Source organism: Psittacula echo (genome assembly GCF_963264785.1).
Source record: "Psittacula echo genome assembly, chromosome: 6".
In the NCBI taxonomy this organism is placed as follows: Eukaryota; Metazoa; Chordata; class Aves; order Psittaciformes; family Psittacidae; genus Psittacula; species Psittacula echo.
In genome coordinates this window covers 6,506,316-7,083,031 of record NC_137743.1, presented here as the reverse complement: position 1 = coordinate 7,083,031, position 576,716 = coordinate 6,506,316, and the positions used below count along the sequence as shown (strand labels likewise).

Genomic DNA, 576,716 nt, shown 5'->3' with positions numbered 1-576,716 from the left:
GGTTGGACGGAGTCTTGGGTGACATGGTTTAATGTGTGGTGTCCCTGCCCATGGCAAGGGGGGTGGAACTAGATGATCTTAAGGTCCTTTCCAACTCTAACTATTCTATGAATCTATTCTATGTTTCTATCAGGAGAAAATAAAACCGACGTAACAGACATTCTAGTGAAGCCTTCTGTGTGTTTTCAGCACAGTTCCATTTAGAACAAGGAAGTGGTATTTAAAAAAAAAAAAGAAAATTAAAGATTTTCAGCGCATTTACAGCCAGGTTGGCTTATGGTTGTGTGCCTCTCCAAAAGTACAAATCTGCATTTCCTATCAGGACTATTCTTTCGCTCTGTGTGTTCATTGTAGCCATTTTAGCTGTGCTTCAGTACCTGGGTTTATACTCTTTCTTTGTCTCTGTTTCTCTTCCAGAGTAGAATTTGGAAGCATGGAATCATAGAATCATATAATAGGGTTAGAAAGGACCTTAAGATCACCTAGTTCCAACCCTCCTGCCATGGGCAGGGACACCTTACAATAAACCATGGCACCCAAGGCTCTGTCCAACCCGGCCTTGAACATTGCCAGAGGTGGAGCATTCACAACTTCCTTGGGCAACCCATTCCAGTGCCTCACCACCCTCACAGTAAAGAACTTCCTCCTTATATCCAATCTAAACTTCCCCTGTTTAAGTTTGAACCCGTTACCCCTTGTCCTGTCACTACAGTCCCTGATGAATAGTCCATCCCCAGCATCCTTGTAGGCCCCCTTCAGATACTGGAAGGCTGCTCTGAGGTCTCCACGCAGCCTTCTCTTCTCCAGGCTGAACAGCCCCAACTTTCTCAGCCTGTCTCCATACAGGAGGTGCTCCAGTCCCCTGATCATCCTCGTGGCCTCCTCTGGACTTGTTCCAACAGTTACATGTCCTTTTTATGTTGAGGACACCAGAACTGTACACAATACTCCAAGTGAGGTCTCACGAGAGCTCACTTTTTCACTGCTTCACAGTGTCATTACAGCAGCCATTAAAGGCATCTGTTGCTAGCTGAGAACATAACAGAAAAGGCTTAATGTAAAAGAAATTAGAGGTGAATGATCATGGTGTGATTAAACACGCACACCACTTCTGTTGTTTATTCTTTCATGTTATTTTAATATATGTAGCACTGGTTATAAATGGAAATATTCCTGACTTGAGATCCTCTTCTTGTGAATATTGATGTGTATTTTGCTGCAGATTTCAATGCTGCCCAGTTTCTTCCCTACCCTGTTAACATATTTGTCTTAGAATGCTTCTTTTTTTTTGCTTTTCTCCATCTTTTTAGCTTATACAAGAAATTTGAAACCATAAAGACCATCAGACTTCCTTTACTGAAACTCCTTCCAGCTCGGCTGTCTCAGCACTTCAATTTGAAAGTCTTCCACTGTTTAATAAATCCTACAAAGAAGGAATCCAGCCCCATCTGTAGAGTTTCTTGGCTCGTGTTTGTCAGTCCTATTATTCTCCATGGATACCTAATTGCTATTGGATTAAGAGTTTATTCTTCAAGTAGCTTTCCCCTAAAATTCTGCCTTAAGTGTTTTGTTCATTCTGTGACTGCATTTGTAATGGGAGAATTGTTTTTATGTATAGGCTTTGTCAAGTACATGAGCAGCAGCCAAAGTCACAGTTTAGCTCTAATTTTATGAATACTTGTTTTCAACTGACTGCACTGATTGAACTGTCATTGATTATAAGACTTAAACATGCCTTGTCTACAGTAAATATATATCCCAGAACTATACCCTACTTAGAATAAAATTAAAAAGCTCCATAGAAGTGAACTGATATATGTTATGTAGGACTCATTTCCTATTTTAACGTGACTGCTCTAGTGATACTCCAGGTGTTGACAGAGACTTGCAAAGAGCATTACCTACCTAACAGATAAGACCTGCCCAAATAGAAGACAATCATTGCGAACGTAACAAGCCAAGAAGCTCACAGCATTATATGCACAATACTGAACAATTCTTTCTGACACCAAGCAAAGATCACTGTCATCTCCACACCAGGGAGGATGAAGCTGAAGCTGGATAATTTTTACCCTGGAGCAGAACAGATATTTCTGGTAGAACTGGCAAGGGAATCTGGATCTGCTGATATCTTACTTATGCAAAGCACCTTTCCCTATTACTATATAGAGTGTCATCACCAACAGGAAGGCAAGGCAAGAATTTCTAATTAACCATTCTCCCCTTCCCCTGTTTCTTTTCCAACACTGTAAAGCCTCAATTCAAGGAGACAAAACCAAAATACACATCCCTAGGCAACACACTCCTCCAAAGCCTTTTCTGAAGATGCCTACACTACTGTACTTTCAAAAGAGCTGAACTTTATCCTACATCAGTAATAGTTCCTATTTTTGGCTCTAGTAGGAAAAAAAAAAGCATTTAAGCCTGGTTACACTTTTACTTTGCAAAGACATTATACAACATTCTGGTTAAGAAAATGAAGGAGAAAACAAACACCACTGAATTCTGACCTCACAATTAGTCTCTCTGAGTACTGCAATAGTCTTTGCAGTTATGAGCCCAAATCCCCTTCTTCTGAATAGCTTGGAGATAAGTGGTGCACCTCAAAAAAAAAGAACAGAAAACAATGTTGATAAGGAATGATTAAGTAAGCTGTAGATGGAGATGCTCAGAAGGAATTGAGTAGCTGTATTTATTTAAGCTATTCTTTTTTCTTTGTTGTTGCTCCCACTGAGAATTTTAGTTGAAAAATACCCATGACAGCTTCTAGAATATTCAGGAAAATGCACTATGAAATGATGATTCATAAAATTCTATTAAATCCTGATGTAACAGTAGCAGCTTGATGTGACATTGAATGAAGTGAAATACTTGGAGGAGCTGTGGAATGACGCTGTCATTAACATATAGTTTTCTATGCAAGGTTATAGGTCACCACCTTCAAAATAGAGCTAAAGGGCCATTCTGGTTTCACTCAGATCACAAGCCAGAAGAAATCAAGTCCGGTCCCTTTAGCTTCCCAGTCTCATTCCAGTTTAGACCAGCTTCCCATAGCCCACAAGGGACAGGGCTCCAATCTGAAAGAAGGCAACAAATATGAAACTTTGAGGTCTGAATAGAGAAATGATCTGATATGGGACCCCACAGCCTCAGCCTCCTTTTCAACCACCTGTATAAGCTTAGCCATGCTCCCAGGCAGAACAAAGATCTTATCTCTCCACAGGAGGATTGTCCTTCATACATTTAAACAGCTGGTATGGATCCACTTGGCTGGAGACCACCCTTGACAATGATAAGAGATTCCCACAGAGACACTCTGCACCACCGTGATCCAGAGGGACAGAAAGGTAGTGGACCAACACGTCAGCGGTTCCTGCAGTGTGCAGATCTCATTTTTCAGTATAGAGTTTGTAAAACCTCAACCTCTGTTCTAGTCTATAGTAAAAATTAAAATCTAAATCATTCCTAGGCTTCCTCTGAAGTACGTGTTACCCCATAAAGCAGCAGTGAAGTCAACAGCTCTAGAAATGTGTTTCAAGTCTCTTCGCTTGTATCCTTGGGAAAATGAAACTACCCTAAGTCTGGAGCCTGAATACCTGGGTCTATCCCCTGGTCAGTGACCATCTGCATCTAAGTTTCAATCTTCTTTTTTAACTCTGAAAACCCATCTTAGCCATCGGTACAATAAGATGTGATGATGAAAATACTGCCCCATTCTGGTTTTAAATACTCAAGACTATAATTCCCCTTCACATGACCTGTGCATCAAATCGACATAGCCCTGGGTTCACACCTCGCTTCATGTCAGAAAGTTTTAACAAATTGTGATGAAACCTCAATAGCTGAAAGCAAGACAAAGACATCTTTTCACCATCAAATTAGCTGGAGGGAAGAGCTGGAACTGCTTTCAGTCTGGAAAGAAGGGGAAATCATTAAAGGAAATCATCCCCTTTTCTTTCTCCAAGCAATTAGAAGCATCTGTATGTTCATTCCACTACAGTTAAGGGTGCAGATTAGCATTTCAGAGAGATTTGAGTTCAACCAGCAATACTTTGATGTCTTAACATGAATGATGCTAAAATTTCTAAAGCTCCCAATGTTATACAAGCTAAGAAGGGTACACATGTCATTTTCCAGTCACTCTTTTTAAATGACTATTCAGCAGAGACAAATCTACATTCAGAGAATTTTCCTTTTATGTCCAAGAGCATATTAAAAATAATATGTTCCCATTAAAAACAATATAGTGGTTACATAATGCCCAGCTACAACCCTGTGGGTCTGCACTGCCAGACTATGCAGCACATGCTGTCATAATGAAATCAAAATTGTACAAAAGGCTCATAAAAAACCTCTGGTATAGACAAGCTAAGTAAACCTTTTATTTATGACTCATTTTACCCAACAGGAAAAATAACCCCTCAAACATTTCTTCTGTGATTTACAAGGGTATAGCAAAATTTCAGGCACAAAGTCAGAAATAACTATAATATGTTTAAAAGAGACAATAAAAGAGAGAAATCTTACAGGCTTAGACTCACATACATAAAGCAGAACAACCTCTAGTGTGGGACCACCTCTGGTTAAGCTGGAAACAAATCTTTCCCACTATTAGTTCTCTGAGTACTATAGAAATCTGCATTTGACCTGAGGCAGAATGGAAATTATAAGATAAAATAATAGACCCTACAGACCTCATAAATAAAAGACTATGGGATGTCTAAATCATTCAATACAGCCCTCTCCATGATTGAAATTAACTCATATGGATAAGTGAAGCTGAATTTAGTTTTCCCAAGATCCTTTATGACTGTCTAATTCTCTTAATATACTTTTCAAGTCATTAGACAAAGTTCTGCCCATTTATTTACCAATAAATGGTAAACTCCAGCTCCAGCAAGGCTAGAATTGCCCTCTGTGAACCCAAGTCTGCCCTCATCATCCATACTAATCAATTACCTTAAAATAAAAATGCATGTCTCCGGAAAGAGAGTTTTGAGCAATGGCCACAGCTTTATATTTCTAGGCCACACATTGAAAGGAGCATCCTTTCCCCTGAAACAAAGTGCAATTGCCAAAGAAAATTACAATACTCTAGAGCTATGCATTGCAAGCCACTAACAGCTCTCACCATTTCTTAAAGACCTCTCCATTCAGGGAGGCCCAAAAGAGTGGACTCCGGGGTGTTATTCTTTCTGGACCAATTTCCAGGACACTTCAATGGCAACTAGCTGTATTGTTTTGCTCATAGAATCAGAAAAGCAAAACAAAATACATGGAGAAGGTACACAAACAGAGGACAAAAAAAGAAATTTCATCTGATTTATGCACACATGAATTTGGCATTTTATCCCCAACGCTTGCAGACGGCTTATTAAGAACCTGAATTCCTCAAATTTGGAAGTTTAATCTTCAGAACCCACTCTAAGGAGGAAAACGCTGCCCCTTAATCTGCAAATAAGGAACTAAACCATGAAGTAACTAAGCAAAATTATCAACAGGAGAAAGAAATAACAAAAGAGAGAGAGGTCTTAAACCCCTATTACTAACCTCTAGAATAACTTTGCTCCATAAATGAAAGCAGAACATGGAGGATGCTTGTTCAAAGAGCAATGGTTAAAAATACAAAGAATGACAGGGAAGGAAAACAATTTATTTTGCTGCATTAATTTTGCAAAAGAGCTAATGTCATGGTGTCATCTCACAACCGTGTATGGTTTTGTTCTTGACTTCTATAGCCCAGGGATTTTACCAAGACAATATTAAAATTATGTAGCTAGGGTACTCTATTGATTAATTCAATTTAAATTAAATGGCATCATGTGGTGTACCAACCTGATTGAATCTGAATGCACACACCTGAAAACAAATGGCAATCTGTAATTCCCTCTCAGCATTCATGTTTTATAATGAGAATTTCCTGCTGAAATAGATTCTCAATTAATACAGTGTGATAATCTGTGGCAGAGGTAGGTATTCACAAGGACTGAATTTAGCCTAGTGAGATATATCTCCCTGGGCTTCCTGAGGGGTCAGTCAAGCACCAGACTGAGAGGGTTGTTTAAAAGCAACTAAGTTCGTCTACTGAATAGTTGGATACCCAAATTTACCAGTACTTTATAAAATAATATAAACGATACCCAAGGAATCTATCATTGGCTTCACACTTTAGAAAACCTTCATCCCCATTTGTGAAAATCTGAGATTTTTCTGCTACTTCTGGTTTTGTGTTGTTCTGTTAAACTTAATTGATTTAAAGAGCAGATAACATGCATCAGGATTATATTCTCCAATGAACACCTGTTACTCCTTGCTTTGATTACTCAGATGCTCTTTAAATCACTTTTTACTGTATACTATGTAATTTCAACATCAAAAGGGCCTAGAAGGACAGATCTGAATAAGCAGATTAAAACAATTTAGTATAGCTACAGTGCTTGTCCGTACAAAATGCCCCATTACCAAGGGAGCAGTTTCCCTTTTGCCCCATTTCTCTCTGATGTTAATGCTGCTTGACTACAGTGAATCACAGTAGATGGTGTTTTCCATTATCAGGACAGCAAAAGTAGTCTATAATTCATAATAAAGCAATTTTTAAGCCATTCGAAATGCTTTTTGCACTTAGAGTTACTCTGTTTTCTGCTGTGTACAGCAGGAGTTGCCTCTATCCAGTCTAGCTGGTTAGTTGCTATATACAGACTTGCTTCACGTGACTGAAATTACATTCTGCTTGAATGCTGCAGAAGCAGCGAGGAAGAAACAAGATAGCAAAGAGACCACAGAAGCTGTGACTGGATAAAAAAACCTCCTTCATGTAGATGTGGCATAGAGGAGACAATCAAAAGCATTTGTCCATTTGTTAAAGGTGAAACAGAAACAAAGGGTCTGAGAGCCTAAAATGCAAAGACTGGAATATCTGCACATTTTTGTCATGGGAAAAGACACAGCTGTATGCATGAGGTTATCGAAGACAAAACATTATGCCCATAAACCTAAGAAAGAGGTCTAAATGGCTTAGTGGAAGTATACGTTTGGTGCAAAGGGGCAGGCAAAAGAAGCCACATAGATTTCCCTAGAGTTCACCACACCAACCTGACAGAGTCTTCCAAGTTGTGCAACAAGGCCACAACCTTGCTGCTTTACAGCCATCATCATCCTTGACAGCATAGCTGAAGTGGCATAAGTCAGCCACCATAAATGGCTGCAGCTTTGTGGCTCCCAAAGTGTAAATGTGTGTTAATTATCCAATTGGAGTGTCTAAAATTATTAAAGTGGAAGCACAAAATGATAACCGCAACCAAAGAAGGAATTATCCTACTGTAAGATTCATAAGTGGAGACTTATGCTGCTCATAGGATATTATTGCCACCACGCAGGGACAGTACAATCTGCACTGTTCCTGCACATGATGAGGCATTTGGAGTCTTCCTCTTAAGTCAACAGACTTCCGTCACTGACCAACACATGAACAATTTATGGTCTTCATTACCCCAAACATCTAATGAGTTGTTCCATAAAAAGCAGAATTACAAAATCCTGGTGTCATACAGATATATATCTTACATTTCTCATCCTACAGTACCTGTCACATCATCACATCCATTAAGACCATCCCATCTCATCGTTCTCAGCTGCCCATTATAAGAACCAATTAGTGAGGACTTGCCAGCACTGGAAAGAATTAAAGTTAACATTAGTGTTAGGGATAAAAAGAAGCTGGAGAACTAACACTGTTGCAGGACTCATTTGTTAACCAGATGTTTCTCAGGTTTTCTAATCCCTAAACAATATAATCTGTCACAGGAACCCCCTGCCACACACACACATGTACTGTGCTATCACAGCCGTTAAATTTTAAAAGTCAATAAAAGTTTGGTGTTGAAAGCTTGATCTTTCTGCCTAAAATTTTCATCCCTCATTATTTTATACAGCTGTTATCTACATATATACAGTTATCTACAAAATATCTAAATCTTTGAAAGGGGAACAAATAAAAGTAACTCAAAAAATAAGTTACATGGATCATTTTGGGTGGCAATGAGGCACACAATGTGTGAAAAAAGGTGTTTGAGAAGGAACATGAAGAATCATGAAGTTAATGGATTATATATTGTATAAATTATTATACATACACTAAATATAAAGCATGAATCATACATGCTTTTGATACATTCATAGTTTGAACTCGTGCCTCATTAAGAATGTGATTCAAGTGCGTGAATGAGACTTGAAAGGTTTTAATATGGAAGAAGAGAAATATTCCCATAAGTGCAGGTGAAAGGGGCAAATTATGACTACTGAATGAGGTGTGGCAAAGTATAAGTCAAGACCAACCAAATCTTCCTGTTCTTTGTCTTTGTAGTTGTGACTTTTTGAGTCGCAAGCTCATAGAATCATAGAATAGTTAGAGTTGGAAAGGACCTTAAGATCATCTAGTTCCAAACCTCCTGCCATGGGCAGGGACACCTCACACTAAACCATGGCACTCAAGGCCTCATCCAACCTGGCCTTGAATACCACCAGGGATGGAGCATTCACAACCTCCCTGGGCAACCCATTCCAGTGCCTCACCACCCTCACAGTAAAGAATTTCTTCCTTAGATCCAATCTAAACTTCCCCTGTTTAAGTTTGAACCCATTACCCCTTGTCCTATCACTACAGTCCCTAATGAAGAGTCCATCCCTAGCATCCTTATAGCCCCCCTTCAGATACTGGAAGGCTGCTCTGAGGTCTCCACGCAGCCTTCTCTTCTCCAGGCTGAACAGCCCCAACTTTCTCAGCCTGTCTCCATACGGGAGGTGCTCCAGTCCCCTGATCATCCTCGTGGCCCTCCTCTGGACTTGTTCCAACAGTTCCATGTCCTTTTTATGTTGAGGACACCAGAACTGCACACAATGCTCCAAGTGAGGTCTCACGAGAGCAGAGTAGAGGGGCGGGATCACCTCCTTTGACCTGCTGGTCACGCTCCTCTTGATGCAGACCAGGATACGGTTGCTTTCTGGGCTGCGAGCGCACACTGCAGCCGGCTCATGTTCATTTTCTCATTGACCAACACCCCCAAGTCCTTCTCCTTGGGCTGCTCTGAATCTCTTCACAAGCTCAGTTTGTGATTAATATAAATTGCCTAACAGAAGAATAGCAGCTCCAGTTTAACATATGTAATTGGGCAGCCTGTCTCTGGTAGTATCTCCTGGGAGAAGGAATGAGGGAGAAGAAACAGCATATAGTGATGCTTGCTATGTAATGGCCTTCCAGTAATCAACATTTTAGGCTCTTTTCAGCCAACGATTTAATCCAGAGAGACCTGTTCCATGGGGTTTTCTCTCCTAGATTTGTGCAACTGTTTTCTGATCTCCATCCACATCCAGAATAATCTCTGCCAACAAAGTGCCACATTTTAATTATCTAGCTTTGTTTTTTAAGCCTATTGCCTGATTGATAACTTTATGGGTTGTTTCCTAGTTTCTGTTTCCTCAAGTTCTACCACATCATTTGCTTGTTACACTGAACCCATGAAGCCATCAATCAGGCAGTAGGCTTAAAAAACCAAAGCTGCGCAATTAAAATGTGGCACTTTTTTGGCAGAGGTTGCATTTGAATGACTTCTTTAACCTACAGAGCAAGCAAAACCAAATAGGTATCCAAAACAGGATAATATCTAGCCTATGGTACCTGGAATTTCTGCAGAAGTATAAAAAAATACTGTTGGGATGTTGTCACTGAAAGTGATCACCATAGCAGATATTACATGAAACAGAGGTATCTTATTGCTAAATTCTGATAGGTTTTTGTTCTCCATCCCTGCCTCAGCAATTCTCTCCTGTCTTCATTAGTTAGTTAGTTCTGCCTGGAGCAGTAAGCTTGTGATGATTAAGAAAAAAACCCAGTAAATCAGTAACTCAAGAGACCCTCGGAAGCTTTGATCATTTGTTCACTCTTTTTAACCAACAAATCTTTCCTTCTTTCCCTTTGAAAACTCTTGCTATAAGTTTGCATAGGACTGTCTCAAACACTGTTGCTGAGGTCTTTTCAGGTGAACTTCTGGTAAACACCTTCAATCTCACGTTGCTATAGTGTTCTCCATAGGAGCTGGATGCCATGGAATAAACACATTAACCAGCTAGTCGGAGCTTCTCCAAGTTATTATCTGTAGAGAGATACCAAAGATGTGAATAAGTTCAGCAGTTTTGACTCATGATTTCACTCCCTCAACAGAAACCAGTAGAAGGCAGCCATGGAACCATGTTGAGCTGGACAGTTATAGTACAGCATTGCAGTAAGTCACCACAGGCTTCAGCAAAATCAACAGGGCTTACTTTTCCATAAAATGATCATGTCTCATTTGTCCTGCAGTAACTTCATTAACCCATAATTTAATAATTAAGAACATCTTGAATCCATTATTCATTTGAACAAGATCAGCAGTTTAATCTCAGATGAAAAGAAACTGAATATTTTTGAAAACTGATCTGGAAACAACTCTGATTCAGTTTGCAGAGTTAGTGCTGATAGACATAAGTACTGCTAGAAGGAAACACAAGATAGGTTTTAAAAAAATCATTCCTTCTCCAAGAAGGAAAGCACATCATTGGCCTTTTGTTCAAGTTCTGTCTACACAAGATTCACAGATTTCCCAGCAGAGCCTCTGATTTCAGCTTAGGCAATTTATTGGAATTTAAATGCATTTGTAATTTAAAACTATTCATAACAGCACGTAGATTATTTTATTTACTGGATGATTGGAAAGTTAATATTGCAGTAACTCATTTTCCAAGTTAAACTGTTTCTAGCATGATCATCGCACCGTAAGAGCCTGAATATAACTGTCTTAAAATACATGTTAGTGAAGTTCACAAACCAAGACAGAATTGTAGTCCTCAACTTCTCTGTTAAGGAGAATTAGTCTGTGATATTAGCTTATTAAAACATTAGATTGGGGCAAAATGAGGAGAGCAGTATTAGGAGTCAGGAATTCCTGAGCTGTTCTTATTCTACATTTGCTTGAGCCTCAAGGGTGCAAGCTTTATCTTAAACATAAAGAGTGCTTCATGCACTTACCCCTGCAGCTATTAATCACAGAATATTCTATTTTGAAGCATTGGAAGAACAAAGATTTATTAGGAATTTATTCTGAAGACATACAGGAGTGAAGTCTTTGCTTGAGAAGCTGGCATTCCAGATCCTCTGATAAACCTGCTAAAACAGTCATGTTCTGTCAAAAATGTGCCCCTTGAAAAAGGTTGTAAATTCTTGAATTCTGTACCTTTTAAGCTCCCTTTTCAGTTTATGTCCCCTCACAGCTCATGACAAGAACAGCCATAGAGCACCGGTGGCTGCACGACAAGTGTATGACTGACTTCCTTTAAAGTCTCCCAGCTCAGGGCACGGATTCAACTCTGCAGAAGCTGAAGAGACTTCTCTTCTTTTGCCTTTATGGACCTGCCCAGGTCCCAGTTTCCACATGCCTGTGCTAAGCTGAACAGCCAACAAGCTGTTATGGCAAGGCTGCTATTAGAGTTCAGGGGTTGATTTGCTTCAAAATGCAGAAGTCCTTTAAATAGCAGAGCCGGCTGATGTAGTTCCCAGTTTCTCTCCCTCCATCCTGCTGCTGACTGGTTTCGGCCCCTCACGTTTGTCACTGGAAGTGTTTGGGCAGCCGCCTGGTGAGCTGGATGATCTAGCTTAAAAATAGCACTGCAAAAAGCAAAATGATTAACAAGCAGGGCTGGTTCACAGGCTGTTCTCAAACCGCCCAGTCTCTGATGCACTAAAGCAGACCCAAGGGCTGGATGTGGACAGACTGTGACTCTGATACCACCCTTTGCACCTTCCTGATAATGGCACAAAACACACAAGCATCTGCAAAGCAGCACAAAGGGGTGCCCACGGGTCTGGTAAAAACCTCCAAACTCAAGTCCAGAAGATTGCACTAACAGCTCACTGATTCACAGGAAAAGCTTATTTGACTAGCTCATTTGCCTGGTTGCCCTGCAACGGCCTCATTTCAGGGTGTCAGTAAAGCAAGCCATTCACATATTTTTAACCTTTTCCCTGGACATATTCTATTGCTACCTAATAGATGCAGCTGATTTTCACTACATCCCACATACACACATATCTTTCAGTAAGTGGCAGCCAAATTCACGTGAGTCATCCTCAGAAATTATCCTTTCCTACAAAGCTCCAACGGGTACAAAGTTCCAGCCATCTCATAACAACCAACCGCACTGATTGAGTGCATCCTGTAAGTGGCATTGCTGGTTGCTTCAGTCTTACATGTGGCAATTAGTAATGATGGAGAAAGAGCCCTTTCTGCACAATTCCCAGCTGTGAAGTGAGTGACTCTGGCTCTTGGTTGAGCTTACTGACACACTGCTTATTTTCTGCTTCACACATGGGAACAGAGAAGGAGATGAGATCTGTGCTAAAAAACAGCTAAGTCTCAATGTGACCTCCAAGTTTTTCAGCAGAGATTCAGCGAAGCCGTGGCAATTATTCACTGCCTTGAAATCTGGTTCCATGTGGCTATTCACAGTATAGGTGAACAAATAAAGTCCTGTAACCTTCTTAAAGGAAGCAATCAGCATAATATAGGCAATACAGAACTGCCACATGTACAAGGGAACAAAGTACTGCCTGTCCATGAGACAGCTAAGAAAGATAAAATCCTTTTTTGTGTGTGTGTAACACACAATAGTTTCTAAGGCTCCTTTCTCCCCCTCTCCTCCAGCTCACCTGCATCCAGAAATAAGTGGACCTTTTAGGAAGGTTTTTCAGACCTTTTGTCAGATAACAAACCTTTCTTATTTCGTCAGGGCATTGACTAAGGCTGTACAGAACAGCAAGTGCTAGTTGCAATTGCAATGTGAATAACCAGCCATGTAGAATTACTTGCCTCCCACTGGTGCTGTGCTCAGCACCGACCAGACTCTGCACCCATCTTTATTCATGCAATAGGAGCCTTCACAAAGCTTGATGAGCCAGTTCTACAGCTTGTAGAGACTGTACAGAGCAAATGTCAAGGGCCACATAGCAGTGTTCCATAGAAAAAGCACTGCCTGGCAAGGTGGGAATCAGATTCACCAATATATTGCCCTGGACAACCAATAGAAATCCTTTAAAAGGTTGGATATGAAGATTCAATGATTACACTAGAAAATTTTGTTTGATGCTTTCCATAATAGCCTATCGCCACTTCTTCTTTTAAACCTGGCTGCTCTGTATAACAATTCGGTATAATGAGTATAATCAGGTATAAAAGGGATGTTCAGTTTTGCAAGAAGATGAGTATTTAAAGTGTCCTTGAATAAAACTAATACAAATAAATACAGAAATAAATAAAAAGAGAAAGTTGCACTGGAAATAACTTGCACTTTAAAAAATGTAATTGTATTGACTTGCATACAAATTAAGGAACATGGAGAACACTGAAGTGAAAACTACCCTTTCACCTGCGCAAATTATTGCAAAGTAGGTAGACATTGTTATTGTTATGCAAATGTAGGTCCAGTGCAATCATAAGGCCTGGGAGTATTTTCTAAGAAAGCTTGTTCATTCTAACACATTGTATCTGTGCTGTTCCAACAGCCTTTGAGTCAGCCTTTTCTAATCAGCCCCACATACTTTGTCTTGAACAGAAATATTTGTATTTATGAACGTTCACACACAAATACATCCTATATTTTTCATTAATTATAATTTTCTTCCTCATGAAGGAATCTGCTGAAGTTTATAAGCCTTTTTAAAGCATTTAATGTACTGGCACATGGCATTTGGGTTAAAAACCACAGTATACACAAAGCCGATGTACTGCAGACATCAAGCTTAAATATAGATGACATATCTGAGACAGTAAAAGGGGAAAGGCTTATTTGGTTGGTTTATAAAATTTGCAGATGTCACAATGTTAGCCCCACGTTAGCCCTGAGAGCAGCAACAGAGGTGCAACCAGAGAATGGAGCAACATATATCGCAGAGGGACAGAAAAAGTTATCCATGCTCCCATGCCAACAAGCCTTCCTGCAGCCTTGGCACTGCAGGGGCACAGATGGCCACAGGACCTCAATTACCACTTGTCAAACGTACAACTGCCTCGTGCACCAGGTTTAATCCTGTGATATAAAGAAGTAGTGCTTGGAGGAAGCTGAGAAAGAGTTGTCACACTGTCACCGTTAAGTAAGGCTGTATGTATGCATGAATACTACAGAGCAGCTACAGAGGATTATGGTGGTTTCTACCTACTAGAGTTCAAACATCAGTCTTGGGTATAAAAGCAGGGGGTTGTCATCCTGAAGGAAAGAAATCTTTGATGGCAAACGATCCAGCCTCATTAGCAGCAGAACCAAAGCCCAGTTTAGGGATTGCAGTCATGAGTCTTGTTGATGGATCAGGCACAGTCCTTAATGACAACATTTTTCCAGCCTTTTCCTCACCTTCTGCATGGCCCCATTGCTTAGGCCTAAAATGCCCCATTTGTTGAGATGCACAATCAGCATCCTAGGTAGCCTATCCTTCTCGGAGTGCCTGTCTCCCTCGATAGCCACTGAAACCCTGTTGCAGCAGGCTGTTGGCTGTGCCTGCATCACTCCTGCCACTTATAGCACCATGCCAGGGTCTGGGCATTTGCTTTGCTCTTTGCTCTTCCTCAGTTTCTCAATACCCTCTCGAAAGTGCCAGAAAAAAATCAAGTATTCTGGGGCTGCTTTTCCTAGGCTTCACTGTTCTCATGGAAGACCCAAGGGAGTTCAGTACGAGTTCATCCAAGAGGAGGTTAAAAGGTGAAGATGTTCCAATCCGTACAGACACAAAGAGAACATCTGATAATGGAAGGATTATTAATCTACCAAAGGCATAATGAAAGCCGGAGGCCAAAGTTGGACCTGGATAAATTCATGCTAAAAATAAGGCACAAAACATTAGCTATGAAGATAATTGGACATTAGAGCTATTTTCTGAGAATATGGATTCTCTGTTGCGTAAAATCTTTCTGAAGGTTTTCAGATTTAAGGGTTGATTGCCTTTCTAGAAGATATTCTACTGCTCATGTAGCAGTTACAAGCCTGAAGTAATGACTAAGATTGCATATGTTGTATATGCTATTTAAAGCCATTGGCAAAGATGTACGTGAACCACATGCTACATCCCTGGGTCACAGCGCAACTTCAGATCAAACTCGGAATAAATAGCTCTGTGATGACAAAGGCTCAGGAGTGAAATGAAATTACAGAGACAGCAGCTGAGTATTTCCTAAACAAAAGATTGGTACTAGAATGAGTATTGACACATTTAAAAGCTAGACAGAAACAATTCAAGAATATTGTGTGTATTCGTTGTACTAGCTAAAAGCATTCTTCAGTCCTCATGCTATTTTAATCAGGCAGTAACGCATAGAATTGGCATGCTTCTCTCATCAAATTGTCTCTTCTCTGTGTGCCTTTGCTTCTGCTCCATCTGTAATTCTTCTCAGCAAAAAGAGAGGTTGCCACACAGCAGAGGGACTATTCAGTTTTCATTTTAAGGTGAGGGGAGCAAGAATTCTAACTCCTTATGAGCTAAACAAGGGACCTGCTCCCATATCCATAAATAATTATGGAAATGCTCCTGCTGGTGGTGGCAGACTGTGTATCTGGCCCCTATTTATGTACAATTTTCTGCTAACAATGCAAAATAGAATCACAGAATAGTTAGGGCTGGAATGGACCTTAAGATCATCTAGTTCAACCTGGAGGAACAATGAAACCGATGTAGGTTGGGGTTAGAGTTTGGGGGTTTTGTTTGGTTTGGCACCAGTTGTTGAAAAAGCATAGGTTTTCCTATCTGCTGGATTTATTCATTCAACAGAGAGAGGAGAGTGGGAACTGCATCAAGCCTTCAAATGGATCCATAGTTATTCAAAAGCTCTATAAATGACATGTCCAATTTTTTATTATTATTACAAAAGCGGACTCTTGTAATATCAGTTTATCACATACCTTCACCAATCCCAGCAGCTGAATCTTTTGAAAGGGGTCCATTGCATAAGGAATACCTATTTCCAATGCGTTCTTCTGGTAGGTGTCAAAAACAGCTCCAGAGACCTAAACCCCTTTGAGCCCATAAAGCTGATTCTCTCAACTGCCTGCTCAAATCCCTTCCCCCCCCATCAGCCTTAATGAACAACTTGTCCCAGGGCTGCACCCTCCTCATGAACAAAGTTTTCTGACATCCAGCGTGCAACTTCCCAGCAGCAATTCGCAGCTGTGATCACACCGAGCTAAATCCAGAGTGGATTTAACTGTATGAGCCTCATCTAACTGCAATTTTCAGTATTCCGGCTTGAACAGACTTAAAATGCATAGAAGTTACCACTGTTAAAAGATAAAAGGGCATCAACAGGTAGGATTAGGATCCTTCATTAATGACGTAGTCCAGTTTATAGCCCTAGTACTCTCCTAATGGGATTTGAGCCCTTCTCAAATAAAGGTTTGCAACAGTGCTTTGTTAGATGGTCCCATGGAACAAAGGATTAAGGTGGAGCATCCTCTCCTTTTGCAATTTTCTTCATCCCTACAGTTTTTAAGTGTTTCGAAAGAAAGGACACCCATAACGTCAGAAAAGGGTACATGCGTGAAAATGGATCCAGAACCTGGATATGTTTAATTGGGCATCCTTGCTACATCACCTTTGAGTGCATCAAACTGTTTACTCTCACGGGTACACCTGCCCACTCTGTGCCTGGCAATCTCTACTCTTACAATGATGGCCATCAGGTATATTCTGTGTCCATCCATTTAGATAGATCTGCTGTACGTAAGGAGTAAATCATGCTTATATGGGAGTTAGCACACTGAGTTTAGTGCTCTGAGTTCACGTTCCTTGATTAAATTTCCCTAGTGCTGTCCTGCGTACAGAGCCAAAGCATCATTCAGATAATGACCCTGCTCCTCCAAGCAGCACTTCCTCCATCCTGATGATAACCAAAGCTCTAGGCCAGTCATGCAGGATGCAACCTGACAAAACCTCACCGACATCAGCAGAGCTGAGGTGAGAACCTCCTCTCTTGGATGCAGCTTCTGTGCCCACAGTTTAAAGGCTGTGCCCTCAGCTGCCACATGCTTCAGTGGTGAGCAGATTCCTCCTGACATGAACCCTCAGCTCAAATAGGTCATTACAAGTCTTTGAAGGGAACAACCAAACGACATGGGCCATGCCAAGTAAGAACAATAAATGCCACGTAACAACCTGCATGAACATTGGTCTTTTCATTCAACAAGCACAGTATATCCTGAAATTAAATAGATTAAAGGCTGAAATTAAATAGATATCAAGGCTGTGTCAAGGCAGCTGCTGCTGCTATTCTCAGAATCATGGTGGCCATGCCGCCCGGACCTCTACACACTACGCGATTACAGCAGTAGCTAGGCTATCTTGGGACTTCCCATGTGCAATGCAAAGTGGCACACACATATTACTTGCCCTCTAATTGCTGACTGATAGGTTTATTTCACAAAAGAGACTAAATCAAATTCTCATCCATGTCCATCTGACTTTGAAATGGCAGGGAATTGTGTGATCTTAGCAAAGGGTTTAGACTGCTAAAGCAGTAGAAACAGTTTGCTGACATTTTTCTCAAAAGTTTTGCCAAAAATCTCTTCTCTCACCCAAAGAGAAATCGCAGCACAGAAGTGTCTGTAGGCCATAAAAATTTCTATTCTGACCAAAAGAGGAAAGCCACACAAATCTGAAATATTCCACCAGGATATCACACCACGTTACTCTCTGACAGTTTAAATCTAGGAAGCAGGACTTGAAGGGAAATCCTAAGGCACTGTCTCCAGCTAACAGAGCCTGTATTATCTGATCCCTTTAATAAAGAGATTCAGCTAAACATTAAACACATTTACGTTTTCTGTCTACATACCTCCTCCTTCCTTTGGCTTGGTCCAAATCCATCCGCTGCAACAAAAACCTCTTCAACTCGCAATAAAATAAAGCCTAGTGATGGCTTAGTGGTAACATGGTCTTGTCCTCCAGCAGCAGGAAGGGCTCAGCAATGAGACCTGAAATAATGGGTATAATTTGGTAGCTTCTGTGTGTCCTGGCCTTACAAGAGTCAAACAATGGAAGCCACAGTGGCACTAGGTGAACATGGTACACAAGAGCGGACTGGCTTACTGGTTGTGCCCCTGTTCCTCTTCCAGTCCTCAAACCCATTCATTTTCTATTCTGATCACAGAGTTACAGGGAAACTCAGTCCAAACCAAGTCTGTCTTGCGCAGAATCCCATTCACAATGGCAAATAGTCAGTGTTCAAAGGATGGTTCTAATGATTTTATAACAAAGCAGACTTTAATGATTTTATAACAAAGAATATATTGAATGTGGGAAGAGAGTGATTTTGTCAGTATTTGGCTATCATGAAAAGATCAAAGGAAAAGTGAAAATCTTTCACTGTTTCAATTGCAATTCAGTTCCATAACACATTTGCAAAGAGGCACCTGGGTCCATCCCATCACCTGGATTTCTAATCTGTCTGACAATTACAAAATAAACCCCCCAGGCAATTTAAAAGCTGGCTAGAATATCCTGATGTTTTCCAAGACTGTGACAGAAAGAAGTGTAATGGAGAAGCTGTTCATCAGCAGAATGTTAACAGCTGGACGCATTTTGCTTTTGAATGCATATCAGTTCTACTGTCCTTTGTCTGATAGACTGCAAAGAGTAAACAAAGGTTCTTTTCAAATGTGCTTGTTTCCACTGGCAACCAATGGAACAAAAGGACAACCAGACTTAATCAATTGATTTCAATGTGCTATATTCAAATAGATTTTCTTTAAGTGATTCAAGAGACAAAAAGAGAGAGAGAAAAGTCAAGCAATAAAATGTAATGGTTCTCATTAACTGCTATGAGTTGGCTGTTTCACAGTTTGATTTTGGCCAGAACTGTAATTTTTTCACATTTTCATCAGATGAGGTCTTATTTCCAGTCAAAGCCACAAAAAAAATCTAGACTCCAATCCTTTTGTTTGGATGCTGATTTCAGATTAGGCCCGTTTTAACTTAATTTGCCCTGTGTCTGCAAATAGCCAAAATAACTTTTTCTGTCTAAAATGCCATCTGCATTTCTGTCATGGTTTAAGCCAGTCGGCAAGTCAGTCACACTGTTTCTACTCTCTCCCCCCCAGCCCCCCGGACGGATGGGGAAGAGAATCAAAAAAATGTAACTCCCACGGGTTGAGATAAGAACAGTTTAGTAACTAAGGTATAACACAAATCACTGCTGCTGCCACCAATAATAATAAAAATAAGAGAAATAACAAGGGGAGAGAACATGATATCACCCCCCGAAAACAAGCCCAACCGAGCAGAGAGCGTGCCCCTCCGGGTAACTCCCAGTTACATCCCAGGCATGACGTGCTATGGTATGGAATACCCCTTTGGCTAGTTTGGGTCAGGTGTCCTGTCCTTGCTTCCTCCCGGCTTCCCCTCCTCCCTTGCAGAGCATGAGACTCACAAAGTCCTTGGTCAGGGTAAACATTCTGACCAGCAACTGAAAGCATCGGCTTTATCAGTATTATCCCCAGACCAAAAGTCAAAACACAGCGCTGCATCAGCTACTAAGAAGGAGAAAAAGTGACTGCTGCTGCTGAACCCAGGACAATTTCTCTTTAATAAATCTTGATACATGAATCATCTGCATTTTTACGCTATTGCCAAAAAGACATAAAAACCTTATACCCAAATTGGAAATGCTACGAGGCTAGATGACATTTGCAAAGAACGCCTTCTCAAAATAGTTTTCCACCTAACCTTTAATAAGTTTATTTTCCATGTATTTATTACTGGCAATATAAGAACATTGTGTCCTGGAATAAAATATTCACAGAATTTCTATGTCTTTGTTGTCTAGAATGCCTGCTTCAAAGAACCATTTGGAGGCTTTTAAACTGTTCACTGTGTCATTCCTGCCAAGTAGTCCTTTTGCTGGGTGCTCTGTCCTTTTTTTGTGGTGTATTAGTACACACTGGGAAAGGCTCGCTTTGGAATCTAAATAGTTTTCTCGAATGCATTGAAGAATGTGTTTATTAATATATGTATTTCTGCATATCGCTAATAGTGTGATTGCAAGTGGCTTGAAGCAGCACCACAGAACACATCCAGCTCACAGACCTTACATTCCTCATAGAATCACGGAATAGTTAAGGTTGGAAAGGACCTTAAGATCATGTTTGATTTACTTTTTAATAGGTCTAAATGTTTGTGTATCCTGTTCAGACTCTTCAACTTCTAGTTCAGCATGTCTGGGGCAGCTCCTGACTCATACAGCCAGCATGTTATCAAGTCTTTTATTCTCTCCTCCATGCTGTTTTCCTCTTCATATTTTCTCATCTATTTTCCCATCAAGTATAAACTCTCATGTTCTTTGTGAATTTTGGTTATTTGTTACCAAATGGGCACAATGTGTAGTGGTGTTTCTCTTTGAAGGAGCTGGAACATGCCCTTGTGCCCTGACATTGCAGTACAGCAAAACTGTGCTTCTAAAACCCTCTGTCTTCTGTGAGTGGCTATTGTCCTAGGGTTATTATACCCCATTCCTGGTCAGTGCCCAGTACATTTCTTACCAGGAACATGGGTAGAAAGAAAGATTCTTGCACTTATTTCCTGTGTTTTACTTGCTCCTGCTCTTTTCCTCAATCTTTTCTTTTGCTTTCTTCCACGATTCTTTTTAAGCTGGTTCAAAGATTCACATTTCTTGTTTAGTCTAACAGTATATTCTTTTATATATCTCAAGGGAAAGAACAGAAAGCAAACAAAAGTAGAAAACACCTGCTTTTTGATGAGAGAAAAGCTTGTATGATGTTTTCCAAGCCACCACCTTGTGATGAGATATCACTACCTGAGAATCTGACATGATAACCCAAAGTGAGAATAGGATGTACATAGCCAACCCGCTGTATCCTCAGAGCCTGTAAACCAGTTCCTATTGAAACAGGTCTGTTGTTTCAAGTGTTTGCCACTCTTCATACCCTTTTCTCAGGAGTTACATGACTCTTCACATTTAATGAGGAGGTTGAAAAGTTGGTAAACAAGTTGAGGAAGGTATGAGATAACAAGGAAAAGGTCAGAGTGAACAAAGATTGCACTGCATAAAGGACAGACATAAAGACAACCTTCGTGATTTACCCAGAAAAACAACAAACTCCTCTATATTTCTGAGTCCTTAGGACAGACAGTAACTCTCTGCTGGACTGAAGGTGAGAGGTGATACTGGTGCACACGAAAAACAGGTCAGGGAAACATTAATTATACCACAAAGTACTGGTAAAAACATCCTTGAAAACATTCGTTGCTGGTAAGAAAGCAAGAACAGGAGATCAAAGTTCAAACAGGATCTTAATTAGATGCTTTGCTTACTGTGCTCTGTCAGACACATGCTGTAAAGATGGTTCATCTGCATCCATTATCCATACAGCACTTAACCTCCTCTAGCATGTTAAGAAGCTGACCTGACAACGTGTAACAGTGCAGAGGCGTTCAGGATGCTGTCGTTGCCTTTCCCCATACAGGGCACAAACAGACTGTTCCCAGGCAGAGGTCACCTGTCATTTGGAGACAGGATGCTTTTTTTCTTTGTTTTGGGTCATGCCAAAGAGTATCTCTCAAGGTCAGTGCAGTTTGCCACCCAGCAAACAAGCCCCAAGATGAAAATATGCGTTAAACCCAGATCTCAAGAGACGGGACCGAGAAGTGCAGGTCCACAGGACTGGCAGTATGCTGCTGCAGCAATAAAGTTTCAGGCTATTCCTGCTTTCTTCTCCCATATTTAGTAATATTTCACTGTGAGAAGAAAGGACTGCTATTCATTTTACATGATTAAACAACTCATCAATAAGAAGCAACTGAAATTCATTCAATACTTGACTACAGATCAGATAAAAAGCATTGTCCTGAGTCTGTCATAATGAACAAAATTATAAGATAAAACTAGATGTCTAGGGCCATATAAAATCACAATAGTTTTTCTACTTTTACTCTTTTTCAGTCTCATTAAAACAGAAATTACAAATGTTTTTATTATCCTGTCTTCAGCTGACAAACAACGTGACAGTGAACAGTAAAGTCCTTTGTTAAACAAAATTCATACATCTGTAAGAATACAAATGTAAAAGGGAAGCAAAGATAACTTTTGGGAGAAGGTTGATTATTTTATACAATGTAAGACTTTTTAGAGTAAGTCCAGAGGAGGCCACAAGGATGATCAGGGACTGGAGCACCTCCAGTATGGAGAGAGGCTGAGAAAGTTGGGGCTGTTCAGCCTGGAGAAGAGAAGGCTGCGTGGAGACCTCATAGCAGCCTTCCAGTATCTGAAGGGAGTCTATAAGGATGCTGGGGAGGGACTCTTCATTAGGGACTGTAGTGACAGGACAAGGGGTGATGGGTTCAAACTGAAACAGGGGAAATTCAGGTTGGATCTAAGGAAGAAATTCTTTACTGAGAGGGTGGTGAGGCACTGGCACAGGTTGCCCAAAGAAGTGGTAAATGCTCCACCCTTGGCGGTGTTCAAGGCCAGGCTGGACAGAGCCTTGGGCAACATGGTCTAATGTGAGGTGTCCCTGCCCATAGCAGGGGGTTGGAACTGGATGATCTTAAGGTCCTTTCCAACCGAAACCATTCTATGATTCTATGATAAGCCCCAAAACGTTGTCAGAGTCACTAAGCTGAGATTTAGCAGGTCAGGAGACCAATTTCCAATGTATTTTCTGACTTGGATTTTGGAAAAATTTCCAACTATGTACCAGATTTGCTGTTCTTCTCATGTGTTGTCCTTCAACCATTCCTTTTGCTGAATCGACTGGGCAAGAGTTTGTCAAGGACATGATGTTAATGTGGCTTTTGAATGCACATTTACCAAATAGATATCTTATCAATCTAATAGCTGCTCAGATTTTTGGTGTAACAGTGAATGGGGCATTTTTTTATGTAAATATTTATGACTTGATGAGTCTAAATACCATATTGGATAGGGGACCACCTACTGGCTTGGAGATGAACTGTGTGAGCAGAGAAGGTTAGGGATTTTCTATCTCAAACTTCAGGACCATTGCTATACAAATGCTGTTGATCATCTCAACACTGTACAACTCATTTCCACTAGACAGAGCATACTGAGAGAGAAATATGCCATTGAATATTTTTGAGGTATAATAATTTAGCTCCAACTGTTTTCATTATCCCCTGATGGGGATAAAAAAAAAACCCAAACACAGTCAATTCTGAACATCATAAAAGGCATTCTTCTGGTTCATGTCAATGACTTTTAAAATGTCTTGCAATGGTGTATAGGAACATTTAAAAAAACCCCTGCTTTTGTATGTGAAGAGCCAAATATTGTGTGACATTGCACTGAATTTCTGTAATTAATTACATGCTGCCAAATTCAGCTGTATAACCTGTGGTTTTCCTGAAATGCTAGCAGTTGTTTCAGCTATTCAGTATGCTTCTGCCTCAAAGCCCATTAAAATGGATCACAATCTCTTTATTGTCTTCAAGTGGTATTAAACCAGATCCTCAATGGGGGGGGGACATTACAGCAAAAAAAATTAAGACCAAGATTCTATTCTTATTCAGAATAGTGATTTTGCACACATTCATAAAAGTTAAGGGCAGGAAAATCATGTCCATTGGACTTTAAGATCTGATCGCTGAGTACTAGGAGCGCAAAATTAATTTTAGAATTCCAGATATTACATAGAATATTCAATTTTCCTTAGGTACATCAGCCGACCCCCCCCGCAATGGGCAGGGACATCTTCAGATCAGGTTGCTCAAAGCACCATCCAACCTGGCCATGAATATTTCCAGAGATGGGGCATCTAAAGCCTCTCTGGGCAACCTGTGCCAGTGTTTCACTACCCTCACAGTAAAACACTTTTTTCCTATATCTAGTCTGAATATACCCTCCTTTAGTTTAAAACCATTACACCTTGTCCTGTTGCTACAAGCCTTACTGAAAAGTCTGTGCCTATCTTTCTCATAAGCCGCTTTTAATGAACATCATACTGAATATCTCATTAATTTTGTAACCAAGATTTACAAAGCACTTGACAGATACAGTTCTTCCACAGAAACTTCTGCGTGTAGATTCAACAGAACTTTCTCTAAGTCTGTATTAATCCAATCCAGACCTGAACTGCTCCATGACCTCTTAGTAAATGCCTTCCTCAAGAAGGAAATGTTGAAAAGCTGTGATGGGGCCAGGACCTAAAGGAGTTAATTCAGGAGTTATATTAGTTTGACTTGAAAAGTTCCTAGATTTGGACATAAATCATTAATATAATCTATATAGCAGTTTATTCAATGGTCATTAGAGTTTACATTGAAATATCAGTTTGGCACTGACAATTATTTTGACTTATTTTGACTGGATATTCCCTCTTCTGCTTCAGATCCACTACACACTCGCAGTCATAGGATCATAGAATCATAGAATAGTTAGGGTTGGAAAGGACCTGAAGATCATCCAGTTCCAACCCACCTGCCATGGGCAGGGACACCTCACACTAAACCATGGCATCCAAGGCCTCATCCAACATGGCCTTGAACACCGCCAGGGATGAAGCATTCACAGCTTCCTTGGGCAACCCATTCCAGTGCCTCACCACCCTCTCAGTAAAGAATTTCTTCCTTAGATCCAATCTAAACTTCCCCTGTTTAAGTTTGAACCCGTTACCCCTTGTCCTGTCACTACAGTCCCTGATGAAGAGTCCATCCCCAGCATCCTTGTAGGCCCCCTTCAGATACTGGAAGGCTGCTCTGAGGTCTCCACGCAGCCTTCTCTTCTCCAGGCTGAACAACCCCAACTTTCTCAGCCTCTCTCCATACGTGAGGTGCTCCAGTCCCCGATCATCCTCGTGGCCCTCCTCTGGACTTGTTCCAACAGTTCCATGTCCTTTTTATGTTGAGGACACCAGAACTGCACACAATGCTCCAAGTGAGGTCTCCCGAGAGCAGAGTAGAGGGGCAGGATCACCTCCTTCGACCTGCTGGTCACGCTCCTCTTGATGCAGCCCAGGATACGGTTGCTTTCTGGGCTGCGAGCGCACACTGCAGCCAGCTCATGTTCATTTTCTCATCGACCAACACCCCCAAGTCCTTCTCCTTGGGCTGCTCTGAATCTCTTCTCTGCCCAACCTGTAGCTGTGCCTGGGATTGCTCTGACCCAGGTGTAGAACCTTGCACTTGTCATGGTTAAATCACTCCCAAGAAATGACAAGACACACCAACAGAATTTTATGCCATCTTCACCAGCACCGACCAGAAACACCCAACCAGTCAGACTGAAAGAAATAAAAACCTTCTTGACTGATATTTGCCTTCATATCAGAAAATATAAATGAGTCAGCAAGTGGCAGAGGAGGTGAAACTGGATGATCAAGGTCCATTCCGACCCAACTATTCTATGACTCTATCAGGCATACAAATGCCAATAACAATAAACACACCTTTTCCAAATCACATGGGGACGTAGCTAAAGCAATAAACATGCTCTGCATTGCAATTCTCCTAAAAAGAGTGGTGTTTGAATCACAAATCATGACATGGTCTGCATGAGTATATCAGGCCATACAACAGGAGGAGACCCTGAGCCTTTACTGCTCCAACTACCCAAGACACTGCACACCTGGGGGTGCTGCAAGCAAGCAAGCAATGTACATTGCCTTTGTTCCTCTGAGAAAGTGAACACCAAACAGCCAAGATCTGGATCCTTTTCTCTCCTAACCTCCTAAACTCTGAGTAAGCCAGTGTGGGAATGCAGAGTAGATGGTCCCAGCTGGCCATAGGGAAGGAAACTGATGCAGAGCATACTTTTCTCCCACTTGTAGGTAGTGGTCTGGTGTATCTGTGAGCAAAAGGCCTTCCTGCCTCCATCTGAATAATGGTTTTTATGCATCATTTTTTCCTCTTGGCCATGTGAAAGAGCCAGAAGAGCCATGGTGGGGGGCTATAACTGCCCATTGAACAACACTGAAGAGCAGGAAGTGTTACTCCTTCAGCTCATTTCCCAGGTATGTGCAAAATGAAATTACCTGTCTGGTAAAAGAGAATTTCCTACTTTTACACCAGGACTATCAGGCACTAGAAGAAAATAATTTGTTTCTAAAGACTGCAGATAACTTCTTAACAGAAGGCCAGAATGAGGTGATTTAAGCTAATCTTCTTTCCTTTGCACATAATCGTTTCCTGCCTCACCGGAAGGCAGATGGTAACATCTCTGAATGGCAAATGCAATCACTATGTTCGTATGTCAGGACTGTGTGATATAACTATTAAAAAGCTATAGTGCTGTAGTGCTATATGATAGTAAGGGATGAATTCAACACTCTAAACACAGGCAACTAGCATACTTTAGACACTTTATAGTGTTAAGTCATTCACATAGGGTTAGCAGATAGGATGCAGGACCTAGGGAACACCAAAACCCTCTTGGAGTCACAGCTGGTGGCCAATAAAGTGACACAAAAAGGGATTAGGTCTTTGTATCTAGTCAACTGAATCAAGCCTTAACTGACATAACAACTAGAAGAATATGCCATTTGAGAGACCGAAAAACCATGTTACCTGAAGGTAAATGGAAGCAATTAGAGTCAGCATTTCCATGAATACGTGGAAGTATAAAACAGCAGAAATGAGTATCAGCCATTGATCAGGTAAGGCCAGTAACACACAGCAATCAGAACCACATTGCAAACACAGCTAACTGAAATTTAAAACAGACAAACAAATAAGCAACAAATTCTTTCATGGGCATGAAATTTATGCTGACAGGGTATTTTTCAAGCAGTGAAAGGGCCTACAGCAGAAAACTGTTGCCAGACAAACTCAAACGAAAGGAAAACAAAAAAGAATTAATTCATGCAAAACGCTCAAGACCTTTTCTACTGTTTCCAAAATGCTCATCAGTCTCCATTCCTTCCAACCACCTTAGCAAGCCTTGATGTGCCTTCCTGAAACACACAGCTCAGTCCAAACCACAAATTGCACTTTAGCTGAGATCAGGATATTGGGTCCAGAATGACAAATGTTGTAGAAATTTAACAGCTCCACAGCATAGCACATGATTTAATGGTCTCTTCTGGCTCTATATTCCACGTCACTGGACACCAAGGGGGAGCAGTGTATTATCACTTTTCATTTATAGTTCACATAAATTCGAGGATGGCTGAGTCAAATGTGCCTCAACAGAGAGAAAATGGGATTCATCCTCTTTAGCTGTAGCTATCCAATCTCAGTAAGTTATCCAGGTGTTCTGTAATCAGTGGAGGAGAGCTGGAGATTCATTTCCAGCTGCAGTAGGCGTAGACACCCTTTATGATGGTGTTTTCTGTCTCCATCTCACTTTCCATAATGGGATGCTGGGCCACCAGCTAAGATCAGACGCCTACCTTCTAGGCTGCCAAACTAGCTATGATTAATAAATTACTGCTGAACCAAATGGTTCTCAGCTGTTTCATATTCAGCAGCTCCAGAAACTCATAGGCTGTTCACTTTCTTGTCGTTCTGATAACTGTTCATTTAGCAGAAACAAATCCAGTGTGAGCACTTGCCAGGTCTTACCCAACGGAACTTACTAATTCACTGCAGGAGAGATGCATTTTCATATTATCACAGTTGGAAACAGAAAAAACTAACCTTTTAAGTTAAAGTAATAATAGGAAAAGGAATAAGAGGAATCATAAATACAACTCCCATGAAAAACCTAAAAGATTAAACAGGAAAATTACAAGAATGAAGTGGAAAAGTCCAAAGTACTTTTGACGAAAACCAGTATTACCTTTATCTACCCAAATTCAGAGCTGAAAATAAATGACTCCTGCAAATTTCTACCAGTCTGCAGCGTTGATTTACATTCTAGCTGGCAGTTCTTAAATCTGCAGCTGTTGTGGCTCAGTTCTGTAACAACTTACCTATAATCATATGAAAAATGAACAATGATCTGGCATAAACACAAGATGGAAAAACTGCAAGTCATAGAGGATAGAATGTGAAATATTTAACAAATTCTGAAGTTTAGGGACAAGGGACACCCACATGAGCTTGTTCCTATTATCCTAACATCAATCAATGCACTTTATTTCCCCCATCTTCATATATTTATGTGATATTTCTGTAAACAGCCCCTCGTAAGTATCTAGATATCTAAAAATAAGTAAAGATACTACTACAAAGAGAGAAAAGACATGCAAAAATGATCTCTGAACCTTTTAACTGCTGGAGGATTTTGTGTTAGCTTTGCTGTTCTTCCATTTCTGCTTGCATTTCAAAGCCAACTGGAACTGTAGAACTAGAAATTTCGACTCTTTTCCCTGAAACTTGAAGTAAAATAATGTCTCATCAAAATGTTCTGCAGAGAACTGAAATAGTTTAATTAAATAAAATTACTTCAGTGCTTTACGGGAATTGAACCTTGGTTTCTTTATGCTTCCAGTCTCCTACCAGAAAAAGCAGCAGTAAGATCTGGAACAACCCTCAGTCAAAGGAAGATAACGCCTATAACCAGACACGGAGAACCAAGAAAACCTATGAGAGTAAAGGAATCCCAGCAAAATTAGCTCACATATAATATCACTAGTCATTTAAAAATTTGAAGATAAAAAGCACCAAAGACATTCCTCTGAAGGTGAAGCAATCAAAACCAACCATCCTAGTGGCTGAAGGTGACTGATGTCTCTAGAGATAAGACTGCTGTGAGCTACAGCAGAACACACACACCAGGAGCTGCCTCTTCTGCTATATTCTCCCTTCCACCATTCATCACTTAAGTGAGGCAAGAGCTTTAGGGCTTTCTCTCTTGTCTCACTTTAGATATACTGCAAGATACCCTGGTCTGCAAGACAACATCTGCATGCTTTAAAGAAAGCCAAGCCCTTATTCAAATGAGCAACCTTGTATAAAGGACATGCTAATTCACTTTTAATTGAACTGTTGACATTAAATATGAAATTTGGATTACATTAACTTGGATTACATCTAGATACCTATCTGAGCAAAGCAGTGCAAACTGATTCCATTTATTATAATGAGCATGTGTTGCTGTGTGTCTCAGGAGCCTGCACACAACTCATGAATCTGTCTAGATCAGCATGAGGGAATGTTAACTCAATGGATCCTGCCTGGGAGAACAGCTATGTGCAGCTCATGTTAAATTCCTATTTTCTCTAATGTCTCTTCCATGGGGGTAAACCACCCCCTACACACACACGCACACTCCCCAGTAGAGTAAAAATAGCTGTTAAAAGTACAGAAGCTTTGGCACTTGGGAGGGATTCCCAAATTAGAAAAAAGAACAACAGAAATTTAGAGAAGAAAGAAGCTCTTTTTGCTATATCAACAGCATAGGACTTACACTTCTGGAGTCTAAGAAGTCGTGCAGACAATGGGTGATCTTCTTGGACCCCTGTGACTTGCAGGTAAAAATCCTTCAGAACAGGAAAAACACTTGAGCAAGAAAAGAATTAATGTTATTGCTTTGATTAACCCAGGAATGGCTGGATTTGGAACACTTTGCATAAAGCTTGGGTGTCTGTTGCTCCTACTGGCACAAGCCCATGATGAGCACACAGGGTTCAAACTTGAGACTGGGTGCCTAAGTTAGAAGGGTCTTTTCACAGAACAGGGTTAGTCTTTGTTTGGAGGGTGAGGGATTGCTGGACCAGAAGGTCCCACTTCCTTGAAGAGGTGAGAGAAGAGTTACACCTGCAAGGAGAGGTCAAAGAGGTGCTGCTGAGATTCTGTAGACTTTAAAACTATAATTGACTGGCCATAGCTGAAGAGGGAGAATTGAACAGTTATGTTGTTATAGCAAGGCTCTTGATGAGAACTTTCCTCAGTACTAATCCTACTTGTGGCTTTATTACAAAACACACCAAAGCCAAACTCAGCGATGTAACAGAGCTGTCCATGAGCATGACCAGAACTTTGAGAACAGCAATCACAATCGATTGTGCCACTTGGATTGATTAAATACCCAGGCACCTGAACAAGCAGCAAACCAAGAAGTTTCACAATTTCACATTATATACAAGAAATATCTCATGTGTTTCAGTTGTCTCACCAGCACACCTTGAAACAGATACGACACACTGAGACTGTTAACGTCTATGTCTGCTGCCAGAGATGTTAAAACAGTACTGGTGTCTCAGGTAGCTCAGTCAATCTGAACAATAAAAGCTGCCAATGGAATGCCATAAATCTGTAAAATAATCCTCCTTAAAGTTAAAGTTTATTAGCTTTGGGTTTGCCTGAACGAGGTCTTCTCGCTACACACTGTGTAGCCTCAGAATGTTGAGGCCATAAATAACTCCTTCCAAAACTAATTGAAATATACATATTGAGCCAGCCATGTACCCTTGCACTTGGGAAGAGAAAGGATTAGCCTTTCCTTATTCCAGGAGCTTGCCTTGCATTGAAGAAGATAACACAAGTCCAATAAACTACATACTTGATGCAGTACCAGCCAAGTGGAAGTTTAGAATCAACTCTTGATATTCACTCAAGGAAGTAACTCATGTCAGAGCCCAGTGACCTGCGATCCAAATACAACAAGAAAGTTTGCCCTTCAGTTTATGTATAGATTCGTAATTCATACAGGCTGAATTTGCCTTCTGCATATTGGGAACTCATTTCTAAGCTGACGTGCAGCAGTTTGCGGTGATATTTCACGGCGAGGTTATTATAGCCTTCGGAAAGGAAATACGATTGGTCATTAACAAAACCAGCACAAGCGCAACCATTACAAAGGAGCATTAGAAATCATCCAGGGTGGGAGAAATACCTTGATATAAAAAGCAACACTTGCCAAATATCACTCCAGATTCTGGGGGAAAGGGAGTGAACTTACCCAACAAAAACCATTTCTAATACCAGCTTCAGGACTTTGACTTTAGAGTTGTGTAATGGGTTCCCAAATCCTTTACTCAACATTCTTGCACTGAAAGCGCTTCATATTACATTTTTCCTCCTCAGGGTTTCCATCCTGTAGTCAAACAATTAGGCAAACCTCTGGCTCCCTCATTCAAGCTTGAGTCACATAAAGTCCTATCCCCAATGACACGAGCTTTTAGCAGCTTTTATTTTGTAGTTAATTGCTCTATTCACAGCATGCAGTTGGTAGAATTGCAGGTTTGGGAGTGGAGCTATTTTAAATATAAGTTAATATTCATTAGTACTCTTCCTCTTTTTTTTCAATTTGAACTAGCAGGGTAATTTACCTATTTGTCCTTTTAAACCACACTTACCAGTCTCCACCTATCTGATGCAGGATCTGGAGCTGGTTTGTTGTCCAAGTAAATCTCAGAAACCCAGGTAATCACATTCCCACAGCACAGGAAATAGCTGAGGAGCACTGCTTTACACAGATGATTCAAGGGCATCATTCTGGTCTATTGTATCATGCTGGCTGCCAGGAGTTCAGAAATGTAATCAACAAGAGAAATCACTATGACTTAAGTAGATTCCTAAAGTTAATTTGAAACATAAAAATATGTCTAAGACATGAAGTTTTCTAAACAAATTGAATCTTTTATATTGTAGAAATATTAAAAATCATTGAAATACATCTGTTTTATATATTGTAATAATCACGGATAAACAGCTGTGATTCTTAATGATTCCATAACAATATCCCAGTGACATTGAACATTATTTATAATAGAGTGATATGACCAGATCATTTGGTTTATATCTGCAGTGTCATTTCTGTACTTTATAACCCTCTAGGAACGCGAACAGGCTTTATGAGACTACACGTCTGTTTGGGACACTCTAGGGTCTGATTTGCAATATGCTGGACACCAACATGCTTCACTGTGGTCCACAGAGATGTGTAATTACTTGGTAGACTGACCCTTTAGTCTCCTTGTTCATGTTTCCCCCAGTTTCCATTTGCCAGTGAAGCCACCACCATATTAGAAGGGCAAATAACTAGAAAAGAATAAGAAGCTGAAAAAGCAGTCTCTGCCATCTTCAGTGCCCCCTTTCTCCAATTTGTACCTTCTCTATCTTCATAATCCCACTGCCCAAAGGAAATTGCAGAACCAAATTACCAGTCAATACCTCCCCATGAGCTCTGCAGCAATGGAGTCTATTGTCAGCAGGGGCTGCACCTCTCCAGGTACAAGCTATTGTTTTTAATGATTTCATGGTCAGAGAGCATCTATGCGTCCGGAGATGATGCTTCTTAAACTAAGAGCTGAAGCATTGGCTCGTCACCACTAGTCACCATTCAACTGTGTTTCTGAACATGGACTCCTGAGTTCACTATGTGTGTTGGTGTAGCTGAACACTGTTGCATCTCAGATTCCCTCCCATTATAGATCTTATCAACCAGCAGAGTAACATCCCAGCATCCCAGCTTTCTGTTTGTGAGTGAAGAACTCTAGCATGCACATGAGGAGGAAGCCTTTAAACTGGGCCTCTCACAACACTTGTTCTGCAGTCAGCTTTATAATCAACATTTGTGTCAGGCTGGAAGAGACTCAGTCCTCTGAAAGCCAAAGCAGATGTCCAGATGGCAAGGTTTGATTGCTACCTGATTTCAACAGATCATTTTGACACAAGCTGTTAATCCCTCAGTCCACTTGTTACACCTCTTAATATGTGTCAGCCCCAGCCATCCCTCAGCTAATATCATAAGCATATGATTCCTACCAACAGCTTTAATAGAGGGATGTGGATACACCCAGAAATGCAAATGGAAAGCTGATGCAAAATACATGAGCAGACTCGAGTGCTGTACCCTTCATTTTATACTGAATCAATAAAGACTTCCTCTAACACCTGCAGGAAGGTACTAGAGAGGCCTGAAGAACCGGGAAGGTTGAGGTTTGGGTCCAGGGATTCAAGGTGCTGAAGTCACGTTTGGAGTGTTCAATACTTGTGCTGCAGTGCAAGCACTGAAATGCTGCATGCCTGGAAGCAGAGATAAATCACCAGAGGCAAATCAATCACTAGAGAGGAGAACAATACTCTGAAGATAAAATACACTAGAAAAGAAGAGAACATACAAGTGGAGGTAAAGGAATCCAATCCAGCCCTGCATGTCAGGGCTGGATTAACAAGGCCTGCTTTCAAGAGATCAGAGGACATTGATCTTTCTAACATATCAGCCCTACAGAGAGGAGGAGGAGGATTTTCAGAAGTTAGCTAAGTAAGAGAAAAGAGACAGCAATAAAAGTCCTCTTTGCATTTCTCCACCTAAATCCCTCACTGTTTTCAAGCATTTTGAGATTTACATTATGGTTCAAGGTCTCCTGTTCTCCATGCAGCTTTTCCACAGGCTGTTCCTGTGCAGTCGGCTTCTTTTAGTCCCAATTGACACTAAAAAGGATCCTTTTGCTAAACGCATGTTTCTCTGGTGATCTTTCTTACTTAAATGTTTGTCTCTAAGGTTCCCTTTTAAGTGTGCTAATAAAAGTGTAGGTCAGAAATGCGCTAAACTTCTTCATAAAATAATGAGAAAATATTTTCCTAAGGGAATATCAATATGGGATTTATAGTTTATATCCTTATCCTTCACATTGTGCTCTTGGATTTATTAAGTAGCAGTGCTCTGTTCCGAGAAGTATAATTTCTGAGTCATTTCCATCAACTGTTGTAACCGTAACACACTTGGAGCCCACAGATGCAGCTAGAGAGCCTGAAACAATCGTGACAAAAGAGATCGCTGTGGGCCCTTTTTACTTCTGAATGGTGACAAATGAATGGACCAATTTGCCAAGGTACATCTTGTAGGATGGAAATCCATATCCTCCAGTGGGGGTGAGACTCTAGATGAATTCAGATGTGGAAGCAATACAGCCAATCTAGTAACCATAACAACCATAATCCTCACTGCAGGACTCTAAAAACTTGTCTTCCTATTTCTTCCTAAAACCACTTTAGCTTTCAGTATTCTTTCAACCCCAGCAAAATGGAAACACCAAAATTAAACTTAGCCCAAAACTTTGATGAACTTAGATTTAAAACTGCTTCATTATATCCTCCTTGAGTGCCTGTGTAAGGTCACCAAAGGAGAATTAAAATAGGTCTCTCTAAATAGACATATCTGGTTATTCAGATTCTATTGGACACAATCCAGTTCTAAACCATGATGGAAAACATATTTGAAAGTTCAGCTGAAAACTGTTCTTCAGTGATCCTAATAATGAAAAAAAAATATTAGAACACAAACAATGTATTGAAATAGGGCTTAAACCACGACATCAGGTTAATTGCACCTCCCCTGTAATGAATGCAATGATACTCTGCTCTCAGTTATACCACAAATTAAGAGAGTCATGTTGGACTTGGTAAACAAATTCATCTAGATTAACATATGCAAAAGCAAGAAACTAGTCTAATTTCAAGAGCTTAAGTATGCCTTTTTGTGTTCATTTGAAGACACACAAAGGGTCAGAAAGACTTGTGAAGGGACCAGTGCTGGACAAAGCTCAGATGTCCAGGCAATTGAAGCTCCAAAGGACAAGCCCAGGGCCAGCTCTGCTCCTGCATCCTTTCAGCCACAGAAAGGAACCATGCCTGGAGCCAGATCATGCCATACTTAAACCCTGTTTTCCCAAAGATGTGACCAAGCAAGCCATCAGATGTAGAGCACCTTCTCTTTCATCTCCCAAACCCTTGTTTACTCTAAAGCAAACCCAGATCCAGTTCAAGTCCAAGATCTAGGCTGAGCCTCTGTCTGTAGAGCCCTCTCCTGCACCATGCCTGGCTGGCATGAGTTTGGATTTCCTTCTTCTAGTACATAAAAAATGCTCAGCAACACCCTGGAGGGACACTGGGGTGCTGTGGGGTGCTCAGCAGCTGCTGGCTGGCAAGGTAGGGCAGGTTTGTCCCATGGGGATGCCCTACCAAGCATCTCTCTCCATTCTGGGATTCATTTTCCTCTTTGGCTAAGAAAGATCAGGGTTTGCTGAGGTTTGGGGAGCACTAAAGGGCATAAATTGAAGTGGAGAAGGTAAAAGAGGTTGAGGCCTTGGGTGACATGGTTTAGTGTGGGGTGTCCCTGCCCATGGAAGGGGGGTTGGAACTGGATGATCTCAAGGTCCTTTCCAACTCTAACTATTCTGTGATTCTATGAAATTGAAAGAGAATAATGAACAATTAGTTATTTCAAAAGCATTAAAATTGATTTTTAAATACTCAGGGTACCAAAGGCTGTACAAATATCAGAACAAAGAATATCCTTTGGTCTTGCAGCAAATGTGATGTGCTGGAGTTATTAAATACCAGAAGAAACACATTGACACACCTGAAGGAACAGCTTAGAAAATTGAGGACATTTCTGTTAAATCACGTCACTATCACAAACTCTGTCATGTGTATAGCTCCCTAAAGCACTCCTTAAAAATGATAATAGAAGTCTGACACTGTCATTTTAGCTAAAAGCTCTATTCCTCCTGACAAAAGCAACTCAAAGAAAACACTTGTTGAGACCCCATTCCGACTTCTTGAAAAATATGAATGCTTTCCTCTATACAATGTTATACTTGTGGCATAGCTTAGAGATTGCCCTGGCTTATGTTCCATATAAGTTCACATAGTTCACCCCCAAAAATGGAATTTTACGGCTGATTCAGTTTGCTAACATGAAAAACGGCACAATCCCATGAATCCTTTCCCCCACACACAGAGAAAAACTTTCTTTTCCCCCTGAAAGACTTTTCATCCAGACATTTCCAAGGTTTCTAACATTAAAAATCAACTGAGCCTTCCAATTTTATCAACTTTTCTCTATTAGATTTACATTTGTTTTCAGAATTTCATCCTGCTCAAAACTCTCACATTTTACCAGTGTAATTTACCCAGTAAAGAGAAAAATCTATTTTCCAGCCTGTTCCATTAAGCAAAGTCATTGTGTAAAATACAAGTTTGGGTCCATAAGCCTACATTTCTGCAGTAGGTCCAAATCTGCAGATCACCAGGCATAGTAGATCCTGCTGCTACTACACTCATCCCCACTAGCTGGATCACAGCCTTCTATAACATACTTCACTGTTCAGGGGACCTGGAGAATTCCCTTAATATTCACAAAATCCAGTTTGCACCTATTTAAAAACATAAAAGTCACTCTGCCACACATACAAAAATAGGATAAACCTTATCAGTTGTTAAATACATCATCTTCCTAAGTGATTACTAGCAGCTAACATTGCCATTTCTGCTTTCAAAGGGCAGAGATACTTACCAGCATAAATACTACACAGCCAATTGTGTACACTCACCGCTTGCTTGTCATTTTTGGTGCATGCAGAGAGAACTGGAGTCTTTTCAGATGCCGTTTCTTTGATCAGACTGAGCAGTTTAATTGTCTCCTGACTGTTCATGTCTACCTAAGAGGTCGTAGGCATAACACACATTGCCATGCATCAGTAGGCCAAGAACACTCTCAAGGGAAGTACTCAATAGAGCTGCTCAGATAACAACAGAGATCAACAAGGACTCTCGCTAAGAGGGGTGGCAATCATAATAGTTTTGCAACACACTTCTCCACTTGTAGAGAGAGCAAAGGACGCCTGACACCCTATAATGCTTTTGCTACTTTGAAAACAAGGATGCGCACACAGTGCTGATGCTGTGGCAGAAATCGGTTTCTTCACAAAACCTTGCAGAGAAGCAGTGAGGAGGAAAGACAGTCCTCACCTGTGCAGTAAAGCTGCTTTAAAATAGGAAAAATAGGAAAAATATGCATTACTGTTGAGAAATAAAGCCTAGGCAGTACTGAGGGGGAAGGAGCATGCAGCTGTCCCCAGGCAGCTCTTTGAATTTGGGTATTGCCAAACCCCAGCATGATGGTGACACTTCCTTTTCACCTCCAGCCCACAGACTCTTGTCTCTGCCCCATCAGGTGTCCCTGAAGTGGTCACTGAACCACTCTCAGGACTGCTCATGAGCTGGGGTATCTCAGTCAGCTTAGTTGATTTTCCCTTAAAAGCTTGTTCAACCACCACAGGAGAATTACCCCAGCAGAAGAGACAAGGCAGGTGCCCTGCTAGGGCAAGTAAGTCAGCATGAAGGACATACGCTAATGGCAAAGCTGAAGACCTGGGGTTCTCTTTAGAAATTCAGCACTCGGAGTAAGAAGTGAAGGAACTGTGATTTCACCACTCCCATAACACTTTACTTGGACATCCGGGAGTCCTATAATACTGCGGCAATTCAAATACGTGCCTAAATCTGTCTTTTGCTCATCAGTGTGAAGTTTCCATGGAGCACGTGCATGCCACAGCAGATTATATATCAGGACATACACTTTATAAGATCAAAGGGAAGCTGATGGACACACGCATTTTCCCTTCATAAGCCAATAGACCATTCTTCTATTTGCATTATGTTCTGTTTTGTACACTTCATGCATAAACAGCGTCTGCAATTTGACTGATCTTTTGTGCTACAACCAAAGGGAGACTCTGTATTATGTTGTATTACTATCATTTTCCTCACAGGAATGCATCATCTTCCTTTACAGCCACCAGGACACATTTTTGTCTAGGAATGCACAGCAACTGCTAGTTTCTGAATGCTAAAGAGCAGAGACCTGGCTCTTAGAGACGTGCATGGTACTCACAAATCACGTTTCAAGGCACACAATAATTAACTGGGGTCTAGTTTGTTTAATCCAAGTTCATTAAAAAAGTCCCAAAGATCTGCAAACCCTTTAAGTGAGGCTGAAATTAACTCAAATGAGCGATGTGTTGTCATTTAGAAGTACTCATTTTTAAAAATCACTTCACTAACACCACAAATTTAGAAGTAGGAGAGAAAAATGAACAAATCAGAATGTGGATTGTTGTGGTTTGGGTTTTTTAACTCTCAGAGTCCCCAAAGAGTTTGTACAAAATGGTTTCACCAAGTTTGCCAAAGCCAAATAATGCTACACAAATGCAGGTATCTTTCATTAAACAGCAGGTAGCGTTACCTGAAGCCAAGGTAACAGTCATGCTATGAAGACTTTGAGCTGTCTGTCAGCCTGGATATGGACCCCATGGCTCCAGGAAACACTAGTCTCATTGTACACAAGGGGAAGAGAGAAGAGCCCTCTGAGGAGATGAAGGGACCTTAAAGCTCATCCAGTTCCAACGCCCCACCACAGGCAAGTACACCTTTCACGAGAGCAGGCTGCTCCAAGTCCCATCCAACCTGGCCTCGAACATTGCCAGAGATCCATCAGCATCTTCCTCTTTTCCCTTGAGCTGCTTTCCAGTAATTCTTCATAAACACTCATGCTCTTTATTAGTTCGTTTCAGGACAGTTGTTATGTATTAAAACTCTTCTATTCCTATGCTGATTTCAGATATTACACCGCAGCAAAACTCTACCCACAAATCTCTTAGTTTCTTTGATTCACAGTAAAGCCATTGAATAAAATATTTAATGGGAAAAATCATAATAATAATAGAAAATTAAACAAGATAGCATCAATATACCACTATATATAAGTAATAAATATCACCCGTGGGTAGGCAGTTCTCCTGCCTGCCTTTGATCAACTTCCTTAGAGGGTTTTAACTGGATAGATCAGTTTCTCAATCACATGGTTTTTAGTAAACATGCACTTTCTTGTAGTAAAAATTAAACCTAAATGAAATGCAAACCAAAGGATGCTCATGAGATTAAAGACTTATTTTTCTCTTTCAACCGTATCCACTACTCCATCACCATCAGAACCGCAAAGCTCCCTTCCTTCACTGAGCAAGTCACAAGGAGTGACTGCCAGAGGGCTTCATGACACATTCATGAGGATGCATGATGTACATATGAGCGTGCATTAGTCCTGGTGTCCAAGAGCCATGGAAGCAATTACCCAGGCTTGTTCATAGTCAAGGAGCACACACGTGGAAGTCAGCCCTAGAATGGTGTATTCCAATCTTGGAATTTTTCTTCTACTCGTATCTTCAAGGAAGAATATGATGAGACCCATAAAACTATGTGGCCTCTTGGTTAGGAATGCAATGTTGTCTTACATGAGTTGTTCACTCTAGAAAAAGAATATCAACAAAGGCTGACAAGTGACTGCATGAAAGTCAATCACCTTAAACACAGTTTAATAACAGTTTTCTCTCTATTCAAAGAAGAGAGCACAGGAGGCAGAAGTACACTTTGTTTACCAATGCTGCATCAATCTTGCTTGGCCCAGCAGCTATGGAGACTCCTAGAACTGAAGTCTGTGACAGAAAACAGTGTGCAAAAGAATATCTATTATCTATTTCTATCTTCATGTCATTAAGAACTAAGACTTTTTTGTGGGAGGAAGTAGTAGGAACCCTTGGAGAAATCCAGAGATTAGTTTCTGGGCTTGGAAAATCCAGACTTGTAGAAACAGCTAGGAAATATATCAGCAACACTATTAAACCTTTCAGAGCAGTCCTAGTGATGTTGCATTTAATGGAACAGCCAGCAGTACAACGTCTCTCCTTTTATGCACTGTTGGTATAGACAGTATTCCCTGGAAGAGTAATAAACACAGTCAGCCAGGAAAAGCAATATCAAAGAGTTGCAGGTGCAATAGAAGAGCTACTGAAGTCTGAAATTAGTACTGCATTAAATCACTTGAGCCACAAGAGAGCACTGAATTTATGAGCTTCTCTATTCACAAGACCTGTTAATTAAAATTAAGATTACATAGTTTGGAAATTGCTTTATGATAAACAGATCAGGATTTATTACATGGTATCAAATTTGCAGCCACCTGTGAAAGCCGAAACAGTGGAGGCTTAATAGTGACCAAAAAGAATGCTTTGCCTTTGCAGTTGTATTCTGCAAGGCACAGCTTGAAGCACCCATAGACCCTCTTTCTTCTCTACCTCCAACCAGAAGATAAATTTAACCCCTGGAATAGCAGGTATTTTCACAGTGGCGTGCACAGTGTAGATACAACTTGGGATTCAGCGTTCCCCACCTCATTCAATAGGCTTCCCTGTATCGTGGCACCACCATGCACACCCTGGTCAGGCTGGTTTTAGAGCCTGCAGAATGCAGATCACATAGAAACTCAGCAGAAAACTGGCTGAGCCAGCACACATAAGGAAGCAGTCAGACCCCAGAACAAGACAGCAGAAAACTACTTTCTTCTTTGGAAAACGGGGGAAACACCAAGCTGAGACTTACCTGCAGGTTCAAACATCACCCTATTGTCAGAAAAACATGGCTTTATGCCTCCTCTTAAGAACTAAGTTTTAACTCAGCTTTCCAAAAGCATTGCACCAAATTAACCACCTTGCATGAGGCTTCTCAGCAGCAGCCTTTGGTCTGCCTCAGCCTCCTTGTCATCTCTGTTCCTTTCCTGGTGATGCTTTCCCTTGGCCTTTACATAGGCCATGTCAAGCAGGCTCATAGGATTGGAAAGCACAAGGTGCTGTAGGCTTGGGGTTTTAACAAGTGCTTTCATCATAACGGTCCCTCTAACACCCACCTTTTTTTACCATCTCCATCCTCCTAGAGAATTTGCTAAAGCACTAATGGACAAAAATATCCCCAGGTCCAGGCTTAGCATTGCAAGCTTCTCTTTTTCCCGTTAGTCAGGATTTTTTAGTTAGGGCTTCCTCACATTTTAGGGTATTTATTTTAAAATCAATCCTGCAGGTGTTGTGACAATAATTATGAATAGCATATGGCTTCATTCAACCATGCTGGCTTTCATAACAGCCAAATGCTGATGGCACCCACTCTATAGAAAGCCCTCCTCCAGCACTGTTACTGTGAGTCACAGCAACAGAAACCAAGTAGTCTTGCAAAATGTCCTTGGTGCACAACAAGGCAGGCAGCCCTCTGTAAGACTCTGTATCACAGTGTTGTTCTTCCCAGCCATTCTTTTCTTTCTCTGCAATTAGTTTTCAATCCGTCAGTGACGGCAGGAAAGGACGTTTTTGGGTGCACTTGGAATAACTGATATATTAGGGGCTAGATGGTGTAATCGCTATTTGTATTCCCCTTCAGGCTCAACACAAAGGGAAGAAGAGCTGAGCTGAACACTGCTGGGAGTTCTCGTATTTGCAGACTCCATTATAGATTTAAAATATCAAAAGCAGAAATTTAATGGACCCTCCTCAAACTACGGGTGGACAATTAAATAATCCCAAGAAGTCTGTCAGGAAGCAGACTTGTCACATGTGGCACCCTGCTGCCCTCTTTCACTTCCATTTCAAGTAAAGCTGCAGGTTCATTTAATTATCTAAGTGAATAACTTCACAATAAATTCCATTCCATCTCTGACAGCTGGGTAGTTCAGGAGAATTCTAATAAGGAATAATAAACTAGAGGTTTTAAGAATTTACTTTGATTCCATCTCATCTTTAATTAAAGTCAGTTCTGGAAAGCTCCAAGTCATAAAGGTCATTGAAAGTTGTTGGCAAATTCATCAATTAGCATTAAAGTCTACATAGGTCCAATTTCAACAGAGACATTAAGGCAACCTTTAAGGAAAATGCATGTCATTACCACAGTATATATTAGCTTAAAATGTGGAAATTACCTAGGGTTAATTGTAAAATAAATACTTTTCTTTCTAAATTGCTCAATTTGATTTAGCCAAAGTAAAAGGATGCTGTTTGCCAACTAATGACTAAAACCTGATAAATAATGAATTTTTCAGGGGTTTGGGATGAACTTTGGAAAATGTTTGTCTTCAAATAAATCAAACCAGGTTTTTTTCTTTTCGAGTTGTCACCGAGACAAGCAAACAAGCACAGTCTGCTTGGAGTCAGCCTACAAAACTGTTTCACTTGAAAGGTCATTTAAATCCATTCACTAGCATTTGCTGTTGGAGCAAATTTTAAACACAGGAAGCTGCTCAAGAAAAAGTCAATGTTTCAAATAAAAAAAAGTCAGTGCTTCCAAATAAGAAAGTGATTCTTTTTTTCCTCTCAACTGAAACAACTCATTGACCTTTCTCAAAATTCACAGCACACATCCTTTAGCTTTGAGTTGATTCCCTCTGTTGAAAAACACTCCACCCAGACCTAGTTAAAACCACTTTCAAAGAGTTTCCTCACTAGGTATAGAATTATAGAACAGTTAGGGTTGGCAAGGACCTTAAGATCATCCAGTTCCAACCCCCTGCCATGGACAGGGATACCTCACACTAAACCATGCCACCCAAGGCCTCATCCAACCTGGCCTTGAACACCGCCAGGGATGGAGCATTCACAACCTCCCTGGGCAACCCATTCCAGTGCCTCACCACCCTCTCAGTAAAGAATTTCTTCCTTAGATCCAATCTAAGCTTCCCCTGTTTAAGTTTTAACCCATTACCCCTTGTCCTGTCACTACAGTCCCTAAGAGTTATCTAAGAGCACAATCATCATCCAGATTGAACGGATGGCATGAGTGTGGCTATAGACCTCTACCAAAACACAATACGTTTCTCATTCAATAACAGGACCCTGTGTTTGGCTGCACATCGCCTGCAGCATAGCCGAGGGAACTGAAGCAGAGGGAAGAGCCCAGAGCTCTCAGCCAGAAGGCTTTTCTCCATCACTGCTCTTTGCAGCCCAGAAGAAGCCGGTGGAGTCTCCTGCAGCCATTAATCAGACTATAAAAGCATCAAGCTGCTTACTGCTCAGTAGGGTTGCTGCAGAGTCTAGCAGGGGCGCGTGGTTGGCTGTTGATGCTTTCTGTAATGACAAGCACTCATAAAAATAAATGAATATATTTAGAATGATTTTACAAATACATATGGGAAATATCCACTGCACCTGCTCTCATGGAACGGGGCCGTGCTTAGCAAACATCTTCTGAAATCGCATTTTCAGCCTAAATGGATTAGTACTTGAATTTATTATCTTCTTAGTGCAGACTGGACAGGACCAGAGCTGAGGTCCTTGGGGGAAACTTGTCATCCCCAATCATCTCATCAGCCAAGGATAAGACAGAGTGCAGATCTCACACTAAATGCAGCTGTACAGCATCCTAAGGACTGGTTTGTGCCCAACTTCAGGCATGATGATCAGAAATACTCACTCTCCTGTTCCCCAATGAAGCAAGATTCCAGCAGCAAGACAAGCCCTGGCTAGTTTCGTGCAGCTGTGAAAATTGATTCCATATCCACATGTATGGTGAAAATATATTTTGTCCTTGTGACAACCCAAAGTTAGAGAAAGTAATTTACAAATAATAAGGACTTCATATAAAAAATAAAGGAAATCTTGCACTGAATTTACATAAGTTTGGGCTTGGGGTTTTCAGCCTGTTCCAAGCAGCAAGATTCCCTGCAAAATCCAGTTCAGACAAGATCCCTCATCATCAGTGCTATCCAAAAGTCATTCAGGATTAGAAGCAAAAGAGTATCTGGAAAGCAATATTATTCATCAGCATTCCCTGATTATATTCATGTATGTGGCTATTTCCAAATCACAAGCCTTATCTGCCTCCCAAACAGAAACCAGTCAGAGTTGCCATGCAGAAACTGTGGGTCATTTACCAGCCTCAATTTACTCACCTGGCTTCCTCCTTTGAATAGAGGAACACCAAAGCTGCCTAGCGCTAAAGAAAGGACAGTATGCACTAGTTCCATCCTGTGCAGCAGGAGCTGCCATCATCACAAGGGTGAGCTGCTTTCTGGTTCCACAAGAGTAAGCCCACAGGCACAAAACAACTGTACAAAAACCTCCCCATCTTCTGTTGTTGATCCCCTTTTTGGGGATTGACTTCAGCCTTCAGCATGGGCCAGACTGCCAAGAGGAAAAGGTCTTGCACGCTTCACCACAAAAGCCAGAATCAGACTAAACGTATGTGGGCTGATGATGTTAGCCAAGCCCAGCAATGCGATGCTGTCTTGTGAGTCAAGAACAAGAAAAGGTGTCTGTTTTGAACAGATAAAGGTGCAAGAGGGAGAGGCAGCAGATCATTCCTTGGAGCTTCCCTCCAAGCTGTTGGGTTATTCCTTCTGCAGAAGAGGATGCTCGTGGTGCAGACGCAGTTCCCATGAGCACACGGACAGGGAGGGACTGTGCAAGACCCATTCCCAATTCCCATGGCTCAAGGAGGAACTGCTCCTCCCCAAGCTCTCCACAGTTCAGATGCCCCCAGCAGGGGCACAGGGACAACACCCACAAACCAACACTGTGCTGTGGCAGTGTCATGTCATCCACCTGAGCAATGTAGGGAAAACCTTGGTGATTTCTCATGTGCCATTGCACCACCTCCTTTGTACAGACTCATCATAGCTGCAGGGTCAAATTAGGGAACAGCAGCTCTTTACATACCAGATTGCCCAGGTTGTGTGTGCATGCAGGAGAAGAGAGCACACAGGGCAGCCAAGCAACTGGAACACTTCATAGAAAATGCAAAAGGAAAGACTTAAAGTGAGATGCAAAGCAATAGAATAAACCTGCACAACTTCTTTCCCTGCGGGATTTACAGAAATACCAGGTTTGCCTTGTTTTCATACTCTGAAATATTCCTAACTGACAAAGGCTTTGGCTTTTCCTTATTTGTTTTTAAATAAGGCTAGGTTGAGGTTTTTTCCAATGCCTACATATCCAGGCATACATTTATATGAAGTGTTTGATTTTTGACTGAGATATTTTCCCCAGACTTTGAGAACTTGGCCCATCACCTTAGAATCAGGGAGCAGCTCAGTACCTAATGTCTCACTGCTTGAAAATACATCTCCTCACGCATGAAGAGCAGCAGTCAAATCCACTGCTTGGATTTGACACTGAGCGAGTCCTCCAGTTTCTCTTGACTTGCCTTGCCAGGGAGAAATACACAATATTGCTATTAAGCAGCTCTTAGATTTTTGAGGCGTTCCATCTATTTGGCTCAAGCTGATGTTTGCCTGTTAAGGGTGAGTAGATGATCTTCTCAAACAGAAAGCAAAAGCTCTTGAAGCCTGGGGGCTGACTTGAGCCTTTGCTTTGAGCTTGGTTGCCTTCTCAAGCTTGGCAAATAGCACATTGTGTGTGCTTTTTGCAGTTGCTCAACGGAACGGTCCAGGTGCTCTGCCAGACCTAGGTGATGGGAGAGAGAGAAACAGGCAGATGCAGTGTCATTGCCCTTATAGTTTATACTAGATGCCAGCAAGGAAAACATGAGGCAAACAGTTATCAAGACTGATGTCTTTTCCTCCTCACCTGTAGTTCACCACTTCTTCTTTCGTCACCTTGAGAGTCAATCCTATTCCTTGAGGGATCACCTCTAAAACACAGGGGAATAAATCCACTCCTTCAAGCAGAGCCAAGGTGCGTGCTGGTTACAGATTCACTGCCAACATCCTTTTCCCTTGCTGAAGCCACTGAATCTGCACGTGTACCCACCTTGACTTCCACCAGCACTCCTGAGAAGCACCCCGCAGAGGTGGTGGGCACCTCATCACTGCTGCATGCAGGGAATGGGCAACAGCTCTGGTTCTCCTTCACTTCAGGAAAGCTGTGCAGACCTTACACAGTGCAGAGGGCTTCCTGCTTAACGAGGGGATGTCAGATGTTACAACTCACCCCCAAATCCCCTGGATGATTTAAGATCCTTTCCAACCCTAACTATTCCATGATTCTATGAAATCCCATACCTTGGAGAAATTTTTCAGGGCAGAAGATCCTTGCCCAGGGCACTGAACTCTTCGAATCCAACCCATTCCCAGCACAGGGACTCGTGCATCAATGCCCATGCTTCACCACAGGGGACAAGCCATAACTGACTTCATTCTTTAAGCTACATATTTTGAAGTCCATTGTACCAGAGCTGACTTCATCAGTACCACCCCTCTGGGTTTGTATACATTCAAACTGGGCAATGTAAATGTTAGTGCAGCTCCTCCTCCCCTCAGCACACTTCTGCATTCCCAATGGAGGCTGATCTCATGCTTGCCTCCTCTTCCTTAAAAAAACCCATAAAATTATCAGTGACAAGATCAGTAACAGAGAATTCACCTAAAAGGATCAACAACCTGATTCAATACCAGCCTTAAACCCATCTGACACAGCTCATTAATCATGGTTCACATGATTACTAAGGGGATTTCACTATATAGAATCACAGAATCTATCCTCGAAAGAGAATAGAAAGTTGATTGAAGATCTGAAAGGACAGGAAAACAAAGAGGGCTGGGTTCAGATACCTGATGGGCGAATTGTAATTCCCTATAATCAACTCTGGAAGCTAGTCCAGGAGGAACATAATAGAACTCATTGGGGTAGCAACTCTTTGTATAAATACTTAGACAAACAAATTGTAGGAAGGAATCTATACACCATAGTTCAATTAGTGACAAAACAATGTCAGCTCTGTCTCAAGAATAACCCTAAAACTGAAAATAGAAATCAAACAGGGACAATTGGGAGAGGAAGTTATCCAGGACAGCAGTGGTAAATAATTTTTTCTGAATTACTGAGAAAAGGAGGCTATCGATATTTGTTGGTGTTAACGGATACTTTTTCAGACTGGCCAGAAGCATTCCCTTGTAGAATAAATAATGCAAGACAAGTAATCAAAATGCTATTAAACAAGATAATACCTCATTTTGGGGTACCAGCAGCAATTTCTTCCAACCGAGGTTCACACTTTAATGCAAAATTGTTACAAGAAATTAGCAAAATATTAGAAATTGATTGGCCCAATCTAATTGATTAGAAATTGGTGGAGCTACATGTTCCATACAGGTTTCAGGCCAGTGGGCAAGTAGAAAAGATAAACCATCTGATTTAACAACAGATTAGTAAAATATGTCAGGAAATGAATTTATATTGGTACCAAGCCTTAAGAATTCAAACTAAATCTCAGTCAAAAGAAGAGGTTAGCCCATTTGAAATTCTATGTGGAAGACCATATCAATCCTAGTTTAAAGGAGAAAGTCTTCAGGAAGTGGCAGAAGGCTATCTCCAGCAGTTATTTGTCAATCTGGGAAAACAATTAGAAGAAATAAATAAGAGAATATTACGGACAAGAGTGAGAGGTTTGGATTATCCGATTCACCCTTTCTGGTCTGGAGACTGGGTTTATATCAAGAAATTTTCAGGAGATCCCCTAGAGGAGAAGTGGAGCAGACCATACCAGACATTATTGACCACCTTTACAGCAGTGAAGATAAAGGAACAACCTGCTTGGATACATTATTCAAGAATAAAGAAAGCACCAGAGCCAGAGAAGACATGGCGGACTGAACCTTCAGGACCCTTACGCATGAAATTGCACCTGCCATAATTTGGGTTTATATGATAACTGGTGTACAAGCCTGGGACTAAAACTTATACTTGAAGTTAATGCAGAGTGCTACTAAAGTCTTTAATTGTAGTGACTGCTGGGTGTGTGCACAGTTGCCTAAATCAGGCGAAAATCCAGACCTTCCATTAATTTGCGTTCTAATTCCTAACACTGTCTCATGGACAAACTTGTGGATGAACACTAGCAATCTACATCCGAGGGAGAAGTTAAGACTTGGGATAGTTAATTCTAATCCAAGTAGAAAATAGTGTACCTGTGTACAAAGATGTATTACACTAGGAACATGGAGATCATGTTTGCTTACATGCCACAGGTGTAGGTAACCATTCACATTTCAATCACACTATTAATATAGATGGTATCATAGTTCAGTGGTGGCCCGTTCCTGAAGGGAAAGGATGGTATTGGTTATGTGGAGAAAATGCTTATAAGACTCTACCTCCCAATTGGAAGGGGGCATGCACCTTAGGTGCTGTGGTACCCAATCTTACTATTATTGACATATCCTTCTGGAACCTGGGTTAGATTTGTTAAATGGATCAAACGAGGGTTCAACCCTATTACCAAATGGAACACAGCATTTCATAGTTTTGCAAGATGGTTAATTCCATCTTTGGGAGTAAGTGAATTAGAGAAGGCAACTGTAAATATCTTAGCAACCATAGAGGAAATAGAAAGTAAAACTATTCATATAATCCAAGCAGAACAAAAGGAGATAACTCGCCTATCTAAAGTGGTATTAAAAAACCGAATGGCTCTAGACATGTTATTGGCTTCCCAAGGAGGAGTTTGTTCCATAATCAATGAGAGTTGCTGTTCCCATATGGATCGAAGTGGCAAAATCGAAACAGATCTGGAGGAAATTTGGAAACAAACTGAAATATTTCATAAAATGGCCAAGGATGATACCTCTTGGGGGTTTGAAGAAATATGGAAAAAGTTAACTTCATGGTTACCTAATCTCTCCTGGTTGAGGCAACTGGTTGCAGGAATATTAATATGAATTGTTTCGATATTGATTACTTGTGGTATGATACAACGTTCCTTCTGGTGTTGTTCTATGATAAATTATGAAGATTGGAAAAGGAATGAAATCAAGCATCAAGTAGAAACAGGAAAATATATCAAAAAGACTCTAAACGGTAATGGAAGTATATAAAGGGTTGCAAAAGAATTTGCAAAAGGACAGAAAAAGGGGGCATTTGAGACAAGGAGGCACAAAAAAACAGTGGATTTGAGACTAGGAGGCACAAAATGAAATACAAACCTTTGTAAATAAGTAGAATCAGTTCTAAGTAACAGTAGCAATGGAAGATAACTGAGGTACATGTTTAACAGAAGAAGAAAAATAATATAGTCAGAGTGCAGTTAGAGAACATAATGAGAATCCTTGTATAAGATAAACCATTGTAGTTGGTGTAGCTTTAGGTCCTTATGACCTTAGTACAAAGATAAGTGTAAGAAAACAGGACAGAAAAACAGGACATGTAGATAAAGAGCGTCTGAAACTAGCCCAGGATGGGCTGCAGCTAAACTAACTGATAAGTAGAAGGACAGGATGATTATGTCTGCAGTGCTACCGAACCAATTAAGCTGGTGTAAGCATTATCTACTGCTTGTGCTTCAAAGGCTGCCAGAAGTGATGAAGATTGTTGGAAGAAGTAAATGACCCCCAGAGACCACCACCACATTTTTGTACGCATGAAGGGAAACTTCCTGGAAGAATGATGTCATTCATACGTAGCCTCATGAATATGAATGTGTGTAATGAATACGCATGTATGTAATGAATACGTATGCCTGCTGACTGTACAAGGATGTCTTGTTTAGCAATTCGGGGACACACGCTAGGAGGAGCTATCTCCCGTGTCTCCCGGCGCCGCAATAAGGAATACCTGCTTGTCAACTTCGTTGGTGAGTTCCTGGAGATTTCACAGTATCACAGTATCACAGTATGTTAGAGATTGGAAGGGACCTCAAAAGATCATCTAGTCCAATCCCCCTGCCAGAGCAGGAACACCTAGATAAGGTTACACAGGAATGTGTCCAGGCGGGTTTTGAATGTCTCCAGAGAAGGAGACTCCACAACCCCCCTGGGCAGCCTGTTCCAGTGTTCCGTCACCCTCACTGAGAAGAAGTTTCTTCTCAAGTTTAAGTGGAACCTCTTGTGTTCCAGTTTATACCCATTACCCCTTGTCCTATCATTTCTCCGAATAGGAATAAACCAGGTTGGAAAAGACCTTCAAGATCATCAAGTCAATGCGTGTTCCTACACAGAAACCTGTAACTTGCCATAGACTTTAATCACACTGAAGGACTATCACAGGAATTTTTCACTAAAGCATCTATAATTCCTCTGGGAAATGTTGATCTTCAGTAGGATTCCTGGGCAGGACCAAGGTCAGCTGCAGGTGATTTCTGCCTTACCTGGCTTTGGAATGGAGGGATGTTTTCCTAAGGAGATGCTTTGAAGCCCAAGGGCTCGGTTTTCCACAAGACAAAGCTGCTCCCCAGAGCTGGTCTATAAGTGGGACTCACATAGAACCCATGACCAGACATGGGAGATAATCACTCTCTGCTGAAACAGCCTCATACATAGATCCAGCCTGCCTGCATTGGAAACAGAGCAACCTGCATCTCACTGAAACACAGAACATTCTTGGCAATAGATTAAATCCTTAACTACAAGCCAGTCTAGACATGGAGACATCTGGATACCGAGAACTTGCCGCCGTCCCAGCAGCCTCTTCCAGCAACTGATATCCAAGAATTGCTCTTAATTTGTCCAGCTTCACTTCTAATCAGTCCCTCTCACCCTTACTTCTGTTGCTACATAAAAGAGACCTTTTATCACCAAGCACCATCTCCATGAAGGCATTAGAGTGCTCTAATCAAGTGCTCTGGCAGTATTTCCATTACCTAAAGGGGCTTGTCTGTTTGACTCTCCTGCTGCCAAGGCTGTTTTCTTGTCTCTGGTTCTTTCCTACCCACTCTACTTTGCCTGTTTTATTTTAAGGACACAGATGGTAACAGTCTCCCCAGCAATGGCCCCACCAGCAGCATGAGAGGCACCACATCCTCTCCCTGCTCCCACACACTGCTCCCCGCCATGCAAACTGTTTGATTCCTATTCATATCAGCACATTTCTCCGCTTTTTAGCAATTCATCTCCGTGTTAAAGTACTAACGACCATTATCCCATCAGTAATTGCCTTAATCTGTCTGATTAAAATTCCTGTAGTTGTCGATCATTACAAGTTCTCATTACCCCATTCTTTGATCTGCTAGGCCAGAGGCACCTCCACCACCAACATGCACAGTTTTCCTTTATTCAAAGAGCCTGTTCAAGACCTGGATATCAGAGTTACCTGTTCACCAGATACACAGCAAACCCACACGGTTTCGTGGGCACTGAATCAATCACCTCAGAGCACTTCCAGTAATAAATTAAGCCTCACGGCTTGTGTGCAAGACAGTGAAAATGCTGTTTTCCACTTTAATAGATGCACAAAGAGGTGTGAAAATCAGCACATGCCACGCACAGAGCAAAAGATATGTGTAAGGGCTCCTGTCTTGAATTAATGGCCCAAACAGCTTCCGGCCAGGAGGAAATGTGTGATGCCAACAGCTGCTGCAGTTAAATTGCTGGAAAACTGGAGGACTTTAGGAATATTTACTTGGGTGGATTGTATCCCTGAACAGTGCAACATGCCAGACTGCAAACAGCCTTCTTTCAAGCAGTAAGTGGAGTCGTTTATGAACTTAGGACTATGCACAAAGGTGTGGTTTGCAGCATGTGTTGTTCACAAGGCAAATAGAATGGGACATGGGACGTGGCAAGCTCAGGAGTCTCCAGTTCAGTGCTTTATCTGGGACTCCGTTGTCTGTCATTGCAGAGAAACACTTGCTAACAATAAAAACAAAGCCCACAGATTCTCTTGAATCATGTCCTGGACAGCAGGCACTTATGCATGACTTTAAATGGTTTTACCCTGGCTGCAGCAGCGAGCCCAAGGGCATGGATGGAGGCGGAGACCTGGAGGAAATGAGTAAGTACAAAGGAGATGCATACAGCACAAAATCTAAATAAGAGAGAGACAATGGAAATGACCCATCACAGATAGCCAAAAAGCGGAATTCCCTCCATCAAAATACATCCTTAGTCTGTTAAAGCATTAAGGGATTCAGCAGTCCTTGCAAATATCTAAGCATTTAAAGGTTAATTGCAACCAAGATCTTTCAATGAAGCTTTGCCAGAGAATAAAGGTTTCAGGAAATGAAACCACTGTAATTAAGTGACTGATATCACAGATTCCCATCTCCCGGAGCTTTGGACAGTGCCTAACACTGTCTGGTCAGCTTTCCTTTGGGATTTAAAACAGTAAAAACAAATACATATCTGTGAGGCCAAAGGCTTCAAAACCCAACGGATCATCTCTCCTGGGTCTGATTACTAAACCCAGAGCTATATCTGGAAGACTTTAGCCATTTCTTTGAAACTCTTGGATGAATAACAGCACCCCAGACACACATATTTGAATCTTCTTTCCTGTGGCTATTTTGCTAAGAGCTTTCCTTTCGCTCCTCTTGCAGACTACCCAAGTCTCACAGTGCCCCATTCTCTACAGCTCAGTAACTCGCACGGAACAGAAAGCTGGCAGTGGGGAGGTCATTTGGAAATCAAATTCTAAGAGAGACACTGCACATTTAGAAATCTCCAGCCTTGGAAGGGCAGAACCGAGTTGTTTACTCAGGAGGAAGCACGTCTGGCTAATGTTGAGCTTGCGTTTAATTGGCACTGATGAACAATAAAGTTGCAAACTCCTTTCACTGGAGCATGAATGTGCAGAAAACAATCTGCCACAGAACATTATATAGGAAATATTGTCCTTCAGCACCATGCAGCCTTCTGCCATGTGAATCACAGCCCATTTAACAGTGACATTGATGCTGGGCTTCTCAGAGGAAGGAAAGGCAGCTCTGGCCATTACACACCAGCCAACATCATTAGGGTCAATTACCCTATTAGCACTGAAACAGACCTTATATGTGAGCTTCAATGCTCCTCAAGTACCGCTTTCAACTAGAGATCAAAAATGGGCAAGTGAAAATACTCAGCTACATACAAGCAGCACTCAGCACCTGGCAGAATGGGGTCCTTAATTAGGATTTAATAAGCTGGTAATTGTAATGGCAATGGTCTCATTAGCCTGGTGCCTCATTACTGTGAGCACAGATCAAGTTGAGAAAGCCAGTCAACCTTGCAAGCCTTTGCAAACAAGGAGACTAGAGCTGATTAAAGCCAGCACTGCTTTTGTGTCGGTTCCTAATGAAAAGGGAATTCATAGCCAATGCGAAACCAACAGTAATTTGTGTCACTCTTTTTACGAACATCTTTAGTAAGAGGCATGGGACCAGGAAGTTTGTTAATACTAAATAAATGCCAAAAATAGAAAAGAAGAATTCACAGTCAGCAGTGCAAAATTAGGGACATTGGACTGGAACAATGTTTGCTCCAAAGACAGTTCATGGAAATTACTAATGACTGCTCATTGTCAAATCTCTAATGCAGACCAACACGTTTCTGAATCATGAAGAGCTTAATGGCCTTTGGTTACCCGCTCTGTTTATTTAAGCTGTCACTTCAGGTATACACTGGGGGACTGCTCCATAGCAGGTGAAATCATGCTGGATTTTCACTGCAGCGTTCAACTTGCCTTTGATCAAGCAAACATCTGTCTGGTGATTCTCATCTGCCCCTGTTTGTACAAGATCATAGCTACAGGTCCAAGATGTAGCCGTGCATTTCGTAATAACAGAATTGCAATGTGTTTTATGAATCTGTTGTCTTTCCATTTCAGGAATTTAAAGAAATTGGAATGTCGATGCCATTTCATGCTGGGCAATTCCCTAGGTGCTAATGGATTAAGTATTTCTGCAAGCAAATCCAGAAGGCAAGGCCTCTCAACTCTAGTGCTCATCTTCTTTCAATCAAGAACATCAAGGTTACTGAGGCTAGGAGTTTGCACAAAGTCATTTGAAATCATCTTTTCACCACAAGGAGCAGAGGGTTGGTAAAATTAATCCAAACGAATAGAGTCATAAAAGATCAATATTGAAATAGCTTCAACAAAATCAAATCCCTAACGAAAAGGACATCTCTGGGTATCCAGCTGGACTGTTCTAAAGTTACCGAGGCACAGACTGGTATGAAAAACCTTGTACAGAAGGGAACTGAAACTGCTCAAGTTGGTTTGTTACAATGCATTAACCATATCTTTGTATGTGTGGTGAAAAGATCTCTGCAGAACAAACCTTTATATAGATTGTCTTTCGGTCAGAAAAGGCAATGACCTACCACAGAGAACAAACTGTTACCCTCATGAATCACTTCAGGCTGGCACAGGATGTATTTACACCAAGGCCTTGGAGCAGCAGTCATCAATTACACACCACATGGACTGTCACCGAATCACTCAGCAGCTGTTAGGGGACTGTTAAGCACAGCAGTGATGTTCATGGCCCCCCAAAATGGAGAAATCCCTCACGAGCCTGAAAATGGGATTTTTTAGCAGTTAAAAGAGGTCGTATTTATTAAGCTGACCTTAGCACTAGTGCTCCCAAGGGCCATTCTCATCCGTAGCTGCTGGGATCTACCCGATTCTGCAGGCAGGATTTGTTGAGCTGTTTGTTTGTTGAGTTCCCTGAACCAGCTCAGCCTTGGGATCAAACACAAGACAGAAATAAAAGCACCACCAAGATCACCACGCTGAACATCACTTGTGTGCTTGCAGAGTGAATAAAAAGCACCGCTTAAAGATGTCAGTCCACACAGAGAGACCCTTAAAGATGGTCCAGGACCAGTAAAAGAGACTAAACGGGAAATTCATATAGGGAGTTAATAAGAAGAGGAACAAAGAGCTGTGATGTGAGGAAGCTTTGCTGCCTGCTATCGCTTTTATAACGCAGGTAACGAGACATCCAGCCATGAGAGGATTCAATGAGAAAGTCTTTGTGAAAGGCTCAGTCAGCCTTCAGAGAGCTTGTTTGATCCAAAGGTGCTGCAGCAACCCTGTGAGTTCAGACTGATGGAAGAATTCCCACCATGAAGTCCTCGTGGTGAGCTGCCCCATGTCTGTGCTGCCAGACCAGCTACAAGAGCAGCTCCCAGTCACGGCAGGAAGGACACTGGGGTACCCGGGCAGGTTTGTTCTTGGTCCGCCTGCACTTTGTCTTGGGAAACCATGCGTTGTCTGGGATAATCTCAGGAAAACACTCACTGTCTGGGGTAACTGTGCTGGTCCAGGCTTTGGTGAGCAGCTTCTGTTGGTGTCCACATCTCAGAACATGGTCATTCTTATCCTCCAGGCAGCTTCAGCAGAAAAGAACCTATCAGGGCAGGTACGGGTGTATTGGGGTTGCTGCTTCCTCAGCAGCGTGCTCCCAGGCCACCTTTGACAGTGGAGATTCCGCTCCCAGCTCCTCATGGTAGAGAAATGCAAAGGTTACCCCATGTCTTTGTAGGGTGCAAAACTGTGGTTTTGTCTCCTTCAGCTTCTCCCCCCAACCAGGGCTATGGAGACTGCCACCTCCTCAGACCTCCTCCGCTCCAAGAGTGCTCAGATGAGGCACACGGACCAGGAAGGCTGCCAAGCCACCAGCAGTTGAACATCAAGGGATGGACACCTCTAACGGAAACCCTTTCACTGGGTGCTGGAGGTCACTGCAAAGACCTGCCACGTCCCTTATACCAGGTGGGAAAGGAGCAGCTTTGTACACAGTGTTTTCCTCCGGCGACAGAACAAGGGCTGCACTGGTCTGGGCCATGAACTGGCTGGGAGTGGGCACTGTGCCCATCAGCCTCTCTGATACCCCTGTTCACACGTACTTTTGTAGAGTTTTACTAGTGGAAATTACACCAAATCCTCTTAATTTCCTGCACTGCACAGAGCAAGAAAGGAGGAGCTTGTATGGCTTTATCCCTCCTCTTGCTCTCAGGTGACCGGTTTATATTGCGTTGGTATGAAACCCCCAGGCAGCAGTCAAATCAACTGGGCAGCACAGGAACAGCAAGAGGAACATCAGGGTCAAGACAGGATCTGTTCACCAGACAGCAGTTACCACATCCCTCCATGAGGCCAAAACACAGACAAACATCATCAGAGAAAGGCAATGGCAGCAAATGAACCTGCTGTATGGGACATGGCCAACAGCACTACGTAGCTGTGCTTTTGAAGGAAACAGATACCAAAGATACTCATTACCAAAAGACACCGAACAGCACCAGCCACAGCTCTGTCTGCTGCAGTAATCAGAAGCTGCTCCATCAAAACCCTGCTGTGCACTGGGGAATGCACAGCCCAAACCAGACAATGTGATAGTCAGCAAGGCAGAGAGCATGCCAAAACCTAACACAGGCTATCGCAAGCTTGTAAATTAGTTAATGAAGTAAGAAGAGCCTGTGCTTGCACTCTGTGCAGCACCATCTATGGGGAAACAGCCAGTGGGGCTGGTAGGAAGAGAGACAGTCAGTCTGTGAACTATCCAAAACTGACATAAGGAAAAGCAATTATGACCTTTTCATGGGTGAGGAATGGAGGCTTCGCATGAGTAGAAGTCACATATTAAAAGTTAAGTACCTCAATACTTGGAAAAGCCTCTACAGTATTAAACAGAAGAGGGCTAAAGAGTATCTGACACTGAGCGCCACTGATTTCAGCAGCATTTCTATACTCAGATGGTTTTTTTTAGCATTCAAGTGAATACCAAAGGGACTGGATAAGGCCGAGGTGCAGCAAGAAGTGAAACACAACTTTCCAACATCACTGGCATCCTCTCTGGCATCCCCCCACACTGCAGTTTCTCTCAAAACCTCCCATCTCCACAGTCTGTGCAGATTCAGCAGCTGGGACATGCAGAGCTCTCACATCCCCAGGCTCTCCCAATGGCCAAAGAGATGGAGAAGAGGCAGCAGAGAAAGAGCAAGTTGAGAGACTGCAAAGCATAAACTGGTATCATGATTAACAAGGGTGGCCCAGAAAAGCCAACATAGCAGCCTTCCAGTATCTGAAGGGGGCCTCCAAGGATGCTGGGGAGGGACTCTTCATCAGGGACTGTAGTGACAGGACAAGGGGTAACGGGTTCAAACTTAAACAGGGGAAGTTTAGATTGGATCTAAGGAAGAAATTCTTTACTGTGAGGGTGGTGAGGCACTGGAATGGGTTGCCCAGGGAGGTTGTGAATGCTCCATCCCTGGCGGTGTTCAAGGCCAGGTTGGACAGAGCCTTGGGTGCCATGGTTTAGTGTGGGGTGTCCCTGCCCATGGCAGGTGGGTTGGAACTGGATGATCTTAAGGTCCTTTCCAACCCTGACTATTCTATGATTCTATGATGCTAAAAGAAACTGGGGGTAGCAGACCAGCACCAGGATTTACAGCCTTTGTGGGTTCAAACATCAGACACAGTCCAGACTTTCACACAGTCCATGCAGACGTTCATGCACAGCGGCAGGGTCCGAGCCCATAGCCCCAGATCCATGCACTTCTCCTACCCTTTGAGCGCTGCTTGGCTTCACAGCAGGCAGGCAACCACAGCTAAACCAGGACTTCCCTACTAACAATATTCTGGAAGGATTTGTGGAATTGTTGTGCCAGGGCCTGTCAGACCAGAAATCTGTGTGAGGAAAAGCAGAGATGGGTTGGGTTTTTTTAACACATATAATTCTGTCCTAAGCATAAGTGCTGAATGCTTTTTTAAATTGTTCTTAAATTGCATTACTGTAATGTTAGCATTAATTTGGATGGTAGCGGATAATTGTACTTAGTGGAGTTTGATGAATTACACCAAGCAAAATCTGATTTGAAGCGAAGGAAAAGATCTTGATACTGGAACAAAATGTCTCTTTATGCTTAAGCCATAAAGCTATTTATCAGAAGTCATTGGGGGTTTTCCCACACCGGTATACATTTCCTGATACAGAAGGTAACAACCAGCTTCTGACCTTGATGTGGTCACTGGGGCTATGAGCAATCACTGTTAGTTAACCACCACTCAGTTTACCCCTGAGAACAGCCAGCCCCTGCAGCTGGAGCACAGCCCGAAGGAGCAGGCAGACATCCCGCAGAGCTGGAGCTGAGATTTGCAGAGGGAATCCAATGTCCTTTTGAGGGCCAGGGCATGAGGCAATCGGATTTATAACTGCATGTATTCAAGCGGAGAGAGCTGGGCTGGTTCAGTCTGGAGAAGGCTCTGGGGAGACCTTATAACAGTCTTCTAATACCTAAAGGGGCTACAGGAAACCTGGAGAGGGGCTTTGGACAAAGGCCTGTAGGGACAGGCCAAGGGGAATGGCTTGAACCTGCCAGAGGGGAGACTGAGATGAGCTCTTAGGCAGAAGCTCTTCCCTGTGAGGGTGCTGAGGCGCTGGCACAGGGTGCCCAGAGAAGCTGTGGCTGCCCCATCCCTGGCAGTGTTCAAGGCCAGGTTGGACACAGGGGCTTGGAGCAACCTGCTCTAGTGGAAGGTGTCCCTGCCCGTGGCAGGGGTTGGAAATGGATGAGCTTTAAGGACCCTTCCAACCCAAAGCATTCTGTGATTCTATGATCTGTTCTAGGTATCTGTCATTGTACTTGAAGAGATCGCTCAGGGGAAGACACCGATGATGATTATGTTCAAGAACACAGCCTTGTAACACCAACCAGAGTAACAATTGTGTTAAGGTCACTCTATGAAGCTTTTCCAAACAGCATTGGCCTCTTTCTCCAGGATCTATACACACACATTCACATGGAACCAAAGTTGACAGGGAGAGAGACAAGCAGGGTCAAAAATCTGCTTTCTGGCTGCCTGCTATTCAAACACTATAACAAACATAAGCAGCATTTCCTGTTTTCCTCCATTCTCCCTCTCCAAAGCACAACGCACACTCAGTACATGTAGGAGATCTGCACCCTGCTTCTGCCCACTAGAAAGAGAGCAGCAGAGTTTCCCATGCTGCACACCATTGGGGTTTTTGTTCTAAGAGTAGACAACAGCTCAGGTAGGTTAGAAGGCAGCACCCTCTTGAAGTTAATGAGTGTGCCAGGAGGCCTTGCTCTCCCCAGCAATCCTTACACACACTCAGGTTGGACAGCACATGTCTATGTCAGATCAGATGACCTTCAACAACATCTTGTGCAATGTTATGTTGCTTCTCAAACACACAGGCTTCCCTCTATTTACCCAAAGGCCAGACAGCTGTTACCTGATGAAGATTTCTATCTATCCATTCACTTAAGAGGTCCAACGAGGTTTAATAAGGTTTGCCTCTTCTGCCCCAAACAATTGGGCATTTACCCCATTTGCTCCTCAGCAGCACTGTATTTGCTGTCAGGGCATAGCCCAAACTGCACCTAGCAATCAGACACGCTGCGTCTGGCAGGTATTGCAGACCACTTCTATTGCCACATAGCGCATTTTCTTCACCCTTTTCAGTACTGCCATCCCTCAAGAGCTGTAAGCAGAGCCATTTGTTCTGGGCAAACCTTCCCCCCCCATCACCAATGCTCCAGACACCCTGCAAGCAAATGGGGCCCATTTCCTTTACCATTTCTTGGTAAAGGCAGTGACCTGCCATGAACTTTCCAAGGTCAAAGACCCCAGTAGACTCTAATATATTGCCCAACTTATTGTCTAACCAGTTTCTGCGTGCCTGGATCCTCCTTGCAAGGCACAGTTTAACACAACATCCCCATTCGGTTCGTGTATAATATAAGGAACAGCTGAGTGCCGTTTCCTTCCTTGCGCAAGAGTGGATACAGCCACGTGCCTGAGCACTTTGCTGCACAAACACCTCGGGTCAAAACCACAGCTCTGGTATTTTGCAGGGAAAGCCCTGCCAAGTTCAGCAGGTGCAGAACTTCAACCTGCCTTTGTAACATCAGCATCCTTCACCATTCATTTTGGACATCATCTCGTTTCACTGTTTTCCTTACAGCTGCTGCTTCATTCTGTGGTGGGAGCTCTGTTTGCAGCTCTGTGATTTAAAGAAAATTACAGTATATTTAGTAAATATACTGTAATTACATAAAATTAAATAAATTCAATATAGACAAGAAACATAGACAAGAAAAATGTTGCTCTGTGATGAAACAAGCCACTGACATACCCAAGTAACAGCCAGCACTGCTTGATGGCCGGACATATTCAGCCTATCTTCAAGGATACAGGCATCCCTAGGGAATCTTTTACTGTCAGTTATCTGCCTCATTACTGAAAGGTGGGTGTTTTTCACTACTCCAACTTCCAGGAATTTCCCGTCAAGAAGGAATAAGCCTTTTTGACAGCTCTGACTTAGAGTGAAAGGCAGAAGTGACAGGTTTGGAGCGCTTGAGAATAAAAGCGGAGAGAACGCGGCCGCAAATGGCATCAGGTTCATAGATATGGAAGTAGTCTATCAAAAAAGTGACAGCAGAAGAAAATCCTGCGTTGTAGGAACCCAGAGATCAGCAGAACCTGACTGACAGCACAGCAACACCGATAGAATAACAGACTAGAACTGCTGGTACGAAATTTAAGCATATTTAAATTAATTCCCCCCTTCCTGACAAAGCAATTATGTTGACAGGGGAAGTACTGAAGATTTCAATCTGTTTTGAAACATCAAGCTGCCAATATTTTCATCTTCTCTGCAATACAGCCATTAAGGGGAATTAAAATGCAACATTGCTAAATGATTGCCAGGATGTCATCCACAGAGAGAGGGATTTAATGCTGCTTTGAAAACTGCAGCCTCACCCAGCTGCAGGAGAACATTGCTTATGATAAATGGACTACTCCCGAGCAGCACGCAAGGACAGCAGCTCAGAAAGAAAAGGGTACAGATGGCGTTAACACAGTGTAAATGCTCTTCAGAGCGCATCTGGACAGGCAGAAACACAGATTGATGAGTGGTTAAAACAGGCAAGATTACTAAAGCGAGGGGAATTCAGGTCACGCTATTTCTCTCTACAGAGGGACAAAGAAACCACCTACCTGTGTTGTCATCCTTCCTTAACTGAGTAGTCTTGTCCTGTCCCATCCTTTTTCCTCACAGCATCTGCTCTTAGAGATGCACAGAGTAGCCCAAGGATCATGCCCTAGGGCTAGGAGGGAAGATGGGGATGTGAAGGTGTTCAGCATCTCCAAGTCAGAAGACGCTGACCAGCCAAGATAGAGACAATATTTGACAACCACATAGAAAATTACAGATTTCAGACACAATTCATCATGGCAATACATTGGAGAAGTTAAAGATGTTGAAGTTGCACCTATAGAGGCACACAGAAATTTTGCACCATCTTAGCAGGTGATCAAAGACCAGCTTCTTCCAAGTGGTGAAGTGCTCCCTCCTTTCTGTTCATGAGTTGTCACATTCAACACGGCCTGGGAGCTCTTCATGATTCTGAATCATAGAATAGTCAGGGTTGGAAAGGACCTTGAGATCACTCAGTTCCAACCTCCCTGCCATGGGCAGGGACACCTCACACTAAACCATGCCACCAAGGCCTCATCCAACCTGGCCTTGAACACTGCCAAGGATGGAGCATTCACAACCTCCCTGGGCAACCCATTCCAGTGCCTCACCACCCTCCACGAAGCCTTCTCTTCTCCAGAGATTTGGCTCTAGGGCTGAGCTGAGCCAGTTCTGTGAAATTCATCTAGTCAACAGCAGAATTATTTCTTCTGTGTGCATATCACTCCTTTGTTTTAATTCAGTTTATTACCCTTAATTTGGCTGATAAAAAGATAAAGTCACACCGGCTCAATTAAAAGCAGCCAGATATGTTGGGGTTTTTCTGTGCTTATGTAGCCTGTAGAAGAAATCAAGAGAATAATGTAATAATGGCCAAGACATTTGTTTGTATTCAACATAATAGGAATTCACCAGACTGAAGCAAGCTTGAACTAAGTCACTCTGCAGATGCAGATCAACAGAAAGCTAAATTAGCTCCACTGGGAACTATCTTCATACACATTATTTTTCAGGATGCTTTTAAAAATCAATAAAGCTTTTGAAATACCTTAAACACAGCCAAAAACTGGCTGCAAAGTAGCAAAATCAATTGAAAAATGGAGGTTTGTTCTGCCTTGGGAATTGCTAAATAGGAACACAAGCACCATTTGGTGGCACAAGTAACAACATCCTCCCCAGCCTGGCACACACCTCCGTCCTGGGCATGGTGGACAGCAGCTCTCCCACCATCAGCACCGACACACTGGGGAATCCTACTCTATTTTCAGCATGTAGCTGTATGCTTTATGGCATATGGAAAAGTGCCCTCTCCAAGGCTAGAGCACAGCCACTGCTGCTCTGGCAGGAGGCTCGTTTTGAGGTTTGCTCAGTGGGATTCAGCTTTCCATCCCAAAGTCCAAAGGAGAGCTGTCTTTTCCGCTCACTTGTGCAGAGCAAATACAGAGCAAAGTACAATCTTTTGTTTCCCTGTGCATTAGGCAAACCATCTATCAACCCCAAAGGTAAGCCATGAGCCACATGCAGTCATTACACCTCTAATTAAAAGCTTCACTGCAATGCTCACAGCACACACAGGATGAACTTGGGTACCACTGAGTGGGGATCTTGGAGCAGCCATGTCAATGCCATCATAGGGCTGGGAAACTGAAAGCCACAGTTTTGATTCCTTACAAAAGAGCTCAGTGATGCTCATGCTTCAGGAGGGGCACAGTGGCTTCGGTAAATACACCTCAAAGGGGATTCCTGAAATCTGAAGATCACTGACTGTGGTTTAATTTAACAGAACAACAAAGTAACTGTGATGACAGGCAACTCCACTGAGGCATGAAAGAGACCATTCTGCAGCAACAATTGCGGGTGTTAAACCTCAGCCAGAGCAGCTGAATTGCTGCTGGGTGCTCTCCTCAGTCTCGTTTGCACAGTTTGGATCTTCAGATGCAAGTAGATGGGTAGCTGCATTGGCAAGCAGACAAGAGGACCTGACAACTTGCAAGCTTGCTTTCTTGTCCTGTATCAGCAAATCATGGATGATAACCAGTTAGTCTGAGTTGAGAGAATGTGCAGCAAAGGAGCTGCAGAAGCTCTTTCCTAAATAAAATCCTATCATTGTTAAGTCTTTCTTGTTTCCTTTTACCTAAGGAAATCACCTTGACAATTCCCAATTCATCAGCAGGATCAGAGTGTGACATCACAAACTCCCATTTGAACTCATCATCTGTGATGTCAGCATTTGGACACTTGAGTCCATCCAGCAACACCCATGTGCTAAATGGTGAGCTATAAAATATGAGTGATGAGGGCCTGTTTCAGCATTTATAGCATTGATACATGGCTTCAAATGACAAGAAATGCAGCTGAGTTACAGCAGGGCAGATCTTTCATCAAGCACATGGTGCGTGAGATCCTTCGATACAGATTTCCATGGGGTGTTCAGTGAGCTCGCTCATCGAAAGCTCTTCACAAAGCTACCAGGAGGTAACAGAGAAGCTTTTCCACATGTATAAACTGTCACTGGAAAGCTACAGAGCAGGAACTGACAGTGCTCACAGCAGAGAGAGGTCACCAGCAGAATACCCAAGTGCTGGGGTTACACTGGTTGTTGTGTTCATAAAAAGCTCAGAACAGTGTAAAACCGGGCTCATGTGCCATCATCCAAGGAGGGAATGAGGAGGATTAACTACAAAGTCCTACAGGACTGCATTTCACTGAGCAATGGGGTGAGAGATCCAGATTACAACGTTTACATTGACTGACAAAACGATGCATTGGGAAAACACGATCCTAGTTTTGCATTCACAAGGAGGGGTTACCATTACCCACAAATGACATCTTGGGATTGTAACACAACTCTGAGAAGTGCTAGTTTGATATACAGCAGTTATTAAGAAATTCAACACTGGGGATTATCAGCAACCAAAGAATAAAACATTATTAAGCCAAAACATAAATGAGGTGAAGGATTTTGTGTGCAGCTTTTCAATTCATGACACATCCCTGGAGGGAAATGTAAAACAGAAGTATGCATGGCGAATTGCATTTTACTGTATGGGTCTCTCTCTCCCGTGTATCTGTACTCAGTAACTACAGCATTCCCTGAAGTAGAAGATTGGAGCCATAACCAGAAAGTATATTATCTCTTGAGCACACATTCTCAAGTTGTAACTGAGGGAACAAATAGGATAATGAGATTATTTTGATTTCAAGCAGATAATCACCAGGTATGATGCATCTCTGTAATTTCAGGAAAATGGTTCTATAGCTCGGGTGAAATTCTGCCTACAATTCATTCCAACAGACTAAAACATCAAAACCGTGTTCCTTGCACAACTCAGGCTATCAAGCAACCGGGAACAGCAGGTGCCTGCTCAGTCAAGACTCCATACCAAAGTCATTAAGAACAGAACAGGCCTGTTTTCCTTCTGCTCTTGCACAGGTAGGACAGGTCCTGTCTGGCAAGTTCTGCTTCCAGCTCCTTTGATGAGATGGTTCAAGTACCAGCAGGCCATGGCTGGTAACAGAGACCCAAAAATGGAAATTTTCAAGTATATCCATTTGGTGCTCTGTGGTGCCTGCTGGAGAAATCTTTTGCTTCATGTTGCCCATACAGGCAATTTAAGTTAGGCACCTTAACAAACAGGCAATTTTAAGGCTTGACATGTTTCAAATGTCACTGCTCAGCCATTCCTGCCATAGAAACAGATTACAATGAAGACAAGACACGAATTTGCAGTCCACCCGCTAACCAACCCTACAGAATTGGCAGTGACTTTTGGGGTGTACTCAGAGCAATTCACTTCAGCATGCTGCTGCATATGGAGCACCTCAGCTCTTTGGCTGTCTTGAGACCTCTGCACATCTTGCACTTCAAACAAGGGCTCTTATCCAGACAATGCACCTCATCCAAAGGGTAGCATTTACCAACCATCCTAAGATACTCATTTATGAACTGTTCTCTGTACAAAGTCATTCAATTTCATAGAATCATAGAATAGAATCATAGAATAGTCAAGGTTGGAAAGGACCTTAAGATCATCCAGTTCCAACCCCCCTGCCATGGGCAGGGACACCTCACACTAAACCATGGCACTCAAGGCCTCATCCAACCTGGCCTTGAACACTGCCAAGGATGGAGCATTCACAACCTCCCTGGGCAACCCATTCCAGTGCCTCACCACCCTCTCAGTAAAGAATTTCTTCCTTAGATCCAATCTAAACTTCCTCTGTTTCAGTTTGAACCCATTACCCCTTGTCCTATCACTACAGTCCCTGATGAAGAGTCCATCCCCAGCATCCTTGTAGGCCCCCTTCAGATACTGGAAGGCTGCTATGAGGTCTCCACGCAGCCTTCTCTTCCCCAGGCTGAACAGCCCCAACTTTCTCAGCCTCTCTCCATACGGGAGGTGCTCCAGCCCCTGATCATCCTCGTGGCCTCCTCTGGACTTGTTCCAACAGTTCCATGTCCTTTTTATGTTGAGGACACCAGAACTGCACACAATGCTCCAAGTGAGGTCTCACGAGAGCAGAGTAGAGGGGCAGGATCACCTCCTTTGACCTGCTGGTCACGCTCCTCTTGATGCAGCCCAGGATACGGTTGCTTTCTGGGCTGCGAGCGCACACTGCAGCCGGCTCATGTTCATTTTCTTATCGACCAACACCCCCAAGTCATTCTCCTTGGGCTGCTCTGAATCTCTTCTCTGCCCAACCTGCAGCTGTGCTGGGATTGCTCCGACCCAGGTGTAGGACCTCATTTGCTGATAGATGGCAAACGGCACTAACAAATAAATTACCTGCTGCCCTCTAACAGAAACCAGTCATGACCCAAGTCATCTCAGAAACCAGAGCAGTTTTTCTTAAGGAATGATTACTTGAAAAACAATACTAAAGACACAGTAAGTGTTATTACTAAATCCATTCTCTTGTCATCGTTAGGGGAGTCAGCTTTCCTGTTCTATGCTAATCCGATCAGTTTGCAGAAGCTCAGAAAGAACATTAACTAAGTGTATCTGGTGCATCCCAGGGACAGAGAGAGACAGCCAGGAGGGATTTCTGAATACTCATTGCCTGTGAAATTTTGGAATCCCCTTAAACCAGTTATTCAAGTTAGGTCAAGATACATGGTTTTAATCCTTCCATTTCCTCTGGCAAAGTACAAAGCACTTTGTCAAGGAGCTTGCAACCGAGGCCAAATCAGCAAGTTTGTCTTGTTCTGCTAATGCAGTAATGCTGATGATCTGTGTCTCCTGCCAAAAGGTAAGGCTTCCCCTCACATGGGATTCTGCTTCTCACTGAAAACCAATGTATTTTAGTGCTGATGAAGATGAAATTCAGATTCTTCACCATTATTTTCCTAACAGGCATATGGGTATTAAGGTACCTTGTTGGGCCAGAATCACATCAATTTATGCTACAGAAAGTAACACCCTCTGGGACAAAATAACTTCCTCTGACCTGTAATTACTACAATGACAACCTGCCAGAGTAAGTCCACTCCTGACTCATGCCTTCAGTGATTACCAATACCTGGAGTTTGTAAACTCACTGAAAATTTCATTTCACAAAATATCACTCAGCCCTGAGAATGTGAATGATGCAAAGCACGTATCTGTTATCACAGACCCCTGGTTCAGAAAAAGGGGGACACACAAAGCCTGTCTGGTGACAATGTCGGGAGCACAGTTTGCAGCTCAGTATTACACCATGCAAACATCTCCATAAAGATGCAGAGATCTTTAATGTGCATTTAAAGGGTTCTAGTGGAGGTGCTCTAAGTGAAGGAAATTCAGAGCAGAAAAGCAAACACCACTGATGCAAGCAAATATTATCATTAACAAACTTATTTAGAGCATTCAGCTGTGAATGCAATTTAAAATCAGTTGTCAACAGAAGACATCCCTCAAAAAAAAAAGGAATTTTCAACTCAAGTGGCATCAGCACAGTGCCTATCCCCATGCCATCACAGTCCCAGCAGACCAGAAAGGGCAGGACATTAACTCAAGCAATGATCGTTCCTCCCTAGCTGTACCTTTTGGTTGTGATCAACTGATCCTAAGGGTCTGCACTGTGAGCTCAACTAAGTGCCCTCTGGCCACCTGGTGCATGTCAAGACACTAAAAAAAGGCATCTTTGTTTTCTCTCTACTAGAGCTGGGTTGAAGACAGGAGTCAAATTCAAGCAGCTAGTTTTTATTCTGTAGATCTACAGAATAGTCCTTTCGCTAGGGTCATAGTGTACATGAAAAGCATTTCCCAGTCACTCAGAACATGGCCTTTGTAGGTCTTTCCTTTTTGCAAACCTGTAGAAAGTAAATAACCATTGTCAAGGAAAAATTAAAAGCGATGGATCTGGCTGATCATATTTCTATCAAACAATAGGAATGAACACTTTTGCTTCAAAGTATTCATTCATAAATGCTTCCCCAACAACTACAAAAAAGCACCAAGGATATCCAACTGTAGAGGAATTGAATACTTACCTGGTTAAGACCCCCCGGCTTCATCATTTGTATCAAAGACCATCTTGACCAAATATTGACACTTGCCTACCATTACAGTAGGATGAATTCAAATATTTCAACTTCTCAAATCAAGAAATGAAATTAATCTAAAAATATTTTAATGTAGCAAGTTTGGCTATAGAACCAGTGCAACATGAAGACAACACCCATTGTATAACCGACTTTACTGCTTAATCTTAACAGAGTAAGCTACAAATGCAATGGATTTACCGCAAGTTATCTGGTTAAATTAAATACTGCAGTTAGGATCATGCTGTTGGTAATTGTGGCTTAACAGTATCAATGCTCAAGTTGGCTGAGTTAGTTTTACTGTAAGTAAAAGTTTACAGAGAAACAAAATGATTTAGTATCATAAGCTGTATTCTGTTCCATGCTCAGTCACAATGAGAACGCCTTCAACAGATAAAACAGTATTTCAGCATTATGTTAATAATGCCAAAACATACAGGAATTTTAATGCCAACTTTACAACATAATACAGTGTTTAACAAACAGATTTCTCTGGTACGGTGGCCAAGTGAGAATGCTACAGAGGACTGAGGAGTATGCAAGCACTACTCATGGCACATGAAGTGAATCACGCCAACAGGAATGCTTTACCTTTACTGTTCAAGAAGTTTGTGTCCCAAACATAATGCAATGTAAAATGAATGCTGAACCCTTGCCTCAGACAATGAAGCAAAAGCACGTTATTTACAAACTTGACCCAGTAAAACCACTTTAAGAACAGAAAAAGATTGTGATCATTTGACAAAGACAACAGAGCTTGATTACTGTATTATATGAGCTAGAATGGTAATGAAGTTGTAAACAAACTTTAACCAAATCAGGTTAATGCATCTATTCTTTACTCAGGAGTATCATGATTTCAGTAAACAGTGATTATTTTAAAGCTAAGGATGCTATCAGAGGTTTTATTTTTGTTTAAAGCCAAAACTGACAGAAAATCTGGAAGCTGGCAAATCATTTTGTTCCCTAAAAGCCTTCATTAATTTATCCATTGTGTATTTTCAAAACCCCTGTTTGTATCTAATTCTGCTTCAACTTAAGTACCTGATAGCAAAGTAGAAGCACTATCAACACTTGAAAAATCCCTACTGAGTGGTTTGGTTTTCCATTACTGGGGATGAAATTAGATTGCTGGCATTGTTCTACATAGAAAACACCACATCAAACATTCATTTTTCATTCTAAAAGAAAAGCTTCCTCAAAATTAAATAGTCCTTGCAAATATGCAAAGAAACACACAGGTAAATCAGATCTGAATCTGTCAAACACAGCAGTGTCCTTCCTCCCTGCCACCCTTCAAACTAGCGGCATTGCCAAAGTGCCTGATGTGAAATGGATTGAATTAAATTCATATTCATGATTCCTGGATATAAAACAAAAACAAAAAGAAACTTTGTCCCTGCCGCATCTATTTTTGTCCTTTTCCTGCATTTTGTAATGAACTCATGCAAGCACAAAGGGGGTTGGTGGGTGTCTGTGTGGTGTTGTTTTTAAACAGGCATAAGAGTTGTGCAAGACAAAACTGAACAAAGTTTGTTTCACTTCAGAAAGATTTTATATTAGCAACTCATTTCTCTTCAGGACTAATGGCATTGAAAATAAATCCACAGTAATAACAAAAAAAAACCCCAAACAACAACAAACCCTGTAGTCAAACTGCTTTTTCAAGTATATGTCTCCCCTCATGAAAGAACTGCATTAGCCATACCACTGATTAAAACCCATGTGACAATCACTAGGATGTAGACCATCGGTCCAGATCTCCTGGATCTGGGCTCAGCTGGATCTCCAACTGAGTCTACACAAGACTGGAAGCAAGAGGCTGCATTACACCACTCCTCAACTCCCGGATTCTGACTACACCCACCATCATACCCCCTTCACATTCCCAAAACAGAAGTGGCACAGGAGCCACCAAGTGATCTTGGACAGGTACCATTGTTCGCAGATCAAGCAGGTGCACATCTAGTTTGTGCTGACAAAGATGCACACTGCAGACCTACTAGACTGGAGAATTTTGCCCACAATATCTCTATATAGCACAACATAAAACATATCTTAGTACTTCATTCAATCTGGAATTCACATCTCGATCTATTGCAATTATGGAAGCCAATGAAAAGTCAATGAGAGGGGTTCTACAAGAGTTGGTCCCAGCATTAAACACAAATATATATGAAAATTAAAAAGGGGACAAACTTTCAAGTCACTATTAGTGATGGTGACAGGTTCAACTTTTCTCCCTTCCTCATTAAATTCACCTCCCATTAATACAAGAGAAAAGTGCAACTTTGCAGCATGTTTGTTCGCATCAAGTTTTGACTCCAGAGCACATTTTGCAGTAAACAAAATACGGTCTCTGAAGTTGCAAAGTGCACAAGCTGAAGGCACAGAGTACAAACACACAGGAGAAGAGATTCAAAATACCAAGTAACAAAAAACAAAGAGAAAAGAAAAATGTGGAATTTTAAACTCCCTGACAGAAGATACATTTACATGGGACCAACTCTTAAAGGTGACCACTTTTAAACTAACAAACAAATACTGTAAAATAATGAAACTTTATTCTTATTAAGTAAAAGCTCCAGAAAATACCTTGAAGTTTAAAAACTAATACACTGACGTGTTAACTAGTTTTAAGAACGTCCTTAATATTAAGAAAAGAGTGCAAAAAAGATTCTTCCATTCTAACGCTTTTGGAAGCTGCTGATTTCGCTGCCCGTTTCCACTTTGAAAGGATCGTTTTTCAAGGTGCATTCCTCACAGAAAAAAATCACAGAACATGAACTTGTCAATAGGCTAGACCAAGGAAACATGTCTTTCAAAGTCATCCCAATTGTAGCAGCAACTGACATTATATTATATAAAGAAGAAAGTCCAAAACTCTTCTTTGAGGCATAGCTCGTGTCAGAGCTCGAGTATCAGCAGTTGCCAAAGGAGGCTCCGGATACCACCTGCGCTCCTCCAGTGTCTGTTCTGGCTAGGAATAGAAGCTGATCCAGTATATTCACTATCTGTACCCCCTGGAGCTTGCACAAGTTGATGAGCCATCTGAAATTACATTAAAAGTTCAAGAAATTCTCTTGTATTAAACTTCTACCTTATGTCCTTTACCCTCCTTCCCCCAACAGCCCAAAACCCAGCACTGACTGCAAAACATCAACAGCGTAAATAGAAGCTGGTATAACATATAAGCATCCATTCATTCATTTCAGGTTGTAATAACAGTTCATCATAAAACTGTATGACATTTTATGGTAGGAAATAAAGCAAACAGCTGAAGGCACAGGAGGAAACTTGGTGGAAAGAATGCAATAAAATTAACTGGAAATAACTACAGATATTAATCCCCAGTCTCCAAGGATATTTAATGACAATCAGGACCGTGTACTTCAATCCCAACCTGGAATGCACAGGACTAGATTCTCCCCTGGACAAGTATTTAGTCAGCACAAAAGATGGGACTTTCACTACACCCAGATAGCTGTAAGTGGAGATGCAGTCCCTGATACCTTGCCACCCCTGAGAAGCCAGAAGCCCACCACTACCTGTATGCCTAGCCTCTCAGGGACTGCAGCACACTGGAGGGCAGAGGTAGATGCATACTTACTGTAAGTTAACTCTTCTCCAGCTCTCTTGCGTGACTGGTCACCTCTAGGAAAGAAAGGGAAGAAAGGTATCTTCATGATGATGTGAACTCATTGAAGATGCTCCTGCTTGTAGCAGGGAGGGTTGGATTAGACCTTTAATGGTTCCTACCAACCCAAACCATTCAATGATTTTTATAAAGAGAAATTAGTATGAAATACCTCTGCACAACCATCAACTTTCATAGACTTCAGAATCAAAATTCAAACATAGCAGCAATAACACATGACTACAGGATTCCCAATTTACTACAACAGAAGCATAAGCTATATTTTTTGGATTTAATTAGCTCATCCTTCCGTTAAAGTCTGTTTGATTTTATAGGATAATTTTGTACAAAATTAAGATGAGGAAAATCGCTTGTATGTAGCGTGGTCTTAAGTCATGCATAAGACTGTTTTCCTTGCTTCAAACTCCTTAACCTAACTTCATAGAGGTACGCGAAGAACTCTGCATCTATCACTATAAAAAGGTATGATGATGCTGAAAACTCAACAGACTCTAAGCAAGTCTGAGCTGACAGCACTCCCTCTTCAAGGAGAAAATTTAAGTAAGTAACTATAAAGTTGTATAAACACTGGTTGACATTATTGGTCCTGAAAACCCAAAGTCGAATTCCCATTGGAAAACATGGTTTCCTTTTATTCTTATGCACACGAACTCTTAGAAGCTGGAAAATACCTATCTATCATCCTTGTGGTGATAGATATGCTATTGGATGCTGTTAAAGAAGAGAGATTCTAACGTATTTTCATCACAGTGGTTATAATTTCACATTTATCTGCTGGAAGTTGGCAGAAATTATTGGGTTTTTTCCAGTAATATGAAATGTTCTTCCCTGAAGCCACTCTTAAGGTGGCTGACCTGCTGTGCATGCCTTGATTAAGGTCCTTCACAAGAGAAATACTGCCAAGCAACTGGCCTATTCTGCAACAATAGTACTTAATAGTGTTTATAACCTGACTATTTCAACTAGAACCTGACATGTCGCTAATGCTGCCGAAGAGACCTCAATGTGTTGTGTTCCTCAAGGTTATTGCTTTACAGGGAAATGCAGCAGCAAAGACTTCACCGTTTCTGGTGCAACTGGAAAAGAACAGATGATATTTCATACTAATCTAGAAGAGAACAGACTTGGCACATTACTTGCTAAAAGAGAAAACAACCTTTTTTATGTATAAATATATATGCCTATATGTGTAGGAATATAACCTCAGACCAATGCTGAGTTATAAACAGGTTATATTTATTTACAACACAGGAAGAAATGTATTTCAAGATGCAACATGCAAAGCAAAATGTGTTTCAAACGCCACTGCAAAATGCCATGTAGCAAATATATTACCTGTGTTTCAGTTTTCTTTTACCTGTATTCTTTTAATGATGACAGACTCTAACACATTATATAACCTTCATGTTTACCAGACTGCACTGACCTCCTGACAGTACAACCATATAAATATGCTGTGCAAAATACATTCACCAGAAACTAAATGGCATCAATCAGTTATTCCACTGCAAAGGTTTAGTTTGCATTTTTATTTAATACACTGGAAGCAGTTACATAGAAACAGCAGTTGCACAAAAGCATGGGCTAGGGTGGGCCGATTTCCTAAACCTACAAGGTATACCAAAACTCTTCACATGTTCAATACCCAGAAGATGCCATACTGCATAAAGCCTGAAGGAAGAGAACTTGTAGAAATTAGACTGTGCCAACAATATGTGACACTGAAACCTTAACTAATACTTGGTTCATCCTTGTATGAATATCATCAAGCCCTAATCTCTTCTCTGTCTCCACTTCACACACAGGACAGAAACCATTTCCTATGGATTTGCAATAGTTCCAGTGCTAGAGAATTACTTTTCTGCATGAACCAGGAGTTTCTAAAGTATATTCTGAGGATCCCCCCAAGTCTTTAACAAGAGAGCACCACAGAGGCATCTAGCCTTTGCAGTGGTCAATATCCTTCTTAGCCTTCTATACAGCATCTTCCTCACAGCACCAGCCAAAGAACTTCACAGCCAGGCTAACAAGCCTGTTTTATTTTCAGGTACCCAGAGAAAAATGTTTTTGAGACTGATTATTTTTGTGGATATGGACTGTTACTGCTTGAAACTTCATTTTTAATTCTCTATGAAGCGTGAAAATGGTGAAATGCAGTTGTAAGCAGAATATTAGAAGCCACCTACTGAACTAGTAATATTGAAAGACAAAACTAAAACGTTCCTTTTTTTGTTCTGTGCACTGCATTTTTTTGTCAGCATTATAGGCCAACTCAGTTTCCAAGTCTCAAAACTTCTGTGTCTTGTGCCAGCTGCACTGCTCTTTTCAGCTCAAGCCCTTACGGCTTGTTTTCAGTGCCTTAACTCATGTGTGTGTACTTGCCAAAAACATCTTTTCCTCACTAGAAAGCCTTACAAGGAGTGAGCCTACAAAACCATTTGCATTTGAGTCAGCAGTAGAGTTTTGAAGCTCAATAATTTACCAAGCTTTGAAGAGAGATCACCTTTGAGGAAACCTACATGAGAGCATGAAATCCAGGGTACATCTTACGCTAAATATACCCACGTCCAGTGGGTGTTCAAAGTACAGGACCAGATTCTCAGCGTTGCACGGGTAACAAGAAAGATGAAGACTTATTCTCCTCATGCAGAAATGATCCCCTTGGGAACAGAGCACAATGGGTCCCCCAGATTGTTAAGACTACTGCAAAAGTGGTCCACTGCTGAGGCAAAAGCACTGTGCTTCCATCTAGGCAGTTCAATAGAACAGCACAAAGCAGCAAGCACTGGCCAGAGGGCACAATACAGGTTAGGAACATTTTCTGTTGCCTCTTTTGCTGCTTTTTCTTTCTCGCCCTCCCTAATTCAATACTTAGATGAGAAAGACTATTTAAAATAAACACCTTAACTATATAAATAGCTCTGTAAGTGGAATAAGGAGGAAGTCATCAACTGGCATTTTCAGAAACATCATGAAAAGAAGTCAGCTTATAGAAAATGAAGAGCAAAAGTAAAGGTGAACAAGGTCATAATCATACATTAGAAACAATCAAAACACAGGGAATTGTGTTTTGAATTTGTGAACTATAAGCAATCTTTTTCATGAAAACATTTCAAGACTTCCAATCATCTTTTTGATATCATCTGCAGGGTTGGCAGTGCTCAAAAAGCATGGAAAATAAGGCCATTTTCAAATACCAAGTTGTGAAGGTTATTTATTAACTCTTGAATTATTTCTTCAGTATTTTTAGGTGTATCCATTTTTATCATTTCAGCACTGTCCAGCACAATTACTACTGAAAACTAATAATTATTACCTAGTAAATCCATTCTGCATAAGCTCTCTCTGAAGTTTCTGGTCTTGAGCAGCATATTCCTGAAGCTCAGATTCCACAGCAGGCGGTAGAATATTTGGGATGAACTTAGAAAACAAAGCTGGTGCCATCTGTACCCATTCTGTAAGAAAAGGGGAAGCAACAATAAAACATGTGGAAAAGATCTTTTGGGAAAACTTTACTCCTTGACAAATGTAACTTTGCTCTATTTTAAACACATTTTAGGATCTTGAGTTTAAACAAACAAACAAACACTCCACCCAAAAAACCCCAAACCATCCCCAAACTCCACAGAAATCAAGCCTTAAAGCAGAACAAATAATCAGATGTTTACACGTAAATAAAAGAATTACTATTTGTCATCAACCTCATCATCAAAATGAAATTCAGTTCTTGCTACATCTCACAGGTCCTGTTGAGTTTCTGCACTCACCTCAATATCGTTTGATTATCAACCCACCTTGATAATCAGCTCATTTGCAACACTTCACTCTGCAAGTGTATTCACAGAGCTTACATCTCTCTTCCCAGAGCCTTCCTTCTAGAAATCACACTAATGTCACCATACAACCCTGCTTCTCCATCCCCCATTTCAAATGAATTAATGCAATTCTCTTCCAGATCTTCCAAGACTTAGATGAACACTTTTCTAATCTTCATTATGTAATATTAACCTCTACTAGTTCAGCTTCAGGATAGAAATGCGATTTAATTTCACTATACTGAACATTGCCTTACAGGAGCAAGATAGTTTACCTTAAAGTTGCTTCAAGGCTGATTATATGAAACACAGAATGAGTCAAGGATGAAAATTGGGTTTCTAGCAACTGTTCTGAGAAAAATAAATACTTCTGGAGTATTTCTGAAGCCAGCCTTCCCAGAGGTTAGAGCAGTTACCTTAAACTCCATCTTTACTTGGAAAAAAAGGGATGCTTTTAAAAACATCCACTAAGGCATATGACAAGTTTTTATCCAATTCCCACATACGTTTACTTGGTCAATGCCAAACTTCACTCTAACTGGCAAACTCAGAAAATCATCATTATTAGTGTACAGTGGGTTTAAACAAAAACCAATGCTCTAAAATCCCTCATCACAGAATCATTTAGGTTGGGAAAGACCTTTAAGATCATCAAGTCCAACCATTAACCCAGCACTGCCAAGTACACCACTAAGCCACGTCCTTAAGTGCCACATCTACACATCTTTTAAACACCTCCAGGGATGGTGACTCAACCACTTCCCTGAGAAGCCTGTTCCAATGCTCGACAACCCTTTCAGCAAAGAAATTTTTCCTAAATACCCAATCTTTGGGTTCAGCCATCCAGACAGCTTTACCCAGGGAAGAGTACACGCATCCAAACCGTGAGCAGGCAGTTTCTGCAGGAGAATGCTGTGAGAAACGGTGTCTAAGGCTTTACTGATATCCAGGTAGACAACATCCACAGCCTTTCTCTCATGCACTAAGTGGGTCACCTTGTCACAGGAGGAGACCAGGTCAGTCTAAAAGGACTTGCCTTTCATAACCCACACTGACTGGGCCTAATCACCTGGTTATACTGTACAGGAAAAAGGTACCATGTGGAATGTGTTACCTACTAAAGACCTAATGCTACTGAATCATTTAGCCAAGCTAATAAACTGACTCAGAATTCACAATATGAAATACCATGGAAGAATATTTCATGCCATTGCCAGATCATTATGAGTGAGGTGAAAAGAGTATTTCAGACTAAATCCAAGTGGGCCAACTGGCAGCCTGAGCACCTGCCCAGGCTCCAGTGTTTTCTAATGCAGGCACCACTGCTGGAGCTAGAATCAGAAGACAGTCTTTTCTGGCAACATTTGAAATCTAACAGCCTGTCAAGTACCTTCTGCCTGAAGAGAAAATATGAGAAGAGAAAGCCCATCACCACCAGCCACATCAGCATCACTTTTCCTTTTGCTCTTTACACTGCCTAAGCAGACACTTCCTAGTACTGCTCTAATACCCCAGCACATCCCACTGACCACATTTTCTGCTTTCCTTCTCCAGTTATCTGCTTGCCAGACCCATAATACATCCAATGGAGCAAGTCCCACAGAATAAGTAGAAAAGCATGGCCTCAGAGAAACTCTTGCCCCGACTGTTTCAGAATTCATCCTCAAGAACCAGCACCACCAGAGAACAGCCTTTTACATCAAGAAGTCTATTCTGTGCTCTTTTGGTTGGAATGACATTGATGTTCCTTATTTTCTCACAGGCTAAGAAGTTTAAGGAGCAGGTAACCAAAGAAAGTATGTATTGTTTAAACAATAGCTTAGAGTCAGCCACTTGGGTCTTCCCACCAGCTGTGGAAAGCAGACACACTGTAGGAACAATCTTTATACTTAAGTATCTTACAGAGATAAGACAACTATTCAAAATCCGATTAGGCGCACGGTACCAACTCAAACCAGTATCTGTTGTGTTGTGAAGTAGACAACACAACAGTGATCATCTGAAATGGAAAACTGGGAAATCACAAGTCCGTCACCTATAAGAAAACCACACTGAGCTCCTTTCAAAAGAATTATATATACACCCTTCTTTTCTTTGGTACTGAACAGTTCACAAAAATGAAATCAGTATTGCCTTAAAAATGATGGCACCATGTTCATTTTGCTGTTGTAAAAATAATTCTTGCTTACTGAAAGTGCTTTATCCATGCAATTTGTAAATGGAGGGTCTACCCCATTCCTGGCTTGCATACAAGAACTAGAGCTTCTTGTAAAGCTTTCCCATTTCTATTTTTGTATCAACTAAAGTACGAGAAACTTGTGGAAGCATTCTTTTTTTACCTGGTCGTAGTGTATACAGGCCTTTCACAATATTTGCCATGGTTGAAGGAGTTATTTGAAACGGTGTTGACTGAGCTTCCAAAAGTAAAGCTGAAATAAAATTAAGATAATTAGCAGGTTTTCTAATAAACAAATACAGGCTCTTATATATACATTTTTATATCAAAGAAAAACAGTAGTTGTGTTTTGTTATCTGATGTCCTCACAAAGGAAACAGGCAAATAACTGATAATGCTCAAAAGTAATTCAACATCACCTTTAATAGATGTATTCTGCTCAAATAATGTATGATGAAAATGGGAAATAACTTGCTTTTCATCCATGTTCAGACAGGCAGCAGGAGTCATGAGGAAAAACCAAGCAAGTGATGGCTTTAAGTATTCAGATGCAGGACTGAAGTAAACAGTTTATTTTTAGAAGCACTCTCACACTGTGTGCCGATCACCTGGAGAGCCACAAGTCCTTGCTTTACAGTACTTCTTTACTACTTTACTAACCTTGTATAGAAAACTAAGGGTGACTGGAAGTCTATAAATGAAGTGCAAGCAGTGTAAAAAACTACGTAAAAATCAAATAGGAAAAGTGGTTCTTTTAAACACAAGTGAATATTTTTATTTCATTCTTTGTATCTTCTGTAGTAAACATTGCAATAATTGCATTTTCCTCTTGTGGAAATACCTGGCAATAGCACATTTACTACTTATATTACAATATACAGGCCTTTACCCTGCCCTGTAATTTATAAGGCTTAAAAGGTTTAAATTTATATCTGAATTACAGAAACCCCAAGGAGAAAAAAAAAGAAATAAGTAAGGTTTAAACCAACTGCTGCCTTTCAATTCTTATTCCTCTACAAAGGAGTTAAGCAATAAATACACCTTTCTGTACCCATTACAGAGAGGAGAAATGACTCTTACAACTCTACTTAAAGGGCATATCTCTGTGCTTACATTGTACAGACTCTGCTTTCTAAGCTTCAGAGCATCTCCAGATCTAGCTTCAGCATCTGCCATTATAGTACCATAAAACGAAAAACAGCGTCAGAAAGAGAAGCACATGCTACTGAAGATTTAAGTGGCTCACGTAATAGGGAGATTAAAAAGCAAAGTACTTTTTCTAGTCTCCAAGTAACCAAAGTTGTTGTATTTAACTGTTGCAGATGAATTTATTTTACAAAGAACCATCTTACAAGCGCTTGCTCATTTCAGCTGAAGCCTTGAGGGGGCAAGAGCCTCTGATTTGTTTTGTAATGACTTATTTACAGCCTATTTCCTAAAGATATTTTTCGAACAGCCCCTTGGCAACCAAAAAAGTTGCAGATCATAGAATTAAAAAGGAGATAATGCTTTATCAGGAAGATAGGCAACCGTAACAGACAATCCAAAGAACGTGTGGGTATATATATATATATTTAATTAGGCTGTAGCTATTTTAGCCTAAGCTTCACCAACAAATTTGCACTGTCCAGAGAACTGTAAATTTGTTCTTCAGATATAGACATCAAATTATATCTCTAAAATACATATAACCAATTATTTAAAACAAAATAAGCCTAGGAATTAACAATGACATGGAAAGCACAAAGTCCAGAGACAGAAGTACTTGAACATTTAGTAAGAAAATTAAAGCAGCAAAGCTTCTTGAATTTAATCCTCACAAACAGAAAATTGTGCTCTCACTAGTGCCCAAGTTATAACCAGCAAGAGCAATCAAAAAATATTTCAGAAGCTACTTTATGTTAACTTTATATATAAAGGACATATTGTGGGAGAAAATAACACTACGGAGAGTTTTCTTCCCTTCCAGGTAATGGAAACCCCCACCAGTGGTCCCTTAAAATGATCAAGGTGTTGACCAACTGCATTATCTGTAGAAGCAATAGTTTAAGAGGATAGTCCATGTTTTGAGTATAGCTCATCACTACAAGCATGCAATATTACTTGTCACTTTTGTTCAGGTAATATTCACTCATGAAGCTCATTTCAATTGTGATCCTTTGAGGTCACGGGAATAGATATATTCACAATATAAAGCATGTATAATAAGCAGCCACCTATTTCTTTTCCAAATTATTGATCACATTACCTGGCATTAGAAAAGGATTTCATTATTAAAATCAGTGGAAGAATTCACCTGGAGGTCACCACATGCTACTATGCAAATTTAAATCATTCCCTGATTACAGCCAAATACAAGCATGGCATTATATTCAAAAACCATATAACTAAGTAATGGCATATATTTCCTGTTTCTCAATGAAGAAAATTGAAAGAATATTCATTAAATCATAATCCAGCCTACATTTCTCCAAAAGCTAGATATCAATACCCAATATAAGTAGCAGTTCTGCAGGATATGTCTTTTCAGAATGATTTCCATAAGAATAAGCAAGACTTCTCTCTTTGGACAGATCCAAAAAAATCTCAATTCAGGTTTATAGACAAAGATGTAAATAGATGGAAGACACAGAACTTTGCCTTCAGTTTTGCAACAAAACCTACCTAAAGGCTCATCAATCCTGGATTACTTCTTAAGAGAGAGTCACTTTAAACAGGAACAACTGAAGTTATCCCTGTTGTTATTTTACAATCTCACAAAAGACCTCCACACATCAAGGCTCTGGCTCTTGTTTTATTAGAATAATTAAGACAAAACAGAAGTTGCACTGAATACTCCCTACTCTCAGAAGCTCCAATAAAACTAAACCTCAGATGACTGATAGCTGTACCGACGCTATGACACTATCTGACCACCTCCCCAGTGCTTGTGAACTAATACTGCATTTTACAGACTTAGTAACCAATATGCTAAGAAGTTAATTAACCTGAAAACAGTCTTGAAAACAACTCATGGCAGAATCAAAGAAAAGCGTGGGTTCCCAAGATGGAATGTTTTAATTCAGAAGCATACAAAAGATGCTTTGAAATATTGTTGAACCAAGGTAAGACACAATACCCAAACAACCTCAGCATTTTTTTGAGTTATGGGGGATGAACGATATTGGAGTAAGTGAGGTATGAACCTGCAGCACTTCAGGTACTCCACAGTAACTGAGTTACTCCATTATTACACAGTAACACTGGAGAAGCTTGTCCCTCAAAGGTTTAAGCTACTTCTTAATTACAGTGGAGTACATAGGGCAAGATCTGGGACGCCGGTAATTCCAGGAACAGCAGATGACATCTCAAGTTCAAAATCACTAACTCAAAATCAGTAACTCAAGGTTCACTTGAAAAAATTAAGAGTTAACTATCCTAAAAATCCTTTTCTATCCTTCAGCATTCCTTTAAAACAGATTTATTCTGCTTGGCAGAAAACTGAAACTTTTGCATCTTAGCACACAAGATTTTTTCCTCCCTTTCCAGTAATTTAATGAACTTCAAAGTAAGATATTTTAACAAATTATACATAAGTACGGCTTAGGCAGATGTGTTCAAAGTTGTAATTATTCAGGGATGCACTTAAAGTGTATTCCCATTAAAAGCAACTCCAACAGCTTCCACAACTAAGGCATTAGTCAGCTGCTGCTCTCCAGTCTTCAGCTGAAGCAGAACTGATTGCTTAATGAAGCTGCAAAGTAGAATGAATGTATTCTGGAGATCTTTATCCCATTGTACAAACTGTGCTCTTTAGTACTTAATTCCAGTATGCAATACTTACATTATTTTGCAGAACAACAACTTTAACATTTCCACAGAACTTAAACCCTTACATAAGTAAGATATACCTGAGCTTTCCAGTACCTAAAGGGGCCGACAAGAAAGCTGGAAAGGGATGCTTTACAAGGGCAGGTAGTGACAGGACAAGGGGGAATCGCTTTAACCTGTCAGAAAGGAGATTTAGATTAGATATTAGGTAAAAATTCTTCTGTGAGGGTGCTGAGGCACTGGCACAGGGTGCCCAGAGAAGCTGTGGCTGCCTCATCCCCGGCAGTTCAAGTCCAGGTTGGACGGGGCTTGGAGCAACCTGCTCTAGTGGAAGGTGTCCCTGCCTGTGGTAGGGGGTTGGAACTGGATGAGCTTAAGGTCCCTTCCACCCAAACCGTTCTATGATTCTACTAAACACAGGGATATGCAGTAGTAATGATGAAACTGTCCCCAGTGCACAGCCAATACAAACCCGAACAGCCCAGGCTCACCTGGCAGTTCTGCCCTTTAGGAATATCATCAGACCACACGCATTCAAATCTATAGTTCAATAAATGACCTTTCTCTCAACAAAACTGCATAAGGCCCATCTGACCACACCTTGAACATGGTTCCTGCATCCCAACCTTCACTCCCAAACCCAGCCTGTGCAAAGCACTTGATAAAAAGCTGCACGTCAAAAGCTAATAGGAAGGGAACCACTATGGCTGGCATCCAAAATGCGGCTGTAGTTTTATGTTACTGTTCTGGGTTGAGGTTTTAGGGGAGGCTGGTTGGGTCTGTTCTGGGTTTATTTTTTTTTTTAGGGGGGGGGTGGTATCATTCTTTGGAGTTTTGGATTTGTTGTTTTATTATTTATCTGCTGCCTATTTTATTATTAAAAGGACAGGTCATTTTTCATTCCTTTAACCGAGATACAATTTGTACCTGTTAACTTCAACAGCCTTTTACATGAAAGCCAAACTTTCCTCTGGCTTAACCCTCACATTTGTAGTAACAAACTGCTCACGATTCCGCATTTTTCTTTTCCTTTAAATAGAACTAAAAATAGATTTTCAGCAACTGAAGTTCTTCATAAGTTTGTAATAAATTAAAATGTGGATTAGAAGAAAAAGACTTCGACGTTGTATTTATTACTAAGCATTTGCCAGTAGGAATTTCATAGAGCCACAGATTGCATTTAAAATATTCACTGCATAGCCCAAAAGCTTTATTAAGTATCTAATGAAAATGCTACAAAATAAAAATTCCAAAGTTTTCATCACATGGAAAACATCCAGTGTTGTTAGAGGAATAAATATGAAAAGCAAAGCTATAAATGCAGAAATATATACTATTGGATTTCTATAATTGGAAAATAAGGTGATATTTTTCCATTTGCAAATTTTATGTTAAGGCTTATTGAAATGGGAACATTATTCCTACTTTTTTACCAAGGAATCAGATTAAACATGACAGTCATTACTTCAGACTGTATTTTCCAATAAGAAAATGCCTTTACTTCAAAGGTGCTGCAACTTAATCAACATGAAACAAGGAAAAATAAGAAATGCAACTTCAGCTTTTTAAAACAGCCTAGTTCTTGGGTGAGAAGTTTAGTTCAGCGATAAAATTTGTGTGTAGATTATCATAGAATGGTTTGGGTTGGAAAGAACCTTAAGATCACCAAGTTCCAACCCCCCTAACACGAGCAGTGACACCTCACACTAAACCATGGCACCCAAGGCTCTGTCCAAGCCGGTCTTGAACACTGCCAGGGATGGAGCATTCACATCTTCCTTGGGCAAGCGTTATTTAAAGAATTTGAGCATATTCTATTATACTCAGTAACAATACATACTGTTTCCAATATGGTTACAATACAATTACTTAGTGCTTAGCTGACAAATTATAACCAGCACTTCAATATGAGTGGTATCACCCTTAAACTGGTCAGCTTGTCATTCTTGATTACTCCATCAGGTCTACATATAGATTAATAGCTACACAAGGTACATCCCACATAGCCCTTGAGAGTGTGGGGGGAACTGCTGAGGTCTAAGAATAGACTGACATTAAAGTGACAATTCAGTGTTTCAAAGGAAGAGGAATGGTCGATGCAGCATTCCACAAGAGTCCCCATATGCTAGAAAAGAACTGGAACATGATGCACTGGATCTTCACTATCAGTTATCTGTGTCTACCAATATTTGGAAGGAAGACAGGAAGAAAGGAAAACATTTTTTAGGGTTAAAACTGGGAACTGGAAGTGAAGCCAATAACATTCACCTATTTGTCTACATAGAATAAGCCAGAAATTAAACACTGACCGAATTCACAATCCTGTAGATGCATAAAAATCTTTTAAATGTAACTTTAACAAAGAACTCTACAATAAATGTATCCCTTCCCTACATCTAGAAAAGGACCCTTTATGCTACAAAACCCTCTTTCTCCCCTTCCCCAAACATTTAATGTCTCAAGCTGGTATTTCAATAGCTTTATAGCTGTGGAAAAAGAGTAAAATAGCTTTTTGTTGTAGAGAAATTCTAACAGAAGTCACTCCCGTTTAGTCTGGTACAAATACACTGGAATGAATCAGAACTTCCTACTGCTCTGCTACCTTGCTTCATTTCTATGGCCCTCAGGAAGCAATCTTCTAATATCATTTTACCTATCCAGACACATAGGCTGATTCTAAAGACAAAGAGCAAGGCATTGCACTGGCAAGTAAATTTGCCTTTTGAATTATTTTAAAAGAGATCTATGGTTTTCTTTTTCTGTACCATTCTTAAAAGCAAGAAATACCTTTATGAAGGTAAAGTAAGGTTATGCAGATTTTTTTTCCCCTATCCTGATTTTGCACATTTGAAGGAAGAAAAGCAAGCAAAACAGTGTATAAGGGCTGAGTAACACCCAATGTATTACAGAAGGAAAGAGCCTCAGCAATCAGATGGGACTTTTTGATTAACAACATACTGCTTCTGCCATCACAGCAGTCACTCTGCATCTCAAAGAAAAAAGGAATGGTGATTTCAAATGCTTAAGGGCAGATTCTCTATTAATGCTTTAGTTCAGATTCGAAATGTGCTTTTGAAGCAAATTCACTGATCATCCCCATTTACAGCTCCTTGGTTTGCATGACAGAGCTGCCTTGGAGCATATTAACTTCATTCCTTTTGGGCAAGATTAAACCAGATGTGCTCAAACTCCTACCTGGCATTCTGTCCACAGGACCAGACATTAGCAAGTGTGAAATAAAACTCTCCCAAACACACGTAAAGGTGAATACTGCGTCCTCAACAACACACAGGTGTTTCATACTGTGTTCCCTTTATACCACACCACTTATTAATGTAGATATAGCCTAAACCATGCAAGGAAACCTTCGGCTCTTCCCTACAGGACAAATACGTTCCAAGATACAAACCCATGGTCATCAAACTTCAGCTGCAACAAAGCTATAATAATGCTCTATGCATTTTTGTCAAGACCAAGACACAGGGCTACACTGACTTTGGATCCAATATGGTACAGCCATTAAAGAACAAGTTCAATTATGAAGCTAACTGCTATTTCCTTAGGAAACATAAGCATTGGATCGATAAGGTAGAAAGAAGCACAAATAACAACTTCTTGAATGTAAATCCAGAAGAGCAGCACACAGAAAGGGTAAGGGCAATACCTTCTTTAAGCAGCTGAAAAATAATGAGTGTTCTCAGCCTCGGCAGGGGATTTTCTCTGCAGTTTGCGCATCAGGGCAGTAACAGGTTGCTTCTCATATGCAGATTATTTGAGATAGATGTCAAAATAGAGGGGAGGAAAAAGAAACGCCAGCTCAAGCAGGGAAAAAGTCAGTCCAATCCATCTTTTTCTTGTCTATCTCTGCCAAAGGGTGAGGCACAGCAAGTGAATAAAAAACCCAACACATCAAAAGAAACCCTGTGTTCTTTATTGTAGCTGTACAACCAGGCCATGAACCTGCCATCAATCATAGCCTTTTGCACCACTGCTCTTCTGAGGTAGTCACAAGAGCTAGATAAGGAATTTATGAACAATAGGCACTATGTCATAGCTGTACAGAGCCAAAGAGATAAGGGTCCCTCGCTCCACTGACATCAACAGGTTTCTGGAGGTCAACACAGCAAAACACATCAGCTAAATACGTAGCTCTCCTGCTTACCCACTGCACAAGCAACAGGAAACATGCTGCCTGGTACATTTATCGACTCTAACAGCTATAACTAGATTCATTCTCTGTAATTTTGTATTAGATTTGTACTTGCTGCAAGCAACGAGGACAGCTGGACAATTTCATCCTTAGGAAGCTGTTAGCAGCCTTTTCCAGCTTTCAAGTTAACTTTTCTGGTCCTTTTCAGAAAGCACTGACACAGTGGAAATTCCTCTCCTGACATCTGTCTTACATAAGAATCTTCAGACAAAAGCTTTTCCCAGTAAGCTATTAGAAACTGCTTATGTAAGAGAATAGGCTGTGAGTCCTCCTTCTCCTCCAGGCTTTTTACAATGAAATTTTTCTTGGAAAACCATGAAAATCGGTATTTTTTGTGAATATAAGAAGAAGGGATTTCATAGGTACACTGCGAACAGAAGACAGCCTAGGGACAAGGTAGGCCCCTCTCCAGAAGCTATCAGGAGAACTGGCTACCCGGGATTTGGAGAAGGCTGAGGTTCTTAGTGACTGTTTTGCCTCAGTCTTCACTGGCAAATGTTCTGGCTGCACCACCCAAGTCTTGGAAGGTGAACGCAGGGACTGTGAGAATGATGACCCTAGACCCACTGTAGGAGAGGATCTGGTTAGAGACATTCTTAAGAACCTGAATGTACACAAGTCCATGGGACTTGATGAAATCCATCCGCGGGTCCTGAAGGAGCTGGTGAATGAAGTTGCTAAGCCACTGGCCATCATATTTGAAAAAATCATGGCAGTCAGGTGAAGTTCCCAAAGACTGGAAAAAGGGAAATATAACCCCCATTTTCAAGAAGGGGAAAATGGATGACCTGGGGAATTACAGACCAGTCAGTCTCACCTCTGTGCCTGGCAAACTCTTGGAGCAGATTCTCCTGGAAGGCATGCTAAGGCACATGAAAAACAACAAGGTGCTTGGTCACAGCCAGCATGGCTTCACTAAGGGGAAATCCTGCCTGACCAGTTTGGTGGCCTTCTATGATGGGGCTACAGAACTGATGGACAGGGGCAGAGCAGTTGATGTCAACTGCCTGGACTTGTGCAAAGCCTTTGACACTGTCCCACATGACATCCTTGTCTCTAAATTGGAGAGACATCAATTTGATGGGTGGGCCACTCAGTCGATAAAGAACTGGCTGGATGGCCACAGGCAAAGAGTTGCGGTCAATGGCTCGATGTCTGGCTGGAGACCAGTAACAAGTGGTGTCCCTCAGGGATCGGTGTTGGGACCGGTCTTGTTCAACATCTTTGTCGGTGACATGGACAGTGGGATTGAGTGCGCCCTCAGCAAGTTTGCCGATGACACCAAGCTGTGTGGTTCGGTTGATACGCCGGAGGGAAGGGATGCCATCCAGAGGGACCTCGACACGCTTGTGAGGTGGGCTGATGTCAACTTGATGAAGTTTAACCATGCCAAGTGCAAGGTCCTACACCTGGGTCGGAGCAATCCCAGGCACAGCTACAGGTTGGGCAGAGAAGAGATTCAGAGCAGTCCAAGGAGAAGGACTTGGGGGTGTTGGCTGATGAGAAAATGAGCATGAGCCAGCTCCAGTGTGCGCTCACAGCCCAGAAAGCAACCGTATCCTGGGCTGCATCAAGAGGAGCGTGACCAGCAGGTCGAAGGAGGTGATCCTGCCCCTCTACTCTGCTCTCGTGAGACCTCACTTGGAGCATTGTGTGCAGTTCTGGTGTCCTCAACATAAAAAGGACATGGAACTGTTGGAACAAGTCCAGAGGAGGCCACGAGGATGATCAGGGGACTGGAGCACCTCCCGTATGGAGACAGGCTGAGAAAGTTGGGGCTGTTCAGCCTGGAGAAGAGAAGGCTGCGTGGAGACCTCAGAGCAGCCTTCCAGTATCTGAAGGGTGCCTACAAGGATGCTGGCGAGGGACTCTTCATCAGGGACTGTAGTGACAGGACAAGGGGTAACGGGTTCAAACTTAAACAGGGGAAGCTTAGATTGGATCTAAGGAAGAAATTCTTTACTGTAAGGGTGGTGAGGCACTGGAATGGGTTGCCCAGGGAAGCTGTGAATGCTCCACCCTTGGTGGCGTTCAAGGCCAGGTTGGACAGAGCCTTGGGTGACATGGTTTAGTGTGAGGCATCCCTGCCCATGGCATGGGGGTTGGAACTGGATGATCTTAAGGTCCTTTCCAACCCTAACTCTTCTATGATTCTATGAATATAAAGAATACATTTTTACATTCGGTTTTAGCTCTGAACTCACACAAGCACTGACATGGAAAATTACATTCAACAGCTGCCTACGTGCTATTAAGAATCTACAGACAGATAAGCAACCGCTCTGTATGCTCAGGTTTCAGCAGCTGATTCTGTCCTTATCTTGATATACACCATAAACAAAAAATCTGAGACATTCAGAAGCTGAAACCTAATGCTTTAAACCTCAATGATCATTCTGCCTACACTTCGTATTTTCAAGCCCATACTCTAGTTCTGAATCAGTAAGTTTCAGGGAATTGCCTCATTCACAGACCATGTTTTCATCATGGATCCTGATAACAATTTTAAAACTCATCAAGGCTTGGTCCCTCTTTATTGCATTGCATTTTCACCATGGCCCAAAACGTTTCCTTTCCTCTGGGGAAAAAGGACCTATTTTATGATCTATTCCTGACACAGCTGATCAAAGATGGGAACACAGGAAACCCAGGTCTAACCCACCAGAAAAGACAGTGGCTGCATAAGAAGAAAAAATCCCATGTATCTCTGAATTTTCCTGCTTATAAATCATCTCATGCAGGACTCCAGCAGGAACAAAGATAACATTCACCGCCACCCGTTCCCCAGTGACAAGGCGGTATTATCTGCACCTTCCCCCCATCCCATTTCTGAATCTTCTTGTAAATAAGATGCTGTATCTTTCCTTCTTACATTCAGTTAAGTAATTCTGCACATAGCAACTTCTCCCAAGCCATTTAATACCGCAGCCTTATCTACAAGAGCCAGCTTTGGCTTTGTAAGGAAAATAACCAGGTTATATTCACTTAGTTCAAATGTATCCACTTTAATTTGAAGAGCACTGACTCAATAAGTATGTGTGAATGTAAAAGAGTTTCACAAACACAACTGTGTACATGGATCTGTGTATTATTTCTTTTTATGTATTGACTTTAACTGCTCGTAAGTGCTCTAGATAAAAGAGCATTGTGGAGGGTTTTTTAATAAACATTTCCTCTATCAAACAAATGGAACCAAATCGGTGTTTATGCAGGCAAAATTTGTTCAAGTAAAGCTCACTTAAGCGATATTTCTTCTGTAGGTAATGAATTCACACCTCAATCACTCTATTTCTGCAACTAAGTGCTCAGATAAGTGCTCCCACCACAGAGGCCATTTTACCAGTTCATTTTGCATCTTCCTGCCTTCAACCACACAGCAAGGGGACTTGGGCCGTCTCAACAAGTAGGAGTTTGAGCAAGATCAAACACTAAGGAAGAGATCTGTGCTGCACTGCTACTCTGACTTTATGTATCCCCATCTTTTGAAGTAGAGCAGGAACCTTTTCTTTGAGCAAAAGAACCTGAAATGTAATTAGAGTCCTTCCTCAACACAACTTCAAATACAAATGCCAGCTCGCAGGCTCTGACAGAAAGACAAGATACTACAAACAAATCTTCCTCTGTACAAAAAACATAGCAACAAATTTCAAGAGCAAAAGCAGATGCTATTCTTGTCCTCTGAGTCTAGCCCACAAACAGATTAAACCTATTTTGTTGTTTGCTTTTCAAAATAGAAGCAAGGCATGCTGCTTCTCACTCAAGTGGCAGCTGCGGCATCTCCTTATAAAACAGCCCCTGGATTCCATTTCTCTATACAGATCATAATTTCAACGACTTTCATTTCCTAAGCATACCCAGTGTAAACCCTATTCCCCCCCTCCCCATAATACAAAAAACTCTTTTCGGTTGAACTAAATCTATAGAAAATGTCAGCAAACAGCACCACACACTGACAATGTGGCAGTAATTAACAAACACTGACTTCAATGCCATTTTCACATAGCCCTTACACTTCCAAAGATTAAGGTAATATTCTTATCTATTATGGCCTGAATTACAGCAAGCTAGCAAGAACAGCCAAGAACGGCAGAAAATAATGCAAGTTTTTCAGCACCTCTACAGGACAATAATAATAAAAAAGAGGGACCATGTGCTATGTGTCCTTAATAATTTCCCAGGGAACTGATAGCAAGCTTAGAATTTTCTTTATGCATACTTTAACTCAATTTAAAAACCTCATTATCCCAGACTTAAACAAGTCAGGTCATGGTCAGCAGTTTATACACACCCGTATATATCACCCTACTTAGGAGTAAGATAAAAACCTAAATAACTTGGTTTTAATAAGCTGATGGTAAGACTGAAATGAAACCCAGGGAAATTGCTCATTAAATAACAGACCCCATGCACAGCAACCCCACTGATAATAGCTTACTTTAATTTCCCAGGTATTTTAATTCTGCAACTACAACAGAGCTGGAGAGAAGCATTGCAGATTTCACGCACACACAACCACAGGTATTTCCTTTCAATAGTCCCACCTATAATTACTATTTGATTCTCATACTTATGTTGTAAAGATGTGACCAGCATGACCTTTCCTTTGTCACTGAAAAAACCCAAATCACGTGAATGTTTTCATTACCTGAAAAATGCATATACTTAGAATTAAATGTACTTAATTTTAAGGCAGTATCAGCCGAGTTTTCCAAGATCTTGTTGCAGCAATAATCTTCCCAGATTTCATGATACTCTTTGGCACACAATAAAACATCAGGCCCATGGGTGGGCATTCCTCATTGCCTTGCTACTTCCAAGGCGATCTGATCTTCTACATGGCTAACAGCTCTTCTTAGAGAGACTTTTCCAAATAGGAACAACAAGATGGCATCAGAGCTGATCATCTCCCATCATTCTAGGCTACCCGGCTCCTTCACCTGAGGGTAGGCACCTTGTTCACCCACCCTCCTCCAAGAAGGCCAAAACACAGTGACCCTAAGAAGCTTAACAAAGCTAAGAAGCTCCTCTCCCCCAGCTCTTCACTGGAGAGAGAAGGGCACTGATACCCAAGTAAAGACAAAAGAAGGAATATACTTCACTAATCGCCCACTCTTTGGTCTCTATTTAGCATCCAGATAACTGCTTCAGAGCAGAGGAGAGGACCAGCTAGATGAAAACAGAGACACTGTAGCATGGGTGGGTTACAAAGGGGAGTAGACACAGCTAGGTACTGAACTCAGCTCAGGACACAGGAACTATCCAGGGGCACAAAGCATCTACAATCGTAATTCTTTCAGCCCTGCTGGTCAACTGCTCACCACTTTCTGAACTCCATGTGTGATTATCTCCACCCTTGCTAACTGCCCTTTCAAGGGACTAACAAGGCCACTACCCAGGTCCCTAAGCTCACACAACCACACACTGATAGTAGAGCAGGTTGTAGGCAAACCCAGTGGTTCATCACAGAAGTCACCCACAGGAGCACTTAACGGGAAGTTTTATCATTTGAAACATATTCTATTTGCATTAACCCATTAGCTCCACAGAGACAGTGCTGCCAGCATTATGCATTTCACTAACTGGCAGGGAGTACTCGAGTACATCATGACAGTAACACTAGTTACAATTCTCTGACCATATCACATTCTTAATGATACCTGTCAATATTTTGACACTGAAATTAAGGAGTACCAGCATAAGCAACAGCACAATAAAACATTTGTTGTCATCATCAGAAATACTAAGGGAAAATGCAGATTGGTTCCCCCAGATACCCAACAAAACCCTGACTTCAGACAAGGTCATATTCTCTGAAAAAGCGTGCCACATTTTTTCATGTGGATGACTTAAAAAGGAATTTGTATTTAAATTCACTAACCATTCACCATTTTCTCCCTATTTGCTGTAGATTTCTGCAATACCTGAAAGCACTGTCATTTTCCAGACTCCCATTGTAAGAAAAATTCAATAGGTTTACTTACGCATTAGGTTGTAAATGTGCTTTTCTGCAACATGTTCCGTAAACAGCTTTATAAGGTCATCTTTTAAGTCTCTGTTAAGCTTGGTTTCTATGTAAAATTTATTCTGGAAAATAAGACAGAAGTTTCCAAGTTTGTTTTTCATAACAGCAAATAAAATACACTTACTTATCCAGAAATAAAAATAGAATTTAAAGCTGCAGAATATTTGACCTGTAAAGCGCTTCCTTAGCGACTGTATTTATACTAAATAGAACATTCCTGTACAATAAAAACACCCCCAGGTATTTAAAATTAAGAATGCAAGCGGTACTATTGGTAACAAACCTACTTAGACATAGCGGTGCTTCCCCCCCCCCCCATATCTACACATGTATCCATATTGATCTAGACTGGGGAGTTTATAGGAAAAAAACATTTCATTTTAGAACTTCATAAATGCTCTAACTCCAAAATAGGGTTGGACATGTTTGCAACGAAACAAAGTATTTTTACCAGTGTCTAAAAGCAAATAAGCCATTAAAATAGGTATGTTACAATAATAAATCACCAGTACAACTATCCACTTCTGTGGTTCATTGCTAATCCCAGAGGATAGCTGGTCAGAATTAATCAACTGTGGCAACAAGTGATATATACCAATCTATACAAAACTGAACTGCATTGGAATTTTTAGGATTCAATTATCCCAACCCACTCAGCATTAATAATAAATTCACCTTTTCAACCTTCAGAGGAAATTCTATTCTTGAGTTCCTTGAGGACCTCTATACCTAATGTACCATTTAGTGTTATTCCTCAGTTCCCAGCCTGCAATTAATAGTAAGATTTCTTGTCTGTTATTTTATTTATAGGTGGGTTTGAAATGTTGGCAATAATAATTGTTTCAAGATAAATTTCCTATTGTCACAACATTAACATGGAAGCAGAACAACCGAATTCATCTGGACACCTTGTGTAAAAGAGTTCAATAGATACTGTAATAGAAAATCAACTTAATAAACAATAATGTACTGAAGCACTTAACAGATTTACTAGAGGAAGGGATCTCTTAAGGGAGAAAGGTTTTTCCACACTTTAAATCAAGTTGTTCTCCTGTTCGCTAACGCATTTAGCATAACTGGAACAAGCCCTTGGAACACTATTAGAGCAATCTTGAACTTTCTTTTTGTTAAACCCATTCTCTTGACCATTACAAAACTGTACACATACCATAACAAACTGACCATGCAGAAATCACTTACATTTTCAAGGCAAGTATTCAGCAGCATTTACCTTTACTGAAAACTGAACCTACTGGAACAAAAGCAATGTGAGGGCTGGATACCCGCCCCTACTGAAGTTTAAGTTTGCTGTAGTAATGGATAACAATCTTCTTAAGACTTTTTACAGATATAGTAACTTCCTACTGACAGTTCCCTCCCTACCAGCAGAGGTGTTAGCAAAGGCTATTACTCAGCTGTTTTCCCCTCATTTTGACCTGTTCTTTGAGCAGAGGTTGCGACAAAGGCTGTAGTATTTTTGGTCAATGGTGAAATGCCATTGCAAGAGAAATTCACAGCAACTGAAGATACACATCATAGAATCATAGAACAGTTGGGTTTGGAAAGCACCTTAAGATCATCCAGTTCCAACCCTCTGCCACTGGCAGGGATGCCTCACACCAGACCATGTCACCCAAGGCTCTGTCCAACCTAGCCTTCATTTCAGAAGCATTAAGCTATCCACCATACTACAGCCTTTCACCAGACCTAGCTTCCTAAACCATTTCCACCTTGAGCTTCCTGACCACATGCTACCATGTACCTATCAGTGCCACACGCAGGAGTGACCAGAGCATCTCAGCACAGGTCTATTGACAGGAACCAAACCTGACAATGACAAACTACTGATTTTTATAAGTAGTTAGCTAAGGAAATAGTTTACCCTGGTCCCTTCCCAGACTAAAGACTTATTTACATGAAAAGCAGCTGGCAACAAGTGCAAACTGTGATGCTTCCTTTCGTTCAAGTTGAAAAGCCTATGCCTTAAGTTTCATAACTAGAAAAGCAACAAAAATCCCCAGCAGCTTCAAGCAGAAGAGTTACAACAGAGTACTTAACATGGAATAACTGTAAAATATTCTTCACATTTGCTCACTTGGAAGCACCTTTCCAAAAAGATGTTACCTTTGCATGAACGAAAAATCATCTAACCTAAGTACTTCGCTTCCAATCCACAGGGCTGAAAGGAGATAGCAAAAGAGTTGTCACCTTGCCTGTTCTCATTAGTGGAGATGTCACTACATGGGCTGTACCAGTATTTCTTTAAGTGCATTAAGCCACCTACAGGTCTAACTGACAGGAGAAGGTAAGCAGGTATCAGTAACTGAGAAAGTCAGAGATGATACAAGCCTTTCTTCCACAAAACACCGTATCCCATGAGGCAGATGTTAAAAAATTCAGTTGTGTTAATATTAAGAGATCAACAAATACTTGAAAGAGAAAAAACAATATATAAGAACACTTAACTCATCCACATGTATATATACACACACTCACATATATTTGTGTATACAGACACACATGAAATGCCCTCTAGATAATAAGCAACAAAGTGATACCACCCAGTAAGAATAGCAGTATTTTAGAGGCAATGAAAACATTAACTATCCTAAAACCACAGTGCTCATAAACATTAGGCTCATTTAAAACCACAAGATCACAGGTTTTCAGCTACATCTCCAAGTATAATTAACAACTAAGAACCTATTAAGAAAAAAAAGTGTATCATCTAAATGCTGATTTCAATTTTTCCTGAAGTGGAAATCTGATTTTTATTCATTCATGCGTGCAGCATGCTGTGATATGCACAATGTGTGAGCATGCAGAATAACCTCATTTAGATTTACAAAGCAAACACTTATCCACTAGGAATCATTCTTAGGAATAAAGCCCCATGTGCTAAACTGCTTCTAGCTTAACTTGCTTTATTTGCAGTTACACCCTGGAGCTTCTGAAGGACCCAAAGAATTTTGAAGGGACAAAAGTGCTCTGGGTCTCCATGCTTTCTTGAGAAGTCCACTGTAGCAGCATAGACTGGAAAAATCCATCACCACATGAAAACATAAACCCACTAGTGTGACTAGCAAAAGAAGGAAACAGAAAACTCCCTCAGCTGCAAAGTCAGCCCTCTCAACCATCACTTAGGATTTGACACACACCTTGGTCACCATATACAACCAGGTAAACAAAACGCCTTTCCTGTATTCCCACCATTCATACACATGAATATGGTTTGGCACCCATCAGGAAGAAGAACAGTGCAGGTGTTGACATCAAAACCCAGAAATAAGCCTCAGGAAAAATTCTGTGTCTTTTTTGGCCACCAAGGGACAAAACCATGTTTCAGTTGTACAAAAAACCCTTTAGCTTCTCCTCAGCTTCATTCATTTTAAATATCTAAATGCATATTAAAAGTTTTCCTAAGCAGCAGCATAATGGTCCTTTCAGAACTAAGTTTATCAGTGCAACTCAACAGCCTTGGAAACTCCTGATTACAGCAATCACACAAGAGTACTGAAAAAGGAAAACCCTGCATCTCTGATAGAGGAAGAGCTCAACAACTTAGTCCTCTTCACTTAAAAAGACACTGAAAATAACTATTAAATAACTGCAAAGCTGCCATTTGTACTGTAAGATAATCAGACTTTTACCTCTTGCAATTGTTTTTTAATTATATTTTCTTGTCTGAATAAAGGAAAACTGTTGAAAGAAAACTTGATTAGACCCTAAAATATAAAATTGCAAGAGTAGCTGTACGTAAAAGAACTTCCAAACACATACAGAAAAAACCTGAAGCAAACGCTTTTCATCCTGACTTCCCTAAGTGTATTTTCCATGTCATGCACAGCACTGACTAATAAATTATTTTAGAGAACAAGTATGACACTTAATTTGACATCAGCCTTTAAAATCAGCTATATATCTGAGCCAGCTCAGTACTGCATTTGGCAGCAAGAGGGACTAATACGTAAGTCACCAACTTTACTTCAAAGGGGCTTTTAAGAAAGATGGGGACAGACTTTCCAGCAGTGCCTGTTGTGATAGGACATGGGGTGATGGTTTTAAACTGAAAAAGGGTAGTTTTAAACTAGATAAGGAAGAAATTCTTTACAATGAGACAATGGCACAGCTGCCCAGAGAGGTGGCAGACACCCCACCCCTGAAAACATCCAAGGCCAGCTTGGACAGGGCTCCAAGCAGCCTAATTGCTGAAGACATGTCTCCTCATTTCAGGGGAAGTTGGACTAAATGACCTTTACAGGTCCTTTCCCACCCAAACCATTTGTGATAACTCTCAGGCCTAACTTGAATGAAGTCAGGACAGGTTGGATGTGGCTTGGAGCAACCTGCTCTAGTGAAAGGTGTCCCTGCCTGTGGCAGGGGGGTGGAACTGGATGAGCTTTAAGGTCTCTTCCAACCCAAACCATTCGTTGATTGTATGAAATGGAAAAGTGTTTGCAGAAACAGAATTTTACTGCTTGAACAAATCACTAGCCATGCTTTAAGAAAACTTCTTTAAGTCAAGAGAGTACTTTCACTCTTCTTCATTCTGAAATAAAATATAAAACGCCTATTCATTTTACAGGTTTGTTACTCATTAACCATTTTTACAATGTTTAGATATCAGACTCAAACTCTAAAAATGAAAGGATGAGATACAGAGACTCCTCATTTGAAGATACAAACACCACATCACAACCATGCACAAAGAAGGATATAGAAATCCATTCAGCAATTATACCTTGCCTGGTCATATAAATATAGCTTATAATGATAAAACCTGTCTGATTATGTCTATCATGAACATTGTCTAGATGATTGTTATGCAGTCTTAATTGTTAAAGATAGATTTTGACCTCTGTGATGGAACTGAGTATTCAATAAAAGTACACACCTGAACAGCTTATCTCCATTTGTGAATGGATATTAAATTATGAGACCTTTTAAACACCTGCCTGCAATAAACAAGTTAAGCACACACGGGTGAATAAATGGCTAGCATATAAAAATACATGAATGCAACAGAGGGAACAGTCTCTTCCTAGTTTTTCTCCAGGATTTTACAACAGGAGGAAGGAGAAAAATACAAAATCAGCACCAGGAACACAGCTCTTAGCTTACAAGTAAAGCTGTGGCAACTGGATTTCATTCTGCATTAACAAGAGAAAAGAGCAATTAGAAGACATCCAGTTCAAGACAGCCAAATTCCCCTTTTAACACAATAAACCTGCATGGCTGCACTATGCCAAAAGATTGTAGCAAGTTACAGTAGCAAGTTATCCTTCTAATAGATAATGGTTCCCAAACTCTGGGAAGCTACCAATGAGAATAATTTTGAAGAGTTTGGGATTTATTTAACCTAAATCTGTTTAAATACTTCCTTTTCTTTTAAAAAAGTTTCTTTCTCCACAAATATTTCCTTTCTTACTTCTAAGTGTTGTCAATGCAAAGATGGTTTCCAGGAGAAGGGCAAAATTAAAGCTTAAGTTATTCACTACATTAAAAAAAGGCAATAAAAGTCTTGGCACTTTGGCAAAAATTATGCAAATTATAAAGTTCTTGAGATGCGCAGAAGACACTGAATTACAAAATCAGCATGACAAACATAGCCAATGGTTTCTGAACCTCTGTGAGTATTCCTGACAGTGCTATGAACTTAAGTTTGTCTTCATCCGGTCAACGCTCTAAATTGCTTTATCAAGTGACACATATTTCCAAGAGACATTTCTTTCTGTCTTGTCTGAATCTATGCAATTTAAAAGCAGAAACAATCATCTTTGTAACCCGCCCAAAGTACCAAGCCAACAGATAAACAAGCCGCTAAACTATCTCCAGTAAATAATGAGCTAACTATTTGGGACAGCTTTTTTCCAAACAAAATAAAAACCATTCCCCCCACTCCTAGGAAAGAAATATTAGGGCAGAAACCAACTGCAAAATGCTACATTTAAAAGCACAGCTCCCCATTCTTCTCCCCACAGTTAGTACTGTTATGCAGGCAGCAAAAGCAGGCATGAATCGTAAGCGCTACAAGTTACAAATCATTACAGCTGCATTTTATTCTTTTCACTTTCAATATCTTGTGAATGGACATACTTTATTTGAAAAGAATTTTCTAAAACTTACCATATATATGAAAAGAGGCACAATGCTCTGCAATGCTCCCATATACTGTCCAAGAGCTACGTTAAATCTTTCAATATAGAGATCTGGAGGGCTGGCCTGCAAGAAACCGTAAAAGTCAGGTTGTGATTTGAACAAGAGAAAGATCTGGAACAGCATGGGCTATGCTTTCATAGCAAACTCAAAACACTACAAAGTATTTGATACACTAAGTCCACACAAAGCAAGCCACACATCATTCCAGAGTTTCTGCTAGAACTCCCTCCAGCAAAACAGGTTTCTTCAGTAACTGATTTTTGCCTAGGACTATATGTCAGTGCCCAGCAAAAGATCCACACTATAGGAAATACAACACGCCTGTAACAAACTAGCAGTTAGCATATTCAAATGAAAGCACTTATTAAAGACGAGACCTTTGTTTTGAAAGATCTATCACTCCTAGAACCCATAACCAATATTCAACAAGTGCTGCAGTGCGTTTCCACCCCCCTGGGGGCTTCCACCCCAAGACAGCAGAGTGGCATTAAGCTGCTGCTTTGCATCTGAAGTGGCAAGCGGCACATCCTCCAGCTCCAGGGAATACTGTTCCTCATAGAAAACATGTCTATTTTTTGGCTGGGTCACTTAAGGCAAGGCAAGTATTCAGGGAGTTGACCTGGAAGGACTATGAAGCAATGTCTTCAGACAGAGCCCTGCAACTGGCATCCTGCACTCCAGATGAGGCTCACTAACATGTACCGCAGCCCTGCAAAACACAGCATTACCCTGTGGCCCCAAGCAAAACTCTGCTACACAAAACCTGAATGTGCAACTTTATGATAGTGCTTGTAGAGCCCACAGTGACAGCACTGCTATTTTCTGTGTACAATACCATCTTTCCCAAAGGAAGAGCTAAAGAAGCTAAAAGGATCTGTTCTGCAGCAAACTAAGTTGTAGTGAGAAGGGAACCAGACAAATGGGAAACACAAGCCACTGTTTCTTTTATAAATACTTATTTGGAGGGATGCAGGGTTGTTGTGTTAAGAGCATTCAGGAGTGCACTTACGTACCCAGGGATGGGAGCAGAGCTGGGTAACATGTTCCTCACATTGTGCTCTGCCTCTGGCCAACTGCTGCTTTCTCTGTTACAGTCTTTTCAGAGGAGTGTGGGCAGCTGCCTACGTTTCTACTGTTCATACACATACACACACCTACACACACCCAAGGACAAAGCATTGCTTGCTAATGAGAAATGAAACTTCTCTTCCTTCACACCACTTTCCTCTCTGGCAGCGCCAAGCCAAAGGAGGATGGGGAAAGCAGCAGTGACTGGGACCTTGCAATGCAACAAAACAAGCTCAAAGATTTTCTCAAGCCAAAGCATCTGTGGTGTGAGAAACACCCAACGCTAGCTGCACCTCCACCACCTTATAGGAATTTAAAGCTCTTATCTCTATGAAGCTGATTTTTCATCCTTCATATGGACATTCACCAGGGCCCCAAAAGAAGAGGTAAAATTTATGCTTTCTGCTCTGTTAACTATTCTAAATTGATCAAAGTTTTCTTTCCTTTAAACTAGCTTCTTTTGCCTCCCTCCTTAATATGCTTAATGAACACGTGGGTAATTTTTCACAGCAAACGCTGATACAGTGCTAACATTTCAGAAAAGAAAGCAAAACTGGCAAAGGAATAAAGAGTGTTATTCCATATGCGGTTGCTAAAGGTTATATATGGCTATTCCTCCTTTTGATCAGAGGTTTTTACTCTTACTGCAGAAGCAGTTCTCAGGGGTGGGCAAGCAAATTTTAGTTCAAATTGCCAACAATGTATAAAAGTGGCTATGAATTCCAGGGATTCCCTTTAATATACAGTTACATATATAATTTGTTGCAAATAACACGCAGTGAAATCTGCATTTCTAAGCAGTATGTATTCCTGCTTCACTCCTTTTTAACCTCAACTTTAAATATAGTTAAACTCTCTGGTTTGTAAAGACTTGGTATACAGCTTCTAAGATCAAAGAAAAGGGTAAATTCTGTTTCAAAAAACAAAGAACAAAGGAAAGAGACAAAAGGAGACCATAGCCTGATATAGGGCACCACTCTTCTCACTGACATTTTGCACTTTTCGTTAACAAAATAGAGAGACAGAACTTGTCTGGACACTGCATGATTTAATCCCATTAACTGATTCTAGGCAACGATACAGAGCCAGGCTGCCACTCTATTTACAGAGGACATTAAGGATTGATATCTTTTTCCTCCACTGAAGATGAAACCTCTGCTAGCTCACCTCACAAAGCCTATGTCACACTGAGAGACACTTTAAGACACATAATAACTGCACACCTCACTGTCTCCTCAAAACAACCTTTAACAGAGGATACCAGGAAGCTGTTCACCACCATCACACTGCAACCAAGTACAATGCTCTAGATAAAGACAAAAAAAAGCTAAGTCCTCACAGCTTCAGGGTGAGCACTTACAAGTATCAGGCCTTGGTCTTAACCTCTGGAATGCAAAATCATGGTGTTAACTGCTTTATCAGCATGAGATGAAACCTTCCAGTTGAACTCTCCTGGTAATGTTTCATGTCAAGCCTCAACAGGCAAGACATTAACACCAAAGCATGTACTACCTAAGTCTGCTTAATTCAAAAAGAAGCTTGACAATCAAACTCTCTTCAGCTATCACTTGGCTTTTAAACTAATAAAAACCCCAAGCCAATGAGAAATCAATACTAGTATTTCCACAGCTCTCCTATGAATTGCCATGGCCTGTTTTCTGTTCATTACGGTGTTACTGTACGGCTGCTCAAACTGCCAGACCAAAATCAATTACTTGTTTGAGCATAGGAACTTTCTCTGCATCTCTACATTCACATTAATAAGACAGTAACTGCAGCGGGAGTAGCTACTGAATTTGAATTATGAATTTTATAAGCTAAAATGCCGCGCTTGGCACCAAATTTATGAGTAAATAGATGTTGCTAAGATTTTTCTATTAACTGGCCATCATGAGGGTAGATCTTGACTTTAAGAACTGTATTTATTCTGCTATAGCTATTAAAAAAAAAAAGAAACTGCTTAGGCTGACATTTTTCACTCTTGATCTGAGTCCAGAAAACAGAACACACACATTCAGCTGTTTTAATTACACGGGTGGGATAGGAAGAATTAAGCATGACTTTTAAGTCTTGCAACCTCCAGAAAATATTACATCTTTAAATCCACTCCTATCTTACCTAAGGGATATAATACAGAAGGTATTCAAAGAAAGAAAAATACATCGCTAGTCTAAGGTTTTCCAGGAAGGAAGAGGACCCCTGGTTCCTTCACTCCCATCCTGAATCCTATTAAACTGTCAGTTCAGTTGCTTTGGGTTTTTTTAAGACACTCTACACAGGCAGAGAGCTTAAATCCTCTCCGACATCTGCTCTCACCTACCACTCATAGGTTTAAGAATAGTCTTCTAGTAGCAACTATACAGTGTGTCTGTCCATGGGAGGAGCACTGAACATTTGGTCAGGTTAGGTTTCTCAAACTGTGATGCAGTTGCATTTACTTAACACCTTCAGCCTGGTTTTGAATCAACTACTTCTTAGCATAAAATACTATGGCTGCTATTAAAAGCTGATGTTAAAGACGTCATTTAAAGTCATGTTAAAGACATCCTTACACATCACAGCAGACATCTCAGCACCAAGAGAAATGAGAAGTAACAAGAAAACACATTTGAGAAAGGATAACATGCAACACAGACATCTTCAAACAGAACAAGCAATTAGAGAGCCAGTATACTAAACTACCCTTCCCTCACTTGAAATCTAACATCTAGGCATTTCAATGAACTTGTGGGCAACAAACTGTATACATGAAAAAGACATGGGTTTTTCAGTTTGAATATCATTAGCTGAACATACAAATGAAACCAGAAGACATGGTGCTGGCTCAAGACAAGTCAGAAATGGCTCACAAGAAAGAAACAGTGACGACAGTTCTTTGCTTGAGGAACACAAAGTTAATCTGTTTATGAATAGTCTGGCACAATCAGCAATATATTCGGCAAAGCTTACATTCCTACACTGAATGGGCAGCTCCATTTTCCTGGGAACATGCTCACTGCCAAGATGCCAGCATGCATGCTGCAGCATCTCTCCCACGCCTGCCAAGTGAAAAGGGAGAATGGCTATGACTCCACAAATTTACCTGCTATTCATGTAAGTGGTCTGAATCTTTTTAACCACTTTCTGTTCTTTCCCAAGAAAATGTAATTTGTTCACTTTGCCTTGCAGACAATTTATGCGATGCTCACATTCACCTCACAAGACAAGGGTACTATTAAAACTTTTTACAAAGACCAGAAATAAAGTACAAGTCATTCAGAGACAGACTGTGTCTTCCATCTGCACTCAGAGCTGTTCAAAGCTCTACAGCATCACGACACACTCTGGTGTAATTGTCTTCAAGTAGCGGGGGCAGATATAAGGCATGTTTCTATTTCCATTCTACATACCTATAAAACAAAAAGACATTGTATCTAAGGACCATCAAAACTCTGTTTAATAGCCAGAAAACTCCAGAAGCTTTGCTACCTAGTATATACATACTAGTTTGTGCTGTATTTACTTGTACCTTTCTGTAACTGTATCAGGGTCTGCAGGACCCAGTGTAGTGTGTCGAGGAACTCAAAATGACTTCAGCAATACAAGCCTTTTCAAAAAGCAGCAGGCAAGGAGGCTTTTCTCAGGTTAGCTTGCTCATGACAATGCCATTTTTAATAGCAAGTCAATACAGTGACCTCTACCTCAAGTCAAAAACCATCTTTTTGATGTCCACCCATGAAAAAGCACATATTTCTGACACTTCTGGCTTTTACAGTCTGAGTTTTAATACCGATCATTCATTTGATCTGATTCAATTCAGTGTGATTCACAGCAGTAAAGGCTTGTTTCACACACGATTAAGCAATCTTCCCCCAGCAAAACAGATGGATAAATGCCTACAGCACTTGATGTTTGATGGGGCTTTTTTTTCCCCTTTTAAATATTATGGACTCAAAAAATGGCCAGTCTGAGTGCCCTCTTTAAAAAAAGGACTGTTGATACTAACAGATCATAAAGTTGACCCCAATGGACTTTAAGAAACACTATCAATTTAGCATATTTAGTAAGAAAAGAGATAGCAAATGCAAGTACTCAATTTTCCTTCTCCATCTCTATTTCTGATCTTTTCTATAGGCAGAACATAGGGGAGGCAGTTTTGTTTTCTACATAATTGCTTTGAGAAACTACTGCAACTATGGAAATTATTTCAGGAAATCACCTAAATTCAAATTAAGGTGAATTTAAGTGTCATTTCTATGCTATAAGAAGGAGACATGAATCCTGAAGAAGATTCACAGCCCTCATTTAGCTAGCAAGTCAGGTGATGCCCATACAAACACTGTAGTATAAGAATGGGCTTCTTCACGTGGATAGAGTATATCACCTGGCCCCTCATAAGTAGATTACTAAAGTCTAATCATAACTTCATTAGCAATCTGATTTACTAAGATCACACAAAAAGCAGCCACAGATGATGTTGTCAAAAGTTCCATCCTACAGAACGGCTTAACTGTTCCATTACAATACAGCACTATGTAAAGGTAATCAGTGTACCTTGGAAGGAAAGCAAAATATATCTACAACAAAATCTGGGGTAAAATTATCTTAAAATATAAATATCAAAAACTGCTATGAGGTGGTACCCAGTAGATAACTCTGCCCATAGCCAGAAGTTCAATTTTACATTCTCTCAAAGCAATACTTGGATGCACTTTTATGCCACCCTGACTATATGCAAAGCTCTCAAGGTAAATGAGACAAGTAACTTAAGCTTCACGCTTTTACTCCTGTAATCAGGAGAAATACTGGAAGTCACACAACTGTTTCTAAAAGACAAGTAAGAAAGTTCAGAACCTCATCTGAAGTTTGGAGTAAGGCCTCTGTATTTATCATGTTAGTGTTTCAGAAAGAGTTGGGGCAGGAAGTAAGACTCCTCATCACTGGATGGCAAAACTCCATATAATCACAGGGAACAAATGAAAGGAAAAGTGAGACAGCAAAGGAGAAAAAGGCAAGGAAGGAACAGATTGTCTACAACAGATAATGCTGACACTCTTTAAGAAGAGACGGCAACAGTGATGTGATACAAGGCACCAGTTCACAGAGATTGGGCAGACGACCCCAAAACATGGCTTTTACAGGAACCTGACACCAAGGCATATTCTCCCAAGGAAATAATAGGTGAGAAGATATTTTCATACCCTGCAATGACTGGTTTGAGAGCTGACGACACAGAAGGCTGAGAAGTTGTTTAGTACGAGGCAGGAAAGATTTCTGGCATTGCACAGCGAAGCCCCTAAAGCTACAGGTCCTTGAGGCCACACAGCAACGATGCAAATTATGTACCAACACAAGTGACTGCTCAGTTCAGTCATGTTCATTATAAAAAAATGTATTATTCATAACAAAGAAAACCGTCCAAAACCACATAAATAGCAAACAATAGATTGTTTTTTCCTCTTTCCTCTAAATAAAAGCAGGGTACAACATGACTTTGCAGCTCTCAGTTCTTTCCTAAAGCAATTACTGTGATTATTCTAACGAAAATGAAAATACTCACTGTGCTTGCACAAAAAAGCTCCTTCTGTCATGGGCATTCTCATTGTCAATGCTTAAAGTACCTTCCAGGGTCTTTTGCTGAGGAGGTATGTAATGGGCAAAGCACTTGATTTTACATGACTTTATCAGAGTCCATAAGTTTAGCCAGAAACCCAAGTGCCTAACGCAAATACAGTTTTATTCATTTTAAAGAGAGACCTATTTAATTCAAAAGCATATGTGCCTGTGTATCCACCCTACCTCATACATCTCAGTGACTCAGCCCTTAGCCACAAAACCAGCTGTCGTTATTTTAAACCACAACATAATGGGCTATGGCCATTACCAATAAAATGTTTCCAAATAAAGTATGTTGGAAAAATCATTTGTATACAAGAGGCTTCACAGGCCTCAAGACAACAGGAAACATTTGCGCATTTGTGTTTTCTGCAGCCACCTTTTTGTTAAGCACACAAAATATAAAAATCTGATCGACTCAAAAATCAGTGAAATTTCATTCTCAATGACTGGAATCTCTACATGACAAAACTCAGCCTTTATTAATACAGAGAAGCTCATCCGGACATCAAGTGCAAGAAAGGAAAGCGATCCTGGCTCAGTTTCTCCAGAACTGAAACACCCTGAAGACAGGATCATTTGCTTACATACAGAGTAAGGAGGGAGCTAGGAATATGTTGGGATATAGGAAGCCCCATATCAAAGAGCTGATGGTCTGATGACAAGCAATTAATCTCTATCTCTCAGCAGACAACGTTCACTGCTTTTCACCCCATGTCTAACACGGAGAGACTACATGAGCCCACCCATATTTTCATAATGCCCCTGTCACCACTGAAAAGTATGTTTTTTGAAGGTGTAAATTTGTGAAGCTGACCCTGAGGAATGCAAGTGGCAACAAACACCAGATATAGGGAGTTTCTGCAACGAATGCCACACAGAAAGATTAACCCCAGAAAGGCTGGAACTCTGCAAGAGCAAGTCTGACCAGTCCTCTGAGATGCTCCCACTTTTACTATTTGGTATCTGACAGGTTTATTGCTTTTGCTGCTGATGAGTGGTTCTTGGAGGATACAGCTTGCTCTGGCATGTTGGTTACATGCAGATATTCTGCCATCCACCTGCCATTAAATTGTTGCACCTCTATGCAAAGAAGTTGCTTGGCTTGTTCAGAATAAGACACCGCATTTGCCTGCCACTTCAGTTTTCATGATCATCTGCTTTCTCACACAAACCAACACTCCTGCTTATAATGTGCTACATTTGCATCTCTGCATGTAAAATAATATGAAAAATAAAAGTTATCTTGCACCAAATCACACCTTCCCAATTAAACAGAACTCTGTATTCAATTGAATATTGCTGGCAGGTGGAATGAGTCTGTGTCAGAGAAAGCAAAGCACCATATATTGCACATTGAAAGGATTCATGTATACAGGGGGGTTTTCTTTCTTTGCCTGTGTGAACCAAAAACTTTTAGGGGACCAGCATTCACAAAGTCATTTGTTGCTGTTGCTAAAGATCTCGTACTGCATTTTCAACCTAAAACCCAAGTGACTGAGTGTCACCAAAATGTATTGAGATGAAAGAAGTATCAGGACAATAAAATATATTGTAGTCCTTTCCTTAAATTTCACAACCCATTGCTGAAATAGTTTCTCTATAGGACCATTTTCTAAGCCACAGGAGTTTGACTTCAAGCAGCTCAAAAAGATGGACTTACCATCCAAATCCAAAGTCATGTTCTCGTCAGACAAAACTGATGTAACACACTCAAAGATGGTATCATGCTGTATCACAGTCTTCTTGCCACCTGCTACAAGGTGTGCCTAGCCTACATAAGGAAACTTTTGCAAGACAAAGATTGCATTGGACAGTTCTCAATTATTCTTTCAGGGGCTGATGTTCAGAAGGCAGCCTTGCTTTTAGGCATGGACTGGATGGGAACCTAGCTGAGGGTTGACTCCCTCTCATGACTGAGAGACATAACAAAGCATGTTTTTTATCAAAGTGTATTAGTAGAGTATACATGTTTATGTTCATTGTGACTGTTTGTCCAAAGAGGCAGGAAAACATGAGGGTGAAGCTGTTCTATGACCTTTATGCTTGGCTGCACAAGGGCCAATACTCCCGGTGTGGACAACAGCGAGATCATAAGAAACCGCACAGCCCCATGAGTAAACAGTTACAGATATGGCATAAAGCCAGTTGTTTTTCTAAGGGTATAAAGGCAGGACCCTCTTGTGGCCAAATCCAGAGCCTCACCTATGGGTGGATGCACCATGCAGGAATTTTCCCAGCTACTGGAGACTCCCGGCATTGGCTGCAACGGGCTTCCCAGCTTGAAGTGTGGGCCTGGATGATGTTTCAGTGGTATTTGGTGATGTGTTTCTTCTCAATCTCTATTCTCTCTATGCTGTAATGATCTGATGCATTGCTAACTTTCCTCTGTACTTTACTCTCAATATGTATCTCTCTGATTTGCTTTCTTGTACTTATTTACTGTATATATAGAGATACATACCAAATTTGCATTAGTGTGCTTGTTTGCTTTGGTGTGCTTGTTTAATAAACTGTGCATATGATACAGCTACTGTGTGGTCATTTTGTGGCATACCCTGCCTGTCAGCAGAACAAGGCAGAAGCATTTAGTGCATATATGGGTTAAATCAAACACTAAAAGCAGCTGCCTCAGTCAGCTTTGGAACCTCAGAGGAAACAATCAAGGACTACCACAGAGTAAAGCCATGGGATGTATCAAAAGAACTGGCCAAACCTGTACAGCTGCAATGATTTGTAGTTCTCACAAGCTGAAGAAAAACGTACAGGTTGCACCAGCTCAGCAGAAGCAAGGGAAGGCTTTGTTTTAAATACTACATCCATCTACTCTGATCATTTTTACAGAACAGTGAGGCTGTCACTCCACGAGGAATAAAGGAATTCTAAAAGAGAACAGCAGCAAAGAACCTTGCTCAAGATGACCTACATAATTCATAGTCAAAGACTGCTCCCAAAATTGCCCATTGAATGCAAGGCGGTTATTTTTCTTTATAAGAAAAGCAATGAGAGGAGAAAAGTGAAATGAGAAGTAAACCAGAGCAACCACAGTGCTATATATTTTCATGGGAATGCATATTTAGCCAGAAGTACCTGAAGCAGTTAAAAGTAGTAAGACTGCTTCTGACTAACAGATGTTAGTTATCAGTTCTTAGAAGCACTGAAGAAGCTGCTGCAGTTTAGGGTTCCTTTAAATGTGCATCACTACTTGATGCACTGCAAGTCAGCACAGAACTCAAACATCAGCTGGGGAAGTGACAAGAGCTGTAGGGTAATAAAACAGTGTTGCTGTTACAGCAGTGACAAGAATATGTTTGGAGATTCTAGCCCAAAAGGAATTCTCAACAAAGAACACACATGAAAACAAACATGGATGCACAAATAAGATGCAGAGAAGGATAGGAATATACAAACTGCATTAGGACTGCTGTAAACCACTGACATCTAGAGATAGGCAAGAAAAATGCAGAATAAACTGTAGGACAACTTTCATATGCAATAATTCCTAATTCATGCTTCACAATTCATATCTAATTCACTTCATTTTTTCTCCTTTGGATTTTCCCTTTTGTGCTGCTTGTGATGCACAAGGACCATAAACAGTTTAGACAGATTAACACAGCAATGGCAGACATCATGTCATGTGCTCAGATAACGTTTGACTAAAGCATTTACACCTTAGATGATAATGCAGATTTCTCATTCCCTAGCCTTTGATTCTGCATGATACATTCATGTTTGGGCACTGCTCTCCTCTTGGTTCAGATCTCTAAGGCTAGTCAGTGCCATGCAATTGGATCTAACAGCTGGTATTCTGTCTGACAGCCAGTTAGTGAATGAAGCAGCCCACAATTTAGTAAGCTAGTGTAAATCAGTCTCAATGGCAATCCCCTCCATGGGCCATCTCCATGCTGCTTGGATATAATCACAGATCCCAGGAAAGACATAATTAGATTGTGCAGCTTCTTACCTGCAGCTCCTTTGAGACTCTCTCTAAGTGGTTAGTTATCTTTTTTATTAGGTCACTATACATCTGTTCCGAATGCTGCTGGCATACACACTTATACACACAACTGCAGAAACAAATATAGGAACAAACAATGAACTTACAACAGTTTGCAATGAAGGGTAACAGACTTCAAAATATTTTGTTCAAGTCTCAATTTAGAGGATAATAAAGTTAATTGAAGGAGTGGTGAACGTTTAAATACAGCCCTAAGCTTGGAATGAGCTCTACCAAACTCTTAAGTCTGATCTGGAGGCCCCCATGTGTCCACCCCATTCCCTCTCCCCGACCTCACTTTAACTTACAGTGAGATCTCTTAACAGTGCACTTCTAAACAGCCAGAATAATTCTGTCAACAGCAAACTCCTAATTCTGGCTTTTCTCTCTCCTATGTGAATGAATTCCATTAAAATAAGCAGGTTTAATGATTATATGCATATTCTAGGGCAAAACCCTTATTAAAAGAAGGGCAACACTGACAAACAGTCACGAATGCACCAAAACTGTGCTAGTGGTTTAAAAACAAAAGCTGTAAAATTACAGACCCAAGCACGTTACTCTATCCTTTGATACTTAAATTCTAAGAAAACCCCACATTTTCATAATAAACAAAGATGAACAGAAAGAGCAACAAAACTTGAATTCTACATTCCAGCTTGGCTGTGTTAACTCTGGTCTTCAGTGTCACCTTTGTTTTTTAAGGACATTTTATTGCTCTCATACTTCAATACGACAGATCTACAAAATAAGGCTATGCATTGAAAACATTTACAACAGCTGTAAAACAAATACATATATTGCTTTCAGCAAGAAGTTACATTAAGGTAGTCATCATCATCAAGACTAACACCATCATCATCTATACTAAGCAGCTTTTACTTCTCTTGAGTGCTTTCATTCTTTGAAGTCAGCATTTTGGAAGCTGGCTGCCAAAATTCAAGAGGCACAAGGAAGACTTGACCTGGCATCTTGAGCAAAGCAAATCACCTCCCCATGCCTCTGTCCCACTCCCCTCTCCCTTCATCCCTTTGTAAGAATAGAGTGACAGTGAGCAATTTAAACCAGAGACTGCTCCTCAAGACATGCACAAACTATTTCCGGCAAGGTCCAGATCCCAGACTTGAATTCTGCAGGTTCTGAATAGCACTAACAGCCTTAAGCTGTGGTACAGCCACACTGTGTCTCTGTAGGGGAATAATAGCATTCCAGCTCTCTACTGAGGACAAGGACAAACAAACTGCAAGGATGGGATTAAAACAACTATAGGCTGCTGGAGTTTTCCCATGCAAGTGAGAGATTAGGCACCAAGTCCAAGCCTTCAGGGGCCAAGACAGCACTCTCATTCATAAGTGCTGCTCTCAAAAGTCTTCTGAAGAAAGGTTTTAACAAGTGAATTATCAGTAACTCTTAGAAATGTGTATTTACTCCCTTTGACAACTTCAAAAGGCCCCCAAAACACAGCAAAGTCTGCTTATTTGGCAAACCATGCTATTTCTTAAAGAACAAAAGACACCTCCCACCTCTCCTACTATTATACATTAAAAATAATTGAATAGCTATAGTTTGATGTTATTTAAATAACGAAGTTGTCCTGCTTCTTTCACATGAAGCCTACAACAGCAGATCCTAGTTTGGAACAAGCAAGTACAAGACATTTGGATATGATCTAGTAACAGCAAAAATATCAATTTCATTTGGATCAAAGAGAGAAACACTGATAAGAAAAGCCAGACTGATTTTTGTGATAACTTACAAACCAGACAGCTAAGTAACAACAGCAAATGGCTATATGTTGGCTCCATAACTAACCAGTATATATATAGCCACTTCCACAATTGACTATATGTCTGCTTAGTGTTATATACACTACTGCTGTACCTACTTCTGCAACGCGTTCTGTAGTCAAACACCAGTCTTCATATGAGCATGCAGAGTGTGTTTACATTTTAGTTGAACACTTCTATTTAGAGGTTCCTTCCCCATTTTAAGATCCTGTTTTCAGTTCCTGATTGTGGGCTGATTCCGTGAATCATTCTTGCCCTGCTATTGCCCAAAAGAAGTCACCAGCTTGTGACATTAAAAGGTAAATATCTAGAGAGAGGGATGAAGATCTGAGATCTGCAAGTTGTCTTGAAGAACACAGATCTAACTGCATTGTACCTGGGGGGTAGTAACAGTTGCCAGAACTACAACTTAGCTGTTTACATCTTCCTCCCCTCAAAGTTTCCTTCACATCTCTCTGTCAATATATTTAGCCCTTCTAATAGGAAGTGACTCCGCACAGGGAGGCTTTGGACTTAAAGATAAAAGCAGTCACTAATCACACTTTGCTACCTTAGGGGTAAACTGATCCATAGTAAATATCTGCATACACACCTTTGAAGTTATCTCCTAGCTTTCACTGCTGTGGAGCAGATACCTACAGTTATCATTGATTATGGCAAATGTAGTAGTTTGTGTATCTAATAATGTATTCTGAGTCTGCATTGATTCCTTTAGTCAGCACAAGAATGATCAGAAAAAGCACTGTGTTCTCAGCTCAGTATCGCTGTAAAAAAAAATACGAGAGATGTAGCTGTTTGAACCACTTCAGAAACACCCCATTTTCTAGACTAGCCTAGGGAAACAGAGAGGATCGAAACCCCAAGCCTGCAACAGACTCTCTATAATACTCCAAGTAAGCACCCTCATTAAATTCAATAAAAATCAGTTTTCCTTCCCTTCTCAATCTATCTTGTCTAGATTGTCAGTCAAGCAAAGGAAATGTCTAAAAATAATTAAAAACCAAAATAATCAATCTCCTGGTTGGAAGAGGCTGTGTCAGAGTAATTACAACCACAGACATCATTTGTAATAGAAAACTGACACAGTAGCTTTATCAATAACATTAAAATGCAGAGTATCTTTCAGTTTGGTAAATACGCAACAGACATCTGTGCATCATTACAATACTGCATCAAGTGTTACCCTGATGTAAAAGCGTTATCTAGGAGAAACTTAAAACCCATTCTTCCTTCAATACATAAAACTTCTGAGGAGTAAAAAGGTGAGAAAGATGAACTCCAGTTGTCTTAAACCATAACCAGGTATAGATCTACTCCAGGTACTAAAACCATTAATTCTGTACACCTGCTCTATCAGAGATGACTGTCAAGATGGCTTATTTCTAACTGATGACTGTTTGCACACTGGGGATTTCAAGCCAGGGAAAGGACTTGAATTACTTACACTAAAGCTGCAAAATGTCTCTCAGTTCAAACGACCATCTCAATTACTTATACACATAAATGCCTGAGTCCTGATAATAGCAGTTCCAAAAGTCTGGAGAGGAAAAGAAGTTTTAAACTGGAACTAAGATGGAAGACTGAATACCTGCCATTCTTATATCTAGTTCCCTAATCCAAAGTTTCAACCTGGAGAGCCGAAGTGGCTAAGAGCAAGTGGGCAGGAAACGATAGAGCTGAAAGCCTCTAAACCCAGCAATCAGTGACTGAGCTGCTGTTATTTCATAGGGTGTAACACTGGAGTAAAGAAAACCAAAGACAGCAATGCTATTAGTTGTGCTGCTGGCAAGTGCCAGTAGTTTTAAGGGCATCTTGGCCAGTAAATGCAGCAGCAGCTACCCAGTTTCCATTCTATTTACCAACATGCTGGATACCAGTCACCAGAACAAAAAATCTCTATTTTAGTCCATCTCAAATAAATGCCAAGTCTGTAAAGCATCTAACAGTTTGGTTTGAAGCAGTAGTGTGGTTTTGAAGCAAACCTCCTACCATCCCCACTACTTGCGCACTAGCTTAGTCTGCAGGGCAGCTCTAGTGTGTGACTAGATCCTTTTTAAAGCAAAGTAAACTGCAGCTCCAGGCCAGGTACAACTCAAAGAGTCTCCAAACAACAATGGAGATATAAAGGACTGAAACTTGTGTCAGTCCTCCAGACAGCCTCCCACCGCACATGCAGTCAGATGGCTGGGAAAGGGCAAACTGAGACTAAAGCTACCTGGTGCAACACAGACAGATGACAGTTAATGTGGATGGACCTTGACACCAGTAGCTTCTATTTATCTCTGCTGCACCAAATCAGTTCCTATTAGACATGACAAAGAAGCCTCTTGAAACATGAAGTCAAACCCCTACCATGCCAGTCTCTTCTTCCTCTTTGAGGAAAAGGATGTTGAGACTTCAATATATTTTTTAATATATTACACTAAGCAACTGTGGTGGAGACCGATATTAATGTTTTCAGCACTTATGCACTGTAATTGTTTAGCATTTATTCCTATTAACATTGGATATTGAGATATGCATCTTTTATTCATTCATCCCAACCATTTAAATGATGTGCCTCACAAAACTTTCAACTTCCCTCCTCATAAGTACAAATATGACATATATGCAGGCTGCAAAATAAACCAAACATTTAATCTTAAAGAGTAACAAAGCATTTGGATTTCCTTACCTGTATATTTGTTCATAGGAGATAGGGATGTAGTCACCAGGACTCTGAGTTAGAAGCTGATCTATGGCACTGTCCAACTTTGGCCAGTATGTGCTCTTATAGTCTTCAATTGTTATAACATTCATTACTACAAGAAAAAGACAGAACTACATTTAGTAACTTTAGCTAAAAGCAGCAAGCAAATGCTTTGCAATTTCAGATCACACCAATAAGCTGGCCAAATAAATTGGGGACCATTGACTTCCACTAAGATAACCTCATCTAAAACTAAAGCCCCAGCTTGAAACTGTACATTTTTATTTAGAGAGAATAAAGTAAAATAAGAAAATCTGCCAAATCAGTGCTTGGGTATTTTCTTAACGGCTCAAACAGCAGGGAAAAGGAAACTCCTTAGGAGTTCTAGCATAACAAATACAGTAATATACAAAAATAGCTCAGTAGTTAGTTCAAATTAATAAACTCTGCAACTTCGTAGGAGTCCAGAATCAACAATTAGCGCTGGATCCTCACATGCAAGAGAACAAGCTTGGGCCAAGTCTGGAAGTTTTTGGAATACTCCTTCTCCGCAGATGTATGAATTTTACAAGTCCCAGGTGGGACCAGCAGTTTCCTTGGCCTAAAAGCTGATGCAATTTCCTCTGCCTTCAATTGCAGTTAGGCTCCTGGAAAAATTTTTTGGATCTGTATTTCAGTTCCCCCTCTGGCAGACACAATTACACTCCTTTTTTGGATTAGAATAACACAGTGAAGAAGAGGAGGCATTCAAATTACCATCCCCATCCCTCCCTGATTTTCCTCCTCAGCTTCTCAACTGCACCCTCTTGCCAAGCCACCCCATGTGCCTTCACAGTCAGAGAAGAGTTTTAACCTGTTTCTTTTTGGGGAGGATTTCTGAACTAACCACACACAGCTCAGTTCCAAAGGCAGCCACGGTAGAAGGGTTAACACCTTCCCTGCAGAGACTACTTGCAAGACTATCTCACTGGCTTCTCACAGCACCATAGCTTCACACCACCCACTCAAAGCAGAGCCCTCCATAACTAAGAGCACAGGTATCCTTCATATCAGAACTATCCAAGCCAGGGAATCTGAAGTCACTTCTTCAGCAGAACTCCACACATGGGTCTGGGATATATGGAACAGAGAATAAAGACAGTTCCTATCCCAAACAATCCAGTTTAGACACCACACTGAAAATAAATATTTTAACAGATCTGCATTTTAAATACATGTGTAGATGCAGAATCACTGCTCAGTTTGAGAAGCAAGATTTCTGAGCTGTTGTTTTCACAAGGGGTTGAAAGGAGACGAGTGAGTCACTTTTAGCAGCATTATGAAGAACAATTCTAGAGAAATACAGGCAACAGTATGAGAAAACAAAGAATATAAAAAAAGAAGTGGAATAAAGATAGGTATGAAACAAGGAATTGTACGAATGCTACCTGTAAGAACAGGTATTACATATTCCTGGTGTGGTTTTTTCGGGTATTTTATCCAGAAAACCTTGTTAAGTGAAGAATGTTAGTGCAGCACTCCTAGTCCCCTCTTCACTCAACTAGCCACTGGCTCACTCTTGCTTCATACCTGTTACAGAAACAGCTCTAGTTAACCTAACTGTCTGAGCAGTGAGCTGGTCTCCACTACCAAGTCCTGCAGGATGCTGTCCCAACACTCCAGCCTGCAATTTGAAAGTGCAATCCCATTTCCTAACAAGCTGACAAAGGTTACAGGTGTACGCACACAACCACCAGGACATAAGTTAATATGTGCAGCAAGTCAGCTCCACAATGTAAAAGCATCATCAATGTTTACAAATATGTAAAGGGCGAGTGTTCAGGATGATGGAGCTAGGCTTTTCTCAGTGACGTCCAGTGATAGGACATGGGGTAATGGGTGTAAACTGGAGCATGAGAGGTTCCATGTGAACATCAGGAAAAACTTCTTTACTGTGAGAGTGACAGAGCACTGGAACAGGTTGACCAGGGGGGTTGTGAAGTCTCCTACGTTGGAGATATTCAAGGCCCGGCTGGACAAGTTCCTGTGTGATGTACTCTAGGTTACCCTGCTCTTGCAGGGGGGTTGGACTAGATGATCTTTTGACGTCCCTTCCAACCCTCGGGATTCTGTGGTCAGAACAGCACAGCACCTGCCTGACAGTGAATTCACTCCTTATTCATCTATTTCACAATGACTTGCTTGAGTTCTCGTCCTTTACAGAGCTCAGGCTCCAAGCAGCTTCACATAAAGCTATAGCTTTACTATTCATGCCTAGACTCAGCAGTAAATCTGAAAAGGCGGGTTTCCACAGAAGTGCTCTGTTCCACAGAAAACACTGAAGTCAGCATACATATTAGACCAAGTCTTGATTTAAGATTTTAATGTATAATCACACCCACAACTGGCTTAACATATGAAATGAGCTCTATTCATTTGAAAGAAAGTAGTCAAGTAAGAATTGAGAACACGCAAGATAATTTTTAACAGGCTGTTGAGATAGCAATTTGATTTTTTTACAGTATGGAAAAAGAAAGAAGCAGCAGAAAGGAACGTCTGCCCATTTGAAGTGCTGCGCAGGTACAGAACAAAATGCTTTTACAAACAGCCCCAGGAGACTTGAACTGGAAACACTGGTGAGTTCAAAGTAATATTCTAGAAAAGCTTTATTTTTATTCTGAAGACTCTCACAAGCAATATTTCATTTCCACACTTCAGTTATGAAACTAAGCCAACCATAATATTTATATAGTTAAGCATCCAAGGGTACATACTGAACAATCACTATCTGGCTCTGGGCAATCCCAAGAACAAACACAGGCTGGGGAAGAACGTACTGAGAGCAGTGTTGAGGAGAAGGACCTGTGGGTGTTGGTTGACAAAAAGCTCACCATGATCTGTCAGTGTATGCTTGCAACCCAGAACTCCCCTGTGTGCTGGGCTGCGCTCCCAGAGCGTGAACAGCAGTCGAGGGAGGGGATCCTGCCCCACTGCTGTGCTCTGGGGAGAACCGCCCCCCCCCCTCCCCCAGTCCTGATCCAGCTCAGGGGCAGCAGCACAAGAGGGACCTGGAGCTGCTGGAGCAACTCCAGAGGAGGTCACAGAGATGCTGCGAGGGCTGGAGCAGCTCTGCTCTGGAGCCAGGCTGAGAGAGCTGGGCTGGGGCAGCCTGGAGAAGAGAAGGCTCCTGAAGGGGAGACCTGAGAGCAGCTCCAGTGCCTAAAGGGGCTACAGGAAACCTGGAGAGGGGCTTGGGACAAGGGCCTGTACGGATAGGACAAGGGGAATGGCTTTAACCTGCCAGAGGAGAGACTGAGATTAGACATTAGGGAAATATTCTTCCCTGTGAGGGTGCTGAGGCGCTGGCACAGGGTGCCCAGAGAAGCTGTGGTTGCCCCATCCCTGGCAGTGTTCAAGGCCAGGTTGGATGGGGTTTGGAGCAATCTACTCTAATGGAAGGTGTTCCTGTCCATGGCAGGGGTTGGAGCTGGATGAGCTTTAAGGTCCCTTCCAGCACAAACCAGTCTGGGTTTCTATGATTCACAGATGCATCAGGCAATGAAAAATTAGGAAGCAGGACCACTCGGCAGGACACTTTCAGGTACTGTTTACACACACACACAAAGCGAAGGATGACCTAAAGCAGAGCCTCCAATTTTAAACTCTGCAAAAACAACCTCAAGAGCAGGAAGAAATCACACAAATCCTCACAAAGATAGATGGCCCTTCTAGAAACTTACTTGATTTTCTACTTTTCTATATTTTTAGGATGTCATCCTTCAATGCTTATCCCTACGTTAGGTATTCAAGACTTAGAAGGACTGGTCCAATAGCCTCCTTCCAGATCTCAAGGGAACAGTGATATTAAAGGGTGACTTTCATGTCACTGAGATTTACTATGTTTCTGGGAAGCAACACAGACATTTTGTAACAAAGCATGCTAGAATGCATGATTTTATCCAACTACAGCAAGTTTGGGGTGGGTCTGAGTGAAGGGAAAGCCACTGTTTTCCAGGAAATTATAACAGACTTCACAAGTGAAGCTTGAAAAGCAACTGCTGCTTTTCCATACACAGAAAAGTTCAAAAGAAAAACTGTTTAAGTCAAACACAGCAGTGAAACCATTTAAGTGAAAAAGAATATGCATGAGCTTCATATCATAACCTAGATATTTCAGTATCATAGCTAAAATGGAAACACAGCCTGCTGCAAGCTACCAAATTCTTTGATATCAACTTCAACCAGAAGAACAGCAAAACCCACTTACATTTTATAAAAAACAAAACCAGAAGGTCCAAGAATAGGTATAGAGCCCCCTTGAAACTGATGAGGAGAAAACTTACAAACATACATAGACGCTGGAACAGGAACAGGCACAGGACATGAAGAATAAAACCAAAAATCACTGATACTGTTGGTTTTGTTATTTAGATGAGAAAGCTGTCTGAAAAGCCACTCAAACTCCCTGCTACCCCTACACACAAAACACATCTTCCTTTTAAAACCAGGATCTTAACGGGTTTCCACCTAACCTTCTGCCTCCATCACTCTGCCAGCTAAATGAGACCAAAAAAGGCCCACCAGGTGCTTTAGTCTGCAACTGTGACCATGAACAGAACTAACACGCTGCAAGTAACTACATGGTGGGACACAAGCATTGTTGGAGGAAAGAATCAGGAGGGAGGGATATATCTGAATACCAGAGGGGCTCCAACTGACAATAGGATTGTTGGAAATCACACACCACCCCCATTTTTGAAGGTCACCTATAGGATAACCTAAAACTAAGCCTCTGCATCCTGAAGCAAGGAAGACACAAGTACTTGCTCATTTAACTGCAAGAAGCTCTTCATGCAGCAGAGAACAGACAACTTCCCTATGAAGTTCAAGACTGACAATCAGCTTCCCTATGCATGTTCTGCCATTGCCAAGACAGAGCAGGCAGGAGGGGATCTAGAGCATGCCTGTCTCCCTTTTCATTGTACAGTTACAACAAAAGTAATCTTCCTCCTTTTTTCTACTCTTAAAAAAATAAGGAGAGCAGATTAAGGGATCCCCTGCCAGAGGCAGGATTAGAAGAGTCAGGATGCCCCATCCCTGGCAGTGCTCAAGGCCAGGTTGGATGGGGCTTGGAACAACCTGGTCTATTGGAAGGTGTCCCTGCACATGGCAGGGGGTTGGAACTGGGTAAGCTTTAAGGTCCCTTCCAACGCAAACCAGTCTGGGATTCTATGCTGATCCCAACTCAGCTCCTGTACTTTTTCAGACCAAACTACTTCATTGGACTTGTTCCGTTCATATACACATTCCATCAAAACCACCCACAATACAAGGGTGTAAAGTTCTAATGGACTGGGAATTTCAATTTTCTCTAAAACAACTCTTAACCTCACTCAGACAGATATTGTGTTGGGATAGGAATGCTGGAGAGAAGTGAAAACGAGAACTTAAAACCCACATCCTAAGCAAAATCACACACAGCCGCTTCTCCTCCTGCTCCGACATAAAACTGCAGATCAACTGGAAAGTCACCTTCCCATTTGGTGCTGATCCAGCTTGAATACATTCTTACCCTGAAAGAGAAGGAAAAACTAAGACTCTCAATTTCTGGATTGGGAATTCAAGAGCTTAATTCAGCAAGGCCAAACCATTTCAACTGTCTCAACTGTTTATGAGCCACCCCAAGGTACCTGGAGCCCTGACAAGGCAGGCAGAGAGCCAGAGAGCTCAGGGAGTCTGGGAGCCTCCACTTCAAAGCAGTCAGCCTTGGCAAAGTGGCTAGAGCCAGGACATCCAAGCTACCAGAGAAGCAGGGACCCAGAGGCCTGGACTTTGAGCTTCTGATCTGCAATGAAGCTGAGCTGCTGGACAGACGAGCTGGCACTTGGGAAAGAGAGGTGAAACAAGGTGAAAAGGAAAATAAGGTATTTCCCATCCAGATTTCATCATGGCAGTTACACGGTCACACTTCCAGGAATACTTTGAACTAACCAAATCCAAGTTTTCCAACAGCCATTAGAGAAAAGGGCATATTTTGCCCAGAGGGGTAACTTCTGGAAATGAAAGTCAAATTGAAGCAAACAGCAAAAAATCGTCTCTTCCCTCAACCTCAGCAAAATAACAGGGGAAAAAATGTCATTTCTGTGAAATGCTGCATACAAAAGGTGGTTTGGAACTATTTCTTTGGAAGGGAAATTCATCTCCAAGCTGTTCACACCAGGCCTTTGCAGACACACCTCCCCCCCAAGAGGCCAGCACACCCCATCCCGGGGCTCTGCACACATTGCCATCTGCTGTCAGCAACCACACACATGTTCCAAACCCATCTTTGGGGTTTTTCAGGAGGAAAGAAAAAGTCTTTAGGAAAACATAACCCAAACCAAAAGCTTCAGGAAAAGCAACCGTGCCCCTATAAAGGTGAACACCTGCCTACACTCGCTCTCCCAGTTCTACCGCCAGACCTACCACGTCACCTCGCCATGAACGCAAAGAACTTGGGGTGTGTGCGAGAAAGGTTATTTTCTCCTCCCAAGGCGCCTTAACCCGTCCGAATTCGCTTCGAGAAGCCTCTGGGACCAAGACCCACGCCAGGACCCGCCGCAGGACAGACCTGAGCAGAGCCACATGCTTGGGAGAAGCGAGCAGGGGACAGCGGGGCCAGCGCAGGCCAGGAGCGGGTGAAGCCCGCGGAGCCGCCCGGGGCGAGGCCCCGCCGTGCGCCCCAGAGCACCGGGGAGATGGGCAGGGCGGTGACTCACGGAACTTGGAGGTCGACGCGTTGATGTTGATGGCAGCGGCGATGGCTCCGGCTCCCCCCTTGCACGAGGCGCCCCCCGGCTCGCAGCCCTGCAGCATGCCGTTGGCCACGGAGAGCTCGGTCCCGGCAGGGGTCCCGGCGGCGGCCTCGTGTAGGAAGCGGTCACCGACCTGCCCTGCGGCGGAGCCCAGCAGGTGCCGCCCGTAGCCGCCGGCGCCCCAGTTGTTGTGGTTCTGGTCGTCCATCATGGGCTCTCCGCCGCCGCCGCCCTCCTCCTCCATGCTCTCCTCCTCCATGGCGCTGCCGGCGCAGCGGGAGCGGGGCGGGGAAGGGCGGGGATCACCGCCCGCCGCCCATGGGGCCGCGCTCCGCCCGGCGGGGCTCACCGCGGCACGGCTCCGGGCACGGCCCGCGGCCCACACAGCAACCTCCGGCCGCGCTGCGCGACACTTTGCGGCAAACGGAACACGGCGGCAGGAGAGGGAGGTCTCGCCGCGGGCGATGCTGGGGAGTGTAGTCCGGAGGTGGTGAACCGCGATTGGCTCGAGAGCGGGAGGAGGCGGGGCCCCGCGCGGTGCATTGCGGGAGGCGCTGGGAGCTTCGCGGAGCGGGCATGGGGATGAGACTGGGAATGGACGGCTGGGATGGGGCTTCTCTTCTTAGTTCCTACCAAACCCGATGATTAAACTTAGCTCTAAAGGGGGTGCTCCGGAAGCTTCCTCCTTCGCGTTCCCTTTGGTGATGCGGGGACCGCCCCTGCACTTGCTGCAGGGCCTGAGCTGTATCCCCCTCTAGCGGGGAGCGCTCCACGGGCTGCGGGCGGGGAAAGAGCCGGTGCCACGGCCAAAACCGCGTTAGAAAAACACCTAAACAGGGGCCTGGATGTGCCACCAGCCCTTCTGGTCTTGCTCTGTCATCTCCTACTTTGCGGGTGCTGAGGCGCTGGCACAGGGTGCCCAGAGAAGCTGTGGCTGCCCCATCCCTGGCAGTGTTCAAGGCCAGGTTGGACACAGGGGCTTGGAGCAAGCTGCTCTAGTGGAAGGTGTCCCTGCCCGTGGCAGGGGGTTGGAACTGGATCAGCTTCAAGGTCCTTTCCAACCCAAGCAATTCTATGATTCTATGATCTGTAAAGTGCCTGCACAAAGCTGGTGTTTTATAGTGCTCCCTTCTGTTAACAGAGGAAAAGCCTGCACAAACAATACATAAAACCATTTACCTTGTCAGTGAACAATGTAACACGAACAACAGTATTGTCTAGTTGCCTTCAAGTACTTCATGTTTACTTTCATTTGCAATTGGCTGTTGTGATGGAAGAACAGAAATTAGGATTTTACTGAAATTGCCACTATTTGGGGTTTTGCTCTTTTTGGCAAACACCCCTGAAAATGCAGATAAAAACAGAGGAGCCGAGCCTGTTTTCTAAAACATCTCATGGAAAGCAAGAGGGTGTCATTTATTTTCCAAATATAAGCATCAATTTCTATTTTAGCGTGAGGCAAAGTTGTCCTATTTTATAAAAGCAGAAGACAGCGCTGGTCGCACTGCAGTGTGGAACAGCTCAGCCTTGAGCTGCTTTGATAAAAGCCGGCTGTGGAAAGAATTTGTCCCTATTGTGGTTTTCTCTTAGATATTTGGACTAATAGTGGTTTTCCCAGCTGCAAAGATCGCACTGTGAACACCGATGGTCTGTTCAAACTGATACCCAGCCCTCTTCATTTTCTCTGTTGGTGAGCACGAGGAGAGACCAAAAGCTGATCTGGCACATCATGCATAGACCTGAGATCATGGACTCAGCACATTCACACACCTGCTTTGGCTGCTGATTTATTTCCGTCTACACCTTAAGCATGGCTGGAAACAGGACAAAAAGGACCTTTTTGCTCACTTGTGCTGCATCTCTGCATTGACTGAGTGGGATGTGTAATACAATGCAAATATCCGTAGAGACATAATGGATATTAAGCATGGAAAGCTAAAGCAGCAAACCATTTTTAGCTTAGGGAAGTGTTGCAATTTTCTGGTAATCACAAAGAAAGCTAAATGCGTATCTTCATAAGCATAAGTGCATATCTTCACTGCTTTGAGAAAGGCATGTTTGTGTTCTCAACCTGCAGAGCAGCTCCTTCATACCCTCCTACTCAGCCGCTTCCACTGATCCCAGGAACAGGTCTTGGGTTCTTTGCCAGTATTTAAAAACACCGTGACCTGAGGAGAAATCAGGAACTTACCCTTATCAGCATAGCTTTGTCTTGGTCTTATTAATTTAGAAAGTGCTCATGTTAACATCTGAGAGCAGTGGAGAAGGAAGACAAACCCAGCATTTTTCAGTGCTAGGATTTCCCATTCTCTGTTTCATACTCTTGCTGCACACACGTATTCTTGTTGCCATCTCTGTAGCTTACAGACCAGCTGGAATTTTGTTTGGGGTTGGTTTTTTTACCCTGATCTTTGAAGGTTTTCTTTCCAATCCCTTATACAATGGTCCTTGCACTGTGGCTGCACTTACTGCACTTCCCTGTGGCAGGAATCCAAAAAAAGCTTAGGAAATACTTCACTGTGGAGTTCTCTACAGAGCCTTCTCTATTGCCTTGTGCAATAAGCTAGCTCATCTTACAAATCAAACAAGAAGCTCTTTCTTGCCTCCCATAAGGCAAATGGCAAGCTGCAACAGTCATCTATGGCTCATGCTATTTAAACACATGACTGCATGCTGATAAAGGCGCTATCAAATGCCTCATCGTTAAAGCCGCACTTGTTTTTGCATGCACTTCAGAGTCTTCCCCGCACCATTTCCTTTTTTCCTCGTCAGCATGTGAAAATTTGATTCAGGCTTCAAACACCGTCTTGACAAAATCCCATTTTGCAATACCACAGCTATAATTAGTTTCAATATTAGTTGAGAATACCACATACAAATGCAATTCTGACAAGACCTGAGTATCCACACGTCTCCATAAAATCCCTGGAGACCTGAGACTTCTTTACTGTGACCAGCTCATCAGTAAGCTCTGATACTTTCACCAATAAGGTAACATGCAGATGTCACATTTTCATTGCAAACTACTGGATCCATATCTAATTACCAAACAAGTATCAGAAGCATTCATTGCTCATTACATCTTCATAATATTTACCCTTTTTTTTTTGGCTCAGCACTTTTGATAACCAGGTCACAGCCACAAGCTTTACTCCAAATTAAAAGAGAAGATCAAGGTTTTCTAATAGTACCCACGGAAACTGTGAACCCACAAAGAAGTATTTTCTACACAGAAATGAGGCAACAAGGGAGCTTTTCCTTCTGGGCTCTCCAAAGCAGGCTGTGTCACTTGCTTCTGCTGGATGTTTCCCTCTTGTCTGGGCTTCATTTTATATCAACATTTGTATCAATCAGAGAAGGGTATTTTCTTTTTCCTCAACTATTTGTGTTTCTAAAGCAGAATGATTAGGTACTCCACCACCGCTGTGTGCCACAGCTGGGTGTTATGTATGGAGCAGTTAAATGATAGATGAGACCTGTTGGGAAAAGACGTGCATAATATGTTATGGTTTATTTCCTGCTATTGGTAATAAACATTATGACATGGATACAATTCTTCTTCTTTTAAAACAGACCATTTTTCCTTATTTCCCAAGTGCCCGGTCTACTGGAGTCAATAGGAAAGCTTCCATTGATTTCAATGGGATTTTAATCAAGCCCTAACACAGCATGTAAAAAGCGTCCCAGATTTATAGCTCTGGTTCTAAAAGCCAAATGAAAAAAGAAATAATTCTGACAAGAAAGAAATATGAATGCTAAGCAGAGCCTTAAACAGCAGTCTGTCAGGAGGAGCAGGAAACATCGCTCTTTCAATGGCAAATAAGACAGCCCCTTGCAGAGTAGTGCTGGGGAGCAGATAAACTGAAAGGGAGGTTCAAGTACTTGTTATTTTTGAGACGTATTTTGACAATCTCTGAGAGATGGCTTGCTTGAGCTCAGAGACCTGATAGCCCTCTCTGCCGTCTGGCAATCTGTGGCATACCCCACATCCCTTCCAACAGCAGCTATCGCTTAGAGCAAGAGGATTAGTGTCAAGTTTTCATGAAAATGTGCCAGTTATGTTATGGAGAGACCACCCTTAGTGTTCCTCCACCGTATCTGTGAACACAGACTCTGTATATGCTGTCTTATTATGTTACGATCTCTTAGTTGGTCTCTCCATGGAACAAAAACCCACAAAAACCAGTTTATGTGCTATATCCTTGGGAACTAAAGGCTGTTGACACATTTTGTCAGCAGTATCGATTTCTCACTTCAGAAGAAGGAAGCACAGCACAAGCAGAAATCAGCTGCCTGAAGAGGAGCAGTCCCTGCCACCTTCTCTCTCATGGTGGTGAGACACAGGGTGCCCAGAGAAGCTGTGGCTGCCCCATCCCTGGCAGTGTTCAAGGCCAGGTTGGACACAGGGGCTTGGAGCAACCTGCTCTAGTGGAAGGTGTCCCTGCCTGTGGCAGGGGTTGGAACTGGATGAGCTTTAAGGTCCTTTCCAACCCAAACCATTCCAGGATTCTATGTGTCTATGAAACAGTGTATTTTGAACATAGGAAATTCCATCTACCCCCCAACAAGGCAGCAGGAGCCTGCGCTTGCCAGGTTCCTCTGGGGCAGTAGAGAAGCACACACTCACCACCCAGCCAGGGAACAGTGCCATAAATGTAAGCTGCTGATCAAAACCAAACACAAGCACTCCAGAGATGTTTGTCCTTTCTCCTGCACTGTGCAGACATACAGGTATGCTCCTTTCTCCTGCACTGTGCAGACATACAGGTATGCTCCTTTCTCCTGCACTGTGCACACATACAGGTATGCTCCTTTCTCCTGCACTGTGCAGACATACAGGTATGCTCCTTTCTCCTGCACTGTGCACACATACAGGTAATGCTCCTGCTATGCAGGGCACAACAGAAATATGTAGTCAAATCAGATTATATTCTACTGAAACTAAATAAAGAGTCATATGAGGGACACCACAGACTGCCCACTGTTACCCCTGGGTGCATATGAAAAAACTCAGCCAGATAACTTGCATTTAGGATAAATGGGGAAGTTTTACATCAGGTCAAGCAGACACCCACTTCTATCCTTTAGCAAGTAAGGCTGTGCTCCTCCTCTCCAGCCCCACAAAGACAGCAGGACCCAGAACTGTGTGAAGCTGTTTATAATGAAAATACATTTTGAAACCAGCTCCCTTTTCTCTGCCAAACACACCATCAGCAGTATATTAAGAGCACAGTGACTGCAGTAGTATATCCACTGACATTATTCCAACTTCCCCAATAGTGGGCACATTCCCTGCACCATCTGTGCCTTGGGTGGCCACCTAACTGGCCATAATTAACATGACCAACCTCACCCAGGTCCCCCACCCGTAAACCTTTTGTCCAGGAGCTCCATCGAAGCTCAGAGCTTGAGGTTCACCCCTTGCCTCTGCTATGTTATGTATGTCCTGTTACCTCTCTCCACCAGGTCCCTGCATGTTACGTTCCTTCATCAATTATTAAACAGGATTATTTCAATGTCCGTGTCACTCAGTTCCTGGCTGTCAGGATAACTCAGTATTTGCCCATGGGAACAGGCAGAATAGACACTCCTGCACAGCCGTGTTCCCTGGGTCAGAGCCTCAGCTGAGCCATACACTGGACACAATGTTATGTCTGTCAGGCACATAAAGCGTTGCCCTAACCCGAGACCTGATGTTAGCAGGACGGGTGGCATTGGTCATTTTACAGCATGTATATTTTGCTCATATGGGTTTGCCTTTGGGTTAACGGCACCAATACAAAACACAATTCTTTTATCATAATTACACCGCGAGCATTTTTGTGGCATGTGATGCAGGTTAATCCTTTCAGCTACAGGCATGACCAGACTATTCCATCCCATCAGCCAATATCAAAAGGAACTCACATTTAAAAGATAAAATAGATTGGCTGGTATTCGTTAATAACCTCATTTTGGTTGTTTCTTGAACCTTTGGTAGGCCTGTCCAATGTGTCTGGATGATACCAGGCTAGTGCAGTTTCAGTCTCTTTACAAAACCAGCCTCTTGCCTCCAGCACAGATGAAGAATCTGGAGTGCAATCAGTGCCCATGCACCACGAAATATGAACACAATTGAAGACAATTCCTTACCACCAGGGAAAGCTTCAAGCGTCCAAAAGTCCAAGATGCAAGCAGGCAGACAGCCAAGGTTCTTACCTGGAGCATGCACCAACTTCTGTGCATGTTACACAAAAGATGAGGTTCTGGATGTATCTGAGCTACCCATGGAGTAAAGATCATGCCAGAAGGTCACATACATTTGGCCATTGTACAACACCACCGAAGGGAATGCTCTATCAGACAGGCTGAACCGTCACCATGGGTCTGGGTCTGACCATGCTGCTCCTGGGAAAGGGCCCTCACAGGTGAAGTGATGCCACTTCCATGTAGCTTTCTTCAATCCTGTGGCCATCAACCCTCATGTCAGGTGTTGCTCACGCTGAGGGTCCCCACCAGGACTGGTTTCATCCCCGCACCACCGGTGCTCAGCAGCTCAACAGGCGACAGTGTGGTCTCACCAGGAACAAAGTGGATACATGTGGCTTCCCGATGGATTTAGGTTCTTCAGAGATGCCTGATGCATTTAATGCAATAAAAAGCTTCAGAGGCTGTTTCACTGATGCTGTTTTTACAGCCCGTCATTAGATGTCAGCCCGCTCCCCTGGGACCATGGGGCTGGGCAGGTCATCAGCCACATGGGTGCATCCATCGACAGGTGCTTATAGGGCGGCATTTGGAAACAAACACAAAAGCCGTGGTTTTATAAATGCAAAAGGAAGAAGCAAAACAGCATGTAAATATTCTGCTGTTTCATCATGTTTTCTCATTTGACTTGCTCCATTATCTCCTGGTAATCTTCCGCTGAGCCTCCGCCTCCGCTCGGGTGTGCATCTATTGTAAGCTCTCTAAAAGCGCCCCATTTATCAAACAAGTGCCTCTTGACTAAAAGCAAAAAGGAAACTGTAGACTCCTCAGAGCAGATTTTGTTTGTGGTGTCATTAAGTATTTCATCTCTTTCTCACAATGTATTCAGAGAATATGTGGGAGCCCATGAAAACTCTGGTTCCAGTGAAAGAAGGGTTCATAATAGAATACATTAAGTTGTATTTTCAGAGAATCTGCCAAAGCTTTTGTGCTTTAATTTTTGATTCAGGTTCCCCCTTTCCACTCCTTGAGCTGAGAATGCAAATGCCGAGATGTGTTTGGTATAAAAGCACAACAATTTTAGTCATTCAATTCAAAACTAAATTGAAAAGGATTTTGATATTAACTGATGCCAAGAGAATTTTCTCAGTAGTGAGGAACTTTTTTAAAAGGAGCATTACCAATATATTTAGGTATAAAATTTAGGAAATATTTGGGAGTTTTTCATAATACAAAGACTAACTTTCATTCCTTCTGGACTTCCCCAGGGAAGCGTAGCAGCAGCATCATGCTGGTTACTGAGAGCCATCAATGTAATAAAACACTCTGGTTTGTTTCTTCCAAAACGAAAGTATAAACCCCAGCATGAGCAGTGATGGGCAGATCACCCTGAGAAGCCAACTGTCGTTCGCCTAGAGGTGGAGCCAGTCATCTGCAGGGCTGAGCACTGAGCTATGGCATTTTCTGAGCAAGAATGCCAGAAAACTGGACAAAAAAATATATTGCAAGCTATGTATTTGCTTGAATAGTGGCTCTATGTGTGTGGTACGTCCTCACCAGTAGTGAGCAGTGAGTGACTGGGAGGTTTAGAATACATTTATGATAGCCACAAGGGAATTTTTCAGGGCAAAGTCTGGGAAGGGAGGCTGGGGGAGGAAGAAAGAATCATTGCACAAGCAAAAACTATATATAAAGGGGGAGAGAACAAGTAGCACCTCCCTTACAGAGTAATGCTTTGCTGCCCTTCCATGTAGAGCCCCACTACTGATGACTGTCTTGCACCCAGCAGGTGTTAGGCAGCACTTCTCTTGCTGTTTCAAAACCAGGTCTTTCTGGGACAGTTTAATCAGATGGTAGGAAAGCTTTCTCTGTCACATCTTGCATTTGCTTTCACAGCTAAGGCATCCTGCAAAAGCATTTGCACAGCACGTATCTGGCTGGCGTGAGCCACCAGCATGCAGCAACAGAAGAACTGGCGCCCAGTCTTTGTTTTGTGTTAGATACTGGATATCAACTTCCTCATCCTCGGTATTTTCTCAGAAAATGGAAAAATAGGATCCATAGTTCCTCCTGCTGGAAGATAATGGCATGAATTCACCAGGCCTTGAGTTTTAAACTGGAGCACTATCTATGTACGAGAGGAAATACTGGTCCATTAAAACCTTTCTTTCCAATAACCTGTCATGGTGGGGAAGGCTTTGATGACAGTCTATCGCATGGCTTCTTGGTCTGCTTTCAATTCCATACTTAAAGGAAGACCCACCCATGTACTCTGTGGGACCCAGTGCCGCTTCCCGGTTTCCATTCTGCATTGTCCAGCCATGTAGTTGACACCTGCTTTGACCTGGTCCAAAATCTCAGCTGGTCAAACGAATGTCCCCTCTAATGTCTCCTAACCCCTACCCGTTTACCCTCAGGGATAAAGGACTTGGAAAAATACAAGAAGCTTTGCAGGCAAATTTTAACAAAGAAATAACAAATGCAAGAGATTTTAAAGTGGTGTTAGTCAAGGACCAAAGGCACACAGACGCCAGCCTCTAGCCCTCATGATTACTGTTCTTCCCAGCACAGCAAGCGTCCTTATCTTAATCAAACTTCACAATCAGTGCTCCAGCCTCATCCTCCTCATTCTGCCCAGAGCCTTGGCATCACTCACCACCCACAATCTTGTCTTGCCTGGCTTCTTTGCTCAGTACTCTCTAATTTTCCTCCTACTTCAAATTATTTCTTCCCTTCAGTCCCTCTTTACCCACCCAGGTTGTGTTTGTGTCCCTTGCTTGACATTCTCTCCTCCTCCCTTCCTTTTTGGCAGTCATACAACCTCAACATATCAAAAACTATAAGCTCAACTTCAAAGAGAGCTTTTCATTTCCCTCCAGACTTCCTACCTTATCTTCTTCCTTTACCCCTTGGGCACAGTCCCATCATCCCACCTGGGTGCTGCCCTAGCTTGGGCCTTCATGCCCCACATTCTGCCATTCTTAGAACCTGGTTCAAGTAACACCCTCCCTTATCCACGCAAAGATGCGAGTCTCCTGAACAGATCCTCTCTTTCCTGAGTTACAGGATGAGTTACGTGACTTTTTTTTTCACTTCCCCTCAACAATGCAGACACGTCCCCTTTATTCATCAAACCAACCATGTTACTAAACCATCTCAGACCCCTCTTGAGTTTCTGGACCCCCTTCTCCATCACATCAAACAGAAGCTTCACTTTCAAGGTTTTTTATGATCCAGTTCTCGGCTTTCATTAAGTATCAGGAAACCCACTCTGTCCTTCAGTCCATTCAGGATAAAAGCCCTTATCTCCCACTTGTTAAAACACTCACTCAGGCACCTTTGTGCTTTTTCCCAGGCAGCTGTAAGTATCTGTGAAACTATCCTCATTATCCTTAAGATTCTCCTTTGACATTAAGCCAATAAAATCCTTACGTGTTTGGCTGCCGCTGCGGAAACCCTCCCAGCTAACAGCAGCTCTGCCTCCCTCCCTGTCTGTATCCATTCATTACTTGTCTGACCGTGAGATCTCTGGCTTTGAAGGACACACACTGCCTTTCTCCTTCACAGCCCCACCACAACGGGGTCTTGATCTCTGACCAGACACTGCATTACAACAGTAGGGGAGTAAATCAATCTATAGCATTATCCCACCAAAGTTATGCTTCAAGCTTTCTCTAACTGATAGCATACTTGTCCCATATTCACCTCGGAGTGCAGGAATTCAGGTGCAAATGGCACAGATAACATTGCAAAATACAAGGAAACCATGAACCGGCAAGAACATCGATGAGCATTGTTGGAGACTAATTCTGACTTCATATCAGAACGAAGGAAAAAAATAAGTATGGAATTTCCCAATGGCACATCAGCAGAAAAGCGATAAGAGCATGCAAAAGCATTCCTGGGAGGTGTTTAGATGTACAGTGTTCTAAATTCACACCTTTGCTTCTGTCAGCTATTTATATCTACTGGCTGGTAGACCTTATCAGGCAATGAGAATAGAAGGGAAGGCTTTTAAAGGATTCTAAAACTGTAGCACCCTAAATGTCATCTTCAGACATTGCAAAAATATCAGATCCCATCCTATTTTGTGGTTTTCCCATGGTAATAAGTAGCATGAACTGATTACGCTTCAGGACAATTGTGTTCTCTTGCCACTCTTCTTGTTCCTTCTCTGCTTCAGGACTGATGCACCAGGACAGATTTTATTCCTAAATCAGAGATTTACCCACTTGGCTTCTTAGATGTGTCTCTTGAAGTCAAAGCAGAATTCAAACGAAATACTCTTCCATATTCATATTGTGTTTTCCTATTAGACAATTTCTAAGCCATAAATCTTTTCTGGGGCAACTTTTGCTGGCAGAATTATAATGGCAGCAGAGCTAGCGTAGCATTCCTGATGCTTTACACTGCAAACACGACCAGCTTGACATATGCCTAAGTCTAGAACAGAGGAACTAAGCTTTTAAATAGCTTTATTCATTGGTGCAATTTCTTTGATATATATCAGCTGAAAATGTCACCCAGGATCAAAATCATAATGGAGATGCTACAAATCAACAAAGTGAGTGGAAAACAATGCAGGTGGAAATAGAAACAAAATAAACTTTATTTACAGTGAGTTAAGGGACATGGGACAATAACAAACGAATCACTTCTCTTTATGTGTATTCATTAGTGTGGCTTAAGGCATTTTACTGCAAAACTCACTGCTGCAATGCATAATTAAGAAAAGCACAGGGACTACTTACTGATACAGCAAGAAATCTCAGCTGGATCTAACCACTTTTCATGTCGTTTTCTTCAAGCATTCTCTGTTGAGCTGCAATGAGAATTACCATATTGTCAGTGAGCTTTTATGTGCTGCTTTATAAGAGAAGTTAACTTCTATGCAAAAAAAACCCACCCACAAATAAATATATCACTATGAAGGAACCAATTACATTAGAAAAAATCAAATTAAATACTAAGTAATCTGTTACTTAAATAAAAATAAATGAGGTAGCAAGTAGCCTGTCACGTGTTACCTTTACAGACAGAAAATTACTTTAAGTTCTGTTTAAATGTTTCCTCTGCAAGTGCAATAGGTAAAGCAAAGCCCCTATGACAAAAATAAAGAGAATTAAGTCAGCTTCTGGACTCATCCATCACTGTAAATGCAGCACATCTCCAGCTCATAGAATTCCAAGATCATTTAAAGTGATTGTTTTCAAGTCAATCTTCCATTGCCCACCTTTCTTTTTGCCAGAGGCCAGAAATAGCACTTCATGATTTATTCTCTATGTCAAGCTTTGCAGCAGCTGCCCCCTTTTGAGCCACTGAACTCGGTTTACTGCATCTGCTTTCAATATACACACTGGAACCACATTTTCTCTATTGCACTCACCTGTCAAATACAGTTTAAGAGAACACGCTTCAGATAATGCTAAGAAATGCTACATCCACAAGACTACTCCTGCACTTATAATTCAGTGTGTTCATGAACTGTCTTGAAGTGCTTACAGAATTTCATCAATCTTCAACACAATGCAATGAACTAATGAGCTGCTAATTTGTGGGTTGGAAGCCAGAGACAAGTTGGCTGAGATATTTTAAAATGGACCCAAGCCTTCCAAATTTCTGTCCCAAAAAATGCTGAGGGCATTCACGATCTTTTTCCAGTCTCCCTGCATTGAAACTGGTCTGGGATACTTCACTTAACCAAGTTCCCAGTGCCAGGTCAGGGCGTTTATCCCCAGCACGTGCTGGTCCTGTGAAGACAAGTCTCAGCATGAAAAGCTTTTGTCCCTCTCCATCTTGACCTATTCTGGGCAATCAGGAGGAGGAGTGTGCCATGGCGTGTGCTGGCCATTCAGCATAGATGTAGCATCCTTCCTTTTATAAAAGGTGATTATAAGATCCCAGTGTATCCAGGCTGCAGTGCACAAGCTCTTCCTTCTTTGCAACTTGCCAGAAAGTCTTGAGTTTTTCACATAGCCCTACTGAAATTTAGCCTGATCCAATCAGAATAACTCTGGTGAAAGGAACCACAACACTCTTACCATGTATTGTCTGTTGTAGGAGCCTACCTGGAAACACGTGCCCAGTTCTAAATCCCTGCTGTACGAGGCCCTAAAGAAGAGTAATCTAGCAACAAATCTCCGCTCTGCATAATTTACTGAGCAGATTTTGGATAGCATAAAAAGAACGACCCAGACAATGGGGAAGTCTCCTGAAGTCAAACCTCACCAAACCAGGTTATTTATCCATGTCTACACCCTGCGTGCTCTGAAGCCACAGATTCACAATTCCCATATGAATGTGCACAGTAGGATTCAAGTAAATGGCAATTGGCACATGGCAGTTTGGATCCCTTTATGTCGGTATCTGCTTCTTCATCTTTCAAAAAGTAGAAGCAGCAGCTGGTCCGAGCTGGAATGCAACCAGCTTGATGTTGAAAAGAAGAAGTCCCTTTAAGAGCTTAGTATCCAACCTCAGCTTTGTTCAGCACCACCTCCTGAATAGCAAGAATTGCGTTTGAAAGGTATGTTCTTTTGAGCAGCTTCTGAATAGGGAAAAAAACTATAGGAGACTGCACCTTTTTACAAAGAAAGGATGTGCTCTCCTCCATTTTGCTGATCCAATGCTCAAAGAGCACAGAAATCACCTCCTGTGGGTGCCAGGCTTTGAGAACAAAACACAAAAAGAAAAATGGATATTCTGGTAACTATGGAGAGGCTGAAAAAACCCCAGCACTTTTCTAGGTCACTGGAAAGAGGCACAACACAGCAAATGTTTTCTATTGCCGCTCCACTCCCCTCTCTGCTCCCCCCAAAACATAAACAGTTTTGTCATTCCCTGAAAGCTTCTCTTTCCTTCTTAACTCTCGAAAGAGAACATAATTGCTTTTTCCATATACCAGTAATGATAACAGAGACCAAGATGCATTTTTACATAAAGCAATATGTCATTCATTAAAATTACTACTGCCTGAGTTGAGGAGTTTCTAGCAGAAATGCCATATTCTCAGAGCGTGCATTGAAAGGAAGTCAGATAAATAGAAGTTGTCTCCTCTTACATGAAACTGTAGTTTGCAGCTTAACAAAAGCTCCCTTTCATGTTCTCATAGGAGTTCTGGGTTTGTTAAAATACCAACCCAAATCTGGTATGTACATATATTTGTATGCATATAATATTCAAAAAATTAATCCTCCATTAGTCTAGGTGTGATCAAATCAGTTCCTAGTGAAATATTTCATCTTTTATAATTCTTTGCATTCTAACTGTATAGGTTTAAATAATATTGGACTAAATATATACCATTTGTTACCCTCCTGCAATCAGCAGATGTAAAGATACGTTAGGCTTAAGGGATACGTTTTCAGTGGTGAAGGTAGAGTAATTAGATCTGGCCAGTGAAGGAAGCAGCAGCCTTTCTGCAAGCATTATCACCCAGTAAATCAGTGATGCATTCTGGCTTATGATGTGATGGTTCTTTCTAAGTTTTAAAAGCTTCTAGAACTCTCTTCTGATCATGCTCTTCATACCACTGATGCAATGTTAGCAACAGACCTGCTAGACCCCAGCAGCATCCATTCCAAGAAACCTCATATCACACGAAATCCCAGGGCTCTCATGCAACAAAAATAATGGTGTGCCCTTGGTCAACATCAATTTGTTCTCTGTCAGTTCATTCTCTGTGAGGGCAGCACTGCCCGGCAGCAGAACCCGGGGCTGATCACACAGGGGTGCGAAGCTGGGAGATAAAAGTGAAACGTGCCCTGGTATTTTACAGCAGAGTGACATCCCTTTGCCTAGGACGCACCTAGCTGTACAGCAAATGCACGACATCAATTGCTGATGCTATCAAAGGAAATAGCATTTCCAGCCACATGGGAAATATGTCAGCAAAACAAATGGATTCAAATAAACAGCGGCAGAAGGCGCGTAGGAATATTGATTCATGGCTTTTTATCCTCTGTCCTTTTCAAATGGTCCCTTTCCAGCACTCAAGCTGCTGTGATAAATGCCTCCTCCCCTTCCTGTATTCTCGACTACTGAGATACACTTTGCGTGATTTTCTGAGCAGGGAGGGGAAAAAAACACATGTGAAAAAGAAAAAAGGCACCTACACCTGTGAGTGATTCTGATTTCGAGCTGTTTAGTTGCCCTGCAGTATCAGGCTTTGCTTTGAACATCTCCCTAATACAACAATGGCTGATTTGTAGCAAGGTGCTTCTCAGTAAAGGCAAGGTATTTGAGAGAAACACTCACTTTAGTGTCATTAACAAAAGTTGAGCAGCAGAAACACATCAAAGGAAACAAGATCAAAATCACTATAAAGGGAGCAACTGAAGCAACTGGGAAAGTCCTTCCCATTCAGAGAGCTCACCTATTCAAGTCCAACCTAAATCAAAAGTGAAAATGAGTCCTCTGTAGTTTTGGAGAAATGAGACAAGAGGTCTCTTGACTGCGTTTACATTTGATAGACAGATCACAGAAACAGTTGCTGTCAATTTTAGCAGAGGACAATGCAAAGTTGTAGGTTCGGCTAATTCAATTAAAATATCTGTAAAACAATTGCTATGCTCATTTCTTTAATAAACACCACTACCAGAAGGACACTTTTGCCACCTAACCGTGAAACCTCAGAAAAGGTGTGCAAATGGGTTTTGTTGGCTCGGGGTTTGTGAATGGATGAGAGGGAGGCAACAAAGCACAGGCAGCCTTCAAGGGCTGTGAGCCTTCGAAAGCTTGTGGTGAGGGTTTCAACTGCAAAGGGTTGTCAGCTACCAGCAGAAGGGCCACCTCCTGCTATCCTGTCCCTGCTGCCTCCAGGGAATCACAGTTTTCTTCAGTGCTTGCAGACAGACAGGATTGTGTCGGAATCATCAATGCCACCTCTTCTCAGTCTGTCTAATGCTTAAATTAAGCATTTGCAGAATAACCAATAAGACTTAAACTCCTATCATTCATCTTCCCTGCTACCCCGGCTTCTCAAAGCAGAGCAGTGTTACCAGTTCAAGTCTTGCCCACCCCCCCAGACAAGACAGTTCATCTTGGAGAAGAGAAGAGTCCGGGAAGGACTTTATAACAGTCTTCCAAAACCTAAGGGGGACAACAAGAAACCTGGAGAGGGGCTTTGGACAAGGGCCTGTAGGGACAGGACAAGGGCAATGGCTTTAACCTGCCAGAGGGGAGACTGAGATGAGCTCTTAGGCAGAAGCTCTTCCCTGTGAGGGTGCTGAGGCGCTGGCACAGGGTGCCCAGAGAAGCTGTGGCTGCCCCATCCCTGGCAGTGTTCAAGGCCAGGTTGGACATAGGGGCTTGGAGCAACCTGCTCTAGTGGAAGGTGTCCCTGCCTGTGGCAGGGGTTGGAACTGGATGAGCTTTAAGGTCCCTTCCAACCCAAACCATTCTAGGATTATATGATCTCTAAGTGGAGCCAGCAGAGACATTGCTGACCCAGTGCCTGGGCCCTGAGGGCACTGCTCAATGACTTCACAGGTACAGGAAGGAGAAAAAAGCCTTGTAAACCTAAGGAATTGTTTCTGCTGACCCCATCCCATTGAACTGGTTACCCTAGCTGGCACAGACATTGAGATAAGACAACCCTTCCTGCTCCGAGTGAAGGCAGAGACTAGAACCCTATCGAGCTCTGGGGTTCATGGCCCATAGCACAGTTCTTGGAGAGGAATGCGGGGTATTTAGTGAGTTGGTGCTGTTCTGCTACATGATCTGCAAGTGCTTACTCCCCTCGTGCTATGCTAGTTGTCCTTTCTACTGCTATAAAACTGTTAGTATGACTGCATGAGTAACACAAGTATGTGTTTAAACAGCGGTTTCAACACAGACTTTAAAAGCAGAAATCATTAGCATGTATCTATTTGACCACTGACAGCTGAAACAGTGAGAAGAGCAATCATTTAATAACAGTTAAGGTTAAATGTATTCCTGTAGTTTATCATCATTCATTTTCCTGAAGTGCATGACTTCAGGTAGTAAACGTCGAGGAGAAGGACAGTGTGAATTATGCAGTGTGGCAGATATAACCCTCAGCAGCAGGCTTTAACATCAAACCAATTCAAAACAGGAGTCTGACAAACAATGCCAGGGGATCATCATATGACATGAAGTCCTCATAATATCATCCTTTCATATGTGTGATGTATTGGAGGCAGCTCTCGGGTAGTCCGTAATGGCCCACCTGCCACCGCAGTGATATATGCACTGTATATTAAGGAAATGAAACAGGAATTATGCATGATGCATCATTTGTCTCGCTAGTGTCATTGTCAGGGAAGACTGCAGCACCCCACTGCTTCAGGATAAAACAGGATTCTTAGTGCTTTACTGATACAGAACAGGATAGAATAGAATAGTTCAGTTGGAAGGGACTTAAAGTGATCATCTAGTCCGATTGCCTGACCACTTTAACCAAAAATTAAAGGGCCTTGTCCAAGTGCCTTATAAACACTGACAGGCTTGGTGCACAGACCACCTCTCTGGGAAGCCCGTTCCAGTGTTCAACCCCACTATCCATAAATAAATGCCTTCTCATGTCCAGTCTGAACCTCCCCTGGTGCAGCTTTGAACTATTCCCACGCATCCTGCCACTGGATACCAGAGGGAAGAGATCAATGAAGAGGGCTGTGATTTGTGAATAAAGGGTTTATTACACTGGGGGAAAACGGAGATTCAAGTTCAGCCCATGGGTCAGTGAAAGGGAGGAGCACAGCTTGCATAGCCCCAGCTCTCAGCCATCCATAGGCTGACACAGTAACAAGCTTTTAATCATAGATTTCAGGCCTGTGGATTGTTTTGCAATGGAAACTCTCCTACAAATTGCAGCTTTGAGGGTGCTGTAAGATGTGGGGCAGCCAAGCTAGAGTTCGTTGTGCCTCTGAAAGCCAGCAAAGGCAACTTCAGCTTCTCCAGGGGACCACTGACAGCACTTTAGCTTCCCATATAACCAGCAGAGAGAAATAACTTAGATATCTAATGCTAGCCAGTGAACACTGCGGCATACAGAAATATTTAATCTGGAAATTCCTGTGTAATTTTAAATATCAATTCTATTTGCAAATAAGTAAAAGGACTTCCCAAAGGAGCATTTAAACTGTATCTCTTCTCAGGACATGCTTACTGTCCTAATTTACTGTTTTCATAGGAATGAAACAAAGCCATATAGTTCATTAGCTAGTGTTGGCAGTGGGAACCTCTTTCTTTCCCAGTTGAACTACCTGAAGGCTAACTTACCAAAGCCACCCACCAAAACAAACACTTTTCTTCCCTGCTTCAGGGTCTGCTCCTTTCCCTATTCCAAGGAAGAAAACGGAAGTGTAAAGAGGTTACCACTACTCCCTGATTCAAAGCCTTCCACCCCCTGTGCTGGTTAGAATAGCTTGTAGATGCTGTAGCTCACTCTCTTGCAGTGAGATAACCAAAGCACCTCATACCAGTAGCGAATGAAGATATTTAAATACTAATTTATAACCCAACATAAGTCTTGCACTAGAATGCCAGTGCACAATAACAAAGCAAAAATAACAGCTATGTCTGTCACCTCTGCAACAGCAGGCAGCTTTTCAGTCCAAGTTTCCTGTGTAGTCATTTATAGCAGCACAGAGCAGGTGGAAATCACGGCTGTTCTGATCTGGTGGCATTTTACACCCACTCTGGATCAGGGAAAATCACTATGAAGGGGTGCAGTTGAAGAATATATAGCACAGTCTCCTTAAGACAAGCATTTGGCAGCAGCTAGTGCTCACCATCACATACCTGCAAATAAAATCAGCCTGCAAATGTAATTGTGAGATGCCCTGGAGAGCTGACAGAGGAGAGGAACCCATTTAGATACTAACAAGCACCCATCTGCATCCCGGAGCAGGTGATAATCCCAGCTCCAGCCTTCACATCTCTTCCCAGGTCAGCTCACCCTTTGCAGGTTTTCTCCCTTCCTCCCTTCCCAAACTCACTCTCCTCGCTCCCAACAAATTTGTGTCTGTCATTCAGAATCTGTGTTCTCTTATTACGGAGCTGACAAAGTGACAGCAATAATTAATCTTACTGTGTACAGAGCTGATTGATATCAAGCAGAATTAGACTATAATCAAGTTAGTCCTTTGCAGATGCGTGAAGTGCTAGAGTTTATCAAATTCTGCAGGCACATGGTTTGATTCTGCACGGTGGGGGAACAATGTCGTCTCTCCACCAGATAGAGGAGAGACAATGATATGGTGCAGGGTTTCATCAATGCCTTTTTTAGCTCTTAAAATGTGCCACATGCTGTTGTCAGCTGTACAGAAGGTGCCGTGACACGTTAATACATGTCATAGCAAAACTGTCAAAGGAGGCTGTGCGCTGGCTCCATGGGGATGTGCTCTGTGTTCAATTCAACATGTGTGTGCACACATTTCTGGTGAGACACCCGAACTTCAGAAGCTGAAGGCTCCCGAAACCAAGCAATAGGAGTAAATGTGCAGATCTATGAAGGTGTGGAAAGATGCTGCTAAGGGGGATGTTGAAATAGAAGCAAGACTCAACAAGGACAATTATCTCTGTCAAAGGCTTTTGGTGATCGATGTCAGCTGCCATCACATTAGGAGGAGGGAAAACCACAACATGAATATTTGATTAAATTAGGCCAACCTGAAGTCTCTGCCGAAGCATGTGATGTGACATCTTTCCTATGGGATGGCAGGGCTTGTCTTTCACAATGGGTTATATCTTTGTCTTGCTTCACCAGTTTCTTTTTCTTCCTTAGCTGAAGTGCTTTTAGCACGCGTGACAAAAGGTTCAGCTTGTCAGTGCTGGGGACATCTGGCATCCCATGAGCATCCCAGCAGCAGACCCGCTCCTTCCACAGCATGCTCCCCGATAACCTGAGGTGCAATTATTGCAAACAGGCTGAAGGCACAGCCAGAGCAACAAGACTGGCTGAGCTGATCCACTATTTGGCTGTTTGCAAAGCCTGGCAGCCCCGCTGTTCCATCCTACCTCTCCCTCCCCAGTCTAGGTCTGCACATTCCTGCCCCCTTTCTCAGTGTTGGCCCTTATATTGACCCCCAACCTCCTTTGTTTAGTTCTGAGACCTTCAACACAACAGGGATGTGGTCCTACTGGAGTGAGTCCAAAGGAGGCCATGGAGATGCTGTGAGGGCTGGAGCAGCTCTGCTCTGGAGCCAGGCTGAGAGAGCTGGGCTGGGTCAGCCTGGAGAAGAGAAGGCTCCTGAAGGGGAGACCTTAGAGCAGCTCCAGTGCCTAAAGGGGCTGCAGGAAACCTGGAGAGGGGCTTGGGACAAGGGCCTGTAGGGACAGGCCAAGGGGAATGGCTTTAACCTGCCCGAGGGGAGACTGAGATGAGCTCTTAGGCAGAAGCTCTTCCCTGTGAGGGTGCTGAGGCGCTGGCCCAGGGTGCCCAGAGAAGCTGTGGCTGCCCCATCCCTGGCAGTGTTCAAGGCCAGGTTGGACACAGGGGCTTGGAGCAACCTGCTCTAGTGGAAGGGGTCCCTGCCCGTGGCAGGGGTTGGAGCTGGATGAGCTTTAAGGTCCATTCCAACCCAAACTGTTCTATGATTCAAGCTGATTTGGTGCGCTAAGCAGGTGGGTATCAGATCTGGGGGACAAAACCAAGATAGGTTTCCTATGCCATAGCCAGTACAAGGTCAAGCGACAAGAACATGAACAGGGATCCCAGAAGCTGGGAAAAGGCACAGACCTTGTGGCAAAAGTGAGGAATTGGCTCAGCTCTCCCAACAGCCACAGAAGCTGCTGTATTCAGAAGGAGCAAAGTGTTATCAGGCCTTTATCTGATGCACCTCAGGTAGCTGAGGTAACCCTGGGGACTGTCTACACAGAATTTACTAACCCTTTGGCATTTATTCTCTTTTCACTGATGATGCATTACATCTAACCTAGATGATAAATCTCCTGTTCTCCATCCTGTTCTTTGTTCCTTTTAGAGAACTAAGCAGCTCTGCGCTCTCTCAGGTACTACGTGCTGTTAACAAATCGCTTGCAGCACGGGTGTTTGCTTGCAAAGACTAACCTGTAGGGAGCTGCTTATTCTCATTAGCAGCCTGGTCTATTGTCTAATGCAGATCCTGAACCTGACAGATGGAACCCAACCTGCCCACTCAGTTGCCTGTTTTGTCCAGACTAGCCAGTCTTTCCTGGCAGATGCCACCAGAATAGGAATCCCTTGGTACCTCAAGCAGCTCCACAGACCACACTGCAAGCAGTCACCTCGCCCTGCCCCAAACACTCAACCGGAAGGAGGGACATGTCCTGCTATCCCGCTGACCCCTTCTCCCACAGCATGGAAGTAGATGGCCACCAGCACAAGAGGGACCTGGAGCTGCTGGAGCAACTCTAGAGGAGGCCATGGAGATGCTGTGAGGGCTGGAGCAGCTCTGCTCTGGAGCCAGGCTGAGAGAGCTGGGCTGGGTCAGCCTGGAGAAGAGAAGGCTCCTGAAGGGGAGACCTGAGAGCAGCTCCAGTGCCTAAAGGGGCTGCAGGAAACCTGGAGAGGGGCTTGGGACAAGGGCCTGTAGGGACAGGCCAAGGGCAATGGCTTGAACCTGCCCGAGGGGAGACTGAGATGAGCTCTTAGGCAGAAGCTCTTCCCTGTGAGGGTGCTGAGGCGCTGGCACAGGGTGCCCAGAGAAGCTGTGGCTGCCCCATCCCTGGCAGTGCTCAAGGCCAGGTTGGACACAGGGGCTTGGAGCAAGCTGCTCTAGTGGAAGGTGTCCCTGCCCGTGGCAGGGGTTGGAACTGGATGAGCTTTAAAGTCTCTTCCAATCCAAATCGTTCTGTGATCCTGTGGTTCATAGATGCTTCTAATCCATCAAGGCAATGAAATATTAGGAAGCAGGAGTGGGTCAGACAGGAAACTGGATATTTCATCCCTAAGGAAAGTCTGTACATAGCAGCATTTACTGCACATGTCTCTGACTCTACGAGCAACATACTAGTGCTGGAAGAGACCTTCTAGTTTGCTAAGACTCACTCCTGCTATCACAAATAGCTCTTCCGTGTAAAATTGCACATAAATTGAGCAAACTTAATTAAGCCTGTGGCATGTATTGCAAGGCCATGCTCCCGTAATGCCTGAAAGCTCTCTGCCACTTTCAAACCTCTGGTTATTTTCTAGTTGTTTATACATTAGTTTTATACCATAGCTGGTTTATACCATTTTCTCTGCTTACGGCCTATCAATTCCATTGACTGACTCCTTGACCTCATATTATTTAGTGTTTCTTTGTGTTCCTTCATGCTCCAACACTCACAAAAGAAAGCATAAACACAGGAGAACACATTCAGAACAGCAGGAAGAATCATCCAGCTTTAAACAATTATGAAGGGATGGGGTAAAAGGTAGGGAATAGCCCACAGCCAAATCTTGTGGGTTTATGCATAATAAATAAACAAGGAAGGACTAAAAAATGGACCCATGAGTTTGAAATGAAACAAGATTCTCCATGCCACATGGAAATGGAACAGCATTATGAAGCATACAATGGCCACTTCTGTGTTAGGTCTGTATTAATGGGGCTAAGCAAACACAGCTGGGGAGCCAGCTCTGGGGAAGAAGCAAAACTTGAGAAAAGAAACTCAATTGTTGGTAAGAGTCAAGAGGCAAATTTACTGTTATTGCAGTAACTTGGTAGAACTCACCAGAAAGTCTTTATAAATAGATGTGGGAAGTTGTGCTTCCTCTGCTCTGCAGGGGGATGATGGACATGAAGAGTTTGTGCATTGACTCTAAGCAAGCAAGAGGTAGGGAAAAGCAAACTACTTTTAGAGTTGTTTGATTCCATGGAAGAAGGATCGAGGTTCAGGAGCTGAGTTGGGCCAAGCCAGACACATGCTGGGGTATGAGAGAGAGCATGGCTCTGCAACAAACAAGAGTTCCTCTTTTCACTGATTTGCTCTTGCCTCATAGGAGGTCATTCTTTATTCATGCTTTTCCCTTCTCTCTTAATAGCACCCACCTCCCCAAGATTGCCAGAATGGACAGTACAGTTAAAAGAGAGAAAGAGAGCTCTTAAAATAGAGCAGTTTCATTTCTGTGAAGCTCTCAAGTTTATCTTTCCTGACTTTCAAGACACTTGTTTGCAACACCTCCTCTTTCAATAACCAAGATTCAAAGTTTCCGAAGTCTTTTATGGAAACTCCTCCTAAAATACATCGCCGCACAATGGCCTTTCAGAGAACATCTTGAACGCAGGCGATGGAAAACATCTTCACAGGCAACAAGCAAAGCGGTAACTTAACAAAGAATCATTACAGAATGATTAGGCTGTCAGCTGCTGACTTCAAAGAGTTTATTTACTTGATACAGGACTAGAAAATAGACCAGAAAATGTTATAAAATGTTCCAGCTCATCTGAAATCAAGCACAAAATCTTCATGTGCAGTTCTATCACCCTTTCTGAGCTGAAAGCCAATAAAAGCCTTGTGATGAATTCCACGACTACAAACCCATGAGAAGCGAGAGGCTTTGACCACAGTGCATTGAAGTACTCACAGAGAAGTAACTTGACTTTTTGAAGTTGCACTGCAAAACTCAAAACGTGATCTTTTTTCCATTTAAAAGCACAAAAACTCAGGTTTTAGTTACTGGAAAAAATTGTTTTCCAGATTTTTTCCAAAATGAAAGCTTAGGAAAGAACTGCAAAAATGGTACTTTTGGGTGCACTTTCCATTCCTATGAAAGCTTTTGCCACTGAAAATTCTGGCAAAGCGAACAGGTTTTGTTGTTGCTGGCACTCCCTCTCATTCATAAGAAACAGGTGAACCACTAGAGAGAAGCACAAGCAGTTAATGGTCACTTCATTGCACTACGCATTAGTCTTTTGTTTGCAGGTAGTGCAGGTTTGCAGCAATACATGAGGTTCAGGAGTGAAGTGGGCAGGGTACCAGGGCCCCACCAGAATTGCCTGCATCTCTTGGGGGTGAGCACATGAGGGAGAATATTTATACCAAAGCACAGTGCAGATGTGGTTAACTGAAATAGTTCACAAATTGATAGAACTGGGTTGGAAGGGTCCTTAAAGCTCATCCAGTTCCAGCCCCTGCCACAGGCAGGGACACCTTCCACTGGAGCAGCTTGCTCCAAGCCCCTGTGTCCAACCTGGCCTTGAACACTGCCAGGGATGGGGCAGCCACAGCTTCTCTGGGCACCCTGTGCCAGCGCCTCAGCACCCTCACAGGGAAGAGCTTCTGCCTAAGAGCTCATCTCAGTCTCCCCTCTGGCAGGTTCAAGCCATTGCCCTTGTCCTGTCCCTACAGGCCCTTGTCCCAAGCCCCTCTCCAGATTACCAGTTTTTCAACGGAAAATACACACATGCTAAGACCATTCATTTTCACATTTTCAGAGAAACATAGAATCATAGAATAGTCAGGGTTGGAAAGGACCTTAAGATCATCCAGTTCCAACCCCCCTGCCATGGGCAGGGACACCTCACACTAAACCATGGCACCCAAGGCCTCATCCAACCTGGCCTTGAACACCGCCAGGGATGGAGCATTCACAACCTCCCTGGGCAACCCATTCCAGTGCCTCACCACCCTCAGTAAAGAATTTCTTCCTTAGATCCAATCTAAACTTCCCCTGTTTCAGTTTGAACCCGTTACCCCTTGTCCTGTCACTACAGTCCCTGATGAAGAGCCCCTCCCCAGCATCCTTGTAGGCCCCCTTCAGATACTGGAAGACTGCTATGAGGTCTCCACGCAGCCTCCTCTTCTCCAGGCTGAACAGCCCCAACTTTCTCAGCCTGTCTTCATATGGCTGTATTCATGCATATTCTGTTCTTTGTGAAAGAAATGCTTGGGCCAGTGCAGTTCTTTTTACCTTTTTTTTTTCACATTTCTGTGGGAAGATGAAAAAAGTTGGGGGGATCAACTCACAAGTGCTTCCCTCCCACATGCCCAGTTCAGTCAGCAAACCAAGACATCGATTCTTCACCCGTTTCTAATGCTCAGGGTCACTACATGTGAAACACATTCTTTTCCAGCAAGTCATTTCTAATAAAAGGCACAAAACTCAGTGGGCAAATGGCTTTCATGTAGATCTGGAGACATACAAATTGAGGTTAACAGGAAAGACGGGTATGGAAAGGGAATCTTCTAGAAGCTAGGGGATGTGTGGGTTAAATTGTTCAATCGCCTTTATGATGGTTTTGCTATCCATTCAGCATAGGCAGCATTTTACTATAGTGGGTTTTTTGCACTGAAAGGTATTGGACATATTTCAATGAAACGTTTTGCTAATCATCACTACTATGAGGTTACTTTAATAAATAGATGATAGCAGATGAATGGTCATGCTCTCAATGTCCAATTTTCTTTCATTCCTCTTTTCACAGAAAGGGCATTTACATCCATGCAGAGAGAGGGGAAGGCAGCAGCGTGAGCAGGTCCCTTGCTGATCTAACATTTTCTTCTCTGTAGCTACTCAATTCACAGTATGTCTCTGCAATAAAAAATTCTAGGCCTTTACACAGCACCAATCAGCCTGGTGGGGTGGGGACAGCTTGATTTTCACCACAGGAAACCTCTTGCATCTATCAGGGCACAATTCAATAGTGATGTGGAAAAGAAAGACAAGCTTTTCCATGTAGGAAAAGAGAAAAGTCACTCCCTGCCTGCTTCAGCCTGCAGTCTTTGTTCAACCAAACAAGGTGACCGAGTCCCAATCACCTCTTCAGAACCCAGGGCTTGCTTCACTTTAAAGGCTTGGAAGTATTTCCAGTGTTTTCTTGCAGCTGATCACTGGCAGTGGGAGATCTCGTGCAACACAGCAATCCCCAGCACCTCCTGCCCCCATCACAGCATCTCTCTCCCAGCCGCACGGCTCCCAGCACAAGCAATGCAGCCACTCTTTGGTGTATTGTTCTGCTCATGCAAACCATGCACCTCATGATTTAAGACAGAAAGCACCCCCACAACAACAGGGTCTTGCAGAGTTGCAGAGGTCCCACATCCTGCCCCAAAGTCCTGAAGGCAGCAAGTGAGGGGATGCTCAGGGGACAGAGATGTCGCATCAACAGAACACCCCCTGTACCCCCAACTGCCAGCTCTCAAACCCAGCTCTGCCCTCCTCTGCCTGTCTCTCCCTTTGCCCTGCCAGAAGCTCCCTGTCTGGGTGCAGCCCAGCTTTGGGGTTTGGATTCGGGAAGTTCAATATTGCCAGCGTGCACAGGGAGCTGTTAGCCAGGTCTTGGAGCTGTACACACACATCAGTGAGAGATGCAGGTCCTGAGGCTGCAACACAGATTGTCCATAGCAGGTCTCTACAGACCTGTGCCTCCACAAAGCCTCAGAAGCAGCATCCAAACACACTCCCTCCATTTGAAGGTTTCATATTTACTTCCAGGAGTTATTTTATCATGCATGGTTATGGAAGTTTGAGCAGAGATTTACAGTGTGGAGGCAGACTGGCTGCATTTCTTGTGTCAGTACAGCCCACACTGTGTTCACCCCGTAGCTCACTCACTGTAGGAGATCACTGTAGCTGTACAAAGGCATGGCTTTTCCTTACCTACAGGCACACACACACACACGTTTAGGATGAAGCTAGAGTTGTAACTCCATCATATAGCTTTGTCACAGCCATCACTACTTCAGGAAAAAGAGTCATGAAACTCCTCTTCCGTTTTGAGCTAACCACTGAGCAGTGTGTTTATTTTCTGGGTCAGCATCCCAGGATTTTCCTTTTCCTAGTGTGCTGTTCAATACTCTCCTCTCTTTGACATCATGTACAACTTCTATAGCAAGAGAGTGCTTAATCCTCTCTGAAGTAATTTCTTTCTTCTTTCATGACTGGAGCCCTGGACAGTCTGTTATGCTTCAACCCCAGCGCTATATTTAACTCAGCCATCTTGTTCACTCTTCCTCTCGTCTACAGCTTGGCTAAAGGAAGAAATTGCAGTCATGAATAAAATACCAGGAGGAAAGTCAAGTTGTTCAACACGCTTTTAGGCAAATTGCAGCATCTGGAAAAGGGCTGGATTTCTACAATGTTCTTCATTCTGTTCAGAGAGGATTTCCATGCGGCTTGGAGCTGAAATCCAAGTTTAAAAGATGTGACCTTAGGAACATAACAAATGGGACAGGGGTTGAAACAGACAGCAATAAAATTACCCTGGTCACAGGGAACTGCCTCAGGCTCCTGACCCAAGCTCTTGCTTCTGCAAATCAGGTCACAGCACATGCAAGGGGCAAATGTAGCTCCCAGGGTCTATACGTCACAGAATGCTTTCCAGCAAACTTTGGCTATCACGGTACAATCTTGCTCAAGCAAAACCAGTTCAACACGGCACTTATCATCACTACCAAAGTAGGAAAACTCCATTTGCCTACATTTAGATGCCACTGCACTGTACATAACCCATTACTTTCCATATTAGTTCTGAGACCCTTTCTAGGACAAGTACCCTCTCATCTTGTTATATCCACAGGATGCAGCCAGAACACAATGAAGAGGAAGAACATGAATTAGGGCTGCCTGATTTTGACTTCAATCATATGTTTATCCTGCCTGAGCTATATGATGTGGATATACCCTTCACCATCTCACCCACACAGCAAGGAATGACCACGATTCACAGTACTGACAATCCTGGAACACCTTACACACAAAAATTAAGTATCTTTGGGTTTTGTCTCAGTATCAATCTTCAACATCAGTACAGTTTATTTAATACTGCTTTGTTCACCTTCAGCAGGGGCATATCTTCCTGAGGCGTATAGAGCTTGCACTGGGGGGAAAGAGGACAGCTTTTCCAGGTATCTGTGCCTCAAATGAGGCTCTAACCTACATACATATGAATATAGCCTGATCTTCAGGAACATGGTAGATTTTTAATGACCTGGGGACAGGAGTTGCCAATTCTGCCTCTATTCAGTCACGTTTCTATACATGACGCTTTTATTTTCAGCTTCCCCTGAGCACTCACAATGAGAAGCTCCAGGTTTCAGGAGCTCCATTTGACGCGTTAGTACAACCACGCAGGTGAGAGCCCCCGAAGCAGACACCAGCACACGCACGTGCTCACCGCGCAAGTGTTCAGAGGAGCCTGAATTCACACAAGTGCACTGTGCTGAAAAGGTTCGTCGGCAGTCGCACTTCTGAGCAATTTCAGTCTGCTCCATTTCAGACGTTTCTCCTGGTGACAGCAAAACCTCATGCAAATGTGCTGCGTGTTCCCAGCAATAGAAGGGGCTTGCATACACATTGGCAGCGAATGAACTTCACATTCGGCTTTGAGACCTAGAACTGACTGAACTTAAAGCCCACCTACAAAAGCATGGCACACTTGTTAACAAGTCTCCATTCCCAATGTACCAAGCAAGAACTGGCTCTACCCTGAGCCTAGATCCTTTTTGATTGTTCCTCAAGCCTGTAGCTGATGCCCAAACCACAGATAAGACAAAAGCACCAACATTTGTTCAGTAGCCAGTTAAGGCAAAAGCAAACTCCTCTTACATTTTAAACTTCATATTGGACAGACAAATGAACCCGGAAAAAGATAAGCCACGAGACACTGAAGCCTCTAGCCTGTGACATCCTGCTCTCAGCAAGGATTTCTGACATAAACAGATGCTCCATATCCCCAAGCCCTCTTAATGGCCCTATTTCCAATTGCAGCTATTTCCCTCTGCACCCTTCGCTGCAGAGATGACCAGCGGGAGATGATGCCTCCAGCCACCAGCCAGTGGCCAGGGAAGTCCTCCCTGTTCCCACTGCCGCTATGATAAATAAGGGAGGTATGGAAAGGGCAGTTGGTTTGCACCAGCCGGACGGGAGGCTGGAGGAAGGCCAACCTCCTCATTGTTCTGTGAGCTTGCTCACAAAGACTCTTTTTTTTCCTCCTTAATTGTTTTGTGTCCTTTTTGTTCCACCAGACCCACTCTCAATGGGCATTTCATTTGCTATTAATGAAATCTGCTTCGATTACAACAGTTCTGTTTGCAGGCTGTAATCTCAGCCCCAGTCCAATTTAAATATCTGTTGTTTTGGTGGTGGACTTCTGGACTCTGTCCCCCCTCGCTCAATGCCAAAAACATAACGGGGAAAATCTCACCCACCGTTAGGAGCCATCTGGTTGTGCTGCTCTGAAAAGTGAGACAGATAAGGAGCTGTATGATACCCATGTAAGGCAATTTGCTGGCCTGTTTATCATACCTGACTCTGGGGTGCACAGCTTTATTTTGATTTGATAAAAAGCAAAAGGAGTCCAGCTGCAGCACGCTGCTGCTTCGCTAAGCCGACAGATGGGCATCACTGTAAGGAAGCCACATGGCATTTTTTTGTTAAACTCAGCTCATTAGGTTTTATCTGCAATATGTTGCTGTATTGGCAGGAAACGTTTTAGCCGGCAGAAACATTAGCCAAAGTTTGTCAACAGATATGGAGAAGATCCTGTTGTGGAAGGATATGTGCCTGGGCAGGGGTGGGGAGTGGTTGCTTCTCAATGCTCAGGAGTCTCACTCTGTAATTTGTACTGTAATGGTGGTCCTGACTAGCATATTAATAGAGCTGCTATTCACAGTTTGCAATGGTTGGGGCATTTCAAGACAGTTCACAAATCACTTTATCCGAATAGGCGCAGAAAGTTTGTCAGCAAAACCAGGGAAGTGGGGATTTTTCCTTGCCTCTAGCATTACATGTCTGCAAAAGCAAAAAGTGCATTTCTAAGTTGAGAGTCACATCTTTTACAGGCTGTATTATTCTCAGATGTTCTGAGTTGTAAGCAGTCCTTTCCTATCTTGGGTCACTGGTTTAATCCCAGTGGGCCAGTTTAACTGTCTTTGAGAGAAGAATGAAGCTGAGCTCCATGCGTTAATAGCAGCTGTAGCTACAGATTGGTAAAATCTGCAAAGCAAACCAAAGTATTTTCAATTAACAGAAGAAATACCAGAAACCTGGGAAAGTTTCTGTTCAAGGAATGAAACTGAATGGGCTCTGGGAGCTCCCAGGCATTTCAACGCCTGCTCACATGGGAGTCTCAGTACCAGCCATTTCACAGAATGGGATCCAAATGAGGTATTGGGAGCTCTCATGGGTCCTTCTGACACACAAACATGCCCAAACTTATCAAAGGACAGGTAGGCAGCAGACAACCACATGTTAGTCCAGGTCAGACATGTGCTTTTGAAGCATCCACCCTGACCATTCCCACTTTGCTTTGGGTGATGCCTGGTAGCACATGCTTTGGGTTCCTCTTAGATGAAGCTAAACCATGCAGTAATGCCCTGGTCCAGCCCCACAGAACTGAATTCATCTGAAACAACCCCCCAGAAACATACACAAGGTAGACATCAGGGCCTCAGCACCATTTCACCCTCCACATCTATAGCACGGGGTTACTTACCTGAAGTAAATACATCAAAGAACCACTCTTGTTTTCATTTACAGGGGGCAAATTTGATTTTACACTGGAGGTTCTTATTTCCTTCAAATTGGAACCAAATCAAATCAAACTCAACCAAAACTTAATAACTCCAGCTTAAACCAAAGTGGGAATATGCAGTCTTCTGGTTACTCTAAATTTACCAGTCTAACATGTTACCTTGAACTAAACCATACCAACTCAGCATCTAAATGTATCCTTGTATCTGTGAAAGGAAGCATTTTTCAGTAATGCAGTGAGTTGAGCTATGCTTTCCATTAGTGGAAAATGTGATCACATTCTGAGATACTTCGTATTTTTATACTGGCTTTTATTTTTAGCTGTTTCCGTATTAGAGCAGTGCCCATTATCTGGCTATAATTAAAGGTCACTGCTCCTGTTACTATCTATAGTTATAAAACTTCATGGTAGGCTGCCACATCTTGACCCAAAATTAATAGATGTATCTTAGATCATACATTTCCCCTTTCTTCAGTTGCCTAGTTGGTGTGCATGTAAAAGACACTTTCCAGCTCCCAGCCATTTTAGGAGTGCCTCTGAAAGATACTGCAAAAGAGGAAGATCAGTTTCTGGGGGATGCAGCTGTAATCACAGAATCCCAGCCTGGTTTGTGTTGAAGGGACCTTAAAGCTCATCCAGTTCCAACCCCTGCCAGGGGCAGGGACACCTTCCACTAGAGCAGCTTGCTCCAAGCCCCTGTGTCCAACCTGGCCTTGAACACTGCCAGGGATGGGGCAGCCACAGCTTCTCTGGGCACCCTGGGCCAGCGCCTCAGCACCCTCACAGGGAAGAGCTTCTGCCTAAGAGCTCATCTCAGTCTCCCCTCTGGCAGGTTCAAGCCATTGCCCTTGCCCTGTCCCTACAGGCCCTTGTCCAAAGCCCCTCTCCAGGTTCCTTGTAGCCCCTTTAGGTATCATCATTGATATCAATCACTTAGACCGGTGTTTCACCATTAAGGACCCTGCAAGCTCCCGCAGTGGCGAAGGCACCAGCACTGCTGCTTTGCTGTCTGTTTGCCAGGGAAGGTCTGAGCCCTTGTTCTTCTCCAAGGAGACCAGATGCAGCGCCAGAGAAGGCAAGGATTGCTGCTGCCTCCGGTAATCAGAGTCCTCCTACAGCAGTGGTACCTGAGCAAACTGAGTGGGAACCACTGGCTTAAACCGAAATCCCTTTTGGGTGGATTTGCCTTTTTGCTTGATTTCTGCAGAGCAGTCGGCAAAGTGGAATGCTAACTCATAAGTAAAGTTCACTGGCATTTGTGTAATTCAAATAAAGAATACCTTTGACTTATTTCCAGCTGTCTCTCTGGCCTTGCTTTTGTTGCCGTGCAGTCGGAGCTTATTTTACTGTGGGTAAAATGGACTCTGAAAGAGAAAGATGGTTTCATGTGTAGAAGAGAACAGATGTAAATTTGCTGTATGCTTTTGACCTTTTTGTTGTCACGATGATCTGAACCTGCTACCCAGTAGTGCAACAGAGACTACAAAATAAGAGAAGCATTTATTCCCCCAGAAACAGTCCCATTCCCTGTAGTCCATAAACTCTGCTCATTTCAACGCCAGACGTTTTTTTCCATCTCAAGCACTATAAAATTTCTGTCCTTTCCAACTTCAGTCTTGCTGGAGAGTTAAAAAATATGCTATCTGGTCACACATGAAAGAGATAAACTCCATGGTAATTGAACAGCAGAGATTCCACACTCCAAATTCTGCCCGAGAGCTCATGTGGATATTGCCTTTCAAGGGTAGAAAGGGGAATGGCTTCTCCTGATAACCATTGTATATGTAGACGCTACGGGAAGAAAGCGAAGGGCTGTCGGTGTGGTGGGAAGGAGTGGGAAGAAGAGATGGCAGGGCTGCCTTTGGAAAAACACCCCCGGGTTTTACCCAAGACAGGGTCTGTGTATAAAGAATGAGGTCTTGACTCTGCTGAGAGTAAGAAAAATCTTCCGGCATCCAAGTTGTAATTGATATTCATGAAAATGCATGAGATTAATGTACTCACCCGGCACTGCCCTTCAGCCCTATAATGAAAGCAGTCAGCTTTGAGAGGAGAGGGTGGAGAGTAAAGAGGAGCAGGGAAAGTAGATGGGAAACAGGGAAGAGGAATAAGTGAATGCAGCTGACTGATTGAAATATTTCCTTTCTATGGATTTGCTGGCTGAATGCTGGTCTCTTTTGCTGCCCTAGGTGATGACCCCTCATCGTGCTACACCTTACAATGCGGCAGAGAAAGTCTCTCAGTCCCTGATGTACCACTCAGCCATACCCTGAGCTCCTGTCTGGACAGCCTTCCTCTACCCAACCAAAGCCAAGGCCTTTACCAAGTGACGTGGATGTGTCCAAACAACTGGAGCTTTCTCACTCTTCACCAGCACCTCCTTTACACTAATCTTTTTTCTGACCACCTCATTTTCTGAAGTGCTTCATCAGTCCCATCTGTGGCATTTCATTTCAAGGACCAGCAGGTTTTGCATGCTGGTACTGCCTTTGCTGCAGAAAGCAGGATCAAGAACAAGCATTTCTCAAGCAAGTCTCGTGTTGAACCTCAGGAAACTCCTGCAGCTCTGCTTATTTATTTCAAGGCAACGGAGCTTCACGCACCAGACCTATTCTCATTACAACCTCTTCAAAGCAATCGTCCACTGTGATGAAATCTCTCAGAAGATGAAATTGTCCAGCACTCTGACGTACTGCTGCTTAATTTCTGTCTGTGCTGTTCCCTTTATTCTGCAGGAGGTGATCAGTGGTGCCCTGTCCCTCTTGCAGAAAATACAGATGCGTGTCCTCAGATCATTCAGCCACTCTTTAGAGGACCTTGGCCTGTTCTTGAACCCTGTTATTCTCCAGCAGAACGTTTTCAACTCTTTACATGTTGCTGATTATCTTGACAAAACTGTCAACTCTGTGAGCTTTCTAGGAAGAGCAGGAGGAGGGCATTGAGAGGTAGCAGCTCATTCTGTCCTCTGCCAATCATCATCTTAAGAGGCGTTTAGTCCAGTGCTGGTCCCGCATTTTCATTAATATCTCTACAAAAAGACTGGACCATCATTTGGTACTAAACAAAATGCAATTGTGGAGACCTTCCAGTTGACTTTTACCAGTAACAGTGCTTGCAGTATAACCCATATATCCTTGCAGAAATTACGTTGTTCCTCTTGTGTACTGGGACCATGCAAAAATGCAGCTAGAAGAGGTATAGGAAGGACCTTGCTCATGGGCAGGGGGGGCAGTGAAATCATCCTAAGGAACAAAATCAGGATGGTGCACACCTCCTTTGTTTATAACCCCTGCCTGGCTCCATGTACACTGTAGAGTTTCTTCTCCTAAAACTGTGCAGTAGATAATTGCCTTCTCTGCTCAGCTTTGCCAGCATGCCATAGCAGATATGTGTACAGCACATCTGACATAAGACTAGACTGCTTTGCAGGGAAAAAACCTTGAAGCATATTGTGGAAAAGGGAGTGAAAACTTAAACATCACCACTGAAGTACTACCATGGACCCTCCTTGGAGTAATGTTCCTATATGCCAGGTTTCTCCAGAAGCCACGTACCCTGTCACATTCTATCCCCATCACACACTACAAAATATTCTCCAGGGTGAGGAGACAGCTGTTTGTGGTGCACGAGGGAACAGGCGGTCCATCTTGGAAATCAAACTCCCATAAGACATCCTTTCAGTGTTTCTAGGTAAAATGTTGTTCTCAGTTATCTGACTTAGAGGGGCAGGGGGCTGTGAGGGATGAAGTATGGACTTCCCTGAAAAAGTTTAACTTCACTAAAAGCCCAGTTTGTTGTTAAAAGCAGTGACAACAGCAGGTTTGTTAAGGCTGGAGGCACTTTGGTTACAGGCTCAGGGGACGCGGCAGGGGCAGTGTTTGGGGAGGAGCTGCCAAGGAAGTGGAGCAGCATTTCTGCAACCTGTGGTGTCCACTGAAATAAGCTTAATGGGGAATTTTCTTCTCTTTTTGCTAGAGAAGTGCCACCTTAAAATTAAATCCCACTTCTTAAGGATCATAGAAGGATGTGCCAGACCAAAACCTGCCTGTGCTTGGGTATGATGCACGTTTGATTCCAATCAAAGAGAACAGGGCCCCCCACACACATATACTGTGTACTGACCTCATCACCACACATGGGTATTGCTGCGGTAACTGCATTACTGCGGTTACTCCAGTGCAAGGAACATGCAGGTGGATTGAATGCACCATCAGCATAAATGCTGCAGTGATAGCTGGCAAGATGCTGAAGACTTTCAGTTTCTATTGACCCCAGTGGGACAGGAGGGGATTCAGAATCTCTTCTGAGGCCCTGCTTTGCCATTGTATCTTGTTTAAAAGGGTTGTTTGTACCATTATGAAAGAAGTAGGTCACAGATAACCTTTACCAGTTCCTGTCTACCCACTTCGCTACTGATGTGGATTAGCATTAAAAAAAGTAATGTTATTCTTTTCTCAGGTAAGAATGATGCAAATTACCTTCTCCTGTTTAATTTCAGCACATGAAAAGGGACGGCTGAGATGTCCACATCTCCATTTGATTTTCTCGTGTACAGTTTTCACTGGGTTACTAGGACTTCCCCTCATCCCTTTTGTAACAGCACGGATACGGAACCTTGTTAGGTTGCCTCTTTGTATTTAAGAAACCAAATCTGCTCCCCTGCTAGCACTGAAAATCCCAGGGGAAAGAAAACCACTTCCTGAACTCCAGAGTATTTTCTGAATTAAACAGATCCTTTTTTTTTCACCTGAGACCACAGAGCAAAGCTGGCAGTGATTGGTCTTTCTGAACTGAAGAGATATTGGGAACCGATGCATCGCAGCATTCAATGTATCGTTACCGCAGAGACTAATTCCCTCCAATTCCCAGGTTTTGCTTCTGTCTTCTGTGGCCACATTGTCCTCCCTATTGCTCCTTCCCATTCATTGTCCTCCCATTGTCTCTTAGTGCTGAGCAGGACAAGCATCGAGGTCCAAGCAGATAAACAGCAGAAGAATTCTGCTCTTCAGCAGCTCTTTCTGTACTTTAAGTGACTTCTTAGGTCAATGAGGACTTTATAGGCCAGTTTTTTCCTTATCTTGATAGTAACAGTGCACATATGGAATGGAGACATTTATATCCAGCTCCAGGAACGTCACTCTAACTATATTTATCTTTCCAGAAGACTGTGCCAGACTCATCTCCATGGTACCTGCAAGTACAAAGACTTTTAGCTATGGCCTTTTGATACAGAAGCCACTTGGTAGTTTTCAGCCAACTGGGAGCTGGGGGTCATGAAGTGCAAGGGACCGTTGATGCTACTCTGGAGTTATTTGGGGAGGAGGAGAAATGTTAGTCTTGCTAATCATTTCTTACTGTTTGCATCACAGTATGCTCGGGTATGTGAAGTGCCTCAGCTCTGCTTCCAGGCTGAGGGTTTGTGGATTATTAATCACCTCTACTTTCAAATATAAAAATCGTTATAAAAGTAAAGGCAAAGGAAGAGAAGCAGCAATCTCCTGTTAACCCTTCCAGCTCAGAGGATGTTGTCTGTCCCCTCTGACATCACCAGGGGTCCTGGGTTGACCCTGTGCCAGTCACTTCTCCAGCATAAAGGCCCCTGTGTTTTTAAGGCCATCCTCAAACCCATTCGTGCTGCAATCTCACATCCATCAATGCCAGGGTTGCAGGCCAAGCCCACAAGATGACTGGGAGATCCCAGCTGCCAGATCCTATCATGAAGGAAAGCAGTTGGCTGGACATAGAACCCCACTTCATTTCTTGTTTGAGGGATTGGAACAAAAGCTCCCAGCACTGCTGCAGACACAAGTATTGTTGAGTGGAGGCAGAAAAGAAGACACATTGGGCATTGAAAAAGAAGCTTTCTGGGATTCTCAAGTCCACAGAAACCAGGCTAGTTTAACAGACTCAACAGATTATTTTATGCTAATACGATGCTTAGATTGAAAACAAAACATTAAAATTCCCTCTTTCTCAATTCTTCTACCTTTTGCCTAGGCTAAACCAGTGGTTTTGAACTGGAACAGACCTTCCTCAGCTGGTCTAAATATTACATCCAATAAATACTGACTCGAGTAAGGTTGCGTCTAAGCCAAGCCCACAGGCTAGACAGTCTTCTGGTCTACAGGAAATCTTTCAAACTGTGCAGACTTTCATCAGTGCCAGAAATCTCCGTCGACTTCAGTCCCTAATGAAGTCCTCAAAAGCCAGAGCAAACCACTGCTCAGGCTGGACTCCCTTTCAAAGCTGCAACAAGATCTGTAATCCAGGAATCACATCTATTAAGCTCCAGACAATGCATAACCGCACCATGTATCGCTGCACTCCTCCAGCTCATCGCAGCTAGGGAACAATTTCAGTTTATTCTAAATAAACTTGCAGTATTTAACTGCAAATCAGGGGACTGGAGCACCTCCCGTATGGAGACAGGCTGAGAAAGTTGGGGCTGTTCAGCCTGGAGAAGAGAAGGCTGCGTGGAGACCTCAGAGAAGCCTTCCAGTATCTGAAGGGGGCCTACAGGGATGCTGGGGATGGACTCTTCATTAGGGACTGTAGTGACAGGACAAGGGGTAACGGGTTCAAACTGAAACAGGGGAAGTTTAGATTGGATCTAAGGAAGAAATTCTTTACTGAGAGGGTGGTGAGGCACTGGAATGGGTTGCCCAGGGAGGTTGTGAATGCTCCATCCCTGGCAGTGTTCAAGGCCAGGTTGGATGAGGCCTTGGGTGGCATGGTTTAGTGTGGGGTGTCCCTGCCCATGGCAGGGGGGTTGGAACTGGATGATCTCAAGGTCCTTTCCAACCCTAACTATTCTATGATTCTATGAAATAGGCTCAAAAAAAGGGTTTTTTTCAACATTTTCATTTTTTAAAACAGCATCTTTACAAACCACTGATATTTCAGGTTAAGAAAGAAGAAGGAATGGATAAGGAAGGTTTTGGGGAAAAAAATAGTATCAATGAGATAAAGATGTAGTATTGACAAAAAAACAACATATTTTACAATTGGAAAGACAAAATTTGCAAACCAATACCACCTGAAGTGATTTATCTCAAGGCAGCATCACAGTCTGATCACAGCAAGATTCATCTCAAGCAATTTGTCTCAAGACAACACCACCAGCTCTGATTTCTGCCCACTTCAGTGCTACAGAATCACTGCCAGCCAAGAAAGTTGATGATGCTCGCTTCAACTCTGGGACACCAGCTTTGGCTTGCAAGAGAGATGCTGCTGTGGTCTTCCTTGTGGAAGGGGGCTGGCTTGATCGTCAGGCTGTATCTGCAGCAAACGTTTTCCACTAATACACGATTTTATTTCAGGTAGACCTCTCCTTCCCCAAGTTTGTGTATAGACATGTTTGCTCATGCCAAGCATCCCAAGCTGGTCTGGGGAGAGGAAGAGGTGCTGCTGCTTAGAGCACAAGACAACTATTGCAGCAAAACCACAGTACATGTGCTGGCAGTATGTTGTCCAATAGGTTGGCCACCTTAAAATTAAATATAACACAGAACGACAAATCACTGCTAATTGTCATGACTTGTGTCCATGCTGTATGCTATGGCACAGAGTCATATTTTGGGGGTTTTCTGTGTTGCTGCAATGTTTATAGCTAATACCAGTAAATCTGCTTTTTATGTCAATAGCCATAATGCTGTGAAGGACTTGCAGCAGAGCAAAGCAGCTGAAATCCTAATTACAGTGATGATGATGGCTGAGAGCTGCAGTTGCAGTATTTCCAAACACTGGTTTGATTTCAGGTTTAACTGTATCCTAACTAAGCATGTTTTATAAGAGAACACAAAAGGCTGGTTTGTAAGTATATACAGCCAGATTCTCATGTAAATCAGCCTCATCCCATTTCAATTCCCTGGGCTCCAGCTTCAGGGAAAGGGTTGTTGTCAGTGGAGCTACATCATCTTAGAGCAGCAGAGCCCATTACATTTAAGAGTTTGCAGCACCAGAGTGGGTCTTAAATATTGAAGGTTTTATCCTGCAATGAGCTAACAGGATTCACATGTCCTTGGAGCAGCAGGCATTTAGAGCATCTCTGGAGAAACCCAGTCCCCTGTACAGTCATTTTTTGTTACCATCTGAGCAAGGCTATGTACATGCTGTCACGGTGGGTAAAACTCACCCTGTGAAGACAGCCTGCATGGAGCACACCTTGGTTCGAAGCTCACTTCAGCCTTTGAAGTGAATACAAATGAATTTATACAACGGGAAAAGCTCTGTCCTCTCTAAATTATCCTTTGTACAGCCCTGAAGCTAAAACCTTATGCACAGACCTGTATCGTGAACATGCATTCAAAATCTCTGCAGATATGATAGGGTCATCACGATGCCTCTGCTTATATTTAGATTGCCAATTACAGAGAGCAGCCCTAGCATTTCTAAAAGGAAAAATACATCTGATTCCCCTGTGTGCTAAGACTCAGTGGGTCCAGCATGAAGCATCTAGAACACCAGCAGTGTCTCAAGAGACATAATAATCAGTCTTATCTGCATAACTTATTCAGGTATTCATAAACAGCTGATAAAATTGAGAAAGCAATAAGATGTGCAGATAGTTAAATAAAGGTAAGCTGCGACAAAGCTTCCTTACTCAGCTGTGATTAAGCCAAGGCAAGGATCAGCCCTTTGTGTTCTGATATGAGGATGAGAATCAGCAGAGGCATTGAGGTCCCACCTAGGGCAGCCTGGGAGGGTGGAAAGCCAAGGCACCTTCTCAGCAAAGGGGACATACATTACAGTGGTGGTGTTGGTAGGGGAAGCCTACTGCCCAGCTCTGCCCAAGGAGCCATATTGGGATGGTTGGCTACAACCAAGCTGTAGCTGGTAACAATACTTCATGTAGACAAGCTCCCAGCCCTCCAGGCAGAGGAAAGGGGCTGCTATCCCTAGAGATATCCCTCTAAGGTCGAAGCAAGACTATTCTCTAAGTTATTATGCCAGGAAAAAGTTAGCTTTATCTCAGAAGATGTTAGCTTTATCTGAACACCAGAAACACTCCAGACCACCAGTGGAGCGGTAGCCATCCCAGAATAGCTCAGACAATGAGTCTGCCCACACAAGCAAGCCGTCAATGACTCATCTTGCAGAATGATAATATAGAATCATAGAACCATTTAGGTTGGAAAAAGACTAGAAGATCAAGTCCAATCATTAACCCAGCACTGCCAAGCCTACCACTAAACCATGTCCCTAAGCACCACATCTACATGTCTTCTAAATACCTCCAGGGGTAACTCCACCACTTCCCCGGAGAGCCTGTTCCTGTGCTTGACAACCCAAGCTTTTGCTGGACAGAGAAATGAACAGTAAGGTTTTGTGGCCTGGCTGAAGCTCAAGTCATATCTCCTGTACTTTCTTCATATAATGAACTTCTCCAGGGCTCTCCTAAAATCCTCTCAGAAGCAGAGGGGGCAAATTTAGCTTTCTGCTGCACTGGTGTCAGTGGCTTTGCCCTCATGTAATGAGCTGATATCAGCCCTTTTTGGTTTCCACCTTTTTCTCAGATGCCTGCTCTTACATTTTCTAATTTACCTAAGAGTAAATATTGCCGGAAGCAAGACTTTTCTTAGAGCAGCCCTGAATCATCTCTTCTGTTTTCTAAGAGCATTTGAATTAGACCAAGAAAGCTACCCTGTAGTCATATAAGGTATATATTGAGCATACTCATTTGATTACAATCACTTTGGTTTCCTGGCCTAACGTTTAAATGGGAAAAGACATTCAAAATGAGCCAATATTAGATATGGGCCTTGCAGGCAAAACACTTATTGTGCTGAAAACTTGGAATACTGCAATATGAGATAGGGGGGAAAAAGCCCTGTCTAAGTGTTTTATGCAAATAGTAAGAAAGTAAGAAGAAAAATATACTAGAAACTGAATATACCAATTGGATGTTGCTTTATAGGTAAGTTCTTAGGCAGAAAGCAGCAGTAACTTGTATTTTCCACAGTGAAATTGAAAATGCACTTATAGTATAGTGGATTATGGCTTTGTGAAATATTACAGTTTTCTTTATTTGCTTTTGCAGGTAGTTAAATTTAAGCGCTACTTACATCCCCCCTCATCCCCAAATTTAAAAGGCAATAAATTGCTTTAGTGTTTTCAATTTCTTTTCCTTCAAGAGATATAAATTGATTGCCTGAATCCCTCCACAAAGTTTGTTCTTACGAATAGGGGAGAATAATTTACAAGGCCATTGGTCCCATATAATCCCCCTTTAGGTCCAGGTCTACTTTCTCAGAGGCCACCAGTACAACACTTCATGTCCAGCAAGACAGCAGAGCAGCAGCAGCCCCTGTAGCCCCACATTAGTGCCATCCTGCAGCCTAAATGAGAGGGATGGACACAGAGTCTGTTATACCTTTCAGCTCAGTGGTATGGAAAATACAGACAGACCCAGAGGAACACAAGGATAGGGGATAAAGGATGCTCTTCAGAGACACTCTTGGGACGTGCCTGAAAAGTAGTTCTTGGGCTAGGGAATCACTTGCATGTAAACATGTTTCTAGTAAACCTTGCTGCAGCGCTTTGAGGTGCTGTTACAGGAGATCTGTGATGGGGGTGACCACCTCTAGACCCCTAAAGTTTGTTTCAAGCTGTCTTTTGGGTGGAAGGAGGTTCAGGCTTTCTTCTGCTCCCAGCACAGTGACGATCCAAGCCATGGCTGGAGCCTTAACAAAACTACTTATTTATACAAAGATCGGGGCAAGCACAAAACTTCTGTCCATGCAGTTTCCAAACACATTATAGGGACTACAGTAAAGTCTCTGGCAGGCCAGTAGCATAAGAAAAATTACTCTTATTTAGAACCATTCTATACTGTTTGATCTGCCTTTTGGAAAGTACATAGCAACATAGGAAGTGATGAGGGGGACAAATCAACTCAAGGGGGGTATCCTGCCCTATATGGTTGGATTTCTCAAGGAATAATGACCATTCCCTAAGCACAGCCTTATTGCCATTCACTGCACACATTCCATACAGCCTCATCAGCCATCCCACATGCAGCGCGTGGTGCAAACGTGCTTACTGTCAAGTGACAGCAAGAAAAATGCCATCACCAGGCCAGTGCCTGCTGCGGCAGATTGCAGAATGGAAACCTGCAAAGCCTTAAAGGGTTGAGGGGCTGGCAGCGTGGCTAATCCTCTGAGTAACTTGCACGCCTCGAAAGGGAGGCACATCTCTTAGGAGAGATATGAGATAAGGCAGACAACCCGAGAGCTGAAGCTGACGTGCACAAGCAGCAGGGACCGCGGCTTAGATGTGTCAGCCAGCAGAAAGCACGTCCTCCCTGAAGCCCTCACTGCACTCCTCCACCACTCGCTGAAGGCAGCAGCTCTCCCTGGCTTGCTCATTCAAACAGCTCCCTAAAAGGTGAAGGAAGCTGTGAGAGAAGTGAAGCATCTGGCAAAAAGAAGATGTTACATGCATGGAAAGCCTGTAATCCCATCCCCTCCCTCATCTAATGCCTAGTGACAGCCCATCAAATGTTCCCTCTTTATTAAATTGAACTGTGAACAAAATTAGCAAAGAAATACGGGGTTTAATTAATGTTTGCCTTGACCATAAATGAAAGAGAACTTTAATTTTTTTACTGTATTTTACTAATCAGAGTCATTCAATATCTTGGATGCTAGTAAATTAATTCTGAACTAATGAAGTTAAAGGAGGTCATTTGTTAGGGAAAACTGATTACATATTGGGATCTCCTGGGGACCTAAAGGGGAAAATCACTATAATGAAAATATATTTCAAATTATGCAGGTCAACCAAGTAGATCATTAAGGATGGGGGGTGGGGTGGTGAAAATATTAATGACACCACGACAAGGAAATGCCAAAAGGGAAGTTGGTTGACATAAGTAAGCAGAAGGGCATTTACAGTGCTAGCTTGGGTAGTTTTCTATTTTAATAATTGAAGCACGTGATTTTCATTTTTTGTGTTAAATTAGTCACCTGTGCCAGATATTTCAACAGCAGCATAACAGCAATGCACTAATGTGCATTGTTTTATTAGTGCATTATGCACTAATGTGCATTATTTGCCGCATGCAGAGAGTTGTGGTCAATGGCTCGATGTCCGGCTGGAGACCAGTAACGAGTGGTGTCCCTCAGGGATCGGTGTTGGGACCGGTCTTGTTCAACATCTTTGTCGGTGACATGGACAGTGGGATTGAGTGCGCCCTCAGCAAGTTTGCCGATGACACCAAGCTGTGTGGTTCAGTTGATACGCCGGAGGGAAGGGATGCCATCCAGAGGGACCTCGACACGCTTGTGAGGTGGGCTGATGCCAACCTGATGAAGTTTAACCATGCCAAGTGCAAGGTCCTACATCTGGGTCGGAGCAATCCCAGGCACAGCTACAGGTTGGGCAGAGAAGAGATTCAGAGCAGCCCAAGGAGAAGGACTTGGGGGTGCTGGTCGATAAGAAACTGAACATGAGCCGGCTGCAGTGTGCGCTCGCAGCCCAGAAAGCAACCGTATCCTGGGCTGCATCAAGAGGAGCGTGACCAGCAGGTCGAAGGAGGTGATCTTGCCCCTCTACTCTGCTCTCGTGAGACCTCACTTGGAGCATTGTGTGCAGTTCTGGTGTCCTCAACATAAAAAGGACATGGAACTGTTGGAACAAGTCCAGAGGAGGGCCACGAGGATGATCAGGGACTGGAGCACCTCCCGTATGGAGACAGGCTGAGAAAGTTGGGGCTGTTCAGCCTGGAGAAGAGAAGGCTGCGTGGAGACCTCAGAGCAGCTTCCAGTGTCTGAAGGGGGCCTACAAGGATGCTGGGGATGGACTCTTCATCAGGGACTGTAGTGACAGGACAAGGGGTAACGGGTTCAAACTTAAACAGGGGAAGTTTAGATTGGATCTAAGGAAGAAATTCTTTACTGAGAGGGTGGTGAGGCACTGGAATGGGTTGCCCAGGGAGGTTGTGAATGCTCCATCCCTGGCGGTGTTCAAGGCCAGGTTGGATGAGGCCTTGGGTGGCATGGTTTAGTGTGGGGTGTCCCTGCCCATGGCAGGGGGGTTGGAACTGGATGATCTCAAGGTCCTTTCCAACCCTAACTATTCTATGATTCTATGTACGTAACTTTGTGTAGAGCCTAAACCTTTGTAGTAGTATAAATCACAGCAGCACCTAAGGACCCAAGCCACAGCATGGGCTGCATTGCACAAGACATGGGAAAAAGCATGCAAGGAGAAAGGAGGGATCTTTACTTCCCAGAGCTTTAATTTCAGAAAGAAATCAGCAGTCAAGGGATGGAGGCTTACATGATATCTTCTACAACTGTATATCCTGGTTAATTACAATATTAGTAGCAAGACAAATCAAAAGGATACATGCTTAAAGAAGCCCCAAACATTGCAGATCTTAATTAATGCATAAGAACTTGTTAATTTTAGAAGCAAAAAGGAAACTGGTGCTTTGAAGTTGAGATTTCAAAAGATAATCAGCAATTTTGGTACCGTAGTTTCCACACACAGGCTACAGACGGTTTACATACAGAGTATTTTCAGGAAGTGTCTAATAAACACTCTCTAAATAAACACTCACTAATAGACACTCTTGAAAGTGCCACAGTTTGTCAAATCAAAGTTAATACAATTAACTGCATGAAGAGCTCATAGCAGCCTTCCTATATCTGAAGGAGGCCTACAGGGATGCTGGAGAGGGACTCTTCATCGGGGATTGAAGTGATAGGACAAGGGGTGATGGGTTCAAACTCAAACAGAGCAGATGTAGATTAGATATTAGGAAGAAATGCCTGGTAGTTCTCAAGCTCAGGTTGGACGGGGCTTGAAGCAACCTGGTCTAGTGGAAGGATCTGTAACGATCCAACCCCAACCATTCTATGACTCTATGATTACAGAATCAGGTACAGCAAGCCAGGCTAGAGCTTGAACACAACTAGATACAGCAATGGGAACAGTGCAGCCTGGATGAACAAGAAACACTCTCAGGGCCTGGAGCTATGACTGTGCCTTAGTTCACAAACCCACTGCCTCGGACAATGGCTGTGGGAGATGCTATTTAAGGAAAGCACATGAGCCTGATCCCTCTCTGCAGCCCATTTCCCCCGTGCTCCTCCAGCACCTGTAATGATGGCAATAGGGACACAGAACACAGCTTTACCTGCACTCATTACAGCCATTTTGGACCCACTGTCTGAAATTAAACGTGTTTAGCTCTGGTTTGAGCCTGATGACACCATGAGATCCACAACCTCCTGGGCAACACATCCCAGAAGTTTGCTGCCTGGTATGAGAAGCAGGAACTTCCTTTACCCGTCTTACACACATCTTCCACCAGTTCCAGTGGGTTCCTCCTCCCAGAAGTAGTGCAGAATTTCATGGGAAACAGTTCTGCATTCACCTGGTTCATGATTTTGATAACTTTGGTCATATCTTGCTCAGCAGTAAACCAATAACCAACACTTTGCTCTCGGTGTCCTTCCTGAGGACACACAGCACTACGCTGGATTCTGTGGCTGCCAACACACATGGATCTCATGATTTCAAAGAGCCATCAAGAATGGCTTTTTCCTAACATCCAAGTGGCAGTTGTGAGCCTGGCATTGTGTGGGCAGGATTTAGACTATTCTTTTTCCTTAAGCATCAAGTACTCCTCTGAGAATCCCTGAAACATCCCTCTTAGCATGTTCACATTAATACTGAGGATACGACTGAGCCTAATCCTGCATGGCAAAGCACATAAGCGCTCAACACAATGGGAGCATCTAGATAGAATCCACATCCGGGTTTGCTGAATTTTACTGAGCCAGTTTACAGAGCTTCAGGATCAAGGGAAGAAATAAAATCAAAGGGGTGGTTGGAGGTGGAAACCAAACAAGGCAGGAGGTGCAAGCAATGTCATCCAATGGGGAGCAGCAAGCATAGACTAGCAAGGAAAGTGGCATTGCATGGCTAGAAAAAAGGAGGGAGAGGAGAAGAAGCAATCTCAGTTCAATAGCACAAGGATGATAGGATCCTGTCATGAATTCAGGAAGACAGAAGGAATCTAGGGAATATTAGGATAGAAATTAATACACCACTGAAGGAGAAACAAAGCAGCACCAAGAAAATGAGTTGAAACAATCCTTTATGAAAAGGGAAGGAAAGCAGATAAAGCACTGACACATCTGCTTACAAAGCTTATCAGAAAACAGTTTATCCAAAGGAAAGAAGAAGCAAGTGTGATTCTAGATCTACTTAATCCACTCTTCAGGATTTCTTCACCAAATTAGCCATAGAGCAGTATACTAGTCCTACAGAGCAGATGCAGACTATGTAAACGAGTACATCAGGCAGTTCTATCACAAAGGGATGTAATTAGATTTGAGGAGCCAATACCTCAAGCAGAGCCTGAAAGGGCGATCAACAGTTTACAGCTTGGAAAACTCCCAGAACTGGAAGCCAGATTCTTCCCAGCATTTAAACAGAAACTCATCCCCTCATTAAATGGAGCATTTGCTGCAGTTTCAGGAAAGACTAGGATGAAGCAACCATACTATTCCCACATAGAAAAAGGCAAAGCCATTAATTATTTATGGCTCTTTTTACTTATTTCTCTTTCAAATATGGATATTCAAATTAGTGCTAAAAGGCTGGCAACAAGATGGAGATTGCTTCTTTCAACAGTAAGCATTTCTGACCTTTCAGTTACCAGTTGTTTAATTGAAGTCTCCAGATGAGCAATAATAGTAATTGATTTGTGTTCATTAAAATGCTATCATAGAACCAAGAACTAATAGTGATGTTTTACAATGTAAAGACAGCATTAGGCTGAGTTAAGTAACTACACCATTTAACGTTATGAGGGTGATTTGGCTTCAAAGTAAATATGCCTCGTATCAAACTGAAAACTAGAATTCTGTTAAGAACTTCTTCATTAAACAAATACTCCTCAAGGATGGAACTAGCCACGACTGTGTCTCTTTTAAAGTTTTCTTTCAGTTTTCTGACCATCTTCAAATGAGAAGCCCCAACAGGTATAAAGCAAACATTGTAAGACCCAACTTCCATTCCAATTGTATATATATACATCTCCATTTATATGCATTATATTGAAATATTATGAAAGTAGGTATTAACTCAACAAATCAGGAGTCATCAACTACATGTCACAAAACCCAAGCCCTCAAATCTTGTCATGTGTGTGCAAGACGCAGTAGAAAGGGCTGGCACAGTCAACCTAAGATGTTAATCTGGTATAAGCAAACAAAAGGAAATGGCAGTTCTACCTGGCTGAAAAGGAATGGGTTACTGACACAGTGTAGGGGTTGGGAAGGAGTTTTCATTCCTACATGAAAGCAGAAGGCAGTTTTAAGGGTAATACTACATCCGGAATGTAACAGTCACCTTACCAGAACCTGAGAATTAACTCCTCTTGTATCCCACTGGTGTCGCTATGTGGATGCTGCCCATGAAATTACTGTCCCACTAGCAGTGTGAAGAAAAATCCACAAGCTTGAAAGAAATGTGCAATATATTTGCTCTCACTCCAACAGAACAGAAAGTGGCATGACCGGAGGTATCAGAGTGATGTATTTCTCACTCCACTACTTCTACGTGGAGGACTACATTCATAGAACAGCTAATTACAGTTTGATTCACAAGTAAGCACTGAAGCTGAGTTTCCTTTTACTAAGATGCATACATTTTCCTCACCAATAAAACTTAGAGCAGAAGTACAGTGACTGTACGTGGCTGATGCTATTACTCAACATGGTTGATTCAGGTAGAAGAACAGTGGTTTGCTGTACTTCATATGCACATTTTGAAGGCAGTCTATTATCCATGCAATGTTGAGCAATAATTTCGTCATTCCTAACCATGGAAGAACCGTATCTTTTTTACTATATATGCATATACTTGTTTATTTAAAGCACAGATTAGTCTAAGTTGGCTGAGAGAGGTAGGGTTGTTCAGCCTGGAGAAGAGAAGGCTCCTCAAGGGGAGACCTTAGAGCAGCTCCAGCGCCTAAAGGGGCTGCAGGAAACCTGGAGAGGGGCTTGGGACAAGGGCCTATAGGGACAGGCCAAGGGGAATGGCTTGAACCTGCCAGAGGGGAGACTGAGATGAGCTCTTAGGCAGAAGCTCTTCCCTGTGAGGGTGCTGAGGCGCTGGCACAGGGTGCCCAGAGAAGCTGTGGCTGCCCCATCCCTGGCAGTGTTCAAGGCCAGGTTGGACACAGGGGCTTGGAGCAACCTGCTCTAGTGGAAGGTGTCCCTGCCTCTGGCAGGGGTTGGAGCTTTATGAGCTTTAAGGTCCCTTCCAACACAAACCACTCTGATATTTTATGAAGTTCCAACAGTACAAAGTAAAGCACTTATGATCCTGTGATAGGTGCTCTTTGCAGTTTGGCATCACCACCCAAATTTCTTAAGACACTTTCACCTTTTGGCACAGTACTTCTTCAAATGTACAAATTACACCATTTTGGCAAGGTCTATGTTGTGTCTACAAAGATGAGTTCTGATTGCTGACAGAAATTCAAGCTGCATGACTCAAAATGTGCATGCGCTCAAACTGGAAGAGGACATCTGTAAAATCTGCTCTGATGCTTATAACTTGAAAAAAGGGAGAAATTTATCATCAGTGAAGCACAGCCATTAAAACCCCAGCTTTTTTACTCCTTGCTGGCCAGAACAATGGATCCATTACTAAATTTTAGCAAAAGTATTAACAATAATAAGAGGAAATTATAACCAAGTGTGTTTCCAAAGAAGCCAACTGATAGTTGCCGTTGAGGGATTCCTCATTACTGCTTAACACAAGATCTTCTTGCAGGGTTTATTTCTCATTTCTAAGACAAGAATGAAGTCCAAGGGATTTATTATTAAGACACAGCCAATAAATTCCTTCTTTATTTTCCATTCAAGCGTGCCCACAGGGTTTCAGCCCCATTGAGAACTGGCAGCAGTCATTGTTCTCAGTTACTACAATGCAGTAGAATTCAAGTGAATTGAAGCACTGTTTCAGAACAAACATCTCTGCCTCATGTCCAGACATTGCCTGACGTTGTACCATGAGAGGCTCAAGTAAGTCTGGTAGGAAACCAATCAGTTCTTCTCACCACTCTTTCCTACAGCTGCTACCTGCAGCAGGGAAACCAAAGCACGGGGGTTTGCACAATCCTAAATCATTGCAATCTCTTGGCAGTGAAAGAAGAGTGTGCCTCAAGCTGAAGCAATCTACTTCACACCAGTCTAATCTTGGTATAATTAGAGGATTGATGCCAAACATAAATCATATGCTTTGTACAAAATCTCAATGCAAATTTGCATGTGTGTGTGTATATATATGTGTTGAATTATTAAATTCAGAAACCCATAGCAACATCTATGATAATATATACTGCTGCCATTCTTATACACAAGAAGCTCTAAAGCCACTTTTAATCAAAAAAGATCCTTTTAAATCTATACCTGGTTTTAGCGACATTACTGTTAATGGAGCTGATGAAATATTAAGCATGCAATTACTGTACATGCTCTATAAATGGCTTTCCTGACATTCAGGCTGTATAGAAGGCTGTGTCAAAATGAGAAGGAAGATATTTTTCTGCCCAAGTATCTTTTTCCCGGAGAGGCATTCAAGATCAGGTCCAAAGCATTTCACTCGGAAGAGACGAGAGCCCCAACCGAACACTGTGTTCATTATAAAAACCAGACTGGAGGAGGGAAACCAGCAGAGCTCCCAATTGCTCTCCTAAAAGAAGGTGGGTCAGCAGTGTGCAGGCTCCACACCTGGGGCTCCCATCTGCTCCGTGTTGAGTCACTCACAAAAGGGAGGGAGAAAGAAGCAATCTTCTTAAGGAAGCTTGTTACAGCCCTGCAACCACGAGGCACATACAAAGAGCAGGGGATAAAGGTCACTTCATGCTCATTTTTCTAGGAAAACAGCTTTCAGAAATGACAGACAGCCACGGTCTAATCCCTGATACAGTTCGTGCTTTATACAGTGCAAAAAGGGAGGTTCGTTTTGCAGGCATCCTATTGCGACCCTACTTTTGGAGCTGAAGCTGTAACCAGTATTGACTGATAGTGTCTAATGGTCTGACATGGATGTGTGAGCATAAGTGCATCTACACAAGCAGGTGTCAAAAATGCACTGACGTGAACATTTGGAGAGCTACTGTGTCTGTCAAATAGACAAGGCTCCTAGTAAAACCCAGTATAACCAACGCACAATTCCTCACTCCAGTCAGCACACCGCACCCTCTCACTGTGCACACACACACACGCAGTCACTCTAGCATATGCACTGATATGACTAGCAATTACTGGCACAAATAGGTAGAAGCCCCACAAAACCAGTTTCACTGCAGGACTTTTATAACCCTTTGTGATGGGGTCCTAATGGGCTAATCACATCATTGCGAATTGATGCGGTTATGGGCAATCTGCTCATTACTGAAACAACGCGCGCAGGGAGGAAAAAAACCGAAAGTAGGTCCTTTCACTGTCATAGGAATGAATGTTGCTTCGAGCATCCTTCTTCTTGGATGTTACTGCTGCTAACCAAGGGAGAAACCTCCTATTCTGGGGCACTGCTCTCTGATCTCCCCATGACTCTTCCCCTGCGATACGAAAGAAATTGGCTGCCAGACTAGGGAATCCTTTCATTTCACTCACCCTCAGTAGTTTCAGAGCTGTGCCAGAAACCCTCATTCTCCCTGGACCTGAAGCTCCTGCCTACATTCCTGGCTCCTGTAACAGGATTTTCCTTCAGAAAGAGCATCATCAGTCCCCTTCTATTACACAGAAGCCTCTTCAGGAAAAGGCATGGCTGGAAGGATCCCAACAGCTGGTATTTATCCAGGAAACTGATGATTGTGTGCAACATGGGCCTCAAAAAATGATTAGTGCAGTAGAGGCAGCTCCTGCTTTATAAAGATGTGATATAGAAGAGGTCAGGCTAAATGCAACAATCCCTTCTGGACTTAAACACTATGAATCTATGAAAAGATCATTTATTTCATTCAGTGTCTCATAACTAAATGATTATTCTCACCCTGCCTCCTAGCACATCACTATCAGTGACAGATTCACAAAATAATATTGCTCCAGACAGAATGAAAGATAATATGCTAAAAAGAGGAAAATTAATCTGCAGTATTTAGATATTACTACCAGGAGGCACAAAGATATTATTCATTTGGATCTTGCATTGGACAGCAACATCTGCATCCAAACAGAGGCATATTCAAAACAGCTATTAAAAAATCACCCGGTTGATACAGTATCTGATATATTTCTGGTGTTTTGCATTCTTTCCATGCAGCTGGAGCTCTGCATTCAATATCCAAGTCCTCTGGATCTGGAAAAAAAGTTCTTTCCCCTTTGTTCCCTTATGAGTTTGGATTTGGGATACTGGATGATAATCTAAATATTTAAACTATTATTCAAGTCTTTAATCAATTCTACTGAACACTCTTTCTGGACATATTCCAATATAAAATAAAATGCTTTGTGCAGTAATGGAAGAATTACTGCTATTATAGGATTTAATCCTAAATATACCACAGAGCATTTCTTTATACATCAAGCGGAGTCTGAAGGGCTGCTATTTTTATCAGGTTTGCATTTTGCAGATAAGCATTAAGTGCAGATTACAGGGTTGGTTCACACCAGGTTTCCCCACTGTACAAAGGTAGAGCTTTGCAGAGCAGGCAGAGCTAGGCAGTTCTTAGCTGAAAGTACTGCAGGTTTAAATACCATTACCATATTTTCATACTTGTCTCTCTGATTTGCCTTTCCACGGTAGCAACTTCCCCTGTTGCTAGGACAGATTCACTGGCAACACAAGGAAAGGTCTGTAACAGCTGAAAACGTGAAGGGTAATCACAGAGGATGGGCATGACTGTGCTGGACCTGGCGATAGAGAGACACCTGCAGAACTCACTGCCCCACAGGACATGGCACAGCCCTGGGCAGAGATCACCAGGGGTCCAGGTAGTGGGATGCTGATAGAAGCTGCTTGAGGACAGCAATGACATCCGTGTCAGAAGAAGCACGTATTGTGTTAGGATATAGGATAACTGTATCTGGGGCCCCCAGCACAGGAGGGACGTGGAGCTGTCAGAGCGAGTCCAGAGGAGGCCACGGAGATGCTGCGAGGGCTGGAGCAGCTCTGCTCTGGAGCCAGGCTGAGAGAGCTGGGCTGGGTCAGCCTGGAGAAGAGAAGGCTCCTTAAGGGGAGACCTGAGAGCAGCTCCAGTGCCTAAAGGGGCTGCAGGAAACCTGGAGAGGGGCTTGGGAGAAGGGCCTGTAGGGACAGGACAAGGGCAATGGCTTTAACCTGCCAGAGGGGAGACTGAGATGAGCTCTTAGGCAGAAGCTCTTCCCTGTGAGGGTGCTGAGGCGCTGGCACAGGGTGCCCAGAGAAGCTGTGGCTGCCCCATCCCTGGCAGTGTTCAAGGCCAGGTTGGACACAGGGGCTTGGAGCAAGCTGCTCTAGTGGAAGGGGTCCCTGCCCGTGGCAGGGTTGGAACTGGATGAGCTGTAAGGTCCCTTCCAATTCAAACCAGCCTGGATTCTATGAAAACAACACACTCATCAGAATGGCTGCTGTAAAACAGAGTTAGAACTTCTTCTGTCAAGGTCCTGGAGGGAAGTATAGCAGCAAATGTGAGAATTGAAGCTGAGAGAAGAGGAGGATTTTACTTCAGAGAGGCGTTCGGAGAGGAAGCAGGGTTATTCACAGCCCTTGTTGGCTGCCCGCGGCTATCAGAGAAGGGAGTTAATATGGGAAACTAGGAATGGTGAATGCAGTGATTTGAAAATATTTGCAAGTGTCTCCTTCAGTTTCACTAGGAAATAATTGCTGTGGCAATTTGGAGCTATTTGGGAACAAAATACATCTAAATGAAAGAGAAAGGGAGGAAAAATTATATTCACAAAGCTAAGGAATCAGGTAAGTCATTGGCCTGTGTAGAGAACAGATAGCAGAAAGCAATAAAGAAATGACGGGAAGAGAAAGCAACGGATGGTGGGCATGAAATAATGAAAAAGCTCAGTAAAGGATTTGGAGATAGGAACCTGGTTTTATGAAGGAAGCACTGAAGGGGAAAAGAGCAAGTCCAAAGGAAGCCACTGTCAAACGTTTAAGAGCAGAGAATGACGGATTGAAGAAGATTCCTTGATGGATGTAAAAGGAAAAAGTCCTCAGAAGTTACTTCAGAAAGGAGAGAATACAGCTGAAAGCAGGTGAACCTGCACAGCAGAGGAAGGGATGGGGTTAGTTCTGAATCATGCATTTTTAAGGTAGCAGTGAAATACTTGACTGTAGTTAACATGGCTCACAAGCAAGACACTAACAAACAGGCTTGTGTTTACAGTGATGTTTATGAGGACATCTCCTTTTGATGCAAGCTGGTTACCTCCTTTTCGAAGCAGCAGGAGTGCTTTCTACAGAGACAGCTGAAGCCATTCATCCCCGGTGAGCTGCAGATAAGGTACAGCAGAAGCAATGACAGAGCTCCCCAGAAGCATGACTTGCACTGGGGACGCTGGGGCCAGGACAGTTGTACTGGCTTTGGATCAGGACCTGGCAGAATGCACGGGTGACAAATTAAGAGGGAATCACTTTAAACAGCTTCATCAAAAAGAAAGGGCAAAACAGTCCAGCAGCTGACACTAGACAGCAGATGAGTCACTGCAGGAGATGAGTGCTTGGTTTAATTCACCATCTTTCATATTCCAGAGGTAATTTCTCTCCAGATGAGAGGAGCAGTCCCTGCTGAAGCATGAGCTCATAACTGACACAGTGGTTTCAAATCCTGGCTCTGCTGCATGGTTTTCCCAGAGCAGTGAACATAATTCAGCTCACCCCGAGCTTCATTCTCCACATGCAAAAATAGAGCGCTTGTGCATTTACATTTACATTCCAGTCTCTGGGAGGAGACTGGACGCTGCAGGAGGGTTGGGGTCAAGAATCTGATGTCCAGACTGAGAGGAAGCCAAGGGAAGATGGATGTAAAATGTAGTATCCCAGTCTGGGTGGCTGGAGTTGGTGATACAGGAATACACTTATTTTTCATCTTAATGGCAATGCCACAGAAACCGTTCTGACCAAGCCAAAGGTTTTGATTTTGGAGTATCTGACAAAGGGCGCTGAGCTGGAAGAGCAATTCCAGCTGCTGAAACAGTTTCACCCCTCCTCATCCATCTCTTCCCAAACAGGTTTTGAAGAGGAACTCATATTTCCATGATAGGGAAAACCTGTGCCTGCTGCTAATAAATTCAGGTCCTGTATTAACAAATGGGCATCAGTTCATAACTACTGGCTCAGCATCAAGAAGGGGAAATTCAGTAAGGGCACTAAGAGAATTCAAACACAAAAACATGAATCAGGCATAACTCATTTGGTGCAATCATTGCAGAAATGGAGGTTATTACACACCAACTTAGTCTGAATTGCTGCCATCACGCTGTGCGTGACTGGACAAGGCCGGTCCTGCTGTCGGATGCATTAGCAGATGTGTTACATGCAAGACATGGGAGGTGAACGCTCTGCTCTACACACAGGGGAGAGATCTTAGCTGGAATATCACAACCAGGTTTGTTCATCAACTTTGTTTGCATCACACTAAGAAAAATGTGGATAATTTGGAGATGGTTCAAAGAAGATTAAGAAGAATTGTAAGAAGTATATTAAAACATGAGTTACACAGAAAGTGAGAAAACTGGGTTAATTTTCTCTATAGAAGCAAAGCCAGGCACAGCCTGAGTATAAGGCAAATGGGGTATCAGTCTTTAAATAGGTAAAAGCAGAAAAGAATTGATAAGAAGACTAGATAAACTAAGACAGACCTGTTCCAGCCAGTCAGCAGGGGGACCGACTAGCCCGTGACCACTTAAGTGCTCTCAAAGCTTAAATATAGCAACACGTATCACAGGTTCCAAACCCAGGACAGATGTGCTAATGAAATAAAGTGTCTTTGTTAAATACTGCAAAAACATAGAGTAAATCTCAAAGGTATTAATATGCTGAATAAAAAACCTACTGAGACAATATCTCTGTACATGGGCATGTACATGTATTGGGACATACAGGTCCATGTCTTGATAAAACATCAAGATCAATTACACTCAAAAATACTGTTTGTCTCAGCAATTGCATTTCTTGTAAACCCATTTAAGGATTGATTCCTCGATTCATCCAATGAAACCATAGCCAGGAATATGCATGTTGTCCACAAGGAATGTTACTTAACTCCATTCAGCTAATAATTGCTTCCTAGCTTGAAGCTTGATATCTTTACAGAATTTCAGCTAGCAGAGCAGCAGATGATATTCCTACTTTCCATGCAAATGCATAATCCTTTTCTGAAGGCTACTAAGCTCTTTGCCACCAAAATCAGTGGAACTCCGGCTGTTTACATCAGATCTGTGAGAGTCTTTGAAGATGAAAAGGACTGTGCAAGTGCTAAGTGTAGCTATTTTGGCAAGGAATCCAGACCACAAACACCGGCTGTTACACACAGATCCTATTGTTTCCTGTCAAAAGTCATTTTTGTCAGCATAAAGGCAGAAGCCAGCAAAAACCAGTCTGATAAAAAAGAGGGGAAACAAACAATCATCTGAAATCCAGTAGTCATTTTCCTGGGATACTTTCAGAGGCAGCCTTATCAGAAGGGTACAGTCAAACGACTTTGTGTCCATTACTAGTGCTTTCTTGTTTCAGCTCCAACTCTTTTGTTAATAATTAGTTTTATTTGTATTTGGGGGGCTCATCATCAGTTTATGCAGATGAACAGCAGAGGGGTATGGAGGCTGAGGTGCGGAGGCTGTTTGTAAACATCAGCTCAAGGTGAGCAAGGAAGAACACAGGGTGGAAACAGTGTTCTGAAGAACCCAGAGCACGGCAGATGAAAGAGCCCTAGGAAACTTCCTGGGAAAAATAAGAGAGAGCAGGGGAAAAGATTGTTTGGTTTGGGGTGGTTTTTTATAGACAAAGGAGTCAAAGTCTCAAGGTCTTAGAATCATAGAATGGTTTGGGTTGGAAAGGACCTTAAGATCATCCAGTTCCAACCCCCCTGCCATGGACAGGAGCACCTCACACTAAACCACATCACTCATGTCTTGGGGAGAAGTTCAAAAGAGAAAAAGGTATTAAAAATGGCATTGGAAACACATGCTACAAGAAGGTGGAGAATCCACAGCTGAGGTGCTGTGCAAAGCAATTCCTCAAGCAATATAGATAAAAGCAGAGGAAACAATGAAAAGAAAGAAGGGCATTGGGGGAAAGGTAGGAGAAACACCTGCAGATAGGCTGGTTTGGGGCAGCACTCAGGAGAAACATACCAACATACCATTTTAAGACAGATCTCAGAAAAGTCTACAGGATCCAACTAAAGCTGCTATAATAATTCCGTCAACTTTGAGCAGGATCTGACAGCATCACACAGAAAGCGAAAGATGGTGAATTCCGCAGACTTGTGACATCCCAAGAGATTGATCAAGTTGACAGGAAATGTTTACAGCAAGTCATCGCGTGTGGCAGCAGCGGACAAGATGATAATGATGGAATGCTTAAGGATGACTGCAGAAGTCAGACAAGGCTGCCTGCGATGCCCGGATTTATTTCTATCGCTAGCTGAAGCTACGAGGCTTTAGCCTAACGACAGCTTTAGCTTGGAAAGAAGAAACAGGAAAAACTGAGCTGTATGAAAAGGCTGTTGATCCATAAGTAAAGCTGATCTCATGCTATGGATCACTGGGAATTTAGAGGAAATAGCTGAAAAAGTAGATTAGAAGATCATAAAACTCAATCTAGGAATAGAGACCAACAAAATATAAGGCTGTAGGTTCAGGTATCCCAAAACCCTGCAGGCTCTGAGGATTCCAAGTGGAGAAAAGGAATTGCAAAGATGCTGGAAAGAGAAGGATCATACTTGTTGTTATTGACTGGAGATGGAGCAAAAATGTTACAAGATCAATGAGGTTAAAGCTGGTTTTTACAAATTCCATAACTGAAGCAATTCAGCAGACTGGAACATGGGGGAAGCAAGTGAAGAAAAGTCATTGGTTGCAGAAATGACTTCAGATAAATGGTCATGAACTAGATGGAATAACAAGGTCTAATGACACAAAGTGGTGGGATGTCTTATTTCTTTTCCATTGTTGCTGCTACGTTAATGGACACCCTTCACATCCAAGGTTATGGAGCACAGAGGTAAGCAAACAAGCCCAGCAACATCCAGCTTAAGCTTTCCAGCGTATAAAGTAAAATGCAGCGTCACAGAAACATGGGCTTGAGCCAAAGCTGCTGGGGCCAGAAATGCTCAGCACACTCCTGTGGGCCTCTGCAAACCCCAGATCCAAGAGGAGCACAGAGAATCTGCTGCTCTGAGAGACCTGACCGCATTAGTCATGGATTCAGACTCTTGCCCAGAAAAACAGCTGCCATGCATTTGCACAGTCTTGTCATCATCTCCCATCTCATATTTGATCATCTTATGTAGTGGATCAGGAGAATCTCAGTGAATTCCTCTGACAGCAAAAGATTGAGGCATATCTGAGTGACTGATAGAAGCACAGATCTAGTTTTTCTAAGAACAGCTTCCTCCCTATGTCTCTTTGCTGTCTCTTCAAAGAGAGCATTCAAAAGGGTCAGATTAGGGTTAGGTTCCTCAGGAAGCAATTGGCAGACAAGAGCTGCGTGGTTTCCTCACCCCCTCCACCCCATCATATATTTGCAGGTGGCACAGTGTGGTGGGGTACAAGGGACCTCATGTCATCCTGCTTTGTCTTTCTCCCTATCTCAAAATGATGCGAAGGGCCCCACAAATCCCAACAGCTTTTGCCAAAACCAAATAAAACAGGGAGGGAGAGAAGGAAAGAGTAAACTTTAAAGCAAAGACTTGCTGCTATGGTGAATTTCCAAACACTGTGTGAGTCACTAGAGGAAGTTTCTACATGCTCGTGTCTTCCAGCTCAAATACCGTTATTAAATTACCTTAGCTACTGACTTGAAAAAGCTTTATGATTGCAATAGCTAGGTCTGAAGATGAATCACGTTGCCATTACACACAGCAGGTGGTTTATCACAGAAGTCACCCAACCGCCTTTTAGGACAGGTAGCATTAACTAAGAGAAAACCACAGTTTTTGCTGTCTGTCTAAGCAGAAGGTGCAGTCCCAGCCATGTCTGTTCTCAAAAAAATACACTAAGAAGGCAACAGTTTAAAGGGAGAGACAGACTGCAAAGCTGCTCTGACACTATTGATTAAATCCTAAGAATTTAAGTCTGTTTTGCTTTATAAAAAGAGATGAAAACCCAGCAGCCCATTACCAATACCTTTTGCAGACTGAATTAGTGTTGTTCACAGTAAGATCGTCCTCAAGCGCAACTGAAGAATGGGCCACGTATGATCAAAGATGCCATAAGACAGACAAAAGGTAAAGGTGTGATGCAAAACTATGCTTTCCATTCTAAAACATTTCTGGTGGAGGTTTTGAAGCAGGCTTTGCTTCCATGTCAGCAGCAAAACCAGGGGTATTTTCTAAAGGGCCCAGTAACCAGAGAGTTGAGATCTTTTGTTATTTGGGCCAAATTAACCCAAAAGAAGTTGCTGGGCATTTATCACTTCTAAAATGCGATTAAGCGATCAGAATGCTTCTTACATATGCCTTTAACAGGGAAAGGCTACTGCCTCCAGTTTTACAAAGGGCCAGATGGGGCAGTCTCTACAGAGAGTAGGAGTTTTGTGAGTAGGAACACTAAAGTTGGGACTTGTCAACTGAGCCCTCAATCAGTATGAATGAGGGCTAATAAATGCTGTAGTAGGTCAAATATGGGTGGTTATTTTTCTTCCTGCTTCACCAAAGAAGCCACAGGAGAAAAGAGAGTCCCTGGTGTTCCGATCTCTTAACCATGCTTTTTCTCACGTAATGGTACTTAACAACTGTTCTTTCTTCTTCTGTAGAGAACTGATGTTATTAAACCAGAGCAAGAACAAGTCATGTACAAAAAAGTGCCTTAAGAAGGCAAAAATTAGCCACCCTTGGAAAAACAATGAGAGAGGAATGTGAATAACACAGCATTTCCTGTGGCTTGTAGACTTATCTCATACCATAACGATCAAGTGGCTTACTTGTCTCTACCCGTCACAAAAGGGATTCTTTGCATTTTCACGTGGTTCTGCTGTACAACCAACCACACAGTTTTACTACTTTGTCTTGGCTATTTTGGTGCTTAGATACTCAAATCCTTTCCCCCTCCCCCCCCGTAAGTACATTTTCCAGGCTAAAGTTCAAAGTGAATTCCAATGTGATTATACAAACACATGCATACTGTAGATTGACATCACACGATGCTATTCTTTGTTGCTGGATTTCTATTATTTTGCCTTCTTAGTTTGCAACAACTTCTGCATGCCTGGCTTGCTTCCCTAAAATAGTAGCTTATTACACCCTACTGAATAAGATAGCCCTGTATTTATTCCTCTGGCACTTTGGATTTCACATAGGGGGAAAAGAAAGCTTATTATTTAATTCATAAAAATAGACTTACAAAGGAAAAATTAGAGTAACAGAGCTTATGAATCTCCCTGTTTATTAATGCATGTGATTAGTGGAGTGGAGAGAAAGCAGGTTTATATGTTTCAGTCCATCATGACTGTGAAATTGAACTGTAAATGGTACCTAGTGCAGTCAAGTGAAACCGACACCATGCCGGGAGTTAATGGAAATGTGGAGAGCTTTTCTTTTTAACAAAGTACTCGAGCAATTATCCCAGCACACCCACAGTGAAATGAGATAAAGTTAGGCTGGGCTTTACAAAGGCTGTTAACTGCAAAATAAATTTACTGACAGCCATTGGGAGCCTTTCGTTCATTGTTCCTTCTCCTGCACCTATTAGCTAAAAATGACAAACCACATCGGTGGGAATAAACGGCCATGGATTTGTGGGGTGGGACATTTGTTAGCAGACAGCCATTTACTCAAGGCTGTTGATTCTGTTTAACCCACAACACATGTAAATAGTTCAAGATATTGATAGGCTTCATTGTCATGCTCACCTGGAAGAGAGGTGGGGTTTGGGGAGCCATCTGAAGTGGCCTTGTTCTGCCACTCCAGTAACAAAAGCACTTAAGTGCTTCTGACAGCCCTGCTTTGCTGTTAGGGCTTTGTATTGACATTTATCTTTTACAGCAATATTCAAAAGACATTGGAGCTTCTTCCCAGACTCAGCTTTCCCATCACTTCCCTGGCTGCCTGTAGCACCATAAAGTGAAGGTCATGTTTGAGGCTTTAGCTGCTTCAGTGTTGTACTGAACTCCAGAAACAAACAGGATGAACAGCAAGTCCCACTCATCCTCTGAAACCTACCCTTTAGGGTAGGTTTCAAACCCGCTTGCTTTATAGAGATCTCCTTCCTCCATCTCCACCTGCTCCCCCAGTGCAACAATACCAGCATGTCCAATGGTAAGTGCTCATCTCCCTGACCGGCTGTGTGCACTCTCTTACCCTGCATACAAAGGGGAGCTTTGGTGGATGAACCGTGCAGGTGAACACACAACCACTCTTTCACTTAAGAACCTGAAAGGAGCTTTGCTTCCACAGCACAAAATTTCAAACAGACACCAAGAGAGAAAGGCTACCCATAGAAACAGTTATTATCAATGACCACAATGATTTTCTATAGATTTTCCATTTCAGAGAAAAATCCTTCCCTTTCAGAAGTGCATTAGAAAGCACCACTGGTATGTTACGGGTTACATACCACAGGAGACCCACCTCAGCGTTTTATGAGAAGCCCACTAGAGAAGCTGATACAGGAATGCTGTTAAAATGCTTTAGAAATAGCAAGCAATTTAAATATCAATTGCAGCTTCTGTTTACAAAGTCCCTTATTGCTAGGGAGGGCTGTGCTCAGGCCTCTTTGATATATCTTGTTGTGCTACCTAAAGCAGCAGCATACTATTTGGTTTTTGTCATGCTATTTTGAGAGCAGCTCAAATGCAAACCAACATCAAATACAGTACATTGACCCAAAGTCAAGCTCTGTTTTATGCAATACTGATGACATTTCCTACTCTGTGGCAATACAGTCTAGATCTTATTTGCATTTCCAGTGCGGATGACAGAGCTATTTGCTCACAACTCTTCTCTTGCTATTCCTGGGCTCTGTGCTGGAGCATCACTCTGTTCATCAGGTGTATCGACTTCCCTAATTCTCTCTTCTGGAGCCCATTGCCAGGGTTTGTTGCTATTAGCCTCAGCTCCACAACCTCTAAAAGCACCCGTCCCTTCTTTTCAGGGAGGTAGGATTTGAATATCTGTATCTTTTGGCCTTACAGCTATTATTTATGGCTGTCAGTCAGACAACAGAAACTGAAATCAAAATAACAAACGCTCCCTTCTGCTGCAGACCTGTTACTGTCCCTTTTCCCTAACTTCTATTCAACATCATCAGAATTTATTTGGTTTTCCTTGCTCGTGTGTCTTACATAAGCATCCTGCACAGCCCTGGCAGAGCTGCATCACAAACTCTCCATCCCAACCCCAGCAAGTAAGAGCTTGTTAACTCCAAGAATTGCTCTGATTTCAGCTCTCCTGAGCCATACACAGGCAAATCTATCCTCGCTGCAGAGAAGGGATGCTGTATTTTGCAACAGTTAGACACAGGCCAACCTGGACCCTGGGGAAGTCATTGTTTCGTCCCGCCCAGAGCTGCTAATGCACGTGTACTGGCTCCTCTTTCTGCCTTGCGGCATTTCCAGTTCTTTGCATGTCTGTCAGATTCTTTCCATGTTGCTTTTCCTTTGCTGTGCAGTGTAGCAAGATGCCAGCTTTCTATTTATTGCACCATGTGTGCTCTTGGATCTAACGCTATGCTTAAGATGCTAGGAAGTAGCCAAACGTGACACGCTTTCAAGGTTGGTCTCAAGGTGGCTAACTCTGGGAGTGAGCCTTTCAATCACAATCAGATACCAATCAAACAAAAATAGATGAGGGCTGACAGCAGGCTGGTGTTATTATACCATCTATTTCCAGCTGGTTTAGTTCACGATGTTTATATCAAGTGAGTCTCCAGCTCACCTCACTAGTATGCAAGGAAGGCAGGAGGGGAAGTGGTTGGAATGGAATAGGCTGTGATTTATAGCTGAAGGAAAACTAAGACAATGGTTTCCCTGATTTATTAGATGTAATTGTGCCTCTTGCATCAAAAGACAAAGCAAATCCTAAAGATAAAATCAATCTTGGGGAGGAGCAGGGACCCACAGCTGCGAAGGCACCATTGCAAGACGCAGCTTTTCTCCCTCTCCTTGCATAAACATCACGTCAAAATCATTGTAAACCTGCAGCTACCCAAAGGGCACTCATCGTGTCCTCCTGCACTGCACAAAGTTCACTATTGACTTCAAAGGAACAGAAAGAGACTGAGAATTCTTACCTTTAGTTTAGTGCTGATACAGATCAGGGTGATTTATAGACTTTGATCTTCCCTTATTTAATTAAAGTCAGATGGAGCCCAGTGGAAATGTGAAGTTTCAGCTTCAGCAGTGGACTCTAAGGCTCAGCAGAGTTTTCACCAGACTTTCATCTCCTCCGATCAAAGCTTCCTATCCTGACCCAGCTGATGTCAAATTACTCTGATCAGATCCTGGTGCAGAACTGTCTTTTTATCTGTGGTGGGGGCTTCCTCTGAAAATCACAAGGCATTTCACATGGAGGTGCTGCACTGTTGTTAACCATGTCAACATTCTAAATACAGTAAGGACACAGCCAGAGCCCTTACATACAGGCACAATAACATATAGCTTGGATCAAGGTCTAATGTAGCTTTGAAACTTTCACTGACTTGTGCCTGATTTTTGCACCTGTAAGGAATCAAAACAGTGATTTTGAGTGTAGCTAGCCTAAGGATAAATGAGAATATAAATGAGAAGTTTTAGCTTCTCATTAAATAATTGGCCTCATCTTTCATAAATTCATCATTTCACCTCAACATGTTATAGATTATTCTAACACTGGCTGACTCCAAATTGTTCCCTACATGCTGTATCTTCTGTCCTGCTTGTTTGTCTTGCTTTTATCAGAGATAAATGTTGGTGTCACAGGGACAGAACTGTTGCAACCCACAAAGCAATGTCTACATAGAATGGTCTCAGTTAGAAGGGATCTTAAAACTCATTCATTTCCAACCCCCCTGCCACAGCCAGGGACACCTTCCACTACCCCAAGTTTCTCAAAGCCCCATCCAACCTGGCCTTGAAACATCTTTGAAAAGAAGTAAGTCCAACCCATAGGTCCCATGCAAAGCCCTGAGTCCACAAAGAGCTCTGCAGAAACTGGCCCCTTTGCTCCGGCTGCTTGTGTAAAGTCCCATTAACTCAGATGGACTTTCTCATGCAAAGTCCCTTCTGGGCACACAGATAAAGGCTACATTCTTTAGTGGAGGAGCACAACCCTACAACTGTGGCTACCAAACCACACCAAATCATAGAATCATAGAATAGTAAGGGTTGGAAAGGACCTTAAGATCATCCAGTTCCAACCCCCCTGCCATGGGCAGGGACACCTCACACTAAACCATGCCACCCAAGGCCTCATCCAACCTGGCCTTGAACACTGCCAAGGATGGAGCATTCACAACCTCCCTGGGCAACCCATTCCAGTGCCTCACCACCCTCTCAGTAAAGAATTTCTTCCTTAGATCCAATCTAAACTTCCCCTGTTTAAGTTTGAACCCGTTACCCCTTGTCCTATCACTACAGTCCCTGATGAAGAGTCCCTCCCCAGCATCCTTGGAGACCCCCTTCACATACTGGAAGGCTGCTATGAGGTCTCCACGCAGCCTTCTCTTCTCCAGGCTCAACAGCCCCAACTTTCTCAGCCTGTCTTCATACAGGAGGTGCTCCAGTCCCCTGATCATCCTCATGGCCTCCTCTGGACTTGTTCCAACAGTTCCATGTCCTTTTTATGTTGAGGACACCAGAACTGCACACAATGCTCCAAGTGAGGTCTCACGAGAGCAGAGTAGAGGGGCAGGATCACCTCCTTCGACCTGCTGGTCACGCTCCATGTTGCTCCCCATGGCTGACAGACTTACGATTTATGATCCGAACTGATTTACCTGCCCGGTTGAGAAGCTGGCAGTGTTGTCTCAGCAGGTTGGGCAGAGCCTTGGGTGACATGGTTTAATGTGAGGTGCCCTGCCCATGGCAGGGGGGTTGGAACTGGATGAGCTTTAGGGTCCTTTCCAACCCTAACTATTCTATGATTGTAACAGCTCACAAGAGAAATAAGTACCTGAGGTAAGAAGGACACTCACCCCACAATATTGACAACCCTAACACCATTCAGGTGCCTCAGGAGCTCACATGCTCCAGTTAATTACCAGGGAAATTAAGAGAACCTTACCACTGATTACATATGAAGCCAAGGCTCCTGTCACCTCTCTGAAGTTAGGGGGTCTGAAGACCACATGTTGCTAGTAAGGGTCTGCATTAATGCTGCACTAACTAGTGGGATTTGGACCTAAGTTTGCCAACATTCTGACAACCAGTCCTTTCTTCCATGGGCAGGATCTTCAAGTTTTCCCAAAGTAGATGCATCAGTGGGAGTTAAATGTCACCATCTACCTTGGCTGATTAAACTATGTTTTTCTACATCTGATACAATTGTAAGAGTGCACTGTGCTGATCAGGCACACGTCTTGCACAAAACGTCACGCATGCTTATTATTGGATTAAGCTGCAGTAGGTTTAATTCTAGATCTTCTGATTCAAGTGGTGCGATGAAGATTAAATATTAGGCATTATTAAAGATGCAGATGTGGTTATATTGAATTATAAACCTCATTAAGTGCGAAGTCCTAGTCAGGCTTGTGAGATAAGCTACAAAGGGCTTCCTTACTTCATGCTAAAGTTATTAGAATATTAGAAGGTAAATCTAATCATAAAAATATTATGACAGAATGAAACTGATACTTTAAGAATGTTGTTACAAAAGACTCTATTTCTTTCATGTCTAATTACTTCCCTCTCAATTTAGATTGCTGGATTGATATTAAAATGCAAGTATTTTTCCTCTTTTGAACACATATAAAAAGCAAATAGAATGGAGCCAAATTCTGTCACTGCCTGAGCCTTGAAAGGTCCTCCTCCTCATTGTCAAGCTTTTCATTCTCATCAACATTAAAGTTATCCACTCATGATTATATCTGGTAGCAAGACCATTGTAATGAATTTCTTCCTCACATCCAGCCTGAATCTCTCCTCTTTTAGTTTAAAACCATCACCCCTCATCCTATCACAAGAGGCCCTGTTAAAAAGTCTCTCCCCATCTCTTTTATGGGAAGCTTCTCCCTCCCAATTTAAAGGACAGAAACTGTTTGCCTGGACCACAAAAAGCCCATTAAATCCTTCAGTTCAAGATCTCCATTTTCTAAATAGGTCTTTCTTTTATTTCCCCATCAAACTGTAGCAACTCTTTGCACTAGATAAAGGCCATTCTAATACACTGCAAGTGTAGAAGATAGCAATACTACTTCTCATTTGCTAAACGACTGTATTTGTAAAGTAATGTAAGAATTTAAGAGCGTTTTCTATAGGGGCATTATGTCAGCTGAATAGTGACCACAATGGATTTGATCCATGATAAGATATTTGAATTTACTTGTTTGCAAGGCTCCCTAGATCAGATAACCTGATTTGTCTCTCAGCATACAGAGCAGGTCTCTTTTCAGCCAAAGCTGGGAATGAGAGTACCAATTGATTTGACTGCATTATATTTCACATTAGATGTTCCTTTTGGGATGCTTGTAAAAGCTGGCATTGATTTATAGCTATCTGTCATTGACTCGAAGCGCTTGATGTCAAAAACGGCAAGATAAAAAAGCTTGTTTTACAAATAAATCTTTAAGAGCGGCGCCTCAGCAATGATTTTTGTAAAGGAGGCAATCAGATTCTAGTGCGCTAGAGTTTGAATATTGCAGCTGCGAGGAGGGTCTGAAAATAAACCATGAAGATTACCTCACTGCCACTAGAAAAGGAACCGAGGAACTGGGAAAACAAGACACAAAGCAGGATATCTAAATCTTTTACTACATTTTTCCAGTAGAAAGATACAAAATCTCCTGTTTCCTTTTTAGCTGTTTTCCTGTGTGACAGACTGAACATTTTTAGGAACAAGGAGTTTCTCCCATACTTAAACCAAATTGTATTTAGCCCTGATTCGTGTATCAAGCAGAATAAACGAACCGGATTTAAAGGGAAATATTACATTACGTGTGGGGATTTTTGAGAAACAGCACGGGTGGATATTTTTATCTTAATTTCCTTGACTTTTGCAATTTTAATTTGAGGAAATGCACACACTGGGGAGTGTTCAGTTAAACATTGCATTGTTAGCGCATGCTGAAGAAGGAAAAAGGAATATTAACACTCTAAAGGTCAGTTCTTCTGTATTTGTTTGGGTGGGTAATTTGTTAGTGTGAACTGAAAAGAAAAAAATCAAGATGCCTACTGAGAGCAGACATTGAAAGAAAGTGAAAAGTAATAAAGCACCATAATGAATTCAGATGCTGCAAAGAGAACTACTAAATAAAACACACAAATGGGGGAGCCAGGACTGTTGCCTTTTATTCTGCTCTGTAAACGTAGCTCTGCAGAACTGAGATTGCTTCTGTAGCTGGAAGTCATAGCAGCTCCTATATCCTCATTGAGCAAAACCAGTCATAACAACATGATCTCTCTCACAGCCTGTACTTCTTAGCACATGGACAATTGTAAGATGACTCACCACCCTGCTAATTGCAGCTTTGATCATTAAATCTTTTCTGAATTACTGAAGACTCTATTTCCGCTTTTCAGTTACATAAACCACCAGAAAAGGAGCTGAGGTTTTGGGTTGGAAAGTTCAACTCTTCTACTAAAATCCCAGCCTCATTCAATGAGCATTCATAAAGCGCTGCAAACACCAAGACAAAGCATAAGATAGACCACAACAGACCAGCCCCCTTAGCATCTAGCATCCTACACTGGCATCCACCTCTCTCCATCCTCCTGTCCGGCAGTTGTAGACAGCGATAAGGTCCCCCTGAGCCTTCTCTTCTCCAGACTGAACCCCTCAGATCCTTTAGCCACTCCTCATCACACTGTGCTCCAGGCCCTGGACCAGCTCCACTGCCCTTGTCTGGCCCCGCTCCAACACCTCAATGTCTCTCTTGTAGTGAGGGGTCCAGAACGGAACACAGGATTCGGGGTGCAGCCTCACCAGTGCCCAGCACAGAGGGATGATCGCTGCCCTGGCTCTGCTGCCACACTATTGCTGGTAACAGCCAGGATGCCATTGGCCTTCTTGGCTGCCTGGGCACAAGCTAACTTGTGTCCAGCAGCCATCAACCAACACTACCAGGTCTTTTTCCACGAAGCAGCTTTCCAGCCACTCTTCCCCAAGCCTGTAGTGTTGCATGGGGTTGTTGTATCCAAATGCAGGACCCGGCACTTTGCCTTGTTGAACCTCAAATGAAAGCAAAAGGTCAGATTTTGCCTTGAAAGGGCCTGTCCTGTTCTGATGGAGCCCCATTTCTGTGCAATGTGTCATCAGCCTACAGAGGAAAAGGATGATCCCTCACTGGAACATGGAGTTTACTCAGGAATGCTCATTCTGCCTTTTTTTGCCTTGCATAGCCACAAAATTCCCAAAGCAACTTGTCAGTGACTTTTAATTCAAGCCGATGATTAACACAGTTGGTAGTCATAATCACCAAATGTTTTCTCACTGATGTAAATCCCTTCCCTGATGGAAACGCAGGACCTTGCCACAGCCCAGCTTGCGAGGACAGTTCCTGTGTGCATGCTATGTGCAAAGAATGAATTTAGGCATTAGCTTAATGGACTTTTAAGTCTCTCTGGTCATTGGCCCCAGAGAGGTGCATCCAGCTGGCTGGTTCTAATAGTTAATTTGTTCCACAATTGGAGAGGAATTTAACAAGCTCTTCACTGGGACCATTTCTCCCCCAACCAATGTCAGATCTTTTTGACTTCCACAGGGTCACTTCAGATTCACACTGATACACAGGAGGTAAAACTCAGCTCCTTATTATATAGCTGAGCCTGTGTGCTTAGGGAATTGCAAGGGAACTATAAGAGGAAATTACAAATAATGTAGATAAATGCAGCACAAAGCATCACAGTTCTTATCCCAGTTGTGCTACAGAAAGTTCTCCCAAAACAATTCCACTATTCTATGGTCTTCACCTACAACAGCTCTCATCTACTCCCTCCCATTGGCAGCCCTCAGGTGGGCAGTCTTGCTCAAGCCATTTTCTTACAGAACTGGGTAGGAATTGCAGCATTTTTAGTTTTACACACGCAGTAACCACAGATTGATAAGCTACAGGAACCTGGTTTGCTTTAACCGAAATGCAGCCGGACAGTAGCAATTTTATATGGATATTTAGAAGTGAAAAATGGGTCAGTCCACTCACTAATAGAAACCTTCTAGGTGCCAAGAGAGCTTTTGGACTCAGTGACCCAGTGGTAGGAGTTGCCACAAATCTTGCTCTTGTCAGACTTCTTATAATAGGACAACATAATCAGGTGAGATGAAAATGGCCCTGTGTTAGACAGTCAGCAAAACAGAGGGCCCAGCCTTCAATTAGTGTCACCACTAACAAGCCATGTGAAAGATAATATAATGGATCTTGGCTGATTTCCTGCCAAGTGTTCCAGACCTCACTTTGCTTTTTTGACTTCACATGCAGTATCATATTTAGCAGGACTAATGAGCCCGCATTCCTCTAATGGGCCCACCCCAGCATGTGAGGAGGGTTTTGTTGTGTGGTTGGGGTTTTATTCTCTTTTATTGATGATCTGCCTTCCTCAAGAAAGCAGTGTTGTAAAACAGACAAAGAGTAAGGTCTTTGCAGTGTTATCATTGCAAGGCCTATGCTCTACCCTCACTTTTAGAGCATTTCAGATCATTTCTGCCTAGCAATTTCAGAGGAAATTAAGAAGAAACAAAAACCGCCTTTCTGCAGGATTGCAAATGTTTCTGCTCCTGCTGCAAGGGCCCAGAGCAGCTCAAATAGTTACACTTAACTGGGGAAACTGATGGAAGTAAATAGAGGAACAGAAGAGAAATAAAAGCAAAAGATCAGCAGAATTCGTGTAAGAAACCCATGGTCTGCTTTCTAAAGAAATGGATATGAGTAAAAGCCATCCTTCACCAGCGAGGCGTTCTCAGCATCACCTGAGAATTCTACTGGAGAGGTGATGTGTTGTAACAGCTTCTACAGAGACCAGAGATAATAGCAGCTTTGTATCCTGAGATCTGGAAGAAATGCAGCATGTGGAATTGAGGATGCTGAAAGCAATAAGCCTTTCATCCCTCTATGTTTGGGGCATTTCCTTCAGTAAGTCTTCCAGGACAATTTTGTTGGCACCAGGGGGTCAGTTCATCAGCACAGTTCATCAGAAAGCAGCCACCATCACTCAAACACAGCTGAAGGTTCCTCCCCAAGGACACAGAAAATCCCAGATACTCAATGCCTTCTTCATCTCAGTCATGGTTGGTAAGACCGACCTTCAGCAGTCTCAGGTCCCCAAGAGCAGTGGGAGTCTGAAGCAAGGCAGACTTTGGTGGAAGAGGCACACGGATTCAGATCAGGGAACATTTAAACAAAGCGGCCATACACAGATCCATGAGAGGTGATCATGAGATGCTGAGGGAGCTGGCTAATGTTGTTGCGAGGCCATTCTTGATTGTCTTTGTTAAGTCACGGTGATCAGGAGAGGTTCCTGAGGACCAGAAGAAAGCAAATGGTGCTTCTGTGTTCAAGAAGGACAAAGAGGAAGATCCAGGAAACTACAGGGTGGTTGGCCCCACTTAAATCCATTGGAAGGTGATTGTTCCCAGCATTTTTTGCTCCATTTCCAAACATCTGAAGGACAAGAAGTTGATCAGGAATAGTCAGTTTGGGTTTATAGTCCAGTAGTCCTGACACTCCTCAGAGACCCCAGGGGCACGATTTAGGTGTTGGACAGCCCTTGGTGACATGAAGAATTTGGTAGAGACAAGTGATCAACACCAAGTGCTTCACTTTCGAACACCACAAGAATCAACAAAGATAATGACTGCTACATTTTTCTCTGAGACATTAGTATTAATAAAATTCATTCTGAAAAGGCCAAGACATTAAGTGCTAAGCCGATGATGAGCTCCAATTGCAGCAATTACTTATTGACTACGTAATGTGCCCTAGGTTTTGCTAATATTGTCCTTGTCCTCTTCTCCCCCTCCTTTGCCCCTTCTCCAACCATTAGCTAAGTCTTTTTAGGTGATGGACTGTGGAGAGAGACTTCATCCATGAGGTGTTTTATTTGCTGATCACAGTTTCTCAGATTCCTTTCTTCTATTGATTTCCCCCCGTTGTTGACTTTATGGAGGGATGTCTGTGCCCTCAATCCAGCTGTTTCTTCTCACAAAGCCTGTAGGGACACAATTATCGTGAGCATTATTTTATACCTTTGCAAAGTAAAATTATACAACAGGTTCTGACATATAAACCGTCATAAGGTCATGTTAAAAATAAATCTTAGAAAGGAAGAATTTAGATAATAAAGGAAAAACCCCAGGTACATGCTCAATCTACTAGATTATGTGGTCTCAACAAATTTCTAATGCTGATTCAAGTGCTGAACCGTGCTGCATGCTGCCTGTTCAATGGTATTCCCATTAATAGTAGCATAGAAATATGCTGAAACCTGTGAAGCTTCAAGTAAAGAAAGTTTTGTGCTAACTTCAAGTTTGAGAAATTACCAGAAGGTAGGTTTCAATAAGAGTTGCTTTTCTATGCATATGACAGAGAGAATTTGAAGCCAGCGGTGTCTTTGCTGAAAAGACACCGTTAGATTGCCAGTAGTTGCTAATAATATATCATAATTATTTTTATAGGGTTAAGCTTGCCTCTTTCCTCATCCACCTGCCTTGCAGAGATAACCTCTAAGAATACCCTGAAGGACTGCCAGGCTCCAACTCAAAAGCTTTTCCCTAGCTGAATTTTCTAAACAATTCATTACCTATAAAGGATTGGCAAGAATACAGAGATATGGCCCATTCTCTTTTCAATTTACATTCTCATATAACTCCACTCAATGCCTAGTCAGACTCCGGAATAATTTGATTTTAGTTCCATTATTACTATGCAAAGATATTCTCTATATTAGTGCAATATCCATTCATTCTTCAGAACACATCTCATTTGCTGTTAGCTACGCAAACACTTGACTGTGGTTGAAGAATTGCTAGTCATAGTTGTGTCACATATCTCATTTAAAAGACCCTTTTTATTTAGTGTGGGGGGCATGGTTTTCAAAAGGTTGAGACTTAATAGCGTGTATTTCTACTAAAACATGACAAACAAGCTCACTGCTAAGATGTATGCTTCTGTTGGACATGCTGTTGGAAATATTAAACGCTGATACTTTGGGTGTTTCTTATAAGCTTTGCCTGGAAATGCAGCTTATCAAGGCATCTGCAAGGTCTAGCAGCAGCAGCTGCTGCCTGACCTTTATGCAGGCGTGTTAGGTGATTTGAATTGTAGAGCTGAGCACTGCTGCTGTATAAATACAAACAGCAGAGCGGCTGACTTGACTAAGTCTCACCGAGAGGCTTGCTTTTCCCCTCTGCTTAAAATCCTCCTTCTGTAGGCTGAGCCCTGCCAGGCATTGGACTCCTCAAAGGGTGAAACTAGCTCCAACAGCCTGAGGAGCAGGTAAGTGGTCTGTCTCTAGGAATAGGATATTCCTATTCCTGTAGGTGACTAGACCTGGAAACATCAATGAGGTGCTACAGCTTAGACCTTAGCTTGAGAGGAACAGAAGTCCATAGCAGTGAGAGTCCAGCCCAGTGGACCCATTGCCATTCTGAGAGCAGGACTAGTTCAGCCCAGAGTAACTAGCTGGGCCGCTTGCATGTGAAGGCCAATGACTTTTTCTGTCACTATTAAACATCATCTTTACACACCCTGGAATGCTGAATACTCATTTTCTCAAACTGAATTAATATCTTTCAATTGAATGCCACGTATCTGTACTCTGGACTTTCTTTTGTTGCAGGAACTTTAAATGGTGACATGGCTTCACCAGCACATATGAATCTTCACCGTAAAGACCCTCTGAACTGAAGCCAAGTTTAATTATAATATGAAAATCTGCAGAAGGAGAGTGAATCAGGCTTCTTTGTATGAGACAAGGAGATGCTGTAGTGCTCTCCAGGGAACTTTACGTACATAATGAACAATAACAAAACCCAAACTTGCACAAACAGCAGTATTTTCTGGGAAATGAGTAACATGGTGAGGTGGAAGACTTCTTTTTTCTTGTTGTTTTTGAAGAACGATGAACTTGCAGGGGTGGAATTTGGGATGAGACAAAAACTACCAGTGCATTAGCATTTGGGTTAGAGAATACTTTGAGGGGCAAAAAAAGAGAAGACACCCCCATTGGTAGAGATAGTTAAAACCCAACTGGACATGGGAAAGCTGCTCTAGCTGACCCTGCTTGAGCAGGGCGGGTGGACTACATGATCTCCAGAGGTCCCTTCGAAACCAAACAATTTTATGATTCTGTGACATTAAGAGTATCAAAATATTTGGTTTTCTTCATGTTTTCAGAGTGTTTCTGCTTTGAGCAGGGGGAATTTTTCTCTTCCAAACTCAACAATTCTGGTTTAGGAGTGCTAAAATAACTTACTTAGTGAAGTGTTAAACTGAGTTTTGAGTTTGTATTTCAGAATGGCACAGTTGAAGCATATTTGTTTAAGTTGTAGGGGAGAAAAAGAGGAACAAAGCCTAAGCAACTTCCAAAAGGAAAGAGGTCTTTCAGTCTGAGTCAGAAAGAAAACGTTTTGTTTGTTTTGCCAAGATAAGTTGCTTCTTACTGTTATTTTTAGGTTCAGCCCTTGAACGAAAATAAGAAATATTTCCATCTCTGTTTCTAAACAGGGTTACATTAAGGTTAGAGGCTTCTTGATCTCTATTTTATAAATACTTTCTAAAATTAAATCAAACCACAGGAACATTGTTCTGGATTTGGGGTGATGTCAGAGTTCAGAGATACCCCTAAAGAAATTCATCCCAAGCAACATCAGACATAAGGAAACCCCATTTAGTATTTCAAGTTGTGGAAGATGAAGTATCAAATTTCCACCCTATCTTTTCTGCTTAGATTTGTCCAAACAAATTAGCACATTTCAGGAACATTTCCACTTGCTTTCATCTATCTGGTTATTCCAGAAGAGTTAACAGGCACTATTCCCTTTTCTTATCCAACCACTTGAATAACATCTGTCCTCTTCGTCAGCTTCCTAAAATAACTGCCTTTGGCAGGTTAGAAAAGATTTCTCATTCTCTGGTGCAAAATAGGAGTCAAGGAACACATTCAGGGCTCAGCCCAGCAAATATTGAATTTGGCAAGTGCTAAGTTTTAACTCGTGATATCTCATCTTTGCATTCACTTATCTAAAACAGGTGATACACGCGTAAAGCAAAAAGCTGGGAGCAAACATCAGAGCGTTTAGAAAATAGCTAGAGGCTTTTCTGCCGTGGAAATTATTTCTGCTTAAAACATCAACCCAGAGTAATTGTGTATTTTGTTTAGAGTGACAGCTGAATTTTTCATGTATTTGCTGCCTTTTGATGGCAGATAAGTGGGAAGGGAAACGCGCTCTCTGAAGGCTTTTATCAACGAAAATCACAGTCAGAAAATTGCACCATGGAGCACAGCAATATTTCCATACTTTACTGCACTTACAAAGAGAAAACTGTCATTAGGGCTAACAGGGTGTCATAGAAAAAGAGATGTTTCTTTTTACAGATCCTTTATTTGGCCAGAATTTTCCCCCCTACCGTTGCAGGGGGCGGGAGGCCATTTAAAGCACAATTTAAAGCATTAAGCTTTTCAGTGAAGTGCAGCTAATATTTTAACAAGGGAATTCAACAAAATTCCTGCTGGCTCTGAAGACTGTGATAAAACCCAGGATGGGACAGGCTCACCCTGGGGAATCTATTCACCTGTACTGCGTTTAAACAAAAGGGCCACTCTCTGGAACCAAAGAGGGAGCAGAATTACATCCCTCAAGCCTGGCTTTGCTGCACAGACATCCCTGTTCCCAGAAGATAGGAATCGTTCTTCCTGGTGCCCTTCATGCATGGCTTGTAGGACAGACAATTCAGGAGAGCATCACTAAAGGCAGCTGAGAAACTACCTTCTCTTGCGAAGAGCTTTGGGAGGGCTGCTTGTTTGTTTTGGAGTTCCCTGGAGGACTTCGGTCCATTTAAAAGGGAAAGATCATGCTTGTGACAAAACTGAAAGGGAACAGGGGGTAGGCTCCAAGGGATTTCAGGAAAACAGGAATGCTTACTGATGGGCAGTGACCTCGGCTGTGGCAGGAGCCTTGTGGTCTACTCCTGCTGTTGCATTAACTCACGTTTACTAAAGCTACCAATGCCCTAATTGTCTTTCACCAAGTGCGGGCCCTGGCTCATGGGGAGAGTTGCTACTTCTACCATTGCGAATGAAATTCCCGACAGGCAGACTCCTGCAGGTTCACAAGCACCATCACAGCAGCTGTTAATTCCTTTCATCTCTCTATGACACAATCATGCTGTTCATGTTTTAATTATTTGCAAGGTTTGTAAACAAAGCTATTCTGAGATCCTTAGCAAGCACCAATCTCCTTCTCTAAAGGCCACCAGTTACTCATGGCTTCATTCATAAGGAGCCTCTTCATAGAATCCTAAAATCCTAGAATGGTTTGTGTTGGAAGGGACCTTAAAGCTCATCCAGTTCCAACCCCTGCCACGGGCAGGGACACCTTCCACTCGAGCAGCTTGCTCCAAGCCCCTGTGTCCAACCTGGCCTTGAGCACTGCCAGGGATGGGGCAGCCACAGCTTCTCTGGGCACCCTGTTCACCTTGGGAAGTATCTCACCAAGGCACTTTCCCAGCTCTCTTCACAAAGCCCTTTGTGCCATTGATCTCAGCTCTTTCACACTCCCTTTACAGTCAAGAGCGTCTCCTGAAACCCAGCACAGAGGATCCAGCCCCCAGTGCTGTTGTTTGCACTCTCCGCAGATTATTACAATAATAAAAGCAGCAGCTGCGTGAAACAGATTTCTTCTCAGCAGAGTGGTAAAAAATAGCTGAGCCTTCTCTGCCATCCGAGCTTGGCAGGTGACAAGAAAAGCTGCACCCAATTTGTTCCAATGAAGTGATCTGAAATTAGAAGAAATCTTAAGCGCTGCTTCTGACCCAAAATAGTACCAACAGAGGTGCACATTTAACTCACTGCCAGGGAAAAGTTAAGTGAAAAAATGAAGTCCACCTCTAAAAATTCTCTTTTTCCCTGACTATCCCAAATAACTTATAGCTGCAACAATCTGGAGGTCTCTAAGGGAACATTGCAAATAATGGAAGTCCCAATCCAAACCATTGGCTTTGCAAGCACAGAGCTGGAGCCCAGGCTCTCCCTGAGACCAGAGAGGTTGCCTGGCTCATGATGGGGAAGGCTGTAAATCATTTGACTTGTTTGCATTAGGAAGAACATACATCTGGAAGGTTGTATAGATGAACTCCCAAACCTGGAGTGTGCCATCAGCACAAGTTACTGCTCAAACTGAACAATGAACTCCTAGGGGTAGGAGAGCTTAGGAGAAGGAAGAACTTGCTTAGCAAACTATACATGCACTGTGTAGAAAATAAAAAGGCTTTATGGTTTATAAGGATATACAATGTTCCAGTTAGGAATTGGGGCCCAGATCCCCCTCTGTTCAGACTGGGAAGCCAGCTGCCAAGAGCATCTTTCCCAGCATCTTAATCAGAACAGGGAATTTGGCCTCCACTGTGGCTGCAGACAGCAGTCAGACAGGGAAGCCAGGCAGGGATTCAGGCTGGATGCACAGATGGCACTGCACCCTGCCTGAAAGCCAGGCTGTCTGCACAGGTCCCTGCTGCATCACTTAATAAGTACAGTGACAGTTGCTGGAGTGCTCGGGAAAGGTGACAAATTCAGGCATGGAAACTGCCATTAATCAAGTCACATAACTCATTGTCTGTATGGAAGTAGAACATCTCGAGTTGTTGCTTCGGTGTCACAAGACCCTTTGAGCATCTGTCCTACTGAAACGTCCTTGTGGTTGAAGATTGTTTATTTTCTGCATGCAAATCAGTGTCACAGCTACCAGGGGACTACTTGTTTTTGTGTTTCATGGTATAGATTTCCTCTTTAAAGTGTTCACCTCAACTATGTACCTACCTCCTCAGCATTCAGAAACATCAAGCACGGTATGAAACAACTTTTTTTCTTGTCCTGCCAATATCCAGCTCTTCATCTACTCCTCCAGCAAGAATCTGGTTCTACCTGTATTTGGGATGCTTCAGCGTTCCTTTAGGAATCAGCAGATACACTGCAGATTTTATTTTCTTCTTAATAATTGGAAAAACAATAGCCTGATGCCCATAAAGGCTGTTGATCCTTCCACACATTGAGTATAATTTTAAGTGGGAGGGTAATAAAGAGAGAATGTATCTGAATGGACAAAACTGTCAGAGACTTCATTGTACAAAGCAGCAGCCAAACTACTGCAGTTTCATTGTTCAATTCTCAAGACACACAAAATAGAGGAAATTCTGTTCTCTATGCCCATTCTTCTTTACATTTCTCTTCCTCCTTCTTTTAGGAAACTCATTGTTTCCAGTTCTTCCACAAATGAAAGAAATACAAGTGTTGAGTAGGACCTTAACGAGAAGGAGGAAAACAGTACATGAATAGGTACTAGCAGTTAATCAAAGCCTTCTCCTTACAGTCTATATATATTGCCACCTAGAAAGCCCACAAACTGATTTGGTTGCATTTACTTATGGTCACTTCTCAGAAGACATGCTAAAAACCTGAGGGGTACCAATTAGTAGAGTTTTAAGGGCTAGTTTCTCCTTAGCCCAAGGAATACCTTACCAAGGTTGCACACTTCCACTGCTTTCAAACGCGCTTCCTCTTGAAGTCTGGTTATCACAAAAACCAAGTAAGGCAATCAAATTCTGCCCGAGCCAACAGCTGGGATTTTTCCAGGAGGGGAATATCTGCCTGATAGACATTAATACATTTTACAGATCATTTCATTGCTCTTACTTTACAAGGTTTATTTGGTCAGTATATTTCATTCTGGTCTTCAGCAGATAAAAGACCTGTATATCTTTTGGGAAAAGATAGACCTACTTCCTTCACTTTTGCTTGGAAGAGTCCTTTTCAAATGATAAGTGTAGAAAAATAGGGTATAGGAACACGAACAAATTACATTACACAGGTTTTCAGAAGAGAAAGATTGAAAAGATCTTGCAGATCTTGCCTGGCTCATTTCCCAGACAAAGACCAAGAGGCTTTCATGTTTTAACATAATCTTCAGCCTGCATTGTGTGAAATGAAATATTACCTGAGCATCTTCCTGTCTTGTAAAAAGGATTAAAAAGTAAAATAAAACACACTTCCTATCATATCATTAGAGACTGATCACAGAACTTCAACTGCTGCTACAGAAGTGCCGTTTCTTAATAGTCATGGGTTTTGCATAGCTCCATGGAAAAGATAAAAGTTTACCTGCAGAGCTTGGTATCGGTGCTGCTACATTAAAGCCCAGCTATGGGTACGTGTGTGTGAAGATAGGGGAATAAATTAGAGGTACTCACCACCTTGGTTTGCCGGCTATAAGAAGGTGAAGTGGAGGATCTCATAAATGAGCAAATACAATGTTCTTGCACTAAACACTCTCACAGTATAAATAACTTCAAGATTAACAATTCATTTCAGTTGAGCTGAGAAGTGGTTTGAAATAAAGGCACTATCACTTCCCGTGACTATCCTACTTCAGAAACACCAGGAGACACTGAGATCACTGACATGAAACTTCTTTAGTTTCAAAGAAGAAAATGCTACTCTGGAAGCAATCAGTGGTCAGCAGAACATAATAGCAGCTGACGTCTGAGGTCAATATGAAAGCAGTTTGGAGCCAGCCATTCTGGAAAGGCTCCAGTTTGTCACTTCATTGCTAATGAAGACAGTGTTGCAACATGTTTTGTTTAATATAAAAACCAGGATAGGATCATGGGAGAGTTATTTCCCTCTCAACTTCACCCCCCTCCAACCCTCTTTCCAAATGCAATTGTTCTATTTTTAAAAAGCTCATTTGTTCTTATTGTTTTTGCATCAAGTTGGCAGCTCACCCATCTGTCTCCCACTGTGCCTAAAAAGATGTCATGATCCTGCAGTCCCAAACACAGTCCTGATGTTTCCGCTGAGCTAAAACACATTAGCAATGACAGCTTTCACTTGGGAGTGAAGCTATTTGGAAACGATGACCACCTCACTGCTCAGATTGCAGATGCAGTTACTGGGGAAGAAGAAATCCAGAGACACTTCATCCCAAGTACCAGGATGTTCATTGGTTAAGGCATTGAAAACGAAGCTTGTACAAGCTTATTTAAAGAGCATGGTGAAGCTACGATCAAGTTGGTTGATAGCAATACCACACAAATGTGGTTGGGGAAATGAGGCTGCCTCTGGGTTTCCACTTCACCCGAAGGCCCACTGCAATATCTTGAGCAAACCCCCAGCTCCAAAGAGATCCCATGGGATGCCTCAGATCTGTGATGGAAATATCATGAGACACCCCTGGAAAATTAGTACTTGTGCCATGTCAACTGAGAAAGAGACAGAAAGCGAGCAGCAACTGAACCAACATGGTAAAGAAAGCTAGTTTCAGAGTTTTAAGCCCAATTCTTGCAAGTTACTGAAGGCAGACCCACTATTTTGCAGTTTCCACTGAAGGGAATAACAGTCTCCTGGCCAAAATCAAACTGCCTGTGCTTTTACTTGCCTAATAGCAGTGAAATCTAATGGAGAGATCTGACCTAGACCTTACCATCAGTCTAGGTCTCCTCGTTCTCTCTGCTATGTCAGGCATCAGGTTTTGGCTGTCTTGGTAAAGACAGCAAGGTATTCAAAGCTGGGACTGCTCTACTGAAACACAGTCTCCTCCAGAGAAACAACTCTGCTTTTAGATGAGACCTCAAGCATAGAAGCTGTATAAATACTAAGAAGCTTTCGGCCCTGGCACAACCTCCAGCACAGTTTCTGACACTGAATATATGCACCTTGGTTACTTCAGTAACCTTACCTGGGAACTCAGGTAAGAGGCACCAAGACTCTTTGGCCTGGTAAAAAAATAGAGATTGAGTCACTTTCTCTCTCTGAGATTTCTTCCTTGTGCAGCAAATCAGAGACGGAGCAGACACACACTTGTCATAAGAGTGTTTCATGGAATAAATGGATTTGACAGCTGAGCATTTCTGGCAAGAGCTGCACCCCAACTTGCATTTTTAAAGAAACTGAAAGCAGACAAACAGCCAGGCCACTCTGCTCAGAGCCTCAGGAGACTGCTTCTTTTTGTTCTTATTCCATTGATGAACATTCTGTCACTTGTTCAAATGGTTCATAATTGTTCAAGCTGCTATGCTGGGACTAATTGCCCTGTCATTTACAGCGAGAGGTGTTAATACAGTCATTAAAGTGTTACAAATGGCTCTTAGGTCACCACAAGGTATAGAGTACCCTGGTAGATTACCAGAGGGAGTTAGAGTTTGGGAACCTGAGCAGGTCACAGTGCCATGGAAAACATGACATGCAAGAACATGCCACAGCATGATCTCAATCTCCCCTCTGGCAGGTTAAAGCCATTCCCCTTGTCCTGTCCCTACAGGCCCTTGTCCAAAGCCCCTCTCCAGGTTTCCTGCAGCCCCTTTAGGCACTGAAGCTGCTCTAAGGTCTCCCCTTAAGGAGCCTTCTCTTCTCCACACTGAATAATCCCCCTTATAAGCTTTGCAAAGGGAAAGGCCATCTCGTGACTGATTTCTTCTGTCCGCAGAGAAGCCAACATACAAAAGAGTGCACTGTGAAGCTTTTAATCCGTATTCCCGTGGTTGGAAGTGCAATCGCACCCACTCACATGGAAAACTTCTCTCAGTTAACCAAGCTGCTAAAACTTGGTGGGTGTCAGGTTGGTGAGTGCAGCCTGTGGGCTTTTGTGCCACATCAGCTGGAAGAGGCTGCATTTGCATGGAAGACTCCAGGCTCTGGCTATATTTTACTTTGAGATGATCTGGAGACTTTATTGTTCAAGAGGTCAGTTTTTAAAGAGGCAAGAAAAAACCTCCTCTAAAAATAAACCAAGTCCTGTGAAAAGGCTTGGCATTCCCCTGTCAGGTTTCAGCAACTGGGAGAGAGAATAGCCTGTCTGGTGTTGGCTTCCAGCCACGTGGAAGTTCATATCTAATATAATCAAGCCACATTAGAAAGAATGGAGAAGATAAGAAGCCAAATGCAACTCAGACCACAAAGCCTCCATTGAAAATGTGTTTTGACTTCAGAAGGGGGGCGGAGGGAAAAAGGAGAGAGGATTAGAGATTCAGAGCCCAATGCCCCTCTCAATTGACCCAGATCTACACCCATTATACTCCAGCAGGGTTGGTCCAAATTCCATTTTGCTGTGAGAAAGCAAGAGCTTAACTTATATCAGCTGCAAAAACATTTCCCATTTCTTATCTCTTTCCTAATTGCCATTCAGGGGACAGTGTGATTTGTGTCACGTCCATTTATTCTGAAGGTTAAAAACGTCACAACGGGTGCAGAGAAACCAGCACCTAAGAAAACCCCAACGTTTGTAGATACACAAGTCTGTTATTGCAACTCCAGAGAGAAAATAATGCTCTCTTTGTACTTTCTTCCTGACAGACAGCTTAAATTAGGTTGCTGAATAACTTGGTACATGGTACAACAGTAAACCCGTCACAAAAGCATGTTAATCAAAGCACAACTGATACTTGACATCCCCCGGTGCAAGGCATTTTTACAGTGTTTCATTAAAACTGAAAGGAGGATTAAGAGGCCTGTTTCTTGATTAATATCTCTCTCTGACTGGGAGATGTAATCCTAGCCATAACCTCAAATTACTGGAAACAAAATTAAAGTTCTGCCAGCAGATCATTCCAAAGCACATATGACACTGAGCACAAAAGCATTCACTTCTTTACACTCGTTATCCAACCCGGAGACCCTCCGAGTTGCAAACACCACAATGGGAGCCCCACCAATACTCCAGGTCACAGGAGATGCTGTGGAATAGCCACTGAGCTCTGTGGGGGTTGGACAAATGTTTTTTAGACGCTGCTCTTACTGTTAAATATTGTTGCATTTATACAGGGAAGTAGCAAAGTAAATCAGATTGTTAGAGAAAGATTCACAGAGGCAGAAGTTTAGAGAGAAGGTATTTGACCTGCCTTGCATGCCACACCAACAGTGGAATATTGCAGTCGATGTAGCATACCAGGGTGTTACTCAATCATCTTCAGGCTTTGGGAGGAAAAAGGCAGCCAGAAACACAATGTTGGGATTTCTGACAGGATACATCCTCACTGTCTTCACAACGAAGTGACAGGGATCCTCTCGGGAACTTGACTCTCCGTTGTAACTCTCAGCATCCTGAGAAGTGGACTCTTCCTCCCCACGACCCTGCTTTTAATCCAGTAGCTGTAACAAGACCAGGAATTTGGCGTCAGGAGTGCACATTCCCAGCTGGTGCAGGCATCACAGAGCTATGTTGGGTAGCCCTGGCTCACCGGCGCCCGCAGGGAAGCGGCTCCCTGCCAGCGAGCACAGCCTCTGGGACATTTGGTTTGAAAACCCAGCATTACTTGTACCAGCAGCGCTTGGAAGCTGCGAGTGCCCAAGAGAAAGAACCAAAAAATGGCAAAACTGACACTAATTCCAACAGCAGGCAGGGCAAAGACGGTATCAGGTCAGTAACACAGCTGCAAACACAGCCCCTTGCCAAGATCCCCATTCTGCAGCACTTACTGCTCACACTAAGAGGCAAAATCCTGTGTGGCTAAATCCCAAGAAACCCCAACCAGCTGCATGTCCTGTTCAAACAAGATTAAACCAAGTAGTCCATCCCAGCAGCAATGGCTGCATCTCCCTCCAATACAGAGTCACTGTTGCTTCCAAGAGCAAACTTCAAGTGGGTTTTCGCAGCAGCCCAGGCAGCCACCACTGAAAGCCATTGAAAGCCCATTTGGCTTCCCAGAGGCAGACGGGACCAAATCACTGGCAGCTTTGTTGTTTCAGCCACTTCTCCCTTGAAATACTCTTTGCCTGCTTCAGCCAGAGGGTTTACCTTCAGAAGCCAACAGCTGAACTAGAATCCTTCATTTCAAGGGCACCAAAATGCACAGGAGTTGGGCTCTCAACAGATGCTCCTCGTATTTGTGTGCTTCACCACTCAGCGCCAGGAATAATTTATTCCATTAGATAAGAGCTAGACCTTTTCCAAGCACAACCTACATGCACTGAGATGTTAACTCACCTGAGGCTACAGCATGTTTCACAAACAGCTCTACTTTGATCTTCTCTTTGGATGGTCTGAATGTTACTTCCCTTATCTTCCCCTTCTGCAAGGCACTGCAGCATCGCAGGGTTTCAGTCTCCTTGGAGGCACTGCCACAGTATCCCCTACTCACCACTATGAGACCATATTGGAGTCATGCTTAATCGTGAATAGCTGGGAGCTTTTCTTAGACAAAACAAGCCATTTAACACTAAGCTCTGGAAGATGGCACAGCATTAAATACTTGCTTTGAAAACAATGTTGAAATGTGTTCATGTATCTGACCATACCGAACAACCAGTCATACTCCAGACAAGTTTGTAACTCACCCACCCCCTTCTAATTGCTGTTCTCCCATTGACTCCCATTATACCAGTGAAACACCTCTGCTCTCACAGCTGTTTCCCAGAGTCAGGTTAAAGCAGCCTGTGGAAAAAAAGAAATGGATGGGGCCACTTCATCCTCCAAGCGTTTTAAGGGTAATAAATATGAGGATGCTCCTCTCCTTCCCATATGCATTTATTTCTTGGCAAAGCTGTCAGAAGCTAACTCAATGTACACATACAGGCAAGTACATCTGAGAGATGAGCTTTGAGATACATCCTTTTATAGCCTCTCTAATAATTTAATAAGCTACATGCTGTTCCCAGAGCACATTCATGGGAGAGAAGGGGAGGTTGTTGTTTTAGCCTTTGTGGCTTTGTTAAGCTTTGAACTGAGGGTATTAGGTTGTACAGCAGTAAATGTACTGCAAGTTGCCTCGTATTTTCCATTACACCATTTATATCACATAATCTTAGTACTCTTAAACCCGACTTTTTTATGCCATATCCACTGCCTGAAAAAAGAGCTGCCTCTTTTGTCGCCATTTATAACATCCCAATAGATCTTAGAGAGTCTTACCAAAGGGCAGGTTTAAACAGTAATTAAAAATCTAGTCAGTTTATTAAATAGCTAACTATATCAGGCATTCAAGAGCTTCAGGGTGAAGTCCAGCAGTATTCAACCAGACTTTTTTTGTTAATCTCACTTTAAAAGCTCAATTTCTTCCGATGAAATAACAGCTTCCACATTTGCAATCTAACTTGTAAGGAAATATTTACATCACACTCACTGGCTTATTTGTCTATTAAGTGAGCCATATGGCATCAAGACTGGCAATTTAAGAGGGAACAGACAACAAATAAACGGTGCAGAAAGTTAAGCCTTAGACAGCCACAAAGGCTGGTTCAGAGATGAGCTTGAACGGAGACTAAAAGGGACATTTCCCACATGAGAAGAGTCTTGCACTGAGGTCATTAAGGAAGCCACCAGATAATCACAGTGGTGTGCTGCTCTACTACAGGTATCGTGCAGAGCATAGACACCAAATCACTGGTCCATACAGTATTCATCAGTTCATTGCTGGACCTCTGCAGCCAACTCCATGCAACATTCAGATCATCAGCCCCTCCAGCCCAACACTGCAGTGGAGAAAATGCAGTGGTCCAAAGAGGAGGCTGAACCCTACCAAAGTGAACCAACACCCTGGATTCTGGCTGTGTCAACTGAAGGGGGCCTACAAGGATGCTGGGAAGGGGCTCTTCATCAGGGACTGTAGTGACAGGACAAGGGGTAATGGGTTCAAACTTAAACAGGGGAAGTTTAGGTTGGATATAAGGAAGAAATTCTTTACTGAGAGGGTGGTGAGGCACTGGAATGGGTTTCCCAGGGAGGTTGTGAATGCTCCATCCTTGGCAGCGTTCAAGGCCAGGTTGGATGAGGCCTTGGGTGCCATGGTTTAGTGTGGGGTGTCCCTGCCCGTGGCAGGGGGGTTGGAACTGGATGATCTCAAGGTCCTTTCCAACCCTAACTATTCTATGATTCTATGATAAAGCAGGCCTAGCTTGGTGGAGCCATTTGCAGGGATTGAGCACAAATCAGTGTCTTGAGAACAACGCTCTGGACTCTCAAAGCTGCTTTAGAAAGAGGATGAAGGGCAAAACCTGCTTTGGGCTCCTCGTATTACTGATGCTATAGTAAGGGGGAGGAAAAATGTAAACTCAGATTTCTCTAGCTCTGCCCTCATCTATGTTATGCCCATTTGATGCTTTCTGCTAGTGTTTCTGAGTACAGACATGACTCTCATTGTGCAGTGTGGGGGTAGAGGTCATTAACCTAGGACATGGTTATCCCACCTATTTGCTCTCAATAGGAAACAACAGAAGGGTCAGTGGGGAAGTGGGAGCTGGCACAGTAAGGAAGGGTCATATTTGAGTTTTCTGCATTTCAGCAGGGCTACATACAGTTAGATGGGCCATGCCACTTTGATGGGACATGCTGCACTGGGTCATCAAAGGCCAGATTTTAACTCAGTTCAACCGACCGAGTAACATCAGTCTGCAGTTAAAACACTGCTCCATGTGCATACAACCAAGCCGAACACAAGAGCACAGAGCCAGGACAGCAGAGTGGCATGGGAAATAATACAGGAGGACTGGTATTCCCATGTGGAGCAAAACCAGGAGCTGCCTGGCAGGGGCATGTACCTGAGTTGAAACAAAGCCAAGAACAGACCTGTGAGGAACAGGACACTTCCCCTTCTCAATTTTGAAAGACGCACTTGACCACAAGGTTGTCCAAGTGCCCCAAAGAAGTCCCACTCCCCTTTCCAGCCCATTTGAACGACGACACACAGTTACCTCAGTTTTTCCTATTCCCATTATTTGTCACCATTATCTTGTCTGGTCCTCAAGCTCAGATTGGATTAGCACAAAGGTAGAAGTCAGTGCTTGAAGGGAAGCCCCTCTGTAGCTGAAGAAGACGGCAGCATGAAGAGGCACGGCAGAGCACATGGCAGTGTCAGGGTGTTGGACCTGCAGCAGCAATTCTGGCTTCAGGAGCTACCTATGGTGGCTTAAACAGCCTTAGTTATCCAAAAAAACCCCAAATATCCCCCTTTCTTCTAGCTGTGAGTCACCATGGACAGTCCCTTGTGATTCCCAACATCGCGTTGGTACCTATAGTGAAGGGTATAGGGCTTCGTATTCTTTACCTTCTAGTCAAGGTTTGATTTTAATAAGAGGAAGGTCAAGTCCTTATGCAGCCCAGTAGCATCAATACAGACTTTTTGTGGGCAGAGGGAGGTAAGCAGCATGCTGGCTTCTAGCTCTTGTTAAAGCATGATGTATCACCCACAGCCTACTGCAGCATACAGCATCATATGCCATCTCCCGCAGGTCAAGGAACAGTGCCCAGCATTTCAGCATTAACTGCAAGAAAGCAACATTTCTCCTTACTTTAAGATTAGAGCCATTCCCAGTGTTAGTCCTACTGGGGAATTTTACCTGTCATGGTTCCTCTATTATTGAGGTTGTAAGCAGTGTTGGGGCACAAAAATCTCTTTGGTTATCTTCAGAAACTGAATGTGTTTACAATGGTTTGAGCCTAATATAGAGACTGGAGTGAGGGGAATTTTGAAAGACCTGAGGTATAAACATTTCCACAGCTGCCTGATTTGGAAACCAAGAAATGGGAAGATAGTTTTAGTTTATTAGGAGGTTGATTTCTGATTTCTACAACAGAGTGCTTTTATTATGTGAAACGAGAGTGAGTGCCACAGCTAGTTAAATAAAACAAGTGGGAGAGAGAAGAGAAATCATTCTGAAACCTTTCTAAAATGAAGGCTTTCTTCCAACTCAGGAGCCATAAATAAAATCAAGTATTTGCCCTCAGGGAAGAGCTTAACACAACTCCAATGCAGCTACAGGAATCTTTTACCAAGGCACGTCTTTGCCCTCACAGCCTGTTACCATGCCTTCTCGTCACTCTCTTCTGTTTGGGAGTCAGAGGCACTCTCTGCATTTAATAGCTGTGTGCTACCAAAAGTCACCCTGAAGGAGCCAACAGAGCCGATAAAACCTGGACAAGCTTGATTTCTAACAATTGCCATTCCCTGAAACAGGACTCCAGCCTTCGAGGTTTATCAAGCATCCTGCACACCCCACCGACCCTGACACCTCTCACCATCAATGCTGGAGCTTCTCGCAGCACCACGACACTGTTCCTTGCAAAACAGTGCAAAAGGAGCAGAGCTTCTCGCTGCTGCAGGGTTGTTTGCCCATACTTGAACACATGGTCCATATGAAGCTATTCCAGGTTGGAGGGCTTACTGCAGAAGTGGCTCCCAGCAGGCCAGCTTACTACAACATGAACCATTTGCAATCCAAGTTCATTTTCCCCATCCATCTAAAGACCACTTAGAAGCCAAACAAAAATCACATGTGAAGACCCATGTAGGCACTGTTTCCCCCTCCTCTCACCACAGTGAAGTACTGTCTTCCCCTCTCCCTCAAGAGCAAAACGAGCCCTGAAACCAAAAGCAAATCAGAGCCTTCTATGAAGTGGAGAAGAAAAGTGCAACGGGTTGCATGATACCAAGATGGCCAAAGACTTCCTACAGTAAGTCCCAAAGTTCACACAAGGAGCCACATTGCTTATGTACATATGCAAACACCTACATACAATTATGTGTTTATTTTTTATATTGAAACATGAGTCTGATAGTTAAGAACAGACCAGAACAGCTACTCTTCTATTACTACTTAGTAGTAACAAACCTATTGCTGAAGAGGTGGAAATGGTACCATGTATCTATATTAGGACCATGCACTACATCCATGCCAACCTTACGTCAGTCCCACCTCCAGTATGTTGGCGGGGCTGGACAACTTCTCCATCATATCTTTCAGCAGCACTAATGATGATGGCATGGGCATTGGAAAGCCTGGGATATACTGGTACATTTTCATTAAGCATCTTTCTTCCTTATCTCATCAATTCCCCAGTGTTATTACCTAGTGTGGGCTCCCATTTCTGGTAGTTCAGATTAGCAATAGTGTTAACACTTGCTAACCTGCCAGATGTCTTAAATTGGCCACAATCCAAATGCAACAGGCCAAATCACTTTTGAATCCCACCTGTATAAAACCAAAGTCACCTCCCAGTGAAATCAGTAGAGCTGCCTCAAATTTACTACAGTATAACTCAAAACGGTGTGGGAAAGGAGTGCATGAACAAGGCTCTGGTCAGGCTGGCTCATGACAATTGATGATATTATTTTCTTCTTGAAATAAAACCTGTCAAATTCCTGTAATTAAGTAAAAGAATGCTTTTGCTGCACAGAATTTAGTTTCAAATACCAAAACCATCCTATGTGAAGTAAATCCGTCTTCATCTTATTTGTCAAAACCCTCATTTCCAGCATGATTCACATTCCCCCTTAAAGACTTTCTAAGCTAGGCTGCCCTAACCTCAGACCAATTGAACAAGTGCACACAGTGGCAATGGGGTGCTGAGGCAATATTGTCACCTGGATTCCAACCTGGCTGCTTCTGCAGTTCTGCTGCCTGTGTTTGCAAAAGGTAATAGCATTACACCTATTAACCTCAGAGCAAGATGAAACAAAGCTCGAATATACACGCCTCTAACTCTTCACAGGCTGCTGCAAAGCGTGTTAGAACCTCTTTGCAAAGAAAACAAATCACACACTAAGCCTGCTCACAGTTAAACAGTATGGGGAAGGCTTGGGAATTGTTTCTAAATGAAAGCTGCTGGTACAGCAGATGCACCATTACTGCTGTTTGAGGGGGTTGTTCAGAGCCCTCTCAGTTGTGGAGTTGTCATGGGCAGCTCTAACCGCTGCTTCACTGTACAGAGGACATTGAAACTCCATAAGACAGTCCCCCAAGTCAGCAGGATGCTCCAGAGCCTGTGGACAGCAGCAGCTTCCATTACTTCTAAACACTCAGGCAGCAAAATGATCCAAGACCCTTAAGCAGCAGAGATGAGTATCCACAAACACCTCTGCTTCAGTGGGATGAGGAGGATGCATCCACTTTCAGGTGGAGAGAACTGAGCTTTCCCAGAAGAAATACATCCCCACAGGGCCCAGCTAGGAATGTGCCTACAATAACATGGAACGAATAACACAGTGATATCCCAATTCCAGTAACAACATTGGAAAACGCTGAGTTTGACATAGCTGACTCATGTGTCTATGTGGGGCGAAAAGAAAGGTGATTTTAACACATCTTCTTCCTGCCTCCTGTTTCTGCTTCTTTGAATTTCAAAATTCGAGTGCTATAATTGGAGCCGAGTGGAAAACTGAGTTTCTGTCAGATGAGAAACTGACATTTGGGCTGGTTTTACACTGAACCGGAGCAAAAATAAACAATCTAAAATTTCTCAGGAAGCGACAGTCCAAAAAAACCATCCCCTTTTGAACCCATCTGCATTGACACATTTAAACATTTTGTTTTGAGGCTGTCAAAGCGATGTAACAAATTAAATCCTGCTCGAGTATATCAACACTTTATGTGAAGGATCCAAACACGGAAACGAGGATTTTTACCTTACCAAAGCAAAACAGGGATGTTCCTCAGTTGAACATATCTGTGATTGACACCACTCAGCAAGACACCCTGATCTTGATTAGCCAGCATTTTCTGACAGAAGATTGTTCCATCAGAAGCTCTGATTAGCTTTCCTGCAATAGAAACACGTTTGGTTTCGGAAGCAAATGTCACCCTGCAATATTGGCATTGGCTAGGTGCCTCCCCGTAAAGATGGGGCTATTACACAGAGCCTGTGTTGGTTTTTTCCCCCTCCCCATGCAGAACACATCAATTTATCATCTGATTAAAAAACATTATTTATCTTTATATAAAAACATATATTTCCTAACAAGCCAAGACATTTATAAATAACTTTTAATACTACAGCTTAGTGCTAAACATCATGATTTAGGATGAAAGAAGAAACCTTTCTGATCATTGTCCTTTAGTATTTCAAAGCCCATTTTTCATGTTTATTTGCTGTCACGGGCAGTAAATGATTGCCTTGCTGTATTGCCTTTCCTTTGCAATGGCGAGTTGTTTGCAAAAGGAATAGAGGACAAGCTGTCACATCAAAGAGAAAAGACTAAAACCCACCAGGAGGTGAAGCAGGGGTTTATTGTCTTTTGCCCTGGGTTTTGACAGTTAATTAGCTCTCATCCAATTTATGCTTGTGTGGCAGCTACACCAGGGTCAACAGCAACAACTCCAAGGTGAGGCGACTGCAAAGGCTACAAGACAGGAAAGCTTGTCCCGGAGCCCCAGGAAAGCAAAGGGCTTTATCTTTCACCCCAGCCGCAACTGATGAACTTGTTCCCTAATGAGGCCTTTGACCTGTTTATTTTTGCCCCTCACCACACGGAGGCTTCTCTAGACAGATTTAGGCACTGAGGAGTTGCCAAAGTGGCTGCTAAATTCAGCATTCTGAACAGCAGCGTCCATGGAAGAATGCTGTGCCTTCGGCTTGCTTTGTGTCAGGTGCCTTGGGGAGAGGAGGAAGAGGAAGGTGGCCCTGCCCATGGCAGGGGAGTGGAACTGGATGATCTTTAAGATCCCTTCCAAGCCAAACCTTTCTAGGATTTGATGATTCTATGCTAAGATGGCAATGAGGAGGTATCAATGAAGGGCTTCATCAAGAGCCTGTGGTGTTCCATGGGGCTGAACTTCACTGTCGGGCCTTCAGGATACCTTCAGGAGGTATCCCCAAGGAGGAATACCTCCTCAGCCACCTCTTCTGACATCCAAAGGTCTTTCAAGACTTTGCAGAGCAAATACGCTTTCTCTCTCATTACCTGTTGCTCTTTCTGCTGCTTTACTACGCTTTTTTTGTCCCCTCACTGCTGGTTTGAAGCCCCAGGTGCAGAGAACAAGTGGTGCCCAAGACACACTCCTGCGCAGGAGCAAGAAAGCAGTGTTTTCACACCACGGGATAAAACCTTTGACCAGATCACATGTCTTAGCTGCCGTAAATGCTTAACCCCTGGAAGACTGCTGCCCTACTTGATCCTTAGTGAACTGCGGCAAGTCCTCACCTCCGAACAGAGGGACGACATCAATTTAGAGGTCAGGTAAAAGATCAGGGGAATGTAACAGATGGTAGCACTGGAAAAAGAATTGGAAATGACATGCAAATTCACCTAATATTAGAGTAAACATCCACTGAATGGGAATTTCTAGACATAACTGAACCAGTCAAGGCTCAGACTGGAGAGCCAGCCTTGAATACTACAGAGTAAGTTGGCACTGCCTAAGATTTGCCCCATTTCCAAGGCAATTCTCCATACCTTGTAGAAAGCAGTACCTGCTGCCTCAAAAAATAGTTTCTTTTCTAGGCTTAACCGTTCAGACCTTGTTCAAGCAGAGCTAGGCAGTTTCTAGGCACATGGTAAGCATCTTTCCTACAGAGACACTCCGAAAGAGACAGCCTCATTTAGCCACATTAAATATGGAAAGCACTGCAGTAAAACCAGCACTGGCACAACATCCAAGGTCCTGAGCCTGGGTCTCAAGGATGCAAAAAGCTGAGAGAATCCAGCTGAGCTGAACATCCTGTCCCCAAATATTGGGCCAGCAACAGCAGGGGAGCCGACACCTTGTCCAAATCCCCTTGGAGGTACCAACGGCGCCACATGCTGCAGCACATAGATCCCCTGCTACCAAGTGAGACACAGCCACCTCTGTGATTTCCCCTGTGAGGGGATTCATCACCCAAGGGCTCAAGAGGTTCATCACCCTTCTGGCTCCTTTTTGACAATGGAGACCCAGATGTCTCTCTGCAGTGTCCACAACGGTCACCCTCTCGCAGCACAAATGCTTCTTTCCTCTGACTCAAGGAGCAGAGACCTACCACAGCTGAGCACCTACAGGTAGGTATCACAGTATCACAGTATCACAGTATGTTAGAGATTGGAAGGGACCTCAAAAGATCATCTAGTCCAATCCCCCTGCCAGAGCAGGAACACCTAGATAATTCTAGCTCCTGCAGCCTATTCCTAACATCATCTAGCATAAACTTATGTTATGCAAAAACCCACAATGCCATCTTAATGAAGGACAGATGTTAACACAAGTTGTATGAAAGCAGTCTCGTGAGATGCATGCATCAAGCTAAACAACAGACTAAACTTAGCCCCTGAGCTTGTGGCTTTGTGCTTCTCTCAGCTGTGAGTCATTGTGTGGGGTAGAAAACTGCCTTCCTCCCCTAAAATATCATGGAAAGTAAGCAATGCCTCACGTTACAGCAAGAGAGGCTCTGCACAGCAGGAACCAGAATTGTGTTACTCACAGGGAGCCTGAAGACTTGGCAACATCACGGCCAAATCTGTCAATTATGCTTCACACAGGCCATTGAGCAACCAGCCGAAGAGAATCATTTTCAGTCAGTCCTGATCCGGCAAGGTTCAGATTTGAAACAGGATAAAGCCCCTTTCAATTCAAGGTCACCTACCTCCTTCCCCTTCGGTTCCTTGAAAGCCACGTTCCAGCCTCCTCCCTCGCTGTCGTGAGTGCTGTGCACAGCACAGGTCCTTTCCCTGAGGTGACATGATCTGTGGCTGCTGCCTCAGGACTTGGATGCACCGCCTGGGAAGGCTGCCATCCGGACAAGGGAAGCAAGCAGCTCTCACAGGTTAGCAAGGACTCCAAGCAAGCCTTTCTTCCGCACAGATTTGGAAGTGTAAGAGTTTGAGCATGTACAGTAAACACTCCCCGGCAGATTGAGCTAATCTGCATTAGCAGATATGCAGTGATTCAGCTCAGGTCTCCCTCACCTTCACAAATATGCACATCAGGTACCCTGGTGTGTGCTACCTGAGCATGTCCCTGTACAGGCCATGACTCACTGCACTGCTTTAACTCAGGTACCGCATCTGTTTTGCAGCATCACAAAAATAAGGTACTGAACAGTCTGCTCAAACGGAAGGCAAGTCAGGAACCCCGAATCCGAGCCTTCTGCTTTGATCAGGAGATACTTTCCTCTGTGCATGCTTCTCTTCACAAAGGAAAACAAGTTCCTTTATACCAATATGCATAAATACGAAGAGACAGCCACCAGAGAGAGGTAAGAAATACACATATATGCAGATTGACAGCAGCTTTCTATGTGTTTAATATCCAAGCATACCAATTGTTGCTTGCTTTGGGACACTAAGCCATGACCAGGGCCAAAGATAGAGTCAGAAGGTCTCAAATGCCATGACCAAGGTAGGTGCCAGGCTGTATAAGAGAGAGACCTAATGACATGATGGAGAAGGACTCTGTCTCACCTGAAGCAAGACCAGCCAGTATGGGCTTCATACACACAGCAGGCTTTTTCCTACATGTTTTGTGCTGATTTCCCCCAGCCCATACCCATGAGGGGCACCAGACACTCCTCTACTAGCTCTAACTGAAGCTTATTGACACCTCTTTTGGGTTTACAGAGACCCAATGGGGGGAGAAGAAGTTTGAAACCAACCACAGCACTTCACCACCCCCTCCATTAAAAGACTTCTTCAATTATCTGCTGCTGCTCAAAGCAATATGAATATGCAGCATAGCCAAGATACTCAGTGCACGATCACCTGATTTAAATGTCTCTTTCCCTTTGGGAAGAACACAGTGAGGCTTTTGAGAACAGATTGTAGAAGGTACAAGTTCTGAAGGAAGATCAATAGTTGGACATCAAGTACCTCTTCATTTCAAAACCGTACCAACAAAAAACATTTTTGACACGTTCATGCGTGCTTTTTGTCAATGGAGATGTGAGTCAGACTCATTACAGAGATGTTTGAGGGGGTTTTTTTTGAGCTACCCTAAACCCAATGTTTTACAAACGTCACTTTTCATTTCTGACTGCACTGCAAATCCATTATGGATAAGGCAAGTAGTCCTAAAAGACAATTAAGAGATGGAGTCATGAGGCTGTAGCCTCGCAGCTATGAAACAATGACCTCAGCGCAAGGAAAAGATAGAAGATAAACTAAAAAGAGAGAAGCTGGCAAATAATGCTTTTTAAATCACTGAAATTTGCAGCATGCTGAGCCGAGGGTGCGTGAGGCTGGAGGGGAGCTGAAGTGCCAATAGATTTATGTGCTCCCTGAGGCTCGAGAGGCACCCTGCTAGCAGAGGCACCAGAGCTGGATGAGCACTGCCTGTCTAAACACACACAGAGGCACGCACAAGTTCTGGTCTCATCACCCAGGGACTAGAAGGGCTTTCTGCTGGGGGCCTCCCTGCTGACACAAAGCAGGCTGGTTCATACAGACCAGGCACAGCGTTAGGTTCAGGATGTCACGGCTCCAAAGCACCCCTCAGGAGCTGTTTTGCTGAAAAGCTTGTCCCAAGTCTTTACTCACACCCTTTACTCATACCTTTTATGCTTCTCAGAGTTGCTCAGAGCTCCCACGAGCTCTCAAGCACCCTCTGCACAGACGTTACAACACAAGACTGTCAAGGGCATCACTTTCCTGGCATGCTTTTCTCCTCCCTCCCCCTGCTTTCAAAGCCTTTGGCTTCTGAGCAAGTGCAAAGCCTTCAGCTTTGAGCGGTCACTGGAAAAAAGGCGATGCAACCTGTGGGAGGAAAAGATGTCAGAGGAGCAGTCAAGCAGGGGAAAGAGTCTCTGTTCACCACAGGTCTGCTGGCAGTTGGAGATATTCAGATGCAGCTGGGAGGAGAAGTGCCATTGCACAATCAGCCAAAGCAGCGGTGTTTCTTTTAGAGGCATTCAGATGCCCGGGCACCCTACTGGGTCTCCAAACAAATACTGTTTGATTGGGACAAGTGCCTAGCATACTTGTGAATGCTGCAGGAAAATAATGCACAGGCATTATGAAAACATTAGAGCGGCAGAAGTCAATCCCACTCATCCTATTAAGAACAACAGCAAAAAATACCCGAAAGCCGACGCATTTGATTAAAGAAACGTCCTCACCACCATTAGCAATCATAAAAGCCACTTTTCTGGCAAGGCTCAGGGTACCTGCAGAGAATTCACTTTCCTTGTCTTCCAGCAAGCAGCTCGAGGGAAAACCACTCTGCATCCCTCTTTCCTCTACATCCTCCATCCTGCTCCATATGGTGCTGCCTGATAGTAAATGAGAAATTAAAAACATTAGCACCAGCCTCTGCCCTCTCCTCCCCCACCGCTTCCTCCCTGCAGCGACTGTACAGAATATGCTGGGCCAAGCTGGAGACAGAACCATTTGACTGCTGAGCTCTGGAGTCGCGCATGAGCTCTCTGTTGTCCTCGCAGCGCATAGATGCCAGTTTTGCTAAGCACTGGCTGTCCTGAATTGTTTTGTCTTGGAAGATAAACCTGAGTGAAACTCTCCTGTGGATATTCTGAATTTTTTAACTTAAAAAAATAAAACATGAAAATAACAAAAAACAGGGAAACTCAAACATTCAGACTAAAACCTTCGAGGTAGAGGTAGGCAGCAATAAGCTGTAATATTATATCCTCATCCTTCCAGAACAGAATTTGTAGAGGCATCTTTTCTTATTAAAAAATATCTGAACTAAAAAGGTTTCCAGTAAATTCCAGTCATAATCTGCAGTGGCCATTTTGCTTTATATCATTGTCCCCTTCAAAATCAGCTTCAACGTATGCCTTTGGCGGTCAGCTCCTTCACAACAGTCCAAACACTATTGGTTTTTAACACTTGGGAGCAATTGAATGAAAAGCCCAAGAATTAGGCACTGGGCTGCTATTGTTGTTCTTCCTGTAGCACCCAGGAGCAGAGGCAGGTGCCACATGAGCTCAGATAAAGCTGTCCCTCCCCAGCACTCGCAGGAGGAGTCAAAGCCAAACAAAGGGAGAGGAGGTCACGGTGAAACAAGCACAGCAAACGTGACAAATAACACAGCACCACGTGCGAGCGGGTGATCGCTATAGATTAACCTTGGCTCCTTGCGGAAGAGCCATTATCATCATCCCAGTTTTGTAGGCATCACAGCTGTTTGGGAAGCTCTGAACACGGAGGGTGATTAAGCTTCATCATCAAGCTATTGCAGTGACAGCCCTGACTTTCACAGGCAGTGCTGCAGGCACCATTGAGCCTCCTGCGCACAGGAATGGATGCTCTGCTGAGGGGATCCCTGCCCTGGAAGGATCCTGTGCCTCCAGCCACATCAGCTATTGCCCAGCTCTGCTCTTTCTCACTTACCAAGAGTGAAGACAGAAAGGTTCATGAGAAGGGTACAAGCACTGCCTTTAGGAAGGATGGTCTTGCACGCACACTTACACACACATATGTGTCTGTCTTCTGTGTAAGGCACTTGGCAGGGTACAGGGGCAGAGCCATCAAGGTAAAATCAGGACTGATCAGCCAGCTAGCCCAGGAGCCTGTGGAGATGGAGAGTCTGTCATGGGCAGGGACACCTTCCACTAGAGCAGGTTGCTCCAAGCCCCTGTGTCCAACCTGGCCTTGAACACTGCCAGGGATGGGGCAGCCACAGCTTCTCTGGGCACCCTGGGCCAGCACCTCAGCACCCTCACAGGGAAGAGCTTCTGCCTAAGAGCTCATCTCAGTCTCCCCTCTGGCAGGTTAAAGCCATTGCCCTTGTCCTGTCCCTATAGGCCCTTGTCCAAAGCCCCCCTCCAGGTTTCCTGTAAGCAAGAAATCTGAAACAGCAGCAGGTAAATCATGACATCTGGCTCTGCTCACACAGGGGCACTGGCTGAGGTTCAGGCTGCCCATCGGGGTCCCTGTGCAATGTGTGGGACCCTGGAGTCCCTGTTCCCACCAGGAGGATAGGGCCATAAAGTCCCTCAAGCAAAGCCCACTCAAAAGACCTGGAGAACTCTGCAAAGGATGACGCTGTAACACATCTCCATTTTTCATTCATTCTGTGAACAAAACCTTGCTTCAAGATTTAAGAAAACACTGACAACTGCCCAAACTGCCTCACTCCATAAATCACAGATCAACAAAATCTATGACTCCAGCTACAATTCACTTTGCATACTCCAGTCCAGCACAAGCTAAGTGTAGAGAACGCTGCCTCCTGAAACGAGACACTGGCAAACCACTATAACCTCTTCCCACCCTCTTTTCTCCTACAGCAGCAATAGTAGCTATTTCCCATAAAGGGAGCATGGAGAACAGGATGCATGAAGCTTGCAAACTGGGGAATAAAAGAGGTGACAGTATCCTATAAATACCAGGGAGAAGAGAGGAGGAATTAGAGGGTAAAAGTGAGAAGTAGCCTGAAACTGGAAATGGAAAAATCCATGCTGAGCACGATGGAGCTCTTCTCTATGCAGAGAATTACAAGGGAAATCATTTACTGGGAGAACATGACTATTAAATTAGAAGATACTTGTAGGGAAATACAGTAACATAATTCCCTCTCTAACTAAAGGACTGTTCGGGGTACGCTCAGATATTCACTCCATCTCTTATAAAAGGCAAAGAGATCCATACCTAATCAAAAACCCTGCCTCAGCACAGGTCAAAAAGTGAGTCCTATCTAGTAAGCCTTTGGAAAGCACCTCTCAACTAACTGCCTCACCAAGCACTTTTTATTACATACTTTTTGCCATATACATAAAGAAGTCTAGTAGTAGAGGGCTACGTGAGAATGCTCCTTCTCATTTAATAGGTGTTCCTCCAGCCAGAAGGATAATGACACATAGCATGCAATGCATGTACAGAGCTAATTCCTGTTCTCCTAAAAAGAAAAAAACGATAGGACTTTTGTCACAGACAATGTCAGAGTCCAGATTTCACTCCAGGGCATTTAAAATGCATTTCAGTTCACCATGCTTAGACCAAAGAGCTGGCCAGGGTGCCAGTGTCTGTTCTCATTTGAAAGGATTGGCTAGTCCTTTGTCAAGCCTCAAAGTATACCCCATCAGCACTGAAGGTAGGTCACACCACAGGAAAATGCTTTCTACTGCTTTAGCAGACAAGGCTACCTCCTCGTCATAGAATCCTAGACTGGCTTAAGTTGGAATGGACTTTAAAGCTCCTCCAGTTCCAACTCCCTGCCATGGGCAGGAACACCTTCCATTAGACCAGGTTGCTCCAAGCCCCATCCAACCTGGCACTGAACACTGCCAGGGATGGGGCACCAGCATCCCTCATGGATGCAGCCATTGCTATCAGCATGTTTGTCACTGCTACCCACAGCTGTACTTATCAAAGGGGCCCAGAAGGGCCAGACACTGCAGCCAGCCTCCTCCACAGCACAGGCTGCACAAGCACATCATGTTGTACACTCTGGAGATCCTCCCGCTCCTGCGCCCAAGTCATGGCCATCAGCAAGCAAAACCCAGGTACATCATCAACACAACCTCCCTTCCCACCTCAGATGAAAGGGTTGTGATAAGCCCACCAACCCAGACTTTTGTGATGTGCTGAAATTGAAGTGCTACAAGCAGAGCCCATTAACCTGAAACACATAAAAGGCAGGCAACCCCTCTCACTGGCAAAGCCAGGAGTACAGGCACACTGCTCACTGACTGGTCTGAGCTCCACGCCTGCTTACACACTGGCATATGTCCCCTGAGCTTTTCCAAGCCTTTGAGGCTGCTCAGTCAAGTGTAGATGCTGTCTATGAGTCCCTGTCACTGCTTTAGCCTCTCTTTGAAGGTGTCTATAGACTTGGGGCCCCTGTGCTGATGCAGCACTGTTGTAGGAAAAGCTCTGAGGGAAGCTTAAGACCAGGATAAACAAGTTATTCGTTATTGGTTTTCCCACTATTTCCACCAATGCAGTGCCAGTCACCCACAGACAGGGCTGTGACTCTCAGCATTAGCACAGGCATAATAGAAAGTACTTATCAAGGTCTGTTTTCCTGCTAATACTGAAGTACTTTATATTGTATAATAAAAATGGCCTGAATGGCAGCTCGACAAGCCAGGACTTGATTCGTAGACCTGCCATGTTACTGATGCAGCTGAGGTCAAGAACTACAAATAGAGCAGATAATTAGAAGGGAAGTGCGTGCTGCTGAGCAAACACATTAGCACAGGAAGATTTTCTGCCCTGGAAAGGTAGAGAAGCTGCATTTAGCAGGAGTACCCGAGCATCTTTCTTTGTATGGGTTAGAAAACACATCCACCAGAAAACAAGGACTTGAAGGCTTACAAATACCAGAACGTCAGCCTGTATTCATTGCAGTTGCTCTTTTGGGGTTTGAACACGGAGCTTTATATAGACCCGAAAGAACGAATTCACCAGTGGCGCAACACAACGCAGGCAGCCTTAGCTGAGCTGTCCCCTCACTTCCTAGGAAAATGAGATATCAGGGACAACCCTTAGGGACTAACAGATCACATTCTTGGCTGGAGGAAATGAAGAGAAATGCATTGCAGCCAACAGAGCTGTGCGCAGCTTCCACCAGCAGAAAACAACTGGCTTTGCTGTCTTGTCTTAGCACCTCCTGCCTGGAAGAATTCAGTTGTCCTGTCTGCTGGGGGAGAATCATAGAATGGTTTGGGTTGGCAAGGACCTTGAGATCATTCAGTTCTAATCCCCTGCCACGGGCAGGGACACCTCACACTAAACCATGGCACCCAAGGCTCTGTCCAACCTGGCCTTGAACACTGCCAGGGACGGAGCATTTACCACTTCTTTGGGCAACCCATTCCAGTGCCTCACTACCTTCATAGTAAAGAACTTCTTCCTTATATCCAACCTGAACTTCTCCTGTTTAAGTCTGAACTCATTACTCCATGTCCTATCACTACAGTCCTAATGAAGAGACCCAACTGACACAGAAGCAAAACATCAACAGCTTCTCATTCAGCCCACCCTCACTACGAGTTTTGCCAGTTTTCCCATTTCACTTCAACATCTGGTTAATTTTTGTGCTTCACTTCCTTCTCAAAAGCTGGCAACAGACCACCTCTTTTGGAGACACCTTTGTGCCCAAGGATGTGATAGACAAACAGCCCATTCATACTTTTAAGAGACACTGTGCATGTGGACATCAGGCAGCATTAAGATGCTTCAGAAAACATACAATCCACATCATTCGTCTTGTCAGTAGAGTAATGCTATGCCATTGACAAAACCTCCACACAAACACCCAGCTGGTAATATGATTATGCCCTGAGGATAAAAGGATTGATAGTCTTGGTGATTTGACTGTGCTATAACAACAGAAACCATCTTTGTCCACATATTTCTCTAATCCTTTCCTGAAACATTACTAAAGGCCATTGCCTGACAAAGGTGAGCCCTGCAAGTTAATAGCATGTCACAGAAAGAGCCAGCTAAACCCTCAGTGTTAAGCAGGAAGCCGTGGACCTTTTGCTCACTAATGAAGCTGCAGCTACCGGAGATATTTTTAGGCTGCCTGCAAACCTCGGTATAATAATCCACAAAGAAAAGTTTTGCAATGATAGGAAGGCGCAGACAAATAAGAACCAATACATCTCCAAATGCTATTAAAAACACCCAAAGAGGCAGCACAAAAAGCCTTACCTGACATAAAGCAGGAAATTTAAACAAATATTGTAATTTCTAGAGCAAAACTTATTAGCAAATTGAAATTAATTCTGCTCCAGGCATTTTGATACACTATCAGTTCCTCCCTTGCCCCCCCCCCCCCCGGGAAATCTTTCACTATTGCTGTCAGTCAACTGCTTGAACGCTCGGAGTTTACCAGCTGCATAACATATATTGATTTTTGATGAATGACATCTCTCTCCGGGCCATTACGGTTTTGTTTTCAAACCTTATTTAATTGTTCAGCGATGGGTTGGGGTTTTTTTCAGGGAAATAAATGCAAAGTGTTTATTCTCCAAAGGCTGTAAACAGAGATCTCAGGTCTAGTTTCTATGACAACCTCACTTGATACAGCAAACCTAGATTATCTCTAATGACAGACATGAAGTTTAAATTGCGCATTCTGCACAAACAGTGCACTGTTGACCTTTTATTGAGAAACGGAATGTGGCGTGATTAACATAATGTGCTATATGAAAGGGAAAATTGGGGAGTGATGCAGATTGTATTCGAACCGTAACTACAGTGCTAATCCCCAGGAAACTGTTTGCCAGCTTCCAAAAATTAGGATTTTCTCCCAGACCCCATTTTCCAACCCTGTTACGTAGCAATGCTATAACCCTAAACCGTTCTCAGATAACACTTGCTGCTTCTGCTGTTTTCCTCCCATTGCCATTTTTAACAGGGGAGTACAAGCGAATAACCTGATGTAGAAATACGGCCAAAAAATTCCAGCTATGAGAACTATTTTTAAACCTCCTGAGGCATATTTTTCCTCATGCTTACAAATTTGTTTGGAAGTGAGAGCCAAAAGACACAGACCTTTCTGTCGAGTGCTGTCTTCCAAACCCTGCGTGTTTTCCTATGAGGAAAATTTGCATGTGTGCAAGTGAATAAAGCCCAGCTCATCTGCAGAGTCGAAGAGGCTGCAGGAGACAGTCTGCTTTGCGAGAGCAGAGATGAAGAATATCCTGCCTTTTTATGCAGCAAGTTTCAGCAGGCTTTGATTTTGCCAGCTACAATTTGTTGCTGCTTACAGAAATGTCTGCAAGAGTTTACAAGCTGTTAATCCTTTGGAGAGTTTGGTGCATAAATTGAGGTTCCCATTGGAGCTGAAAGAGTCAGAGGCTGCTGTAAGGGGACAGCAGGATGACAGATCTGCCCTTCCCTCTGCTGAATACTTTCATCTCCCTTAAACTTTAATGAAAGTGAGTCCAAAGGAGGCCAGGGAGATGCTGCGAGGGCTGGAGCAGCTCTGCTCTGGAGCCAGGCTGAGAGAGCTGGGCTGGGTCAGCCTGGAGAAGAGAAGGCTCCTGAAGGGGAGACCTGAGAGCAGCTCCAGTGCCTAAAGGGGCTGCAGGAAACCTGGAGAGGGGCTTGGGACAAGGGCCTGTAGGGACAGGCCAAGGGCAATGGCTTTAACCTGCCAGAGGGGAGACTGAGATGAGCTCTTAGGCAGAAGCTCTTCCCTGTGAGGGTGCTGAGGCGCTGGCACAGGGTGCCCAGAGAAGCTGTGGCTGCCCCATCCCTGGCAGTGTTCAAGGCCAGGTTGGACACAGGGGCTTGGAGCAAGCTGCTCTAGTGGAAGGTGTCCCTGCCCGTGGCAGGGTTGGAACTGGGTGAGCTGTAAGGTCCCTTCAACCCAAACCATTTGTGATTCTAATAGGGAATATCTCAACTGAATGAGATTTCTGCTCGCTTGTGTTCAACAGAATCAGTGAACAGCCTGAAAACAACCAACCAAATAAAATCATGATTAATATTAAAAATGCAGTTATAGATAGTTGAACTGATGGGTCAAGGAACTGGGAATGAGGCAGAGGAAGTTTTGTTTCTGCAGTGCCCAGAAGTAACACACTTTTCTTGTTCTTCTCCTTCCTATGTTTGAAAAAGAAATTTAAAGTAGGATTGGTTTTTTTCTAGTGAGTGACAAGTAAGGGGGAAAAGATAAAAGTGGCTCTTCTACCACTGCGTAGTAGAAAGTCTTGGATTGTCCAAGCCTGGCCATGAATGCTGAATAATCATTGGCACTCAGCTATCACCCCTCATTCTTCCAGAGGATGATATTCAATAACTATATCTTATTAGCATCAGATCAAAGTGATCTCTCCATCCCTCCCCATTCAGTGAACAAGTGATTTTCAGGCGCTTGTCTACAGAACAATGCCATTAGAGGAAACCTATGCCCTCATTTCTCTCACACTCTAATAGATTTATGCCATTAATACTGTCAGTTGAGTTGTTTTTAACCAGCAGTTAAGGCAGCAGCAATAATAATGCAGTTTTTCAGTACAGGCAGGCGTCAGTGTTACTTACATTCTAAGCAGCTATTCACCACCACCACTGTTCTCTGCATATCAAGAGGTCCCCGGTTTGCAGGGGTTTCCATTTGGCAGTGTTCTATTTTTCTTAGCAAGCCTTGTCTTCCACTACAGCAGCCGACAGGAAGGAATCAATTCATTTAAAAGGCATCCACTTGTTTTCACATAGACTTATTACACTTGTAAATGTAAGCTTGATATATAAGATAGCAAACCACGTGTATGGTGTAAGGTGGTGCGGCCCAAGCTTTAGTATTTCTAATCCCTACAACACGGCCCAAACAGAAATGGCAGCAGAAGCCAACACGTCTGAACAGGAACTTCACAGGGGTCTGCCTACGTACTGGTATGTCTGAGCACAAATCACTGAGTGCATTTAAAGACATTGTAAATTATAGACCTGTTTAAACATAGGCTCTCACCACTCACCTCTGTTAGACTAACACATCCCCTGAACTTGCCGTTCCCCAGGTTAGAAGAATGTGGTTACCTCCCTGTGCTTCCACCACATTTTTCCAGTTTCCCTGGTAATGTTTTCAGTCAGGATACTGGCTAATTTCAGTACCCCCAGTTAATTCTTATCCTCTGCTTCACGTTTCTTCAGGCACAGTTTGCATAGCTCTAGTCACTTGTACAAATATTTAAAACCAGCAAGACAAACCAAGCATAACAAATCCAGGAATAAAGCAACTCCCACAGAAGCCAGTGTTTACCCAAAGTGGAGTATGAAATATTCCACACCTCTCCCCAGGCAGCCCCCTCTGTTCCTCTTAAGGTGGGGTCCAATGACACTGTGGATAATAATGACCAAAGAGCCAAAATCCGTGCCATTTCTGCATTCCCACCTTGGACCCTCAAGTTGTTCAACCTTTCCAGCCTACTCTTTGTGACCCTGGAAGGGCTGCAGCTTCTGTGGGCTGAATGCAGGTGCAGGCTTTGCGATGATGAAGGTGCATGTGTCAGTCCCATACCTGCTATACGCAAGAATCTGGACCTCAGGCCTGATAGATACTGTCAACCCCATCACAGGACTGTGCTGTGAGCAGGAATCACCATCCCTCTCTATTGTCCCATATCTTCAACAGAGCTAGAATTTGGCTGCCCTAACAAAGCGAATGAAAATGTTCCAGCAGGGAAGAAAAAATTACCGACAGACCTAATGAAGTAAATTAATCCCATCAAAGTAAAGCACACTGTTAAGAACACTGAAATTTCACCCTCGCTGATACAATCACCTTCCTGCAGTAAGGAAACATCTCCTACAAAAAGCCAGACAGATGAAATACCATTTGTTTTGAAATGAACTTTTAGCCCCATAGCTCAGCCAAGCATCCACATTTATTTCTCTCCTCTGAAACATAACCAGCTCTGTGAGCTGCCAGACAGCCAGGAGAGCTGGAAACAAAATGCTACCATTGTCTTGGGACTGCCACAGTCATTGTTCCCACCTTATACAATCCCACTGCTTTTGTAAGGCTGACAAAACAGTTACAGGCAGCTCCTTCCACTCACAACTGCTTGGTGATGCTGTGAATCAAAGCTGGAGTTGGAATAAGGCAAGTGGCAGAAGTGAAACATGATATGCTCATAGCATTAAGTTGTTGCTGTAAAGATCAAATCTGGGAGTCCCAAATAGATGCAAGACTCCAAATTACATTTACCTACTTTTTCACAGGCACAGGTAGCTCATTCTGCAGGTGAAGCTGGTTTGGCACTTACATTTCCAGTCCTCTCCCCTCGTCAGTAAGCTGAGACATTCCTGAAGGGCCACCAAGGCTTTAGCTCCCAGTCATGGGTACCTGACATTCCCCTTTGCAATCCCCATGAACACAGGAAGAGCTACAGTGCTCACACGGCACCTGAATGTTCCTGGGGTTCCGAAATAAAACATCCTGCAATTCAAGCTCTGTGGTTAATGCACAATATTACCCTATATATAATTCAGTATGCTGTACTGTCTACCTATATGTAACAGGAATTTAATCCGAGTCCAAACTAGATTTTTAAGTGAAAATCAGGTTGATGTCTACAATCGTATTTTAACAGCAACTTTTCATTTTAGAGAAAAGGGCACTCATAGAAAGGGCTTCTACCCTTCACAACAGCTTCTGCCACCACCATTTGTTGGCATCCTTTCAGACACTCCTGATAATGACTAAGGCCTGTTCAGGACCTCCAACATTTATCATTGCATCCTCTGGGAAGAATATATTGGATCGAGAGATGCTGGGAAACTGTTGATCCATCCATGGAGGAGATTCTTAACCAGGTCTAGAGAAGCATGAGGGTAAGGTTCCTCAGAAAGTTTCTTCAAACTCTTCACCATACAGAATATGGACACACCACCATAAACAAGTGAATGTGAGCAGACAGACTAACCCCAATGGGTTACAGTGAGGGTGGCTTCCAGATCTGCTGGATTCCTGCTCTACTGACAGGCTGCAGCAGAGTTGGAGAATTATGTTATTAATCAGAGCCTGTGAAAAACAAGATGAGAGCCAAACTGCCAGGCACGATAGGAATGTTAGGCAAAGGTGTCTGTAAACTTCTGCTGACCCCTTACACCAACCAGGTCGAGAGCTCTTTCATTAATGCTAATGCTTTTCATATTAGTGCTTCACATAAAGAAATCCTGCTGACTGCTGGGGTCAGGGAGTTCACAAGATGCGGCGGCCACATCAGCAATACACTGACGATTGTTTCTGACATGACCCCGCAGCTAATGAAGGGCCATTTGGGAGGGGAATTGCTTTTCATACAGAAAGAGGTTTGTGATGAAGGTATAAAACACATCTGGATTAGACAGGCTGCTTCTTTCATGACGCAGTAATGAAAAAGACCCCAATTGCACTGAGACATGGTGTATCTGTGCAAGTAACACATGTCCCCGGGTTTCTTCTTCCCATTCCGGTCACTAAGTTCCTCCATACACAAGACATTGCTTCTGCTCTTCGTTGCCAAGTGACCCCCACCTCAAGTACTTCACCTGGAAAGTCAGACCTTTTGAAGCCCAGGTCAATACTAAGTGCTCAGGCATAAACCTATCACAGAATCATAGGAGAGAGGTCTGGAGGGGGGGTTAGGATGTCATCCAGAAAGGGACATGAACTCCGGCACTCCTAACAGATACAACTTTAACCTCTTCTAAACACACTTTATGGAGACCCCCAAGAAACCAGGCCTGAGGAGCCCCTCTTGTTGCTGTAATGAATGTCTCTATTAGTGTGTCTTTGCAGGATCTCAGGAACATCCTTCACTGTGTGTAAATCATGCTCTGCTGCGATAGCCTGAAGGCTCTCTTCCCTAACAGATAACCCCTTATCCGTTTATAAAAGACCTCAAAGACCTGCATGTTTAATTTGCTAGTGAATAATGGTTTCATTACCTAATAGGAGGGGCTACCTGTATTATGGGGGACTGCAGAATTATGGGGGATTTAATCATTTTCACCCTGAGGAAACAAGTTACCATAACAGTGTACGAGAATATAGATATTACAAGATTTTCAGGAGGAAGGGATTGCATGCAAATCTACAGAACTGACTGAGCAGAAAGCTCTAGAGAGATCACAAGCAAGGAACCGCCATGCTGAGAACGTTGTCCTTCACCTTGAAAAGGACCCGCTGGGAGAAGAGAATTCCATGTAATGAAAAGTGTCAGGATGTCAGATATTCTTTCTCATCCCTCGAGTGGGGTGAGACACCGTCTCCCGCAGCAAGCCTTTTCTGTTGGATCTGTTGTTCTTTGCATAAATATATGATACCAAGCAAGGAATAGCAGTAACACAGACATGGGTTTCCTACCCCACCAGTGAACTGCAAAGCCATGGGTTCTTCTGCTGGAGCTGTTTGGCTCTACAATCCAGGAGGAACATGCTACAAGAAGTTCTGTTTTAAAAAGCGCTTTTCCACAGAAGGTTTTAGCTTTGATGAGCCATTTTTCTCCAGCATAAATACAGGTAGTCAACATTTCCAGCCTCTTCTTTAGCTTAACATTCAGACAGGGGAATGAAGCAACGGTTCACAGCTGTATTATTGCTGCTGTAGGGTTGCAGTGAAGAACAGAGCTCCAAAAGGCAGCAGAGGACACAAGGAAAGAATCTGAGGTCAACCTTCAACCACAGCACTTTTCCCTGGTGTCTCTCATGGGGTTGTTTTTTGCCTTTGAATAAGTGGCAACATTCATTCTCCAAGCGGCTCCAGTTCAGACCACAGCCACCAGCATGGCCAGTGCAACCAGGAGGACAGGCACGGTGCCTCTTGAGACAAACCAGTTACAGCTGGCAAAGTGCAGAAGTTTTTAATAAGAGCTGGGCAGCTGCCTTAATCTAGGGCTGGCACATGAAAAACAAGAGCCCATGTGCCCAAAAGCTCATCTGTTTCATTCAGCTGTATCAGCTGGCCTAATAAGAGATATCTCTCCTTACAGCTCTCACCATGGCAATGGAAGTCATTCATCCAGAACGACTTTTCCCTGCACTGCCTTGACCTTTTCTGTTGATGCTGCTTTTTCACTGTGATTTTTACACATTTAGGGGATAATCACAGAATCTAACTCTAAATGCACTACGAGCTTACATGCTCTATATAATAATGGGACCCCAAAAGCAGTTGCAGAAAGCTGTTAGTGTCCCCCAGATAGAAGCTACTGTTTTACTGTATCCCAGCTACTTACAAGCATATATTTCTACACATAGACTTAACTATGGAGCTAAGTGGATTTATATTGATTTCAGTGTTGTTACAGCAGATGCCAATATGTATACTTGAAGCATATTCATTAAACTTCAAATTATATATATTTTAAAGGGTGCTAATAGCACCATTTGATGTGGTAATTATTGATATTGGCTTCCTGTAGAAAGAGCACTCAAACTACCAGCTAATTTCAGACAGAAAACAGCTGTCACATGGTAATGACATTAAAAGTCACTAAGCTGATCTGCATTCAAAGCCATGCCACAGAGGTGAAAGGCCCTGTAGCCAATTATTACTCCTCCGAGCCAGACAGTCCCCAAACACAAGCAACATATGCAGACCCATCCCTCCTTGTCTTTAATTAGATCCTGCCTACCCTCTGTAGCAACAGCAGTAGAAGTGAGAAGGGCACATGTTAGGCAGGGGGGAAATAATCACAAAGAGATCCCCACGTGCACTGTCTGGCATGTCCTGCTGACACCTGCGTGCTGTACATGGCAAGCAAAAACAGCAGCAAGAGACAGTTCTGATTGTGTCCATGCTGCAAAACATATGACTTTGATGGAGCACATAACACTGTGCTCAATCTCCCAAGTCTCTTTGTCTGCTACAATGGGCAGGTCGCTGACAGATTAACAAGGACTGGGTTTTCTGGTAGTTGTGGGTACACGAGGAACACAGGCTTGCACACACTGCTTACGAGGGAATAACTAAAATCATCATTGGCACAATCTGGTACTACAGTGAATCTACCCTGTTTCCAGCAGTTATGAAACAGGGCAAAAAACTAACGACAAGGTCCAAAGAAAGGAACCAAAGTGGCCAAGCTGTCTTAGTAGAGACTTACCAGCCAAAAACTCACCTGGCTGTTGCTGCAGGTTCTGACATAGAGGACTTCCACACCCATATCTATGCTTATTCCCTGCAAGGTCCCACTCACTCTGACTCCAGCCTTTCTGTTAGAGTTGGTGCAAAGCCTGGTTCTGCTTCTCTTTCCAGAAGAAGAGGGCCCCAATCTCTTTAGCACATCTCGCAGAAGCATCAGCTGATCTTCTCTACGACACCAGCCACTCTGCAGGAGTGGACACGCTCCTTGTGTGAGTGAAAGACCTCTTCTGTTGCTTTGGCCTGCAAAAGTGACAGGATCCATATGAGTATATATGAATATCACTATCCATACAATACAGTTAATAGTGATCTACAGGTCATTCCCCCATTACTCCAAGGTATCTTCCTTGCAATTGCTCCTACTCTTCCTACACATGACTTTGCCTTGTCAGTGAGTCCCTCCTCTTTTTTCCCCCCAGCAATTCTCCCTGCTGCAGCCAGCTTCACCCTAGGAAGCTGCTCTACCATGGGAGTTATCCCTCCGTGGTTTTAATCCCTCTGTCAGGTGAATCCCCACCATACCAGCTGCTGCCTATTCCCCAGCCTACCTATTTGGCACAACCAGGTTTCTGATGTGGAACTGATACAACCTGCTAGTGGCCAAGCAACGCTCAAACCTTGACAGCCCACAAACCCAGTGTAGATGTGTCAGCAGCGTGCACATGCATTAGCCCATTGAGTATCTACTTCCCAGTCCCTGAAAGCACATCTAGAAAGGAGACACCCCCTCTGGGATCAGCAGACAAGAAGCACAAGATCAAATCAACACAATGAGTCATGCACAAGAGTCATTCTCATAGAAATCTCCTTCCTTCTCTACGCTGCACTGCACTGACTTCAACACTTAGTAACAGATTAAATATTTAATTTCCGAGCGTCAAGGGCTGCAAATTAAAACAACACCAGAAAGGAAAGGAATTGCAGCATAAACAATCATATCTGCATCAACAAACTGCAATTAATCACTTCTTTACACTGCAAGTCAGATTCTGTGCATGGTTTTTTCTGTTTTCACCGATCTGCATGAAACTTAATAGAGATTTAAAAAGAAAATCACTGCCTAAGACTTTCCAAAATGATCCTATACATTTCGCTGTCAGTGAGTCAGGAATGACCAATACATAAGGAATCTGCAGGAGGAGAAGACTTCTGCATTTCCCTCGGAAATAAAAATAGAGATCTCGGAGCACAGAGAAACTAATGCAGTGCACGGAGCAGGAAGGGAGGGTCTGACACCGTGCCCCTGGAGCTATGGCTCAGGCTAATGAATTATCTCTGCTTGGTTAAATCTCTGGCATTACTAATCAGACAAGAAGCATAAAACGAAAAGTTCATTAGCAAGATCATAAAAGAGTCACACTGACAGAGATCATTCGACTTGGTGATGGGATGGTCAGCTACAGACACTGAGAAATCACTTTGTTTAAGGAAAACAGGTTAGAGCAGGAAGAACTCAGAGTCTAGAAAAGACCTGCACTGGAGTTGTGTGCAATGCTCTGCCTTACTTCTGCAACATATACAGGGAAACAGGAACAAACAGGCTGCGTGGAGACCTCATAGCAGCCTTCCAGTATCTGAAGGGGCCCTACAGGGATGCCGGAGAGGGACTCTTCATCAGCGACCATAGGTATAAGACAAGGGATGATGGGTTTAAACTTAAACAGGGGAAGTTCAGGTTGAATATAAAGAAGAAGTTCTTTACTGTGAGAGTGGTGAGGCACTGGCACAGGTTGCCCAGAGAAGTGGTAAATGCTCCATTCCTGGCAGTGTTCAAGGCCAGGTTGGATGGAATCTTGGGTGACATCGTCTGGTGTGAAGCATCCCTGCCCATGGCAGGGGTTGGAACTGGATGATCTTAAGGTCCTTTCCAACCCAAACCAATCTATGATCTATAATCTCTGACCTATGAAACATCCTTTGACAGTGGATAAACTAGATTTTCTTTCATCAACATCGTCCTGGCCTGGGATAAACTGGACAATACCAGCCTTCCCCACAGCTGATTCATTTACCTCTATCCAGATCCAGACAGCCCACAGCTCCTCTGTAGGAAACACTTCCAGCACAAGTCACAAGACAGTCTCAGAAGCAGAATTTGCTAATTGTGTCAAATTACGTGTGAAGGGTTTACAATATGGATCACTGCCCACCTGGGATTCAGAGGAGATTGCTAAAGTAATTTCAAGACTCCAAGATAATTCAGAAACCCCGTTCCCAGTGGTTACTGAATGCTCTGTCCCCTTATTACTACTACAACCACGCTGCACTGGGGGTTGGATTTGTTCTTCAGGGGTACGAGGGAGAGGAAATAGTGGTGGGGGTTTTATTAGAATGATTAGGAGAAAAAAAAAGCAGAATGTGTATATTTCCCGTATTTACCCCGGTTGCCTAAAGAAATATGGAATAAGAAGCCTTTATCATAGCGTCCCAGACTGGTTTGTGTTGGAAGGGACCTTAAAGCTCATCCAGTTCCAACCCTCTGCCACAGGCAGGGACACCTTCCACTAGAGCAGGTTGCTCCAAGCTCTGTCCAACCCGGCTTCCTTTATATTACTTATATGCATGTTTATATTTATATATGCATATAATATTTATCCTTTTCACTTTTGAGGGCCCTAGCCTATTTCAACCGCATTGACGAGAGAGAGGGCAATAGCAAAGGGATTCCTACACATCCCATTGACATGAATTAGGCAGTTTGAAAGGAGGCAGAAAAATTATTACTGCTCCTTGGGAAAACAATACAACCTGAGCTCAGCCATGAATGGACACAGAGAGCTCAGTTAGGAAGAGTGCACAAGCAGGAAAACTCCATCCTCACCTTTGTAAGCCTTGCATAACCCCCACAAAATACACAGACCTGTAGGAAATTCAGTCACAGTCCTGATGCATGCAAACAACTTCTTTCCATCTGATGCCTCTACCTGGAGATGCTCCATCAGCTGAAGCAGCCAACTTCCAGCATTTTCCTTTCCAAAGCAGATACACCAGCCAAAATGGCCTGAAGCACAGAGGAAATTAAGGTGTTTGTTTCTATACAATCAAGAAAAGCCACTAGTCCAGGTTTGCCTGCCTCAGCCCTGACACTTGGATGGGATGGCAAGCTGCATCCTCATCCTCACTGCATCACAACAGCCGGAGCATTGCCCATGGGCACAGCAGGAGTGCCTGTGCTCAAGACGTCTGTTAATGAGAAAAAGAATAATCTCACCCCCCAAAAAATGGTGTTTTCTGGTGTTCAGCAATGAAGCTGGCAAGAAGGGATTTCAAACATGCAAACACACAACTCTCACTGTAGCCAGGCAAAGGTAAGACTCATGGACCTTGCTGGACGCACGCCTCCCTGTAGGAATGAGCTGTGTCAAGTTCCTCTTATTTTTTCCCTATTTTTACCGTCACCTTCCCTATCCTCCAAGCAATTTTCACGATGCACATCAGGAAGGGAGTATTAAATAAATGTGAATGGTTTGTAAGCACCCTGCTCCATGCAGGATTAACCTGTACAAGATACATTTTGGAGAACGGTCTTTCATGTTTATCCACGTCCAATCTAAATTGCAGTGGGGGGAAGTATCCTGACCACAAAAGACAGTTTTACAGTGAGGACACATAGCACAATAACCATTTAGGCAGATTAAAGCATACTGAGAGCTGCATCAAATATTGTTTAGAGCACATAAAAACTGCTTTAATATTTAAATGTATCCCATGGCTGGGCTCTTTAGATTTGCTAGATTCACTGGGGCTGCACAGCTATTAGCTTCTACATTTCATCTTCAATTCCTCTTCACAGTAGGAGAAACATAAAAATGAGGGTCACTGCTTGGTCATTTCATTACCCCTGGCAGAGAAATGTGCTTTGCACAAATGGGGAAATATTTTAGCTGTGGATTGTTGTAATGTTGGTGTGACAAAATAAAACCAGAGTTAAAAAATAATAACGATATTATAATGGCTATTTTGTAGAATAACATTAAAATAATGCGCAATGTAGCAAGGGTCCCCTTATCAAAGGGCCTGGTGTATTTCATTGTCATCATTTAACAGGCCCATTAGCAAGAGCCCTGGAAATGTATGGCTCAAGGTCACAACCAAACTAAATGAGACTGAGCAGTAATTCAAAAACATTAAGCTGTTTGTGGTTAGATCCAATAAATAAACCCTCAATGCACACACACACAAATCTTAGCGGCAAACTCCTCTGTGAGTCCCCTTTTATTTCTTTGGAAAGAGAAACTCAGTGAAAGAAATTGATAATCTGCTTAAACCCAGAAATGGATTAGATGAAATGTCACTTTGGGAGATGCGTGACTTCCCGCCACAAACATGGATTAGGCTGCACAAACTGTTTGGCGATGGGTGCCCTTGCGAGCCAAACACAAACAATGTGCTTGCCCAAAGCCAGCGGCCACAACAGGCAAAGAGATGGGCAAGATCGGGGCAGGAAACATGGGCTGATGCAGGCATGGAGCCCTCCACTGCCACATTGCTTGGGTAGGGGGAGAAGATCGTTACTAGTCTCAAGGATGAGATTAAGTACAGAAGAAATAGGAACACAGCACTATTTATTAATCATGGCCTGTGAGGAGAAAACCGGTCGCCTTACTAACCCTTAGTTCTATTTGAACTATCTAAATCATGACGTTTAACCCATATTCTAAGCATCTGAATAAAAGAGACTTGATTTTCAGCTGTACTATTCTCCTCCTAGAAAGTCAGTGGGAGGTACGTGCCTCTGCTTTATCAGCTTTAAATGAGTCACAGAATCATTAGGGTTGGAAGGGACCTCTGGAGATCATCCAGTCCAACTGCCGAAGATGAAGATGACGTCTTCTTGACTTCGCAATGACAGCATCCAAGACAATCCCTTCTGGCACTGAATGAGAAATTGTGCTGAAATGAGGTACCCAGCATTATTTGCTGCCTCACAGCTCTCTGCTCTGGCCTTGAGCTATTCCTTAGGTATTCCAAGACATATGTCTTCTGATGACCATAGCAGGAATTTCTGTCTGTAAGAATCGTTGAAGTTGGCATGTTCAGTGCAATCAAAGTCACAAAAGTGTGGGAAAAGGTCACTTAGCTAGTTTTGATGAGAAATGTTTTGGTATATTTAGGCACATACCTAAAGACTCTCCTATGAGCGACAAGCTCTGGAATAGCCTCCAATGCAGATTATTAGGACCTAAACACCCAAGCCTAGCTAAATATTAGGAAGCACAAGAAATCTTTTCCAGTCTGACTGTATCTGCCTGAAATCCATTCTCCTAAACGTTAAGATCTCTCATTTTCATAAGCCCTACAAACGGAAACAAAATGCCATCAATCACCAAAACTGATTCTTGGGGGGAAAAACCACACAAAGTAGACTCCACTGCCACCTGTAAATGGAATTCAGCTGCAGGTAACTTACCCATCTTGCTGACAGCAAGTTTTACTGATGTCACAGTGATCTTGTATTTCATTTCCTAGCTGAGCGTGGATGCAAGAGAAAAGGTCTTTGCAAGCACTTGTGCTAACGCTTTGCATCTGGCTGTGCTCAACAGCCATTTGAAGGCTGTAAGTGCCTGGAGAGCAGTGGCACACCTCTCTGGAGGCTTAATCCATGACAGGAGCTGAATGCACATCCAACACATTATAAGTCACATATGAAGGAAAATAGTATTCTGGTAGCAGTTAAGTCATAGTCTTGCAATAAGTAAATTGCAAAACAATACAGCTTTGTCTAATGACTATCAGTTGGCCAAAAAGAGCTCAGGAGCATGTAACGCAGGCAGAAATCAAAGCACATATATCTTGATTTAGATGTATTGAAAGCATTTCCTCTAATACAGCTTTGTAGTTTCCCACTAAAATCTTTCCTTATAGCAGCCCTCAGCTCCCATGCATACAGTAGTACAGCTACCACAGGCAAACCCCCTCTGCCTGGTGGGTCACTTAATCAGGGCTCACATCTTCCCCACATACAGGATATGATTCAAAAGTGACATAATGCACATTCCTCCCAATTTCCCAATAATCCCCTTTCACCACTTGTGGAAACACTTGGTCAATAAAACGTAATGACATTATTGCAGCAAAGTCATTTTCAAGTGAAGTGCCTGGATCTCTGTCTCCAGGACCCCACCAACAGTCAGGCTTCCATCCAGCAAATAAACAAAGGCTTCAATTTTGCCTCATGTTTGATTAAAAGGGGGATAAAAGCAAAGTTTAATGGTCTCATTTACTAAGGGTCAATCCAGATCCCATTTAAATCAATGTGAGCCTGCTGCCTTTAAAGGCAGCTGGACTGGGCTCCACAAATACAGGACCTCTCACTTCGTACTCACTTCTCGGACCCTTCTTTCCAGGATTTGTTAAGTCCCTCGTGATGGCAATTCCTCCTTTTGTCACCAGGCAATGGGGATGCTCTGTGGCAGCCTGCAAGGCTGGTCTCTAAGCAATCTGAGCCCTTGGGAAGCAGGCTGTCCATCAGCTGGCTGTGCTCATGGTGTCCAGTTGGTCCAGTCCCAAACTGCAGACACTATGGAGATACAACCTGACACCTACAGTGCATGAGCCATACCTGAAAGGCTGGAGGCAGTGTTGTCCGGATAGACACAACTATCCAGTTTTACTCATGTCTAACCTCCTCCTCCTACCCCATGCAGCGAGGCAGAGCTCCATGCCATGGAGCAGCAAAGGAACACATCACAGACCCCCGCCATGGCTAAGTAAGAGGCTGCAAGGCAGCACAGCCCATCACCCCAGCACCAGGCACCACAGAGCAGACCCAGGAGCTGCTGGTGGCACAGCACTGTGGACATACATACCTGGGAGCAAGCCCAAGGCCAGAGCAACATCCCACATGGGATGTGCACATCTCAGCAGAGCAACTTTGCTGTGGCTGCCACCATCTTTTTTGGAGGTTCGATGCATCTCCAGTGAGGAAAAGTAAGCAACGAAATAACAAGCTTTTAAAGGAAAATGTTTCCAGACTGGCATCTGACTGGGCTCTCTGGAGTAGTAGAAGGAAGCACCACTATTTGTTTACAAGATGGTCGTCAAGGTTACTGTCAAAAGCACCAGGTTTCTTTTCGTTCCTTAAAAAACCTCTGGCATGCATGGGAGACATCGCTGCTGAATTCCCTCCCTTGTAATGAAAGAAATAGCACTGAACATGAATAACCAACAGCAGAGCTGAGGGAAGATGGACTTCTCCAGCAGAAGGTGGTTGCAGAGGAATGAAATCTGGTTGTCCTAAAGCAGGTTGCACTGGGAATGGGAAGTGAGTCCTTACCCTTCCATGCAGAGCCACCAAACCCTATTACAAGTAATCTCCCAGAAACCCTGACTATCCCTATATACAGCACCAGCCCTGACATGGCCCCAGCCATTTCCAGCCCTATCCAGGTGGATAATTCATCAACTGAAATCCACAACCCCTCCATCATCCCAGGCAACCTGCCCGAAAGAAAAGGTAGCTGGAGACGCCCATCAACACTCCATATACAGAGAATCATAGAATAGTTAGGGTTGGAAAGGGCCTAAAGGTCATCCAGTTCTGCAGGTTCTAACAAGGAAGTTTAGCAGATACCAGCATTCACTGCTTACGTTTGCACTGTGCCACCACAGGCTGCTCATGGTGCATAGAGATAGAGCAGAAGTCTCACAGTACCTTGAGGGCAAGCCATGGACCAGGGCTCCGCTTTGAGAGGCACACAGATTTCATGGATATTTCTGGGATTTCTTCTATCTCCTGTTCTGTAGGACACGGCCTCCACATTCTGGAAGGATCATTTCTCCCAATACACACCCCCCCTTCCAGGCATGGGGGAAAAAAGGAGTGAAAATCATTCCTTATTTGTTCTTCTCTCCTCAATCAGATTTGGACACTCGAGGGACCCCATGGAAACCCGACAGTCTTTTTTCCATGTGAGCAGTGCCAAGCAGCCATGGGGCACAGCAAACACATCCTGCTCTGAGACCACAAAGGGACAGGAGCAACGCTGAACTGACTGCTTAACTTTCTGTGATGTATGAAGAGCCCTCAAAGGAGCTCCCAGAGCAGAGCCTCAGGCTGGAAGAGAGACACATCCTAAAGCCCCGTAGCAGGGGAGCAGGGACTTAATGACAGCTCAGCCCATGAATCTGGAATAGCAACTCGTTTATTGTCTGAAGCTGGAATCCACTTTGTGTGATGACAGATAGCTTAGGAGAAGCAGACCTTGCCTGCCAAGGGAACTTCAAAAGGGACAGAGGGAAAGCCAAAACCTGGCTAGAAACCAAAGGCTTGGCTAAACCTAGATAACACACTGTTTACCAACAGCAAACTAGATTAGAGGGGGTAAAGAAAAAAGGATTTATGCAAATGTTCTTAATTTAATAACTGTGATCAGATATAGCTTTGTTTCTCCCATGTAATTTGTATAATACAAATAAAGTACAAGGGTTCTTTTCCACTGTAGGAAATGAGAATTATTAAACATTGCACCGAAAAGCAAAGGAATGTGTTTATTGACATGAAAAATGATCCTGCGGATACAAAAGCTTTTGTATGTTAATTGCTAAATGTCAGTGCAATTTAGAAAGTGGTTGCAGAAGGAAAGAATTCCTTTCCAAAACAGAAGTGGCTTTTCCTCATGTACCAGCCTGATTCAAGACTGCATCTTGAAAGTATTTATGGTTGTGTTTTGGTCGGTGACACTGGGTCAGTACCCAAAAACATCCTCACTTCATATTGATGTGGTTACTTGCTAGGAGGCATAAAGGAAGTGAAGGATTTCCTCCCAGTTTTATTGCTGAATGCTCGAAATGTTTCCTGGGGTAAACAACACTGAAGCCATCTGGGATTTTTCCCTTTTATTTTGTGTGTTTTCGGAAACAAAGGGAGAACAACGGTAGCAAGCAGTGAATGGAAAAATACAGGTCTAGAGCTATGTAATGGAAAAGACCTTCCTCTGAAAGAAGGAGGGGGAACAACCACACACGTCTTTGAGCATGGTGTCTCTAGTTTTCTGTCCTGCTCCATAAAGGAGAACTACGAAATGTGTGATTCAGCTGCCAGCTAGTTAGAGATGCTTCAGTAAAATTACATTTTGGGCTGGCAAATGAATGAGCTGCTCAAATTCTTTAATCACTGCCTGTGGATTTAGTGCTGCAGGGGAAGAAGAAGAGAAACAAACCAGCCTTTGCAGCCGTGATGGGGAAAGACAACTTGAAGAAAACTTATCACGCAAACAGGAGTGTATTTGTAGAAGGAAGCGAACATGTTTTATCTAGAGCCTCTCCTGTGAGGCATGCAAACCCTACCAGGTACAGAGCAGGCCCCAGCAGAGCTGGTTGCACCAAGTCAAAAGAGAGGACGTGTTTCACCAGGACAAGACAGCAGAACTCGCAGAGCACACTGTGGGGTCCCTCCTCATCCAGCACTGCATGGAGAACATCTGCTTGTAAAACCTCAGGGCTGGAAAGCACCTTAAGATCATCCCGTTCCAGCCCCCTGCCATGGGCAGGGACGCCTCACACTAGACCATGTCACCCAGGACTTTGTCCAACCTGTCCTTGAAAAAGATGCTATTCCCACAGTTCTGCACAAGTGGTCCTCATTGCTATGGACAATCCATGGCTTTCCTTGTAAGCTGGGCTTATTAATAACAATGCTTTTATTACAGTTATACAGTGAGGAACAAGGAATACAGGCGGTGCCTTGCAAGTCTATGGAGGAACAAAGTGCCTCTCCTGGCATCCCTGCGGTTGTAGTCACACAGCTCAGCACACGTGTTCCCCTGGCACTGCTGTGGAGCTGCAGCCATGTTTCTCCATAAACCAGGTTGGGATTAATGCAGAAAGACCATGCACAGCTCTGGGATCTGTACTGTCTTAGAGGAAACTGAAAATACTGAGAGCATGAAGAAATCTGCGAAGGAAAGGATTTAAAGGCTGGGCAGGGGGAACTGCTTCCAGTGAGAAATTTGACGGGCAGGATTTGTTTAGCTTATCAAAGAGAAGACCAAGGGTGACTTGATTACAGGGTATTAAGCACCTCCATGGAGAGAAAATACCAGTCGTAAAAGGCTCTTTAACCTACAGAGAAAAGCTTAACGAGAACCCGTGGCTGGAAGCTAAAGCCAAGCAACTTCAAACAGAAAACACAGCTCAGCTTTTAAACACTAAGAGCGAACTGGCAAAGGATGCGGTGGATTCCTCAGTGCAGCTTGGAAAATGCTGCACAGCTGCCTCCATTCATGCATAGCAAGGGCCAGCCCTGCAAGAAGCACTGCTGACACCTTTCTCCTTCACACGCTGCAGAGCTCAAGCTGTAGGAGATGCTGTTAAAGAGGGACTTGGCTCCAACAACCACCGTGCCAAAGAGCCCCTGTCTGCGGCTGTGCTCCCTTCAGTGCAGGGTATCAAGATGAGGTCTATAGAGCATGGGATAGTTCCTTCTACAGAAGAGGGAGAGTTGACTGCAACTAGTTAATAGGTAAATTTAAAGTCAGCATTCATTAAAGAGAATGCAAGTTTACTATAACTGATTCTGACTTTCCACCTGCAGAGGAAGATGCAAATACTCAAAGATGCATGGCTACTGTCTTATAAAGCATTTGGCATCCAAGTAATGTTTGGGATTCTTCCTCCTTTCTGACTAATTACTTCTATTTCCTGTTTTCTTCAGAATTGCTGCTATGTTCTGCATTGCTGGAATCTGAAATATTGTTTCATGGACCGTTATTATATTTGTGCATACCACAGACTCCAGAGATGCTCAATTCCCTTTTGTTCTGTTACTCCAGCTCTTAAAAACAGTATTTCCCCTCCCCAAAAAAGCATGAAGGCTTCAGACTTTATAAACATATTTAACCTGTAACCACTTAAACACAAACAGTTTTCATTTCAAGCTAAAAGGGGGGGAAAGTGGCTTTAGTTTTCAAATGCAAAATAACATGCTGTTGACAGCACTGAAAAGCCCCATTTTGTCACAAAGCCAGCTTCTGGTCAATAAATGGTGATGAAGAATTACGTTTCTCTGCTCACACAACTGCCTGCCTAATGCCGTGCTCCAGCAATTTGGTGGGAGATAAAAACTTTGATGGCCAGTTCCCATGTTCATTTCCTCCAGCTGAATGAAAAGCCTTGGAATTAAGGCAAAGAACTGGGAAATTGCAGGTTTTTCCTACCTGCCACAAATCAAGAGACAGGCCCATTATCACACAGGCAATTTCTCTTTTATGGGGGAAAAAAAAAGGAGGGGGATATAATATTCAGTTCCAGGAAATACTGGTTTTTGGTTTAGCACTTTCACATCTGTAAAGGGATGCAGGCCCAGCCAATGGGAAGCCAAATGTATTTCAGTTCCTCAGTATGTTCTTTCATAGAGTAGGATGAAGATACACGGTTTCTGCATATAAAAATCAGGTATTCTGCAAGTAAATTCCTATGGAAATCCCACTTTTTAGGTACCTTCCTCTCCCCATCCCAGTGTCCTGCTGTAACCTGTACACATGTGGCTTACGGTCTTTGTCTCCACCTCATATTCAGGAAGGTTCTCTGCCCTCTTGTTTTGCGTCTTTTTCCTCACACACTGCTCCTGTTTTCATCATTAATGGTTGACAAATAGCTAATGAGAGGATGGGACATTAGGACCTCCCTTTCCATCTGGGCTGCATGCTATTTTACAGGCCCTGCTAAATCTTTATTAGATTTGGGTGCAGATTATTGATTTAGGTAGATGAGGTCGTTGTAACCTCATCTCGAAGAGAAAGGAAGCAGGAGAAGCCAAATGTAATTCAGCTGCTATTTTCTGTAGCAATGCAAGCCAATGGGAGGGGAAAATTCAAAACAAAACCAAAAAGTGTCCATTTACAAGGTCATATCTGGAACTTAGACCAAATGTGATGCTTTTACAGGCCCCTGAATGCAAAAGACCTGAGACAGGGTATAAAAGTTAAGAGCTTTTCCTAGTTTAGCATTACAGAATAGGTGGTAGGTGCTAGTAAAGAGACAATGTTAACAAAATTGTTAGGCTGTTCTAGGGCAAAGTGACATCTATTTATAGAATAAGAACACTTCACCTAGGATATAGTGATGGCTTAATAAAAGGACATCTTTGCTTAAGTTATTTTTACTCCTGTTAAATGGCCACATCAGCACCTGCAGCTCTAATAAAAGCAGAGCTCTGCCTTTGTACTAAGCACTTTGGAGCATCCTGTCAGAGGTAACTTAAGCATAGAATTCTCACAGGAATGCTGGCATCCAGGGCTAGTCCCTCTAAAAGACATCAGCACACTGCCACCACTTCTAATCTCATGGATGCGAACACTAAGAGTGTGGATGGGTTCAAAAAGAGACTGCATAAACACACGGAAAAGAAATGTGGCGATAACTTGGGACAGAAGTCCTTGCATAGATGGGTACAACAGTTGTGTATTCATCTTTACCTGTAGCCCAGTCCATATATGGAGAAGCACGAGCCTAGGTGGAGAGCATCACTAACATGACTGCTGTGTTCCTGGTGACGCAGAGGTGGCTCTTCCATCTCCTCTTCCTCCTCCTCTTCTCATAGTTCAGGCCAGCTCTGTTCATCCCAGCTCCTCCATCACAGCTGTAAATTCAATACAGATGTGATCCCAAGCTAAGCACCTGCTTCTGAGATAAGAGATGCCAACTGCAGCTCAGCATCCTCTTGGCCATCCCCATCTGTGTAGCCCCACAAGTATCCCTCTCTTCATTCCCTGTTTTGGGGAATGTAACCCAGGTGGCAAATTCCACCAGGCTGCAGAGCACTTAGTCATGCTCACAAAGGACTTGTATTTTGTGTGCCTAATCCTTGGGCGTTTGGGGATTCCCATCCTAAACCCCACATACCAAACCACACAAAAGCTGTTTCCACCTGGACACAGCGTTGTTGTTCACTCCTAATGCACCGTGACGGGCTGCTGGCTGTTTCCAAATCACAGCGCTTTGATCTCCTCATTCGAAAGGAATATGAAACTCAAGACTGTCAAGTCCCACTAATCTCCCCCCCTTTCACATGACACCCAGCTGGTGTTTACCTCTGCGGCACCATATTCTGGTGTGGAATTCCAAAATCACCAAGCAGGATTGCCCCTGCAAGGCTTTGTCTAGCCTATGGTTGAGTCTGCACCAGCCCCTCTGTCTTACTGATGGCAGATGAATTTGGTTAGGTGGGAGAATGCCAGGCTGGAAGCACAGCCCTCCCCCTGCACTGCCACAGCAATGGCCAACAGCGAGACCTGGCAACTCAGCCATCCAAACTATTCATTTATTCCTGTGGTTTACCTGATATGGCCAATGGGGATATGAATGCTGGTTTATCTCTTGTCCACAAATGGCCAGCATTAAATGCTCAGCTCATCATTGTGTGATAATAGTCACCCAGGAGTCTCTCTCTGTTTTCTAGTAAGAAAAACAATGTTAGAGAGTAACATATTCTGTTTTACTGCACCCACAACCATAAAATCACAGAATCCCAGATTAGTTTGGGTTGGAAAGGACCTTAAGATCACCCAGTTCCAACCCCTGCCATGGTCAGGGACACCTTCCACTAGACCACATTGCCCAAAGTTCTGTCCAACCTGGCATTGAACACCACCAGGGATGGAGCTTCTTTGGGCAACCCATTCCAGTGGCTCACCACCCTCACAGTAAAGAACTTCCTGTTTATATCCAACCTGAACTTCCTCTGTTTAAACTCATAACCCCTTGTCCCATTGTTACAGTCCCTGATGAAGAGTCCCTCTGCAGCTCCACTGTAGGCCCCCTTTGACAACCATCTCCTGACCAGGCACTGCAACCTCACAGCCCACAGAGCACAGGTCCATTTCCCACCCATCTTGTTTCAAACCAGCCAGAGAGTCACCACCCTGGGGACTGGTGTGACTTCTAAGGCACTGGAGCAGAACTGGGACAGTTTCAAATGGTGCACACCTGCAGCCTACGCTGAGAGCACCCAGACTGGGCTGTTGTGAAGCTCACACCATAAGATCCATGCTCTGCAGCAGAGCAGTAGATGTAATCCTCATTCCCTGTGGGTCCAACATGCCACAGCGCATGTCCTGCCCCAGGGAATCATTCTCCAGCAGTAATGCCTGGGGCACTCATATCTACCCAAAATGCAATTAGGAAACTAGTGCCACAGGAGCAGAGCATCTCAGCCTTCATGGAGCACTTTGTGATTTCACAATTACACTGAAAAGGTCAAAATGTCTCTTCACAAACTTGCTTTGAGTGAAAAATGACGTCTCTTTCTGGTGTGGGGGATGACTAAGCTGCCTCCAGCCCTTCCAAAGTGTGCAGTGAGAGGCTGATTTCTACTCTTCCTCATCTTCCAAAGACTGTACAGATCCCACAAGAAATTATAGCAGTCACCTTCAGCACAGCTGAATGTGATGCCATCCATGCAGTGGTGAGTGTGAGCTTTATGCCCATGTGAATACTCATTTTCTAGATAAGAATATGGGGAGAAGCTGTAAAGTGAAAGGTTTTCTATGTCTGACCCAGTAGGATCTTTCTGCAAGCTCTACTCCCTCACTCCAGCTTACACCCAATTCTCTCCCATTGGACTTCACTGCCACTAGAGCCAGAATTTCCTTTGTGCCTCATTAGCCAGAGCAGCAGCTTGCTTTCAGGCTTTGCTAACACTTCCTTCCTTCTGCCCATCCATAATGCTCCATCAGACACCAGCACGCCTCAGTGAGGAAATAATGAAGACAAATGTACATTTGAGAGGTCAGTGAGCCCGAGCTGAGGCTTTGCTAGGCTCAGTCCTGCTTTTTCCTACTTCCTGAAACATTTCTGCCAGGCAATACCCACTCTGCAACGTGAAGTGATAATATCAGTATAGCCTGCCTGGATTCCGTGTGGAAACACACCAGTGTCCTCCTCACCTTGGGATGACAAATATCCTTCCCCCGCTGATGAGAGGTTGCCCATCTTTTCCTTGGCTAAACAAACACTGAGGTTTTCCTCCTTTCTTTTGTCATTTGCAAATTCTTTGAGAAAGAAATCCTTGCGAGCATGTTTGCAGTGAAGTTAAGGACCCATGAGAAGCAGTACAGTGAATAGGACCTCTAAGGCCATGAGAGCATCATCACCTCTCCTGGAGGTTTAGTTGCAGGGGTTTAGAGTCAAAGAGGTCTGATCCTGGTCCTGACCCACAGGCTGACATCCTAGCATGGCCTCAGCCCATCCCTATCCCCTCAGAGGTGCCTGGTGCTCTGGGCTGGGTGCTGCCCCTGGTGCCTTGTCCTGCTTCCCATCTGGGTATGGTAGGATGGAACTTACCCTGCCAGCCCAAGGAATGCCCACAAATCCTGGCCCCTAGACAACTGCCAGCCCTCAGCTCCTGAGCTCCCACCTCTTCCTTGCTGCAGGAGAGACCTTCGGGGACCTCAATCCCTTAAATCACTTAAAACCTCATTTTACATCTGGGTCTGAGTCCTGTTCCCAGACAGCGGCAGTACCTTCCTGTCTCACAGCAATGAGAGGTTCAACACTCAGGCGCTAAGACAACACTAAGAGGGGGCCCTGTCCCACACTGTGGTCCTGGTCATGAATCCAGGACACTTGCACAGTGTGAATGGTCTCATTTCCTACATATATTGTGGTTTCCATGAGCGATCTCTGGCTGATCCCATGCTGGCAGCACAGCAAACACACACCAGAACTGCACTACTGATAACAGCCTCCTGTGGAAGCTACAAAGTAGGGCTGCAGAGATTGAATGAGTCACTAAAGCAGCAACTAACGATGCAGAGCATGGACACCACCAGACACCAAGTGACACAGGTCTGAAAGGCTGAGCAGCAAGTGAGCCAAAGCTTGAGTCAGGAACACCTCCTTGCGAGACCAGGCTCTCACAAACATGACCAGTGGAACAAACGCCTTGGAGAAGCCTCTCTGGAGCCAGCCAATGCTCCTCCTCAAGCCATGCAAAGGTTACACTCACCTGCATATCCACACTGGTGGATGATGTCCACCTTGAGAAATTCCTAAGGAAGCCTGGGGTCTCTGTAGGCTTTCTGTGCATAGCTGGCATTATGATTTTATTCATTTCTCAGAGATTCAGTAAAAACACCTTTAGCACCAGTAAATGCCTCCCCCTCGGCAGCACAAATACCTCACTAAGAAACCATAACAATCACTGCTAATCACAGGAGTTGTTCAACAATCCTAAGGATTGCCCAAGCCTTCAGCAGCAGCATCACAAAGCAGAGACCAGGTTCTCCTCTCGTGTTCCTTTTTGTTTCTCTCTTCATTTCACCAGCGTTTCCTCGCTCATGAACAGGCGAACTGCAGCGCTCTTTGCAAGTCCTGTCCAGCACAACCAAAAAGGGCAAAAAACCTATCCCTAAGAAAAGAACAAAACCCAATGTCTATGTCTGTGCAGCAGCACAGGGGGATGCTGTAGTGGACCTCGTAGTCCTGATCCTTGGATTTCACGCTGGCCACATACCTCTGTTCCATATGGATACCCTGAACATGTGCAGAGACACAGAGCTAAGGGATCCTCAGGCATTCACTGGCATCTGGGAGCAGCAGGCTACAGAAAGAGAAACTGGGACATCCTGTGCGCTTGGGAAGAGATAAGCCATGCAGTTAACCATCAATGCACACAGCTTATTCCCTCCCCATCCATCCAGAGAAACCTTTGAGTCACTGCTGCCAAGAAGGCAGTGACATTTCAAAGTAGCCACACACAGATTAATCAGCATTTATGTTGGCTCTGAAAGAGTCAACACAAGCTGATCTTACAGCCCCAGACACACCACGGCTCCTGCTGTCATTTATTTGGCAGCAGAGATCAGGGTCTCATGTTCTCATGCCTCACCATTATGTACTCCAGGCTGGCTCACTGCTTGGCCCAGGCTCAAACCCAGTGTCATCTGCAGCAAACACAGAACTAAATTGGACTTGTGGCCACCTGGTCTGTGGATGGATTATTGGCTCTCACTCAGAACACAGTGTTTCCTAAAGAGTTACAAGCTGGGGTAAATGAGAGGGATTACCACATAACAAACACCCGTAAGTCCTCCTCCATTCAGATACTGTGCTCCATACCCATAATCACCATCAGACACCTTATCCTTCAACATATAGTTTTCAACCTGTGGCTGTGGACACCTGAGAATCCCAGGATGATTCTGCAAAGGTTAATTAAGCAAAGTGAGTCTATTGTTAATGGGCCTAAATCATCTCCATGGGGATCCACACAATCACTGCAAAGGTTTTTTAATAAGGAAAAAGAAAGGTTTCTGCAGACATTCACTGCACAAAGAGTTCGTTCTCCAAGATGGATCTTCTTGGCCCTCAGCCCCTCTCCTGCAGACAGCACCCCCTGTACTGTACCCATGCACACTGACCAGCTCGGTATCTGATGACCTCCCTCTATGCTGACCTACCAGATTGTCAGCCTTTTCCTGCTGGACCATTGACCTCTTCCAGAAACACAGAGCTCTGAGGTTTGAGTCTGACTCTTACCCTCCATAGCTGCACACAGAGCATGCCAACAGAGCTGGAAAACACCATCACAGCTCCAGAAATGCCTTTTAGGGACCAAGTAGTGAAGCTCCGATGCAAATAGATTAACAAGATGCAGAGGTGTCATCATGCAGAAGCCTGCAGAAGGATAGCACAGCACTTCTTCAAGTCCTCAGCTCCATACCTGATCTTTTATCACACCCAGCCTCCTATATACATATATAGACAGGTGTATATCTATATATGCACAATATCTGTTATATATAATGTGTGTATCTATATATACACACAATCCCAACCCACCCCTCCCCTTCCCAAGGGGTTTTAGGCAACAAAGGCTCATACTTAACATTTTAGAAGCCCCAAATCCCAGCCACAAACTCCTGGAACAAGCTTAAGTATGTATTTCCCAGCTTGTTGGTATCCAAACACCCTCACAATCACCTGTGGCAATCCCACTGTGTTTATTACTAACAGAACAAACCACAACACCTATAGGGTGCAGTTCTCTTGTACTTTCGACAGCACTGGATGCAAGCAGTCTACACGGGTCTGCAGCTGATATAAAGTAAGTGATGACAAGCCTACAGCTCACATTTGCTACTATATTTGTGTAAGGCATGGCCCTGGGAGCACACTCCCTGCAAAGTGAATTCCCAGCTGAGGCAGGACCTGACCCTGACAAGTGCCTTTTCCTCCCTGGGCTTCTGGAGTGACTCGTTTTCCACTGCTTCACCAGGAACTCTTCCTTTGTGTTTCCCTCTCTGCTGGATCCTGAAGAGCATCCTCCATCTCCTGATTTACATGAAGAACCCCTGGGTTAAAGCTGCTTCGGGATTCAAGACACTTTATTCTCTTTATGCCCAAGAGCAGCAAGCATAATATTGTATGAAGATGAACAGTTTTTAACCAGCAGCACCAATACCTAAACTCATTAAAAGTCTTCCTATATAAGCTCAATCAAAAAGAACCAAAACCAAACAGCAAAATGTCATTGGGCTGAGAAGCAAACAGGAGGAAACTTCTCTCCTGAAAACAATGTTCATGAAGTTGAACACAAACCGAGGTGGTGACAGCTCCTTGAATACAGTGTCACTAACCAAATGGTACCTTTGCTCTGAAGGGAAGGCACATGTCTTGCCACGTGCATCCGGTCCCGTCTAAACTTCATTAAAGTCTAGCAAAAAAGAACTAAGATAAATATCATTTGCATTTATTATAGGAACTGAAGAGCTTGCCAGATGGGGAGCTCTCCTCCAGCAGAGATCTTGTTTTCAGAGAGAGAAAAGCACTAGCACTACCCAGCTGTTTGGGGCCTGTGATGTTCCTTCTCCTAGAGAACCATCACCCCTGGCTTCTCCCTGTAATTAGTCAGTGCTAATACCCTTGGTTAGACCGTGCAAAAGTCACATTCCGCAAGATCACCCTTGCGAGCAGCCGTACCCACGAGACGCAACGTCACCGCTCCAAGCTGTCAGCAGCTTTGTCTCCAGCGAAAGTCAACCCGGCCATAAACTGGGAGTTCTTTATCTGAGGACAGCAGGCTGAGCGGGGTTTAATTGCTGAGCTGTGCTAATGAGCCTTGTTTGTGACACAAGGTGCTTCCTGGTGGCTCTGTTTGAAAACGTGGTGTCGGAACCCCCCCACCCCCAAGGGCACACGCAGTCAGCTTAAAGCCACGCCGTCTGGATACAGAATAGAAGTCATGTAATGGTCCCTTCAGCATGGCACATTATCAAAGGCATCATTAACAGCTGCTTGGTGGAGTGGCAGGACCCTTTCGCGGATCACCTTAGTTCAGTTCCCTCCTATGCTTCCCTCCCTCATCCTGACCTCTTTTTCTCCATCATGAGCTTTGTAAACATCACTGACTGATCATGGGCGGGGGAACAAAGAGATACCAAGAGTTAAGTCTTTCCTAGCTCATTAGTGTCTGGTTTTGAAAGGAAACATACCCAGGGAAAAGCAAACAGACAAAAGAACAGCGGCGAAAGCCTTTCTTGCTGACCTGTTGAGACAACACCTACTGCAGCCCAGATTTCAGGTTGTTCCTTTTGGATGAGGGGCTGCAGAAGTGAAGATGATAGCATTTTAACATCCACACTCAGGAAAGGAATAGCCCAGGTGGATACAAGGCTACAGGATTCCTTGCCCAGATATCCTATGCTGTTTCTTTTGCACCACTAACAATGAGGCTTGCTTGACACAAAAAGCCCAACCCACATTTCTGTGCATAGCAGCTTTAAAAGTTAGTAGTACTTAAATACAGCATTATTATTCCTATCATACTACCCAGGGAGGCGCAACAGGCATTGCAGACCCCATGTGCTAGACACTATACAAAGATCTATTTCCCCAGCCTATGAGATCTTTTAACCCGGGGGCCCGACCTCACATATGCTTACACAGACGAGTAAGTACCAGCATCACATGGCCCAGCTGAAACCAACAAACCAATGAATGGAATGAAATCAGTAATTACCCATGTGCTTAATTATTTGCAGAACTGGGGGCTAAATCCTTCAATTTCAGCTTTTCACTTGAAAATATCAGTTCTGATCTAGTGTGCCTCACTTGGCACTCAGTCCCACAAGGAACAACCACGGTCTGGCCTAATTAAGCAAAAGCAGTTAACGAAGTGTTTAACTTGAAGCTGTGAACAAACCCATTGACTAAAGACTGAGGGTTGGCACGCTTGGCTCCTTGCAGAATGGGACCTTTCAGCCTAGGTTTTAGGGATAACTGGAATCCCAGACCTGCCTGAGGCCATGTGGGCAGGGGGATGGGCACCCCAGTGCATCCTTGGCTGCTGCCAGCAGTGCAGTGGGGGAGCCAGGAGCCCTGGAAGAGCAGGGATCCACTGATGGGTCCCCTGATCCCTTCCTGGATGGCATCCGAGTTTGCCTGTGTCAGAGGGTGCAGAGAGGCAGTGCTGGGATTTAAAGGGAAGCTGCAAATGTTCTCGGTAATTAACTGACTGAAAGTCTTCACGCTCAAAAGCACATCCCTCATTTAACATTGGCCACAGCTCCCACTCCGCAGCCGCAGCCTGGTTCAGGGATGGAGAAGCAGCAGCCAAGCCCCGCTGCAGTGTGGGTGCCCCTGGGGACCAGAGGAGAGCGAATGGATCTGCTCAATGCCAGGCTGGGAGAAGCACAGGACAGAGATGGGGGCTGTAGGCAGGGATTTGCAGTCAGCGTCTCTGTTTCCACCTCTTTTTGCCAGGCTGAGAAGTTCCTGGGACAGGGCAAGTGGTGAGACCCAGCCCTACCCATGCCTGAGCTGCTGGGGATGAAGCCTCCAAAGCGGCTTCCTTCTGACAAGCCCTCATTTCAGGCCCTTTAGGACACAAAATAATGATAACACACTCCCTGGTAAAAAAACCCCAATCCCCCTGGGCCTGTGTAAAATTAGCAGTGTGCTGACTGTCCCACTTTTGCTCCTGCTATGTGGGGCAGCCTGGCTTATTAATACACTGCACTCATTTCAAGAGCCTTTGCTTTCCCCCTTGCAAGGGGAGCCCAGAGGTAGCCAGCCGGCTGCTCCCAGTGGTGCTGAGGATGCTCCTGCTCATCCTGATAGGCAAAGCCTCCTGCACACCATCCTGGGAAGACAGTGGGAGAGGGTAGGGAAAGCCAAGCAGAAGCAGAGAAGCTGCAGGCTGCCCCGGTGGCTGCAGAAGAGGAAGAGGAGGGACACAGTCTTTGTTGGCAATGAGGGGCAGCTTGGACTCTCCAAGGGGGAGAAGATGAACCATAGGTGCCCTCCACTCTTCAGAGCCCCTGGTAAGGCAGTAGGGACTTGAATGCCTGGTGCTCAGGAAAGGACTGTGCCTCTGTCCTACACACACACATGACTGGAAGCAAAGCACAGCTTAGCAAGAGAACTCCTCAAAAGTGGCATCATTGCCATAATGCTGCATGAGTATAAAATACGACCTCTACCCAGGAGCTCAGAGGAGACGGGTCCCTTGAGAGCTGTTAACCACCCAGGAGAAAGCCTCCTGCAATGGCTCCCCAGGGTGAGATCATTTCAGAGCTGCTCTGAGATTTCTTCCAGTGTGGAAAAAAACCCCTGCAATGTCCAAGGACCAACCTGGGGAGAAGAGAAAAGGGGAGGTAACACCCCAAACATCCCTACAAGTGATGTGACTGCACGTTAGAGCCATTCAAGGAGAGGAAACCTCACCTAAAAGGACAAAGACCTCAGAAATAAGCTTCTGTACATACAATCTGCTCCAACATTTTTTGGCCTCCCACTGTTCACAATGAGTGTTGTGAGCCTGATCCAGACCCCTGTTAAATACTGCTTTAACCTCAACTCAAACAGAACCTCAGAAAATTAGCACTAGATTTGAGTTAGATATGAATATAACAACGTATGAAGGAAAGATCTGAGGGAACAAAGATGCCATGTGCTTTAAACAAGAGGAGCACGTAAACTGGCCCACACAGCAAAGCCCCAAGAGCTAAGCCTGAGCAAGAGGTTTATTTCAGTAAACAAGGATCTACCCGAATGGCACTGGTTTTCTCTGTGCAGTTTTCTCCCCCCACAGGCACACGAAGTTGTTTTGTTCTTCTTTTTTTTCCACGAGGTACATTATTCTATTTAAGTGCTTGTGCATGTTTATTAATAGAGCAAAACTGAGTGAACAATGAGCTCCTCTGGGGAGGCTGAAAGCCTGTGCTGGAGCAATGAATCAGAGGAGCAAATGCATTTAGCAAAACACTCATTTGAAGACATGTTCCTTTCACATGTGAGTTATTTTCCTCTACACCCCAAATGTACCTGGAGTCCCGGAGACCTGCCAGTCCTGCACCCACAGCTACATCTGAGCTACCCCAGCCCCAGGCACACCAACACACAGGCAGGAGCCCCAAGCTACGTCTCCTGATGTTATGCTGCAAGACAAGCAGAGGGAGACCACTGTCAGCTCCAATGTGTTGGGAAGCGATGAAGACATGAGATTCTGAGGTTATTCTGGCCCTCCATCATGTGCCCTGTAACCTCAAGGGCTTGAAGACCTCCTGGGCTGATGTGGGATGGTTCAGCTCCTTGCAATGACTCAACAGTGGCACAGGTTGCTATCACCAGTTATCACCCAACTCCAGAGCAACAAGGAGGCCTGTGCTCAGTGCTGCTGATAAACCCAGTGCAGAGACAGTTGCTGGCACATAGAAATACACACACAAATACAGACACAAGTGTGGGCACAGTTCCCAAAGCAGTGGAAAAGTAAGTCCCACAGCTGGCCTGGAAATGGGAGTCAGGAGAAAGCAAGGCACACCATGAGGATGTTCTAGCTCAGGTACCAGAGGGAAAACGGTCATGACCTCCCCTGCTTTGCCAGTGACACCTGAACTCCAGCTACCTGGGGACCACAAAGCTCCCTGAGGATACCTAAGGTCACTTGTACATTATTCATGTACCATTTCCAAGCAGGATTGTTATTTACCAGCTGTCAGTATCTGTGAGCTCGGCAGTTTCAGCTCTCTCTTGGCTTTGCTTAAACACTTTCCCAGCCAGTGGGAGCCTGCTGCTGGCTTCAGCAGAGCCAGGACACTCTCTGCTGTGGCCGTATCCCCCAGTGGTACCCAAAGCAGCAAAGCTGTGTTGACAGTGTCGCCGTTTCCATGTTCACTCAGACGAGATTAGCTGAGTTCAGACAGTGCCTAATGAAAGCTGAGTTTTTCCATGCCAGCATTCGCCCTTCCAGCCTGCAAACACAAGGCTGGAAGATCAGCCTGGCACTGAGTCTGCAGCATGTGACCATTAAATGCGGGAGGGCTGGGAAATGCTGGACGAATGCTCACAGGAGCAAAAGCAGCTTCACTGGAGTGGAAGGATTTTTGTGGTGATTAAGGCCCATGATGGGGAAACAAACCTATTCCTGGCTCTTTCAGAGCACTGGTAGGTGACTATGGACAAATTTGATAACCTTAGGAGTCCCCCACCGCAAAAAGGAGATTAAAATACCCTGTGTCACAGGAGGATGCGGCAGGTTCAGGTGTTCGTGGGAGGAATGTCACAGTAACACATGCAAAAATGAGAAGACTGAGATGGAAAAAGCCCTGCAGTGCTGGCTCAAAGCCTGTGTGAAATCACTGGATCACAGTGGTGTTTTGGGTCTCCGAGCAGCACCTGCAGCAAATGCAGCTTCATTGCTTCCCTCTGCCCTGCCAAAAGTGGTCTGCTTGGGAAACATAGAATCCCAGACTGGTTTGGGTTGGAAGGAGCCTTAAAGCTCATCCAGTTCCAATCCCCTGCCATGGGCAGGGACACCTTCCACTAGAGCAGCTTGCTCCAAGCCCCTGTGTCCAACCTGGCCTTGAGCACTGCCAGGGATGGGGCAGCCACAGCTTCTCTGGGCACCCTGGGCCAGCGCCTCAGCACCCTCACAGGGAAGAAATTACTGTCCAGGAGCACCAAGTGCCTTCAGGCACCTTTTGCACAAAAGGTTTTGCTGTCCTCCCATCATCCTCATTCAGACAGATTATCCTATCTGCTTCAAATTGCTTCAAACTGGATTTTTTTAACCTGGTTTCTTCTCACATCTCTCTCCCCTCTCTTTTTACACATTAGTCCCTGTTTTTCCAGAGTGAGTAAAAGCCAACCCGAATTTCCATATTTGACACACATTGGGGGTTTTATAATGAACCATTCCAGGCCTGCCTCTGGCCTGGGATTAGACCTGCGAGATAACTTGTGCTTTTTTTTGCAGCCAAAGAACAAAAATGTTTTGGTTACACACAAACCCAGGGCTCTGCCCCAGCTAACAGGCACAGGTAGGGAGAAGGGCAGAGCCCAGCCATGGTCACAGCCAGCGCTGCTGACGTGCTTCAGACCACACTGGATCTGCTGCCAATATGGGCAGCTCCTTCACTGCCTGTAGCTACAGTAACTTACAGTTAAGAAGTTATGGTTGAGGAAAAACGGCTTAAATAATGACAGCTTAAATAATGACATCCCATCGCTACAGGGTGGCCATCATCCAGAAAGAGCAAAGGAATATCTGCCCTGGACCATGGAGGGATGGAGGCACCCAGACCTCCCAACTCTGTTCCCATGCAAGGCTCGCTGCGCCTTGTTCCTAAATACAGTTCTGGTGTCCTCAACATAAAAAGGACATGGAACTGTTGGAACAAGTCCAGAGGAGGCCACGAGGATGATCAGGGGACTGGAGCACCTCCTGTATGGAGACAGGCTGAGAAAGTTGGGGCTGTTCAGCCTGGAGAAGAGAAGGCTGCGTGGAGACCTCAGAGCAGCCTTCCAGTATCTGAAGAGGGCCTCCAAGGATGCTGGGGAGGGACTCTTCATCAGGGACTGTAGTGACAGGACAAGGGGTAATGGGTTCAAACTTAAACAGGGGAAGTTTATATTGGATCTAAGGAAGAAATTCTTTACTGTGAGGGTGGTGAGGCACTGGAATGGGTTGCCCAGGGAAGCTGTGAATGCTCCATCCCTGGCAGTGTTCAAGGCCAGGTTGGATGAGGCCTTGGTTGGCATGGTTTAGTATGAGGTGTCCCTGCCCATGGCAGGGGGGTTGGAACTGGATGACCTTAAGGTCCTTTCCAACCCTGACTATTCTATGATTCTATGATTTATGACTTTAAACTACTTGATGGATTCCCTGGAGTATCCACTGTGGTTTCCATGGAAGTCTCCTCTTTACAATGATATAAAAATGTGTCTGATCTCTTCCTAACGTGTTAGCAAACAGTGAAGGAAAACAACAGAAGCCTCTGTGAGGAAATATTTCAGCTGTTTTGTGAAGACATAAAAATCAGTGATATAAAAAATAATCTGCATTAAACACATCAAAGATCCAACCCTGAATCTCTCTTATCATTATGGACAACATTTTACAAAGCAAATAACCTCCTTCAAGTAGATGCACTGATCTGTAGCAAGCAAGTAAGGGGTAAAAAGCCTGCCCTCAGACAACATTTCAGGCAACATATAATAGAATTCCAAAGATTTGAGTGCCATTTGCCCCACCATATAGGCATATAGGATGCCTCCAAACAACAGATTAAACATAGGCTGGACCTTTTAAACCTCTCTGTCCTGCCTAAAAAGCTTGAAATGCTGAAAATGTGCTTACATTTAACCTGACGTGAGTTCAAGGAGAAATGGGAAGAGGGGCAGGGATGGAGTGAGCCAGTAACAAACACAGGGAAAAGCAGTCACCATCACCCAGACAGTCCTGCACAGATTGTTCAGTTCAATTCAGGATTCATACAGATTCTGGATACATTCAAGTATTAGCGTGGAGTCCCTGGCAAAATTGGTTCAAGGTAAATCAAAGATGCCATAACTGCATTCACAGGAGATCCAGGGTATAAGGACAATTAATTTAGTTTGTTTCATTTCATAGTAACTTTGACCCTTGTATATCAATATATGTTAATATAATATAATTATATTATAATCTATATTATATTGTAATCTATTCATATACATATATTTATATGAATCTGTATATCATATTAATATATTAATATATAAATAAACATATTTATATGTATATTATATGTATAAATATATAAATGCATGTATAGAAATTATATATGTATGGAAATATGTATATTAATATACAAATATGTATATTAATATATAAATGTATTCTATAATGCTGTATATTAATAACAGCAATACAGCAGCTCTGTCTTCTCTCTTAACTGGTAATGGTACTTGTTAAAACTCCATTAATAAGACACAGCCCTGCTTTAGGATGAGTTTCACCTCTCTCTTCACCTGCAGATGAATGACAACCTCTCCCATTCCCTTTCCCTCTCTTGCAGGCGCTGTCATTTCAGTCCCATTCCCCCACACCACAGTGATGGCTATGACTGAAATCACTGTCTAAATGAAACCATCTGGATTCTGCGTGGGTGAATTTGTGTTGTGAGGTTTTCCTGAGTGACAGCACATCAAGAGTTGGGTGAGACCTGGCATGTGGCAGAATAAAACAGTGACAGGTTAAAAATGCCTCACAATTTCAGGGGAAAAAATACCAGGGATTTTCAAATGAGGGGTTTAAAATATTTCTTTCAACAAGGCCAAGACACTCCAGCATTATAGTTCTGACAGCTACAGCTGCTGAAACAACAGGAAGAAGCATTCCGAACTAACCATAAGGGTTTAAAACTGTTGTTCAAATACTGATGAATTCCACATGTGTGAAACACTTCAATTTCAGTAAAAGTTTACGAGTATATTGTTTTCAAAGGGATTCACTTTGGTTCCAATACACAGGTAATGCAGATCTAGGTTCTCAGGAGCGTCCCTGGCAGTGTCCAAGGCCAGGTTGGATGGGGCTTGGAGCAACCTGGTCTAGTGGAAGGTATTCCTGCCCATGGCAGCGGTTTGGAGCTACATGGTCTTGAAAGTCCCTTTCAACCCAAACCATCCCAGGATACCATGATTGCAATAAATTAATAACTAAGGATAAATGTAGCAGGAATCTTCCCATTAATTTCAGTGGGACTAGAACATCATGAGCTTGTCTTTCAAAAGGACTGGGATCTAGGGACGTACTGGAACTGTGCATTTACATTTGTGTGTGTACATCTACATCTTCTAAGTGGCCTATAACATCCATTGTTCTGTCTATTCAGAAAATGGGATTTAAATCTTTTTAGATAGGTTGGGGGTTTCTTTCTCCTTGTCTATATTCTTTCTGGCCTCACCTGGCTTTGCTCTTACTTTCAGGTCCCTAAAGCAATGGCTTTTCCTGATCTCCTTCCCCTGCACTAAAGCACATTTCCTCATCACCAGACTTGCCCACCACTACCAAGTATGTCTTTGGTTATCTGCATGCCAGCACCGGCTTGAAACACAAACATACCCACTTCTCCCTCTAGCACTGACTTTATCTTTGGAGATCTTGCTTTTCCCATGGAAGTTTCATGCACAAAATTCCGTGAGACTGGATTATATCTTATTTTAGTTACCTGGTGAAAACAGGCTGACAAAGCTCCAAGTATAACTGAAAACAAGGAATCGTTACCGATAGTTTCCAAGAAGCTCCACAGTGATCTCTTTTCAGCTGTGTAACATCCTTACTCAAAGAAAACATGAAATCACAGAAGGTTTGGGTTGGAAAGGACCTTAAGATAGAATCATAGAATCATAGAATAGTTAGGGTTGGAAAGGACCTTAAGATCATCCAGTTCCAACCCCCCTGCCATGGGCAGGGACACCTCACACTAAACCGTGTCACCCAAGGCTCTGTCCAACCTGGCAGGAGAAGGCAGCTGGAGTTAGGCAAAAGCACAGGTGTGTTAGCAAAGGTCACCAGTCAAATCATGCTGTAACGATTCTATGATTCTAATAAAGCTGCAGCTGACACAGTGCAGTGGAGCGATAACTGAGGGAGAGGGTTTATCACTGCCAAGGAGCTGGCCAAGGAGAGGCAAGGAAGTCCCATGTGCTTTGGTGGGGCCAAGACAAGTTCCCTAGCTCCATGTTCACAAGAGGCAGGGCTTAATCTAGGGAGTCAGAGATGCTACAATAGATTTGGGGATCGAATACTCATCTACAGCTCCTCTACTCTACTCTCATGGGACTCTCCCCCCCCGCAGTCCTGCTTCCAGCCCAGAGAAGCTGTGGCTGCCCCATTCCTGGCAGTGTTCAAGGCCAGGTTGGACACAGGGGCTTGGAGCAACCTGCTCTAGTGGAAGGTGTCCCTGCCCAGGTTGGAACTGGATGAGCTTTAAGGACCCTTCCAATCCAAACCAGTCTGGGATTCTGTATTTCTATGATCTCAGTGGTTCATTAGCTAAGCACAGCACATTTATTACAGACAGGGAGACAGGGCTCCTCAGTGTTATGAACACTGCAGTAAGTCTTTCCGTGACACTCAGGCAGCTGCTGTCAGAGCTCCAGCAGTGTTTGCTCCTGCTGCATTCACAGCCATCAGGCACAGGGTGTTGGGGCAGCCTCCCCCAAGCCAGGCTGTGGACAAGCACCATCCCTGGGGAGCAGGAACATGCTGTCCCTCAATCTGGAGCTCAGCTCTCACCTGCCTGCTGTGATTTAAAAATACTCTTTCCCATCCTTTTAGCACAGACACAGCTCCTCCGTTTTGCAGTTTAACTCCTTGGGCAGCACAACACAGACGCTGAAAACCTACAGGTGTAAGAGGACCATTTAGATGCCAAAACCATGTAAATACCAAGGGCTTTGCGTGGATTTTCAGATTGCATCTTTATGTTAAAAGATAAGGGAAGGTCGGGGCTACACAGGGAAATATCACCCTTCAGTATCCGCCCGCTACAAGCTACTGTCAGGAACAAAACACTGAGCTAGATAAACCTTTGGTCTGAACCTATTTTTGTGTTCCTGTTCAGTAGTACACAATATTTGAGCACAGCACTGTAGCAGAGAATGCAAATCCTGCCCTGCTCCCGGCACTGCTGGTGTGACTCCCGCTGGAGGACCATGTTAAATTTAGAGCCCACAGTTCATGATGGATGTTGACAAGCTGCAGAGAGTTCAGAGAGGAATAGGAAGGGCAGAAAAACAGCCTTCGCAGTTACAGATCTGGGAGCTCAATTTATTCGGCTTATGAAGAAAGGAGGTTAAGGAATGACTTGGTTAAAGACTATCAGTGTTTCCAGGGAGAATGAAATGTTGTGATCGGGGTCGGCAAATTGCAGAGGAAAACCTTGACACTTAAAACAGACAGGTTCTGACTGCAAAGATGTGTAAGTAATGAACTTATTGCTGCAGCCACAGCTGGAGCAGACAGGAAGATCTTCACTTCAGGGGTTTTTTAATAACATTTGGATATGTTTTTTTCCTAAACATACCTGCTGACATTCAAACAAGTGCAGACAGAAGCAGCCTTATGACCCGTATCACCCAAGGAAACAAACAGTAATGCTCCCTTTTGCTTTCATAGCAATGGTGGTCTTTTCTCCCTCTATCAGCAGTGCTGACAGTAATTCCAAGTGTGTAAGAGGTGTAATTCTGATCACAGATCCTCCTGGCAGATCTGGTCTGTGTGCAAGCACCAAGTGGATCTCTGGTCTCTCCGCTAAGAATCACAGAATCCCAAGGGTTGGAAGGGACCTCAAAACATCATCTAGTCTCTCACCTGCATAGAATCGTAGAATCATAGAATAGTTAGGTTTGGAAAGGACCTTAAGATCATCCAGTTCCAATCCCCCTGCCATGGGCAGGGACACCTCACACTAAACCATGCCACCCAAGGCCTCATCCAACCTGGCCTTGAACACTGCCAGGGATGGAGCATTCACAACTTCCTTGGGCAACCCATTCCAGTGCCTCACCACCCTTACAGTAAAGTAAGGCATATGCCTTGAACTGTGAAATAACATCATAGTGGTCCACTGGTGCTTGAGTTCCCCACCACCTGAAGCCAGGAGCAATCACACCACACCACCTCTGCCAACACCTTCCTCATCTCCTCCTGGTGCCTGCCAGCAGTGAGGAATCCATCAAAGCACCCTGGTCCAAGCAATGTCAGCCAGTTCTTAGTTATCCATCCTGCTTTTCCCTAATACCCAATGTCAACTGTCCTCACTGTGCTTTAAGCCCATTCCTCTGTGCCCTATCCAGCAGGATCATGAAGAACAGATTATTCCCTGCTTTGAAGGCATTTAAGACCATTTTCATGCCTCACTACAGGCTCCTCCTGACTCGACAGCACTGATTCTTTCTACCTTTCCTGAGAGGTCACAGCTCTCATTAGTTTTGCTGCTGGATTCATTTCAAGTGCACCTCCCCTTGCTTGAAACTTCACCCCCCAAACTCAAAACAGGGCTGCACAAACACGCAACCGCAATCCCCAGATCTGTCACATGTGTCTGAGAGCAGAACTTCGCCCTCTTTTAATCCCATCTCATTTATCAGCAATACAACATTTTGCACATTATCACCCCAATTATAAAGGCTTGTAGGTGATAATGAGATTCCACTGGATATATTCCAGCAAAGCACATTCTAGGTTTTACTAACTTCATTAACCAAGAAAAGCTGGTTAATGGCTGAAAAATGCAGTGATGCACATAATCATACCAGTTGCCTTGCTCCTACAATTATATTATTAAGATGGATCTTTGAGGTATAATTTCCATGTATAATTAGTGGTTTATCCCTTCAGGAAATAAAAAATATATAATCATTCAAAAGCACCCAAAAGTCTGAGCAAAATATTTCTTACTGCAAACACAACTGAAATCATGATCTCAGGGTCAGGCTCCGAATGGGATTTGTGATGGAGTGACACAAGTGTAAGAATTTGGAAACTTACCACAGGCTCCCAGGGGATGTGAAATGCTGAAGTGCAAATTGCAATCCACTCACACATCGCTGTGCACAGACCTGCACACAGGAGCACTCAACCACCCTCATCCTCATCCATACACATCCATGCCCAGGGCTCACAGGGATAAGGAGTATGGGTGGGCAGAAGCCAGCAAGCCCCAACCTCTGTGCAGGAGGGTGCACAGAGAAGTGAGAGAGAGACTTGTGGGCAGACAGGGCTTGTGTCCCAGCCTAAGCTGTGAGCATGAGCCGGGAGGATGCAGCCAAGGAACAAGGGAGAAGCCCTTTGGAAGCACACACAATGGTGGAGAGCAGTGAGAGGTGGATGATACCTTCTGTGCATGTGGCCCCAGTCAGGCCCTCAGTGACATGGTTTAGTGGTGGTCTTGGCAGTCCTATGGTTAATGGTTGGACTTGATGATCTTAAAGGCCTTTTCCAGCCTCGTTGATTCTATGATTCCATGGGGTGGCTGCCAGTTGCATGGGCATTATCGTAGATCAATGGGAGCACCAGCCCCTCCACAACCCTGAGGCCTTCACAGGGAGAAAGCTCTGCCATGGGAACCCCCATCTCACCTGACACAGGCACCAGCCCACACAGCAGCAGGATCCAAGAGGTGCACAGCACTGCAGCCCAAGCTCTGACCCTCAGGGATCTCCAGGAACCCTCCCCAAACCAAGATGTGTTTGACCTGAGATGTTTACATTAACATAGAATTATAGAATGGTTTGGGATGGAAGGGAAATTGAAGCTCATCCATTTCCAACCCCCTGCCACAGGCAGGGACACCTTCCACTAGACCAGGTTCCTCCAAGCCCTGTCCAACCTGGCCTTGAACGTTGCCAGGGATGGGACAGCCTGAGGGTCATTCTCCTTCTTGTGCAGCACAAAATGTTCTGGGAAACAACTTGCTGAGATCATAAGATCAGAGGAACTCAGGCTCTGAAACTCCAACCTCCTCTCTTCAGCCAGAGAATACACCCCATGTCCCCAAACATGTCTGCTGGAAATCTCAGGGTGGAGGTGATGAATCTTTAATGAAGGGCTTCTTTCCCCCAAATGTTAAGCCTCGAAGTCCACTATGACTTCCGAGAAGACAAAAGACGTCAGAATATATTCGAAATATAAATTATTTGGGTTATTTTCTTGAGTACTCTTCAGTTGTTTCACTCTTTTCTTGGTCATCACTCTTCTTCCCAATAGCAACAAGTTCAATTTCAGATTAAGAAAAGCAGCCCCACCGAGCAGAACAATGGAGAACCTTCTGCTTACTCCTTTTACCAAACAACAAAGCAGAACACAAGAGGAGTAGTTTCCAAGTTCAAGCCTGACTTTGCCACTTGCTTTTCTCTTACAGTTAAATCATACTTATCAGCTTGACTAAAGATGGTTTTCACTAGGATTCTTTTACAAATTTAATCAAGTTGTCAAGAGAAATACTCTTATCCCCACCATGTGAAATTAATATATCAGGAACTTACCCTCTGTCTTGCATGTGTGTGTGACATTTATGTGATCAACTAATAAATATGCCTTGTGCTTGGTAAAATTTCACACAAAAAAGCCTTCAGAAGGCAATTTGTGGTTGTCTTTAAGTCCTTGCTGTGGCTGGCTCTGCCCAGGAGCTTAGCAGGAGCCTTGGCTGGATGGAATCAGCCAGGCAGACCTCAGAAATTCTGCTGGAATTCTTGTTGCTATTAGAAATATGCACCAGCACTTGGTGATTCAGGTTCAGAACCAATTCAGAAAAGAAAAGCAATAAATCCTTGTGCAAGCATCTAGTTCTCTCAAGCATATCCTGGAGCAGTAATTTTGGGAGAGGAGGAATACAGAATGGAATGCAGAGTGTCTAGCCAAAATTTGATTTGAAATAACTCTTTTCAATGAGTCCAGAGGCTTGTCCAAAACAAAAAGCCTGTGCTTTTTCCCAAATGCATTGGTGTGGCTTGGCTTTCCACTTCCATGACCTTGCACAGGAGACAAGAAAACATGGGCAGCACACAACGCAATCAGTACATAAACTCCTGGCTAACCCCTTGAAGTAAGCAGGAGTTCCATCGCTGAGCAGTATTTTACCATGCATTGCAAGTCACCGTAACATTTCTCTGTGCTTTAAAAACTCTGCAGCCTCATGAAGTCTAACAGAAACTGCCAACTTTGAGGAAAACTGCAAGTAATGTAGGAAGGCTGCGATGGTAAACACGTGCTTAAGTGTTTGCTGAAATGGCTTTTCATTTATTATTACCCTGGAGTTAAAAGACAGTGTGAAACAGCATTACACTTCAAATTTAGAAGTGTGAAACCTCTAAACTATCAAACCCTCCAAAAAGCACTGATAGCACGAATCTCTGACATGAAGCTCTGGGGTGTACACTGACAGAAGTGCATAGTAATAAAGTGCTGCCCACAATAAGCTCTGTAAATGACACCCTGGTTACAGCAGAGGCCAGCGAGCCAGGATTTCAACCTCTGTGTTTCAGAACGCACAGGTCAGGTCACAGGCCAGTGTCAGTGGGTGTAGTGGCATTGCCTGCAGCTGAGCAACTCAGCATGGATAAGAGCTGTTGGATTCCAAACATCCACCCTGTCTTAGTTGCTCCAACTTAAGTTTAAGATATCATAGAATCCTAGAATAGTTTGGGTTGGAAGGGGCCTTAAAGCTCATCCAGTTCCAACCCTTGCCATGGGCAGGGACACCTTCCACTAGAGCAGGTTGCTCCAAGCCCCTGTGTCCAACCTGGCCTTGAACACTGCCAGGGATGGGGCAGCCACAGCTTCTCTGGGCATCCTGTGCCAGTGCCTCAGCACCCTCACAGGGAAGAGCTTCTGCCTAAGAGCTCATTTCAGTCTCCCCTCTGGCAGGTTAAAGCCATTCCCCTTGGCCTGTCCCTACAGGCCCTTGTCCCAAGCCCCTCTCCAGGTTTCCTGCAGCCCCTTTAGGCACTGGAGCTGCTCTCAGGTCTCCCCTTCAGGAGCCTTCTCTTCTCCAGGCTGACCCAGCCCAGCTCTCTCAGCCTGGCTCCAGAGCAGAGCTGCTCCAGCCCTCGCAGCATCTCTGTGGCCTCCTTGTGCTGGTGCTCCAGGGCTGGATCAGGGCTGCAAGGGGGGGTCTCCCCAGAGCGCAGCAGAGCAATCTGCTGCTCATGCTTTGTGGATGTATCCTAGCACATGGAGGGGTTCTGGGCTCAAGCGCACCCAGCCAGGTCATGGTGAGCTTCTCATCAAGTCAACAATATTCAGTAATAATAAAGTCCATAATCTAGATTTTGATTTCATTCGCTGTAAAGCTGTAAAATGAACACATTTTCTGTGCTATTTCAGGTTCACAGGATCATTATGGAAGAACGCAAGTCTGATTTGCTGTAAAAAGGAAACCTTATCTGACATGTAGAACCTGAATTGCTTATAGCATTTATTACACACCCCTGATGTATTCGGAAAAGCATAAACACAAATTGCTCCTAAACAAAATACCCCTTTCAGTTTTCATAAAACCTGATTTTCTCATCAGAAGTCTATATGGATTTCCATGTTACTTTGACATTCTTCTCCATGAGATATGAATGTGAGTTACTATATCCTCAGGAAAAATATGCTTCTGCTGATAAACAGTGGATTCTTGGCTTGTATTTGTGTTCTGCGGTAGTTTGGATGGGCAAGTCAAAACCCTGGCTGGTCCTCTACGACCTTTGCATTCTCCTTTAAATTCCATGCATTTGCAAGAGATGATGGAAGAGCTGATAGTGTCTGCTGTTTATCAGCCACGATAACAAAAGTGGATACATTTTTGATTGTAAAAGTTGGCTTGTAATGGATTTTTTTTACCAGCTACTCTTTTCAACACATTCAGCAGTGCTCTGAATCTGGAGATTTAAAAAGGTCTGTGTCCAGAAAACACTTTGCATCCTGAAAACTAGCTCAGTTTTAGCTGAGAAACTTTTCTGAGGCAGAGGGAAATCAGCTTCTCTCCTCTTTACACTGTCAACCCACAAAACATGAAGTCTATTCTCCTCCCATTTGCTGTCAGCCCTGGAGAGGGCTCAGCCATCGCCTCAGCAGCCCCTATGAATGCCTCTGTGCACGCTGACCACTACAGCCATAGCTAGACTGATGCTGCTCGACTGCAGTTCAGGCTCTACTGAAGGCTTCAGTTCAAAACATATGGGATGCAGAAGATGCCATTGCTAGAAATAAAATAAAATAGGGAAAATTATGTCATGATGCTGGAAAATCAAGCACTCAACAGTCAAGCAGAGCCATAGTTAGGCTGCCTGTATAACTTCACTTGTACATTAGTACTTTGTGATCACTACTTGGTTTCTCCATGCCACCCAAAGCCCCAGCTTGTCCAGTGCCCATGTTATGAGATAGTTCATCAATATTTTATTCCAGGTCTATCAACTGGTGGCATTAGTCAAAGGCTCTAGTTAAATAGGATTATTTGTTTCTGTGTGGTTTTCTAGATGTTGCTCTGGGATCACAGCCCCAGTTCCTCACTTAAACCTTGAGCACCGCAATCAAAGAGAGCTGGGAAGTTTCTCTGGATACCAAGAGCTGGGAATCAACAGTCTAGTTCTGCTTCACTGGGGACCTACAACTGCCTCCTCTGGTTTTACACCCATGAAGCAGGCTAACATCATGCTGTCTCTTCACCCAGCAATGATGTACTCTTGGAAACACCTTTATTTTTCCCTCTCGGCTCTTTCCAGTCGTCTGCATGTGAAGAGGTGGAGCACCAGTTCTTAGAGAGCTGACTACCCCTGTGTGCTGCTCTGCATTTTTGATGGCTGAATCAAATTAAAAGACAGCTAAAAATACAGCTGGCCCTCACCAGCAACGTTTGCCCAAGTGAACATTAGCTGCAGTTGCCTGAGGACTGTCATGTAACTCTAACACTGCTGAAGACAAAGGACAGTCAGTCAGTCATGCCTCCAGCGCGATGTGTTAAAATTGCAGTCTACACCCTGGAGACATTTGATAACCTGGTACAGAAACACTGAACGTGTTTGGTTCTGCAGAAATAGCCCACTGGGCTCAGCACACATCAGAGGATGGCGAGACCACCGCTGCCTCCTGTACAGTCAAACAGATTTCTGCCTCCTTGAAGGATCAGCTGCTTCCACACAATAAAAGCAAAAGCACAGCATCAAAGAAAGATTCCCTAAACCAAAGCTATATATCACAGCTGGCTTTTTCTTCCCTAATCCTCCATCCCAGTGTATTTTTGGCAGTAAAAAGAGCTAGAATCATCTCATTACATTTCTCACCGATACTCGTGCCAGCTGAAGCCCTCCTTTCCCCAAGGCCTGCAGGCTGCCATGCCCAGTGCCCCTCACCTTCCCCACACCAGAAACACAGAGTAGGGGCATCCTCCTCAGAGCCCCCAGCCAGCACAGCCACCCCATGTGCACATAGAGCACAACCCCTTGTGCACATCAACCTTGGGAAAAGGGAAACACGGAGGAAAGTGCTTAACCTACGGGCACGTCAAACATGGGCACTGGAGCCTGTGAGCAGGCTCCAAGCTGAAGCTGACTGGTGTTTGTGTTCCTTTGCTGAAAACGTAACTCATCCATGTTACTCCCACCAGCTGCTTCCCATCTTCCAAACAGAAGGATCACTCTGTGCTATAAACTTCAGCTTTCTGAACACAAGCATCATCTGTTAAGCCAAAAGCTTTAGATAGAATCCCTGAACACTAGGCTGGGAGTCCAACCAGCACAGGCCATATCTTTCCCGTGTCAGCAGGCACCTAATGTATTTTTAGTGCTGTCAGAAACAAACCACTCCTTGATATTCCAGAGAGGGGAGGGGGGGAGAAAAAATCATCTAGCAGTGGTGGTGAAGCTAGTATTTTACAAGACCCTTCAGAGAAGTCGCCAGCCTCCTGGGGGAGCTTGTCAACATCTCCCACGTTAAATGAAAGTCGCTTTAACATCCAAAGGGGTTTTAAAGAAAAGCTGGAATGTATCAAAGCTGCTGGGATGGCAAGCTTCAGAACGTGCACAATACATCAACACTTACACACGCTAAATCCTCCCCAGCCTCCAGGGAGCTAACAGCCTTCCCACCCTGGAGTAAGCTCTTTCCTAACGTAGCTCTCAAATGAACTGCTAATCTTCTCTCCAAACTTGACAGCTGTCCTGTGTGCACCCAAAACCCCCTGTGCTTAAATCCTTCTCTTGTTCTGGTAGATCATTTTGCCTTTAATATTTAGAAGTGTTTCCTCCAACCCTACACAAAGACGTCACTGTTGGCACTCATAAGAGCAGCACCATGTTGCTTGGTTCACTGGATTTAAAAGGCTTCTTGATGGGCAGCGATGCCCAGGGATACTGCACCCATGGCATGCCGGGGAGCGCTGCCCAGACAGGCTCTCCCCATGGCAGTCAGCAGCCAGACGTGGTTTGGTGGCCCCAGTCATCCCCCCACCATCCCTCAGAGCAGGGTGGCATGTATGCTGATGTCCACTACCATAGTTTATAGCTCTATGGCTCCGGTTTTCATATATATATCTCATATATATATATATGTAAATATATATTCCCAGGAGCAATCTTATGCTCAACAAACTCCTGTAGCCAGCAGGAGCTTCCAAACCAGTCCCTCCCAGCAGATCTGATGGCTTCCTGAGCTCAGATCGGCTTAAATCTCCGACATGGGTTCTCGCTGCTCTGAAGGACTTCAGGAAACTTTCCCCTTCACCGGGCAGAGTCTGTCCTGTGGTGCTGAAGTCACAGTGCCAACAGCTATTTGTCACTTTTGCTCCAGCCGATGGTTCTCCAGGGTTGCTGTTCAGCCTTGCCACAAGAATTCACATCAAACACCAGCAAGACAGCCGTGGTCTTATGCTGTCAAGGTCCTTACAATGGTTGCCAAAAGGGTAGTTTGGGATAGAGTCAGAAATAGTTCCAAACTCCAGCTGAGGACAAAGCAATAGTTTTCCATGCAGTTCTAAATGTTTCAAATGAAAAACATTTCCGAAGAGCACCAAAATGCCAACGCTTCATCCTTCCTAGGAGCAGTCATTTGTCTATTAGCTGTTCTTGACTGTAGCTTTTGTTTACTGCTTGAAACTGGCAAAGGAGTTTCCCCAGGACACTGATTTGCTCCAGCATGAACAGCAGCATTCCCTACCCTTTCACCTGCACTGTGATGTGCCACCCAAGGAGCTGGTACAAGGACGATGGAAGTCTGATAGCTCCTGACAGCTCTGCAGAGACCCAGTGCCTGAGTTAAGCTGCTGAGCCTTTGCTCAACATGAGGGGCCATTGACAACACTCTGGACAGGGAAAGCACAGAAGTAACTTTGGCAACATAACTTATGTGCTTGGATTGCTGATGCACATGAGTTCTGCCAGAGCTGTCGGTCAGAGGGTGCTGTTACTGCAGTGCTGTGACGGGTACCCATCCTTCACGGTATTTGCCTAGTGAGGCTATTTTGGTGCTGCTCTGTGTTCTTCATCATCCCCTGCATTAGCAGTGAGGGGAACAGGATCTTTTTCCTCCCTGCTACAGCATGAAGTGATTTTGAATTATTCATTCTCCAAGACTTCCTCTTAAAATGTCTAGAGATGAAGATGAGTGACAACAACTGCCCCAGGATGCAATGCTGGAACACTCTGACTGATCGCCCTGTGCAGTTTCACCTATCTGTTACCTCTGCCATTCCTCCAGCACAACTTGCAAGCGCCCATCACTCACATAGATCAGGCCGTGCAGTTGTGCTCAGAGAGGCTGTGTCCTTGTGCCTCACTGCACAGGCACTGAAATGCTCCTTTTGTGTAACTGCATCCAGGTTTAGGATTTTAGACTTTAGGCTGAGCCTGATGATGCACAACTAAAATGTCCCTGTGGTCACCTAGTGCAGAACTGTGTCCCACAGTGAGCACAGCTCCAGAACAAGACTTCTTTTACTAAAAGGAGCTCCATTTTCCAACCTGAGCATTCACACTCTGCTTCCAGCCATCTTTACTCCCTGCAACCATCCACATTGTTCCTTCATCCTTGGTACACCTACTTCCCAGCTGCTTCAGGAGGCTGGAGAAACGCATCAAGACCTTGGAGTGCTGTACACTGGCCCCTCGGGGGGGTATTTCTGATATCTGAGCTTTTGAAACCTGCCAATTTCCTGGCTTTCAGCAATCTGCTCTAGTGGAAGGTGTCCCTGCCTGTGGTAGGAGGTTGGAACTAGCTATAAGGTCCCTTCCAACCCAAACCATTCCATGATTCTATGATTTCAGCTGCAAACAAACCACGTTGTAAAACCGCTTCACCTGCCTGTCAGACCTACAAATCAAGGCTGTGCACAGGGGAGACAGATTTACTACTGATAAACCTCCACTCACCCTGCTCAGCCCAGCAGCTCTTACCAGCGGCTGGAAATTAATAGGATTTTTAATTGCAGCTGCATTTTTAACTCCTCATGCCCAAATGGAAAGGCATGCACATGCTTCACAGAGGGGAATCTGCTTTTTTGGGGTGAGGCAGGCTGGATGGGAATTGTCAGGGGCAGGAAAGGGGACTTGCACCTCACTCGTCATCCAGCAGCATGGGCAGCAGCTCTGCAAGCACCAGGCAGAGGGGTGAGTCCACCAAAACCTAGGCTCACCCAGTGGATGCTGTGGGACACCAGCACCCATCCTGCTGCTGGGATCCCTCGCACAGCACCCTCGATGGGCGCCCACTGCCCAAAGCCTGCTGCTGGCTCTTTTTGGGTTGTATCTACCACACCAGTTCCACACACCTAGGTGCATATACCTCATCTAAGACTGTGCTGGTTTTGACTGGGATGGAGTTAATTTCCTTCCCAGTAGCTGGTGCAGTGCTGTGTTTTGGCTTCAGTCTGATGACAATGCTGGTAACACACAGATGATTTAGTTGCTGCTCGGTAGAACTTACCCCAGTCAAAGACTTTTCAGTCTCTCATGCTCTGCCCATGAGGAGGGGCACAAGAAGCTGGGAGGAAGCAGAGACAGGACACCTGACCCAAACTAGCCAAAGAGGTATTCCATACCACAGCACGTCATGCCCACTATATAAACTGGGGGGAGTTACTCAGTAGGGACCAATCACTGCTTGGGTCGGGCTGGGTATCAGCGAGTGGTGAGCAGTTGTGTTGTGCATCACTTGTGTTTACTGTTTGTTTCCCTTTCCCCTTTTAGTTTTATGTTCGTTCCCCTTGTTATTTCCTTTAGTAGTAGTAGTTTTATGTTATATTTTAGTTATTAAATTGTTCTTATCTCAACATGTGGGGTTTACATTCTTTTGATTCTCCCCATCCTGCCTGAGGGGATGCAAGGTGTGAGCAAGCAGCTTTGTGGTGCTGAGTTACGGCAACAAGGATCCAGTCCAAAACTTCCATTACCTTTAGATAATAACAATCAAACCCATTTATTAGAGGAGCCCAGAGGAGAAACCACCTCTTCCCCACACACCTACCAGCACTTATGGGAAGGCATCTGTTGTCCTTAACAAGCTTAACCAGCACTAACAGCTTTCTATTTTGGATTGTCTATCACCAAAGATAGACACAGAATGGCTTGGGTTGGAAGGAACCCAGAAAAGTCTTCCCCATCTTTCTTATAGACCTCTTTTAAGAGCTGAAAGGCTTCAGGAAGGCCCCTCCAGAGTCTTCGCCGGGCTGAAGCGTGTTTCACCCTTGCATCGCCCTGTCGAAGATGATGACCCATCCCCGAGACCGTGTCAGCGCTCTGAGCCGCACCGCTCCTTCCCGACGGGGCTGGGTAGAGCAGGGCCGGATCCGGCTCACCCGGACCTCTCCTCTCCGGCAGCGGGGGCTCTGAAGGGACTAAAACTGCCCGGAGAGAGCTCTTGGGAGGCTGAGGAGGGCTCTGAGGGGCTGAGGTAGCGCTGAGGTGGCGCCGCGCGCCCGCCCTGTTCCCGCCCTCCATCCGGCCCCGCCCGCACGTGCCTCCACACCTGCGCCTCCACCGCGGCCCCCCCCTCTTCAAACCACTACACGCCCCGCCCCTCCGCCTTCCAGCCAATGAGCGTGAGGGGGCGCTGACCAGCGGCCAATAGGAGCGCGGGGTCCACCCCGCCGGCTTCCCCCCCTCCCTCCAGCCACCACCCCCTATTTGAGGCGCGTTGCGCGGCCGCGCGCCCCCAGAGGCGGCGGAGGAGGGCGCGGAGCGAGGCCGGGCGGGCGGTGCTCAGCCGCGGTCCCGGGGTACGGACGGGTCCCTCAGCGCAGCCCCGCAGGGCCCTCGGGGGAGCGGGAGCTCCCGTGCGGCCGTACCCCCATGGAGGCTTTCCCCGGCGGCAAGCTGGAGCAGCACCGGCACCTCCCGGCCGTGGAGTGCCTGCCGGGCGCCCGCTACGGCGGCCGGAGCCACAGCGCCTGCGGGAACGTGTTCAACTCCTGGAACGATTACCTGGGGCTGGCCACGCTCATCACTAAAGCCGTGCGTCCCGGTAAGGGCTTCGGCGCCGAGCCCCCCTCGGTGGTGGTGGCGGCTGCTGTGCCGCCGGCCGAGGAGGAGGAAGAAGAAGAGGAAGAGGAGGAAGAAGCGGCGGGGCCGTACTTCGAGGGCGCGCTGGACTTGCACGACCTGGACCTGTGCGGGCATCACCACCACCATCATCACCACCACCACGGCGAGGGGCTGCTGGAGGAGCGCTTCGCCGACTTCAGCCCGTTCCCCGGTCGCGGCGGCCCCGCCGCCGTAGTGTTGGACTGCTCGGGGGAGCTGCCGGTCCGGGAGGGCTCCGGCCACGCGTGGGGCGGTGTGGTGGTAGCGGGGCGGCTGCCGGCGCACCCGCGGGCCGCCTCTCGCCTGCTCAAGCCCGAGCTGCAGGTCTGCGTCTTCTGCCGGAACAACAAGGAGGCCGTGGCTCTCTACACCACCCATATTCTCAAGGGACCCGACGGCCGCGTCCTGTGCCCGGTGCTGCGCCGCTACACCTGCCCCCTCTGCGGCGCCAGCGGCGACAATGCCCACACCATCAAGTACTGTCCCCTCTCCAAAATGCAGGCGGCCCGGCAGCTCAAACACGCCCGGACCGCGCTGGGCAAGAAGGGCCGTTAGGTGCCGGGACCCCGGCTGCCGCCTCCCGCTCCTGCCCGTTGGGGTTTTGGTCTTTGGAGTCTTCCCCCCTCACCTCACACGTCGGTGTATTGAAGGCCGGGCCGGGGTCGGTGCGCGCTGGTCGGTGCGGAGCCCGGCGCGGGGCCGCGGGGATCGCGCAGCGTAGACGCACTGTGTTTGGTTATTGTAAGAAACAAAATATATATATATGTGATTTTTACGGAGACGGAGTTACGGGGAGATCTAACTGGGAAGGGAGAAGGGAGCCCCCGTCCCGAACTGCTCTGTGCCGTCGGGGGTCCGGCTGGTGCCGCGCCGGTGGGACGGGAGGAGAGGGAAGGAGGGAGAGCTGTCGCGGTGCCTGCTAATAGCCGAGTGTTTAGTCGGGTACGACACCCTTCGGGTCTGGAAGTGAACAACTGAGCGGTTCTCTTTGCCGATCTTAAACACCGGGAAGCAAATCGCCGTCAAACCTGCGCTCGCTAATGAAACACACCATTTCCTTCCCGAAATGGGCACAGACCCCCTGGCACGGTGGGAGAGCAGCGCCGAGCCCCACAGCACCCCTTGAGCCGTTACACCCGTGAATCCCTGTGTCTGGTGTGCGGCTTGAGGGGAGGAAGCATCGAAGTGCTGTTTGGGAGCGTAATGACTGTGGGCTGAGGGGCAAAGGGAGCCCTCTCTGCCGAAGGAGAGGCATTAAGCACGGCAGGGACTGAGCTTTGACGCAGCTTGTTTGTGGTGGAGAGCAGGGAGGAGATGGGAAGCCTTTAGAGAGAAGAGACCCAGGTGAAGCAGAAGGCTGTGCCTGTAGGAGAGCTGGGGAAAGGGAGGTTGCACGTTTTTGGAGTTGAGAGAATGTGGCGTTAACTCATTGCAAGGTGGAAAGGATCTACCTGTGTGATAAACAGATATCGTTAACGCTACGTAGACTATACAAAACACGAGATGGAAGCTGAAGACCTGGACCCCGGGTGATGGCAGCTCCTTGGTAACAAGTACCAGACAGGGCTGCATTGCTTCTGACCCTTGAGAGATCAGAAATTGCTTTTATTGTGAGTCAGAGGCAGGACAGGGAGCAGCAGCAGACCTGTGGTTTGCTTAGGAGCCCTCCAAAGCTGCAAGGCTGGTGCCTGAGTACCCCACACAAAGTGGGTTATGCTGTAGTTGACTTTAGCGATGGGGCATGGAGGAGTGCTGGGGCTGGGGGGGTGCCCTGCTGAGAGCAAGAGGTGAAGAGAGCATTGTGCAGGGTCTGCAGGGGCATAACCAAGAGGGTGAGAAGGGAGAGAGGTCCTGGCAGAGGGAGCTGGGAGAATGAGGGGTGACGTGGATTCCTTTAGATAAGCTGCTCATAGGGTGGGAGATGGGGTGGAGGCCCAGGGTTTGTTATTCACCAGTGCTGTTGAATCACACTGGTCCAGAGGGAGAAACTAGTTTTGTGTAGAAATGTTCTCTTAAATCTTCATCAAATGGTTCCAAAGATGGTGTCAGGTCTAATTACCGAATGCAAGGGGGTTGCATTAAATGACACTTCCCAGCTGACCCTCCTCCTGTTAAATAGCTTTGTGTTGTCTCTTGCTCTATGGTCGCACACCACTGGCTCTTCTGTTAGATACGTTTCTGTTTGTGCTGCTTGGTCCTCCTAGGTTTAATCTGTACCACCAGCCCTTAGAATCAAGCTCAAGGGTGATACTATGGCGAGAGTTTTCCTGTGTAGTTTTGTTACCTCCTTGTGGGAAGTCTGAAGATCAGTATATACATTTTAATGCCATTAATTGTTACTGGACACAAAAGCAAGAAAGATGTGAGACAATCTGTGTCGGGTGTTTTCTGAGGGGTGATTCTGGCAGGGCTGGATCAGAGGTGCTCCTTGTAGTGTGTGTGATGTACCCAGCCCTCCTCTGCTCTGTACTTTAACTGTGTAGCAACACCTGGAAGTTCATTGAGGTATCAGAAGATCCCCTGCTTTGGATGGCTCTGATCTCTTGCAGCACCTGTTTCCCCCTCTGCCTGTGTCAAACTGTTGTATCGATGGCCTCTGCTGCTGCCTGTTCTCTCCTCCTACCCCTGTACTCACAGCCTTGCTGTGGGATGGCTGAGCTGCCCATTGCATCTGATCAAAGGCTTAACAGGTAAGGTGGCAAAAGACCAGTTGGGGTTCTGGGGAAGCTCAAACTATTCCAGAAAGGAAATGACAAGACACAGATCTGGCAAAAGGCAGCCTGAGAACAGGGCTGTTGAGTTTACTTTCCGTGATCATTCATCAGGGTATTTTTCCCCTTAAAGTCATCATCTTGTAAAGACTGAGCCTTTAAGGGTTTTTTGGGTTGTTTTAAAGTAAGCAGCTGTGATTTCCTGTGCACTAGCACACTCCTTGTGGCACCAGGTAAGCAGAAACATGCTTGTTCTTGATCACTCTGCAAAGCTTATTACAATAGATGGTGCTTATCGTGTTACTTTCATTTCTTTAATACTGGAAACCATTGACATTAGTAATTTAAATCCTAGGAGTAGCAAATAGATTAATGTGAAAGCAGCCTGGGTTGGAGCTGTTTATGCTCCACTAAAGAGGTCTAAGAAAACCAGATGTTGTTTTCATTTATCCTATGTATATCTGCAAATCAAAGTATATTATGGCCACTGGTTTACATCAAGTATTTTATCTTCAGAGAATCCCTGTGTTACAGGGAAATGCTACTAAGCATGTAAGGGATGGGGTTTTTCATAGTGATGCTCTGATAAGAGGAGTGAACAGTGTTGGACAGCCTATAGTCACCCTCAGCTGGCCCTCTTCTTGGCAACAAGCAAGCTACTTCTAATGAAAAACTAATTTCATCTGCATAAATAACTCTATCAGCTGCAGTCAGGTAAGTCTGGAGCCATCTGGAGTGGAAATGCTGTTTGGACAGGGTTTGCTCATCATCGCCTGACCAGAAGCCCTCTGCTTGCTGCTTTGCCATAGGACTAAACCACAGTGGTTCTAAAGTGTCTTTTTCCTATGGATGTGCCAGTTTGAACCACTGAATATATAGGTTACTGTTTACTGGAGGTAGTTTGTGACCCATCACATGGGAAGCAGGAGAATTCCTCCTGATATGCCTGTTGCTGGAACAAAACAATTGATGCACTAAATAAATAGAAAAAGCTGTCGGAAGGCAGTAGATCTTCCTTCTGCCCGAGAGCGAAATGACTAAGGAAGCTTAAAAGGCAGGAGGGGAGATGTTGCTTGGCATAAAGCAGTGGAATAGCTCACGGAATCTCCATCCTACCATAATTAAATGCATTAACAATTCCTTTCTACTTTTCAAAGTGCAGGACATTTCAGTTCTAGCTGGTCCTGCTGTGGTCAAATAGGAAGAATTAGGGGGTGGTGGTGTGCCACTTGTGTGCCTGCTTCCTGCAGCCCTGTGGTGAAGCACGCAGGGTGGGCACCAGTGTCTGAATTACGGCTAAACTGGGAATTGTGTGTTTCGCTGACCAAACCCCTTCACTTTGTAGCCTTACACCACTGAACAGCACCATTTAGTTACAGAAGGGAAACTTACTGACATGTAGCAGCTCCTGTCAATGGCTGCAGCCCATGGATATTAAAACAACAACGATGCATCACTTCTACAGCAAAGCAAGGCCTGGAGAACTCTTCCTGTTTGAGACAGCCTCCTGCTGTCCCCTGCCCACCTGCACTATAGCTGCACAGTGTGCTCCTGATCCTGCTCCCTCCGAGGCCTGTGTGATGGAGTCCCAAGATGCAGCTGTGGCTGTGCCCAGGCTGGAGCGAAACCACTTCATTTGTTGCCCTGCCCTGGTCTGCAGGTCTCAAAATCTTGTGGGGGGGTTTAATTTTATTTTTATTTAGAACAAAGGCATTCTAGAAATCACAAAATCCCAGCCTGGTTTGGGTTGAAGGGACCTTACAGCTCACCCAGCTCCAACCCCTGCCATGGGCAGGGACCCCTTCCACTGGAGCAGCTTGCTCCAAGCCCCTGTGTCCAACCTGGCCTTGAACACTGCCAGGGATGGGGCAGCCACAGCTTCTCTGGGCACCCTGTGCCAGCGCCTCAGCACCCTCACAGGGAAGAGCTTCTGCCTAAGAGCTCATCTCAGTCTCCCCTCTGGCAGGTTCAAGCCATTCCCCTTGGCCTGTCCCTACAGGCCCTTGTCCCAAGCCCCTCTCCAGGTTTCCTGCAGCCCCTTCAGGCACTGGAGCTGCTCTAAGGTCTCCCCTTCAGGAGCCTTCTCTTCTCCAGGCTGCCCCAGCCCAGCTCTCTCAGCCTGGCTCCAGAGCAGAGTTGCTCCAGCCCTCGCAGCATCTCCGTGGCCTCCTCTGGACTCACTCCAACAACTCCAGGTCCCTCTTGTGCTGCTGCCCCAGAGCTGGATCAGGGCTGCAGGGGGGGTCTCTCCAGAGCACAGCAGAAGGGGCAGGATCCTCTCCCTCTACTGCTGTTCATGGTCGGGGGTGCAGCCCAGGACACGGGGGTGGTTCTGGGCTCAAGCACACACTGAAGTGAGGTCATAGGGAGCTGCTCCTCACCCAGCATCCCCAAGTCCTTTTCCTCAGGGCTGCTCCATCCAGTCTTTCCCAGTCTGTGTTTTTCCTTGGGATTGCCCTAACCCAGATGCAGGACCCTGCACTTGGCCTTGTTGAACTCGGTAAGGTTCGCATGGGCCACCTCTGAATGGCATTATTAAAATGTCTGTGGCACATAATCGAAACTCTTAAAGGATGCAATTGAAATACCTGTGCCATACTTCTGCTGAGCATCCTGATGGTCCCCAGCCCTGCCCATCACCTGAGGCCCAGCCTCTGGGCTGCTCCTGGAGCAGGAAAGACACTGAACTGTTCATACCTGGTCACCTGCATTGCTCTGCTCTTGGAGATCTGTTTTAGTCGAGCAACATCTACATCCATCTAGCCAGCAGCAGCCTGAAGTTCTGCCTTCTAAACAGAGCCTGTGGTGCTAACAGAAAATGAATCAAACACAGCAATCCTGGGCGCAGAATTCATCTGACTTCAACATTTTCAGGTAACCAAACTCTATGTGCACGTGTAATTGTGGCAGTAGATGGTGGCAGGTTTCAGCCTGTGGTTAGTGATCAAGCAATAGAATAAGCACGCTGAGCATGTCTGTGAAGCTCATCCCTCGCAGGTCTTTCCTCAAGCTGCCCATCTCTGAGTGTTTTACATCATTCTGTCACCGTTATCACAAGTGATGGAAGAACAGATTTGGGAACAGAGCTTTAGCTGGTGCAACGACCAGTAATGTTCATTCCCATGTCCAAATGGATAAGATTAGATCCGTAAGTGGAGATACTGTCACTCTTTATATCTCTGTGGTGATTGGAGAAAGGGACATGTTGTGCCCATCCTCAAAAGTGGTCAAAAGGACATCTGAGAAGCTACAGGCCAGATGGGATCGCTTCAGTTCCCTGGGACAATCATGAAGGAAACTGTGTCAGAGCATGGTTTTGGAGAGGGTGACTGGGAACAGTCAGCATGGAGTTACCGAGGGCAGACCATGACTGATTCACTTTGCCTTCAACAAAATAGCTCTGTGGGCAAGGGAAGGAGCAGTGGACATTCATCACCTCAACTCTAGCACGGCCTTCAGCACTCACACAATATTCTTGCATCCAAGTTAAGCTGTTACAGCTTAGGCAGCAAGGTGGGCAGGACAGATGGTTGGGTGTTGAGGGTCAGGGTCAGTGGCTGGACTGCTCCTGGACTGGGGTGTCCTGGGACCTGAACCTATATCTTCTCGAGGACGTGGAGGCAGCAGCACAGGTTTGTGGATGACACCAAAGCCGCAGGACCAGTCAGGACCCTCAGGGCAGAGCAGGGCAGAAACCTGATGAGATTCCACAAGGAGAAGGGCAGAGTCCTGCACTGTCAAGGAAGCAGCTCTGGCTATGCTGGACCGGGGTAAGGGGCTGGAGCAGGTGTCTGGGAGGAAATGCTGAGGGAAGAGGCTTGGCTTGGGGAAGGGAAGGCCGGGGGGAGACCCAATAGCAGCCAATGAGGAAGCTACCAGGAAAATTCAGACTTCACACAGCAGTGCATAGGCAGGGAGATGAGATACAGGTAAAAGCTGAAGAGAGGGTTAAGCTTTTTGAAGAACACAAAAATGATGAGGGATGGAACACATCTCCTGTGGAGCCAGGCTGAGAGAGCTGGGCTGGGTCAGCCTGGAGAAGAGAAGGCTCCTGAAGGGGAGACCTTAGAGCAGCTCCAGTGCCTAAAGGGGCTACAGGAAACCTGGAGAGGGGCTTTGGACAAGGGCCTGTAGGGACAGGCCAAGGGGAATGGCTTGAACCTGCCAGAGGGGAGACTGAAATGAGCTCTTAGGCAGAAGCTCTTCCCTGTGAGGGTGCTGAGGCGCTGGCCCAGGGTGCCCAGAGAAGCTGTGGCTGCCCCATCCCTGGCAGTGTTCAAGGCCAGGTTGGACACAGGGGCTTGGAGCAACCTGCTCTAGTGGAAGGGGTCCCTGCCTGTGGCAGGGGTTGGAACTGGGTGAGCTCTGAGGTCCCTTCCAACATAAACCAGTCTGGGATTCTGTTTTTTCAGCCTAGGAGCAGTCACACACTGGGAAATGTTGCCTGGACAGGCTGTGCCCTCTACAGCCCTGCAGGTTTTCAAGACCACAATGGAAAAACCAGTGCTGAGTAACAATCATTTCACAGCCAGAGGGGATGTAAGCTCCCGAGTCCCCTTTAGCAGGCATGATCAAGTGATCCCTTACACAGAATATAAGGATAGCAAAAGGCAGCTGAACAGCAGCAGCACGAACTGCTCCAAAGCCCATAGGCATTTTCTGTTATTGGATAGCTGCTGCTCTCTAGTTCCACCCCTTATAGGAACTCTGTGATAAGCAAAACCCACAGGTTTTTTTCGCTTAGAAACCACCACTCTTGTGAAGGAATTCTGTGACTCAACAAGCAATGACATAACAGGCTCCAAAGGCACAAACATCTGACCAAGTTCTCCCTGAGAAACCTACTGGTCCTGGCTAACTCAGAAGAGAGCAAGCATAGGACATAAAGAGCATTACAACTTCTGTTCACACTCGTTAAACCAGGTTTCTCAGGAATCAATAAACTATCCCAGCTATTCCAATGTTCTCCATCTAGTGCAGAAACAGGTACATGGACAGGAAAGAGTTTTGCCACAACATACCTTGCAGGAACTTGCTCAAAAGTCAAGACGCTGCAGCAGCTAATTCCTTAAGTCGTTTATTTATCATTGAAGAAACACACAGCAGCAAGTTCTGTGTTGGCCTCAGTATAACCAGATAATTACTCGTTGTTACTGCACCCAAAGTTGAAGTCAACACAGCCATTACTACAGATCACTTTTGTTTGGAAAGGGAAAGAATTGACCCTGAAGACAAAGAATTGGGTGAAAATTCAACAATTTCTCCAAAAACCACACATTTTAAATAGGACAATATTTATAAATCCTTGAAAGGCAATGAATTATCCAGGAATGGAAAAAGCAGTTGTGATGTTGGCAACGGAAAATACACAGCCATATGCTTATCGAAACGCTGAGTTTGTAAAAGCTGGAAGTTGGGTGGCTGTCCTGTTGTTGCAGAACATAGTACTGGAACCATGACTGCAGAGTGGCCTCGCAGGCTCATGGATTCAAGTGAACCTACAGAAGACATCCCAGTGCAGCTGATGCTCATGTTTATCCTATTTAAGTCAAATTTGAACAACTTATTGAATTTAGATAGCAATAGAATATGTTTCAAACCACCTGCCCTCAAAGATACCCAGGTAAAAGAGGGCTTTTCTATTGGTTTTTCTATCTTTTGGCTAATTATGGAGATTCATTTAGCTCTGCTTTTTCCACTGTGTGGACAGAGGTGATTTTAATGCGTGTTCTGTGGTGCTAATACCCTGTTCCAAAATTAAGAAGCACAAAAATGGAAAAAGTCATCCTGTTTTGGTGTGAGATGGAAGCACTACTCAGGACAATTGGGCTTGCTTCTTTTTACTTGAGCAACCAGTGACCCATGAAAGAAGCATCGTCTGGAATTTCAAATCCTGGCATTCAATTCCCAACCTTCTGCTGTGAGTTTTGTGCATGATCAATCTATATGAGTAAGTAATTCAAGCTCATGCTTTCATGTTACCTCAAAACATTTGTTAAAGAATTCCAATTCAGAATGTTTATAAGCACAAATATAATCTGTGGATTCCATCAAATCAAAGCTAAAACATTGGTTAAACTCTGCTGATCTCCACTTAACGTCGTACAGTGGTCCACCCTTCTTCATCTGTCTCGTTTTTAGTACGGCGAACGGGCTCACGTTCCTTCTCTGTTTTCCAGGAACCTTTCTCCTTCTCCCCATCTCTTTCTCGATCCTTTGCTGCTGCTGGGGGAGCAGAAGCTGGAGAAGCAGCAGAAGCAGGGGCTGAGCGCCGAACTGTCTCACGTTCTTCTCCACGCTCTTCTCTCCTATCGTCAGCGCGTCGCCACGAGCTTGCTACAGAGAGAGACGATAAAACCACCTTTGTCATGCTTCACCAGCAGAGTTTAAACAAATATGCCCACCACCACCAGTCTGATTTACTGATTCTCACTCCTGCCAAGAGGTAATGTGATGACAACAGCCAAATGCAGTTTAATTTGATAGTGAAGTAATGGACAGGAACTACTTGAGCCTCTTTCCAGGTTTGGGATTGTTGTGGGGAAGCCAAGCATCATTTTTAAAACACGTAAGAATGTTTTATTGATGTACATGGGTTTATGATGTAAAAATATATTCTTGTATTATTATCAGAATTAAAAGCACAAAGCATTGAGATGCAATTGAGAAGCAAAGAGATGAGGAGCTGACTGAAGTCCCCATAATTGAGGAGGAAATGGTTGGTGACCTCCTGCTCCCACGTAGACATACACAAGTCTATGGGGCCATGACTGAATCCTGAAATGGAAAAATCCTAACTTAAACACTCATGGAAAATGTTCACTGCCTCAAAACACAGCAAATTACTCTTCAGCCTCCTGAAACCAGAGGTTTACACACCACTGAACTGCACAACCCTGCTGGTAACAGCATTCCCCATCATTTACTGTATGAGGAATTGTTAATGTCCACTAGAAGGGAGTTAAGAACTCTGCCCCAGCTAGGTGTGAACAAAGCTGTGCCAAACACCAACCAGGCAGTCAAACACAAAAACCTCTTGATACATTAAAAATATAGATAAAACTAATCTTCACATTGAGAACCCTCAGCCCTGGGGTCGTGTATATCATGTTCTACCCCCTGACAGCACCCACACCTGAGGCACACACCAAATGTACATGAGAATGCCAGAACTGGAAGATGTGGTATCTCAGGCTAAATGCATTGCTGCTCCTGTGCTTTTAGAACACAGCAAAGGATTAATAAATGTACATAATTAAAACAGGTTAATGGATGTAATTATAATAGGTTATTCATCAAACTCAGTAGCATTAATAGTGTGAAAGCCATATGGCCTTGTCTGGAAGTGTTTCCCCTTACATTTGAATAGTTTTAAGAAATGAACCAGAAATTTCTGGGAAGTCTGTCTTGATAATTTCAGTACGACAATTTCATTCACCCTGAACATGAAAAGTATGATGAAAACAGCACACTTCAAATGTTATCCTTCCCCTGCAGATGTGAAATGCTACTGTGCTAGAAAAGAGTGCAACTAAAAAAGTTAAGATGCAAGGAAGACTTCTCAATGACACTAAAGCTTCTATCACTTTGCTTAAGCAAAGGGTGTTTAAGTGCCTGAAAATATAATTTATTCCCACTTTACCACATCCTTTCATTGTCACAGTAACATGAAGGCCCTATGATCATAGAATCACAGAATGGTTTGTGTTGGAAGGGAACTTAAAGCTCATCCAGTTCCAACCCCTGCCACGGGCAGGGACACCTTCCACTAGAGCAGGGTGCTCCAAGCCCCTGTGTCCAACCTGGCCTTGAGCACTGCCAGGGATGGGGCAGCCACAGCTTCTCTGGGCACCCTGTGCCAGTGCCTCAGCACCCTCACAGGGAAGAGCTTCTGCCTAAGAGCTCATCTCAGTCTCCCCTCTGGCAGGTTAAAGCCATTCCCCTTGTCCTGTCACTGCAATAAACATACGTTCTTCACGGTCAGATCTGGGGGGTGGTCCTCTCCTGAGGGGTGTATCTCTGTCATCAGTACGTCGATCTCTCATGTCACGACCACCTCTGTCCCAGTCTTCACGACGACTTGAATCTCTCCAGCTAGAAGTTTCCTCAGCTGGTCCTCTTCTCCAGCCGGCATCATCCCTATTGCCATTCAAAACATGAAATAAGACTAAATGTTAAGATTTTACCTTTGCTATGGAAAGCAGCAATGCTAAATCACAAGCACAGCTGTTTTCAGGCCCAGCGGGCCTCTCTTTAACATACTGACATACTTCCAAAACCTCTTCCATTTTTCTGAGGCCTAACATGAAATTCTCTTGATTACAGGTTAAAAATAAATTAAAAGCAGTGAAGCATTGTGGAATCTCTTCTGTAAACTGCTAACATTGTCTTAAAAGTAACAAAAAAGGCTCTAAAATCACAGAATTATACTATCACAGACTGGTTTGGGTTGGATGGGACCTTAAAGCTCATCCAAGTTCCAATCCTCTGCCATGGGCAGGGACACCTTACAGTAGAGCAGGTTGCTCCAAGCCCCGTCCAGCGTGGCCTCTATCCAGCTACTGCCTTCAAGTGCTTAATTTCATACAACCCAACACTGTTCCTTTCTCTCAGTCAGGTCACATTATCAACAGGACACTGCTGTTTAAACAGAAACACTGTGGGAGCATTAAGCAGAGACTCCAACCTGGGACGCCTGAAACGATCCTCTCGATCGAAATCCCTCTCTCTGTCAAAGTCCCGGTCCTTCTCGTTTTCATCACGATCTTTGTCTCGATCCCACTCACGGTCTCCTGGAGGTCTGGAGTCCCGGGGAGGCCCCCAGCTGTCCTCACGAGCCTTTTCCCGTTCTCTCCATCCCCCTGTAAATAAGAAACAGGTGAAAGGAATCTGTGCCTGACCTCTGATCTCCCTGGAGACAAAGAATCCTTTACTTCCCTCACTGAAACTGGTTGTTCAGGTTTTCATCTCTGAGGATCCAACTCAAGATGCCTGTACAAAGTGCGCACATTGAGTGGGAGCCACACACAAAACACTGTCGAATAATACAAGGATACTACTATGTACCTTATCCATCAGTTCTGCCTGAAACACTGCAGCAGAGCTGCTTACACCCTGCAGCTTTCAGGCAGAAAGCACAAACTTCTCAAGGGTCTTGGGCAAAACAAGTGCAGGAAGGGTTTTACTTCAGTATGAGAAGGAGTAAAGGGACTAGCTTAGACAGCAGATTCTTTGTGAAAATCTACGAAGGAGGAGATTTTAGGCAAGAAAACTTTTTACGAGCTTATTGCTCTTTAAAGCACTACTTTAAAACAAAACTCTCATTTACCATCTGCTTACACAGTGCATCCTGCAGTATCATGCAGTTATTTATGACTGGGAGCACTTTATTGTGCTTTTTCTTTGAAGAGGAGAAACGAGAAAACTATTAGAGTGTGGATTTTGAGATTTATGGTAACTTTCCTACAGGTCTGGATTACAGAATTAGTGTCTATGAAGTTGATGTGGTGCCTGTAAATACATAAATCCGAATAAAAAGAACCAGATTAAAATAATGTTTAATATTTAAACATCAACAGCTCTAAAAAGAATCAGAAACAGTTGTTCTACTCACTGTCAACATGGTTTAAGACTAGAAATAAACTAGACAAGAGTGTGGTAATTCAGATTGGAGTGGACGTCCTCCTGACACATCCCTTACCAGCTCCTGCTCAAAGCAGGATCTTCAACAAAGGTAGACACCAAAGCAAAAAAGAATCATGGTAACACCAGTAATAGCTTTGTACACATAAAAAAGGCCTCCCAAAACCAGACCCATTTCAATGATGTATCAAAATCCTCCTCATAAGGAAGTTAATTTCAGACACATAGAGGAGAAAGGGTAAGAGATCAAGGTGTGCTAAGAGAGTATGTTTCTCTCCCATCAAGAGCACTCAACTTGTGTACTTTGTTTTTGCACATGGCATTACTCTGTGACCTTTAGGTATCTTCCAAGCAAGAAATGGACATTGCATTTCTTTTTAATTTAATTCAAGCAAATCAAAAAGGCTGCATTATACTAAGTAAGGGGGTGTCCACACTAGCCAAATTAATCCAGATGTTTTCAGAGCTGATTCTCCCACCTCTTGGACCAAGTACACTACATCCATTACCTACTGGGTTAAGACACTCTTTGGAGGGAAGATTATTGTATCATTGTATTTTACCTGGTTTCCCAAATGGTCTCCAAGGACCTGGCCTTGAATCATCACCACCACGCCACGGGCCCCTGTCATCATCTCGTCTGGAGAGCCTGTCGTCATCTGTGCTCCGCCAAGGCCCCCTGTCATCATCACGCCTTGACATCCTGTCGTCATCCATCCCACGCCTGGGGCCTCTGTCGTCATCCATCCCACGCCTGGGACCTCTGTCATCATCCATCCCGCGCCTGGGACCCCTGTCATCATCTGCAGCACGCCAGCTGCCCCGGTCATCATCCAGCCCTCGTCTGGGTGGCCTGTCATCATCTAAAGCACGTCTGGGCGGCCTGTCATCATCTAAAGCACGTCTGGGTGGCCTGTCGTCATCTAAAGCACGTCTGGGGGGCCTGTCGTCATCTAAAGCACGTCTGGGGGGCCTGTCGTCATCCATTCCACGCCTGGGTCCTCTGTCGTCATCTGCTGCACGCCAACTGCCTCTGTCATCGTCCAAGCCACGCCTGGGTGGCCTGTCATCATCCAAAGCACGTCTGGGCGGCCTGTCATCATCCAAAGCACGTCTAGGTGGCCTGTCGTCATCCATTCCACGCCTGGGACCTCTGTCGTCATCTGCAGCCCGCCAACTGCCTCTGTCATCATCCAAACCTCGCCTGGGCGGCCTGTCCTCATCCAAACCACGTCTGGGTGGCCTGTCCTCCTCCCCTTCACGCCTGGGGGTTCTGTCCTCCTCCCCTTCACGTCTAGGAGGCCTGTCCTCTGCTGAATCCACAGAAGGACGTTCCTTTTCTTCTGCAGCACCACGTCGGGGTAGATCGTCACCACGTCGAGGTAGATCATCACCACGTCGGAAAGATCTTTCATCATCTCTTGCTTCCCCTCGACGCCAATCTCTACAAAACCATAGGGAATGAGCATAGAAGCTGACATCCAGGAAAGCTTTACATATTAGACAGTATCAAACCCCTCAAGGCCACTTCTGAATGTATCCACTTCGCATGTGGTTGCAAACACATATGCAGTGTTCCAATGCACTAACTGCCTTCATTGCTATGGGAAAACAGCAGGTCACCATCCCTACAGCCTCAGTAAAGACTGAGTGGTTCACTATTTCCTTCAAAACTACAGTTTGAAGGAGATAACTGCAGTCCCTGTTGGTTATCTGCTGCAGCACAAAAGAGAAGAGGTTTGGCTTCTATACTAAGCCTAATTTGACAAACTCGAGCTAAGTCGAACCAGTATTAAAAACCCCACATCGAGTAAGTATCCCCCTTCTTCATTCACATGCCAACCCTTTAGTCCAGTCCCTGTTTTCACGTTTTGGCACAGTCCCAGCCCAACAGATAGGCAACACTTTCACTGACCAGCACCCACAACTAGACAGAGCTGCACAATGTAGTAAACCCAAGACTCAACCCACTGCTACTGCCTGACAGCGAGCGGGGTGCACCAGGCCCTGGCAGTGCTTGCACAGACTCTCCTTACCAGGGATGTATGTGGGATGTGAAGAACTGGTGAGCGTTCCCTGGGCTACTGAGTCATCAGTTCATCTTGGAAATACATTTGGATGTGTAACACTGGAAAGATCTGACACTGCTGAACAACAATTAGAGCCTTCCACTCTTGTCTCTTTGCTGGACGCACCATTTACTTCAATGTCCACAGGATTTTACACCCAGATTTAGACCATGGCTTTGTCACCAGATTAATTTATTTCAGGAAATTACCCTATCTAAGCTAGTTCCTGAGCAATAAACAAGGACCAGTACATCACAGAGATGTACTGGTACCTGCTCCTTGGCAAGAGAAGCTGCACTGGGGCTGAATCTCATGGCTTCAAGAAAATCAAAACCAAAACAACCAACCACCACCCACTCCCTGGTTAAGAAATCCACTATGCTACTAAAATACAAACAAAAGCACAGCAACGACTTGCTACAAAACAACAGATGTAGGACTGCAAGAGGTGAGAACAAAGAGGCAACAGTTTGTGACAACTCTGCAGCTCAAGAAAATCAAGGAATTGGGAGCAGGGTTATTTCCTAGCTTTGGAAGAATGCAATTACCATTGAGCTGCGAGATAAAAACAAGACATGGAGATTGTTAGCTTCAATTTAGACTCAAATTGGATCATCTTCTCCTTTCAGAAACCTGATTATTTTGACATAAAAGACATGCAGAGAAATGGTTATAAAGTTTATAAATTGAGCAAGCATTTCATTCATTCATACTCTGGTATTGTTTCAAGGGTTGGGGATTTTTAAACCCATTTTTGAGCTTGCAAGTGAAATTATACCTCTGTTGGTTTTATGTATTTTCTCATTTGACAACTTCAGTGTTCAGATTTCAGCTTTTGTTCTTCTTTCCCTCTCAGAAATCCCAACTCCCACTTTAAAAGTTTATTGACATTAAATCAAACAGCATCTGATAGATGAGTAAGAACAGAGGATGCATGAAGACTAAGAACATTACTGAATGACACTCACTGCTAGCAATGCAATCCAGTTGCTATCTCCATTTTGCAATAACCTCTCAAAACCCTACACAAAGACCTACAAGAGCTGAAAGCCTGCACGTGGCTTTACCAAATAAAGCACAAACTTGGTGACAAAATCCACACTGTAGTGACAGGTTTGTAACTGCTTTGCTTGTCTTAACCCAGGCACAAACAGCACAGTCACAAAATAGGGGTCAACTCCCCTTTTCTGTACATTCTGGCTTTTAGTATTTTTTGACTATAACCACATAAGCATTTGTTGATCCTCTGGGATAACAACCCGTGACGGTAACAACCCTAACAGGCTGTGCTAAGTAGGAAAGCCTGCAGCACTGCCCTGCCTCTTCTACTGAACACCAGGTCTGTATTAGTTGCCATTTCATGGTCTCACTGAGCAAGCATCCAGTTCCTGACAGCATTTTATGGATTTTCTGTGATCTAAAGAACAAGAGGTACCATCATAAAATTACTGTTTCTATTAAATAAACTGGCTTTTAATTAAACTCCTCCACAGCACTTTTATGTTAACCTGGTTTTGCAGCTACAATATTTGTAGTATTTTTCTGTATCAGAATTTACTTTCTGCTCTTCCTTATATTTTCTTACATCATTAGTTGTTTTGTTCTTGTTTCTTATGGGAACTTTAACCTTTCCTGCATAGAGAAGGAACAAAGCAAATACTCACAGGTTAGTTATAATTCACTGTAAAGCTGTCCAAAAGGCAGACAGCCCTTGCTGGACTCTTCTGCCTTTCTGTAATCTTTTTTCTTGTAAATGGAACCATGATATGGAACAGACTAACACTGGAACATGCCAATCCCCTGGGGTCCAGCATTCTGGGGATTGCTGCTTAGTACAATTGGTTGCTCCATGACTGTAAGTACCTCTGTATCAGTACAACATGTATACCAGGACTGTGCCATTTCCATGGTCTGTGAGACAGAGTTTATAGCTTCTCTCCTTGACTAACATCCATAAAGACTTTTTACGGTATATATCCAATAGGTGTACTTACACGCTGCAAATTAAATCTGATGCTGTTACTGCATTTATCACTCAATTCAGAAATACACTTTGGAATTACTTTACTTAGAGTGAGGTTTGCACTGCTGTCTTTGTATTTACATACTTCTCTTTAGGATTAAAATCCAACTGAAGGTAGAATGGGGCTACTAAAGAATGCAGAATTAAACCTTTCACTGCAATTATGTCTGGGCCTCATCACTGTGTTATTTCCTAAGTTCAGCAAAAAGAAAATAGTTAAGAAACACTGCTTTACTTGAAATTCCACAGAGTTACTACTTTTGACTGCTATCGGTATTTCCTTCTAGTATTCCTCAGTATATTCCTTTTAGTAAAAGACAGAAGGAAAGTTTTATTGAACATGCTACATAACAATGCAAAACAGGGTAATTTTAACCCTTTGGCAGTCACTCAGCTTGATTTCTACAAAAGCTGGATGAGAAATCATAGAATCCCAGACTAGTTTGTGTTGGAAGGGACCTTAAAGCTCACCCAGTTCCAATCCCCTGCCATGGGCAGGGACACCTTCCACTAGAGCAGCTTGCTCCAAGCCCCTGTGTCCAACCTGGCCTTGAACACTGCCAGGGATGGGGCAGCCACAGCTTCTCTGGGCACCCTGGGCCAGCGCCTCAGCACCCTCACAGGGAAGAACTGCGTAAGAGCTCATCTCAGTCTCCCCTCTGGCAGGTTCAAGCCATTCCCCTTGGCCTGTTCCTTGAACACTTCCAGGGATGGGGCAGCCATGGCTTCCAAAATGACTAAGACAACACTTATTCAGAAAAACTCTATGCTATAATGATTCAGAAATTAATATAGGTCACATGTATCACTGTGTGTGTGGTGGGGGGGGGAAGATCACATTGAAGCATATAATTAGATGCATTAAACACTTCTGCAATATGTTAATAGTTCAAGGCTTCACCCAGGAGTTTCATTTTTAATGTGGCAACTCACAAGGAAGTGAATCACTACTAAGAAAGGCAACACAGCTGTTAAGAAAAGACAGAAAAGACTATTTTGCTTATCGAGAGAGGGTACTTTTCCAATGTTATAAGAAATCACTAGAAAATTTGCTTCCCTGGAGTCAGAGTAAGTGTAATGGATGTAAATTGCTGCACTGGAAATTAGGGTTGGACATTTGTAAAAACCTATCTACCTGGAAGGCTATTAAGCAACAAAACATATTGCCAACTGGACCAAACAGTGGTACCTCCATCAGTACAGGTGAACACACCCAGAACTCCTAAAGTATGTACAAGTGAACAAGTATCTTTTTGGGGGGTTTTGTGGGGGTTTGTGGGAAGGGTTTTGCTGTGTTGTTGGTTTTCAAAAGACAAAGTACCTTCCGAAAATTCTTCCTTCAGAAATCCTTCTTCCTCTGTGCAATAGTCTTTCAGAACTTTGTTTTCACCTATGGCACAGATTTTCTGCCCTGTGAATCACTCCAGGATTTGAACAGTTTTAAGACTCTGAATTTTGACTTTCCTGTTCTTATATATTACTCTTAGTTTTCTAAATGGAACACCTCAAACTGTTTCATCATCCAGGATCCCTGCACTTGCTTGTCAACCTTCCCCATTTGACAATTATACAACTGATACCAGTGTTTGAGCGGGACAGGAATTAAACCAGGACTGTTACCTGAATGAATTCCAAGATAAATCCTCCCTCTCATTTTGAGATCCTTAAAAAGGATTTGTTTTAGTAAAGGCAACTTTCAGAGATGTAAGGCACGAGGTATTATTCAGTTAGTGCAGCTTTAGCAGTGACAACATCAAGGCAGCCTACACGTTCTGAGCCCAGTACTGGTGCTCAGTAACTCAGGGATTACCTTTCCACTGGTGCTCGTCGCCATTCTGATTCTGCCTCACCACCTCTTCTCCAGGAGCTCTCAGACTCCCGATCACCCCAGCGAGACTCCTGCAAATCAAAAGAAATCAGGAACATTCTCTCTCAATACTTCACAATGAAGATTTTCAACACATAATTTACTCCCTTCAGAGCATATTTTCACTTTAAAAACTCACCTGTCACACTGTAGATAATGCTGAACAATCAGGACTTTGAGTAACTTATGTTACGTTACATACTTAAGTATGGTCTTAACTGACTAGTGTTTCTGGCACTGTTCAACAAACAATACGGTTCCCTTTGTGCCATACTTTACTAGTAGGGTACAATATATGCAAATACACTAAAAAGTGTATGAACAAATGCATGAACAATAAATACCTACAGTGAGCCATAGCTACTGCCTATGAACACAAAAAGAAGTTCTAACAGTTTCACTTTCCCTGCTGCTTAATAATGGTAAGAATGAATGCAAAGAATTATTTGCTTTTGTGCTTTCTAATCAGATCAGAAAACGTAACTGAATAAACTGAAAGCTCTGTGTAGCCATTTTGTTCACAGCACCCCAATGCACAGAACAGGTGAGGGATTTGTGTTTTATACAAGTTGTTTAGCTGAAGGGCAGAGCAATAATGAATATTGTCTTTTTTTTAACACAGGTGAACTCTCTCTTACTATTTCTGGACAAAGACAAACCATTTAACTATTTCTAACACATTCCCTAATTCCACCACAAGAAGCAAATTAGATAAACCCTATAAAATATATGATTTCACATCACCACACAACCACATTATAACAGGATATTCTGGTTTAAAACTGCTCTTTGAAAGTGTTTTTATTTGTCAAGATCTTCAATATGGGGAAATACAGAGGTTGCACAAGACCCTGCATATCCACTACTCCGTGACTGCCTACTTAAATGCTTTTGAACTGACCCCAACAAACCAGAAAGAGCAAAGAAAGAATCCCAAAACTGCAAATGGTATTTTTCAAGTGGTACAGTTATCTCTCTCTCTCTCTCAGAACCTGAGCCAGCTTCTCCCCGTGATGAAGTGTCCATAGCTGAGAGTACCTCTGATGTGAAAAATACCAGTGGTGTTTGGACTATGAAAACAATTTATACAGGCTCTGATCACTTATCTTCACAGGGTCACTCAATGGAGTATTCATTAAACAAAGATTATGGCTATGGTGCATGAGACTTAAAGCTAGTTCTCTTATTAAGAAGTTCTGAGAAAGTGGGAGTGTAGGTTTGTGGTACTCAGTTACATTCTTTTAAATCATTAAGCAATTATTTTAGCTTTTGTTTCCTGTTGGATTAGGATAACCATTTCCCCCAGTGCTTATACCTGTGGGAACGTTGCACACACGTCTTGGTTCTAATTATTGAGTTTTCTTATCAAACTATGCTTTTATGTTTAGTCTGGGATTTTCCTTCAGTATTCACTCTAATTCCTGACTTTGGCAAGAGTCACTACACTTGCTTCCAATATAGCTTTCATTCTTTTGTGTTAATGAAATAGGTGGTTTTGTTCAATATTCTTTTTAGTCTTTCTTAGTTTAAACAACTTGGAGGTCTTAGCAGTTTGTTTTACGTTATTACTCAACTACAGATTCCAGATGCTGACAGTGAGCTGAAACTAAGTGACCATCACCTGACTATTAAGTTAGCCACTTACGCTACAGCTTCAAAACCAGAATTAACCTACAAGTAAGTTTCCAATGCTACCATCTTCTTTCAAGTCATCTACAAAAGAAGGAGCAGACAAGGAGAAGAGAATCCTGCAGGTATTACCCACCTTTCTTGAGAACGGGTCATCCAGCCCTCTCCTCTCTTCTTCTCGACGACGCTCCCTCTCTTCTATCTCCATTTCTCTCTGACGTTTCTTCTTCTCCAGTTCTTCCAGTTTCTTGACCCGTTCCTGGTATTCCCGCTGCTCCTGCTCACGTTTCTCACGCTCGATGCGTTCCTTTTCCTCACGCTCTGCAGAGTTGGAAACAAATACACCATATTACCTTTTCTAAAGCCTTGCAACTGGCTACCAGACAAAGCAATTCATAAAGAAAGGTGTGAATTGATTACAGTGCTTAAGTTCTTGATTCAACACCAAAGTTCCCTTTCTATTCTATTTCAGATGTGCCTAAATGACTAAATTCAAAGACTTAATTTTCATTAGCATCCCTTACTTTATGTCGTCCTTTACTCTCTGGAAGAACGGGAGGGCAGGAAGCATTCATTTGCTTTCATTTTCTCTTCCTCCTATACAGCTTTACCTTCATCTCTATGTGCACAGGTAAGCATTCAGAGGGTGCATCAGGTAAAGTAAGGTACAGTATCTAATAGCAGTGAAGAATTTTCACCACTGACTAAAAGTCAAAAGACTTCCTCCAATATCATGACACAGGGAGACCAGGAATTACCTACATACACACCTGGAATGGGTGAAGGATGCAAAGGACAAAAAGATCACGTTTTCAATGATACCTTTGAGCAGCTGTTCTTCTCGTAATCGTTGCTCTTCCTCCTCCTTTTCTCTGTAGTAAGTAATGCGCCTCTCCTCTTTGCGCTGCTTCTTGCGCTCCTCCAGGCGGTTACGCCTCTCTTCCGCTAAGCGTTCCTGGAACTGCTTGAGCTTATCCTGAAACACACATGGGAACACCAGAACGGTAACATTTAAGAGCTAGACACTTATACAGATTGCTAAATAAAGCTGAAAAGCAAACCAACTGCAGCATATTAACTTTGCTGTGCTGAATTAAAACACCTGCTTGCCCTTGCAACCTGTTCTGCACTTGATTTAATACAAGGGAATATACTGCTATGTATAAGACAATCACCATGCACAATTCTAGTCCTTCACCTGCTTTTTCAGGAAATGAATTACCTGAATAATTTATCCATACCTAAAGTTATATAGAAATTACCTATACTGTTGCAAAGAATCACATGCAGCTACTTGCTTGATGGGTCTTTTTTAAACAGCTCTTGCTGCAACATGGCCAAATAATCAAAGCTATAAAACCTAGCATTTCTACCTACATTTTGGCTTCAGTATTACTGTGCATTATTATCCTATCCAAGTACTTTCCCTCACTTTAGGGGAATATTTTATTACAATAATAAGCTCCTGTACCTCATAAACTGTTCGTCGTGATGCTTTGAGCCTGGCTTCAAATAAATCTCTATCCTCCAGCATCCTTGAGAGTCTGTTCTTGTGCTCAAGAGCTTTCTCACGCTCCAACTGCAAAGTGGTGATCTAAAAACAGAAAATACACAAAGTATTACACAGTAAAATCTTGCTACATATTTGCATTCCATCTACCTCAGCCACTAGGAATAATCTTTTCCTCTTTCAGATCTAAGGCAGAAGACACTGCTGCCTACTAGCACAATGAAACTGAAGCTAAAGCTTCACTCGTTACATCAACTTCTTCTCTTGGATTGAGCTGGGGGAAGAAAGAAGTGCAAATCCCAGTATTTTTCGTTCACCACTAATGGACTTTATCATCTGAACAAAAACCATCTTACCCTTTCTTCTTCCTGTTGCTCCCAGAGCTCCATATCATGCACTCTCTGCTCCTCATATGCAGTCTTTATCAAAGGAATTTCTTCTAAGCGCTTGGCTCTTTCAAAGTAGTCAATCTGAATAAAGATAACACACCTTTAGCATGTCTCAATGCAAAGACCAGATCTTGGCAGACTCCATCTCCAGAACGCCCCAAAGAAAAGCCCAATATCTGGAGACTTCTGCAATATGTAATATTGTTACAGAATAACAATCATATTGGACCACGTCAAAGGTCCACCTAACCAAGAACCTGCCTCTCCTGCTGGCACCTAAATGCACTCCTAAGCAAGGATGTAAGAACAGAGACAGACACATATACAATACTCTCTTAGCATCATCAATTTCCAGCTCCCAGCACTGCCTATGTTGAAGGTTTTTTGTATTTAGTAGTCATTGGTGGACTTCTCCTCTTGCTCTTTTGAACACATAGAAGGTTTTCATATGCAACAATGTACTTTGGAAAGAACTCCTGTGTGTCCATGGCTCACAGCATGAAGACTCACTTTCTACTTACAAGTAGTTCTGACTATGGATCCTACTAGCTTCCTGGCGCACTGTCCCTTGCAGTCAGTGCAAGAACAACTGCTCCCCACCACCAGCTGTTACAGCAGGTTCACTCTTAGAGACTGCTGCAACATCCTCCCTCTAGGAATCTTTCAGACATAAGGGTACTATTTTACATAGACATTTCTTGCACAGAAGCCAATCCGCATCACTGGTAATCCCTCCTCTCAAGCTCCCAGTTCAACTGCAACCTCTCTGAGGTACAGAGCAGAGATGCAGGAGAACAAAGTTCCCTTTGCTGATTAAGAACGTTAAGTTTGGAACCTATCCTTCTATACATAAAGCTAAAGATCTGGGCTAATTTTTTATGCTTTCCCTACATGAGCTATTTTATATCTATTAAACACAACATCACTCGAAGACCTTTCTTTTATCTCACAGCTTCTTTGCTGAAATTTTCTTGGGTGAAAAACTCTGTAAAAAGGTTTCTGGAAAATCCAACTTAGTTCCACCAATCAGATCACCCTTACTCGTCTGTTTTGTTCACTTCAGAGAACTCCAAGAGGAACCCTGGCTTAGAATGCTTTTATGCTTTTATAGAAGCTGTGCTGACCTTTCTGGGTAGATCCTATTTACCCAGGTGACTAATTCTATTGTTTAATGTATTTTCTGCTACTTTGCCCAGTGTGAGCATCAGATTTATAGCCTGCAGCAAAAAGATCCTCACTGGAACCTTTTTAACTGATTTGCCACTTTCTAGTTATCAAGCCAGTTTTAAGTGACCTGAATAACCAACCGTATCGTGTAACCTCTGCTTCATTCTTGAATACAGCTGAAAGTCCTGGGCAAGTTTCACCCTGCCCAGGTTACATATTTCTATTTACTATGATAACATGCTCCTCATGCTTTTATAGCCACCCAAGTTTCAAGCAGGTCCTCTTCTGCCATCTCGAAGAGCTCTAGCAGTGGCATTTCCTCTGTTTTAGTGAGGAATACAACAAATTAATTCAGCTGCTCTGTAATGGCCTCAACTTCTTTCAGGATTTTCCAATTACAAGTCTCTCAAACAAGACTCAGTTCAAAGACCTTGAGTGTCCTTTTTCAAATCAACTTCAGTCATTAGAATGCATTTGTGCACTGATACCAGAAACCCAATTGGTTTATAACACATTTACCTTTTTTAGTGTGAAAAAGCAGTATTTTCAACAACAGTATTATATCTGTGTATCTGTATCGCCATGTAGGAGTTCATAAACACTAACTAAAGCATTGTATAGCCATGGGTTTGTACCCTTCATACTTTGTACCTTTTTCTCCTGATTCTTCAGCCGTTCCTGAAGTTCCTTCTTCTCTTTCTCCAGCTGTTCAACTTGTTTAGCCATAATGAAGTCAGGATCCAGCTCTTCAAGATCCTACAACCAAGTAAAGTTATCAATACAAAATAAAGCAAAGTTTTTTTGCTGTTACAAGTGTAGTTGGCTGGTTTTTTTATTTCAGCTTCTCTGCAGTTCTCCCATTAACTTTTAAAGTAATTTGCTTCAGAAACATTCTCAGTTTCCCTTCTGGAAGAGTATTTTATGTTTTAAAAACTCTACAGCATTTGTATCTTTATTTCTAATTGAGACACAGTCCAGTTACTACAAAACTGGATCTGCAGGCCTAGTCTGTATTTCAGATACCATTCAACCAAACAAACATAAAAGCCCAAACATAGCTGGATTTAATTCCTCCAGGGAAAAAAGGTCCTATCCAAACTCAGATTTAAGGTTTACTTAGAATCAGCTAGGTTGGAAAAGACTTCTAAGATCATCAAGTCCAATCATTGTGTCAAACTGTCTCATTTTTAAGAGACTGCTCCTAAGAGCAGTTACAGTTTAAAACTAAATAAATGACATTCCAACAGCCTGCCAATATAACAACAAAAGCATAAAACCATAAAACATCAATAGTAAGTTTTCTACCTCAATGTCAATATCTTTAAATGCTTTGGCTCCCAGTTCTGTCTTCTTAATCTGCTCCAAGCGCTCCCGAACAGTCTTCTTTTTGATCTGCTCATGCTCCTGCAGGATACGCTCCTTCTCCCTCTCCTTCGCCTCCTGGCGCAGCCTCTCTTCTTCAGCCTTCCGGACTTTCTGTAACTCTGCCTCACGTTGTTCCAGTTCTTCCTTTTCACGCTGTATATTTAAGCTTTCCAGGCGCTCTTTTCTTTCCTCTATAGTCTGGCGACGTGCAAGTATACGCTGATGCTCTTTCCTTGAGTTCTTTAAGAAGGCAGTGACTGCCAGCTGATGCTGTTCCTCCTTCTCTTGCTGAATCGAAATTAAGAATAAGACACCGATGTATAGAGTATCTCTTTAAAATGCAGAAAGCACAGCAAATGCTTCTCAAAAAAACCCTCAAAGTTAGTTTTATCCTCCAAATGTGCCAACTGCATGGAAATAAAGCCACAATGGCCAATCTAATCATAGAATCATATAATGGTTTGGGTTGGAGAGGACTTTAAGACCACCTAGTTCCAATCCCCTGCCATGGGCAGGGACACCTCACACTAAACCATGTCACCCAGGGCTCTGTCCAACCTGACTTTGAACACTGCCAGAGATGGAGCATTAACCACCTCTTTGGGAACCCTGTGCCAGCGCCTCACCACCCTCACGGTAAAGAACTTCTTCCTTCTATCTAACCTGAAAATAATCACTCATCCAAGTGGCATACAAGGTAGTATCAACTGACAAGAAAGTTGTCTGTAAAAGACAATATTTTGCAACATATCTGAACTACGAGTTTCACTCTTTCTTCTGCCCAAAAATAGTAATATATTACTAATATTTAAGAGTCTAACTGAACAAGGGGTGGGAAGGTCAGTCGATTTTGTCTTTGCATGTGTCAGCAAGTCCAGCTCCACGTAAACTGTATTACACCAAAGCTCCCTTGTTTTTAAAGGTTTTTTCTTTCCAAACATGCTAACATGAAGAGAAAAATATCCTAACTGACACAAAGCACTATGTGTGAGATGATAAAGAACAGATGAGTCAACAATTTAGATATAAACGTTGTATATAGACCCATTCCAATTAAGTTATAAAAAGCACTACACTTCTAGACACGAGGCAGCCTTCTCACCACCTCCCCATTCTCCTCCAGAGAACCTATACAGATCTGTGTAGAGATTCATGCTGGAGAGGTGTAACTGTGCCAGCTCATGGAGCTGCCCATTTTAATCACCCCAGCAAGCAGCAAAGCACTGCAGCCTGAGCAGCTCACTGAACTCCCTCAGTCATGCTGCTCCTGAAATGTGACCTACTGCCAGGGTATTTTTAGTGCTCTGTCACTTCTAGGGCATTCAACAAAAACACTGACACACTTGTACCTTGGTGCAGATCTGAAAGCATTTAAACATAAACAGAGGTGCCAGAAACTAAAGAATTAGAAGCTTTAGATGAATGTAACGACTTTGTGAATCGTAACAAATCTGACATATTAAGCTTTTAAGCATCTGGAAAAATCTGAGGTTTTGATCTGAATAACAAGGAAAAAAGTTATCAACTTGTTCTGTAGCTTCTCTAACCACACAGACTGATGTTAACCTTGATACTGTACTCCTGTTTTACAACTGTAATTACTAGCACTTTAGTTTTATTCAGCTAATTGTACTAATATGAAGTATAAGACCATTTGTCATTTCTACCTATGAACGTACAGCTGAAGCACGGTTCTTCTTTCACATCAACAATCTGTCTAATAGCAATCACTAATAAAATCTTTTTAGGGGAAAACTTACATGAAGTATTTTTATATTAAACACTATAAAGGTGTTTATCAGCTGTATACAAGTGTCATGATACAGTCAGACTTGTGTGCTTGTATCTTAATATTACTTAGTGTTTCAACCCCTATAAAGAATCTAACATGGACATCTTGCTATCAGCCTTTCTTCTAGACGGAAAAATTACATGTTTTCTATGAAATCTTTCATAAACATAAAGCAAAAGAAGGAATTATCACTGCTCTTTAAAGAGAAGTGAAGGCTGAAGTTGCCACAACCAAAGCATGCTGGAAATCTGAGACTGATTTTACACCTACAGCACTCTGGAGAACCTGAAATGTGAGCTCATCCCTGAGTCTGACCTTGAGGCCACCAGCCCCAGTGAGGAGGACAGGCAGTGACAAGGAAACATCAGGTCTTGAGCTGTGGGATCTTTTGTTCATGTTTTTAGATTCCACCATGAAGCTACATTCCAGGTTCTTCACAACAGCAGTTTCTCCAGGAAGAATAAAGAAAGCAGGCTCTTGGATTTTCAAAAGTACATTAAACAAATCCTACCTCTGTAGGGCCATCTATGGGTAAGTTATTATTTGGTATATCCTAAACCTGATATATTCAACACTGGCAATTTAAATTCAAGACTTTTGTGTACATCTTAAACGAACACTAACTAGTGGGGTGCATTTAAGAATGACTTCTTTACAAGCACGAATAGCTGAAAAAAAATGAAATTAAAAGGTACATCTAATCTGAGATAACACGTTCATTAAAATATAAGCTTAGGTATAAAGTTCAAGTTACTAGCTTACATTTCTACTTTTATTTCCCCAAGTATAGAAATGTAGCCCACCATTACTGTCCAATTAGATCAGAGATTGTTACCAGAATGCTCCAAAAAACAGAGCAACACACTTCTGAAAATAACCCATGTACAAAATGTACACGGATTTGAGTAAGTACCAAAATGTACCTACTCAGAGCCTTGCAATGTCACGTTAAATTAATCATTAGATAGCTCACTGCCTATCCTGTCAAGGAAAGGCAAACTAGTAACTCCTTCAATTATGATCTCACAACTTCAAAAGAAGCTTGTCTTGCTAAACCAGAAAATGTAGGTCTATTAGACCAGATGAGTATATAACAGATGCAGGATACTTGGTCATTAATAAATACATTCATGTTACACTACATTTGTATACATTAACACCTCCAGGATCAATTGTTCTGAAGGGAGGGGACAGCCGTATCAATACTGATCACCACTGCACTGAGAACGGATTACAGGAAGCAGCAGCTCGTCGGACAAGCAAAAGTCTCCATAAGGGTAAAAGACAAACATCACACAACCCACATGGGGGAAATGTCAGAACTTGTCACCACTTCAGAAGACTTAAAGTGACTCACCAGTAAGTGAGGAGGCTTAATGACTGCAAGAGCTTTAGCCAGGGCTGAGGACATAGCAGTCAGCTGATTCCTGATCTGCTCAGAAGGCATGCTTTGTAGTTGAGGGCCTAGCGGAGCATCTTCTCTAGTGCTGTAATTCAGGTCTGAGCCAAAACTCAGCGTCCGGGTGGTATGATCAAGGCGAACCTTGAAAAAATAGGGGAAAAAATAGGAATTGTATTAAAATAGGATTGTATTAACCAATTTCTTTGTTGCTCTGCCTGTGACCAGTATAAGTCAACAGATGCTCTAAACAGAAATTATTCTGAATAAAAGTTTGCTTGATTTCCATGGTTTGTGCAAAAAATCCATACAAACAAAAAAACGTCACTGGAAGAGGCTGAACTTTTAATGTTTCTATGAAATGAGATTACTGCCCAACAAATTCTTCCCTTCCTCCACATTAGTAATATACCAAACAAGAATCCTGACTTTAACACAGACAATATCAACACATCTAAAATATAAGCCAAAACTGTGTGTTAACCAAAATGAATTAACTAAGCTTTATCTAAAAACCTAAATGGATAAAATACTAAGAAACCTTAACTAAAAACTACTTGTATCTCATCACCAGCTTAAACATTTCCTTACAGGCTGTCAATCTTTCAATACACACAACTTTACCAACAAGGCAATCTTCAACAGCAGCTGAATCATCTCAGACATCAGTGCACATTTGAGACACTGGTGGTTTCCTTCAGTCGCTTGGTTAGATAAAAAACCACGCTAGCAACAGCTCAACTCTTCAGTCTTGCACAACTAATGCAGCATAGCCAGAAATTTGCATCCCTATTTGTTAGACTTGCTTCAGGATATGCTGGATTCAATGACTGGGGCTCACAGGGCAAGTTTCAGCAAATTTCATTTCAACTTTTTACTTCTACTGGACTTTACATTAATGGTTGTTGACCTAAATCAAAACCAGACATCAAAATGTAAATAATCATCAGTTCTTAATATATTGTCACCTTTTAGTCTAGTTAATCTCCAGCTATCAGAACCAATTGTCTTCCTTGGGTTCAATGTCAACCAGATAGCTTTCATCCAGTATAATACACATGAATCCATACATGATTCATATACAGGAATCACAGAAGAACTTACTTGTAAGTCACAATGTCTGGCTGCATCAACAATATTGCGTTCCAGCTGGAAAGCATCAACAAAAGGAACCAGGGTGGCTAGGCGAGAAAATTCAATGCTTTGATAAATCTGGGCCACCTGAATGTGAACACAAGTATTAGGTGTTTTCCTTCAGTAAAAAAGAGATCAGAAATAAGAGTTGTTGTATAAGCTATAAAGCTTACTAAATTGCCAAGAAATTACTGTATACATAGTAATACAACTGCAAATACTCTTTCAGGATTTTGTATCTGTGCTGTAGTCAAACTTAAGCTAAGATTCAAAACCATTCTGAATGGCTTCTTTGTATGAAGGAGACTGGCAGCAGTAGCTACATACAGCTATGCTGCTAATTAGCCTTCAACTAGTTCTTTAGCACACCAGAAATAACACTGCTCATCACTTGTAATGAAAGCAGGTCAATGAAATGTGCATTTATACAACATCTAGACACAAAAACCCCACTGAAATATCCCATCCAGAGCTTACTCCAAAAAATAGTTTGAAGAAATGATGGATTACCTTAAATAAGACCTCAGAGATGCATAATGAAGAAAATCTAGGCAAGAGATTCCACCACTGTATGCAACCACTATTAAGTACAGCTACTACAGCTGTATCTGAATGATGCACAAACAGAGGTTATATACCCCAAAAAGGTTATTTCAAAATCACAGTGGGCTTCTATTTGATGGAAAAATTTTACTTCAGCACGCAAATTTCCAACTTGATGTTCTTCCAAAGTATTTTCTAACTTCTACGTACTTGAGAACATACATTTTCTTTACTCATACCTGCTGCAGAAGGCGAAGGATGGTATTGTTTTGCAGGTGAGGAACATAGAGCTGCAGTTCAGGTTCCTTCTCAGCTTGGTCCTTCACCCAGTTCAGAACCTATCAAAATTCTGAAAAGTTACTCTATCTGCATCAACCCTTACAAACTTCACCATTAAAGTTTAAGAAGCATGGTTCCTAAATACTTCAGTTTTACAGCTCATAAAAATAGCACCTCTGTCCAGCTACTACACTGTTTTCTGAAGTGTATCTTTCGATCAGAACACTTTATAATGGATTCCTGACACATTTTGTATGAAGGTGACTGACAGTAGTGGCAACATTTACCATGCTGCTAATTTACCTTCAAGTTCTTTTTAGCACCTCAAGTCTCTTTGTTCCCACTATCAAAGAAAAAGAATGTGATGTGCTTCAGCAATTGCAGGATTTACATTAACGCCATCAACATCACATTATTCTACCTCCCAATAATCTACATTTTAATAGTAAGAACAGTCATTGGTGTATTTTTCCACTTCCCACCAACCCTCCTCCACAAATCAATATTAGTCAAGAGCAATTACTACATACACAGAGCTATAAAACTTACCTTGCTGACACGGCTGCATAACTTGAGCGGGTGGAAGTCTACTTCAAGCCAGTTGTAAAGTTCTTTCACTTCTGGAACAACATATTGCACCACGTTGAACCTTACCTACAGACAACAACAAAAAAATCCAAAGATCTCAATAAATACAATTGTAACAAATAAGTTATACTTTAAGAATTTTAAATTTAAGAAGTCAAATAGACACCACATGTACCTTTTAATACAGAAGTCCACTTATTTTTTATTACAGCATTCTTAATGGCAGTGGCAATAACTCTACACTACACCACTTAACTGTAGCTAATAATGGAAAAGTAGACAAAAACCATATAAGCAAGATAAATATTTAGACCAGAGTACCACCCTCAACTTAGTAGCTGTTTCTAAGACACAGCCCTACTACACAGAGGTAGGCCCACATCCACACTAAACCCACATATCTCAGTTCATGAGGAAACTTCTGAAGCTTTAAATTGTGGTTTTAAGGCAAACTGGAGAAGTACAAGAAAAAGAATTACTGTAAACTGTAAAATGAACCTTAAATCTAAGTTACAGGTGTGCATGCAAACGACCGCAAGAAATTCACCATCCTCTGAAGATACCTAATTGTGACTGAATGTCTGATTTGTTCATGAAGGTTGGAAGGAAGAGAAATACAGCCTCCCTTCACATTAAACACAAGGAAGATTTCATAATCACTTAAGCCCTTACAGTCTGCTATTTAATATCTGACCTGTGCTTGTCCATGATACATTTAAAACTTGGTTCAGTTAATCACACACCTTAGAGTAGGGAAAAACACCCAAAGTTCGAGCTCACAGCCCTTTCAGAACCCTCAGACTTTCAAAGCAACATTTGTTGCTTGGGTGACATAAGGGCTGATACTGAATCTGACTCCTTAGTGCACACAAGCATTGTGTTATTGCTGCCATTTCCAAACAGTCCTTCTTGTGAATCTGAAATGCTAGCACTATGCCCTAAGACATACAATTAACCATAGAGCTGTTTTAACTCAAACTGCTGTCCCGTAACTAAGCAGTGCTCTAAAAGGAAAAGAAGAGGAACCAATGGTTCAAAGCTGCTCATCTCAACACCACTACCTACCATATCATTTATGAGACTACCACGTGTAGGTGGGGCCTGAAGACCCAAGAGGGTTGCCAGACGTCGCTGTTTCTCCATGATGATCCCATCCATATCCAGAAGACGGGCAATGTCCGTTCTCTCAGGAGTGATAGGAATGGACAGAGTGGCCAAAAGGACTCGAGTAGACATCCTGTTCATAAAGTATAACCACAAATCATGAGCTGCAAGAGAATACTAATTCCTTTTCACAGATGGGCCAATTCAAGAGAAGGAATGAGTAGCAGTCATGATGCACTATGTAAAAATACCAGCAGTAACAGAGAAGACACTAGCTGTGTGACAAGAGTACAGAATACAATCTTCTTCAGGAACCAGGGGAAAGACTTTGATAACACCTTTTCATTACTTACATATGTGTATATATTTCATATACATAGAAATTACAAAGAAACTTAAACCACCATTGCAAATATATCAAAATACTACATAAAATAATTAAATCTTCAGAAAGCAGCCTTTAAACTTTAAAAACTTATTTTAGCTGCAAATTCCTATCAGTCATATTAATTGCATCAATTTTTACAATTTACTGCGCAAACCAGATGCACATTTTCATCTCAGAGTTGGAAGGGACCTTAAAACTCATCCAGTTCCAACCCCCTGCCACTGGCAGGGCCACCTTGCACTAGAGCAGGTTGTTCCAAGCCCCATCCAACCTGGCCTTGAACACTGCCAGGGATGGGGCAGCCGCAGCTTCTCTGAGCAACCTGTGCCAGCGCCTCAGCACTCTCACAGCTCTGTTAAATGTTCTTCTTGATCCAGGGTTCTTTAGAAGCAATTAGTACTGGCCACTTTAAGCAGAGCTGCTCACAGCAATACATGTCATCACCTTCTTCTGAGGTGCAGTTTAGTTTATCTTTGAACTTATGTGGCTAAAAATAGAAAGTAAGATCACACGGACTCTCTTTCCCCACCTCTGCATCTCCTCTTGCGTGAGATTCTTTCGCATTTCCCTTGATAAGTGGTAAAGTCGGTGAAGTGTGGACGCATGGAAAAGAGCATTTCCTGATTTCCAGAAGACAGTTGAAACTTTGTGATAGTAATTTGCCATCAGTTGTGGTTTGGGTGGCTTCTTAGACAGTGCAAACAGCCCATGAATATCCTCCACTGCTTTGAAAGCTTCCTAAGTAAAAAACCAAACAACAAATACACTACTTTGAGGAAGTTGTTTGCAACACCCAAAAACGGGGAAAATACACATTTTACTGGTTTTATGGTTTTTCATAAAAATCACTTTTGTGATCAAACATGGGTAAAATTTCCCTAAGAATACAGACATACTTGAAAATGCCTCACATGTAATTATTTGCATACCTCATCGACAACAGAGAACATTCTTCAAATTCACAAATCCAAAAATAAAAAAGACAACCTCTGGCTTTTTAACGAATTTCTCATTAGAAAGGTTGGTAAAGCAAAGCACCTTGGAATAATTTGCTTTGATAATGCTCTCCCTGGCTGGACAGTAACATAAGGCAGCAGCAATGCTGGGATCCCAGCCCAGTAACAGACACTAATGTGTACCAAACACCTCCCAGTGATGTAGGCTGCAAGAATGCAGGATGGCAGAGGTGAAAGTGCCATCACCAACTTCTCACTTTCACAACTCAAAGTAACTTCAGCTACTTTACCATTTACTACTACCAGCAGAAACTTGGTTTGAAATGCTATGCAGGAACATAGAATCACGGAATGGTTTGGGCTGGAAAGTACCTTAAGATAAACCTAGTTCCAACCCCCTGCCACGGGCACGGATGTCTCACACTAGACCGTGTTGCGCATGGCTCCATCCAGCCTGGCCTTGAACACTGCCAGGGATGGGACATTTTTACCACTTCTCTCAGCAACCCATTCCAGTGCCTCACCACCTTCACAGTAAAGAACTTCCTCCCTATATCTAACCTGAACTTCTCTGGTTTAGTTTGAACCCATCACCCCTTGTCCTATTGCTACAGTCCCTAATGAAGAGTCCCTCTCCAGCATCCTTGTAGGCCCCCTTTAGATACTGGAAGGCTGCTATGAGGTATCCATGCAGCTTCTCTCCTCCAACCCCAAGCTTCTCGGACTGTCTTCACACAGGAGGTGCTCCAGCTCCCTGATCATCCTCATAGCCTCTTCTGGACTTGCTCCAACAGCTCCATGTCCTTATGTTGAGGACACCAGAACTGCCCAAAGTACTCCAAGTACATCAGACTAAGTATTCAATATGCATGTAGTACCACATTCTAGATACTAAAACTCTAGTCTTTAGCTTTTATTCTGTCTTTACGTTGGAGTATATACCATGGAACATGAATGATCTGCATGGAACAGACTCCAGAAAGGCTGTAGTCTAGAGTGTGATTAGAGGAGCCCTGCTGCATACCTGCCACAGCTCCATGCTGATAGCACTGTCAAGCTGCACCAGTCTGGTCTCCAGGTGCATGGACTGACTGTCAGGGTTGTTGAGGTTGATCGCTGTGCTTTGGTTGTGATGGCGCTGGATCTGCCCCAGGTGCATCCGCAGGTTATCGCAGAGTTTACGGAACTCAGCTTTGCGTGTGTACTGCAGGCAGAACTTGAAAGCTGCAAAACGAACAAGATAAAGTAAGCACACTCAGTAATAAGGTTAGGGTTGGAAAGGACCTTAAATGGTGACTCTGTGGTAGTTCTGAATGGGATTCAAGTATGTAAAGCAGTACATTTGAACAATCTTCATTTACAACTCAAAAATGTATCAAAGAAAATGCAATCTGTCACACATTATGAGTTAGTGACAATGCAGAGCACTTCCATCTTGACCTGAAAAAATTAAGATGCTTCCACATAATTAACCTGATAGAGTAAAGGGAATACTTTGAGTTTCTTTAAAATGTTCTGATTTAAGCAGAGATTCCAGCTTTTGTTTTGAACTAAGTGCAAATGAAACTCTGTGAACAGCATGAATTCAGCTTTTGGCTTTGTAAAATGTAGGGAACACAATTCTCAAGTCATCTAAAGATGGTAAAGATAAATGAAGCTTTCAAATGACTCGAAATGACACAGGAAAACCAAAACTGTCTTTGTTCATGTAGCTCCTCTCAAAAACCTGCTTTCACTTTGTCATTCTCCCTCTGAATATTCTAAGGTATCTCTACCAGAAACAGGCACAAAAAGAAATCTTGACACTGCAGCACAAAGACTAAAGCACCTACAACTCATCTCAGTCATCCTTCCTAATGTACTTGCAAAATGTGGATCCAGAGCTAAAAATCTAAGACTCTTCTTCAAAGATACGGAGCCGCAAGTTATACATACAAAAGAAAACATTTTTCTGCTCATCTCTCACCCTTAAGAAGAGATGAACACGTAAGTATCCGTTCTTCTGAAGTCACTTTTTACAGAATGCCAGGTAAAAATCACACAAGACTTTGTCCTATTGCCTTCTGCATAGTATTCTCCTAAGTTACATCTGTGTCAAAATTGAAAGCGCATCATGATTTTACACAAAAGTATCCTTTTGTGTGCGCTCATTTTGGAAGGTACCTGACACAGAACACATTAATGGATGACACATTTGCCATTCTGGATAAAGTGAAGACATGACTAATTTTGATCAGTAAGTTCGAAAAAATAAAGACACAGCACCAGTAATTCCCATATTCCCAGTATGCCCAGGAAAAAAAGAACAACTTTCCGCACAATTTCTGTTACAAGAGTGTCCAGAAACCTGAGTGATTTTAAGGAACCTATGTAACTTTAAAAGTAATATCTGTGTACGTACACCGACTTGAGAGGTTAACCTATTTCCAATATCCAAATAGAAATAACCATTCATTTTCTAGCTTTAATGGATGAAATACAGAAGTTCTTGACCTCATTATGCTTTACGTTTCCATCTTGTGACTTACCTTGCTGTGCAATATCATGGTACAGGCGTTCCACTCGAGAATTATTTCGGAGAAGATCCAAACATTGTCTGTATGATTCCCATAGAAATTTAACCCAGGGTGTCAAAAGCAGGCGGTCAGTACGATCCTGAGTGTCTTCTCCACTCACAGCGCTCAAAAGAACACTACAGTTGGGGCAGGGAGGTAAAGGGGGGGAAAAGCCCCAAAGAAAAATGAGTGGTTTATTCTTCACAATCCTCACCAATTTTTCTTATCAAGATCCAAGGTCAGACTGGACAAATCTGAACAGCTAACTCTGCTGAACAGTCTATTTTCAAATTGGTCCCTCAGACTTCTCCCTTTTCCTTTAAAGCATATAGATAATTTTTCTTGCTGATAAGTTTTAAACTTTGGCACCTGCATGTATGACGGCCATGTACAAGCTCCAGAGGTAAGAGACATGAGGAGCTTTTGTGTCCCTCACTTAAAAGCTGAAGGAAACTAACTCCAGGATTTTCATTGTATGTCTGTTAGATTCAAGTATCACTTGAAGTGTCTGTCTACTCAGACACCTTCCCACTTGCTGAAGCTTCCTTTCTGTCACCAGCAATGCTGCCAGAGTTCATTTCTTGTTGACATACAACATAGAAACATTGTGTGCCTTACAACCTGCAGACATCAAAACCTAGAATACTTACATTAAAGCATCAAATCCTTTAAAAATTCTGACATGAAAAAGATGTTTAAAGATGCCAGAAGTAAGATGTGATAATCTTGCATTTAATGGCCACAGCTGCATACCCCCATTCACAGAAATACAAGATTGGAAAGGATTCCTGCCCATGGCAGGGAGGTTGGAACTGGATGATCTCAAGGTCCTTTCCAACCCTAACTATTCTATGATTCTATAATTCCTGAGACACTGAGACAAATTCCATGCCCCACATGATCCCTTTCTGCTAACCAGACCACCCAGCATGACAAGCTTAAAATGAATCATCTTCCCTTCATTTGTAAAATCCTTTCTGAACTATGCTTCTAATATAAACTCTCAACTCCTGTAACTCTCCTCTACAGCACTGCTTCTAGTTCTAATTTACTTCCTTGAGCACTAGCACTACATACGATATGAAAGACATTTCACCAGTGCCTTCTCCAACAGATCAAGCAGTGAATCCAGCAAAAAAGTACAAGTGCTGAAAACAGGACCTAAAAATCACTACAGAAACTGTGGTTGTTCAGATAAAGAAGTGTGACTGGAAAGACACATTTTCTAGTCTCAGTTATATAAAAGAGAATGAGGAAAAGAGAGGTCAGTCAATTTTCAATGTCTATCGGTGGGATTCCTCTGTAACAAAGACTGTTCAGGCACTGGAAGTAACACTACTGGCATTGCCATCCTGAAGCAACTGCTGAAGGCTGAAGAAAAGGTCTGTAACATTTTCCTTTCCTTGCAGCCACTGAGTTCCCAACTCCCATCAAAGCCCCATGAAAATCCACAGCCTTCTACTCCATGCCTTTCTGTATACTACTTGACTAATATAACTCTGTTCCTCATAGTCGCCTACACAAGACTACATGTCCTCTACTTTGACAATTTCTTCCAATTTGCCATCATCACTAGATACAACTTTGGCTTTTTCAGTTTCTGTGCCAAGATTTTACTTGAAAGAATTCTCACTAACTTCACTCTTGATTCCCATCTCCTCTCATCATTACATGTCACCAGTTTCTCACTGGGAAATGTTTTAGTCCCTTTACAATGCAACTGCAAACATCCCTTTTGGTATGGTACCAATAGCTTTACTTTTTCCCAGGTTGGATTTCTGATCTCTGGCATTTCTTGACTCTAAAACATTCAGGTACCAACTAAAATTCTAACATAATCAGATGTCACCTACCCTTTGGCAAGCCTGTGCTGCATTTGATCTGATTTTTGACTCATGTACTACTTCCTTCCTTCAAAACTCATCCTAAAGACCTGAACGTTATCACTATCTAGATAAGAACACATCAGCAACTGTTCAGACCACTACTCAGTCCTACATATGGATGATGAGAAAACAGGCTGTCTGCTCAGATGGGTGTCTGCAGAGCTTTAGTACCCAAAGTATCTGATGGTATTTTTAAAACTCCAGGATAGAAATGATGCTGTTATTCAACATGAAGAGAAAGCTGACTTTTTCATTCACCTCAGGTTTTTAGAGCATAGAAAGTACCCTCTTTATTCCAGAATCAATAACCTTACAAAAATCAGTAGCAAAGTACTGCTTTCATCTTCAGAGCACACTTAGGTAGCTAATCTCAACCCTTCTCCTTAGAATTTTACCACGATTTTCCCTGGATTTCTCCACTTACAGCTGAAGATCCCTTTGCTATTTTTTCTGCAGGTTTTAATTTGGGTTGACTTAAGGAAACTTTAATTTATTCCCTACACTTTTTCATTTCTCTTAAAGGATACAGGCAGATGGCATCTTCCAAACACATATGGAGTGCTCTAAAACATTTCTTCATCCCCACCTTGTCACCCTCTTCCACAGATGTAACCACATACATATTTGCACTACTGGAGTTAATGTGAGCATTTCCTAAATCAACGGATTCATCTGAAGACACAAACATACACTGAAACTAAACTCACTTTGCCTGAAGCAGATTATGAAGTTCTCCCACACAACATTCTGACAATAGACTAGTGTCTTCTCACAGAGCTGGAGACTAGTTTTATCCTATCGTGGCACCACATGCCAGTGAAGGTCTATATACAGACTAAAGCAGATATATTCACTGATCTTTTTTCCCTTTCCTTCTACGTTCTCATTATCCACCCAATTAATTAGAACCCTGAATTTACTTTTTATGCCCTTTCTTCCACCCAAACAAGTATAAAGAAACATTACCTTTTGTTTGCACATACCCTATGTGGTCAGAAAGACTGGAGGTTACCACACAGAAGAATTAAATTGGTCTAATATAATTAATAACATTTATACCTTAAATTGGTAATGAGCAGCTTTCAGTAACAAACTGTCCAATACCACTACAGATGGAGATCTGAGCAGACCCCAGAAAGCCATACCTGACTCCCAGAACTGCTCATACTGTTATCTACATTTTCTGTTCTTTACTCCTTAATTTCTTTACTTTTCTTTATTCAGACGTGGGGTTTTGTTCAATGCAAAATTCCTCATCTTCCTACCTTTAGAACCTCTGGAAGACCACTTGTATTGCATTTCAAAACCACCATCTTTATATCTCTGAATTGCCAACACCCTTCATGAAAATAAGGATGCTTTCCTGTGAATTGCTACATTTTGAAGACAGGCCGCCTACCTTTCTGGAGTCTGAATGTTATCTAAGTCTTCTATGTCCAGTACCATCTGCTGGGATTCTTCCTTAGCTGCTTCTGTTTTTTCTTCAGCTAATTTTAAATAGGCTCGAACAACATCCTCCAAAGACTTGATGTTCACCTACGTCAAAGGCAGAAAAATGGGAAGATGTTTTCACCCACAACAGGCAGCAAGTTTTAAAACGTAAATGCTGCAAACCCAGGAACATCTGTAAGGCAGATTAGCTCTAACTCAAAACCAGTCTGTTACTTTTAGTTCCTATCAGCTGACATATACCATGCTTGCAACAAATACAATCATATATAAATAGAAGCCATACCTGCTGGCAAATGTTCTTGTACTGGTAGAGACCTTCTTTTGCCAGGTGGCTCTTGCGGAGATCCACACAGAGCTCCAGGTATTTCAGCATAATCGGCTCGTGGATTTTCTGCCATGTTCGGTGTTTTTTGCTTTTCATAACATCATAGAGAACATCAAGGGCAGGTTGCTTTTTGCCAACCTCAAGGAATTCTGGAAGTAAAAACCAGTTAGTAGAAGATTTGCATACCAAAAAATGCATGTTATGCTCAACAGTGTAAACTTCAAAGAATTTAATCAACTCTAACCAAAGTTCATTGATGGTTTGATTTATTTGCCCGTAACAAAACTGGTGGCAAAGGCAACTACGGTGGCTTTCAATGACATAAATGGCAAATGAACGCCAGTAACATGAAGATTTCAGGACAACAGAGATGTCTCCATCCACCGAGGTGTGACTGGGCACTTCATACATATTAATAAAGTACACACATCCAGTTTTCAAGCTAGTTCTATCAAGAAGGACAAGGAAGACACACCATGAGGCTTGTAGTACAGGACCTACCAATGTCATTCAACAAGATGCAAACCATCCAGTAAATGGCTTAAAAAAAAGTTCTGCCCAGCAGGAAAAAGAAGGAAACAAAGTTCACTCAGAAACCTTCTTCAATTTTTTTCCTGGTTTTAGAACCATCTCTAGACCATCAGAATGGTTTAGAGATTCAGTTTCTAGAGCAGTTTCACTAAAAGCTGTTACAGTCCAATTAAAGAGTCAGACATCTTTTGAAGCCCTGCTGCTGAAAGCAGTGCCCCATTTACTCATTCCCTAAGCAGCTGCTGTTACCAACAGCATCTCTCAACATCACAGCAACTCCCATCTCTGATAATACCACATGCTCTGCTCAGTACAATATAGCAAACCATTCACCAGCAAATACTGAAGCAGCACAGCCAGCTACCAGCATACACACAGGCACTGCACAGAACCTACTCTTAAGAAGTTAAACAAATCAAGGAACACCCAGAATAGGAAGCAAACAGCTTTAAAAGATAAAGAGAAGTCGAGTACAGGTAAAAGGAAATGCGTGTGCTCTTACAGGCTGAGGAGTGGAGCCAGAACTCCCTGTACTCTGGAAATCACTATATTCCTAAAGAAATTATAGCAGCAGGGATTAAAGCAGGGGCCTGCTCAAGGTGCTCAGACACAGACAGAGCTTCTGACCTTTGGAATCTCAGTACAGAAACCATGCTGCTGCTTTCAAAATGCATCTTTTAGCCACGGCTAAAGATGGTTAAAGATGGCTAAAAGATGTATTTTGAAAGCAGCAGCACAGTTTTTATTACAGGATCAGAGCAGTGTGTATTTGGAGCTGAGTTTATGTAAATAATGAGTTTGCATAAGAAGAGCAAGTTCCTTTCCAGCAACAAGTGTTACATCCAGATCTAATTCAGTTTAAAGTATTCAGCAGTATTTTTTTTTTTTTTACACATCAAAGGAATAAAGTTATGCTCCATCCCATAATTTACACTTATTCTATCTCAGTGCTGCTTTGGAGACAATTACTGCTCAGCTTTACCATTTTTTACTTCTGAAAATAAACTTGAAAGGCAAGTTTCACCTCTCACCAATGCCAGTGCCAGCCTGCTCCAACCACAGCTCTCAGTGGGCAATAACAACTGGACAAAGCACAAAATTCACTCATACTGCTCTGAAACTTCTCATTAACTCTGGGTAAGCAAGTTCTTACAAGTCAGTCACATAATTAAGGCTAATTTAACAGACACTGTAGTAAAAGCACATACAAAGCGAACCTGAAGAGTCAAATACACCATGCCTCGCAGTAGGAACTTTAAGTTATGGAAACTAAGATTGTAACAGACCAAATGCAAAGCCTTAAGTCTTGAATGGTTGTTAGGATTACATTCTGTTATACCACTTAAAATGCTAAAAGGTATTCAAAACACCAACTGAAGCTCCAAGTGGACAAGAACTAGCTAATACACAGACAACTCACCTACTGCTATCACAAAATGCCAAATTAGGCTAATTTTCTATCTGAGAAAATTTACATTGTTACAGAAGGTGACAAACATGTCATTATCCAGTATCTTTGAAAGAGAGCAAGCTCAGTATCTGTAATAATACTCCCAAAAAGTTGCATTACATCCTTGACTACAAAGCAATGCCAAATATTAACACAAAGAATCTCAGATTGGTTAGGGCTGGAAGGGACCTTAAAGCTCATCCAGTTCTAACCCCCTGCCACGGGCAGGGACACCTTCCACTCGAGCAGGTTGCTCCAAGCCCCTGTGTCCAACCTGGCCTTGAACACTGCCAGGGATGGGGCAGCCACAGCTTCTCTGGGCACCCTGCGCCAGCACCTCAGCACCCTCACAAGGGAAGAACTTCTGCCTAAGAGCTCATCTCAGTCTCCCCTCTGGCAGGTTAAAGCCATTCCCCTTGGCCTGTCCCTACAGGCCCTTGGCCAAAGCCCCTCTCTTTGTTTCTGTAGCCCCTTTAGGCACTGGAACTACTCTAAGGTGTCCCCTTAAGGAGCCTTCTCTTCTCCAGGCTGATCAAGTCCAGTTCTCTCAGCCTGTCTCCAAAGCAGAGCTGCTCCAGCCCTCTAACGGTTGGCTTTGACCTACATTTACCATTTATAAGGAAAACCAGCCTTTCTTACATATCTTTACATATTTACAATCATTCAAGCTCTTCTTATTTCCAAACATCTGCTATGCATTGTTGAGGACACTGAGAACCTGAAGCATAAATTGCTCCTAAATGCTCACCTAAACCTTACCTATAAAACACAAATGCTGGAACTCTGGAAACTCACCAAATGCTCCAATATGACACGTCGGTTTAATGTTCAACTGCTTCCTGCAACACACAACCTGCCTTAGGTACAACTTCTCACACCTTTATTATACTTGGCCATGGTGAGAGTGGGTTTGCAAGGCTTGACACTGTCAAGTGAGAACTGCTAAGGTTTGTCCTGAGAATGCTCCCTTCAGTTCCAATCCTTCAGTTCTACTCTACCTCTTCAGTTTGTCAGAACAGAGATGTGAATTTAAAGCTAGTCTCCAATACCAGCAAAGTAACAATAAAATGCCATGATCCAGCAATGTGACTGGCTCACCAAGTACAGCTTACTCTATGCAAGAATTCGGAAGCTTAATAAAGCTCATATACTGTATGTGCCTTGTTCCCAGTAAAAGGGCTGCTAAAATACAACTCCACCTTTGGAAGCTGACTGAAGCTGATTTTATCTTTGATCTTTTTATCTTTGTGGAATGATTTTTACAATGAGTTTTAGACTGGAAGTCCTGAGAATGTGCAGTAATTCATTTAACATTTTCCAGTTAAAATACATAGTACTTCAATTATGTACAGTCCCCAGACTACACAGCCTCTTCAGCTGTCATTTCAAGACCCATACATCATCTGTAATTTCTGGATGTGCTCAAGTGTCATCCTGCAATCAGACTTGTGACAATTGAGGGTCTAAATGGTTTTGCTAACTGCTTAAAATAGGATGCTATTTAAAAAAAAAAAGTGTCAAAGCCTTATATTTATCTTGAGAGAGCTGATAAATATATCCAGTCCAGCTTTGTATGTGGCAGTCTGTGAGAGATAACTACAGCGCTGTGCTCTTTGGATTCTATTCCTGGGCAAACTTACGCATCAGCCTGCGCAATGTTTAAGGAGTTTAATCATTTACATTCTCACCAGAGCCACACGAAGGCTGGCACTCTTAAACACGAAGTCCACAGGATAAAGCAGATCCCACCTGGGATCTGACCCGGTTTTGAAATGTCCCCGAATCGGCTGCGAGATGCGGGCCGCACACCTCATGCCATGCCCCGCGCCAGCAGCGAGCCCCGTCCCGGGTCGGAGAGCTCCCGCCGGGCCGCAAGCTGAGGCGCCGCGGAGCCCGGGCCGTGCTGCTTTTGGCACGCAGACCCCGCCACCGCGACCACCCCTTCACCCAAAGCCTGCCCCCGCGGGCGGCGGAGGGGCCCCGCCGGGGAGAGGGAGGCGGAGCCGGGCCCGCTCCCCGCGGTCGCCGGGGCCTCGCCTCCGCCATGCGGTGCGGCCGACGCCGGCACGCCTCGGCCCCTTCCGCACAGCAGGGAAGCGCCGCGCGACTCGCAGGCGGCCTCTCCCCAGCGCCAGGGAGGCGCCGGGCAGCGGGGCCAGCGGAGGGGCTCAGGGGGCGGGTACGGCCCGGCACGGCCGCGGGCAAAGGAGCAGCGCACGCTGCCCGCCGCGGCGTGGGGGGAGCGCGAAGTGAACCGGCGGGAGGGTGGTGGTGGAGGGGGCGGCCCGCACTGACCGTTCGCCCGCTTAAGGGCATTCTCGGGCCGCTGGAAGTACACCGGCATGATGGCGGCGGCCTCTCCTCACAGGGCGGCGGCGGCGGCTCGCTCCGTGCTCCAGCCAGGCAGCCTGCGAGGCCGGAAAGGGAGGGCGACCCCGCGCCCGCGCGCACTGACGCCGGCGGAAGCGGAAACCCCTCCCGGTGCGCGGGTGGGGCTGGGGAGCGCGGGACGCGAATGGCGGCGCTGGGGCAGTTCGGTGGGGAATGTCTGGCACCGGAGGATTGACTTGGAGTCGGTCGGAGCACCGGGGAGCTCGGTGAGCCCTCAGCGCAGAGCCGTACTGTGGCTGGTTTCTGTTGTTGGTGCCGCAGTGACGTCCCATGCTGTGGGTTAACTCTTAAGTGGAGGCAGAAGAACGGTTTTCTTCCTGGGCAATGTGCGCTCGCAGCCCGGAAAGCGAACCGCGTCCTGGGCTGCATCAAAAGAATCGTGACCAGCAGCTTACAGTGCCTAAAGGGACTAAAAGAAACCTGGAGAGGGGCTTTGGGCAAGGGCCTGTAGGGACGGGACAAGAGGAATGGCATTAACCTGCCAGAGGGGAGACTGAGATGAGCTCTTAGGCAGAAGCTCTTCCCTGTGAGGGTGCTGAGGCACTGGCCCAGGGTGCCCAGAGAAGCTGTGGCTGCCCCATCCCTGGCAGTGTTCAAGGCCAGGTTGGACACAGGGGCTTGGAGCAAGCTGCTGTAGTGGAAGGTGTCCCTGCTATAACCAGATGAGCTTTAGGGTCCCTTCCAACCCAAAGCACTCTAGGATTTTGGCAGCTAGTCATCATGTAGGCTGAGTCTTTGCTCCTCACAAGTTGTTGAGCTGGTTCAGAAATTGTACTGTGAGGCAGTTAAGAACTTGCAGAAAGGCCCTTCTGTGTGCACATGGTCACCGTCAGCTGCAGGTTTCATTAATATGAAAGATTTGGGAAACTTTGAGAGGAACTCAGCCATTCCTCTTAAGAGCAATAGTAATAGCAATATTAATGAGTGTACATGTGATAACTACTAGTGCCAGTGTGTATTTTTCAAAGCCACTGATGTGATTATTGGTGTATGGAGAGATAATGGAAGGTGTATAAATGTGTGTGAGTTACACACAAATTCCTGTAATGGTGGCAACAGACGCAGTAGAACAGCAGCAAGTGACTGTGTGACTAATGGGCTATTTTGGATGAGGAAACACCCGCACAGCACGCCACGTGAGGCAGGAATGTGCACCTCTGCAGCTGCATCATCGATGCCATGGTGATTGTAGCTGCGACCCTCTGCAGACCTGGCTGTCTGATGCTGGTTCCTTAAATATGTCCAAGTATGAGTTTTCAAAAACCACAGAGGTGGATGGAGAGGATGAATTCATGATTACTTAACACTGCCTGCTCCTGTCTTTGGACTTTCTGGTTTGGTACATTTCTTTCTTTATTCTCGTAAGTTGGTTTCTTTTTGCATCCAGTTCACATCAACCATCTTGCTTGGCCACCAGAAAGCTTCATAACCATTATGCCACACATGTAAAACTTCTGGGCTTTTTTCTGTTGGTTTGTAATCACAGGACCACGTAATTAAGGTTGGCCAAATGACTTGGGTAATCTGCAGCTAGAGCCGCCCGAGAAAGAATATATATGATTGTTACTCCACAGAATCAGGTCAACCAAAAATCAGGTATCTACATCTGGGGTAATGGGCACAAGTTACTCCTGGGACACAATAGGAAAGTTTCTCACAATAATCAGCAGGTGGAATAATCTCTCCAGGGAAGTGATGGATTCCCCAGAGTTGGACTCTTAGGATTCAGCTGGACAGGGTGATGGTACATTCAGCCTAGGCCACGCTTTGCCCAGAAAGGTTAGACCAGACGATCCTTGAGGATGCTTCCAAGCTGGTATTCTATGATTCACAGCTTATTGCTAAAAACCAAATAGTTAAAGCTAAGAACAACAAAGACACAGTCACTGTATGGAAGCTTTAGCACCACGAGGGTATCCATGTAACACTGATCCCTTTCCACTCTATTGCATGAGTCCATTCTAGAGTAAAAAATGTGGTGGTGGGGGAAGCAACTTTGCTTTTTCAGGCTCTTGGGAGTTTCTGCATGTCCTTGTGTCCTTGGTACCTTTTTGAGGCCCAAGTGACAGGTACTGCACACGGTGTCCTCCCATCAGGCCACATACTCATTTATACGACGGTATTTTATGTACAGCCTGCACTCTGAACTGTCCCTGGCAGCCTGGTTGTTTCTGTTTCAAACCACAGCTGTACATTCAGTAGAGTCTTCATTAAGCTATTTATAGTGCTGAACAAGTCCTTGTCTTTATAAAGTTAATTTAAAAGTCTGTCTGATGAGTACCAGACACCACCTCCCAGCATCCGCTGGCTGCCCATGCCCATGTCACCGAAGCCAGTCCCTGTCCCAATACCCCACAATCTTCTCTGGGGTCACCCAGGCTCTGGCAGGGAACCGCAGGTTTGCTGCCCAGTGTTTACTGCTGGTTTACAGCAGTGTTTGCTATATGGGAGCTCACTCCACTTCTGAATCTCTCTGAAGTTTCCAGGCTTCAATCAAGATGATTTTCTATCAGAAGCAGCTTTTATGGTCTTACTCCTCATGTCTCTTTTTACAAGGCAGCTAAGTATATTGAACATGTGTGGTTTAACCTTATGAAAATCGTATCATACCCTTGAGTGTGTTCCCCATCCAGGTGTGAGCCTTGACAGGACTGGCCTATCTCCCAGGACTGCACATTTTCTTTAGACACTTCTGATGTTCCTGTAGTTATCCCAGGTAATTTGGAAGTTTCTTCTTCCTCATCACTGGCTGATCTGGACCATTAGCATGCTATGGCTTCTGTATGTGGTATTCAGCTTCATCCAAACTTGAAAATAAGATGGGCTAATTCACAAATAAACTTGATGTTAAACAGGAATAGCTGTTGTGCTCTATGAATGTTCCTCACCTTACTTGGGCCATCTTTCGGGAACAAGCCAGCCTTTATGCACATTACGCCTGTATTTGGGCAGAGACTGGATTGAGAGCAGCCCTGGGGAAAAGGTCTTGCGGGTGTTGGTCAATGAGAAGCTCAGCATAAGCGGGTAGTGTGCTGGGCTGCATCAAAAGGAGCGTGAGCAGCAGCTCCGGGATGGGATGCTGCCCCTCTGCTGTTCCCTGAGGAGTAACCCACTGCAGTCCTGATCCAGCTCTGGGGCAACAGCACAAGAGGGACGTGGAGCTGTCGGAGCGAGTCCAGAGGAGGCCATGGAGATGCTGCGAGGGCTGGAGCAGCTCTGCTCTGGAGCCAGGCTGAGAGAGCTGGGCTGGGTCAGCCTGGAGAAGAGAAGGCTCCTGAAGGGGAGACCTTAGAGCAGCTCCAGTGCCTAAAGGGGCTACAAGAAACCTGGAGAGGGGCTTGGGACAAGGGCCTGTAGGGACAGGCCAAGGGGAATGGCTTTAACCTGCCAGAGGGGAGACTGAGATGAGCTCTTAGGCAGAAGCTCTTCCCTGGGAGGGTGCTGAGGCGCTGGCACAGGGTGCCCAGAGAAGCTGTGGCTGCCCCATCCCTGGCAGTGTTCAAGGCCAGGTTGGACACAGGGGCTTGGAGCAACCTGCTCTAGTGGAAGGTGTCCCTGCCCGTGGCAGGGGTTGGAATTGGATGAGTTATGAGGTCCCTTCCAACTCAAAGTAGTCTGGAATTCTATGGTTCTGTGACTGCAGCCGTTCTTCAGGGCTATGTACATTTTCTGGCCGTGACTTCGGAAAGCAATTGCCCTCAGACCCTCTCCTGTCGGATCACATTCCCCATAAGCAGTGTCAGCACCCTCGCTTAGGGGGGGGCTTAGAAATGGCGGCGGGCGCTGAGTGGACGCGCGGCGGGCGGGGCGGGGCGGGGCCTGCGGAGGGCGGAAGGCGGCGAGGCCGGGGTGGGAAGATGGCAGAGCCGGAGCCGCAGCTGCTGCTGGCCGTGGGGCTGATCGGTGAGGGCCCGCCCGGCCCGGGGACGTGCTGGGGCGTGGGGGGCTGCCGGGAGGGCCGGCCCGGGGCCGGGGATCGGCTGGGGGTACTGGTTAGTGGTGGCCCGCCGAGTAGGGCCTGTCCCGGCTGGGCGCTGTCAGCCTGAGGTTATGCCAAGGGGTGGGGGCTTGGTCTGCCTGTTACAGAGCTAAACCGTGCACAACTCGGGCAAGGTGCCTTAAATTCACGGCTTCTGGGTTTTCTGTGTGAAATCAGAAATAGGAAAAGGGGGAGAAATCATAACTAAGCTGGTCTGGGTGCTTGCTGGTCAATACCTTGCTCATAGGAATGCCTGTTCACACTCCTGGTGCTTACTTGACCTCATCAAGCAGGTCAAGAGGGGATCTTTATTAACACCTAAAACTCGCAGCACAAGTGCTGCTCTGCAGTTTAAGCCATAGTGGCAGAACTGGCTATCTAGGGTCAGGGTAAGGTGGAATTTTAATCTAATTCCAGGAAACAAACCTGATTAACCCATCAATTTACTTCCTTGCTGCTGTTTGGCATTCTCACAGTGAACATCTTTCCACCATAGAAAAAGACACCAACGGAGATGCTTTGTGGGTTTGGTGTTATCCATCCATAACAGCTGAACTGAGGAGTCTGTTGCTGCGAAAGTGCTGCCTTACAGATGAAAACAAATTGCTTCATACCTTTGTATTTGGGCAGTATAAAAGGTCATGGTTCTACATCACAACTGTGGAAGTTCAAGATTCTCCAGCCTTGAAAAAGGTAGGATTTGGCCAGCTGGCTTTTCAGTGGAGTGCAGGGAAGGCTTCTGCGGAGCTTCCTCTGGCAGTTTAAACAGTGTTTCCTGTTGTATGCTATGAGGAAGGGAAGGTATTTGAGGTTTTGTGTGCTCACAAACGCAGCTTTTACCCAGCTAACTAGTCCACATGTTTCAGTTTTCACCCAGTCATATACTGGATGGAATTGCAGAGGGATTGAGGTACTCATTACCCAGTCTAGATTCTTTGCATTAAAATGGTAATGCTATTTTATCTTATTGTTTCTAATTACTTTGAGTTTCAAGTTCAGCATTTGGTTTCTTTTTTTTTTTTTTTTTTCAGAAAAAAAACCAAACCTAAACAAAAAAAAATCTTCTGCAAAAGGTCTTTCATCCTGTCCAAAAATCTTGTTTGTATAGAATTTGATGGGGTTTTTATTTAAAAGGTTGAGTTACATAGGTACTTTCTTTGTCACTGCATTGATAACTGGAAGACTGCAAATACGCTATTATCTTCTATACTTCCCTGTTACGAAGATCATTAAATTCTGTTAAGCTTATTCAAGGTTCATACTTCATGCTGTACTGTTTAATAGGAGGATAATGTGGTCATTTTGCATGCCCACAGCAGGACGTTGCTTGCCTTTTTTCTCTTATGAACTTTAAAGATGTAAAAAAAATTAATAACACAATGCGTCCGAGTGCTGTCTCCAACAGTGGGAGATGCTGTTTGAGTTAGACACGTGAGCCCGATCATTGTGTGCACACTTTTAGCCTTACATTGTCCCTGCCCACAATCTGGATTAAGGAAGTTCAAGAGTATTTCTGTTCATGGGCCTGCAATCCGTGATTTCTTTTTTCCAGTCTCTTTCTAAATGTGTTGATGCTGTCTGCCTCCATAGCCTCCTTTGGCAGCAAATTCAGGAAGTTTCCTACTTGCTGTGGGGAAGAGAAATGTCTCTCTCCAAAATAATCTTATGAGATCAAAGAAAAGCAACTCTTAGATAGTAGATTAAGCGAAAGATAGTATGTACTAGAGCTGACTCAGTGGAAATGAGTCACATCAGAAATCCCTTAACCAGGCCTTTTCTGCAGTTAGTGACTTGGATCTGCAGCTACTGCTCACTTTTGGGTTTTAATTGAAACACCCTGGCAGAGTACTGTAGGAAGCTCAATAATGTGACAAAGACTGTTGATATGGGGTCATTAAATAAGCTCTGTTTTTCTGTGTGTGTGTTTTACCCAGGTGACCCACTTCTCCATTGTTCTGATGGCCAAAGACTTCAACCCAGAGAAATATGCAGCTTTCACTAGGATACTGTGTAGGTCTGTATAAAAGCTGTTGTGGGATACTGCTGTGTGCGTGTTTAGGTCTTGCTAAAGCAAAACATTCAGTTGCATTGTGTTGGGTTTGCATTTGGTCTAACAATCTGCTGGAAACTCAGTCCCATTCTGTAAATCCTTGATCTGAGCTTGAGTTCGTGCAGTAAGTGTTGGGTGAATGTCAGATGCCCAATAGGCTTTAATGTGTCCTCTTGCAGCACGCACCACCGCCCACCTACTAGTTTTCTCTGAGAACATACTTTTACAAAGTATAAACATTTGGGAAGAGGTCACTGTGTAGTCAAAGGTCACCATGTGTATGGTGGGCAGCTTATATCCCTCCACAGCATCTCTACTAAAAATATTTCTTGTAGCTCCTCTGACCTCCACTGCACCCGGGGATGCTCTTGCTTTTTCTGTAGGAAAATGAGAGCCCTCTGCATCTCAAGGTCTGTGGCTTGTGTCTTCTTTCTTCTTCCAACCAGACTGCTGTCTTCTTCCCTTGTCTCTCCATGTCCCCGTTCTCATGATCTTTTCTCTGCATCTTTCTTTGCTTTTCCTTCAGTTCCCAAGTTAGTTGGGTCCTGGCTCTTGACACCAAGAATGTTCCCTGAGTTACTGCAATTAATTAGATGCAGTTGTAAGGTTATTGTATGTATTTGGTATGCTGTCAGGCTTACCAGTTCTGTAGGATAACGAAAAACTGAGGTTGTTGGTTTTCACTGATACATGAAATACTTACATTCATTGTGGATCACGTTAATGCTGGTCTATCAGCTAGTACTTCTTTCCAAATCCAGGATGGAATCCTCTAGTTTCACATGTGACACAGCTTTGTGTTAGAGCTCATAAGGAAATACATGGTTGAGAGCTTCAGTGCTGCTCCTGAAGTACCTTAACATGTAGAATAGGTTATGTTGTCTCTCTGCTGTCTGTGAGACAGCTAAAAGCACATGGGGCTTGTTGGTGTGTGGTTGTTTTGTGTTGGCTTTGTTTTATTTTAAATTGGTATCAAGGACATGTTTTTATTTTTCTTTGGACATTTAACAAAAAGTACAGAAGACTGTCTAATGATAAAAATGGGTAAAGAATATAAAACTTACCTGGTGACATGGCATGCATGTAATAATAGGGGTTACTGTAGTAGTTGCTTTTTCATAAAGCAGGTACCTTCCAAGTCTGCAAAGAATCCTGGACACCTGCTTACTCCTTTGTCCTGTTTCTGTGTTGGTAAATTGTTGGTCCTTTCATCAAATAGAAGCTCAAATGGAAATACAGGAAGTTTTTTATCCTAAAACACAGACATGGTTTTGGGTGCATGTTGTAAGACTTGTAGCTTAGTATTTAAAATCTCAACAGGTGTCCAGAATAAGAATTCTTAGCAATAACATTGCTATTTGTGATACTGTGGTTTGATTTTTGTGTTCATATATCTGCTGGTACCGATTGCAATCAGAACAGTAGACTCTCTTCTTTTCACACAGAATCTACCTGAAGCATGGAAGTCCAGTTAAGATGATGGAGAGTTACATTGCAGTCCTTACAAAGGGCATCTGCCAAAGTGAAGAAAATGGATCTTTCCTCAGCAAGGATTTTGATGCTCGGAAGGCTTATCTTGCTGGTTCCATCAAAGGTTATTTAATATCCAAAATCTCTCTTCTGATTTCTTTTGTACAATATAAAATACACTCCATTTTTCATGTGCATTTCAAGTAAATAGTGTTAACAGTATTATCTGTGCTGTTGTTACTAAGCTTCTTCAAAAAAACAAATGATAATATCAGCATGTATGTCTTCTATAAAATATTTTTCCCTCTTTTCTAGATATAGTGTCTCAGTTTGGAATGGAAACAGTTATCTTGTATACAGCACTGATGTTAAAGAAGAGAATTGTAGTGTACCATCCTAGAATAGAAGCTATTCAGGAATTTACCAGGTACTTTATCAATCCCTACCCACCCTGAAAAGTCCAACATATTTGAACCTTCTTTGAGAGGAAAGTCCATATTTTAAGGGGAAAAGCTTTCTTAAACCTGTTTATTGGAATCCTGATACATTCCTCTTAAGGATTTAGTCATGTTTTTGTCAGCTCAGACAAGTTTAACTGTAGAATGAGCAATAAGCTCTGCTTGCACTGATAGTAGAAATCTCTTTAATTAATGTATCTGCATGCCAAACAAGACCTAACCAGACTAGTTCTTCCTTATGCATTTAATACTGTGAAACTATAATTCATACAAGTGTGTCAAATGTCAACCTAATTTCCCCAGGACTTTGCCTGCTTTAGTGTGGCATCGGCAAGACTGGTCAATTCTTCATTCATATGTACATCTACATGAGGAGGAAGTGGAAGCCTTAAAAGCCTGCACAGGTAGAGAGAATTTATTCATCAAAAAATAAAACTTAATTCAGTTTCTATTTCTGCAAGTTCTTGCACCAGTGCTCTTTGGGTGGGGAAATAGAGTTATTTAGCTATTAATGCTATTGCTCCAAGTTTAACAGCATCATTTTCTTTAGAAAAGGCAAATGGACTAAGCAGGTATGTTAGAAGATGAGTAGTTAATCTGGTGTTTCTTGGATCCGCATCAGACCACTCCTAATCACAGGTGCAAAGCAGCTTTGAGACTTTTCTGATGTTGAGATCAGAGGGATTGAATGTCTCACTGCTGGACAGAAGCAGCTCACTTTGGATAAGCTACTTTTCTACCCAACTTCTACACAGAGCCAGTAACTGAATTTTAGGATTTTTCCTCCTTTTTTTTTCTCCAGTTTCTAACTCTGAAGTTCTTTATTTTTACTCTGACTGCTGCCAGTAAAGTGTCTGGCTCCTGCTCACAGGTCGACTTGACCATCTCTGTAGGAGTTTGATTTGTGTGACACACTGCTGTGTGTGCATAGTACTTAACATATAATCCAGGAAGAGGCCTTTGGTGTATGCAAAGATTAGCATGACACATAATGTGACAATTAAGAGGCTTCTCTACACAGAGTAATGAACAAGAAGACTACTCCTCTTCAGTATTTCTGCTGCATTACCAACAGTGCTCGTTTCAGCTCTCAGAACATCTTCCATGGAGAAAAGCTGCTCTAAGTTTGCTCCCCTGGCATGCTATAAATAAGAAGATCTGCTGGGTTTATTCCTCTGTTCCAGTCTAATACTGACTTAGTGACAAGGAGCTCCAGAATTCAGATTCTTTTAAAGAGGAACTTCAGTGACTTTTTCATTTGCAAATGAATAATTTTAGTAGCAGGGTAGGGAGAGAATTTAAAATGTCAAATCAATAACCTTTTTATACTGCAATTAGTGTTAGTTCAAGGCAATTTTAGAAGCTGATTTTTAAGCTTCTGCTGGACATGCTTGTTAAGTGATTGATAATGTGAAGAGAGCAACCTCCTGGGTCCGCTATGTATCATGTCAAATATTCTCAGAACAGACATTAGGACTGTGGTTTTTTGCAGTGTTTTGGTTTTGTTCGTGAAGATCCTAATCTTGCCAAAATTCTGCTCCCTAGGTTACATTGCTGGATTCACAGATTCTGAAGTGAACAGTAGACCAGACCTCTACGATGTGTATGTGAATTTGGCAGATAGTGAGATCACCGTTTCCCCCCAAGTCAAAGGTTGGTTGCTTTTTACAGTTTGGATTTAGAGGCCTTTTATTCCAGAGTTGATAGTAATTGCTCTAGTAATTGCTCAGCCTCACTGCAGGTCAAGGATTTGTGATCCTTCTTCCATCCGGGTTCTGAAAAGTCAACATGTAAGCTTCTGTCTTTCTGTTTTATTGACACCCTGGAAGACTTGGGTTTAAACTTAAACAGGGGAAGTTCAGGTTAGATACAAGGAAGTTCTTTACTGTGTGAGGGTGGTGAGGCGCTGGAACAGGTTGCCCAAAGAAGTGGTAAATGCTCCATCCCTGGCGGTGTTCAAAGCCAGGTTGGATGGAGTCTTGGGTGACATGGTTTAGTGTGAGGTGTCCCTGCCCATGGCAGGGGGTTGGAACTGGATGAGCTTAAGGTCCTTTCCAGCCCAAACCATTCTGTGATTCTATGAAATGTATAGTTTAGATTTCAAAACATCCGTGTCACACAGTTACCTGGAAGAGACTTTCAGCTGAATACAGAAACATCACCTGAGTCTTTAGAATAAAATTGTATTATATACGTGCAGATTGGGGATGATGTGAAAGCAAAGATTGTATATTGCTTGTCATCTTGCTGGTCCTCATCACCTGCTTAGGGGCACTTTAGATGTAGACAACTTGCCTGTGCTGGCATGGCTGTTGGTACAACAGATTACTGCCTTTACTGATAGCTTTCAAACATCAGTCATGAAGAGGACTCCTTATTTTGGCCTGTTATTCATACACATTTCTAGGTACCACAGAAATGGTGATTTTGTGTGAATGTGTGCTTTGTTATTTTCCTTACCCAGAGGCAATGACAATGGGAAAACTTCACAAAGAAATCGGACAACTAATTGTTCAGTCTGCAGAAGACCCAGAGAAGTCAGACAGCCAAGTCATTAAGGTTAATATTGGAATTTTAAATTAAGTTAAATTCCTGTTATTGCTAAATCTTGGGGGGGGTGGGGGGGGGGCGAAGAGGAGACAGATTGTCCCTAAGAATTAATCTCTCCTATCCTTTGCCTTTGTACAAATGAGCATTTTTATTCTTCATACAAGTTTTTAAGGATGATTTGTTTTATATTACCTCTTTGGTAGCCACACTGCTGAATAAACTTCAGATACAATATTGATTCTAAGACTTCAGTAAAATTAGTTTCCCAGGTTTATTCTACGAAGCATGTCTTTTGCTCAGTACCTTGTCAATAGCATTGTCAATACCTTTGAAAAAGTCCTACTGAGATACAGCTTCTCAGCTGTAAAGCCTGATTTGTATGATGTATCCGATATCTAATAGATTATTAGACATTCACAACAGAGCAGCTTAATCAAAAGAGCTCAGTTAGGCCAGTGAGAGAAGCCTGTGGAGAGACTGAGCCTGCAGAGAGGCTGTGCTCTATTTATTCAGCCTCACACACAGAGCTGTTGCAAGTATGCCTTAAAATAAATGAGATCTTTATTTAAAATTCACTCTTTATCAATATTTTATTTTTAATAAGTATTGATTTTATTGGGGTTTTGGTTTTTTTTAATAAGCATACATTAAAACATTACAATTCCTAACATCGTTGCTTGATTTTCTGTTTTTCAAGGAGATTTCTCTGAAGACAAAAGAAATCCTGGCTACTTTAGCCTCACTTACTGAAGCTTCTGACAGCAATGAAAAACCAACCCTGAACTCTGAGGCTCTGAAACAAAAGCGATTTCCACCAGCTACGGAAAACTTCCTTTTTCATTTAGCAGCTGCTGAACAAATGCTCAAAATCTGATTTTTGATGCACTTCAGTCTTATGGACCAATTTCAAAATACTGTCTTTGCCATACAGCTAGGTATCCCTGATATTTTATATGGAAAAATTAAAGGTGTAAGAGTGAAGTCATATTTACCGTAATAATGCAGAATATTGGAGCTTGACTGGGAACATATGGAGGCGTATTTGGGAACATTCCTGATGTCATTATCTTTCCCAAGTATAATTTTGTATATGTGGCTCCTGTATTTCATATCAGAATGTGAGTGTATATACAAGTGAGAGGGGCTTGTGTGTCCAGGCTGTGCCAGATGTGATTATAGTGGCTGTTTGTCCTGCAGGTTTCAGATGTCAGACAGCTCTGGCTTCTCTTCATGGGGTCTGGAACACAGGCTGTGGGTGTAAAACCAGTGCAGTTTGGATGGGCTGGTCTCTGCACAAGGATACACTGAATGTGCAGCTGGGCTAAGTGTTCATTCTGGGCTTCCAGGTATGTGAGCCTGTCAGATTCTGCTCTTGCTCTGGACTGCCTCATACCTGGAAATCCCAAATAAATGGATGAGTTCTCTTCTTTCTACTTGAAAGTGTCTAGATGTAAAAAAGGATGCCTGGGAAAGTCTGATCTGGTCGCCTTAGTATATAAAGGAAGAGGTATTTTAAAGCTCAGGTGGGAGTTGAGCACCTCTTTTGAACTCTTGCCTTAGAGTTTTTCCCCCCTTTCACTCCCTCCCATGCCTCTAATGGAGGGAAAAGAGGACAGGATGACTGTCTGTAACATGGGGCTTCCTTGCGGGAGGGGGTCACAGACAAGCACAGCTTTACAGCTGAACTCATGTAAGAAATTGGTGTTCTCAGCTGAGAAGATACCTGGCCACACATCTCTGATCCATTTGACAGAAAACCGGATGAGTTAAACCCTAATGGACTAGTGATGTTCAAGTGGTCGGGTACCACAAGTAGAACATCAGCCTCTTAAACTGCTTGAGCTGCAACACAGGTACTGTCTGATGGTGCTCTGTGTAGACTAAATCTAGATGGAAACTTTTGAAGTAATAGTGAAAACTGGAAGATAGTTTAGAAGGAATTAAAATTTGCCTACTTGTTTGGTTGCATAGCCATAACTGAAGAGGTTTTTATTGTTCTTTCATTGAGCAGCCTGAAACTAACTGTTTTGTAATCTTCTGAGAAGAACTTAGAGGCTTTGTAGGGAAATACTGAGCCAAACAATCTGTATTCCTTCAGAAATGGCCACAACAAATGAGTCAATTCTGCAGTAGCACTTTGGTTTAAGAACCCTTTTCCTGGCCTTTGTACAGCTAGCATGTGGGTTTACATAGAGATTTTTATACTTAGGATTAAAACTTTAGTAATCAATATTTATATTGTCAAATAGTTGGATGTTTGCTATTCTGAAACTGGTAGAGCTCCTCACTAACCGTGTGCAACTGGTTTGAAAACAGGGGTGTCTTTTGCTATGTGTGATACGTGAAGAAAGTCTGTTTTGGAATGTGATTAAGGAACGTGGCATCTATGTAGAAAATGAAGCGTTATTGCAGTCAGTAAATGAAAGTGCTTCAGAATAACCCCCTATTTTCAGGGGTCTAAAATCCTACTTTAAACACTCCCTCTGCAGTTTCAATCCTGAGCACAGAAGCATGTGCCTTTTTTCTTTAACTTCTGAGAAGAATTCTGTAGTCACCTTTGGTTACCTGGATGTGCTCTGCAGCATTTCTTTCTCCATTTGCCCATTAATGCTTTTTCTTAATGGTTTCTCTAATATTGCTGCTTCTGGTTTGAGACTTTTACAACAGTTGGAAGAGCAGAACTGCAAAATGATGCTGAAAATTCCATTCAGGGCCTATTTGGAAGTCTTTTGCCAAGAAAAAGCGGAGTACACTTTCAGTCTTACCACCACCTTGTAACTGTGGAGAAATTCAATTTCTTCATAACAAAAAGCCTTCAGGTGTATCATTAAGGTCGTTTGGCTGTTAAGAGACAACCACAAAAAGCAGAGAAGCTCAGGTACGGACGAAATGTTGAATGCCTGGTTTGCTTTCTGGTTTGGAAATGTTCAAGTTGAAAATCTCTGGTTTATGGTAGATCTGTTGTGTGTGAAACCAATGAAATACGATTTTGCACTTAAGGGACTGGACTCGGAGCATGCTCATGCCTATTAAAAGAACCCTGAATAATCCTTTAATTTATGTAAATTTATTCTTGGATAGCTGTGAGCACTGAGTCACAGGCCTCAGCTCTTAGTTTGGCTATAGCGGGGTCAAGCTACAGCTTGATGTTAAGGAGATTGGAAATGGACTACTACATGTTCAACCAGTTTTGTCATCTGTGCTGATTTCGTCAGCCCTTTGAAAAATGTATTGCCCTCCCCTCCTAGCTTCAGTGCTTTCAGAGGGTTTTCCTCATGTTCTGTGTTTTCTTACTGACTTTTGACACTGTTTCCTCTCAGAAAGTTTTAGAATAGGAAAATCTGGAGGGTCAGGACAGGGAAGGATTTCTGCTTATTTCTCACTTCCCTTTCCCCAGGATGTGTACAAGCAGACTGTGTGTGCAGTTGCTGGCTCTGCAGTCAGATGACACGGATGACATCCTTTCTTCTTCCTCCTCGAAGCAAAGACTGCGTAAAATGAAGTTTTCATTCATGCCTTCATGTTCTACTGCCTTTCTGTTCCCGATAAATACAAAATAGTGAATGATGGCTCCTGTCGACCTGCTATGAGGTGTATAATAATTGAAAGCCTTGAATTCAAGTGAAAATTGTAGCACTTCTGCTTCCTCAGCTGAGGCAAGAGGTGCTCCCTGAGTACTGCCTCACTGCCCACATGAACCAGCTCTTGTGCTAGCTGGAGTATAACTTCACTATGTTTGCAGGCACTGAAAGGTAGATGGTGAACAAGGCAAAGGCTTGCCACAGGGAGCAGCATAAACAGTCATAGAACTACTGAAAGCTGCTTCTGCTTTCAGCCTCTGCCTGCTGCCAAAAGGGCTAATGAGGATTTGGTACCAGTGTGTTGTGAGATGATGTTTGAAGCAGCTTCATTGCTAGATAAAAACCAAGTTATAAAGCTCTGTGTGGGAAGTCCACAGCTGCCTCACACTGCCTTACACCTCTCCCTTGGCAGCAGCGGGACTTAAGTCAGAGGGATCTGTGGTCAGGTGAGGTCATTCCTTGTAGGCTGCCAAATGCTGTGAGACTCCAAGGAGACTCCAAAGCCTGGGCAACAGCTGCTTCCCGAGCCACGCTGAGCAGCATGTAGCATGTTGTTCCCTGTCTGATGGGGAAGGAGCTGCAGTGCAGGACTCTCTCCCTCCCTCCTTCCTTCCTTCCTCCACCCCTATGGCCCGCAGGGAAGAACAGCATGGCTGTGTTAGAGGCTTGGGGCTAACACAGCTCCAGCTGGGGAAATGCTTTGATCTGGTTATTTCCTAACATGAGAGTAGCTGATCTTATTATATTAAAGCTCCATTAAAAAGACGTGGAAGCCTCATGTCATATTCCTCAATTTCAAGATGACAAGCTGAGCAGGTAGGGAAGTGTTAGCACACTGTGCTGTTCTGAGGCATGTTTTCCTTGAAGCTGAAACCACCTACTGTAGTTTACCACACCTGAAACTGGTTCCACCACTAGTGCACTGTCACTTAACACAGCCGTGGTGCTAAAGGCAGGAGACAGCCCTGCCTCGGGCAGGCAAGCTGTTAACCTGTTCCATGTTACAAAGGGAAGGTTTTCCTGTAGGTGCTGACTCTCAAGTCCTTCAAACAGGATGCTCTGCTGCTTGTCCCAGTCTTGTTCTCCTCGCTTACTGCAGTACCAGTAAGTCTGGACAGTTCTCCTCCTTGTCTCACAATGGCTCTGTTTCAGGACTGAGGGTGTCAGGGCCCTTTTAGCAATGTATTTTCCGTGCCCTCATTTGGGAAGCAGCTGAATCACCCACGCTGCCAATGTAAGTGGCAGGTGCCTGCCCTCCTCTTCTGGAAAATTCTGGTTGGGGCAATAGAGAGAGGGGGAAAGCAAAGAGGGATTTAATAACCCGGAGGGAGCTGTGTTTAATGTGGCAAGTTTCAACTGGGGTGTTCAGTAAGAAGCCAGCAGAGTTTGCTAATGGGCAGCTGTAATAACAGGCGCTGTTACCAGCCCTTCTCCATCAGCCTTACTCACAGAGCTGTAATGACATCAATTTGCTTAAAACATCCAAGTCTGGTGCCAGAGAATTTATGGCTTGTCTGGTTACCAGGACGACTCAACGTTATGGATGTGTTATCTCCCATTTGTTGGCCTTGCTCTAATGTTGGGGTTTGGGTTGTTTTGTTTTCCTTGCTCCCACTGTGGCTCATGTAACTGGTATTTACTTTGGCTATTCTTAAATCACGATTAAAAAGGAGTGGGAGAGGTGCAAGTCTTCATTGCACTGCCATTTAATGTCTGCTGAGGGTGGCATGAGACCCCGGCTGAGGTTCCTCTGGTATGTTATTGGAATAGAACTAATAGACAAATGGGGGTTTGGAGAATTTAACTGTAGGATGTTAATGGTGCCACTGTTACTAAAGATTTGGAAGGAGACAAACACTTCATTGAGAGCAGCAGGTTGAGACTGTAACCCTGCTCCAGCTGACCCTGAGCTATCCAAGGAAAAAGAGCAGGACAAGCCTTCTCCTCCCTAGTGTCCTCCCAGCTCAGGAGAGCAGAGGCTGATGTGATCTTCCCTGCTTGTGTCTCCTTTGGCTGCTGTTGGAGATGTGTGTATCCATACTGTCTTCCTGGAACAGCTTTACAGCATGCCCCCCTCAGGTTACAGGTCCTTAGGATGTGCTGCTGCTTCCTTGCCCTCTTCCCTCATCTGGCAGTATGTTGTTAGAGGAAGGCTCAGAAAAGGCAGAACTCAAACAAGAAGCTAAACTCAACCCCCTACTTCCTGCTTTTGTTCAGTGCCAAAAGCACAGCAGGAACTGTTTTCCTGCAAAAGACCTGCTGTTCTGCCTCACTTTGCTGCAGGCTGTTGTCTTCCTGTAGGGATGGAGTAGCTTGGGAAACACTGGATCTCTCATATCGTGAAAAGAAACCTAATGCTCCAGCAATAGGAGAGCAGTGACCTGTGTGTTATGCTAAAGGAAGTTAAATTATGGCAGACTTTGGAGGCTGTAAGTGTAGAATCATTGCTGTGAAAGTGATTATGTTATTTAGTGCGTATTTATCCTTGTCACACACAGCTTCAGCAAGACCTCGCATCTTAACATCTTCAGTTATAATACAGCCATGTCTCCTGTGACCTCTGCCTACAGTTACCACAACCACAGGATCTCCAACCACACTTGTGGAGCTTCTTGCTACATTATTCCCCTAGCAGAAGGTTTGATCTTGACTCTGTGGCAAGTCAGCAAGACCACATGAAAACAGCTGAACTGGGTCAGAGATCTATTTGGCCAAATGTCATATCCCGATGGCCACCAAAACAAGACACAAGAAGAAAGTGACACCAGGCAAATAAATTAGTTGTCGCTTCCACTCATCGGCAGTGTGGAGCTTATAACCTTCTTTCACTGGTGTAGTTTCCATGGATTTAGTATTCTTCAATGGATTCCCTTTGATGGAAATGCCCATTCTCCTAAATTCATGTCAGCTTTTAGTATCTGTAATGCCCTTTGGTAAGAGCTTCGAAGTTCAACTACATGTTGAGCTTTCTGCGCTACCCCTAATCCACTGAATCACAGACTGGTTTAAGGGACCTTAAAGCTCATCCAATTCCAACCCCTGCCACAGGCAGGGACACCTTCCACTGGAGCAGCTTGCTCCAAGCCCCTGTGTCCAACCTGGCCTTGAACACTGCCAGGGATGGGGCAGCCACAGCTTCTCTGGGCACCCTGTGCCAGCGCCTCAGCACCCTGATAGGCATTAGGAAGAAGCTTTTACTAATCTAAATCTTCTACTCCTAGTGGCTTGCAGCCCCATGTGAAGCTGGATTATCCCTTTTGCCAAGCTCATTACTTTTCACTTACCCATTTGGTGTTTCACCTGTTTTTACATCTGGTATTAAAACCTCTTTCTGCAGCTCTTCACAGACAGCCCTGGTCCCCTGGCTAATTATGATGATCACTGCACTGATCACCAGGATAATCTTTATGCCACATCTCAAAAGGCAGCTTTTCTCTTTAGAGAAGCACCATCAACTTGCAAAGGTGGGATCCCTCATTGTCCACCACAGGATTTCCCAGTGGCTTCAGTGTAAAAACAAGTTCTAGATCTCAAGAGGATCAGGCCTCAAAACTCCTTCAGAGATGTTGAGAAAGACAGGAATCACTTTGAAACCAAGTCTGACACCCATTTCCTGAAGAGTTCTTATTTAACAAATATTACATTGCCATCAGGGTTGCTTTCTTTAGTACCACTTTAATGGCTACCTCACTCATGCCTCATCCTTGCAATGAGTGTTCCTAAATACAATGGAGCCCACAGAGTAAGTATTCCAAGAACCAGCTCAACTTCACCCAAAGGACTACTGCTGCAACCACCCTGACCAGCTGCGTAAAGCAGCATGTCAATAGCTGCAGCCACATCAGCAGCAACACAACCTTTTGTATTCAATAATCCTTTAATTAAGAAATCAATCACAGGAGGAAGCATCCAGACACAGTGTGTGACAAATACCGTGTTATGCTGCTTCCTGGTACAAGCCTCCCTGTGGGCTGGGCCTTGCAGTATCATTTTGCAATGTCTGCTTCTTCATCGACCACAGCCCTGTACACCAAGTCTTGTATGTATGCCACCATAAATTCATGATACAGGCGCACAGGCTGGTTGAATTTGTTCATACATTCAGAATTCACTTCCACCAGAGCACACTTTTCTATATTAAGCCAATCTCTAAATTCCCCTGTTGTAGAAGAACTCTGTTTCTTCTGTAGATGAGAGAATTTCTGGCTCAAGGTCTGCTCGCTTTATCTGCAAGGTACAGAGAAAGGGAATCAACACCATTCCTGGTATGTATATGACAAACCCTCTATACCACATTGAACTTCGCACAGGTTGTAATACTGTGTTCAGGAGCAAGACTGGATGGGATTTGGGGTTCCAAGAGGTTTTTGGTTTGGGGCTTTTTTTCCTTCTAAGGAAGAAATATGCTTCATTTAAAATCAGAGGTACTCCTGAGATCTAAACAGAGCATTCCTGACATTATCTCCAGTCACTATAGAACCATTTAGGTTGGAAAAGACCTTCAAGATCATCAAGTCCAATTGTAAATATATTTGGGAGATGCACCCAGGAGAATGTGTGCTGTGAGTTGGGCAATTGGGAAGTTCAAAGGGAACCAACCCCCCAAACTCAGTACACAGCTTCTAACAAGTTTCTGTTCAGTTTATCCTTGTTGCCATAAGAGATTAAGAAATCCAAAAAAAAAAAAAGATTACAATGCCAGAAAGTTCAGGTGAATAAAAGAGATCACTGGAAACTGCAAGAGCCAATCTGTGACTTTCTGAGCATATTCACACAGTGCTGGTAAGGGAGAGGAAACAAATGCAGAAAGGAATCCCAGGCTCTGCTCCCACTTGGCCTTCTCCAAAGCCAAAGGTTCAAGGGCTACGTAGAATCCCAGCCTGGTTTGTGTTGAAGGGACCTTAAAGCTCATCCAGTTCCAACCCCTGCCACGGGCAGGGACCCCTTCCACTGGAGCAGGTTGCTCCAAGCCCCTGTGTCCAACCTGGCCTTGAGCACTGCCAGGGATGGGGCAGCCACAGCTTCTCTGGGCACCCTGTGCCAGCGCCTCAGCACCCTCACAGGGAAGAGCTTCTGCCTAAGAGCTCATCTCAGTCTCCCCTCTGGCAGGTTCAAGCCATTGCCCTTGTCCTGTCCCTACAGGCCCTTGTCCCAAGCCCCTCTCCAGGTTTCCTGTAGCCCCTTTAGGCACTGGAGCTGCTCTCAGGTCTCCCCTTAAGGAGCCTTCTCTTCTCCAAGCTGAACCAGCCCAGCTCTGTCCGCCTGTCCATTTAATGCCTGCCAGGAAAGCTGCCCTTCCCAGGGAACAATTACACTTCACAGTTCAATAAGGCAGGTGAAGAGATGTCACATGTGAGGTGGTTTACCTCTGACAAGCTCATGCTGACTTTGCATCTACATCCTCCCTTTCTTCTGCAGGACTGAAAACAGTGCTGGAAGAGCCTTGGTTTTAATCTTTAAGACAGCTCTCCTGACCTTGCTTGCTTCAAAGTGCTGTGAAAACCTGATTTATATTTACACTTTTCAATGCAGATTTGTAACACACAATGCAATTTAGACCTAGAAAGCCTTGTAAGCCCCTGCCTAGTGCACAGGCCTTCACAAGCAGCCTCTGCTGTCCCTTTTTAAATGCACAACCACATTAATCTTATTGTTGGTTTTCTACATGGCCTCAAGACTGCTGGGTATAGTTCTGGAATGCCTGTTTAATGTAACAGTAATCCTAAATCAGTTCCTGTGACAGGACTTACCTCTCCACACTGCGGGAACATACTGAGCGAGACCGGCAGCATCCCTGCTAGTACTGATGTAATCACAAACATCCTCATTAAAGCCAAAGTACGTGGAGTCTTTACCATTTTCGCTCTGCCCAAGACATTGAGAAAGTAAATACGTCAGTTTAGGCTTCAAAAGTAACCTGACAGTGAGACAAAAAGCATTAGCTCTTATTTTAGTGGTTGAAATAGCACTGAAATGAGTAATAACCAAGGCTTAGAAATCCTAAGAATATTTCCTTACTTGATGTCCTGTGCTCTCATTCCTAACTCCTGTTCTTCCCCTTTGTTCTGTATTTAGCTGCAGCATTTGTCAAGTCTAGATTGTCAATACATGATTAAGAAAATAAGCAGCAGGATCAAAGTGACAAAAGAAGAGCCGCATCGGCACTTTAAAGCATCTCAGTTCTGTGCCTAAGACTTTCCTTGCATTACTCTCTTTCCCCTCAGATTTAGCTCCTCTTGTTAAGTCCTACTTTGCCTCGTGCAAAAATTTATTACTCCACATATATTCAAAGTTTTATCCTACATCAGTATTTATGTCTTCTGGTAACAGGAGTCCCTTAAGCTAAAGAAGGGGATAAGGGATTGATTTAGGCAATACCAAATGACATGACGCTGATGATCCCTACTTGTGTTATGTATAGGATATAGATGATCCCTACCAAAAGCTCAGGGCAGGCTGAGAATTCTCTCACAAAGCATACAATGAATTCTTATAATACAGGGTTTCTAAAGGTTGCAAGAGCAGGTTTTCCAATATATGAGTAACTGTTTCCAAGCTGGGATGCAGTTTTTGTTGCAAATTGAAGAGCCGTATTTCCTCTGCAGCACTAACAGATCTCAGCTAAGTGCTGTGACCAACCTGTACGCCAGACACTGGGACCCAAATCAAGTTAGGGAAGCTAGGTGCTGGAAAACAGCCTGCCAGGAGAGCACAGGCATGTTTCCTGTAAGGGAGCAGAGAGGAAATCCTTATAGCTTTACACAGCCTCCTGCAAACCCTCACAGCACGGATGTGGGCATAACCAGGCTCACTTATCTAAATGAATCACAGTAGCTGAACAGAAACATCCCAGATCATCACTTGTACCAAGGCAATACTGCAAACCCAAGAGAAAGCTGGCCAAGTGCTAGCAGCCAGACTGAACACCAGCAGACACCCCGACCAGGCACCCCCAGCCCTTTGGCAGCCCCTCTTACCTTTCCACAAGGTACACAACCACGGGTGGCAGGAAAAACGTTGTCCCAAACAAGACAGCTCGTGATATTGCTGTTTCTTTAACAGCCTTGAGGGAGAGAGGAAGAGAAATGATGTTAAAGCAGTGTCTGTGCAGCTTCAAATACTGCATGCTTATCTGAGCACTTCTTTGTCTAATGCTCTGGAGTTTCAAGCAACAGGATAATGGGGAATAAGACCACTTCTTAGAAGAATTCTTTCTTATGTGGAAACTAAACTCCTACAAGTGGCAAATATTCCACTTGTGACTAAGAAATACCTCAAAGGGTAAGTGAAACTACTGATGCCATATCGAGTTTTCCTACCATGACAGTAATTTCACTGAGAGTTGCTCTTTTTAAGCTGTGCTGAACTTCTTCCAAATGGCTGTACGTTCTGGGCATCCTAACTAGTTCTCCCTTCAGCTCTCCACAAATCTTTATGCTCAAAGAGCTGCTTCCTCCCCTCTGGACAGCACCATAGAAAAGGAGGGTCACTGACAGCACATAAAATATGATTCCTTCTCCTAGTTCCTATGCCAGGCTCTACAGTGGATGCTGATGAGCAGAGCAAGGAGCAGATCCAGGGTAAGCAGCTGGAGCCCAAGGCTAAAATGCACCAGCACACTGTAGATCAGGGCATTACCCTGTGGGAGGCACAGCCTTTACATAACATTCCCGCTGGAGGAGGTGCATGTGATACGTACAGCACAGGGCTTTTCTCTGAGGTGTCCCATCAGAAGAAGGTCCAGAAGTCTTGTCTCCTTCCAAGATGACAGAGGACTGTGCTAAGGTCTGTGGGGCTCACCTCTGACAATCAGTGTATTGGTTAGGGGAGGCTGCCAGCCCGTGAAGACACAAGGGTTGTAGAACCTGGCTCCAGAAACCCAGTCCAAAGCCTACCCAAAGGCTCAGCACCTGACCTGGAATTCTTCATGTCAATATATCCAACTCTGTCAGCCCTCAGCACCACGTTCAGCTCTTAGCAGGAACCAAAAGGCACATCAGGAGGGGCCTCCACCCTGTCACCTACCTTCTCACCAGCCTTCTGTGACACTCCTACAACCTTGCCATTTCTGTCCATCACTTCAATTCCGTTGTCAAATTCTGGGCTTCTCGTCACCACCACAGTAAATGCAGTCATCAAGCCTGCAGAGTTAGAGAGGATTTGGCTTTAAAAGATCCAAAACCACCTCAATAGCAACAACCATAAGTACACGCATTTCACACTTCCAGTTCAGCAGTTCACAACTGAATAACCTGGTGGCTTAAGAGGCTGCCCCATAAAAACCTGCTTGGGATCTTAATCTTTGTTTCAGGAGCTTGAGTTAGATTTCAAGGCCCCAATCCTAAAAGGTGCTTTATCATTACGGACTCGGAGCTTTCAATCACTGTCATCCAGTTCAAACCATGAGTACTTTGTGGATGCATTTGTGTTGTGGATAGGTTTTGTACTGGTCAGCACAGAAGAAAAGACCCAGAAGAGAACAGACTTTACTTAAAGGCTGCATTCCCAATTTGAAAGGGGGGGTGTCGGGAGAACACTGGCTCTAATATGTTCCATTATGGACTTCTGACAGACACCTGGGCAGAGAAGTGGCAATGCTTCAGCTGGATCCTAGACGAAAACGTTCCAGTCTCCTCCAGACCCAGCCTTACAAGGTCCCTGAAAACACCCATCCCACCGTCAGTCACCGAAAACACAAACCTTGGCACTTACAAAGCTCATATCTAATGGGAGTTAGTAATCTAGCTGGTTTGCTCCTTTCTCTTTTCTAGACCTTGGTCAGCCTGGCAAACTGACCTTGCCTGAAACAGTAGATTTCTCTTTTTATTGCTTTTGGGCAGCGCTGTTCAATAAACGCATCAGTGTAACAGATGGCACTTTTCAAATGCTGCACTAATATTAAACAATTACCCTCAGGTTTCTCTCTGCATTTAAGGAAATGGAAGGACACTTTAACACCTATTCCAAGGGAAACAAGTCAGAAAGCTCTAATGCAGATCCTCTGAACGATCTGGGGAGCCACCTCACATAACTAACTTGGAACAGAGGACATGTTTGAATTTTACCAGTTTCCTCCTAGGAAAAGCCAAAAATGTCTTCAATGGCATTAGAAAACCGGTCAATGACATCAAATAGTGAAACTCGTCCTGGTGCAACTTCACCATGTCAGTAGAGAGTTTCACTGCTACTACCCTGCAAGGTTAGTGATATTCTGTGTAACAACTCTCCCTTACTATGCTGTCAGCAGTTTCATAGCCAGCAGCATCTGAGTAAGGAACTATGGAGTGCACACCCAGAGCTATGTTACACTCTGGTGTCACATATGTGCCACACAACATCATATCATAAGAAACTTCTTCTCAGTGAGGGTGACAGAACACTGGAACAGGCTGCCCAGGGGGGTTGTGGAGTCTCCTTCTCTGGAGACATTCAAAACCCGCTCGGACACATTCCTGTGTAACCTCATCTAGGTGTTCCTGCTCCGGCAGGGGGATTGGACTGGATGATCTTTTGAGGTCCCTTCCAATCTCTAGCATACTGTGTGATACTGTGTGTGATATGGTTTCAAGTATGATGTGCAAGCCAAAGAAAAATGCATCCCTGGATACCTTTGGAGAAATAGTTGCATGTCATGCATACACAAAGGCCAGGAGAGTGCTCTTCAGCTTTACAACTGAAAATCAGCAAGAATCAAGAAGTCAGTTCCACTGATCAGTGAACATCAACTCTCACACAGGAAGGATGGTACCCAGCAAAGGCAGTTACAGAAGGAGGCTAGGAAACAGTAAGACTGCACCTGTGCAAGATAACTCTACAGTGAGATGGGGTCAGGAAATGGCCCTCAGACCAGCTGTACGATGCACAGTTCCTCTTTACTCACCAAGCAGAGGAGCAGGTAGGACTTTCTTGATGATTAGATGTGTTAATGGACTCTTCAGTGTGTAACGATTCATGAAGACAAGAGGAAGACCCTAATGCACGGGGAGGAAACAGAGACCTTCTATTAAAGGAAATGTGCAGCATTTCAGTGTGTGCAGCAGGTTAGGAAAATAGATCTGTGACTTAGCATAGTTACCATCTATAAAAGTAAATGCCTTGGTTTAACATCCCACCAAAATGCAGATGTGCTCTGAAGGTGTTTGTAATCACTCTTTTAGATAAGAATACAAAATATCATGATGAAAAAAAAGCATTAAACATCATTATGTAGAGGACAGCAGCAGTGTGAATAATAAAGACAGAAAGCAATTACCTCTAACTAATATTCCTTGGGCACTCATCCAGCTGCCTTGCATCTCATACCACTCTCTCCCCCAAACAGGAAACCTGGTTTACTTGTGTATTTGTTACTGTTTCTCTGTGGTTTCAGCCCAATTCTATATTCCCATAATACAGGGAAGTTTCCTTTAGGAATAAATAGCCAGGACCCCAGCTAGTGCTCACAGTCTCCCTTGGCAGACAAAGGGGAAGAACTCCCACATTCACCCATGGGCATAGCTGCCTCCCCAGACCTCTGTAAGTCCTGAGCACTGCTGGCCAGACTGTTTTGCTTAGTGTAAAGTGGCTGCAAGTCCCTCTAACAAAAGCAGGAATACTCATATTCTTCTGCCAGAAGGCTTGTAAAAATCACTGTTCAATGTGGAGAGTGAGGAAATGCATTATAGCGGCAGATACACTTGCAATGAGTGTCATGAGGATACCAGAGTTCATTCTGACATAGCAAACTCCAGAAACCAAATACCTATTCCAGCATAGCACAGGGCTAGCTCTGTAGCCCTCAGGGAGGCTAATTTACTTGCATTCAGTGCAATATTTTCATGTTTATGCTGTCTTCGATATATGAGCTCATTCTACCCAGTACAGATGCCTGCAGATTTCATCACTTGTTTAGGGCCAGACAGACCTCTTCCACAGTACTGCATAAAAAAATTAACGCAGTGGGTCACTCTGTGTTTGTAAACCTTGGCTATTTCCTCTCACTACCCATTTCCTAAGCTTGCAGAATGAAAAGGACAGAAAAAGAAACATCAGAGGAAGACAAGCAAGGTATTGGCTGGCAGATGATCAAGAGAATTGTTATCCTGAACAGTTCTGGGGAAAGACATCAGAGTAGAGCATCAGAGCACAATGCTGAAGGATGATTTGGCAGTGTGATTATCTCAGTGCCTACTGCTTCTCTGGAGAGCTTATTAGGAGGGCAACCATCGAGCAAACACATACACCAATACACGCTGCATAGGAAACGGCTCCCAGGCCGAGGAAGATCTGCTTTTCTTTAATCGAGTACTCCTGAGGAGAGAAGAAACACACTATGTAAGTCTATTTGTAAACCCCCTGTAAATCATGTTCAAAATGGTCTTGTACAACTAAGATGACAGCAGAAATAAAGATCAATACATACTTCAGCCTTTGGGGTCCCATTTCCATTGAAGAGGGTGAATCCCATGGTGTGCAGGTGAAACAAGAACTGCAGAAACAAGAGATTATAAGAAAAACTGAATTTGGGATTGAGACGAGAAGACATGTAAATGTAGACAGGAAGAGGCAATTACCTGATAAAAAAAGTTGTGCCTTGCTTGAAGCTGAAGAGATGAAGCAATAACCTAAGAGGAAAACCCCACAAGAAAAGTAGGTTTGGTGAGTCTAGAAGGTTTTGGTGAGCAGTAGCTGGCTAGAGCATGAAGACAATGGCTATGTTACTATCTGTAACAGATGGCTATGTTACTGTCTGTGGCAGTGTCAAAGGCTTCAGTCAGTGCCAAAAACCACTTGCTTTAACACCAGGGTAATGCACTTTCTTGCTACAGATATAAAATACTCGCTTTTTCTGTCCAATATAAACCAGAGAAACACAGTGATTAAAACACTACATGCAAGAACATTTGAGGAAGATGCTTTCTTACCCCAAATAACAAATACATTTGTACCTGTGAAGCGTAAACAGATGCAAATATAATAACTAAGGTAATAAAAATGTAATTAAAGAAGTGAATGAGAAAGGGTCAGATTGTTTTGATTAGTGGGGATATGAATACTAAATCTTACTGATCCAAGATCAAAGATTTTAGGAGTCACTTCCCAATTCCTTCTCAAATTCCGACAGTGAATAAGAACTTCAGTTTTAATAAGCCTTTCTTGAAGCCTGACCTACCATGCTCAAGGTGTGGAGCACTCTCAAAGGACACAGTCAATCAAGGTAAGGCAAATACTGAGTAAGAAGAGGGCAGGGAATGTCCAAAGCCTTGAAGAGGACAGTAATTCATTTAATATTAGTGAATGTGCTACCTTTATTAATACCAACACTGAATCTAACCACATCTATGAAAGAGCATTAAGCTGTGAATACCAGAAAGAAGTATTTCTGTTAATTTTACTACTGTTCTTAAGGAATTTAACAGCCATTGAGACTTTCATTATACTTTCTAGCAGTGCCATGTAAATCCATGCTGTAATCTCTATATGGATTGACATCTCAGTATGTATACTCATAGGCCAAACCCAAACACATCTAAATGAATAAACATGCATATAATTACAGCTACAATTATGATTATGAAACAAAATGGTTCAAGTTTTGAGCACTGTAATAAGAGTTTATTTCCACATCTGTAATCTCTTGACAACACCATTTCTTCCTCTCAAATGCACAATTTACATAAGAAAAAAAAAATCCATATTTTGGGTCTGAAACACAAAACACAAGGCTCTGACTCCTTCCTACTGCAGTTCAGTAAGAGGTTAAACAGATCAAAACCAGGCCTTGCTCTCAATGCTAAGTGAATTTTAGCTTGCATCAGAAGCAACCTTCATTCAAGAACAACCTTTTTGCATGCTGCTGAAGGAAAGCATCTAGCAAGTTTGGACTTCCAATGAGATTCCTTAAGGGCTTGATTTCTAGGTTACTCAGCACTTCCCATAAAACAGATGTTTTAAAAAGCTTGTGCTGAACGTACAAGAAGCCTAAAATCTTCTATTCCCTCCCTATAAACCTTGGCTTTGGAAAAATATAAGCCATGCGGTACCACTAGCATCCTTCATGATTACTCACCAATGGAAGAGATACAGGCAGGAAGGCTAAAAAGAAAGAAAACTTTATTACAGTAAAAATAACTGCTGTGAGTCTAGATGGATGGTCTTGAGTTGAAAATTCCCCTAACTTCCCCCCTCTAGTTTCAGCTCTAAGTAAAACACTGCCCACAAAAACCACACCATCACCACAGATGTCAAATCTAACCTTTGTCTCTCATTCCACATCCCAGAAATCAGAATACCTGGTCACAGCCTGTAGCCAAAAGGAGCCCTTGTGAGCTCCACTCAATAGTATAACTGAGTGTTGAACAGAAATCAACTGTCTGTTCAAAAAGAGATAGGTGGCAACAAAAGCTGCCACAGCTATGAGTGGTTATACAAGATAATGAGTAAATAGCCTCACTATGGTTATATCTGATTAGCAATCTGTGCTGTCTTGGCCTCAACCAGGCAGCAAGTAAATTCATACAATAGCCACATCCACCAAAGGAAAACTTAGCTTATGGTAGACTGCTTTATATGGGGAGGGATTTGGGAACTCATTATGCAGTGAGACCAGAGACTGGTCAGACTAATTCCATCTAGATGAGCAGATAAACTACAGGGAAAAAATTCCTCAAGGGGCTTGTAGGAATAAATAAATCCTGAACAGCTATGACAATGCGACTAACAGAAGTAAGAGTCTACTTGCTTTCGTATATGGAGAGTACCACTGTAGTATCACAGCAGCTATTCACTATGAGCTAGTCCCCTGTGATGCTTCAGTCACATACACAAAGCTTCTCTTAAGGGAACTTACCTGGAGGTCTAAAGAAAACAGGAATTATATCATCTGTATCAGGATGCACACTGGACTTAAATAAGAAAAGGAATATTAGACCACTGTTGTCATATGTGAATGAGAAAGAAAAAAACCCCAATGTAAGTATTTTGTGAACTTACCAGGCTTAGCAGGAAGGCTTGTCTTGTCTAAACAATTTGAAAATGAGGTTAGTAACCAAGCTTTGGAAGAGACTGGGTAAAATCTTCTGTTGACATTTATTCTATCTTCCTTTTTTTCCCCAATAACTCACTTTAATATAGAGTGCTATATATGTAATACACCCCTGCAATTATTTCTGTCCCCAACAACATACTCCTCAACACACTCCTTGTTGAATATAACTTACATCCTCTGTGCTGTGTGACAGCACCAAAGCACACACTATGGCAGAACAGAAAGTTAGTTTTAAACCAGAAAACAACAGTTTACCTATGGCTACAAGCCCAAACACTTACATTAAGGCTTTAGCTTTTCTGGAATCACAGAAGTTTTTATTTCTCCTTTCAGGCTTCGACACACAAGGTATAAATGCCACATGGGAAGAGCTGAGCCCACACTGAGTCAAAAGAAAGATGACTCCTAATGAAGCAAGGGTTCAGCACTGCTTCCCAGCAGCTCTGTGAGTAGGTTTCCCACCCAAGTACTGCTACTGCTCATTTTGTGAGACGTGAAACTAAACCAACCTGCCCTTTGTATGGTGTTACAACATCTAACATTTAAATGAACTTATTAAGCTCTTTGCATATTTATCACCTACCTGTATCACCCCAAGTGAGGATGGACAAGCTCAGAGCAATGATTCCGACAGTGATCTGAGAGCCTCTCTGAGCTATATGATATACAACCTAGCATTCTTCAGGATGATAATGCTGTGATTTGGCATTAAATCAGTAGCAATCCAAAGGAATTCCTACTAGATTGATAGATTTGGATAATATCCATATCAGTGAGGTTTTCCTGTGTTATCTCTTGTACCTGAATCTCAGTATTCTGTCTGCTAGATCTTAGTATAAGATCAACTACTTCAGCCATGAATAAAAGGTACCTCTATTTTCTATAAACTGCACTCCAAAATACCTGAGCATTCTGTATGGGTTCATTCAGGGTCTTCCCAGTGCTTTCTATGGATAACCTGGTTCTTCTTATTTCATCCTATATTTGAGAAAAAAACAATACAAACAGATAAAATAACCCAGATTTCAGTATTCTGGAGTGCCACAGATCCCTTATAAGACATTCTAAATACAAAGCTAGAATGTCAAGCTGATAATGCTCTTGTCCCTTGCCAGAGTAGTAAAAGCAAGAACACACCTAGACACACAACCAGCTCACAATCACAGAAACCTTTAGGTTATTAAGACTCCCTTGGTCCCTTTCTGTATCAATCCCTCAACCTGCTACACAAATGCACTGGAAATCGAAGTACATGAAAAACCTCACTGAAATCAACAGTTAATCTTGTACTCAAAGTTACCCATGTGTGCTGGCAAAGCACTGATTTGCTGCCAAAGCAACCATCCAATATCGCCACAGGCACTTAGATGGCTATTTTAAAACTGAATTCCAAACCAGACTTTTAACAGTGACCAGAAACAAGTTGCAAAATCATAAGACGCTCCTGCATATTCACAAACGTGTGATTAAGTTTTGGACCATACACTCTTCCTTTAAACTTGGCTTAAGCTTTTAATTATGGAAAACAGGTACACTTAAACTGTAAACTCATGTAGTTATCCATAGTCTACATAAAACCCTGCCCCTCTTGGGAGAACTGATGAGATGGTTTGACTTTTCCTCAACAGGCATGTCTCTATTTGCTACAGCACATTTGAATTTCAGAAGGTGGGAACTAATCCCAGATCTTCAAATCCTGAATGTACTATGAAATTTTATTGTTGACATTTACATATATATATATAATGTACATTTACTAAATTATATGATTGTACATGTAAATGTATATAGGGGTATGCATTCATACCATATATAATTATAGAGATAGATGAATAGATAGACACAACACACTAACTCTGCAAGAGACAAGGAAATACCTCATGTACACACATTTTGACAGTGTTCTATGGCTTTAATGGAGTTTTCCCTTAAATAATAATAAAATCAATCTACATAAAAAGGACATGGAACTGTTGGAACAAGTCCAGAGGAGGCCACGAGGATGATCAGGGGACTGGAGCACCTCCCGTATGGAGAGAGGCTGAGAAAGTTGGGGCTGTTCAGCCTGGAGAAGAGAAGGCTGCGTGGAGACCTCAGAGCAGCCTTCCAGTATCTGAAGGGGGGCTATAGGGATGGACTCTTCATCAGGGACTGTAGTGACAGGACAAGGGGTAACGGGTTCAAACTTAAACAGGGGAAGTTTAGATTGGATCTAAGGAAGAAATTCTTTACTGAGAGGGTGGTGAGGCACTGGAATGGGTTGCCCAGGGAGGTTGTGAATGCTCCATCCTTGGCAGTGTTCAAGGCCAGGTTGGACAGAGCCTTGGGTGGCATGGTTTAGTTTGGGGTGTCCCTGCCCATGGCAGGGGGTTGGAACTGGATGATCTTAACGTCCTTTCCAACCCTAACTATTCTATGATTCTATACTGACCAAGCAGCCAGCTCTCATACAATGTGCTTTTTCCTCTGTCACCCCTGACAAAACTATACAGAAGTGGATGAACAGAAAAGCACATCTTCCCCAGAATTCTCTTGTCAGAACAGTTCCTGAACTTTGGAAGCTACACTTTATGGCCAACAATGTACCACACTTTCAATAATTAGTGTTAAAACTGCAATAATCATTCTCTGGTATGAAAAGGGTTTATTCAGCACTTGCGCTCCCTCTCAGGGGAAGATTCATTTCAGTACAGCCTCTTGGAAGAGAATCAAAGATCTTCATGAGCTTCAGATTAAGCCGCACCACGAGGATGGGTATGTGGATTAGGCAGCAGAGATTTGGGGTGTCTGGGGTGCAGCTCAGCAGACCTGTCCTCTCCAGAGCTGCAACAGCTCCACATCACACTCCTCCTGCAACTGACTGTATTCAGAACGAGCATGTCCAGCTGTTTGTTCCACAGCTCTTGTCTTTGGGGGTTTCCTGATTCTTAACTGGTTCTTAATTCTAATTCAACTGCTGGCACAGCAGCCATGGTCTAAGCAGGACTGTTGAAGCGGTGGTGTCGAGAAATGCCCTTTGTTTTATTTAATTATACAGAGAAGTGCACACAGCAGTAATTCTATTTATTAACATAAACTCACAGACCAGTTTGTGCTGGAAGGGACCTTACAGCTCATCCAGCTCCAACCCCTGCCACGGGCAGGGACACCTTCCACTAGAGCAGCTTGCTCCAAGCCCCTGTGTCCAACCTGGCCTTGAACACTGCCAGGGATGGGGCAGCCACAGCTTCTCTGGGCACCCTGGGCCAGCGCCTCAGCACCCTCACAGGGAAGAGCTTCTGCCTAAGAGCTCATCTCAGTCTCCCCTCTGGCAGGTTAAAGCCATTCCCCTTGGCCTGTCCCTACAGGCCCTTGTCCCAAGCCCCTCTCCAGGTTTCCTGCAGCCCCTTTAGGCACTGGAGCTGCTCTAAGGTCTCCCCTTCAAGAGCTTTCCCTTCTCCAGGCACATGTGCAAGTACCACTAACACAGCTCTTACTTTTGCCTTCACAAGTGGAAACACACACGCATGTATTTGGCTTTGGCTACATGCTTACCCAGCTAATTCTACTGACAGAGTCTGCAGGACCTGGAGCAGACTTGGGTACCATAAGTTAAAATACAGATTATATCTATATCTATATATCTATGCATTTACTTGTAGGCCTTGTAACTACTCACGGAGGACTTCAACAGCAGCAGGGGATCCAACACGTCCGCCCATATCAGAAACCTCTGTAAAAAAGACTGTGGGACACACGTTGCGGTCAGACCGGGGTTTATCCCCGGGCCGCGCCGCCCCGGCTGCCCCCGCCGCCGACCTGCCCCTCCACCCTCCAGAACCGCAGGTTGGCGTCCATGGAGCCGCGGCACCGGAACGGCGCTGCCGGGGAGCGGTCCGGCTGCTGCACGCTCCGCCCGGGCACGGAGCCGCAGCGCTGCGGTTCCCCCGCGGGCAGACCTGGTGCCCGGGCCGCTTTCCCGCCCTGAGGCCGGGCTGAGGTGTGAGGCGGATCCCGGCCGGGGCCGTGGCCTTGCAGCCCCGGGGAGCCGGATCGTGGTTGGGAAAGGGCCGATCGGCTTCTCCCCTTCCAGCAGTGTCTCCCTGCGCCACCCGGGAGGGCAGAGCCAAGGAGCCGGCCTGAAGAGAAACCCCCGCCGCGTTCATAGTGACTTACAGGGGCCAGGGTAAGAGACAGGTCCAGCCAGGTACAGTGTATCATTGACCTGCGCTTGTACCTTGTTTCACAGGCACAAACAGCTGCCCCAGCACCACTGGGCTGTAGTTTTGCATTAGTGAGCTGCGCAGGGGTTAACTTCATGTATTCCGGGTCCAGGAGTTCAGGTTTATTGGGAGAAGGGCACAGATAATAGTGGATTTGAACAAAACAGGACTAGAACACTGGGACTGAAAAGGTTGCAAGTACTGAAACACACAGCATCAATGGCACCATGTCTGGCTCTTTTTTATATCCTTGAACTTACATTGCAGTGTTGGTACCTGTTACAAAGCTCACTTTATAACACAAGCTTATGCTTCTGTTTTATCTTAAGTCCTTTCCTCTGATCATAAGGGCAGATGGAAAACACAAACCCATGCAGTGTTGTGTTGATTTCATAGAATCCCAGACTGGTTTGTGCTGGGAGGCAACTTAAAGCTCATCCAGTTCCAGCCCCTGCCACAGGCAGGGACACCTTCCACTAGAGCAGCTTGCTCCAAGCCCCTGTGTCCAACCTGGCCTTGAACACTGCCAGGGATGGGGCAGCCACAGCTTCTCTGGGCACCCTGTGCCAGCGCCTCAGCACCCTCACAGAGAAGAGCTTCTGCCTAAGAGCTCATTTCAGTCTCCCCTCGGGCAGGTTAAAGCCATTCCCCTTGGCCTGTCCCTACAGGCCCTTGTCCCAAGCCCCTCTCCAGGTTTCCTGCAGCCGCTTTAGGCACTGGAGCTGCTCTAAGGTCTCCCCTTCAGGAGCCTTCTCTTCTCCAGGCTGACCCAGCCCAGCTCTCTCAGCCTGGCTCCAGAGCAGAGCTGCTCCAGCCCCCCCAGCAGCTCCATGGCCTCCTCTGGACTCGCTCCAGCAGCTCCACGTCCCTCTTGTGCTGTTGCCCCAGAGCTGGATCAGGACTGCAGGGGGGGTCTCTCCAGAGCACAGCAGAAGGGGAGAATTCCCTCCGTCGACTGCTGCTCATGCTCCTTTTGATACATCCCTCCAGCAGGACACCCACTATTCTCTAAGGCCTGCTTACCAGAGTACACATACAAAGGCAGTGGCAGTTGTTAACCACTTGCTGCAAAGGTACAGAAGATACTTTCTAAGGCAATGTGACTTACCCAAGCTCTTCAAAACACAAATAGGAATCTAGGAAAAAAGTGAAAGAAAAGCAACACACCTGCTGTTTGTCAATAGTAAGATTTATTATTATTTCTAGAGATGCACTGCTTTCAACCTCATTGCTTGCAACTGACTCAAGCAAGCAATGCTTTAAATGACAGACTTGTCATTAAGCTCCAGTAAGTACACTATTGGGGTTGAAGTTTTTACCATCTCCCATGCAGAATCAAAGATCTTCATGCTCGTTAACTCTCCTCTGTAGCTGCCCTGCATCTTTGACTAGATGCAGGAGTAAAATGGCACTTATTTACATTCCTTTCAAGTTATAGTGCATTTACACAGTTTTGTTACATTCATCTCTTCCCCTGCAAAATTCATAAAACACATACCATGTATCAATAGTTTATTTTCTGTATTGTCTCCATTGTTTTAAACTCTTGTTACAGAATTTAGCTTTTCCTGTTGGAAAGGAAAACATGGGACACTTACTGGTCCAAAACCAGGTAAAGAAAGAGGGAAAACTCAGTGGAAGACAACTGTACATTGTATACTTGTATTCAGGACAAAGGCCATGTCACAGAAACCCATGAAACTGAAGTTGCAAAAAGGGAAAGGGGGGAAAGCCTCAGTTTTGACCCTTCTTTTTGAAGCAAGACAAGGGAGCCAGTAACTATTTCAGCATTTAATTTCTTCTTCAACATGAGAAAATGACAACTTTGATTTTATTATTATCCATGATAATCACAGCTGCTTTCCTAATGTCTTCTGTTTATGGTAACCAAGAGTTTTGTCCACATATTTGGGTATTTATTTATGCACCTTCTCAAAATATTCTTTGGAAGCGTCTGGGGTCGGTTTGATCTGTGAAGAAAAGAAAGTTTAGTTATTACACACTATAAATAAGGGAATTTACCAGATTTGACATTTTATCCAAGAAAATCCATGCACAGTTAATAAAAAAAGATGTTATTTCCGTTTCTGCACTTGAAAGATGAAAGTCCCAATGATGTACAAGCTCCTACTTGCAAGTTTTAAATATAAAACACATTTTTCCTACCAAATATCAAGCAGGGCATTAAATAAGTAAAAAATCTGAACACAACTGGTGGTGAGTCCAAGTGGAATTTGGAGTTTTAAATGTAATTTGTGTCTTGTAGAAGAAAATCAGTGACTTTCTTCACAGAAATCACACATTTTTATCATAAAAATAGACTGAACTGGTCCAACTGATAACATCCTCAGATTTAGACAACAGGCACAGCTTGAGTCCAGCACCTCACGTTACAGTGGTTCTCAGCCCTTCAGACATGCCAAAATAAGTCAGTGGCTATATTTAGAGAAGTGGTATTTAGCAGACACTTACTGTAGGGGAGTCTGGAGTCCAGTTTGCTGGGCAAACCTCTCCATGTGTTTCCACAAACTGGAATGCTTTCACCAAGCGGAGAGTCTCTTCCACACTACGGCCAACGGGGAGATCGTTGATACTCAGATGCTTGACGATCCCATTTGGATCAATGATGAAAAGACCTCTGTAATTGAGCAAGGAGTTAGGAAATATGAATCGCATTCCAAGACCAAACAAGAAACTAGACTATTTCAGCAGGGTAATCATTCTTCTCTGTATCAGAGGTAGGAGTAGCAATACCAAGTCTGACTTAGTGTTTGTTAGTGATCAAAACGCAAGAACCAGTCAATTGGGATGGTATGGTGAGATTACATATGAGAAAGTATGCATAAAGACCATGAAATCCAGACAGATGCATAACAGAGGTGGAACTTCTCACGCCACCTATATGTGAAAGTTGATAGCTGACATCCTAATATCCTTCCCATGTCTTTTTGATATGAAAATCTGAAGGTACGGAGTGAAGAGCTGCTCACACATGATTACATTAAATCCTACTGCATATAAACGTTTGTGAAAACCAAAGCCCAGTCTTGCCATACTAATTAAGTTAATCTGTCAACAATTATGAGAAGTTCCTCATTCAAAGAGATCAGGAACTGAAGGTCTCCAGAAGACTCCCACCCAATCCATTGTTTCTTAGAGACCACTATTTGCTTTTATTAAGTAGTTTCATGGTGGAATAAAATAAAATTGGCATTGCCTTCTCTAGATAATCATGGGATTGACTGTAGGGGCCTCTGGGACAACTGCTTTAGAACTTACACAGAAGTTAAGGCAATTTCTTCTCCCTTCAGAAGAAAGAAACCAAAAACAAGAAAAAGGAAGAAGGGACAGACCTGAACTGTGAAAATATGTATTAAAATCATAAATGCTCTTCTGTGCTACTCGTGTTTTCCTCAGTGACATGAAGTTCTTCCCCTCGCTCACAGCAGAGCAGCTGCTTTCCCCTGCACGCATTCTGAGAGAGGCCTGGAACCATCCTCAACTCAATGGCCATAATGGCCATGTGCCCTTTTCCTGGGCTGGGATCCAGCAGAAGTTCTGCTGGAAAAGTAACATCCCACAGTCCTTGCCTGATCCTTGTGCAGTTTCTCTTGCACGAGGAGACAGTATGGCTGATGGTGGTTGAGGCTGGGTAGAGTTACGAGCAGTCACCTTACCTCAGTGCTATGCCAGGTGCTTCCAGCAGCACACCATAATCCCGGGAGATTTGTTTTGAGAGGTCTGACAGAACTGGAATATTCATTTTGCCCAAACCACCACTCTAGAGAACAGAAGAAGATTCCATTTGGTTATAAAACACTTCTTAGGATTATCCTTCCCCAGCTGCTGGATTCAATGCTCTTGAGGATATACAACAAAACCCATCCGTGACATTAGCTCCATGGAAGGAAACACAGGAGGGTATGGGGTTGTTGGCTGGTTGGTTTTGATTTGTTTTGCTGTTTTTAAGTAGACAGGAATATTTGGTTTCTTTGGAACATGAAAACTTCTTTTGCACTGAGCACTTTGGAACTGCTCATTTCAATGGCAAAAGGCTTCTTATGACAAGTCCAATTTCCAGAAAGATTTCCCTTGTGCCCTATTTAGGAGCTTTGAATACAAACACGTCTACTGCATATTGAAGTGCTCAAAGTTAGACAAGATGAACATGGTGGCAAGAAGGGAAAACAAATCTTCATCCTATGAATAGAGAAAGCTCAAGGCTTCCAACAGCCACATTAGGGATGTCAGAGTTCTGCTGCTCTCTATTCAGTGCACATACTATTTTTACCTGTCCCAAATCAATTTAAGTTCTATTTGGAGAGTCTACCAAGACTTCTTTCAGTTTTGCAACTGGAACTGCAAGAGAGATAAGCTCTGTATCCTTGAAACAAGCCGGGAATTTGTTTGCTTTTCTATTCCTGGCATCATCAGTGAATCATTGTGTAACCGCAGTCACTCAGACCCTGATCCCGCAAAGCCTTGTCTGCAACAGAGTTCTCATACACAGAGCTTTGCGCACAGATATCTGCTGAAGCAACCAAGGCCTTGGCTTCTCCAGGTGTCAATTTCCTGCCTGTGCCACCACGGAATTCTTTCCACTCTTTGCAGGGTGTTTTCCTACATGGCCATGGAGCAGTGCCTGACTCAATAGCCTTTGCATGAGGCAGTGAAGTCAGTCCATGGTCACATTTTAGAGCTTTGAACAAAGCATGCAGCAAATCAAATGCTCTTGCTACCATACTACATACAGCAAACTCTCCTCCCTCCCCTGGTGTGGCAACAGTAGAGCTGTGCACCTGAAGGCAGCCCAGTCTGCAAGCAGTACTACAGACCACTGTCCACACAGGCAACACCACAGGCACTTCTGCACCTTCCTGTGACACTCCTGATTTTCCACAGCTGACCAAATTACTGAGATGCTCTTTGTAACCAAAAGCACATATTTTTATGTAAGTCTGAAATAGGCTCCTCTCCAGTAAAAGGCCATCTCTGTCACCTTCCTTCCCCAAAGAAAGCTGAGGGCCTCAGTACTACAAAAGTGGAACCACTTCAGCGAGAGTTAATAATATAAGGCTGAGAGAGTTGGGCTGGTTCAGCCTGGAGAAGAGAAGACTTCTTAAGGAGAGACCTTAGAGCAGCTCCAGTGCCTAAAGGGGCTGCAGGAAACCTGGAGAGGGGCTTTGGACAAACGCCTGTAGGGACAGGCCAAGGGGAATGGCTTTAACCTGCCAGAGGGGAGACTGAGATGAGCTCTTAGGCAGAAGCTCTTCCCTGTGAGGGTGCTGAGGCGCTGGCACAGGGTGCCCAGAGAAGCTGTGGCTGCCCCATCCCTGGCAGTGTTCAAGGCCAGGTTGGACATAGGGGCTTGGAGCAACCTGCTCCAGTGGAAGGTGTCCCTGCCTGTGGAAGGGGGGTTAGAACCAGATAATCTTTAAGATCCATTCCAATCCAAACCATACTAGGATTCAATGATAAGTGCTCCAATAAACTGGTTGTTCTGCTTCCAGTCTGAAGCCACCATTGTTAGGCATTGGTTAATAATGACTAACAGCTCTTTTACTACATTGTACATTGTTCTACATTTACTACAGACTAACATTGCAGAAAGTTGACTTTCTGCAATGGCACATACAAATCATCAGCTGGAAGAAGCAGCTTGGGACAGTGCCATGTATATTGAGTATTTGTCTCCCAAGATAAACATAGAAGGATATGATGCAACCTACAAAACTATCAAGAGAGCAAACCAAAGATAACTTCCCTCCCCAAACTGTTAAGGAAAAGAGCAAGAAAACAAATGTTGAGGACAGAATTATGTCATCAAACGTAGAATTTAATCAGTGTTAGCACAGTATTTTATTCCACTCTTCCTCTCAGGAGCTCTTGTGAAAAGACAACAAACCAACAGAGAAAGACCAAAACAGCTGCTCAATTCATACCTTTCGTGGTGTATTTATCCAGGCCAGATGACAAAAATGGGAATCCACAGACACTGCCACCACTTCGCAGTTCACATCACGAAACTCTTTTGCTTTGTCGCTGAAAGCCACAATTTCTGTGGGGCAGACAAAGGTGCTGGGTGGGAAGAGAGAACAGGCTGTAATGATTCTGCAATCTTCAGTGTTTTAGTAAAGGACTCTCAGGTCTGTTTCTAGGCACTAATGCAGCAGAGCATTTCCTTCAGCATGGTAATTTCAACCATGTTTCCTCTTCAGGATTCATTTCAGTCTCAAAGCCACAGCTGCAGAGCTCCCACACCAGTTTTCAGCTCTCAGTTCTAGATAGGCTTTTTGCAGAGACAGAGGTACTGTTTCCACTAGACACCCTCTAGACAGAGAGGTCTTGGAAACTATAGCAGAAAGGCCTGCAGGTTAAATCCTCCCCCATGTGCCCATGTACATCAGGATGCAATTCAAGTCTTGTGGACACACTCAACCCCATTTGTTCACCTTCTGCTTTGGAGCTAACTGCAGTTCTGCTGGCCGCACTGCTTAAAAATCATATCAGGGAATCACAGCCTGGTTTGTGCTGGAGGGGGCCTTAAAGCTCATCCAGTCCCAATCTCCTGCCACTGGCAGGGACACCTTCCACTAGAGCAGGTTGCTTCAAGCCCCGTCCAACCTGGCCTTGAACACTGCCAGGGACGGGGCAGCCACGTTATTATGTATTTATTATTAGGAAATAAACCATTTATTCAGTACATCTCAATGAAGGCAACCCTGGGATGCAGGGAGATGCCCTCACTAAGAGAAGTCACACTTGCAAGGCCATATCTACCTTCCAAAGCAGGCTTGGCAGCGGTAGGATACTCCACACCCACCCCATCCACTGCTTTAACATACAGTGGCTGTGCGTCCCCAAATCTTATCACTCACGCTGTAGAAACACGCACATCTGCCCTGCAAGATTCACCCAACCACCACCAAACCAGCCACTTCAGACAGCATCGCCATGCAGCGCTTCTGATGACCTTCAGCAGGGCAGCAGGCCCGTGTGGAAGGAGAGAAACCCGCACTCACAAGTCCAGGGGGTAGAAGAAGAGAACCAGGTATTTCCCTTTGAAATCATCCAGGCTCAGCTCCTTGAACTCTCCGTTAACAACCGCCGTTCCCTTGAAGAACGGGGCGTGCTGTGTAACCGCCGGAGCGAACCGAGACGAGCCTGCGGGCGAGAAAACACTGATGCGGGCCAGGAAAGGGGACCAGGGCCAAGGCTGAGCCAAGGCTCCCCCTCCGGGCACCGCCGCAAGAGCGGCCGGGCTCGCTCCCGTCGCCGCGGCCCAAGGCGAGCCCTGCGGCGTCCCCGCCGCCCTCCCCGCACTTACCGAGGCTGAAGTGGCGGCGGGCGCATGGCAGCGGCCGCGCCGTCAGCGTCCTCCCGGCGGTGGGGACCTGCGGGGGGACAGGGAGGGTCAGAGCCGCCGGGGCTGGGGCGGCCGCGGAGGGGCGGCCGGGCACTCACCGCGGTCCGCAGCAGCCTCCCCAGCGCGGCAGCCATGTTGAGCGAGGCGGCGGCGGGAGGAGCGCGGCCTGCGGGCACGGGAAGCGGCGGCGCGGGGCGGAGAGGCCGCGGGGTATAAGAGGCGCCTGCCCGGGCTGAGCCTATCGGCGCTAGGGATGGTGGGACGCAGTCTTACCGCGTGGTGCGGCTGCGGTGGGAGGTGGTGGTGCATGCTGATACAGAGCGAAAGGGGGCGAGCGGCGTGGTACGGACTTTCCAAACGAAGTTGGCAAAGTGATCCCAGCCTGGTTTGTGTTGGAAGGGACCTTAAAGCTCACCCAGCTCCAGCCCCTGTCACGGGCAGGGACCCCTTCCACTAGAGCAGCTTGCTCCAAGCCCCTGTGTCCAACCTGGCCTTGAACACTGCCAGGGATGGGGCAGCCACAGCTTCTCTGGGCACCCTGTGCCAGCGCCTCAGCACCCTCCCAGGGAAGAGCTTCTGCCTAAGAGCTCATCTCAGTCTCCCCTCTGGCAGGTTAAAGCCATTCCCCTTGGCCTGTCCCTGCAGGCCCTTGTCCCAAGCCCCTCTCCAGGTTTCCTGCAGCCGCTTTAGGCACTGGAGCTGCTCTAAGGTCTCCCCTTCAGGAGCCTTCTCTTCTCCAGGCTGACCCAGCCCAGCTCTCTCAGCCTGGCTCCAGAGCAGAGCTGCTCCAGCCCTCGCAGCATCTCCATGGCCTCCTCTGGACTCGCTCCAACAGCTCCACGTCCCTCTTGTGCTGTTGCCCCAGAGCTGGATCAGGGCTGCAGGGGGTTACTCCCCAGAGAACAGAAGAAGAAGAAAATCCCTTCCCTGGACTGCTGCTCACGCTGTAGGGGTGCAGTTGGCTCTGGCTTTATTGATCTCAGAGTTTAGCTGTTTAATAGTAATTAAACAATTGCATGGGGATAGCTGTGTGGCTGCTCTGCTCCTCAGCTGCGAGCTGATGCAAACCAAAGTCATTGCCTGATTCCCCACACAGGTACTCACTGCTGCTAGACAGCAGTGCTGCGTTAAGCTGGGTGCTTATCTGTGGCTTTCATCTGCTCTGCAGGTTTGTCCTAGGATTGCTGGCTAGGCGAGCCATCACAACTCAAGCTAACGGAGATGTTTAACAGGGTCAGCAGAGCAGTACAAGGTTTTCTAAAGCTGTTTCTATAGAACACCTGATGGTGGCAGCAACAGAGATCAGTAAGAAGCGCCAGCTGCCCGCCCTGTTGTAGCCACATGCTTTGGAGCAGCACAAGCGGCATGCACAATCCAGAGTACTGAAAATCACTTTCTGAACGTCCATTTTTATTTCCTTAGCTTCTTTGTGTGTGTTTTTGTCGTTTAAATAGTCAAATAGAGTTGAACGCGGTTTCACTTCTGGGTCTTTTAATTTCTGGTTTAATATCACATTTATAAATGTCCACAGCCTTTTACAAAGGGGAGATCCCACCTTGTGAACTAGACAAGTCTGGCTCCACTGGCAGGATAAACTCAGCTTCTGGGGCCAAAGCCAAAGGCAGCCAGAATGATGTCAGCTACATCCCAGGCCCTTGGGATGAGCCCAGTGGACGCTGAATCTATATTTTGGAATAAATGTGCTAATATCTTCCTGGTACTGTTCCTGCTGGTGTGGTCTGGTCGCCTCTGAGCCTTCAAAAGAGGGAGGTTGTGCACAACCTGCCTGTTGGGTTTGGTCAGTAGCCAGTATTAACCCTCTCCTGTGGCCAGGAACTGTTTGTGACAGTGTTGTCCAAAGGCACGCTGAGAGTTTTCTAAACATGTAACATCACCAGTTTCAGTCACCGGTACCTTTCTGTGGCACTAAATTTATTAATCCAGATGCAGCCAATGACGCCTGGAAATGTGGCTCTGATGATCTCAAAACCTGTAGTTCCCAATAGAGCAGCGAGAACAACATTATCTACTCATACATGCACAGAGATACTGCACGGCTGGCTGGGCGTGTGATGAAGATGAAGGTGCCCAAAAGAAGATGATGAAGATGGAGATGTTCTGTGTAAGGGTGCGAGAGATAAACTGTTGCTATAGCCATGGTGACATGAGGAGGAAGAAAACGTGGACACTGAAGTATACGGATAGCGCAGCGTGGAGTCCGTCCACATAGTAGTCTAACTGCTTCCTGCATCCACTAATGCATAGAAACACAGAATAGTTAGGGTTGTAAAGAACATTAAGCTCATCCAGTTCCAACCCCCTGCCATGGGCAGGGACACCTCACACTAGACCATGTCACCCAAGGCTCTGTCCAACCTGGCCATAGCTATTGCTTTTGATTTTGAAGGTGTTCCCTTCAGGCCCTACATTCCTTATAAGCCCTGAGTGTGTATTTGAGCACATGTGCACAAGCATAGTGCTGGTTTAGTGAACTAGCAGGTTCTGAGCTCAGGAACCTTATGAACCCCTTGCTTCTCATTAGCCCTTTGTTAAGAGAAACCTGAAGGTATGTGAGAGACAAGTTCAGTTCAGACTCCTGCTATGAAGCAGGGCTGCTTGGAAGTGCCAGCTGGATGGGGACTGTGCTGGGAAGGTCACTGCTGAGCCACGGGGCTGACTGAGCCGCACAGCTTATTTGCATGTCTGTTGCCTAAAAGTTAGGGGCATTCTTGCTTAAAAACCCCTCAAAGCCTGAAAGTGGAAGTGACTAAACTATTTCTTTGTTAGAAAATATGTCAGATACAGCGTGGATGAGCTGTTCTGTGGCTTGCAGCCATGGAGATGGACAGAGAAGAAGCGGTTGTTGAAAGACAAGTCCACAGTAGAGGTTTGGGATGGTTTTGTGCCATTGCTGAGGGCTGCCAGCAGAGCAGTGAGCAGCAGAGCTGAGCCAGGGACACCTGCAGAGTGTCAGTGCAGAGCAGCAAAGAAACATCAACCATTACCTGGGTGGATTGCCTGAACAGCAATGCAGCATGGCATGACCGAAGTGGTAAATGCTCCATCCCTGGCGGTGTTCAAGGCCAGGTTGGGCAGAGCCTTGGGCAACATGGTTTAGTGTGCGGCATCCCTGCCCATGGCAGGGGGGTTGGAACTGGATGATCTTAAGGTCCTTTCCAACCCTAACTATTCTATGATTCTATGATTCTGTGACTGTGGTCACATCTGCCTGACTGGCACATCTCCCCATGGAGAGACGTGCTCACTGGGAAGCAAATAGTGTGCAAGGGTTCCTTTCCCTCAGCTGTGGGAGCTGTATTGTGGCAGCAAGAAAAGGGCTATTGCTTGGATTTCCTGAGGATGGTTGTCTCGCCCACAAATGATTATTCACAACTTGTAAGCTGATGTATTCTGAACCGATGTCCTTCTCCCCTCCCCGGAAAGTTGTATTTGTTTAAAACTCTTTGTTTAAACACTTGGCTTGCAGGTGGGGAAATATTGCTTATGCTTTGTTATGAAGGCAGAATAATTCAACTTCTCAGCCTTCTGGGCAACAGTTTGAAATACTGCCATTTAACAGGGGGATGTTTTTCCATTTTCCTGTATACTGGGCATCCCTACAATTTGAAGATGGACTTTGTCACTGCCAAAGCTCACCTGGCAAAAGAGTTGTTCCTTTCAAATCAGCTCTGGCACAGGCTCGAGCAGCTGCTAAACCCTGTTCTTGCCATCTGAAGTTCAAAATAAATCTATCGAGCAATACCATATGTGCATCCTGTTCCAAATCTTGTTGGTTGTCTGCTTTGCTCTATTCCTACAGGCTTGCGCCTGGCTGGACAGGAACCAGTTTCATATCTCATCTTGCAGTGAGGGAGTGTTGGTTCATACTGGTGCAGCATGAGCTCAGCACTGCACGGACGTGTTTGCATGTGAGGGATTAGAGTATTTAAGCCTGATTCAAAGTGAGACATCTGAAGTTGTTGAAAGGCTCTCCAAGGATTTCAGCCGGCTTCAGGGTGAAGTTTGTATTGTTACACGGTGCAAAGCAGCAGATGAAGCACTTGAATGGATAGCAGGAGATGTAAAATTTACTTTTGGTTAGGATACTTATCTGCATGCTCTCTCTTTGTGCCTCTTTTCGCTATCTGGGAATAATTATGTATGTCTTTCTGGTGAAACACTTTGAGATCTGTTGATAAAAAGTGCAACATAATCCTCATGAGAGTTGATTTTAAAGAGCTCTTTCAGTCACATCATTAACACCACAAAATATTAATGGAAAAGTAGCTGCTTCTCTCTAAACTTGATGAAAGGGGTGAGCAAATCCCAACTCACATGTGCTCCAGTGGGTCATTGAATGGCAGATTCAGTGCAGAGTATGGGCTGTGTACACCTGCTTGTTTGAAAACTAGATTCTCCTTCTCTTCTAGAAGGTTATTTTATTCCATGTGCTCAAGTGCTGTAACAATCCTTTGTCCTCTGCCTTGAGGAAATGGATAACTGAAAAAAGGTTTGGAAATGGGAAAAAACAAAAGTCATTAACTTTTTTACCTAAACCAAAGCACATCAAGCTGTCCCTGCCCATGGCAGGGGGTTGGAAGCAGGTGTCCTTAAGGTCTGCTCCTATCCAAACCATTCTATGATTCTACTTGAGACAACGCGATGCATCACCCCATGGCTGTTGGTAGATGGCAGCCTCTGTCCTCACACAGAGGCACTCTATTAAAGGTTACAGCGCCTGCAAACGCTTTCTTGTCGACCTGCGTGCTCCCACCTGCTGATGCCGCATCTCAGAAGGAGCCAAAAGAATTTCCTTGTTTGTAGAATTAAGTTTCAGAAGCAATTCCAAACGCAACCCAGCTTAGAGCTAATCATGAACAGGCTTCACTGCATTAATGGAGTATTACACCATGGATTTAGGAGATAGCTGCTGTTTAGGGTATGTTTGCCATCGATAAGTGTAGGCAAAAGCCTTTTTGACATGTGGCTCGCTGGGGGTCTGTGTTATCCTGCTGTTCCCAGCAGGCTGCCCAGGCAGTTCCTCCCTGGTGCAGGATAATGCTGGTGTGCTGCTGCTGTACTTCTGGCTGAGCTGCAGAGCCCACCCTGCCATGACTCATCCTCCAGCCGCTCACACCGTCACACTGCCGTGCTGCCTCCTCTTCTCATTACACCGATGCGTTTGGGTCTCGCACCGTGCTGCTGTCTCATCTACAAACCTCTCTTCTCCCATAAAGGAAAGATGGCTGCCAGCCCTGCTCTGTCCTTATCTTCAGCACCCAAAGAGGGCTTTTTGTCTAGGCCTTTCCCCAATGACTCAGATGAAGATGTTCTATTTAAAAGCAGAACAACGAAACACATTAAGCACCTTAGAAAGCACCTTTTTACAGAGTTTAACTGGGGTTTGGTAGCCTCTTCTTTTTTTTCTCTCCTTCCAAAATACAAGATTCAGACTCAATTTTCCCTTTTATCCCAGCAAACATTGAATCAGCATCCAGCAAAAACCGACATGTATTCATTCCCTGCCACCCTGTCCACGCTTGAGTATTCCAGCACCAGCTTTTACAACAGTAGAATAAGATAAGAGTAGAATAAGATAAGCAGTGGAACAGACTCATAGGTCTCTTGTTTCTTTCCCCCTCACTCACAGAGAACCTGAGTACTCCAGTAAATCAAGTGTGGACATACTTTGAAGCACAAGGGCTGCGTTGTCACAAGAGAAAAATGGATATAAATAAATGATTTCTCCGAACCAAGATACAGATGTGAGGTAAGAGTCCAAATGCTGCCATGGGTTTCACAGAGACCAGCTGACAGACTTCAGGGCAAGTAGGTCTGTGCAGTGGCACTTGCTCTGGAGACCTGTGGGGTCATCCATCTGCATGAAGCAGACCCTGGTCTATATTTAGGCTTAAAAAACTATAGTAGAAGAGAGAAATGTGTTGAGGACTGATTGCCTGATTCTGGTTTTCAAAGCAGGGTGTTGTGCTAATGAACCACATTGACTCAGATTTATTGAAAACAAGTTTTATTTTGTTAAAGAATCATTAAGAAAACCCGCTCCGTTGTTCTCACCAATAAATGTGAGGTCAGAATTGCTGCTCTCCATGTAGATGTGTAACTAAAACAAACGCCTTATTGCAGAATCTCAGCGGTCCAGTGGCAGAGCTCAGCTTTCCACCCACTGCGCTCAGCCACATTTAAGTTATGCGACTGATCCTACTCCGCTCTGATGCAAAATCATCCAGCTTAGTTGAAATAACTGCTCTGGCAGCAACACAGCACTGTTCAGTTGCTGCCCCTGTGCAACTGAGTCTTTGGTTGCCAAGACTGTGAAGCGCTTCAGAACTGCACTGTTCATGAACATTAGGTAGAACCAAGGGACTTAGAAATGCCACATGGATCTGTTGTAACTCTTTTGGTAAGTCTATTTACCCTTTCAGGAATTAAATAAAGGTTCAGAAAGTGCACAGGACAATGCTGCAGGTGTCTGTGTACATAGAGATCTGTATTGATACGAGATAAAGGAGCTGTTGGGTGCACATGCTGATTTCCAAGTGCTCTGAGTCTCCCCAGAGAGTAGTAGAGGGGAGAATCCCCTTCCTCGACCTGCTGCTCATGCTCTGGGGATGCAGCCCAGCACACGGAGGGGTTCTGGGCTCACTGAAGCCGGGTCATGGGGAGCTTCTCATTACCCAACACCCTCAAGTCCTACTCCTCCCTTCCAGCCTGAGCAGAATTTGCTCTGTTTACAAGCAAGCATCAGTCCTGGCACGGAAGTGGTCAAACAACAAGCAGGGCAGACACTCCTTGGGCACCTCATCTCTATGCAAAGGCTCTGGTTTCCAGGAAGCAATTTTTCCCTGAAGAATTAATCAGAGAAACATCTTCCTGTACTTACAGACACAACTGCTGCATTGGACTTGGTGCTTACAAAGAAAGCAACCACAACATGGCACTGCTCTGAAAGTTCTCTGGAGCAATAGGAGAGAGGATATAGGAGATTGTACATAGCCGTGCCACCTACTCTGCACAGTAACTTGCTAAGTTCTATCCTCTGACACTGAATGGGTACAAAAGGCATTTGTTACAGCCATTGTGTCCTAATGCCCAAAGTATTATTCACTAAATGCATTTCTCTTTTATTTCCTGAGTTCAGAAAATGTGTTCTGGGCAGCCTGTGAGTTCTGCTGTTCATTTCTGCCTGGCTGCAGGAAGAAATATGATCAGCACAATAAAAAGAAGAATTAAAAAAGGAAAAGCAGTGTCTGTGCCCCACTTACAAGAAGGTGCATGTTTTAATTTGGTTTGCTTCATGTGGTTTTAATCAATGCACATACAGATGGGGGAAGAGTGTTAGTGAGACTAATGGGTTGGTTTTATTCCTCTTCCTTTGCTTGACCTGCTGAATCGATCTACCCTGTTGCCAGGAAAGTCAGGATCATGCTGACACCAGCATCTGTCTTATATAGACAGAGGAGAATTTATGTTGTAATCTAGTGCTTAAAATTCACAAACTTTCCACAAGTGGCTGATGTCTCACACAACTGCTCACTGGGATTAAAGAATACGGTGTGGCAGAAATGATGGGAATCCCTCGGGTATCCTCGAGCATCCTACAGGCACTTTTAAGACCTTCAGGAACATGGAAAGCCCGTGGGAAAAGGCCATGGGATGAAGCATCTTCATGATGATGAAGATGAGGTCTGGGGCTCCTTCTCTCGGGTACGAGCCCCTCAGAGGCGGTGTTGAGCACGGAGGGGAAGTGAGGGGAGAACCGGGGGTGCCGGGGCAGCTGCCGCGGGGTGGCGCCCGGTACCAAGACTGCGCCGCGCCGCCGGGTACCGCGCATCGCTCCGCGGGCTCCCTGCGCTCTTCCCCACCGCACCGAACGGAACCGAACGGAACCGAACGGAACCGAACCGCTCCCCCCGCCCCAGCTCCTTCCGTCCCGTCCACCCGCGCCCATCCCCTCGCCCTCCCCTAGGGCGGGCGCTCGCCGCCCCTCCGCGGTGCCGTTGCGCGGCCGCGGTGCCGGCGCCAGGTGCGGAGGGTCCGCCCCAAGGACTACAGGTCCCGGCGTGCCCGGCCCCGCGGAGCCGGCGGAGAGGCTGGCGCCTGCGCGGGGCTGCGGGGCCGCTCCGCGGTGCCACACCCCCGGGGGAGGGCAGCAGGAGCGCCCGAGCCCTCAAACCGGCGGGGAGCCGGCGGGGCGGGGGATGGAGTAGCGGGACCGGGTGCTGCGGGAGCGCACAGCGTGGGGAGCGGAGCGGCCGGGGCCATGCACCGGGGCATAGCGGGCTAAGGGCTGGCGGCGGGTGGTCGCCCGGAGACTCCGCACCTCGGGAGTGACGTCCTGCTGCAGTGCCGCCGCCTGCCTACGCTGCCCGAGCTCGTCAATGGAGCTGGAAAACATCGTTGCCAACACCGTCTTGTTGAAAGCCAGGGAAGGTGAGAGAGCGGCCGGAGGGGAGTGGGGACCGGAGCATCCCTGTCGTAGTCACCCCTCCGCGGAGCGATGCCCGAGGGGAGGGGGGGGGGTACCGGTGGGGCACCGGTGGGGCTGCTCGCTTTCGGGGTGCCATGTGGCTGAGCCGGCGTTTTAACCGGTTCTTTCGTGATAGAACCCCGGTGGAAAGGAAAATACCGCTTTCCCCAACAGTGTGCGGGGGTTTGGGAAAGGAAGTGAATGAGATTGCAGTGATTACAATATTCACCCATCTCTTCCTTCCCCCTCCCTCAAATCTGGTCCCACAGATTGTGCTATTTCAGCGCCTATTGTTAAAGGTCAGCTGCAGATGCATTCATTCAAAAGGGCTTAGCAAATCTGCAAATAGCTTTCCGCGCCGTGGGGTGAGACCGGCAGGATCGCATCGCTCCAACCTACAGTCATTGCCTTATTCGGCGTTATTAGGTGATATCATGTTGCTGCAAACATGCCTGTTGTGGATGGGGGGAGATGTTTGTTCCCGGTCGGAGGGGCTGGGGCTCGGTCCGTGCCCCGGAGAGCCCTGGGGCTCGCTGAATGCGGGCTGCATTCCGTCCCGGACTGGCGGCGGGATGCTCCGGGCGATGCCGGTGCCGCTGTGTTCAGAATACACTGAGGCTCTCTTGTCCATCGCCCTTCCCACACCCCCCCCCCCCGAACCCCCAGATCCGAGCCCCGATAGCCGCCGGCACACAGGGCTCGCCGGACAGTGTGATTTCTTCTCCGCGCAGTGCGGAGGGAGGCGAAGCCGGCCGCTGCCGGCGGAGGGGGTCCGAGGCTCGGGGCTCTACCCGCGGAGCTCCCGGGAGCATCCCCCGGCGGGAGGAGCAGCGCCACGCACCAGCAACACGTCCTACGGCTGCAGCATCGCTGCCGAGGTGCGATCCGAGACGGGCGCTCCGACAGGCTGAGAGAGCTGGGCTGGTTCAGCCTGAGGAAGAGAAGGCTCCTGAAGGGGAGACCTTAGAGCAGCTCCAGTGCCTAAAGGGGCTGCAGGAAACCTGGAGAGGGGCTTGGGACAAGGGCCTGTAGGGACAGGCCAAGGGGAATGGCTTGAACCTGCCAGAGGGGAGACTGAGATGAGCTCTTAGGCAGAAGCTCTTCCCTGTGAGGGTGCTGAGGCGCTGGCCCAGGGTGCCCAGAGAAGCTGTGGCTGCCCCATCCCTGGCAGTGTTCAAGGCCAGGTTGGACACAGGGGCTTGGAGCAAGCTGCTCTAGTGGGAGGTGTCCCTGCCTGTGGCAGGGGTTGTAACTGGATGAGCTTTAAGGTCCCTTCCACCACAAACCAGTCTGGGATTCTATGATCTGTTGGCTGCAACCTGTTAAAATCTATATGTTTATTGCCTTGTTCACTGCTTAAAATAAGCTGTTTCCTCAGTCTTTATTTAGGCTTCTATTCCCTGAAAAGAGTTACTATGCTTTCAGGTGCTGTATAACCTGCAGCCCTTGTTCCCTTGCCCCCTGAAGTGCTGGGCACTGCCTGCCAGTGAGGCTGGGGATCGCTCAGTGGACTTCAGCCTGGGTCCCTCTGAAGCTGCGGAATTGCAAGTAAAGCAATGTTAGTTTAGTAAAAGGGATCATTCCAATAGCCCTCCCCTGGCGTGATTCTTTTGCTGGGAAAATAGTTCCAATTGTAAAATACTGTTTATATAACTCTTGGGCTGTTGAACTTGTGAGGCTTGAAAGAGTAAAGTCCTGAGATCCTCCCCAGAAAAGCTCTGTAAATAATGAGGGCAAAGGTGTGTGACTCCGTTTGGCAGATTGATGAATTATAACCCCCTTCTGATGGAGAACTTGTATTTAAAATGATAACAAAAAATACAACTTAGGATGGAGTCGTTGCTCCCAGCAATGCAATACTCGCTTGGATTTCAGTAGGCTTTAGGACTACTTTAAAGCACTGGTATTAATTACAGTCATTGTGTGGTGTGTTCCAAGAGCCAATATTTTGCAAGGGATTTTAAATGTGCCACTCAGTTTTACGGTCCTTTTCTACCCTCCTCAGCAAGATGGTAACAGTAATGGTGGTTTATTGCGTTAGTCTTATTCAAGAAGCTGTTAGCTGTAACCCAAATGGCAGAACTTTATCAAGTTTACTCCAAACTATATTCCAACTTTTAACCGTATATGAAGCTCCAACAACTTGTGTTTTTGAGGCTTGGTGCTTATTTATTCCTAAAGCTCTTTTGGATGGGGTGTGGAATCTTTTATAATGAAGGATAAAGGCCAAGTTATGGACCTGACATCAGAGCTACGATTATTCTGCCTGTATCGCTTGTGTTTCCATGTTTTTTAGCTATTGCAAGCTGCTGTGAGTAAAGTGTTCTTAAGATTTGCAGAGAGTAATGTAGGTGGATGTCATTTCATTGCAAATGAAGAAGACAGACAGCATATGGAGGACCAAGAGTAAAAGCAAATTAATATATTGAGGATTATGGTATCTAAAAATAAGTTTGTTCCAGGTCCTGCTGACTCCATCAATAGGTTTAGCTTGTGATCGTGTAGCCAAAGCCAAGTACATGCGTGTGTGTTTCCACTTGTGAAGGCAAAAGTAAGAACTTTATTACTGGGACTTGTACGTGTGCCTGAGCAAGGCTCCAGGGAGACCTTAGAGCAGCTTCCAGCGCCTAAAGGGGCTACAAGAAACCTGGAGAGGGCATTTGGACAGAGGGTGCCCAGAGAAGCTGTGGCTGCCCCATCCCTGGCAGTGTTCAAGGCCAGGTTGGACACAGGGGCTTGGAGCAAGCTGCTCTAGTGGAAGGTGTCCCTGCCTGTGGGAGGGGGTTGGAACTGGATGAGCTTTAAGATCCCTTCCAACACAAACCATGTCTGTAATGTCAGAAGAAGGAAAATGATGGGATGCACTCTGCACACATCAGTAAAAGCAGGTTTTTTCCTTGTCACAATGGCAAGGAGAACATGAACCCAATGTCAGCAGCAGAAGGGAAGTTTCAGGTTGGTTTCAAAGGCAGGCGTAGGTAGGCTGCAATGCTCAGTCCAGGACTTCTGTCAGGGGCTCAGGATTAGGGTTGAGTGACCACCACAAACATTTGCTAGCAAATATTGGTTTAAATTTTGCAACCATTTGCTTTGGCTTTGGTAGAATTTTTCCTATTGTCCCTTGTGTGAGTTCTTTTGCGACCGAGTTGTACTGAAGCAACCCCTGAAGCAAAGCGAACTTTTTTAGCTGAAACACCAAGAAGCAAGTTTTATAACTGTTATACAAATACTTGCCCTTGCATCCTGATGATTACAACGAGAAGCACACCCAGAATTAACTGATGCCATGTGATACATGAGTAATCTTATTAGAGCAACAAAATGCCGTTCACATACAAAAATGTATTTCACTGAGTAGTGTTGAGCAGGGAATAAATTTCAGGCAGTCTTTAACTTGTTGCGGAATATAACATTTTTGACACAAAATTACACGTAAGTTACTTGTTATACCCAGGGGTCTGCCAGTCTGAACATGTAGAAATTGGAGTTTTATTGCATTTGAAAGTTCAGTCATGATTTATTAGGACTAAGTTTGTGCTGCGTCCTCAGTTATCGTTTCTCATTTCTTGGATGCGAAATCCCATTTCACAACTCGCTAGTCCCTTTTAGGAATGAATAGAAAATACATCTGGCGTAATTATAGGAACCAAATAGGTATTTGGGACTGTCTTGCGTTGCCTGGGGAAAAGAATAAGCAGAGAAAGGAAGACAAGAAAGATAAGAATCATAAGAAAAGCAAAATAATAACAGTATCAGTCATTTTGGGTTTAGTAAGAACCTCAAATTATAAGGTGGTGAAACATTTATCTGGATCTTTTCATTAGCTGCCTTGTTTCTGAGCCTCAGCCATCACGGCTGAACCACAGAATCATGTAGCTGTTAGTGATGGAGATACACCATCCTGTTGGCGGTGAATCCAGGTTGGTGAATGAGTCGCAGTTTGTTTTACCACTTAAAGGTTGTTGGACAGAGGACATCATGAGAGTCAAGGGGATCAGGAGAGACCAAGGCTGAATCTCCCACTGCTTCAAAGGAACTTTAACAGCCTTAAACCAAGGAAGCTTTAAAACACATCCACAGACTCGTGAGTCTGCCCCTGCCTGTCAAAAGCAGTAAGATAAAAGAAGTCTTTCAAAGAGGCTGATGATTAAGCCATGCTGTTTGTATGAAAACCAAACAGTATGGTCAGATAAGCAATAGTGATTACCTGGATACTCTTCCTCATGATCTGTTCCTTTCCAGCTGTAAGATCAGTCTTCCCTTGTGTTGCCTATGGCTTCTATGTGCATGAGCTTTCTCAGACAACCTTAAACACATTTCAAACCCCAAATACAAGTTCACTCTGAAACTGCAAAGTCCCTTGTACAAACAAACTGAGAATTCCCACCACTTTAAACTTCTAGTGATAAATAAGTTAGTCATCACAGTTATTAGCTTTAAAACAGCCAGTTTGGGAGGTAAACTATTGTTTTTCTCAGACCTGGGGTTTCTAAAGTACAAAGTTACCATATAAACCGGGTAAAAGGAAGAAAATCATCCTTCAACCACTAAACCACAGCACAAATGCGTTTTTCTCCCCTTTTTAAGTAGACTGGAATTCTCAAATAAGCTCATTTGTGGCACCCAAGCAGAGCCTTTGATCGGCCCAGCCAAAAGGAGTGCCCTTCTTTTATCTGTCTCAGTGCTTTTTGATGCGTGCACGCTGCTGCCATATAACATGTGAAATGTGCCTGTTCATAAATGGCTGTATTTTTAGCTTGTTTTTGCGGGATGATCACAGGAGAGGTTTGTGTGTGTGTGTGTGTGTGTGTCCTTATTGGCAGAAGACTCGCAATAAATCCTCACCAAGAAGCGTGATTGCTTTCCAAGAACTTGGCTGCAGAGCAATTGGAAAAAGGGCAGTAGAACAATGAAAAGCATATTTTGAAGGAAAGAAGGTGACTACAGTGACAGCCGAAACCCCATGGGGAGCATGGTTATTGCGACTCGACTTTAGCAACTTCATTAACCAGTGTGTTAAATACAGGATCTAAGGGCCTGTCCTCTATCCCTTCATATACCCAAGTACTTTGTAATGAAAACACCTTTCTAAGCAGAGGAAACGCGCATGTAGTGACTCAGTTTAGTTTTGCTTCTGGAGGTCAAGTAAAGCTCTCACTGCTGCAATAGCTTAAAAAGCATTTCAGGAATGGGATCAGCCATTACTCCAGATGCAACAGGGTGCTTTTAAGCAGTAATTTAAAAGAGAGATTCCTTTTCAAGCCTGTAGCCATTTCTTTCTGGAAGAAAAAAAAAAATATCCGGAAGATTCAGAATGTTTCATTATATTTTAATCAAGGAAATGCAGAAAACAGGATTCTTCAGGCCTTTGTGGAAGGGACGTGTGAGTCTGAATGACTTTAACATCTCCCTTTACAGAAGGAACTTATTTCTGGAGCCATACCTGGCTTAAAGCAAGTGTGTGTGTGTGTATGTACATGTAGAACTGACTTGAAATCCCCTTCCATGCTATTTTTTAGTAGCAGGATTGGTGCAGACTAAGTTAGAGCTGCTGCTGCTGTAGCTGTGCCCTTGATGGGCACTCTGTTGTTCGGGGTTCTCCCTGTGATCAGCTGCACCAGTTTGCAGTCATGGGATGGGGCAATGCTGAAGAACCCAAGAGTTCTTCCACCCAAACCTCATTACTGAGGAGAGGACCATGTCTTTTCATGGGTGTTGTTACTGTGGAGCTTGGATGGGGCTTGGAGCAAGCTGCTCTAGTGGAAGGTGTCCCTGCCCATGGCAGGGGGTTGGAACTGGATGAGCTTTAAGCTCCCTTCCAACCCAAACCATTCTGTGACTCTATGTTTCTATGAACCATGATGTTATGGCCTCGTTACTATCTAGTTTATTGAATTTGTAGGCATTTAAAAAAACATACTTAGTACTGAGCTGTGGCGGTCTCTCAGGTTATCAACATAGAAGCTAGTAAAACTTGTAGAACAAATATTAACCATACTGGTTTGAATAGAGCTGCTTTCATCTGCTCCGTTAATCTCATGTGATTGCTTTCCTCAAGTGCAAAACAATAAATCTAGGAAGAGACTCCTGCCTTTGTTATCACTATGTTCCTTTGCTGAGAAGGTTTGAATTGGTTGCTGCAATTGTCCCTTTAGAGAAGGTATTTCAGTATTTAAGGCATAGACATAACTTTTAGACATAATTGACTCTGTAGCTCTTTGTATCAATTAAAAATATTCTAAGGTAGCATAGGCAAAAATGCCTAAAAGAGGCGGTTTTAGGGATGCTCTAGTGAGCATTGCCAGGCCAGCAGCACTTGGACCAAACTAACACACGTGTCTTTGTATAGCTCCAGAATGAAAGCCTCCATCAGAGACTAACCCTGACAAAGGCTCTGCCACAAGTGTCCATCCCTGCCTTTGTCACCACGGGGTTGGTGGATGTGTGTGTGTGTTGCCCCATTCTGAAGGCAATGAAGAAGAAACAACTGAAGATGAATGCAACAGCCCTGACATTGATGTTTCGATGCCCTGGACATATGTTATAGCTGTTTGGTGGCTGACCTTGCTTCCATTTTCGTTTGTACCTGTGGGCAGTACAATGGGTTACTACTAAACCCTAACACAAAAAGCAACTCTCCACCCCTGTACCATTTTAGTCTTCTTGGAGGATGAACACCCATTTGAGGTATGCTTTGCTAGCAAAGATCTGCTAATGATTTCTCTTTCTCTAGCTCAGAAGATGAACATCTGCGTGCTGAGAACTCTGATGCAGTGGAGGGTCTGAAGCACCAGTTGTGTATTCAGACTTACTAATGCAGATGTGCTCTGGTCCTCATAAATCCCAAAGCTGACTGCTAGGACATAGGCAGGGTCCTTCTGCATGTGTAGAGCCAGAAGTTGTATTTTTTTATTGCTTGGCTGACCTTATGTATTTAGGCATGTAGCTGATTCTTCTCCTACCCTCTTTTTACGTCAGCATTACTCTGCGAATGACTTCTGCCTTGTATTGATCCAAAGAAAGCTTCTGAACCTCTAATTTATGTGCAAGCATTGATGCTAAAGTCAATAGGATTATTTCCACGGCTAAAACATCCACAAAATCGCATCAGGATCCACATGAGTGCATTGAAAAAGTTTAAAAGCAAATTATTTTATCAAAGCAGCTGCTGCCTTCATCAAATGGTAGTCAAATCCAACAAATAAACAAAGGTTCTGGATAGGAGCTGCTACCTTTCCATCCTTTTTTTTCCTGTTAATGAAGATGGGAGCTACAGATCTACCTCCTGCTCATCTATGAGAGCTTCCCCTGGATCTGTATTCCCTAAATACTCTGTATGCTCCAAGGTTTCTGTGTGGCACTTGGCAAGAAGAGAATCGATTGCTCCTTATTTTTACAGGCGCATAATCTAAACAATAACAAGATGATATAATCCTAATATTTCTTTAAGACCACAGGATGTGAAATTAAATGGAAAGGCCAGGAAAATAAAGAACCCCGCAGTTTGATTACACTCAGCTGGATTATCTTTGTAATTATTTTGCTTGGAAGGTTTAAAAATGCATACTGCTCTGGGAGAAAGATCAGGCAGGGAAACCGAAATTCAGCTTTCTAAAGGAAATATTGCTAAGATGATGGGTATTTTAATTTTAATGGGTGTTTTCCTTAATTTTGGGAAAGGGGGGAATCGATCCATAGAGTTGCATGTTAAAATGAAAGGATGGAACAAAGCAGAGGTGAGGTGGAAGATGGATGAGGCTATGAAGTCTGTACAACTGGCTCAGCTGCTTCTAGTTCATATAATGTCTCTTCAGATATAGTTGTCACAAGCATTTAATGGGAGAAGAAGGACAGGCCTAAAAGCGTTAGAAATATACACAAGTACTTGAGTCTCAGTTCAGATCTGGGGGTGAATAATGCAAATAATACTAATGAAGGAAGGGTAGCTGTGCTCTGGGATGGAAATATTCACTGCTGACTTCAGTGACACAGCAAAGGCTGAACAATTTGTCTGTCCATCATTTCCAGCACCTAAAGGTGTGTTCACTATGCATGAGTAGTCCCGTGGACTTCATGGAGAGGCTTCTTGGTGGTTGGAAACGTGGCTGGTTTGTGCTCAGGGGTCAGTCAGTCCTCACTGCTGCAGTGCTGTTCCAGTCAGTAAAACTGCACTGATATAACTGAAGTGAACTACTGGCAGCTGTGGGGAAAGGCTTACCATGTCATTTTGTCCCTTGTCCTCCATGCACATCTTAAGGTTTGAAACAGGTTTGGTATAAAAATGACTCTATCCCTTGAAGGTTTTTTGCAGGCCAAGAATTCTTGTTTTTTTCTGGTTATATTTTCCTTGCTCTCCAATCCTTACTCATCAAATCCCTTTTGTACAGTTTTCAGTCTCCAGGCACTTTTCCTCATCCTCTCTTTAACAGGACAATTCTAGTCCCAGCAGTGGGCTCCTAGGAGGGGTGCCTAGGGATGGAGTTGGCCATGCAGGTGGTCTGAGTCTGGTCCTCATTCAGCCCCACTTCAAAACCAGCTGATATAACTGGTCAAATGGGGAGGAGTCCTGGGGAAGAGGGTACATGAGGGTATTTGAGTAGTTTCCATCAGTGTGGTTGCATATGGAGTTCCCTGTTGTCCTGAGGATGCTGAGGAGGCGGTTAATAAGCAGTAGCAGGTATTTTGTATGTTGGTTGAGTATTCTCTTGGGTCCCGTTGGATGCATGACTTCACCATGAGCTTGGCTGTTCCTGGTAGGCTGAGGTTATGTTACAAGTCCTAGAAGTTACCCTAATTTGGGGACAATACTTCCTTTGCTTAACTACTCAAAGCACCATTCTCTATCTTGTGTGGGCATGTAGCACGCTGACTTCTGGGATGCTGTTTACTAGCTCCCAATGCTGCTGAACCATTGCCCTTTTCCTAGTGTCAGTCTCCGAGTGAATAACTTTGGATGGTTTTGTTTCCTCTCTCCGTTGCAATAGTCTAAGTTTTTCTAGACTGAATTTCCCGTATTTTATTCTTCCTGCTTTCTAATCTTTCTAGTTTATTTTCCTTGTCATAGAATCATAGAATAGTTTGGGTTGGAAGGGACCCTGTCCCTGTTTCTGACACCACCTCTGAATTTGAGAAGTCTTTGATGTACTGTTTAAAATATATATAATTACACTGGATTAAATGTCAGTTTACCGGGCACATCTAAGGCTTTGTGTGTTTTCTGTCTTGTATTATCCTTGGTTTTTCTTTGGTCAGTGTTTAGTCTGTGTGGCAAGGCTCCTATCTGAAGTAATTGAAATTGTTCTCCCCCCAGGCGTGTGTTATGGGAGACCTTCATGATTCCGTAGGAAGGGTTTAATACAGTGAAACTTTAGACTCTGCCTGGCTGAGAGTGCTCCCTCCATTCTATCTGTCCATCCAGTGTGTCCCAGCAAAGGGATAACCTACCAGGAGAATGGGGAGGCTCTGTGGCATTACAGTTGTGTTCGCTTGGCAGCATCTGCAGAAGGCACTGATAGAGAATCTCATCCTTTGGAAGAAGTAAAGAAAGAGAGAAATGCAGCTGGAAGAGGAGGAGATTTAGAAACAAAGGGTTTCAATGATGCCAAGCGAAAACACCGATGGGTCCTCAGTGGTGCTTCCGTCAAAATACTCCCATAGGCAGTGCAAGGGAAATGACACCTTTAACAAGCAGATGAGTTGGAAAGAATGGGTGCTAGACTACATCATAGCTTAGCCAAGGCTTCCAAAATATCCGAGAGATATATATGTGTTTCATACTGGTGCTGTTCAATGCTTGTCATCCAGTTTTGTCTTGGGTTTCTGCTGATCTCATCTTCCCATTGCTTTCCTTCCTCCTCCCTCATAGGTCTGTTTCTATTTCTTACCGGGGACCAAGTTTAGATTGAAAATTCCTTTCAGCCAATGTGCTTTCTTCATTCTTCTTTAGCTTTGGTTGTTACAGATTCTTCTTTATTTATCTTCCAGTGCTCTGGGTCTCTATGAAGTTGGCTGCCTTTGGTCCAGCAGCAGATTCTAGTGATAACCACAGTAGAAATCAGTAGGGGTGAACTTGCTACTTCCATGGCAAACCTTTCTCTATCAGAAATCCAATAGAACAACCACCTCCTCTGTTGTGAAGCACGGTACAAAAATGCAATTGCTCGCCCTGCAAGTTTTGCAGAGGAAATTTTACTTGTATGGAAAATTAAGAGATTCTGAAGACTCAGCCTTAATCTTCTTACTCTTAAAGGAAGAACGGTTGTCCAGTGCAACATTTGGAAGTGGAAATACAGGAGTTTGGATTACTCTATGAATCAACCCTTTTCTGTTTCCCTCCATAGCAGTTCCACATCTACGTTTGATCTTTGAATCATGATTTTGTGTTTTCTGAGGACGCCAAGTTATAAATCATGTGTTGACTGAGAATTCCTCCTGAAGCACACATCTGGGAAAGTTTGTGCTTTGTTTATTTCAGCAGCAGCCAAGTTTTGGGAAGAGCTATCCAGATGATTTACGTGTGATGTAAGCTGCTCTCAAGGTTACAGCACACCTTTCCTGTATTTAGATGCATTTAGTGTGCATCTCCTGAATGTGAGACGTGGGAGTGGTTTAGGACTTAAAAATCCCAAACCACAGACTTTAGCTCTCTGGTTTGGAAAGCTGGTAATAGAACAGGAAAGCATTTGGAGTAAAACTCTTCCTTGCCACGTGTCATTGACAGGTGCCCATGGGAAGGCATGGATAGGACACTCCTTCCCCAAGCCTATCTTTTCAGCCTCCCACTCTAAGGACTTCCTGAAGAGAAGGTGGCTTTTCCCTATGGTATTTAATAGAGGGATCTATCCTTTATGTGTTTGTTTAATCCATTTTTTTGACCACATTTGTAATTTTGGCCTGAGCAGCTTCCTGTGGCAATGGGTTCCATCGTGTAACAAAAGCATGCAAGCTTCCCCACATGTGGACTTCATGAGGGACTCTCAGTTGATGTATGACTTATGTTTTGGCAACCTCAGAAAGCACTCATTGTGAAGATGTGGAAGTGTCTTGGACAGGAAAAAAAGGGAATTGTCCACAAATCGAATACTTTCTTTTTTCACATGTTGATTTCATTGCTTCTGCCCCAATCTTTATTATATCATTCCTGATTTTGTAACCTGTTATCGCATCCCCTTAGTAGGCTTTTTCCAGGCAGAAAGGTCCATGTCTATCACCTCTGTCCCTTTGCATCTTCTAATTCTGTATCCTTTTGAAATGGGTGCCCAAAACTACACAGCACATGGCCTGTGTGTGCTGTGGGCAGTGGCACAGTGATGCTGACCGCTTCGTACTTTCTTCTTGTCACAATCTTAACTTGATGTTTGCTTTTCCCCCCCAGCATCACAAGTACTTATTACTAAGCCTACTGGCAGCAACCTCAGCAAGCTGTCTCCTGAGCTGCAGTGTTTAATTTAGAGCCTGTTGTTTGGCGTATATAGGAAGAGTTCTTTTCCTTCATGTGCAATATAGTGCCGTCTACACAGAATTTAATATCTTTTCCTTTGTCCCTGAACTCTTAAAGCGATTCAATACCGCAGCATACTCCTGCAACTCTTCACAGCCTTCTTTGTTACAACTGTCCTGCATGGTGGCAAATGTCATCTTGCTATTTATCTCGTTTCCAGACCATTAACAGTGTGAAATTTGAATAGTGCTATTGCAGATCTCTGTGCACCCCACTATCATCCTCGCTCCACTGTCAAAGTCTTACCTGTGATTTCCCATCTCGCTGTCTCCTATGGGCTCACAGCAGGGTCTTCTCTCCAGAAAGGGTTTAGTTTGTTAAGAACTGTTGAAGGCCATTGCCAGAAAATCAGTGTTCAGAAGTCTCAAAAGCCACTTGCCCAAGCAGCTGTGACTGCAGCCAACTTGTTCCAGGGTTGGAGAAGGAAAGCAGAAACCTGCGAATGAGAAATGTTGGAATTTGCCAGCTGATGGCAGTATTCGAAGGAGCCATCCCTGTGTCATCTGAGGATTGGGAAAACAACATCAGGGTTGCACCAGGGGCTGAAAGACAAATCCCAGGTGAACACTTGAAATGGGCACGGTTTGAATTTACTCATCAAATCTCTGACCATTTGAAGCTGTTGTAAGGTCAGCAATCACTTCCAATGTAACACAGCAGCATGATGCATGCCAGTAGGCCACTGGCTGCGATGTGCATGTAAAAATAAACCCAACCCAAACCTTCCACCCTGCTCCCAAACCCTGCCAATCCTGGGGTTATAAAAGGAGCCGAAAAGAAGTGGTTTCAGGTAATCATTCTTCAGGACCTGTGCACTAAATACTCACCTCTGGCCATGCATACATGCACAGGATCAACCTCTCCCATCAGCCAGCTCAAACTGAAACCTTTAGCAGGTCCTGGGACGTTTGTTGTTCTGGCTCGTGCAACCCTCCAGCTGCAAAATGTTTATTTGGCTGTGAAAAGTCGAGGAAGTAACAAGCTTTGAGGGATTCATCATACTGTTTTCTCTTCCTTTTTTGGGATGCTGTTTGCCTCCCACTCTCATGGGGAGCACATCTCTGTCTCTATATACAATAAATACTGGATGCTGTGAAGGACTGCTGATGTGTGCAGCACAGGTATGAGCTGTGCTCTGCTTGCAATCCTTTTGTGGCACTGGAGTTTGCCTAAAAGGAACAACATAATATGACTGCACAACCCTTAAATGTCTGATCTTGCCATGATTTCAAGTTGCCAGTAGTTTATTCTTGCTTATTAGCAATTTACAGGTAATACCACCATGACACTGGGATTATTCATGGAGTCAAGTGAAGGAGGTAAACTCTGGCTTTGCGAGCATAGCTGGGAAAGGAGATGGATATATTATTTCTTGAGTGACCTCCTTGAGACCTCCTGATGGTGGTTGGTATAAACAAACTGCTAATTGGACAGTTAGGATAAACAGAAGGCAGCTTTTTAAACCTTATGGATGTGCTATATAAAGGACCCTTCCAAAGTGATGCTCAAGTCTATATGTTACAAATCCTTTGCAAAGGGATTGTTTGAATGTATCTTTAAGCAGATGCTTACCAGCTGTGAGAAGGCATGAGGCTTGTTTAGGAGCCCAGGAGTATTTCACAAGGTGAGGACAGAGCATGTTTGTGTTCAGAGTCTCTGACCTAAGTTTTCAGAAATACTTAGTGATTTTGGCTTCAGTTGTTAGATACAGTGAGTTGAGAAGGAATTAAAATTGGGACTGAAATACTGGGTATTATGCTCTGTTAAAAGGCATATTCTGAGCAGGGAAGAACCAAATGTGAGAGGTCTGACATGTTTCTAGGGCTGGATACCAGGGAGGGCAGGCAGTGAAGCTTTCATCCCTGCCCTTTGTTAAGCTCTGGGCTCGAGGTTATCACTCAAATGCAGCATCGCATCTGTGAAGAGGGAATGTAGAAGGCTGCAGTGCTGCCTGTGTGAATCTGCTAGTGCAGGTGCCAGCTGAAGATGCTGTCCTGTAAACACTAAAGCAGGTAAATAAATTTCAGATGTGAATAGTCCCAGAAGGTGAACTGTTTGTTGCCAGAGGCAATTTGAGCAATTGCTCATCAGTGGATGTAAATGCTTCACATCCCTTGTGTAAAGAAAGTCACGTTTTATATAAGTAGTTAGGGGGCCTGACACCTAATTCCAGCAGATAATTGTGGGCAGACTCTCTTTAAGGAGGTTTTGCTTGTTTAAAAACATGAGATGTGCAGACACTTCTCTTTGCTAACACAGATCTGCGCTTTCACCACTGGATCTTTTGATCCCGGTTGACTGCAAGTCACAATGAATGTACGCTTAAGAACCCACAAGCAGTGATGTGTTAACTTCTCTAGTATCTCATTGCAGATGAAGTTTCATTTGATCTCAGTAGATGAAGTTCAGCTGGAGGATAAAGCTAATTTCTAGGTTTGCATAATTTTGCACGGGAGTGAATTTTGCTCTTTGTTTTCCTCTGGGAAGGGAGAAGAGGGAGAGGAACAGCTTGACAGGAATCAGTTGTTTTTATTGAAGAGAATGTGAGGAAATGGCATCTTCCAATAAATACAGATTTTATTGGAGTTGAATACTATGACAAATAGTTTAGACTTAGAACTTCAGATGTGGTATGTAAGCAAAGCAACTCTGCTGAGATTTGTGTGCCTTGCTAAGATTAATGAAATACACTTTGTGAAGAAGGGCAATGATTCACTGAGTAAAAATAGTCAGCATCTTAAAGAGCTTGTAAACACAGCTATTAATTTTAGGACTAGAATCTTATACTCTGTCTTAGTTTGAGAATAATGCCACTCACTGCACTCCATGACACTACTTAGTGGGTACAAATTCAGCTCTTAAGTAGGTATTTAAAATAGATTTTAGAAGTGGCCACAGTTGTTGCTTCTTCGCGCGCTTTGTCCATCCTTTGAAATATCTTCATGGTACTTTTACTGTGTAAAATATTAATCTCTTCCATTTAAGCCATCCTCTACACCACAAGTCCTGCTCGGTGCGTTTGCTGCAGTCAGTGATGACAATCGCGAAGGAGCCAGAGTTGAAGTGCCCCTCCTTGTCTACCTACTTACCTTGGGGTTTTGCGGTCTAGAAGGTGCTCCTTGGTGTGAGTCACTGCAAAGATCCTGCGATCATTTTTGCCTCTTTATTTTTTCATCCCGGTTTTGATTGTGCTTAAGGCTCACCTGATGCTGCGCTGCACTGAAGGAAAGGGAATGACTTTCCTCTTCTGTGCCATAACCTCATCTCTTGTAGTTTTTATTCTTTTCAGTATCAGAGAGAAGCTTTCTTTGGCTCAATGCAGCTCTGTGGTGATCTTCCCAACAGCTCCTGATTCCACTGTCTTGATCTTCTGCATGAAGCGTGTGCTTGTTTTCTTTCAGGTGAAGGAAGCCTCAAAGTTTGGGCAGGAGCCAAAGGCTCAATTCAAGCTCAATTCCATTAATTTTTATTTAATGGAACCCAGCAAAATCACTATTTTACTTCATTTTTTTAAGCTGAAAGCACAAAAACCATATTTGGGTGCCGTCTCCTTCCGCTTTGGACACATAAGCCAAAGGCTCAGCTTACTACTCATGTATGAGTATTAGTAATCACTTTGTGTCAATGGGGTGAGCACAGAAATCCCAAATAAAGTTTGCTGTAGTCTGTCTGCATTGGTGACCTTTCCAGGCTGGAGCAAGCAGGCAGTGTGGCAGAGGAGGTGTAGAGACTCTCCTGAGAGGAGTTCATGGAAAGCTAGGAGCTGTGAACAGCAATGGAGATGGTTCCAGGTTTTACATCCTGGGCTGCAGCTGATGGTGGGCACTGGCACAGATGTGAGCTGTGACCCCTCTCAGCTCTGGGCTCTCTATGAAGCCCTGTCTTATTTGCCTTGTACACCTGATGCTCTTTAAAGCACTAAATATACCTTTATGTGTTCCTTAGGGAAGCGGGCAGATAAAACCAGAGCTGTAGAACTGTGTGAAGTCTGTAGCTGGTTTTGAGTTTTCTTCTCAACTTCTCAATTTCCTGGTTTTTACCATTCTTGCAGGGTCCTGAACCTCTATTTTTAGACTGAAGACAAGAATCCATAACTCATCCCTAACCTACCAATAGGAAGGATCAGTCTGGTTGACCAGACTGGTATCTGAATATTTACAGTGTAATCAAATGCCTAAATTTCCATGGCAAAATCTGTAACAACTGGCTCAGACCTGATGGTAATTTGTGCTCTGACTCTACCTTGCTTTAAAAGATGAAGCAGTGCTGTTTGACGAGCAGCATCCTTTCTGGCTATGGGTATTCCACATACCAACCATTACAATGTAGTGAGAAGTGATGGATGTGACCTGTGATTGTGAACATGCTGTCATTTATAAATGTTCCTGTCTGTAGCTATCTAAATCTGCCTTATTCTACATATTTCTCATGAAGACCTATAATATTGTGTATCTTCTAGTGTTGCAGAGGCTTATTCCTTTGCCAAGCCGTGGTCTAGAAAGTGTTTGGAAATGGTCTGTTCTCTAGTAACTAGTCAATCAGAATTGGAACATTAATCACACTTGCCATGCAGGGGCTATAAGGTGTCCCTGAGTGCTGTGGACTCCTCACCTCTATAGTTCCTTGCATAGAAGCAAGCCGCATACATATAACTTGCTACCCTTCCTCCACAAGCAGAGAAAATGCAGTTTTAGGGCACCCCTTTCTCACTGTTAGGGGTTAGCAAGGAGCAGGCTGTGATGTGAGGCTTGTCCTCCTCTGCAGCAGCTGTGCAGCCCCTGCCCCTTCCTTCAGCTGGTAGCAAAGCTGTAATCCAGTCTTTGATGGATCTGACTCCTGTTTCTGCATCCTGGCTTTGCTTGGAAGGCAAACTCAGCTTAAGTTGTTTGAATGGTTGCAATCTCCTGGAGTTTTGAGTAATGCTCCCTGAAAGGATGCTGTAAGTGGGCTTTGGGCAGGATGAAAGGTGAGAACTGCTTTCCCTCTGCAGCATCACTGCTATCATGCATAAACTGGGCACAATTCCTTGGCAGCCAAGGAACTGCCAGGCTGGGAAGGGGCAAGGTGAGAGGGCTCAGTGCTCTCCAGGGTCCTTTGTGCTGCCCCTGCAGAACAAGAAACTTTCAAGCCTGGGAGACACAGCAGAGGATCTGCGGCTCTATAAGGGGGACTGGGATCAGTTAGAAGGTGAGCAGTTTTCTAACCATGGGTAAATCCTGCACCTGGAAAGAGGAAGGGACTCAGGAGGCTGAAACCATAGAATCATGGAATGGTTTGGGTTGGAAAGGACGTTAAGATCATCCAGTTCCAACCCTGTGCCACGGTCAGGGATGCTTCACACTAGACCATGTCACCCAAGACTCTTCAGAGTCAACTGCTTAATCTTTCATGGCCAGAATCTCTTCTGCAGCAGACCTATATTCTGTGTAAAGCAGCTGAATTTAAGGGTCTAATAAAAAGGGTATTAATGCAGGTGTTTCTGGAACATGTAAAACATAGAGTATGCAATGATGTCCCCTTCTGTGGTAGAGCTGCATGTGGCTTTTATTTTCTGTGTATAAATCGACGTGTTTTATTTGCTTTGTAGTAATTTGCAATACACAGATCAGCGTATTACAGCACAGTCTGCAGTAACTTACCTACTTAGTCAGGAATCATCCCCTATCTGTTATGACTCATTTTTCAGCCTGGTTCCTCAATTAGCTGTGCCGTGTAAGGAGGTAAAATAATCTGTGTCATCATTAATTATCTTCTGGAGGAGTCGTGATTAATGTCCAAGCAGCTCAAGGAACATTCCTATAACTGACACCCAGGCAAATTTCCCTTTGGAGTCACTGTAGACTCTGGCTGATTGAACACCTCAGCACCATGTCCTGATTGTTCTTTCTTCTCAGAAAGAGGTAATCCAGGTGATAGTTCTTCTGCTTCTTCCTGACACTGAGATGAACGCTTTCTTTACTGTAGCATATCATGTGCTTTCCAAGCACATCTCACGTGTTCGTAACTATCCTGATTTGATCACCAAAATTAGTGTTTATTTCTTTGTAGGAATGGCTTAATTCAATGCTTGAATGTTTTCAGAAAGCTTTTGAAAGTCCTGGTTTGCCTTCTAAGTTTTGTGCTGCTCTGTGCTTACGTGTGAAAGGAACTATGTGCATACCTTAAAGTTGATAGTATCATCCTGCAGCTTACAACCTTATAGTAAACTTATACTTTGCATTCAGCAATAGTTAACAGCATATAGGTATGAAAATCTTATGCAGGCACCCAACCCTCTCTTGCAAAGGTAGCTGCTAGCGGCTGTGTTGACAGCTCAGTAATTTCACAGAAGTAGCCATTAGTGTTTCCTGTCTTCTTTATGAACTTCAGAAGTATTCATTGTTTACTCCTGATGATAGTAGTAGTGCAGATGCAGAACCCTTTAGTGCTGCCTCAGTATTGGCAAGCGCAGCGAGAGATGATGCAGTCTTTTCTCTGAGCAACATAAAGCTTAACTAAAATCTATGGACCCAGGTAGGCAGAGGGCCAGGGTGTTCTGGTTTAAGCCCATTTGGCAGCTCAGCCAGCCATGCAGCCCTCGCTCACTCCTCCCCCTTCCTCCTCCTGCTCCTGGAGAGATGGGGAGGAGAATTGAAAGAATGTAACTCCCATGGGTTGAGATAAGAGCAGTCCAGTAACTCAGGTATAACACAAACCACTGCTGCTACCACCAATAATAATAATGACAAGGGAAATAACAAGGGAAGGGCATACAACCACTCACCACCTGCCAACCGATACCCAGCCCGACCTGAGCAGTGATCTAGCCCTTCTGGGTAACTGCCCCCAGTTTATATAGTGGGCATGACGTGCTGTGGTATGGAATACCCCTTTGGCTAGTTTGGGTCAGGTGTCCTGTCCCTGCTTCCTCCCGGCTTCCCCTCCTCCCTGGCAGAGCACGAGACTCAGAAAGTCCTTGGTCAGGCTAAACATTACTGAGCAGCAACTAAAACCATCGGTGTTAGCAGCGCTGTTCCCAGGCTGAAAGTCAAAACCACAGCACTGCACCAGCTGCTAAGAAGGAGAAAAATGACTGCTACTGCTGAACCCAGGACACAGGGGAAGGAGCAGAACCTTACCTGTGATCACATGGTGGGTCTGGGACAGAGACATCAGCAGATCGCAGGTCCCTTGAGACCTACTGGGTATTGCGTTTGCTAATCTCAGTGTTTTGCAGCCCATGAAGTTAATTTGTGTTACAGCTGAGAGAGCTGGGCTGGTTCAGCCTGGGGAAGAGAAGGCTCCTGAAGGGAGACCTTAGAGCAGCTCCAGTGCCTAAAGGGGCTACAGGAAACCTGGAGAGGGGCTTTGGACAAGGGCCTGTAGGGACAGGACAAGGGGAATGGCTTTAACCTGCCAGAGGAGAGACTGAGATGAGACATTAGGAAGAAAGTCTTCCCTGTGAGGGGGTTAAAACTTGGTGAGCTTTAAGGTCCCTTCCAACTCAAATTGTTTTACGACTCTTATTTTACCTCACTTCTTGACAATAACCTGCAGAGGAAGTTGTCCTTTCATGCAGTAAACCTCTGCTTGTTCAAATTCTTGCAAATACTTCTGCAACTGTGAAAGCATTTTGCTATGGTTGCCATGATGGTGTAGCAAAAAAGTGTATGTTGGTTATAGAGAGCTGCTTGTTTCCTCCAGATAATTTACCCAGGCAGGTTAGGATCTTAACTTTCCAAAATACAAGTGTACAATATGTGGAACACAAGAGTTCCAGGTACTGTAGCTACCTATTGAGCTCAAGTGAATGGAGGTGGAACGCACTGACCACCCCACATGAAAGCAGTGGGATTCAAATGCTTGGTTTTCATCATCATTCATTTACATGAAAGAACAAAAGAACTTCTCTCTTGAAAGCATTGAAGTAGCTGTTGCATGGGAGCCCACAGCTCTTCATAACCCTATTATGATTATTGTTTAATTCCCTCATCCATACCTAGTGTATATCATTCATTAGTAATCATATGCTCCAAAAGCTCCTTCTTGCCATTGAAATAAGGTTAAGTATTTTGGCTCTGTAGGAAATATGCAGGTAAACCGTTATCTCAACTTTATGAAGAGTAGCAGAAATGAGTACTGAGATATTGGATCTCAACAGTGTTGAGATTCTGTTGCAAGCTGAAATACCACAACTCCAGCCAATACAAGTCAGTGAGCACCTTGTTTAAAATAAATGACTTCAAAGCTAAACTGAATAATTTGATGATGTGAATGTGTTCCAGCAACACAAGTCTCGCACTGCAATAGTAATGTAGGCTTTTGCTGTCAGCTGGTTTACAGTTTCAGCATCCTAAGTTGAGTTCATGCTGCATAAATTGGCTTTTCAGATGCATTTTGAAATTGCAATCAAAATACTTGGAGGCAAAATTAATAAGCTGAAGATTAATAATGCAGAAGTGAATCAGAGTGGTGGCATGGTTTTCCACTTGTGCTGATGTTTCTCCTGGTTGTCACACATTACCCATTGCTCAGACTGCTTGCACTTGAATTCAGTGGTGACCCCTCACATCAGATATGGAAAATGAAGAACAGGTTGGCTTCATTAACAGCCTGTTCTCTCACAAAGGGTTGTGGGGTTGTGCACGTCCTGAGGGAAGCGTTTTGGACAAACAACATCACCTCTACCATAGCCGACTACAGCCCTCGTAATGAGTTCTTCACTTTCATCAGGCATTATGGTGTTTTCCAGGGTCCACAGAGCATTAACCACATGGTCCTGGTCATACTCCTGTATGGGCAATATATTCCTGGCACAGTATGATGCCAACTAAACGTGACAATTGTGGCTGGGTTATCTCCTGATCCTAGATCTAGGATGATGCTAGACTTTTGCCGTCCCTTGCAGTAGGATGTATGGGACAAAGCAGCTGCACTAAGCTTCCCCCTTCCTCTCTCTGCCATGTTACGTGACAGTCTGTGAGCCTGGACAGTGCCAGCATTTACTGCAGAGAGCTGTGGCTTCTCCTCTGCTCCCTAGCAAAGCGCTGAAGCAAAGCAGAGCAATGGGATCAATGATGGCCTTTGCGGCATGCAGGAGAGCAGTGGGTGAAGGAAAGTTCAGATGTCACATCCCAGGGGGTTTGAGGAAGGTAACCCAGTGTTCCAGGATTTCATGTGCTGCAGTGTCTGTTGTGCAGTAAAGTCCCCTTACGGACAGGTTAGAGCTCTCCAGGGAGATCAGATTGGCCAGGTTGGAGGAAGGAGTAGAAAGAAGGAAGAGAAAAAGCTTTGGGATCTCTGTTATCGAATTAGAAAACTCAACACTCCATTTGTTCCTGTTCTGGGAAGTTTAACAGTGTCACAGTATTTGGGATTGTGCCTGTGCTCAGAGCAGTGAGTGAGTTCCCCTCTAGCCAAGTACAGCTACAACTTGTTCTTAGTTATAGCTCATTGCCCCATTGGTTTCTGTGTGGCTGTATCGAATACAAGCATGTATTGGAAAGAAAAGTGGTGATAGTTTTATTTGCAACCTGCTCTTTTAAAAGGACTGAATGTTTTCAGACAGTTCGGTAATGCCTTTAAAGCTTTAAATCCACACAGGTGCCTCCCTGCAATCTGAACAGATCCTGAATGTATGGCTCCCAGCAATAATTACTGCTGGTGAAATATGGAACTAATGAAGGTTTCTAGTTACAGGCAAATTAAAGAACATATCTTAAATAGTAAGAATGTTGTTTGAACCCCTATAAGGGTAACAACGTGTATCTGTAGGCTTTCTTAATAAATAATTATGGTGTAAAATTAAACATAGACTCATAGAAACATATGGAAAATATTTCTTTTTCTGTTTTCTGATTTATGACTTTTTAATCACTCGGGGACAATGTTCTTTACTGCAAAGGGAAACAACTTGTGTAGAGAGAAGTTATTAAAGATACTTGATGTTCGTCTTATGACTATGATAGGGTTTTCCCCCAGCCGTTATGCATGGGGAAATGTTTACATATGAATGGTTCATCTAGCTTCAAAGTAGAACATATGTGACTTCAGAGCCTACCTCTGAAAGGTGACTTGCAGGCAAAATTGGGAAGAGTTTCAAGAATTCACCTTAAACTGGTGTTCTGTGAGGCAATCATCCACAAGACAGTCTGCTCTAAGGGCTGGTCTGGGACCTGTTTCCAAAGTACATGAACACCAGCAGGTTTTGCCAGTTGGCAGCCTGGGACCTGGAATATCTGTTACTTCTTAGTGCAAGTACACCATGCAATGGTCTGTGCTTTACAAGTGTAGTGTTTGCAAGGCATTTATGAAAACTTTCTTTTGTTTCATCTTGTAAAACTTTGTAATTCAGCTGCTGCCCAGAGTGTTGTTAAGCTTGAGGGTATGAAGTGCTGCAATGGTTTTGTTTGAAGATCACAGTTGTAGTGTGTTTTCAGGTGTTCTGAACTCCAAAAGCATTCTCAGGCCACAGAACACGCCTCATCACCAAAGCTGATGCTGAAATAAACTGTGTTTTTGTTTATTTTCCAAAGTAAGCCAGCTCAGGCTATGGTTTTCTATAAAACCTTTCAAGTTAAGGGCACGTAACACGCTTCTAGACTTAGGACAAAATGCTTTGATGCTGAAGAGGCAGGTCTTAAATACTTTAACATCTGTTTCACTGGCATTCTGGCATCCCCACTTACATTGCTCCATGTCAAGTCAGGGTATCATTTTATTTGGTTTAGGATCTGTGTTTGTGCAGGTCATTGCACCTCCTGTTTATGACTGATGCCATAGCTCAGCTTTCTCAGCCTAAGCATGGCTAAGACAAATACCAGTGGAGTCTGATGGAAAATGTACAGCCTTAATAGATGTGCTGTTATGCCCTGTTGAATTTTGTTGTTGTATTTATTTTGCTCCCAAAGAGAAAACAAGTAATTAGCCAAGAAAGCTCACAGCTGCATAGCATACTCCCCTCTCTCCTATATACACAGTCTATTGGTATATACAAAACTGGCACTAATGAAACATAAATAGATCCTTTTATCCTGTGTGGAAAAGACTTTTAGCATTGAATGGGAATGAATGTCTTTGGAAATCCTAGTTATTTGCATTCCCACTTTGGGTTTTGGGCTCTAAAGCCCCTTGTGGTTCCATACATGGGTGATGTCTCCATGGGTTTCTTGGTTTCCTTTTGTGCTTTATATGTTTCTTTAAACCTGTTGGGAGATGGGATCCCGCTTCCGTAGCCATGTTATTTGCTGCAGAAACCTGAGCTTGTGCTGAAGATCCTGTTTTTAGGCAGCTATGATCACAAAGCCCTAACCTGAGCCTTCTCAAATCTCAGCCAGAGGCATCTGATCCGGTATTTGCTTGATGTTATTCTGGAAATCCTGAAGTCATTGGTCTAAGATGAACTGATTGCTTCTGGGACACTTCAGGAGATACTGCATCCTTGGGCCTGCAAATGGTGGTTCAAAGAGTCTGCAATGGTAATGCTGGCTGCTTGTGAGGCTCGACCACCACTAGGCTGGGTGTAGAGGTGCCCAACCCTGTGATGAGAGCATCTTAATCAGACCTTGAACAGGGCTGTGGTGAAGCCAGCTGAGCTTTGCTGATGAGGAGTGAAACAGCTCAGCCTGGGCTGAAGAAGTGCCATGGGTCAACGGGTTACCAAATATGAAGTGAATTTTGTCTTCTTTTTGAAAGTACTGTATGCTGGGAGTGAAATGACTTTTTTTCACCCGAAAAACTCCAGGAGGAACCTTTCTTTGCACAGATGCTCCAACAGACAGCTCCATGTGTCAAACCTCTTTCTCTTCCCATATATTTCAGGTTACGTCTCTGGCGTGCTCTGCTTCCAGCAACCACCCCTTGTTCTGGAACCAAAGCTCCTTTTCTTCCTGCCATGGAGCCTCCATCCGTGAATTGTGACTTTCCACACCTAGAACAAAGCCAGGTCCCAGCTTCTTTTGCTGTTATCTCTCCCCATTTTAACTTCTCGCCTTGGTTCCTAAAAACAGCATTGCACAAGAGGCTTGGCAGGCTCTGAGCAGTGCCTTTCAGCACTGTGCTATCGCCTGTGCTCTCCTCCATGGCACCTGTGCCCCTTTCCCAAACCAAATTAGCCACCCGCTTCCAGACCTGGCTGTACACCAGGTCTCAGCCATTGGCAGCCACGTCTATTCTGTTCTCTCCTGCTTGTCTGAGAAATGCCATCACGTCCTCAGCCCTTTCTTCATCTACGGTTACTCTCAAGTTTATTGTGTTGGGAAACAAGCAAGCAATGCAATGAAGTCATGGCATTTATCTCTGTGCTTCCGTAGCGTTTCTGTTCAGAGATGCTTCGCGTTCCAGGCATAGCAGGATCTTCACCATGGAGCCCTGTACTCTTCAAGACCTCAAGTAAAATTCAAATAGAGTTTCTGTGTTTTATTTTAAAAGGGGGGAAAGAGCATTTGGCTTCAGATAAGACAGGATGGATTGGCTTACACAGACTGCATGCAATGTGGCAGAACCCTACCCTTCAATACCCTCCCAGTAGGAACAAGCTAATGAATTCCCCATTATTGTTCTTTTAGAGCAGCTCAGAAGAAAACAGTTTTCTCAATTAGAGAAACAAGTTTCCTTCCCAATTCTTCTATGCTTTATTAACAATTACCTTTCTGTTCAGGCAGTCCTTTGGCATCAGTGGGGAAACCTCCTATTTGAACACCTTGGGGAAGTTCACACAAGTGGTTAGGGCAGTGCTAGCCCAGGCTCAGCCACCTTTTTCCCGTTATCTAGCAGAGCCCCCCCCCTTCAGACTTTCTGCACATTGCATGGAATTTCCTCTTCTGTCTGGCTGGGTTTTTGGAGAGCCTCAAACACTGGCAGTGGCTCTGCAAAATATTTCTGGGGAGCTTGGTAGAAATTGAGCTGAAATGGTGAATTATAATGAGAGTAAAGAGCATAACCTCGAGTCGTTCCCTGTGCGACTCAGTTGCTGCTGATGCGCTGCCAGCGTTGTGGCTCTGGGTCAGTACCTGGGGCTGCTGGACCCCCCCAGCTCTGCAGAGCAGCTCTCAGTCCCTTAAAGGTTTGGGCTCTTGAGGCTTAAACAAAACACCCTTGTCTTGGAAAGCCTTCCTTTTGCAGGCTGTGCACTAGTGGGCTGCAGCAGGGAGCTGGAGGGCAGCTTATGGGCAACGATATGTTTTCAAGGGGGCTCTTCTTCCTCTAGGCAGGGGTATCATAAACAGGACTCATTGAACTGGCCCCCGAACTCTTTGTGTGTAATGGTGAGTGTTAGGTAAACTCTGAAATGCCTAATTGTTCTGTTTTCCAAGCTCACCCTCACAGTAATGTCCAGCGCTTTAATAACGGTTTCCTTAGAGAATCCAGAATGTTTTATATGTCACAATGCCAGAGAAATTAACATGTAGGGAAACAAAACAAACGTAATTCTGAATGGGAAAGGTCACTTTTCTGTCCTTTCCTCCTACCTGCTGCAGCCACTTGTTGAACTGTGTGTGTTTGGCCTTCCGAAGTCGTGCCCCCTTACGCTTTTCTGTCTGCATCTCCTTTTTGGTGTGGAGAATTTCAGTCCCTTATCATGGCCTTCGGTTCCTTTGTGTATGTGGAAACAGCTGTAGCCACATACTTATCATGAAGTCATGAGCAGCCATGATGTGCAGCCCAGCAGCAAGGAAAGCCTCACTGGCCACTGCAGATAGTAGGACCCTATGGGCGATCATGGGTGCGTCAGGCCCCTCATGACTCGGGGAGCCTTATCTTGCTGGGAGCTGGGCCAAGCTGCAGCGAGCTCTTGCTGTGTTTCCTCTCTTCAGTGGGCTCGTGTCCCCACTAAAGTTTGGACCTCAAGTGCAGCAGGCAGTCACGTAAGAGAAAACCCATCAGGGAAACGCTGGGTCTGGGATAAGACGAGGTCGTAGACTGGTGTTGAGATCTTAATAGTGCGTGCTTGGCAAGCTGATAAGGTGCTTGGAGCCTAATCAGAGGCTGGCCAGTCGACTGTTCTAGGGGACAATCGATGTCCCCAGGACACAATGGGAGGGGAATTACGTACTCGCACGCACACAGAGGGAGGAAGCCTCCACTTGACAAAGTGGATGTTTTTGCATGTAGCTATTTTCTTCTGCCTATTGGCAAAGAGGCTGCAGTTCTCTTTAACAGTAGTCAGAGGAAGTGGAGTTAAAGAGAAGAATCAAAATGACTAATCACTGAGTAACTGTATTTCCATATTGTCTGACACATGTGCATTGCATACAGAGAAATACACAGTCACCTATGGAACAGTTGTGTAGAATTAGTCCAGCACTAATGGCTTGAAACCACTTGGAATTCCTTGGGGAGACACCAGGAGTTACGACTCATAGCTGTGATTCCTCTCCCTTTGCTGCAGCTTTTCTTGTGGCTCTAACCTGGCCTTACTGCAGTAAAGTGTTTTTCACTACTTTATCTCAAGGTCCACAAACTCTTCTCCCAGTGCCATCACCTCTTGTTTGCATTACAGTACAGTCTGACATGGATGCAACCTTCTTCTTTGCTTTGTGCCTTTTGTGACACCTGATTCCTCGTACAGAACCCCTCATCTCTTCAAGGCATATGACCTTGTATTTCCTGCCACTTGATACATTCACTATTAAAAGAGTGAGGCTTTGCAGAATGCTACAAAAGACCCCAAAACTTTAGGACCTCTTTTAAATGCTTTATGGTAAATCCTGCTCAGGAATCTATTGAGCACACCTGTACTACATCTGGCTCTCCAGTGAAGGCTTAGCTTGTTTGCATGAACTGATTTACTTTTTAATCTTTTATGTATATATATATATATACACACATATACATATATATAAATATATATATATACACACACACTTTGTACTGTGTATTATATTAGGCATATAAGAATTGGAGGCAGTTGAGCCTCAAAAGAAGTTGTCTTGGACCATACAACTGACCTCTCTGATCTGGATATTGTTTTTGTCTGGGTATTGTTTCTGTGACAATACCTAGAGCCAGCTGAGTGAGGAAGGTGAAGTGCTTTGACTGCCCCATAATGAAGTATTTGGGAAGGTTTTTATTGTCCCATTGGCCAGGGTTCACCGGACAGCTGAAGTCTGGTACTCGGCGCTGATTCTTGATGGGTTTGACCCAAACACCCACACATCCTTCCACGTGCTTCCGAGTCACTTGCTAGAGATACAGCCCAGTCTGGTGAGAAGCTGAACTTGAGTGATCTTCTGCAGGACAAAGCAGCTCGAGAAGCAGCTAATCCTGTTCTTAGCTCAGCGGGCTAAGTTATCTGTGAGGGGACAGCCCGCCAGGAATGCCTGGTGACACGTTTGCCCAAAGGAGGGAGGTTCTTGCCAAGATGCTGTGGGTGCTGCTGGAGTTGGGTTTAGAAGGAGAAAAATCCATGAAATGTGTATTCAGAAACACAAATCCTGATGATTTGTTACAGAAATCAGGAGCTGTTCCCAGATACATCTGAGATACAGAGACTTCTAAAAAATCATTTTTTAAGTATCAGGAAATTAAGCAGTAAATGCTGTGGTGTCAGCCAAAGTTAACTCTACCTAATACTTTTGGCTTGGCCACCAGAGGTGGTAGCAAGCTGGATGTGCAGTTAAATGCTGGTTTTATTTCATTTCACTTTAAACTTAAAGCCCTTTATGCAGGTTGAACATTCTGGGGCTTGTGCTTGACTGTCACCCAGCAGCTTTGGCTGTGTGTGCATAACCCCGTGGTGGGTACGTGTTACAGTTCTCCCTCTGTGCCTGATCTGGAGCAGTTAGAAGCATATGAACAGCTTCAGGAGGAGAGCCTGGCTTCACAGCTTTCCCAGGGCTCGAGGGTCGCCCTGCAGTGCCTTTGCTGGCTCAGGGTGATGGCTGCTCACAGATGTTCATCTAAGTCAAAACCCAGCAGTTTAAGAGCAATAGCAATACCTGGCAAATCTGTTATGGCCTGAAATCAGGGCTGCTTTGCTGCAGCGCATTCATGCAGTCTGCTGTAGGCTCTGCCAGTGAGCTCCTTTGAAGCATCCAGTTGCAGGCACCCACCCGGCATCACTGGGGATTCCTGCACCAGGAACTGCCCGACTGGAAATGCAGCTCGTTCCCTCATGTGTTTCCAATGACTCCGTAGTCAGATACTTAGATGGGGTGGTGTGAAGCCTCCCTTGAGCTGCCTCAGCCCATTTCTGCCCACCTCCTTTGGCTTTGGCTGAGTATGGAGGAGCTCTGCTGTTGGGGCAGGGAGACCTGGCTCCTCTGCTCCCCTCTGTCCCTGGGGAGATAACTCTCCAATGATAACTCCACAACATAGATGGGAAGCTTTTCCTTTCTCTCCTGTATTTTCTATCAGAGGATGCCAGCCAGGATTTAGGCTAAGCCTGTAGTGATCAGGATGACCCTGGTGGGCACGGGAGAGGATTTGGCTCTGAGAATCCCTCAGTAGTGGTACTGTCTGGACTGGGGCTGATGCTAGCAGCATCCATCACTGTGGGGCTCCTCTTGGAAGACTTCAGTCCTATAGTGCTCAAACTTGACATCTTCAGGTGCTCCTGCTGCAAGCTGGTTGCTATTCTGGTGCCGAGGGTAACACAGCATTTCAGGACGTGGTTCCATCTGAAAGTCCATCAGTGTGGAGACAAGAGGTGGCTGTGGCTTCTGCATTGTTTGCTCTGACCATAACCAAAGGTGGAAGCTGATCCCTGTGGATGGGATTTGGCTGTGCTCTTCTGTGCCCCGAAGAATGAATGCAGAGGATTATTGCTTTAGATTCCTAAAGCCATGGCTTTCATGTGTGGATATAACATAAAAAAGTCGTAAATATTTGGACCCAGTAGGCAAGGAATTGTTTTTTATTATCTGCACCTTGGGTAACAAATCCGTTCTGATAAATGTGGACAATGTCAAGTCCATTGTTGTTGGCACCCAAAAAGACTGGATAAGTTGTCTCGGGCAGTTCTAGTGGATGATGTCCAAAGATGACAGGCTTTTGCTGCTGATAAGTTCAAAGTAAATGTAGTTTTTTAGGTATATAGGAGAATTGTTGTTTCTTCTGGGTACTGAGTGTTCCTAGTCCAGTTACGCAAGAACAAACAGTGACGAGGTTGGCTTGAAGCCTTCTTCAAGGTTTATTTGGATCACAAAGAGAGTTCCCTACTCTGTAAAAAGAGAAAACTGGGTTGATTTCACACTTAGAGCCATTCACTAGGAAGGTCTGTAGCAACACCTGGCAGGGGTCCCACTATCGTAGAATGAAGGCACCAAACTGTGTATCAAAAATACAAGAAGAGCAAAGCAACCGGGACATCTCTGTCAAGGAAATTGATGCCCCATTCATTCAGGCCTCTAGTGTGTTTTCCTGAGACATCCTGTGCCTCCTTCAGGGCTTTAAATTGAACCATAACAACTTGTTCCTGTTAAAAAGCTCAGAGCTCATTTGTACTCACCAGGTCAAGCTCTTCATTCTCAAGCAGGCAGAGACCCTCCAGTGAATCCACTTATTGCAGGGGGAGCTTCACAAGTTAAAGCAAAGACTTAAAAGCTGCACTCCTCCTAATGCATGAAAATGGAATTAAAAGGCAAGTAATGAGGCTTTAAGAAGTTGTGTTTGGGCTTATTGAGGAGAAGTTTTCAGGCAACTGATATTTTTGTCTATTATAGCTAGATCTCATCTAGGGAAGTATTAGGATTATGTATTGAAGGGCACTGGGGAGAGATCCAGTTCTGTTTCATGCCCAAATTCCACCAGTGCCCTGCTGAGCCTGTAGCAAGGAATCTCGTCACCTTTGTCTCTGTTTTCCTGTCAATAAAATGACAATAAACCCAGTTTCCCGCCCCTGGCGGTGCTCAAGGCCAGGTTGGACACAGGGGCTTGGAGCAACCTGCTCTAGTGGAAGGTGTCCTTGCCTGTGGCAGGGGGTTGGAACTGGATGAGCTTTAAGGTCCCTTCCAACCCAAACCAGTCTGGGGTTCTAGGATCATGAGACGTTTTAGAAGTGCTTTAAGGCCTTCATAGGAAAGCTTATGCTTCTACAGAAGAATGAAAGGTATTTACTTCTGTACGTCATTGTTGCCGTGTTATGTTCTTCAGCTTTCCGTACATCTCTTATGAGAGCAGTTTCTGCTCGTAGCTATTTCTCCTGTTTATGTCATTGCAGAAAACAGGGCTCTTCCATGTTTGACAGTCATTCCCTTCACCCTAGTGTGAATTGAGTTAGAATTGAACTACATGTAAACATGTGCATGGACTTAGCTCCCTTCCACTCAGTATTGGTTAAGTGGTGGGCGATGAATGGAAGGTGTCTTTGTCTGTATAGACATGAATGGAGACTTCTGAAAGGAAATGGCCAAAAGTGATGGGGTCAGGAGTAGGTTTGAATACAACAGTAGCTTGAAGGTTCCTTTTGACACCTCAATAACACAAATTATTAGACGTTTTTGCTTCAGCCTCTGAATTTGCTTAACCTAGGATACAGATACTACTTCACTGATGTGCTGTGTAAGTGCTGCAGTATCTGTGGGCAGTGCTGGTATCCACAGCATCATCCTTCATTCCATCGTTGTGAACGTTTTCTGTGATTAGCTGGCAGAGGGAGCCCTGGCCAGTCTGAGAGCTTTCTTTTACTGTTTACTATCCTTATAATAAGATATTTGACCCATACAATAACAGCACTGGTTTGGACCCAATGCTAAAATCTTTGGATTCAGAATGCCCTGAGCTTTGGGAAATGGTCAGACCCAAATTTTGTGGCTTGGCTCAAGCTCTGAAGGGAATGAAACCGAACGTGCTGAGGATTAAAACTCCTTTAGAATCAGAAGCTTTGCTTTCTGTTGAATTTCACTTTTTTAATCCCCATTGTTTGCAATGCTTCTTAGGACTTCACAAATGCAAGTCAGGTTTCTCTACAGGTTTTTTGCCCCAGAACCTTTTATATATGTGGATTAGTTTCATAGCCTTCTAATACAGAGGAAGCTGATGCTTTCCTCTTTGATTTTTGGTAAGGTTTTCGCCTGTGTAGTGAGAAGTAGCATTAAGGTAGTTGTAGACTTGATGTTTATAGGCTTCAAGGGTTTTTTGTGCTGTGTAGATGGATGGATTCTTTTACGTGCTATTCCTGGAAGAAAATACTGATGATGTGGTTTTAAGTTGGTCTGACATCAGAAGCTAAACATCTTGGTGTCCATCTAATGCTTTCCTTGTGTCCGTCTATGATGCTTTCTTGTCAGAGGCTTGTGTGCTACTGAGTCTTCGATGCACAAGTTCCACTGCATGCCATGTTATAGAGAAACAGTGCGTGTGTGGTGTTCAGGGAAAGTATTAAATGCTACCAGATATCTAGAGAAGGACTTGAGGGCCCTGGGCTGAACTTTGTGTTGATACTAGTATGATACTTGACAGATTACAGCCTAATTTTCCTCAGTGTCTATTTTTGGGATGAGTGGGGAACATTTTTAGCCCCTCTCTGCAGCCACCAGCTTCTGCCTTTCTGAGAAGTCAGATCACAGGCATTTCTCTTCAGGTTTCTGTTTACCCCCTTTATAAACACAGATTAAGGGGACCTCCCCAGGAAGTTGATGTTTAAGTCCTTTTGAGGACCTCAGCGACCGCATCCGCACAAGCGGGAGGCGGTACGTGATTACAGGTCAGGGATGCGTGAGGCTGGCACAGGCAAAGAAACACGGAGCTGATTTTCCTTTCTCCTGCCTGGGTCTGCTCCTGGCTTCCCTTTCTCCCTGCTTGACAGCATCCCCATCAGCCTGTCTGTCCTCAGCTGAGCGCATGGAGGACCTTGAGTTTGTGTTCCCCCTTTGCCGTACCTCCTCAGAGCCTCGGCTCCCTGGCAGCCCGGCTGCCTCTCCGCCGATCCCGCTGGGATGGCAGGAAGCTCGGCAGAGAGTCCTGGGAACGCTCTGTGGTTGGGAGAGACCACAGGGCTGCAGCTGGCGGCTTGTGGGATGGAGCTGACCCACAGCGGGGCCTGGCTCCCGGCCTTTTCCTTGGGGGGAGGATGGGGAACGGGAGCTTGGGCACAGCAACCCCACTGCTGCTTATTTGCAGCAGCTGAAGACCTGGCCCGGGTAACTGGAAGAAAGACAAAACATTCCTAAGTCTGGAGGGGATCCACAGCTCAATTCTGGGCTTAGGATCCTCTCTATAGTCTGTACTTCAGTGTTTGTGAGGTTCATGTTTGTATTAACCGTGGAGTTACTGGGAGGCAGCTGGATCGGATCGGGGAAGTTGTGGTTAGTGCATCTTGCAATGCTGAACCCAAGTGCTGCAGTTCCTTGACACTATCCCCACTGGAAAAAAACAAAGGTAAACATAAGGATAAAACAGAGCTTGGTGCAGTGTGCTGGTAATGTGAGGGTGGTAGACACCCATAGACACACGTTCTAGACATACCTTTACATGTTGTGCCTGGGGAAGAAATGATTTCAGAAGAGTGCTTCCTAATGCATCATCCTGAACAAAACAGCAAAGGCTCAATCAACTTATCTTCTGCTAAAGATAACGCCATGGTATTTCGTGTCATTTTGGGGTGGGTTGTTTTTTGTTTGCAAGCTTTGTATGTATTGCTTAAGATTAAAAGGCTGAGGGTAAATTATTTCCCTCTAGAAGTGCCAGCTGCAATAAATCCTTCCTTTTTGCCATTCTTGTAATGGAGGGCTTGGCATTTTAAAGCCCTGAGCTGTTGACTCACCTTGCTTGCACAAGTCCCCTTACTGCCTGCTCAGCTTTTTGGGGACCGGTGCCTCTGCTGCATCCCCATCAATGGTCCAGGGATGCTTTACCAGGGATGCCTCCTAACCCTTCATATGAAGTCGTGCTCCCATCCCCACAATCTCCAGCTGATCTCCACTAGCATCCAAGGGGATATCTTGACACTTAAAGCTATTCAGGGACCCAAACTAGCATCTGCCACATGAAGCTCTTCTCTCTGATTATCTGCAGCCTTGAAAACCTCCGTTCAGCTGCATGGCCCATATTTTGGGTACAGGCTGTGTCGAACCCTGTGCACGCACCCTGTGTATGTGTACTCTGTGGTATGTGCTGATTGAGCTCGGTACAGCTGCTCTCTGATACTGCTTTATAGCATTAGGAATATTTACTTGTGTATGATGTCAAGTCCTCGTCGTCATGTTTATCCTGTGGCCGCCGTTGCCGGTGGGGTTCAGGCTGTACCTACAGGAGTGCTTTTATGCAGTTCTATGTTTTAAAACCCGAGTGCACCCTGCTGCTTGTCCCTGTCCTAGGTCGGGGCTCCCTTACCCCAAGCTGCCTCGCAATCCAGACTCGTATCCATTCCCCAGATCCTTTTTGTGAGCTACTTGCCTGGCTTCCATTGCTACACAGGGTGAGGGCTTGGTAGTGCTTCCTGAGCTCTGCTCTCATGAGACCCTACCTGCAGTACTGCATACAGTTATGGTGTTCTCAACGTGAGAAGGAGATGGAGCTGTTGGAGCAATTCCAGAGGAGGCCACGAGGATGATCAGGGGCTGGAGCACCTCCCGTATGAAGACAGGCTGAGAAAGTTGGGGCTGGAGGAGGAGAGAAGCTGCGTGGAGACCTTATAGCAGTGTTCCAGTATCTGAAGGGGGCTACAAGGATGCTGGGGAGGGACTCTTCATCAGGGACTGTAGGGACAGGACAAGGGGAATGGCTTTAACCTGCCAGGGAGGAGACTGAGATGAGCTCTTAGGCTTCGAGGCCAGGTTGGACGGGGCTTGGAGCAACCTGCTGTGGTAGGAGGTGTCCCTGCCTGTGGCAGGGTGTTGGAACTGGATGAGTTTTAAGGGTCCCTTCCAAACCAAACCATGCTGTGATGCTATAACTCACCCTTCCAGCTCTGGAAAAAAAGAAGAGTGGGAGGAAGACGTTCAGGTTCTGCAGAGTGAGGCTGAACTGACAGCATTAAACACTTATTTGTGCTTTCTTCTGTGTTACCACTGGAAAACAAGAATGTGAGGGTGGAGGAGAGAAAAACGTTGTTTAGCTCGATGCCTTTGTGCAAGCAACGTGCGTGGCTGCGAGGGACCGGATGCAGCGTGGTTCCCCCTGTGGTTTTAAGCTGTTAGGCACAAACGGCTTGGCCACCAGCAACCCCACAGTACATAAAGGTCATCTGGCCCAGGGTTCATTCTATTGCTACCAGGCTTCGGTGAGAGTAAATATGTGAAACATTATATACCCTGTGGGGGAGAGGGAGGATGAAAACTCTGGTGCCCGCAGATGGAGTGGTGGGGGTTGTGTGTGTTGAGTAATTTAGAACATCTGTAGACTTTTATTACTGGTTTTTTTCTGGTTTAGTGTTTTCCATTTCCCTGCCTTGTGGTAGAGCCTGTTTTAAAAGACCTGAAGGCAGTGCTGTGTTCGGCAATAGGTTAATTTAACGGCTTGGATGCCTTTTGGTTAGGTCAGCACTGAGATCCAGCATTCAAAATCAGAATCCAGATTTTGCTTGGATAGTTCCAGTTTACCAAGTCTTTTTGCCTCCTCCCAGCACCCCTGCTCCCCACCGCCCAAAACCAGAGTGGGTATGTACAGGGAGAGACCTGCCATTTCCCATGGCAGCATTAGTTGGGTGATGTGGTGTCCTCTGTTCCTCTATGGAGGAGCCGCAGGGTAGACATACCTTCTACAGGCTGGTGTATCAGTTCTGCCTTTGAGTCTGGGCATCCAAAGACCTGCATTTTCACTCTTCACTGACACTTTCCCCCTCCATCCCCACAAACACAGCAGCACTTCCAGTGTCCTTTCCATCCCGGAGTGTTTTAGGGTTTTAGGAAAGCTGTAAATAACATAACCCTCTGCTTGCAGATCTAGATCTTCAGGCCATTTGGGAGCATAGCAGATCCCACTGGTTGGGACAGGGCCAACTGGACCACTTGAATATTCAGCTTTCAGTATATTATTTGGAAGAACTACTGCATATTGGATATTTGAGGGTTTCATTCCTTTGTTGTCATGTTTCAAGAGAGGAGACATTGCTTCTTCCACATCCTCAATTTAATCAGAAGGCTGAAAATAGGTATTTGGGGATTCCGGTGTTATTTATCTTTTCCCTATTAGGAAATGAGTCACGAGTGAGTGACACCAGCATCTCCAATCAGAGGGAGTCAGAGCTTGTGGATGCCAAGGACTCATCTGCTGGTTGTGACTTCTCACTGCACAGTCATGCAGCCATTCCCTGAACCCTACCCTGTTCCAGGGGTTGCTTCTGCCTTTTATTATGTCTCTTCCCAGCCAGCTGAAAAGGGCATTTCACTCCCTGCCGGTGAGGACCCATCCTGAGTGGTCCTGAGTGCTTTTTCATCCCAGTAAATTGAGGGAGCATCGCTGATGGTCAGCATTGCTCAGCGTTCCCTCCATCAAACACATCGTAGAAGCATCTGTTGGCAGAGGCACTCATGAGATTGCCCATCAATATCTCTGCAGTTCAGCTGCCACAGACTCAGTGCACTGACAGAAAGTCACGTGCATGGGCCAGGCTGGGATGGCTTTACTGGAAAGGCAGCTGAAAAGTCATTTCCCTGGGAGGGAGGCAGGGAATGCTGGGGTTATTCTGCTTCATGCCAGCACCACTTACAGCCAGACCTTTCAGTCCTATTAAGTTTAACGTACCTGTCAAGATGTGTGCCGAGCGCTGCCTCAAGATGCTGAATGTTAAAACTGAATGTAACAAAATCAACTCTAATGCTTTATTTGTTGCTCAGAACCTTTGCCTCAGCACTGAGGCAAAACCATAACTTTTTTGTTATGTTACTGCTCTGAGATGAAATCATTTGTTCTCCCTTCAGTGCTGAAAATCATTGTTTTTAAGAGCAGAAAGAACTTTATGTTAAGAAATTCTGCATTAAGGACTGTAACTGACTGTAATTCTAGGGGAAAGTTAGGTTGGCTTTCAGGGAAGAGAGAAGCAATTGAGAGTAACTGTGTGCAAAGCCAGATGAGATTGGCTGGATCTTGAGGAAAATGTATCTTAATCCCTTGATCTGACCGTCGCCTGGCAGTCACAGCAGGAAAAGAGAGTCACTGGGGGCTTTTTCCATCTCTGTGAGGTGGGAAATGCACATCCTACTTCAGAGATGGAAAATGGACAAATGGGTCGACTGGGCAGCATGACAACTGCACACGCATTCTTCTCTTGAGGAACTGCACAGAGCCAGGATATTCTTGGTTTCCGGTGATAGGAGTATCACAGGCTCTGCCCGGCTCCCCTCTGGATCTCACACGTGTGTTTACACAAGTGGAGGGGTTTATTTTGTGTGGTGTGTTCATCGTAGCTGTGAGAGACCTCAACAGAGCCCTGCTGCTGTGGGAAAACATGGGGGTAAATGGTTTATGACCAAATCATTTTGCGGTCTGAGGCAATAAAAGAAATAACAGGTAGAGGAGAGGGATAGGATCTGTTCAGGCATCCGTATGTCTCTGCGTTACGTGTGCATGTGCACGCTTTGTTTGCATAGAGAAGAAACAGATGCATTATAAATATTCTTTTCCCTTTTCACTTATTTATTTCCTAATGTTCTCATCATCCAAAGGCTTGAAACCGTGGCAGGGCAAGGTGAGACATTGTCCCCTCTTCTGTTCAAATCCCAAAGCATTCCTTACCCTTCCTGGTTTAGACCAGATTTTCCCCCTATCCCTCCCTAAACCCTCTGGACTGGGAGGTGGGGAGGGAATTGCATCCCCCCAGTACAGGCTACAGGCATTTCCAGATCATGAAGAGGTTCCACAATATTACCAAAGCCATGTGTGTCTTGGGGCTACAGAGCTAATTGCCACTTGCTGAAGCTTTGCTTTCTCTTGCAAAGGGCAAGGTTGTGGTCAGGTTGTAAAACAGCAGCTTCTGATGTGCACAATAGTTGCATATAGAAATATACCTAAGGAAGAGACAGGTTTCCAGAAACGAGAGTAATTTACCTAGGATCCTTTCCTATACGTATCAGCTCCACAGCAGCCTAACCCAGCGGCTCTTTGAGAAAGCTGTAGAAACGTAGGGTGTTGGTGTTATCTTCTGGTGGCACTGATGCTTTTACTAATGCCTTTGTTGGAGGCGATGGGGTGAGGTGGCCTTGGGGAGAGGGAATGCTAGAGGAAATGCTAAGAACTCTCTGTAAATGCAGATGTGTCGTGGAGCTACAGACCAATGAATCATAGAATCCTAAAATGGTTTGTGTTGGAAGGGACCTTAAAGCTCATCCAGCTCCAACCCCTGCCATGGGCAGGGACACCTTCCACTAGAGCAGGTTGCTCCAAGCCCCGTCCAGCCTAAGGTGAAGAAATGAAATGAGAAGAAGAGTAAAGGTGTAAAAGCATGTTAGCAAACATATGAGAATAATCCCAAGTGGCTCCTAGCATGAGGAAGAAAACATCAGCATGAACATTATATTGCTGCTGGGAGAGGACTCTGGGTGATGGGGATTCATTGAAACACCCCAAAATGCCAGAATGAAACCCCTGGCCTTGGGACCCAGAGAGATTGGGAAAGGGAGAGGACAGCACCAGGAAGCAGGGTAGAAACTAAGTGTGTGTGTAACAGTTCTCACCATGCTAATATTAGTTCTTTTTCTGGAATAAAAAAATAGATCTGGACTCATACTGGTTAGGGTCTTGAGACTTCAGTTATTCTAAGAATAAAAACTTGGCCTTTTGTGTATATGTGAATATATTTATATACATTTATATATATGGTATGCTTCCTCTTTACTGCTAAAACAAGATTTTGAGTGTGGGACTATGCTAGGGATCTCTGTGCTAATGCAAACTAATTCTTCTAAACTTCTTTTTCCCTAAGCAAGATCCAGGTGATATGTTAAAGTTTCCCTGCTTATACTGATCAGAATAAACCCCAGTGTAGTCATCTGGCAGGTGAGAGCTAGGCAGTCTGTTCGTGCTGGCATTCCAGATGGATTAAATATTCCCCACGTAGCAAAGCCCAGCTGAAGGACTAGCTGTCAAAAGGGCAGGCAGCAAATGGGAGGTGAGGGAGCTCTGACAATGCTGTGGGAGCATGCACAGCCATAGAAAATAGGTGTGTTGTGGAACTGAGATCAGATCCATGCTTGCTCTCTGCGGTGTTGCCATGCGTCAGACTCTGGCTGGTCTCCCTTCCCAACCAAGTCTCCTGCAGCTAAAAAGAGAGCGGCCCAGGCTGGGGGTAAGAAGTGGTTCTCCTTCAGGAGCACCAGATTTCCGTGCTGAGGGCAGGTGGGGATCTGCTCAGTACCTGGTTAAATGAAGATGTGTGACTGCAAAGCAAGCTCTCTTTGGACACACATGGATTGGTCACGTTCTTCTCATTCCTTCTCTAAAGGATCTTGTGTCAACAGCGGACATGACCACAGTCAGGGGTGAGAGGGGAGATGTTGTCTCATAAATGTGATCTTGGGGAGGCTATCTGCACCCTCTTAGGTAACAGAATAGGACAGGCATCACTTGCTGGGACTCTGGGCAAGCAGGTCAGATAGGAACCAATCTCCTGTTAAGGCAATTAAAAGGTTCCCATTGACTTCAATGCGCAGTCATCTCACACCTTCAAAGCACACCTCCTTGCTGACAGCAGCCTGGTGCTCATCTTCCATACCATCTGAAGCACCTTAGCGAAGTGTTTGAGCAGACCTGTGACCCTGGGTATTCCCTGTCTTCCATTTCTCCCACTCTTTCAGTTGAGCAGAAAGGCGAAGCTCCTGCTGTAGTCTGTGGGGCAGCATCAGTGCAGCTTCTTAAAACTCCCTGGGGTCTTTACTTGCCCAATTTTTGTCCTAGATGGCCATAAAATCTTGGTGTTTGATTTTGTGCTTGGTTTTATGACTTTTGATACATCATGGACTGACGTTGAGGCCTGCAGTGACTTGTCTTCACTTCCCATGGTGAATGTTAAAAGGAAATAAAAACTCTTGTACTTCAGACTTCAAAATGCCCTTTAATGCAGGAGAACCTCAGGTTCATTTAATGCATTTCATCTCCAAGCAGTGCTTTTAAATGATGGCTGCAGTAAAAAAATACTTCCTAAAAATAAGATGGAGAGCATTGGATATTTGTCAACAACTGAAACTGCAAATGGAAGAGGCAGCTTGTTCGAGGTTCACCTCTGAAAATTACTGAGGCATTTACAGAAAGGTTTTGCCAGGTATCTTGCGTATTTGTGAGCTGTGATTTCTCCAGTTGCTGTATTTAATTGATAATTGCCTCTTTTAATACTGTAATTAAAAACTTTCAGTCTAGGTTATACTTAAACTGTTTGCTCAGGTGCACCGAAACAATTGGTGTGTTGTTTGCCTGTGGTTTTAAATACAGCTAGTATGTGTTGAAACATCAGTTGTAAAGCAGATTTCCATACCTGACAAAGTTCTTGAAGGACCCTCTGGGTAGTTAGACTCTTGACAGTACCCTAAGAGAATGCTTAGCTTTCATTTGCCACACCAGTGCATGCACTCGCAAAACGTGAGGAAGAACTTGGAGGCACTAAAGGTTAATGGAGCCAGGAGGAAGGTGCCTATAAATCTCTTTGGAATGAAGAGTCTTTAAAGTTCTTCAAAGCTGTTAGAAACTGTAAATACCTTCTGGAGGGTCAGAGAGCGTCCTCTGAAGATGGAGAGAATTTGCAACTTGGACATAGAAGGGTGAAATTAGAAGTGGAAGCTGATGTAAGAAGAGTGCAGTTAAATGCATGGTACTCATTGAGCCTGAGGCACAGTGAGCCAAGCCCATAGCTGTGCAGCACTGCCCACTCTTCACCTTCTTCACCTTGTGTGGGTTCAGATGGGCACAGCACAACCACAAACCCTGTTGCAAGACCCACAGCATGCTTCTTAACTGGAAAAGAGCAAAACAATTGAGCACAGACTGTGGCTTCTAAGATAAGAAAGGGAAGGATGGAGGAGGAGATGGATGAGGAGGCAAAAGAAGGATGAAAGCAGCAAGGCACCAGTCAAAGTGGTTGTACCAAAGCCCAGAAGTGATAAAATCCATTCATTCTTCTTTGGCCTTGAAGCAGTGAAGATTTGTGTCTATGTGTGAGGACAACAAGAGGGAAGTTTCTTCAGCAATCCATTCTGCAAATGTCCTTGTCTAGTAATCCATGCTCAGAACTGCAGGCTACTGTGGTCTTGCTGGGACATGGAAATCTTATTCCATGAGCAGTGTTGAAGCAAATGAGATTCTGATTAGAGGAAATACTGAGAGCTATGAAATCTCCCATGGACACAAATTGTGCAATGTCTTTTCAGAAAAGTTCTCTCCTTTCTCACATTTTACCATTGGTTAGGCTCTCAGTGAAATATTTTTATGAGGCTGAGATATTTAGCTTTCCACCTATGTCAGCTGGTGTTCAGTTATATGCCTTTATAATAACACGGAAGTCTAGATGATGAAGCGAAGATGATACATTTTGACCTTATCAAATTGCAGTATTCCTGACCAGTCAAGTCTGAATTGTTCTGATCCTTTTTAGTGAAAATGTTGACAAATTGTTTACCTTCTCATGGAGCACTTGGGTTTAATGGAAGCTTCATTTCCCAGTGGGGAAATGTGCCATCAAACAAAGTGTCAAGAGCTGCTGGGCTGGAGAGCATGCTCGTGGGCAATGGGAGGGAAGGAAAAAAGAGACACGTGTCATTGACACACACATACACAGTTGATGAAATCAATGTCAATTTATTCGAGTTGTTCTAGCATCACTTTCAATTACATATGCCAAGGAGCAAGCTACGGCATCCAGCTGTGGGAATCAACCAGACAATTGCGCAGCAGTCGTGAAAGAACAGTCAGCAGAGAAATTATTTGCATTTGCTTGTCTTGACAGCTGATATTTTCCTGATAAATGACTGCCCTTTGTTGTTCTAGTTGCTTTAAAGAATCAACCCACTTCAGGGGGTGGTAGCTTTGCCTGCACTCCTGGCTTTCCATCAGCTGGCACAGGTTGGGGATGGAAACAGGAGGAGGAGGTAGACGACCATGTAGTAGAGGTAAGGTTAGTTTGGTAATTAAAGATGTGCTGTAGACCAGGTGCTGGTTTGATGACGGTGTCATCTAGAGCATCAACGCTTAGGGTCACAGTTTGTCATTCAGAATCACTGGATTCGGGGGCAGAGTGATGGTAGGAAAGAGACTTTCATGGCTTGATGTTTTGACCATCAAAACAAATAGGCCCGTGAGGCTGCAGAGACAGACAGAGGAACTATAGAGTTAGATTTCTTCTTTGGAGAGTGGGTTTGTGCCAGGGAGAGAGCAGGACAAGAGAGACTGTGCAGGAAACTCCTGTTTAAACTCCAAACCGTGGGATTTCTTTCATTAATTGAGCCCAGGAAGGAGGACATAGAGGGAAGCATTGGCAGCAGGATATGGAAAAGGTGCCTGTATCAAATATGCAAAATTGCTCCCCCAGGATTTCCCTTCAGTGGGGTCATATTATTGTTAAATGGCTTGTTAAATAGGATTTAAATGGCTTATTAAATGGGGTCCCCAGCTGGGTGGCTCTTAGTGGGCAGCCTGTTCCAATTATTCTGGATTTGCCTTCTCCCTGCAGCAGCCCTGATGTGCCTAATGCCAATATTCCAGCAAAATTCACTTTTGCAAGAATGTTGTTCTAGCCCAGGATCTGGCCAGGCCTTTATTTCTGTTAATTACAGATCCGTCATTCTTCTTCTTTCCTAAATGTTGAAGAAAATGTGTTTTATGTGCAAGAAGGGCTGATAAGTGATACACCCACAGGAACATCACATTTTGCTAACATCCGCCTCTGTGTTCTTTCTCTGATTTGCCTGCCACTGTCTTTGTAGAGGATCTGTCTCCTTCCCTTAGTGCTGTTCCCTGCCTTTCAGATGTTTTCCTTCTCTTCAGCCAACCCTACCATTGGTGCATCACAGCTTAGTGCTTCTTAGTGCTTTATCAGTTGGCAAGTGTGAGTTTTCTGTTTATTTCAGTCATTCTGTGTAAATCATCACTAGATGCTTAGTGGTAAAACTTTCCTCCCCTTTCACAGTATCACAGTATGTTAGAGATTGGAGGGGACCTCAAAAGATCATCTAGTCCAATCCCCCTGCCAGAGCAGGAACACCTAGATAAGGTCACACAGGAATGTGTCCAGGCGGGTTTTGAATGTCTCCAGAGAAGGAGACTCCACAACCCCCCTGGGCAACCTGTTCCAGTGTTCTGTCACCCTCACTGAGAAGAAGTTTCTTCTCAAGTTTAAGTGGAACCTCTTGTGTTCCAGTTTGTACCCATTACCCCTTGTCCTATCATTGTTTGCCACTGAGAAGAGCCTGGCTCCATCCTCATGACACTCCCCCTTTATATATTTATATACACTAATAAGGTCCCCCCTCAGTCTCCTCTTCTCCAAACTATAGAGACCCAGCTCCCTCAGCCTTTCCTCATAAGGGAGATGCTCCACTCCCTTAATCATCTTAGTTGCCCTGCGCTGGACTCTCTCCAGCAGGTCCCTGTCCTTCTTGAGCTGAGGGGCCCAGAACTGGACACAATATTCCAGATGCCGTCTCTCTTTCTATTGCATGAGTGGGCTCATGAAGAGTAGTGGTGGTGCTGGCAAGACCAGAGCAGGGCCAAGAGTGGCACACCACAAGTACCATCTAGCCTGTTTCAGTAGGTGATCCTAACCTTAGAGAATCGCAGAATCAGCTTGGTTGGAAAAGACCTTTAAGATCATCAAGTCCAACCTCTACCCTAGGACTGCCAAGGCCACCACTTAACCGTGTCCCTAAGAGCCTCATCTGCATGGTTTTGAACACTTCCAGGGATGGTGACTCCGCCACTCCCTTGGGCAGCCTGTTCCAACGCCTGATGGACCTCTCGGTGCCTTTGGTTCAGGAATGCAACACTGAAACCTCAGCACGTGTTGAAAGCAGCACCACAGGAAAAACGTTCCCTTTGGGACCTATTCCTGATGCTGTACAGCTAAATGGGGGACCAGCACCCAAAAGATCTCCTTGAAGTACTGGATCTGTCAGCAGAGTTTGAGCTGGTTCAACGCAACACAAAGCACCCGTTTTCCCTTCAGGCCAAGGGATCAAAACAGACCTGGGGCATTAGATGCAGTTTGTCATGCTTGAACTTTTCATGTGGCAGCGCTGCTTTGTTCCTTAGGCTTACCAGATCTGCAGAAGTGGTGTTCCTTTTGCAAGAAGACTGTTGAGGAACAGACCAACAGCCTCTACTCATGTCTGGTATTCTTTGTATACCAACAACATCCCTTCAAAATCACCTGTAACCTCTATGGGCATACCCTTGTTGTCCTGTGTAAAGACACAAATCCCTGGGCAGTTTTAGCGGGTTAAGCTGGTCCTTCTTTACTCCATGTGCTGCACTTCTTCACAGTCAGCCTGAAACCTCCCTGCATTCATCCCACCTGCCGTTTCAGAACTGAAACATCATTGGGCTTTTCAATCCTGTATTTAAAACCCACCTATTGACAAATCCGTCCCAGCCTGGGAGGTCTGAAGACACATCTTTGCATGGGATGACACGCACTTGACATTTGGTGCCTGCGTGTGGAGGAAGGGCCATTGCCGTGCTGTGCCGTGTCTGAGATGAGCAATCCCATCCAACTTGGCACGCCCGGCTGAGGACAGGCCTGGAGCCAGCTCCTGACCAGCACCTTGCTGTTCTCACCCGTGGAGCTCAGCACAGGCTGCCAGAAAAACACTGAAATCCCTTTTCTGGGGAAGGAAAACAGAGCTCTCCTTCCCAGTCTGTCATGGCTGTGGCCCATCACACGTCTGTTTGAACTTGCTGCTGTCCAGCAGTGGCTGTGCAAGTCGCTGCTTCTCCATCCTGGTTTATCTGGGCTGAAAGGGAGAACTGTCGTAAGTTATTCATTAGGTTCTTTGTGTCCCTGTCCATGGCAGAGGGGTTGGAACTGGGTGATCTTAAGGTCCTTTCCAACCTTAACTATTCTATGATTCTTTGAGCTTGCTGTGGAAAGTCTCCTTTGCATCTGGCTGTAGTAAGCTGCTCTGGTCTGGCTTAGTAGGGTGTGAAGGGAGTGTGGAAAACTCCTGAGAGCTTCTGGAAGGGATTGGACACTGCTGCTTAACATAAAGTGTGAACAGAGCCCCATAGAGCTTTTAGCTTCTCTGTTGTCTGTGTGATGCCCACGTCTCAGACAAGGACAGGATGGAGATAACTCCACCCTGAGTGTCACTAGAGGTGAGTAAGATGCATAGTGTCATCTCCACCTTCAATAACAAATAAGACCACGCAAGTTCTTGAAATAGGCATCCTTGCGTTTGCATTACGGCATGCAACCAGAGATGGATTGTGGCAGCCTGGAAGCTTCCTCATGCACCAACTAACATCCTGCATATGGGATACAAAGAGCTCCCTATGGGATGCAAGATGCTAAGAAGTGATAGACAGAAAATTAACAGGAGTGCAATTGTGTTGCCCTGAGGGTTTCACATAAACATGCTATGTGAAGTGTACTTGTGTGACTAGGGAAAGGTATCACAGCTGAGGGGCTTTAGATGTACACCTCTGCACTTGTCCTTTAGGCATTGCCCCCCTGAAGCAAGCCCAAAGGATGTGGAAGGGGCACTGCCATCTGGAATGCAAGGTGTTGGACTGGGAGCAACTGACAGACCCATCTTTTGCTTTGAGCTCTGCTTTCCAGCAAAGTCACCACCTCAAATATATTACCTCCCTTTGCCTTTTTGACTGTCACACTCACGGACATGCTGAAGAGGGGTGCTTTGGAGGCCATCCCAATGGCTGTGTCCTGTCTTTCTGGCAGTATTTGAAGGGTCATGCTTCTCAGGGTGTCCTGGTCAAGGCTGGTTAAGAGAATGCTTGGAAGTACCCAATATGTGCGTATTTGACTCTTTAGATGGGTACATCTTGAAATGCTGTAGTTCCTGCTTTCTGAGTTATTTCTTGGCTGCACTGGGCTACACTTTACTCTTTGATTTATGGCAACAGAAGAAAACGAGTCTGACTTTAAACATCTGGGGTTTGAAGGCCTGTGAATTTCATGTGATTCACAGAATCCCGACCAGGCTGGGTGCCCAGCTCTGCCCTTTGAAACACTATGTTCCTTGCAGCAGTTGTTCAGATGTGGCCTCCACTCTCCATCTTATGGCACTGACCAATGTGTCAGGAGAGAAGCTGGGAAGCCCTATGAGGAACATCCAAGAGTTGCAGTACTTGCAATACAGGGACAAGAGAACTGGAATACAAGAAGTGTAACCTGGTGAATCAAGTCACTTATGGGACTTCTTTAAGTCAACAAGAAACCAGTTTGACACTGTTCCTCCAGCTATCGCTGTGTGCATATCGTGTCCTTGGGAAGCAGGAACACATGTGGCTGAGGCATTCTTAAACCAGAAGGAAAAGGTGGAGATGGGTACAATGTGGATTCACCTCCCTGGATCTGCTTTGATCCCATCCTATGGAACAAATTGGAGAAGCCTGAGGGCTGCTCTGCTGAGGTGTGCCTGAAGCACAGGTCTCTAATGCTCAGGTTCAAGAAGAGCAAGTGTCAAAGAGCTGATTCTGTGCTCTTGAAGGCTCTGTGCCCTCCCAAGATCTCCATATATGAGGTGGATTTTTCCACTATGAGGCAAGCCCACTTTTGGGAAGCTTCTACTTCAGGGGCTGGCCCTGGATTTTTAAATGTTAAAAACAGTCATCTTTTATTTCTGTTGCCATTCAGTATTATGGGAAAAGATGCTATCGCAGTTAATCCGTGTGGTGTGTGTGGAATTCCTTGGCCTGTGAAGGTTTATGCTGCATTCATGTATTCCATGAATTGGGCACAGGTTCTGCTTCCGACAGCAGGAGATTTTTTTCAAGGGCATCCCATTAAGATGAAAGTGTGGTCGCTGACAGAAACCGCAGTGTCAGGCTACGGTCCTACGGATGTTTTGGATGGCTCTGTGTTTTAATTCTTGATTTCCCCTGGCATCTGGACAGCCAGCAACTTATGTGAAATCCTAAGGGGAAGGGGAAAAAAAGGAGAACTGGAGGAAATGCCTGAATTTAATTGATCAGAATATTTGGACATTCATATGTGCCCTTCTTTCAAAAGAAGTAGTAACTCGAGAATAGACAAAATACAATGTAAAATCACGGTGAAGCTTTAGCATCACATTTTTCCTTGTCGTTTCAGCCTTCTAAACGTATTCCAGTAGGCTGAAAAGAACAAAGCAATACTTAACGGTTCAAAAAAATCAGTATATAAGAGCATTGAACCAAGGGAACTCACTGCTGCAGGTAGGGAGTCATGCTTTTGTAGGAAGACTTTGAACAACCTTGGCACTACCATGATTTCTAAAGTTTGTGGGTTTGTGTAGGAAGAGTCAGAAAATGAAGACCTTGTCCTTCAGGACAGGATCTATCACTTGTCTCTTCCCCAGCTTCATATTGAACGCTTCAGTAGGCATTTTCAAATCCTTTTTTTGAAGTATCACAAAGAAACAATGAACAGACGTTGTGATCAAGGGTGAGAAACCTTAACCGATGACATGCAGCTGGGTATGTGAATCATCTGAAAACCACATCAGCATTGTCTTATGTGTATCAAAGCTGATCGTTCGCTATATTGTTCTAACATACCTGCCCCGGTCTGTCTGGGCTGGAGGAAAACAGGAAAGGAGGAGGCTCTTGGCTGTAAATGAGTCTCTTGTTCCTTCCTTTGCAACGCCGAAGCATTTATGAATGAGCTTTGACCTTGAAGTAGGCTGAGCTGGTTAAGGGCCTTTATATGTTTCTGTCCATTCATATTTGCTTCACAATGCTTACCTTTTGTCTAGGCAGGCTTTTGTTTCGGTTTGGTTTTTGCTTTGTGGAATATGATTCATCCATAAGCAAAACCAGCTCCGCTCCCTGGTGCTTACAATGACAGCACATGCGAGGTTAGCTGTGCTGGTGTGTAGCATCAGTAAGTCTGAGAGCTCAGAGTGAAGCTTCACTTTTTGTCTGTGCCTCCTCAGTCGAATTGTAAGTGTGCAGTCACCCCTGTTTCCTCAGCTCTGTATAGATACACCCTGTACACAGTCAGGCATCACTTTGTTCAGGGGTCCTACCTAGACCTTGTGTACAGAAGTTTCTAGTGCAATGTTCCACCAGGTGTGAAAAGCACTGCCTGTGCTTGCTGGCGTCCTCCACAGCGTTCCCTTCCCTCCAGATTTTGCTACAGAAAGCTGCCATTTAACTACTATACATGCCTCTTTTCAAACCTGTTGTCGCTTGCTTGCGTCCAAAACTCGCTACTGATATGCAGCTATTACAGCTTTACAGCTACAGCCTATGTAAGTGGCACGTGGTAAAGTGAAGATCATAGGATCCCAGACTGGTTTGGGTTGGAAGAGACCTTAAAGCTCATCCAGTTCCAACCCCTGCCACAGGCAGGGACACCTTCCACTAGAGCAGGTTGCTCCAAGCCCCTGTGTCCAACCTGGCCTTGAACACTGCCAGGGATGGGGCAGCCACAGCTTCTCTGGGCACCCTGTGCCAGCGCCTCAGCACCCTCAAAAGATAAAACACCCAACCAATACACTGCAAAGCAGCACAGACGTGTGAAGTAGCACTCTGAGAGTACAGGCTTAACTTTAGGTAATCCTGGTTAAATGTGCACCTTAGGGTAATCAGGTCTGATCAGTGGTCTGTTGTCGCTGTAATGGTATCTGTGATAAGCAGCTTTTCTCAAGAGGCTGGTGTTCCTGCAGAGTGGTGCCTTCTCTGGGTGCATTTCTGGGGGTGCTGGGGTATGTCTGAACTGGGCAACTCAAGGTTGCCTCTCAGCTCTTGGGTCCCAGAGGAACCAGGAGCAGATATAGTGAGGCTGAGAAACTCCTCTGCAGTGGGAGACACACTGGTAGGTGAAGCTGTTGCCCCTTTGCTGACTCTAGGCATGTCTGCACATGGAGAGGAGCATGATGCAGAGATCTCTGAACCTGCAGGTTTGCTGCACACATAAACAGCAGTGCCACATCAGGGTGGCATCGTGCCCAGCTAATTAGTGGGGGCTCTTAACTAATGCAGCTCGGCTCCTGGGCAGCCCTCACATTGTGCCTGCTCTGCCCATGCTGCACTACGTGTCTAGGTTACTGCCTTGCAAAGAGCTCATCTGCAGCACAACACTGAGCCCCATAGATATTCCCAGTTTTTCTCTCTGGAAAGGAGCGGATAAAACTGGATATAACCCCTGCTGATTTAGCCCACAGGTCTATACTGCTGAAAATCTGCAGCACAAGCAGGATGTAGCTTGTGGAAGAGCTCTTCACAGCTCATAGGTGTGACATGCCATATAGAGAGCTGTCAGTGACTCCCCTCTGACACAACCCTTTCTGCATCTGACCTGCTTTTCTCGCATAATGGTGGGTTTTGACTTGCCCAAACCGTCGTGATGGGTTAACAGCAGAGAGCCCTGCTTGAGACAGCTTTCCAATAACCAGGGCTCAGCAGTTGAATTTGTGTAATAATCCCACCGGCTTTAATCAAGAGAGGAGACTGCGAGAGGCTTGTAAATTCCTACAGCAGAATTCTTCATTCTCATTCACAGAGCAGATCTTGCCTCCAATATGCTTATCTCCCTCCCTCCGTGTGCAGAGCCCTTGACGTCAATGGAAGATACGCTCTTTCGGGGAGTGCAGAAGACTGAGGTCACATTCCAAGCAGGAGAATTATATCCCTGGTGCTGAGGCAAGAAGGCTCTGCAACAAAATGCTTTTGCAACAAAAGCAAAAAAGACTTGAGGCAGTGGCATGCATAGGAAAAGAAGAAGGTAGATTGCTTGCAGGAGAAAAACTTGGAGCTGTATCAGCAGGCTGCAGAAGGATGCAGCTCTCGGTTGCATTTAAAAACGTGCTGTTTGGCAGCCATGAATGGAGTGGAGGCTTTTCATTCATTCCTCCTTAGATCTGGAAAGGGACATCTGTCAGCGCTGAACCCGAACATCAGTCAGTGGCTGCAGCCTGCTGTGCTCATAACTCAGGGCATTTAAATCAGAAACCAAGAGGTCAAATTCAGCCATCAGTGGCCTCAGTGATATTTATAGGTTGCATTGTGTTTACTGCAGCTTTTAGGAGTAAAATGGTTAAATTATCAGAGGTTAAGTGTGACTGATTGTATTTAACCTGATGATGGATGTTGCTGTTTTGATTTGGGTTTTTTTGCCTTGTATTTGGGAGGATAGAGTATGTAGGTATAAGACTCCCTGAATAAAATAGTGGATTTATTGTTATCATCAAATTCCATTTATAAAGCTGCTTTTGTTGAGGAAGTGCTTAGCAGAAATTAACATTTTGCCTAGCATAAACTCTGGAATAGCAAATGAAATACTGCCATTTCCCTCAAAGAGCTGTTTATTTCTTCTTCTCCATAAAGGAAGTGAGTACCTAACTCTGTGGGAAACTTATCGCTCTGCAAATGAGGTTCGTAGCTGTACAGAAATATAGCATAGTTCGCCGAGGCCAAAAGCCAAATGAGGTGACCGAAGCCAAAAGAGATGTCCCTGGGCGCTCCCCGCGGCGCTATGAGGGAGGATGTTCTTCTGCAGGATGGTTTCCTCCTGGGGCTGGAAGTCAGTCGGCGTGTGGCTCACGCCATGAAGCCTAGAGCGTAAATGGGTAGTTTGTATTGCTTTCATCCTGTCTCGTGTTGCTGCCGAGGCTGTTATTATTCACCATTTACCTTCTCAAAATATTGAGCCAATTAGAAAAGCAAATCTCTCTTTTGGTGAATGCCCAAGGGTGAAGCTATAACGATGTGTGTTCTCCATAAGCCCTGATCGCGGGTCTCGCAGTTGCGCTTGGCACTGCTGGGCTAAGCAAAACCAAATTCCTTTCTGATATATTTGACAGCTCAGCCAGCCCACACTGGCTGCTTTTGTCCAGCTTCACAAACCGGGCAGCCGAGGCTGGTCAGCACTGGGATGGGAAAAGCAGAAACAGGGAAGAAAGGGGTGATGCTTGGAGAACATCACCGTGAGAGGATAGCAAAATGAAAGTCCTGGCTTTTGGATAAAGCTCTGTTGCTTGCAAACTGCATTGATTGAAATGGTGGCTATAATTCCAAGGGTGTGATACAGACAGATGTTTCTGGGGTTTTTTTCCTTGTTAATTGTCAGACAGGTGAGTCAAGGGATTATTAAGAGTAACTGAGACAGGACCATGGTGCCATGAGTTAGATTAAATATTCATCTAAGGTCCTTTTGTTGAAATCCTACATTTATATTGTTGTGTTTTCCATGGTGAATTAAGTGACATACTCAAAAGTTTGCATGAACGAGGGAATGTATACTGGATAAGAGATTTGAAGTACATTTAGTTTTTAGTATCAAAAGTCCAAGGTGCTGCTGTACTTAAATTTTCATGCCAGCATTTTCGACCCCCTGCATAATGAGAGCACATTGCTAACTTTAGTGAAGCCCTTTATTAAACTCATCTGATGGCTCAGACTGCCTGCAATTAATATTGTTTCATACATGGTAAGTGGTCCTGCTAAGCCTTCTAAAATGAGTATAACAATCTAACTGGTGCCCAATGGGATATCCATCTTATGTCTGACTAGAAGGAATAAATTATGCTCTTAGACTGATAATTGCTGGTGCCTGGATTTCAGGATTACAGTCCTGTGATGCTGATGATTGGAACTGGTCTCTGTCTTTGTGCAGAGCTGCTCCCTGTGATCCACTTCAGTGTCTGCCTCAGCTTTCCCAAATGGATTGCTCTTTGCCAAGGAAGGTAGATGCAGTATCCGTTGCAGGCAGCTAGGATATGATTTAAATTCTATACACGGTGCGGTCTGGAGAACATATCTTTGTCTTACAAGAGGTTTAAAGAAGTATTCTTGGGTGGTTATGGTGGTTCTGAATATTGGGTGGGTCTTAGGAAAAGAGTATTCAGAAAGAAATAGAATCATAGAATAGTTAGGGTTGGCAAGGACCTTAAGATCATCCAGTTCCAACCCCCCTGCCATGGGCAGGGACACCTCACACTAAACCATGCCACCCAAGGCCTCATCCAACCTGGCCTTGAACACCTTTAGGGATGGAGCATTCACAACCTCCCTGGGCAACCCATTCCAGTGCCTCAGTACGCTTACAGTAAGGAATTTCTTCCTTAGATCCAATCTAAACTTCCCCTGTTTAAGTTTGAACCCGTTACCCCTTGTCCTGTCACTGCAGTCCCTGATGAAGAGTCCATCCCCAGCATCCTTGTAGGCCCCCTTCAGATACTGGAAGGCTGCTCTGAGGTCTCCACACAGCCTTCTCTTCTCCAGGCTGCATGAAATAGATTCAGAAAAATCAGAAGTATTAAGAAAACTGTAAAAATTCACCTAAAATGAAGAAAAAAATGAGTGTATTCTGAACTGAAGAGTTAACTGGTTTTTCAATCCCTTTAAAATTATTTCCCTGTGCTCCTTAACAAGAGTGGTGACAAAGCAACGTAAGAAGTTATGCTCTATGCTTCGCTGCCTATTTTCTCACCCTCGGTTTAAAAATACCAGCTCTGTAGCACCTTCTGTTTTCTCGTGACGTCTATGCACACTTTATGAATAATCCGTAGGGGGAATGCTGCGCTTGCTCTCCGATTGGGATTTTCCCATCGTACCCCGTGTTGACTTAACCCTGCTTCCACAAAAGTCAAGAGCAGAACGCCCATTGATTTCAGCGCGAGCAGATTTTGACTTTTCAGAAATGCTCAGCCATATGTGTTCTCATTTTGGAAGTATCATGTGGTTGCATTTGGCCCATGTCGTGTTTTAGTCACTCAGAAAGAACATGAGGAGTTCCAGCCTGTCCTCACCTGCCCTCGATTGCGAGAGCTGAGGGCCTTAGGGAGGTTTTGATGGCCAAAAGTTTTGCTGTTGTCCTGTTTTGGGGTTTTGGGTGGTTGTTTTAATTCCTAAATTTCAAGAAAGCATATTTGTATTCTAGGACAAAGGGAATGCAAACAGCTCGCATTTGCTGTGAAAAATAGATCTGAGGGGAAAACGTTTGAACTCAGCCTGTGTGTTTGGTTTAGTAATAAGTGATACCAAAATTTGGTTTTATCCAGTATTTAATGCAGCATTTTAAAAGGGGCAGAAGTCGTTTGCAGTCAAAAGTGAAAACACCTTAACCTCATTCAAAGCCTTTTCAATTTCCTTTTCAAAATAAAATGTTATCAAGATTGACACATTTACTTAAGACTGATTGGTATTTTCTGAGGGAAAATGCTCCACTCACAGCTTTCATCTGATTTTAGGGTTTCTTAGTCTTTAATGTATGTACATCCATCAATATCAAAGGGAGGCTTAGGAATTACTCTCTGTTCATGTTGTGTGCTAGGAGATGATTGAAGTCAAGATGAAGGGCTCTGACTTGAGATCATAAATAGCTTTAGCTAGGATGTGTACCTGCAGTCACACTTTATAGCCTGGTATGATATTATGAGTTTCAGCAGCTGTGAATTAGGAGCACAGACCATTAAATCTTATGCTCCCAAGAGTATAACCCTTGCAGAGGGGCTGGGTGAACAGGCACGTATCTGCTTCGGCCATTTCACCTGAGTCTATCTGTGATCATGAGCCAGAGCCCCTAGTTTCGGAAGGTGTTTACGTAGCCTAAGTCTTTGCCCAAAATCGTATGAGAAATCTGTGCTAGAAGAAGGACTTAAAACTAATCTTCCCTGGGTCTGAGGTCAATGTCCTTTCTTCTGGATTATCTTTCTTAGGAGCATCCCTATCCTCCCATCTGTTCAGTCATCTGTAATGTAAGCTGAGCATGCTAGGGAAAGCTCTAGTGAAGGGTACAACCAAATTAAGGAGACAAATGCAGTTAATCTATGCTTTCTCCCACATTCCTTGTGCTGTGTCCTGCTGTCACTGTGTTCTCCACTATAGTCAGTGAGGGATTTGTATCGGACGTGCTGCAGCCTTTAAGCATGTTTCCTGATGTAGATCTGCAGTTTAAAGAATGCAATGTAACTGCACATGCCGTGAAGGTTTTCCATGACTTTGCCAGAAAAGAGTTGCTGTCTTCATGTCACATGCTTGTCCTGGTTTAAACACACTGATTTGAGCAATGTGAGTTGGTAGGGGAGTCAGCTTGTGACTTTGAAAATGTGCAAATTGTCCGAAAGAAACTTGTCGCAGATGTTTTTATGGTATTTTAGCTGCAGTTCCATGAAAAGTGCAAAAAATAACACTCCTTTTGCCTAAAAAACAAAGTCCCAAACCAAACAAACCCATAATACAGAAATGCTTGCCAAGAGTCATAAAAATCTTAAACTGTGATTTAATATCCTGTCTCCCTTTTGTCTTAGTGGAAAAGGTCATATAGATGAAAGACATCTGCTGTTGTATCTCTTGGATTTCAGGACAGGACTAAAGTTCTATTCCTGGCCTTTTTGGTGTGAGCAAATTGCCATGAATTCCTACTATTCAGTTGTCTTAACGTGTCAGCTCTTGAAGAGGATGAACCAGCCTGTGGCCAGTGATTCCAAATGCCAGGCTGCATCCCCTGTATTTTATTCTTCAGAGGTGGATGCATGCCTGTTTCAGCATTGGGTGAAAGACCTTCAAATATGACTGGGTTCATCGAAGTAAGACGGAGGTTCTGGCCAAAGCCAAGCCTTGGTGGCAGCTTATGGCGAAATTTGGCCTTGATCAAGTCAACCAATAAAGAAGTTATGCTGTATACTATAAAGAAGGACATCATTCTAGTGATCCAAGTATAGACATGGTGGGAGGGTTGAATACTGGCACACAGTTGTCCACACTGTTTATTCTTAGGACGTTTTTTGGCACAGTTTTGGCTTACACCAGGTCCATATAGAGCTGAAGCACAACTTGGTGCAGGGATTGTTTGATACAAGCCAGGCACTGTGTCCAGAACCTCCATATTTGTGTATCATGGTCAGAAAGATGTAGAGGGGTAGCAGTTCAGCTTGCAACAGCTCAGAGACAAAAGATGGCATCATAGGCTTGTGGATATTGATAGTCAACAAGAGTTTTGAAAGCTGGAAAATACAAATAAGCAGTTAATGCTTGATGTGATAGAGATGGGTGGAACTGGAGAAGACAAAGGCAAGAGATAGCAGGGTGAGAGTGATGGAGAACAACCAGTCTGACTTGCCCTGACTCTTTGGTGTTCTATCTTCATGTTTTTATTGACTCTATTTGAAACGTAGTCAGCTCTGGACAGCAGTGCATTTATAGGCTTTGATTTTTCCTGGCAACTTTTGATGGTTTTTCAGTAGTACCAACCCATTTCGAAACATGGGTCTTCCTCACAAAGCAGTCGTGTTGATGAGTGGGAAAACTGTGACCCTCTGGAGCCACAGGGGATGAAATCCTAGCCCTTGCTGAAAGCAAAGGCAGCATTCCCAGGGTTCAGGATGTCACTGGGAGTGCTTTTGGCTGCTGTACTGTGAGCTGGAAACTCTTTGGGGATGGGATCTGTATTCATGCATTGCCTTGTACAAAGAATTCCTGAATTTGTTGGCCTCCAGGCGCTGCAGAAAAGCAAATGTTAAACAAGTTGTCCTGTGAGCAGTGGAAGTGATGGAACACTGGTGCCATTGGATTCCCTGGTGTCTGGTAAAGGCTGTGCGTCAGCCTTTTTTTCAGCAGGTCTTTTTGCTCTCTCCAGCTGCTTGCTCTCCTCTCCGCAGTAGGAAGGTGGCGCGTAACCCCCTTGATAAGTGACCAACAGTGTGGAGTTGGTGAAGGGGATCCACACCATACCCGTGTGTGCATGGTGCGCAGCAGCACCCCAGGCTTTCACTCTACTAAGCTGAGCTGCTTAGAACCAGCAGTAAATAGGAAACCAAGAATGATTTTCCCTTTAGCGTCTAGCAGTCCTAGTTATCGTGGGGCCTCTGACAATATCAACTGGGAATCTTTGCAAGAAGAACAGGTCTGGTTTTATTTTGGGGTTTTCTTCGAATTAAAGCAGTGCATTTCTACTGTCTGTGGTAATTTCTTTTCCCAGTTGTACGTGTGGAGTGTCTCAACAAGGCTGTCAAAGTCATGCTAAGCTATAAATTCATCTTTTAGCTGGAAAAGCTTTTGCTATTTTAGCTTCCTTTGGGTCTGTAGGTAGAGGGCACTGATGAAAAGCCAAGGGATGTGTTGGGTTTATTGTTTTTATCAATATACTTTCAAAGCGACTCAGAAATACTTTACGTGATACCTGAAGCCAAGCAGCAAAGTACAAACCAGTTTGTCATTTACTAACATGGGAAATGTGGAGCAAAGAAGCTGCGCCTTCCACTGTTCTCCCCTGTCTTGCTTCACTTCTTCTGGGAGATAAATATTTCTTTTATACATGTATAATTGGGAACACTGCCTTTTTATGCATAAAATACAAATAATTTGTTTATTTTTGCTATTACTTTAAGCACTCTTCCACATCTCCTACATTATTCTTTCATGACAAACTTCCATACCCAGAAGCCTTAGAAACCAGTGCTGACTGCAGAAACAATCTGCACTTAGTTTTGTGCAGAGGGAACTCCTCAGTTAGGATCTTTCTCTCTCCCTCTCTCAAGGAGCTCATTTAAGGGCTTGCTGGTGTGTGTGGCATCCTGATGAACTCAGGTGGAGTTGTAGGTGCTTGACATAGCTGGACTGGAGGCTCTTGTGGGTTAAGAGTTAGTTCCGCTCTTGAAACACTAGTCTGGCTGTAGGGCAATCATTGCCTGCATTTCAAGAGGATTAAATGTAGAAAAGCATGGAAAATAATTGAATGCCTACTATGATAAGGCTGAAAGTGTAGCCTTTAGCTTGAATAAAAATCCCGTGTCTTCATGCATATGAGCTGCTATGTTTACTGGAGACAGAGGGAGGCCCCAGGATGCTGCGAGGGCTGGAGCAGCTCTACTCTGGAGCCAGGCTGAGAGAGCTGGGCTGGGTCAGCCTGGAGAAGAGAAGGCTCCTGAAGGGGAGACCTGAGAGCAGCTCCAGTGCCTAAAGGGGCTGCAGGAAACCTGGAGAGGGGCTTGGGACAAGGGCCTGTAGTGACAGGCCAAGGGGAATGGCTTTAACCTGCCAGAGGGGAGACTGAGATGAGCTCTTAGGCAGAAGCTCTTCCCTGTGAGGGTGCTGAGGCGCTGGCACAGGATGCCCAGAGAAGCTGTGGCTGCCCCATCCCTGGCAGTGTTCAAGGCCAGGTTGGACACAGGGGCTTGGAGCAACCTGCTCCAGTGGGAGGGGTCCCTGCCCATGGCAGGGGCTGGAGCTGGGTGAGCTTTAAGATCCCTTCCAGCACAAACCAGGCTGGGACTTTATGAAATCCGGTCAGAAGTCAGAAAACACAACCAGGACAATCCTGCTTCCATGTTCCACCCTGACACCCCTGTTGTGGTGGAGAGGCCAAGCATGGATCCATGCTGTGCAAGGTGCAGTGCGTGTCTGCAGGCAGGAGAGCCTGAGCCACAGGAGCAAAGGGCAGCCTGAACTTGAGGCTTCCTGCCTTGTGTTGTTTCTCCGTATCTTTCCCATAAGCACTGTTTTCAGCTGGGGTCCTGTTTTTGTTGTCATTTTAAAATGTAATTCGGAATGTTAACTTCAGCCAGCTGAAATTATTTCCTTTTTGCCCCTTATTGAGAAGGTTTATAAATACCGAGTTACACAGGAAGCAAATTCTCTCGTTATCAGATTGTTCTGTAGTCACTTTTCTTTTCCTCAAAAGCATAATGGCAAACTTTATCAGTGCTCAGTCATTTGTTTCCTATTAAACTCGGGTGATTAAGATACTGTTTGGCTCACTGGGAAGAGTTACTGACCTGTTTTGTCTGTAAACATAGCTTTAAATTAGGAGACACCTGAAACTGGTAGGAAGTGAGTATTAATTGGGTTCAAGTTCCATAAGCACAGATTGCAGTTTCCCAGTGGGATGTGGTAAATAGCTGTCACCAAGACAATATTAATTACATTATCTCCCAGAGAGGTCCCAAGAGGTGCTAAAATAGCGTATGTGCCACTTGGGCTTAGGTGCTTAGACACAAAGATCAGTGTTTGCTGCTGTGCTGCTTTGCGTGGTGCAGAGCTTCTGCGTCACTGCGGGAGTTGAATGAGATAAGGAGGCTTGGGTTTTCTGAGTAATTGCTTGGGGTTTTGCTCCTGTGACTTTAAAAATGAGAATACCATCTAAAAACCAGCTGAATTTGTTTTTTCTGCCCTCAAGCCCTGGAAGCAGCAATAATAACACCACAAAATAGGGATTTTTTGGAACACCTGAACAGAAAATGTTTCTGTCCAAGACAGAGCTTGTCTTCCCCTGTAGGTTTGTCCAGCTCCGCAGTGACCCTCAGTGCCACACAAGCAGTGTATTGCTTGTGAGTATATACCTCATATACCAGAATCACGCCCTGTGCCGCTGACTTTACACGCAGTCGTGCTCTCAGCATTGCTGTGGTGCATTGCCCTGTACTACCAGCTCCATCACAGGTAGCATGGGCTGTACCCTGGCCACTGCCCTTTCCAAAGCAGCAGCTTATGGGCTTTTGTTGCAGAAGCCCCTCTATTAATTTTGGTAGGGCATGGGCCCTGGTGCCTGCAGGGATGGCTGTCTGGCCAGCTGAGGCACGTGCCTATGTGGGGATCAGACCACTCTCATAGAATCATAGCATCACAGAATAGTTTGGGTTGGAAGGGGCCCTCAAAGCTCATCTAATGCAACTCCCCTGCAATGAGCAGGGGCACCTTCCACTAGACCAGGTTGCTCAGAACCACATCTAGCCCAGCCTTGAATGTCTCCAGGGATGGAGTGTCCACCATCTCTGGGCAACCTGTGCCAATGTTTTACCATCCTCATTATGTTTCTTCATCACATCCAGCCCATACCTCCCTCTCTTAGTTTAAAGCCATCAGCCCTTGTCCTATTGCAACAGGCCCTGCTAAAAAGTCTCTCCCTATCTGCTCTGCTTCATGTCAGGCAAACTGGAACTGCTGAGCCAAAGGCCTCCCGTAGTCCTTTAGGACCATGTTAAGTCTTCAGGGGAGACTGTTTAGCCCTATAGACCCATCAGCCTTCCTCCTTTGGATATTGATGAGTGGCAGAAGCAAGCAGTGAGCAAATATACAGTTCAGTGACCGCTTGTCACTAACTTCTCTATTGTTAATTGAAGCTCAGCAAGCTGGATTCACATGGGGTGTAAGTGTACACGGCTTCAGAGCAGGAATTGACTCTAAGCTGATAATCAGACTTTTCCATCTGGGCAAGAAAAACATGAACCTGGTGGTTTGTTAAGGACATGCTGGCAGACATTTAAAGGCAGCAATGCTAAAGGCACCATTATAATTAGCTCGGTCAGAGACTTGAGCACAGAGATTTACTTGAAAACCAGTTCCCTGGTCAACGTGACCCCTGTGGAAATACACTGCTGAAAGAATGTGTAGACTAGTCACCTCATTCAATGCTACACATCCCTACCGGCAGTGTTACACATTACCACTATTAATTAAAGGCATCACAGTGTTCTATAAAGAGGGGAATGACTTAAGACGTAAGAAGTCACTTTACGGATCTCAAAAGCTGACTGGTAGGTTGATGCTTTATCTTTTGCAACTCAAAGTGCTTGTCCCTTGCTTGCATAGCTTAAATTAAACACCACAGGGGCTCACGTATATTCAGATGAATGGGAAAGATGTGCCCTTCAGTCTGTTTCACAACAGCTCAAAGCGAACGTAACCACCTTAAAACAAAGGGGAGCTTTCATCGTTGTTCCTACAACTCCACACAAAAATCTGAATTGAGATGAGATTGAGCAACAAGAAGTGAGCAGACCTCATTCTTAACTGCGGAAGAAGTCATTTCAATAGAAAAGCGTTAGCCAGCTTCACAAAATGTCACTAACAGGATAAAAATGGTCCCTTAGTATTTCCCAGTTTCATTACTCCTCCCACGATGACACTTTCCACTCAAATATGCCTCGCTGCACAGGGTTATACAGGACAATGAGAGAGGAAAACGTGGAGAAAATATTGCTATTTAGAATACATTTTGTATGACTGTTATATTTGCTCTGAATCTTTCTTCAAAGCAGGAAGAAACAAGCTCAGGCTGATTTTTGTGGTGCAACTCGCACTCCTCCAATTTAACTTATTTACTTTGCACTTGCAATATTCAAAGATCTGATCTATTTGAAACATAAGCAAACAGCCTTTCTTCCCAGAGCAACCAGGATAACCCATGGCTGCTCGACCGGACCCAGAAGGTTCAGTTCTGGAGTCAGCAGCAGTACCCTACAATGACACTGTTTGACCCATGCTCCTCCAATGGGCCGCGGCTGGCAGCAATCTCAGCTTCAGCCATCAAAACATTCCTTTGTGACCAGGAGCCCTTCTGCTTTCTCCGAAGTATCTGGTGTCAGTTTTAACAAGAGGGGAAACAGACGTTCGTCACCATTAATTCGTTGGACAATTAAGCTGGTGATCTCTGACCTCCCACCATTATTGGCTTTCAGAGCCAGGGTAAAGACCCTGCAGATATCTGTTCTCTGTCATTCCCCGTGAGCTGCCCTAGTATTTTATTTACTCAAAGGCTTAGCTTTTGCCCACCACCAGCCAAATGTATATGCTCTGTAATAAAAATGGTTAATAAGCTGTCGCAGACAGCAACATTAATCTCAGAGTGAGGATAACAGCAAGCAAATGGAACAGCTGGCTGTCAGGAAAGCATGTGAGGGGGAATTATACATTTATTTAGATTTATGGACGTATTAGAAGTGTCTCTAGCTGCAGCTGCTTTTGGTGTGTTGGGCTAGCTTGGGCATCCGGCGCTGCTCTGAAGCAGAGTCAGGGGCTTCACATGGCGTGGTGTGGGGCTGCTGCATGGTGATGTCCGCTTGTTAATTGAAGTTGGATGAGGCTTTGAGCAAGCTGCTCTAGTGGAAGGTGTCGCTGCCCGTGGTAAGGGGTTGGAACTGGATGAGCTTTAAGGTCCCTTCCATCCCAAACCATTCCAGGGTCCTATGATTCTTCCGTCGTTTTCCAGGACATCACAGTACCTAGGTTTTGCTCCCTCCTGGAGTCCAAATCGAGACCTGGTTTTAATTCTGCCCCCAGGGCTGCGGGAAAAGCAAGTGGAAGCGCAGGACTTTGTGAGCAATGAGGAAATAGTTAATCCAGCCCTGGGACTAAGCTGCTGTTTTGTGTTTATTAGGATGGTGCTCACCACCGCCAGCTCTCGGGGTGGGTGGGAGAGGCGAGACAAGAGCGGGCCTGCTGCCTGCATCATCTGACGCTTACGCCATGCAACCTTCAAGCCTCGTTTTTCAGTCATGGCTTTTGAAGCACTTCATTAGCTGATCAGAGGAACCCTCTGCCTTCGCTTTGTGACAAGTTTCCTCTTTTTTGTATTCTACCTCCTAATTTTCTCTATTTCTGCTTTTCTTGTTGAGTCCTTCAACTGGTAGCTATAGTAACACCCGTGAATGAGTGACTGTAGTACACTGGGGGGGACCCACTCCCCCCAGTGAAGCTCTGCTGGGCTTTCAGACACCTGCAATGGCTTGGCACCCTCTCATATAGGGGTTTTTCCAAACAACAGGAACAGTCTTAGCTTGGGAGCTGGCTCCATCCTGCTCGCTATTTACAGCTGCAACCCACAGTATATTGTGGCAGAAGGAATGAGTCACTGGCAGAGCAATCTGTTACATCAGATAATCACAGATTACCTCCATTAACCTGAATCCCTTCTGTAACCTTTTACAATAATAATCCTAAAAGCTGACGCATACACTTGTGTTGCCATCATGTCTTGGGCTGTCAATGATTTCTGAGGACAATGTTTTCTGTGATTTCTGGGGTGATGTAGCAGGGTGTAACAGTTAGATCCGCAGAAAGGAGATGTTGGTACCTTATTGCTGATGGGGTAAAAGCCAGGCTTTGTAGCTAAGCAAGGGAGAAATCTCCCCTAAAACTGACCCTAATCATTTGCATCAGCCCTGTTCACCCCTTTCCAGCCTTGCTTTGCCATCTATGTAGTACCTCTTTCCTCCAAAGCCAAAGTGTATGCCAGTACCTTTTCCCCTCTGCCAGATAATCAGTGCAGCTGGCAAATGCTCACTGTAACCAGGCATTTCAGGTTGGTTTCATCCCCTTCTCCACATTTCCTCCATGGAGTGCGTGAAGACTTGTCATATATCTGGGATTTAATTTATGCTTTAGGTATATATCTGTAGCTGAGAATCTGATGCGTTGTTTGCCCAAGGAGAGCTGTGGAGATGGCAGAGTAGCCCATGTAAGTGTTCTCATGAGGTTCCCAGCCTGATTTTCACATTTTTTAGCTTGTTTGCATCAACTGCCAGGGAAGTGTTGAGTGAGAAGGGTGAATCCAGCAAGGCGTCATTGGAGGACATTCCTCATAGCTGTCGGGCTGTCTCCCTCCACCATGAGACTAATTTAGTGGTCCACTAGACCACACTAAAACACAGAAGCAGCACAGGATAAAAACATATTGGGCACCTGATAACACTTCCTCAGTGCCCTCCTACTTGACTGTCCAAATCAGCGCCTTTGCTGGGCTAGTGTCTCAGGTGGGATTAAACGTAGGAGGTGATCCTGTGGCAATGCAATGATTCAGTAGAGTATTTGCATGCACAAAGGGGCTGCAGAGTCACTTTGCATCAGGCTCTATCTAGCTCAGACCTGTGTGTTTCGTCTCTAAACATCTGGGGTCTGCCATTCTGCTTGCTGGAGACTAGGAATGAGTACTCAGGTGGACTATTTATATGCTTGAGGGACTTTGTCTCCTGCCTCCTTCATGGAGACTCTACTCTGCTGCTTTCTTGCTTGTTTTCCTGACCCAGACATAAAACCATCTAAACTGAAAAGCGTGCTGTTGTTTAGGTATGGAAAGCAAAGCACATCTGGATTTCTGGGTTCTGATCAGAGCATCTCAAAGCTTTGCCAAGTCTACCGATTAGGTGGAACTAATAAATCAGTCAGGCCTAATAAAACAGCCTGTCTCAAATCATTGATTTTTTCATGGCATTCACTAAAATTCCTTTCCTTAGCCCTGCTGGTAAGTTTATTTAGGTGAGGGCAAAAAAAACCCAGGAAAGAACATAAGTCTTAGAGCTTGGCTACAGACTGTTGATAAGAACACACTTGAATTCTCACCTCCCATCCAGCTGGATCTGCTCCCCACAGTTCAGAAATATGCCTTACAAAACTCAGATGTCAGGAACACAGAGGCTAAGTTCTTTTTTTTAGAGACTGCAGAACTATTTGCAGTAGAAAAAGCCCACACAGCTCTTTGACAGGGACAGACAGAACCCACATCGTTCCCTGCTCCAGGCTGGGTTTTTGCATGTTCTTCTGCTAGAACTGGCACCAGAGTTTTCAGAGGAGCTGAGCCTCATGCAGTTGGTTGTATCAGGGCTGGGTTTCCTTCTGTGTTCCTTCTGCCTGTGTCACGCTTCCCATTGTACTGCTGCGTTGCAAAACATCAGAACTGAACAATGTGGAGCAGCAACTCAGCAGAGCCTCCTTAGGCTTCTAGTCATTTTTCTTGGTGTCTAACTAGGACTCACAAGTCCCTTCAAGATAGTTTGACTTTAGGGGCCAGCCCTAAAAACATTTGGAGCACCATTGAATCATCATAGAACCGTAGAATACCAGGTTGGAAGGGACCTCCTGGATCATCTGGTCCAACCTTTCTAGGCAAGGCATGACCTAGGCTCGATGTCTGTCCTGGGTTCAGCTGTAGCAGTTATTTTTCTCCTTCTTAGTAGCTGGTGCAGTGCTTAAACCATAACAATGTCCCAGCACCCATCTTAATCTTAAAAGTGTCCAACACTTGGAAATCCACCGCTTCCCTGGGGAGGTTATTCCAATGGCTGGTTGTTCTCATTGTGAGAAATTGTCCTCTTGTGTCCAGTCAGCATCTTCCCAGGAGTCACTTATGCCCATTGTCCCTCATCTTTTCCATGTGAGTCCTTGTAAGAAGAGAGTCTCCATCTTCTTTGTGGACACCCTTTAAATGCTGGAACATGGTGATGAGGTCTCCCCTGAGACTTCCTTTCTCAAGGCTGAACAAGTCCAGCTCTCTCAGCCTTTCTTCATATGAATCCATGAGCACTATAGATGCTCCTGGGCAATCTACATGGGCAATGGGCAAGACATTGACTATAAGGGGGTGATGAGTTGCATTTGCAGATTTGGAGGCATCGGTTTAGCAGCTTGCATACATGTTACTAAACCCAGGGTAATAAATATATTGAACAGGTCATAAGTTTAAAAAGCCATTGCTTAAAGAGGAGTTCCTTCCTGGAAAGATGTTATCAATCCCTATTCAAGCAGGATTTCTGGAGCAGGGATTTGCATTTTTGTTTGGAAGAATGGGAAGCAAGTCTCCTACAGTCTATGTAAATCTCAGTTGTGCAAATTAACGTAAGGGAATGGGTAAGGAATGTGGGAATTTAGATTCACTTGAACGTTCAGATATGGGCAGGCCACGTTCCTTGTTTAATTCCTATGTGCTTCAAAACATGTGATGGTTGAGAACATTTCTGACAAAAGAATCTTCCTTTCTGAGAATGAAGGTCTGTCAAAAATGAAAGGGTTTTGCAGGCAAGTGTCTACTTGAAAGAAGGATTTGCTTTTTCTAGCTTCTTTTTGACAATATAGAAACATCATTTTAACAAAGCAAAGAATGTCAATTTACCATACCCATTTTGTTCGAATGATATAATGTATCTTAATACTCCATTTGATATGTTCTATGATAATGTTTTGACGTTAGAGAACTGAGATGACTCAAATGTTATCAAAATGAAGCGGTTTAATGTCTTTTAAATCAGAGTTTTCTGGAACTTTGAAATACTGACTCTTAGCTCCAGTTTGAAGGAAAACTCTGCTGAGAGATTTAGCATTTGTAGCAGGGCGATGACCTTGATTCTCAGCAGCTGTGTTCAAAAGGTTCATCTCCCATAACAATCATTGATAATGAAATGTTACAGACAAATATTCTCTGTTACCTACACCCCTGATGGATAAAATCTCTTAATACTCCCCAGGTTCAGACATCAGAGCCTCTGCATGCTCCTGCTAGAGACCTTACAGGTCCAGAAACAGCTTCCAGAGGAGCTTTCTGCGTTGTCTCTTCTGCTCTTGTTCCCAACTCCAGCGTCGAATACTATCCAGGCACCTTCCAGTTTGCAGCCATCAACTCAGTTCATCTCAGCAGCCTGTTGAGCCACCCAATACATGCTAATGCATTCCAAACACAACTGCCTGGATTTGTGCCAGTAGCCTAGGTTACTCTGAGGTCAAGAATAAGAAGTTAAAATTTTGGGGTCTGCTTAAATTTACTATTTTAGATGATGTGTTTTTATTTTTATAAGATTTACTGATTGTGGTTTTTTAGGATTGTAAATCTTCAGTATATGTTATGTCTTCTGCATTATTTTTGAGGCATAAAAGCCAATGATCTCCATTTCCGCATTCATCAGCTGCAGATAAACACAATACAGCTAAAATACAAGGCATAAAAGAGAGAGATGCCGTAATACACGGACCAAAGGTGCTTACACAGGGGAAAACTGAACTGTATCCAGGGAAATCAGATCACCAAACGGCTCCCTGTTACCACGTGTATGTGGTAACAGCAAAACTTAGGCACATTGTATGTGAACTGGCCCAGAAAAGTCAAAGACAACTTGTTGAAATAGTCTCAAATTTCCCTTAAAATACCCAATGGAGGATGTAGGCAGGCGTGTATGGAGGGTGCCACAATCTGGGGATGCCCACTGAAGACCAACACTAAAAATCAAAGGTTTTTCAATATAGTTAAGTTCCTTTCAGTGTGTTCTCACTAGGCATAAAGGTAGCTCATGTAAAGACTTCTTCATATTCCTCGAGTAGTACCAGAATCATAGAATCATAGAATAGTTAGGGTTGGACAGGACCTTAAGATCATCCAGTTCCAGCCCCCCTGCCATGGGCAGGGACATATGATAGTCAAGCCCTGAGGATCAGTTTTCAAAGGCTAATCCCTTGGCTTCCTGTCCCTTCAGGCAATGGATGTCATTGAAGTGTATTATTAACATCACATTATTATTACCATAGAAAATGTGTTATTAAAGTCGTGTTTCAGCCACCCATCAGAATCTACAGTACTACTTGACTTCTTATTTAAATAATAGGTAGATATTCCTGCAATAAATATTTGTCTGTGAACAGTGACTTCTGTAAACCAGAAGGACTTTCAATGCCAGTTGTGTACAAAACGTTTTGCCCTCTGGTCCTCTAGTAACCAGATTGCAAAGCCAGCCTGCCTCTGTTGGGAAGAAGCTTGCATTTTTGCTTATGAAATTCCTATCTCTGTGGTTCTGAAGGCTTAAACATGAAATATATCTCTTGTTCATTTCCAAAAAGCAATGGGATGTTTTACACAGCGGTTGTCAGGCTTATGTATTTGTGGAGGCATGCAGATGATTTATGTGCAAACATGCTGTGACAGCAGGGAAGATGGGCACAAAACCATTATCACGGTCTGTGACTGTGCAGAGAGTTATGTTCATCAAAAAAGGCTGCAAGAGATAAAGGCAGATTAACATCGATAAGAGGAGATACATAACGTGATTCTCTTTTGAGGGCATGTTTGGGCATTTTGTTGTACCTTATGAAACAAGAGCCTCTAAAAACTTATTTGCAGAGGCGTTGTGTGCCAGTGGATGGTGGACACCTGCCAGCTTTTGAAAACCCATCCTTTCCCTTGGGGTGACGTAGAAGGGGATTCATAAAGAGGTTCCTAAAGGTCTTGTGATTGTTTTAAGTTAGTCAGGAGTATCACCTAGGATCTTGTAAGGATAAAACAGGCGTCCTGTGCGTTTGCTTGTGCTTTCCCAGAAAAGAAGGGCAGGATGAAGGGCAGAGAGCAAGCGGTGTCTTTCACTCTTTGAAAACAAACCGTCTTTATTTGCCAGTACAGCTGGACTAATATGAAAGAAGAATGGTGAACCTGGGTGAACTATGTGAAGCAGGTCTAAGAACGGTGAAGCTGTTTGCTGTAGAGGCTAAATGTGTTAGATATGAAAAATCCTTAAGGAAAAATGGTGGGCTGATATTCACGAAAAAGCAGTTTAAAATTGATATTCTTTTCCTTCACAAGTACATGGTTAATCTCAGGGACTCACACCCACATGAGGCAAAAGGGCATTCAACAGTCCAGGGCATTTACCAGGAGCATAAGAACAGCCTGAATTTCAGTAGCATAGCTTCAGAAAAAGAAGAAGAAATTTTGGAAGCAATGTACCTTCATGTTAGTTACCCATATCTAATTAACAGGATTTGGAAGAAAGATCTTCCTCTGAAGCTGCCTGAGGCTTCTCCTGTGCTAGACAGACCATTTGTTTAATATGGCAGTTATATATACCCTATAGCTGCATACACTTTGATGGGAGAGAGTGAGCAAAGGAAGGCTGGCAAGAGAAAGAGAAGAAATGTAAACTTCTTTTGAGTGGAATAATGTTGATTTTTGGACTACTAATATTTTTTTTGGAGTTTGCTTCACTGCTTTCCTATGTAATCAAGGCCTTGCAATCAGAATGTACACAGCTTTGTACTGTTGGGAAGGACTTGGATAAGAGCCTGGCTACTGTTGTGAAATGGAAGATACAAGCTGTAGTCATCCTTCAGTGATTTGTAGACAGTTTACCTAAATTGTGGATTAACAAGATTGCAGATAATACAGTTGAATGCAATGAAATGTTTGGCCATCTTGGGTTAGCCAGGCCTGACTGCATGGGGTATGATGCAGGGTTGTCAGCTTGGTCAAGAAGAGAGCAAAAGTACGAAGCCAGCTGAGCCATGCTTAAAAGCCATCTTGGACGGTAGCATGAGGCACAAATGGAACATGCTACAGACATGATGCTGGAATGAATTCATCCATCATTATGTTTATCTCTGTGCTATGGAATACCTTTATTCAACTGAGCTGGAGCATGGCTTGATCCTGTTGTTAGCAGGATTAGCAAGCTGAAGGCCTTGGCATCAGCTTGTTCTATCTCTGAGTTCTCATATCATTGTGGACAAGCCACTTAATATCTCACTGGCTTATTGATGTGCAGGTATTCTTCTATCTCCTCTTGGTGTTAATAGAGTAAGCATATCTTGAATAAGGGAAGCAAAAAAAAGTAGGCACTTTAGGCTAAGGGTAGGTTCTGCTTGCAAATGTTTTACATGTGTGCCTCTGGTAATGTCTCTGTCCTTACAAGCAGAGATCAGAGCTGGATTTGCCATCCAGCATCACAAGCTGCTGTGATAAACACCATGTATTTTTCAGTAGGTAGGATGTAGAGCAAATGCTTTTGTTTCCTGTAGGACTGGTTGACATGTCAGAGAATTAGCTTCAATCCTGTTCATAAATGCTGAGTTAAGTGCATGCAAGGGAGTGGAGCTGCGATTTCATGCTGTTGTTGCGAGCTCACCTAGTGCCATCATCAGCAAACTGAGACTTTAAAGGAGTCAGACCCCCCAACACCACACTGATGGAACCCACATCTAAATATGGCACATCTGTCAAGCCTTGCCCTGAGAAGCTGCCTTGAAGATTGCAAATCCTCTTGTCCAGAATAGACAGCGCAATCAAGGCAATGTGTGAAAAGCTTCCCTTTGCAACCTGCACAATTACTGACCTATTCAGAGAAACCTTCCCCTTTAGCTTTTACCTCTTCTAGACAATTTATCCTGTCTCAGCTGTCTTGCTGCATTATGTCCTTCAGACCCCCTAGAATTAACGTTTGGAGCCAGCAAACACTGCTGGCTCCACAAGAGGAGCTGAGAGCAGAAAGGTCAGGTCAATTAAAGCACTTGATCAGAATCTTTAACATAAAGACGTCACAGGCAAAACAGTAACGCTACTTCACGCTCAGCTAAGAGCAAATGATTCATCAGGCAAGGCTGCTTATTTTTGGAGGATGGCCACAAAAGAGGAGAGAACACGCTGGCTGTATCGATCATGGTTGTAACAGGGCGCTGCAGAGCCCTCCTCCAGTTTTGATGGAAATATAAAGTCGGAAATACATCATCCGATGTAAATATGTCAATAAGTGTTTTACATCAGCTCGGTTTTACAAGCTTGGCAGAATCATTTTGTCGCTGCACAAATCTCAGAGCAGCCATTTAGAGCGAAGGGCTATTTTGCAATGCTCTGCACAGCCTGATGCTGCTGAAGATGCAACCATGTTGAGAAGACTTCTGTAAAGGTGGCTGGAGAAGCGGGTGTGCTCTGAAATCTCTGGTGCTTTGGCCCAGAGGGAAGACCTTCACTGGGGGAAGAGGCACCAGTGTTGAGCAGATGAGCCCTAAAGGATGCTCTTATCTGGCTTACACTGCCTCCTGTGTCCAGAAATGATTGGAAACACTGTTCAAGCAAGAAGCACTGCCCAAGCAGCTGCATGTGCTGCCTCCAATGCCTGCTCATACCTTAAACAGAGAGCTCCTGCCTGCCTCCTTACAGCACCATAGTCTGTCTGCTCTTTGGTAAGAGCAGAGTGGGTCTCTGCAGTGGGAGAGGGAAGTGTTTGTACATGGAAGTGGGATGAGCTGCACTGGGAGCTGGCAGCCTGAGGAAGGGATCCATAAATCTGCATTCTAACCCTGAGGCTGTCAAAGGGGGATAATCCTGCTCTGACACCTGCGCAGCAGCTTCCTTCCCTCCTTGTCCTCTTCTTCCTTCCCATCCCTCTCCCAGTGCTAGCAAATACATGCTTACTCCATTTAATTCCCATGGCGTTTTGACATCAAGACACAGAACTCCTCAAAGTTTACAAGATAAATCAGTGTTAGGGAAAACAAGAAGCAATAGTTCAGGGAAGAAAATGCAGCCAAAGAGAATGACTGGCAAAGAGAGGAAGTGAGAATTCCAGGAGGAAGGATCATTCCCCAGAGGAGTTGGTGAAGGGAGGGTGCAGAGAAGTGTCAGTATGGTGTGATGAGGCATGAGGGCTGGAGCACAAAGGAAGATGCCACTGGAAGAGAAGGAGAAGAGAGGCGAGTGGAGGTGGCAGACAGGAGCAGTTGTGCAGGATTGATGGAGCACGCTTTCAGGGAGATGGAAGCCAATGAGGACCCTTTGGGTTGCTGAATCCTTTGGGAGTTGGTGAACAGATGATCACAGTGCTCACCCAGCCCACAGAATGCACCTGGTAGCATACCTAAGACCTTCAGCATGCAAGACTAGGCACTGTATGCTGCAGGAGACCAAGACAGCCTCTCTGATACAGGGGTAGAGGAATGGGAGAGGAAATTACTGCGGTGTTTGGGATGCACTAGAGAGGGGAGGTTGAAGCAGAATATCTACATATAGAGACCCAAAGGATCCGTCTGTGTTGCATGGTACTGCCTAGTGTGGAGACAGTCACAGCTTCACAGCTCTCTGTGCTTTGCTGCAGACCAGTTCCAGGAAAGGGTGGTATAACTGTGCTCCTGGTAGTCTAAACAAGCTAGTTCCTTTATGGCTACTGCAAATATCTTTGCTCCACATTGCATAATGTAGGCATACGGTAAGATCTTGTCAGTGAGGACTTTAATTCAAGGCAAGCTCTGCAATGGCAAAACCATTGGCCACTAAAAGCAAAGGGATAAAAGGTGAGGTGCAGAAGGAGCACTCCTGCACCAGAGGTTGCGCTGTGTGAGCAGCAGCACCCCACAGACAGAAATGCTTCACATTCTTTATCCAGGCCCATGTTTTCTCTGTAATGGTCTGCTGCCTTTTGAGTCAGTGCTCTCCTCATTTAGCCTGCAATACCAAGTAGTACCCAACACACCCTCAATCTGCAGTTGTGACTCTACCAGCCCCTCTACAGAATTAACTCAGCTCTGAATTAGTCACTCGACGTGCCAGCGCATGTAAAACAGACTCCAGTGAATCACATTCTGTGTGCAGGGACTGAACTGCAGTAAATACAGCGAGTCGGAGAATCTCAGTCTGTATCTGGGCTTCCATGCCCACAGGGATACTCTTTCGCTGGTGGCTGCACAGCCTCTCTAAGCAGGACAGGCACAAAACCGAGAGGGGAATGGAACCCCCAGCATCACACCACAGCTCCTGCCCTCTGTGGCAATGCTGATGTGGCACCATAAAGAATGCGAGGGCATAAAAGAGAAACCCAGGTGAGACTGGAGTAAAAAATGCCTGATGACAGTAAAACAAAAAAGACAATGAAAGCCTAAAAATGCCCTCTTGGGCTGAGCTGCTTCAGGTCTGAGTGCCCTTCTAGCAGACACTGGGGAAGAGCACACACAGCATGTCAGCCTGCATTAGGCTTCCTTGGGCTGAGGAAGCTTAACCCCACAGGCAGTGTGTCATCTAGTGATCCCAGCAAGGAGTGAAATACGCTGAAAATGCCAACTCGGAGCCCATGCAGCAGGCATCCCACTTGCAAGCTCAGATGTAGCACCCGTAGGTGCCAGTGATGCTGGCAGCAAGGTGCTTATGAAGGGATACAGTTGAGGGGAATTCATCAGCATGGAAAGGTTGGGGGTCTTGGACCTTCTTCAGCCAGAGCTGGAGGAAGCTGGCTAGGTCATTCCCCTTGAGGACAGTCCAGTTGTCAGGGAAGACAAGAAGGAGAGAAAAGAACCAAAGAGAGATCTTTGGATGAGGACATTATGTTAGTTTTATCCCACTGTTGTTCTCCTGTGGAAGCAGCAGTAACCAGTGTGCAGCATCAGCAGTAATGCCGTGTTGGCAGTATAGGTAATGTGAGGGGGGGCTGGTGAGAGTTGAATTTTGGTCTTCAGTTTCCAGCACTTCTTTTGGGATGGGACAGGGACTCATCCCAAAACTGGAAGGGGGAGATCCAGATTGAAAAAGGTGCGAGCTTTAATTTTACAAGATGATTTGACTCATGTGAAATGGTGTCGGTTGGGGCAGAGATGGTGCTCATGCTGCTTAGTTCAGCATTGTCATCTGAACTGGAGCTGGCGGGCCACAAGCCTGAATGCCCAACTTTTAGCAGTCTGATCTGCCAAATACTGTCTCCTCAGTCTCTTGAAGCCAAGACAAGCTCAGATGTGGTCCATATATCTACCCACAGTGTTTCAGCTTTAGTTATTAATGATATCCATAAGAACTGTGACTGGGCTGGCAAACTCTGGATGGGGCTGTGCACCCGAAGCAATCTAATCCGATATTTCTCTCTCTGCAGGGGGTGGAGGGAAACGCAAAGGCAAAAGCAAAAAGTGGAAGGAAATCTTGAAATTCCCTCACATTAGCCAGTGTGAAGATCTCCGAAGAACAATAGGTAAGAGCTTTTCCCTTCTTTGGAAGTATTGCATAAATAAAACATGCTATCAACAGAATGGCATTAAGGGTGCTCATCACTAAATAGAATCAGTTGAGCGATGGGCATGGAATGCATGTACATCCCACGATGCTGCCGTGCAGACTCAGTATTTCTGGTTCCTAACAAGTCACTGTGCATCAGGCAGGAGGGATGGGTAAAATCCACTTGCGAGGCTTGGGGGCCCTTTTCCTTGCATGCACAGGCTCTACAAGCCAAAGAGACTTTACATTTGAACAATACCTGCCTATGGGACAGGTGCTTTGACTCAGGACTGATGTGGCTGTAAAGGGACGTTAAGAAACAAATCCCCTCATCGCATCCTGCATTCTCTTGTAATAAATAACTCTTTATCAGGGAGGAATTGAGACTTGATGAAAGCAGAGGCATTGATGATGTAGTTGAAGGTTATTAATTTCAGTCTGGATATGTTAGAACCAACAGCCACTGCTCTCTGCCAGGCAGGTTTGCCCAGCAGTGCCATCCTCTATTCAAACCACAACCACAACACAACTTTATGTAGTTCTTTATACGACATATAAGAAAATGTATCAACTTATTTCATCAATGTGAGCCAAACGCTGCAGATTTGGAAGGAAGCTTGCAGTGGCCATTTCCATAACACAGCGTTTCTCCTGCTCATGCCTGCCAAATTTCAGCATTCTGTTGACTGCTGCCTTGGCAAACAAGGCTAGCAGCTATCTCCTTGAGCATCCTCCACTGGATAACCCAGTGTTACCAGAGGTTAACTTCAGCAATAGAGGCTCCAGCCACTGGCAATGAATGAATGAATGAAAGGCAAGAAACCGTAACAACTGAGATAACAGGCAGCATAATTTGTCTAACTTGAGTGAGCTCCTGGGGTCTGAGTGACAGTGCCCTGGCACAATTTACATTTGAAATTCATGATGTGTTTATGCAGGGAAAATATGTGGAACGTTTTGAAGCTCTTTTCATGGTCTCCTTCAGTAAATTTTGCTTCCCTTGTCTGCTGCTGTAGAGCTAAAAGGTAAAGAAATGAGGCAGGAGCAGAGGTTTTCCCAGTTTATAGCCATTCAACAACACACAAACCCTGGCATGATTTCTGAAGGTACAGAACCTGCTGGAAGCAAATTTGACTTAATATATTGTAATTTGCTTAGGGAATTCTCTCTGTTGTTCCATCAACCTTGGTTTTTACAGGGGACAACAGCACCAGATGAAACACTTGGCTCTTTACAAGGGTATAATATCCTAAATGAGTTGTCTTTGAAAAATCAAGTCTGGCAGTGATTTCTGTTTCTGAAATGCTGTTTCTGGGTTTGTTTTCAGTGTCAGCTTTGTTCTAGATGTAACTTGTTTTGTATTTCTTTTTGTGAGCAAAGTGATGAAGTAGCAGGGAAGGAGCCCTTCTGATGCTCTTGGTGGATTTGGCTTCATTGCAAGGATTACCTGTTGGCTGGGAATTTTAGCAACTGGCTTGCTCACACTGGGAAATCAGGTCCAAATCCTTGTTCTGTGACTGATTTTTACTGAGTAGTTTTCCTGCTGAGCTGGATGTGATTCCACATGGAATGAGGCACTGCTCAGCCTGAGGAAGCTCATCTGGCCTTTCTGCCTCTGCCATTTTTCAGTTAATCTAGCTAAGGCTGACACATCCCAGACAAAGAGTTGCTGTTTATAAACAGCTCCTTGCTTATCTGACCCATCTTGGAAGAACCAGATGTTCTGGGTCTATGGCATTAAGTTGTTTGCATGTGTGTGGTTGATCCGAGGTGCTCAGGATGGATCTGTTGTACATGCAGATCCATTGCACTGGACTCTGTGTGGCTCATAGTCATCCAAGAACAAGTACTGGTCATTGAGTTCTGGTCTGAAACCTTTTCTTTTACTGTCTCTGCCAAGGAAGAACAACTCCCTTGGCTTTAACCCATCTTCATTTGTTATTTGCTGCAAGTCCTTTAGAAGGATCTCAGGACTACAGGTGATTGTATGAGGGAATATACTGAAACATCTTTCTTGAACCGTCAGTTGAGCTGCTTTCTGACTTGCAGGGGATCCAACTGCTTGGTGTGTCCATCCATCAGTCCCTACCCTAAAAAGTTCTTAAGCCACTGGTCAGTGCCAGTTGAATCTAATAATGAAATGGGGACCCCAGAGAGTTTATTTCCTCCAGTCTTTAGGGAAATAGGCAACCAGCAGAGAACCATAGAATCACAGAATGGTTTGTGTTGGAAGGGACCTTAAAGCTCCATCCAGTTCCAGCCCCTGCCACGGGCAGGGACACCTTCCACTAGAGCAGGTTGCTCCAAGCCCCATCCAACCTGGGCTTGAACACTTCAAGGGATGGGGCAGCCACAGCTTCTCTGGGCAAAGAACAACTTTATCCAATGAAAAAGCTTCGGATTCAATTCAGTCTGTTTAGAGATGAAGATAAATACCAGTAGGTTCTGCTCATCGCAGACCTCTTTGCCATGGGTCCTCCTCCCAGCACTTTTGGTCAGACACAGTCTTGCCACTTTGGTTAAGTAAGAAATCACACCAAGTCTTAGAGGGTTGCATGGACTGGAGGACGAGGCTGTTGAGGTTTTGTTGTACTCCTCTTTTCTGGATGCTTCCCAAGAGCCTCCGTGTTAAAAACTGGAGGGAGGGATGCGATGGGATGGGATGGACCTTTTGATTTGACTGCTGTGAAGAAAAGCACGGCTTAGTTTAATGCAGCCATAAGCCATGGCTGGAAAATGCTGCTGTTGTAATTGTGGCAATACAGTCTACATGTGTATGTAGATGCCCACGTTTTGGTGTAAAAATGTGTGTGCTTTTACACCCCACTAAGGTGTACTGAAAAGAGTCTGTGTCTTAAAAAAATAGCGTAGTGTGAAAAGAAATCTGTGAAAAACAGGAAGGCTGAAATAAACCAAGGGTCTGCGACCTGTGTTGACACAATTATGAGTCAGTTCATACCTTTTGGTTCCCTCTGTGTTTACAGGAGACTCTGTGTTTGACTATCCATCATCTGGTGTCTTACTGAAAGCCTTGCTTAGTAAAGCCGTTTTTTCCCTTCCTTCTTGTGCATAGAAATGAAAAAAAGAAAGTCAAAACACCCGAGAGAAACACTGGGTTTTGATAAATAAGCAAACTCTGGAAACATCTTTATTAAAAGCACCATTTAGCCAAGGAGCTGTTTTGTTGGATTGCACTTAAAAGCAATTTCTTTTCTCCTTTCTTTTTTGTCCAAAGTACACAACGCCTTTCGCAGGGGAGTTCAGTGGCTGTCATTGTGTGCTAATTATAATTAAATAGGCAAGTGGAACAGGGATGCTGCACTAATACCTTTACAGGGCTCTGAGGGAAGCTTCTATATGTATACTTGTCTATTATAAATGGCTAATACACATTTCTATTTGTAGCCCTCTTCCCAGCTGTATTTCATTGCATCATAGAATGGTTTGGGTTGGAGAGGACCTTAAGATCATCTAGCTCCAACCCCTCTGGCTGCATTTAATTGTATTAAACCAGCTAGCCCTTTCCAGGATAATACTGGCGTTAGTGACCGTTTCAATTGATGAAGATTGGTGTTTGAGACACAAGTGACAATAACTCATGTGATGAATGCTGCTAGTAGATGGTGTTCTGCTATCATCAAAATTCACAGATGATACCTTAGCAAGAGAGATGCTTCAAGGGGAGGGAAAAAATAGCAAGGCACAGCTTTAAAAATTCCTACATTTGACACACACGGCACGAAGAGATGCCACAGGTTCGGGATACCCAGTAGTTTAAAGGCCATCAGTATACACGAACCTAAGAAGAAGTTGTAATTTTAAAGGGCAAAGTGTCTTTTTGATGATAAAAGATTCTGGAGGTCTGTAAATATTTCTGAATGACGCACAAGGTTCTGTTGGTTAAAAGCGTGGAATTTTTATTTATTTTGCTCAGACCCATTCTGTGCTTTTTTCTTCCATAAAAAAACCTGCTTGGGTGAAAGAGTCGATTATTCTGATCTTTGGCAAATTTTCTTTCGCAACTGTCCAAATGCTATATAATAAATCAGGACTTCCCCCCCCCCCCCCCCCAGATTGAAGGTTGTGGGGAAACTGCCACAGAATGTGGCTGCTGTTTGTTGCGTAGAGTGGTTTGTTGCATTATTGCAGAAAACTTTAACTCCTTCAGTAAAGCAGTTGCTGGTTGTGCATTGTGCTCATGTAGAAGGGAGAACTCTGGTGATTTCTCATGTTAAATAATTGTATTATAGAATCTTAGAATAGTTAGGGTTGGAAGGGACCTTAAGATCATCTAGTTCCAACCCCCCTGCCATGAGCAGGGACACCTCACACTAAACCATATAAATCATATTCACTGAGGTGTCACAGTCAGAAAGATCAGCCCCATTAATACAGATTTGGCCACGCTTGGTTTAAAAAGAGAAAATCAAACCCCCTCCCTGTGCTGTTTAACCTCTTAGGTGACATTTGCGTCCCGTTTATCAAGGGTAGAAGTAGCTTGAACTTCCAAATGCTTTTCAGCAATGTTAAAAATACACTTCTGCTTGAGAAACTCTTTGTAGAGGTGGTGAACAGAGTAAGTGGGACAGAATTGAAGCCACAGAGTTCACATGCTCACTTTTTACAAAAGCTGGCCCCTTTTCCTCTTTTTTGTGTTGTACTTTTTCAGACATGATCAAGACCTTCACCTATATGATTTTGTTTCACTCACTTTGCACTTTATCTACCTGGAAGCATATTGATAGTGCAGGCTCTGCAATGGGATTCAGACCCACCTAAATGATGTTTTTGAGCCACCAGCATGGGCGCTGGTAACAATGAAGAAGCAGCAGTATGGACATGAGTGACAGAAAGATGCTCGAGTATTCATCCAGCTTCCTAGAAATGCTTTGCAGCCTGCACTGAGCTCCATCCTGTGGCAGAAAGACTGCTACTATCCCCCAGTTATCTCATTTAGAGGGCACCCCTGCTCTGCTCCACGGTGCTGGGGCATCTGTCATGAATTCCCACCAGCAGTTCTTGGGTTCCTTGGCTTCAGAGGTTTGCCAGCACTGCAAAGATATAAACACATGGGTGAGGGGTCTTGGGAAAGGGAAGTGTGAGTTTCCAGGCTTGCTTGCAAGGGAAGCTGCCTCTGTGAGAGCAAGTGACAAGATGGCACAGTGATATTCATTGCGGGATGCGTATCTGCTCAGGGAGTGTAGGTGTAGCAAAGAAACACAATGCATGTGCAGACCCCAGAACCTGAGTCTACGAGGTGGGATCACTTATTAAGCTTGTATCACCTATAAAGCTTAGGCACTGAAACCAGGAAAGAGAAGGCATCAAAAGCCCAAGCTGATAAAAACCACAAAGAAGCAGCCAATTTTCTCTCCACCAAATTCATCAGCTCTGATGTTTACAGTGATTAAAAAGCAAGGTTTAGAAGTGTAATCCTGAAGCCAACGAATGAATCAAAGGAAAGAGTTGCAGCTTGCCTTCCACTGTGAATAACGGAGCACAACTAAGTTACAACTTCTGTGATTGTCTCACGGTATCAGTCTGAACACTGCACCTTTGTATCATGGGTTTGGCTAAAAATTGAATTTGAGGTTTTGAGGTTTTTTTTTCTTTTTTTGTAGTAAGCATCAGCTTTTGTGGGGGAAAAGAAAGAAAGATTTCCATTTTTATTGGAAATAAGTTTTTCAACAAATAGTCAGAATTCCGTGACATGAAGTAGCAACATTCCCCATTTCTTTCCAAATAAGTAGGTGCATGGGTAGCGGTGTTGGAAAGGTGCTGGTGGTGTGCGTGCATGCAGCCAGAGCCAAGTACCCAACACGGAGCTGTACAGCACCTCTAGGAAGCGCTAGGTGTTCTGCAAGCCTGGGGAGCTGGATCAGTGGAGTAGAAAATACTATCCAGTAAAAAAAAGACACCATAATATATCATTGTTCCACTGTTCATTGAAATACATTTCCAGAGAAATTAAAGCCCGAGCTGAGAAACACATAGACTCACAAATAACTTTTTATTCGCACCAGATGGGGTGGGTTTTCTCCCTCAATTAGAATCATGCTCTGTATGATCTAAGTGCCTTTAGATAACTGCAGCTTAAGATATATTCCAGTCACTACCTGCAATTGCAAAGTGCTATATTGCTGGTGTTCTTGCATTACCCAAGTGGCGGCTCCTAACCTCGGTGATTGTTACCAGCCCAGGTTGCTGGGTGCTGGCAGGGCTCTGTGTTGTCCCTTGGGATCATGTTTATTGCACCAGCACTGAAGGGCTGGTTGTGGTGCTGTGGCATGGGTAGTCCCTTTGATGCTGGACTGGTACCTAAGAGAAAACCTCCCCAGATGAGCTGTCCTCCGTAGTGGCTGTCTAGGGAGTGAGTACAGAAAGAGCACGGAGAGGAACACAAGAAGGACTGAAAGCAAAGCTGAAAGAGCTGCTGAGAGCTGTGGATAGGATTTATTGCTCTGGAAAAAGTTGTGCAGATTTTTTTGGGTAACATTAACGCAGAAAGAAACCTCAAACTGATTTATTTCTAACAAAGAAACAAAGTCCTTCCCCTTGAAAGTCCTCACTCTGCAAACTTCCCTTCCCCCTCACTTTCTTTGTTTCTTTCTTCTACAGTAGACACAACTTTCCCCTCTCTTCTTTGAGCCAAAAGGTCCCTGTTGCTCCTTCGAAGTACAGTTTATGTAATCTTTCCAGCATAGACCTTGCCTTCAGCAGTACCCTTGAGTTTCTTGTATTCATGATGTGGGACAGCACATCAAATCCATCTAAATTAAATTATATACTCTTCAGGGGCAGGAACTGGCCGCTTGATAGAAACTGTTCCAGCACACGAAATGATACGGCTGATGTCAAAACCATATTGTTTGTTTACAAACCCACAGTTGGTTCAGTTCCTTTCTTTAAAATCCTCCAGATTCAACTCTAATTCTATCATAAACATAGGTTTCTAGTGCTCTAATGATGGACAAACAGAGCAATGTTTGGTGCCCTTGTAAGATTTGCTGTATCCAGTTTATAGCAATGGGTGGAATTGAGAAGGGTTGGGGGTTTTAATGCCATCACTGAAAGTATGTGAAAAACAAGCTGGTTTATGCATCTAGTGAGACTCAAGACTAACACGGGGAGAACAGGCAGCTTGCAGGCTGCTTGTGCTTGACAGCTTCCAGGACGGGAAAGGGACGCAGGGGAAATGAGTTGAAATGATCTCAGCCCACGTTCTATTTACAGAATTTATTTCACAAGAATTAATCCATTAAGTATTACCTTGGCACTGGCAATCCAGGAAGAGCCCAAGAAAGACGTTGCTATTCTCCATAAAGAACAGGCAGCAAATCCACATCTTCTTACCAAATAGTGAGTCTACACCAGTCCTCGTGCAATAGAAAGCCTCCAAAGGGACAAATGTTATCACTAAACCTCTGTATTTGTATTCCATGGCAAGGAGTGTACTTGGGGCAATAAATTCTTCACAAATTAGGAAGGAAAAAAAAAAATACCATGGCACCCTTTCAATTATTTCCAGAAGTTATTACAGGGATATGCAGAAAAGGAATTAGAAGATAATATAGTCTTTTAAAAGATCCATTTCATCTCTCACTGAAAATAGAATAGATACTGTAAGCTGCAGGGTTTTTCATTATCTTATTAGGTAATACGAGTTGTTAAGGCTAATTAATACTTCTGCAGTGATTTGGAATTGTAACATGCTATAGAAGTGCTCATGGGTCCTGTTAAATAGTACTGCTTGATCGTTCAGGAAATTCATTTTAAACCCAGTTTAGCATTTGCAGGTTGTGGGGAAGGAGAGGTAGGGCTGCATTTGTGATAAAACCTTACTCTTCTCGCTGCTGAACTCACTTGTATCTTTGCTAGTGGTAGTAATGAGGAGGTGGCAGGGCAAAGCAAGGCTCTGGTTTGGTTGATTGTTCAGCTCTGCTGGAGTCAGTGGGAAAGATTCCCTTAAATTGTACAGGAGGCCTCTTATAATGGAAGGAAGGTACTGTAGGGAGGGAATTGGGAGAAAAGATCTACCAGATCTACGTCATAGGGGTGCTGGGAGGTGCGCTCATGGGATGAGCAGCCTGAAATCCTCACATCTGGGGATGCATTCAGGCTTTTAGGGAGGGATGGGGTTAACCTAAATTAATGCTTCTTGAGGAAAATAACTCATTTGGAGTAGCTGGTAGAGGAAGCATTATTTTGACTTGGCTTCTGCTGGTTGTTACAGAGGCCTCTAGGATTGTGGCTGGGTCTCGTTTTAGGAAGAACTGTTCCTTTGCTAGGAACAGTCATGCTAGAAGTATGGCACGCCAAAATGCTGCAGGTCAGTGAGGATGAACATAAGAGTCTGAGCCCTTGGCTTGGAACATTCTGTAACAAAAGCAAGCTTTTTGAATGAAATGTGTGCACTAGAAATTGCAGTTATTATTCTGGTTAAAACCTGAAATCAAACGTTCTTCCGTTTCTTCCTTCCATGTCCTTCTTTGGTGGAAGAGGGGCAGGAGGAAAAGAAACATCCTATTCTTTACTTAAAGCCAGAAATTTAGTGGTAGCCTTATTTTATGTTAAAGTTACCCGAAGCCCATAAAATATTTTGAGTGAAGCAAAATTCACACTTTATATGTGTGTGTGTATATATATGTGTATATATATATATATATATGTATATATATATATATATGTACATATATATACACACACACATATATACAGAGGCTGGTTTGAATATCTGCAAAATACAAAAGCAATCTTGTACTTCCTTGTTTCAAGTTTATTTCTGGTTTTGTAGCATTTCTGTTACTGAAGCACTCTTTGCCACAAAGCGTGCTTCATCATCATCCATGACGTGTATTTTCTTCATTGTGAAGGTCTTTGAGGTGTGCATTTCAGTTCCACAGGTTTAGTTGTCTTTTCCTGACAGTGCAAATGAACAGTAAAATGAATATAAATTCAGTATTTCCATTTTAAATATAATAGAATGTACTGCAAATTGGTTTATGGGTTAATAGGGTTGGGATTCATACTCCTTGTAAATCCACGTCTGAGGTGAGACCCCGCATAAAGTGCAAATCTGGCTGATTATTATCCTAGTGCTCCTGATTTTTGGCCTTCAAGGAAAAGAGAGGCTGAAAAGTTGTCTAGGATAGCCTCATACATAGCTTTTAATAACTGTAGCAACAGGACAAGGGGTAATGGGTTTAAACTTCAGCAGCTGAAGTTTAGATTGAATATAAGGAAGAGTTCTTTACTGTGAGGGTGGTGAGGCAGTGGCATGGGTTGCCCAGAGAAGTGGTAAATGCTCCATCCCTGGCAGTGTTCAAGGTCAGATTGGGCAACTTGGTCTAGTATGAGGTGTCCCTGCCAGTGGCAGCAAATTGGAACTAGATGACCTTAAATTCCTTTCCAACCCAAACCATTCTATGATTTTAAGACATAGGATAGGGGAATTCACATGGGGAATATTAAAAACCGGATTTTTTGCTGGTTTGGCCGAATCTCTGAAGTCATTGAGAGATTCCATTCCACAGGTAAGGACTGTGTGCTGCTTTGAGAACACTTTGGAGGTGACAACTGAAAATACTTCCCTGTGCAGTTTCTTCTGTGTAGATCAGAAATTGGGGCATGGCCATGAATTCTGCTACATATTGATATTAAAATAGAACCCCCTCTTGGCAGGGTCAAAGCTGGAGTTAGGAGACCATTTCTGAATAGAGCGCCTGGTTATGCCAGTGTTTTTATTTACTTATTAATCACATTTTTACTATGCTAAACCAGTGCCAGGGACTTTTAAGACAAGTCAAATAAATTCTCTGCCCTCAACCGCTGTCTTTTAGATGAAGTAATGGAAAGGATGAGTGAAAGCCCAATGTAGGGAAGGGAAACAAAACTGTAGAGCAACATAGTGTAATGCAAACTCCTGAGTGTGGGGAGGAAGGCAGACTGGTGTTTGATTTTGTTGGAGAACTCCCTGTAGACCTGGAATTTGTAAAGCTCTGTCCAAAAATGGCTCAACAAATAGTCTGAACTGCTATAATCCTTAAAAAATATGTTATGGAGCAGAGCAAGACATTTAGGTCACAATTAAACTTAGTACATTAAGGAAAACATGGCGGTTTTTACCTTTCCAGAAGAGTGATTGATTAATTACAAAAGATGGGAAGTCTTTATGGTATTAAATGACCCACAGAAATATAATCTCTGCAAATAGTCACTAATTTCTTTGTACCTGCCAGATCCACCATCCTCCTGCCCTGCAGCAGCAGCAGCATTATATTTGCACGGTAGCACCTTGAGGGTCTCTGCACGTCACAGTGATTTTCTGAGCTCTTACTTGATCAAGTTAGAACAAGGCAGTGTTGACAGATTGGTGAAGGCTGTTCTCGTGAGCAACAGGACCTGGCTCAACTACATACAAGTATTTGCAGTGTTGAAACAGCCTCCTGTAAGTGCTTTCAGGCTTTCATAACTCCCGGTTCAAAATGCTATTGGCACTTGTAAACATGGCTTATGGAGAAAAATGGGTTTGAGCACAGGAAGAATTTGGTGTAAGTAACTTCAGAAATACTATGACAAACAGTATTCAGCACTAGAGTATCACGTTCATCGTATTTGACCTTTCGGCATAGGTATAGGTTGCCTCATGAGCAGTGGTTTCAACAAACTAGACCCTGAGTGAGTAAGGAGTAAGTGAGAACACCCTGCAAAGGTACAGCGTGAACTCTGAAATGCAAAAGAGAGAAACCCATGGTGGGAGACTTACTGAATAGCATGGAATGTTTGATTTCCTGTAGCAAAGTATGACATATTATAGCTGATCAGCTCTCCAACAGCCGAAGCCAACCGGCAGCCATGCAAGATCAAACCATCAAGCAAGATCCTTTTCAGAACTCTTTGGCTGAGCAAGCTAAACCTGCTCCAGCTAAGCATGAGTAACTAGGTGGGGTATCCTTGGGAAAGACCTCTATGCTGGTGACAGGTTGGGCATCCCACATAGGAGGGAGGGAACTAATCTGTCCCTGGAGTAGGAATGTGCTAGCGCTGTTGGCTCCTGGATGCCTGTGTGTGCTCAAAGAGGATGGAGAAAGGAAGACAGGAGGGCATGTGGGCTTGGGGATAACTGTAGGTAAGGGTACATCCCCTTTGCATCGTCAGTGGGAGTATTCCTGAGGCTTGTGCTGTTTGGGAGAGAGGGAAAAAGCCAACATGAAAAGAGCAGCTATTCAGTAGCCCTCATGTTGGGAGCGGACCTCATGACTGTCCTTAGCTCCACGAAGGCTTTTTTCCTCCAAGGTAGAGACTCCTTCCTTCTGAGGCTGCTTTCATCCTTGCCCACAAGACTGTGGGTGTCCATACGTGCCATAACCTCATTATCTTCAATGGAAAAATAAAACCCCAAAACCTATTTTAAATACTGCCTGTGCCAGTATTGTCTATGCCAATGTGACTATGAATCAGTGGTCAGAGCTGCGAGCAAGAATTACAGCCTGTAATGTAAAAACCTCTGTGTTCTTTGCCATGGACAACCCTTAGTCCTATGACTAAGACTTCTTTAGAACCTATTCAAAGTCTCCTGAGAGGCCAGAGCCTTTCTTATGAGTTAAAAATCAACCTATTTAAGTAAGGTCTCAAGGAGTGGAAGGCGGCAATGTGAAGTTTCAAACTCTGCAGAGGAGCTGCCAACGCAAAGGTCACACAAGGTTGTGGTTACTCCCACTGCGTGCTGCAACGGGCTTCATGCATTAGTACAGACTGGGATTACCGCAGGGCCAGCACAGAGAGAGGGAAGACATGGATCCACCCTGTAGCCCTGTGGTTTTCGCAAGTTTTCTGGCGCTGGCCTCTGTTCCAAATCCTAAAGGAGCTCTAGTGGAGAGTTGCCATCCTGGTCCAAAAGGAGAGGTAGGATTTTATTCTCAATAGCACTGCTGAACTGCATGGAAAGTAATCATCACTCACAATCAATTACTGGGAAGCACCTATAGATTGCTTGAAATCTATAAAGAGCTCTACACGCTATAGCTGATAGCGCAGTAGGATATCTCTTTGTTTTCTCTTTTCTCGATATGAGACCAGTTGATAACTTGTCCTTCTCCATTCCCAAGAAGAGATTATGTTTTGCTTCCTAAGCCCCAGTGATTTTAGCTTTCTGTCTCACCAGTGGCTGGGGACTGATGATGCTAAACCCTGTCTCCCAAAAAGCCTTTATCCTTTGTGTAAATTAGCTGATAGATTCATTCTACTGATACAAGTCAAAACAATGTTTTAGCTGGCAGAATTATGTGGAATTCTGCCTCTTCCATTTTTTTCCCTCCCATTAGCAAACTAGTGTTTCCCTAACAAGTCCCCAGATCTGGCAGTTTTCCAGGGTTTCCCTTTTTTGGTAGGCAGCACTAAGGAAGGGAATCTCATCTCGCTGCCAGCTCACCCACTTACAACACGTGTTGGGGAGGGATTAGAAACTCTTTCCTTCAACAGCCCCGGAGCAGATGAGGCACTGGGAGTTCAGCTGGAGGCTCTGCCTGTGAGATACGGATTATCAAACCTTAAATTAGAGAGCAAATACCCCTCTTTGCTCTTCATCCTCCTTCTTTTTCTCCTTCATTTAAGTGAATTTAAGTCCTGGTTACAGGGAATGCACAGATAGCCCTTGAAAGGGAGATGTTGTGTTTATCTCCCAGGCAGGTGCAGTCTGATTTCCCTCTCTCTGCTCTGGTCCCTTCCAGGCTGGAGCTACAATGGCAAGAGAGAGAATACTTCAGCGCCCATCATTGCTCACTCTTGACTGGCTCTGCCAGCCTGGATGCCAGCTGTGGTGGTGGGTTTTGCATAGCTGTGGGTTTGATACCAGTTCAGCTTGCCAACTGCCGGCATAAGCTGTGTAACTTGCAGCTACGCAAATGCCATGCCAGCATCTGTTTCTCATCCTACAGCATTTTAAATGATGATGCACATTTCCAGCTGTCTTCCCTTTCCTTCCCAATTTCAAAGCACATATTGCTCTGAGATGCATTTCCAGGCTACGCAGTCCATATGCAAGGCAAAGGAGGGCTGCAAGGTTTGACATGAGCTGTTCATGCCCTTGTCCTCCAGCATGGTCGTGCATTGAAGCAGAAGAAACCCTCAGCTGTGAGGAGTCCTACAGCTTGTGGAATGTGTTTATTAAACAAGCATCTCTGGAAGAGGTAAAATGGTAGAGAACCTCTGCAGATAACTTGGCAGCTCCCTAATACAGTATTCATAGCTTCAAGTCTCTTAGGAAAAAAGCTGAACAGCCTTCATAGAGGGCTTTTAAAGCCCTGCTTTCCAGTAGGGATGTAGTAGAAGAACGCTGTGAAGGCCCTGGAAGTGTGCTGCTCACAAGCAGAGGAAAGATTAAATTCCAGGGCTTTGTTTGGGGTAAATTGCCGACCTCTGTCTTCAGCTTTAAGCCCTCTGAAGAAAACCATTCCTAGCATACAGCAAGATGAGTTGCTTTTGCTGGATTCTTTCCTGCATGCAGTGTAATGGTTTAATATGGATATAGCAGGAAACAAGGAAAATTGAAAGCATAATTCATTTTGAATGGCATGATGTAAGAGGTGATTTCTTTTAAGGAGCTAGAAGGCAAAGGGATCAGTGTTAAATATTTTAAGTGAGCTCTTGGAACAATCCCTTAATGGAATTTTTTTCTCTTCCTCCCCTTTTACGACTGTAAAATCTATGTTTTCTGCTGCTTCTCTTTTGTTATTTATAGACTTTAAAACCTTAATCAGAACAATTTTACTTATTGGGTTATAAAATTCCTTTATCTTCTGTCCCACAAAGTCAATAAGCATTTCTTCAGCACAGTAACAGATCCCCATTCTGCTTTCTGGGCAGATTTACTTGATATCAGTGCAATTTGTACCCACTGAGTCAATGTCTCAAGGCGCAACCTCTTCCTGCTGCGCTACGACTAAGCATTTCCTATAGTAGCCTTATAACTTCCCAAAGTCCTCCTCCCCCTTCAGAGCCTGGGAAAGCAGATGGACCCTATGGGATGACCTGGAGGTCATGAAATCCAGGCTGTTAGTGCTGAAGTGGGGAAGTGCATTCCAGAGGAGACAACCCTTCCACCAGGAGTGTTTGCAGCTCCCTTTGCTCTCCAGCCCACACAATGCTAAGCTGATACTGAGCTCTTCAAGTGATTGCAAATGACATGGCCTGGGGCACGGAGACAGCAGATGTCTGGTATTAGGTTGTTATGGCTCAGTGTTTTCCACTCGAGCTGGAACTCAACTACTAGTTAATAACAGTCACAGGGACCCTGTGCAGTGCATGTCTTGAGCAGGGCACCTAGGAAGAAAAAATCCATTTGAAAGCATCGTGCTGCTCTCAGTTGTTTAAAAGGGGAAGACAGCGTGAGAGGCACGAATCACTGCAGGGAGGTCCATATTCAAATGTCAAGCCCTCAGTTTTCTCAGCAGTCATAAGGAGAAAATCACTTGGCATATCCAACCCAGCCCTGAACCCAAGTGACAAAACACCCCCCTTCAATTTGGCCTCTTACAAATGCTGGCTTTTTCATTACATTTAAGTAAATCAGTTGTATTTCTCACCCCAGGCTTATAAGCTCTAATTATGGCCCTGAGTCATATTGGATTGGCCTGGCACTCAGCTGCCCTAGAGCATGACCAGATGTGATGAACCTTCCGTCCTGTCAAAGCTCTAAATGTGAAATAGAGCTAGGAATGACGTGCATCTCTTGTGGAAGTTCCTGGGGTCAGAGAATGGGTGCTTGGCATTGCTCTACGGCTTCTGTTGCTGGAGAAGGAGAAGGACATGTGGTCCCTGTGCTGTAATAAATATAGCTGACCTATCTGAAAGAATTGCTGTGGACAAATAGTAAACTGTGGCCTGGAGGAGGTTATCAGTCAACACCAGGAATGTGGCCTCTGCGTCATAGCCAGACCTAGAACCAAACAGATCAGGGTTAAAGAGTCTGAGAACGATGGAGTAAAAGATCATGCTCTGATTCAAGGCAGTGGAAAGTACATACAAAAACTGTAATCCAGGCAGCATGAGGCTGAGATGAGTGGTGAAACATTAATGCCCCCGTGAAAACACATCATCAAAAGGCAAAACTAAATCAGGAAGAATGAAACCAGCACCGCGACAGGCACTCTGGTTTTGTACCTGTGGAAGATCTCATGCTCTCTTCATTGGGTAAACAGAAGCTACCTGTCCAGGGCCCTTTCCAAGCAGTACAGGAATTACAGGTGTAATTGCAGGTGGTTTAATGCAGCATTCATGTGGACAGCCTAAAGAGTGGCAGTGTGGGCTCAATAAGAAGTAGCAGGAGCAACTAATGTTTCTGAACAGCATCACTGAAACTGAAGATGGACATGCCATGGCGTTTCATGCTGTTGCCTGTGCAGCTTAATAGGCTTTTTCTGTCTCAAAGTGTCCTTGCACTGTCGTTTCATGGTGTTGATCTATTTTACTTAGTATGCTTGCAAAGTAGATCTTACTTGGACCTCCTGGTCTCTGATTTGCAGCAAGTGGAACTGATGGCCCATGTAGTTTTGGAGAACGGCTATTTTAATGCTTCATTTCAGGAATTTCTTCTTACTAATGACCTACTGTAGCTCTTTAAAAATTCTACTCTTACCCAGAACTCAGTGCCAGCTACTCATAAACACTGAGAATCAAAGGCTCCAAAAATGAAGTTAATACCTTCAGTATGGCAGGACTGATGGAGAACTGTGCAGCTATGATGTGATACCAGACACAAGAAATAGAAAGTGGTCTCTGTCCTAACTGTGGCAGTAACGAACTCAGAGGTTGTTAATCAGTGATTTCTTGCCTTCCTTGATTTGGGGAACTCCAACTAAAATGTGGATACCTACATGGGAAATGTAAAGCTTAGTAAGCAAGGCCCTGGCTTGAGCTTTTCGAAGTCTTTGGGCCCCTCGGAGCATAGACTGAAAGACATGGCTAATCAGGTGATTTCAGTTATTTAATCAGAAAATTACGGGAAGGCTGGCGGGAAGAACACAGAGAAACCCGATAAGAAGCTGCAAAAGTTAAAATGCCACGAGAATGCTGAATTGTGAAAAAAAAGAGAAGCAAGCCATTCAGACTGAATGCGTTGTCTGATCCGGAGAGCTCCGCGGTATGGAGATAGGCTGAGAAAGTTGGGGCTGTTCAGCCTGGAGAAGAGAAGGCTGCGTGGAGACCTCAGAGCAGCCTTCCAGTATCTGAAGGGGGCCTACAAGGATGCTGGGGATGGACTCTTCATCAGGGACTGTAGTGATAGGACAAGGGGTAACGGGTTCAAACTTAAACAGGGGAAGTTTAGATTGGATCTAAGGAAGAAATTCTTTACTGAGAGGGTGGTGAGGCACTGGAATGGGTTGCCCAGGGAGGTTGTGAATGCTCCATCCTTGGCGGTGTTCAAGGCCAGGTTGGATGAGGCCTTGGTTGGCATGGTTTAGTGTGAGGTGTCCCTGCCCATGGCAGGGGGGTTGGAACTGGATGATCTTAAGGTCCTTTCTAACCCTAACTATTCTATGATTCTATGATTCTATGACTGTAGTGATAGGACAAGGGGTAATGGGTTAAAACTTAAACAGAGGAAGTTTAGATTGGATATAAGGAAGAAGTTCTTTACTGTAAGAGTGCTGAGGCACTGGAATGAGTTGCTCATTGAATGCTCCATGCCTGGCGGTGCTCAAGGCCAAGTTGGACAGAGCCTTGGGTGCCATGGTTTAGTGTGGGGTGTCCCTGCCCATGGCAGGGGGGTTGGAACTGGATGATCTTCAGGTCCTTTCCAACCCTAACTATTCTATGATTCTATGACTTTTTATGAATTCTTGGAGTATCTTATAGTATTTGTAAGTCTTTTCACAATGATGTATGCAGTGGGGAATTTTCTGAGTAGAGCAATGTGAGTATTACCATGAGGCTGTGCCAAGGGTAGGACCAGGCAACTGAGTGAATGAAATCAGACTGTGTCAACACAGGCACCTAAGGCAAAGTGAATGTTGTTTGGGGTCTGTTCAGTGAAAACACCATTTGTGAGAGATGCGGGCAGATTATTCCATACTAGAGCAAGGCTTTACCACCCTTACTGATGTAATCTGTCCTGACTGATGAGGGTAACCAAAACCAGCTTTCTTATTTGTGCTAGAAATTCTGTTTTCCTTCTGTCATATCTTTGCTGACTTGCTGCCTGTATTTGCACAAGCTGTTTTCATTGAACACTGTAGATTGATTCTGGGGAAAAGAAGGCAAGTCAGCTGTGCTCACCATGTTGATGATGTGATTCAAATGTGGTTTGGCCACACCTAAACAAAAAGAGGGAAGAAAATTCTCTTGGTCTTTGGCAGAGGATGAGGTGACCACCTTCCAAACACCCTAATTTCCTCTCATTTAAAGTCTGGCATCCAAAAAATGGGGCGGCTGTCATCACATTATGAGTGAATTCATTTGAGAGCATGATGGTCCACACATGGGAAGTTGGCCAGCAGAACAGGGAGGAAGAGAAGCCTTTTGCAGACAGGTTTTTTTTGCTATGGGACATACCTGGGATCCTCCAAGGTACAACACGCTTGCTTTTCTCTACAACAGATTTTCTCCAAGTGCTGTGCCACATGTGGCAGTTGCAGACAGCATCGACTCAGTAGTTGATGTTGCACAGGACTGTAAATTCTGGTCTATGTAGTTTGTTGTGTGTGGGAATATCAGATAAGATCCTTTAATTAGGCTTGTGTCTGCTCTGCTTGGACATTGCAGCCTATATGGCATTTCTTATCAAGGCTGGGATGTTAAATGTAGTGTCCTGGCCAAATTCCAGCCTGGATGTTTATATTCTGCTCACTTAAATGCCGCCATTGGGTCATTATACGAGAACCAACTGTGGTGCTTGTCCTTTGCTAGGAGCGAATATGCCCCTGAGACCTACTTTATGGGGAGGCACATCAGCTCTCCTCTGAGGACCGTGAAGCCATCATTCATGTTAATAGTGATAGCATGCACCAGACCAGACCTTGTGGATTTTTTGTTGCCTTTTTTCTCTGTAACCTCAAGGTTTATTTGCTTACTTTTGCAGTGCCTTTGATTTTCTTACAGTGTTTGTGTCCCTGAATTATCACATGATGTATCTCCTGCATGCTGCTGTACCACAGGCCCATGTAATGGGTGAAGGATAAAAACCAGATCTTTTAAATCAAGGTAGTTTCTCAAACGCACATTTCTTCAAGAAGCTTGTTTAGTCTGTTTCTGTTTTGCCAGAACATTGTGTTTTTAGGGAGTCTCCTCCTTTACCTGAATAAATCATGATTCTCTTTCCCTACATCAATAGTAGTGATTGAATCTGAGAGGGCTTGGAAAGTGTCTCCAATAGGCATCAAAAAAGCAATGAATATTTATTCATATTCTCTAAACCTTTCCACTCACTGTGACAGGACTGCCTTGTTTTTCTGTGTTCATTCAGTGCCTAACACCATGCTCCCCTCCATGTGATCTTCGTCCTGTGCCGTGATTAGGCGTTAGCACAGTAAAATAGTCTTTTTTAGTAATAATGTTACAAAATAATAACAGTAAGAGTGAATGAGGAGGCAGGACTTCACTTTCCCTGCTTTGCTCCTCTGGGAGATGTGTCAGGCTGATCTCTGTTCCAGCAAGGCAATTCTGTAAGGATGGAGCAGAGATCTACTTTAAGTCTTGTATCAGTGATGTAGCCACTGATTTTCCCTTGTAAGAGGCTGAGTGGAGTACGCAGGGTGCTGCACCCACTGCTCACGTACTTTCAATATTAAAATGCATATGTGGGAGTGTTTGAGTATTCCCATGGAGTTTCCCACTTAAGGCTGACAGATAACCCAGACCATATCTTGATGAAGTACGGAGTTCTTCCACAGAGTCTGCTTTGCTAACATTTCAGCCTTCTTGCAGGCCAAAACCAGGTATTTATTTAATATTTATAACTCTTGATTATCTTATTTTCTAAGTGTAAAGGATGGCAGAAATTATTGAGCTGTAGAACAGCTTGAATCAGCCATGTCAGACATAAAGGTAGCAAGATTCCAGATTTCACCTAAGAGCTGGGTGCCATGGGGTGGAGAAGCAGTTACAGATCTCATTAAGGCCAAGTACATGGGCATCCCGTTTTATATTTCACGTTTCTTTTCACCTGGAACATAATTAATTCAAGAAGCAAGATCCATAAGTTATATTTTTAGACAGTCCTGGTCCCAGCTGAGAAAAGGAAAACTCGTCATTTCCTCATAGCTGGGTTGAGGCAAACAGAACAAGAACAATAGTTGCTAAAGGGGCAGCTGAAGACTCGAGGTTTCTTACGTAATGTTGGAGGCTGGAGTTCCCACGTGAGAACGTGTCTTTATAGGTATTCTGAAAACAACACAACACAAGTATTGTGTTGTGACTTGCATAATGTGTAACTCGGTTCCCAACAGTTCAGTGCACACTGTTGCTAAAAGAACGCAACGTCAGAGCTTTAATAGCAAATTCGTTGTGTAAACTAAACACACCAAGCCCACCTCAAGTTGCCTTTGGATCCCTTGACTGACGAACAGTATCGTAGAATCATAGTTGGAAGGGACCTTAAAGCTCATCCAGTTCCAACCCCTGCCACGGGCAGGGACACCTTCCACTAGAGCAGGTTGCTCCAAGCCCCTGTGTCCAACCTGGCCTTGAACACTGCCAGGGATGGGGCAGCCACAGCTTCTCTGGGCACCCTGTGCCAGCGCCTCAGCACCCTCACAGGGAAGAGCTTCTGCCTAAGAGCTCATCTCAGTCTCCCCTCTGGCAGGTTAAAGCCATTCCCCTTGTCCTGTCACTACTTGCTCTTATAAAAAGTCCCTCTCCAGCGTTCTTGTAAGCCCCTTTAGGTACTGGAAGGCTGCTGGGAAGTCCCCCCATGAGCTGATCATTTGTTTTTTCACAAGGGGGTGGCCCCATTGAGAGGGTCAAAGCTATGTTAAGGCTGATGTTGGTCATGCAACTGGCAGTAGAATGATCTTGCACTGCAAATGCTACTTCTACATTTTCTTCTTACTTCATCTCCACAGATGAGATCAGTGGAAAGGAAGATGGGGAGGGAATAGCATGGAGACTGCAAAACATGCTGGGAGAAATGTACTTTTCCATGCATGTCTTGCTTGCTGGACTGCACATTCTTCTTTCCCTGATGACAGTATTATGTGCTGGGGTTTGCTGGTAGCTAGGCAGCTACCCAAAGCAACAAATCCAGGTGCCAATGAAACTTTCCATTGACTGAAGTGGGTTCAAGGGAGCAGTAACAACTCACAATTCAGTCTCTTCTGAGGCCACAACACAAGGTCCTATACAATATTTTTAACTGCAAATTATTCCAAAATCTCTCTCAAAGCATAATCTGTACTTCATGCTGCTTCTCTGTACCATGGATTTAGAAGGAAAATGGGTTATTAGTACCTAATTTACATTTTATGTTTTATCCTTCCTGGCAAGTTAAAGCTGTGGTCAATGGTTCGGCCCCAAATGGCCTTTCATTACTCAGGCTGTCCAGACATTCATAACCTTGTGAGTCCTTACCAAAGAGGCTCCTATTTGTGCCAGAAATATTGAGAGAATGCTCATGTGGAACATGCATAATGTAAGAACAAAATGGAATTCAGGGACAGTCAGGTAATATTAATCCCTGATAAGCAGAGATGCTTACTTATTACAGATCAAAAAATCATACAAAACACTGAATGAATCTTATGCAGTCTCTCTTCTTATTGCTCATATTCTGCTGTGTTATGTTTATATATTTAGGCTGAAAAGCCCCAAAACCCCTTGGACAAGAAGCTGCTTGTGTTTTGATTCCCATGTAGCCCTCAAAGATAGCATCTTCTTTGAATTTTCCAGTTAAGCCTTCTGAATTAAGTGAGACTCCTCACAGGTCAAGGTCCTAAAACATCACCAGGCACAGCAGAACTGGCCCTGTAGCACATAATAAATAATAAAGAAGCTCCTCCCAAAGCCAAACCTTCTGAGTAAGGGTTGCTGTTATTAGTGGGCTGGGGAGCACTATCCATTATTAAGGTTGCCTAATATTGCGCATTATAAGATTAAGGTTTTCCCACAGTTATATAGACTTAAATTTTCCATGCTGGATATTTTCTGTGTTATAACCTTCCCCTCCCCAACTTTATCTATCTATCTATCTATCTATCTATCTATCTATCTACCTACCTACCTATCTACCTACCTACCTACCTATCAATCTATCTACCTATCTATCTAGCTACCTTCCTACCTACCTACCTATTAAAAGCAACAGGCTGAAAATGGGAGACAAGATTGAGCAGAAAGAGAAAAGCAGCATCAGTCCACTGCGGGAATGAGCACTGGTGAATGAACACCACTATAGTTATTATAGCTTAAATGTTCAGCTAAGTGTGAGGTAGTTTATTCTGCTTTCAGATGAGGTTAGTTACATTACATGTTGCTGAGGGAGTTCATAAAGCTTAACTGTATTTTGCGGTACCTTATCTGCCTGTACATCCTCATAAAGGAAAGAGGCCATCAAGGGTATATTTCAGGGAAGGGTCCCATCTTGAGGATCTTTGAATGCTTTTTCCTCCACTGAAAGAAACTAGCCACTTCAGACTGAGATGCAAAGTCTTAGCAGATGTTTCCCAAAGGATGTCCTTTTGGAGAGCTGTTGCAGAGCTGCTGGAATGCTGTAAATTTATATCCCACTTGTACTGCTGCATACTATCTTGCCAGTGTAGAACAAGTCCTGGAATCAGATGGATGGGGGATTTGGGACAAATTATCTAGAAAGATTGAGATTTAATGTAGAAGTGGAGGGAACTCGCTCGTCTTAGGGGACCTAGAATGGAGAATCAGTGCTGCTGGGAAGGATGGCAAGAAGTTAGGGATGGAATGTGAAAGAACACAGAAATGGAAAATCACGGTCCAGCAAGACCGTGGAACTGAGAATGATCAGCTAACAGTTTGCAGTTCCCTTTCCCAGCTCCCAGCAGCACAAGTGGATACAGTGATATCCCTGTTTCAGCTCTGCTGATATGGGTGTCAGTATGGGTGTCAACTTGATGGAGCTCCGTTTCAAAGAAAACTTAGGAGAGAGCTCAGGAAAAGCTGTAATAAAAGGATAAAGCTGCCAAGTTGAAAGTTCCCAGCTTTTGTGTGAGCTCTTCCTAATGAGTAAGAGCTTCTCTGTTGGTCCACAGCAGTTTTCTTTCTCCAGTTTTCCAGTTCCTTAAAAGCTTAGGAAATTAACCATGAAAAATATGTGTTAAAGCAATGAGCAGCTAAGATGGATTTTGAATTAAGGCTGCCTATGCGGCTTCAGTCCATATCTCTCTCTATATATCACATGCTTAGTTCTCTTCCCCAGGAGCCCTAAAGCAGTCAGTACAAAAGACTGAGTTAGTCTGGGGGTGAAACTGGGTTGTCTAATAAAGGAGGATAGAATGACTGACTCATTTATTGAGTCATATGAGGTAAAAAGTGTGTGATAAATTTAAATATGGATTTGCAGTATCAAAGGAAATGGTCTCATGGCCAAAGCAATTGAATAGCACACGAGGGATCTGGACAGGGATAGGTCTTACATGATGACAGGCAAGTCACTTAAAATGAGTTTTTCACAGTTGGCCTCTTATTGTTCATTTTTCACTTTCTGAGTAGCTGCCTTGAGATTTTTGGGTCTCAGAACTAACATCTGCAGCTGAAGCAAAGGGAAGATTGGCTTTGAACAGAGTGAATAGTGTACAAAGTTAAATACACAGAAAATCAACTTGCACCAATCAATGGATACTTTTTACCTTCATCTTCATATGTTTAAGTCCTCCATCTGTAAAACTGGATTCTTTGTCTCCCAGAGGTGGTGTGAAAATAGATCCGTGAATACGTGTGAAGTATTCAAAGGGCACAGTGAAGAATGCCACAGAAAGGTCTATGGGGAAATGAATCATTCTGTCTTCAGAGCAGGCCTGACTGGTGTGCAGTAAAAAAAGTCTAGGGCCACACATTGAACCAGAGGAGAAAACGAAACACTGAATAGCCGCTCATTAAGTAAGCACTGTCTGTTCTGTGCGTTGAATGAGGTGAAGGTCTTGTGGGAAAAGCAGTTTGCAGTGATGCAATTAAAGACTGTACCAGAATGTACACAGGGTGAGCAATGGCATTCGGGCTACACGAGCAACTTTAATTTAGGTTCTGCCCTAGGTTTTGGGGCTTAAGTTTGCAACCTCAGTCACGTTCCTTTAATAATTTGGGGTGTGTCAATGTACAACTACAGCTGAATTATTCCTTGTGGAATATTATGTCTTATAAGAAAATGCTCTCTAATCAAAAGCGAATGTGTTGCATTACTTCTTGTTTTCTTCCCATGCTGCTATGGTTAATTGCTTCTTTCCTGCGGTTGGCATGAAGACTGCTGAAGCCCAATGGCCTCAACCATGGGCTGCTTATTCAATGTGGCATGTAAGCAGCAGGGATTTCCTTGTTCCTTGCCAGAGACCTGCATACTTTACCTCTTCCATGCAAGTAGGATAAAATTAATCAGTGTTGGTTTTCTCAGCAAGCAATGAAATTTCAACCGCTGCAATGTCGGAGGAGGAAGACTCCTCAAAGGGGACCAGGAGAAAATGCATGAATGAGAAGTCTCTGCCAAGACATGAACACTACACTTGAGTGTGTCTGAAATCTTGGGCGCAGAGAGTAAATAAGCCCCATGACAGGTCTAGCCTAAATACCCAGCACTTCCATGGCAAGTAGCCCATACTTTCACCAGCCTTGGCATCATGACGAGGATAATATTTTTGCAAGGATGAACTGCACTTGAACAATGCCTCTAATGTTTCAGTGTTGTTGCAAACATGCTTCCCTTTCAGATCAGCCATATGGCTCTTCTTTGCCATCCCCCTTTTCCCTTTTCCTTTCATAGAAGTACATTTTATGTGTCTGCTGAAGAGGAAATCCCTGTCTTCTGTGCAATGCCTGGGCTCACCTGAGGACTCAGAAGACAGTGCCCCTCAGTCCTGGGAATGTTGGTGTTAACCCTTAGCTGATGGTTGAGTGCCAGGCTAGCTCACTGTACTTAGTGTTCCTATATCTCAGTGTCATAGGAGAATCTGTGTATCTCTAAGGGTGTCATTTCACACTTGAATTCCATATTTTGTAAACTCCTCCCAAACCCCATTGTACTCACTAATGAAGCAGCAGGAGCAGTCTAGCTGTGCAGATGGGCCACAGAATATTGCTGGTGAAGTGACAGCTGGCTCTAAACATGCAAGCATCAAAAAGCCGTATACAGCATCTACCCTACCAATTCTGGAGGTCAACAAGCACAAGAGGCTACTCTTTTTGGTGGTAGAATTAAAGGGGCAACCAGAATCTAAGTGGCTGCCCCATAAGTGATCCTTTTCCCTGGGAAAAGAGTCCTAAGAGCACTTTATCTCTGAGCATCACTTGACATTGATAGACGGAGAGCTGATGCTTCACACAGAGAGAGGTAGTGTCACTCAACTGATAAAAGACGTTGTGAGCTGTCGCAGAGTTCCCACTGGTGGAAATAAGCCCATGCTTATTTCTAGCCTGCTCCACCCCACCTCCCTATATGTTCTTGACCAGAGCAACTTGGGCACAAGTTTCTCAAAGGACTAATGACAGCTAGTTGTGATGCTGCTCTTACCACACCACTGCTATTCCTTGCCAAGTATAGGTCTGGTGTAGAAGTTTATGAGATAATCAGGTTAGATTTCAGTGAGGTTTTTCAAATGCTCTGCTTATTTTACCAAGCAGTGTGTACAGACCTCTTGTAGATACCTTTGAGTGAAGCAATGTCTGAGTGGGTCAGCACTTAGCTGGAAGGTGTGCATTAGGATCTCGGTTATCAATGTATTTCTTCAGGTCTATCATGTAGTGCAAAGAGATGACATATTCTTTCAAGTGAGAAGTAAAATGTCGATATGTTTTCAGCACAGAGATGACAGTCTGGGACTCTTCTTTTGCAGATCTGAACACCATTATTATGTGTTGCTGAACATTTGTGGTTGTGTGTTGAAACTTAGGAAACAAAATGTTTCAGAGAAAAACCAAGAAATGACAGAAGAAATGAAAAGAGAGAAACTGAAGAAATACCAATATTACAATAATCTTTAAGATTATAAAAGTTCTCACTTAGTTTCCCTATGAAAACCCAGTTTTCATAGGAACAAAGAGGAAGTTCTCTCTCAAATTGCATTCCTTTTTTGTAGACCTGAGTAAGCCTGTTCGTGGTTCTTGTGTCTGGACACCAGCTGCCACGCTGTCTACATCCATCTCAGTAATTTGGTATGAAGAGATCCTTGGTACTGCAGACTTCTGTTGAGAAGGAGAAAAAAATACTTTCCATTGGCAATCCCCTTCTTGCGCGAGTTCCTTTAAGTGTATTTGGGGTTTCTAAATGACTTTAAAATCTGTTTTCCACTGTTCATATCAATTTTACTCAGCTCCTTCTCACCCACTCAGAGGGGGCTGTCACTCAGCAGCCAGTCAAATCAACCTGTGAACATAAATCAAGTCAAAGTCAGTGTCTGTATTATTACAAGTAGGCTGCTTGTACTCGAGCAAAAGATCCAGTGAAGTGGTAATTTAGAAGTGTTGTCAAAGGTCAGTGATACCCCTTAAAATTGTTAAGAATTGAGGTTTATTTTCAGTGTATTGTTGTCTCTTTGATCATTTAGGTTGATGGTTGAGCTTATTTTGTAACTCTTTTTAAAGGCTGGGATTGAAAACCACTTAGAACGGTAAATTACCAGTGTAAGGTTGCCGGGTTTTGTTGTAGTTCAAGTTTGGGGTTTCAGATCATCAAGAGAAAAACTGAAAGGGAAAAAAGGAGTAAATTTAGCAATGAAGTAACAACTAATAGCATCTAGTACTTTGTTAAAGGAATCACCAGTAAAATAGCTGGGGTGTTTAGAACTTGCAGTGACTACCAAATGGCATGCAGAGTTAGTAATCCCCTTGAATAGTTTTATTATGTGCCTCTAAGCAACATATGCTGCTTAAATATGCATTTGCAGAGTGACTGTGTTGGTGGCCGTATGTATTCTGCCATTTTATTGACCTGGTAAAACTTTAGTCTCGATGGCTGCTTTGGTTTCTATCCAGGCTGGTTTAGAAGTCAAAGAGTAGTTCTGCAGAAGTCTTTTCGTCTTAAGAAAGCGATTCACAAGCTGTCTCCTTTAGTTTCCTGGAATCGAGATGTTTATTTTGTGCTATGTACAACAGCAACAGTCCTGTAGATTTCATAACCTTAAACATTCAAATTACAACTTTGACTGAAATCTTCTTTCAGCACGTATTACTCAGAACATCACCAAGGCAGGGCTCTAAATAACAGCACAAGGCAGAAAGTAAGTTCGATGTTTCAGTTTAAATCTTTAAGGCTGGACATAAAAGTCCCAAATAAAAGAGTTTCCGTAGCTACCTTCTTTGAGGACACATCATCCAGTTCTGTCATCCCGATCCGAAGCAGAACAAAATGAGAACAACCAAGGGTTGTACAATAGCAAGTAGAATTGCAACCCTGGACTTCAGCAGGGCAAACTTTGGCATTTTCAAGCAATTGCTAGGGGAAGTCCCATGGGCAAGGCTGCTTGAAGGTAAAGGGGCCCAAGATCGTTGGTTGGCATTCAAGGATTGCTTATTCCAAGCTCAAGAGCTGAGCATCCCGACACGTAGGAAGTCAAGGAAGAGGACCAGGAGACCTGCGTGGCTGAATAAGGAACTGCTGGGTATGCTCAAGTGGAAGAGGAGAGTTTATAGGTCATGGAAGGAGGGGCTGGCCACTCGGGAGGAATATAAGGCTGCTGCTAGAGGATGTAGGAAGGCAGCTAGGATGGCTAAGGCCTCCTTAGAATTAAATCTGGCCAGAGGGGTCAAGGACAACAGAAAGAGCTTTTTCAAATACATAGCTGATAAAACTAACACCAGAGGCAAGGTTGGCCCACTGGTGAATGGGGTGGGTGCCCTGGTGACAGAAGATACTGAGATGGCAGAGTTATTGAATGCCTTCTTTGTCTCAGTCTACTCTGCCGGAGGCAGTCCTGAAGAGCCCTGTACTCCTGAGACCTCAGATGAAGTCAGGTCACTGGAGCGGTTTGCCTTAGTCCATGAGGAATGGGTTAGGGACCAGTTGAGCAATCTGGACATCCATAAATCCATGGGTCCAGATGGGATGCACCCGCGGGTGCTGAGGGAACTGGCGGAAGTCATTGCTAGACCACTCTCCATCATCTTTACCAAGTCTTGGGAAACGGGAGAGGTGCCTGAGGACTGGAGGAAAGCAAACGTCACTCCAGTCTTCAAAAAGGGCAAGAAGGAGGACCCGGGTAACTATAGACCGGTCAGCCTCACCTCCATCCCTGGGAAAGTGATGGAACACCTTATCCTTGATGCCATCTTAAGGCATGTCAAGGATAAGAGGGTTATGAGAGGCAGTCAACATGGCTTTACCAAGGGGAAGTCATGCTTGACCAACCTCCTAGCCTTTTATGAGGAAATAACATTGTGGATGGATGATGGCAGAGCGGTGGATGTGGTCTACCTTGACTTCAGCAAAGCATTTGACACAGTCTCCCACAGCATCCTCATAGCTAAATTGAGGAAGTGTGGTCTGGATGATCAGGTAGTGAGGTGGACTGCGAACTGGCTGAAGGACAGAAGCCAGAGAGTTGTAGTCTATGGGGCGGAGTCCAGTTGGAGGCCTGTATCTAGTGGAGTGCCTCAAGGGTCAGTACTGGGACCAGTATTATTTAATATATTCATCAATGATTTAGATGAGGGAATTGAGTGTACTGTCAGCAAGTTTGCTGATGACACTAAGCTGGGAGGAGTGGCTGACACGCCAGAAGGCTGTGCTGCCATCCAGCGAGACCTGGACAGGCTGGAGAGTTGGGCAGGGAATAACTTGATGAAATATAACAAGGGAAAGTGTAGAGTCCTGCATCTGGGCAGGAACAACCCCGGGTTCCAGTATAGGTTGGGGAACGACCTGTTAGAGAGTAGTGTAGGGGAGAGGGAACTGGGGGTCCTAGTGGACGGCAGGATGACCATGAGCCAACACTGTGCCCTTGTGGCCAAGAAGGCCAATGGCATCCTGGGGTGTATTAGAAGGGGGGTGGTCAGTAGGTCGAGAGAGGTCCTCCTTCCCCTCTACTCTGCCCTGGTGAGACCGCATCTGGAATATTGTGTCCAGTTCTGGGCCCCTCAGTTCAAGAAGGACAGGGAACTGCTGGAGAGAGTCCAGCGCAGGGCGACAAAGATGATTAAGGGAGTGGAGCATCTCCCTTATGAGGAAAGGCTGAGGGAGCTGGGTCTCTATAGTTTGGAGAAGAGGAGACTGCGGGGGGACCTTATTAGTGTATATAAATATATAAAGGGGGAGTGTCATGAGGATGGAGCCAGGCTCTTCTCAATGGCAAACAATGATAAGACAAGGGGTAATGGGTATAAACTGGAACACAAGAGGTTCCACTTAAACTTGAGAAGAAACTTCTTCTCAGTGAGGGTGACGGAACATTGGAACAGGCTGCCCAGGGAGGTTGTGGAGTCTCCTTCTCTGGAGACATTCAAAACCCGCCTGGACACATTCCTGTGTGACCTTATCTAGGTGTTCCTGCTCTGGCAGGGGGATTGGACTAGATGATCTTTTGAGGTCCCTTCCAATCTCTAACATACTGTGATACTGTGATACTGTGGTTTGTTCCCTGAATTTCCCAGGGTGCTTCTGAAATGAGCTTTCATATCTCTTTGAGGGATTTTTCCCCTTCCTCTGGCCTTGCCACAGAGACATTGGTGAAAGTCATTTAAGAAGATAAAGATGAACTGCTTTTGTTGTCGGGGTGATGGTCATGGTCATGGTGTGGACAGCCGTGCCCCTGGGGCTGCAGGACAAGTGCCACATTCAAGTGCTGGGAAATTCTGGTGATGGTGTGTCTTCTGTGATCAATGTGAAGTAGTTTGAGAGTCCACCACGTCACGACTAGCTTTGTAACCACCCAGGAGACAGCAGTTTAAACATGGTGCTCAGGAAACCTCATCAAACGTATTGATCCAGGGACATGTGCTTTTCAAGTGGAATTTATGGGAATGGTATCCAGCTTATTAGTAGTCATTTCACTTTTTCAACTAGAAGTGTAACGTATCTGTCCATCTGCTGGTCTATCAATCAGTCTCCCTCCCTGCTCTTTTTGGGGGCTTTTTGTTCCCTTTCTGCACGCTGTTATTATAACTGGTAACCAAATGCAAAAGAAAGGATGAGTTAAAGAGCACAGTACCTAATAATTTCAGTTAAAAGAAGCTGAAAGACAGACTATTTTGTTCACATGAATTGCGCATGACAGAGGTGGGAAAAATGGGCTTGATCAGAGACCCACTGGAATTGATAGAAACCTTTCCATCCATTTCAGCAGGCTTAACTATCACCTTTGTTATTTGTAACAATTACTTGTCGCCTTTCCTTGCACCATATACTTCACACAACAATATATTTTTTTGCTTCTATGGTCTTAGAGACTCAAACATTAATGGCAAGCTCTGTTTTCTCAAGCTAAACCTACTCTTGACCCTGCAGTATCTGCAGTCTGCTTTTGAACTCAGGGCTTGATCATTGACCCACACAGAAAGGATGCAGTTGCGTGAAGGAGTAACTTTTAGAAGATACCAGAAGTGTTGGAAGAGGGCTGGAATAGCTCAGCAGAGTAACTCAGATTTTGTCAGGATGTGAATTTGACTTCCACTGGCAAATAGCCTAGTCTCAGGGCAGAGCATTTGCTCTTCGCCATTTGACTGTGCTCCTGGCACAAGGCTGGGTGACCCAATGCCTCCCCTGAGAGAGCTGAGGGTCCCTCCCCAGGCTTCAGACCCCACTGATGTTTTTCTGTGTGATGACTATATTGAGATCACAGGATCTCGTTTGATCCCTCCTGCTGCTGCTTCAAAAAGGGTGGGTGGGTTGTTTTCCCCGTTGCCAAAATCTTTGTCCAAAATCAACAAAGCCACATACGCGTTCTGGTTGAAGGACTTGTGCAAACATATTTATGCAACTCTTTGTGGGATTTGACTTTCAAATAAAATTCCATGAGCAAAGCTTCAATACAGCTGCTTTCAAAAAAACAAATGAGAAGATCCATATATATCACTCAAGTGCATTTAACTGCAAATTTGTTACCATAGTCTCCAAACATCTTTTCACTATTGGTCCAGCTCGAAGGTTTGGACTGTTTCCATCTTCAGTATAATGCTGCTGTGATGTGCTGAGTTTATCCCTGTAGCCTAATACCGTGAAAAGAGTGGAAATAAGGAAAGTTATACAAAACAAACACTGTCTCCATCTGAATAATTACATTAGAGGTTCGATTATCAGGAGATCAGGAAACAAACTGGGAAGATTAAGTTGGCAAGGCTTAAAACCATTTCCATTGTCTCAAGTAAGCTCGATTGCACTTGTATTTTTGATTAATTGAACTTGCAAGCAATTGAACAAGCATAGATGAAGGTCTGACAGCATAGATGAAGGTCTCCAAGGTTCTTTTGTAAAAAATCCTAAATTAAAGGGCTAAAAATCAACCAAGGTCAAAACCTGTGTCCCTTCCTGGGGCTTCATATGTAAGGTCTGGACTTTTCTACAGCGATGAAGTGCTGGTTTTAACTGCAGACCAGGACAAGCTGCTGTTCAAAATACAGAATCTAGCAAGCCGTAAGTGGTAACAATTTCTGTATTTCATTAAAAATAAAGAAAACAGATGAAATATTTATTGTTAGAGGGAGCGTGCTTTTGCCACCAGCAAGAGAACTTCATCACGGCCCTTGGCTTCGGGGTTTGTGTCCTGCACCTGCAGAGCTTTGGCCCTGCCAAAATAAACACCCTCCAAGACAGGAGCTACGTCGTCGTTTCTCATGTGGGTGAAGTGCCAGCTGAAGTTATGGAGCAGTATATAGCGGTTAATGTATAAAAAGACTCTGCTGTGCTCTCCTGGACTAAATTTCCGCTCCGGGAGTTTGCATTGCAAGTAAATAGCAAGGAGCCACAGGGCTATCCAGCAGCGCTCTGGGCTCCCACACTTTAATATACTTACTCTGGCCACGGTGCTTTGAGGTAGGGCAGTGCTATTAGCCCCATTTTATAAAGACAGCATGCCACCGAGGTCTGCAGGACGCAGGATATTAGCTGTACTGGTAACTGAATTCCCACGGGAGCCTCGCTGCTTGTATTAGGCTTTCATAACGTGACTTACTGCCACAGTTCCTGGGAATTTTTGAATGAACTGAAATGAGGCATTTTTATTCCCGTCTTGTGTTCTCTGGCCATCTGGCTTGCCTTGCTTTTTAAATGCATTGCTGGGGACGGGGCAAGTGGAGAGTCCTCAGCATCTCAACAACAGGTTTCCATGCCTATAGAGCCCCCAGAAAACATCAGAAAACCACACCAAACAAACCCAAAACCACAGGAAAAAATATGATTAAAAGGACAAGATATTTCCTTCTGTTGCTTCCTCCCATTCCTGTGACGTTCCCAAGGAGTCACCATGAAAAAGAGGTCCCTCACTACCTTATCAAGTACATGTACTTGGCCAGGTTCTACAGTTAAACAGCAATATCCGTGTTTCTTCGTCAGAAATGGGCCCGTATTGTCAATATCTCAAAGAACGAAACTTGGTTTTCACTGCAAGTACATGGGTTCCCAGCAAAGTTTGTGACTTCATTATAACATCTCCAGTGCTGAAGGCCATTGAAAAATCAGAAGGTAATAAGTGGGTCTGCAGAAGTGTTAACGTAGCCAATCTCAGGCTCTTGCTTTTGAACACAAGGATTATCTTTTGTATTGAAGCATATTAGAGATGGAAAAGCATCTTTTTTGTAGAATGCAAGAGCTAATGTTCCAGCTTTCCAGATGAATCTGAAATACAAGAGCAACACAGACACTATTAATAATGCAATCAAAGCAATTTATATACTTTTAAAGCATCCACAAAGGATCCTTTGATAAGAAGGAACTTTCATCAGCCTCAGAGACCAGGTAGTTTAGTGTGTACTGTTTATTAAATTTATGCATAGACAGTGGTAATTCCACTTTTGGCTGGAGAAGAGCAGCAGCAAATTATAAGACATATTTATAAGCACTAGTATTACACTTGCTGGCTTTAAATGAAGAAATGTATTTATATTAATATAGCTCTAAATGGGGCTATTCAGTGTTTAAAGATGCAGTTTGTTTTCCATTAGTACCCTGCCTGGACACAGAACAATTCTGTAAACTTTAAAAGCTTTGGTCTTCTTTTTTGACAAAAAGAAGGAAATTGCTACAAGTGCACACTGGGAGATGGGCTGTGAGAGTCTGTTCAGCTCAGTCATGCTGCGTACTTTTTAATCTTGCTTTTAGTTCCTGCTTTTGTCCTCCTTTTCTTTGTGTGCCCCTCTAAGAGAGCTCACATGTAGAAAGCAAAGATGGGCAAAAAACCAGGAGTGGCTTTAGATTTGGGCCAGAGTGCTTAGAATCTCCTTTAGCAGCATCCCCCCCAAGTTTGAATAAGGAGGGAGGTGTGTGATTTTTGAGACACCTCTAGATGAAGTTTTCATCCATCCCAGGGCTGGTGGGAACCGCTTTGAGAAGCCTTAGCCCCTTGGAAAGAAGAAAGATTTACTTTTGGTGTGCCAACAGTCTTATGAACAGACTGCTAGTCTCTTCTGGCTCTGCTGCTGCTCCCTATTGTCCAGCTTGAGAGTAGGGACTGAGAGTTCCCTCACATTCAAATGCTTTCTTCCATGAGTTTAGTGTGCTTTTTGTTGCTCTGGACTAAATCAGGATAAAGGAAGACAAATAATAGACTTGGAACAATGTCTGTTTGAAAGATCTTGATTCACCTTAAAGGAAAAAAAGGGGGAAGATGAGTTCTCATCATGGGTCATTGAGCACGAGCAGGAAAAGAACAATTAAATTCCTACATCCACTTTGGGGTTTCCAGGTGTTAAGGAAGGGGTTTTTGTTGTTGTTGTTTTGGTTGGGTTTTTGTTTTTAGGCGGCAGAATTACATTGCATTTGGATCTTACTCAGTTTTAATCCAGGCTGATTTAATGGCCAAGGAGAGCGGAGAGCCAGAGGCCAAGTCCAAATTTTCCTGTGCAACAGCATGGTGCATGTCTTCCTGGCGGTTCTCCATGCATTTCTATGAAATATCTTATCTTGGGATTCCAGTATGTTGGAAAATACAATGCTATTTGATAGTCAGTACCTAAGTGCAGTCAATGACCACACCAGTAGTGACCAAAAAGGTGAAAAGATGTTCCTGGCTCTTGTAGACTTGAAAAGTGAGATTTAAACTGGGCTCGTCCCTCCCCATAGACAGCTACAGGAAGAAGCCTCACCAGCTGTGTGCAGGTGTTGGATTAGCAGCCCTTCAGAACAAGGGCTTCTACCCAGAAACAGAAGTACAACTTTCCGTAGCAGTCTCACTCATACACCTGCGGCTTACACTGCAGAAAAGTCATCAAAATATCAGGAAAGACTGGGTTTCAGCCAACAGTCATCACCCTGTTGTGTAGCTCACCACTAACCCACCAAAACCCATAGGGATATTTCAAATGTGAAAGAGGAGGAGGGACCTGGTCTCTCTGCAGACCACTGTTTCTCTCCAAAAATTGATAAGGTGATATTTTTAGCCAGAAGAAAAGCCTGCTATGTCTTTAAATGGGAAATGAAGACAAAAAGATCTTTATAAGGCACAAGGAGCTTTTTAGCTAATTGAAATGCTCAGTTTTTTCCCTTTTACATGAAAGTCAAGGATTTTATTGTCAGCAGCTTTATTACCTTGTTTAGTGTTTTTCACTTCATCAGTGACACGTTTTGGTCAGTATGAAATGTTATTAATAGGACTGTTTTCCTGGATGTGTGCTTAGATCTTTTTCAGAACCTTACCAGAGTATCTACCAGGGAACAAATTTGGCCATAGACTTTGAATGGTGATGGCGTTGTCTGTATGCAGGTGTCACTGTTTTGGTATGTTCTATGTGCTGGGTGCTCTTTAATGTAGTCTTCAATACATAAGCTATGAAGTAAAGGGAGAAATGAGTCAGTAGAATTTAGAATGAACATTGTTTATCTTATCAATACATTATCTCTGGGGACATTCAAGGCCAGGCTGGATGTGGTCCTGAGCAACCTGATCAAGTTGAACATGTCCCTGCTCATTGCAGGGGGGTGGGCTAGATGAGCTTTGAAGGTCCTTTCCAACCCAAACCATACTATGGTTCTGTGTTTATGATGACATTTTCTGTAGTATCTTTTCTATAACGGTCTGTGTCTATACTCTGTTAGGAAGATGAAGAACTCACATGTGCACATTATTTGCCAGTGGTATTTTTTAAGTGATGAGTTTGGCAGCAGTGAGAAGTGACTGCTTTCCTAGGGCTTTGACCCACGCAGCTTTTCACCCCCGGTTTGGGTGACTTTGCAGGTGTTAAACAGGATCACGCTGCAGCAGGAGGGTCCGACGACCAAAGACACGGCTCTCAGAGCTGTTTTAGTTACACTTCATCATCACGAGCATATGGTTTCACTTCCAAGTGTTTAACATTTCCATTTCCTCAGGAAATCTTTCTTTCTATTTTTCAAGCTCTGGAAACTGGATGGATATATTTGTACTGGCAGGCGGGCCGAGAGCGACACGACCATCAGCCCTAGCCCTAGGGAGCCCCTGACTGTGGTACCCTCTTGACTCTCCATCCCCTCCCCTCATGCAGCACCTCGTGAGCATGGCTTGGGGTGCTTTATCCAGGTCTCCGGGGTGCAGCACACTGTTAAAACACTTCTGCTTTTCCTTTACTGTAACAAACTATGGCTCCTTTTCTCTGCTTTAGCTGAGAGAGGTGTTTTTCTTTCTTAGTCAACTCCAGGACCCATGCATCCCAAGAATGAATTGGGAGCAGACTCCTTTAGCTGACTTAGTGAGGCCAACAGCAAAATCAAGGCCTAAGAAAATACTTTGTGTCACCTAGAAGGAATGAAAGCAGTTGCATCATGTATTTATTGTCTGTGTTAGTAGATCCAGCACTTAAATGAGCACGACTGAGGAGTGGATGGCTCCGGGGAGCTGCTCTGGCTCTTGTGTTTTCAGAGATTATTTCTGGCATTTCCTTTTTCCTCATTACAAACAGGTCACCCTTCTCATATGTTGGCCAAGTTATGCACCATAGGAGGAAGTCTGTGCTCGTGTCTTCTTTATGTTTCATTTAGCCACATATGTAATAGTGTTTAGCTGCTTGTTTTCTTTTCCTGCTACGCTATGAACTGCAGTGATTGGGTGTGCAATTCGCATGCCTATTTAGCTGATATCACTAGCCCTTTAGCATCCTCTACTACAGTGAGTGTCACCATATAGCAACTTTGATAAACTAACTGCCTTTTAAGCAGCAAGCCTTGCTACTGTGCATCAAATAGCACTGTAATAGAGAAAATATGGGGCAAACTAGCTGATTAATGTATTTGTTCCTTTGTGGCTTATCCTGTTACAAATTCAGCCTATTGCATACTTTGTACTGCTTGTTTAACATGAGGAAGCTCGCTGTGGCTTTGGGCTTCTGGAAGGATTGAGTCTTGCCACCAGGCAGGCTGTGTGCTACCGATATTCAGTGTATATATTTTATTCATAGCCTCAGAAGAGTGAGTTAGTCAAGGGAGCAGAAAACAGCATCAGACAGATGTAGTTCAACCTCCAGACCTCCCAGGAGAGCTCACCTGCGCTGCTCAGCCTCTGGCTTTGTGCTGGCCTGTGGGACATTGTGAGCTGCTGTTTTGATTCACTTAGGCTCTTTCCTCCATTGCTTGCCTTAGCTCTATGTGTGTCTGCGCATCCCTGCAGCAATTACCTCCTCACTATAAAAGCTACTTGGTCAAGCAGCACAAGCTTGTACCATCCACAAGGACACCTCCAAGGCTGCTCAGCATCCCGGCGAGCCTGCTGCCTTTCTCCTGTACATGTCTGTGTCAAGGTGTTCCACACTGTAGGCTCCAGCTCAGACAAACAAACCAGTGCCATTGGCTTACTGCTGATAGATAGATAAACTGGAGGTCAAGTTAGGATTTACACAGTGATTTAGATCCAGTTTTATTTGCTGGAGGGTACCAAAGCACTGCAGTCTTCTGGATAGAATGAGTGATATCCTGATCCAAAATGAACTGGCGATGCCAGCCACAAAGTGGTGTTGATACGTTGTTCCAGACTGCTTCAGAACAGACCATAGTAGGACCGTACTGAATTAAAAGCACAGTCCAGCTAGTCTGTAGGTGCTTCAAGGGGCCAGTTCCTGGAGTACAGCCATACTGCACACAGGCACAGCATCGGACAAGCACCTTCTTTCCTTTTGCAAGAGGCAGCCTTGGGTGCTCCTGTCATCTGCCACCCAGCTACAGGTCAGCAAGTCCAACATGTCAGGCAGCTTTTTCCATTCAGCATTGATGTCCTGGTTTTGCAGAACATGGTCCCTAGGATCTGACCTGTGATGAGCGAGCCCTTTGGCTGGGTGCCTCCGTGGCAAAAGTGGGCTCCATCACAGCACAGTTCTCCTTGGTGCAGATGGAGCTGAATGGTGCAGGGGGACAAAGCAAAGGGGGATTAAAAGACGTTGCAGGAGCCACTGTAGGCCTGCGAAAGAAGTAGCCAAGGCACTGACAACTGTGTGGGTTTTGCATGTCTGTTTGCAGTGCTATGTTATGTGTTTAGGAGCTGGTTGTTTCCATAATAACAGCAAGCGCCATATGGCAGCGAGGAGGGTGGTGAGAGGAACGCTCAAGGAAACACAGTATGTTGTTTGACATGTGTGTGCTTCTAGAGGAATAACGTGTCTCAAGCAAGTACTGCTGCTCCAAACAGACTGGGGATTTGCTGCTCTCACCAGAAAAGTATTATAGCATCATAGAATGGTTAGGGTTGGAAAGGACCTTGGCGTTTGTACTGGTGCGATGCCAGTTAATGGTGCCTGCCCTTCCCTCAAGTTTTCCTGCAGATAGTCCCTGTGATGGGTAAAGGACCTTTTGCTTTACTGGGAGTGATGTTTCTGGATGGCAATTTAAATACAGGGTTTAAGGGGAAATACAGTTCTGTAAAGGAGTGCTGTGTGAACTGGAACCAGCTAGATGCCATATGCTCCATCCATTAGTTAATGTTCAGCAAGTAAATAGCACAGATTTTGAAACCTTTTAAAACACATAGTTTGCAATAATAGTTTAGTAGAGAGTGGGTTGAGCATTTCCAGAGATTAGTGGCGCTTTAGTGCGTATCTAGGAGGCATCCAGGAAGGTCTCCACAAATTCCAGCTTTCCCTGCCCTTTAATGTATGACTCACATTTCAAGGACTTGTAATTTGCTCCCCACATTCCCACAAACACCACCAGGCTGAGCGGTACCTTTGCAGAGTGCATATATTTCCACCACAGAAAAATGTGGAATTATTCTTTCATAATAGCTGGATGGCTTTTTGCGGGACTTGTACCAACATCAGCTCTACAAAATTGAGCCTCTCTTGTCTGAGTCTTCAAGCCATTAATCATGTTTGTATTTGGGTACCTGAAACGTGGTGTGGCGGAGAGAAGGCAGCAGTTTTGATTTGGGATGTAGTTTCGCACTCGCTTGCAATGCTTTAAACTGCTAACCAAGCCAAAAAGGCAAAGCTCCTCTCATTTTCATGCTTCTCTTCTTCTCTTTATTGCCTCTAGAGAGAGATTACTGCAGCATATGTGAAAAGCAGCCGATTGGAAGGCTTCTCTTCAGGCAGTTCTGTGAAACTCGACCCGAGCTCGAGTGCTGCATTAGGTTCCTTGACTCAGTGGTAAGTCAATTCCTGTGATATTTTGGGGTGCTTTGCAATGCTGTCCAACAGAGGAGACTCCCCTGACCCCAAGAAATGGCTGTTTCATGGGACTTTGTGTCTAACACCTTAGTAAGCAGTGGACCATAGCAGCATCACAGCATCATTGATGGTAGAGGGGCAGCACTGCTTGAGAGGTTGGTACCAGCCCTCATGAAGCATCTCATTGGTACCAGCCTTGTGGCTCATGGGGAGTCCTCAACATAAAAAGGACATGGAACTGTTGGAACAAGTCCAGAGGAGGCCACGAGGATGATCAGGGGACTGGAGCACCTCCCGTATGGAGAGAGGCTGAGAAAGTTGGGGCTGTTCAGCCTGGAGAAGAGAAGGCTGCGTGGAGACCTCAGAGCAGCCTTCCAGTATCTGAAGGGGGCCTACAAGGATGCTGGGGATGGACTCTTCATCAGGGACTGTAGTGACAGGACAAGGGGTAACGGGTTCAAACTGAAACAGGGGAAGTTTAGATTGGATCTAAGGAAGAAATTCTTTACTGAGAGGGTGGTGAGGCACTGGAATGGGTTGCCCAGGGAGGTTGTGAATGCTCCATCCCTAAAGGTGTTCAAGGCCAGGTTGGATGAGGCCTTGGGTGGCATGGTTTAGTGTGAGGTGTCCCTGCCCATGGCAGGGGAGTTGGAACTGGATGATCTTAAGGTCCTTTCCAACCCTAACTATTCTATGATTCTATGAGCCACGAGGCAGGAGGATGTCCCAGCATGGCCTCCCTTCATGTAAACACCCAAGCAGCTGAGATGCTCTGAGTAATGTCTTTTGATGTGGGTGAAGCCTGAAGTGCTGGCAGGCACTGGGAAGAAAGGGCAGATGATGAATGGACTGACAAGAGAGGATGAGGAGTATGATAATTTAATATCCATCTCTTACCAAGCCTTTTCATCAGTAGGCTGCAGGGTGATTTAGAGAGGACATCTTTACTGTTACCCTGTGTTTTCAAATAGGAAAACAGAGGCACAAAGGTGTAGAAGTGACTTGGTTGAGTGAATTCATCAAGAAACCATTTTCCACCCCAGAGAGCTCTCGGTTAACCTGGACACTGAACAACACCCTCAGCCCCAGGGGTATCTGATGTTCTTTCCCAGCCTGGCAGCACTTGGCCATGTGCCATGCCAGCAGGAGAAGCTGTTCACAGTGAAGAAGTCTCTCAGTGGCTTTCTTGATGGGAGCCTGCAGAAAGGGAGGATGTTGATGAGCCAAAAGGCTAAATTGTACCAGGAAAATGAACTTGTCCGTGCTGAGTGTGAGTGCCCGAGGGGGGCTTTGCTCTCTGGCTGACACTGACAGTCAAAAGCAAAGCAATGCATGCCAACAGGAATAAAATCATGGAATCATAGAATCACAGAATGGTTTGGAAGGGACCTTAAAGCTCATCCAGCTCCAACCCCTGCCACGGGCAGGGACACCTCCCACTAGAGCAGCTTGCTCCAAGCCCCTGTGTCCAACCTGGCCTTGAACACTGCCAGGGATGGGGCAGCCACAGCTTCTCTGGGCACCCTGTGCCAGCACCTCAGCACCCTCACAGGGAAGAGCTTCTGCCTGAGAGCTCATCTCAGTCTCCCCTCGGGCAGGTTAAAGCCATTGCCCTTGTCCTGTCCCTACAGGCCCTTGTCCAAAGCCCCTTTCCATGGTGAAGCTGTTCTGGAGTACATGGGGATGTGAGGATTGCACTGAAATTGTAGGTCTGGGAGAGGACACGTGGTCACTTGAAGCTTTAAAGTTTGTTAGTGCTGCAGCACCTACAGCAAATCTACAGCATCACAGAAAGTTTTAGATAAAGCCCTGTTCGAATCAGTTTTACCTGGTCACAATTTCTACCTGATATTCCTAGCACTGGTTGTGATTTTCCCTAATGAAAGTTTTAGCCATCGAGATGCGTGGAACTACTGCATCTGACAAATACTCTGTGCTTAAGGCTAGCAGGCGGGAGGACATTTCAGGTACCCTGGATTCAGTACAGGTCCTGTACTGACCCAGCATCCTCTCATGAGTTATCTGCCACTGATGGAACATAACACACCCATCTGAGGGGAGGCATCTCCACAGAAATGCCACATAGTGTGTGATGCCTACAGCCCTGAGGAGCTGGGTGCTGGTTCTCTCTCCAGGAAGCCACAGAAACCCTTTGGGAGACAGCTGCAAAAGACTGCTTCCAAGTGGTTTTAATTTCAGACAGAAGAGACAGAGCTGTCCGCAGTTTGGAGAGGATCAGTGAGGCTCTGCTCTTCTCTCATGCCTCCTTGCTCCAGCAGCAGGCATCATATTTTGGTTCCAGCAGCGCCCAGAGGCTGCAGAGAACAAGCCCACATTGTGTGAGCCTTGCACACACCCGGCAGTGGTAATAACATCTGGGCTAAGGGAAACATTATTGTCCCCCCATATCCCTCCTATGTCCCCCCCCCCAGTGCCACCCTATGATAACCTTTGCCTAGAGCCTCTCCGAGCAGCGACGGCTGCAGGAATTGAGGGCACTGTGTCATTTCACTCTCCTAAAGCTCTGTGGAGCAATGCCAAGCAACTCCGGGTCCTCCTCCCAGCATCCGTGCAGCACAGGCGACACCAGAGCTGCTAAAGCTGGTGGTGGGACTGGATTTGTGTTAAAGCTCCTTCTACAAGCAATCCTAGACTCGTATCCCTAAACCTTTTTGCAAGGGTGTGTTTTGCATCCATTCCAGCATTGCTTTTGCAGGCTGGAGCTGTCCTGCAGACCTTTACCGGGCCAGTGATCACTTCCCAGTGAGGCTCAGACTGGCACTGCAAGGGTTTCATTAACAAAGCACCTGGCTCTGTGGAGGTCTGAATATATGCGTTCTCTCTTCCTTTTAACACTAATTAACAGCAGCCTCCTTTGTTTATTGATTTCAAATTCTATACAAGCTTGCCCCAAGCCCATGAAAATCCCTGTATTAAGCAATATTAAGGTCAAGCAGCACAGCCCATAGCCATTAAATTGGATGATTGCTACTGAAATCTGCCCAGCGTTGAGTGAGTGGTGGAATTCAGGCCAAGCTCTACATTAGGCAAAAAATTAGGCAAAAACGTCCTATAATGAGACCAGGAGATTGACTTTACAGCCCCATTCTGAGACCACCAGGAATGTGAAACCTTTTGGAGACCACCTGCTGTAACAAGCCCAAAGCAGAAGAAGCCAAGAGCTTCCATTTACTTTTGACTTAGTTATGTTTCTCATGTGAGATGCAAAACTTAAGCTTTTGTGTAATAACTGATCAAAAGAAAAAATAATAGAGGAAAATATTAAGCTGCTCATAGGAGGCTCACGGAGCTTTTTGCGCATGCAGAAGTAGGACCACATCTCTTTCACAGAGCACAGCTAAGTGACTTCACCAGGTCACGCATGGCAGAAGCCATGCCTCCCAGTTTTTAATGCAGTTTTTAAGCAGTGTGGGGCTGCTTTCTGAAGAAAAAGGATTTGTATCATTAAATTCTGCATGCATGTAGATGGGTTTCTGTCAGTTCCCTCTGAAACCTGTGAGTACCTTAGCCAGCTTCACCCCATAACTGAGATTAAAGTGCTTAGAGGCATGAAGTTTCTAGATGTTTTCTGAGAACACTGGTTGGGTAATGAGCCGCAATCTATCAACCATAAAACAGACTACAAAGATACGTGGTTTGTAAGCAGTAGGCCCCAGCTTTGAATGATAAAAGTGGTAAGAACAAAGAGATGCAGAGCTTTGTAATTCAGCACTGGTGGAGCTATGAATGTTTGGTTCCCACCACTGCTATGGGACCATCATAGTGGCCATCAGTTTGGCTGAGTGGCCAGGAAATGGGGCAACAGCAACCTCTTCTCCAGATGATATGGCTATCTCTTATTATGGATATTGTGCAAACAACTTCATGACAGAGGTCCTGACTTGACTGGCTAAAATATCTAGTAGGAAGTACCAATGGCTGCAACTTGTGCCTCTGAATGCATTGTGTGCTTACCTGTGTACATGTGAACACAAAGATCTCCCATGAGTAATTCACCAAACCCTTAGGTAGCCTTTCAGATGAAGAAACTGCATGAACATAAGCTATTAGCATTAAATGGAGATGGTTTATGATTAAAGCAGCTCCCCTACAGCTGTTAACAAAGAATCCCCCTCCCTGGTAGCATTCAAGGCCAGGTTGGATGGGAGTTGGAGCAACCTGATCTAGTGGAAGGTGTCCCTTTCCTAGTTGGAACTGGATGATCTTTCAGGTCCCTTCCAACCCAAACCATTCCGTGATTCTGAGTTCACGCACAGCCCTAAAACACGCTCTGCTGTACTTACAAATATTTTGGCGACATCATGCAGCTTTGGAGCTGTTGAAAGACAGCCCTTAAAATAAAGTGTTAGGGGATATGTTTCCTGTGCTGAAAGGCAGATCAGTGAGCAGGGAATCTGCTAGCGAGATGCATTTCCTTCCCCACAGCCCATGCCTCCAGCACAAGAAGGCGGCAATTCAGCACCTTCTCGCCCGTGTCGTCTTCTCAACAGCACATTCCTGGGGTGCCAGCTCCTGACGTTTGCACTTTCTCTCCTGTGTTTTTTGTGTGCCGTTATAATAAAGACCTTAGCTTCTGGACTCCCTTTCCTGCTTCATCTACTCACACTCATAATTGCGTATTATTATTTTTTTCCAGTCGAGGGCTTTTAACATTTTAATGTGGACCAGATTTAGAGGGACTGAAGTGGCTATTTCTCATCAAGGTTTTGTCTCTAACCCGTGTGATGTTATTTCTTTGCACTAAAGTCACACAGAAATACATCCTCTGGGGGAAATTAGCCCCTCTCCAGGTTGTTCCTGCCTGTGCTATCCAGGCATAGGGCTGGGGGTGAGAGGCACAGTCGACTCGGGTGGACTTTTCAGCTGAACGCATCACTAGACATTGCACTTATCTGGGGTAGAAGGATGAACAAGCATCCATTTAATGCCATTTGTAAAAACCCTGCTTTGCTGTTAGGGAGATTTTGTTTGGTTAAGTCCTTTACATGGTATATAAACCATCTGTGTATGTGTGTCTTAAAGCTGTTCAAGGCTTTTTCCATCAGAAATGCCAGTTTGTTGATATCAACAAACTCATTAACTCAAAACATGTTTTTAAACAGTCAAAAGGGCTCTTTCTGCCCTGCGTTTAAATATGAAAAATGTGGTTTCAAGTTCACTTTTCATTTAGAAATGTGAGTTATTATGAATTCCAGCTGTTTGCATTTTGCCTTCCAATCTTCAGTCACAGATTTTAAATCTCCATCAGAGGCAAGTGCAAGGGCAGTGGCTGGAGCACAGAGCAGCAAGAGGGCAGAGCCTGGAGTCCAAGGAGGGAGTAGGCAGGAGCTGGAGCAGAGAGAGATGCTGGGAATAACAGAGCTGAGAAAGTGGAGGTGTAAAACTGGGGACAAAATGCCAGAAGCCTCCTGGAGCTGCTCAGAACGTGACTCTACTGCACTGATTTATACCAAGAAGCCTAAAATGCGTTGGTGGGAGTGTCTGTTCCCATCTCCACCTCCTGGTAGGTAGAAGGGACCGACTCCTGTTGGCATGCTATGCTCCCACAGCCAACCAGCACCTGCCTGCCATGTGAAAAAGTCCTCCCTCTGGCTCCATTTTTCAGTTTCCACATCTTTTTAGGCCACAGTTTCAGGAGCTCAAAGAGTATTAAGAGGAAAATCAAGCACTAGATAAAACGATGTGTCAGAATTAAGGTTGCTGGTACAAGCCCCCGCTGGGTCCCAGTGCCATTTCCATAGTGATGCTCTCCACTGGTCACAGGCAACCTCCAATATCCAGACCTCTTCCTGAGCCATCCCTGAGCCCGCAATCAACCACAGACTAGATCTTGCTCCTTTTCCCAGTGGAAGTGTGTTTTCCATCCAGTCTCACTCAGCCCATCCCAAGGGTGGCTACTCCAAAGCGAAGGATGCTTCGCACCCCTGTGCCCCCATTCAGCCAGGGTTGCTTCTAGAGAAGCAGGAGCCACTGAAGTAACTACTACCTCTGAAACAGCAGCCAAAAGGAAAGTTAGCAACAAACGGCAGCCAGCCCACATCCTCTTGCCATTTGGACTGAAGGATCCATGCCTGCCCACAGAAGGAGCCTTCCCTGCAGCTCGTCCCATGCAGTCAGGGTGATCGTAAATCCTCCCCTCATTTATGAGCTATGAATAGGGCCCTGTCTGACCTAACTAGGGCATGGAGAAGCTATTAGACTTCAGAGCAGGAGCCTTGAAACACATGCCTGGATTCATAAAAGAAATAATGGAAAATATTTTGTTCCACATGGATTTTAAGTAATGATGTTATTTCTAGCAATTAGGGATTTGCAAACTGTAGCCATGCTTTTGGGTATTGTGGAAGAACGGGACGTATCTTGTGATTTAAGCACAAGACTGAGACTTGAGGACCTTGGTACGCTTCCCAGGCATGTGGGAGAGTGAGCATGGGGAAGTCACTGTGCCTGTCTACATGGGCAATTCTTCCTGTAATAACAGCCCATGGCTGAAAAAGTACCAGAATCTGTTGCTGAATAGCTCAAAAGTGGCACTGAAGGGAGAAATAATAATGAACTCAGAAACAAAATGAAATCGGCTTCTAGTACTTGAGCTACAGTGAAATCAGCACTGTTCACAGTTGGAGCTTATGGTTCTTTCTCACATCCCTACTTGTCTGTCACTTCCTACCTTCACCACCACAGTGTTGCATTTTCTGAGAATGTCAGATGCGAGTATAATTCAACTTCCCTTTCTTCTTTCCCAACTATCTTGAGACAGAATTAGGTACTCTGTATACGTGTGTGTGTGTGTGTGTGCATTTAGGTCTGCATATGTTTGGATCCCATCAGGAACTGCATTTCAAAACACTGATCCAATTCCTGCTAAACTTCTGTCTTCTGGTCTGTCCTGATTTGCTTCCTGTTGTACAATTGGGATAGGATGTAAACATAATAGGGTGTCTGTGGCGAAAAAGACATAACATTTTTTGACATCCCCCTGGCGCACTTCAAGTGGAAGATGATGACTTTGAATCAAGTTTTAGTTACAGGGGAGCCAATATGTTACTAGGATCCAGAGTCTAAAAGCAAGTGAAGGAGAGAAAAATGGTCATTAATGACTAAACTGTAAATAGCATTGAATGGAGGACTCAGATCTCCTAGATGCTTCCATGATGAGGCAATGCCAAGAAGTTCTCCTTTCTTTGCAGGCTTCTACACAGACAGTTACATTTAAGTACAGTTATTTTCTTTTATTGAACTACATTATCTCTGTTTGATTTTCTATGAAAACCACCTAGTTTTCCTGTGAGCCCAACCGTGAACTGTAGTCTGAATGAGATGCAACTTACACCTTTAATGAAATTGGTCCCTCTGTTACTATTGCCATTGCTTTATCACCTAGCAAGGAATCGTGGAGAAAAATGCTGTTAAGATGCTGTAAATATTTGAGAGTGCCTGTGCTTTAGGAGCTGAAATGGCCCATACTCAGATGCCATCTAAAAGGACAGGAAATTGGATGAACGATTTCTTTAAACCCTTGTATTAGGTTTTATGAGAATGTAATCAGTTCATCCCCAAAATGGTCACTAAAAGAGAAGTACTGCACTTGTGGATTTTAGCTTTTGGGCATATTTTTCATCAGCAGTACAGGTTTCTCTGTTATTTGTGGTCACTGTCATTTCCCAAACCAAATCAGATCATAATTCTAGATTGTTCAAGTAACCTGCTATGTATGTGTGTAATACGTAGCTTCAGACTTAAGCTGCAATAGCTCTGTGAGTACTGGCCAGATAGATGGGTAATAGCATTATTACCACATTGTGGTTTTCATGGCATTCTTGGGTCTGTTTAGCTAGGGTATCCATTACAGCCTGCCTTTGGATTTATTGCATCAAGCTTGGAGCAGGACATACATATTCCAGTAGGCAATAGTTCTGATATTTGTTCTTCCAAGTGTTTGCCAGTTCAGTCTGATTTACCTTCTTTTTATTTTAACTTCCTCCTCATTTATCATCACAGACAGCTTGTATTGGACCAGGTTACTTAATTGGTTTGGCAGGGGTTTCTGGGATCTTTCTTTTAATGCAGTCATGAAAGCTGATAGGCAGGCTTCATCTGGGGGATTTGGGGGTTTTTATTGGTTCCTAAGGCTTCATATCCTGAGCAATGCCAAGTGGGAACGTCTCTAAGAACTTGTCGTTGTCATTTAGCCACTGGGGTCCCACGCGGCATGTGTGTTTCCTTTGAATGCCTGCCATGGATCCAGAACTTTAACTGAAGTGATTAATGCCTTCATGGTGCGCGAGTAATGCTTCTTTTGTTTCTTATGTAAACGTTGTCCTGAAACTCATTAAAAGTCAGTTATGCTACAGTACATGGAAGAGTCAGAATTTGAAATGTAGGTAAAGTTTGTGTGGGGGAATGTGGTGCTGTCTTTTTTAACGCACCAGGGAAGTCAAAGAGAATTTTGCCTATAACGTCTGTTCTTCTAAATGGTGCCTCTTGTTCTACCTTGGTCCCAAGAAGTTGGCCTTCTGGAGGGACTGAGTCAAGGATCACTAAAAGTGATGGGCAAGTCTCTCTGCTTTGCACAAGTGTTGTTAGATGAAGGGGAAGACTTAAATAGGAAGAACACACTGGAGTAGAAAGACAATCTACTGAAGGGGTTCACCTGGTGCTTGAAATGCTACATCTGTGGCAAGAATTAATGATCACTCACTTTCTCTACTACTCAGAGAAATAATTTTACCTTCTGTGTTCACCTTCCCCTTGAGCAAACCCAAGTAAAGTTGCCATCTCTTGCCACTGACTGCTTTCTGAAAGCTGGCTTGGCAAGTCTATAAGATATAAATGAATTAAATTACATTGGTGATACAGTCTCAGAAAGTGCACCACTAGGGTTTGGTCAAAATATAGTGGAAAGTTTTAATAGGATGGTATGTACGGGTTTTACTTCCATCAGAAAATGGTATTTATCCTTCCGATTTTTCAGACAGAGCATTCCGTTAAGGCCACATCCAAAATGAAGTTATAATGGTGAAATATGAGTGCAAATATTGACTTTCTTTTTTGTTATATCTGTTCCAGGCAGAGTATGAAATTGCTCCAGATGAAAAGCTGGGAGAGAAAGGAAAGGAAATCATGATGAAATACCTCACCCCAGAGGTAAGGGGCAGCCAAAGTGGCATTACGGAAGGAATGCTGCAAGGCACACCTTTGCTAAACAAGGTTGTTGTAGGCTTTGTAAGCCAGACTCCTAAAATTTATGGTGGCAATCTCCAGTGAATAAACCTGCAAGTCTTATACAAACAGAGAAAAAAATCACTGTAATCCAATCCAGAAATTGACTTCTAAGGATGAACTTGAGTTTACCAGGAGTGTAAGTCATCTATGGATGAACAGGGGCTTCTCTGGTCTCTTCTGGGTGCGCAAAGCTCTACATCTATGGTGTAATCATAGAGTCATGAATGGTTTGGGTTGGAAAGGACCTTAAAGCTCATCCAGTTCCAGCCCCTGCCACGGGCAGGGACACCTTCCACTAGAGCAGCTTGCTCCAAGCCCCTGTGTCCAACCTGGCCTTGAACACTGCCAGGGATGGGGCAGCCACAGCTTCTCTGGGCACCCTGGGCCAGCGCCTCAGCACCCTCACAGGGAAGAGCTTCTGCCTAAGAGCTCATCTCAGTTTCCCCTCTGGCAGGTTAAAGCCATGACCTCAGCTGTTGTCACAGGTGCCACAATTATTTCCTATCCAGCTCCAAAGAGGTGGTGACATTCCTTACACTGCTGGGTAGAAAACATCTGCGAAAAATGCTCTTTGGTAACAGACACTGTATATTGGTACAAAAATTACCACTCCTCCTCCATCACCGTTTGCCCCCGCATAGCCAGGGACATGCAAGGCTGACAGAGTGGTTAGGAGCTGAGAGGTGCTATCACCCATTCTTGTTTCCATTGGGCTGTGGAACAGAGAGGAGCCTATGGCAGCAGTTGTGTCCACGTGGTGGCACTCCAAAAGGAACTACAAATCTGCTGTGGGAATGTTGGGCAGGCTGCACTGGGACTAACCCTTTTTTGGGGGGGGTTATGATCATTTGCTGACTGTGTTTAACCTTTGCAACAAAAGCCATTGCCACTAAGTGATAAACATCCAACTTCAAATGACAAGAACAATCCTAGGATTCTTTTCTAAGTTGCTTTCACAAGAGTAATCAAGAAGTGCAATTGCTGTTTCAACTGTTTTACAAGAGGAATACATTTGACCTTCAGGAGAATGAGTTGCATTTTTGGCAGATGTCTTTCTCACGAGTTTAAATGGTACAAGATGTTTTGGAGGTGCAGACCACTCTTTTTCCAGTCAGTCATTTTCCTACAATAAATTTCAATGCATACTTTCACTTATCTCAGGCTGCATTTGGGGATCTGGTTTCGTTTACTGAGCCTGGCTAGTTTCATGTGCAGCCATCAAGCGTTGCCAGTATGAGTTCCTGCTGCCCATTCATTAGGGGCACGAAGTTCCACTGCTTTTTGAATCCACTGAAATGACCGTTTGTCATTTCTGTCAACAGAGGAATGAGGGGCAAATACTGAGGGAAAACATTTCCCACTGCTCCAGTTCCCATCTGGAAAAGGAGAAAGCATTTTGCTGGTATCAGAACTAGTGAAGTAAGAGAAGGTTAGTACTGCTTCTTTTCAGCCAGTCTTGGTGCAGGGTTCCAGATACCAATTCCCTTCACTGCTGTCCCATGGCCCTCCTGCCATCTGTAGTGCAGCATTCATCAAGAAATAATGGTGGTGTTACAGAAAGGGAAACCACTAGAACTCCATTCTCTGCCATGCTCTGCACTTCATATTTGATCAGTGTACCTGGTTTTACTGTATTCAGCTCTGGGGCTCCCAGCATGAGAGGAACATGGACCTGCTTGAGAAAATCCAGCGGAGGGGCATGGCTGGAGCAGCTCTGCTCTGGAGCCAGGCTGAGAGAGCTGGGCTGGGTCAGCCTGGAGAAGAGAAGGCTCCTGAAGGGGAGACCTTAGAGCAGCTCCAGTGCCTAAAGGGGCTGCAGGAAACCTGGAGAGGGGCTTGGGACAAGGGCCTGTAGGGACAGGCCAAGGGGAATGGCTTTAACCTGCCAGAGGGGAGACTGAGATGAGCTCTTAGGCAGAAGCTCTTCCCTGTGAGGGTGCTGAGGCGCTGGCCCAGGGTGCCCAGAGAAGCTGTGGCTGCCCCATCCCTGGCAGTGTTCAAGGCCAGGTTGGACACAGGGGCTTGGAGCAAGCTGCTCTAGTGGAAGGGGTCCCTGCCTGTGGCAGGGGTTGGAACTGGATGAGCTTTAAGGTCCCGTCCAATACAAACCATTCTATGATTCTACTTTTTCTTAGTATGTAAAATGGGACAGGATATTTACATTCTGTTCTGAAACTTTTCTGGTATTTGCAAGTTATTGGCATCTTTGGACAGAAGGAAACACAAAGATAGGCTTCTCCGCTTGCTGCAAATATTTTTCTTAATGGAAAACTTCTGCTTCTTCCCGGAGGAATGTTTAAGCCCTTTGTAGCAGAAAATACAAAGAAAACTAGAGGTGAAGTTAACTGCACCATAGGAATGGGTTGAATACTAGATTTTCTAACAAGTCTCCCACACAACAAATACTTAAAAAGCCAGAGCAAGGCCTGGATTAATTTAATTTCCTTTTAGATACCTAACTAAGGTACTGAGGTTAGGAGCTCAGGTGGCCTACTGTCCTTTCGTGACCAGAAAGAGAATTAAGGATTTCCAAAGGACACATTTTAAGCCGTTAGAATTCAGTGATTCGAAGCCGGGTTAGATGCTTGCAGTCAGAAGGGATGAATCTGGATCCAAGTGTCCTAATGGGCAGCAAAGAAACCTTTTCATTAGGAGATGCGTTTCCTCATTTAGTTATCAGTCTCTTGAAAGATACAAATTACTCCTGATTCCAAAGTCTTCTTTCAGAGGAATGCTCCTTTTAAGTAGGTGTGTCTGTGCTTCAAAGAGCCTGATTGTCTTTGTATAAAAATAGTGTGACATGCAGCTTGACTGATAGAATAAAATTACAGGTTTAGTTCTTGGGCAGATAATTCAGTCTCAGAATGTGAGGAGTATTTTTCCCAGAGTGCAGGATCAGAAGCAAAATGAAAGCAAAAAGTAGACTTTGTGCTCTTTAATATTTATACATGATTTTTCGTTCTTGCTTAGGGTTTTAAATGTCATACATATTTAACATAGAACGTGTCACTGTATCATCCTTCTAACGCGCGTTCATTAGCATAGGGAACAACGCTTTATTTAATAAAACATATACTACTTGCACAGCAGAAAGGAGAACACTTTCCCAGATGAATAGACATCACACCAGTACTTAGAGCCTCGTGTGACTCATGCAGCCCCTGTCTGCAAGGTGGTGCTCCACTGTTCCAGAAGTAGACATACCTGTGGGAGCAGTGAAGTGCCACGTGGAGAGCTCTGCATGAGAGCAGTCAGCATCAGTCCTGCGGCCGCTACACAAGCACTTAGTCAAGGGGGTTGCACTTTCCCAAGTAATCACAATTCAGGCTTTTCATGGCTTTAACACCCTGAGCATCCCCTACGTGCTCGTTGGGGAAGTTGAGAAGAGATCTGGCAGACTTTTGTTGTGGTTTACAGCAGAGGTGGCATGAGTGGGTCAGCCTTCCACCATCTCCCTGGCCTATGGGCAACAGCAATGACAGATTCTGAATGTGTCCCAGCACATAGAAAGGAAAACAAATGGGTTAGGCCTCTTGAAGAAGTGGCATGTAGGAACAACCTCCCTAGGGATGCAGTAGGGTCCTCATCACTGGAGGTTTTAAAGATGTTATTGAATGAGGTGCCGGACAATATCATATAGGCTCCCTTTCCCATGAAAGGTTGGACCAGATGATCTTTAAAGGTCCCTTTCTATGACTCTACGTACTCAGGTCCTCACCGAAGAAGACACTATTATTCCTTCTCTGTTGCCCAAAGTTTGTTGAAACATTCATACCCAACAGGCCATTCTGAACTATTTTATAGAAGGAAAATATAAGGAATACTTGTAATTTCACACTGAGGATACCAAAATACAAGCATTTTCATGGTTTCCTTAGCAGCTGCACTTTGGATGATGAGCAGGAGAGTCGAAACCCTTGGAAGAGGTGTCCTGTAGCTGAAGACCCCCCCTATCATTGAAACACACTCTGAGCAACTGTTATCCTGCTTCTCTGAGGAGTTCCAACCGTGAGCTGACCGCATGCCAGGGGCTATGTAGGGACAAGCACTGTTGAGAGGGCCTTCTCCATCAGTAGGAAGAGACCTAATGAGGCATGTGCCACTTCAGTACTGTGATCTAAAGGAAACTCCACCTGCAAGCTGCTTTTTCTTAACAGGAGCAGCACAATAGTTGCCACACTGAGAAGGTCAAGGTTTCTTGACTCGAGTCTTGCTTCTTCAAGAGAGGCTTTAACAGTTTCCATAAAAAAGGCACTTAAAGCTGCCTTCTTGACTTAATAAGCCTGTCAGGGCAAAAGTCCAACCCACAGGAAGTCTAAAATTTCTGAGGTTGTGAAATATGATGGTAAAACTGCTAAAATGGATTGGTCACAAATATTTCTTTCCTGGCTTTTCCTAATCTCAACAGTTGAGTGGGAATGTTTCAGGTGTAGGTTCCAGTTCTGTCTGTAAATGGAAAAGCTCTCAGTGCTTCATTGACCAGTTGAGTTAAACTGAACCCAGCCTGGCTTTGTTACATGGCTGCTTCTTGTACTGGAAGAGCAGAGATATATATTTACCTTTGTACTGCTTTTAAATCAGAGTTCTGCATCTCCATGCAGCATTTTTGCCTTCCTGCCTGACAGCTGCCATGCATTATTCTACTAAATCACTAGCCCACTATTTTCTTTTTCACTGTAAATCACCTTGAGATACTTCGAGAGACGCTATATAAAACTAAATTGATTTGAAATGGCTCTTAAGACAGTCTCCATATGCCATTATAGTTTACATTTCGACTCAGTAGGGTACTAAAAATGCTACTGAATAGGATGTCTAATGTGTATTGTTATCCCCATTAATATACTTCACAGAATATGAAGCACAGCAACAGCATTAGTTTTCTTATCTGAGTTCCTGTTCGGTCTCCTTTCCTCCAGGAAATGCACAGAATAAAGGCCATGTTTGCAATTTCTTTCTGTGCTGCAAGAGGTTAGCTGGACACAGCAATAACCTCCTCACTCCAGTCCAAGGCTAGCAATGGGTATTTTGCTAAGTGAAAACATGTCTTTGTTTTTATGAACAATTATAGGATAAGGAAGGGAGGGGATAGTCCTGTGAAAGGGACACTGGCTGATCAGCAGGGCCTGGCCTCCACTTGTCTGTGGCTAAAATGTGCTCTTCTCTGATATCAGCTCTTTATGGAGAAGAAAACATCTATGTAATATGGGTGAGATGAAATGAAAATGATATATGAGCCCTTCTGCTGGACAAAGCCAGGCAGCCGAGTGGAGGCTCCTGTTCACAAACGCCCTCTCTCAGCTCTGTGCATTCTTAAAGAGCAGTTTTCTTTTTTCACACCCCTGCTTTAATGTTGACGCCGAGGATCTTTGCCTTTGGTTGCTCTCTCCTTGAGATTTCTTTCCCCCTTCCTATTTTCGCCACCAAAATAAATGCAAACTTCAGCACTTATGCCTCCGAGTGAGTCATCTTTGCTGATCACTAAAACCTTCCGTATTCCATACGGAAAGTTTCATGTATCACTTCTTAATGATTCTGGCTGAATCCTGCATTCAAGTACTGAGACCTCTTCCTCTAACTGTTTACTAAATGCCTTCTAGGGAACATGTTATAATTAGGTTTTGGAACGGCCAAAATAAAAGCTGAATGTCACAGTAAGGGAAGCTCTGAAAGAGAAACATTAAGCTTCTGTAAAGCAATCTGCGGAGTTTAATACAAGACAGAAGCTTTGTGTTTTGGAAGGTGAGCCTGCAGGGACTGTTTTCTACATTGCTACTTTTTCCTACAAATTCAGCTTATATCACTTATATCCAGCGAGTCATCTCCATCCCCCTTTAGCTTATTATCTTGCTGATAAAAGGCCAACACAATATCGCTTTTCATTGGCTATAGTGGATGGTCCCTTAAGGCTTGGTCCAAGACTTATCTCCACAGCTAGTTTTCAGATTTTTCTAAACACTATGCATTTCATTAATGACCCAGTTGAAGTAAGCAATGAATGAGGCGCCTGTGTGAATACAGCATGTTACATGGACACAGGATGGGCTAGAATTATTTACTTGCTCAAAGCGTTATTCACTGTGTCCTTTGGGTTGCTATTAGGAGGCTTTTCAGGATGCTAAATACTTAAATAGAAATCCTGGGTTTACTTTAGCCGAGGAGAGTTTTGCCATTTAATTAACTGCCCTGGGACTTTACCCTTTGGCTCAATGGATTTCTCATCTCCTCTTTCTATTGACTTCACTACTCTACAGGCACCATTTTAGCCAGAGATGATAGCATTACTTAGGCCTCTGCTTTGCAGCTGCATAATCGGTACATAATCCAGTCTCCAGAGAAATCAATACCTAATTCTTGTTGTTGTTCCAGTGACACCACAATCAATATCTCTGCTGATCACTATGTCTTAGTCCAGGAAAGTACCTTCTCAGCATACTTGCTGCATAAGCTCATCTTTGCAAAGTTCAAGTCTGGGAAAATAACAAAGCAGCAGAATGGCAACCCTGTTACTCAAATTAATGCTTTCTAATCAGAATTTATTTTAACAAGCATTCTTCTGTCACTGGGACCAGGCTGTAATACAGTGTGGCAGAGGAATCTGAAATATCACAGTGTTGCCTTGATTATCCCTTTGCTGTGGTCTCGAGCTAAAAGGCATTTTCTCACGGTTTGCTCAAGTCCTGTTTCCTCATCCTTTACCCACTGTTTACAATACAAATGTTAGTTAACTAAACACTTACTGAGGATTCCTGTCTCTTGCAATGGTGCCAAACTACACAGGAGCCTATGGAAACAACATGGAGTCTGCTCTGTCCTGGTGATGCCATCCCAGAATAGGTCCTTGGGCAGTCCTGTGTCCTGTCCTTTAGACTTAAAGAGGGCTGTGTTTGCAGTGCATTTGCTCAGACTGGGAGAAGGTTTGGGCTGGTGTCATTAACAACACTGGTTTTATGCTAAGCAGTGCTATTAGCTTGAGTTCTGTTTTGGAGAGGTTACACTCCCAAGTTCACATGCTTCTTAACTGTTTGTCATTTGTGGTTGGGAAAATCACTGGAATGGCTTGGTCAGGCTTGGTCAGTGGGCAGAAGCCGTCTAGCTTCCCTGTGTTTGCTGGAATTACTCTCACTTGACCCTTTGGAAAATGGAAGCTTGCTTCAGCTAATTGATGTCAACCACACATGTAAACCTGGCTCACATCTGTCTGCTGAGGCAGGGCAGGCCCCCCAGGCTGCTCTGACTCTTCTCCGAGCCTAGCCTGGCACCCGAAAGGGCTGAGGACACTGTGCAAATAAAGAGCCGTCTGCTCAGGATTATCCAAGCACAGGAAGGATGTACTTGTCTGCCCTCAGCTAATGAATATGCTCATTATAGTTTCCTCCTCTTGTTTTCAGGGGTCATCTTTTGCCTATCTCCTCTGCATACCCCTCATTACTTATACTCAGTTCATATGGATTATCCAATGGCCAGGGAAGTTAATTCTAAACTTTAAGGTTCATTCAGCTTCCCCAGAAACAGCCTTTTCTGCCTGGAAAATTTTGCCCACATGGGAAAAAAGGAATTGGCCTTTTCCAGATGTGTGAAACACTGGCTTGCAGAACAGCCAGAAATCTGCAGGAGATGCCTTCTGTGCATTTGAACAGAATGACATCAAAATAGACATCTGGTGAGTCCAGCCTTTTACACTCCCGACACATGTATTGCAGCCTTGCTCATCCAAACACAAGGATGTATCTGAACAGGAGATGTGAGGTGCCTTTTTCTGCCCACTGACTACAGGGAGCTCAGGGAGACTTTGAGTGTCTTGATTTTTAGATGATTAAAATGCAGTGAGATTAATTTCACACGAGGTGTAATATAGAATACATTAAATTGGAATATTGTGTGCAGTTCTGGTGTCTTCAACATAAAAAGGACATGGAACTGTTGGAACAAGTCCAGAGGAGGCCACGAGGATGATCAGGGGACTGGAGCATCTCCCGTATGAAGATAGGCTGAGAAAGTTGGGGCTGTTCAGCCTGGAGAAGAGAAGCTGCGTGGAGACCTCAGAGCAGCCTTCCAGTATCTGAAGGGGGCCTACAGGGATGCTGGGGAGGGACTCTTCATCAGGGACTGTAGTGACAGGACAAGGGGTAACGGGTTCAAACTGAAACAGGGGAAGTTTAGATTGGATCTAAGGAAGAAATTCTTTACTGAGAGGGTGGTGAGGCACTGGAATGGGTTGCCCAGGGAGGTTGTGAATGCTCCATCCCTGGCGGTGTTCAAGGCCAGGTTGGATGAGGCCTTGGGTGACATGGTTTAGTGTGAGGTGTCCCTGCCCATGGCAGGGGGGTTGGAACTGGATGATCTTAAGGTCCTTTCCAACCCTAACTATTCTATGATTCTATGAAATTACATTGTGTGGCATATCCACACAGGTTTCTGTGTAGTGGTATGGGAGCCATTTGAACAGACCTCTACAGCCCTTCTATCCACCCACTGTGACTTGCAGCCACTTCCCTGGTTGGTTCAGCTTTGGAACTGTGAAGCTAGAAGTGTAATGAGTCAACAGATGTCTCTCTGAGCTCAGGATTCATTGTGTTAAACTCAGAAGCAGTAACAGGCAACTGTATGCTTGATCTCAACAAAGAAGAGAATGAAAAGGCACATGATGAAAACGGAAGTTAAATTTAACTTCTTTCTCATCTAATTCCCTCATAATAGGAAATTAGGGTTGTGGAAAAACATCTATAGACTTCAGCAGCTGAGTAGCCTCACGAGAATGGGCCAAGCAAACTCAGATGAGATTCCTGAGGCTGACACCTTTGGCTGGGGTGCTGCAACTAGCAGAATCACAAAGTTAATAACTTTAGAGTGCGTTATTTTAACTTGGAACCAGGAATCGCAGCATTACCATAAGGAATGTTTTAAATTTCACTGAAGACAAATATGTTTCACTTCACTAAAATATCATTATCACTAGATCAGTGTATAAACAAGGAAATAAAATTGAGGTTTTTTAAACTCTTTTAATTACAAATGGGTTTAAAAATAATCTGCATATTTAAGTTGTTGATATGCGGAACTTCAAATTATCCATGTTTAATATTTTTTCTCCCAGTAATGCAACTACACTTAACAAAACTCACTTAACCTGCATGCCAAGCCTCAACCTGTATGTTAATTTATTGCTTCTTTAATCAAGCCAGACTCTGACCTGAGTCAAAAATCCAGCATATAGCAAGTTTATTATCCTGGCACAGATGCTGTTTGTCCAGCAAGCAAAACTGAGGAAGAGCTGAATATGCCACTGCAAACAGTGTGTCATCTCCTACAATAAATGTCCTCCCTCTCAGTTCTTTGCAGATGGCTATTACCATATGATCGTTAATGGATCGTGTGACACAGGTGATTAGGGAATGCCCTGTTTCCAGCAGTGCTAGGTAGTGATTTTGTTTGCTTTTGTGGGTGTTTCCAGTCCTTCTGAGTGGGCCACTGGTTCCTGGCCGATGTTTGTTTAATTCACTTGCTAATCCCTTTTCAGGCCTTCCCAAACTCTCTCTTGGATTTTCATTTCTTCATTCAAGTGTTTTGGCCTGGTAGTGGAAAAAGATGAAAGCAAATTCTGCAGAATCCCCTCTACAACTGATAGCACCACAGCCATTGACTTGGCTTTCACGCATGAGCTGCCTTCATGCAAAGCAAATAGCTTGTGGGCTTCAGCGCGAGGATCGCTTGCGAGAGAAGGGTTACTCATGTTTACAGGCTGATGTCTCAGAGGAGTGAATTCAATGAGGGATCTGTTTGTTTTCCTACAGGAAAGCCATTCAATAACGTTGAGGTTGTAAATGAGTGTTTATAGATTTAGGGATTTTTTTAATGGAACAAATGACATTTGGTTTACCAGAAGAAGCCAAGCTATGAGTATTGCAACATAAGGTTGCTTGCTAATGTTTAGGCTATCCATCAGTGAAGGAGGACATTAAAAGGTAGAAAGGTTCTGATAAAAGGCTGGACACTGGATGTTATCCAAACCTATTAAGCACATGTGACGAGAGAAAAAAAAATCTGAGAACAGAAGCTTTCAACATTGTCCTGTCATCTTTGTTACTACTAATGGTGAGAATACTGTTCTTTTCCCAAAACACTTTATCAAACATCTGTAGTAATGCACTGTAGCAATGCCTCAGGTTGCTAAGAAAAGAGGTTACATGGCACTTCCAAGGACTGTGTGAGTAGACTAACTTTTCGATAGCTGGAAAATCCTGGTTAGTATTAGTCTTTTATTCTGTTTCTTAAACTACCCTCCTTATCCTGCTGACAGCTCTGGTAAAGGTTATTGAATCTGTGTTTTCATCTTTTAATCTGTGTGCAAAATGCTTTTAAAGCAGAAAAAAGGCAACAACAAGTAAAATACACTTTCCCTTCCCCTGCTTTAAAGTAAGTTCGTACAAAAGAATTTCAGCTGGCCAATTTATGAGCACCCCTACGCTAATAAACCATGTGTCTACAGAGAGGAGGAAAAACTTGTTTCTTTGCTAAAGAAACCTCTATAAACTGATTTCCAAATCGTTACTTCACAAGTATGGGTGGGGAAGGACTAGAGTTTAAAGATAGTGAAAAATATCTTGCCATGCGCTTCTTGTGAGGCCCATTTTCTCGCTAATTGAAGTCAAAAGCCTATCTTCCATGATGACCAGTTCAGGTTCTTAGAATAAGCTGTACCAAAAACCCCATAGCTGGTTGGAATTGTGGTGAGCATTTCTATTTAATTGAAGAGTATAAAGCCCGCAGCTGATTCACTGGCCTTGCAAAAGAAGCTGATGAAACAGCTCGATATTGTCTCAAGGGACAATTTGTTATTTCAAAATTACTTTCTATGGGGCTTGAATTGTTTGAGATTTCTTCTGGCCACCTATAGGAGCCAGGAAGTAATTTCTCCTTGATCCAGGCAGTATTTTCTCTTCCTTTGTTGCTCCGAAACTCATATTGTGGTTACACCCCAAAATTTCTCTAAATCAAATAATTTAACATTCCAAAGAAGCTACACTTTGGATTGGAGCTTTATGTAGGAAACCTTTCGACTCACACCATTTGCATGGCAGTTGCTTGTTTGCCACTGTCAGGAATAGAAATACGGTTTCTAGGAAGGAGCAGCTACAAAAAGAGAACAGGAAAACCAAGGTATAGCTTGATAGCAGACCCTGTTGCTGGTTAACAGGAGAGTCAAGAAAAATTCTTCATATACTTCCCATGCACTTGTCAGAGAGGAAACCTCAGCGATTGCCATGTTTCTCCAAGGAAGGGCATAGTTCAAGACTACAGTTTGTACCCCATAGAGGAAGAATGCTGGAAACCTCGAGAAGAACTTGTCCTTTTCCTACCCGTGGGCTTGCTGAGACCCAAAACACAGCCCAGTATGTCCAAAGCAAGCAAGTCAGCCTGAAGCTACATCAGCTCTACTGCAGTCAATGAGTTAATGAACTGAGGTGACTAGCGTTGCCTTTTGCGGTGGATTAGTACAACCCCTCCAGGCACAAGAACACGTTCAGCTGTTAGCTGAGGGCTCTGTTGTCTTCAGTCAATGTATTTTTCTGTGTGTCAACACATGTTTTGATAGTTCAGTAGAAATATGAAGGAAAACAGATTCATCATGACTCCAGATCAGCTTGCAGCTACAAAACAAACCCCACAGTTGGTCGGCACTGCTGATTTGCTTCATTTAGCTACCAGCAAGTGATCCTTCCCTCAGAACTGAAAATACCATTTGATCAGCGAACAGGATTGGGTTCAATTGTTTTCTCTGTCATTGACCCACTCTGTAATCCTGGGTGAGGTATTTCATGCCTTTGGCCACCGTTCCCATTCCCAGTGAGACTGGTTTGCTTTGGAAGCTTTAGCTCTCATGACCTGTGTGTGTAGTGCCCTGCATTACAGGCCCCCATTCTCAGGTATGATGTCTACACACTCTCGTAATAGATAAATTGCTACATATAACACAGCTGTTTTCCATGCTCCCTATCCACCTCACTGCCAATTCCTACATCTGTCATCTCAAAGCAAATATCCTGGAATTCTGAAGCCTTCTGCTTTACTGGTTTGCCTCATATAGACCCAGATGACTTTGTGGTAGGAAAAAAAATAAGGAGAAAATGCAGAAGTTGCTTATTTAAAGTGTTGCAGCTGCTCCTGATGTAGAATTGGCTGTTTGCTACGTATACAGCTAGAACTGGACAGATAAGATCAGACACAGGGCAAGAAAAAAGAATGTTCCAGTATTTTTGTGCATGACAACAAAAAGTGTCGGGAGAATGCATGTGTTGTGACAGTGCTGGGAACCTTTCCCTCACCGGGTTGAAACACGTGCCTAACCCAGGCTTCCCAAAAACAAAGTACCACCAAGACACTCTATCTCTTCCTCCATTGCTTTCCTCTGCGCTTTTCGGTTGGACTCAATCACAGAATCACAGAATCCCGAGGGTTGGAAGGGACCTCAAAAACTCATCTAGTCCAACCCCCCTGCAAGAGCAGGGTAACCTAGAGTACATCACACAGGAACTTGTCCAGCCGGGCCTTGAATATCTCCAACGTAGGAGACTCCACAACCCCCTGGGCAACCTGTTCCAGTGCTCTGTCACTCTCACAGTAAAGAAGTTTTTCCTGATGTTCACATGGAACCTCTCATGCTCCAGTTTACACCCATTACCCATGATCTTAAAGGGTTTTTCCAACCTGAATGATTCTATGATTCTCACCATCAGCCCCTTTTACCTCCCTTCCATCAGTCACCATCTGCATGGTCAATACTTCCCAGGCTGCAGCTCAGAGTGAATCTCAGCTGCCATTGGCCTGCCTCTGCTCAAAGCTAGGAGGTGGGGAGACATCAGTCACCCAAAGTGGCTCCAGACATTTCCCTTGGTGGGGCAAGAAGAGCCCAGGCTGTGCCTTGCACTGGCATGTTCCTGCTCTGAGGGCAGCAAGCAGATCCCAGTGGAGGCATCACAGGCCAGTTCTTGAGGTGAATCTCTATCCACAAATAGCAGATCAGCCTTGGAGGCACAAAGAGGCATGATTTCATGGCCTCTATTTTGCCCTCCGTTATCTTTCCCCTTTGAAAACAGGCATTACTTGAGCACATATATTAGCCTTTGCCTAATTTTGCACCTACTAGCATGACGTGCCTACAATCCACCTAGTCTCCTCTAGTAACTGCTCTGATTACAGTCCTCCTTTTACCTCCTTGTGTTTGCCTCAAAGAGTACTGAGGACAGTCACCCCTGATGATCATATCATTGCTACCTATCCCAGTAACTACTCCCCCTGCTAGCTGAACCTTCCACAAACATCTGGAGAATGATGTGACCCAGCAAAACAGCAGAAATGGCATTGCATGTGGCAGGCATCCCATCCTTGACACAAACCATTGCTCTCCGTTGCTGGTCTTGGGTCACGGCCGGGTGAGCGTAAATCAAATGCAGCAACACAACAGCTGGATGAAGCCAGTATTTCCAGGTTTTTGTGTATGAACTCTTCTAGTCCCACCATGCATCATCCCACACCAACAGGCTCGTTTTAGCCTGTTTCTTTCATAGTTTTGAGGTCTCTACTGGTAGCAGATCTGTGTGGGGATTTGTAAGTAGATTATATCTGGAAAATTGCTGTCAACATCTGAAAGTACACATATCATTAAAGACAGAAGTGCTTGGAATCAGAGGCAGCTCAGGAAAAGTTATGGCTTGAGCTTTTGTCCAGTGACTGAAACATTTTTAATTGTTTTAAGCTAGTTTGTTGTGGAATGTTTTCATAACCTGAGACATAACATATGCTGCACATTATTTGTTTCATGCAAGTAGCTTTTAAAATAGCTCATTGTGTTTGAATCTCTCTGAAGCTCGCCAGGAAAGCAGTTGTGTTTGCAACAAAAAGGGTGCATGAAGTCTATTCCATCTAAAGAGTGTGGTATCTTTCTGGTTCATGTAATACTTCTAGCGATGAAGAGTCGTGCTTTAAGATGCTGTGATGACTTACATCCACTGACAAGTGCTGGCATAAAATGAAAGCCTGTATTCTTAGGTTTCCATTCCTTATTCGCTAATTGCAAGCTATAAATAGACTGATTTGAGGAATCTGAGCACCTCTAGCTTTCATTTATCTCAGTGAGACTTCTTTATTTCAGTAACAGATGATGATCAACTCTTCTGCAAAATACAACTCTTAACCTCCCTGTTCACTGTTCTGTAAAATATTATGAGGTTGCCACCTAGCTCATGAAGACTTAATCATGCAATGAAGCTTTAATATTTTGAGGTTCTTAGATGAAAGGCACAGTGTAAGGGTAAAGAATTACCTCCGGACTATGGACCCGCTCTGTTTCTTGCGAAGTCAGTCTGACTGAAGTCAATGCTATCCCTTTCTCTGATCTCAAGATCAGGGTTCTGCAAGCTATTTCTTTTCTTGTAGGAAACAATGATGTTTGAGACAAGTGTCTTTGATGCAGATGCAGGACTGTTCACTTGCAAGGAAGATACTTATTCCTTTGCCCAGAGCTCCAGGTTTCCTTTGGTGAGCACTTAGCATACCAGCTCCTTTCCTCATCTGTTCTCAGGGCCATGCCTTGTGCCTGTGTTTTACAGAGTCCAGTGTTTTGCAGAATCAGTGGTGCAAAGGACTGGGAGAGGGCTCAAAAGCCTCTTGCACTGAACAGAGATCAAATACACTGCGATCACCAACAGATGTCTGTCTGACCTCAGAGGCCTTTCAGACCTCTGAGAGGAGATTCCACAATATTCATATGCCTGTTCTTGCACTTCATGTGTGAAAAGTTAGGAAAAAAAGGCTTTCATATCCAATTAAGTGGATTCTTTCATATCATTCCCCCAGTGCAGAGCAGAACATGCAGGATAATTGATCCCTGCCCTCTTTATTAAGAACATTCCTATATTAAAGGAGCTTTACAGTGTTTCACTCCTACTTTTCCAGACTAAACAGATCTAGTACCTCAACACTCCCCTTTGGCTTTTTTTTTCCCCTAAGCACGTTTCTCAACCCTCCAGCTCCTTGGTGTTCTCATCAGCTCTATGCAGCTTTCTGAAACAGTGGTGACCCCAAGTTGATATGTGTATCTGTCTGGAGTCTCAGCACATCCTGCTCAGTTCCCTTTGTAATTTGGGCACTTTTCCAATGGAAAAAGCAGTGTTGTGCACAATAATCCAACTCTGCTTGTGCAGGTCAGTGTTGTGTGTGCATCTTTGGGTCCTGTAAAGCTATCAGAAGTGGTTGGAGTTGGTTATACAGAGACATCTGCTACTCACCCCACCCCAGTTTCAGAAAGGCTGACCCCAACTGCTGCGTTGTCAGGAAAATGCTTTTGCTCACTGAAGTTGTGTAGCGGTTTAAGCCAGTTGGCAAGTCAGCCATGCAGTTTCTACTTCCCCTTCCGCCTCCCGGAGGGATGGGGAGGAGAATCCAAAGAACGTAACTCCCATGGGTTGAGATAAGAGCAGTCCAGTAACTCAGGTATAACACAAACCACTGCTGCTGCCACCAATAATAATAATGATAAGGGAAATAACAAGGGAAGCGAATACGATACCAGCCGCCGAAACGAGCCCGACCAAGCAGAGAGTGCCCTTCCAGGTAACTCCCAGTTACATCCCCGGCATGACATGCTGTGGTATGGAATACCTCTTTGGCTAGTTTGGGTCAGGTGTCCTGTCTCTGCTTCCTCCCGGCTTCCCCTCCTCCCTGGCAGAGCACGAGACTCACAAAGTCCTTGGTCAGGGTAAACATTTGAGCAGTAACTAAAAACATCAGTGTTATCAGCTCTGTTCCCAGGCCAAAAGTCAAAACCACAGCACTGCACCAGCTACTAAGAAGGATCAAAAAATGACTGCTGCTGCTAAACCCAGGACAAGTTGCAAATCTCTGCTAGCTAGCTGCCAGCTTTCATTTCCATAAACACAGATGCAACACCTATAGCACACTACATCTCAACTACAGTTGTACATTTTAAACACTATTAGATAAATGTAAGTACCATGGCAAACGTACAGAGGCAATTTTATGAGAAGGCTTATTTGCTTGCGGTCCTGTTCAGTGAAGGCCAACAAATACTGTGTCTTGAAGGGGTGAGTGAAGTAGCCTGTAGCAAAACTTAAAACTTACAGAGCTCTCAACAAAGGGGAGTTTCCATTTGTCCTGGGTTCAGCAGTAGCAGTCATTTTTCTCCTTCTCAGTAGCTTGTGCAGTGCTGTGTTTTTGAGTTTCAGCCTGGGAACAGCGCTGATAACACCGATGTTTTCAGTTGCTGCTCAGTAATGTTTACTCTGACCAAGGACTTTCTGAGTCTCATGCTCTGCCAGGGAGGAGGAGAAGCTGGGAGGAAGCAGAGACAGGACACCTGACCCAAACTAGCCAAAGGGGTATTCCATACCACAGCACGTCATGCCCACTATATAAACTGGGTGCAGTTACCTGGAAGGGCTAGATCACTGCTTGGTCAGGCTGGGTATCGGTTGGCAGGTGGTGAGTGGTTGTATTCTCTTCCCTTGTTATTTCCCTTGTCATTATTATTATTGGTGGCAGCAGCAGTGGTTTGTGTTATACCTGAGTTACTGGACTGCTCTTATCTCAACCCATGGGAGTTACATTCTTTCGATTCTCCTCCCCATCCCTCCGGGAGTGGGGGGAGGAAGTGGGGGGAGTGAGCAAGCAGCTGTGTGGGTCTGGATTGTCGGCTGGGCTTAAACCACGACACCATTTTAAAGTATAGTGATGCAGCACGACATTGAGAATAACAGATAATGGGGAGTTACACAGCCTGGAAGCTTTCAGCTGGGTCAGATTTTGCCTCTTTTGAGTACTCCAGTGAGGTGCTGAGTGCCGGGACATGGGCAGTACCAGCATGAACACAGCTACCTGGCAGGGGTCTCCTGGCACTCAGGCTGCCAGGAACAACTGTGGAAAGACCAGCCTGCATTTGGCTTGCGATGTACTCAGCTTCCACTAAGAGCCTGATATTTATGGGTGGTATTGCATCCCACTTCAAACCTAACCATCACGCTGTTTGACAGTGGTTGCATCCTAGTGAACAGGAGAAGAAGGGGGAGAAGCTGCAATCAACCTCTCAGCAAAATGTGGGAAGTATCTTGCAGGCCCAGAGTCTAAATGTGGAAGGAACCATGATCTCCAAATTTCTATGGACACAACATAACTAACCTTGATCAAGTGTGTGACATCTCAGCTGTTTTCATGCCATTTACTGAAACGGGAGAGGAGCTGGGAGGATCTCTTGTCTTTTGAATTAGAAAAACCCCAAATTAACAATTGGAAATGTTTTCCTCAGACTGTGTCAATGGCACTCAGAAGTAACTGAATATCCATTTCTTGTTTCTCAGATGATCACTAATCCAAGTCCTAGTTGCATTCTTTTCATAAAAATTAAGCAAGAGGGCATCATAAAACTGAGATCTTGCTTTGCCAGCAGAATATTTATATGAAGGTATTCCGTTTCTGGCCATAAATGAGAAGATATGGGAAACAGGAGATTTTGATTAAAACCTAGTGAAAGTAATTTAGACTTTTGGACTGTCTGGTTGAAAAGGATAATGTGATGAGATAAATTTTTGTGTTGGATCAATTTAAGCACTTCTTTCACTGCCAGAATCTTGGGACATGAATCTGGTTTCGGTTCCATCAGCTTTACCCTAGTGTTCTCCTGTTGACTTGACTGGCATCGTTTCCGGTTTACATTATTGTAAGTGAGCTCAAGAATCACTTTCTTTGTCTTCAGGAAACAGAATAGCCATTAAGGGAAACATAGGGCTGTACTTATTTAAATATACAAGAAACGTAACAGGTTTCTGCAGGTGTTTCTGAAGAGTTAGCAGAATATTCTTTGTCATGCACTCAGATGTAATGGTCTTAATCACAGTGTATGGCTCTCCTGCTGCCACAGGACATTTAATATGTTGGAAAAGGTGTCTCTGTTCCCCTGTAAAAGCTGAATTTGCTTTTACAGCCATTACCCATCATGCAGCAGGAGAACAGTGTTAATAACCACTGCTTCAGGGCTGCAGTAATCTTTCGCATCTCTCCAGGGAAGAGGCAACTTTTTCTCCTGTAACTGGCCAAAGCGTTACCTTTGTAAGCTTTCCCTCTTGGGATCCAAATACTCTCTTTCACTCATAACTTGTGCTACCTAATTGTTCTCCAGGGAAGCAAAAGTAGGTTGGTGAGGTTGGGTTTTGGCTTGTAATTGTTCCTGGCTTTGTTTGAAGGCCATAGGTATGCATGGGACTGAGGCAGGGAAAATGGCAGGCATGGTTATTTATTGGCAGCAGTGGGAACTATGAAGTCTCAAGGAAAATCTCAGGAAGGATCGTACAAATGCTCCCTAGGACTGTACACAGAGCTGGAAAGTGTTGGGTATGCTCTTCCATTACATGTGGTGCAACTGCTCTGCCCTGAACACTATAAAGGCCTGCATAAAGACACCAAACGTTTTGCAGGGCCTACAGAACCTTTGGAAATGATGAGCCTGTGGAAAAAAGTGGGGTTTTGTTACAGAAAATGAGGTGCTCCAGTGAAGTGTTCGCACTTTAGTCCGTGTAAGGGGCTAAAGGCCTTAGTCCATGTAGAGGATGTCAGTGTATTTATGTTTTTGCCTACCTTGATATTGTTAGCTTGTTCTCAGTTTGTTCAAAGGAAGCAGAGATTCAAAGGTCAGCTGTGAGTGGTTTGGAAAAACCAAGTGGTGACTGTATCTCCCATGAACTGGGAGAAAGGAATCACAGTTCGTGCCATTTTTAAGTACTTCCCATTCGTTTTACCATTTCTTTTACTCATTCTTCTCCCTTTTCCCTTAAAGAATTTAATTTCTTCTTTATGAAAAAAGTTAGCTTATGCTTATAAGTTCTTTTTAAATGTACTTTGATCTCAGACAAATTTGATGGAATTATTACTAATAATGGAGCATGAGCATGACCTTCAACACTTAACTCAAGGCAGCTTATCTCCCATTGGGAAATGAATTCCCAGTGAGAAATCAAGTTGCCTGGCGTGACTAAGAATCAGGTCACTTGGTCTAAATGACTAATTATGGGGTTTAGAACTTAGCTTTTGGATCCCAATTTTGGCCTGTAAATGTAGAACAAGTTCTAGATTTAGTTAGTCATAATCAATTACAGTATCAATTTTACTCGTACAACTCCGTTCACATCAGAAGACACTCCTGATTCACAGCAGTGCAAGGACTCTGGAGTTCAGAGGTGTTTCTGTACCCTGTGTCAGATGTTGAAGATGATGAGGGCTCTGAGCAGTGGACTCACACAGCCATGTACAAGCTTTGGGCTGCCAATGAGCTTGTCCACACAACCCACTAGAACGTACAGGTATTAATTCAGATGGTTCCCAGCCTAAATCACTTGACATATTGCTAATCATCAGGCTTTGGTTCATATCTGAATAGTCCTGTAAAAGCCTTTTTTGTTCTGTTTCCTCTTTTTTTCCCCAATGTTTCCATGCAGCAGCTATAGCACTTGAAACAGGATTTTTGATTTTTTTCCTTAGTTATTTCACTGCTTCACTCTTGCCTCTACTGACTGTCTGGAACTCAAACTGGGACTTAGTAATGGGCATCTACAGTTAGGAATTTCTGTAAGTTGTCTAAATTACTGGGACTTGTTCTACAGTTCTCAGCTCATGTCCACCCCAGCAGCCAAACAAGCTGAGGCTTTGTCTCAGTCTCTTCATCTTCTAGAGGAGAGCACACAGGGACAGGACAAGGGGAATGGCTTTAACCTGCCAGAGGGGAGACTGAGATGAGCTCTTAGGCAGAAGCTCTTCCCTGTGAGGGTGCTGAGGCGCTGGCCCAGGGTGCCCAGAGAAGCTGTGGCTGCCCCATCCCTGGCAGTGTTCAAGGCCAGGTTGGACACAGGGGCTTGGAGCAACCTGCTCTAGTGGAAGGTGTCCCTGCCCGTGGCAGGGGGTTGGAGCTGGATGAGCTTTAAGGCGCCTTCCAACACAAACCGTGATGATTCTGTGATTCTATGATAATGTGTGAGCTTATCTACCTCTCAAGAAACTGTGAAACTTCTTACATATTAGCAATATATTCTGTCTGCAATTAAAAGTGGGTGTTCTCTTGATGTCTTTTGCTAAGGAAATAGAGGAATATATGGAGGAAATGACAAAATATCTCAGCAAGGCCAAATATACCCAGCATGTTCTGCAGATCATCTGTGAAGGTTGAACAGTGAGACTGCATTACACAGCATGCACAGACAGTTCTGTAAACCATGGAATAAACTTACTTTTCCATGTCACAATCAAGATCACATTCACATTTCAAGGAAACAATAGAAGACTTAATTCAGCTTTCACTATGCTGGAGATTTTCTCTGGCTCTGCCTCTGCTCCTTTCTCTGTCCTCATTCCCAGTGGTTTTGAACTCTGCCTGCAATTCATTTCAGTGCTTGCCAAGATATCCCCAGCTAAGGGTGAGTTAATAAGAACATCTGGCCAGGATGATGCTCTGTGACCCACCCCCTCAGCACATCTGGTGGTCATGGCCGTGGATGGGGAACCTTACCGAGTGTAAGGCTTCTGCAAGGAAAGAGGATTTTGTCAGCTAAGGCTGGATTTATTGAAAATACCCAAATCCAATTGGTTATATAAAGGGGCTTTCATGTCAATAGGAGAAATGCCTATAAATAGGTACACACACATATACACTTTTTTATATAAGTAGAGGATACTGTCAATGAATAAGAATGTGAACTGCCTAAAAACTGTCTTTATAGGTAATTAGTCCCAAAGGCCCTAAACTGGTTAACCATCAAGGCATGCTGCAAAAGAACTCGCTTTGGTAAGGGCTTTTTAAAGAGGCTGAATGTCCATTCTCTCTAAAGGGAAGAGAGGATGAAAAGGGTTTATGTGCTCGGTTGGCAGAGTTCCTTTTTGAAATGATTATTTTAAAACTTCTGGATCATTTTTTGTCCTTCTAATAATGAATTAAGGTGTCCAGACACTTTTGTGAGCATCTTCCTGTATTATTTATATAGCAATCCATCAGTACCAATGCCCTGCTCTTGTTTTCCTTTGCTGGTTAAAAAAAAAGATGGATTTTTCAGACAGCACAATGAATCATCAGTGAAGTGAAAACACTGGGCAAAATCTCTTGTTTAAGAGAATGGCCTGTGCACAGCTCAGGCCAGCACATTTTTCATGGGATGCAAGGGAGCAGTTCAAAGAATTGGCAAGGAGTGTGCCCTGCATATTCATGAGGCTGGGCAAGGAGGTGAAGGTACAGGAGAAGGCAGAAAAGCAATGTGAGGATAGAGTGGAATGTGAAGCGAGTTACCACGGTGTCCGATTTTACTGCTGTTTGACGTAAAGCTCCTTTGCTTTTACACAACCGCTGGAATTGAATGGAAGCAGTTCAGGGCATAAATAATGAATGTGTCTTTTACATGTTAAGAAAGGAGAATCTGCACCTCATCACAGAGATAACGCACCCCTCTCTTCTCCCCCCCTAGTCTCCAGCCTGCGTTCCTGAAGTCAGTCAAGATCTTATCCAACAGACAGAGGAGAAACTCGAAAACAGCCCCTGCAAAGAGCTATTCTCTCACTGTACAAAGTAAGTATAACTCGATACCCAGAGATCTCAGAGCCGCAGCCGGCAGTGTGTAAGGAATGTGTCAGGTAAAAGACAGACATTTCCATTTGAACCTGAAGCAAGTATCTTCATCTTATGTTCATAATCCTAGAGGCAGAGCTGACAAGCGGTGAAGTCATTTCATCTGAGCAAAATGCAATAAATATTTCCATGCCATTATATACACTACACACAGGCACTTAGTGTTTCAGGTATTTGACGGAGTGTTCTAGCCAAGTAAACCAGCCGTGGATTTCATGCTGTGTGAAAAGAGCTACAATGATAATGCATCCAAAGAAAACATCTCTGTTTCAAAGTGAATAAAAATTAAGTGGCTATACAGCCCATTTAGACAGAGGAATGTGCAAACTTGCTCCGCATGGCTTTTCCAGCAAATCTTCACCAGGAGAATGGGGCTTGTTTGAATGCTTTCTGCCTGCCCGTGGCGTTCAAAACGAGCGTGCATTATTTCATCCTTTGTCTGGGAAAAGGCTTATCAGGTTTTGTAGCAGTGAGGTGATTTGCGCTGTTATGCGCTAAAGCTCCAGGTATGCGCTTTGCATTTGCAAACACTGACCCGAGGCTGTTCACGCCAGTAGATCATAAACGAATGAAAATCTGAAAAGGAGGGATCATCGCACGCTGGCCGGTGTGGTTTCTGGCTGAGCACCGTTTGTTTTCCCTGGGTGATGTAATGGGGATTTGTAAAACTCGCTCCACTGTCATTCATTGTTTTGACTCATTTCATTGACCTTTTCTGGTTCCAGTTATGCTTTGCGTTGGTAGATGTGGGTTATTTCTGGCCTTCTCTTCCTTGCATTGGCCTGGTGTCATGTAGAGATGCTCATGTAACTCGCACCAGTTGTGTGTGCCAGTCCCAGTGACAAAGGCAGAGCTGTGCTCAACACAAACCCCCCTGATGCCTGTTTCCAGTTCTCAAATCGGTTTGAAAGCTGACAGTTCCCTCTCAAATGCACTTTGTTGTTGCCAAAGAGGGGAACTAAAAAGCAAACAACTGCTGAAAGGCAGCTATTGTTCTGTGAAATGCGCACAGCTTTTAATTAACTGAATGGAATAGGCTGGCATTGGACACCACTTAATTCAGGCTCGTATTCACCAACAGCCATTCCTTCGTCTCAGCTCAAACAGATAAATGAGCCAGGTTTGAGACCTTGTTAATAAATATGCTGGGCATTTCACATGGACTGAAATGGGGTCAAAAGGAAGTTTTAAAAACTTGCTGTTGGTATTTACTAAATGTACTGAATAATGTTAATTTTGGAAGAGTTCACGGTCAGACCAAAACAAGGGAGGCATACATACAAATATGAAGCTTGCTATCCTGTAGGAGCAGGAATGGGGAGGAGTTTCAGACACATCTTCATAGATAAGATCAGTCTGCTGGAGATAGGCATGTATAAGCTCTAATTTCTGCTTTGACCTCTAATACTTTGGCTGCCTGCTCCTGCCCCCCTCCAATTTCCCATGTTCATGTTATTCATGGTGCATTGTTTGCGGAGGTCTAGAACTACCCCAGGGTAAGACATAGATCATCCGTTCCCAAACCAGACTGGTCCTTCAGAGAGGATTTCCTTCCTCCTCCAGTAAAATCTGGAGCTGTGTCTGTATAGCCTTAAATACAGACAGAAAAGTGTCTGTATACCCAAAGACAGAAATACACCCAAACCCAAGTTTAGTCCCCACCAATGCTGCCAGCAGAGGTGGAAGCAGTAGCCCAGTAAGCAAGGCAAGAACCCAAACCAGCAGGTGGACAACCCCTTCTTAATCAATGTGACCACCTTCATCTCAGGAGCTCTCTCAGCTCAACCCATCTTTTCTTAGCTCTGAACCCTTGGCCTTTCTTATGGGATGTTTGTTGGTCTCTGGCTGCTTGTTGCCTGTCACAAGCAACATACTTCTTTCTCACATTTGCAGGCTGGTCTTTCTATTCCTTCCTTCCTTTGATTATGCAAAAGATTTTGCATCCTCTACATGAGCCCAAGAATTCTTTTCTTGATCCAGAAGCAAATCCACATCCCTGTTCAGACTTTCCTCTGTTTTACTCTACAAAGCACATAGCTGTTAAGCAAAGTCGCTTGATTTTAGTGACAGTTACTACTTCTTCTGTATAGAAAGAATTGAAATTGATTATTTTTTGCTCAAAATAATACTCTATGGTCCTTCTTTGACAGAAATGGGCTTTAGACAGAAATCTTTGATCCAGATACAAACATCCCCTGAAGTTTAGGAGCTCATTTCCTGAGGGTGTTGTGTTCAATTACTCACAAAAGCAAATAAATTTGTTGTTTAGTGAGTAACAGTCTTTGTAAAAGTCCATTGAAGCCAGTAAGAGATGCCCTGTTAATTTTCAGCAAGCATAGTGAATACATATTACTATTCAGCTTGTATAACGCCTTCTGTTATGAAATACATCTAACATACCACTTTGTTCCTAGATTGAAACCATGAGTAAAATAAAGTACAAAATAAAGGAGAATGATCGCACCATACAAGAAGTCTGGATTTTCTCCTCTTGTTTTGTTTCTCTTTTGCTCCAAGTTCAGGATTATAAAATGCTTATATATCCTTTTCATCTGAGATAGATCTGTCCTTGACCACCTCAGCGGGGAACCATTCCAAGAGTACCTGAACAGCATGTACTTCGACAGGTTTCTCCAGTGGAAGTGGTTGGAAAGGTAAGTGTCACGAGTTGTTTGGGTTTTCTTTTTCCTATAAAAAATGAATACAAAAGGTTTAGTTTCACTTTCCATGCAAAGCAGGTAGAATATGCTCAAAATCTGACAGCTGACATAGTATGTTTGCTCCCTTTGCCTTCAAGATAAAGACAGTTTGGCCTTTCTTCAGCATCACCAATGCCTCATCCTAATGTTTGCCATTTATGGCCCTCTTTGTGAAGCAATTCTCTCCCTCTTTTCACTGTTCTCCTTCAGGATGGTCTGTCAAGACTCATTCACCGTTTCCTTGAGCTATACTCCAGGGAAGCTTTCCCAGAGAGTTCCAGGAAGGCTTTCCTAATTTTAGCATTTGGTTTTAAGAGTTCATTGTTAGAAGGTTCAAGAAGAGATAATGGCTTTAGTCACAGGAAGATGTCATATAAGCAAGTCATGGTTATGTTGGTGTTAGACTCAGTTTAACCATGAGCTGAGTCTCCAGCTGTGATCATCCAATGAGCGTGATCGGTGCCAGGGATATGAGTGTGTCTAGACCCAGAAATGCTCTTCAGCCTCTCCCTTCTCTCTTTAAAGAAGCCTATGATCTGAGAAACATCTGTGGCCAATTTCTCTGTAGATCCTGTCACCATGAGCTACTTATGGCGCAGATTGAAGGACACATTACACATTTTTTATAACCTGTCCCTTGTGAATCTGTAATGCTAAACTTAAGATACACATCCAGTCTCTGGCTTTTGCATTTGCAAACACTGTGCCCAAGCAAGACTGAAACAGATGCTGCTCACTAGGGAAGCAAAGAATAAGCCAGAAACCTACCCCAAAACACAACGGGGGCAGTTTTGGCTTCTAAAGTTCAAGTGTTTGCCCATTTTAATGCTGTCAGCTACATTAGGCACATCAATATTAAAGTACATTCAGAAACTTCAGTTGTCTTTCTGTTTAGCTGTGCTCTGAATATGGTGACTTATTTGCTTGGACCAGTTATCATTATTATTAAATCACTGTAAACAGAAAAAATGCATCATATAGGTCCTCACACCGTATTTATTGGCTAGACATTTCTGAGCACATTTAATAACCAGGCAGCCTTAGTGGGTGTTAATTTGCAAGGAAAGGGGCCTTTGCCTGCTCCTTGTTGGGAGGGCTGTAACAGATGTACACTGCTGGGTAGCAGTGACCTTGAGTTGAGAGAAGCCCCAGGTTCCACAAATGGATTTAATTATGGCAGATGAGTTAGGGCCAGATCCGTGAGTGGTGTGTATCAGCGTGGTGCCTCGGAGATCAAAGGAGCTGTGCCAGTTCCTCTCCCTGGAAAGCTGCAAAGCTGCTGCACAAGAGGGAAAGGGAAGCGGTGGGCAGAGGGGAGAGCCGTTTCATGCCAAGACATGCTCCACATGCCATCTTTACTGAGTCCAGCATTCACTCTTCCATTTCAATTAAAAAAACATCAGATGATTCATCCTTAGCCAGGCTATTTCCTATCTACTTTCACATTTGGGATAAGGAATTTTCTGAAATGCTTTGAGGATTATTACTTTTTCCATTCCCCCAGCAAGTGTGACAAGCTATCGGATATGCCTGGCTTAAGAAGCTGGGAGACCTGTTTTTAGGATTAGCAAAAAGCTGTTAGTAGCTCCTTCTGACAGCCTGCTGGCTCCAATGGAGGAGTCATACAGTCCATTTATTCCAGAGACATTGCTGAGCATGTAGTTATCACTGCTAATCGTTGCTTTTAACCCCAATAGCATTTGCAGTATCCTCACAGAAGCCTGAAAATAGCATCTCTCTCTCTTCTAGTTTTGGCCTTCTGTGTGTTTTTTCTTCCCCTACTTTTAAAAACAATAATGAGCATAAATGAAACGATTCACTTTAGCATTTATTCCTTATTGTCATCAACCTCATCACTGCTGTTGTGGGCACAGCCACATTATTGTGCTCCCTCTGCCGGCTGGCTGCCCGCCAGAGGGAAACGGAGCTGGTAGGGATATCCATATCAACCACTAACGTGCTTGTAAAGCTTCAGTGGTGGAATGGTGGGGTTCTTCTTCTGTCACATTATAAAGCTTTTATGGTAACAAAGTGTAAGTTAGATGTAGGGCTGGAGCCATTTTGGTAAGGCAGGATTTAGTGGGAACCTGGTTAGGTCTTATAGTTCATGTCCAGTGAGCGCTCTGCCCTCAGAAGGAAAGACTTATTTAATCCTTAATTTGTCCCTCTAAAGGAAAGAGATGCTTCTCCTCCCTTCTCACCCATGATGCTCTCCCAGGAGGCAGGTACCCCAGGCAGGGCCAGACTGGCTTGGACCTTGGCTTCCTGCTCTCCCGTCCTGCGAATGGTACCTAAGCCCACCTCTCTGGTCCCTGGGATTGTTTCTTTCCTTGTTTCACATAATTTTCCTGTTTTCTTTAAGGTCAAGACATCAGAAATCTTTTCTGGTGGATTGAATTCTGTATCTCTTTTTCTCCATCCCTAGAAGTGTTCAAGGCCAGGTTGGATGGGGCTTGGAGCAACCTGGTCTAGTAGAAGATGCCCCTGCCCATGGCAGGAGGTTGGAACTGGATGAGCTTTAAGGTCTCTTCAAACCCAAACCATTCTAAGGTTCTATGACCTTGAAGACCAAGCAAAGTCATAAAGTGTTAGCCCGTCCTATGCCTCATAAGAATTAATATGTTATTGGAAGCTCCCAGGCCTCCTCTTTGCTTAGCAAAGGCCAAACCTATATCACAGAGATACAGAACCCTCCTTGGTCCTAAGATGCTTGTACAAATCATACTGATGACTCACTAATGTGTTGTATTTTATTACAGCTTAATATGTTGGAATTGAAAAGTTCAAGCCATACATAGCATTGAAGTAATGGAATTACATAATTATATATTATATTCTATAATAGGATTACCCTGAAACAATTTGATTATCTAATATTTATGTCTTTTGCTTTTTCAAAGTATGCTCTGAAATAAATAAATCATGGAGAGTGCATTAAATGTGTTGTCTTCTTTTTTTTCTGTATTTCCTTTTCTTCCAGGCAACCAGTAACAAAAAACACATTTCGACAGTACAGGGTACTGGGGAAAGGCGGCTTTGGGGAGGTGAGTAGGTCTGAAAGCTTCTCCTGAAGAGTGTTTCTTACTTTTCAGGCACTGCAGGCCACAGCAGCCTGATATCTGCAAGGATGCTGGGGAGGGACTCTTCATCAGGGACTGCAGTGACAGGACAAGGGGTAACGGGTTCAAACTGAAACAGGGGAAGTTTAGATTGGATCTAAGGAAGAAATTCTTTACTGAGAGGGTGGTGAGGCACTGGAATGGGTTGCCCAGGGAAGCTGTGAATGCTCCATCCTTGGCGGTGTTCAAGGCCAGGTTGGATGAGGCCTTGGGTGACATGGTTTAGTGTGAGGTGTCCCTGCCCATGGCAGGGGGGTTGGAACTGGATGATCTTAAGGTCCTTGCCAACCCTAACTATTCTATGATTCTATGAGGCTGATTTTCATGAAGTGCCAAAAGCTTTACTTAACCTCTCATGACAAGAGGCAAACTGAAACAGGGGAAGTTCAGGTTAGATACAAGGAAGAAGTTCTTTACTGTGAGGCTGGTGAGGCATTGGAACGGGTTGCCCAAAGAAGTGGCAAATGCTCCATCCCTGGCAGTGTTCAAGGCCGGGTTCGACAGAGCCTTGGGTGACGTGATCTGGTGTGAGGTGTCCCTGCCCATGGCAGGGGTTGGAACTGGATGATCTTAAGGTCCTTTCCAACCCAAACCATTCCATGATTCTATGGCACTGTCATCCCAAAAGAACGCTTTTGAGAACTATTCCGTATTCGACTAACAGTGGAATGAGGGGCACACCCTTATTTGTGTTCTAACTGATGGCTGGGCAGCAAGAGTCAGAGGAGGGGTGGACAGGCTTTAGCTGAGCAGATTACAATCTGCGCAGACAAAAGGAGGTGGGATAGGAAGCAGGCGGAGGAAAGTGGAATAATGAAACCAGTATTACACAGCAGGGTTGGAAACAGTAGTCGGTTCCCCAGCTGCCCCCGCCTGTGCCTTATTCGCTGTGCCGCCGTCTCTAACCTTAAAAGGACTCGCTGGGATCAGCTCATGAGGAGTAAAGTGCAACCCAGACGCAGCGTTTGCTTCGAATTACCCAGCAATTGTTCTCTTTAATTCGCAGGTCTGCGCTTGCCAAGTGCGAGCGACAGGGAAGATGTACGCCTGCAAGAGATTAGAGAAGAAGAGAATAAAGAAGAGGAAAGGCGAATCCATGGCGCTAAATGAAAAGCAGATTTTGGAAAAAGTCAATAGTCAGTTTGTAGTGAGTATTGAACTCCCTGGTGCTCAGCTCCCTGCTCACCTGCTGAGCACTGCTCTTGTTGAACCCAATGCCTCCTCCAACTCCTACAACAGGGAAGGTGCCAGAAGGTGATTCCCTTTGCTTTGTACCTTCGTCCTGCTCCATGCACCTTTGCCAAGTCTCATTTTAGTCTTTGGTCTGCGCAAAACGCACCAACCAAGGTGCCTGTTCCTGCCATGGGAATGATGCATTTTGCAGCCTTGACTTGCATCAGGGCTGCATCAGCTGAGCTATTTTTATCCAGCGTGATTACCTGAATTCCCAGCTTCTGGGAGAGAAGAGCTTGGAGGAGACTGAAGGATATTCAAACCAAATAGATGAGAAGAGATTGGCTAGTAACCAGTGACGTGGAGCTGGTCTATCTGATGTAGGGCTTTCCTGACTCATGCCAGCTTTTGTGTCTCTTTAAAAACTTGCCTTATAATCCAAGAAAGGTGGTGTTCTCTCAGCATCTGTCGTGTTCTTTATACTTATTTTAGGAAACGCTGTGAAAACAACAGATGCAAGATGTTTATTTACCTCTGGCAGAAGCAAAGATGATGGCACGTACTTAAACATGATGGGTAGCTTTTGGCTTGTCTGGTCATTCCTGGGGCACCTACCAGAGCAGGCTGATGCTGACCTTTATGCTTCAGTGATGGTCCATTTGACCACCACAGGACAAGGCTATCAGGGCCTTCCTGGGAACCTACTGTGATGATAGTTTTTGGACAGCTACCCAGCAAAACAGTGCAGCAGGAGGTGTAGATTCCCTTGGTTATTAAGATCCCTCTTACATGGAAAAGTATGCCTGGAATTAGTATGTTTGTCCAGCTTGTGAAGCTATCTGAGCGTTAACCGTGAGGGTTTCTGATGATGAATAGGCTGGGTTCAACGAGTTTATCTATAAAATCCTACCATGTGATTTTTCTGTCCTTCTAAAATCTATGTTTGCTATTGCAATAAGCCCCAATTCAAATTCAATTTCTTTTTTTTTCCTTTTCTGGAGGATATCTTTAATGAGAAGTTAGTGCTTTCTTCTCAGCAGCTAAATGAACTGTCACAACTATGCTACAAATGTTTTTCCAGGTCAATTTAGCCTATGCCTATGAAACAAAGGATGCATTGTGTTTAGTTCTGACCATAATGAATGGAGGTGACCTGAAGTTTCATATCTACAACATGGGAAACCCAGGCTTTGAGGAGGAAAGAGCTTTGTTTTATGCAGCAGAGATTCTTTGTGGCTTAGAAGACCTACACAGAGAAAATACTGTGTACAGGTAAGCACTCTTTAAAGTCTTACAGGATATCTTTTATGGGTATAAAAGAACTGCTTGCATCTTCCCTATTCATTGTGGTGCTATAAAGCTTAGATACCTCTGTGCTGGGGCTGAAATTTCACAGGGTACAAATTCATGATTCAGTAATCATGGAAGGAAGCAGTTGCTTCAGTAATGCATCCTGTTTAAATTGCAGAGCTAACACAAAGCTCCCCAAACCCTACCTCAGTGTGCACTGAATGACGTAAGAAAATGATGAACGTTCCTATAAAGGGACTTCATTGAGGATTCTAGTTTGTAGTTGATATGAAATGGAGATCATGCTATTCAAGGCTCTATTTTAATTAGTTGGATTGTATTGCATTAGGAGCCGCAGCACATCAGACGTGGAAAAGCCATGTCGTACCCCAGAGGGAGCACAATTAGCACAAGAGGGGGCTTGAGACACAGGGCAGGGATTCACGCTCTGGGACACGAACAAACTTGATTAGCTGGATCATGATGGTGACCATGGCATGCCAGCTGTGGAAGGAGGCATGCTTACAGCCATGCAATGGAGATGTCCTGCTGGCAGCATCCCACCCGCTGCGGGTGCAGCCAGCGGGCAGAGCACTGCCCGGCGGTGACAGCTTCGAGAAGGACAAATGTCAACTTCTCAGCTTCCAGTCTGGCTTCAGCTCTATACAAGCCTTTTTCCAGGGCATCACATGGTTTACTTGCTGGAAAAGCAGGGTGGTTGCAGACAGAGTTCTTGTGACTCCATGAGGATTTATTTTTTCCTAATCAAAGACCAATGGAGTTGTAAACAACGCTGAATGTTTGCCTTCATCATCCCAGCTTGTGAAATCATTACTGCTGGCATTCACAGCAGAAGAGGTCCTATAGATTGATGAAAGAACTTCCAAGGGCAATGATTAACAATGATATGTTATTTTCAAGAACCAAGCCGCACTTTAAATCATTCGAAATGCCCATGTGTAATAAGCATTACGCATATGCTTGTATACATAGGAATTACAATATTGTTGTTCCTTGGAGGAGATCTGTAGCAAACTGCTACTTGGTTGCCTCAGTGTGACTCAGGTCTTGCTAGCTGGCATAAAGAGAGCAGACAGATAACATGCTGACTGTGTTGGTGCTGGCCCAAGAAGGACATATTTTTTCCCCCAAGGAGCAAAATGGAATTAAGTGTTTAATGTCAATTGAAAAATCAAATAATGAATGATGTGTCTGGCCTCCCTCTTCTTTAAAAACCATCCTACCACATTCAGAAAAGTTTTAGGAGGCATTATAGTATTTCTTTAAGAAGTTCTAGATCACAAGCGTGCTTTATTGTTGAAAATGAGCGGTACATTCATAACCTGGCTGATGAAATGCCATACTAATGCTGCTTTCTAATAAAGCAAATCAGATCTGGCCACCTAAAATAGAAGATGACTCTGAGGGAAGCGGCATCCTACTTCCTTAAGCAATTGTTTTCATGTTACTCTTGAAAGAGTTGCTAGTTTACACCTCAGCTGCCACATTCATTTTAGTGATGAAGGATGTTATATCCTTGTAGGTGACATTTTCCAGCAGTATTCTGGGAGCATCTGCAGAGACCCCTAATTCATAATACCGCAGCATGTTTTGGGACCAGTGAGAAGTGCTATATAGGTCAATAAAATATAGCAGCTAAATGTTACCACTTCCTCAAGGTGAATAATTCATTGCAAAACACTTATTCCTCCAACTTAATTTCATTTGCTATGAACAAAATGCTACTGACTAAATCACAGCATCGGAAAACACATCCCCATCTCACGGGCCGGTGACGCACACTGCGGATGTGACCCGAGAGAACAACCAGGCTCAGAGTTAGATTTATCTGATGCAGATTTCCCTTTGCCAAATGAGGTGCGTTGGTGACATTTCTCAACTGCATCACATTGGTAAAGGTCAATGGGTCGATTGTTCATGGAATGCAAACATAAAAAGCTGATGGTTCTCTTAAAATTATTATTAAATAAAATATATATAATGATATATATATGACGATATATATAATGACATATATGATATATGACGATATATATAATGCTATATTTTGTATCACTGGATGAATATATACATGTATTTTATATCATTATATTAATGTTGTTATACACAATGTTTATATATAACATGATATATATATTTATATATAAATTATATATACACATATGTACTATAGCTGTGCCTGGAAGCTTCAGTCAGCATCAAGACTACATTGTCCTGGGCATTACACAAATATACAGTAAAGCCTTGTCCACCTTGATTAATTGAGTTGTTCATGCTGTCCTGTACAGCCAAATAATGTACTATCAGCTTTCTAGCATGAGCACAGTGCTGGCAGTTTGTGTTTCAGTGTATTTAGGCTAGACTAGTTTACATATGGGAAACTGTACCATTGGGAAGCAGCCTTACATGTAACTGTGTCTACCAGGGAGTTTTATTTCTCTTAGATGTTTCATACAAGAATCACATTTCTCCTTGGCATTTGGAAGGGTTGGCCATACAAAGGAAGCCAGCCTTGATACTGAGGAACCAAAAAACCTGAAAACAGAAATGACAACTGATGTCTGGGGGGGAAGGCAAGCCTGCTTTAATTGGCCACAGTTACAGCTTGAAGTGGGACTAATAACTGCTGGAGCAGAAGATGAAGTAACTAATGAAGTCTGGGTTCTTCAAGGAAATAGTTCTTGAGGGATTTGGAATAAATTCTTAAAAATAAATAGGAAATGCCCTCCACTGTGTTGCTCCAGCACTGGAAACCTTCTGATAGGCAGGGAAAGCCACGGCGGTATGTTAAACTAAATCACAGCATTCGGCTGCCCTTCAGATGTTTTGGTATTGTTTATTTGAAAAGTAGGCTTGGTACCAGTGGGCACTCGGTGAAGTTTATCTTGAGAGGTCAAGAGGGTCTGGAGCAAGCAAGAAGAGAAGATTGTTCCCATTCTTTATGTTCTTGCTTGAAATAATAAATAAAAGTGAGGCAAGTTTGGAAATTTCAATCTCAGCATTGTGAAAACTATAAAACATCCCTCTCCATTCGTGGGGAAATTCATGACACCGGAGTGCAACAGCTTGAAACTCCAGGCGGGCTCCTGCACAGGCTCTGTGCAGTGCACTGATGTCCTGGTGCGAGGGTTTCTCTTGTACAGCCCCCTCTCTTTGCTCTTTGAAAAGAAATGTGTCTTGCTGGGAAGCTAACAGAATCAAGCTGGTTCACAAATGCAAGGAGGCCTTAGAAAAGGATGAGGCCAAGCACTTCTTGGATTTGCACCAGGCTAAACGCTCTGTTTCAGTAGGAGTCAACCAGATAAAAGTCAGGGCATGATGTTGTGAATTGCAGCAATACATTTTTTGCCTGCCTCACTCAGCAGTGCTGGTGCCTTCTTCAGGCTCCTGAGCCAGCACAGCTTGCTCCCATCACACGTCCCTTCTGGGATGCTCCCTGCCCAGCACATCCCTATCTTCCCTCCAGCACCTCCAGCTCCCATCTCCCAGGCTGGCTTCATTCCCGCTCTGTGTTAAAAGAAAGCTGTGCCTTGTCCCTACTTAGCAGCATGGGGAAGGTGGGCTGCATCTTCCCAGCAGCCAGCAGCATCCAGGAATGGTAGCGGTGGCTGCAATGTTGTGCTCACCTCCATAGGTATGGAAACAAACCTTGGTCAAGCGAGGGGACTTGAGCATGGCTGGTCCAGGCAGCATCTAGAAGGAGCAACTGGTGAAGTGGGTTTGGTGCAGACAAACCTTTCAGAAGAATGAAGGTTCTGCCAAGACTCTGCTAAATACATGAAAACTGAGATTACATTTTTCAGACGTTTATAACTTGGCCAGATTTGGGAATTCATTTTTTCACAGAAGCAGAAAAAGGCACATCTTTGACATCAGAGTGACCGCCTTGCCAATTTTCATGGCGTTGTTCCAAAGCACATAGGCACTGGAGTTTCACTGGAGTTTGTAAGAAGAATCTTAATGTGAGCACAGCGTTCCCTTCTTTGCCCTTCATTTTCCAAACTCGATAAAATTATTACACATGTGCACAAGTGCATGTACACACATTCACTGATTTGGTTTGAGTCAGATGCCAGGCATAGAAAATTTGAGCCCAAGATATTGCTCTTTCCATTTTCATATGCAAATACAAGATTTTAATACGTTTTTCTTTTTAACAAAAGATTTTATAACAGAAAATGTTACAGAGATCTAGCAACACACAGGACTGCATGGGTTGGTTTACAGGGCTTACAGGACTGGATGCATGAGTCCATTATAGAGTGGATTAGGAACTAAAAGCTTGGCTTAGTGAAAAAATGTAACTCTGGTTTAGAAAAAGACATATGGTTTCAGTCTATCTGTGAAGTGAGTTGTAGAAAGTTGTATTGGTTTCATGAGTTCCTTGCTGTTTGAGTTGACAGTCAATTGGTTTATTACTAGTAATAAATGCACTCACACACTGTTGGATGGTTATGTTATCAAAACCAGCCTCATACCAGTAAGTACTCTCTTTCATTTTCAGAGATTTGAAGCCAGAAAATATCCTGCTAGATGATTATGGTAAGTCTCAGAGGTTTACAGAGATGCTTTCATTTTAAAGTAGATTAGGTTAGTTTTAGGGTATATACTGTACAAAGACAATGCTCTGAAGTGACTAAGAGGCTCAGCACATGCTAATACTCCTGTCTTGGGTGGGTGGAGTGCTGGAGCTCACTGCATGGATGGAAGGAAGCAGGGTTTGTTCTCAGAGCACAGCTTTGCTGGAGGTGTCTGCCTTCTTTCATTGTTGTTCCATCCTTACTGTTGCAAGGCTGACACCACACAAAGGAAGTTGTAATTTCTAAATCTGTGCTTCCCACTCCATTTACAGAAGTACTTTCATCCTCTGCTGAGCCAACTCTCGCTTTATGCAGACCCAGGTACCCATTTGGTCTGAAGGGAGCGATAATTGAATCTCACGATGACTTGCAGACCAGATGTAGCCCCTTCAGCCATCAGAGAGCTACAGAATTATGTCAGCCCATCCACCCCCAGTGATCAGTTCAAGATACTTCCCTCCAGCCTGCTTCCCATCGCCTTTTTTCTGTTGTTGGTTTTAAAATACCTCACACAATCCACTCTAGTCTGTAGCCTCACTGTTAAAATTCATTTCACTGCATTGTAATTCCCTTAATCATTCCTCCTGTCCTTATCAATGAAACTGGTCCAATTCAGCAATTGAAAACACTCTTTTCTTGAAATGTCTGAAAAGTCAATTGCAAGGGTATTGTAGCAATAATATCAGTTGTAGTTTTGGCCTAATTTGGGTCATATATCTACTTTATGTTGTTTTGTTTCTTTTTTCCTTCCAGGCCATATTAGAATATCTGATTTGGGTCTAGCTGTTAAAATCCCTGAGGGTGAATCAATCCGTGGAAGAGTAGGAACAGTAGGGTATATGGGTAAGTCTTTAGTAGCTCATCTTTTGGTAATTTGCCGAGATTACTTGAGTTTTGGAGATCTTTCTGCCATGTAAAAGATTCACACTCAGCTGTGTCTGGGTTGCTAGAAGTGGGCAAAAGGATGGACCACAGCAGCTCTTAATGAGATGGGTCTACAATCTTAAATCAGTAAAGAAAGTAGAAAGGGGAGATAACAACTGAGATTATAGTGGTTGTACTGTAGTTTTATTTTAGTTGGGCTATGTGCTAAAATGGAGGTTTATTTCTAGTTGCTGTTTTGTATAATAGTTAAAATGCATGTTTATTATAATATGGGTAAGTCTGCACCTATGGTCATCTTGACCAAGGTCATCTTGAGTCTTCCCCTGCATGCAGGGGACGCTGTGCAAAGGGAGATTAGAGATGTGTACATGGGTAAAAAACACACTCTCTGATTTAACTAGATCTGGTTTCTAATATTCAATGTAATTATTTGCATTCATTCTGTGGGTGGGCATATTTCTTGGAATGAAAATTATTCATGCTTTTGACTAAATGGAAACTAGCTGATATGAGCCACTGCTGCAGCATATGGAGACTTGAATGAAAGCAGGCAAATCAGTTGTCATCTCTAACTTTTGTTATCTCAGTTTAAGTTTGTGTGCACACTAAGACTCTGTGCTTGTGAGCACATGGGTATGTGTGCATACAGAAGTGAGGATGCCTGCAACACAGTGCCTGTAGAGCCAAAGCACGCTGGATGGTTGCAACACAAAATAAATGGATTTGTTTTTTGAATGGGGAAAAAATAAGTTGTAAATTAACCGAAAAGACAGAACTTGCATTTGAAGAAATGTCACTGTTGTTTACAGGATGCGTGTTTGCATGTCATTCCTTCCCTAAATGGAGAAATCTGGAAGGATTCTTAAGATTAGGCTTCTGCTTAATACTTAGCTTCAACTTCTTTATTGTTGTTTTAACTGGTCTGACTTAGTAGACAGGTCAGAAGACAGCACTCACATGGCATGGAGCACGTAGAGAAAAAACATGGCATGTAGCATGCTGCATTTTCTGTAATGCCATCAACAGCAGCCACTCTCTGTGCATGTGTATTCAGTCACCAGAATGGAACTTATAGAAATGTAAGGGGGTTTTGCCTACGTGAATATCAGTCATTTCCACAAGAGATATCTTTCTCCTCCACAGCTCCTGAAGTGTTGAACAACCAGAGATACACACTCAGCCCTGACTACTGGGGGCTAGGCTGTCTCATTTATGAAATGATTGCTGGGCAATCACCATTCCGTGGAAGGAAAGAGAAGGTGAAGAGGGAAGAAGTGGACAGGAGAGTGCTGGAGACAGAAGAGGTGTACTCCCATAAGTTTTCTGAGGAGGCCAAGTCCATCTGTAAAATGGTAAGAGGCTTGAAGGGCCAGTGTGGCAGCTTCATTAGCAAGCTGTATCTGATGGTCTGAGTGGTAACACAGTACCATAGATGGGCTGCAGAGACAAGGACTAACGAAGCTCATCTGTTGATGGGATGACTGCATTCTCTATTCATTCAAATTGTGTTTATTTGGGCTTGCTTCTCCATGAGATTCATCACGGTCATCTTGAGTCCTCTCCAAAGGTTTATGGTCAAGGGAGCGGTATCTATTCTCATGAGACTTTGAATGTTAGTTTGCAGTCAAGAATGCTTTTCTGTCTTTTATAATCTTGGAGAAAAAAATAAAAAGGACTTGATGATGCAAGACTCTGATTGTCTCCTGCAAGGAACTGAAAACCCCATGCTTCCATTGTCTTTGGTGAGAGCTGGGGGTAAGCAGGACAAAGATTATGCAATGAAATTATTGTGACTCTCAAATGTTGTCCCACCCCATCTCACTAACTTTTTAGCAGCTTTTCCCCCGGGGTGCCAGGGTATCCAGCTTTTTTAATACTGTTGAGCTGTCCTTTAAAATGTTTTCTCACTCTTTCAGCTGGGAGTCGTTTTCGTAGCACAATAGCCATGTCTGACAATGGAAATCCTCAAACCCTCTGAGAACTCTCAAAGCTGTGTCTGAATTCATCAACGTCTTGTCAACAACCATCTTCAGAAAGCTGCATTGTAATTTGGAAAGGGATGTGGCCTTTTTCTTGATGTTGTTTGCTAAAGAGTGAAGTCTCCTTTGGAGACAGTGACATATCTGTGTATGCTGTTAGGGAGAGAATGAAGGGAAAGAAAGGTCAACAAATAGGTAGTGAGAGTTTCACCAGTATCTTGTGCAACAGGCAAGCAGACTGCAGATCAACAACATTTCTGGTTGGCTGGCTTCACAAAAAGACGCTGAAGTCTCCTTGCAAAATAATAGTGGTAGCATTGCCAAGTATCATGCCTGGAAGTCATTAACTCACAGTGCACCAACTTAGTGCTGAATCCCCAGGGTAGTAATTAACTGACATCACTCTTGATAGATACTCTAGGCCATTCACTGCCCTTAATCTGCGATGCAGAGCCCCCACTGAAATCAGTGTGGGAGGATCTAGGACAGCCACAGGCTCTTACAGCCCATTGCATGTGCTCAAACAGCTTGCTGTCGCTGTTCTAGTAGCGTCTCAACTCCCACCAGGTGAGGAACAGCATCTGATGGAGTGGCAGAGTTTGTGCGTGTCCTGTTGTTAGCATGAAATGAAAATGTTGTGAGGCAAAAATTACACTCCTGTTGCTTGTTCTGTAGTTAATTGCAGGCATGAGGCATAATAGAATGAAAGTATACTTCAAAAATAATCAACTTAAAGCTCAGGAGAATTAAATGTAGCATCGATGGGATAGTGCTGGAGATGTCCCAGCACTCTGAAGGGACTAGACAATGAAAGTCATTATGTTATAGTGGTCATTTTCATCTTCAAGCCATAAAGCCCTCGTTTCTGAGAGTCAGGGACCTCAGGAAGTTGTCAGGTTCAGTCCCTTGCCTCAGGGAAGCATGAACTATATGTAAATCATTCCTGACAACTTGATCGTTACTGCTTCACTGTCCAATCATGTGACATATTTATTTATTGTGGTTTTCCATCCAGAAGTCATTTATCAAATGCTAGCTTTAAAAATCCGTGATTCAAATATATTTTCTCAAGTTCTCTTTGCTCTTTATATTGAAAAAAGCAGAACTTTGTTCCTTATTACCAGCATCTTAACAAGGAATCAAAAAAGTAATCATTAAGTACCCATTATATTTGCGAAATGAAGCATAAAGTTGCAATACATAAATCGAACTTGAGCCTTCACAAAGATCCAACACAAAAGGCTTTCCCATAGTGAACTCTTCAGGGCAGGAGTAAGAAGCAGCATGTTTTCCACCATGTTGCCTAACCTTCTCTTCAAAGCTTTGTCCATAAGCTAACAGCATCGCCACCAGGAAATGTATTATCTTTATTCCTTTAGTCATATGAAAACCCTTTAGTGTCACCCCATGTCAGCCTTCCTGGCCTGGATGGTTATGCCCTTTGCATTTTTGCAGGCGCATATCATAGCTCCCATTAATCATTATCCATCCCGTATTTCTACGTTTCATTTTGTAAGTAATTTCCCATAAATCAGACCTCATTTTGGACTGCAACAGAGATGAATAACAAATAATTAGGAACAGGGGCAGCTGGCTTTCTGGGAAGCTCCCCAACCCATAGTTCCCATATAACATAACTGCTTCATGGTGTGTTTTTTCTGTGAAAAAGTCCAATCTTTCTAGGAAATGCTCCCTGTTTGTTGTTGTTGTGTCTTCTACTTCATTGATGTACGTGTGTGTTTTCCCTGACAAGTGCAGTCTTGCATCCAAAGATGTGACTTCAAGTCAACAATGTTGGATGGGCCCATGCTGCTGTGCTCTTCTGTCATTCTTTCAGTGTCCTGTTTGTCTGTTTCCTGCATACTGTCTTCTCTGATGCCTTTTGTTCCTGCATCTCCCATTTTACTCCACAAAAGTGATCTCTGATAGGAGGGTGCAAAGAAGACACAGCCAAATGCTTGGTCTGGTGTCCAGTGACAGGACAGGAGGCCATGGGCACAAACTGAAACACATGAGGGTCCCTCTGAACATCAGGAACCACTTTTCCATGGTGAGGGTAGTCAAATACTGGAACAAGTTGGAACTGGATGATCGTAAGGTCCTTTCCAACCCTAACTATTCTATGATTCTATGATTCGAAGTTGCCCAGAGAGACTGTGGAGTCTCCATACTTGGAGGTATCCAAACCCCAACTGGACATGGCGTTGAGCAACATGCTCTTGATGACTCTGCTTTGAACAGAGAGATTTGACTAGACATCTCCAGAGGCACCTTCCAGCCTCAGCTGTTCTGTGATTCTGATCTCTATTCCCTCCCCAAAGTGCCTCCTCAGCCAACCTAAAGATGATGGATTCTTTTTCTCCCTAAACGCAATGTTTTCTCTTCCTCACCACCAGAAACTCTTTCATCATGCTGCTACTCCTCCTGCTTTCATCCCTGGAAACCAACTTGTTCACACATTATAACACCTTAAAGTTTATCAGCACTGCCTGAGAATAACTGTCCTTTCATCTATCTTGAGAGGCACCTCACACACATCAAGGTGGTCTTCAAATGATTATCATTGCTATTGTTACTGCTAATTATAATAATAACCCTGAGTAGTACGCCTTCGCAATAAGATTGTCACCCATGCCTGAGAGTTTTGACTTTTCAGTTGGCCAGATTGGGCTGTGATTTCATAAGCATAAGCAGTGCAATATACAGCCATTCTAGCATCTTCAGTTCCCACACCACTGTCTTGTCTCATTTGGTAATTGAGAGATGACCATAGAACTTTTCTGTTCTCTAAAATATGTTAAAAATAGTATGTTTACTTCTTTTTAAGGGTTGACATTTAACTGGTGATCCCTTAAACTATTTGATCATCTGGGTCAATGGAAGTGGTTTTACCATTCCCCCTCTCTCCTTTCATGAGCAGAAATGTTTTGCACCCTTACCCTAGAAAACATTTCCCTTATTTCTATAATATTAAGACTAACATCTTTGGACTTGGGGTTATTTGTTAGATGGTATGATCTGGATATGAACTGACTGATCACATGAAGATAAATAAAGCAGCACTTTGGGGACTGTTGGCTGTTTTTAGCCATCCTCACAACAGTTGTTTCTGTTTGTAAAGGAAGCAAAACAAAGTTGTGGAAAAAAAGGCTCAGACATTGCAGAGTTTGAATCCCCAGAGGGGAACAAATGAATGACATGAGACTATCAGAGAGTTCTTCATACCAGGAGAAAAGATCTTAATGTAACTTGACCGCTGCTAATCAAGACATTTCTTTGAAAGTCCCATTCTAGTTATGCTTTGCCCATAACTCTGTAGACTGAATCCTGCCCTCATTTACACATCTCCAGTGTCATCTGGAGCCTTTGTTACCAGAACATAAAGCTCTGCTGCTTGATATCAACTTCATGCATGGTTGGATGCCATGAGCCATCTTCAGGTCTGAAGTTCTGTGAATTCCCATAGGCTTTGGCTGGGTCTTACATTTGTTTGGGTCATTTGCACTGCAGTCCCAAAAGGGCTTCTCATCAGCCTGATGTAGCTGGTTTTGTTCTGCTCTTTATTCATATTAAATACGTCCTTTTAAATGGAATTAAACAAAAGTGTAGAGATGACTCAGGACATACTGATGTTATCTCAGTTTTCGTTTCCTGAGCAGATTCCCAAATGGGATGCATATTTCAGGCTATTACACAGGTTTACTATTGCAGAAAGCTGCTGGGGCTGCAGGAAATGGTTCAAGACTCATTATTCCTTGAAGAAAGGAAGAACTATTTCTTCTCGAAAAATATTCTAGTCCTTGCTATCTCTTGATATCCATTACAGAAGCCAGGAGAAGTGTCTGGTTTCACCTGTTGCCATCTCTAGAGCTGTCTGCAGCTACAGCTGAACAAATTCCATTAATTTCTTACTTTCTTCTCCATTGGGACTCTCCTCAAGAGGCAGGCACTGCTCCCCAGCAGCAGGGCTTTGCAGGAGAATCATCTCCTTTCTGTGATCTTTCAGTCCCAGCCTATTCCCAGTGGCCTGCTTCCTTTTGTGTCTTTCAGCCATCCATGACCAACTGCATTCACACTCCAGAGACTTCCATCTTGAAGCTGAGGTTACTGAATATTCCCTTGTTTATCACGGAGGAGCCCAAGAATTCCCAGACTGCCTTTTTCTATCCTCAACTACCCTATCGTCTGACCACAAACTCCAACCAACTTCTAACATTCACAGCCTGACGAGGGTAAATTCCCAGATTACCTTGGTCTTCCCAGTTAATCCGGAGGCAGGAGAATTACTGGCTACACAGATGGATGGTAAAGTCACCCCCCTTCTTCCCTTCACAGCTGACTTGTAGAGCAGAAACTCAGAGGTGTCCTTTATCATCTACAGGCAAGCCCAGATCTACCCCTTTCTACTACAACCTGCTCCTCAACGTCACTGTTCCCAAAAGCTTCAGGGTATCACTTCCAAAAGTGATGCCTTTTACTATCCAAGTCAGAGACATGGGTAGTAAAAGTGGTTCTTCTGCCTTCATATTCTTCTTTTCACTTCAGGAAAGTCTTCTCAACATGAGAATAGAAGATCAAAAGAGCTTTTGTCTTCTCTGCCCATTCACAACAGAGCAAACCAGATCTTGACTGGAAATTCCAAAGCAATCTTCTTCACATAGGCTAAATCCATATGCCTGTTGGGATTAAAAAGAAACAAAACAAACCCAAACCCTCTAAAATCCCACAACAAGAAACCTTGCATCAACACCATGAGAGCTTGAAGTCTCATGCAAGGATTTGAAAGCAAAACATCCCTCTTTTCTGGGAAACTAAGCTTGAGAGAAGCGCCCAAGACAGGTCTTTTCCTATCAGCTGGACAAGTATGGTGCTGTACCACATGAACCTATGTGCTCAGAGGACAGAAAGGCATAGAGATGTTTCTTCAAGTCTTTCTCAGTCTCAGCCAGTCATGGTGACCAGTCAGAGCAGATGTCACCGCCTAGACCGCAGCAGAAGCAGAAGAAACTGTGAGGAAGAAAGGGATGTTGCTGTCTGGAAACTTGAACGTTCTGTTATAGCCAGAACCATTCACTTTTGCCCCATCCCTCGATCCATACAGTCTCCTCTGGCTATTGCTGCTGCTACTGCTGAGGCAGAAAGAGCTGAGCAGAAAACTCTTATGTCTCACAAATCCCTTCACCACCTCTTCTGGCTGCTTGGCCTCTGCCACTGCAGCTTGCTCAGGACTGGCTGGAGAGTGATCAATGCACACATGGGGCACACTGATCGCCAAAGCCGTTTGCTGTCTCAGGCTGGAAATGAGGCCCCTAGCAAACAGAATGCAGAACTGAGGAGGCTGTGGAAGCCCGATAAGAAAACCACTGATGCCCAGGGGGTGGCAGAGCATTCAGAGAAGCCTAAAGAGCTGTGACCCCGTAAACCCGTGATACGGACAAGAAAGCTCAGCTTTAGCCAGACACCAGAGGAAAAATCACCAACCTCACATTAGCAACAAGCAGTTGTTGCAAGGTTTCTGCTCGTTGAGATGATGTGGCTGAGAGAGCAACAAAACCAGAGGGTACTGAGGCATATCCTGAGCTGGAAAGCCTAAAACCAATCCTTGGCAGGGAAGGTGCCTGGCTCCCTGCTCCCAGCCTCCTGCAGTGCTGCACCTGGTTGTCTACTTGATCTCCTGCAACACTTCTTTTCCTCTCCCACCCTCCCAGAGCTATTTGCCTCCTGCTTTCCTAATTGAGCCCCAGCCAGGTGCTGCATGGTACAGCTCCTTGTGCTCACTGCCCTGGCTATCAGGTACACTGGTAAGATCTCTAGGGATTTGTCCAGGGGGGCTCCCATGGGCTCAGAGGAACAAGACAAAGAGGAAACAGCCTCAAGCTGCACCAGGGGAGGTTTAGGCTGGATATTAGGAACAATTTATTCACCAAAAGGGGTGTTAAGCATTGGAACAGGCTGCCCAGGGAAGTGGTGGAATCATTGTCCCTGGAAGTATTCAAAACCGTGTAGATGAGGCCCTCAATGACATGGGTTAGTGGTGGCCTTGGCAGTGCTGGGGAACGGTTGGACTTGATGATCTTAAAGGTCTTTTCCAACCGAGTTGATTCTACGAGTCTATAACGCAAACCACCCCATGTCCTGCATGGGCACGGGGAGGCATTCCCAGCGAGTTTTGCTAATCCTTTCAGTGCGATTGGTCTGCACAGCCCACCTGGGGAGACAGTGAAGGGAGATCGCTGCTTTTGAGCTCCGGTTCGGAGCAGCAAAGCTGCAGACGGAAGAGGACGTGTGCCGTGAACCTTTCCGACCGCCGGGCACCGGTCCCCTCCTGCCCCAGGGAGGAGCCCTCACACAGCTCCCACCCGGCTTTACCCGCCGCGCTCCATCCCCGGGGGAAGCGAACGCCTCGGTGCCGCCGGCCGTGCCCGGCCACCGCCCCGCCCCGCCCGGCCACCGCCCCGGCCCCGCCGCGCTGCCCGGTGGCTCTGCCCTTTCCTCTGCTGCCCCCCGGCGGCCCCCGGGCGCCCTGCAGCCGCGCTCCCTCCGCCGGGCCGCTCCGGGCAGCTTCTGCCGCCCCGCTGCCTGCCCCTGCCCAGCGGTGGTGGTGGGGCTGTGAGTGTCTGCCTGAAGCGTGCCCGGCTCTAGGAGGGATAGCCTGCTTATGGAAGAGGGCTGGTGTTATTTCCTCCGTGATGTTGCAGTGTAAGCATATTGTCTTTCTCCACAAGTGGAGACGCCAGCGAAGCCATCCTTGACTGTTTTCAATGCATGTTTAGTTTTCTGTTGTACCAAGGCAGATGTCATCCATCTCGTTAACCAGCAGCTGAAATCTCTGTGCACATCATGGTGAGTTCGGAGTTGTATTTTCTCTCCTCTAAGAGAGCATCTTGCAGGGTTCCTCAAAGAGCATAGAACAGTTTGGGTTGGAAGGGACCTTCAATGGTCATCTAGTCGAGCCCCCAACGATGAATGGATGGGGAAAAAAAGAAACAAATTTATGAATCTTTACTTTTCAGCATTGCCTGAAGTCAGGGATGCACTTAGAAATGTCCCTGTCCAGGTGAGGGTCCTATTGTACCAGTTATTTGCATGCTGAGTTCTGCCTCTCTTCAGTTGCTTAGATGTGATCTCTTAAGACACTGTTTTAGCCTCCTTGATTCTTTGCGTATGATTTATAAGAAGATGATAGAAGATTTGTCTACATGTTCTGTCTCCTCAGCCACCAGTGTGTGCCAGAATTGTTCTTCCATTGAAATGTTCCCTTGCAGATCAATTAGTCCATCCACACAAGATCTTCAAGACCTACAGCCCTATGTTTGTGTTCATGGACCTGCTTATCTAATAGCCCAAGGATGCTGAGTTCAGTCAGTGTCCATTGCTCCATTACAGATACCAAGGAAACAGGCAGGAAGTGCTGTAGTGGGCAGAGGTGGTGCATTGGCCTTCTCTGAAAACAAACAACACTGATGGTCACCAGTGCTGGCTCCATGGACAAAACTCCCCTTGAGTTCAGCAGAGATAAGCCCATGAGCACAATGGTTTGGTTCACTGTGACATGTGATTCAGTAGAATATACTGCAGTGGGTGGAGGGAAATACGATTCCATGGTGAAGTCATTCAACCTAAGCAACATGAGAAAATTACACTTAGGAACAGGAACAAAAACACAACTAAGAAGCACACAGGACTCAATGATATGCATCTATATATGTTATTAGGGTATGTCAGACCTCTTCTTGAAAGTGTTCACTGAAAGTCAGCAGAAGCAACAGTCTCGATTTGACTGTAAACACTTTGCAGCAGGTAATTTTCAAAGGGTTTCACCAGCACGTAGAACAGTGCACTCCGAATCCATTTCACTTGAGCCATTAACAGCAATTACAATTCCCCTCTGTACTTCCCTCTGGGCACACTCAAAACCAACTGGAGATAAAAATACCCTTGCGGAGTTCTTGCTTTTCTGACATCCTCTCCGTTCTTCTTGGCGTGTTTCAGCTCCTCACCAAGGATGTGAAGCAGCGGCTAGGATGTCAAGGGGAAGGCGCAGCAGAAGTGAAGAGGCACCCCTTTTTCAAGAGCATGAATTTCAAGCGGCTAGAAGCAGGAATGCTGGATCCTCCCTTTGTCCCTGATGTGAGTACAATAGGAAGAACTTCCAGTGGCCTCTTTCAAGAGATTTGTTTCTAAAGTATCTTCTGTCTCTGAGAGCTGTCATCACTCTTTGTATGGGTAGCTGCCCTGGGAAGATGTGATAAGCGGTAGGGCTGGAGTGGGGAGGCTGGGAGGAAGAAGAGAACTGATCTGTAGACTTGTGTATGCGGGGTGGGTGGGCTTACGTACAGGGTGGTAACCTGGGAGTTGCTTCTTTCCCACTCTACCACAGTCTTCCTGTGTGACACTGGAGACACCACTTGATCTGTTTGTGCGTCAGTTCCCAAACTTTAAACTGGGAGCCTTTGTATCCCCATATCCACAGTAGTATTGTAAGGACCGGGTGGTGCTTGGAAATCAATGAAAGCCACATGTATGCAGACAGACAGATATATATGCGAGGTGAAGCTGGAGTTACAAAGTCCAAAGCTCTATGGAACTGAGGAATGAACTGGATCATCATAAAAACAGGCATTAGTTACAGAAAGTCTGAACCAGGCTCAGATATCAAGTGTCACCTCAAGCGGAGGAGGTAGCTTGGACTTAAGACAGCATTTTGAACTTAGTGTTCTTGTGGCACGGAACCCAACATTGGGTCCTTACTCAGGTTTTCACACCCATCTTGCACATACTGAAGTCTTTGTTGCATTGGCAATGACAAAACCTTTTCCACCCTTTTGTGGTGTTGGTCTCTACCCCAGGGCAGAGTTATCTGATTATTTTCCTCCTGCAGGGCTCTCTTTCTGGCTGGATCTTCTATCCTTAAAGTTCCCATATGGTTCTAAGTAAACACTGCCATTTTAACGTATTAAGGAAAGTATCATCTTGGCAGCTCTCATTCACGTTGCTGCAAACTCCACCAAACCAAAGTGGTTTGAACGCTGCAGAAGTTTACTTTAGCTGCTCTGGTTTTGCTTTACATTTTACTATGCGGCCTTGTTATTCCTGCCAATTAGCCCGTGGTGTTACGACCTGCTTTAGTGGGAAGAAATAGGAGACAAGCTACTATTTCTTTCTGATGTAGAAAATGAGAAAATTCTGGGCTCGAATTTGGGATCCGCCAGAGTGTATTAAAAGCTCAACTGTAGCATGTAAGGCCCAGGAGGCACCTCTGATAGACATATTTGCTAAAGCAGAGGCACATAAATTTTTATGGCTATTTATTGGGAACTCAAGAGCTGCTCCTAATTTAATTTATTTGGCACTTCATCCGTAGATTTCCAAGTCTTTACTGAAGTCAGCTGAATCATCCAAAGCTATATAGCCAATGGCAGGGGCTGTAATCCAACCCACGTCTCTCCATCCTCTTCTAGACTACTCTGTGTCCACAAAAATGTTGTGGATTGCAGCTGTCAGGAATGGAGAAGGATGCTGCCTCCAGCAAATAGGACTTCTATCAGGAATCGGCTTGATTTGTTTGGTCACACTGCTCAGATAAAACACTGCATGGTTGGACCCCTGGGCTGTGCAGTCATGGTGCCGTGTATAGACAGTAGGATTCAATATGTGTTTGAGTTCAGCAGGTCAAGCTAGTCCCACAAGCCACCCCTCAAGTACTCCTGCGCATCAAAGGATAACTGTGTTGTTGATGGGAACTCTCTAGGCACGCAGATGACCACACTATGACAGGTGATGACTATTTCTGCTTTCTGTGGCTGACTGCTGGAACAGGAGCTAAAAGCAGCTTCACTGCAAAGAGTCCAGTCTCTGTCATCACAGATAATTAAGTAGTTTAAAAAGGCAAAGCCATTTGAGTATTTGTTTGAAGAAATGCAGCCAAGTTGAAGGAGTTAATAGACGTGATTCTGGACAGCTTCCAGCAGCTGAGATATTAATGAAAACAATGGAAAAATGCCAAACCTCTTCTGTTTTCTTTAGCAATTAGCATACATTCCTCTAAGCTTTTAAGCTGCAGACTCCACAGCTATCTGAGCAGAAGGAGCACTTCTGTTTGAGTTCCCTTTTCAGAGCTGTCTCCGGTGTGTCGCTCACAAGCATACTGCTTTCCTGTAGGAGCTACTCTTCAATAGAGAGGGAACTGACTACTAGAAAAGACTACTACTGGTACTACTACTAGAAAAGACTACTGAAGGATCTGATTTTTGTTTTCTTGCTCTTTCTGTCCTTTTCCCTCACCTCTTAACCGTATGCTACATGGATGACTAAAACCCACTTTGGCTTTGCTGATGCTTTTAAGGACTTCAAATGGGAAGCTTAACATGCTTAAAGCGAAGTCAGCCTTTAATGGAAACCATGCGGGCAGAGTGGGTCTAGAGAATCAGGACACGGATAGTCACTTGTTAGGCATTGTCACTTGACTGAATCTGTGAATGAAAGCACATGGTCAGACTCAGAAATATCTTTTCTCTTGCTGTCTGTCTGTATTTTCTCTTTCTGCTGAGATAGCCCAGAGCAGTATACTGCAAGGATGTGTTAGACATCGAGCAATTCTCCACAGTGAAAGGAGTTAACCTGGACCAAACAGATGATGATTTCTATTCCAAGTTTTCCACAGGATCAGTGTCTATTCCATGGCAAAATGAGGTAAGGATGTATCATAGTAAAATTACTCCAGTAAACCCCCTAACACAGATGGTTTAATAGGAGCTGTGTATTTCCATTAATACATAGCTACTGGATAACTTACCAGACTCTAATGCTTTCATAAGTTACAAATGGCCTCTTTCAAGGTCTATAGTGTACCACAGATGTCAGGTTCAGGTGACTGCGTCTGTTGGCTCTGCATTGTGTAAGTTGGCAAGGATCCTACTGTGCTTCCTTCTCCTGGGTTTCTACAGAGGTGTTTCAACAACAGCTCTCAGGAACTTCTGTGGGCTGGCTGGAAGTCCTAGTGGCTCCTCCATTGGTGATCCTGATCTCACCCTTTGTCTTGTACCTGCAGCACATCCCAGCTGCTGCAGTTGGCTCTGGACCTTCAACTGCTCCAGGGTTTCCAGATCTGGGGTTTTGTTTCTGTTTGATATCAAAACACAGCCAACAGTTGATTTCATAATCCAGCTCTGGATCAAACAGCAGATCCACTTAGGCAGAGGGGTGCTAATAGCTGGGGGTTTGTGAGTATTCCTGTCTTTACTCAATATTCTTCACAGGCCTGAAGAAAAGAACAGAAAGCTTTATGGAACAGCTTCTAAGAAAGCTGATGTGCAAACATGCAGAGCAGACTCAGCCTCTCCTTTTTATACATCCTATTTGCCTTTTATAGCCAAGAGCAGGAATTCACCTGTTAACTCTCCTAACATATCGCTCAAGCTGCTGTTCCTGATCCTGACTTTGAACAACCTGGCCCTAATGCGATACATTTAATGCAGATGTGTAATATCTTTTCTTTATTTCTTATTGTTTCCCACTAGATGATAGAAACAGAGTGTTTTAAAGAACTGAATGTATTTGGACCAAATGGTACTATTTCACCAGACCTAAACAAAAGCTACCCCCCAGAGCCGCCCAAGAAAGGATTGCTACAGAGAATATTTAAACGACAGGTAAGATATTCCATGACTAAGACATGGAAAATCCCATAGTTCACAGGTGGTACTTTATACTGCATATCCCACATTTCCCATCTACCTCGACATTTTTTTCACAGCAGAAGTTCCAGTTTTGTTCCTGAGCTTTGTTTCCAGCAGTTGAAAACTTCTTACCCAATCTCTTTTTCAGTAGTATACTGAAATGCCTTTTGAAACGGTTATATGGTTTCAATAAGTTCTTTGTGAAAGTCCTGATTTATGTTTTTAAAGAAGAGAAAAGATATATTTTGAGTGCAGTAGTCATGGCAGGAAACCAAGGCGCTAGAGAAGAGAGCAGACCAGATACTATGTGATGTACAGCTTTCATGAGGCACCACTTGCAAATCTGTATGACATTCCCAGACCAATCTGTTTCTGTAGGGTTAAAACCATACCTGAGCATTGGCAGGTTTCCTCTGTATTAGTCAGATTTAGTAGTTCCTGATGTTTAGCAGTGAATTGATTTGACTCCTGGAGCTCTAGTGAGTCTTCTTTGCTGGATTCCTCAAGAACTGCCATGGTCCTCCTGACCTAAAGAGAATATGGGTAAGAAGGTGAAGAATATTTTACATCCAAAGGCCTTCAAACAAAAATCTTGCAGTCCGGTCAATTATGTTATCACCCTAAAATGAACAGTGTTAGACTAAAAGAAAGAATGGCGTATTTGGGGAATCTAATTGTCATTGTCTTCCTCTTTCTGCAGCATCAGAACAATTCAAAGAGTTCTTCAAATTCAAAGGCCAGTTTAAATCACCACATAAATTCCAATCACGTAAGTTCAAACTCCACCGGAAGCAGCTAGTTCCAATTCAGTTTTATGAAACAACATGTTGCATCCTTCCACTATAATCTGTGGCGCTTCTATGGATGAGAGAGCCTCCACCATTGAGTGAAAAAGAAAAAGGATCTCCCACAAAGGAGATTTTCTATCCATTCCTTCCAGTGGAGCCTCGCATTTTAAGAAGAATTTTCCACTCAGGTCTGTTTTTGGAGGTGGCACTCAAGACTGTGTGAATCAAATTTGTCTCTTTAGAACATTGCAATAGAAATTCAATGAACATGACTACTTGCACGTATTTAACTAGCATCATACTAGAACTGAATTTTGTCTTTATTATTTTTAAAGGAAAGTTTTGTAAATTTCTCTATTGTCTCAGTTTACATTTTGTACATTTGTATTTAAATGAAAGTCAGACTTTGGAGGTGTATATTTTCCAAGCAGCAGCTGTAAAGCCATGTGTTTTAAGACATTTTTTTAAGAGAAAAAAACAAAAAACACAACAATGTGACTCAAGACTTCCAGAGCCTCAAATGGGAAATCATTCTTTTTAGTAATTCTAGAGAATTATTCATAAATCACTTTATCAGACTGGGGTTTATTGACACGCATTTGTATGGAACAGTTTATGCTTAATTATTTTACATCTGTATATTTGGTTTACAGCAACACTGCATCATACATTTCGCCTCTTCATTAGTTTGTAACATCTTACATTAAATGCTAAAAGACAAGATTTTGATGCATTCAAGAATGCTACTTGCTACACCTAAGGTTTGGGATGTCATGGGACCAGCACAGCTGAGATTTGCACTTCCTTATGTTGTTAGCTCATCAAAAACTGTTTCCTTAGAAAGGGAAGCCTATTTTAAGCCCTTCTGCTTCACTAGTTTTTGTGCTGTTTCTAACAACAGCATGAAGAAAACCGAGTGAGAGGTGACCAGGAAAGCAAATGACCAGCTGTTTCTCAAGGACTCGGAACCTGCCCCTGCTGAAATGAGAGCAAAGCAGAAGTGTTCTCCATGCTGCAGTCAAAAGTCCAAGGCCTTTCCGCAGTCGCTCATATCAAACAGGTAGCAAGAGAGAAATTCAATAGAGAAATTCAATGACCAAGAGATTCATGACACCTTTCTAGAGCTGTGGAAGTTTAGAGTGGAATCTGATCTGCTTTTGAGCAGTAGCAGAACCTAGAGGTTGCATCTGCACTTAGAGTACTTCCCTGTGTCATGCCAAACACACCTCAATTAGATCCTCAACTCAATTGAATAATATGTCAGTCATGAAACAGTAGCTCCCACTTTTGGTTCCATCATTCTTTGTCCATCATTCTTTTTAACCGCTGATGAAAACATTATTCCCACTAATATAAAGAGGGTCGGGCAGGATCAGCAGCAGTACCTCAGGCATTAGAATCATGCTCGTCTCAAGTATGGCACTATCTATAATTATTAAGAACACCAGATCAAAAATATGGCTACTTCCCTTCAATAGGAATGGAAAACCTTTGTCCCCCCAAGTACAGACAGGATCTCTATAGCCCAACATGTTCTGTAAAACACGTTGGCTCACTATGCTCTTTACAATGTTGTCTAGATTATACTGATAATTCTACACCTTTTGGTCATCAGGAACATCTGAGGGTAAGCCTGGTGCGTCTAAAACCGTTTTAGTAGGGTAGCTATCCCAGGGTACGAGGAAGCACTGTTCCAGTGGAAGTTTTAATAGCCAAAAGTCATTAGACTATCATGTATATGTTCTATCTGGCCAATGCAGGGGGGAAAAGGATGCAGGTTAGTAGTTGCAAATCTCTGAGTGAGAAAGACACAGGAATTACATACTAAACCAGCTTGAGCTCATGAGGGATAGACACAGAACAGGGGCAGGATTTATATTACACAGCTGACAGAGGAAAGTCGAGAAAGGGAAATGAGGCTTTGGCACCTTTATCGGGAGTAAAGTACGTGAAGGTGCAAGTCCACATCATTTCAAAAGCCTCCAGTTTTCCTGGTTATTAGTAAACATGCAGTGAAGCTGTGTAAGTGTGCCATAGTGTCACCAAGAAGTTGTTCTTTTTCCTTCAGATCAGTGTGGTCCAGAAATTCCTTTTCTCTGTATTGGTGGTGCTCAGGGAGCGCTTCAGGCACTCTCCCATGTCAGATGATGGCATTGCAGGGCTTATGGAAGAGGCAAGATTTTAGAGAGGCAGTAATAGATGAGAATTTTACACAATTTTATCTGTCTGTATCAGCTATAAACCAAATCTCTAACGGTTTCAGCTTCCTGACAGGAGGGGAATGAAATATTGTAGAGGTGAAAGCCACTATACACAGATAGGGCTAATACCTCCAGTTCTGTTCTCATGGCCTGATATAAAGCTACGTAGGTCAACAGGAATCTGATCAGTCACTTGAGCACGCGCTGGCTGAAGACATACTTGCTCTGGGAGGTTTTCACAGGCCTTCTTTAATGACATGTGGGATTTCACCTTATTTCAAGATATGTAGGTGAGAAGTGGAGGAACAGCTCTTAGCCCGACAACTGATGTGTACCAGCGTACCTGGGGCAAGACACACATCTTAGTTCTTCTTAGAGAGCTGTAAATGTTGTGCAACTCCAATCTGTTTCTCTCACTCTGACACATCACCTTCTAATAACACTATGATATACAACATGATCACTTACCCTCAGTTGGTTTCATCCTCTACACTGATGCTAACGGATGAGGGTGCTGCATGGGGGTATAGTATACTATAGGGTATAGTATATAAGCTCTCTTTTCCACTTCTGCTTTGCAGCAACAGACAGGTATATTCCCCATCAGAAAAAAGTGGCTGATAATACTTACCACCATGAGGAAGGAAAGATGGCTGGGGAAAGGCTCAGCCCATTAATATTTCATTGGATAAATCTGATAAAACTGCAGCTATTGGCCCAGTCTCCTGTGTTACCAGTTTAGCATAGGAAGACTAAATTTTCTTTACCGTCTCCCACTTGGGAAATAAAATCCTAATAACAGCAAACCCTTTACTGAAAGCTGGTAAACTAATTGCAAACATTGATTGTAGATGGCCTCATAACTCTTAGATGCTGTCAGCCTTAACTAGCAGTGGATGACTTTTTTATGACAACAGTGAATGATAGCGTATGTGCCTTCTGCTCTCCGTTCAGCTGGGACAGTTCCTTACTCAGCACCTCTAGGACTCTAGCACTGAGATGCAAAGGTGATGAGAGCTGCATTCATTGAGTTCTGACACTTGGAGGACGTTATGCTAGGGTTAGATATCCTGAATCCTCAAGATGGTATGGAAGAAGGATGCTTATGCGCACCTGAAGCATCAAACCTGGGATGAAGTCCCTCTGGATCCCAGGCCCTTGGGAGCAGTGAGACAGAAAACAAGACCAGTTCAGGGAGATTTTGTGCTGCATCTATAACATGTTGCTATCCTGTCCGAAAAACAGGATTATGATGCCGGGGCAGCACAACCGTTGTACTCTTTCGGTCTCCAAGCCCTGAAAAATTCAATCAGTATCATACATCACTAATGAACAGTTCTAGGAATCTCCTAGTCAGGGTTTGCCTACAACAACAAAACCAGTAGAATTTTCTCTTTTATTGCTTCTTTCTCCTATTTTTTTGCATTATTATTCAGCTCACCTTGCCCTCAAGACTGGCATAGGACCACAGTCCTCTCCCTTCCACTGTGTGACCAGGCACAGTCTGAGCCCAGAACTCAGGGCTGAAGCCCTGCCAAGGCAGTGCCCTGCACAGCCGGGCTTCCACAAACACTTGGCATTTGCCTCTGTGGAGCCAAATGTAGAAAACCCTGGGAGCCATGGGTGTTCAGGGGCTTTGGGAGAAAACACCTTACGGTTTCACCCTACAACCTTGGAGAGCGTTTGGGATTTCTAGTATTCTGCTTCCAGGTGACTAGGTTCTGATGTGGGTTTGCACATAACAAAGGAGCAGAAAGGAGTAATTCTTTAATAGCTTATTAATAGACCGATTCATTTTCTGTATCTCCTTTCCAATTACAATGCAAAGTCTTTCCAAAAAAATGCACGCATTCCAATCTAGTTGCTTGTTTTAAATAAATAGATGAGCAAACTTTGCTCTTTCTAAGAATTGGAAATCTTCTGCTTTCTGATCCTGAACTGTGCAAGCATGGGTTTTGCGTTTAAATTGTTACCGAGTGGTCTGATGAACACTAACTAGTGAACAGGCTTTGATGACTCAGATGTTTGCTATTCATTTTCCACAGTGTCTCAAGGTTCGCTTAAGTCTTGTAGCATTTTTTGCCTCTGTCTGGATGGATGAGAGACTTCTTTTAAACAAAGGGATAATGAAGGGGAAAATACCAAACTCTTAGTGCGCGCTTTTGACCTGGATTACCTAAAAAGAGATTTTTTTTACAAGAATGGCCATGACTCAGTCTTGTTTCTGAACAAAACCCTGCTTGTGAAGCTTGGAAAGGTGTGAAGATAATCAAACCAAACAGGTCCTGAAGATCAAACTGAGCGTTAGGGAGCTGCAGAATCCAATATCACAGCATTCATCTGGCCCTGCTGATTAGAGTTGCACAGTAACTGCAGTTCAGGGACAATACCAGCTATCTGTGAAAACAGTGTGATACCATCTCAATTTGCAGTCATCCCCTGCCCCAGAAACTACAGCTAAGAGTGCCATCAGCAGCTGGGAATCAAACTTGGCTGACCCAGTAAAGCATCTGATTTGAAGACACTGATTCTTAATGTTGTCCAACCAGGCCTCAAGATCCAGCTTGAATTCTTTGCTTCAGCTGTCAAAGCCTCACGTTTCAAATCCAGTTGCTGTTGATCTTTTTTGGTAGAGATGCCTCGGCTAAAAGGACAACCAGGAAACCGGTCTGGAATACTAATAAAACCATGGGCAGGACAAGGAAGACAGACAAGCTGTGAGCTCTGGAGGACAGTGTGAAACTACCATAGTGTGTGTATCATCTTCAGCACATGTCCAATGGCGGTTGTTATCACACATTGTTGCACGTTTATCCTTGTCCATCATATGTTGCTCACAAGCTCTTTTGAGTAACCTGGAAATTGCACACACGAAGACACGTTAAGCATAGGGTCTGGCCCATGGCTCAAAGACAGCATTGTCTCTATGAGGGTCAGATGGAACAGTTTGACAAAGCAAGTAGGCATCCACTCAGTCTGCATGAACTGCGTTCACACAGGTCTCTGTTCCCATCCATCTGAGCCTCAGTCAGAATTCCCTATGTAGGCTTTTCTGGAAGAGCAATAAATGCACACGCTTACAGCACAGCTGCTTCTTCTTTCAGACATCCATGGAACAAGTTCCTGCAGGACCTGACTTCATTGTGGACAAGGAATGGGTGTTTTAACCTCTGCTCCACAGCTAGCTGTGATGGTTTTTTCCTATTTGTATTTGTAATACTCACTTGTAAAGTCTCTCAGTGAAGAGGAGATCACTCATCAGGCATTTCTAGGCATTTCCCATACAATCCTTGGAAAAAGAACATCCTTGGGTTAGTCTCCCCTTTGGGATGTAGACCATCTTCCTTCATTTGTGTAGCATGAAACACAAAGTGGCCTGCAGGAGCCCTAGAAGTCCAAACTTAAAGGCTCTCCTGCCTAAGGATGGTCTTTGTCTCAGGCTACAGGGAAGTACATTTGGCAGTGAAGTTTGGGAGAATGGGTACGTCCAGTGGCTCCATGGAAAACAGAAGATTATAGAGTTGTCTATCTCAAGCCTTTCACAAGTATGACCTGCGATTTAAAATACTACTAATTATTGAGAGTAAGAATAATAATGACCAACCCCCTCGTGCTAAAGCTGAGAGAAAGTCTGCATAAGTTTAGAACAATTCTTCTCTTTTGTGTGCTGGGCAGGACACAATCTCTTCTATACTAAATAGCATTGCAGTGCTGGCTGGTCATAGCTTTCTGTCCTTAACTGCAAAAAGAAAAGAGAAATAAATTGGCTCAGAGAATCTGGCAAGTTATTTTCTTTAGGGAAACCACCAAAGAAGGCAAAAGCCAACAGCATGCTACAGTATTACACGCTCACCTCCCCCAAATGTCTCTGAAAATACAAATACAAGCTGCTGCAGTTGGATCAGCTAAGCCAGTGTAGTGACAAATGGGCTTTATGAAAGAAACAGTTTGAAACAGATTGCTGCCTATTCGCTAAAATGGGTATTACTGCTGGCACATATGTATTCCCCTTGGTTTATGTGCTGGAGCCAGAAGTGGTGGTTTGTGTTCCTATTCTGCCCATGTTTTTCTCACTGCTTTGGGCAAACCTCTGTGCAATTTTGTTTTCCCATTCTTAAACACAAAGGGATGCTCTCTGTCCATCAATAGAAAGCACTTTGGAGTCTGTGCATAAATCAGATCAATATCAACTCTTTGTATTATTATTTGAGTGAAATAGGCTTAATATAGCCGCCTTTATTTACATGAGCAGGCAGATGACTTGTAAATTCGGGCTCTTTTTTATTATTGGTTTCTATTAGTTCCTTAGAGATACTGAAACAGAATGCGCTGCCTTCTGTATGACGTCCCAACAGAAGATGAGGTGACAGTGCAAATCTTAAAGTATTCATTTCTAACTGAAGAGCTAGCTAGCAATCATGGCATTCACACAAGCACCTCCTCGTTTTTACGTTGGAAATCAACAGTTAGGAGGAAGGAAACAACATTATGTTGGCCAGGCCTGCAAACACATCCCTAGGTACTCACTAAGTGAAATGCTGTGTGAAGTCACAAAGATGCATCCGTGGCAAACCTTGGGTCAACTCACTGCCCAGCTATGGAAACAAAAGAGGCAACCACATGCCTGGAATCAACGGGCTCCAAAGGGAAACTCCAGGCTTTCTGGAGAATTAGTGGTCCTGTAGAGAAGATTCACTCCCAGGGAAGAAACATTTCAGGTAGTGGCTGGATGACAAATGTGTTTTCCTTTCGCATCACCCCACACGCGGCTGTTAGATCTGTTTAATAGCAAGCTCAAACGAGTTACGTTTCGTGTGTATCGAATGCGGTCTCCCTCAATTGCATTTCTGTTGAACACTGGACACTCTTCTAAAAGACTGAACATTTTAGCCTTTTGAAGGTGAAAGCTGTAAAAACTTTATTTTGTGTTTCTGAGCAAATGTAGATAGACCTAAAGATTTCATGAACTATCATGTGGTGGCCCATATCTGACTAATAATTGAATTGTAAAACTGCGGTTCCATGTTAGGGTTAGTCTGTTCACCTGCTTTAAAAAGGAAAAATCGTATTTGGTATATAAACACACACGGAATATCCTTCTGATTGAATTTCAAGAGCATATCCAGGATTAAATGTTTTTAAGCACTTCTAATACTGTAGTCTATAAGAGGAGCAGACACTTCAGAAGCAATGTTTAAAAGTCGTCTTTCATAACTGAGTCAACAGATCATTTTTGTAATAAATCAAAGCAAGTGTTCTCAATTAGAAGAGCTAGTGGCTGTTGGTATTGTACAAAACCAAATCATCCTAGTATCCGACGAGTTTGGGGTGGGGAGGGTCTGTTTGGTTTCGTTTCTCTTTCCAGGGAGATCTTTAACATTGTTTGATGAAGCTAGTTTCATTTTGAGATTGTTACTGAAGATAAAGGCTTCTGTGTTCTATGGCTGCTTGGATTCTTCGTACATAATGTCCTAGTAATGTCACAGTGCTGCTGTATCTAGATCAAACCACTGTTTTGATTGTTTTTTTGGCTTTTTTTTTTTTTTTAAATAAATTCCTTAATTTAAATACATGAAAACTATACATTTTGCTTTAATGATGCATGTAACCAACCGAGCTTCCTCAAGTCCTTGCGATCCTGAAGATGACTACAGTGAGGTGGGATGCTGCCCGTATCTTGCTAGATGCCTTTTAATATTATAGTCTTTTGTATGTTCTGCCCTATCATATCTTCAGAGATTGAGGGAACTGAAAACCAGGCTGAGGTTGTATCTCACTTTGTGGAGGTTCAGGTTCTCATCTGAAAGCAGGTTGTGTTTCCCTCTGAGATGCCTCCCATCCTCACATCCCCAGCCTTCCTCTGCACTGCAAACTATCAGCCAACACACCATTTATGACCTGAAAAGTAAGTCTGAGGAAAGGATGATGAAATCACTAGCAGGGGGACAGGCTTCAGAAGACATGAACTGTTTGTTAAGTCTGATTTATGAGGCCCTAGAGAGTACTTGGCCTAAGCTCCAATTAGGCAGAGAGAAAGTGTTTAGAGAAGGAAACAACAACAGCGACCGAGTGTGCTCTCGAGTATTCCATACAGAAAGAGCTAAAGCAAAGATAAAGAGTAGATGCAAAACCACCAGAAGGGGAGTGGTGCAGTGCTTCTTCTTTAAGAGGAGAAAGAATAGTTTTCCAAAGAGGCATAAAGCGTTATTTTTATGAGCTTGCTAATGGCAAACAGTGTTTGCATCGAGTTTCATGAAAGAACACTGTGAAAACGGATCATTGGCAAGAAAGCAGCAGCTACATCCAACAGCTGAACTCTGTAAAACCTAAGGTAATAGACTACAGAAGCGCAGGTCAATGGGCCTCATCACTTTCCAAACAAAGCCAAGCCATTTTTCACGATATTTTAACAATCTGAGAGGATGTGAGATGAAATTTTATTCCTTCTCTAACAGCTCTTGGTGGTTTTGTAACTCGATGTCCATTCTGTACAGCAACATCCCGACACATTCCCTCCTGGGAGATGTAACCTTCCTTAGACTTTTCCACTATCTCTGGCATGAGATGTGCAGCTTCTCCCAGGAAAGTCATTGCACTGTTTTGAAGGGAATCCAATTCATAACAACACACTTAAACTTCTTTAATCCCTGAGGGTGCTTTGCAGATGAAAAACGCCATAAATGGGCCTGGCTGTGCAATTGCAGGTCTATTGGGTGCTTCTAGGGGAGGAGACAATGCAAGTTTCTGCCGAGTCAGAGTCTAATCTGTTGTGTTTTGTGATTCTGTTTCGTGTTTGGTGTACAGTAAAAGGTAAAATAGGGCCTATAAAAATCATTGCTCTGACTTGTCTGGGGTGGAGAAGAGTAACTCTGCCATAGAGGCTGAGTAGCTTGAGTCGCCCATTTACCCATTTAGCCCATTGGGTAAATTTTACCTGATTTTCTGGAGTTTTTTTTACTTCCAACTTATTAATATTAAATTTTTCTTAATCCAAGGGAAATTTGTTCCTCTGTTGTAATCAAACCTCGCTAGCACCCTAACAGAGCAAGGCTCCATGTACCTCTGTTAGCTTATACGGCAGAGGTCTGCAGAGAGAGGCTTAGGATGCTCCAAACCTGCTAATGCGGGGTCATGGCAGTGTGATAATGATTAAAACATCAAAAGCAAAAAGACAGGCGTTTGCCTTTTGTACAGAGCTTGTAGGTAGGAAGGCACTTGCAAACCTAAACTTCAAAAGCACACATTGAAGGGCACAAAACCACATGAGTAAGAAAAGAAAGGATAAAGGTTGCCTGTGCTCCATTAATATTGTTCCCTTGCACTGTTATTATTATGCCCTCACATAACACTGTGTTATGCATTCACTCCTAGAGGAGAAAGTAACCTCTGGCAGGTTTACAATGAAATCCAGATGGATCCCCTTCTATGGCATCTGCTAATACATGGTGTGTTTCAGACTTTCATTTAAACCTAAAAACATATTTCCCTTCAGGGAAAATCTCACCCAATTGGCTGCTCCCTCCATTGGCAGTTGTGAGTTCTGGAAAAGTCATTTAGCCTCAGCATATAATGCTTTCTCCCATACACAAAGGACTCAGAGCTCTCAGTATCCCATTTGGTTCCGTTCGATCCTACTGATCCCGGGATTGGGGAAGGGATGTGGAATGAATCTCACCTGTTTTCCTCCCTTTTTTGGGAGGAAACTCTTGTTTGTTTCCTAAGGGCACTGGTAGGAGGGATGTGTGAGATCCCTCAACCTGCCCTCTCCTCTCTGCATGTATTCACTCACACACTCTGAAAGAGAGAACTACGAGGCCCAGGAGCACTAGAGGAAATATTTCTGCAAATAGGCAAGTATTGGGAAGAGGTAAAGCGTGAGCTGCAGAAGGGACAGGACACACCTTGGGCAAGTTTCACCCGCGCTCAGGAAATGGGAGGAACAAGGAGGTAAAAGTAATGGAGCACTGGAAGGGATGAGGTCTAGCCAGGAGGATGGCTTCCTTGTTAACTCCCATTAAAACAAGTCTGAAAGCACAGAGAGAGCACCAATTCAAGCCAACACTAATGAAGAATTTATTGCTGATGGTACCACAGGCAGTAGGAGCTCTTTCTGGAAGCTTAAAATTGCCCTGCTTTGGGTCTAAGAGTCAGTGTACTGTGGAATTAAACATTGACATTTCACATAATAAAAAGATTCAGCTGCAGCTGACACTGTATACTTAGATGACCATGATAAACACTGATTAAGTTAGATTACATTAGGCATTTGCTATGTTGTTCCCATATTTACACTAGGAAAGAGAGAAGGAGCCTTCTTTCCTCTGTAATTCCATCATGCTCACTTAAATATGGCATTTTTAACTCTTGCCATCATAGTGGTGTTTAAGTCAAAGGTTTCTGAATCTGAAAATGAAACCAGAATGGCCATTCACATTAAAAAATAAAACTTAATGTCTGTGTTTGCTTCTTCATGCATCAGATACTTAAAACGATCCACCTGGTGACTACACAGGGCAGTGATTGAAAATCAGTCATTTCTCATCAATGATTTGCATCTGTGCAAATCATCACTATGAACGAGTTGGTCCAAAGTGACATGATAAAACCAAGAAGCTTAAAACAAACAAAGTAACGGGGCAGAGCACAACAGCCTTTCTTCAGATGAATACAAATACAAAGCGCAAAGTAGGAGCTCAAACTGCTCCTCTGCCATTGATCACCTTTTTCTTAAGGCAACTTAAGAATTCTTGAACACTTAAGTGCTCAATGCCAGGTTGGACGGGGCTTGGAGCAACCTGCTCTAGTGGAAGGTGTCCCTGCCCATGGCTGGGTTTGGAACTGGATCAGCTTTAAGGTCCTTCCAACACAAACCAGTCTGGGATTCTATGGATTCAACTAATATGTGCATGTATTTAGAACACTGCTCTCTATATAATAAGTCCCAGCTATGTCTCAATTATACTGATTCTTTGCAGAAAATAACTGGAAACAAATACATGTAATGCCAACCAAGAACACAAGATGAGAGAACATTTTCACCCACAAACAAGCACATTTCTGTGCCAAAGTGGACTGACACATGTGAACTACTTCATTCAGAGTGGTGCTCAGCAGGAACAGTCCTTCCTGGCTTTCAGCACTGCACTAAAAGCTGTAACCAGCTCCATTATCACTGTTTTTGCACAAGTGCTTCTAGGGGAGCAGTGATGTGCATTGTCAGAATGTCCAAGAAGTCACCCTTGTAGAGGTCCAGGGGATCTTGGCTTTCCTCCTGATCTTTACACTCAATCACAGTTTGGTTGCCTTCATCTGCTGAGCTGCAGGACTCCTCACTCTGCTTCCCATGCCCCGTCATTACCACAGCACTGCAACTGCTTCTGCGTCGGCATCCTCCATGGGTGAGGAAGGGGTTCTGGTTCTCACCAGCAAATGCTTTTGTCTTCCTGTTAGACCTCTTGCTTTCATAGTTCCTGAGCTCCATCAGCCTCTCATTGAAGTATTCTTGCAATGGTTTGTCGTGGAAGCCACTGCTGGTTGGTAGGTGGCCTTTCAAGCAGCCTCTTGAAGAGCTCCCCACGCAATGGACTAAGAGAGCCCTGTTTGGAATATGATGCAGCTGAGATGAGGAGCTCTTTCCTCTTTTCAAGCCCTGGAAAAGCCGGTTGAAGGCTGGAGTTTCTGAGTAATTTCTTGGTAACTATTTAAAATAGGTGGGAGGGAGAAGCAGCGTTAGAGGTAGAACAGAGAAGGAAATCTAGATTACAATGTGCTGTCATAGGTAGCAAAAGGATCCTAAATTCATGATTCCATACAGTACAAGGCTGTTAGGGAAGGTTTTGGGATTTTAATCCAAATTCCATGAGGATCCAGCAGCTTGGTACCAATCCCTTTCCAGAACAGAAGTCTCCTGGGCTGAGCTTAAACAATGCTGAGTGTTTTTACCTCCCACTGGCTCTGATGGACTGCAACAGTTTTGTGTGGCCTCTCTGAAAACCTGCTTCTCTGAAAGAATCTCTCACCTGCCTGTATGAACAGAACTTCAGGTTTATCCTTTTCAAACGTCACTAGCCTGGAGCTGTATTATTGTAAGAACCTCAATGTTCACATAAAATATATTTCTACATCTTAAAACTATGACATTTATTATTATTATCACCAGAGAATCACGGAATCCCAGACTGGTTTGGGTTGGAAGGGACCTTAAAGCTCATCCAGTTCCAACCCCTGCCACGGGCAGGGACCCCTTCCACTGGAGCAGCTTGCTCCAAGCCCCTGTGTCCAACCTGGCCTTGAACACTGCCAGGGATGGGGCAGCCACAGCTTCTCTGGGCACCCTGTGCCAGCGCCTCAGCACCCTCACAGGGAAGAGCTTCTGCCTTATATCCCACAGCATAGTATAAGGTGCATAGAGTTTTCTCCTCCTTTCCCATTTGTATGATGCCTATCTCCTTTCTAGCTCACCAAATTCATACTTGAGCTGCTTAAATAGTCAAAAAAAGGCCTGATCCAGCCCCTACTGACACCAAGGTGGGGGTCTTTAGGTTGATTTCAGGGGAACATCCATGCTGTGAGTCCTTTTATTGACTGCAGAGAAAACACTGCCAGAAATGCACTGTGTAAAAGGTTGCCTTTCTATGTCCACAGTTAAATCTCCTCTGGGCTTTCAAGGTTACTGCTTGACCATTTCCACCTTCTCCCAGGTATTGCACTGGTTTCTGTACACCAACTTAGACTGCACCATGGCTTGTTCTCTGAAAAACCTTGGCAGTTCAGCTTGAGTGAAGAACTGCTTTATATTACTTGCTGTTTCAAATCAATAAAGAGAAAGACTCCACTGTATGCAGATGACAGCCACAGCGGGACCATGGAAAACTTTGCAATCATTTATTATGCCTGTCAATGCCTTTGGTATAATAAAGAGCCATCATTCATGCAGTTTTTGACAATTACTAATGAAGCCTAGACACTTGCAAAGGGTCCAGCCACAAATCTGGTTTGAGAGCCCAGCAATGTCTCAGTAGGGCACTCCATCATCAGCATTTGGCATGTTGCCTCCTAGTAATGAATGAAAAACATTGAGCCCAAAGGAGAAACAGGGGGGTTGGACATGCCGTGTAAACTGAAATGTAATCAAGTTTTGATCTCTCACTATTCCATCACACTTCATTCTGGAAGGGACCCAGCAAATCTAATATCCCTGCCTAGAGTGGTTGGAATAAGCTGGGCAATTGAAGAACACTAAAGCTTGGCTAATAGGTAGTCTCTCCTTCCTACCTCAAATGTTTTTAAATGGCTTAAAAACTAACAGTCTTGTATATATAACTTAAAATATATATTAAAATATATATTAATATATATAAATAACTGAAAACTTAGCAATCGTCTTAATGTAGCAGAATAAAAGTCCGTCATGTCAAGATTTTATATCCCAAAACACAGCCCAAAACTCATTATCATATCAAATATCAACCTAACCAGGAGTTGGGGAATTATCACTCTAATAGAAGACTAGGTAGTAGCTATCATATACTGTAAAGGGAGTTTCTGCATACAAACCTTAATGTCCTGGAAGCCTGGATATTCAGGGATGATGGGCAAGATACACAAGCTAATACTGTTTGACCGCCTTTGTTTCATCATCCTGCAAGAGCAGCTCCTGGACAGATGGGACTGTCGCGGCTCAGGTGGGTTTTCAATGAATCGGAGTGGTTTATGGTCTTTTATACAGCAAGTTCTCAGGCACATCTTGGAGGCAGGCCCCTCCATCCCAGCACGATGCAGAAGAGTTGGGAAGCGACGTCTGTTCCAGGAGAATTCTCTCTTCTCATTCTCCTCTAGTGCATAATCTCACACCAGAGAGTCCCTTGGCAACCTGTGGTACTGAGTGCCAGCAGACACAGCAGACAGTCTAACAGCAGTACAGCTCTTGCTAAACTGGCTTCTTAGAGATCATGGGCAAGCGGTGCCTTCCCTGAGGTCTGGAGCCCTCACAGCACTAATGCTGCTTTTATCCTCTGAAAGCTCTTTAGAGAGTCAGTAAATCCAAAGCATGAACGCAAAGGGCTCAGGTGAGGAGGGAATTTGCAGGTCTCTTGTGGTCATCTCCGCTTAATGTGACTGCTGACGCAGGGGCAATTAGAGGAGATCAACAACCCTCGTGCAGGAGCTGTCGCTCGGCTTATGTTGGAGCAGTAGATCTGACTCGAGATCCCTGACAGCAGAGCATTAAGGGCCGTTTCTCAGCGGGGCAGAGGGTATCACCGTTAACCAATAGGTCAAGAAAGACAGTGTAATAAGCTGTAATAAAACAGCCTTCCAAAAAGTCCTACGGCAAAAGGCGTCTTCAGCGCGGTTGGAGATGGGCTACAGCCCTGGAGAGCTGAGAGACCCAAACCGCCTTCAGACAGCCTGGCACCAGCACAGGTTTGGCAAGAGGCCATGGTGAGAGGCAGGGTCCTGTTAGCCCAAGCTGTGAAAATGCTCACAGTAAGAAGCAATAGCTGCCCTGAGCAGCTTCAACCTACACATCATAGATGAAGGGCAGCCAGGGGAACAGCTCCATGGATTTGATTTGGTGATACGTTAATGGTATCATCTGCTAGATACAGATAAATGTATGGAGCTGCAATACCTAGTTCATCACGAACTTTGGCAGCACGGAGCTCCTTATAGTCCAAAGGGACAGTGGGCATCTGCTACCATTTGGAGGGCGGCACCGCCATCCACTGCCCCACTGTGGGCTGTTTACATGCAAAGCATTGGCACTGAGGGAAGAACTGCCTCTTTTCCGCCATATGGATTACTCCATGGAGTAATTGCTGTTCTCACTGGTGCCTGTGGAAGGTAGAGAGAGTGGGTTTACAACCCCCTCAAGCTCCAGGGCTTATTCAAGGTATCCATAAGTATTTTCATGTTCCAAGAATGTGCTTGCAAATATTTGTGGCTGTCCTGATGAGCTAGAAATCCATATCCATCCAGAGTATCCATAAATATCTCCGTGCACGTATTCAGAGCAATGACCGTGAGCTGTAAGGAGCTTTGGATCTTATCCATGAGACCATCAGCTGGATTCAGGTTAGTGTTTTGGACTGTGTGGCAGATGGCAGCTTGGCAGGCTCAGGGCAGAAGCCTCAACAGCAACACTCACCAGGCCACGGGATAAAAGCACGTCAGGCATAAGTAAGGATCTCACGTAAACAGTTAAATCCAGCCCTTCACTATCCAAAGGCAAAGGTGCAGCACCACGTTCTACCAGCTCTGGCTCTGGCATTGCTTTTTTTGGGAGTAAATCAGTTCTCAGGCACATAGCAACACTCTCAATATGAGTGACCATTTCAGCTACACACACTCTGGTGCTATCACAGATCAGGGTCTGCGGCCACAGCTTTGAGCCACACAGATTCAGATATGAGGCTGATGGTAACAGGTTACATGCAGGGATATCATGATGCTGACAAATAGAACTGTGAGTCATCCCTCTGATGCAGGCCTGATTATTTGCATTGCTGCTGTATACATAGCAGTACCTTAATACATAAGCACAGTGTGGCCTTGCTGGAAGTACCTAAGAAAAACTTACAAAGCATTAACAAAGCTTCTTGGCACCAAATTTTCCCCTAAAAGACTTTCCTGGCCCCATTTAGCAGAAATAGATAGATAGATGATAGATAGATAGATAGATAATTGATAGATAGATGATAGATAGATAGATAGATAAATAGATAGATAGATAATTGATAGATAGATAGATAGATAGATAGATAGATAAATAGATAGATAGATACTGTCTGAGCCACAGATGTTTTGGGGATCTGGACCAGGCAAATCTAGACCAATAAGTTACTGTGGAGAGGCAGGAGGCGGGTCTTGCCAGTGAGTCTTCAGGCCAAGTCACAACATCCAGGTCTAAATTGCTTCAGCCGTACAGAGATAAGGTGGCACAATATCCCTTACCTTGCAAAGGGAGAGAAAGAAATCACAGCAACAGCAGGAGTCAAACTAATTCCACTGGTGACAGAGATTTATTATTGCAGAGCTGAAGGTATTCATGGTGCTGCCCACAGCTGTCATCTAATTCAGAGAAACAAGAACGGTGCAAACTAGCTGCCATTGACACAGCTTCTTTAGGAGATGTGACATACTGTAAGTGGAAAGGCTTTACAGGGGACCTGCAGAGGGACCGTGATTGTTGACAGGGTAAAGAGCTCCCTCTTTCCATTTAAACTTGCAGCCTGGAAACCTCTCATTACCAACACCCATTCCCTTTCTCCCCTGAAAGCACTTGTCTGGTTGAAGTGAGACACCAGCAGCTTTCAATCTGTAATTGCTCATTGTGCTTAATGAATATGGGAGTGCTACATTCAATGTGTGCCTTGCAGGGGGCCTTAAGTAAAAATCCCTGTTCCTGTTTTAATGGGAGGTTCTGAGTCTACTCCCACAGTCTAAAATCAGAGCTCATAGAGTCTGTTCTTTCACTATCCCATTTGCCTTCTTGTGCCATGGCATTACTGTGTACAGTGGGGGCAAGGAAATTCTCCCTTCAGCAAAGCTCTCTGTCCTGTTTAACATTAAACTTCACACTATCCTTTAATACTCCAGTGAAAAAAAACATGACTTTCAGCAGCATGTAGGCTTCTTTAGTTACCTACTTTCTATCCCAATCATTAGCATCACACTTTGAATGTAAATTGTTAAATGCCTTGCAGCAAAAGGGAAGGCTATGCTGATTGAATGATCATTTTTATCAATGTGATGGACATTTTCCTTAGTTAAAGATAGCTAATGTGTGTTAGAAAAGTATGGATTCATTCCCATACTTTTATATATGTACTTCATGAAGCTGTGACACTTAGAAGGCTACATAGTTTTATGCCACGAACAAGAACTTCCTTCCCTACCACCTACCCCAGGATAACTTCTGTCACTGTAATCTGCTGAGCTCTTGGTGAAGTCAAGGTGTGTTACATCCTTCATCCATACATCAAGTACTTTGGTCAGAGCAGGCACTCCGGCTGCTCAAATGAGGTTTTCCCTCTCTTAATGATCAGAGTCCTAAATCTGCTGCTCAATCTGGGTTCCTCTGGGTTAACTCCATCACCCCTTCTTCCTTGCTGTTAGAGGGATGTCACTGCTGCAGCACACTGTCCTGTACTGTAAACATGCCAGGTCTGCCTGAGGACCAGCAACAGTCCTGCTGTGACAGCCCACCGCTCAGCAGACCTCTCTGAGCTGCCACGTAAAACCATCAACCTTGCACCAACAGCACTCCAGTGTTACTCCATTTAATACTCCAGTATTAAAGTAAAGCCTTTAAATTATAAACGATGGGAAGTGCAGGTTGGTAACACATCAGAACAGAGACCAGGAAGGTAGTCCCAAACCCTCAGTAAGCCAGAGCCAGGTGGGATTGCAGGGGAGCCAAGCAGTGCTGAAGCTCCTGTGGCAACCGAGGAGCCTGAAGCAACGGCAAGAGGTGGGAAGTGTAAGAGGTGAGCTCACCAAACCCATTACCTACTGACCAAGGAGATGAACAGGCTTTCCTAGTGACTATGGGAGCAAAGTTGTGATGAAAAGAAAAGCAATGAGCTGTTCCTTGCCCAGAGATGAGTGGTTCAGGGTGGGAATTGCAAAAGGTTGAGTCAGAATCATTGGCTTCTGAGGTTACTTGGCTCCTCGTTTAGAAATGACTTTGGTCTAGCCCTAAGAAAGAAGCTGGGCCGTATCACTGCCTCTGCATCCAGACTTCCCCAAATCTGGATGTGGTGGCTTTGTGTCTATTGCAAGTATCGCCCCTCCACTTGCAAACAGAAGCAGTGTGTGGGAGGTGAATCTATACACCATTTTACTTGGTAATCAAACCCCTGATCTCACTCACAGTCTTGTGACCTGACCAAACTCCGTGCATCTCTTTTCCTTTCTTAGGGGTCTCATACTCTTAAAGTAGCAGCAGATGGCACCCATTTGCAGATGTCAACTGCTTGCCTCAATGCAATGTGTTTACTATTGGATTTTCACCGGAGAGTCCTGGCTCAGATAGTGAGATTCTTGTCATAATCATCAGCTTTAAGCCTGCAGCAAACCTTCACCAACTGGGTTGAGCCATAATTACATCTGTATCACTCAATGCTTCTGATTCTCTTTTAAATTGACTGCAGATTGGAGTACAGGAAAGGGATCAGGGGTGTTTAGAGCTCAGGAGGAAGAGCGTTAGAAGTGGATGTTAAATAAGAGATGGACAAATCATACAATCCCAGAATGGTTTGGGTTGGAAGGGACCTTAAAGCTCATCCAGTTCAAACCCCTGCCGCAGGCAGGGACATCTTCCCCTAGAGCAGGTTGCTCCAAGCCCCTTCCAACCTGGCCTTAAAATGAACAATTAAAGCTTATCACAGTATCACAGTATGTTAGAGATTGGAAGGGACCTCAAAAGATCATCTAGTCCAATCCCCCTGCCAGAGCAGGAACACCTAGATAAGGTTACACAGGAATGTGTCCAGGCGGGTTTTGAATGTCTCCAGAGAAGGAGACTCCACAACCTCCCTGGGCAGCCTGTTCCAGTGTTCTGTCACCCTCACTGAGAAGAAGTTTCTTCTCAAGTTTCAGTGGAACCTCTTGTGTTCCAGTTTGTACCCATTACCCCTTGTCCTATCATTGTTTGCCACTGAGAAGAGCCTGGCTCCATCCTCGTGACACTCCCCCTTTATACATTTATATACACTAATAAGGTCCCCCCTCAGTCTCCTCTTCTCCAAACTATAGAGACCCAGCTCCCTCAGCCTTTCCTCATAAGGGAGATGCTCCACTCCCTTAATCATCTTAGTTGCCCTGCGCTGGACTCTCTCCAGCAGGTCCCTGTCCTTCTTGAACTGAGGGGCCCAGAACTGGACACAATATTCCAGATGCGGTCTCACCAGGGCAGAGTAGCTTATGTTTATATGATAAGAATGTCTCATCTCAGATGCTGTTAAAACCCAGCAGTGTTAGGGATGCAGTTACTACAAACTTCTGTCATATCTGTAGGACATGGTTTAAAAGTGGGAATTATGGGCGTTGTATCATTATCATTGCATCATTCCCTTGTCCAAGGAAGCTGTGAATGCTTCATCCTTGGCAGTGTTCAAGGCCAGGTTGGACAGAGCCTTGGGTGACATGGTTTAGTGTGGGGTGTCCCTGCCCATGGCAGGGGGGTTGGAGCTGGATGATCTTAAGGTCCTTTCCAACCCTAACTATTCTATGATTCTATGGTTAATGTATTCCTCAGACAGATAATGATCCTGATTTTTACAGCCTCATGGAAGGAAGCCTTATGGAAGTTTCATTTGGAAGTCTCATCCGTGTTGGTCCAGTGCGGTTGCGGAGCTAGGCCAGTGGGAGTTGAGGCCTCCAGAAGTGATGGGATAGAGGAAAACGGGGAAAGTCTTTTTTAGCCTAGAGAACATAAAACAAGGAATATGTGTGACATTCACCCAAAGAACAAATCACCCAGCAGTTAGGTAATCACCACAGTGCTTGGAAAAGGCTTTGCCATGCTCTGCCAGGCAGAGCTGCTTTCCACTGCTCCTAGTGGAGCAGAAAAACATCCCCTCCTCCTCCTACCCAGGCAAAGAAGGGCTTAATAAATGCAACTCCTGCACTCTGGGGAGGGGAAGTGCAACCTCAGAGCAGAGCTACAGGAGGAGAAGACCCATTTCTCAGTGCATGCAAAGCTGACCCAGGAGCGATGCTGTGGGGGTGTGTGATGAATGCTCTGATTTATCCCTGCTATCCTGCACAGGCTTTCCCACGTGAGCATCTCAAGTGGGACAGGCAGGATAAAGCAGCTCTGATCCTGTGGCACAGACCCTTTGTGCCACAGGATAAAGCAGCTCTGAGGCTGGGAGGTTTGACACCGTGTTCCCCTGACAAAGGCTCTCAGGGCTTTTCTTCCTTTGTTTCTTTTCCTGTGCTTGAACACAGGTTTCCGAGCTTCCTGGCTGGGTGACTGAACCAGAGAACCACAGAATGGTTTGGGTTGGAAAGGACCTTAAAGCTCATCCAGTTCAAACCCCCTGCCATGGGCAGGGAAAGCACAGGGAGAGAGTGCTGATCCCTCGGGGACAGCAGTGCTGGGTATGGGATGTCCTTGTCTCTGCTCTGTGTTAAGGACAAATTCACCTGAACCTGTTGACCCTCATGGCAGTTTTGTAGCACATTTACATCGAGCATCTTCACGAAAAGTGCTCTAAAAGGTGTAAAAGCAGCAGGGGTTTATTCTGGAAGCTAAAGGCAGACACTTAACAGCGCTGACACTGCCGTGTGTTTCAGATGCATTTAGCTAATGTGCTTATTCCACAAGCCCAAAGTGCTCCATCTACTCACCTTCATCCCATGGCAACTCCTAAAGCACAAGGAGGCATTAGCAAACCTACAGCTGAGTAAAATCCAGGGTAGAGGAAAAACTGAGCAGAAGTCATATTAAAAGTCATAAACAAGGTGGCTGCTTGTCACAGGTACAGGTCTGGTCTGATCTGCTCTACCAAATGCATCGATTGTGTTGGTGTTCTATACCTGGAGACCAGTGTTGAGCTACAAACTGCGTGCCAATTACATTAAGGTCTTTTCCAGCCCTAACCATTCTATGATGAGCCACGCTGAAGCACAGTGTCAGTAACTTTGTCAGTGTTCTGCATCCATTTGAGCACGCCACCAGGCTCAGGATTACTGCATTTCTGTCACTCTGCCCCCATCAGGTGCTGCAAAAGCACGAGGGCAATGAAGAGCTGACAGGTTTATCAGCTGCACTGAGTGATACCAGCAGTACACAACCAAAGGACAGGGGAAGGTGAAGCTGTACCTCCTGGGATCCTGTGTCTTCAGCTCTGTTTGGGTAAGTACATAATAACCCCCAAAACAGGGGTGATTTCTGTCTCACCGGCTCATGGATGCTCTGATTCCCTCCCTCAGTGGTGTTTACCTGACTTGTCCTGACTCTCACATGCTGCGCTTGCCAACAAGTGTGGATGTGAACACATCACCTTCCTTCCTCCCACCTGCTCTCTTCCCATGGATTTCTCCATCCTCCTTACACACCCTGCCTCCTATTTCCTTTCTCCTCACAGAGACAAACGAGCTGCTCTTCTCCCCACCTCAGTCTCTGCTGCTCTCACAACCAGTGTCTGGTGCATCTCTGCCACAGTTGCCCAAAGCACCTGTAGCAAGAACCTGGTGGCAAAGAAGAGGGCAGTACATGAGCTCAGCTTTAACCCTCCACCCCAGCCACGGAAACAGCTTGTATGAAGAAGAAAGCAGAGAGTTAAGTGTTGATGCTTAAGTTCCATCAATAACAACAGTCAATAACTAGCGATGCCCTTTGCCCCATGCAGTGAGTGCCTGGTGCTCTGATCACCTGCGCTTTCTGGAAACCGAAACTCTATCTGCAACCCATCTCTTTTCGGAGAGGAGCTAACACAGGGCAAGCTCTGCTGCCAGGACAGTGTTTGCAAGTCAATGAAAAGCCCATCCACGACGTCAGCTTTCATCAGTGCTATCCAAGCTATGACAGGCAGAGGAGAGCCAAGAGCACCACTGAAAGCCCAGGCTGCTTTCCCTAGGACTGCTCCTGTGCTGGCCACGACGAATGTCATCGCTGGGACAATGTTGCTGCAACTGCTGGAGAACCAGAGAACCATAGAATCAATTAGGTTGGAAAAGGCATTAAAGGAAGATACCAGTTGTGTCTGCTTTCTCTGTCAGTGACAAGACCTTCAGGGCTGCTGCCTCTCTTCATTTCCCAGGAGATCCTAAACCCTCCATAGAGTTTTCCATGGCAAGTGGAAGATCCCCTGTGCTAAATCATCCGGTAAAGAAGGAGCAATAAGAAGACAATTTGAAGTGAGCAAAGGAGTGTTAAAAATAAGGCATCTCCTCAGATCTGCATGGCTCCTGTTCTGTTTGATGCCTGTGAGATTGATGGAGAGTACTTGCACACAGGCAATACCCAGCCTGGGTGTGCTGCTTCCCTTCCTGCTGTCCCCTGCGCTGCTGCATCACCTCCCCTTGTCTCTTACGGCCTCAGCTGGCACTATGGGGTCCTACCAGCTACAAGCCTTGAAGTGAGGACACAGGGAGGCGTTCCCTACCTCAAGCAGGATGAGGAGCTCTGGCATGCCAGAGCTATAACCCCTTCCCTGCACAAGCAGCCTCTGTGGACCCTCCGCAGTCCAGGTCAGTGTGTGGTGAAGCTCTGCTTGCAACTCACAGGGCTAAAAGCACTTTCAGACATCATCTGCTGACAGCCAGCACTAAGCAAGGCATCCCTCCATGCCCCGAGGCTGACCAGCAGTGCTGTGATGCAGAGGCAGGCAAGGATGCAGCGCTCCACTTGGTGTTCACATGCTGGGGGGAATCGCTCTCCAGATACATATATGCATATAAACACATATAAATGGCTGGCGGTACATGCAGCCACAGACCGGTTTGTGTTGGAAGGGACCTTAAAGCTCATCCAGTTCCAACCCCTGCCACGGGCAGGGACACCTTCCACTGGAGCAGCTTGCTCCAAGCCCCTGTGTCCAACCTGGCCTTGAAGTGAGTGACTCCCATTCACTCACTGTTCTCACTGCCACAGACACACAGGGTTCCCACCGGTGCTGTCTGGATCCGTGCACAGCCACCATAACAGCAGGTTAGATGAGACCGTCCCTTTCCATCCCTCATTCCTCCGTTTCCCCACACTTGCTCCTCCCCAAAGTGACCAACATCCCCCCAACTGATCCCTCCCCACGACATCCCAAAGTGACTTCCCGCACTCCGAAGAATAGGGACCACTACGCTCCCTGCCGGCAGCGCCGAGGTGGGGAAGCGGCGCTGGATTCAGGGATCATAGGATCATTCTATGGGATAGGTCATTCCGGGAATCATTCTACGGAATGATCATTCCGGGATCATTCGATGATTCTATGATCCCTCCCTGGCTCCAGCGGCAGTTCCAGGTATTGTTAAATCCTTCGGAAATCCCAGGATTAATGTAATGGTGGGGGCTGCATCTCTGGCTTCCATCAGTTACAACAGACACTTAAGACAGGGCCCCAACATGCAAATTGATGAATGGTGTTCATATAATGAAACCTGCAGCAGAAGCTGTCACCTGATTAAATCACTTCAAATTAGTGCTGTTATCTAGAGAAGTAAATGAAATCACATCCTTGCTGGGACAGGCATTTGGAAAGCAAACTGAAGTGGCAACCTGCAGGGTGCTCAGGCTCCCAGAAATGGTTAGCTGGGAGGTACAGCTCAATGAATGCACTTTTGCTGTCACTCCATCTCTATCGGTACAGCTACAACAGGGATAGGCTCAAACTTCCATTTCTAGTCTTGTTGGCGAAGAATAAACCAAAACTAAACAAAAATCACCCACAGGGAAAATCCCTTCTCTTTTAAAGCTCTCCTCTCAAGCAGCAGCCTCTTTGCCAGCCCCATGTGTGTGACCCATCCCATCGCTCACCAGCACAAGCAGTGATTCACACGCTTGCTGTGAAGCCTCCCACATTGTTGAGGCTCTGACCAGGATCTTCCGCTCGTGGGACAGTGTTCCTCTTGTGCTGGAGGTCAACCAGAGGTCCAGTTAACAGCGCTGCTCTTGGAGAGGCTCTGCTGGGGACTTCCATCTTCAATAGTGGCTTTTCTCAGTGATGATCGAGGTTCAGCACAGCCCGGTTTGAACCAAGTGTCTTTGATGAGCTAACTGAGCCTGATGAGCAACGATTGTATGTGGGGCATCCTTTCAGATTTGAGGGTGTGATACATATATGCACATAAAAACATAGAAATGGATGGCTGTACAGATCATAGAATCACAGACGGGTTTGTGTTGGAAGGGACCTTAAAGCTTATCCAGTTCCATCTCCCTGCCCAGTGATTCACCTGTTTTGACCATGTTCTTATTGATCTCTGAAGGCCTGTTCTGAACATTTCTATATGGCTTCTATATATTAGGAAATAGAAAAAATGGCCATACCCCAGTGAAGGGTACTGTAAATTCCTTCTGCATTCCCCTGTTCATGCTCCACGTTGCCATGTGCACGTTCTGGGGCTTGGAGCAATTTGCTCTAGTGGAAGGTGTCCCTGCCCATGGCAGGGAGTTAGAACTGAGCTTTAAGGTCCCTCCCAACCCAAACCAGTGATTCTGAGAGACTGGGATTGCTGGCAAAATCCCCACTGCTGGCTCCTACAGAGGCGCCTGAATGCACCAGAACTGTGGAATGCATCTAAGGGTTGGGGGAAAAATGGAATATGTTATGGAACAGGCTACGTGTTGTAACATGCTTTACAATGAGAACAGTGATGCTCACACTGCTGTGAGCCATAATTTTCCTTGGGGTTTTCTTTGAAAGCTCGGTAACAATTACTTATTTTTCCCATCACTGTTTTTTTCCTGTTGATGAAAACTGATGGTGTTTGTAGGGTACATATAGAATTATATCAGCTGCGCTGGAAAAGACCTTTAAGCTCATCAAGTCCAACCGTTACCCCAGCACTGCCAAGGCCACCACTAAACCATGTCACTGAGGGCCTCATCTACACAGTGTGGGAACACTTTCAGGGACAGTGACTCCACCACTGCCTTGGCCAGCCTCTTCCAAGGCCTGATAGGAGGGTTTGTGATCCATCAGCCCTCCAGAGGTACAACAGCCACTACCCACTGTATTTATGAGCTTTGAAGGAGAATATGAAGGTGGAAAAAAAGCAATAATCCTGGTGTGATTTATACCTGTGCAAAACTGGAAAGGGGAAAGAGCAGGGCAAAGACCGTGAAGAGTAAAAAGAGGGTGGATGTGAGGACTGCACATCCTTTTGGAAGTGGGTGCTTTGTTCTGCTGTAGTCCAGACACCCATTAATCTCCAACCTGGTGAAGCAAGATGTGCCTTGAAGCAAAATGCTGCTTAATAGGAGATTGCTTCCACATAAGTAATATTGAAGTTGGCAGGCCAGAGTCACGTCATGCTTCTGGAGACCTTAGCTCCCAGCTGAACAAATCCACGGGCAAATGAAGAAATGATGGCGAGGTGAATAATGGTTTTCATAGTGTAGCTACAGCAACCCTGCTCTAACAGTCATTCCACATGGGACCAGAACTGAAACCAGGCTGAATGCAGAATAAAAGCCTTTTTTCTTCATTTGTGTCACTTTGGTCACTGCTTAGGCTATCTCAGTTTAATTTAGCACACTATAAAGGCCTTTTTAAAGACCCTCTGGTACATAGATCTCCCCCATTCCCTCCTTCCCTGCCCAGTTTGAGCGCTTTGCTGTGACGCCAGTTACATACACAAGGATAGCTAAACCTCAGTGGTGTAACCTTGAGCATAAGCTCCCTTTGGCAGCACTCAGCTCTGCAGCTTTCCCTTTCCATCCACCCGCTGGGGTCTGTCTGGGGTCACCACCTCCTTGGGCATCCCTCTTTGAAGATGCTGAGCCCTCAAAAAGCCTCATCGCTTCCAAGTTCTGTTTTCGTAACTCGTAGCCTCTCACCTCAAGTGTGCATGGGGGAAATGAAAGAAGAAGAAGAAAAGCCTGATTCAGGTTTTGGCAGCCCTCCTCTCGCAGAACATTCCACGCTTGCACATGAAAGGGGTTTTTTTAGCAAACCAGAGCAAAGAGTCCAAATCACAAACACAAACAATTACCAAGAAATCGCCACGCTCAGTAGTTTTGCTTAGGGAGAGCCTGGTCCATTGCCTAATCTTGAGCTCAGCAAAAGACAGCTCATCTTTAAGTTTACAGTGTTATTGGCCCAACTACAGAGGATAAGATTTCCCTTCAGCCTTTGCCCAAGGCCTAGCGATGACTCCAAAAATAACAAGTCGCCTCGAGGTTGGAAATTTGGGTTCAGAGAGATTTTGTTCATGTTCCATAAATGATGATACACAAATATTCATCCGAGTGGATGGAAAATGCTTTAAAGCTACAGAACGCAGTGAATGGGACCAATCCTGAGATGGGAATAATTTACTTACTTAATACTTTGCAGCACTGCTGTCCCTTCCAGCCATCTGTTAGCCGGGACACTGCTGGTAATCTATTAAGCAGCTTGGGAGATGAAACCTGCCGAAAGATCACAAAGAGTTCACTTATTCCTCTGCAGTAGCAGAGGAAGTGGGTGGGGAGAAGGGATGAAAGGGTGAAACACACAGCTCGTACTCCTCTGGCTTCAGGATGAAAGCTTTGCTCTAATAAGATGGTAATTTCATACCTCTTTAATAAGAAATGGTGTCACAGATGTGGAGTGAGCAGCAGTTGGAGGTGTTCCCTGAGCCCGATTGTCTTCGTCATATGGTAGATCGTAGTTATAATCCAAGAGGTCTTCTCTGTGGATTTCCCAAGTAGCCTGGCCGGGATGTTGAGAATCCTGGGTTTTAATAGTGGCCAACAGAACAGTGCATGAGTGGGTCTCCCATTCCTTGAGAGGGACTTGCTGCTGCAGGAAACACCAGAACTCTGCCCCTGTGACTTGGTCCTGTACTGAGGCACTCAGTCTCAAGCAATACCCATAGCAGTCTTGCCTTTTGCCCTTCCATTCTGGGGGCTTCATATCATTCCATACCTCTTTGCAGGCTAAAAGAGGGGCATCAAGCTTGTCCTCCACACTTTGCTGTCAGGTCCATCTCTGCAGCACTTCAGGTATGCAAAATGGACATTTTTATGTTGTGTGTCCTGTGGAAGTGAGACAATGTCTAAACCTACTATTCAACAGTGGAAAAATGTCCAAGGCAGTAAATGCAGAACAGGAACTGAGAACAACTTGTGTCAGGCTGCTCCTCTTGAAAAAGAACCCAAGGTTTTTAACTTACTCCAGGTTAATGTATTTCTTGCAACACTGGGAGAGCTTTAGTGCTGCAATTGTTAGTGTAACTTGTTCAAATATTTCAAGTTCCCACCTCTTCTTATTAATGACATGGAAAAACACTTCCAACTTATCTAATCAAAGGCTCATGGGCAGTCATGGCCCGGAAACAGCAGAGACAGGCCTGATAAACACAGAAACCACATTTGTTAGCGCTGATACAGCTTCTGCTTTGCTCCTGCCTGCTGAACCACTCACTGGCACCTTGATCTGCTGGAACCCTGCTGACCACCATGATTCCCCTTGGGTCTGTCCAGGCAGAACAGCTCACAGACAAGCCTGGATTCCTTTGGGAAAGCACACACAGAGGGGCTGCTGCAGCCAGGCTCCAGTGAGGAAGCAAACTGCCAGACTCTGCTTGAAATGCATATGGCAAAGAGAATACACTTCAGGACATGCCACTGATGGCAGTTTCAATGCTTGCCCTGCACAGGAGCAGTGGGTGGCACCAACCCTTTCTTTCCTGATTTACACGTGTGTGTGAAGTGAAACAAGCTTTATAAGGCCAAAGAGTAACATGGGAATGCAGCCAGGCAACGCTTTTGGCTTTTAGGTATGTCACTTCCTGACAACTAAAGCAATAGGACACTGGTGGAAACACAGGGTAACAGCATCTGTTGCTGGAGCCTGGGTTACGATGCTCAGCATGCTGGTCACTGCTTCCTTTAGGGAATGTCCTGTCTCTGAGTGATTCAGAGCCCAAGGCAGGAGCAGTAGAGGGGGAAGGGATAACTGCTGGCCCTGTTCTGGTGTTCTGCAGCATGAAGAATGTTCAGGAAGTTGAGAGCATCATCTGCTCTATGGTGCAAGCTTTCCAAGCAACTTTGATCAGTTTTCTTATACACAGTGGTCCCCTCAAGTTTTGATTAAAGCAACAACTGCCTTAATGAAAAGCAGAGCCATTTTAGCACAGTATTTTAACTTAGCTGCCTTTATTGCTCACAGAAACTTCACCAAGTCCATTGCATTTGAGGAAACAAGCAGTTGTGACCTTCCTGTACTTGCAGCCTTACTCCAAGATCCACATCCCTGTTATTCTGTCAAGAACCAGGAGAGGGTGCTATTAAATTTGGCAATCACTTCGCTTATCCGGAAAGCAGCCACGTCCAGTAAAATGCCTTTCCCGGTTTCTCCCCACTCCCCCATCCCAAACCCCTTCCCACCGGCTGCTTTTAAACCCGACTGCAATAGATCTGTCACACCGATTCAGCGCTGATGAAAAGCATCTTTCACTTCATTATAGTCCAGCTCCTCAACTGGAGCCGTAAGAAGCTGCTCGCATGGCACCACTGCACAGTCACACAGAGCCTTTGATGAAGGATGGCCCACAGCTTGGTTTTAGCTGTGCCTCTGCCAAAAGAGTCCGCGGACATAAGCTGTGTTGGATTTACAAGAGGGACTGCCTCTGGGATGGGGAAATGAGCACAGTCACATAAACAATCGTTCTGGTGGGTCAGGGACAGACGTTTGGCAAAACTGGGTGACTCTCATACTTGCTGTGCTGGTTTAGGATGAAAAAAGTTATAAACAATTTATAAAAGGGGGAAAATATCCATGTTCAGCTTTGAACCACAGCCATAGCATCACAGAATGATTTGGGACCTCTCTCTGCATCAGTGACCTAATTAGTTTTTAGCTCAGATGCAAACACTGCCCACTTGAAACCAATCTGAATCCTCAGTAAGAATATAAGCACATTCCAAACTGTTATCCAAACATGAATATTCAAACCATTTTCTTTCTCCCTCACTACAGTTTTTCAAACCCCCCTTCTCTGTATCAACTTGAAGCAAGCATGGTGGAAGAAACGCACAGGAACAAAGAAATGGGAGGAGATGAAGAAGGTACAAGAAGCATCTTCTGTTGTTCAAGTGACTTTCTGCAGCTCGTTCTGACAACAGCTCGCTCAGAAGTGAAACCAACTGTGTGTCATCTCATCTTCCAAGAGAAAAACACACTATGACAGAATATGAGCAACTGTGTTAACAGGGGCTGAAAGCAGAAAATGGGATAACTGGGATATGAAGCAATCTTGTCCCAAACAGCGTTCAAACATCAAACAACTGCCAGTGCACAGATTTGGTGTATTTGTAGGATATTTTAATTTTTAGCTGAGAAACACACAACAGGGTAGAGTTTAAGGCATGCAATCAGGCACAAAAGTTCTCTTGCTTGTTTTCTGTGCTCAGACCTTCAGCATAAATTCTATGAACAGGAGTAGATCCTACCTTTAATTCCTACGTCAAGCAACTCTGAGTACGCGCTTACAGTCTGAGGTTCAATGCAATGTTTGCAGTTGTTCCTGGAATGCACGAGTTACCTATTGGAAACTCAGTTCTTTTCCTGTGTGATTTGTTCTATGCCACGGAGAGAAAAAGTCACTTATTTCATAAGGTAAATTTGATCAGTAAGAATATCAACAGAAGCAAAATAACCTTCTCCACATATATACATGCTGCAACTACAGACATCTTGCATGGCTTTACTTTGATTGCTCTTTCACTGGAAAATACAGATAATAGGAAACCCCCTTTGATTCCTGCACCTCACAAGTTTTCTTCTAAAAACCAAACCAAAACCAGACACTACAAACAAGACACGTCAATGGGGCAGTGAACTTTGCAAAAGAGCAATTCAAAGATTAGAATTGTGTGGATTTAGGTATATTGTATCAGAAACATCGAGGTATTGAAATAAACACCATAAGCATTGAGATGCTGCGCAAAATACATTTTCATTTGAGTAACTTTTGGTTAGTAGTAGTAGTGTAAAGCACCTTTGTGTCTACTATGGGGCAGTTGCTCTTAACAAGCAAATAAGGCAGTACCTGACAGGGAGCATATTGCCAAGGAAAATGGTGTTTATAAGCAGCTACAAATGAGTATTTTCTCTCTTTAATGCCCCACCATTGTTCCTACAGCTTCTGGGTTTAGTTTTTATTATTATTATTATTATTTTAAAACATGACAGTCACTTCTCCCTTACTCATGCACTTCTAAAATCAATATGATTAAAAATTAATCTACTGTGCATCCATGTGATGAATGTGGTAAGAGCTCATTCTGTGGTTTTCCCCATGAAGGTCCCCTTCCTGCATTTTTCAGTATCACCAAGACTTTTGCTGCAACTACTGGGAAGAGACAAATCCCAACTCCTAATTGTGTTTAAGCTGCCCACTCCCAAGGACTTCAGTGGTATCAGAAGTTCCATCCTCTGCTGTGGCAGGCGTCAAGAGTTTGTTATTACAGTGAATTTTCAAAAGAGGTAATCCTGAGATCACAAATAGTTAGCAAATCCAGAACTGGATGGTCCCATTTCCTAAGCCCCATCCCAACAAAAGCATTCATGCATGGGTTTACCTCGTTCCTATACAGCAAAACATTAAAATACAACTTAAGCATGAGATCAAATACTACTGAAAGTGCCCAAAGGAAGATTAGGACTTCACCATTAAGTCTTTTGAAAGCACAAAGGGAAAATTAAGTGCATAAGAATTACACCTTAAAACATGCATATGGAGGCACTGACCTCTTCTTTGATCTTCTAAACCAAACAGGCCATTTAGCTCTGAGGGAAGAATCAGAACTCCTGATCCCACCCTTAACATCTAACTAGGAAAAAGCCCATGGAAACAAGTTTCTTTACACATTACCTGCAAGAGTGACTCAGAGTTAAAAGAAATAAGCAAGTCTGCCAAGTGAGTTTGCAGCCTCAAAAATTACAATCTAGACTAAAGTTTTAAAACCTTGATAGCAACAGTAGCATACAAAACATACAGAATCATAGAAGAGTTAGGGTTGGAAAGGACCTTAAGATCCTCCAGTTCCAACCCCTAACCTGGCCTTTCTGTCAAAAAAAGAACTATAAAATGATCAAAAGCTAACTGGGCATTTAGATTAGCTGGCACATCAACTAACGTTCAAGGAAAGCAGTGCAAAAGTAACTGAGTAAATAATGAGAGAATGTGAAACAGCTACACTACACACTGCGAAGCTTGGAAATAGAGCGCATAGCTAACGGGCTTTCCCAACTTCACCTGCAATCTAGCAACACTGCAGTGAATTAACTCAAAACTATATGAACACATGAAAAATTGTATGCTTAAATGTGCTTTGCAGTTCTGACACTGTCCCAGGACAACACGGAAGGCTCATTGGGAGAGTGTTCCTTTACCACCATTTCATCTTGGATTGCTTTGAGCAGGAATAAATTCCCACTTCTCTCAAGCTTGTTGTAAAGGCCTAAACCACAATGTCAAGCCCCTGTTCCACTGCAGCTCTCAAAAGTTACATTAGAAAACCCTGAAATGATTCTCTGGGGCAAACAAAATCAGGCAAGGTGATTTTAGTAGAAAGATTTTAGTAGAACAAAGCCAGACTTTGTTGGTTGGTCCTTTGCCAAAGTATTCCTGCTGCACAGAGCAGGACTGTTCAGGAGACATAGGAGGGACCAGATGCTGCCCCATACAGGCATCTGACACTGATGTTATGCTGACACACAGGATGTACCCTGGTCAAGCTTTGCCGGAATCAGTGCTTTCGCTCCTAAGGGAATACAGATTATTCCATCCTCTGAATAAGGTGATTGTCTACTGCAAAAATATTGAGGAAATCATTACTAAAGAAGTGTTTGATTCAACAATAAAGGCAAAGCAAAACAGGTATCACCTTGAAAAAACGAAGTTACATAGGAAGGGATTGTATTCTATTGAGCTTAACCCAGAAAGATGCTGTCCCTTCATAATTAAGTTTGCTACGAATGACTCATCCACAAAGTAACGTGCAATTTACCCCTCAGCAGCTTCTCCCAGCAATTCAGGATGTAAAACCCAGTCACAAATAAAAATTACAAGGCAAAAATAGAAATCCAGGCACCCTATCTCCCATTTCTCATCATCATGAAGCCTCACAAAAGAAAATACAAAAACTGAAAGCATTTTAGCTTGTGAAATATAAAACGCAATTCATGCTATGGAGGAATACCTCAGCCTTTAATGTAGTTAACAGTCTTTTCGTGAGCACTTTGTTATTAGCTATCATGCAAAAACAATTAGTCGTTCAAGCAATTAAGAAGGTAAGTATCTCCTAAGAAGGTTTTGAGCTTTTCAAGCCCTAAATGCAACTGTTCTAAACCTAGACTGTTCCTGAGTGTAATTAAGTCATTGTATTGCTCCTCCTGAAGGGATTCGTCGTATCATGTGTTGTAAATTCTTGATGCTCTTTTAGCTGCAGTCTGAGCCTCTGGTGAATTCTCCTCCTGCTCCTCACACTTCTTATGGTTTAGGAATATGTCTGACTTCAAGAAGCGGCTGTAGCTGTCGTATTTCATGAGATTGAATATCTGGTAAGAGGGGGGAAAAAACACAAAAACAATGACTTAAGTAAAACTAGATTTTAAATGGGGACAATATGTCAATTCTAATGTATTTTTGTTGTGTTAGTACTAAAGCACCACTAGGAAGCATGACATTAAAACACACTTCAATCACTCAGAAGGGGCTGCATGCAGCAAACCATACTGTAGGTTCCATAGTCACTCTTTTCTATAGCATCCATATTAATTTAAGAACCAGATTATGATTTTCACAATAGCCAGCTTTCAAAACCTGATAGTGAAGGTGGGAGGCCACATGCCATGGTCACTAGGTAGGATTTTACAGCTGATGATCAGATAACTGCACAAGTGGACAAGCCAGGACATCACCTGGTCCCCTTCCACTGCAGCTTTAAGGCTACATAGCCACCAGGAGCAAAGCCCAGTGAGGATGCCCTTCTGGCAGGGCAGTTGGAAGATATTCAAAGGGATGAAGAACAAAAGTTACCTTTTAGGCACCTTCTGGTTGCAGCTACTCTTGAGCATTACAGAATAGCTCATTATACATGCACAGCACTGGATAATTAAGAAAAGCCTCTACATAATTTACACAAATACTGAAACTACAAACTGAATCTAGGACTGAAACAACTGGTTTAATCCATGTTTCTTAAACTTATGCTGATCTTCCCATCCTTTTTAGACTACTACCCAACCAAATGCCTGGAATGGTCTCAGGCCAGATTAGAAATGCTGCAGGTACCTCCCACAAAGAGCTGATCTGGTACAGATGGAATTTGCCAGATAAAATGTGGCTTAAAGTTAGTGATGGATTAAACTCATGCCAAGACTTGCCCTTCTTCTCATAGCCAGTGCACAGCCAGCATGGAAGCATGAAGTCAGCGCTGAGTATAGCTTTTCTCTCCTGGGCTTGAGTTTAAGCTCATCCCTCAATATAACTTTTTTCTGTCCTATTTATACCCACGTCAGACAAAAAAAGACTGAAAACCTAGAATCCATTTGGAGTTCTCTGAAAACAAAAGGGTTTGAGAGGGGAGCTCAGAATTTGTTTAGGTGTCAAGGTCAATTTTGCTTGGTCTTGAAACAGAGGGGAAGGAAAAAGTAAACCTCAAAACCATAATTGAGAAAAACCAAAGCCTACATCATCCTCTGCCTATTATTTCAGTGGCAGAGCCTCTCTGAGTCATGCTTCGTGACTGATTACATTTTATGGCACTCAGAGTAACTAAATTTCCAGGACTTGTTTCTGGATTGTGACCTGCATGAGTGGATAATCCACGTGTGGATAACTGGAGCTTTACCTTTACGGGCCTCATTTCTAACTGAAAGTACAACTGGGTGAAACAACTGTTAGGAGGAAAAGAAGTGATAATCATAGAATCCTAGAATGGTTTGGGTTGGAAGTGACCTTAAAGCTCATCCAGTTCCAACCCCTGCCACGGGCTGGGACACCTTCCACTAGAGCTGGTTGCTCCAAGCCCCATCCAATATGGCCTTGAACACTGCCAGGGTAACATAATCTCCAGCTGCTTTTCCATTTCATGTCCTCAAGGAACCTGGACAGGTAAAGGCTAACACACAAAACTTGACTGTTCTTATCTGTGCATTTGCTGAAATGTCCTCAAGGCAAATAAATTACATGAAGCATTTTACTAACCACTGTTTGTTCACATATTTTAATAGTTACATTCATGTTTAAAACAGTGGAAATCTTGCTTTATAAGCTCCATATTGGAAGACTAAAAATCCTCAAACACCCTCTTGATGTAGACCCAAATCAATGCAGTTAAGTAAAGTCAAATTAAACCTCCTGCCATCAGCTAACTACAATGTAATTTCAAACCTCTCTTTTTCCTAGTGTCATTTATAGCATCTCCCAGAAAGAAAGAGCACTAAGGTCAAAATCTGCAGAAGTCTGGTCGACCAAATGCACAGAACAGACAGATTTCATAATCACATGCAAAGGCAGAATTCTTTTTCCCTCCTCATCTCTCATCACCTCTGTGGAGCAGGAACATTTAAACTCATAAATATTTTGAATCTACAGATTTCTATGAATTATTCTAACACCATTCAGGATGAACAACTGCCTCCAAGCTATTTGTTTAAGGCCATCCCACCAGCACATCCCACAAACACACCCAACAAGTAGACTCATTTTAATCAGCAGGTCTCTGGACCTCCTTTATACTTCAGACACACAGTGCCAGCAGTCATTAACACTGTTCTTTAGAGAACAAATTATACCATTCTCCATACCTTTATAAGGATTAAAAACTAGGGAAGACTATAACTCTTCCTGAACTATTATTACCTACCAGCAATAAACAGAAGCTTCAAGCAGTGGAAACCTGCAACAACACACAGATGCCCTGCATTTGGTTTTAGAAGTTCACAGACTTTCTTCCTACACTAGTGGGATTCCTCTACCACTGGTCTAGCATGTTTCCAGTTCAGGTATTACTGATCTCTGGCTGTTCATGTGCATGCTCATTTATTTGAGCTCCAATGGTCTTCTCCAGCTTCACTTCCATAATCACTCATGCTGAAGGGCAGTGCTTAGATGTACCAACCCTTTCTCTTTCCCTTCCCCCAAGTCAGAAGTTCTTCCATGAAAAACTTAACTTCTTCACATTGAAATTGAATTTCAGACATTTCCACTGCTAATGACTTGGAACCTGCTTGAAAGACAGCAGAGTCTTTGCTCCTCAGACCAATTCCACTGACCCAGCCAGTGCCCAGCTAACATACACAATACCTGATGTGAAACGGGTTAAAAACACTATTTAAATCAGAGTGCTGTTTCTCCACAAAAGAGCCAAATGGAAAATACAGGTAGTCCTGAGGATGGTACAGAAATTAAAAGCAGTACAGACTGCAAGTGCTGGAAAGCTGCAGATAAGAGTGACTCACTTCCTAACTTAGGCATTAAAATAAGCTAAGTAACAAGAAAATTTACCACCAAAAGACACGCCTGCAAAATGCCACCTAATTTGTACCAGACCTCCCAAGTTCTATAGGAAAAAGCAAAGCAGATACCAACTACTCTTTTAAGTTCTGTGTGTTACAGAAGAGGCTTTTTAGGAAATTTCATTATATTCATATCAATATAAATACCAAAACAAAGCAAAGTGAAGAATCTCAAGCTCTCAAGGAAACCAGGGGCAACTATGGAAACAAACATCCGCAATGACTCAGCGCAAGTGAATACACAGGAAAATGTAGGCACAAAGTTAGTCAGCGGAGTGATTCTCAAGCTACTGGCACAGGAATCTGGGAGAAAACTTCATCCAATTTTCCAGGAAAGTCCTGAACTGGCTTAGAATGGTTGTGCCAAGACTCTTAATTAATTGGCCAGAGTTATATGGAGCCAAAAACCTTGGGTATGGTGCATCCATCCTTGGAGCAGCTGCACTAATATCCCCAATATGAAGAAACCCAGCTCCATGTGTGCTTATTCATTCCATGCCACAGGCAGCAGTAGGCAGATTCCCAACTTTCCAACACTAGCTTATGGTTAAAAGGCAGAGTCCATTAAAAGCAGACAAAAACCAAAAAGAAACTGAAGAAAATAACTTTACCTGGTCCTGGAGCTTCTGAAACATGAGAGGATGAGGTGTCTCCAAAATGGTCTCACTCAAACGGGACTGCCCTTCAACATTGACCTGGGAGGAAGCTTTACTGGACAGGAAAGTCATGTATATTTCTTTAGCCTTTTCCTGCATCTGCAAAAGGACATATTTATTTAAAAAATTATATTTGCTGGGGGAATATGCTCATACAAATATTGTTAATGTTTTGTTGAAAACTGCTCCAAGTCACTTCTTGAGGTTCAGATCCTAAAACCAAAACACAGTCTGAATTAAAGGAGAGAACAAGTAACAAAACAAAAAGACATAGATTAGCTTATTTGTGTCTATTCATTTGTACTAGAGGGAAAACATCTCCGCAAGGCAAAACTAAACAAAGTTAGTGTATAATCCATGCTGCTGCTAGATAACTGCCATACTACATGCTCTTTCGTAACTACATTTTTACCTCAGGGTAGCTCACATGCAAGAGTGACCACACAATTAAAGAAACCCAACAGCTTGGTTAGTGGCAAAGATAAGACTCTCAAGGGCCTCTGAAAGCTGATAAATAGGGGTAGGTGTGACTTGCATAAAGCTGTTTGTTAGTGTTTGCCTTGATTTCAGCATTCTCTTGATAAATCAGTAATAGTGATAACACTTTGACCCAACCTAGCATCTTAAAGCTTCAAAGCAGTAAACGAGTGGTCACAATCCTCTGAAATTCAGTGCAAGCTCCCCCTTGACCAGAAGGTTGGATAAGAAAGCCAGTGTGGGAGAAGAAAGCCAAACCTCCCTGCTGCAATCTGTATTCTGCACACTGAAAACCAGCCCCATGCAGCAGCAGGCACTGTACAATCCTGAGCCATGGGTACTCATCATCATTCCCCATAACACATTTAACAAGCAGCTACATCACCACACCAGCATCAACTAAAAGGCTGTGTTTTTGATGGGAAGCGGGCTTGAAGAAGGAAGCATTTAAACCCTTGCCCATGAAGGAGTCAGAATGTCTTTCATGTTTTACAGCTGAGAATCAACATTTGGGGACAATTAGAAGAAAAGCTACATGTGTTTGACAATTCCCAAGGCCTAAAGAGTTAACTCTCTCACTGCTGAAGGGAACATGTATTTTCCAGTATTCCTTTTTAAAACACATTATCCAGCTGATGGGTAGATCATGTGCCAGGTGCACTGGGTCACAATGAAGTGTTTAAGATGATGTTCCAGTGTCACAGAGCAGGGACTATTGGGTCAGCTGTGTCTGTTCTACATGGGCAGTTAATCCAATCGATAAGACTGAGCTTAACTGGTAAAGTTAATACCTTGATGCAGATACAGTAAAGGTACATTTACCTATTATCACACTACTGACTGTTAGCCCTATCTAAATAACTTTTGAACCTGCTATTCAATTGTACCTAAGAGGGAGGGCAAAGGACTGAGAAGTAATTACCCTCCTACTGATTCAATTGAGAAGAGTGGTGAGAGAAAGGAAAGGGAGAGGAAAAGCACCAAAAAGCACCAAAAAGCATCAAAAGTTATCTACTCTACCTGAACCGCCAACATATAGTTAGCTGCTGCCTAATCCGTGCACACATTAGCTCCACATCAGCCACAATACAAGGTGCTGCTTGCCCAAGTAACACAGAAGCAACCTGGGCACTGTACAGGAGTAGTGGAAGGCTTGAGAGGAAACATGAAACTAGAAGTAGTGTGAGGAAGTTTAAAGAACATGGGGGGAGCAAGAGAATTGTGTGGGAGGTTGGTGAAATGGGGAGGATCTCTGGATTTGGTGAGGAAGAATGATAAAGAAAGGAAGTGAAAGAGCTGTGGTAGAGACAGCGGGTTGCTGGAGAGACACAGAGGACCTGACCTTGCAGTAATGGGGAAATATGGAAATGCACAACTAAACATTACAGGTTCTGATGCACACGGAACAACCCCTATGTCTACGCTTCAGTAGTAGAGCATCAGTTTAACTGCAATTATGTTTTTAAATAGAGTACAGTTACAGCTATATATGTTACAAACCAGTATGTTTATACATCCCCTAAATGACATTCAGGGAGAGCCAGGTTCAGGCAGAAGAGACAGCAATGTCCAGGTCAGTGGGTGGCATTCTTTGTTCTGTGTCAGTCTGAAACTAACGCCTCAGCACACGGGACTCTGCTCTGGAATTTAAACAACATTTAAACTGAGATCTTGTTCACAGGTGGTTATTAAAGGATTTCTGGCACTTTTCACTCACATCTGTGTGCTCACCCCAGCATCCGTGCCAAATTCCCATTTGGAGTACTAAGTTCTGTCTACAGAAAACCCCCTCTCTATTTCAAGTGGATACAATCTTCTTTCCCACTTCCTTTCCTAAGGTCAAACTCAGCTTTGAAACATGTGTGCTTCCCAAATGAAGTGAATGGAAGTCCCAGATGCTCATCAGTACAGGCTCCAGAAGTTAGCAGCTGTGCAGCATTACCCAGTCCTGCTTAGCCATGGCCACATTCCACATGGGAAACGGCAGAAGAAACTCTTGAATAAGGTATAGTTTGCTCTGAAACTGTTCTCTCCAAAGCTTGACATGGGTATTTTGATGGGTTTGAGCAACAGCTGTAAAGATTCCCTGTTGTTTGAAGCATTTACTACAATCTATAATTTATTTTTAAAGTTCAGCTGCAAGAGAAGAAACATTTAAACCTTGGGAAGTAGCACAATGGACATGTTGTTTATTTCATCAACAGTCACAAACGCAGCAGCGTATGACTAACTCCAATAAAACATTTAAAGCTCAATTTTATTCCCTTAGCCCCACCACTCCCATTTCAATAATTAAATGTGTCCCAAGATGAGGACCATATGGGTGGCAGCAGAGCTCACTGCTACAAGTGGACTTGACCCAATTCCTTCCTCAGTCTTCACTAAACATTAACATTTCTATTTTAACTTCAATTTTAAAGGAACATCCTTTCTTTTAAACTACAGAGATGTGTCTTGAGCTGAACGGAGGAGTTTGTGCTTTCCTGCTGCAAGAAGATAGGCTGAATCCAAAACGTCCCTAGACCAGTGATGTAGTTTGCTTGCTGCCCTGATGCAGATACTGAAAACCTGCCCTGCTTCCTGAAATGAGCATGAGTTTTGTATTAGCTCACCCAAACAGGAAAACAAACACAAACTCATGGAGTAGTCTGGTCTGAATTCCATTTCTGCCTTCTGACTAAGCATTCCCACCACTAGTCTAGAGCCAAGACAACAGTCAAAAGCCTGGTTTCTTCTTGCCAGCACTCCCCTTGGTCCCGAGGTCCAGCTGCATAGTGGCACACATTCAAGAGGAAGGTAAGAGAGACGTATCTGTATCAGATCTGCCCTGATCTTGATAAAGTCAGCTTCTAGGCAGAGCCTGCGTGACTGTGGTTAGAGTAAGGACTGAACCAAATTTAGTAAGTCTTGAGGAAAGTCCCAAGATATTTCCTTAAAATAGCACTAACACAATTTGTAACCAACAGAAAGCAGGAGCAGAGAGAGCCTGCATTTACCTGTGAAGGCCAGAAAGGACATGAGGGAAGGACAGAACATTTACTGAGCCCACCAACCTAATGGTACACCAGTCTACACAAAACCAAACACTGCTACGGGCTGACACAGAAGGGATGACAATAACACTAGGCACTATGATACGTAATCCATTGGCCAGGTGGCCACCTTTGTGCAAGTTTAAACCGACCAACAAAACCCCCACAGTCGTACTCTCATGTCAAGTACTGAAAAGTTTATTTTATACTTTAAAAATAGGGGGGAAAAATGCCATTCAGTCTGGGTTAAACTGAACTCAGCTTCATCTGACCAAATGTCTAAGTGTCTATGAGCTAGTTTCTGTGGTAAACCAGCTTTAATGAGAAGCAGGTTATAAAACAAATAAAAAGATGCTTTTAGAATATCTTGCTCACATCAGATAGATACAAAGTGATTTCTGCAAGAGACTTTCAGAAAACAAATTCATGCTTTGTGCTATCATAAGCACTAAAAAGATTTCTGGGTTTAGTGCTTTTTCTAGCTTTGTAAAGTATCTAAACAAGGACATTCATAAGAAGCAGCTATAAAAACTCACTGTAAGTCTGTGCTATTCTTAAAGCACATTCATTGTAACCAGCTACAATAGCTTTGGCAGTTCTAGGCTCCAGATTGACCATGCTGTGTAATGTCAGGTACTGAATAATCGAGCTAAATGGAACCTAGTTAAGTCTCTGTCCATTCGTTCAAGAATCATTAAGCCACTATCTCTATATTTCATTTTACCATTTCCTGTACTTGCATGTGCAATCCTGAAATAGCTTAAAAGATGGAAATTATTCAGCAAGAGAAAATATGATTGTTATCCCTTTGCAAATTGGGGAAGCTTAAAGAAGGACTTCCCACTTTCATTTCCATTTTAAAATGCAGTTTGATACTTGTCCAAGGGGTATCAAGAAAAGGCAAGGACCCTGTACAACCTACAAAGCAAAAACATCTGCCCTGTATAACGCAAAGCCTTCTTCCTATCTGCATTTGTAGAGGGAACAGAAGCAGCTAAAAACTCAAACCTGAAGTAGTGCTGAACATTACAAAGAGCACAGACAATCTGAACATGTTCCTCTTCTTGCAAAAAATATTATTGTTGTATTTTTTATGTATTTATTAATACCAAAAAATATTCACAGCTGAAACAGGCAAATTGTTCTGAGGGGAATGCTTTTTCAGTGCAACATAGAGAATATTTACAGAAAGTAGAGTCCCCTCTCAAAAGTATGTTTTGTTGAAAACCAGGAAAATGCACTGGGAAACAGTTTCAGCTGACAATATTTGCCTGACCTTAAGAGAGGTATGCCTGCACTTTATAACCATAGAATCCCAGACTGGTTTGTGTTGGAAGGGACCTTAATGCTCATCCAGTTCCCACCCACTGCCACAGGCAGGGACACCTTCCACTTAGAGCAGGTGGCTCCAAGCCCTGTCCAGTGTGGTCTTGAACACTGTCAGGGATGGGGCAGCCACAGCTTCTCTGGGCACCCTTTGCCAGCACCTCACCAGCCTCAGAGGGAAGAATACTGCCCCAGGAGCCCAGTTCCCACCCAATTCCTATTCCCTGACAGTTCTGATGATAGACAAAGTCTGCATGGTCCATCTGAAGCAGGTTTAAGTGGCATCTTCCCAACCTCACCTCCTCATGGTACTCTACTTATGTTGGCCAGAAGAGCACAAACGGGGCTCTACATTTGCACCTGGAGCCTTCTAAAATGTTCCCTTTGGCAACATGAGCTGCACACATGTGAAAAGCATAAAGGTGGGATTTTAAAAGTAAGGGTTTATGGCATTTAGGAGTCTGACTCTCAAGGGCAGTGATGCTCAGTTGGAGTTTTGAAACTAGTTCATTCCATTCTCACAGAATCCTCATCTCAAAGGTCAAATAAATTTGGAATTTGTCAAAAATAATAAAAATCACAAAAACTTTTTCAGAAAGAAGCAAACCAAGCACAGCATATTTTAGGCCTGACTCCATAGACTCCAAAGCCTAAATGTGAAAGCGGATTCTGTGCTCCTGATGGATCTAAATGTAAGCGAAGATCTAAGCAGTGGAAAAAACTTACTAGAGGTGGCTGGTTGAAGAATTTCCAATAGAATATTTTCTACTACAAAAATACAGCTTTCAGGAAAATGAAATGCTCTGCAGATATCAACTGCAGTTATCAATTTGAATACAGATTTAAATTGTATTTAATTTGAATACATATTGAAACAAAAAAGGACCCTCAATTTCTTTTGTTTTGTAACTTGATAAAGCAAAATTTTCATGTTGGTATAGTAAAACACTTTGCTGATTTTATGTTCCACTAAAACATTCTACTGGTGTGTATTTTCATGTAGTAGCTGTTATGCTTTAAATAAAAGTCTTGAATGAAACATCTTTATATTTTCGAGCAAGATGATGCAACATCCCTGAATGAAACCTTCAGCTATTCCCAAGCAACAACAGAAAGTTCAGAGTTTTCATAACATGGGAAATGTGACAATTCCAGCATTTTGTTTTCATTTTGTTTCCAAACAATCCCACCACTGCGATCTCAGTGCAATTCCTTCAGATCTATTTATTCACACTCCTATGAAGCACGTTATGCAACAGAAATGTTATGGAAGTTGTTGACAAGTACAGCTTACTTAGGAAACATACCTGTTTTTTCCCCTGTGTTTTCTTAAACTCTTCACATGCTAACCAGAACAAAACATTTTCTTCACTAAATTCCTTCTTTAAAAACTCCTAGGGAAGAGAAAAACAAACAAAAGTTAGGATCCAATTTCTCAATTTTTTTTCTCTCTTCCTACTGTAGCTATTAAAATTAGACCCTGGGCTTAGCTTTACCAGGGTATGAGTTTCCATAGCGTAGAATAACAGAACCACTGCATTAGTGCATCTGCACGCTACCGAGGCACAAACGAACAATCTTACTGAGCACTCTGAAAGTGCATTCCAGGAGAATGAGCAGCTACATTTAACCTCAGAGCACATCAGTAACTAACAAGAAGAGCTTCTTCAGTCTCCCTTAAATAACTCGAGTGATTTTACAGTCATTACTCAAAGGGAAATACATTAATTCATTAGCAGGTGAATATAATGAACTATTTTAATGAGTCACAGATCACTTGAGACTCTCATCTACTGTCTTTCTGATTTTTAATGAGTAAAATCACTACAAATAAAAGTGTTTCTAATCATCACTGGCAATTCATTTAAGTAAACTAAACCAGAAGATGTATTTGTGTTCTCTAGACAGTGCTTAAACAAAGTACATTTCTCCAGAAGTGAGGCATGTTTTAAAATAAGGAGAAAAAAATTGTATTAAATCTCTTTATAAAACATGATTGAAATATTTATAGCTCTGATATCGTTAGTTTTCTCTTTCAAGTGTTAGAAAACAGAGAATAAATAAAGCCAAGAATTAAATAGCATCAATATTACTTTTTTTCCTTAAGAATTCTAAATCCAAGTGGTTTGTGCTTCTATTTTACATCACTTTCCAAACCAGTCTGGCAGTAAAACATTTTATCCCAGTGCATTTTATCAGTTCTTGGTGTGGCAAAACCTTACTCAAGTAGGTAGTTCCTATTCTTATAGCTAGTATGGCAAGAAGGCCTTGAAAAACCAACTCGCCACCCTCAGCCAACTAAGCCTCAAGCCTGTGTTTAGAGCTGCACCAACCCACACTTTGTAGTAAACTCGAAGGGAATTCTCTTCAGTACAACTGCTGCAACACAGAGGAAGAGCCACACAGCTACCAAGTTCAGGAGCTGTTAGTGGTAACTCATTGCTTAAGGACAATGTATGAGACTAAAGAGTGCAGGATCAGTCCTCAGTGATAAATAATGCTTGGCAAAAGAGATCAGTGGCTCCAGGACTGTAGTTTATCCAACAGTAATTTGTTAATCCTTGTAACAGCTGATAGATCCAATTAGAAAGATGCAACCAAAAGTCTTCCATTGCCTTAAGAGAGCAAGCTGCAGTAGCAGTGGGCAAAAGGCACTACCTTAGAAGCTCAGCAAGTGTCACAGCTCCAACTCTGCCTATCTGCTCAGGGTACATATCTAGAAGGATGCATACCTATGTGCTTACAGCAGTGGCACCATTTACCCTGAGACTTAATTCAGCTTTAAACCCTAATTTCAGTTTATTTAAATATCCATAGTTAATATAGCCACCCTAAATCGTTTCACTCCTTCTGGATCTTCGAGGAGGCTCTCCAGTGATGTAGCCCATTTTGAGGTTCCTTTCAAGGTTTGGTGGCTGCTGCTTGGGTGCCCCTCGCTGTCATTTATTTCTGGAAAAAAAATGGGGAAAAAAAGCCATTTTAGTTAGAAGTGATGCATGTCACATACATGTCTCCCCCACTGCCCTTTGCACTCTTGGATTACAGCTGCTCTCCTTAAAAGAAACACCATAAACCTGAAATTAAACACACATACTTGAATTCTGCTTTGCCTGTAAAGAGGCAGAAATGTCTTGCAGTTTTATAACTCATGAGCATGTAAGTAGGTGCCGTGACTGGTTTATAGGAGTTCAAGCACTTTTTCTTGCATGGAGAACACAGTGACCGCAGCCTGCGTGGTAAAAGGACCATTTGCTTCTTTCGTCCTGGCACTGTCAATGCCATTGGTTTCTATAAAGCAAACCCTGGGCAGTCACACACGTGCAATGTATTGTGAAGAAAAGGATCATCACCGGAGGTTGGGAAAAGGCAAAGAGAGAAAGAAAAGTAATGCTTTGTTTAGTGAGAGAACAAGTGCAGTATGCTAACCCAGTCTAAAGGGAGGAAAGACGGCAGGAGACTCTCAGTCCAGCTGAGATGACCTGTTACTGGGCAAGTAGTATCTGGGTGCGTTTTATGTTTCCTTGTTTTCAAGTCCACTGAAATGCTGCTTTTATAAGGACTATGCCCACACCTTACTTGCCAGCCAGGTTTCTCACACACAGGACAGAAGGGATACACCTTGTGAGGTTTTGGTTGAATTATGCTGCATCCAAGGCTGGTGATACCAAAAAAATGGTTTGCTGGCTACCCATCACAAAACCTGTTACTTGCGAAAACTCCAGGAATTTTACCTCTGATCTGATAAACCCTAGAACAGACATAAGGTACTTGGCATCCTTTCCTCTCACTCATGAAATGCCCAGGGAGTGCAGGCCATGAACAGTCAGGCTAAGAGCTCCACACAGGTCACTGCACACTGGGAAGGTGAAAAAAACCCTTCTGTAATCCACACAAATTCTATTTATTGTTATAAAAAATATAAAACTCTGCTCTGCTTTTGTGAGATCCCCCCCTGCAGTCCTGTGTCCTCCCAACACAAGAGGGACATGGAGCTGTTGGAGCGAGTCCAGAGGAGGTCACGGAGATGCTGCGAGGGCTGGAGCAGCTCTGCTCTGGAGCCAGGCTGAGAGAGCTGGGCTGGGTCAGCCTGGAGAAGAGAAGGCTCCTGAAGGGGAGACCTGAGAGCAGCTCCAGTGCCTAAAGGGGCTGCAGGAAACCTGGAGAGGGGCTTGGGACAAGGGCCTGTAGGGACAGGACAAGGGCAATGGCTTGAACCTGCCAGAGGGGAGACTGAGATGAGCTCTTAGGCAGAAGCTCTTCCCTGTGAGGGTGCTGAGGCGCTGGCACAGGGTGCCCAGAGAAGCTGTGGCTGCCCCATCCCTGGCAGTGTTCGAGGCCAGGTTGGACACAGGGGCTTGGAGCAAGCTGCTCTAGTGGAAGGGGTCCCTGCCCGTGGATGAGTTTTAAGGTCTCTTCCAACCCAAACCAGTCTGGGATTCTACAATATATTCATGCCTCCCTACCAACTTACTGGAAATAGGGATTTTCGTAACTTCTGCTTAAGTTCTGTTAAAACCCCTTCCTCCCTCATGAAACTAAACTTCAGCAAGTGTCTCAAACATTATCTATGCAGAGCTATACTATCAGACATTCTTTTCAGCTGGTAGTTAGAATGATAAGTGCTAAGGTTAAAGCCCTACAACATACTGGCACGACAGCAAAGCCTGCTGAGTTTTGGTTAGTAGGGACCTGTAGAGTCTATTTGTTTTTCTAACAGTGAGATGGCCACTGTTGGAAACGAATTAACATCCCCTCTTCTCCTTTGATAGAAGTTGAGGTTTCTATACAGGAGAAATTACAGAGATGGGAAAGAGGTAAACTTTCTGGAGCTGTGGATTTCATACCCATTGCCTAATGCTGAGTGATCTACACTGATGCCCTAAGTAAATAGAGCTCTGTAAGAAAGGAAAGCATCTAAAATAATCAAGCAAATGAAGATCCTGTTCCTCCTTTGCCTGCCCTGCTCTCACTATATGATGCAGATACAGCACCAACCTGAAATTTCTTACACAGTGAATACATGACCCTGTGCCTGCACAAAACCTCCCAGAATTCAAGATCATAACCCCTTTGGGTAAAAACTTTGGCAGACGGGCCTCCAAAGCAGCAAGTATAAGCTCTGTATATGTACATACATATAATCTCTGTATAAGCAAGCATAAGCTCTGTATAAGAAACACAGAGTCTGGTAAAGGCCAAGAGTCAGAACCTGAAGACTGTCTGAGCCCACTACTGCAGACTCCATACGTAACATAAGAGCATAGCGAGTTAACTGTGTCTCAGTTTTCCCCTCCCTCATGCAACAGGATGTGGTTCTAGATTATCACTTGCAAATTTATTTTAGGAACCTGAGCCTGGGCATCTAATCTCCAAAAACCTGTGAGATTTCAGTGGGAATAGCCAAGTACACTGGAAGAGAACACAGTTACCTCTGAGGAGCTTCAATCTTTTGTTATGATCATTCACCTGCAAGCAGAATGGCAGCTCTGTATGTAGAGCTGCTCATGGCCTGAAGAACCAGGCCATTCCCCTATTTAATATAGGATTTAGATATAATACGGGAGATTTTGTTTCTTGTGTTTCTTTTCCAGCCAAACTTGAAGTGGACATTAATGACTACTTTGAAAAGCATGTGTTTCAATGAGCCAACGCAATACAGGGCAGATCCAGAGGTAGTGCAGCACAGCTCTTGTCCTGAGCACTTCTCAAACAGCCTGCTGGGGACATCATCTGGCTGGTACCACCATGAACCAGAGCCATGCCAGGGACATGCCAACAGGATGGTTCAGGTCTGCATGCTGGACATGGCACTGATCAGGGTCCCCCCTGCCAGGCCAACTACCATTAATCCCCATGCTCAGTGTTCCTTTGCAACCTCCATAAAACTTCAGCATATGCGTAAATAGGCTGCACATGATACATGACAGTAGGAAACACCCTGAAACTTTATGAGGATATTAAAACTGCTGCATATTTTTATTACAACCCATTAAATATGCCATCAGAGAAAAATATTCTGATACAAAAGTAGCCCCCAATTAGGAGCATAACTTCCCACTCCACATGCTGGAATCATTTAGCAGATCTGAAGTGTGATTTCTATTTTAAGAGCTCAGAAGATAGGGAGGAGGTTTTCCCCACACATGACTCCAGAAGCCAATCCCCAAATGCAGATCCCATAACACAGTACTAAATTACCTTAAAAATGATACTTCCACTGAGGCAGAATTTAATGAAAGTCTGAAACAATTTATTTTCGAAGGCAATGCTGCAGTAAATGTAATTACATGAACGACCCTCCTGAAAGCTATTTATCTCTGTGTGCTATTTATAAAGATAACTTCCTCCTGTTAAAATCATCTAGTGACAGTTACTTAATACACTCAATACTGATGTTTAATAACCCAAATGCGCACATTAGTATGATTATTTAAATGAGGAAGGCAGCATGTGCTGATATGGAAAACTGGGAGATCATTTTGAGCATCAAAAAGGGAATTACAAAATGGCAGTTCTTCCACCAACATTTCTGTAAGAGTAACACATAGACTGTACAACAGATGATAAATATGGTAACTACACTTCCTGCTGTCTTTTATACAGGTTAGAAACCAAGGGGCAGGGAAAGACAACAAAGCAAGCACCGTGCAGCATGAGAGCACGGCTGCAGAGCCTCTGCTTGAAGCAAACTTCACACTGAGTGTACGAGTGCAACGCAGCTCTTACATGATGTGTGGTGGCCAGATGCTTCTACATGTACAGTAAATGATTAAGTCCTTACGTTAGCAGCACTGTTACTTTAGAGGAGAAGCCTACACTAAGACAACAAGTAGGTAGTTGCATTAGCTGGAGTGTAGAGAAGAATCATACAGAAGCTGCCTTCTCCCATCAACACAATAGTTCTGCTGCATCAGACTGCGGATGAAGGCTCTTTGCAAGCAATAGATCATAGAATCAGCTCAGTTGGAAAAGACCTTTAAGATCATCAAGTCCAACCATTCCCCAGCAGTGCCAAGGCCACCACTAACCCATGGCACTGAGGGCCTCGTCTACACGGTGTGCAAACACTCCAGGGTACAGTGATTCCAGCACTGCCCTGGGCAGCCTGTTCCTATGCCTGAGCAACCTCTGGGGAAGGCAGTGATCCTAATATCCAGTCCAAACCTACCCTGGTGAAGCTTGAAGCCGTTTCCTCTTCTCCCATTGCCTGTTATCTGGGAGCAGAGGCTGATCCCCACCTCTCTCAATCCTCCTGTCAGGCAGTTGTAGGAAGAGATAAGGTCCTCCCTGAGCCTTCTCTTCTCCAGACTAAAACCCCAGGTCCCTCAGCCATTCCCCATCACACTGTGCTCCAGGCCCTGCACCAGCTCCGTTGCCCTTCTCTGGACCCGCTTTAGCACCTCAATGTCTCTCTTGTAGTGAGGGGCCCAGAACTGAACACAGCATTTGAGGTGCAGCCTCATCAGTGCCAATGTGACTGTAAGTGCAGTACTAATAACACCGTAATTATCAGTTGAAGTCTGGTGTCGAAAATGGCAAATACTTGCATTCTCGACACAGGAACTTGGACTGAAACCACAGAAAACATCAACACCAAAACACACAACTTTGAAGGTCAAACCTCACTTCTGGCTCTTGCTTTCAACAAGTACAAAATGTGGAAACCCATCAGACATTCAGAGATTGAGGCACAGCTAATTGAGTTCAACATGCTGATCGTCTGCCTTCCAGAGGGGCTACGCACTACAACAGCTTCCCAAGCTGCTGCCATTCCCAAACTGCTGATAGATCGGGCTGTGTGGCTCCGTATCACACAGCACAGACTCACACCCTTCACCAGAGTGCATCCCTCACCTCGATGCCTGTGCTACCTGCACATATACTTCCTCTACAAAGCTCCGTAACTAAAGACAACCAGCACAAATGATAAAAGCACCATGTAATGAGCATATTCCTTATTCTATATTTAAGCATTAATATATGACGTTAAACAAAGTCTTCTCAATTTCTTCCTGAAGAACTGATCACACCACCTGCGTTTCCCCCTTTGTCACCTGCGAGCCACAAACCTTTCTTATTACCTTAGAAGTGCTCTGAATACTTTGCCTTTCCCTAGAAGCCACCGCAATGCCCATCCAGCAACAATCACCAGTCTGGAATTAATAAACCCAAGGTTATGAAACAATGGGAAGCTTCATCAGTAAGCAGCTGAAAAGGGAAATTTCCCTTACTTTCCATGTATCCGAACGCCACTGGATGAGTCCTCACACACCAATTCTTTCCTAGGAGCAGCTGAGTTTTAGCCCTATACAAGGGCTGCCCAAAGCACGAGCCTCAACATCCTCTTCTGCCTGTCTCCGGCAACAGATGGCTGCTGGATTCCACTTTTAACTATGGGGAAGGAAACCGAAGGGACGTTCCGCTTTTGTAGCATCTCTGGAAGCGTTCACCAGACATCACCCCCCAAAAACAAGCCCAACTCCAGACACACGCATTTGGCTCTTCTCAGGCAGGCTGTAACTTCTGATTGTGCTTTATAAAGCGTATTATTTACTGGGATTCCGAGTTTGTGACTTCTACCTCGGTTGCTTTAGTGATAATACATTAACCGTTTCGAATAGATACAGCACCAGATACCGCGCCAAGGGGTGCCCTGTAACAGCGCAAACGCGTTAGAACGCCTGTCAGCAGCGTGAACCGTGCAGCCCCGCGTTTATCGCTCCCCAGTAACTCCCACTCCAGCTGAAGACGCTCCCTCCAAAGGCAAACTCTCCCAACGTCAATCCAGAGCTCCAACAACCACGCTCTGATGTTACCTCGCCAACACGAACAGCGGCAGGCAGCAGCTCGCAATTAAACCGCGGCTGATGAGGCATAATGAGCCCGAGCAGGCTCCAGTTCCCTCTTCCGCGCAGCTACCGGGGCGGGAAGAGCCGCGCTTCCTTCCCCGGTGTGGCCGGTCCCCCTCACACCGCGACCCCCGACACCGCAAGAAGTGAGGGGACCCTCTCCGCAGGCTGGGTCCAGCCCCGCCGGCCGCGGGTTACCTCAGAGCTGGCGCGGTCCCAGCAGAGAAGCGGCACCCGCCGCGCTGAGGGGCTGGGCTCGCCGGGCTCCCCTCAGTGAGAAAGGGCGGGAGACCCGCGGCGGGACCGGGCTCGCCCGCGCTTTTCCAGCCCTCACCCCTGCCCCGGCGGCCCCCGTTACCTGACGGCGGCCGCTTCCTGCTGAGCCGGCTCACGGCCCTGTTGAACATCTCGGGACGGCCGCGCGGCCCCGCGCTGCCCGGAGCCGGAGGGGGGCGGCCGCGCCTTCCCCGCTCCCCGCCGGGCGGGTCCCGCACCGCCCCGTCCCGCCCCCCCCCCCGGGCCCCGCCGCCGTGAGGGGGAGCAGCTCCGGGGGCTGGTGGGAAGGCAGAGACCGGGCTTGAAGATGGGGCCCAGCTCCTCCGCGCCGCGCCCCGGGGCGAGCGGGGAAGCGGCGTTTACACGGTAGCGTGAGGCACCCGGACCGTCAGAGAGACGTGGCAGCGGTGGGGTCTCGCTGTCTGCAGTGCCTGTGGGGAGCGGCACCGCTGCCAGCCTTCGCCGCTGATCCCATGTCCCTGCCCTTAAACAGCAGCGTTATCTCGGTCTACCCATGTCCGTCTCTGCTCTGGAGCCAGGCTGAGAGAGCTGGGCTGGGTCAGCCTGGAGAAGAGAAGGCTCCTGAAGGGGAGACCTCAGAGCAGCTCCAGCGCCTAAAGGGGCTGCAGGAAACCTGGAGAGGGGCTTGGGACAAGGGCCTGTAGGGACAGGCCAAGCGGAATGGCTTTAACCTGCCCGAGGGGAGACTGAAATGAGCTCTTAGGCAGAAGCTCTTCCCTGGGAGGGTGCTGAGGCGCTGGCACAGGGTGCCCAGAGAAGCTGTGGCTGCCCCATCTCTGGCAGTGTTCAAGGCCAGGTTGGACACAGGGGCTTGGAGCAACCTGCTCTAGTGGAAGGGGTCCCTGCCCGTGGCAGGGGTTGGAACTGGGTGAACTTTAAGGTCCCTTCCAACCCAAACCAGGCTGGAATCTCTCCCTCCTGCTCCCTGTCCTCAGGTTCAAGCCTCCTGCTCCCCCATCTGCTCCTTTCATGGCACTCCTGTTCATCGGGCAGCTTCCTCCACGAGCATTCAGACACCATAAAGTGTTTGCTGAGCAGGTGCAAGAAACAAACCCACTTCCTGAGACAGCCTTTATGACTCTGTGCACTTTCTAACCAAAATAGATGCACCAGCTTTCTTGTGCTGGGAGGACTCCGTTGCTCTTCAAAGACGTGGAAGAACAATTGTGTCTCAACAGGAAGTAACAGGAAAAGCGCAATTACCATTTAACAAAGGTGTTTTCACCTTCAGAAACAACTTTTTTACCAAAATATTTCATAGGAAAAATCCAGCATGTAGCCAGAGTGAGAAATTTGTGTAATTCTGACACAATTGTAAGCCATTGACAGACAATTATCTCAGGAACAGTGGTGGGAGGCAACGGGAGTGCTTAAATCCCACTGGAAACGGCACTGGTTCCTAAAATGTCGCAGCAATCACTGCTAGCAGACAAGTCCACGCTTATTTCCACCTAAAGCCAAATCCCACCCCGAACACAGGGTAACGCATTTATTTATTGATGCTCTGTTCACAGAGGGAACTTGGATGGTCTCCCTGCCTCACTGACACGTATGGATATTTTCCACTTACATGCACAAGGCCAAGACTTCATTCCTCGGAACTGGTGACACCAGAATGCTGAACACAAACTGCATCTGTGCTTCCAAACTAAACAACAGCA

At 44.0% G+C, this 576,716-nt stretch overlaps 8 protein-coding genes and 1 long non-coding RNA gene across 13 annotated transcripts; 4 read left to right on the top strand and 5 right to left on the bottom strand.

Moving 5' to 3' along the window:
• Positions 1-69,249: 69,249 nt before the first annotated feature.
• Positions 69,250-118,867, bottom strand: CACUL1 (CDK2 associated cullin domain 1). Of its 2 annotated transcripts, XR_013957197.1 has the most exons (10): positions 118,431-118,867; positions 111,679-111,805; positions 107,185-107,287; positions 96,522-96,617; positions 90,355-90,457; positions 76,517-76,606; positions 73,679-73,817; positions 71,337-71,438; positions 70,315-70,358; positions 69,732-69,755 (listed from the first exon to the last, which is right to left on the bottom strand). XR_013957197.1 is itself a non-coding variant. In XM_080620925.1 (9 exons), the coding sequence occupies exons 1-9, from the start codon at positions 118,723-118,725 to the stop codon at positions 69,715-69,717; spliced, it is 1,038 nt and encodes a 345-aa protein (XP_080477051.1). In that variant the 5' UTR covers positions 118,726-118,867; the 3' UTR covers positions 69,250-69,714. The 2 variants fall into 2 exon arrangements, 1 of the variants encoding a protein (XP_080477051.1); XM_080620925.1 differs by lacking the exon at positions 71,337-71,438 and having other exon boundaries at positions 69,250-69,755.
• Positions 118,868-265,774: 146,907 nt separating this feature from the next.
• On the top strand, positions 265,775-266,697 carry NANOS1 (nanos C2HC-type zinc finger 1; the record flags this gene model as incomplete). The annotated part of the gene is made up of 1 exon (XM_080621333.1): positions 265,775-266,697. The coding sequence occupies one exon, from the start codon at positions 265,775-265,777 to the stop codon at positions 266,558-266,560; it is 786 nt and encodes a 261-aa protein (XP_080477459.1). The 3' UTR covers positions 266,561-266,697.
• Positions 266,698-273,841: 7,144 nt separating this feature from the next.
• On the bottom strand, positions 273,842-309,179 carry EIF3A (eukaryotic translation initiation factor 3 subunit A). The gene is made up of 22 exons (XM_080621282.1): positions 309,055-309,179; positions 304,737-304,927; positions 304,401-304,537; positions 301,089-301,252; positions 299,585-299,784; positions 298,134-298,342; positions 297,178-297,349; positions 296,074-296,178; positions 295,485-295,583; positions 294,673-294,789; positions 293,527-293,712; positions 290,318-290,665; positions 289,664-289,768; positions 287,813-287,926; positions 287,418-287,540; positions 286,769-286,922; positions 286,083-286,267; positions 284,261-284,349; positions 278,922-279,802; positions 277,403-277,577; positions 276,686-276,855; positions 273,842-275,052 (listed from the first exon to the last, which is right to left on the bottom strand). Exons 1-22 carry the CDS (start codon positions 309,101-309,103, stop codon positions 274,811-274,813), a joined length of 4,215 nt encoding a protein of 1,404 aa, XP_080477408.1. The 5' UTR covers positions 309,104-309,179; the 3' UTR covers positions 273,842-274,810.
• Positions 309,180-313,007: 3,828 nt separating this feature from the next.
• Positions 313,008-323,186, top strand: DENND10 (DENN domain containing 10; the record flags this gene model as incomplete). Of its 2 annotated transcripts, XR_013957272.1 has the most annotated exons (10): positions 313,008-313,053; positions 313,626-313,822; positions 315,064-315,143; positions 316,625-316,773; positions 316,965-317,076; positions 317,411-317,511; positions 318,653-318,760; positions 319,572-319,666; positions 320,355-322,535; positions 323,055-323,186. XR_013957272.1 is itself a non-coding variant. In XM_080622161.1 (9 exons), the coding sequence occupies 9 exons, from the start codon at positions 313,008-313,010 to the stop codon at positions 320,529-320,531; spliced, it is 1,065 nt and encodes a 354-aa protein (XP_080478287.1). In that variant the 3' UTR covers positions 320,532-322,821. The 2 variants fall into 2 exon arrangements, 1 of the variants encoding a protein (XP_080478287.1); XM_080622161.1 differs by lacking the exon at positions 323,055-323,186 and having other exon boundaries at positions 320,355-322,821.
• A 3,922-nt stretch (positions 323,187-327,108) lies between these two features.
• On the bottom strand, positions 327,109-341,110 carry SFXN4 (sideroflexin 4). The gene is made up of 14 exons (XM_080621534.1): positions 341,063-341,110; positions 340,923-340,988; positions 338,168-338,242; positions 337,210-337,236; positions 337,067-337,121; positions 336,287-336,312; positions 334,791-334,841; positions 334,640-334,705; positions 334,459-334,527; positions 333,119-333,209; positions 331,264-331,379; positions 330,216-330,301; positions 328,989-329,103; positions 327,109-327,465 (listed from the first exon to the last, which is right to left on the bottom strand). The coding sequence occupies exons 1-14, from the start codon at positions 341,099-341,101 to the stop codon at positions 327,388-327,390; spliced, it is 960 nt and encodes a 319-aa protein (XP_080477660.1). The 5' UTR covers positions 341,102-341,110; the 3' UTR covers positions 327,109-327,387.
• Positions 341,111-343,244: 2,134 nt separating this feature from the next.
• PRDX3 (peroxiredoxin 3) lies at positions 343,245-349,535 on the bottom strand. Its single transcript, XM_080620761.1, has 7 exons — positions 348,931-349,535; positions 348,794-348,860; positions 348,489-348,630; positions 347,409-347,544; positions 345,144-345,247; positions 343,939-344,104; positions 343,245-343,436 (listed from the first exon to the last, which is right to left on the bottom strand). Exons 1-7 carry the CDS (start codon positions 348,964-348,966, stop codon positions 343,383-343,385), a joined length of 705 nt encoding a protein of 234 aa, XP_080476887.1. The 5' UTR covers positions 348,967-349,535; the 3' UTR covers positions 343,245-343,382.
• LOC308222557 lies at positions 348,261-355,899 on the top strand. 2 transcript variants are annotated; one of them, XR_013957182.1, is made up of 3 exons: positions 348,261-348,517; positions 354,483-354,602; positions 355,736-355,899. It is a non-coding gene; the product is annotated as an uncharacterized lncRNA (long non-coding RNA). The 2 variants fall into 2 exon arrangements; XR_013957183.1 differs by lacking the exon at positions 355,736-355,899 and adding an exon at positions 354,977-355,091.
• A 1,251-nt stretch (positions 355,900-357,150) lies between these two features.
• Positions 357,151-525,145, top strand: GRK5 (G protein-coupled receptor kinase 5). The gene is made up of 16 exons (XM_080620760.1): positions 357,151-357,283; positions 427,911-428,006; positions 465,771-465,883; positions 474,995-475,072; positions 496,663-496,763; positions 499,385-499,477; positions 502,503-502,566; positions 503,648-503,788; positions 504,896-505,086; positions 509,630-509,667; positions 510,459-510,548; positions 511,734-511,942; positions 520,562-520,699; positions 523,124-523,261; positions 524,089-524,220; positions 524,948-525,145. The coding sequence occupies exons 1-16, from the start codon at positions 357,232-357,234 to the stop codon at positions 525,044-525,046; spliced, it is 1,773 nt and encodes a 590-aa protein (XP_080476886.1). The 5' UTR covers positions 357,151-357,231; the 3' UTR covers positions 525,047-525,145.
• Positions 525,146-554,206: 29,061 nt separating this feature from the next.
• RGS10 (regulator of G protein signaling 10) lies at positions 554,207-575,255 on the bottom strand. 2 transcript variants are annotated; one of them, XM_080621566.1, is made up of 5 exons: positions 575,117-575,255; positions 568,740-568,858; positions 567,217-567,303; positions 561,030-561,173; positions 554,207-557,454 (listed from the first exon to the last, which is right to left on the bottom strand). In XM_080621566.1, exons 1-5 carry the CDS (start codon positions 575,163-575,165, stop codon positions 557,308-557,310), a joined length of 546 nt encoding a protein of 181 aa, XP_080477692.1. In that variant the 5' UTR covers positions 575,166-575,255; the 3' UTR covers positions 554,207-557,307. The 2 variants fall into 2 exon arrangements, with proteins under 2 accessions (XP_080477692.1, XP_080477693.1); XM_080621567.1 differs by lacking the exon at positions 575,117-575,255 and adding an exon at positions 574,141-574,277.
• Between the last annotated feature and the right edge of the window lie 1,461 nt (positions 575,256-576,716).

Bases quoted from the DNA above. Each gene is read 5' to 3' on its own strand.
- CACUL1 (XM_080620925.1), bottom strand. From the start codon at position 118,725: ATGGAGGAGGAGAGCATGGAGGAGGAGGGCGGCGGCGGCGGAGAGCCC. The intron at 76,607-90,354 runs GTAAGTAAACCT...ATTTTATTTCAG, and splicing joins GCACATTTACAACCTAATGC to CTTTACTTTTGGAAGCTCAG. The intron at 73,818-76,516 runs GTAAAAAAAGAA...CTTTTCTTACAG, and splicing joins CCTGTATACACTACGACCAG to AATGGGTACAGATGGCACCA.
- EIF3A (XM_080621282.1), bottom strand. From the start codon at position 309,103: ATGCCGGTGTACTTCCAGCGGCCCGAGAATGCCCTTAAGCGGGCGAAC. The intron at 298,343-299,584 runs GTATGCAGCAGG...TTTTTTACTTAG, and splicing joins TCAGCATGGAGCTGTGGCAG to GAAGCTTTCAAAGCAGTGGA. The intron at 275,053-276,685 runs GTATGTTTATTG...CTCTCTCTGTAG, and splicing joins CAGATCTGACCGTGAAGAAC to CAAGCTCGTGGCGACGCGCT.
- SFXN4 (XM_080621534.1), bottom strand. From the start codon at position 341,101: ATGGACGCCAACCTGCGGTTCTGGAGGGTGGAGGGGCAG. The intron at 334,842-336,286 runs GTGAGTAATCAT...TTTTCCTCTTAG, and splicing joins TGCCTGTATCTCTTCCATTG to GTTATTGCTTCATCTCTTCA. The intron at 330,302-331,263 runs GTAGGTGACAGG...CTCTCCCTCAAG, and splicing joins CACAGAAGGCTGGTGAGAAG to GCTGTTAAAGAAACAGCAAT.
- PRDX3 (XM_080620761.1), bottom strand. From the start codon at position 348,966: ATGGCTGCCGCGCTGGGGAGGCTGCTGCGGACCGCG. The intron at 348,861-348,930 runs GTGAGTGCCCGG...GTCCCCCCGCAG, and splicing joins GGAGGCTGCTGCGGACCGCG to GTCCCCACCGCCGGGAGGAC. The intron at 345,248-347,408 runs GTATGAATTGAG...TCTGTTCTCTAG, and splicing joins GGATAAATACACCACGAAAG to AGTGGTGGTTTGGGCAAAAT.
- GRK5 (XM_080620760.1), top strand. From the start codon at position 357,232: ATGGAGCTGGAAAACATCGTTGCCAACACCGTCTTGTTGAAAGCCAGG. The intron at 428,007-465,770 runs GTAAGAGCTTTT...TATTGCCTCTAG, and splicing joins AGATCTCCGAAGAACAATAG to AGAGAGATTACTGCAGCATA. The intron at 496,764-499,384 runs GTAAGTATAACT...CATCTGAGATAG, and splicing joins CTATTCTCTCACTGTACAAA to ATCTGTCCTTGACCACCTCA.
- RGS10 (XM_080621566.1), bottom strand. From the start codon at position 575,165: ATGTTCAACAGGGCCGTGAGCCGGCTCAGCAGGAAGCGGCCGCCGTCA. The intron at 567,304-568,739 runs GTGGCTATATTA...TCTCTTCCCTAG, and splicing joins AAGGAGTGAAACGATTTAGG to GAGTTTTTAAAGAAGGAATT. The intron at 557,455-561,029 runs GTAAAGTTATTT...CCCTCTTACCAG, and splicing joins TTCAGAAGCTCCAGGACCAG to ATATTCAATCTCATGAAATA.